The 547887-nt window shown below is 39.3% G+C and overlaps 4 protein-coding genes, 1 long non-coding RNA gene and 2 pseudogenes across 17 annotated transcripts; 4 read left to right on the forward strand and 3 right to left on the reverse strand.

Moving 5' to 3' along the window:
• Nucleotides 1-99505: 99505 nt before the first annotated feature.
• Nucleotides 99506-100766, reverse strand: LOC123453296. The gene is made up of 2 exons (XR_006632726.1): nt 100335-100766; nt 99506-100209 (listed from the first exon to the last, which is right to left on the reverse strand). It is a non-coding gene; the product is annotated as an uncharacterized LOC123453296 (long non-coding RNA).
• A 57-nt stretch (nt 100767-100823) lies between these two features.
• On the forward strand, nt 100824-262672 carry Lcorl (ligand dependent nuclear receptor corepressor like). 11 transcript variants are annotated; one of them, XM_045161579.1, is made up of 8 exons: nt 100824-100977; nt 130387-130452; nt 153746-153825; nt 154679-154808; nt 200995-201246; nt 220266-220359; nt 228340-233126; nt 261076-261229. In XM_045161579.1, the coding sequence occupies exons 1-8, from the start codon at nt 100824-100826 to the stop codon at nt 261087-261089; spliced, it is 5577 nt and encodes a 1858-aa protein (XP_045017514.1). In that variant the 3' UTR covers nt 261090-261229. The 11 variants fall into 11 exon arrangements, with proteins under 11 accessions (XP_045017514.1, XP_004656140.1, XP_004656139.1 ...); XM_045161582.1 differs by lacking the exon at nt 153746-153825 and adding an exon at nt 129470-129528 and having other exon boundaries at nt 100894-100977; XM_045161580.1 differs by lacking the exon at nt 100824-100977 and adding an exon at nt 102073-102102.
• Nucleotides 182307-182798, forward strand: LOC105943852 (annotated as a pseudogene).
• Nucleotides 262673-263284: 612 nt separating the features above from the next.
• Nucleotides 263285-324720, reverse strand: Ncapg (non-SMC condensin I complex subunit G). 2 transcript variants are annotated; one of them, XM_004656081.3, is made up of 21 exons: nt 324540-324720; nt 323044-323247; nt 322190-322418; nt 317770-317915; nt 317421-317505; nt 315674-315866; nt 315088-315237; nt 311934-312074; nt 310476-310599; nt 290587-290670; nt 290132-290311; nt 284118-284228; nt 283316-283435; nt 274287-274511; nt 269023-269204; nt 268589-268763; nt 267162-267323; nt 266757-266883; nt 266537-266623; nt 264343-264412; nt 263285-263474 (listed from the first exon to the last, which is right to left on the reverse strand). In XM_004656081.3, the coding sequence occupies exons 1-21, from the start codon at nt 324648-324650 to the stop codon at nt 263357-263359; spliced, it is 3024 nt and encodes a 1007-aa protein (XP_004656138.2). In that variant the 5' UTR covers nt 324651-324720; the 3' UTR covers nt 263285-263356. The 2 variants fall into 2 exon arrangements, with proteins under 2 accessions (XP_004656138.2, XP_045017524.1); XM_045161589.1 differs by lacking the exon at nt 274287-274511.
• LOC105943851 lies at nt 302042-302797 on the forward strand (annotated as a pseudogene).
• Nucleotides 324721-366586: 41866 nt separating the features above from the next.
• Nucleotides 366587-529638, forward strand: Fam184b (family with sequence similarity 184 member B). 2 transcript variants are annotated; one of them, XM_045161804.1, is made up of 18 exons: nt 366587-366935; nt 432379-433137; nt 433799-433934; nt 434998-435125; nt 435493-435696; nt 454963-455073; nt 460195-460302; nt 478080-478180; nt 490367-490493; nt 491539-491751; nt 513570-513723; nt 515432-515589; nt 516394-516551; nt 520102-520248; nt 522297-522414; nt 524433-524537; nt 525622-525821; nt 528521-529638. In XM_045161804.1, exons 1-18 carry the CDS (start codon nt 366789-366791, stop codon nt 528612-528614), a joined length of 3168 nt encoding a protein of 1055 aa, XP_045017739.1. In that variant the 5' UTR covers nt 366587-366788; the 3' UTR covers nt 528615-529638. The 2 variants fall into 2 exon arrangements, with proteins under 2 accessions (XP_045017739.1, XP_045017741.1); XM_045161806.1 differs by lacking the exon at nt 460195-460302.
• A 4523-nt stretch (nt 529639-534161) lies between these two features.
• Med28 (mediator complex subunit 28) lies at nt 534162-543747 on the reverse strand. The gene is made up of 4 exons (XM_004656145.2): nt 543584-543747; nt 539203-539269; nt 538496-538608; nt 534162-536776 (listed from the first exon to the last, which is right to left on the reverse strand). The coding sequence occupies exons 1-4, from the start codon at nt 543743-543745 to the stop codon at nt 536579-536581; spliced, it is 540 nt and encodes a 179-aa protein (XP_004656202.2). The 5' UTR covers nt 543746-543747; the 3' UTR covers nt 534162-536578.
• Between the last annotated feature and the right edge of the window lie 4140 nt (nt 543748-547887).

Raw genomic sequence — 547887 nt, forward strand, 5'->3', positions numbered from 1 at the left:
ACTTTAAACATTGACACCAAAGAGAAAATCCTAAAAGCAGCTAGGGAAAAAACAGCACACCACTTTCAAAGGTAATCCCATCAGAATTACTTCAGATTTCTCAATGGAACCCTGAAAGCTAGAAGGGCCTGGAAAGAAACACTGCAAAGTCTAAGAACCTATGGCCTCCAGCCCAAACTGCTCTACCCAGCAAAAGTATCAGGCATAATAGATGGTGAAAGAAAAACTTTCCATGACAAAACTCAGCTTTAAAATTATATGAACACAAAACCAAATCTACAGAGAGTATTTCAGGAAATTCTCCACACAGAAGACACAAATAATCAAACTCAAATGCCTATAGGAAGCAGATCACAATAACCAAACCCAGAGTAGCCACAAAAAACTTCAAAGTCCATGAAAACACCAACACATTACCATCCTAATATGGCAGGGGTCAAATCAAATCTCACAGTCATTACCCTAAATTTTAGTGGCTTTAATTCACCCATCAAGAGACACAAGCTAACAGAATGGATCAAAAATTTCCACCCCCAATCTGTTGTCTTCAAGAAACCCACCTCACCTCTAAAGACAGACACTGTCTCAGGGTGAAAGCAAATGGGAATAAGAAAAGAGCTATATTAATATTGGATAAAATAGACTTCAAACCAAAAATAATCAAAAAAGACAAAGAAGGCAACTTCCTACTTATCAGGGGAATGAACCATCAAGAAGCTATTACAATCATAAATCTGTATGCACCAAACACAGGGACACCACAGTTCATAAAACAAAACCTACTTGACATTAAAACAGAAATAACCACCAACACCATCATAGCTGGGCACTTCAATACACCATTATCAGTAATAGACAGATCATCCAAACAGAAACTCAACAGGGAAGTAAGAGAGCTCAACAAAACCATAGAACACTTAGACCTAAAGGACATCATCTACAGAACTTTCCATCCCAAATCCACAGACTACACATTCTTCTCAGCAGCCCATGGAACATTCTCTAAAATAGACCATATAATGAGTCACAAAGACTGCCTCCACATATTTAGGAAGACTGACATAATTCCCTGCATGATATCAGATCACAATACTATATTGCTAGAAATCAACAACAAAAAAGCTACCAAGAATCCCAATGATGTCTGGAAACTGAAAAGCACACTTTTTAAACAATAAATGGATAGTGGATGAAATAAAAAATGAAATTGCAAAATTTTTGGAATTGAATGACAAAGAGAACACATTGTACCAAAACTTATGGGAGACAATGAAGGCGGTTCTCAGGGGAAAATTCATAGCACTCAATGCTTTCATAAAAAAGACAGAAAGATCCCAAATCAATAGCCTAGCCATCCACCTAAAGGCACTGGAAAAAAAAAAAAAAAAAAAAACAAGAAAAATCCAACCCAAAGAGCTCCAGAAGTAAAGAAATAATTAAAACCAGAGCAGAAATTAATAAATTGGAAACCAAGGAAATAATTAAGACAATTGACAAAGCAAAGAGTTGGTTCTCTGAAAAAATAAACAAGATTGACAAACCCTGGCCAATTTGATCAAGCAAAAAAAGGAAAAGCTTCAAATTGACAAAATTCAAAACGAAAAAGGAGAGATCACAACAGACATAAGTGAAATTGGGAGAATCATCAGGACTTATTTCAAAAACCTCTACTCCACAAAACTGGACAGTGTGGAGGAGATGGATAAATTCCTGGATGCATGCCATCTATCAAAGCTAAACTCAGCAGATTAATCACCTCAATGAAAAATTGAAAAAGTAATAAAAAAAAAAAACTCCCCAAAAAGAAGAGTCCAGGACCAGATGGCTTCTCAGCTGAATTCTATCAAACCTCCATGGAAGAACTCAAACCAATCTTCCTCAAACTGTGCCACACGATTGGAGAACAGGGAAAGTTATGGAACTCCTTTTATGAAGCTAGTATCATCCTAATTCCAAAACCAGGCAGAGATGCCACAAGAAAAGAAAACTACCAGCCTTTTTCCCTGATGAACTTGGATGCAAAGATCCTGAACAAAATCCTTGCAAACCAAATCCAACAACACATCAAGAGCATTATCCACCTTGACCAAGTGGGATTCAGCCCAAGAACACAGGGGTGGTTCAACATACAGAAATCTGTCAATGTAATACAGCACATAAACAAGGTTAAACATAAAAACCACATGATCATTTCGATAGATGCAGAGAAGGCCTTTGACAAGATACAACATTACTTCATGATCAAATGTTGGAAAGAATTGGCATAGTTGGTGCATATCTTAACATAATAAAGGCAATATATGAAGCTCCAATGGCCCAAATAATTCTAAATGGAGAGAGACTGGAGGAATTCCCATTAAGATCAGGAACAAGACAGAGTTGTCCACTCTCACCTCTGCTTTTCAATATACTACTGGAAGTCCTAGCTCAAGCAATAAGACAGGAGAAGGAAATAAAAGGATAGAATTTGGTAAGGAAGAAGTTAAGTTATCTGTCTTCTCTGATGACATGATTGTATATGTAAGAGACCCAAGAGACTCCATCCCAAAACTCCTGAAGTTGATTAACTCCTATAGCAAAGTAGCAGGATACAAAATCAATGCAGAAAAAACAGTAGCCTTTTTATATGTAATGACAAGGATACAGAGAAAGAAATGAGGGACATAGACCCATTTTCAATAGCAACAACAACAACAAAAATACCTTGGAATAATATTAACCAAGGAAGTGAAAGATCTATACAACGAAAACATAAAACCACTCCAAAAAGAAATTGAGGAGGACTTGAGAAAATGGAAAGACATCCCATGCTCCTGGATAGGCAGAATTAACATTGTGAAGATGGCAATCCTACCAAAGGCAATATACAGATTTAATGCAATTCCAATTAAAATCCCTACCGTGTCCTTCAGACATAGAAAGAAATGATCTCAAATTTCATATGGAAAGGCAGAAGGCCTGACATATCCAAACATATTCTCAGCAAAATAAATACCTGTGGAGGCATCACCATACCTGATCTAAAGCTATATTACAAAGCATAGTAATAAAAAAAAAAAAAAACAGCATGGTAGTGGCTTAAAAAAAAGAGTTTAGACCAATGGAATAGACTTGAGGACCCGGCCTTTGGTCCAAGCAACTATAGCTACTTGATATTCGACAAAGGCCTGAACAATATACAATGGAAAAAAGATAGCATCTTCAACAAATGGTGCTGGAAAAACTGGATAACCACATGCAGGAAACTGAAACTTGATCCACACATTTCACCATGCACTGCACTCAAATCCAAATGGATCAAAGACCTCAACATAAGACCAGAAACTCGAAAACTACTGGAAGAAAATTTAGGAAGTACTTTCCATGATATAGGAATGGAAAAAGACTTTCTGAACAAAACCCCAGTGGCTCCCGATCTAAAAAAATCACTCAACCAATGGGATCATATGAAGATGAAGAGTTTCTTTACAGACAAGCATACCATAAGCAAAGCCAATAGATTACCCACAGAATGGGAGAAAATATTTGCAGGTTATCCAATGGATAGAGGCCTAATCTCTAGAATCTACAAATAACTCAAAAATCTAAACAGTAAGACGTCAAACACCCTGCTCACAAAATGGGGCAAAGAGATGAACAGACAGTTCATAGAGGAAGAAATACAACTGGAAAACACACACTTAAGACAATGTTCATCATCCCTAATCATCAGAGAAATGCAAATTAAAATAACGATGACATTCCACCTTACCCAATAAGGATAGCAAACATCAAAAAATCAACTGAAAATAAATGCTGTTGATGATATGGAGAAGTAGGAACACTCATCCACTGTTGGTGGGAATGTAGGATGGTACAACCACTTTGGAAAGCAATATGGAGTCTCCTGAAAAAGCTGACTATAGAGATACCAACAGATCCAGTTATACCCTTACTGGGCATCTACCCTAAAACCTTCAAACCACAGGCCAGAGAGATTTTCTCAACCATATAGCGGCTCAATTTGTAACAGCTAAGAGCTAGAATCAACCCAGATGTCCATTACTAGAAGAATGGATAACTAAGATATGGTATATCTACACAATGGAATTCTATACAGCAGTAAGAAAAAATGACACAAAGAAATTTGAGGAAAAATGGTTGAACCTGGAACAGATCATTCTCACTGAACTTACCCAATCACAGAAAAAAAAAAAAAATCACCAGATAGTCTCACTCATCTACAGCACCTAACCTGAATCTACCCAGGATACCTTACATATCCAGCAAGTATCTCATGGACTAGACACTAGGGTGTATGAGGAGGGAGGGGAGGGCATTGAAGGGGTGGGAAACACAAATCTAGACACAAACGGCAATGGTACCATAAAATTCTACTTCCTAAAAGACAGACCAAATGGCTGAACCTTCACTAGACCCTTACAGGAAACACCTGAACCACAAGACACTGGAGAGGGTAGGATCAAGGCTAATGTTAATCTTCTACATCTTCCCTCCCTCCCTCTCCCTCTCTCTCTTCTCTAACTCTTGCATATTAGTTATCTTTTTCCTCATTTTCTTAGTGGGCACTGACCTGTAACTCCCAATACCAGCATAGGGCTATCATCCACAATGAGCTTTTGATCAGAGAGACCTACAAAGTTTCCTAAAAGACAGACAGATTTCTATCAGAGTACTTAATGTCCCACCAAAGGTTAGTGTTAAGACCCTACTGCTGAAGACACTGTGGTGGTTTGATTCAGGTGTCCCCCATAAACCTAGGTGTTGTGACTGCTAGCTCCCCAGCTGATGGATATTTGGGAATTAATGCCTCCTGGAGGGAGTGTATTGTTGGGGGCGGGCTTAAGGGCTTTATAGCCAGTTTCCCCATGCTAGTGTTTGGCACACCCTCCTGTTGCTGTGGTCCACCTTCTGTTGGCCAGGGGGTGATGTCCACCCTCTACTCATGCCATCATTTTCCCCTGCCATTGTGAAGCTTCCCCTTGAGCCTGTAAGCCAAAATAAATCTCTTTTTCCCAGAAGCTACTCTTGTTGGGTGATTTCTACCAGCAATACAAACCGGACTGCAACAGACACCATATGCAGTTTACACTTAAAATGGAATGGCATGGCTGGAAGCTAGAAGAGAATCAGTCCCCAGACAGTCAGCGTGTCTAGTGCCAGAAGGTGCTACATGGGCGATTGGGGGAAAATGACCAACATCTCTCCAAGCAATTTATGGTCTAACCTACTTAGCAGCAAATACCCTATTGTGATGCCCACACAAGTGCAATAGTGGCACACAGCTATGGTGTGGAACGAACTGCTCTTGATTTGGCTAACTGATCCCCTCAGTGGTATGGGACCCATAGCTGGAGCTGGGAAACAAGTCAGAACCATATCCAAACATAAGCCCACTCTCCATTATCAAGCTACTATCAATCATGGGCTACAAGAAGGCCTACACCTATTAAATTTTCTATTAAAAAAAAGTAAGGGTTATCTCATTTGTCCTGGTACTAACTTACTCTCCATTGGAGAATCTGCTTCTCTTTTTCAGATAGATGTAGATCCTAAGGAGAGAGCCACTCCATCATACCTCAAACAGGCCCAGGCTGAAACTAAGAAAAATTGGTGAAACAAGCAAGGGTCCTGTTCTCTTGGTGAACGTGGTGCTAGCACAAGGGTGAAAGAGATCGACACAGAGAACAATCAACTCCTAGCAAATCAGATATCCTGTGACACAGGGGCTCCCAAGACCTCATCACTGAAGCAGACCAAACATGAACCCAACATGGCTCAGGAAAATTTTGAGGAAGAGGGGGCAGAAAGAATGTCAGAGCCACATGTTGGGTCATGATATGCAGAGACATTTATCTTACCCATAACTATGGGCTAACTCCACAATGCACGACCCATATACCTCAATACAGAGGGGCCATTGGGGAGGGGGTAGGTCATGAATGAGCCTAATAATGGTACCAAACTGACTGTATTTGCTGAATACAAAGCAAATTAAGAAAAAAATTAAAAAATATATTTTTAGCAAACTATAAAATAAAAGTTAAAAAAATAAAATTAATAAATTTTATAAAAGATTTATACCCATATAACAATGCTACTGTCACATTTGTTTAGACAAGCTTCTCTTTTCAGACTGCAGTGACCACTGGTTGACTCAAAATTCACCAAAGTGCTGATTTAACAGTATTGTGAGATGTGACAGTAGAGTTGTTAGCAGTAAATGAGACACTTCTATTATACCCTTCAAGACTCAAGGGCTATTGCAGAATGGCTGAAAGAATGTAAGAGCCAGAGGAAGGGGAGGACTACTGTGAAATACTACCTTCTAGACACAATGTGGCCATGGTATTCATAACCTCACAGTGGCTGATGCTAACTTCACAAGACCTGCATAATAGGAGGTGAAAATGATGACATAAAACCAGAAGAGAGGATAGTTGGAAAGAAGAAGGAATTCATGCACTGGGGATTCATGCAAGGGAAAAGGGAGAGTTGTGAGAGTAGATTATGATCATGGTATTTGTCTATATATGTGGAATTTGTCAATAAAAAGTTAAAAAAGCAGTGGCCTAAACAATTTATGTTTATGTCTTTCACTTTTCTAATGTAAATTCAGTCCAGAATCTTTGGTAGTCAAAGTATAACATGGTAACACACTGATGTCCTCTAGGACACTCCAATGCCCTCAAGAAAGCTGATGTTAACACTCCTACACTCTCAAGGACTCTTTCTAAGTTTCTCTTCTGTTATCCTTCCTTGGAGGTTACCCCATTTCCATGAGGCCTCTCTATAGCAAGATGGTGCCATCACATAAATACTAAGTCATATTCCCAAGGAAAGGTGAAGCAGTCAGCTAACAGGAGTCCTTTCAGAGTTCCCTCAGACGCTCCTTGCAGGAACTTACACTCACATCTCATTGTCTACAACTGTGTCTCAAGGCTTCTACCAGCAGGAAAGGGAAGTGAGAAAATGACTTGGTTAACTGTGCATGTTTCTAGCCAATAAATATGGGTTTTATTATTTTGGGGGAGGGAAAGAAGGATATGAACAATTACATACATACATACTCTGTCTGGTGCTTCCCAAGGTATCTTCAGACAGTTATCCATTCCTTTGTCCTATCAACTGTGCTACATACCAGCCTGTAGAACTGACTTTGGTTTGAAAAATATGCATCAATGTGACCTTTTTTCTGGGTATTCTTCAGCAATTCTTCACTACCTCTCAGTTATTAATTCAGGGACAGCCAATTTAAACCTATGGCTCCAAGAAGCCCTCTTGTAGTCTTTCTCCCTTTCTTTCATATGTTGTTAAACTTTTTCCCTTTCCAGTAATTTTAAAACATGTGTAGGGAATGCAAAGATGGTTTAGTGGTTAAGGTGCTTGCCTGCAAAGCCAAAGGTCCCAAGTTCAATTTCCCAGGACCCATCCCACATAAGCCAGATGCACAAGGTGGTACATGAGTCTAGTTTTTGTTTGCAGCAGCTGGAGGCCCTGACACACCCATTCTCTCTGTCTCTGTCTCTATCTGTCTCTCTCTCTCTCTCTCCCTCTGTCAATTAAATAAATAATAATAATACATCTTTTAAAAACATGTTGGAAGACAGCTGTGGTGGTGCAAACCTTTAATCCCAGTACTCAAGAGGCAGAGGTGAGATAATCACCATAATTTCAAGGCCAACTTCAGACTACATAGTGAATTCCAGGTTATCCTGGGGTAGAGCAAGAACCTGCCTCAAAAAAAAAAACAAAAATCAAAACAAACAAACAAAAACCCTGTAGGCCTTAGAACCGTTTATGAACCGCACTGAATGAGACATGTCAAGAGGACATATTGAGCCACATATGGCACAACAACTTCCTTCAACAGACTATTTATTCTTTATCCAGATCAATGGGAATTTGAAAAGCAAGAGTTTGAGGACTCTAAGACTGGGTTGCTGACTCTCTTCTCACACTTACATTACTATCATAACCACAATAAACTTAACCTTAAACAGTGAGCTAGTTTCAAGAGGCAGGACATTATCTAGGCAGTCAGTATCCTTGTTATCTCCTCTTCCCTTCCTTTCCCTCACTCTCTCCCTTTTTCAAGAGATGGGGACACAAGGAGTAGTAATCAAGTAGACTGGACAGGAACACATCTGAAGTGAGAGGTGAGCAACACTTAATTCACATGAAATACCTTACCCTTCCTTTCGATAGGTTGTAATAAGGTCCTAATCAACATATGTGTGTGCACACTTAAATCTATGTCCTGTACAATCAAATCAGACTCTTATGGCTTTTTTCATTTTCTCTCTAGTTTTTAAGGATATTCTTAGAACAGTTTTACATTTAAATGACCATGCACTTCGAGGTGAAGAGGAGCAGTAGGGGCTTGTCTCTGAAATGTGAGTTTCCTGACCATGGGATTCTGAGCTGGTTTCCAGTACCAGATATGAGTTCTCTCCCACAGAGCGGGCCACATGTCCAATCAGAGAAAGTTGGTTACCCACAGAGGTTGTGGCCACTATTGCACAAGTGTGTATTTCTTGTCCATCTGGTTGATTTTGTAGTCTGCAAGGTCCCCTGCTTATTCATGGTTTGGTGACCACTGTCCTCAAGCAACTGTGATAGGGATTTGCAGTACTAACGAGGGATAGCCAGGAGGGCGATAGTTTTTCTTTCAGTTCCAACATGGTATTGTGATAATGACCTTTTTTATTTTTTATCTGCTCACTGTCAGTGTTCTAGCAGATAAGCAGATCCAGTACAATTTGTATGTTCACAAGCATATACACACACACAAACACACACAAACACACACACACACACAACTAATATGGGAGAAGATTTATTGCAAGAAACTGGCTTATACAACTGAAGAAGCTTGGGTAAGCAAATCTGAAGTCTTCAGGACAGGCTCTCCAAGAAAGGTAGGCTACAACTTCTATAGGAGCTAGTGTTGCAGTCCACACAGAATTTCTTTTTGCTTGAGGAAACCTTGGTTCTCCTCTTTAGGCCTTTTGTCAGATTGGAACAGCCCCACCCATAACATTCAGAGTGATTTCTTTATTTACTCACAGTCTGCTGATGGCACTCATTGATTACATCTACATAATGCATTTGCACCCAGAAAAAATGTTGGATTGAGTAATTTGGGATTTAAATTTGACCAAGTTGGTGTATACAACTTACCATCACACTCATTCATTTCTTCCCTCCACATCCTCTCAGTGTGGGAGAGACTACAATGAGATGGAGATGCTTTGGTGTTACCACCTCCTCTTCTCTTTTACCCTGTATCTTCTGACTGTGCAAAGCCTCTGTACTGCTCGGTGCAGCTAGTTATCATGTGGGGTACACTTGGTATACAAACTGAAGCTCTACTAGGTAAACAAACTGAACTTGTGTAATCTATATGAAAGGAAAAGGGTGCCATCCACCACCTAGATACAGGATAAACAAAAGTCCATTAGTTTAGAACTTGCAAATTGTGTATCACAAAAGACTGATAAAGATCATCCACTCCAAATCCTTCTCTTTTTCTTTTGTTGAAGTATACAGAATGGATATTAGGACTCAGGCCTTGTAATTAATTACAAATATAGGCAACATTATCTTAGGCAATTTTATAACCACCATGAATCTCAGTTTCTTCATCTGAAGCATGGGCAACTGACAACCTTACTACAAGGTTGTTTTGAGAATGAGAAAATCCATGCAGAAGCACATAGCACAAAGACAAGCTAATCATAAAGTTTCAGATTTTGTTTTTAACTTGGCTGTTACTGGCAGTGAGCATCTACAATGTGCCTGACAGAGTAAGAGACTCTGCAATAAGCAATTTAGGATGCCAGACTTTGGAAACCATACAATCCAATGAGAAACCTACATGTAAACAATTTCAACACAGTGTAGAAATTCCAAAAGATGATGAATTTAGAGAAAGGAGTAAGAACTCCAGTATGGCCCTCCATAGTAGAAATCTGTCCTTCAAAGGTCAGTAAGTAGTATTTTCCTGATCACACAACAGGGAAGATCTGACAGGCAGACAATTTGAAAAGAGAAGAGGTATTAGAAGAGAACAATGTGCCTGGAAGAACAGCAAGAAATTCAGTGTACATAGAGCATTATAGTAGGTGGTGGGTGTAGGAGAGGTAGGGAAGGAAAGAGAGGTAGAGAAGTAGAAGATAGGAAGAAGCTTATGAAGACTGATAAGGTATGCTAGAGAATTTGGCCTTTATCCTGAAGGCTGTGCGAGGCAGACTTCCAAAATCTGTTTTTTGACCACAGAGCAGTTATATTGCAAATTGATAAAGCAGCATTTATATTTATTTGTCTACAAGCCAAATTCAGCAAATAAGCCATTTCCATGGAAATGTTCCTCTCCAGGTCATCAGTAACCAGGGCCAAGTAGGGACAGGGGGATTACATACACCCAAAGCAAGTCAACCATAGTGCCCAACCCAGCGTGTCACCTTACATCACCATGGGGCTGAATATGAACACTGGGGAAGACAGAAAACTTTCTTAGCTAAAACAAAGGAACAGTTCTCCAAGTGTTCTCTCTCTCTCTCCCTCCCTCCCACACATGCCAGTTTTCACCATTTTATATAGCTGGCTATCCCCTCCTGTCACTGCTTGTTTCTCTTGCCTTCTGGCATGCCCATTCTACTTGTTTTTCCACTGCTTTGGATGAACCTTCTTGGCCTTCTCTGTTGGTTCCTCTTCAAGGTGGATCCCCCACATTTCAGTCTTTGGAGCGCTTCCTCATATATACTCACTCCCTGGCTGACTCCATCCAAATGTGTTACTTTAAATATCATCTATTTGCTGGCAGTACCCAAATTTATATTTCCACTCCAGGCCTCTCCCTTGGATTCCAGACTATATCCAATTGCCTGCTTGATGTTTCTACTTGAGATGTCATGCATCTCAAGCTTGAGAGGGATAAAACCAAATTTTTGGCATTCTAAGCCAAACCTTTTCTGTAAACATAAATCAGGCAAATCATTTTAAAACATAAATCACTTCACTCCTCTGCTCAAACCTGCCCCAACAATCCTCATTTTACTCACAGTGAGAGCTAAATCACATACAACTTCCTATGATGCTATAACTGCCCAATTCCTTCCTGAAATGGATCTCCTGCCATTCTCTACACTGATCATTCAGTTAGAAGCCTCTGTGTCTCTGGATATCTGATTTGGTAGAAGTTGATTGTTCTCTGTGTCGATCTCCTTCACCCTTGTGCTGGTACCAGGTTCACCGAGAAAACAGGACCCTTGCTTGTTTCACCAATTATTCTTAGTTTCAGCTGGAGCCTTTTTGAGGTATGATGGGGTGGTTCTTTCCTTAGGATCTGCGTCTATCAGAAAAAGAGAAGCAGATTCTCCAACGGAGAGTAGTTAGAACCAGATAAATGGGATAATCCTTATTTTTTTTATAGAGAATTTAATAGGTGTAGGCCCTCTTGTAGCCCACAACTGATGGTAGCTTGATAATGGAGAGCAGGCTCATTTTTAGATATAGTTCAGACTTGTTTCCCAGCTCTAGCTATGGGTCCTGTTCTGCTGAGCCAATCAGTTAGCCAAATCAAGAGCAGGAGGATTGTGAGTTTGAGGCCAACCATGGGCTACATGGGGAGACTCTGAAGAAAACAATGACAGAAAAACATTTTCTTGAAGCTGCATGTGTAGAACTGCACACATGCTCAGGAGAGACCTGTAGGGGCCCTTACCTGTGACCTCTGTTAGAACCTGAGCTTCTGTACAAGCTAGAGGTGAAGCTAAGACAGAACTATTGCTACCAGAATATACACACAGAACCCTTTTGCAGAGGCTGACAGAACCAACAAAGCACCAAAGAACTCCCTGTCTAATCATTAACTGATGACTAGGCTACCTGGGCAGAAACTTAATTAAACTTGTTATAATTTTTTTAAAAAACAGACTTCATGTATTTGCTCAAGAAAATCACCTTAAAAGCAATAATAAACCTAAACAACAATAAACCATGGAGAAAAAAATTTGGCTTACAGAACTGTCATATTGTATCATCAAAGTATTCATATTTAACCAGGTGGTGGTATGCTACCAGAGTCCTGGGACTTATAAGTTTGTGGCAGAAGAATCACAAGTTTGAGGCCAGATTAGGCAGAGTAGCAAAATCTGACTCAAAATAACAGATCAATTTTCAACAAAATGTTATGACAGATGAAAATAATTAGGAAATTATGGCACCTACCAATGGGGGAAAAAAAAAAACAGTAGAAATTAACCTGAGGCAGTTTCGGCTCAGAAGTTGGGGCTTACTAGATAAAGATTTTAAATTAGTGTGGGTTAATTTAAGATTTAAGACCACTCTCAAATTAAGTGATTGATTACATTCACAGAGATATTCAGAAAAACTATTACATTCATGATTCATTTAATATAGAGAAAGGATATAGAATAAAGCTAGATAAGGAAAAATAAATATGGCACAATCTAGAAGAATAAGATACAAGATTCCAATTTCCTTTTCCCAGTGAAGTTATGCAGTCAGTGTTGAATTATTAAAGCAATGATGAGTGACAATGTGTTCTAAGAGTTGCCAACTGTAAAATCTTACCTATGCCTTAGAGTCCAAGGTCTGTATTGAAGCTTAGTTATATAGGCACAGAGCATTTATGTGATTGATCTTAACTTACTCTTCAGTCTACATATACTGTGTTTGAGGCTCTAACCAAGGAAAGTAAACAAGAAAAATAAATGCTTTTCAGACTATATAAAAATAAAAACTATCTCTCTACACAAATAACATTATCTGGCATGTAGAAAGTCATAAGGAATATATACACTAATATAACTAATAAACAAGTTCATCAAATTGTAGAAACAAGAGTAATATACAATATACTTGCATTTCCCTATATTAACAATGAATGATTCACATGAAATGAAATTTTTTTCACTTACAATGGCACAAAAATAAATAAAATACCTAGGAACAAATTAAACAAGAGTTGTGAGCTGTACATTAAGAACTGAAAACACTGTTGAAAAAATAGGAATATATCCCATATTCATGGATTTGGAATGCTTTGTGTTGTTCACATGTCAACATCCCAAAATTTAAGCTACTAATTTAACATAATCCCTATTGAAACCCAGGTAACATTTTTGCAAAAATTGACACATTGATTCTAAAATTAATATGAAAATGAAAGGTATAAAAATATCTAATATTAAAGAGAAGAAAAAACTGGCAAACTTCCTAATTTCAAAACTTAAAATTGCTCTGGATAGACAAAATAAAATGTGCAGTACTGAAATAAACTATTACATAACTAGTCAATATATTTTTACAAAGGGGACCAAGACTATCCAACAGGCAAAGAATAGTCATTTCCACAAATTCTTCTGAAGTAACTAGTTTCATCTGTTGATGGACATTTAGGTGGATTCTAGTTCCTTACTATTGTGAAAAGAACAGCAATGATATAATAATATAATATAATAATAATAATAATAATAAGTATCTCTGTTTCATCCTTTGAAAGTCATGTTCATCTTTTAAAACATACCAACAATTAACTGGTAAGAAGTACCAATGCACAAACAAATGAAATTGATGTAAAAGAACCATGACAAGAAATACTGAGCACAGGGGCAGGCACAGTAGCATGGAGTGAGTAGACCAGCCCCCTGTTTCTCTTCTCCTCCCAGTTCCCTCATCTAGGTTTTCTGTACCAGTTGGTGGGCCAGTGTGTGGGGGTGGGGGGCACAGCATCATGGAGTGACTAGGCCAGACCCATTTACCTGCTACTCCAAATTCCCTAATCTGGGTTACCTGCACTAGCTGGTGAAACAGTGTGCAGGCAGGTGTGGCAGGGTGTAGTGAGTAGGCCAGACCCATTGCCCTGCTCCTCCCAGCTCCCTGATCCAGGTTCCCTGCACCAGTTAGTAGGAGTGTGAAAGCAGGCACATCAGCTTGAAGTGAGTAGGCCAAACCCCTGTTTCTATGCTCCTCCCATTTCTCTGGTTCTGGTATGTCCCATTGTGCCTTGCTTGGTGAGGCCTGGAACTTGTGTGGGCTGTGGAATCAGGCCTTTGTTTTGCTATCCTGACTGGCCAGTGAGTACCAACATCCCTGTTCCTCTGAGTCAGAGGATGCACAGGCCAAAAAAACCTCACTTCCTCTTCAGTAAAATAAAGAGTCATCCCAAGATGTTTAGACAAAAATGCAAAAAGGCCAGCAAAAGTCAGAAAACAGAGATCGCCACAAAGGATGCCTAGTCCTACAATGGAAGCCTCCAATGGATTTACAGAGAAATCAACAGAAAATTCATTCCCAAAATGAAAACACAACAATCAATGAGACCCTGATCAACTAGAAGAAAATCATCGAAGAACCAGCAATTGTATCAAGAAAATTAAACAGAATTGTCTCTTAATGCATTCAGCATTTGACAGTAGGCTTAACTTGTTGAATAAAATGTTAGAACCCTCAAAACAGATATAAAAAATTGAAGATGAGTCAAGAAATGGAAGGTCTCAACAACTGGTTTATTAACCTTAATGAAGAAATGACCAAATGCAAGCATGAATTCCAGAAAGCATCAAGAAAATCATAACTTGAACTGAAACTTTACCTCAAAAAAGAGATAGATGGGCTGGAGAGCTGGCTTAACAGTTAAGCACTTGCCTGTGAAGCCTAGGGGCCCTGGTTCAAGGCTCAATTCCCCAGGACCCACATAAGCCATATGCACTAGGGGGAGCATGCATCTGGAATTCATTTGCAGTGGTTGGAGGCCCTGGTACGCCCATTCTCTCTATCTGCCTCTTTCTCTCCCTGTCTGTCACTCTCAAATAACTAAATAAAAAATGATTTAAAAATTTTTTTTAAAAAGAGATAGACATGATGCAAAATAACACAACAGAAAACAAAAATCAAATAGAAATTAGTAAAATCTCTCTAGAACCCCTTCACCAAAGATTTACTCATGTGGAAGACAGAACCACTGTCTTGGAAGACAGGGCAAAAGAAATTGATTAGGAGGCAAAAATCTTTGCTAAGTTCAAAAACTAAGTAAACAAAATATGAGGAAACTGTGGAATACCCTAATATGAACAAACATCTGGATCATGGGTATACCAGAAGGAGAGGAAATCCAGACCAGAGGCATAGACAATATACTCAACAAAATTATTGAAGAAAATTTAATGAATCTTGCAAAAGAGAGGCCCATCCACATACAAAGAACCCACAGAACACCAAACAGGCAGGATCAAAGAAGAAACTCTCCAAGGCACATCAATGTTAAAACTCTTAACAATGAAAGCAAAGAGAGAGTGTTAAAAGTAGCAAGAGAGAAACAATTCACAACCTACCATGGCAGTCCCATCAGAATTATATCAGATTTCGCAGTGGAAACTGTGAAAGCCAGAGGGGCCTGGAACAGAACACTTGAAAGTCTAAAACACTATGGCTTCCAACCTAAGCTACTCTACCCAGTAAAAGTATCCCTCAAAATAGATGGTGAAAGGAAAAATTTCCATAAAAATTGTCAACTCTATTATTATATGAACACAAAGCCAAACCTAGAGAGAATACTTGAGGGAATACTCCACACAGAACAGTCAAAAAACCAATCTCAAGTGCTAACAAGAAGAGTACACTAACTAAAATAGACCAGGCTCAACACAGTACAAAACACAAGAGAGCACCAAATCCTACAAAACGCTTCATGATGTCAGGGAAAAGTTCAAACCTCTCAGCAATGACCTTAAATACCAACAGTCTTAAGTCACCCAACAAAAGAAATAGGGTATCGGGGTGGATCAAAAACTGGACCTTTCTATCTCCTGTCTTCAAGAAGCCCATTTCACCGCAAAAGATAGACACCTCCTCAGGGTGAAAGGATGGAAAATGATATTCCAAGCAAATGGAAATAAAAAACAAGTGGTATTGCTATATTAATATCTGATAAAATAGACTTCAAATCAAAAGTGATCTAAAAAGACAAATGTTGGGCTCCTTCCAGCTCAGGTAGTGCCGAGGGAAGAACGAGGCCTGCTGGGTTCCTCCCTAGGGATTGAGGGGATGATGAGTATCGGATGACCCAGAAACCTCTCCTGGCCACCGGAGAAAAACCACACTGAGTCGGGAGTCCTTTCAAAGCAGGAACTCACTTTATTGTTACAGGTGGGTGTTTATATAATGTTGAGAACAAAGGCGGAGACTTTAGGATGGGGTGAGATGTAAGGGCCAATAGCATACCACAACCTTTGAGATGATTGGTTGTAAGCATGCATGAGCAGGGGACTCTAACCTCCTGTGCAGAAGTGGCAGGCCAGAGGCCATTTGGCCCCCTGCTGAGTTCTAAGTGCCCACAGGCAGGAATTCTAATTTCCTATGTGGAAGTAGCAGGCCAGAGGCCATTTGGCCCCCTACTGAGTCATAGCTGGGAGGAGGCAGTTAGGCTCAGGAAGTTCCACTAGGCTCCATGTCAGGGCCTCTCAAGGCCCAACACCTTCCCCTTTTGTTTTTTTAAGAGCATTACTCACCATGGCCCCTGTCTTAGGTTGTCCCCCTCTGGGGATCTTACCCATCATTGGTCATATGGAGGGCAGAGGGTTGTCTGAGGAACTTAATTCCTGAGTTGTCAGCCCATGATAATGTATTTTGGCCTGATGAAGTTTTATTGTCTCTAGCTGCTGGTGAATAAATTGTGTAATTTTGTTAATTATATAAGGCCCAACAGTCAGGATAAGGAGAAGGAGAAAGGGGAGGGGTTCAGGTAGAGGGAGGAGGTTAGGGTAAGAAGTCATGTAAGCCTGTCCTCAGCGGGTTGTCCTGGAGGTCCTGTTGCCTCCTCTCCAAGTCTTCCTGGAGCTTCTTAATCTTGTCCTGGATGATTCCCAATTTCTTGGCATAAAAGTGGCATTTTTCCTGTATAAACAAACATACGCCTCCCTTTTCGGCCATTAGTAGGTTTAGTCCTCTCCTGTTTTGTAGGACTACCTTAGCCAGGGAATCTAGCTTCCAGGAATGATATCTACACCTGGGATTAAGGTGGCTGGGGCACAAAGGCCCATCCAATTGGTGGGCAGAAAGTCATAGGCCATCCCGCCTCCACAAACAAGCCATTTTGCAGGAGGGCAGCGTTAAGCATTGGGCTCGGTTTTGAAGGAAGGATGAATGTATCCCGCATCTATAACAGAATTATTAAGGGGAGGCGGGGCCCAAATGCCAAGAGGAAACATTGGGAAAAGCTGGATGGGGATGGGAAAGGTGGCTGAGCAGTTTTTTAAGGTCATATGGACAACTGTACTGCAAGTAGCCAGAAAGGCCCAGATCGGAGGCAAAGCCAGCAATCCTCTGCAAGGAAGGGAGTTATTTAATTTAGCAGGGTAAAGGACCATTTTAGGAATAGTCCTCAGGGGTGGGACACTCCCTAAAGAAGTGATTGGCAGTGTCCCCTTGTTGGGACAAATATTTTAGGTCTCTTGCTGGTACCCAAATGGGTCTTTTTTCATCTTGAGGGAAGACACAACTAAACCCTCTCCCTGCTGTGAGGAGCAGATCAGGCCCTCTCCAGGCCCCAGTCAATGGGCCCCTCCATCTTACCCAGATAGAACTGTAGGTAATGAGGACCAATGTTTTTGAAAAGGCGATAATTGTTTATTTTCTTTAGAAAAGTTTAAAATGTTTAGGGTAAATAATGCCTTTTTTAGTTGGTCATGTGGGGGTAAGGATTCCCCCTTTTGTTTTTGTAATTGAGATTTGAGAGTCTGATTATATCTTTTAACTATAGCTTGGCCCCAGGGGTTGTATGGGATGCCTGTGGAATGTGAGATTTTCCAGGTCTGGAGAAAATCTATAAAGGCCTTGTTTATGAAGCAGGGGCCATTATCTGTTTTAATTTGATCAGGCAGTCCAAGAGTGGCAAAACATTGAAGCATATGACTAATGGCATGTCTAGATTTTTCCCCAGCAAGTGCCAATGTCCAGCAGGTGCAGGAGAAGGTATCGACTGAAAGAAAAATATATTTAAGTTTTCCAAATGGAGAATAGTGTGTGACATTAACTTGCCAAAGATGATTAGGGTAGAGCCCTCGAGGATTATTTTCTGTATTTTGAAGGGGAAAGGCTGACAGGACTTACAAGTCCAGACAATTTTTTTAAGGTTCTTAACTGGTACGTGTGGAAACCTATGCTTGAGACCTCTCCAGTTGACGTGGGTCAATAAGTGGAAGCATGTAGCTTTTGTAATAGTATTGCATTGAGGCATAGAAGCCATTTTATCAGCCAAATTGTTTCCTTGAGAGAGAAATCCCGGTAAGTTTTGATGACCACTGAGATGTTGAAGAAAAATGGGATTAATTCTTTGTTTGAGTAGGGAACGAGCTTGAATCATCAAAGGAGATATAGGGTTGGAATCTAGTCTAATATGGGCCTCAACCAGGTTGGGTAATAAATTAACAACATAAAGGCTGTCAGAAAATAAGTTAAATGGCTCTTGAATAGTGTCCAAAGCTAGAAAGACAGCAAATCGTTCTTTGAATTGTGCTGACCCCTCAACCTCATGGGAGACTGACTTTATGGGGATAGGCTCTTTTTCCAGTTTTAAAGGAGGGTAAATGACTAGGGAAGCCCCCAGGCGCCCTCCATCAGTAAACTTGGTAAGAAAGTTAGGGTTAGGTTGAGACAGGAAAAGCCTGGGGGACTTTCATTTTAACCTGGAGAAAGAACTCATCCATTGTGGGGGCCATAATGGCAATCAATTTTACCTAGGAACCCCTCGAGAGCCATAGGAACTCTATTATTATTTTTCTGAAGCCAGGTGAAATCAGTTATCTTAAAGGGAGTGACAATAAGGTGAGGTTTTGTGCCAAACAACTGGACAGAGGTGTCTCTGCCCTTGATAATGTAATCAGCAACCTGGTTGGTTATAGAATAAACTCTCGGGATCCCACCAATTGAGATGTGGATCAATCGGATGGGCTCACCTTCCTGGGCCAACAGTGTGGTGCATAATGTTTCCCCAGGGAAAATGTAGAGGGAGATGGGAAAATTAGGATTGAACCTCTTTAAGGTCGTAGTATTTATAGCCTGTTGTACCTTATGAAAAATTTGTTGATGACAAGGGGACAAAATTACCTGAGAGGAGAAGTTAAGATCCTTTAGGAGGTCAAACAAAGGGGACAGCTCTTCAGTAGTTATGGGTATCCGAGGCCTCATCCAGTTAATTTCTCCCAAGAGCTTCTGGAGTTGAGGCAAGGTGTAAGAATCCTGAATATAAAGTTGTGGTTTAATGGGTGAAACTGTATCTATGTTAAGAGTCGAGCCCAAGATCTTAAAGGGAGACATGGTTTGAACTTTTTCAGGAGCTACTTTAAAGCTGTGAGTATGAAGGATACTTAGACATTGGTGGGTAAGGTCTTGGAGTGTGGAGGAATCTAGGCATCCAAGAATAATATCATCCATGTAGATATAAAACAGGGTATTGGGGAGATTGCTAAGAGAAGAGAAAATGGATGACAGGTAATATTGACAAATGGGTGAGCTATTAGCTATGTCCTGAGGTAAGACAGTTCATTCAAATCTCATATCTGGGCCACAAAAATTAACAGTGGGTATAGAGAATGCAAATTTTTCCATGTCTCCTGGATGGAGAGGGATAGAGAAGAAGCAATCTTTAATGTCAATGATAGTAATATGGTATATATTGGGAATAGCTGGGATCCATGGGAGTTCCCTTTGGGGGGTTCTGAAGGGGATCATGCATTCATTGATCTTTCTTAAGTCATGTAAAAATCTCTAGGACCCATTAGGCTTTTTTATGACAAAGACATGAGAGTTCCAGGGACTAGTGGAGGGACGGATATGTCCAGCCTCCAACTGTTGATTAATAAGTATGTGGACTTGGTTTAACTTAGAAGAAGGGAGAGGCCACTGCTCAACCCATATAGGGTCCCCCAGTCTCCACTGGATTTTAAATGGGGGGACTGGGCAGTGGACCTTAGAATTAGGGGTGTTTATTGGAGTAATTGGGATGACATTTCCTCCCTTCCTCAAACTGTTGTTGGTATTTTTTTTTTTATTTAACAAATCATTATAAAAGGCCTTATAATCAGTAGTGATGAAAGCCTCAGTATCTCCAAGGATGTCTTGCCCCAGTAAGTTAGTAGTGAGCCCAGGCACCACAAGAAGGCAAACTTTTCCCTGGGTCAGTCCAATGGAGCCATGTGGCAATCTCCTAGAAGGTGGATTGCCGGCCAACTCCCAGTAGGGGAGGGCCAGGCACAAGCTTCCAGGAGGGGGGCACTTCCTCCTTTCTCAGGACCATTTGGTCCACTCCAGTGTCGATGAGAAGTTTGAGTTTTTTATTGCCAATATTTAAAATAATTTTGGGTCTAAGGCCGGGGATCAGGGGGACAGTCCAGTGGGCTTTGGTAGATTCTTTTCCCTTATTTAACGGGGCTGGGGGGAGCCCCAGGAGGAGTTTAAAGGCTTTCCCTATATGTTAAACTTCGATCGGCAGTCCCTAGCCCAATGAAACCCCTTATTGCATTTAGTGCAGCGGGTGCGAGGGGCGTTTGTCATCCCCCCAGAGGGCAGGGGAGGCTTTGTCTTGTTGGGGCACTCCTTTTTAAAGTGGCCCTCGTCCCCACACCCAAAACATGTTGAGGTTTTAGGATTTAACTGTAAGGCGCAGGTCGTATCATTTAAATCTCTCTGTTTATTTTCTTGAAGGGCGGCAGCCATGGCCCTAGCCTGATGGGAGATAGTGCCAACGTCCTTCGTGGCTACAATCCATCTACTCATGGAGTTGTCCTTGAGACCCACACAGGTGAGGCAGTGATCGGCCGTCATCCCTTCCCAGACCAACATTTTAGTAAACTGATCTCGTAATGCCCCTGGGGGATATTTTCTTTGGAGACTTTTTTCCATCTTATCCATAAATGTAGCCAAGTCCTCAGATGGTTTTTGAGTAATACTCATAAGCGGGGTTTTAGAGGGTCCCTCATCAAGCTTTTTCCATGCCGCCAAGCCCAGTGCCCTGACCTGGTCTCTATATGAGTCAGGGATAGCCACCTGTTGAGTGCCTGTAGCATATTGATCAGAGATACCAGAGAGTATCCCAAAAGTTATTGGCACAGGAGGCTGTTGATTTTGGTTTCGTTCTGCCTGTGCATAGTACTCATCTCTAAAATAGGCACACCACTTAAGGTATAGGGGACCCAACAAGACAGTCCCAAGTCCTGACTAGATTTTTTTAATCTTGGGTTGTACAAGGCTGATGGGCAAGTCCCTGTAATAGGGTCTCCACCCAAGGAGAGTTGGGACCATCCTCCAAGACCACCTTTTTAAGCTCCTTAAGGTCCTGAGCTTCCCATGGATACCAAGCAGCAGGGTGATTGCCCCCAAGATTTAGATTGATGGGAAATAAAAAAGTATCTTTATTTTTTGGCAGCTTGGCAGCCAAATATGAAGGAGGGGCCGAGGGGATCCAGGAAGGGTTAGTGAATGGAGGAGGTCCCCCAGAAGGGCAGGGAGCATTCTCAAAGGGATCGAGTGAGGAGTACAAAGATGTATCCTCTTTTGGGGTTTTTATAGCTGTATCTCCTGGAGGAGTAGCCATATCAGGCTGTATATTATCTTTTTCTTTTCTCTTTTGTTTATGTTTGGTTAGTCTTGGAAGGAAGCAGTCCTTGAGGGCTGAGATCATAGGGAGGACTCCTGAGGGTAGTATTTGACCCTTTTTCACATGTGTCTGACAAACAAGGGCCTCTACCCTATCCCACGTGTCCCAATCAAAGAGATTTCCTTCTGGCAGCCATGGCGCCAGCTTGAGAAGGCAATCCCAGATCTGTTGAGCCTGATTATCAGTCAAATTAAGTCCTCTACTCTTTAGGAGTGCCCTGAGAGATTCTAAGGCAGGATTGGATTTAGAGGTAGATTGTCCCTTCTAAAGTAGAGAGAGATGTCCATAAAACTAGGGCAATAGCAACCCACATACACACGAGTATAATTCAACCACAAGGATCCAAAAGATAGGTAAACATGTTGGACAAAAGCTGCAGATGCAGCTTGTCTGCGAAATGAAAGTGAAAGGAAAGAGAAAGGGAAGGAAGAGATGTAGACAAGTAAGTATAGGTTATAGAAGCAAAGTTTAATGCACTAAATGTGAAGACTGTCTCATAACTTATGAGGGTATGCTCACCCACATATACTGATTACCTCCTCAACGACTGCCTCTCACGGAGTACACTAGTCTGTCGGGGTCCCAGAGCCCCATGTTGGGCACCAAATGTTGGGTTCCTTCTCCCTCAGGTAGTGCTGAGGGAAGAAACAGGCCTGCTAGTTCCTCCCTAGAGGCTGAGGGGATGATGAGCATTGGACAACCCAAAAACCTCTCCTGGACACTGAAGAAAAACCACACTGAGTAGGGAGTCCTTTCAAAGCAGGAACTCACTTTATTGTTACAGGTGGGTGTTTATATAATGTTGAGAATGAAGGCGGAGACTTTAGGGTGGGGTGAGTTGTAAGGGCCAATAGCATACCACGACCTTTGAGATGATTGGTTCTAAGCGCGCATGAGTGGGGGACTCTAATTTCCTGTGTGGACAGAGGCCATTTGGCCCCCTCCTAGTCATAGCTGGGCAGAGGCAGTTAGGCTCAGGAAGTTCCACTAGGCCTCATGTCCAGGCCTCTCAAGGCCCAGCAGACAAAGAAGGCCACTTCTTATTCATCAGGGAATGATCTAATGTTACCACATCGCAATTATAAATATATATGTGCCAAACACAGTTGCACCACAGTTTGTAAAGCAAAATTTACTGGACAATAAAACTGAAATAAACACTAACACAATGATAGTTAAAAACTTCAATACTCCACTATCATAGACAGATATCCAAACAGAAAATCAACAGGGAAATAATAGAGCTCAAAAACATCATAGATCAAGTAGACATAGCAGACATCTACAGAATATTCCACCCCAACTCTACAGGTACAAATTCTTCTCAGCAGCCCATGGAAGCTTCTCCAAAATTGACCATAATTTGGTCCATAAAGCATGCCTCCATAAAGTCAGGAAAATTGAAGTAATTTTCTTTATCATGGCAGATCACAATGCTTTAAAGCTAAAAATTAATAAGAGATGCATCAAGAACTCCGCCAACTCCTGGAGTCTAAATATCTACCATTAAATAATGAAGATGTTGTGGAAGAAATCAAAAAAGAAATTGTAAAATTCCTAGGATTGAAAGACAATGAAAACACAACCTACCAAAAGTTATAGGACACAAGGAGGCAGTACTAAGGGGAAAATTCATAGTGGTAAATGCCTTCATGACAAAGACAGATAGATCCAAATTAATAACCTAACTGTTCACCTAAAGGCACTGGAAAAACAAGAAGAATAAACAAGAAGAATCCAATCCAAAGTACTCCAGATGGAAAGAAATAATTAAGATTATAGCAGAAATTAGTGAAATGGAAACTAAGAAAACAATTTTTTTAAATTGATGAAAGCTGTGTGTGGTGGTGCATGCCTTTAATCCCAGCCCTCAAGAGGAAGAGATTGGAGTATTGCCTTGAGTTCAAGGCAACCCTGAGATTACATAGTGAATACCAGGTCAGCCTGGGCTAGGATGAGAACCTAACCTGAAAAAAAAAAAAAAAAATTGGCCAATTTGATCAAACAAAAAACAGAGAAAAGTCTCAAATTAACAAAATTAGAAATGAAAGAGGAAAGGTCACAACAGACATCAATGAAATTGGAAGAATCAATAGGCATACTTCCAAAACCTCTACTCCACAAAATTGGATAATCTGGAAGAAGTGGACAAATTCCTAGACAATACCATCTACCAAAACTAAACCCAGAGAAAATTAATCTCCTAAAAAAAACAATCACATCCATGGAGCTTGAAAAGATAATCAAAAACCTCCCCCAAAAGAAAAGTCCAGGACCAGATGCCAACTCATGTGAATTCTATCAAACCTTTATAGAACTGAATACAATTTTTCTCAAACAGTTTCGCACAATTTGGGACCAGAGAATCCTCTTCAACTCCCTTTATGAACCTAGCGTCACTCTAATACTAAAACCAGATGGAGATTAAACAAGAAAAGAAAACTAGGGGGACTGGGGAAATGGCTTAGTGGTTATAGCATTTGCCTGCAAAGCCTAAGGACCCAGGTTCGATTCCCCAGGACCCACGTAATCCAGATGCATAAGGGGGCACATGTGTCTGGAATTTGTGACAGTGGCTAGAGGACCTGGCATGCCCATTCTCACTCTATCTGTCTCTTTCTGTCTCATAAATAAATAAAATGTTAAAAAATATATATATAAACCAGGCATGGTGGGGCATGCCTGTAAAAAAAAAGGGGGGGAGGGCCAGGTGTGGTGGCACACATCTTTAATCCCAGCACTCGGGGGGGCCGAGGTAGGAGGATTGCCATTAGTTTGAAGCCACCCTGAGAATCCATAGTGAATTCCATGTCAGCCTGGGCTACAGTGAGACCCTACTTTGAAGAACCAACAACCAAAAAAAAAAAAAAAAAAAAAAGGAAAGAAAAAGATAAAGAAAGAGACACAAACTAACAGGGTGGATCAAAAAATTAGACCCCTCAATCTGCTGCCTTCAAGAAACCCACCTTACCACTAAAGACATAAACCTCCTCAGGGCGAAAGGGTGGAAAACAATATTCCAAGCAAATGGGAATAAGAAACAAGCAAGTGTAGCTATATTAATATTGGATAAAATAGACTTCAAACCAAAAATAATCAAAAAAGACAGAGAAGGCTACTTCCTACCTATCAAGGAAACAATCCATCAAGAGGATATTACAATCATAAATCTGTATGCACCAATCACAGGGGCACCACAGTTCATAAAACAAAACCTACTTGACATTAAAACAGAAATAACCACCAACACCATCATAGCTGGGGACTTCAACACACTGTTATCAGTAATAGACAGATCATCCAAACAGAAACTCAACAGGGAAGTAAGAGAGCTCAACAAAACCATAGAACACTTAGACCTAACAGACATCTACAGAACATTCCATCCCAAATCCACAGACTACACATTCTTCTCAGCAGCCCATGGAACATTCTCTAAAATAGACCATATACAGGGTCACAAAGACTGCCTCCACATATTTAGGAAAATCCACATAATTCCCTGCATGATATCAGATCACAATGCTCTATTGCTAGAAATCAACAACAAAAGACCCACCAAGAATCCCAACAGCCCCTGGAAACTGAACAGCACACTCTTAAACAATAAATGGATAGTGGATGAAATAAAAAATGAAATTGCAAAATTATTGGAATTTAATGACAATGAGAGCACATCATACCAAAACTTATAGGACACAATGAAGGCAGTTCTCAGGGGGAAATTCATAGCACACAATGCCTTCATTAAAAAGAAAGAAAGATCCCAAATCAATAACCTAACCATTCACCTAAAAGCACTGGAAAAACAAGAAAAATCCAACCCAAAGAGCTCCAGAAGGAAAGAAATAATTAAAATCTGAGCAGGAATTAATGAATTGGAAACCAAGGAAACAATTAAGGCAATTGGCAAAACAAAGAGCTAGTTCTTTGAAAAAATAAACAAGATTGACAAACCTCTGACCAATTTGATCAAGCAAAAAAAGGAGAGGCTCCAAATTAACAAAATTAAAAATGAAAAAGGAGAGATCACAATAGACATAAGTGAAATTGGGAGAATCATTAGGACTTATTTCAAAAACCTCTACTCCACAAAACTGGAAAATGTGGAGGAGATGGATAAATTCCTAGACGCATACCATCTACCAGAGCTAAATTCAGAGCAGATTAATCACCTCAATGAACCCATAACACTAATGGAGATTGAAAAAGTAATAAAAAATACCTCCCCAAAAGAAGAGTCCAGGTCCAGATGGATTCTCAGCCAAATTTTTTCAAACCTCCATGGAAGAACTCAAACCAATCTTCCTCAAACCATGCCACACAATTGAAGAACAGGGAAAGCTACCCAACTCCTTCTATGAAGCTAGTATCATCCTAATCCCAAAACCAGGCAGAGATGACACAAGAAAACAAAACTACCGGCCTATTGCCCTAATGAACATAGTTGCAAAAATCCTGAACAAAATACTCGCAAACTTAGCCGGGCGTGGTGGCACACGCCTTTAATCCCAGCACTCAGGAGGCAGAGGTAGGAGGATTGACATGAGTTTGAGGCCACCCTGAGACTCCATAGTGAATTCCAGGTAGCATGGGCTAGAGTGAGACCCTACCTTGAAAAACCAAAAAAAAAAAAAAAAAAAAAAGTACTCACAAACCGAATCCAACAACACTTCAAGAGCATTATCCACCTTGACCAAGTGGGATTTATCCCAGGAACAGAAGGGTGGTTCAACTTTGGAAAATCTCTCAATGCATTACACCACATAAACAAGCTTAAAGATAAAAACCACATGATCATTTCGATAGATGCAGAAAAGGCCTTTGACAAGATACAACATCACTTCATGATCAAAATGTTGGAGAAAATCAGCATGGTCGGTTCACATCTTAACATAATAAAGGCAATATACAAAGCTCCAAAGGCCCAAATAATACTTAATGGAGAGAGAATGGAGGAATTCCCATTGAGATCAGGAACAAGACAGGGATGTCCTCTCTCATGTCTGCTTTTCAATATAGTTCTGGAAGTCCTACCTTAAGCAATAAGACAGGAGAAGGAAATAAAAGGAATACAATTTGGAAAGGAAGAAGTTAAGTTAGCTCTATTCACTGATGACATGATTGTATATGTAAGAGACTTGAGAGATTCCATCCCAAAAATCCTGAAGGTAATTAACTCCTATAGCAAAGTGCAGCATACAAAAATCAATGCACAAAAATCGGTAGCATTTCTGTATGCAAATGACAAAGATACAGAAAAAGCAATAAGGGACAAAGTTCCATTTTCAATAGCAACAAAAAAAAATAAAATACCTTGGAATAACGTTAACCAAGAAAGTGAAAGATCTATACAATGAAAATATAAAAACACTCAAAAAAGAAATTGAGGAGGACTTGAGAAGATGAAAAGACCTGCCATGCTCCTGGATAGGCAGAATTAACATTGTGAAGATGACAATCCTACCAAAGGTAATATATAGGTTTAACACAATTCCAATTAAAATCCCTATAGTGTTCTTCACAGAGATAGAAAAAATGATCTCAAATTTCATATGGAAAAGCAGAAGGCCTGGCATATCCAAACATATCCTCAGCAAAAGAAACACCTCTGGTGGCATCACCATACCTGTTCTAAAGCTATACTACAAAGCCATAGTAATAAAAACAGCATGCTACTGGCATAAAAAAAAGGAGTATAGACCAATGGAATAGACTTGAGGACCCAGATTATAAGCAACTATAGCTACTTGATATTCGAAAAAGGCCCAAACAATATACAATGGAAAAAAGATAGCATCTTCAACAAATGGTGCTAGAAAAACTGGATAACCACATGCAGGAAACTGAAACTTGATCCACACATTTCACCATGCACTGCACTCAAATCCAAATGGATCAAAGACCTCAACATAAGACCAGAAACTCAAATACTACAGGAAGAAAATTTAGGAAGTACTTTCCATGATAAAGGAATGGAAAAAGACTTTCTGAACAAAACCTCAGTGGCTCCTGATCTTAAAAAGTCACTCAACCAATGGGATCATATGAAGATGAAGAGTTTCTTTACAGACAAGCATACCATAAGCAACGCCAATAGATTACCCACAGAATGGGAGAAAATATTTGTGGGTTATCCAATGGATAGAAGCCTAATCTCTAGAATCTACAAAGTACTCAAAAATCTAAAGAATAAGAAGACAAACACCCCATTCATAAAATGGGGCAAAGAGATGAACAGGCAGTTCACGGAGGAAGAAATACAAATGGCAAACACACACATAAGAAAATGTTCATCATCCCTAATCATAAAAGAAATGCAAATTAAAACAACTATGATATTCCACCTTACCCCAATAAAGATAGCAAACATCAAAACATCAATTGAAAATAAATGCTGGTGAGGATGTGGAGTAGCAGGAACACTCATTCACTGTTGGTAGGAATGTAGGATGGTATAACCACTTTGGAAAGCAATATGGAGACTCCTGAAAAAGCTGACTATAGAGATACCAACAGACCCAGTTATACCCTTACTGGGCATCTACCCTAAAACCTTCAAACCACAGTCCAAAGAGAATTGTTCAACCATGTTTGTAGTGGTTCAATTCATAATAGCTAAGAGCTGGAATCAACCTAGATGTCATCACTAGAAGAATGGATAACTAAGATGTTAAGTAGGCAGGGATGGTTCCACATATGGAAACCTGTTAATGTAATACACCACACAAGTAAACTTAACCATAAGAACCACATGATTATCTCAATTTATGCAGAGAAAGCCTTTGAAAAAATACAGCACCACTTCATGATTAAAAGGCAGGAAAGAATAAGCATGAAGGATTTATATCTCAACACAATAAAGGCTGTATATAAAGCACCTAAAGCCCAAATAACACTTGAAGGGGAAAGAATCGAGGAATCCCATTGAGGTCAAGAACAAAACAGGGGTGCCCACTCTCACAACCGCTCTTCAACATAGTTCTAGAAGTACAGCCCAAGCAATGAAAAAAGAAATAAAAGGGATTCAAATTGGAAAGGAAGAAGTCAAATAAGTTCTATTTTCAGATGGTATGATCCCATACATAAGTGACCTAAAAATCTCCATCCCAAAACTTCTAAAGGTGATTAGTCCCTTCATTAATGTGACAAAATACAAAATCAATGCACAAAAATTGATAGCAACAAAATGTATTAAATACCGTGGGATAACACTAACCAAGGATGTGAAAGACCTATATAATGAAAACATAAAAACACTCAAGAAAGAAATCAAGGTGGACTTGAGAAGATGGAAAGACCTCCTATGCTCCTGAATAAGTAGAATTAATATTGTGAAAATGGCAATTCTACCAAAAGCAATATGCAGATTTAACACAATACCAATAAAAATCCCAGCATAATTCACAGAGATTGAACAAATATCTCCAAATTCATATGGAATTGCAGAAGGCCTATGATATCCAACTTTTCCTCAGCATACACACAGACAAAAAAAAAAAAAAAAACCCTCTGGAGGTATCACCATATCTGATCTGAAGCTATATTACAAAGCTACAGTAACAAAAACAGCATGGCACTTGAATGAAAACAGAAACATAGACCAATGGAACAGAGTTGAAGACCCAAAACTTAGTTCAATTAACTACAGCAACCTGATCTTTGATAATGGTGCCAATAATGCAAACTGGAACAAAGACAGAATCTTCAACAAATAGTATTGGACAAATTGGATGAGCATATGTAGAAAAATGAAATTAGACTCACTCCTTTCTCCATACACAAAAATCAAGTCCAGGGCTGGAGAGATGGCTTAGCGGTTAAGCGCTTGCCTGTGAAGCCTAAGGACCCCGGTTCGAGGTTCGGTTCCCAGGGCCCACGTTAGCCAGATGCACAAGTGGGCGCACGTGTCTGGAGTTCGTTTGCAGAGGCTGGAAGCCCTGGCGCGCCCATTCTCTCTCTCTCCCTCTATCTTTCTTTCTCTCTGTGTCTGTCGCTCTCAAATAAATAAATAAAAAATTTAAAAAAAAATCAAGTGCACATGGGTTAAAGACCTCAATATAAGAAATTCTTCAACTACCGGAAGAAAAAATAGAAGTCATGCTCCATGATATAGGACTGGGAAAATACTTCCTAAACAAAATCCCAGTAGCCAAGGAAATTAAACAAGCACTCAACCAATGGGATTTCATGAAGCTAAAAGGCTGTTGCACAGACCATAAGCAGAGCCTATAGATTACCCACTGAATCTTTGCCAGCCATACCACTGCCAGCAGCCGAATATCTAGAATCTATAAAGAACTCAAAATATAAACAATAAAAAGTCGAACAACCCACTTAAAAAGTGTGGCAGAGAACTGAGTAGGGAGTTCTCAGAGGAAGAATTACAAATGACTAACATACACTTAAGAAAATGTTCAACATCCCTAACCATTACGGAAATGGAAATTAAAACAACTATAAGGTTCTACCTTACGCCAGTAAGGGTAGCAAACCTGAAAAAAATCAAATGAAAACAAACGTTGGTGAGGATGTGAAGAAATAGGAACACTCATTCATTGTTGGTGGGAATTTAAGCTGGTTCAACCACTATGGAAATACATATGGAGACTCCTGAAAAGGATGAATATAGACTTATTGTGGTGGTTTTATTCAGGTGTCCCCCATAAACTTATGTATTTTGAATGCCAAGTTCCCATCTGATGAAGATTTGGAAACTAATGCCTCCTGGAGGGAGTGTATTGTTGGGGACAGGCTTATGGGTATTATTGCCAGTTTACCCTGCCAGTGTTTGGGACACTTTCCTGTTGCTATTGTCTATCTTATGTTACCAAGGGGGTGATGTCCACCCTCTGCTCATGCCATTATTTTCCCCTGCCATCATGGAGCTTACCATAGAGTGTGTAAGCCAAAATGAACCCTTTCTTTTTTCCCACAAGCTTCTTTTGATCATGTGATTTCTGTCAGCAATGTGAACCTGACTGCAACAGTTACCAACAAATCCTGTTATTCCATTACTGGGCATTTACCCTAAAATCTCATACCTCAGTTCAGAGATATTTGCTCAACCATGTTTATTGCTGCTCAATTCATAATATCTAAGAACTGGAATCATCCCATTATTGGATGAATAGATAACAAAGATGTGGTATATCTACATGTTGGAATTCTACTCAGCAGTGAGGAAGAAAAATGACACAGTGAAATTTGTAGAAAAGTGGTCAAACTTGGAACAGATTATACTCAGTGAACTCACACAATCACAGAAAGACAATGATTGCATGGTCTCACTCACCTGCAGGTCCTAACCTGGATCAGCCCGAGGTACTGGCACACCCGGATGGTATCTCAAAGTTTGGTCAACAGGGAGGATAGGGTCTGGGGGAAGGGGAAGGAAGGGGGAAACACATAACTGAACCCAAATGAAACTGGTGTCATAGAATCCAATACCCTGGAAGTTAGACGAAAGGGTTAAACCCTTAATAGGACCTTTGGGGGAGCACCTGAATTGAAGGGCCCTGGAGAGGATGAGATGAAACCTAACCTTAAATTTCTCCTGTTTCTCTTTCTTTTCTGTCTTTTCTTTTTTCTTTTCCCTTGGCACTGGCCTGTAATTCCCTATACCGGGATGCAGTTAACATCCACAGTGAACTGTTGATTGGGGAGACCTACTAGATCTCCCAAAACAAAGACAGACTTCTGCCAGAGCACTTAATTACCCTACTGCTGAAGGCATCATATGCTGTCAGCATGGATCATGGAGAGACCTGGTTAGAATCTGGAAGAGAGCCATTCCCCAGACAGTTATTCCAGCAAGTGCTGGAAGGCTCTACATGAGCTACTAGGGGAAAGTGGCCAACATCTGTCCAAGCAACTCAAAGTCTAAGCTACTCAGAAGCAAATAACCTGAGTTGATGCTCATCCAAGTGCAATAGTGGCACACAGCCATGGTGGGCAACCAACTGCTCTTGGATTGGCTAATGGATCTGCTCAGTGGAAAGGAAACCATATGTGGAATTGAGAAACAAGTCAGAATCATATCAAGATAACAATTTTGCTCCCCAAAGTCAAGCTCTTGGGCTATAAGAGGATCTATAGCATTTAAATTCTCTCTAAATTAATAATGGTTATCCCACTTAACTGGTACTGACTTCACTCTTCATTGGAGATTCTTCTTCTTTTTTTAAGATGGGAGCAGTACCAGAGGAGAAAATGATCCAGTGCACTTAACCTGGTCACAGATGAAACCACAGAGGAACTAGGGAAATGAGCAAGAGTGCTGCTTTCTGGGTGAACCTGATATCAGCACAAGGGTGAAAGAGACAGACACTGAGGACATTCAATACTTACCAAAGCAGAGATCCAGAGGCTCCTAAGAGTCCATCATTGAAGTAGACTTAAACCTCACCCACCATGGTTCAGAGAATTTTGTGGAAGATGGAATGGAAATATTGTAAGAGCCACAGCTTGAGACATCATGGCCAAAGGCATCTCCTCCCCAAAAAACTAACTGACTGCTGCTACCACAATGCATAAACCACAACCTTCTGGGAAATGTCTGCAACCCCCCTGAGGATCATCCCCAACTGAATGGGGGCAGAGATGAGGGTAATGATGGTAGCAACAAGGGTTGTTTACATACTCAGTATGTCCATATCTAATAAAAATAAATTTTAAAAAAGAAATGCTGAGCATACTATGAACATAGAAAAGATGGTAAATATGAAAATCCACATTCATTCCCACAAGTACATCTTTATAAACTTAATTTCTCTTTTGAAGTTTCATTAATAAACAAAACACATTTTAAGAAATAAAATGAAGCCAGGTGTGGTGGCACATGCGTTTAATCCAAGCACTCAGGAGGCAGAGGTAGGAGGATTGCCATGAGTTTAAGGCCAGCCTGAGACTACATAGTAAATCCCAAGTAAGCCAGAGCTAAAGCAAAACCCTCTCTCAAAAAAACCAAAAAGAAAAAGAAAGATAGGAAGAAAGAAAGTGCTCTATTATTGCAAGTATATACCCTTATTTGCAAATTTGACAAAACTTTCCTGTCAGCCCCCTTTCAGAAGTGCTGAGATTTTTTGTTTTGTTTTGTTTTTTGTTTTCCAAGGTAGGGTCTCATCCTAACTCAGGCTGGACTGGAATTCACTCTATAGTCTCAAGGTGGCCTTCAACTTATGATGATCCTCCTAAGTTTGACTCCTGAGTGCTGGCATTAAAGGTATATGCCACCACACCCAGCTCTGCTAAGACATTTGAAAGAGCTGAAAGGGCTAATGGTAGTGTAGTAGACAGCTTCGTGTTGCTGGGATGAACATTGAACTAAGCATCCTTTTATGGGTGAAGGGATTTACTTCATGCTTACAAATCAAGGGTAAGTTCCATCAATGGTGAAAGAAACTGGCTCCTATTCATAAATCCAAGCAGAGAGAAACCACCAACAGCCAACAACACCAAAAACAGCAAGCAAAAATGTACATCAAGCAAGACCCAGAGATCTCAAACTTCTCTGCATACCTCTGGGCTGTAATTCCAGGATCATTCCCAGTGACACCTCCTCCAGCCAGGTGGCTGAAGACCAAGTTACAAGCTCAATAGGACACCTAAGTCTATGGGGGACATATAGTCATATTCAAACCACCACTTTCCACCCCTGGTCCATATAGACTTACGAGTATATCACAATATAAGTTGCATTCAGTTCAACTATAAAGGTCCCCCTAGTCTTTGCTAACTTTAAGACTGCTTCAAAGTCCCAAATTTAATCTGAGATTCAAGACTGTCTTTTAGCTGTGAATCCTAAAAAGTCAAAACAAGTTACATATTTCAAACATAAAATGGCAGAGTAAACATTTATATTGCTATAACAAGAAGAGACTGGACTAATATAAGATCGATAATCATCACGTAAACATCAAACATCTGTAGTTTTCAAGTATGTTATCCTTAGCCAGTGATGACAGTCTCTGGATTTTCCCACTTCTATCCCTCAAGCTGGGATGATTAGCCAGAGGAAATTTCCATCCCAATCCAACAGCATTCCATGGTAGCCTTTGCACAGCCCTGGTATATCCAAAATATCTTTGGGTCTCTTTTGCAAACCATGGTCCAATATACAATGGTTCTCATTGGTCTCAAATAAGGGACATTACATCCTGTTCCACCTGCCATATTTCAGCAAGAGATCCTGTAACCATGTGTAGATCATAACCTGTTTCCATGTATTTTTCATGCTTCCAAAATCAATACCATGAGTACAGCAATACAGCCATTTGTTAATCCAGGGAGGAAATAAGTCATGATCTTCAAGAGCAGGCTTTTTTCCTTTCAGTCACCTCCTTTGAAAAGAGTTTACATTCTTACTCATTTAGTCTTTCCTGGGTGGACACCAAAAAAGGCATCTTTCCATTGTTTTTATGTAAAGGACAATTAATGGTGGTAATTTGCTTGACAATATTAGCTTCAGTAATCTAAAACTTATTTCTGTGCCAGAAATTTTAAATTTGCTTGAATTTTTCCAACTTTAAAACTTATATCTTTCAGTTCAGTATCCTTCTCCAAGCACATCAGTCCATTACTTTCAAACTCAACCTTGATCAAACTCTCTTGGCATGGGCAGCAGAACACAGCCAGCCTTTATGCCAGTAGCCCGGTTCCAACAAAGTCCTTTGCTGTCTCTTCTTCCATTTGAAAGTTCATAAGTCAACATAATTCTCTGTGCACTTAGCAGTTTCAAATGCTCACCAAAATACCCCATAAAATTCAGTTTACCACCCTCTGTAGCCTCCACAGTCTAAAGTACCAAGTCCATGTATATTCATTTCTTCAATGCACAAGTTCCAAAAGTCCAAAATTCACATGTTCAGATTCATCTCAGCAATACCTTTGAGAGGTGGCAGCTTGCCGTAGGAAGTATGTCACTGGTAGCAGGCCTTGCTACACTCAGCTTGCATCCTCCATGCTGATGTGAAGATGTGAATCCTAGTTATGTGTCCCTTTGATGCTTTCTTTGGCTTGAAAAAACTTCTTCAAACTATTAACTGAAATAAACCCTTTCCTTCCATAAACTCCTTTTAGTTGAGTACTTTGTCCCATCAGTGAGAATGCAACTGCTACAGTTGCTGTCTGGAGCCTCCATCTCCTTGGTTCTTCTTAACAAAGTAAAGATATTTTGAGTCCATAAGTCCCATAAGCACAATTTATTCCCCTGGTGGCATCTTCCTGCACTACCCTCAACCCTTCTGGAAGAAAAGAGTCCCTTGGATTAGCTCTTAAACTGGATCATTGCTAATTTGAAGTTTTTTAATACATAAATGTTGTTCTTTAACATTCCTGCTTATATCAATGCACCAAAACCCTTTACTACTTCCTAGTCCACCATTTCCAATCAGGTCCATATTCCTCTGGATGATGTTACCATGGTTGGGCACACCCAGGAAGTATTAGTGTATAAAGTTATCAAGGGAATCAACTTCATTGTTTGTTCATCCTAGCCTTGTGCTCAAACATCTGTACATCTTATGGAACATCTGACAAAAATAATATCCAGGGAATCAGTCAGTGTAGTCATACATTATCAAAAGTTTAGGTGAAGGGAATAAGAAAAAAGAAAAAGAAAGAGAAGAAGGAAGGAAAACAAGAGGAGGATGAAGACAGGAGTTAAGAGAGAAGAGAGATTCTTGTGGTCAAAAATTGACAGTAATCATTTCACAATATATATCCATAGAAAATCCTCCTACTATATATACTCCTTGAATATATATAATTTATTTACCTAGGGTCAGGGAGGAAGGAAATGATGGTACCAACATATGATGTATCCATTCCAAGTCTATACTTAATAAATAAATAAAATAATACAGCTACTTAGTATCAGAACAAGAATTGAACTTGAGGGCTAAAGATATTGCTTAGTGGTTAAGGTGCTTGTCTGTGAAGCCTAAGGACCCAGATTATATTCCCAGTACCCATGTAAGCCAGATGCTCAAGGTAATACATGTGTCTGGAGTTCATTTACAGAGGCTAGAGGCCCTGGAACACCCATTCTTCCCATCTGCCTTTTCCTCTGTTTTCCTCTCTCATCCTTTCTCCCTCCCTCTCAAATAAAAAAATAAAAATATTTTTTAAAAAAGAAATGAACATGAAACCCCCAATCCAAGTCCAATTCAAAGGTATTAATGCTCTCTCCATAGTCCTGGGCTATTATGCAAGAAACGGTTGTTGTAAAGTGAGGGCTACCATTCTGTCTTATTCCTCCTCATGCACTTACCAGTATTTCTACTTTTTCATATGTTATCCTGCAGAACCAAGGAGATGGTTATCTGTTGCTGATGCTTTGCTCATGAATTTCTCAGCTTCCAAATCTATGAGCCAAAATAAACTTCTTTGCTTTATAGACTATCCAGGTTCAGTTATTCTGTAATAACAATGAAAAAAATATGCCAAGTCAGCCACTAATGACAAATTGAACAAATTGTATTTATACTTGCTTTCCATTTTTGTTGAACATTTCATGATTCATTTGATCTATTAACTTATCTTTGAACTTCTTTCTTCTCCCTCCCTTCCTCACTCATTATCTTTCTTTCTTTCCTTTCCTTTCCTTCTTTCATGAGGCAGGGTCTCACACAAGCCTAGATGGTCCTGGAACTCACTCTGTAGTCCAGGATGGCCATGAACTCACTCACAGTGGTCCTCCTACCACAAATTTTTATTATTTTTTATTAAGAATATACTTAATATTGGAAGAGGGGGCGGAAAGAATGTCAGAGTTACATGTTGGGTCATGATTTTCAGAGACATTTATCATACTAATAACTGGGGGCTAACTCCACAATGCACGACCCATTTTCAATAATAAGGAGGGTCTAATGGGAGGGGGTAGATCACAGATGAGCCTAAATAATGGTACCAAACTGCCTGTATTTACTGAAAAGAAAACTAATAAATTAAATTTAAAAAAAAATAATAATAATAAATAAATAAATAATATATGGAAAAAAAAAAAAGATGAGAACTCTACCAACTGTGAACTACATCCCCAGCCCATGTTCTTGTTTTGTGAGGCAGCATCTTGTTGTGTAGCCCAGGCTGAGCTCTAACTCACAACCCTCCTTCCTCTGCCTTCCAAGTGCTGAGATTACAGGCAATGTGCCATCATGCCCACCTTAACAATGATTGATGAGTGTTTTTGGTTTTTTTTTTTTTTTTTTTGTGGTCTGGTAACCAAATGGCAAGTGACTTCTTGTGCAGGAGGATTCATTCATTCATTTATTCACTGACCAATCCTTTTACTATTATTTTTTATTTTCTTTATGAGAGAAAGATAGAGGGGGAGAGAGAGATTTGGTGCACTAGGGCCTCCAACCACTGCAATTGAACTCCAGATGCTGCGCCATCTTGTGCACATGCACAATCTTGAGCGCATGCGCCACTTTGTGTATCTGTCTTACCTGAGTTCTGGGGAGCTGAACCTGGCCAAACCTGGCTCCTTAGGCTTCACAGATGGCTTAACTGCTAAGCCATCTCTCCAGTCCATCACTCACTAATCTTTACTGAGCATACCTGGCTCTGTGCTGAACTCTGGAGTTATAAACAGCAGTAATCATCACTTGACATCTTGGGGACACAGCCTGGGATAAAGTACACATGAACAGCTAATTTATAGCATGGCCCATGAAAGCTGCTTTACTGAAGCTCATGTGTAGAAGCCTCTGTCCCAGGGTAAGGGATATTTGGATGTGAAATGAAGGTTCCAAGGTGAAGGCACCTGGGTACCCTCAAACTCACATGCAAAAGGCTATGTAAATGGCAAGGCTTGGAGGGCTGCCTTGGAAATTAGGAGGGTCTGCCCATCTCAGTCCATGAATGGCTTGACAAAACTGAGTGAGGCATTCAAACTTTTCCATAAGTAACAGGAAGCTGGCAGAGGTTTTAAGCAGAGATATAACTGATCAGCTTGTACTGAGGAGATTCAAGTCTGCATTGAAGGGATGGCCCTCGTTGTAGAGAATTAATCCTTAAAGGGCAATGGGCATCTGGCTGCTGAGATACCCAGCTTTCAGCATCGTGTTTGGAAGTTTTTTGGTGATATTTATATAACTGAGCTTTTAGCAAAAAAAACTAAAATAAAAAAGATGAAATTGTAATAGCCAATATGTCTAAAACGAAAAGAATGTGATGTGCCTTATAATAATGTATCCCCTAAAAATAAACCTTTAACTCAACTTACAAAAAAAAAAAAAAAAAAGAATATACTTTTTATGGACACATCATGTGTTGGTACCATCATTTCCCTCCTCCTTGCCCCCATTCTACTAAGGGCCCTCCTCAGTGAGGTTGCTGGTATTTTCTCCATGGGGTTGTGGGTTATGAGTTGTGAAAGCAGCTGTCAGACATTGCAGGGGGAGGGACAATGCCACTAGGTATGACTGCCCAACCTGTGGCTCTTACAATCTTTCCACACCTTCTTCTGAAAAATTCTCTGAGCCTTGGTAGGTGTGTTTTAAGTCTACTTCAGTGATAAGCCTCAGTAGCCTCTGGATTTCTGCTTTGGTATGTGTGGAGTATCCTCACCATCTGTCTCATTCACCCTGGAGCTGATTGTCCAGCTTGCCATGGAAGCAGCACTCTTGCTCATCTCACAAATTCCTCTGTTGTTTCACCTGGGCCTTGGCAGAAGTGCAAGGGGTAGTACATCTCCTTGGATCTCACTACCTTCTGAAAAAGAACAGATTCTCCAATGGAGAATGAAGTCAGCATAGGTTAAATGGGATAAGCATTGTTAATTTAAAGAGATTTTGAGGGATGTAGCCCCTCTTTTCACCAAAGACTAGTGGGAGCTTGTCATTGGAAACCATAATTTTGTTCTCCATAGTATTCTGACCTGGTTTACAGTTCCAGCTATGGGTTCCTTTCCACTAGTTAATCAGAAAGCCATTGGTTACCCAACAAGACTGTGTACCACTGTAGTGGTATGATTCACGTGGTCCCCATAAACTTAGGTGTCCTGAGTGCTAGGTTCCCCAGCTGATGACATTTCGAAACTAAAGCCTCCTGGAGGCAGTGTATTGTTGGGCACAGGTTTATGGGTTTTATAGCAAGTTTCCCCTTGCCAGTGTTTGGCACACTCTCCTGTTTGTCTACCTTATGAATGCCAGGGGGTAATGTTCACCCTCTGCTCATGCCATCATTTTCCCTGCCATCATGGAGCTTCCCCCTCAAGCCTGTAAGCCAAAATAAATCTCCTTTTCCCCACAAGTTGCTATTGGTTCGGTGATTTCTGCCAGCAATGCAAGCCTGACTGCAACAATAAAGTGGTCCCAAGGCGTAGGGTTGCTGCTGACATCTGACTGTGTGGCTTTCACCTTTTGGAGCTGATTTTCAAGAGGAATGTGGAAGGATTTGAAACCTCAGCCTACAAATGCCTTGCAGTGCTGTGGGTACAGATTGATGGACTGTTCTGGTCAGAGGTTTTTTTTTTTTTAAGTGAATATATTAAGAACTATGGACTGGGAAGTTTGGCGAATGAAGGTGAAAAAGAGGCTTGCTGTTATGCCTATGTCCTGAGAAGTTATGCAGGGTTGCATTGCATAGAAATGGACTGGTGTGTGCATAGGGATATGGCACAGAATCTTTGGGCTGAAGCTTCTGCCCATTCAGCTGCAACTATATGAGAGATAACAACCTTTGAGATTGAGCCAGATGACCTGCACTGGGGCAACAGGAAAAATGTAGACTCTTTTGAAGGAGCCTGAGTGCTCAAGGAGTGTCCTGTTCTTCAACACCTTCTTTATTCCCCCTGGATTAACAAATTGGCACCCTATCTAGTATTGTAGAGTATAAGAAATGCAGGAAAGAGAGGGTCATTGAGTTTGCAATGTGTTCTTTTGTTTTGGAAATAGTCATGGACAGTGTGAAGCAGGTTTGCTGGATGCCTGCATGGACACCCAATGGAGCCATGAGGATGAATTGTGGCTTGAAGTGGAGACCCAGTGGAGATGCCAGGACCACAAGATGGCTGTCGAGGAGAGCTGCCGGCCCCAGATGAAGTTTTCCAGGACTGTGAGTAGCCTGGCTGGAGGGACAGAATTGGAAGATCAGAGACTTGTTGCTGGTTAGAATTATTGGACTTGGAGATTTGTCACTGACTAGAGTTGTTGGACTTGAAGCTACAGAGTTTGATGTTTTACCTGCTTGTTTTAGATTTTATATTGGCTGAATATTTCTTTGCTGTGCCCAATGGAGTCATTTGCAGTGTGAATGTTTATTCTGTGCCATTATGGGTTTGGGGGGGATTTTTTTTTTTTTTTTTTTGGTATTATGGCTCAGTTAAAAGACCTTGGATTATGTGGTTGCTTAAACATTTTAGGATTGATAACAACTATGAGGACTTTAAAAGTTGGACTGAATGCATTGCATTGTACATCATAGATGGTTATCAGTTTATGGGGGCCAGGGGAGGAATGTGGTGGTTTGATTCAGGTGTCTCCCATAAACTTAGGTGCTCTTAATGCTAGGTTCCCAGCTGATGGATATTTGCGAATTAATGTCTCTGGAGGGAGTGTATTGTTGCGGGTGGGCTTTTGGGTATTATTGCCAGTTTCCTTTGCCAGTGTTTGGCACACTCTCCTGTTGCTGTTGCCCACCTGATGTTGGCCAGGGAATGATATCCACCCTCTGCTCATGCCATAATTTCCCCTGCCAACATGGAGCTTCACCCTTGAGCCTGTAAGCCAAAATAAACTTTTTTTCCCCCACAAGCTGCTATTGGTTGGATGATTTCTGCAGCAATGTGAACCTGACTGAAACAACCACCATTGCACTGTGTGTACATCTTGTCAGACTGATTGCTTCTGTGTAGCTGTGACCCCTTCTTGATCACAGTGCTGTTGACCACTTTCCCCCAACAGCTCATGTAATACTTTCTAGCACTAAATGGGCTAACCATCTGAGGACTGGCTCTCTTCTGGATTCTAGCCAGGTCTCTCTGTGTTCTGTGTTGGCAGTGTATTGTGTCTTTAGCAATAGGGTCTTAACTTTTACCTCAGATAGCTCATCAAGAGCTTTGGCAGAAGCCTCTGTATTTTGGGGACCCTGTAGGTCTCTCTGATCAATAGTTCAATGTGGGTGCTAACTGATTTCTGATCCTTGGAGCTACAGGCCAGAGCCAAATGTTTTAAGGTTAGGCTCTATTCCACCATTTCCAGGGTCCTCCTTTCCAGATGGTCCCCCCATACTCCTGTTGAGGGCTAAATCTTTTAGTCTACCTTCAAGGAGAAAGGTTTCTATGGTATCAGTTATTTTGGGTTTAGTTTTGTGTTTATTTCCCTCCAACCTTTTCGTCCCCACCCACCATACTCTCCCATCCCTATTGCTAGGCCTTGAGTTGCCTATAAGGTATACCAGCAACTCAAGCTGTTCCCAGTCAGGAACAATAGATGAGTGAGAACATGTAGTGTTTGTCTATCTGTGATTGTGTAGATTCATTGAGTATGATTTGTTCCAAGTCCATCTATTTTTCTACAAATTTTCTTCTAGACAGTTTAGTAATTGTTGCCTTTGCTATATAGAAGGTTCTTAATTTCATTCAATCTTACTAATAAGATCTGGAGCTACTGGGGTTGTATTCAAAATATTGTAGCCTATCCCTTCATTTTAGAGTATTATTCTATGTTCTCCTATAGTAGTTTCAAAGGGTCGGGACTTACACTAATGTCATTGATCCATTTTGACATTTATGGTAGAGTGAGAGATAGGGATGTGATTTATGTCTTCTACTCTGTATATCTAGCTTTCCAAGCACCATTTAATAAGCAGGCTATCTCTCCTCCAAAGGATGATTTTTTCACCTTTGATGAAAATCAGGTAGCTATAGGTATATAAGTTTATTTCTGGGTCTTTTACTCTTTTCCATTGGTCTACATGTTTTGTATTTGTGTCAGTGCCAAGCTGCTTTTGTTACTACAGCTCTGTAGTATACTTTGAAGTCAGCTACTTTTGACAGGATCACTTTGGCTAGTTGAAGTCTGATTACTTACATAAGAAATAAACCATTAACAAAAAAGATAAAATCTGACATAATGAGACTGAAAATTTCTTTTCACCAAAAGGTACTGTGCTAGTCAGTACTTAGTATTGTTCCACATATTGATATTTTGTTTGTTCAAGTGCCATTACAATATACCACATACCATGCAGCTTAATCAATAGAAATGTATTTCTGAAAGTTCTGAAACTTGAGGTCAAATATCAGTGTGTTAGCATATCTAGATATGGGTGAGAGCTCTGTTTTTGCCAGGCAAATGGCTGTCTGCTTCCTGGTGGCATAGAAATGGAGACCAAAAACACTAAGCATTGGACTAAGGAGATGGCTCAGAGAGTAAAGTGCTTGCTGCACAAGTGTGAAGATCTGAGATCAGATCCAGGCATGGTGACATGTGCCTGTGATATTAATGCTGAAAAGGGGAGACAGAGAATCCCTGGGGCTCTCTGACTAGCGTTTCTAGCCACATTTGCAAGCTTTAGGTTCAGCAAAAGATCCTGTATCAAAGAATAAAGTAGAGAAAGACTAAGAAAGAACCCCATAGATCTCTGACCTGTGCATGCATACACATATATGAGCATGTGCACACATGTACAGGCATACATATATGCCTCCACAACCACACATGCCCCCACACACACCTCCACACACCACACATGCCTCCAAAAACCACACATGCACCCACACACCACACATGCCCCATATACCACACATGCCTCCACACACCACATTTCCTCCAAAACCAAATATGCCCCCACATATGCCTCCACATACCACATATGCCTCCACATACCACACATGCCTAAACAAACCACACATGCCTCCACACAGCAAACATGCCTCCAAAACCACACGTGCATGCCTACACACACCACACAAGTCTCAACACATCACACATGCTTACTCACACCACACATGCCTCCACAAACCACATATGCCTCCACACACCACAAGTCTCCACACACCACACATGCCTCCACAACCACATAGGACTCCACATACCACACATGCTTCAATACACCACACATGCCTCCACAAACCACACATGTCTCCACCCATCACACATGCCTCCACAACCACACATGTCTCCACATACTACACATGTCTTGACACACCATGCATGCTTCAACACACCACACATGACTCCACATATCACACATGCCTCCACACATGATATGCTTCCACAAACCACACATGCCTCCACATGCCACACATGCCTCCACACATCACATGTCTACACTCACCATACATGTCTCCAGAAACCACACATGCCTCCACAAACCACACATGTCTCTACAAACCACACATATCTCCACATACCACACATGCCTCCATCAACACACATGCCTCCACATACCACACATGGCCCCACAACCACACATGATTCCACAACAAACATGTCTCCACCTACCACATATGCCTCCACAACCACACATGCCTCCACATACCACAAATGGCCCCACAACCACACATGCCTCCACAACCACACATGCCTCCACAATCACACATGCCTACACATACCACACATGGATCCACAACCACACATCTCCACAAACCACACATGTCTCCACATGCCACACATATCTCCAAAAAGCACACATGCCTCCACACACCACACATGCCCCACATACCATACATGCCACACATACCACACATGCCTCCACAAACCACACATGACCCACAAACCACACATGTCTCCACAACCACACATGCCCCCACAAACCAAACATGCCTCCACTAACACACATGCCTTCACAACCACACACAACTCCACATACCACACACCACAAGTCTCCACACACCACACATGCTTCCACACACCACACATGCCTCCAAAACAAACACATGCCTCCATATACCACACATGGCTCAACAACCACACATGCCTCCACAGACCACACATGACTCCACACACCACATATGCCTCCATATACCACACATGCTTCCACACACCACACATGCCTCCAAAAACTACACATGCCTCCACATACCACACATGGCTCAACAACCACACATGCCTCAACACACCACACATGCCTCCACATACCACTCATGCCTCCACATACCATACATGCCTCCACACATCACACATCTCCACACATCACACATCTCTCCACACACCACACATGCCTCCACAAACCACACATGACCCCACACACCACACAAGCCTCCACAAACCACACATGTCTCCACACATGACACATGCCTCCACAACCACACATGCCTCCACACACTACTCATGCTTCCACAAACCACACATGTCTCCACATACCACAAATGGCTCCACACACCACACAGGCCTCCACACACCACACATGTTTCCACACACCACACATGTCTCCACACACCACACATGCCTCCACAAACCACACGTCTCCACAAAAAACCCATGCTCCACACACCACACAGGCCCCCCACAAACCACACATGGCCCCACATACCACACAAGCCTCCACAAACCACCTATGTTTCCACAAAACGCACAAGTCTCCACATACCACACATGCCTCCACAAATCACACACACCTCCACATACCACATATGCCTCCACAACCACACGTCTCCACATACCACACATATCTCCAATAGCCACACATGCCTCCACACACCACACATGCCCCACAAACCACACATGTCTCCACAAAGCACACATGCCCCCACATACCACACATGCCCCACATACCACAAATGCCTCCACAAACCTCACATGCCCCACAAACGACACATGTCTCCACATACCACTCATGCCCCCACATACCACACATACTTCCACACACCACACATGCCTCCACACATGACATGCTTGCACAAATCACATATCTCCACATAACACACATGTCTCCAGACACCACACATGCCTCCACACACCACACATGCCTCCAAAACCACACATGGCTCCACACACCACACATGCCCCCACACATGACACATGCCTCCACACACCACACATACCTCCACAAACCACACATGTATCCAAAAACCATACATATCTCCACATACCACACATGCCTCCACCAACACACATGCCTCCACATACCACACATGGCTCCACAACCACACAAGACTCCACATGACACACATGTCTCCACCTACCACATGTGGTTCCACAACCACACATGTCTCCACATACCACACATGCCTCCACATACCACACATGCCTCCACATACCACACATGCCTACACAACCACACATGCCTACACACACCACACATGCCTCAGCAACCACACAAGGCTCCACATACCACACATGGCTCCACAACCACACATGTCTCCAAAAAGCACATATGCACCCACACATCACACATGCCCCACACACCACACATGCCTCCACAACCACACATGCACCCACAACCACACATGCCTCCACAACCACACATGAACCCACACACCACATATGCCTCCACATACCACATGTCTCCACACACCACACATGCCTCCACACACCACACATGCCTCCACACACCACACATACCTCCACATACCACACATAGCTCCACAACCACACATGTCTCCACATACCACACATGTCTCCACAAACCACACATGCCTCCACACACCACACATACCCCACCCACACCACACATGCCCCACATACAACACATGCCTCCACAACCACACATTCTCTACATACCACACATGTCTCCACAAACCACCCATGTCTCCAAAAAGCACATATGCACCCACACATCACACATGCCTCCACAACCACACATGCACCCACATACCACATATGCCTCCACATACCACACATGTCTCCACACACCACACATGCCTGAACATACCACACATGTCTCCACAAAGCACACATTCCCCCAGACACCACACATGCCCCACACACCACAAAGGCTCTCACAAGCCACACATGCCTCCACATACCACACAAGCCTCCATAAACCACACATGCCTCCACAAATCACACATGCCTCCACATACCACACATGCCACCACAACCACACATGTATCCACACATCACACATGTCTCCACACACCACAAATGCCTCCATAAACCACACATGCCTGAACATACCACACATGTCTCCACAAAGCACACATGCCCCCAGACACGAAACATGCCCCACACACCACACAGGCTCCCACAAGCCACACATTCCCCCACATACCACACAAGCCTCCGCAAACCACATGTCTCCACAAACCACACATGCCTCCATAAACCACACATGACCCACAATCCACACATATCTCCACATAACACACATGCCCCCACACACAAAACATGCCTCCACCACCACACATGCCTTCACAACCACACATGCCTCCACATACCACACATGACTCCGCATACCACACATGCTTCCACACACCACACATGCCTCCAAAAACCACACATACCTCCACATACCACACATGGCTCAACAATCACACATGCCTCCACAAACCACACATGCCTCAACATGCCACACATTTCTCCACACATCACACGTCTCCACACACCACATATGCCTCCACCATCCACACATGTCTCCACATACCACACATGGCTTCACACCCCACACGTCTCCATACACCACACATGCCTCCACACACCACACATGCATCCCAAACCACACATGCCTGCACACATCACACATGTCTGCACACACCACACAGGCCTGCACAAACCACGCATACCTCCACACACCACACATACTTCCATATACCAGGTATGCACCCACAGGCCAAAAACTTGAAAATAACAAATATACACCTATTGAAGTGATTTTGTAAGACTCTCATATTCTTATATATTTAATTTACTTGTCTCACATACACCTTTTTTTTGTTTTTTGTTTTTTCAAGGTATGGTCTCACTCTAGCTCAGGCTGAACTGGAATTCACTATGTTGTCTCAGGGTGACCTTGAACTCATAGTGATCCTCCTACCTCTGCCTCCTGAGTGCTGGTATTAAAGGTATGCACCACCACGCCCAGCTTCACATACATTCTGATATAGTTTTCACACATTAACTCTGTAGAAATCTCAGCAATTACAACTTTAAGTAACTAAAATTAACAAAGGTGAATTTTGAAGCTCAAAACTCAAAATTCACATACTTTTAAATGAGTGACTACCTCTTTTAAAGTTGGCACCTTGATTAACATAGTAAACATGTTGGAGGCAGATAAGTCTTTCTCCCATTCTTTTTTTTTAATTTTTTATTTGTTTGCTTTCTTTCAAGCATACCTTTTTTCAATTTTTTTATTAGTTATGGACATACTCAGCATGTAAACAGCACACGTTGGTATCATCCTTTCCTTCATCCCTCCCACCCCCTCAAGGGGGCCCTCCTCATTGGAGATGCCAGTCATCCCCATGGGATTGTGGGTCTTGCATTGTGAGACAGCTGTCAGTTATAGGGAAGAGGCAATGTCTCTGTGCATAATGTCCCACCTTGTGGCTCTGAGTATTTCCACCCACTCTCCTGTGAAATTCCCTGATCCATGTTGGGTTTGTTTTGAGTCTACTCCAGTAATGGGCTCTTAAGAGCCTCTGGATCTCTGCTTTGGTAGGTGTTGAGTATCCTCATTGTCTATCTCGTTCACCCTTGTGCTAATATCAGGTTCACTGAGAAAGGAGCACTTTTGCTCATTTCCCCAATTCCTCTGTGGTTACAGATGGCACTGGGGTAAAGTATGCTGGGTCGTTTATCTCCTCAAGTCCACCTTCCATCTGAAAAAGAGAAGCAGATTCTCCCATGGAAAGTGAAGTCAGTGCAGATTAAATGGGATAACCATTACTACTTTAGAGAGAATATAATGGGTGTAGACGCTCTTGTAGCCCAAGATTAGTGGGAGATAGATATTAGAAAGCAAACTCATGATCCTGATTTGTTTCCCATTTCAAAATATAAGGTTTCATTGCCACTGAGCTGATCTGTTAGCCAATCCCAGAGCAGTTGGTTATCCACCAAGGCTGTGTGCCACTATCATACTTGTGTGAGCATGACATCAGGTAGTTTGCTTCTGAGTAGTATAGACCTCGGAATGCTCAGATAGATATTGCCCACTTTCCCCCAGTAGCTCATGTGGTACCTTCTGGCACTAGACAGAATAACTGTCTGGGGACTGGCTCTCTTCCAGATTCCAGACAAGTCCATGTTCCGTAGCAACAGCATATGGTGTCTTCTGAAGTAGGGTCCATTAACCTCTGGTGGGTAATCAAGTGCTCTGACAGAAATCTGTTTTGTTTTGGGAAACCTTGCAGGTCTATCAGATCAAAAGCTCATTGTGGGTGTTGACCACATCCTAGTGCTGGGAATTACAGGCCAGTGCCAAGGGAAAAGAAGGAGGAAAGAGAAAGAAAATAGAAAAGAAAGAAAGGAAGGAAGGAAAGAAGAGACAGGAGAAATTTAAGGTAAGGCTTCATGTCACCCTCTCCAGGACTCTTCAGTTCAGGTGCTCCCTCTTAGGTCCTATTGAGGTTTCAACCTTTTAATCTGTCTTCCAGGATATAGGATTCTGTGGTACCAGTTCCAGTGGGGTTCAGGTTTGTGTCCCCCCACCCTCTTTACCCTCCCCTCAATCCCTACCCTCCCTACCATCCCATGAGATGCTTATTAGGTATGACAGCATCTTAGGCTGATCCAGGTTAGAAGCCACAAATAAGTGAGACCATGTGACAAATGTCTTTCTGTGATTGTGTGAGTTTGTGGAGTATGATCTTTTCCAAGTTTTACCATTTTTTTACAAAATTCATTGTGTCATTTTTTTTCTAACTACTGAGTAGAATTCCATCATGTAAGTACACTACATCTTGGTTATCCATTTATCCAATGATGGACACCTGGGATGATTTCAGTTCTTACTATTATGAACTGAGCAGGTATAAACATGATTGAGCAAATATCACTGAACTGAGGCCTGGAGCTCTTAGGGTAAATGCCCAGTAAGGGAATAACTGGGTCTGTTGGTAACTCTATAGTCAACCCTTTTAGGAGTCTCCATATTGCTTTCCATAGGGGTTGTACCAGCTTCCGTTCTCACCAATAATGAATCGGTGCTCCTATTTCTCCACATCCTCACCAACATTTGTTTTCATATGATTTTTTAATGATTGCTATCCTTAGTAGGGTAAGGTAGAATCTCATAGTTTTTTTAGCCTGAGCTACTGGGGCTTTGTTAAGGAAGTCTTTCCCCACTCCTATATTGTGGAAAGTTCCTCCTATTTTTTCTTCCAACAATAGAAGAGTTTCAGGTATTATATTGAGGACTTTGATACATTTGGGCTTGAATTTTTTTTTTTTTTTGCATGGTGAGAGGTGTGGGTCTAGTTTTATTTTTCTGCATATAGTTATCCAGTTCATAAAGCACCATTTATTGAAGATGCTTTCTTTTTTCTAATCTATATTATTAGGGCCTTAGTCAAAGATCAAGTGACTGTAGTGACTTGACGTAAAGTCCAGATCCTCAGTTCTGTTTCATTTGTCTATAATCCTGTTTTTCTGCCAGTACCATGCTGTTTTTGTTAATATAGCTTTGTAATATAGCTTTAGATTGGGTATGGTGATGCCTCTAGAGGTGTTTCTTAAACTGGGCGTGGTGGCACACACCTTTAATCCCAGCACTCAGGAGGCAGAGGTAGGAGGATTGCCTTGAGTTCAAGGCCACCCTGAGACTCCATAGTGAATTCCAGATCAGACTGGACTACAGTGAGACCCTACCTCAAAAAAACAAACAAAAAAATAGAGGTGTTTCTTTTGCTGAAGATATGCTTAGATATCTGAGGTCTGATGCCATTCCACATGAATTTTGAGATCATTTTTTTCTATCTTTGTAAAGAATGATGCTGTGATTTTTATTGGTATTGGATTAAATTTGTGTATTGTTTCTAGTAGGATTACCATCTTCACAATGTTAGTACTGCCTATCCAGTAGCATCAGAGGTCTTTCCATTTTTTCATGACCTCCTCAATTTCCTTCTTTTGAGTGTTTTTTTAAAACTATTTATTTAAAAGAGAGAGAGATAGAAACAGAGAATGGGCATGACAGGGCCTCTAGACACTGCAAATGAATTACAGATGTGTAATCCACCTTGGGCATCTGGCTAACATGGATACTGGAGAAGTGAACTAGGGTCCTTAGGCTTTTTAGGCAAGCACCTTAACTGCTAAGCCATCTCTCCAGCCCTTGAGTGTTTTTATGTTTTCATTGTGTAGGTCTTTCCCATCCCTGATTAGGGTTATTCTAAGGCATTTGTTGTTGTTTTGTTGCTATTTAAAATGGGACAGTGTCACTAATTTCTCTCTGTGTATCTTTGTCCTTTCCTACTGAAAGGCTACTGTTTTTTCAGCATTGATTTTATCCTGCTACTCTCCTGAAGGAATTAATCAACGTTAAGAGTTTTGAGGGCCAGAGATATGGCTTAGCAGTTAAGCGCTTGCCTGTGAAGCCTAAGGACCCTAGTTCAAGGCTCATTTCCCCAATACCCACCTTAGCCAGATGTACAAGGGGATGCATGCATCTGGAGTTCATTTGCAGTGGCTGGAGGCCCTGGTGCACTCATTCTCTCTTTCTATCTGTCTCTTTCTCTCTCTGTTTCTTGCTCTCAAATAAATAAATAAAAATAAACAAAAAAATTTTTTTTAAAAAAAGAGTTTTCAGATGGAGGACTTCCAGCCAAGATGGTGACTGCCTAACTGCGCTGCACATCCCCAGGAAAGAAAGGAAAGGCATAAAAGGTTCACTCAATCTTTTAGGGGAGAGAAAACTCTAACAGATTGCCAGTGGGAGGGCACAGACGGGAAGCCCACCAGGTCCCCAATCCTCCCAAAGCCCCCGTACCCACAGTCCCAGCTTCAGGATACCCTCGCACTTATGGTAGGAAAGGGGACCCAGACCAACATAGTTCCACTGGCCTCACTGTACAGAGGAGATTACCCACCTACCCCCAACCCATGCATGACCTTGGGCAGGCTCCGCACACTGGCCTGCTGGAGCTCAGGCTCCTTTGGTCCATTTACCCACCACACGCACCAGTGATCCCCACTTGTGAAAGCTTAGCCTACTCTGCCCATTTGCTCACTTACTGCTCTGGCCACTGTCTATTCATACGTGCCCAGGCCCATTCCACATGCCCAAACGAGCTCAGGCCCACTCTACCTATCTGCCTGCGCCAGCTCAAATGAAAGCCCCTCCTAGTCTGCTGTACTGGCTGACCGCTAGTGTCCTGTTGCAGATGATCTCAGACTGCTTGTAGGTCCCAGTGTTCTGCCACACGTGAGTTTAGGCTTCTTTGGTGCTTGGTGCTTCAGCGTCCCTCTGAGCCCAGGTACAGGCAGCTTTGGCATGTCACCACTGAGAGCTCAGGCAACTTTGGTGCCCCTGTCATGCAGCAGCTCAGGCAGCTTTGGCATTTCACCAAGTGAGAGCTCGGCCTGGTTGGCATCTGCTTCAGGCTGCTTCATCTTCCCACTGTTCTTCAGCTAAGGCTGATCCACTCATCTATGTGTTAGCTCAAGACCACTCAACCCATCTGCTTGCCTGAGGCTAGCTCAGGTAAGCTCTCCAAAGAAGCACCATTTACGCCATCCATCAAGACCACAGTCCTACTCTCCCTGCCCATAAGCTGTGATGCAGACCACAGTGTAAAAGAAATAACATAATAAATCAAATGCAAGAGCTTCCAGTTAGATCACCCAGTCCTACAATGAATACATCTAACCAAAATATAGAAGAGTCATTAGGATCAGAACACCAAAATGAAGCCATGAGCAATGCAACCCTGACCAAGCTACTGGTAGAACTTGCAGAAAAGCAATGAAAGACTGATAATCATGTGGATACTCCCATCACTAGACTAGACCTAATAGATAAGAAAATGGCAGGAATTCAAAGACAGTTAAGAGATATGAAGGAGAGTTTAAAAAAAAAAAAAAAGGAGGACCTCAAAAATCAGTGTGCAATGCTAACAACTGAAGGCATAAAAAAATACAAGGATGAATTCCAAGAAGCATCAAGAAAATCAGAAAATGAAGTGAAAAGGGAGCTGGACAGAGGGATGGAAACTATATATAGAAAAGTAGCAGAAAATGCAAACCTAATTGAACAAGTCCAAAACTCTAGAAGCTCTCAAGAATAGAGTCAGTAATGCAGAGGATAGAAACTCTGATCTGGAGGACAAGATGGAATCAACAGTTCAAGAGTTCAAAGGTTACAATAAGTGCAAAAGTTTTTGTGAACAGAACATGAGGGAACTGTGGGATACCCTTAAACACCCTAATATCAGGATCATTAGAATACCAGAAAGAGAAGAAATTCAGACCAGAGGCATGGAGAATTTACTTAACAAAATAATCAAAGAAAACTTCCCACTCTCTCAAAAGAAAGGCCCATCAAGATACCAGAAGCTAACAGAACTCCAAAGACTCTCCAAGACATATTGTCATTAAGACTCTAAACACTGACACCAAAAAGAAAATCCTAAAAGCAGCTAGGGAAAAACAGGACATCACTTTTAAAGGTAACCCCATCAGAATTACTTCAGACATCTCAATGGAAGCCCTGAAAGTCAGAGGGCCTGGAATGAAACACTACAAACTCTAAGATCCTATGGCTTCCAACCCAAACTTCTCTACCCAGACAAAGTATCCCTTGTAATAGATGGTGAAAGAAAAACTTTTCATGACAAAACTTAGCTTTACAATTATATAAACACAAAACCAAACTACAGAGAGTATTTCAGGAAATTCTTCTCAGAGAAGAAACAAATAATCAAACTCAAATGCCTACAAGAAGCAGATCACAATAACCAAACTCAGAGAAGGCACAAAAAACTTCAGTGTCCATGAAAACACCAAACCACATATACCAACACAATATGCTAGGGATCAAATCAAACCGCATAGTCATTGACCTAAATAATAATGGCCTTGGGCTGGAGAGATGGCTTAGCGGTTAAGCGCTTGCCTGTGAAGCCTAAGGACCCCGGTTCGAGGCTCAGTTCCCCAGGCCCCACGTTAGCCAGATGCACAAGGGGGCGCACACATCTGGAGTTCGTTTGCAGAGGCTGGAATCCCTGATGTGCCCATTCTCTCTCTCTCCCTCTATCTGTCTTTCTCTCTGTGTCTGTTGCTCTCAAATATATAAATAAATAAATAAATTTTAAAAAATACTGGCCTTAATTCACCCATCAGGAGACACAAGCTAATAGGGTGTATCAGAAAACTAGACCCCTCGATCTGCTGACTTCAAGAAACCCATCTCACCACTAAATACAGACACCTCTGCAAGGTAAAAGGGTGGAAAACAATATTCAAAGCAACCAGTAATAAGAAACAAGCAGGCATAGCTATATTAATATCAGATAAAATAGACTTCAAGCCAAAAGTAATCAAAAATGACAAAGAAGACCACATCCTACTTATCAAGAAAACAATCCATCAAGAGGATATTACAATCATAAATCTGTATGCACCAAACGCAGGGGCACCACAGTTCATAAAGCAAAACCTGCTTCACAATAAAACAGAAATAACCACCAACACCATCATAGTTGAGGACTTCAATACACCATTATCAGTAATAAACAGATCATCCAAACAGAAACTCAACAGGGAAGTAAGAGAGCTCAACAAAACCATAGATCACTTAGACCTAATGGACATCTACAGAACATTCCATCCCAAATCCACAGACTACACATTCTTCTCAGCAGCCCATGGAACATTCTTTAAAATAGATCATATACTGGGTCACAAAGCTGGCCTCCATATATTTAGGAAACTTGACATAATTCTCTGCATGATATCAGATCACAATGCTATATTGCTAGAAATTAACCACAAAAGACCCATCAAGAATCCCATCGGCACCTGGAAACTGAACAGCACACTTTTAAACAATAAATGGATAGTGGATGAAACAAAAAATGAAATTGCAAAATTTCTAGAAATGAATGAAAATGAGAATACATGATACAAAAACTTATGGGACACAATGAAGGTGGTCCTTCATAACAAAGACAGAGAGATCCCAAATCTATAACCTAACCATCCACCTAAAGGCACTACAAAAGCAAGAAAAATCCAACCCAAAAAGCTCCAGAAGGAAAGAAATAATTAAGATCAGAGCAGAAATTAATTAATTGGAAACTAAGAAAACAACTAAGAAAATTGACAAAACAAGGAGCTGGTTATTTGAAAAAAAATAAACAAGATTGATACACCCCTGGCCAATTTGATCAAGCAAAAAAAGGAGATGCTTCAAATTAACAAAATTCGAAATGAAAAAGAAGTGATCACAACAGACATAAGTGAAATTGGGAGAATCATTGGTACTTATTTCAAAAACCTCTACTCCATAAAACTCGATAATATGAAGGAAACAGATAAATTTCTGGACACATACCATCTATCAAAGCTAAACTTAGCAGGCTGGAGAGATGGCTTAGTGGTTAAGCACTTGCCTGTGAAGCCTAAGGACCCCAGTTTGAAGCTCGATTCCCCAGGACCCACGTTAGCCAGATGCACGAAGGGGCACACCCATCTGGAGTTCATTTGCAGTGGCTGGAAGCCCTGGAATGCCCATTTTCTCTCTGTCTCTCTGCCTTTCTCTCTGTGTCTGTTCCTCTCAAATAAAAAGAATTTTAAAAATTGCTAAACTTAGAGCAGATTAATCTCCTAAACAAACCTATCACACTCATTGAAATTGAAAAAGTAATAATAATAATAATAAAACTCACCAAAAGCTGAATTCTATCAAACCTTTATGGAAGAACTCAAACCGATCTTCCTCAAACTGTGCCAAACAATTGGAGAACAGGGAAAGCTACACAACTCCTTCTATGAAGCTACTATCATCCTAATTCCAGAACCAGGCAGAGATGCCTGAAGAAAAGAAAACTACCAGGCTATTTCCCTGATGAATTTCGATGCAAAAATCCTGAACAAAATCCTTGCAAAATGAATCCAACAGCACATCAAAAGCATTATCCACCTTAATCAAGAGGGATTCATCCTAGGAACACAGGGGTGGTTCAACATACAGAAATCTGTCAATTTAATACACGGTTAACAAGGTTAAGCACCAAAACCACATGATCATTTTGATAGATGAAGAAAAGGCCTTTGACAAAACACAATATCACTTCATGATCAAAACATTGGAGAGAATTGGCATGGTTGGTTCATATCTTAACATAATAAAGGCAATATGCAAAGCTCCTAAGGCCCAAATAATAGTTAATGGAGAGAGTCTGAAGGAATTCCCATTGAGATCAGGAACAAGACAGGGTTGTCCACTCTCACTTCTCTATTCAATATAGTACTGGAAGTCCTAGCTCAAGCAATAAGACAGGAGAAAGAAATAAAAGAGATACAATTTTGAAAGAAGTTAAGTTATCTCTATTCACTGATGACATGATTATATATGTAAGAGACCTGAGAGACTCCATCCCAAAACTCCTGAAGGTGATTAACTCCTATAGCAAAGTAGCAGGATACAAAATCAATGCAGAAAAATCAGTAGCCTTTCTATATGCAAATGACAAAGATACAGAAAAAGAAATAAGGGACATGGTCTCATTGTCAAAAGCAAAAAAAAAAAAAAAAAAAAAAAAAAATACCTTGGAATAACGTTAACCAAAGAAGTGAAAGATCTATACATTGAAGACATAAAAACATTCAAAAAAGAAATTGAGGAGGGCTTGAGAAAATGTAAAGTCCTGCCATGCTCCTGAATAGGCAGAATTAATATTGTGAAGATGGCAATCCTACCAAAGGCAATATACAGATTTAATGAAATTCCAATTAAAATCCCAACATTGTTCTTCACAGAGATAAAAAAAAAAATGATCTTCAAGTTCATATGGAAAGGCAGAAGTCCTCAGATATCTGAACATATCATCAGCATAATAAATGTCTCTGGAGGCATTGCCATACCTCATCTAAAGCTATATTATAAAGCCATAATAATGAAAAAAGCATGGCTCTGGCATAAAAAGAGGAGTATAGACCAATGGAATAGAATTGAGGACCCAGACTTTGGGTCAAGTAACTACTGCTATTTGGTATTTGACAAAGGCCCTAACAATACAGGTTGGAAAAAACAGCATCTTCAACAAATGGTGCTGGACAACCTGGATAACCATATGCAGGAAACTGAAACTTGCCCCACACATATCGCCATACACTACACTCAATTCCAAATGGATCAAAGAACTCAATATAAGACCAGAAACTCAGCTACTACTGGAAGAAAATATAGGAAGAACTTTCATGATATAGGAATGGAAAAGACTTCCTGAACAAAACTCCAGTGGCTCCAGATCTTAAAAAGTCACTCAACCAATGGAATTACATGAAGCTGAAGAGTTTCTTTACAGACAAACATACAATAATACAATAAGGTAAGCCAATAGATTACCCACAGAATGGGAGAAAATATTTGCTGATTATCCAACTGACAGAGGCCTAATCTCTAGAATCTACAAAGACTCAAATACCTAAACAAGAAAAAGTCAAACACCCCACTCACAAAATGGGGCAAAGAGCTGGACAGGCAGTTCACAGAGTAAAAGATAAAAATGGCAAACATACACTTAAGAAAATGTTCATCATCCCTAATCATAAAGGAAATGCAAATTAAAACAACTATGAGATTCCACTTTACCCCAGTAAGGATAGCAAACATCAAGAAATCAAATGAAAATAAATGCTGGTGACAATGTGGAGAAGTAGGAACACTCATTCACTGTTGGTGGGAATGTAAGATGATATAACCACTTTGGAAAGCAATATGTAGACTCCTGAAAAGCTGACTATAGAGTTACCAACAGACCCAGTTATTTCCTTACTGGGCATGTAACCTAAAACCTTTAAAACACCGTCCAGAGAGATTTTCTCAACCAAGTTTATAGCAGCTCAGTTCATAATAGCTAAGAGCTGGAATCAACCCAGATGTCCATCACTAGAAAATGGATAATTAAGATGTGGTATATCTACACAGTGGAACTCTACACAGCAGTAAGAAAAAATGACACAATGAAATTTGAGTAAATATGGTTGAAACTGGAACCAATCATTCTCAGTGAACTTACCCAAACACAGAAAAAAAATCGCTTCAGAGTCTCACTCATCTACAGCACCTAACCTGAATCTACCCAAGATGCTGACAAACCCAGCAAGCATCTCAAGGACTAGACAATAAGGTGGGTGGGGAGAAAGAGGAAAGGATGACAGGGGTTGGGGGACACAAATCTAGACCTAAACGGCAATGGTATCATAAAATTCTACATCCTAAAAGGCAAACCAAATGGTTGAAACTTCACCAGGCCCTTAGAGGGAACACCTGAGCCACAAGACAATGGAGAGGGTATGATGAAGACTGACCTTAATCTACTACAGTTTCTCTCTCTCTCCCTCTCTCTTCACTCTCTAACTCTTTTATATTAGTTATCTTTTTCTAACTTTTCTTAGTGAGCACTGACCTGTAACTCCTAGTACCAGCATGTAGCTATCATCACAAAGAGCTTTTGAGCAAAGAGACCTACAGGGTTTCCTAAAAGAAAGACAGATTTCTGTCAGAGTACTTGATGACCCAACAAAGGTTAGTGGTAAGACCCTACTGCTGAAGACACCATATGAAATTGACACATAAAATGGTATGACATGGCTTTAAGCTGGAAGATAGTCCCCAGACAGTCAGTGTGTCTAGTGCCAAAATGTGCTACATGGGCGACTGTGTCTGTCCAAGCAATTCATGGTCTGACATACTTAGCAGCAAATAACCTGTCATGATTCTCACACAAGTGCAATAGTGGCACACAGCCATGGTGGGAAACCAACTGCTATTGATTTGGCTAACTGATCCCCTCAGTGGTACAGGACCCATAGCTGGAGCTAGGAAACAAGTCAGAACCATATCCAAACATGAGCCTGCTCTCCATTATCAAGCTACCTCTAATTGTGGTCTACAAGAGGGCCTACACCTATTAAATTCTCTATAAAAAAAAATAAGGGCTATTCCATTTGTCTGGTGCTAAATTTACTCTCTGTTGGAGAATCTGCTTCTCTTTTTCAGGTAGACACAGATCCTAAGGAGAGAACCACCCCATCATACCTCAAAAAGGCCCCAGCTGAAACTAAGAATAATTGACGAAACAAGCAAGGGTGCTGTTTTCTTGGTGAACCGGGTATCAGCACAAGGGGTGAAGGAGATTGACACAGAGAACAATTAACTCCTACCAAATCAGATATCCAGAGACCCAGAGTCCCCCAACACCTCATCATTGAAGCAGACCCAAAATGAACCCAACATGGCTCAGGGAAATTTTGTGGAAGAGAGGGTGGAACGAATGTCAGAGCCACATGCTGGATCATGATATGCAGAGACATTTCATGACCCCTTGCCAGTGATTGACACATTCTCCTGTTGCTATTGTCCACCTTATTTTGGCCATGGGCTGATATCCAACATCTGTTCATGCCATCATTTCCCCCTGTCCTTATTGTACTTCCCTTTGAGTCTGTAAGCCAAAATGAACCCCGTTTTTCCCAAAAGCTGCTTTTGTTCAGGTGATTTCTGACAGTAGTGTGAACCTGACCACAACACCATCCATGCCTAGTCTCTTTTTATTTTAGGTATGTACACAGTGTGTATACCGCCATGTTGGTACCATCATTAGCCTCCTCCCTGTCTTCCCCACTCTGAAGAGACCCTCCTCATTGGGGAAGTGGGTCATGCATTCTGGGGGTATCCATCAGTTATGGGGAAGAGGCAATGTCTCTGTGCATAATGTTCCAACTTGTGGCTCTAACAAACTTTCTACCCTCTCTTGTACAAATTTTCCTTAGCCAGGTTTGGTCCATTTTAGGTCTACTTCAGTGATGAGATCTTGGGAGCCTCTGTGTCTCTGGATATCTGGTTTGGTAGGAGTTGACTGTTCTCTGTGTCTTTCTCCTTCACCTTTGTTCTTGTACCATGTTCACCAGGAAAGCAGCACTCATTCATTTCCCCAATTTCTTTATGGTTTCAGCTGGGGCCCTGGTGAGGTATGATGGGTTGATGCTCTCCTCAGGTTCTGCATCCATCTGAAAAAGAGAAGCAAATTCTCTAACACTCTCCAATGTTTTGATCATGAAGTGATGTTGTATTTTATCAAAGGCCTTTTATGTATCTATTGAAATGATCATGTGGTTTTTGTGATTAAGCTTATTTATGTGGTGTATTACATTGACATATGTCAAACCAACCCTGCATTCCTGGGATAAAGCCTACTTGATCAAGGTGTATAATATTTCTGATGTGTTGTTGAATTTGGTTTGCAAGGACTTTGTTCAGGATCTTTGTGTCTAAGCTCATCAGGGATATAGGTCTATAGTTCTCTTTTCCTGTATCTCTATCTGGTTTTGGTATTAGATGCTAGCTTCATAAAAGGAGTTATAGAGCTTTCCATGTTCTAGGCTTATATGGAACATGTTAAGAAAATTGGTTTCAGTTCTTTCATGAAGGATTGATAGAATTCAGGTGAAAAGCCATCTTGTCCTGGACTCTTCCTTTTAGGGAGGTTTTTGATTACCTTTTCAATCTCAATGGAGGTGATAGGTTTGTTTAGGAGATTAATCTGCTCTGAGTTTAGTTTTGGTAGGTGGTATGTGTCCAGGAATTCATCCATTTCTTCCACTTTACCCAGTTTTGTGGAGTAGAGGTATTGGAAATAAGTCCTGATAATTCTCCCAATTTCATTTATGTCTATTGTTATCTCTTCTTTTTCATTTCTAATTTTGTTAATTTGAAACATCTCTTTTTTTGCTTGCTCAAATTGGCCAGGGGTGTATCTATCTTATTTATTTTTTAAAAGAAACCAGCTGTTTGTTTCATCAGTTCTCTTAGTTTCCAATTCTCCAATGCCTTTAGATGGATGGTTAGGTTATTCATTTGGGATCTCTTTGTCTTTGTTAAGAAGGTATTTAGTGCTATGAATTTTCCCCTAAGGACTGCCTTCATTGTATCCCATAAGGTTTGGTATGATGTGTTCTTATTGTCATTCAATTCTAGAAAATTTACAATTTCCTTTTTTATTTCATCCACTACCCACTTATTATTTAAAATTATATTGTTCAGTCTCCAGGTGCTGATGTAGTTCCTGGTGCATCTCTTGTTATTAGTTTCTAGCTTTACAGCATTGTGGTCTGATATCATGCAGGAAATTATGTTGAGTTTCTAAATATGTGGAGGCAGGCTTTATGGCCCAGTATATAATCTATTTTGGAAAAAGTTCCATGTGCTGCTGAGAACAATGAGTATTCCACAGATTTGGCATAAAATGTTCTATAGATTTTCATTAGGTCTAATTGGTCTATGATGTTGTTGAGCTATCTTACTTCCCTATTCATTTAATGTCTGGATGATCTATCTATTGATGATAGTGGAGCATTGAAGTCCCCAACTATGATGATGTTGGTGTTTATTTCTATTTTGTTTTCAAGTATATTTTGTTTTATGAAATGTGGTACACCTGTGTTTGGTGCCTAAAGATTTATGATTATGATATCCTCTTGTTGGATCATTCCCTTGATGACTCAGAAGTAATAACCTTCTTTCTCTATTTTGAATGATTTTGGTTTGAAGTCTATTTTATCCAATATTAGTATAGCAACACTTACTTGTTTCTTATTTCCATTTGCTTGGAATATCATTTTCCACCCTTTCACCCTGATGAGATGTGTCCGTCTTTAATGGTGAGGTAAGGTTCTTGAAGATAGAAGATTGAGGGGTCCATTTTTCTGATCCACCCTGTTAGCTTGTGTCTCCTGTTGGGTGAATTAAGGCCATTAATAATTAGGGTAACAACTGTGAGGTTTGACTTAATCTATGCCATAGTGTGGTGGTTTATGGGGTTTGGTGTTTTCTTGGACTTTGTAATTTTTTGAGCCTTCTCTTGGTTTGGTTATTGTGGTCTGCTTCTTTTAGGCACTTGAAATTGATTGCTTGACTCTTCTATGTGGAAAATTCTCTGAAGTAATCTCTGTAGGTTTGCTTTTGTGTTCATACAGTTGTAGAGCTGACTTTACCATGGAAAGTTTTTCTTTTGCCATCTATTATGAGGGATACTTTTGCTGGGCACAGTAATTTGGTTTGGAAGCCATAGGTTGTTTGAATTTTCAGTGTTCCATTCCAGGTCTTTCTGGCTTTCAGGGTTTCTTTTGAGAAGTCTGAGGTAATTCTGATGGGGTTACCTTTATATGTGATGTGTTATTTCTCTCTTGCTGCTTTTAGGGCTTTTTCTTTGTTTTCATATTTTTAGGGTCTTAGTGATAATATGTCTTGATGAGTTTCTCCTTTGGTCCCCCTTTGGTCATGTCTGTTTGGAGTTCTCAATTAAGACATAAATGGGAGAGGAGAGAGAGACAGAAATATCATATACACTGCCCTCTTAGAAACATCCTTTTCTTTTATCCTATTCTTCTTTCTTCCTAAATTGAGTACAAATATGTTAATATTGGCAGAAATCACAGTGAACTTAAAGGAAATCATCTCTACGTAACTAAGGATATCTGGCTGGTATCTGAGTTTGCACATAAAGCATAATGTGGGATCATTTTTAAACCTTGAAGTTTCACTTTATGCAGAACTCCCTTATTGCCTACATAATAAATCCAGATATTAGATACTTTTTGGCGTTAAATAGATAGCAAGCTTATTCCTGGTTCCCAACTCTCAAGAATTGAAGCTTTGTAGAACAGAAACATTCCATGACAACAAAAACATCAGCCATCTGTAATATGTTTCTACTCTAGGCATTCTGGAAAAAAAATAAGCATAACCAAATGAAATATATGATATTAATGGCCAAAAATACAGCATAGTATATCAAACAAAGAAGAGAATAGAGACCCTAGTGGTCATCCACCAACACTTTCCCACCAACAGAGAGAGGAAAGTATTTCAATGAAGTAAGAAATATGTCAGGGGCTGGATAGATGGCTTAGTGATTAAGCACTTGCCTGTGAAGCCTAAGGACCCCAGTTCGAGGTTTGATTCCCCAGGACCCACATTAGCCAGATGCACAAGGGGCCGTACATGTCTAGAGTTTGTTAGAAGCAGCTGGAGGCCCTGGCATGCACATTCAATCTCTCTCTCTCTCTATCTATCTATCTATCTCAAATAAATAAATGAGAATAAACAAAAAAAAAATTTAATATGGCAGGATGGACTTCCCACTATTGTAGTGTGAACTTGCATTCCATTGACATTACTGAGATTGCAAATCACCAAATTCATTATCTTACAATAAGAAAGCATTCAGAAAAAAACAAAACCAAGGTTGTTGGAGCAGTTATTTGGTTGGCCTCATTTTATGAAGAGAATCCATGATCCTGGCACAAATGACTTAAAAAAAAAATTTATCTTTGTCAAGGAGCTTAATCAAAAGAGTATTTTTAATAAAAATTTCTACCTAATAATAACTGTTTTTCAGCTTTTCAGATACCAAATCATTGTGCAAATCCATTTCTTTGTCTTTCTTTTCTTTGTGGTAGGGTCTCACTCTATCCCAGGCTTCCCAGGAACTCACCCTGTGGCCCAGGCTAGTGGCCAAATTACTGTGATTTTCCTTCCTCAGCCTCCAGAGTGCTAGAACTAGAGGTGGGTAGTAGTACACTCAACTTACAAATACTTTTTTAATTTCACAACCTTTGTAAATTCAAGTTTAAATTCAAGCTGGTAGATCAAGTCCAAGAAAACAGGAAAAAAGGGTCCCTCCGTTGCTCAGTTTTTCTATGTGTTTAAGGTCAATCCCTTTGTCTTTTGAAGTGAAACTGTTGATAACTTTTTAAAACTTGACAATATTAAATATTTCTATTTAAGTATTATAGCAGCTGTTCTATGATCCTAATTTTTCTACTAAAATATCTATGTCTGTTAATATTTTTAGATGAAGAAATAATTTGAAATTAATATCTAGTTAATAAGATAATTAAGAGAAGGCAGACAAGGTGTGCTTTCACTCATGACTCTGAAATTGTCTCAATGATTTAAGAGAAAAAAAATCAGATTCTTCCAAATTCTCCTTTAGAAAAGACTAGGCCATTCTTTTGTCTATTTACTATGTATTGGGAAAGTTTTGAATGCTTTCTTTATATGAAGTATTGTTACAAACTATTCCTTTACTATTCTACATAAATAGTTTTTTTCTTAAATGTATATGATCTGTAACAAAAACCTAGTATTTTCCTGGAAAGAAAATCAGTGTTCTTTTCTAAAGGAACGTATCAACTAATTCAGAGGAAATGATGGCAGTTAATTAGAACTACTAGTACTTGTAAAAGATATCATAATTGGCTCATACTTCTCCCTTTCCTCTCCTCAATACTTGCCAGGGTTTATCATGGGCAGAATATACAACATACCTGACACTTTGGGCTTTGCCATGTGACTTGATTGGAGCAATAAAATGTTAGACAATATAATTAAGGAGAAACATTAAATAAGCTGCTGATTTCTTCCTTGTCCTCCTATATTTCTGTCATCTCCATGATGAGAAAGAACTCTAGTAGTTACAAATCTCAGGATAAAACAGATACAGCATACATACTCTAGCTCTGCATGCTGAAGCCTGTCCTTTGCTATAAAACTTACAGATACAAGGTGGGAGACAGAGGCACTGACATAGAGATATTTATTCTTAAAATAACTTATAGAGATTTAGGAGTTAAGTATTATACAGCAGAATTGCAGCAATATTGATTAATAGTGCCCCAAAATAGACCCTCCATATTTATTTCATCAGTTCAACTTAAACTAGAATTGCTAAATGACAGAGCCAGGAACACAGTTTGAATAAGGAATGTCCCCAAAGGTGCATGTGCTATAGGTCCATGTCTTTAGGATGGTGCTATTAGCAGGTGATAGAACCTTTAAAGGAGGAAGCCTAGTGAAAGGCCTTTGGGTCATTGTGAGCATGCCCTTGAAGCAGAATGTGAGACCTGAAGCACTCTTTATTCTTTTGCTTCATGGCAATTAAGTGAGTAGTCTTGCTGTTCTGTATACTCCCATAATTATGTATTTCTTAGCCCAGGCCAAAAACAATGGGGCCCATTGATCATGGACTGTAACTTCCCAAACTGAGAGCCAAAAGAAATCTCCCCTGTTTATAAGCTGTCTTGGGTATCTGTGAAGTGATAGAAAGATGACTAACACAGTCTATGAAACAAAGTCTGTGAAAATGTTTCTAATTGTTTTTCATAATTCCTCCTTACTAATAAAAAGGTATATAACATGAATCATAAGTTATTTAAGGAATTTGTAAGCATATAGAGAAAATATGTTTAAAATAGAAGAATAAAGCAGGATCCCAGAGGAAACAATTTAGAAAGGAAAAGTTAATTTAAAAAAATCAACACCTCAATATGAGACCTAGATGGGCGATATAACTAGAGAAAAAAAGTAGGGTTAACATTCAAAGATACAGAAATAGAGATTTTATGAATAAGTCTCCAGTAGTGCAGGGAATAAGACAACCACTCAACTGATGGTACCTCATGAAACTGAAAAGCTATTGTACATATAAGCAAACTATCAATGTAGTCAGTAGACAAGACAAACTACAGAATGGGAGAAAATCTTCACCAACTATACTTCTGACAGAAGTTTAACAGATAAAATATACAAACAACTCAAAAAAATTAATCAATGAAAGGATCAGTCAACCCACTCAAAAAATGGTTCATGAAACTGAACAGAGGGTTATCAAAGAAAAATTTTAAAATGGCTAATAAGCATCTTTTTAAAAGTACAACATCATTACCCATCAGAGAAATGCAATTTAAAACTACCTTGAGATTCCATCTCACTCCAGTCAGATTGGCTTTCATAAAAATATCAAATGATGGGCTGGAGAGATGGGTTAGTGGTTACGCACTTGCCTGTGAAGCCTAAGGACCCCAGTTCGAGGCTCAATTCCCCTGGACCCACGTTAGCCAGATGCTAAGGGGGCACATGCATCTGGAATTCTTTTGCAGTGACTGGAAGCCCTAGTGTGCCCATTCTCTCTCTCTCACTCTCTCTCTCTTCCTCTTTCTCTATCTGTTTCTCTCAAATAAATAAATGAAAATAAACAACAACAAAAAATATCGAATGACAACCAGTTCTGGGAAGGGTTAGAGAAAGAGGAACCCTGACTGACTGTGGGAGTGAAAACTTGCTCATCCACCATGGAAAACAGTATGGAAGCTTGTCAAAAACGAGAAAACCTAAAGACTCTACACTTTACTACAGATATACACACTAAGTCATGCTTGTTGCATATACAGCCAGCTGGAGGACATTCCCCCAGGCCTCCAAAAGATTGTCACCAAATTGGCACTGTAGCTGTTTCTTTAAAAGGCCATTCCAACATTCTATCAAGCAAGCTGCTTCAGGGTTGTGGGCCACATGGTAAGACCAGTAAATCCCATGGTCATGAGCCCACTGCTGGTACTTCCTTGGCTGTGAAGTGAGTTCCTTGGTCAGAAGCAATGCTGTGTGGAATATCATGACAGTGGATAAGACATTTTGTAAGCCCATTGATAGTAGTTTTGGCAGAAGCACTATATGCAGAAAAGGCAAATTCTTACCCAGAATAAGTGTCTATTCCAGTAAGGACAAAATGCTGCCCATTCCATGATGTAAGTAGCCCAATGTAGTCAACCTGCCACCAAGTTGTTGGCTGGTCACCTGGAGGAATATTACCATATCAAGGGCTCAGAGCTGGTCTTTGTTGCTGGCAAATTTGGCACTCAGCAGGAGCTGTAGCCAGGTCAGCCTTAGTTACTGGAAGTCCATGTTGTTAGGCCCGTGCATAACCTGCATCTCTGCCACCATGGCCACTTTGTTCGTGGGCCCATTGGGCAGTGACAGAGATGGCTGAGGAAAGAGGTTGACCACTACCCACAGAACAGGTCAGTTATCTCCTTGATTATTAAAGTTATCCCCTGATGAAGTCACATTCTGATGAGCGTTAACATGGGGCACAAGTATCTATATCCTTTGCCCATTCAGAATTCAATCCACATACACCTTCCCCAAATATCCTTCTGACCAAGTTTGCAATTGTGCTCCTTCTAAGTCCTGGACCATCCAACCAAACCACTGGCCACAGCCCATGAATCAGTGTATAACCACACATCTGGCCTTTTTGTTTGTTTGTTGTTTGTTTTGTTTTTCAAGGTAGGGTTTCACTCTAGCTCAAGCTGACCTGTAATTCACTCTGTAGTCCCAGGGTGGCCTTGAACTCATGGTGATCTTTCTACCTCTGCCTCCTAAGTGCTGCGATTAAAGGCGTGCACCACCATGCCTGGCTGACATCTGGCCATTTTTTCTTTCTAAGCAAAATGCACAACCACATACACTGCCTGAAGTTCTGTCCATTGTGAAGACTTCTCTTCACCACAGTCCTTCAGAGTTGTCCCAGAAAGGGGCTTTAATGCTGCAGCTGTCCACTTCTGGGAGGTGCCTGCATACTGTGCTGAACCATCTGTAAGCCATGCCCTTGTTCTTTCCTCCTCAGTCAATTGACCATAGGGCACAGCCGATGATGCCATAGGTTAATGCTCAAGAACAGAAGGCATTGTTATAGGAGTAGAAACCATAGGCATTTGGGCAACTTCCTCAGGTAACTTACTTGTACCTTCAGGGCCTGCTGGAGCCTGATCATGTATATACCACTTCCACTTGATGATGAACTGCTGCTGTGCATATCCAACTTTATGGCCTGGTGGGTCAGATAACACCCAGTTCATAACAGGCAGCTCAGATCACATAGTAACTTGATGGCACATTGTCAAACGTTCAGTTTCCACTAAGGCCCAATAGCAGGTCAAGAGCTATTTCTCAAAGAGAGAGTAATTGTCTGCAGATGATGGCAGAGCCTTGCTCCAAAATTCCAAGAGCTTCTTCTGTGCTTCACATATGGAGGCCTGACAAAGGCTCCAAACAGCATCCCTATCTGCCACTGACACCTCAAGTACCATTGAATCCACTCTATCAGATGAACCAAGGGTTAAAGCAGCCTGCATAGCAGCCTGGATCTGTTGAAGAGCCATCTCTTTATCTGGGCCCCACTGAAAACTAGTAGCTTTCAGGGTCACTTGGTATATGGGATGGAGTAAGACATCCAAGTGAGGAATGTTCTATCTCCAAAAATCCTAATAGGCCCACAAGATGTTGTGCTTCTATCTTAGTGGTAGGAGAGGCCAAATGCAACACCTTATACTTCACCTTAGAAGGAATATCCCTGCATGACCCTCACCACTGAACTCTGAGAAATTTCACTGAGATAGAAGGCCCTTGAATTTTGAATGCATTTATTTCCCATCCCCTCATGCACATATGCTATACCAGCAACTCTGGAGTGGTTGCCACCTCCTGCTCATTTGATCCAATCAGCATAATGCCATTGATATACTGGACCATCGTGACACCTTGTGAAAGGGACAGGTGATCCAGATCCCTGCAAACTAAGCTATGACACAGGGAAGGATAGTTAATATAACCTTGAGGTAAAACAGTAAGGTGTACTGCTGACCTTGCCAGCTGAAGGCAAATTGCTTCTGGTGGTTCTTATGGACAAGTATGGAGAAGAAAGCATTTGCAAGATCAACAGCTGCATACCATGTACCAGGAGATGTGTTAATCTTCTCAAGTAAAGAAACCACATCAGGTACAGAAGCTGCAATTGGAGTCTCCACCTGACTAAGTTTCTGTTAATCCACTATCATTTTCCAGGGTCCATCTGTCTTCTGAACAGGCCAAATAGGTGAGTTAAAGGGTGGCATGGTGGGAACCACCACCCCTGCATCCTTCAAGTCCTTTATAGTGGCATTAATTTCTTTGAAACCCCTCCAGAGATGTGACACTGTTTTTGATTCACTATTTTCCCCAGTGGTTGGAGCCTCAGTGGCTTCCATTTGGCCTTTCCAACTACAATAACCCTCACTCCACAAGTCAGGGAACCAATGTGGAGGTTCTGCCGACTCCTAAGTATACCTATCCCAATTATGCATTCTGGGACTGGGGAAATAATCACAGAATGAGTTTGGGGACCCACTGGATGCACTGTCAGTCTAACATTTGCCAAAACTCCATTGATCACCTGACCTCCATAAGCACCTACTTTAACTGGAATGACATGATGCTTTTTGGGATCTCCTAGAATCAATGTCAAGTCAAAACCAGTATTCAGTAGGTACCAAAAGGTCTGATTATTTCCTTTTCCTCACTGTACAGTTACCCTAGCAAAAGGCCATGAAGCTCTCTGAGGAAGGATAGAAGTAAGCTTAATATTGAAACTTTTGGGGGTTGTAGGAGGGTCTTTCCTCCAGGGGACCTGGCCACCCCTTCAGTCAAGGAACTCAGGATCTGTAAACTAGTTCAAGTTTGGAAACTGAATAAGAGGACTTGATCTCTGTTGCTGTAATTCAAAGTGGCTTTATGTTCCTCTGCTCTGGAGCTCAGTAGGCTTCTTACCTATTTGACTTCTGGGAACACCATGATTAATCAGCAAATACCAAAGGTCCATATAAGTCATACCTTTATGTGCATAATTTTACCTACACTATCTATTATGAAAAACACATTCGCCCTGCCTTTGGCAATTCAACACTGCCATGTGGCCCTTCTTACCCAGAGATCCAGTTAGACCCATTGCATCTAAGTCACCTAATGAAGCAACTGCAGCTCCTACTGTGATGTCTTCTTTACATAAAAGACCAATGATGGAGGACTTTACATATGCTCGCTCTCCCCTCACAAATCTGTTTCTTATAGTCTTAGTGAAGGGCACATCTTCTGGATACTCCCATTGCAGGGGCAAAGATGAGTTTATATGGCAAATCCCCTACAGCATTCCAAGTTCTCTTCATCAGCAAGTTCCCTTTATCAACATTAAGCTAAGGTATATCAGGCAGCTCAAGCTCATTCACAGTAGGCCATCTTTGGATCCATACTTTAGCCAACCAATTAAATAAACTCTTGGCACCTCTTCCAACTGCATGGGCTTCAGTGTTAAATCTAAAATCTCTGTTCAATGGACCCATTTCAGTAAATTCAGCCAATCTAATCTTTTATGTTCCTTCCCCCATCATTCCACACCCTTAAAGTCCATTCCCACACATATTCCTCATGCTTCTCTGCAAGCTAGAAAACTCCTAAAGATCTTTTGGGGTGTACTTCATCTCCTCTTGTGTCATACTTTCTATCTCACCTTTAGGGGCCTGCCTAGCCCCAAGTTTGGTTATAGGCCTGGAGGTGAAGATGGGTGGGAACTGAGAAGTATCTCTTGCTGATTCCTCAGACTCAGACAAAGAAGGATTTATTCCCTCAGGAAAGGGTGGTGAGGGTAGTACTTCAGGGTGTGGATGTGGGGATATAACTACTGCTAAGGGAGGAGAGGTCATATTTTCATCCAAAACAAGTTCTTCAAAATATGACATTTCAATGTTCCCAGATTCTTCAGGGTCTTCCCACACATCACCATCCCAAGTCACAGGATCCCACTCTTTTCCAATCAATGCGCTCACTTTAACTTCTGTTATCTGGTGAGGCTGGGACTTGGGTTTACACTGCAAGTTAGCCAATCTTACAATGAGAGCTTGGGTTTGGTTTTCCACAATTTAAGCCCTGTTCTGGCTAGAGAGAAAACTCTCTTCCAGGGCATCCTTAGAAGCCTTGAGATCATGTATGTGGGTCTTAAGCTTGGAATTTTCCTTTTTGAGCTTCTGTTGTGCCCTCAATAGTTTGTCCAGAAATGTTAGAAGTAACCAACCAGCCTCATCATTTGTCTTACTTTACCACAAATATTCAAATGTTTTTTAAATACAGAATCACTGAATTCCTTGCTCTTCACAAGACATGACACAAGATCACCAAATACATATATCCCACAGACTTCTTTAAATAGTTCACACCATGGATTATTAGTGCCCTCTTTATTTCCAGTCAAAGCATTCGCCTTATCATAAGTAGGTCCTTTCGTAGCATTGAAGTTGGAAAGCCAACTCCAGATAGCACCAAGTCCACTAGAGAAATCCATCCTTACAATTCAGTTTCTCTAGAACCACTCTCTGCTAAAGGAAATTGCTAGAGGTAGGGGAAACTCTTCAACCTATTGGCATAGGCAATGACTTTCTGAATATAACCCCAATTTCTCGGGAAATAAAACCACTAATCAACAACTGGGATCTCATGAAATTACAAAGCTTTTGTACAGTAAAGGACACTGTGTATAGAGCAGAGAGACAACCTACAGAATGGGAGAAACTCTTTGCCAGCCACACATCTGACAGAGGATTAATATCCAGCATATACAAAGAACTCAAAAAACAAAACAATAAAAAATCAAACAACCCAATTTAGAAATGGGCTATGGACCTAAATAGAGTGCTCTCAAAGGAGGAAATAAAGATGGCATATAAACATCTAAAAAAGTGTTCTACATCATTAGCCACCAGGGAAAAGCAAATTAAAACAACTTTAAGATTTAATCTCACTCCTGTCAGAATGGCTACCATCAAGAAAACAAATGACAATAACTGGTGGCAAGGATGCAACTGTACAGACAGAAATGGGCCTCAATATCATGACCTCACAGAGCCTGACAATTCCTTCACAAGACCCTCAGAATAGGAGAAAAATATGATGATGTCAAAATAAAAGAGAGACTAAAGGATAGAGGGAGGAGATATGATGGAAATTGGAGTTGTGAAGGGGAAAATGAGGGGGGGGGAGGGAAATATCATGGTTTATTGTCTGGAAGTACAGAAGCTGTCAATTAAAAAATTTGAAAAACTAAATCATTTTATTTATAAAATATATAATTCCCTGTATGAGGATATGGTCTACATACACAATGAGCTGTTGATTAGAGAGACCTACTAGATCTCCCAAAACAAACAAGAAAGACTTTTGTCAGATCATTTGATTACCCACCAAAGGTTAATAGTAAGACCCTACTGCTGAACACACCAAATGCCATCAGGACAGACCATCAAGAGATCTGTTTGGAATCCGGATGAGAGCCAGTCATCAGATAATTAGCCCATCTAGTGCTGGAAGGTGCTACATGAGTTACCAGGGGGAAAGTGGCCAACATCTGTCCAAGCAACTCAAAGGCTAAGCAACTCAGAAGCAAACAACCTGACATGATGCTCACACAAGTACAATAGTGGCACACAGTGGTTGTGGGTAACCAACTGCTCTTGGCTTGGCTAATAGATCCAGTTAGTAGAAAGGAAACTATATCTGGAACTGGGAAACAAGTCAGAATTATATTCAGATAATTATTCTGCTTTCCATTGTCAAGCTCCTACTAACCTGAGACTATAAGAGTTTCTAAACCCTTTCAATTCTCTCTAAATTAATAATGGTTATACCATTTGACCAGCATTAACTTCACTCTCCATTGGAGCACCAGCTTCTCTTTTTCAGATAGGAACTGGGCTTGAGAAGATAAATGACCCAGCACACTCCACCCAAGCCCCAGCCCACAGAGGAATTGGGGAAATGAGCAAGAATGTTACCCTCTTAGTTAAGCTGATATTAGCACAAGGGTGATAGAGAAAGATATTGAGGACATTCAACACCTACCAAAGCAGACATCTAGATGCTCCTAAGTGTCCATCACTTAAGTAGACTTAAAATGCTTCCAGCATTGCTCAGGGAATTTTGTAGAAGAGGGGGTGGAAAGATTGTTAGAGCTACCAGTTGGGGCATTTTTCACAGAGACATTGCCTCTCCCTCATAATTGACTGCTGCCCCCATAATGCATAAACCACAGTTCCCATGGAGTTGACCTGCATCTCCAGTGTGAAAGGCCTCTTCAGAAAAGGGGCAGGTAGGAGAGAAAGGATGGTACCAACATGTGATACTTACATGCAAAATATGTCCATATCTAATTAAAAAAATCTTTAAAAAATAAAAAAGTGTTTAAAATAAACAAATGATTCAAGGTGTGGTGGCACACACCTTTAATTCCAGCACTTAGGAAGCAGAGGTAGAAGGATTGCTATGAGTTCAAGGTCAATTTAAGACAATGTAGTGAATCCCAGGTAAGCCTAGGCTAGCGTAAAACTCTACCTTGAAAAACCAAAAGTAAATAAATAAATAAGCAGGAAGTGGTGGCTCATGCCTTTAAATCCAGCACACAGGAGGCAGAGGAAGGAGGATCGCTGTGAGTTTGAGGTCAGCCTTTGACTATAGAAGGATTACCAGGTCAGCCTGGGCTTAGTGATACTCTACCTCGAAAAATCCAATAAATAAACTCTCTCGTTGATTAGTTACTTATTTGAGAGACAGAGGGAGTGTATGTATGACATGGGTGTGCCAGTGCCTCTTGCCACTGTGAATGAACTTCAGGCACTTGCACCACTTTGTCCATCTGGCTTTGCATGATTAACTGGGGAACAGAACCTGGGCCGTTACCTTTAACTGCTGAGCCATCTCTCTACAGACCTATTCCACTGAATTTTTAAAAATTTAATTTATTAGTTTTCTTTTCAGCAAATACAGGCAGTTTGGTACCATTGTTTAGGCTCATCCATGATCTATCCCCTCCCATTGGACCCTCCTTGTTGATGTAAATGGGTCGTGCATTGTGGAGTTAGCCCACAGTTATTGGTACAATAAATGTCTCTGCATATCATGACCCAACATGTGATTCTGACATCCTTTCTGACCCCTCTTCCACAAAATTTCCCTGAGCCATGTTGGGTTCATTTTTGGTCTGCTTCAGGGCTGAGGTGTTGGGTGCCTCTGAGGCTCTGGCTCTCTGATTTGGTAGGAGTTGATTTTTCTCTGTGTTGGTCTCCTTCCCCTTTGTGCTGGTATCCGGTTCATCAGGAAAACATCACCCTTGCTTGTTTCGCCAATCATCCTTAGTTTCAGTCTGGCCCCTTTTGAGGTATGTTGGGGCAGCTCTCTCCTTAGGATCTGCATCTATCTGAAAAAGAGAAGCAGATTCTCCAACGGAGAGTAAGTTAGCACCTGGAAAATTGAGATAACAATTACTTTTTTGATAGAGAGTTTGATAGGTGTAGGCCCTCTTGTATACCATGATTGATGGTAGCTTGATATTGGAGAGTGGGCTTATGTTTGGGTATGGTTCTGACTTGTTTCCCAGTTCCAGCTATGGGTCTCGTACCACTGAGGGGATCAGTTAGCCAAATAAAGAGCAGTTGGTTCCCCACCATGGCTGTATGCCACTATTGCACTTGTGTGGGCATCACATCAGGTTATTTGTTGATAATTAGGTTAGACAATGAGTTGCTTGGACAGATATTGGTCATTTCCCCCAGTCGCCTATGTAGCACCTTCTGGCACTAGATGTGCTGACTGTCTGGGGACTGACTCTCTCCTGGCTTCCAGCCATGTCATTCCATTTTATGTGTCAGCTGCATATGGAGTCTTCAGCAATAGGGTCTTACAACTGGCCTTTGGTGGGTCATCAAGTACTCTGACAGAAGTCTGTCATTGTTTGGGGAAAACTTGTAGGTTTCTCTGATCAAAAGCTCATTGTGGATGGTAGCCCCAAGCTGGTAGTGAGGGTTACAGGTCAGTGCCCACTAAGAAATTGAGGAAAAACATAACTAATATACAAGAGTTAGAGAGGAGACAGATAAAGGGGAGAGGGAGAGAGGGAGGGAGGGAAGATGTAGAAGATTTAGGTTAGTCTTGATCCTACCCTCTCCAGTGTCTTGCGGTTCAGGTGTTTCCTGTAAGGGTCTAATGAAGGTTCAGCCATTTGGTCTGTCTTTTAGGAAGTAGAATTTTATGGTACCATTGCCGTTTGGGTCCAGATTACTGTTTTCCACCCTTCGATGCCCTTTCCGCCCTCCCCATCCATCCTAGTGTCTAGTCCATGAGGTACTTGCTGGGTATGTAAGGTATCTTGGGTAGATTCAGGTTAGGTGTTGTAGATGAGTAAGACTATGTGTCGATTTTTTTTTTTTTTTCTGTGATTGGGTAAGTTCACTGAGAATGATCTGTTCCAGGTTCAACCATTTTTCATCAAATTTCTTTGTGTCATTTTTTTCTTACTGCTGTATAGAATTCCATTGTGTAGATATACCACATCTTCTTTATCCATTCTTCTAATGATGAACATCTGGGTTGATTCCAGCTTTTAGCTATTACGAATTGAGCTGCTACAAACATGATTGAGCACATCTCTCTGGCCTGTGGTTTGAAGGTTTTAGGGTAGATGCCCAGTAAGGGAGTAACTGGGTCTGTTGGTATTTCTATAGTCAGCTTTTCAGGCGTCTCCATATTGCTTTCCAAAGTGGTTGTACCATACTGACATTCCCACCAACAGTATTCCACTGATTTTAAAATGGCTGTGTAATATTCCGCTCTGTGGTATAATAGAAATTGCATAAATAAAACATTAAATATTTACTTGTAAAAATATACAAGAAATTTCATAACAGTTTAGGATGCTAGAGACATCAGCATAGCATTCCTCAAAGTTTTTGGTAAACAATATTAAGTGTGAAGGCTGAGTAGAAACATTTCAAACATAAAGACCAAAAAAGTTTACTTAAGACATTTCTTTTCTGAAATCCCTATAGGATTTAATCTCATTACATGAGGAAAGAAGCAAACCAAGCCATGGAGGGCTGGAACGAGCACAGCAAGAGCAGAAAGTAGCACCTGGATCATCTGCCCAAATGGGAAAGAACGCCCTGGGACGAGGCTCCTTGGAAAATAATAGGTCCAAAGGATTTACACTGTCCTCAAAAATAATTTATATTCAGTTAGATTCATCATGCAAAACATTGGGAAACTTTAAGAAAATAAAAAGAACTTACTTAGCTGGGCGTGGTGGTGCACGCCTTTAATCCCAGCACTCAGGAGGCAGAGGTAGGAGGATTGCCATGAGTTCAAGGCCACCCTGAGATGACAGAGTTAATTCTAGGTCAGCCTGAACCAGAGTGAGACCCTACCTCAAAAAACAAAACAAAACAAAACAAAAAAAAGAACAACTTTGTAGTTATCTACTCATTCCTGGAACAAAGTATCTGATCAAAAACAGCTGATGGAGGAAATTTTTCATTTTGGCTTTAAATTATAAGGACAAGCTCTATGACAGCAGGGGAGAACATAGCATGAGCAGACACCAGACATCACCTCTTCCATAGCAAGTGAATAACAACAGGGAGTGAGCTGAAATCTGGCAAGGGGAAGCTGTGTATAATACCTCTAAGCTTGCCCCCAGTCAACATACCTCATCTGGCAAGGCTCTGTCTCCCATATTGCCAACAGCTTGGGACCTTGCATTCAGAACACAAGAATTTATGGAGCACAGCTGAATCATCGTGATAAATGGGGTATCAACTAGGTCACATGGTTGATGAAACAACCCAAAAAAGATTATATATTGAAAGTTGTGATTTTTTTAGTTTGCTTCTACAACAACAGAAATTTATTTTCTCACATTTTTAGAAGCTAGAAGTCTTAAGGTCAAAGTGTCAAAGAGTTGGTCTCATTTTGAGGCCTCTTTACTGCTTTGCTTTGTAGTTAGTTAACCTTTCGCTGAGTCCTCACATGGCCCATTCTCAGTGGGTTCACATTCCTGGTCTTTGTGTGTCAAAATTTCCTATTTGTAGAAGAACATGACTCAGATTCAATCGTATAACTTAATTTCCTTTTAAAATGTCTTATTGTCAAAGACAATCACAATCTGATGTACATGGGTGGGGGTTCAACCCATAGCAATCATAAGTGGTTTTTTAAAATTTAATTTTTTTATTATTTTAAAGAGAGAGGGAGAGAAAATAGGTGTGCTCGTTTCTCGGCCACTGTAATCAAACTCCAAATGCTTGCAACATCTAGTGGGCATGTGTGACTTTACACTTGCCTCACCTTGGTGCATCAGGCTTACATGGGACCTGGAGAGTTAAACATAGGTCCTGAACTTTTGAAGGCAAGCACCTTAACCACTAAGCCATCTCTCCAGCCCTTTCTAGTTTTTTTTTAAATTTTTTCATAAATGGGTTTCAAAATACATATAATGATAAATAAAAGAAAATTTGTGAATAGTTTGATAATGTCTCAAACTAAAAGGCAATAAGTATAATAAGCATATTATTTAGAGATATGTACCTAACTGTAGGCTGCCATAAGTATTGGTTAAAGTTGTTTGGAGTACAACCAAATATGGCAGTATTGACTGACAACAAGAGTAGCTATCCACATCAGCCGTTTAAAAAATTAAAAATTTGGCAGGGGAGATGGCTCAGTTGGTAAGAGTGTTTTTCTTTACTTTTTTTGTTTTTGTTTTTTATTTATTTATTTATTTATTTATTTATTTATTTGAGAGCACCATCAGAAAGAGGCAGAGATACAGAGAATGGGCGTTCCAGGGCTTCCAGCCACTGCAAACGACCTCCAGATGTGTGGGCCCCCTTGTGCATCTGGCTAATGTGGGTCCTGGGGAACAGAGCCTCAAACTGGGGTCTTTAGGCTGCTCAGGCAAGCACTTAACCACTAAACCATCTCTCCAGACCCACACTTGGTTTTTAGTGAACTGGTCAATACTGGTTTATTCTTAAATCATATACATGTGTAAATTTAATTAAAACATTTGAAACTCAAATTTAGTAAAGTAAATAAAAATATTTTAGGGCTGGATTAGTGGCTTAGTGGTTAAAGTGCTTGCCTGCAAATCCAAAGGACCCAGATTAGAATCCCTAGTATGCTTGTAGAGCCAGATGCACAAGGTGGCACCTTAAAAACCCAAGGTAGAGTTTCCATGAGGAAGGTCTACAGGTGCTGTTCAACAGGAGCAAACATGCACCATCATCAAGAACAAGTCCACATTTATCTCTTGATAACCAGAACCCAACTGTGGCAATCAGCTTTGCCTTACCGTGATAAACATCTAAGAGAAGCAACCTTTAAATGTGATTAAAAGAACTTTTTACTCATGGTAGTAGTTTATGATTGATGATTGGCTAGCTCCATTACTATGGGCCTAAACAAGGCAAAACATAAGGGCATTGTGAGTATATGGCAGAGGAAGCTGCTTTCCTCATGAAAGCAAGGAGGAAAGGAAAGACACTGAGAGAGAGAGAGAGAGAGAGAGAATGGCATGCAAGCAGGGTTCCTTCTTCCTTTATTTTGTTCCCTCCAGGCCCCTAGCCTATTGGATTGTACCACTCTATAGTGGTACCATCTATAGTGGCTAGGGGCCTGGAAGCTTGTTATAACGCCTGGGTCCTGAGAAGTTGTGCAGGGTTGCTTTGCATAGAAATGAACTGGTGTGAGCAGAGGGATATGGAACAGAAAAAAAGAAAATCTTTGGGTGAATTGCTGCCCAGTCAGCTGCAATTAAGAGATTACAACCTTTGAGATTGGGCCAGCTGACCTGTGTTGGGGCAACAAGAACAATGTAGAGTCTTTTGAAGGTGCTGAGTGCCCAAGGAGTGTCCTGTTCTTCAAAGTCTGCTTTATTACCCCCTGGATTAACAAATTGGCACCCTACCTGGTATTGTGGAGTATAATGCAAGAAAGAGAGGGTCATTGACTTTGCAACATGGTCTTGTATTTTGGAAATGGTCATGGGCAGTGTGAAGTAAGTTTGCTGGTTGCCTGTATGGAGACCCAATGGGGCCATGAAGATGAACTGTGGATTGCAGTGGAGAACCAGTGGAGACGCTGGGATGGCAAGATGGCTGCTAAGGAAAGCTGCTGGCCTTGATGAAGTTTTCCAGGACTATGAGTAGCTTAGCTGGAGGGGTGGAATTGGAATGCCAGAGACTTGTTGCTGGTTAGAATTATGAGAATTGGAGATTTATCACTAACTAGAGTTGTTGGACTTGAAGCTAGAATTTGATGTTTGTCCTGGTTGTTTTAAATCTTGTATTGGTTGAATATTTTGTTGCTATGCTCAATGCCATCTTTTGCAGTGTGAATATTTATTCTGTGCCATTATGGTTTTTTTGAGGTTAGTTTTTGGTATTATGGCTCAGTTAAAAAAATCTTGGATTATGGGTATGTATGAACATCACTGGAATTAATAAAAACTATGGGGACATTTAAAGTTAGATGAATGCATTGAATTTTACATCATGAAGGGATATCAGTTTTGGGGGGCCAGGGGTGGAATGTGGTGGTTTGATTCAGGTGTCCTCCATAAACTTAGGTATTCTGAATGTGAGGGCCCCAGCTGATAGAGATTTGGGAATTAATGCCTCCGGGAGGGAGTGTATTGTTGGGGGTGGGCTTATGGGTGTTATAGCCAATTACTCTGTGGTAGTGTTTGGCTCATTCTCCTGTTGCTATGGTCCACCTTATGTTGGCCAGGGGGTGATGTCTACTCTTTGCTCATGCCATCATTTTCCCCCACCATCGTGGAGCTTGCCCTCAAGTCTGTAAGCCAAAATAAATCCTCTTTTTCCCCCTCAAACTACTCTTGGTTCTGTGAGTTCAACCTGCAATGTGAACCTGACTACAACACCCTCCCCCTCTCAATCAGTTTCTCTTTTATTTTGATACCATGATCTTTTCCTCCTATTAGCATCATCTTGTGTAGGTAGCAGCAGGCACTGTGAGGTCATGGATATCCAGGCCATTTTGTGTCTGGGGGAGCACATTGTAAGGAGTCTTACCCTTCCTTTGGCTTTTACATTCTTTGCCACCTTTTCCACAATGGAACCTGAGTCTTGGAAGATGTGATAGAGATATTTCAGTGCTGAGCACTCCTCTGTCACTTCTTCTCAGCACCACGGTGCCTTCTGAGTAATCCTCAGGTCACTGTTATTTGAAAAGAGAAGTTTCTCTAACCATAAGTGAGAGTAGCATTAACATATTGTTCTTTTTTTTGTTATTTTTGTTTATTTATTTGGGAGAGACAGAGAGGGACAGAAAGACGCAGATAGAGAGAGGCAGAGAGAATGGGCACGCCAGGGCCTCCAGCCACTGCAAACGAACTCCAGACGCATGCACCCCCTTGGGCATCTGGCTAACGTGGGTCCTGAGGAGTTGAGCCTCGAACCGGGGTCCTTAGGCTTCACAGGCAAGCTCTCAACCGCTAAGCCATCTCTCCAGCCCAACATATTGTTCTTTATACAACCTTGTAAATTGTGAAGTTGATGCCTGAGAGTTCACCATAACTAATGTTAATCTTTGAATCTGAAATGTCACGCATTGGTTATGTTACTGTTTTGAAGGTTACAGAGACTTTATAAGGCATGGATTGGCTTTTAGAAGTAAGTCACTAAAGTCAGGACCCTTATGGTTATACCTGCCCTCAGTTCTGGCCTGTTTTCTCTCCTTGCTCTCTACTACCATGCATGTCATCATGTGTTCTCTATGGCAGTGGACTACAAACCTTTAAAACAATGAACTGAAATAACCCTTTCTTCCCTTCAGATGTTTCTGTTACATAGTTTGACACATTTATGAGCAAAATAAACAATGCACCTATATACCTGCATTATGAACTGAGTATGAAAGATATTCTTGGGCTTGAGAGATTCCTTAGTGGTTAAGACACTTGCCTGTAATGACTAACCACCTGACTTTGATTCCCCAGTACCCATATAAAGCCAGATTCACAAAGTGGCCCATGTATCTGGAATTTGTTTGCTGCAGCTGGAAGCCCTGGTGCACCCATTCTCTTTGTCTACCTGTCTTTTCTCCCTCCCCCGCCTCTCTCTCTCTCTGTTTGCAAATAAATAGACAAAATATTTTTAAAAACATATTATTGTTTAATCAAAAGGAAGTAACAAATTAAGATTTAGATAAAAGAAATATGGAAGATATTGAACTTCTTTTGCAATCATCCACTTATAGTCTCAGTACCTTCTCCAAAATCCAAACTTATTTCTTTTATTCCTACTGTCATTAGTGACTGATGTATACAGCTCTACATTGCTGGGATGAACTTGCAAACCAGGCACAGTTTATAGAAGAGAGGGTTTTATTTTAAGCTTGCATATTTAGAGGGAAGTTCCTTCAATAGTGGAAGAAGTTGCTTACATTCATAGATTCAAGCAGAAAAAAAACTGCAGCAAATGAAACACCAGCACCAACACATACATATCAAAAGCAGCAGCAGGGACCTGTAGCAAGCTGGATCCCCAAGCTCAGATGTCTCTGAATACCATTGGGCTGGAAATTGGACCCACCCCAAAACATACCCTTAGCCCCCAGAAATCTGCCCCCAGTGACATCTCTTCTAGCCAGGTGGCTGGAGACCCAAGTTACAAGCTTTAATAAGACACCTGAGTCTATGGGGAACATACATTCAAGCTAACACATTCTAACCTTTGTCCCCTATAGACTCATGACCATCTCACATTGTAAATTGTATTCAGTTCATATGCAAATGTCCCCATAGTCTTTTCTAAGTTTAAGATTGTTCCAAAGTTAGCCAGGCATGGTGGCGTATGCTTTTAATCCCAGAACTTGGGAGGCAGAGGTAGAGTATCACTGTGAGTTTGAGGACACCCTGAGGCTACATAGTGAATTCCAGGTCAGCCTGGCTAGAGAGAAACCCTACCTCGAAAAACCAAAAATAAATTGTTCCAAAGTCTCAAGTCTCATCTGAGATTCAAAACTGTCTTACCTGTGAGTCCTGGAAAATCAACACAAGTTACATACTTCCAACATATAATGGTACAGAGTAAACATTTCCATTGCAAAAAAGGCATAACAAGGAGAGAGAGGACCAGTATAAAATTAATAACCATCAGATAAGTATCAAACATCTATAATTCAAGTCTAACATCCATAATCATTGATTATAGTCTATGGAATTTTAATTTCCACCTCTTTAGCTGGGCTTAGTAGCCAAGGAAACTTCAATCCCAAGCTAATAGTGCTCTATGATACCCCTTGTACAGTCCTAGTAGATCCAAAACATCTTTGGGTCTTCAATGTAAACCATGGCCCATCTTAAAATGACCTCATCAGCCTCTAATAGAGGGATATCACCCTGTTCCATATGCTGTGTCTCTTAGCAGTGTCTTTTGGAACCATGTGCACTTCATGACCCACTTCCATGCATTTTTCATGCTTCCAAAACCAATACCAGGAGTGCAGCCATACAACCCTTGTTACTCTTTGGCAAAAACATGACTAGAGCAGGTCATCTTTCAAAAGAGTTTGTATTTCTACCATTCAATCTTGCCTAGATTTACTCACATCAGGCATTTTTCCATTATTTCAATGCAGAACAGTTAATTAGGGTAGCCTGTTTAACAATATCAGCTTCAGTAATCTAAAACCTGTTTCTGTGTCAGTAATTGAAACTTGCTTGAATTTTTTTTCAACTTTAAATCTTAACATCTTTTAGTTCTATATCTTCTGCCAAGCACATCAGTCCATTATTTTCAAATTCAACCTAGATCAAACTCTCTGGTCATAGGAAGCAGAATGTAGCTATCCTTTATTCCAGTAGCCCAGTTCCAACAAAGTTATCTTCTGTTTTTCCTTCCCCTTTCAAAGTTCAAAGGCCAAACGACTCTCTCTGCACTTAGAATTTTCAGTCTCGCCAAAAATGTCTATAGCACTTTGTTTACTGCTTCCTAAGTCTTCTTCTTTCCAAAGTACCAACTCGATGCATATTCTTCCAATACACAAACTCCAAAAGACCAAAACACATATGGTTAGATTCCTCTTAGCCACACCCCACTCCTGGTACCAAGTTTCTGTTGTAGAAAGCACTATTTTCTGGAATGAACATCCAAACCAGACAGTTTATGGGAGGAAGGGGTTTATTTCAAACTTAGAGATCTATGAGGAAATCTCACTGATGGCAGAAAAAGCTGCTTAATTACATAGATTCAAGCAGAGAGAAAACTACAGCTAACAAAACACCAGCACCAGTACAAACACACCAAAAGCAGCATCAGGAAATGGAAGAAAGTAGGAACCCTGAGCTCAGACCTCTTTGCATACCTTTGGGCTGGAAATCCATTCCACCTTCAAGCACAGTTTAGGGCTGGACCCCTGGATCTACCCTCAGTGACACTTCTCTAACCAGGTGAATAGAAACTCAAATTAGAAACTTTAATAAAGCACCAGAGTCGGGCTGGAGAGATGGCTTAGTGGTTAAGCACTTGCCTGTGAAGCCTAAGGACCCTGGTTCAAGGCTCGGTTCCCCAGGTCCCACGTTAGCCACATGCACAAGGGGGCGCACACATCTGTAGTTTGTTTGCAGTGGCTGGAGGCCCTGGCGCGCCCATTCTCTCTCTCTCCCTCCATCTGGCTTTCTCTCTGTGTCTGTCGCTCTCAAATAAATAAATAAAAATTAAAATTAAAAATTAATAAAAAAGCACCAGAGTCTATTGGGATCATCATTGAAAATAATACAGTTACAGAAAGTAGTCACATGACTACATATTACATGGTTATATCTTAATATTTAAAGCAAACAGTTAATATCACTTAGCCCTTCTACATGTTGAAACTACTGATACAAACTAAGGCATAATGTATTTTTATATTATTATTACATAAAAATTATTTATTTGCTAAAGTGACTTAAAGAAGCAGAAATATAAACAATTTATGGAATTGACAATTATTTTCCATGCTTTTTTCACATGTGTGTATGTATGGTATGTATGTATACATGTTTGTATGTTTTTTATTGCATGTGTGTATGTGCATATGTGTGCAGGTCAGAGTCCATGTTGTATATCTCCCTTAATAGCTCTCCACCCTGTTTATTGAGACAGTCTTTCACTGAACCCAGAGCTTACCAATTTGGCAAGACTAGTTATCCAGTTTGCTTTTGGAATCTGTCTACCTTCCCCTCCCAAAGCCCTGGGATTACAGGCATGTAATTACTATATGTACTTGCATGCCCAGAACTTACACAGGTTCTGGGGATCTGAACTCACTTCCTCATGCTTGTGTAGCAAACATTTTACAGACTGAGCCATCTTCATAGCAAATTTTCCATGTTTTTGACAATAGGAATTTATTTTAGTTTCAACATATAGAAAACATGTTGATTCGCAATGTCAGTGTTTCCTGGTAGAGAACAAATTAAAAAAACTAAGTAAAATCCAATGTATGTTACTGTACAAAAGGATTATTTAAACCATGAAATCTATTAATAGCCAATCTTGATATCCATCATGGAGAGTAGATGTGAAGTAAAAATAGAAAAGAATAAAACAATGTTATCATGATTTACCATGTAAATAAATAGATGTGAATGAAAATGTGATATTGGTAAAGCTTTCATGAATTTTAACTTGGTTGAATGATATAATATTTAAACATTTAAATTACTTTAAGATTAAAGTATGGCAATCACTTGGGCAACAGAGGAAGGGAAAGAACAATCTAATATTATTGTGTCATAGCCTTTTGAATTTATGGGCAATATCACCTGATTTCATTCTTACATGGCACATAATTAAGCTCTAAATATGAACCTCAAAAAAGAAAGAAACCTAAATGTAAAACTGTAAGTATTTTAATTACCATTCATCTCTCCCCAAGTCTGTGTTTTCAACATCCCCAGGAAAGAGAACAGTTGCAAAAGAGGAGGTGTGAGCAAAGTGACAGTCTGAGGATTGGGTAAAGAGGATATGAAGAAATGCTGGAACCATCCCCTGCTCTCGCCTTATCTCCATTCCATGTAGCCACATGTTTATATTCCAACCCTTGTAAGAAACTTACTCTGTGAAAGAATTAGGAAGTTAGGGATTTGAGGACATCCAGCATAATAGAAGGTGGGGCTAATGTACACTGAACACAGTTTCCAGAGTAAAAGGTGACTAAGTTCCCCATTGTTTGTAGAAGATGTATAACTAGATTTATACCATTCGGCAGGAAATTAGAGGCCCTTCTGAAGAAAACTTTAAAAGTCCCATTATAAATACCAAAACCTGAATATTCCTATGATGAAAAGCAGCTTTATAGTTGATAATATTTAGTAAATCCAACCAGTCTTCAAAACTCACTCACTTTACAGTTTCCCATAAACATTTAAGGTCTTCAACTATACATATGCACTGACATTTGCAGAAAACATCCAACTTGAAAGACACACACAGAGACCAAAACAGATAAAAAAGAATTCAGAGAAATGCAGAAGTATTACAGGGAATAGAATACTTTCAGTAATAATTAACATCTTCAAAGAGAAAATAGAAGATATTGGATCATTAAAATAAGAACTATGGCTGAGTGTGGTGGCACACACCTTTGATCCTGAGAGACAGAGGTAGGAGGTTCACTGTGAGTTCAAGGCTAGCCTGGGACTGTAGAGTGAATGCCAGATCAGCCTGGGCTAGAGTGAGGCCCCACCTAGAAAATCAACCAACTAAACAAACAAAAAAACAATAACTGATTTGAATTAAGGTGCTACAGCAACACAGAACAATGAGAAATCAAAACTATGGAAATAAAAATATGTCCGATAAAATTAAAATTCAAAAGAAACATATAAAGAAAACAATGAGGAAATGCTTTAAAGTAGCATTTTTCAAAAAGGATATGGAGAGCCAGAGAGATGGATCGATAGTTAAGGTGCTTACTTCAAAGCCTAATGATCTGGGTTTGATTCCCTAGTACTCTTATAAAGCCAGATGAACAAAGTGGTTCGTGCATCTGGAGTTTGCAGCAGCTGGAGGCCCTGGGATGCCAATTTCTCTTCTGTTGCTTTTCTCTCAATCTCTCTCGGGTTGCAAATAAATAAACAATATTTTCAAAAAAGGATATGGAATCGGATCATAGGAGATTAGAAAATTTCCAGATTGATATAGGGTCTAAACATGTGACTCCATGAGTTGTAGAAATATAATAAATGAACTTCAAGAAGGATATTAACAAACAGTAAATGTTCCCAGCAACGAAGAACTGTTTCTCCAGATGTTAGCTTGATCCTAAGACATATGATACCAAAATTTCTGTATCCTAGAAATTATAGTAAGAATCTAGACACTTTCAGAGACAAACAATAAACCCTGTGCAATGAATAAGGGGGAAATAGGTTTTGCACAGAATGACAATGTAATAATATCATCAAACTAACTGAAAATAATTGTTAACTTAGAACTCTTTTTTTTTTTTTTTTTTTTTTTGCTTTTATTGTGTACATACTCAGTGTGTAAACAGCCATGTGGTAACTTCCTTAGCCTCCTCCCTTTTCTCCCCCCTCTGAAGGGACCCTCTTTGTTGGGGAATGTGGGTCATGCATTATGGGGGTAGCCAACAGTTATGGGAAAGAGGCAATGTCTCTGTGCATAATGTCCTAACTTGTGGCTCTAACTACCTTTCCGCTCCCTCTTTCACAAATTTCCCTGAGCCATGTTGGGTTTGTTTTAGGTCTACTTCAGTGATGAGGTCTTAGGAGCCTCTGTGTCTCTGGATATCTAGTTTGGTAGGAGTTGAGTGTTCTCTCTATCTCCTTCACTCTTGTGTTAGTACCAGATTCACCATGAAAGAAGCACTCTTGCTCATTTCTCCACTTACTCTATGGTTTCAGCTGGGGCCCTGGTGAGGTGCAATAGGCTGATTCTCTTCTCAGGTTCTGCATCCATCTGAAAAAGGGAAACAAATTCTCCAACAGAGAGTGCAGCCAGCACTGGATAAACAGGAGAGCCATTATTATTTTAGAGAGAATTTAATAGGTGTAGGCCCTCTTGTAGCCCAAGATTGGTGGAAGCTTGATAGATGGAGAGCAAACTCATTTTGGGGCACAGTTCTGATTTGTTTCCCGGTTCCAGATATGGGTTCCATTCCACTGTGTGGATCAGTTAGCCAATTCAAGAGCAGTTGTTTATCCACCATGGCTGTGTGCCACTATTGCACTTGTGTGAATATCATGTCCGGTTGTTTGCTGCTGAGTAGCTTAGGCCATGAGTTGCTTGGACAGATGTTGTATATTTTTCCCCAGTCACACATGTAGCACCTTCTGGCACTAGACAAGCTAACTATCTGGGGACTGACTCTTTTCCAGATTCCAGACAGGTTGTTCCATATTCCCTACCAACAGCATACGGTGTCTTTTATTTTTTGATTTATTATTTATTTATTTGAGAAAGACACATGGGGAGAGAAAGAGAGAGAGAGCAGGCACATCAGGGCCTCAGCCACTGCAAACGAACTCCAGATTCATGTGCCACCTAGTGCATCTGGCTTACATGGGTCCCGGGGAATTGAACTGAGGTCCTTTGGCTTTGCAGGCAAATGTCTTAACTGCCAAGCCATCTTCTCCAGCCCAGCATATAGTGTCTTTGACAGTAGGGTCTTACCATTAACCTTTTGTGTAATAAAGTGCTCTGACAGAAGTCTCTCTTCTTATGGGAAACCTTGTAGTTGTCTCTGATCAATAGCTAATTGTGGATATTAACCACATCCAGGTACTGGGAGTTACTGGCCAGCACCAAGCAAAAAGAAGGAAGAAAATGATAGGTAATATACAAGAGAAAGAGAGAAGATAGATGGAGAGAGAGGGAGAAAGAGAAAGAAGCAGGAGAAGATTAAGGTTAGTCTTCATCATACCCTCTCCAGGACCCTTTGATTCAGGTGTTCCCTCTAAGGGCCTGATGAAGGTTCAACCTTTTAGTATTTCTTTCAGGATATAGGATTTTATGTTACCAGTTCCATTTGGGTCCAGTTTTGTGTTTTCCCCTATCCTTATCCTCCCTTCCCACCCCACCCTCCGTATTGTTCAGTCTATGAGATGCCTATTAGATATGTCAGCATCTCGGGCAGATTCAGGTTAGAAGCCACAAATGAGTGAGACTATGTGACAATTGTCTTTCCGTGATTAACTTAGAATTCTAAAGTGTATTAAGCCATAAGTTAATTGTGTGAACATATTTTTAGGCTTGCAATATCATGAAATATTGACCTCCCACATGTCCTTTTTTAGGACACTACTGGAGTATGCACTTCCTTTTAACAAAGTAGAGGGTCTTACTAGTGCTACCTGTCTATAATCCTAATGGTCAGGAGGCTGAGGCAGGAGGATCACAAGTTCAAGGACAACCTGAGCTACAGAGTGAGACATTATCTCAAAAACAGAGGGTATAAGTATTCTTGGGAATGAGGATACACTATGAGAGAAATGACAAAGAATTCCTAAGGAAAGACACAGATGACAGCTGGTAATAGACCCAGAAAGCAATTCCAGATATAGAATGGTGGAGGGAACTAAGAATTTCCAAGGACAAAATAAAGCAGAAATTATATAACCTTGGGAAACTGAAAACTGGAAAACTACTGGAGCAGGCAAAAATAAATTAGTGATAGGAAAAACACAATAAAACAAAAAACCCAGAAAATTTCCAATGCCTATGATTTAAATTTTTTCTTTTATTCTCCAGAGACTATGGTATTGCCTAGCATAAAACAGCATCAGTGAGTGTTTGTTGATTAGATAACTAGTAAACATTGATAATAAGATACTTTAAATCTTCCTCCATTAACACCAATGCAATCTTCTTGAACGTATACAGACTCTGTAAATTTACTAAATCGTATAAATGTAGTTTGTATATCTGCCCATATCTAATTTATCAGATTAATAAGACTTCTTATTCTGAAGGACAGAAGTTAAATTACAATTTGTTTAATGAAAGAAGGGAATTTATTAAAATTCTAAAAAAAATTCAATTGGTAGCTTTAGTCACAGAATGGATTCTGTTTCTACCTCTATCTTTCTCTGCTTTCCACTTCATTGCAGCTGTTGGAAAGGTGACCATGAGTAGTTGCACACTTAATTCCCTAGTTTAGCAACACTGCTTTCTCAGTAATCACCTAAACTGCCAGAGCTCATTCATTTAACCACTTTTTATCAACTACTGCAGCCAATTCTTGTGGCAAGGAGGGTGATGTGTTCTGATTGGTTAGGCCTAAGTTAGAAGGCCTTCTCTAGAACTATGGATCAGCTTCATTCAAACCATATGGCCTTCAAGGAGATGCATAAGGGCATGATGGCCTGGAATAGGGAATATAAAGACTTAGACACTCAAAAACAAATAACATTATTTTAAAATTTACCTAATTTACCTTGACTACTAGAAAGATGTTTCTTCAGATAATATAATAGGCCTTTGAATTAAATAGGCAAAATCACCTGATTTCATTCTTATATGCTATATCATGAAAGCTCTAAACATAAAACTTGAAAGAAAAAGAAATCTAAATATAAAACTGTAACTATTTTAATTATCATATTCAATTTCCTGAAACAGAAAATAACATCAAAAATGCATATTAAATATGAGTTAATACATCTCTGAACATTCTAACTTATAGGCATTGTCAATTATATGTAAGTATTCCTCATTAGAAGTATTATTCTAAACACAAATGCAATCTGGAATTTTGAATTTCTAGCAGACACTTTAGCAAAGGATAAGTGAAATTATTTTTAGGAATGTATTTTATTTAATCCCCTACAGATAAAAATATCATTTCAATATATAATCAATATAAAAGATAGTTACTTATCAGATATTTTCTTAAATATTTATTTATTTGAGGGAGAGAGAGAGATGAGAGAGAATGGGTGTGCCAGGGCCTCTGGCTACTGCAAGTGAAATCCAGATACATGCGCCACCATGTTCATCTGGCTTATATGAGTACTGGGGAGTCAAGCCTGGGTCCTTAGTCTTTGCAAGCTAGTGCCTTAACAGCTAAGCCATCCCTTAAGCCCTTGTGAGATATTTTTATAGTTCTTAAAAGTCCATATGTGGTTTAAATTTGTGCATATTTGAATTCATATTGACCACATTTCATGATCACGGTGAACAGGAGACTACTATGCAGAGCAGAGCTATTCTGGGCTGTGAAAACTTTGATATACTACTAGGTAGAGCACTCATTTTCTCCCTTCTTCAACTAATTCTCCATCTTAAAAAACATCTCATTTCATTCTACTTGTCTTTCTCTCTCTAATCAAATAAGGTAATGCAAATTTATTCACAGCCTTATAATTTGCAAAAGTGAATAAGAAGTGTTCACATAATTTCTACTTTTCAAGAATAAGAGCTAAAATAAAATGGCAAATAGTACTAGGGCTTTCATTCAGCATGAGTTAAAGCAATATGAAACAGATGATCACATCTTGATGACAAGTATGGTACTACTTGGCAGGAACAAGTGAGGAGAAATTTGGCTAAGTTGCATTAAATAGCTGCCCAAATAGAGACTACAAAGAATAAAGAGGTTAGAAGAATCAAGTTACCCACATGCAGCTAATGAAATTGCATCATGCTGTTAGGTAAATCTCAAATGCTAAGATAGGACACACATTAGCACCTTTATCCTTCCAGAAGCCTGGTTTACAAGCATTCACTTTTGAAAATAAGTCTTCACATATGCTTTTGTATACATTTAAAAAGCAAAATTGTTTTGTAGTATGGATTCACAAATTTACTATGGCACTTTGAGAATGATGTAAAACTTATTGCTGAAGCAGCATTTCATTTAAAGCACTAGTTTCCAAACACTTGTTAAGATGAAAAAACTAAAATAATAGCTATTCAAAATGTCAAGTATTTTGGGATGGATTTTTTTATGCTTTTCTCAGTTCAAACAAAACTGTAGCATACATTGAAATGTGTTATGATTTTGCAAATTTAGTATGATTAGAATTTATGTATAACTGTAAAACTCTGTTCATTTTCACAGACATAACTTGCATTTGTGTAAGCTGAGTGATTTAATTTCAAAATGTCAATATTTAAGATGCACACATTATCATAAAATATATTTTAGTCAGAAAACAACACTTCACACATAAATATTCTGTTAACATTTTGGGCACCATCAGCAGTCAAGTGCTATAATAGTGTGATTGTCCATCTTGGATGTCAACAACTCTAGTCAATGACAAGACTCCAAGTTTCTCATACAATTGCAGCTGAAAAGGCAGCAGTTTCAGACCGAAGATTTCTTTCTGTTTCATATCCCTGTGCACACACCAGACCATTTCTATGCACTGCAACCCTGCACAAATTCTCAGGACATGGGCATCACAGCAAGGCTCTTACACAAACTGCTTCTAGCCCAGTCCAGGAAAAGCTCTTTCTTATCCTCATAAGCCAAACCTCACAGTCCATAGTTCTTACTGCATTCAGGTCTTTCAACTCTGACAAGAATAACCCATAAAGCTGCACTTACAGCACTACAAAGCATCGCTTAGGCCAAGGTTTTAAATCCACCTTCCTCTTGAAAAGCAGCTCTAAGGTGCCAAAGCCACACAGCCATATATCTAGCAACAAATGACACCATTCCTCAGCATCAACATTACTGTTTCAGTCAATTGGGTTGCTGGTAGAAATCGCAAGACCAAGAGCAGATTTTGGGGGTTAATTTTTGGCTTAGAGACAGGAGGGGAACCTCCATCATGGCAGGGGGAAACAATGGTATGAGCAGAGGGTGGGCATCACCTCTGGGCCAAAATAAGGTAGTCAATAGCCACAGGAGAGTGTGCCAAACACTGGCAAGGGGACACTGCTATAATACCCTTAAGCCCACCCCCAATAATATGATACAATACAATAATACCTGGATAGGAGGCATTAATCGCCCAATCTCTATCAGCTCAGAACCTAGTAATCAGAACACCTAAGTTTATGGGAGACACCTGGATCAAACCACCACATTCCATCCCTGGCCTCCCAAAACTGATATCCATACATGATATAAAATTTAATGCATTCATCTAACTTTAAATGTCCCTATAGTTTTTTTTATCAATTCCAATAATGTTCATACATACCCATAATCCCAGATCTTTTAACTGAGCCATGATACCAAAAAGTAACTTCAAAAAAACCATAATGGCACAGAATAAATATTCACACTGCAAAAGATGGCATTGGGCATAGCAACGAAATATTCAACCAATACAAGATTTAAAACAACCAGGGCAAACATCAAATTCTAGCTTCAAATCCAACAACTCTAGTTAGTGATAAATCTCCAATTCTGATAATTCTAACCAGCAACAAGCCTCTGGCATTCCAATTCTACCCCTCCAGCTAGGTGACTCACAGTCCTGGAAAACTTCATCAAGGCCAGCAGCTTTCCTTAGCAGCCATCTTGCGGTCCCAATGTCTCCACTGGTTCTCCACTGCAATCCACAGTTCATCCTCATGGCCCCATTGGGTCTCCATGCAGGCAACTAGCAAACCTGCTTCACATTGTCCATGGCATATCCAAAATACAAGACCATGTTGTAAAGTGAATGACCCTCTCTTTCCTGCATTTTTTATATTCCACAATACCAGGTAGGGTGCTGATTTGTTAATCCAGGGAGGGGATAAAGCAGACTTTGAAGAACAGGACACTCCTTAGGCACTCAGCACCTTCAAAAGAGTCTACATTGTTCTTGTTGCCCAACACAGGTCATCTGGCCCAATCTCAAAGGTTGTAATCTCTCAATTGCAGCTGACCAGGCAGCAATTCACCCAAAGATTTTTTTCTTTCTTTCTGTTCCATATCCCTCTGCTCACACCAGTTCATTTCTATGCAAAGCAACCCTGCACAACTTCTCAGGACCCAGGCATTATAGCAAGCTTCCCACACAAACTGCTAGCCCAGTCAAGGCAAAGAAAGCTCTTTTTTACCCTCCTAAGCCAAATCTCATAGTCCGTAGTTCTTACTGCATTCAGGTCTTTCAACTCTGACCAGAATAGTCCAACAAGCTGTACTTACAGCACTGCAAGGTGTCTCTTAGGCCAAGGTTTCAAACCCTTCCAAATTCCTCATGAAAATCAGCTTCAAAAGGCCAAAGGCACACAGTCAGGTGTCTAGCAGCAATCCCACTCCTCCATACCACTTTACTGTTGCAGTCAGGTTCGCATTGCTGGTAGAAATCACCCAACCAAGAGCAGCTTGTGAGAAAAAGACGATTTATTTTGGCTTACAGACTCTAGGGGAAGCTCCACTATGGCAGAGGAAAACAATGGCATGAATAGGGTGAACATCACCCCCTGGCCCACAGAAGGTGGACATAGCAACAGGAGAGTGTGCCAAACACTGGCACAGGGAAACTGGCTATAACATCCATAAACCTGCCCCCAACAATACCATCCCTCCAGGAGGCATTAATTCCCGAATCTCCATCAGCTGCGAACCTAACACTCAGAACACCTAAGTTTATGGGGGACACCTGAATCAAACCACCACAGAGGGGATTTGATGGAGAGTGGAATTTCAAGGGGGGAACTGAGGAGGGAGAGGGAATTACCATGTGCTATTGTCTACAATTATGGAAGTTGTCCATAAAAATAAATAAATAACAAAATAAAATATGAATAATGATAGAAAAGAACAATATGTATACAAATAATTATAATACATGGAAGACCCACAAGCAAAAGTATAAATAAAAAGTATTTAGAACACAGAAAATAATAACCGTCATTCAACTGGAAGTATTGAACATGCTTCAAGGGAGTAGACTAGCATGGAGAGTCAGATGGAAGGAAAGCAAAAACCCCAGTTGAGCTGGATGCTAAATTAAGTAGTGAGCAACCATGATTTTGTGTGTATATTGTTGTATGTCTCTTCAGGAAAAGGTAGCAGTATCATCAGCAGCCCTTCCTAAAAGCATAGATTCCTCAATTCCTTTCTAGGTAACTTTACATCTGGTTAAATCCAGAAGGATAGAGATTCAAATTCCAATTTAACTACTAGCTAGGTGATACTAGACAACTTATATGGCTTATCTGAGCCAATTTATTTTTTTTTCTGATGCAGTTATAATAACAAAGTACTCATTTTTTAAGGTTATGATAAATAAATTAACAATGGACATAATGGTAGAAGAACTGATATCTCTTAACTATACTAAAAGTCAAGACTGGGAATCAGGAAAATTGAACTCTAGTTTGAGTGTGTTTCTTACAAATTGTTTGACCTACATAAATTGATTATTCTGTTAGGACCCCAATTGCCTTATCTGTAAAATTAGGGGATTGATCCAGTTAATCTGTATTTCTTCTAAACTGCAATAGTCTAGGTTCTATACATGACATTTTTATTTGACTTTGATACTGAACCATGCAATTGGATTAAATTGGATCAAATTACCATCATTGAGCCTCTAACACATTGGGATTTTTATTAAAAGGTTGAAAATAAAAGTGCTAATAATGCACTAGGCCATGGGAGTGATTTCTAATGGATACGAAAATAGTAGTGATATAACTGGTCCTATTATCAAGCCTGGATGCAAGGGAAAGAAGATGGCAACTAGTATTAAATTCAAGTGCCAAGTTCAAAAGAGGGTTTTATTTTGGAAAACAGGATTACCCTAATTTCTGCATTGGATATCTTGGTACTCTTCCTGATTAAAAAAAATTATGCTCATCTATGTAATACTCACTATGAAGAGGAAAATAGAACATGGCTGAACTACATAAAGAATGTAAGGAATGACATCTTGAGGTATCATCCTGAGATGAGTGGAAAAATTGGATCCACTTTTATTCCCATTAAGGATAGCCTTTAGATAAAAAGTAGGTACATATTACAATCTAAGAAGTTAATTGTGTCGTCATTGTTTTTCTTATTCCTGAATTATGATTTCTTATTTTGAAATTTTATCTTTTTACCTACAAAATGTCTTTGATGACATTTGGAAATGCATTAAGAAGCAAAATTATCAACTGTTTTATAGGTATCTTAACTATTCAATGGCATAATTGATAGTAAATGCAGTAGATATGAAGTGATACTGTCCATTAGATCTATTTTCTCACAAGACAAAAGGATACTGAAAAAATCTTTTGTTCATGAAACTTGGTGATGCTAAGATATTTGCATGCAGTTTAGGGTAATATAAATATATGATCTGATCATAAATTTTCAGGAAGGGGGCTGTGGTCCATGTCCTAAATAACTGGTAGTCATAGTTGTCTATCATATAATTTTAATTGTGCATATTTGTATAAGGTGATAATCTGATGCATCTACATAGGTTAAAGTGGTATGATACATTAAGGGTGACAGGTTTTCCTATCTCTGTCCAGTGAAATTCATTATAGTTAAGAAATAGAGGAAATGTAATAAAATCTGACCTTTGTAAAGGCATTTCAATGCTCCTTACTGTTAATTAAGGTATGTGCTATGTTTTATAATTGTAAATGTTTCAATTCTATTAAATTATATAATGGATTTTGTATTTTGTTACACATTGATAATTTATAATCAAATAGGTATTTTATAATCTAATAGTATATTTGGATTATTTAATCTTTGTTATAAAGTAAGAAAAAAGCTTTCACTTTGAGTTATTTTCTCATAACACATGATGTATGTCATAACATTCTGTAATGTTATACTTTTCTACTATGGAAATGTATTACAAACAAGATGTCTTTAATGACATTTGGAAATGATTTTTATGCATATTTTAGCATACTTGACTACTAAATGGTCAAACAAATAAACTATTAGGGCTGGAGAGATGGGTCAGTGGACAAGGCACTTTTCTGTAAAGCCTAATGATTCTAGTTTGATTCCTCAGTACTCACATAAAGTCAGATACACAAAGTGGCACATGCACCTGGAGTTCATTTGCAGTGACTAGAGGACCTGGCATGCCCATTCTCTCTCCATTTGCCTCTCCCTCAAAGGAACAAATAAATGAAATATTAAGAAAATAAATAAACTTAAATTTGTCCAACAGTTTAGCACTGTATAAGAACTCTATAGATGTGTTTTTGAGGTGAATAATAGTGAAACTGATGGGTATTCATGGTGGTTTGACTACATAATGGCCCCAATTTGTTGATGCTTTTATGTAGTAATGCCCTTGCTAGAATTCCCCTACTCAGACTTTGGGCATTTCTGTGTGATTTACTTTGGGCAGTGGAATGGTAGTAAGCTAATATGAAAAGGGTTGACACAGTAGTATTTCCCCTCTTGCACTTCACATGCTATCCCTACAGATAGAATCTCAGGCTAACCTCTGGATGATGAGACACTTGGCTTAGTTATTTCTATTACACCATGGTACTTTCAGCATTAAAAATCCAAGCCAGGGCTGGGGAAATAGCTCAGCGGTTAAGGTGTTTGCCTGAGAAGCCTAAGGACCCAGGTTTGATTCCCCAAGACCCACATTAGCCAGCTGCACAAGGGGGCACATGCATCCGGAGTTCGTTTGCAGTGGCTAAAGCCCTGCCATGCCCATTCTCTCTTTCTCTCTATCTGCCTCTCTCTCCCTCTCTCTCAAATAAATAAATCAAATATCTTTAAAAATCCAAGCCCAAATCTGCAAAACCTCCCCAGATGAACAGAGCAGTCCCCCTTACCTGTAAACTTGAGAATAACAACAAATGATTGTTCTTTTAAATCGTTATGTTACAGATTGACTTATATAATAAATAATAGATAAAATATGTATATGAAATAGACAACAGACAATAACTGTTTTAAATAACATTAACATTTTAATAGAATATTAAAATTGTTATATCAAAGTCATTTGTTTTGGCTGAATTTTTGGTGTAGGAGACAGTCTTAGATATGACCTTTCTACCTTTCCCTTTAGAGCTATCCTAACATTTGGCAAATTAATAAATAACAATTAAGCATCAAGTAAGTGTTGGACATAGCATTGGATGTTTAGAATATCATGATTTATCAGATAGACTGATTTTTGTGCTTATGGTGTTAATTATAATGTACTCTGACATACTTGCCATGAAAAATTGTTTCCTCTTCTAAGTGAATGCAACTTCCAAAGTTAACTACATTTATGTATCTCATCATATCTGACCATGGTTTCCTCCCTTTCCCAGTAATTCTAGAGATTTGTTATATTTTATTTTTCTATTCATCTATTTGTGATAAATACTGCATTCCTCAATATGTGTTAGACTCAAAAGTGGTCATATCTGTCATTCTTTCTGTCAGCACCTTTCTGTATGTGACTTACTGAATCCTCCTGTTAAGAGGATGTATTTCTCTGTGCTGACCCAGTGATTGCCATGTGTTTTGCTTTTGCCACTGGGAATGGGGTAAATGTGACCCAAACTAAGACTGGAAAAATGCTTGTGGACAATTTCTTTGTCCAGGAAAAAGTGTCCTGTAAGGGGTGGAGAAGACTTAACCCTTAAACTACAGTATACAGCTGATAAATTCCAGTGCCAAAATTTGATTGCTCCCCACAGAAAGCTCTTGGTCTGGGAGACCCATAATATTCTCAAAACAATGTAGGCTATTGCCAAAGCACTTGGTTGCCAAACAGAACTAAATGGTAAGACCCAACTGGGGACAACACCACAGGCTGCGAGTACAGAGTAACAAGAGATCATGCTGGAACTAAGAAGAAAGCCAGTTCCCTGATAACTATCCCTCACAGTGCTGGAAAGTGCTGTGGTAGCTGCTGGAGTACAATGGTCACCAGTAGCATGCACAAGCAGGATTTGCAAACTACAAAAGCAACCATCCAGGCAAGATGTACATACTAGTGTAAGAGTAGCACACAGGTGAGAGAGGTAATCAACTGCTCTCCAATTGGATATGAAGCTGGCTCACTGGGAAGGAATTCATACCTGGTATGGAGAACCAAGCCAGACTCCTATAGATAGGAAAGCCATAGACTCCAGAGAGAAGGTTCCATCATTTTTTGGCTAAGATAGAGGGTATGCCCACCCAAAAGTCTAAAGACACTGTTTTTACCCCTCTTGCAGTTACCTTCTTGTTACTGACACAAAGCACCTGACCAAAAATAGTTTGTGGAAGGGAGGAAAGGGTCTATTTTGGCTTATAGATTTAAGGGGAAATTCCATGGTAGTAGGGGAAAATGTAGCATGAGCAGAGGCTAGACATCACATTCTTGCCAGCATCAGGAAGACATCAGCAAGAGGAGAGTGTGCCAAACACTGGCAAAGGGAAGCTGGCTCTAACATCTACAAGCCTATCTCCAACAATGCTCTAATTCCCAAATAGCCATCAGCTGAGGACTTAGCATTTAGAACATATGAGTTTATGGGGGACAACTGAGTAAAACTACTACAACCCCTTTGATCCATTCTATTTTCAGTCATGGTTGGAGAATCTGTTTTAGTTTTTTTAACAGATGACAACGAATTCCAGGGAGAATCAAGATTTATTAATATGAGAACAAAAGCCAACTGCTTAGTACTAAGCAAGTGGTCTCTTCCACATCTTCCAGGGCTCAAAAGACATTACAGAGGGGTGCTGCTCTCACTGTTAGCCTGACAACCTTCTCTAGGGATATGACAGTAGACACTGAGGACACTCAAAAATCATTAGAGCAGAAATTCAGAGGATGCAAAGCTGAACACTAAAGGATATTTATAACACACCTGCCAAGGCTCAGGGAACACTGTTGAAGAGGAGGTGGAAAGATTCTAAGAGCCACAGGTTGGGAAAGCATATCCAGAGAAGTTGTATCCTGTCCCCCCTCCCGCCCCCCGTGCTTTCATGACCCCATAGTGAATATAATACCAAGAACTCCACTGAGGAGGGTTCTCTGTGGAAGGGGAATGGGAAGAGGGCATATGATTATAACCCAATGGGTATATGACCAATATATAATTTGTTTATACTTATAAAGTTTATAATAATGAGAAAATGCTATGGATTGAGGCCTGCTGTCATACTGCCTTTTGAAATCCTGTGCCAGGCACCATGTGAACAAGCCAGGGTTAGCCTTAGAAAAGTAGAAACATTTGCTTCTTGTCCCAGCCAATAGTCCCCTAATCTCAGAAATGGAACTTTCTACTGGTCTAGTCAAATGATACAGAAAGGTCCAGCTGAGCCTAGCACAAATTATCATTCCATGAAATCCTGAATTAAAGAGTTGATGTTTTAACCTATTAAGTTTTGGGTAGTTTGTTAGGCCCTTGAAACTGTGTAACATACCTTCAAAGTTAGGCCTAACCACTGAAAAGTGTCATTTTGCCAGAAGCTTTACTGTGCTGGGGTTTTATATTAATTCTCATCATGGTGAGTGAAGACAATTCAGATGGTGTGGAATTTTATAAGCCCTGGTCTCTGAATAGACATGGAACAATTCTCTCCATCTTCCTACTCTGGCCAATGGAGGGACAGATGGTATAATAAAAAATAAACCTTTATACTTAAACACTGAGAATTTGAACTTGTTACTAGAACATTACATAGGTCATTCTGAGAAATGGAGAAAACGTTGGTGTGTAAGAGATAGATTTATGGATTTAAGCTATAAATTAGAAGATCAGTGGTGGCAAAGAAACTGCTGCCTACTGGAAAGTTGGTAAACCTTGTTGCCTTATGGTAAAATATTTGCAAAATAGTTGATGTATGTCTCCTACTCTTCACCTTTCTAGACAAGAATGTTTTACTTCAAGGTATGGCTTGACTATGTCCCTGTCAAAAGTATGTGTTGGAAACCTAATCTGTGAAGCAACAGTGCAGCATGGTGAGGCATTGGGTGAATAGTTAGTGCTACTTTGGCAACTGCTTTCAAAATGGGCATTTGTCTCCTTTCAAGTCTCATATTCTCTTTGCCCTACCACATGTGGAAACAGCAAGAAAGGTCTTGCTAGATGACAGAACTCTTGTTCTAATTTTGTCAACATTCAGAGCTGTGAGAAACAGATTTATATTCTCTAAATATCAGTGGTATTGTTACAACAGCACAAAGTGAACTAAGATGCTATCATTATTTTGTCAATGTCCCATCACACTACGTGTTGAATGGTATGCATTTGTGTGTGTGTGTGTGTGTGTAGTTAATCGTGTTTTTTTTTTTTTTTTTAAGCTCTCTGTAACAAGAAGCTTTATTCAGTTCTAAATAGGGGCTACCAAGCATCACCAAGAGACCTAGATCATAAAAATAGTGCCTTACTAACACAACTTTTGTAATGTCTCACTTGTGATAAGAGTGAATGTATTTTATAAAGTAAAATGAACATTGATTACTAAATAATCTTGGTGCTATTCATCTATAAATTCTGGTTATCTTTCTTCTGGGCAGAGTAGGATTATTACCCATTCTCGTGAAGATAAACACACCTGTATGATTTACTTTAGCCAATTAAATAGGAACAGAATTGATTCACATTATTATGTTGAGAAAAAACTAATTTGTCTTCTCTAATCTTTTTCCTTCCTACCACACAAGGGAGAAACATCCAACCATTCTAGTTTCTTAAATGATAGAGTTCCCAGGTGAGAAACACCAGGAATGTAGCCTGCCCACCTTCAAAGACTAACATGAAGATATGCACAAAATCAATTTGCTTTATTATTATTATTATTATTGTTGTTGTTGTTGTTGTTATTTTGGTTTTTTGAGGTAGGGTCTCGCTTTAACCCAGGCTGACCTGTAATTCACTCAGCCCTCAGGGTGGCCTCAAACTCACTGTGATCCTCCTACCTCTGCCTCCCAATAGCTGGCATTAAAAGTGTGCACCACCATGCCGGGGCTAATTTTGCTATATTTTAAGCCACTCAGATTTCTGGACCATTTTCTCTGCACTACAACCTCTTCTGGCCTATCTAATGTTGATTAAGTGATAGTCCAAAGCTGATCATCTTGGCAGCTGTGAATGGACTGGTCTCCAACAGTAACCATTCTAGAAAAGGTGGTCATAAGATTTTAAACTTGACATTTTTTTTTTTTTTTGAGATAGTATTTCCCTATGTAGCCTACCGTAGCTTCTAGCTTGTGATACTTCTGCCTCAGTCCCTCAAATGCTGGGATATGCCACCACATCTGGCTTCAAACTTCACATTAAAAACTATGAAGATATAAAGTTATATCTTTTTACTTTACTTCTGAAGCAATGAGCAATAAACTACTGCCTCCGAGCAAGGAGAAAAAAAGAAGATAGATAAGGAAATATGCCACACAGGAAAATCTGAGAATTTATGAGTTTATAAGAATTAAAATTTACTTTCCAGCAGAGTTGAATATAAATTTCCAGCAGTATACAGTACTTCTCCGTAAACTTTGGGTGGCTTAGCTTCTGCTTGGTCTCCTGTGACTATACATAAAGAAATGTACAATGGCTCTGGTGCAAAAGTAAAAAGTAATTTGAAGTCTATAGTTGATCAAGATTCTTCTCTCTTGAAGGAAATTTTCTCTAGCATAGTGTAGAATGCATTCCACAACAATTGTAAAGTGCTAAATCCCATCCCACAAACTCTATTAGGGTTGGGCCAATAAAAAATGTCAAGGACAAAAGTTTCAGTAGGTTACTGACCTCCAAGGGTTTACATTTGGGGCAGTATTAAGAATTTCTGTCCTGGAGTTTTCAGCCAGCTACTCCCAACCTTCTGTAAATTATTTATGGTAAGTTATTTACGGCCTTTAATCTTTTTTCTTTTTTTAAGTCTTTGCACCTATTCTCATTTTTCAAGATCTCTTCTTCTTGGAAACTGATTGTCCTTACAGCTCTTTCTGTATATGACCGGCAGCAACTTCACATGCAGTCATCATTCACTGAAGAATGATCAGGTAACAATGACTCCAAAAAAGTTTCCAGCATTTCAAACATGAAGCACATCCCGATGGCAAGAGATAGTCTACCCTTAAGGTTCTCGTAGCTCTTCTATTGCAGAACCTAAGGAAGTTAATATAGGCAGGTAAGCATGGACACTTCTAGCTAAGCTACCCGAGAACAGCATACTAAAGCTTTGAGGTGAAGCTTGGAGCTGGAGCGTGCGAATTGTGCGGGAGAGCGCTTACTTTATTGGACTACAACGCCCAGAGCGCACCGCGCCACAGCCACGAGCTCCTCTTCGAGAACTAGGAGCAATGGAGCTTGGGAAGTGAAGTCTTACGGACGGCCAGAGCCCGGCGCGAAGGCAGTAGGGAGGCGTTGCCAGTCCGCTCCTCCAGCACGCGGGTTCTTGGCGGACCTCCGGGTCTCTCGCTCTCTCTCACGGTTTTCGCGGACGGCGGGAGCCGTATGGCTTGCCTGAGTAAACTCCGGGGGGAGGAGGGGAAGGGAGTGGATGGGGAGGCGGGGTCAGCGGAAGCGGCAGGTTGCTTCCTTCTCTCTCCCCGAGGGAGCGGTGGGAGGGGGAGGGAACGGCCAAGGGAAGGTAGTGTGACACGTGTCAATCAACCCCCCTCCGGGGGGCGCGCGCTCCGGGGCTCGCGCCGAGGGCTCGCGCCCCTGCCTCGTGCCTGCGCCGCTCGTATGTAAATGAGGGCGCGTGACGCGGGACGCAGATGGACAAGGGAAGAGAGAGAATGGCCGCTGCCGCCGCCGCCGCCGCTGCTGCCGCCGCCGCCGCACAGTGCCGGAGCCCTCGGTGCGCGGCGGAGAGGAGAGGATTCCGGCGCGAACTCGACTCCTGGCGCCACCGCCTCATGCACTGTGTAGGTAAGACAGACGCGGGCCGGGCCCGGGGCTCCGCGCGGCGGCGGCAGCGGCTGCCGCAGCCCCAAGAGTTTGTGGCTTGGGGGCTTGAGTTGAATCTCCCGTTCGGGTCAGTTCAATGGGGAGCGCGGTGGCAAGCGGCGGCGGCGGCGGCGCGGCGGCCCCGGCGTCGCCTTTTGTCTCGGGGCTTCTTGTCCCGGCGCCGTCCGCGCTCCGCCGCCTGTCGTCCCAGCTCCCGGGCTTCCCGGGAACTGTTAGTTCGGGGCCAGTCGCCGAACCCCCGAGGAAGACGCTGGCCGGCTCGCGCTCTCCCCGAACTCCCCGGCGCCGGTGTCCGCCCGTCCCCTGTCAGCCGGAGCCGGCGGCCCGCGAGTCAGCTCCCGGGGCCGAAGGGACCCGGCGCTGGGGTCGGGCGGCCGGGAGGAAGGCGGGCCGTTCCGCGCCCCCCACCCCCACGCCGGGCACACACACACCCCCTTTTCTTGCCTCTGGGAGCCCGGCGGGCGGGCGGACTCGGCCGAGTTGCCCGCAGCCAGAGCTGGGGTGGGGAGGTGGCGGGAATCCCCGGGCGCTCGCGGGGCTGGGGTCGCGGGTGGGCCGGCGAGGGATGGGGAGCGGCGGGGGCGTCGCCCGAGGGGCGGGGGGGCGTCCAACTCTGCCCTGTCGCGCTCGGCAGCGGCGCGGTGTGTACCCCTTTAAGAAGGAGCCGCTCGAGCGCTGACGGTTGGGATTTGAAGTTCTTCCTCCCTCTTTGGAAGTCTGGACGGATGGGGGGCGTTGCCATGGCAACGGCACCCTCTCCGCCCTACCCCCTTTTCCTTGTGGACGCCCCGACGACGACGACTCTGGTCCTCTTGGGCTGTCATGTGATGGACTCTTCCCTGCACACTTGGGCACCTCGCCCTCCCCACCTCCCGTTCCCGTTCCACTGCAATTCGTTTTCCTTCTTGGTGGCGTCTGACCGGTTTTGCTTCAAACTTCTGGGCTTGGGGGCTGTCATCTGTGTGTGTGTGAGGAGGGTGGCGGGACTTGGCGGGTGGGGTTCCGTACGTCGTTGGGGTGGGGGGGTTCTGCTTTCCCAGTGCCGCCTCCAGCAAGTCCGATGCCCGGAGCAGCTTGTTGCCGCAGGTTGGTTCGTAGGCTCCAAGGGGCCCGCGCGGGCTGCGGCTGCCGGTTTTGCAAGCAGGTTATGGGCAGAAGTCGGGGCAAGAGGTGGACAAGGTTTTAGGAGTAGAGATGGCTTCAGTCTTCTCTTCTGGCGGGTAAATGTTAGCATCTGGAGTTGGGGAGTCTCCTCCTCTACCAAGGAAGACAAGTCTTGCCTTGCTTTCGTCTTTTTGCCCCACCTCGGGCCTCTTCCCCACGTTGGATTGTGTGGCGAGCGCCTGTAAGATCCCTCTCGTTTTCCTTGGTGAAAAAGAGATCATAGTAGGTTTAGTTCACAACTGTGCCATAACAGAACACGATGATACAGGAAAACTGACAGGAAGAAGGAAGACTGCACTCACTTCTTAGGCGCACTTGTTATGTTTAAGCAATTACTCTTTTTGTTTTATCTTTACAAATTGTATTTTTATGTTATTTAAAGGAAAGTTTTGAGGGGAAAACCCTTGGGCTAGTATTGAGTGATTTTAGTTTGCAAGCTGTAGTGTGTGTGTGTCTGTATCTCACGTTATGTATATCAAGTGCATTGGTACTTGTGCTTCTTGAAACAAAATGGACCCAGCTTGATACCGCTTCTATTGAAAACCTGTTAAGAAATTTTTGAATTCAATTCGGTGCAGTCAGAACTGGCAGTGTTGCAGTACTGGCTCATGATAGCACTGTGTTGAATTTTCCCAAGGCATACAGTGACTTGGAGAAGTCGGTGCTCGGTTTTTGTTTTAGAATGTTTGGAGTTTAGTTTTTCTCATCTTCTTGCTTATTTAGATTAAGTGTAGCTTTGCATCACAAAAATGTGTGCTTTTGAAAGAGTTGAATTTTAGTTTAACTCAAAATTGAATTTGATAGGAAAGGAATTAGATTCATTTTGTGCCTTACCTACTTGGATAATCAAGCAGCACTGGAAGACATTAAAACTTGGGTTAATACTGTATATCTAATATGCAATCAATGTTTGAGTGTAACACATAATTAATTATATACTGTTCATGAAGATAAATATTTTCCTAGGCAACAGCCATATTTGAGAATTGTTCCTCACCATCTCTTCCTCAGGAGACCTACTGAGACCCATCTCACACTTGGTTATTGTTATCTTTAAGTAAAAATCAAAACACATTTAAGTGGGGTGTACATTTGTTCCTTGTCTTCTATGTTGTCTAATGTATTTTTCTGTTGCCTGAATTGATATTAGAATGTTGTCATTTAAGTCACTGTTTGCTATTGATGTGTTTACATTTATTTTATAAACTTATTTACAGAAAAACTGCTGTTTCCATGTATGTAACATGTGTGGTATATACTGTAGATATATGTTTATCTATACATATTTGTATATTGACTATTCAATGCTTTTATGGAGTCATTTTAAAAAAATATTTATTTGTGTATTTGAGAAAGAGAGAAAGAGACAGATAGAAGGAGAGAGAAAATGGGCATGCCAGAGCCTCTAGCCACTGCAAACTCCAGACACATATGCCACCTTGTGCATCTGGCTTACATGGGTACTAGAAAATCGAACCTGGGTCCGAAGGATCCACAGGCAAGTGCCTTAACTGCTAAGTCATCTCTCCAGCCTGTGAAATAATTTCTTCCCCAATCCCCAGGCCCACCTGGAATTCACTATGTAGTCTCAGGGTGGCCTCACAATCTCAGTGATGCTCCTACCTCTGCCTACCAAGTGCTAGGACTAAAGGCGTGCACCACCATGCCTGGCTCGTGAAATAATTTTTTTTTTTTTTTTATAAAATAACATTCTTCTTTCTTTGAGGTAAACAAAATAACCCAAAGGTCGTTATTTTCAGTAGGTTGTGGAAATTGTAGGCAGGTTGAACAACAAATTGGTATTACGTCCCTAGTAAAGGTTTGAATCTTCTTTCTTCACTTGCTTGTCTCTTTAAAGAAATCTGGCTGATGTTTTCTAATGTGCATTCACATTTCATGGAGAGCTTATTTTAGTTGTCATTGACCTCTGATGATTAGTTGAGAAGGTAAAACTGACTCCACACAGAAAGAGATGTTTACTTTCACTAATTGTAAAACTCATCTCTACTTTAGATTGTTGATTACTCTTCTGATTCATTCCTTGGTTTTGTTTTAAGTCAGAAAATGATCCTGCAAGTTTTTTCTCAATTAATAGCTCTGTTTATAATGGAGTGCCTTTTATTATTGATGCTTTTCCTGTAATCATCCCATATTATGATATAATTTTGAATATGTTCATGTAACAAATGGTTGAGTGCATAATAAATAAAATCCTATTACTCAGAATTATATTAAGCATGAATAGACATAGTCCTGTATTTTATAGAATATGTAATTAATCCCTAATAACAAGGATAATATTGAGCCTTAATAGACTCCTGTATTTTATGTAATAAAATACATGCTTAATTAACATCTGTTGATTCCTAATATTAATATGGTGAGCCATAATATTAAAAACAGAGTAAAGTCTAGTAGTCCATTTTCAAACAATGTCCACATTATGCAGACTTGGGTAGTCAGTAGAATATTTGATCTGGGGGATGACCTTTTCTTTGAGGGAAGCCCAACAGACTGGCTCTTTTTTTACACGCGTGTGTGGGGGGGGGGGAATGAATTGGTGTGCCAGGGCCTTCTGACACTGTAATTGAACTCCAGATGCATATGCCACTTTGTACTTGCATTACCTTGTGTGTCTGGCTTATGTGGGATCTGAAGAGTTGAACATGGGTCCTGTTGCTACACGGGGAAGTTCCTTAACCACTGAGCCATCTCTCCAACCCTAGATAATTTTTTTAAAAAACTTTTTACTTGGTACAGTTTTCATCTTAAAATTGTTTTTGAAGAACAGTACAGGAAACTCCTTTTTACCTTTACCTACATCTGTCAGTTGTTGCAGTTTGTTTTATTTTATATATAATTCTTGCTTTATATTCATATACATATATGTAATATATGTAAATGTAACATAACAATTTGAGAGGAATTTTGAAACATACTTTATTGCCTCTAAACTCTTCATGTAGGTTTTCTAAAAATAAGATCATTGTCTTCCCAAACCATAGTATAATTACTAAAACCAGGTGATTTAGTATATATAGTATATAATATGTATATAATATATTAAGGTATATTAATATATATGATATATTATATAATAATGTAATATATAGTATATAATACTATGTGATGTATAATTTATGTTTGAATTCTGTTATCCATTTTCTCTATTTGGTCATCATGTCTAGCCATTTCATGAGGAATATTTCAGTCTTTGTATTTTATTTTTAAAAGTTAATTATTTGAGAGCCAATGAATGAATGAATAAATGAATGAGAATGGACACACCAGGGCCTCTTGCTGCTGTAGAAGAATACCAGATGCATGTGCCACTTTGTACATTTTGTTTTATGTGGGTATGGGAATCAATCTCGAGCCTACAGGCATTACAAGGAAGCATATGTAACCACTGAGCCATCATCTCGCCATTCCCTCTTTGTATTTCTTGACCTTGACATTTTTGAAGAATGCAGGCATTTATGTATTAGAATGTCCCTCAATTCAAATATGTTGTTTTCTCATAATAAGGTTATTTTCTCATGATGAGATTATTATGCAGTAGGCAGAAATTCTACTTGAGATGCTCTGTTTTTTCAGTACACCATATCTTGAGGTGTATAATGTTTTTTTCCCAAACTCCAAATTTGGCTATGGTGATATTTTGTGTATTTATTCCTTAAAATTGCTACCTTTGGATTAGTATGCAGCATATGGAAAAGTGCCTTCAAGAATAGGATATTGTCATGATCTCATCAAAATTTCAACTTCGCATTCTAACATCCATTGTTTTTCTAGCTTCATTTCTTCTGTAGTTATTAGAAGTTGGCATTCATTTAGTTATTCTTATCATTGTGAATTGATGAGTTCTTATTCAATGATCAAATCTATGATTATTTTGACTCACAAATTATAACAGGTTTGACAAATGGAGCCTCTCTAAGCTGATTCCTATGTTTGTTTCTGAAACAAGATATTTCACATTCATATACTTTTCTGTCTGTACTTTCCTATCCCAGGTTTGATGTCAGCTAGTTTTTCAAAGTGTCCTCAGTCCTTTTTAGTGGGAAAATAAATTTAGACACCAAAATCTGAGTCTCAGGTTTTAGCACCATTTATAAAGCTCTTTTCTTCTAGTATAGAAGTTGCTAATCAGTACTAAGTTTCTTCTCTAAGATCACAAAGTAAAACATAGTGGCAGTGTCTGGGTGGAACCTTAATATAAACAGTAGGGTTTTTTCCTCCATAAGATGGTGCTCGATAGCGCACATTCTTGGGCAGGTATGTGATTTTGAATCTTCTGATAGGCACAGTAAAAAACAAAGCAGATTTTATTCATTCTAGTCTATTCAAAATTTACCATTTTAACATTAATCCGTATTGAAATTTTTACTAAGTTTACATTCTTAAAAATATTTATGAACAATTTTCATGCATGTACATAATTTCTTTTCTCATAATCCTCACCCAGTACATTCTTTTGACCTCCCATCTGCCTTCCACGGAACCCTTCATTCTAACAATTCCCCATTCTATTTTGATGTGTTTTTCCCTACCCTACATCCTTATAGATGTGTTGATGGTACAGTATTGTACAGACCTTGTTCAGGTAATGACTGCTGCTGTGAGGTCCTGAATGCAACAGCTATGTGATGTCAGGAAGACATCTCTGAAGCCCTCCTCCCCATGCTTTGGCTCTTGTATTCTTTCTGTCACTTCTGCAATGTTTTCTGAGTTTTAGAGGGTGTGTAGATGTCTCAGTTAGTGCTGAGCCCTTAACTGTCACTTCTCAGCACTTTATTGAGTCTCCTCGATATCTATCACCATCTTTTTGCACAACGTGATAGCACTAATCTATGGGCAATTTGATGGGCACAATTTATCCATTTAGCCAAATAATAGTAGTAGGTTCCCTTTAGGGCTTGTTACCTTCCCAGCCATGCACTTTTTATTAGGTTTCAGCAGCAGGCATGATTTTCTTCCTGTGTAGTAGCCCTCAAATCCAAAGACCAGTTGGTTAACCCTATAACAGTCATGCCATTATTGCACCAGTGGGCACATTTTGCCCACTGGTGCTGCAGTGTGTAGTTCACAGCGTCCACTGCTAGGTACGATTGTCAATGACTCTTCCTTCCTAAATCCTATATAGCACTTTCTATCACTGTAATAGCTATCCAGCAGGGAGGAGACTTCCAATTCAGTTCCAACTTGATTTCTCAGTGTTTTGCAACCAAAGTGTGTGGTGTCTTAAGCAATAGAGTCTCACCATCTAGTTCTGGTGGGCAATCAAGAGCAGTGACAGTAGTCTCATTGTTTTAGGTACCTCAAGGGCCTCCTTGTCCAACCACTCATATCCCTGGCACTGGAATTTTCATATAACAACCTGTGGCCTCTGAGTGTAGCATTGTTGTCTACCCCTGCCAGGTACTTCTGCCCAAACTCTCTTGTTTATTTTCTTAAAATTTCTTTAAGCTTAACATTTTAATTAGCTAACAAATATGTTTGTTAGCTAATTAAATATGGCTTATTCATAACATATTTCAGTTTTGGTTAACCCATTCCCCATGCCTTTTCTGCATCCCCTTCTCATGATCCCATGTAGATATATCCACCCCCAGGATTCTTAGTAGTAATTTTACAGAATTTGTTTTGTTCTTAACATTTTAACACATCTCAGTTTGTACTAGCTACATTTTGGTGGTACTTAACAGCCACCTCTTCCAGCAAGACTCAACCTACCAAGGACTATACCAGCTGGGATTATTTGGTTTAATCACAAATACATTAGGCTATGGAAGACATTTTATCTTCAAATCATCACACCATGCTATCACTTACCTCACAGTCTGTTCATAGTAACCAAATTTATAGTTTTTCCAATCTTTTATTTGGATAGTATTGATGGTTACTGGCATGGCTGGACTAACTAGCAACTATTTTTTCAAGCACTTCCAAGTGTATTATCCTTCTAAAGAGATGCCCATTGTGGGTACCATCTAATAGTATGCATTGCAGAAATGGAACCAATTGTGCTAATGCGCAGTTGAGTAGGTTAAGCATGTCTTCAAATTTTCTATGAAATAGGCATATTGAAAAATTTTGCATGTAGATTTTTAACTTCTGTATACCTGGATCATTTTATTTTTGGACAAGTAATGTTCTGCTGTGTTTGAAACCAAGCAGTGTATGACTTTTACACTTTTACAGATGTTAGATAATAGGCTGCAGACTGTGACATAATATAGCCTTTTCTGCACAGTGTCATCTCTGCCCATCTTACTTCCCTTGGCTAGCTACAAGTGTACCCTCCTCCCAGATTGGCTGTATATGTATGTTGTTATATGTGTCCCCATAGTCCTCTGGCCTTCAATGCTGGTCTGTAATTCTTCTATCACAGTACAGTCTTGGGAGGAGCAAAAAAAGTATTTTTGTTTAGATAAGTTTTCCTCCTCATTAGTAAGTTTAGTTTCTCAAGTAAAATATCTGTCTTTCTCTCTGTGTGTAGTGTTTTTTCCTTTCCTTTTTGGTAATACACTTTCCTTTTTATACACAGATGGTCTGTATGATTGTAAAACTTAAAACTTTTTACTTTATAGTAGCATTAAAATGATACATATTTAGCATAAACCATTTGGTTTTCAAATTTTGACACCCCCACCGCACCAGCATTAGTATGAAATTCTTGAGATACTAGGTGGTTGCAGCTGGCCTCACAGCTTACAGTGAGACACACATTCATGACATGAGGGTGAACAACAAATACTTTGCAGTGTACTGCCATCACAGTATTCAGTAAGTTATATGACTATTCAGTTTATTATAAAATGGGTTTTGTTTGGATTTTGCCCAGCTGTGGGCAATACACATCACAGGCTAAGCTATGATAAATCAGGACATAACCCTAGTTACTTTAAGTCAAGGACTATCTGGTGTGTGGCTAACATCCATCAAGTCAAATGTTACAGGCTGGATCTATAATATAAAGTAATAATACCCTTAAAAGTTCTTGTTCACGGGCTGGAGAGATGGCTTAGCCGTTAAGCGCTTGCCTGTGAAGCCTAAGGACCCCGGTTCGAGGCTTGGTTCCCAAGGTCCCATGTTAGCCAGATGCACAAGGGGGCGCACGTGTCTGGAGTTCGTTTGCAGAGGCTGGAAGCCCTGGCGCGCCCATTCTCTCTCTCTCCCTCGATCTGTCTTTCTCTCTGTGTCTGTTGCTCTCAAATAAATAAAAATTAAAATTAAAAAAAAAAAGGTCTTGTTCACAATAGAATCTAGAAAAAAGTGGATGGCCCAAAGCATCTGCTTGTTCTAGAAAAGTAATATACAAAATAGTATCACCATTTGAAGACTAGCACTTTGTTCTTAAACCTAAATAAAAATTTAAAGATTTTTTTATATTAGAAAATGAAACTTAAAATGAGGAATCATTTTTTCTCTATCTAAACTGCTTTCCCTTGATAGCCTTCCCATAATTCGTAAGAACTTTTTTCTGCTTACATTTGATTGTTTTTCTTTGTTCTTTAATCTGCTTCCAAGTTATACTTCCCTTTTACTATCTCATGGATTCAGATTTTCTGATACAGTAAACATGTGGGCAAATTCGGATAAAATTCTGGTATCTGCATTACTAATTTTTATTTATTTATTTATTTATGTATTTGAGAGTGACAGACAGAGAAAGTAGGGGAGAGATTGAGAGAGAGAGAGAGAGAGAGGAGAGGGAGAGAGGGAGAGAGAATGGGCGCTCCAGGGCCTCCAGACACTGCAGACGAACTCCAGATGCATGCGCCCCCTTGTGCACCTGGCTAACGTGGGTCCTGGGGAATTGAGCCTTGAACCCGGGTCCTTAGGCTTCACAGGCAAGCGCTTAACCGCTAAGCCATCTCTCTAGCCCTGCATTACTAATTTTACTGTTTTCCAGTATAACTTAAAACATAACTAGGACAAAATATATATTGTACTTCCTACCCTCCCCACCCCTCCACCCAAGCTCCTGAATTGAACTGTCAAGATAGTGCAGATGGACTTGCAAGCCTCTTAGGAAATATGAGTAATCTGTATCCCAGCGAAGCAGAGTGAGCAGGGGATTGGCCATGAGTGAAAAATGCCTTTAGACAATATATTCTGTGAGCAGACAGCTGAAGTTATTGCTAGTATTATTTTTTTCTTCTTTTATAAGGATTGAGTAAAGGGTAAAGTACTGAAGCTTTTTCCAAAGTACTTCCCCTAAGAATATGAAAATGTTTTGTGGCAGTTCTATTTTCTGGGAGAAGCAGGAACTGTGGGTTCAGTTAGAAAGCTTTTGTTTACTGTAAGGTTGGATTTAGATTTTGCTTTTAACGAACTAAACAGTGGTTGAGGGTGCTAAGTATTACACTTGGTATAGTATAGTAGAGACAGGAGGGAGCATTTAGTTTTTATTTGAAAGATCCAAAATGACTGGTCTTCAAAGGATTGAGTAAAAGGGAATGACAAACTTTATCTGTAAAGGACCGGCTAGTTAATATTTTAGGATTTGTCAGGTTTGGGGAATGATTAGGTGGGCAGGCATAGGCTACCTATCCATTAGTGAGTGCTAGGCACTCTAGAGAAGCACAGTGTTATCTGATCTGTCTGCCAGGTATTATGTTCGGGTAGCTCAACTCCCAAGGGTCATCTAATCTCTGTTGCAAGTACTCACCTTTGCTGTTGTGCAAAAGTGGTACCAAAATGAGTACACATGGCTGTGTTCCAACAAAAACTTACTTTTACAAACAAGTGGATTTGACTTTTGCTGGCATTGATCCCAAGTTACAGGATGAAACATGAGTGATGGCTTTGGGAACAGTGGGACTGTATAAGCAAAGATGCTTGTGTAAATAATGATATGTTCTGAAAATATTCAGCATGAGATCGCTGGGAGTACAAAAGGAGAATAGATAGAAATGGGAATATAAATTATTGATTCTACAATGAGGAAATTGTGAGCCTTTGAGGTTTTGTAAAATTATTTTTTAAATATTTTATTTTTATTTATTTATTTATTAGAGACATGACCCAGGTTTGTCTCCCCAGGACCCATATAAGCCAGATACACAAGGGGGAGCATGCATCTAGAGTTCCTTTGCAGTGGCTAGAGTCCCCGGCACTCCCATTCTCTCTCTCTCTCTCTACCTACCTACCTATTTCTGTACCTTCTCTCTTGCTCAAATAAATAAATAAAAATTAAATTTAAAAAGTAATAGTATGCAATGATATTTTATCTTTCATCTTTATCCTTGTTTTATTTCTCAGGCTATTGAAAGGTGAGGAAGAAAAGAAAGGTGCCATCTGAGAGTACTTTGGCGATCCAATGATTTAATTAACACAATGAAGTAAAAACTGCTCAGTTTCTCAGCCTGATTTAAAATAGCAGCTCCAACTAAAATTCTTAAAACTACTGCGAATACACAAAACACACAATCCCTTCAAACCTGAAACAACATAAGTTCCCAATGAAAATAAGCTTACTTACTTGGTGATGCTTATCACACATTTAAAAAAATTACTTGGCTTTTTGTTCTTATACTGCTTTAACATTCTAGGAAAATTAGTATTGGTAGATGATAGATTTGGAAATTTATTAGGGAGACATGTATTAAACTTTGTTTTCTCTTTCCATCTGCTTATAAAGCCAATAGCAATATGTGCCCTGTGGAAAATTTACAGTTTTAACTAAATTACCAGTGCAAAAGGAACTAATGCTTTTTTTTTTTTTTCTGTTAGCCATTTTGAAATGGAATCTCAAGTCAGTTTTCATTTGCATTTCCCTGATGGCTAAGGATATTGCACACTTTATCAAAGTTTTTTTTTTTTTGAGAATTATCTATGGAGTTTTAACAGCTCACTTCCTGATTAGATAATTTCAGTGTTTAATTTTGAAGTTCTTTTTCTGTTTGTTTGTTTGTTTATTTATTTATTTGAGAGAGAGTGAGAATGGGCATGTTAGGGACTCCAGCCACTGCAAAGGGACTCCAGACATTGCAGACAAACTCCAGATGCATGTGCCATCTTGTGCATCTGGCTTGTGTGGGTACTGGGGACTTGAACTTGGGTTCTTAGGCTTTGCAGGCAAGCACTGACTACTAAGCTATCTCTCCAGCCCTGAAGTTCTTTTACTATTTTAGATATTAATCCCATTTGATACATAGTTGACAGATTTTCCTCCCCTCCGCCCATTTTGTAAGTTTATCTCTTTAGTCTGATTTGAGAGAGAAAAGAGAATGAAAATGAATGCGCACAACCACAACATGCCCTCCTGCCACTGGAAATGAACTCCAGATTGTTGTTCCACTTTGTGCCGATTTAGTTCTGGGGAAGTCAAACCTGGGTGATCTGGCTTTGCAGGCAAGTGTCTTTAACTCCAGCCCTGTAGAAGTTTTATAATTTCATATAATTCTTTTTGTCAATTCTTGGGGTTACTTCCTGTGCTGTTGGGATCTTTTTCTGAAGGTCTTTATCTGTACTTGTATATTTCAACTGTTTTTATTCTAATAGAAGGTTTCACATTTTACATTAAGATATTTGAGTATCCTAGTGCCCCCCCCCCCAGTTGAATTTAGCAACTTTTGGGGAAGGGGAGAAGGCCTTAGTGATAAATAAGGCTTGGCTACTTTAAATGAAATACATGAACAAGTATAGACATAAAACGAGACATGTAAAGAAGATAGGCATTACTAAGGTATATGTTACTAGGAGTGCTTTCTTAGAAGATACAGAGTTTGAATTAGTCAAAGGAAGAGATGGGGAAGCAGAGCACAAGGAGTGCAGTAAAGGCAAGGGAAAAGAAATGTGCAAAGTGTTTGTAAATGGAGTTAAGATTGAAGCATCTTGCCAGATTACAAGATTGACCAAAGTTATAGAATGATTTTTTTCCTTAATTTTCCTCTAATTTATGCACATATTCATATGGGTATGTTGATTTCACTATTAGAATGGATACTGGTATCATTTGATATGAACTCTTCTATAAAATATCTTCGTGAGCATAAGACATTTAATCTCAAAAGGGCTTTTATTTTTGAAGTTTGCTGTGTGTACTGTAATGCTTTTACTTTTCAATCATTATATCCACATAAAGAGCCAAAACACTACTTGATTTATAGGAAAACAGGGATTTTTGTATTCTTTGAGCATGATAGAGGCTAGTTTATTGTATGGGGGAACCTCAGTGATGAAGCATGAGGATAGCATGTGTTTAGTAGGTACCAGATCCTGGATTCAATCCCTAGAACCACTTATTAAAAGAAAGAGAAGAGTGCTGGGGAGATAGCTAAGTGGTAAAGTGCTTGTCACACAAGCATGAATTCAGATCTCTAGCACCTATGTAAATGCAGGACATGATGGGGTGCATCTATAATATTAGTGCCTTCAAGAAATGGAGACGGGGGATTGCCAGGGAAAACTGGCTGGATAGACTAGCTAAATCTGTGAGCTCTATTTTTAGTGAGAGACCCTATCTCAAATAAGGTAGGGAGCAATTGAGGCAGACACCCAAAGTTAGCCTCCTCATATACAAACACATACACCCACACACACTCATGTCCTTCCAAACACATACAATAATATGTACATATACATGCTGAAAATAAAACCAGCTTTCTGTATCATGATGACTTTGACTAGTAATACTGAGACTCTTACCTTTATCATTATGTTAAACCCTGACATTATTTCTAGTCTTGATTGTTCTTGAGGACAATCCACCAGACTTCTGACAATCTAATCTGTCAAGTCATTTTCATTCTCAGTTATTGACCTTTCATCCTCTGGGCTTCCAAAGCCATCCTTTATGCCATTGTATTCTTAAAGCTTGTTTGTATGATTTGCCTTATTTTTTGAAAGATGCCATTTCTGAGCATACATTTTGTTGACTTTATGTCATAACTCATTGATGCTTTACTTAGCTCTGTGAACTTGACTGAAGAAACCCTTGGAAGGCTTGCTCATTACCATTATTGTGTTTTCATCTCTGAATTTTCATCTAACTTTGCTTATAGGTTTTCTCTGTTGATGGTCCTTATCTGTATGTGCATGTTGCTCACTCTTCCATCAAGGGTGTTAACATGTTAATCATACTTACGTGAAAGATTTGTGTCATGTCTGAAAGGTTCTCTTACCTTTCTTTGTTACTTAATAGTGGTGGCGCTTTTCTTCCTTTTTCTGTAGGACTTTTGAATGTCAGGTAGAGTATATAGAGCAACAGGCACTGAAATGAATAGCATTTATGCTGGAAAATGGTTCCTTTCTTGCTGCTTATTTGTTAATATCAGGGGTTGTGTGGTATAGTCAGGATTCAGTGTGGGATTGAATTTTTTTGTTACTTCAGTACCTTCAGTAACATCTACAAGCTTCATATTCCTCTGCTGTTATATTCACCTTGAATTGAGGAACAGTCTCCCCCACCCCCGAGTGTTTTTTCCTCATTGTTCCTGTTCCATCTTAATTTTTAACTTTGCTTCTACCTTGCACCTCAACATAGTAGGTCTTTTCAAGATTTTGTCTTTCCCCAGTGACAGCTCATTACTTGTTACTTTGACTGGCCACCTTGGCAATGGAGGGCTAAAGAAAAAGAGTTTTTGTATTTTCATTTCAGCCTGAGTTTTAGGTAGGCTTTGTGTACTACAGTCTTTGTGATGGTAGTATCTTACTTAGTGTCTCTGTCCTTTTCCATGCTATATCTTGTCAGACATGTCCAACCTGCAGTCAAGAGTACATATGAATGAGGCCTAGCATAAAAATCATAATATACATAAAATAGTATGAGCTGTTTTTTGATTTTTTTTGTAACTCAGTTGTATGATTCTCAAGCATGTACTTTGCAGACACAATGTCAGAAAGCTGATGTGTGTAAATATTTTTGTTCCTTGAAGTAGAAGGGGCCTGTTAGTGCACAGTGTTTTCCCCATAGTGTCTGTCATTCTTTTCCTTCCTTCTAGGTCTGCATTACTGAGAGAGAGAGATACTTTATGTTGTCTCCTGCTCTCTGTCACTCTTTTCCGTCCACAGTTGGTGAGGTCTTTGGACTCACATTAGCCCACATTTGCTTATTAGCAGTTTGTTTAATTTTTTTTGTTAATATTTGAGAGAAGCAAAGAGAGAGAGAAAATACTAATGGGAATGCTAGAGCATCCTGGCACTGCAAATTAACTTCCAAATGTATATACCACTTTGTCACTTTGTGCATATGGCTTATGTGAGTATTGGGAAATTTAACACAGGCTGTTAGGCTTTTTAAGATGCCACCTTTATCTGCTGAGCCATCTCTCCAGCTCCATTGGTTAAATTTTTAGGTGAATTCTTTCTATCCACTTAGCTCCTTTTGTGTTTTGCCACAGGTGAGTCAGTCTTCATATGTCATTTCTCCTTGTAGGCACTGTTTCTGTTCACTTTAGACTAATGTATTACTTAGTAACTTCAACTCCTAGTGCTTTTTAGAGAAGTAGTTTGTATTCTATAGATTATCTGCCCTTTTCTTGTAGGATGATGTGGTGGTTTGAATCCATAAAGTCATGTGTTCTGAATTGGTCCCCAGCTGGTGGCAGTTTGAGAGGTGGAACCTTGCTGGAGGAGTTATGTTATTGTGGGCAGGCTTAGGGATGTTGTAGCCAGCTTGCCCTTGCCAGAACTGCTATGTTTTCCACCTGCTGTGGCAGAGGTGATGTGAATTCTCTGCTGGTGACATGCTTTTCCCTGCCATCACAGATCAATAAATTTGAAATTTAAACTGCTAAGTTGTGGTTTTATTTATGTATTTATTTTTGTTAGGGAACAAGCTAATTCATTTAGTATGAAGATTTCAACAATATGAGAACAATTAATTTGAAGATTATTTTTTTTTGTGGGGGATATTCTTTGTAGGAGATGCAGTGATGCTGAGGATTGAACACAGGCCCTGTTCATGATAGGCAAATAATTTACTACTCACTGAGCCATACCCTCAGCCCCAAAATTTTTAATTTCATCTTTTGTTTCCATTTTGAATATTGAATATATGTAGTTAAATTTTTACTTGTAGAGGTTCATGTTCCAAAATTATAGAAGATGCTTCCATAGACATTTTCACATCTGAAATTTTCATCTGTAGTGCTTGACACTGTCAGCCCACATCTTTCTTATGTATCTAGATAATGTATTCTATTCATCTGGAAGAAAACATGACTCAAAATGAAACATTTACTGTTGTGAAATTATATTATCTATCAAAAACTCACCCATAGGCATTATATTTATGATTTGGACACATTACAAGGAGAAGTTCATTTGTACTCATTTACAGGTCAAAGACACTCACCACTTCTGTTCCACATTAACTGAGGCTGAACCCAAAAGTTCAAAAAGGGAAGTAATGTGACTTAAATGAATTACAGTTTTTGTTTTTTTCCCAGAGAGTTATAGAGAAAGTTATAAGAAAAGCTGTAGATATACTATGAAACGTGGAAGATGAGCTTAGCAAGTGTTTTAAGAAGTCATTCATATCTACATATACCAATAAGAAATAAGATCTTTTATATTAACATTTTTAGTTTTTATAAAAACTATAAGGTAAGTTACCTTCAAGGAGTATGATAGAAATTTATTAAGAAAATAATAAAAATTTAAGAATGTTTTAAAAAGATTTAGGCAGTAATAATGTTTAACATATATTGTGGATTTACAAATAGATCAGTGAATGGAAAGCCTAAAAACAGATCCACAAAGTAAAGATGGATACATTGGACTTAAAGTTTTGTGCTTAAAAATGTAATCCATAGGGCTGGAGAGATGGCTTAGTGGTTAAGCGCTTGCCTGTGAAGCCTAAGGACCCTGGTTCGAGGCTCAATTCCCCAGGGACCCACATTAGCCAGATGCACAAGGGGGTGCACGCCGTTTGCAGTGCCTGAAAGCCCTGGTGCACCCATTCTCTCTCTGTGTCTCTCTCTCTTTCCCTCTTTCTCTGTCAAATAAATAAGTAAAAATAAAAATATTTTTAAAAAATGTAATCCATAGGCATGAAGATAATATTGGCAGATGGGAATTTGGCTGATTAATTTTTATACAAAAGAAGACATACAACTCAGTAGAAAAAGAAAATGCAAAAAAATGGGCAAACAGGCTAAGGAGATGGCTTAATGGATAAGTATGATTGCTGTGCAAGTATGAGAACCTAAGTTTGTTCTCAGAACCCATGTAAAAAACTCACTATGACCATGTACGATTATAACTTGTGCTGAGAAGGTTGAAGAAAGTAGGAAAAACTGGGGCTTACTGGTCAGCCAGTCTGATTATAAACTCCAACTCCAGTTTCAGTGAGAGACTCTATCTCAAATAAAAACTCAGAAAATCAATAGAGGTAGGTCACCTGACATCCTTCTTTGGCTATTGCATGCATGTGCACAGGGCATGGACATTTGTGCGCATACAAAAAAAGGGCAAAGGATTTTAGTATATGTTTCACTAAAGAGCATATCCAAGTTGCCAATTAGAACTTGGAAAGATAATATTATTAGTCACTGGGAAAATAAGATAGGCTTTCATACTCATTAGAATAGTTGTGATTAAAAAAAAAGTAATGGTGAGGGTGTGGAGAAATTGCTGATGGGAATATAAAATTGGATAGCATTAGACGTACAATTTACATATAACCCATTGGTTCTCTTATAACTGCTCAATAAAAATGAAAATACAATCCTTTACAAAACTTGGACACAAAAACATTTGTAACAACATTACCTACAAAAGCCAGAAAAGAGAAACAACTTAAAGCTTCTTTAGCTGGCAAATTGATAAACAAATGTGGCATATCTATAAAATAAAAATGCTATTCAGCAATAAAAAGGATTGAAAAGATAGAAAATGGATATACCTGAAAAATATACTCAGTGACAGAAACCAGACACAAACTAGGACGTACATAATTCTGTTCATATATAATATTCAACAACGGCAAATATATTGAAACAAAGTGAGTGAAATTTATGTTACTAAATCTTACTTCAAAAAAGCTATTAATTATGTAAAAATACAAATTCCAGCACATTTTAGAATTTCATGGATACTAAAAATTGCCTACTAGTCAACTGAGACAGAATGGTGGCTTAAGATAAAATTGGTTTTCTGTATTATAGTGATCATAAAAATGAATTCTGATAAGTTAAAACCACATTCAAACATAGACAAATGAAATGATATTTAATCAAAATTTTTTATGTAAGAATATCATAAAACAAGACACATTTGATTATAGCACATGAACACAGACATCCATAAGGAATGTTTGCAGTTTATCAAATTGATAATTATTACCTAAGATAGATGAAACTACCACAGAATTTTAAAAATACCGATGACCCAGATATAAAGGCCTCGTGACAAAGGGAAGGTCTGAATAAAATATTTTAAAATATGCTAGATCTTAGTAATAATTAGGCAACTTTCAACTAAATAACAATTTTATAATTAACCATTTAATACAGTCATATTAATTTTGGATACAATTTGGGAAAACAGGATGTCAGATATTGCTAAGTAAGATTTTTACATTAACTTAATTTCATACCCCAGGACCATATAGCTTCTCTTGCAAATTTCTACTTAGAAGGAAACATTTTTTGCACACTTGGATAACATTTATGTAAGTTTTCATAAATGGCAGCTATTTCTGGCCCTCCTAACGGTTTTGTATCTTGAGCCAATTAAGGAACCTCAAGCCATAAAATGCATGCATTAGTTTACTGTTGCTGCTGTAACAAATATCACAGATTTAGTGGCTTAACACAGTATACCTTACATGTTAAAGTTCTGGAAGTCCAAAGTCTGAAATAGGTTCTGTACTGCAGGAAGAACCATTTCTTTAAGCTTTTAGTATTAGGCTGCCAGCAGTCCATGTCTTTAGTCTCCTTACATGTTCAGAACCAGCAATAGCCATTAAGTCTTCCTTGCCGTGTCATGTCTCTTTTTCTTCCATATTCAAGGAACCTTGTATTTGCATTGTATTCACCAGGACAGTCTTTTAAAATAAGTTGGAAGTCATTCCACATATGTGTAGGGTGATACTCCACAGAGCCTGAAAAATAATACCTTTTAAGAAAGCATAGTTTGGTTGAGATATTATACGAACAGTTTCCAGAACTTACACAGGCTGGGAGTCATTTAATTTCCACCACCAAAAGTGAGAAAATCATTGGCTATAAAGAGATACCCAGTGGAGAATCCAAGAAAGCTAAACTTAGTAATTGTTGTGGCTTTAATGTGATATATTTACATACTTACTTCCCAGCTTGTGGTGCTATCTTGAATGCTGTAGAAACCTTAGGAAGTAAAGCCTCTAGTAAAAGTGGTCTACTGGGGTTGGGCCTTGAGGTTTTATAGTTCCACTTCCTGTCTATTCTACCTGATCTTCCAAGATACAGGGAGTCCTGTCCACACACTCCCCTTTGTAATTGACTGTATCCAAACTAAAATGTTCCTCCTTTACATTGCTTCTTGTCACATATTTGGTCACAAAACAAGAAAAGTAATATAATAATGGAAAGACTTTTCTTCCTTCATCATTAAAAACCCTTTTTCAGAATTAAAAAAGATATACTTTAAAAAGAGGGAAACATTACATTACCTTGGTTTTACCACTGCACAATACATACATATATGAAATTATGACAATGTATACCACAGTTTTGTACAATTACAGTTATAAATAAATTGATTCAAAATGATCTACAAATAACTTCCAGTGTAAATACTTGAAAAGTGAAATCTAGGGCCAGGTATGGTGCCACATGCTTTTAATTCCAGCACATGGGAAGTCAGAGGTAGGAGAATCACCATTGATTTTGAGGCCAGCCTGAGACAATGTAGTGAATTCCAGGTTAGCCTGGGCTAGAGCAAGACCCTCCTTCAAGAAAAACAAAACAAAAGATAAAAAGGGCAGCAGGGGAATCTAGCACTCTAAGTATAGTATTCAGTGTCTACCATCCAAACAAAATTACTGGACATGGGAAAATGTAACTGTTAGTTGAGTTAAATAATAGTCAATAGAAGTAAAACTAGAAGAAATAATAGGTAATAGAATTAGTAGAAAAGGATGTCAAAACTGTTATTAAATAACAGGAGAAGATGACATCAAATTAAAAGGGAGACTAATGGAGAGAAGGATGGGATATGATGGAGAACGGGGTTGTGAAGGGGAAAGTGGGGGAGGGGAAGGGAGGTAACTATTATGGTTTATTGTCTGTAAGTATAAAAGTTGTCAATTGGGCTGGAGAGATGGCTTAGTGGTTAAGCGCTTGCCTGTGAAGCTAAGGACCCCGGTTCGAGGCTCGGTTCCCCAGGTCCCACGTTAGCCAGTTGCACAAGGGGGCGCACGCGTCTGGAGTTCGTTTGCAGTGGCTGGAAGCCCTGGCGCGCCCATTCTCTCTCTCTCCCTCTATCTGTCTTTCTCTCTGTGTCTGTCGCTTTCAAATAAATAAAATTAAAAAAAAAAAAGTTGTCAATAAAAAAACCCTGCTATTAAAATGTGCTTGTATCCTCGAGGACTAAAAGATAGTATGAACAAAATAATGGAATAGAAAATATAGAAGTAAATGGTTCAGCAAAGGTGCTTAATTAGAAGTTAATACAGAAATTTTTTCATGCACATCAGTATAGGTGGGAAAATTAAATCTTAAGTCTCTCACTTTCATGAGAAAATACCTGAAAGGTGGAAAATTTTTAGAGCTTAAAAATAATCAGTATGAAGGGGAAAATGGGTATCTTCATCTATATAAAAACTTTTACTTTTTCAGGGCTGGAGAGATGGCTTAGCGGTTAAGCGCTTGCCTGTGAAGCCTAAGGACCCCGGTTCGAGGCTTGGTTCCCCAGGTCCCACGATAGCCAGATGCACAAGGGGGCGCACGTGTCTGGAGTTCGTTTGCAGAGGCTGGAAGCCCTGGCGCGCCCATTCTCTCTCTCTCCCTCTATCTGTCTTTCTCTCTGTGTCTGATGCTCTCAAATAAATAAATAAAAAATTAAAAAAAAAACTTTTTCAGAAGACATCATTAGTAAAAGAAAAACAGAAACTGTAGGTTGGGGGGAAATATTTATAATATAGCTGGGAAACATCAGAAATACTACAACTTCAATTATGTACCATAATAGTTGATCAAATTAGGCAATTTGTTTCACAGTACATGGAAATTATGTTTGTATTGTGGTATCTCTTAAGCCTTTAAAATGTACATTTTAGGGCTGGAGAGATGGCTTAGCGGTTAAGCGCTTGCCTGTGAAGTCTAAGGACCCCAGTTCGAGGCTCAGTTCCCCAGGTCCCACGTTAGCCAGATGCACAAGGGGGCGCATGCATCTGGAGTTCGTTGGCAGAGGCTGGAAGCCCTGGCACGCCCATTCTCTCTCTCTCCCTCTATCTGTCTTTCTCTCTGTGTCTGTCGCTCTCAAATAAATAAATAAATAAATAAAAATTTAAAAAAATGTACATTTTAAAATCTTTCATTGCTAAAAATGCTAATGACCATCTGGAGAAACACCAAACTCATTCTTTGATTATTGCCCTAATATGAAAACTGGATAAGGACAACAAGCAAATAGAACTATAGACCAGTTTTCTAGGTAGACTTAGATACACATATTCTCAGTATAATACATGCAAACCAAACTTAACAACCCATTAAAAAATTATATACCATGATAAGTTGGTTTCATTCCAGTGATACCAAGCATGATTCAACATAGGTATGTCCATAGACATAGAGCACACATATAGAATCATCAATGACAGCATAGAATTGTCTCATTAGATACAGATGAAAGTATTAGTAAGAATACAACATTGCATCAAGATAAAAGCAATGAAAATTCTTTTGAAGATGCATGCCTAAATATAATAATAACTGTATGTGGCAAACATACAGTTTTATGGTAAATGTAAAACAACTGAAGTATGTCCTCTCAAAGCGTAAATGAGACAGGATATATACTCTACTCTTGTTCAGTAAAGTGTTTGCAGTCTTAGAGCAATAAGGCAATAGAAAGTGATAAAGGGATACAATTAAGAAAGAAGTATATCAGATTATCCCTGTTTGTAGATGAAATGTTCTTATACTTAAAGTACTCCATAAAGAGTCCACCAGAAAGATTTTTGAGCTGATACACAATACAAAATCAACCTATAAAAAAATCAGTAGATCTAGATACCAATAACACATGCTGAGAAAGAAATCAGGAAACCCAGCCCATTTGTAATGCCCTCAAAACTAGAGCGCTCTAGAAATAAATTTATTTACTAATAAATAAAGTTAAAGACCTCAATAAGGAAAACTAAAAACAATGAAGAAAACCTAGGAAGGTGAGATATTATATTCATGGATCAGAGAAATCAATATCATAGCCATATTTTCCTAAAGCTATCTATAGATTTTGTTCACATCAAAATTCGAATGATATTTTTCATATAATTGAAGATTTGGTCATAAAAAAGACCCTGAATAGCCGAAACATTCCTTAGCAAAAATAGTAGTGTCAAAGTTATTAGCATTTCTGGTTTCCAAGTATACTTGAGAAGCTTAGTAACAAATCTAGAGTATTGGCACAAAAGATAGACATGTCAATTGTGATGATTAATGCTAAGGTTGTTAACATGAGAAAACTGATAATCACCATGGAGTCAGATCTCTATGAATGTCTGAGAGATTTTCTACATTAGGTAAATTGAGATGGGAGGACTCACCCTAACCGTGGGTGCCACTATTCCATGGGCTGGGATCCTAGATTGAAATAAAGGTGAAACCAAGTTGAACAGCACCATTTATCATTCTCTTTTCCCTGATTGTAGATTCAGTTATTTAAACCAGCTGCTTCATGCTCTTGTTACCATACTTTCCCCACCATGAACTATATAATCTTGAATTGTGAGCCAGAATAAACTCTTTTTAATTGATTAATTTATTTAATTAAGAGAGAGAAAGAGGGAGAGAGAGAGGGATGGAGGGAGGGAGAGGTAGAGAATGGGTGCACCAGGGCATCCAGCCACTGCAAATGAACTCTAGAAGCATGTGCCACTTTGTGCATCTGGCTTATGTGTGTCCTGGTGAATGGAACCTGAGTCCTCAGGCCTTGCAGACAAGTGCCTTAAGCATTAAGCAATCTCCAGCCCATAAACCCTTTCTGTTTTTTGTGGTCACAAATATTTATGTACATAGTGTTATACAGTCATATTGGTACCATCATTTTCCTCTTCCCTGTCCTCGTGCCTCTGTAGGAACTCTCCTTGTTGGGGAATATGGGTCGTACATTGTGGGGTTAGCCATCGGTTATAGGTAACAGGAAATGTCTCTGGCATAATGTCCCAATATGTGGCTCTAACAATCTTTTCACCCCTTCTCCCGCAAATTTCCCTCAGCCATTTTGGGTTCGTTTAAGGTCTACTTCAGTCTTGGGAGCCTGAGCCTCTGTGTCTCTAGATATCTAGTTTGGTAGGAGTTGAGTGTTCTCTTTGTCTGTCTCCTTCACCCTAGTGCTGGTACCAGGTTCACCAAGAAAACAGCACTCTTGCTCATTTCCCTAATTGCTCTTGGTTTCAGCTGGGGCCCTGTTGAGGTATGATGGGCTGATTTTTTTCCTCAGAATCTGAATCCATCTGAAAAAGAGAAGCAAATTTTCCAATGGAGAGTGAACTCAGCATTAGATAAGTGGGATAACCATTGTTCTTTTAGAGAAAATTTAATAGGTGTAGGCCCTCTTGTAGCCCACAATTGGTGGGAGCTTAATGATGGAGAGTGGGCTCATTTTTTGGATATGGCTATGACTTGTTTCCCAGCTCCAGCTATGGGTTCCCTTCCACTGAGCAGTTCAGTTAGCCAAATCAAGAGTAGTTGGTTATCCACCATGGCTGTGTACCACTACTGCACTTGTGTGAGCATCATGTCAGGTTGTTTGTTGCTGAGTAGCTTAGATCACGAGTTGCTTGGACACATGTTGGTCATTTTCCTCTAGTTGCTTATGTATCACCTTCTGGCAATAGACGAGCTAACTATCTGGGGACTGACTGTCTTCCAGATTCCAACCAGGTCACTCCATGTTCCATACCAACAGCATATGATGTCTTCAGCAGTAGGATCGTACCACTAACCTTTGGTGGGTCATCAAGTACTCTGACAGAAATCTGTCTTATTTTGGGAAACCTTGTAGGTCTTCTGATCAACTGCTCATTGTGGATGTTAGCCACATGCTGGTACTGGGAGTTACAGGATAGTGACAAGGAAAAGAAGGAAGAAAAAATATAGGTAATATAAATGCGATAGAAGAGAGAGAAGAGAGAAACAGGAGAAGATTAAGAAGATTTTAAATGGGATTTTTTTCTATTGTGCCAATGTGTGATGGAAGTATATAACTTTCACTTTGATTTTTCAAAGCTCACAGTTAAGAGACTGCTAGGTGAGGAGGGACATTGTTAGGACTGGTAAGGACTATGGGATCTTTTAAATTTGTTGTGATATAAATTTGCATTATGAGATAACCAAGATTCTGTAGAGGCCAGGGGCAGACTGGTATTTTGAATGTAAAATGGTCTACAAAGCCTTGCATGTTTATGTTTAGCCTCATATTTGATCCCCAGGTGGTGCAAAGGAAGTGTGGATTTTATAATATAGCTCTCTTTGTCAGTGCTCAGTTCAACTCATTCTTGCTGCTTCCTCCCAACTGATGTGACAAAGATATGAAATTCTGAGGTCTATTCTTGCCATGGTGAAACTTTCCATCAAAACTGTAATCTGAAAGAGCCCTTTCTTTTCATATGCTACTTCTAACTGTTTTGTCACAGAAACAAGAAGGTAATTGCTGTATCTGCTGAGCAAGTCTGCAGGCTTGAGTGGAGCTGGCCCAAGGGAGACACTATGAGTTAAACACTAATAAGGCAGATGTGCTGGAGGGATGGGGTTGCCCAAGCCCTTATAGCTCAAGTGATTTTCTCGTAAGCCCCAGATCTTGACTATGCTCCTATTCCTTCATTTTGGGTTGGGAATATTTATTTTGTGTCATTTTGTATTGGAATCATGTAACTTGTATTTTGATGTTATAGGAGTTCACAATTAGAAGATTGCCTAGGGCTGGAGAGATGGCTTAGTGCTTAGATGGTTAAGCACTTGCCTGTGAAGCCTAAGGACTCCGGTTCAAGGCTCGAATCCCTAGGACCCACGTTAGCCAGATGCACAAGGGGACGCTCGTGTCTGGAATTTGTTTGCAGTGGCTGGAGGCCCTGGTGTGCCTATTCTCTCTCCCTCTCTCTATCTGCCTATTTCTCTGTCTGTTGCTCTCAAGTAGATAGATAAAAATAACAAAAAAAAAAAAATTAAAAATTTTTTTTAAAAGTTTGCCTAATGTGATAGTTTTATTATCAACTTTATACAAGGACCTAGAATCCCTTTGGAAATGAGCCTGTGACCAGGCCTGTGAGAGATTATCTAGAATAGGTTAATTTCTGGGTGTGCCTGTGAGGAATTATCTTGATTAAGTTAACTGAGGTACCAACACCTGTCTTAACTGTGTGTGTCAGGGGTTATGGACTGTATAAGAAGGTGAGAGCTGGTTTAACATCAGCATTCGTCACTCTAGTTCCTCTGTGGACTGAATGTGCTGACATACCTTCCCCACATGGTGGACTGTAATCTTAGACTGTAAGGCAAAATAAACCCTTCCTCCCTTACATGACTTCATGTCAGGTATTTCATACCAGCACTGAGAAAGTGACTAATACACCTGAGTCTCAGAAGAGACTCTGTGTTTATACATTAGGTTAGTGTTGGGAATGTTAGAGATTGTTGGAGCTTTTAGAAATGTGCTGAATATATTTTGCATTAAGGGGGCAGTGGGAAGAAGGGTATGGCTTAAGTGTTGTGCTTGAGTATGCCTGTCATGGATAGTCTGTAGTTCTTAATTTGACAGAATTAATTATCATCATGGAAACAAATCTCTAGGAATATCTTTGGGAGATTTCTCTAGATTAGGTTAATTGGGGTAGGAGGACTCACCCTTTTGGTGGAGGCCTCATTCCATGAGTTGGAGTTCTGGAATGAATAAAAAGGCCAAAGTGAGCTAAGCAGTAGCCTTCATTGCACTCTACTTTCTGACTATGCTTGTGATGTGACCAGCTGCTTCATCCTCCTACTGCTATGCCTTACACACTTTGATGGGCTATAACCTGGGTCTTTAATTGAATAAACCCTTAAGTTGCTTTTGCCAGACATTTTGGCACAGTCAAGACAACATTAAGTAATAGACCAATAAAGTGCTATCAGTTGAACAACATACACCTGTCATGTTGAGGGAATTTAAACTCTAAAATTCCTCCACATTCAGTGCGACTTTTTAGTTGGTAATGATTTTCAGGACCCTGGAAAACATATGGGAGAACTGAGGGCATTTTTCTTCTGATGAGATGAGGAATGTGCAGGTTGTATCTTTGTATGCAGCTGAAGGAGTGAATACTGTAGTGAGAGCTGGCCATTGTCACTGATACTAGCCTTCTATCACAGCAGCCCTTTCTCACAAACAGAAGCATAAAACTAGTTCTCTATCTGAAACCAGTTCAAAAGTCAACTCAAAATGGATCAAAGATCTAAAGGTAAAACTTGAAACTTTGAAACTACTAGAGACAAACATAGGAAAATACTCTAGACTATAGGTAGGCTGCTTTGTTCTGAATAGGACTGCTATAGCTCAGGAAATGGAAATGGACTTGCATAAAATTAAAAAGCTTCTGACAACAAAGGGGGCAACTGGCAGAGTGAAAATACAGCCTAAAGAATGAGAGGAAATCGGGTAGGTATTCTTCTGATAAACAATTACTATCCAGAATCTATAAAGAACCCCAGAAACTAGATGCCACAAATGCAAATAATAGAATCTACACATGAGGATCTGAAGTAGATACTTGATAGACATAAGAATGGCCATGAAATACATGAAGACATTTTGACATTTATATCCATCAGTGAAATTCAAATCAAAACTACATATTATCTTAGTGCTCTCCAAAGGACTGTCATCAATTAAAAACAAAAAGGAACAAATGTTGGCAAGTATACTGAACAAGACATTCATGTACACAGGGGGAATGTGAATTGTTCCAGCCACTGTGGAAATTAATATGAGGGTTCTCTAAAAAATGTAAAACTAGAACTACCATATGTTCAACCTCTATCACTCCATGATGTATACCTTAAGGATTCAGTCAGCATGTGGTAGACATACCTGCATACTCATGTTTATAGTGACATTATTTATAATAGCCCATGTTGCAAAGTTAGCTTAATTGCAAGTCAGAAGAAGAAAATGATAAATGCCCAACAGAGTCTTTATTCAATCATAAAGAAGACTTGAATCATGTGTACACTAAAATGGTGGCACAAGAGAGCATCATCTTAAACAAAATAAGCCAGACTAAAACATAATTACATTTTTTTTTCTGTATAGAGTCTAAAGTTAACAAAAAGAAAGTAAAATGGGACTACTATGAAAGGGGAAGGGAAAGAGGGAGATTAGGGACAAGAGAAGGTAATATAGGGGTGAAAATATCAATATTATATATGAAAATCTCATAAGGAAACTATTAGCATATGCTAATAAAAAGGATAAACAACACTGTATTATACAAACATGCTTTAAGCTGCGTATGGGAAACAAATATAAACCAACTAACAAAATGTCAGATATCAACCTAGTAATGTCATTACTGGCACTATGCTTTACTGGAGTAAGTGCAGTCATTAAAAAGCTCAGAGTTTGAGACTCAGCCAGAAGAGAAATGAAATATGTGCAGCAATTGTCATGCCAATGAGTGAACAACTTACAATATTCAGTGAATTAGAAATTTGCAAGAGTGGAGGAAAATAAAATGCTAGAACCTTGAGACAGATCAAAATTAGATATGAGATTTAAAACCACACATTAATAACAGTTAAATTATTAAGTTCTTATAAAATTTAAGAGAAGGTCAAAAAGAAATCATACTGTGTCATGTTTGGTAATACAGATAAGTGGAAAAGATTGATTAAAAGATTTGTTATGGAAAATATAATAAAAATATTTTATAGCTTGTACTTTCAGTACATAGGGTCAAATTGCTAGAAATAGGATCATTTCAGCAGTATGAAAAGTTCTGTTTGCTTGAAAGATAAATTTTTAACCAAAAGAAAACTAAAAATCTTTACAGAAAATGGAGATCTGGGATGGAGAGATGGCTTAGTGGTTAAGGCACTTGCCAGCAAGGCCTAAGAACCCATGTTTGACACTCCAGATACCATGAAAGCCAGATGCACAAAAGTCACGCAAGCACAAGTTTGCATATATCCACTAGATGGCACAAGCATCTGGAGTTTGATTGCAGTTGCTGAGGCCCTGGCGTGCAATTCTCTCTCTCTTTAAAATTAAAAAAAAAAAAAGTAAATGGAGAACCATAGTTCAAGGGAAAATCTTATATACTTCTTTGAACAGTTGTTATGCTACCCCAAGATAAAAATGAAGAGGAATTGTATTACTGCAAGAACCTGATGACTACAAGAACCTGATGACTACAAGAACCTGATAGTTACTATATATGAGTCAACCCAGTATGGAAGTCTTTTCTGTAGCAATCTTGAGAGTTTTCTCTCGGGGTAGTTGATTTACTTTTCCTACCTGAAGATTACTCTTGGGAACTAGGTCATTTCACACGAACCATGATAATTGACTGTCAAATATAAGGCATCATCATTTGTAAGACAATAACCATGTTTCCATTGGTTATTTTTCTTGGTTTCCCAATTATTTTGCTATCCTGGACTCCCCTCATCCCTTTGGATTCCTTGTACTATATGAAACCCTTTGAAATTAAATATGAAACAGACTTAAAAAGGAAATTATGAAATCTTAAAGTAGTCAGGAATTAGAACACTTTTAAGGAAATACAGTGACATAGGATTTATAACTTAAGAGTATTTTCAGTAACTGTCCTTAAAATTAAGATAATCTATAACAATGAACAAATTGTTATTTTAAAATTTTTATTTCTTTGCAATTAGATGGGGGAAGAAAGGGAGGGAGGGAGGGAAGAAGGGAGAGAGAGAAAGAGAGAGGGAGGGAGGGAGGGAATGTATGTGTGTGTGTGTACACACACAGGGCCTCTAGTTACTGTAAACAAACTGCAGATGCATACACCACTTTGCATCTGGCTTTACCATGGGTACTGGGGAATCTACCTTGGGTGCCTTAACTGCTGAGCTATCTCTCCAGCCTGAAATTGTTATGTTGTTTTTTTTTTTTTTTTCCCAAGGTGTAGGGTCTCATTCTAGCTCAGGCTGACCTGGAATTCACTACACTATGGAGTCTCAGGTGCGCCTCCAACTCACAGTAATCGTTATACCTCTGCCTCCTGATTGCTGGGATTAGAGGCATGTACCACCATGCCCGGCTTGTTGTGTTTTAATAATAGTGAAGTCTTATGTACCATACTTTTTATAGTTGGTGTTTCTACCCATGGGCACTCACTTTTTCTTGTCTTTGAGGCTAAAAATGTTACTTTTTTTCCTAATGAACTCCAGACACAAGTGCTGCCTTGTACATTTAAATGACCATTTCTTAGAAAAAAAAAAAATACAACTGTAAGAATGTTAATACATGCCTTTGACAGGATTTGTTTTTTTCCATAAGATGACGATAAGAAATATGCCTTAATCCAGTCATGTGTCATTGAATGACAAGGACAGATTGTAAGAAATGTATTATTAGATCATTTTATATGTATGTGGACATTCATAGTTGTAGTCACTTCAGTCAAAGTGGTAAAGACTTGTATATCTGAATATACTGAAACCATAGGGAAAAGTACAGTGAAAACATTTAATTCATAGTAGTTATTTTAATTGTATCATCATGCCATTGTACTACCATCTTTTCTGCAGTTCTTTGACCCCCAAATTATGTGCTTGTTCACTGGATTTTCACTCAGGGATGGTTTTGAGTGACAGTGTTTATTTCATTAGTTAATATATGCATTTGAGTGTTGTAATTATTTTACAGTCATGTAATTACTGATACTTACTATATAGCTGCTTAATGCATACTAGCTCAGATTAATTAAACTAGGTGAAAATAAAACTTTGCTGCTTGACATAATGTATGGGTTTTAATAATTCAAAAGAATGGACTGTTTCCAGTAGTTAATACACTTTTCTCTCTTTGGAAACACAGGTTTTGAGAGTATTTTAGAAGGGCTTTATGGACCACGGCTACGAAGAGACCTCAGTTTATTTGAAGGTAATTTAAAATTTTTTATTTTAAAATTTTAACCTCCTGACCCATTTAACAAATATGAAAAATGGTTGTTCTAAGTTTATATTAAATATGAATTTATGGACTCTTTAATAAGTAAACATTTTAAATGACTCAATGAAATAATCCAGATATTATTAAAAACATATTTTATTACATGATATGTATTATAATTTAGACATTGGCATACTAACTCGAAAGTGAAGTGTGAGTTTAGTAATATAATTTTATCTTTATTAGTACAAATTACATATTCTAGTTTAAATTGAATTTAAATAAATAAATCACACAAAGTCAAATTAATGAAACTAATCAGTTAATTAAGTTACTTTGTTAAATTGAGTTAAATAAATATTCTATTAAGTGCAAATAGTGTAAAAAGTTATATTCTCTCAAATTTGCAATTTTATTTCTGTTTTCATTTTAACTTTAAAAAAATTCACAGAAGTATACTTTGAGCATATCCCTTCATACTTATCTAACTTTCCTTTTTCCTACATCTTCCTATTAGTCCTTTATGTGCCCCTACCCAGTTTCACTTCTAGTTTGATGTCCTATATACATAAATGATTTTATGTATCTAAATAAAATCTAGCAGTCATAAAGGAGAGAAAACATGGTATTTGTCATTCTGAAACTGGCTTAGTTTTAATATTATCTCTGGTTATACTCATTTTCCTATAAATGATAAAATTTTGTTCTTTGTAACTGAAGAAAGCATTTTATATCTACTATCAATCAATCAATCAATCATCTATCTCACATTTTCCTTATCCATTCTATTGTTGTACACTTAGTCTGGTTCCATAACTTGAATCTTGTGAATAATGCAGCAACACACATTGATGCACAAGTATCTCTGTCATATGTTCACTTGGAGACCTTTGGGTAAATAACCAATGTTATAGCTGGTCCATCAAGTCACTATGTTTCTAGTTTTTTAAAAATATTTTGTTTATATTTGTTTATTTGAGAGAGAAAGACAGAGAGAGAGAGAGAGAGAGAGAGAGAAAGAGAAAGAGATTATGAGCTCTCCATGGTTTTCAGCTGCTGCAAACGAACTCCAGATGTACGTGCCACCTTGTGCATTTGGTTTATGTGGGTCCTGGATAACTGAGCCTAGGTCCTATAGCTTTGCAGCCAAGTAATTGCCTTAACCACTAAGCCATCTCTCCAGCCCCTATTTCTAGTTTTTACAGGAACCTCCTTACTAATTTTCACAGAAGTTAGACTAATTTATATTCCCATTGTCAGTGTGTACAGGGGTTCTTATTCACCCACATTCTCACCAGAATTTGTTGTTTGTTTTCTCAGTGACTCCTGTTCTGCTGGAGTAAGGTGGAATCTCAGTGAAGATTTTATATACATACATACATATATACATATATGTATATACACACACACACACACATATATATGTGCATATGTATTACTTATATTAATGTATATTTGTTTACTCTATTATATATCAATTATATATTATTTATGATTATGTTTATTATTTATTATATTAGTATATATGTTTATATACATATATGTGTGTATATATATATATTTTTATCAGTACATGTTGGTACCATCCTTTCCCTCATCCTTGCCCCCTCTCCAAAGGGACTCTCCTCATTGGGGATACAGTTCATCACCATGGGGAGTGTGGGTCGTGCATTGTGGGGACAGCTGTCAGTTATGGAGAAGAGGCAATGTCTCTGTGCATAATATCTCAACTTGTGGCTCTAATAAATCTTTCCACCCTGTCTTCCATGAAATTCCCTGAGCCATGTTGAGTGCGTTTTAAGTCTTCTTCAGTGATGGGCTCTTAGGAGCTTCTGGATCTCTGCTTTGGTAGGTGTTTAGTGTCCTTAGTATCTTATCTCCTTCACCCTTGTGCTGATATCAGGTTCACTGAGAAAGCAGCATTCATGCTCATTTCCCAGTTCCTGTATGGTTTCAGCTGGAGCCCTGGTGAAGTGTGATGGGTCATTTCTCTCCTTAGGTCCCACTTCTGTCTGAATAAGAGAAGCAGATTTTCCAACAGAGAGTGAAGGCTAAATGTGATAACTATTATTAGTTTAGAGAGAATTTGATGAGTGTAGATCCTCTTGTAGCCCAAGATTTGTGGGAGCTTGATACTTGGAAGCAAACTCATTATCTGGATATGATTCTAACTTGTTTGCCAATTCGAGATATGGTTTCCTTTCCACTGAGTAGATCTGTTAGCCAATCCAAAAGCAATTGGTTACCCACCATGGCTGTGTGCCACTATTGCATTTGCGTGAGCATCACATCAGATGGTTTGCTTCTGAGTAGCTTAGACCTTGAGTTGGTCACAGACAAATATTAGCCACTTTCCTTAGTAGCTCATGTAGTACTTTGTAGCACTAGACAGGCTAACTTTCTGGGGACTGGCTCTCTTCCAGATTCTAGCCAGGTCTCTCCATGTTCTGTACCAATAGCATATGGTGTCTTCAGTAGTAGGGTCCATTAGCCTCTGGTGGGTAGTCAAGTGCTGTAACACAATAATCTTGTTTTGGGAAACCTTGTAGGTCTCTCTGATCCACAGCTCATTGTGGGTGTTAACCGCATCCTGGTACTGGTAATTACAGGCCAGTGCCAAGGGAAAAGGAAGAAGAAAAAGAAAGAAAATAGAAAAAAGAAAGGAAAAAAAGGAGAAATTTAAGGTTAGGCTTCATCTCACCCTCTCCAGGGCCCTTTGATTCAGATGTTCCCGCTTAGATCCTGTCTTGAAGGTTCAACCTTTTAGTCTGTCTTCCAGGATATAGGATTCTATGGTACTAGTTCCATTTGGGTCCAGTTTTGTGTCCACCCCCCCCCCATCACCATCCTTACCCTCCCCTCAAGCCCTACTCTCCCTTTTGTCCAGGCCTCAAGATACCTATTAGGTATGTCAGCATTTCAGGCTGATCCAGGTTAGGAGCTGCAAATGAATGAGACCATGTGAATATTGTTTTTCTGTGATTGTGTGATTATGGTTTGTTCCAAGTTCAACCTTCTTCCTGCAAATTTCATTGTGTAATTTTTTTCTTACTGCTGTGTAAAATTTTATTGTGTAGATAAACCACACCTTGGTTATCCATTCGACCAATGATGGGTACCTGGGTTGATTATAGTTCTTACTATTATGAATTGAGCAGGTATAAATATGGTTGAGCAAGTATCTCTGAACTGAGGTGTGGAGCTCTTAGTGTAAATGCCCTGTAAGGGAAGAACTGAGTCTCTCAGTAACTCTATAGTCAACCTTTTTTTTTTTTTTTTTTTTTTTTTTTTTTTATCCCTCCCCCTATAGTCAACCTTTTGAAGAGTCTGCATATTGCTTTCCATAGTGGTTGTACCAGCTTACATTCCCACCAACATTGAGTGAGGGTTCCTATTCCTCCACATCCTTACCAACATTTGTTTTCATTTGATTTTTTTTTAATGTTTGCAAATGGCAAACACATGCTTAAGAAAAATGTTCAACATCCCTAACCATCAGTCAGGGAAATGCAAATTAAAACAATTGTGAGATTCTATCTTTCTGAGGTAAGGATAGAAATTTGTATTTCTTTGATGGAGGTTGAACCTATTTTCATATGTGTACTGGACATTTGTATTTTGTCTTTTGAGAATTGTCTGTTTATTTCACTTGCCCATTTATTAATTGGTTTCTTTGAGTTCTTTTTAGTTTTTTGTTATTTGTATATTGTACATATTTTTTTATTTTTTTTATTTATTTGAGAGCGACAGACACAGAGAGAAAGACAGATAGAGGGAGAGGGAGAGAATGGGCGCGCCAGGGCTTCCAGCCTCTGCAGACGAACTCCAGACGCATGCGCCCCCTTGTGCATCTGGCTAACGTGGGACCTGGGGAACCGAGCCTCGAACCGGGGTCCTTAGGCTTCACAGGCAAGCGCTTAACCGCTAAGTCTTCTCTCCAGCCCTATATTGTAAATATTAATCTTCTGTCTGATGTATAGCTAACAAAAGTTTTCTCTTACAGGTTCTCTCTCCACTCAGTTGTTTCCTTTACTGTTCAGAAGTGTTTTAATTTCAGGATGTTCCATTTGTAGTGTCAATAGCCTTATTTCCTGGCCAACTGAAGACCTATTCATAAAATTCTTATTTATGTCTGTATCTTTGTGTTCTTTCTCTACTTTTAAAAATAATCTTTTTTGCTCATGTGTGTGGGAAGGGGTGTATATCTATTGATGTGCCTATGCTGCACCTTATGTACTCTCTATGGTGGAATGCAAGCCTGAGGTGGCTCAAGTAGACTGTTGAGTTCCCACTGCATTGCTCTTCTGCCAGTTCTTATTTGATCTGGAGTCTCTCACTGATCCCAGAGCTTGCCATATTTTTGGCAAGCTCTTTTGATTCTCTGGTCCCTGCTTTCCCACAGTACTGGGCTTGTAGAGCCACATGACCTCACCCAACTAATTATGTGCATTCTTGAACTCAAACTCTAGTGGTCTCCCAGGCCTTTTCAGGTCCTCATATTTCATAGGAAGTTCTCTTAGCTGCTGTGTCAACTCTAGCCCTTCTCTAATAATATTAGATTTAGGTATTATGTTAAGGTGTTTGATCCATTTGGAATTGATTTTTGTGCAGTATCTGAAAAACTTAAGTTTCATACTTATTTTTAATGGATATCAAAATTTTCTAGCACCATTTGTTGAAGACATTTCTGCAGTGCATATTCTTGGCATCTTTGTCAAAAATCTGTAGCAGTATATGAATCTTCATTCCATGGATGTACTTGTATATTCTTTTTTAAAATTTTTATTTGTTTATTTGAGAGTGACAGAGAAAGAAAGAGGCAGAGAGAGAGAGAGAGAGAGAGAGGGAGGGAGGGAGGGAGAGAGGGAGAGAATGGGCATGCCAGGGCTTCCAGCCACTGCAAACGAACTCCAGACGCGTGCACCCCCTTGTACATCTGGCTAATGCGGGTCCTGGAGAATCGAGCCTCGAACTGGGGTCTTTAGGCTTCACAGGCAAGCGCTTAACCACTAAGCCGTCTCTCCAGCCCTACTTGTATATTTTTATGCCAGTATTATGTTTGTTTTTTTTTTTTTTTTGTGTGACTATGTTGTTGACTATGACTTTGTAGTGTAACTTGAAATCAGTCATTATTCTTTTTTTCTTCAGATAGTTTTGGTTGTACAGGGTCTTTTATGCTTCCATATGAGTTTTAAGATTTTTTTTTTTACTGTTTCTGTGAAAAATGGCATTGGAATTGTATTGAATATGTAGATTGCTTTTGGTAAGATAGCTATTTTTAACAATATCTCTTCAATATATGTGCATGGGAGATTTTTCCATTACATATCTTTAATTTCTTCAGTGTTGTAGTGTTTATTATAGCGATCCTCCAGTTCCTTTGTTAGTTTAATTTCATGGTAGTTTATCATTTTATCAGTCAATTTGTAAATGGGATTGGGTCTTTAAATCTTTTTTTCCTTATTCTCTTTTTTATTGACAAGTTCCATAATTATAGACAATAAGCCATGGCAGCGCTTTCCCCCTTGCAACTCCACTCTCCATCATACCCATTCCCTTTCTCAATCAGTCTCTTTTATTTTGATGTCATCATCTTTTCCTCCTATGATGAAAGTCTTGCATAGATAATGTCAGGCACTGTGAGGTCATGGTTATCCAGGCCATTTTGTGTCTTGATGAGTGCATTGTAAGGAGCTCTACCCTTTCTTTGGCCCTTACATTCTTTCTGTCACCTCTTCTGCAATGGACCCTGAGCCTTGAAAGGTGTGATGAAGATGTTTTAATGCTCAGCGCTCCTCTCTCATGTCTTCTCAGCACCAAGGTGCCTTCTGAATCATCTTAAGGTCTCTGCCATCTGAAAAGAGAAGCTTCTCTAACCAGAAGTGAGAGTCGCACTAATCTATGAGTATGAATATTAAGAGAGGTTCTTACTGGGCAGTTTGACGAGCATAATATATATATTTAGCCAGACACCAGCAGATGTTAGCTGACATTTTTGTTATTGGTATATAATAAGGTTACTGATTATTGTATATTAATTTTGTATTCATCTACTTCATTGTTTATCTGACCTAAAACCTTTCTGATGTGGAGTCTTTAAAAGGTGTTATGTATAGGATTATATTATCTGCTATTATCTAGCTTCTGCCTTTCCTATTTGTATCCTTTTTATTTCCTTTTCATCTTTTTGCTCTGTTGAAGACTTCCATTACTATTTTGGAGAAAGCGGACCCTTGTCTTGTTCCTGATTTTAGTGGAAATACATTGAGGTTTTCTCCTTTTAGCAATGTTGGCTATAGGTTTGTTGTATATAGCCTTGATTATGTTAAGATACGTTTCCATGATCTGTTATATCTCCAGGACTTAATTATGAAGGAATGTTGAAGTTTTGTCAAAGGCTTTTTATGTTTCTTTTGAAATGATCATGTGATTTTTGATCTTGAGTCAACTTGTCTGATATATTACATTTATTGATTATGTACATTGAACCATCATTCCATCTCTGGAATGAAGCCAACCTTATCATAGTGAATTAACTTTTCATTGTGTTCTTGAACTTGGTTTGCATGTATTTTATTCAGAGCATGTACATCTATGTTCATTAGGGGGATTGAACTGAAATATTCTTTTATGTCATTTTTCTAGTTTTGGCATATCAGGCAATGTTGGTTTCATAAAAAATAGTTTGGTAACATTCCTTTTCTATTTTATGAATAATTTCAGAAGGATTGGTAATCTTTGAATTCTGTTAGAATTCAGTAAATTTTTGGGCCTGAGCATTTTGTAACTTGGAGATTGTTTTCTTACTGCTTCAGTGTCATTGCTGGCAATAGGCCTTTTTAAATTATCATTTATCATCTTGGATTAACTATGTTAGTTCATGTACTTAAAGAAGTCCATCCATTTCTTTTAAATTTTTTTATTAAGTGAAATTATGTCCTAGTTACCTTCTGAATTTCTTTGCTGTCTATTTTCAGCTGGTACCCCTTTTCAAGTCTAATTTTATTAATTTGGGTTTTCTTTCCTTTTAGTTATTTTAGATAAGGGTTTGTTCTTCCTGTTTTGTTTCATTTTGTTTTTTTATTAATTGTAGGCTTTATGAATATACTGCATGTTGGCTATATTTCCATTGATTTACTCTTATTATTCCTGTGTCCCACACTCATTCCATTGAGGGCCTCCTCAGTGGGGTTATCAATATTCACCAATTTATTGAAAAATTAATTCTTTATAATTCTTTGCATTCATTTCATTAATTTCTACCTTGATATTTATTATTGCTTTCTATCAATTGTTTTTGAGGTATTTATTTTGCAATCATATATTGTATTTTCATTTTCATCTGATTTCAGTTTTTTTTTTTTCAAGGTAGGGAATTCACTATGTAGCTGAACTCATGGCAATCCACCTACCTCTGCCTCCGTGTGCTGGGATTAAAGGTATGCGCCACCACACCTGGCTTTGATTTGGTTTCCATAAATCTAGACAATAAACCATGATAATTCTTTCCCTCTATTCCCATTCTGCCCCTCAAATCCACCCTTCCATCAAATGCCCACTCCCTTCTAAATTTTATGACATTATCTGTTTGTTCTAATATATTCATCTTGTCTTGTGTAGGTAGTTTCAGGTACTGCAAGATCATGAATATCAAGGACATTTTGTGTCTGGAAGATTGTATTGTAAGCAATCTTATCCTTCCTTTGGCTCTTACATTATTTCCTCTACTTCTTCCTCAAATGGATCCTGAGTCTTGGAGGGTGTGATAGAGGTGCCTCAGTGCTGAACACTCCACTGTCACTTCCTCTGTGCATTATGGTGACTTTAGAGTCACCCCAGTGGTCATCACCATCTGAAAAGAGAAGCTTTTCTAAACAAAAGTGAGAGTAGCATTAATATATGGGTATGAACGTTTTAAAAAGTGCTAAGCTGGGCATGGTGGCGCATTCCTTTAATCCCAGCACTTGGGAGGCAGAGGTAGAAGGATTGCCGTGAGTTTGAGGCCACCCTGAGACTACAAAGTGAATTTCAGTTCAGCCTCTACTAGAGTGAAACCCTACCTTGAAAAACCAAAAAAATTTAAAAAAAGTGCTTACAGGGCAGTTTGGTGGGCATAATATATACATTTAGCCAAACAATAGCAGGCGTTACTTCCCTAGGGCTATGTGATCCCCAGCCATAGACTTTTGATTAGGTATTCATTCAGGCATGTATTCTCTTCCATGGAATGGGCCTCTAGTTCAGCAAGAGAGCAGTTGCTTTCCCCCATAACAGACATGCCACTATTGTGCCAGTTAATTTCTTGGATGATCCATTTATCATTTAATACTGTGTTTAATCTCTTTCATTTTAATATATCTTGCTATAGATTTCTAGTTTTATTTATGTATGGTCAGATAAAATGCAAGAAATTGCTTGTGTTACTATATTTATTAAGATTTGCTTTATGACCTATTCTGATCTATTATAGAGAAAGTTCTTTGTACTGCTAAGAATATGTATTGTGTGTTTGGATGGACTGTTAAGTATATGTCTGTTACATATATTAGATCAATAATGTCATTTAGTTCACAGGATCCTCTGTTTATTTTTTGGGGGGGTAATATCTGTCTATTGATGAGATATGGTATTAAAATCAGTCACTATTATTGTGTTGGCCTTAAGCTGTGACTTTATGTCTAGTATGCATTCAATTTTGGTGAATATATGCTAAAAATTACAGTGTTCTCTGTGGTGGTTTGAATAGATGGCCCCCAGTACATTCAGGTTTTTATTTGTTTGTAGTTTGCATCTGCAGCCATCTGGCTAGAGGCAGTGTCACTGGGTGGATCTTAAGGTGTGGTGGTGGGTTTCAGATTTCAATCTAAAGATATGCAACGTTTACCTAGCTGGAGTTCCTGAAGTGTGCTGTGCTCTGTGGCTTTTGGTTTGTGCTGCTCGCTTGCTCGCTCGCTTGCTTGCTCTCACTCGCTCGCTCTCTCTCTCTCTCCCTCCCTCCCTTCCTTCTTCCCTCCCTCCCTCCCCCCCTCCCCTCTCTCTCTCTCTCTGCTTGGCCCTGTGAAGGCAGGCCAGCTTCTTCTGCCATATATGGAACTTCTCCTGGATCTCTAAGCTTCAATAAATCCTTTCCTCCATAACTGTGCTTGGTCTGGAAGTTCATCTCAATGAATCTGAAACTGTCTGCTACATTCTCTTACTATGAAATAATTGGTTTTGGATTAAGTCTCTTGTCAGACAAATAGTGACACCTGCTTGTTTAGGAGTTCATTTACTTGAATATCCTTTCCACTCTTTTTACCCTAATGTAGTATCTATCTTTTATGGTAAGGCAAATTTCTTAGAGGTAACAAATAGATCTATTTGTTTAAATCCAGTAGGTTAGCCTGTGTCTTTGGATTGGAAATTTGAGACCACTAATAATCAGAATTTTATTGAATTGTGCGTATTAATTCTTGTTATTTTGTTGATTTTGTAGTGTTTAGTTTTATTTGTTTGCTACTATTCTAGTGGGTCTTATGGTTTTTTTTTCTTTTTCTTTATTCAGAAGGATTCCTTCATATATCTTCTGTAGACCTGACTTGGTGAATATGAATTTCATTAGCTTGTTCTTACCATAGAATTGTTTTTTTCTTTTAAGTACAATAGACACTTTTTTCTGGGTATAGTGTGTATGTATATGTGTGTGTATGTGTGTGTATATATGTGTGTGTGTGTATATGTATATGTATATGTATATGTATATGTATATGTATATGTATATGTATATATAGAGTATAGTCTGGGTTTGAAGTTTTCTTTCAGCATTCCATGCCTATCTGGCTTTCAAATTTTCTGTTGAGGAGCCTGCTGATATTTTGATAGACCTGTTTTTATATGTGACTTTTGGTGTATGTCACATATGCTTTCTATGTTCTGTATGTTTAGTGTTTATATGATAGAACATGGTGAGGTTCTTTTCTGGTCTTTTTTGTTTGATGTCATAAATTCTGCTGCACGTAGAAGTTGCATCATTTCTTTTATATTTTTAGAAATTTTTCTGGTATGAACTTATTGAAAATATATTATTTTCCCTTTGACATGAAATTTTTCTTCTGTGCCCATTATATGTAGGTTTGGTCTCTTCATGGTGTCCATAGGTCTTAAATATTGTTTGCATTGTGTTATTAATTTACCTTTGTCACTGAATACTCCAGTTCCTTGACCATATAGGGCCTGATATTGATATTCTGTCCTCCCCTTGATCTACTCTGGTGCTGGGGCTTTCTATGGAGCTTTTTATTTGACTTACTCAAAGTACTTAAGTATTTCTTTCTCTTTATTGAGCTGTACTTTCCTTTTCTGTATTTACTTCCTTATGTCATTTAACTGCTTGCTTCCCTGGGAATTTGTATAGGAATTTATTTTGTTCTCTTTGATTTTTTTTGAAAATATTTATCATCATTTTTCTGATTTCTCTAGGGTTTTGGATATTTCACTCTTACTGGTAGTCATTACTATGGTGTTAGTAATTTTTGAAGGAGTCATTAAATTTTTCATGTTTCTCATATTTTTTTGTTTGTTTTTGTTTTTCGAGGTAGGGTCTCAGTCTAGTCCAGGCTGACCTAGAATTCACTCAGTATTCTCAGAGTGGCCTCAAACTCATGGTGATACTCCTACATCTGCCTCCCATGTGCCGGGATTAAAGGCATGCAGCACTACACCTGGCTTTCTTATGTTTTTGTATCTGGTATTTGGTTAATTTTTTAAAATAAATCACTTTTTATTTGTGAAAATACTTGTAATTCTCACAAGGAACTACATGTTAATAAAGTTGAAGTGTCATTTTCTTTTGTTACACTGTTGTTTGGGGCACAAGGCTCAGTCCCCAGTATCCCATGAATTATCTGTATAACTACTATCAAATTGGAGGCCCACTGCTAAATTACAGTTATAGTCAAATTAAAAAAAAACCCTTTAGTGTCAATCATTTTTAGGAAGTAAAGAACACAGACTATATGTGTGTTGTATTAGTTACCTTGGGTATGAGTGGAAAGATGACAAGGCAGAATGAGAGTAGTGTTACAGAGAAGGGAAACATAAGTAGATGGAGGAGGGGTAGAGATTTATGGTGCAAGGGGGAGGCAGTTTTGGCTAAAGGTAGAATGCAAAGAAAGAGGTAAAGAAAGACCATCAGATAATTTCAAACACCCCTAGTTTTCAGGAGGATGAGACATAGAAACTGTACAAGATAGTCCAGCTTGTGGCTTGTTAAAGTGATATTGGGTATTAAATGAATGAGGAATAAATCTGACAACTGAATGGGAGTATGGTGTGAAGAAGTTCTGATCTCTTTGCCTGTTTTAGTTTTGGTGTTTTTTCTCAGGCTTATAGCAGTGTGTCACAGGCCTAAACATTCCTGTACATATTGAGTCTTGGATGCTGTTCACGAAAGGCTTTCCTGGCCTTTCAGGGGTCATTTGATTCAAGTTTTGAATCCTATTCTTGCCTTTAGAGATCAGGTTACAGGTGCTAGCCCAGGCAGTGGGCAGTCCTTCATATGTTGTGTAACAGTTGCTGGTCTCACTTCTAAGGCAATTTTTGAGGAGTACAGTTCTAAAGCTGGCCTTGCCCCACAAAACTCTTTGCAAGATCTAGTCACAGAGGCTCATCTAGTGTTCACAGGGCAGGATGTGAATGTTTGCTGTGCCCATGCAGTCTTTCCAGATGTCTTGGTGGGTACAGACTGGAATCCCCTGCTGCCTCTGGCTTTGACCAGTTTGCCACCTGAATGAACACTGTATGGTTCCAATTCAGAATTCTTTCCTCACAGTCTAAGTTATTCCTTTGTCCAGATTTAGTTTCATGTAATCTCGTGATACTTGTTCTGAGTTTCCTGAGAGTCAGATTCACAGAGGGTCTCACTCAGCCAAGCCACTAACTTGGCAGGGGTCATTTAAAGTGGCTTCTATCACTGCTGTAGTCTACTGCCTCTTTCCAAGAAGAGGTGTCCCTAGAGTGTCTACACCTCTGCCACTGCCTGTGTGCAAACTGCTGTTCACCCCCTTCTGTCCTTTACTGTATCTGTTACAGTACAGCTTTTCTGTGCCTCTCTGTCTTAAAGCCATGGCTTCTGCTATCTATTGTTGGCACTTTATTTCTCTCTCTCACTGGGAGGAGTGAACTCCCCAAAATAAGCCAATTCCTGCAGGATGTAGGGTGGGCTTTTTTAATATTGGTGCCCACCGCTCTTGATTGCTGTTATCCAACTTTGCCCAGTTTATTCCCTGGAGAGTCTAGCTCACTCACCCTCTATCTTACAACCTGAGAATGCATGGATCTTAAGGGATCAGTTCAATGAGTTAGAAAATGTGTGCCAATTTGTTTTTATTTTAGTCTTATTTTTGTATAGTGAAACACTTGTGAATACTGAGAAGGGAAAATGTATGGCTCAGTGAATTTCTACATGGACTTTTCTTTATCTTGTTTTGTTAGAATATAGTTGCTCTAAAATATTTTTAAGTAAAGATTTTATAGAAAAGAATATTGGCTAGAAATCACAGGATTTTTTTTTCTCATATCTGTTAAGTTTGGCAGTCATTTAAGCCTGTAAGTATAATGTATTTATAGCATATAACTTTAGCTCTTTGCTGGTATAAATTCTGAAAACATTAAGTCTTTACTGCTATTGGTTAAGGTATAGGTGTCCTTGGTGATGATACTAATGATGACTATAGAAAAAACTGAATTTAAATTGAACAAGAATACATTTCTTATTAGGCACAATCTGCTTTTTTTAGTTTTATATCTACAAGATATTCCTTGGTTTATATAATTTTAATGTTACCCATTTGATTTGAGACTGTTTTTAATACCTATTGATAGTCTTTCTCATATGTACCATTGTTTTGTCTATATAATTTTATAAATTTCCTTTCTGTTTTTGTGCATTTTTAAGTTAGTGTACAAAGTAGCATGTTTCATTATTACATTTTCATGTATACATATCATTGTACTTTGCTCATATTCATGAACCTTACTCCCCTTCTGTATATGTTTTTAAAATTGAATAGAGCATATTATTTTAGGATCAGTTTATACTCCCAAAGTATGTACATGAGTTGTGTGTATGAGCATTAGTGGAGACTAATTTACCAGAGCATGGGCAACCTACAAATTTTTGTTGTTGTTTTTTGAGGTAGGGTCTTACTCTAGCCCAGGCTGACCTGGAATTCACTATGTAGTCTCAAGGTGGCCTCCAACTCAGCAGTCATCCTACCTCTGCCTCCTGAGTGCTGGGATTAAACGTATGTGCCACCACGCCAGGCTTAAAACATATTTTATTACAACATATTCCAGAGAAAATTTTTTCATCAAATTGAAGGTAATTATTTTTTATGGTAGTATCTAACTTTTAAAATATACACAGTTGGATTAATATACCTTATGGCCCCCAAGTTTTACAAGTACTGTCTTTCTTAAAGTCTTTATCAGTAAGTATCAAAAGCCTAAACTACTTTCTCAATAGTTTTACTTTGAAGAATTTCAACAAAATACTGAGATAAATATTTAGACTGCTCAATATAGTATTTTAAAAGATTGACTCCTTTTTTGCTATTATATATTAAAATAGAGGAGTATTAAGTAATTTATATCACTAATTAAAATACATTCAGTTATTGAGAGCTTATTAGTGAAGTGGGACAATTTTTACATTGAAGAAAAGGAAGTTACTTTATATGTTTGTAATGTGCTAATTTATTTTTGTAAGGAAGGCGAGTAGTATGTTTTATTGGAAATGTGCTAGAAAGAAAAGTTACAAATAATTCATGATTATATTTGGCATATGAATTACAGATTGAGTTGATTTTCTTTTATGTTTTTTTTTCTCACTGAACACGTATTTCATGATTAAATATGAAACTTATATTTTTAAAAAAGTTCACTTTTTTCTATAAAACTAATGAGGGACTAGAGAGTTGGCTCAGTGGTTAAAAGCACTTGCTTACAAAGCCTAAAGCCCTGGATTTGATTCCCCAGTGCCCATGTGGAGCCAGATGCATGGAGTAGTACATGCATCTAAAATTAGTTTGCAGTTTCAGGAGGCCCTGGTGTATGCCTCCTGTTTCTCTGTCTCCCCACCCCTGCTTGCAAATACAAAACAGAAAAACAAAACTCTAATGCAATTAGAAAGGCAAATGTATGAGTAAATGAAGAATACATATTTTTTCATTGCTGTTGATCTATGTTTATAATAACATAATCATGTCAATATCAGATGAACTTTACCCAGCTTTATAAAATTATGGAACCATAATGGTTATTTGTTTTATTAATAGTTTATATTCATTAAGTTTCACATAACTCATTAAGTTACCTTTGTGTTTTCTGAAACAGTCCTTGGGGTGGATTGGGCCCTACAGATAGACAGATAGCAGGTTTTACAGCTCCTGTTGACTATCCTAATTTTTTTTACCAGTGGCTGTAATGTCTTTGAGACCTTTACACCTAAAGGCCAGAATTGGTTGTATAACTTTATTTCTACCAAGTAGTCAATGCTCAAATATTTTTCAGTAACTCTTGGAAGTCTTTGGGCTTCTAGCAATTTAGGGTACAAGTGTGTAACTGCCATCTCTAGTGGCACATGACAGGCATTCGGGAACTCAGATTGTCCTATGAAAAACTACTGCATTGTCTCTTCAGCTTTATATTTCTTGTAATATTACTTGTTATTTACTATGGCATCCTTCTCAAAAACTTACAGCATAAATGCTGGTTGAGGCTTTGAGCTGTGGTATAAAATGGGATCAGTACAGTGAGACTGGGATTATTAAGAAGTTTTTGCTTGTTCTTTATTAGTATTGAATAGGGTAATTCATTTATGAATCTAAAAGTTTATAGGAAAGATACGTGCCACATTCACCAGTCTTCAGTAAATGAACATCCAGGTAGAACATGCCATTTAAAATATATCTTATGATAATTTCATACATGCATATAATGCATTTTAATGATACTCAGTCTTCCATTAACTTCTCTTGTCACTTTCACACTTTCACTGAACTCTTTCTTCCCTACTAGTCCCTCTTCTACTTTGATGAGGGGTGTGTGTGTGTGTGTGTGTGTGTGTGTGTGTGTTTTAGTTCAACTAAGGTTGTGTGTATGAGCATGAGTGGAGACTAATTTACCAGAGCATGGGCAACTTACAAGTTTTTTTTTTTTTTGTATTAAAGGTAGTCTCACTCTAATGTAGGCTGGCCTGGAATTCACTATGTAGTCTCAGGCTGGCCTTCAACTCACAGTGATTTCTACCTCTGCCTCGTAAGTGCTAGGATTAAGATGCATGCATCATCATGCCTGGCTCAACTTAGAACCTACAACCAGTGTCTACACCACTAAAGAAAGTGTACCCCTTTTCCAGCCATCATTAACTGCTAATAGCTCCACAGGAAAGGGGCAGGAGCCTCTTCCAATCCTTGACTGAATATTGATAGTGTCAGTCTTCTGCAGGTAATCATAGCTGCTCTGAGTTTATATATGCAACAACAACTGTCATGCCAAGAAGACAGCATTCCGTAGGACTTTTCTTCCTTTTTCTAGCTCTTACATTTTTCTGGCCCCTCTTCCACTATGTTCTCTGAACTTTGAAGGTTGTGCTAGAGATGTCCCATATAGGGATGTGCTTTCAATAGTGTAGAGTATTTCTTTAAAGATGGAGCCTCCAAAATATTCCCATTTCATTGTCTTATAATAATGGATACGGAGAGCCTTTTTAATATCTTAATTTTAGTTATTTTTGTTATTTAAGTATAGTTATATGCTGGATTACATATTTGAATATAAACATATTTATAACCACTGCTAAATAATTATAGTTGTACTATTACACTTAGGAATGAATAAAGGTGAAAAATCTAAAGAACCAAGAACTTACACTGAATGTTTCACTGCTCTTCCTTCCTGCTTTTCTTCTTCCTTCTTCTTCCTTAATTGCCTCTACTTGTGACCTGTAATTTCTCCTTTTGATTTACTTACTTATCTAATTAACATATAGTAAAATATAAAATATATTCATTTTGTGAGTGAATTACTGTATTATGTGTAGCTCCCCTCAGATATGAGTTAATACACAAGGATAGAATATTCTAAAGAAGTAAATTCCTATATTTTATTTTTACATTCTTTTATCTATGCTGAATATTAAACTCAGGGACACACACACACACACACACATATATATACATATATATATATATACATATATATATATATATAAAAATATATGGCAAGTCCTGTCTCAGTAAGCTGTACTTTCAGCCCCATAGATTGTGTCTTTATATATAAGTAAAACATGTTCATTCAGACAACTAAAAAATATTAAGTAGAAAGAAATCACTCCTAATTTTGTTATTCTGAAGTAATCTGTTCATATTTTTGTATGTGTGTGAAATTTGTTTATACTTGTATTAAGGTGGAATATATAATAAGTACACAGCATATATAATTTTTTTATCTGTGAAATTTGTATATATTTATTCTTCTGTTAAGGTGGTATATATAGTATGTACACAGCATTTCATGCTTGCTGTGTTACTGTGTATATAGTTATGGATCATCATTCTTAATGGCTGGGTAGGATTTCATTATGGAAGGATTATAATTATATGTGTTTTTATATGTATGTGTACATGGGTACAAGTATGTCAAGGCACATGAGTACAGTTAAGAATACAACCTAGGGTGTTGGCCTTCTCCTTTTACCTTGTTTTTGAGACAGTCTTTTGTCTTCTCACCACTGAAAAGGCTGGTCTAGCTGACTTGTGAGCTTCAGGATTCTGGTTGCTTCCCATTGCCATAAGTCCAGTGTACTTGGCTATATAGGGATACTGGGTATCTAGCTCTGATTAACAGACTTGCAGTAGAAGTGCAGCTGCTGAGCCATCTTCCTAGCTCTGGAAGTATTTTGATTTATGTCTATCTAAGTGTTGTTTTATTTTAAATTTATCTTGTACTTTCTTTTTTAAGCTATGTTTTTTAGGGGACAGGGTTATAAATTTAAAACTCTGGCTGGAGAGATGGCTTAGCTGTTAAGGTGCTTGCCTGTGAAGCCCAAGGACCCATATTCTACTCTCTAGATGTTAGCCAGAAGCACAGGATGAGGCAAGCAAAAGTCACACATGCCCACTAGGTGGAACAAGTGTCTGGAGTTCCATTGCAGTGGCTGAGGCTCTGGTGTGCCAGTTCTCTCTTTTTCTCTCTAAAAAAATTAAAATAAATAAGTCAAAAACTTCAAAACTCAAGGTAATGTTTCTCCTACATATTTACATCTTTTCTTTATTGCCCTTCTTATCCCAAATACATAACATTTCCCCCACCCCCAAACAGATGCTTCAAATAAAATTTTCCCTCTTATTTTGCTTTTTTAAAGTTAAAAATGTTTCTAGGGGCTGGGAAGTCAACTCAGTGGGAAAAATGCTTGCTGTGCAAATGTGAGGATTCCCCAAAATGTACATAAATAAACGGCAGACTTGAAAGTGAAATGCACATCTGTAATTCCAGTGCTAGGGAGGAGTCAGGAGGATCCCTGGTGACTTGTCTAACCCATCAATGAGCTCTGGGCTCAGAAAGAGACTGTCTCAAAAAGTGTCTTGGAGAGCGTTTTGGTAATACACTTGATTGTCTGCCTCTGACCTCTATGTTTGTACATGTGTACATGTACACACATACATACATGCACACCACATATATACGTACACACATACATACAAATAGTTTCTAATGAAAATTTAATGGTGAATGAAGAAAGACATTGATTATAGTAACAAGCCTACACATGTATAAGGACTAAGATCTATTTTTTGGAGAAAATTAAAGTAATGCTATTGAAGTACCAAATCTCTTTAAGAAGCATGTAAAATCTATCTGTTACAGACACCTATGTTATGGTTTACTATTAAAATACTATTTAGATTCCTAGCACAAGTATAACATTTTTCACTATATGCGTGCCAAGTTCAAATGATTAGTATATGTTTTTAGGTAAGCCATTGCAAATCTGAGGTGTTGTTAATCACTGTTGGCAACTCAGGAACCAAATGAATTGGGCAACAAAGGATTATTGCATATTATTACTCCCAATTCTTCTTAATTATAAAATTAAAGCCATAGTATGTGGATACATCTAATTTAAATGGACTTTATCTTACAAACCTGCTGTTGTTGCACAGCATTCTAAATTTCATTCTAATACTTTACATTGTAAGGTATTTTATAAAATTGAGGCTCTTTCTCTCTGTGTGTGTGTGTGTATGTGTGTGTGTGTATGATATATATATATATATATATATATATATAACATATATGTATATTAGTCTGTTTCTATATATATGTATATATATTAGTCTATATATATGTGTACATATATTAGTCTTTTGTGGGGTTTCCATTTTTAACTCTTCAGTCAGGTTCCACCTCCAGACTAAATTGTTTTGAAAGAGAGTTTTGAGTAGTGCTAGATATTAGTTTTGTATTATCTTTGTTCCGTCTCATTATTTTTTCGAAAAGAGTGTCTGGAGTAAGGTCTTCAAAAAAGTTTTGAGTCTTACAAACTAAACATGTTCTATATTTTCAGGAAGTTCCTGACATACTCTGTCTCTCTTCCTATTCTGTCTGCCTAAATGCACTTCTCCTGGAATCAGAATTTTTAAAGCAAAAATTTATTCCTATTATCTACCTTAGTTAAATTTTTCTTATATCTTGTTAGAACAGCAGCTTCTCTTTTGGAGGAAGGGGATAAATAGTTCTTTAAAGGAAATGATGATTATATTATTTAAAGCAGCAAATTGTATTTGTTATCAGTTTTAATCACATATGTAAATATGTGGTCACATTCAGCTGAGTTAGAGACTTAATATATTTAGTCATACTGTTGATAATGCCAAGATTGGTGAAACATGCTAAATGTCCAGCAAAAGGGTACTGGTTGAATAAATTATAATACATCTTTGGATGACTGAAGCTTATTTATTGAAAATTACTTTGAAGTTGAACTTGTAAAGTGTTTGTGATATATGTCTTAAGTCTATATAATTCTAATTTTAAAAATAATTGTATTTAGAGCAGTTTTAGGTTTACAGAATCACAATGAGCAAAGTAGTAACAGTATTATCATGTGCTACTCTCTTGGGCCCTTGAGTGCTTTTATAACACCATTTTGTTGAGCTAGAACTTACACATGCTTAGTAATGAAAGCTCATTGGTAAGTTTATGCTTTGTCGGTTTTATGATAGTTCCAAATGAACAAATGTCATGTATTCACTATTAAAGTACCATTTACAGCAGTCATAGCCATACAGATCTGTACCTATATATCACTCCCATTTCTCTACCAACTTGAGGGAAACGTTGTATTTTTATTGTCTCTGATACTTGCTTTCTCCAAAATGTCAGATAGTTGGAATCATGGCTAGATAGCTTTTCCATATTTATTTTTGTTCACTTAGCACTGTGTACTTAAGAGTCTTTTTGTCTCTTTGTGGCTTGGTAGTGCTTGTCTTTTCACAAAATACTTGCCATGTGTGGATGCACCACAGTTTGCTTACTCATTTACTTAGTGAACTACATTTTGGCTACTTTCAAGTTTTGGCAATTACAAATAAAGATTCTATAAACATATACAAGGTTTTGGTGGACAAAATATTTCAGCATTTTTTCCATTTGCATGAATATTTAGTAACATCATTACTAGATTATATGGAAACTATACGTGTTTTCAGTGATGCCCATACTGATTGGATCCCTTGGAGTGTAGCTTTTGTTGCTCCTTAGCCTCACTGGCTGGCACTTTGTTTCCAGTGTGTGTTCTGGAGTTTGTTTGCAGTGACTGGAGGCTCTGGTGTGCCCATTCTCTCTTCTATCTCTCTCTGCTTGCAAATAAATAAAATAAATAATTTTTAAAAAGCTATTTTTCTTTTGGTATTTTTGAGATAAGCGCTTACTAGGTAGTTCTACCTAGCTGACAATTCACTTAAGTAGACCAGGCTGTTCTCAAGCTTGTGATACTTGCCACCCTCTGCAGAACTGGGAACTGCAGATGTGCCACTATGCCTGGCTGTTAATGCAGCTATTTCCCTAAGATAATATTTAAATCCTTTTCAAGTTATATCTTCATGTATTAACATTCCAAAACAGGAGATAAATTGTTTTAGAAGTGAAATCTGATTCATTATCATTGTCATTTTGTGTGAAATGAAGTATAGTAATATTTAATAGCTGAAAGAGAAGAAATCAGGCCTGTCCATGCTGATCTGGAATTCACTGTGCAGTCTCAGGCTGGCCTCGAACTCGCATCAGTCCTCCTACCTCTGCCTCTTGAGTGCTAGGATTAATGGTGTGTGCCACCATGCCTAGCTAAAGCCAAAATGTGTAGAAAGAGAACATATTAAATATTTGTAAAGTACAGCTATAAATGTGTTGAATTGGGCAAAATTTAATGACTGTGTATTTAACTGTGTAGGCATTTATTTTATTTAGTGTTTCTCTGAAGAATTCTTACTAAAATAAGAAGATGATTTAATTTTAGAACTAATCAGTGCCTTGTTTTTTTTTAATGTTTCAATCGGTATGTGTCTTAACCTAAAATTTTTATCTCTTAAAACTCAACACATAGAAAATTTTCAAAAGCATACCTTCTCTGGATTGCCATCAATTTTTCAGAATCTCTGTTTCCTGTTGATATGTGGCTATATCTAGCATGTTGTATATATTTATACTACATAATTTTTTTGAGACTGGGTTTTGCTAAGGATGGCCTCAAATTTGCATTCATTCTGCCTCAGTGTCAGTGTTAAGATTAAAAACATGTACCATTATGTCTAGTATGCATATGTAATTAATAAAGATTGTATTTCCTGGTGAAAAAATTTTAATGCTATATTAGTCATGAGGCAATAATTAAAATAAAACTAGCACTAATATTTTCTTGCCCTATGTGAGCTATGTTGTGCTTGGACGATACCATGTTTGCTGTAGTAATGCTGCATATCAAGTAGCTCCAACATCTGCAGTAGAATTGGGAGCGATTTGAGGAAAGTGGGCTCCAGCTGGTAAATGGGGATTATGGCTTCTCCACATGACTCAAGCTCCAGACATGCTATCTGAATGTAAATTCTCATGCTGGATGGCAGAAGATCAAGGTAACTAGGAAAAGCCAGGTATGGCAGTACAGGCTTGTAAATCCAGCACTGGGGAGGCAGAGGCAGTTGTATCTTCCCATGCTTGAGGTCTGCCTAGTCTACACAGAGAATTCCAGGTTACGCAGAGCAAGACCCTATCTCCCCTTCTCCCTTCTGCCCCTCCCCAAAGCACAGGTGGGGTAGCTTGGGAAATTTGTCTGGCTTTCCCTTTAATGCTTCAGCTTACAATTACACACTTCTTTCCAACTCATTTTAAGTTCAAAAAACAATATTGGCCTACATAGCTAGAAGTCTGTGAAGACTCAGCTTTTAATCATACACATTAATTAAGTTTTTGATTTGTGAGGTTGTTGGTAAAAAATTTTTTGGCTAGCTAACCTTATCAAAGATGTGTATGGTAATACAAGATGTAGGAAGATAATGACTAGCCATTTTACCTTGCTAATAACTAGCCTTTGAATGGGATTTTATATTTAATAACATTTTCATTTGATCTTCAAATGAATTAGGTGATACAATCCTCATTTTACATATGAGGCAATTAAAACAAAACTTTGTGGTTTAGGGGTGGGAAAGTAACTCAGTAGTTAAAGGCAGTTGCTTGCAAAGCCTGGTAGTCTAGATTTGATTCTCCAGATGCACAAAGTAGCAGGTGTTTCTGGAGTTTTTTGCATGAAGAAGAGGGCCTGATACATCCATATGCTATCTCAAATAAGTAATTTTTTTTTTTTAAAAAAACGTTGAGCCTTAGAGGTCATAACTCTTAAGTGTGTTTCCATTCTAGACTTTCAGACCTCAAATATCTTTCCATTGTACTGTACTATGTCTTATGTTCTCATTTTTTGTCCTTTGCAAATTTATGTATTTTTTTGTATACTGTAGGCAAAAATCTTTACATAAATTATAGGCTTTTCTATTGTATATATTTGAATCAATACATGACCCTAACCAGGATTTTTTATTCATTATTATTCCAAGAACAATACATTTTGTTTATTGCACAACTTAGTAGAGGTGTGTATTAAACTTCCTTGTGCATTTTGAGAATTTCTGTGGTGCAGCAATGTTTTTCAGTTAGATGTGTAGTTATCTCAAATGATAAGATTTTTTAAAATTTATTTATTTATTAGAGAGAGGGAGGGAGGGGTAGAGAGATAATGGGCAAGCCAAAGCCTCTAGCTGCTGCAAACGAACTTCAGAAACATGTGCCACCTTCTGCATCTGGCTTATGTGGATTCTGAGGAATAGAGCCTGTGTCCTTTGGCTTTGCAGGCAAGTGCCTTAACCACTAAGCCATCTTTCAAGCCTGATAAGGTTTTGTTTAAGGTTCTGCATATAAATTTATTTGGGAAAAAATTCGAAGGGCATTTTGTTGAAGCTGTCATTTGAAAATTAGTGTATCTACTAAATATAGGTAGAATGACAGTCTTACCATACCTTTGTAAAATTGCTTTATCAGATAATATTGTGTGTGTGTGTGTTTTCTAGAAACTTTGAAATACATGACAGCTGTTGAATTGTACGGAATAATTTTCTGGGGGAAAAAGAGAAACAGTATATTTTGTATTCAGCAATATACATTATTTGATTACCTTGTTTTACTCTCTTGTAACAGAGTGTTTGGAAATATAATAAAAATCTCATCTTAGTTTTGATCCAAGAATTTGACTGCTTCTTACTTTCTCAGACATCTTTCTATTTTCTCAATTTTTTTCTTTTGTCTTGGTTCTTTGTTCCATTTCTCTATCATATATCATCTTGCATGGTATATAGAATTCATTGCTTTCCTCTCTATATCTTCCTCTTTGTACAGATTTCATTCCTAGTAAAAATAAAAATGAAAAATTTCAGGTTAGATTATACTTAAAACTATTGGGTACTATTTATATATAACCAGCTCATTATTCTTGCCACTTTGTCTCATCACAGAGCAGAATTTTCTGTTTATGTCTCTAGATATCATCAGTTTAATCTTAAAGTCAGCCCCCCCTTACTATTAGCAGTGAGGGCTTTTTTTTTCATTTTTTTTCTTTTGCCATTGCTGTGGAGAATGGTAATTTTGTTGGTTTTAATAAAGTTAGTATACTTAATTAATATTTTTCCCTCTTTTAAAGACTGTGAACCAGAGGAGCTGACTGACTGGTCTATGGATGAAAAATGTTCATTTTGTAACCTACAGAGAGAAGCAGTCAGTGTAAGTTTTAGTGCCATAAAACTATTTTTAAATTAATTGCCCAACTGTAACACAGTTCTTTAGAAAAAAGAAAGAAACTTAATTTGTTCTTGAAATTTGTTACTCTTGTTAAAAATTTACAGACTTGATTTTGTTAAATGAATAGAGTATTTTAAAGTTTTAGATTGGAAATCCAACTTTTAGTTTAGTTTAACTTGCAGGTGAAAACTAGAAAAATTTATCTTGTTTTGCTTATTCACTTCAGGTCAGTTTGGTATTTAGGTATCCAAGGGTACACATGCAGGCCTATATTGGTCTGAGACCACTGTATAGCCCCATTTTGTTTAAGAAATAATAAGAGGATAATGTTTTTAGTATCTTACCTCCTCTAGGTATTTGGCTGTCAGCAGAACTTGCTGTTGTTGAATCAGCACATGCCTCCTGTATAGGAGACATGGACATGCAGCCATCACCTCCTGTGTGGTATCTTGGTTCCTTTATATTTCTGTGAAGAAAGGTGAAGGAGTATCGAGAATCATTTTAACATACCTGTTTTGTTATTAAAACTTCGATGGGATTACTTTATTGCATGCCACATAGTGAATTTTTCAAGAGTACATTTCATATATACATACACAGAAATAGGTACTTTACCATACTTTGTTTAAAAAGTAAGGTTAGTTTGGTTCTGTATTATATCTACATTGGTTTATCCCCTGAATCTTGTCCTACATTTGTATTCTTTTGATAAAATTTGGTGTTCAATGAAAGGTAGAACAAATGAACATTGAGAGAATTATGCTTTTGCAATTTTTAATTGAATTTCCTGTTTAAACAAAAAGTAATTTGGTGTGTTGTTTTCTTGTAATTTTAGGATTGTGTACCATCTCTTGATTCTTCACAGTCAACGCCAACAGAGGAGCTATCATCTCAGGGCCAGTCCAACACTGATAAGATTGAATGCCAAGCTGAAAGTTACTTAAATGCACTCTTTCGAAAGAAAGGTAATACTGATTTGCTTTGTCATTTAAAATTTGCAATAGAAATCTAAACTTTTTGAACATTTTTCATGGAGGAGATTTTTATATGTGAATCCCCACTTTATTCTTTACTTCTTTCTTATCCTTATAGACCAGTAGGGTTCTCAATCACTCTTATGATAGTATTCTACGAGGCATTCCTTCTTTTTCACATCATATTCTCTAATTTCTCCTAATAGACCCTTTAAACATATCTTTATGCTTCTGTCTTTCCTTTTCATTTAGAAGACTTCAAAAGTTGTTGGATGTTCAATAAGTTATAGATATACTATATTGCAAATCTTTCCTTACTAATGTATCACTTAAATCATTTTATTAACTAAGTAGAGTATATATGATGGCATATGAATTTAGCATTTATTTCTTAGCTTGAATATGTATACTTGACACTAAAATGTCTGTTCTTTTGTGTTTATCTATCTTAACTATCCCAATTGTGGATACTTGTTCATTTATTTGCTGCATATCTGTCAGGTAGAATATTTTATATTTTACCTAATTGGGAAAATTATAGTATGTAGAATCTTCCACTTTTTTGTCCGTGTCTATACCCATGATTGTAAAGTGTTCTTTTTGTCCTCTCTCTTCATATGGATATTTGGAATAAGTAAGGTATGTGGTGGAATGGAGTTGGTTTTATACTGACCCCTCATCTTCTAGGGATTGAGAAAATGCTACTCTATTCTTAACTAGGTGCTGATTTTATTTTACTCCTATTTAGAATTAGGGTCTATCATCTGCTTTCTCTAACTTAATGTTTTATTCAGCAGTGTTAAAAATAATACCTTTGAAAGCCGGGCGTGGTGGCGCACGCCTTTAATCCCAGTACTCGGGAGGCAGAGGTAGGAGGATTGCCGTGAGTTTGAGGCCACCCTTAGACTACATAGTGAATTCCAGGTCAGCCTGGGCCAGAGTGAGACCCTACCTCAAAAAATCAAAACCAAAACAAAACAAAAATAATAGTACCTTTGAGAAGAATCTTGTTTAGTTGTTAACTTTTAGAATACATTCATGTATTCAAATAAGAGAATCCTATGATTAGAAAAATCTTTAGTATAATTTAAAGACCTGAAGTTAAGAACTACATTTTAAAAAATATACAGTGACTAAAAGCCTTTCCTTTTGTTACTGAATCCTTTCCTACTGAATTTGTATTATCTTTAAAATATGTTTTTCAAAAGTTTCACTGTAAGCTACATGTTAATATTTTATATGCTTTCTTTAAAAATTTCACAAAATACTCATTTACAAAGACTATTCTGCTAGCATGCTTATCAAACTTCGTTATCAGACTTGTATTAATAAGTGAATAAAGAAAATGATCACACAGGCAATATAGTGTCTTATTTACTTTGGATTCCAGAAGCTAGTCTCCTCTTCCTGTGAGTCATTTGTAATGATAGTAAGGACTTTCAGTATTAATAGCTTAGCTTTTGATAGTATGGAGTTAGCCTATGCTCCATTGCCTTATTAAGAGTAATCAGTAAAAACTTGGTACTATTTCAGCTGATTCAAGCATCTGGGTCTCCAAGAGGTCTTCTACCAGTGGTTGGGTGAGTGTTCTTGGATATTTAGTGACCTCTCCATTTGGGAATTTCTTGGCTTTCTTCAAGATTCTATGAAAGATTGTTGAGTTTTTAAGATTCTTATTAGTACTTTTGCTTTGTTTAGGTTTTACCTTTGCTAATTCCTTTATTGGTAGTACATCACCACTTTTTGAGTTTTATTAAACATTAGAGATTTTGCTATTTGTCTACTAGGATTGTGTGCGATTCTTGTCTTTTTGTTTTTGCTTTTAAAATTTCCCTTTCGGTAGAATTGTTTTAGAGATTTCCAATATGGTCTGACCAGGATGAGGGTAGAAGATAATATTTAAAATGGTTTTAACTCCATTAACTGGTTTGTTTGTGGTTATTTTTTATATTTTATAACTAATTCTACTTTGAGGTAAATGGCAAGAAATGTGTTCTTAAAGAAAATATTTATGAATCTTTATAATAGCAGATAAAACATTGATGATGCATTTTGTTAGGGTAGCCTTTGTCTTCTGGAATGTTCCCTAATTTGATGACTTTTTAGAAATTTTGGATATTGGTCCCATTAGTTGTGCTAATACTTTCTTCCTTTATTTAGGAGCAGATGCATGTTGATCATACTGCCAAAACTGTGGGAAATCTTTTAGCCTTGCAGTTTATTCTTTGTGCATGAAGTTGGAGGATCTGCTGATGATAAATACAAACCATTATTGTTTAGAGTAATGAGATTGACACCATCAAGGATGATTGAGTACTATGTTTGGTGCTTCTATTAGTTACTTTTCTCATTGCTAACAGAATAACTTAAGGAAAAGTTTATTTTGACATAGTTTCAGGGTATTTCAGTCTGTCATGTTGGGGAAAGCATGAGGCTGAAGCAGCTTCATCTGTAGAGGAAGGAAAGTGTGATAAGCTCTTCACATGGTAGCCAGGCAAGGAAGCTGGAGAGGGAACAAAAGCAGGACTGAGCTATAATCTACAAAGGCCCAATCCCAGTCACTCATCTTCATTAGCGAGAACCCCTATCTAAAAGGGTCTACAGCTTCTCCAAACAATACTGCCAGCATTGTATTAAAACACTTAAGCCTTCAGGAGGTCACTTCAGTTTTTAAACCACAAGAGTGCTCTTTACCTCTTTTAATTCCAAAAGTAGGTATTTGTTACTCTCATGCTAATGGATTTAGACAGTGAAGCTCTGGTAGAATTAGCCCCTCTTAGTTCTGTTTTAGGAATGTTAGGAGGCAGATCCAAACATTTCAAAAAGAAAGTATGAGGTGAGCACCTCAGTAAGTCGAAACCTTTCTTTTCTCTACTGTTTGGTATCCTCTGGTTAGAATCAGGCTGACTCGAGAATAGTGAGAAGCGGTATATTTTCTACAGGTTTCAAATTTTCCCGTATGGAACAGTTCCTTACATATTTAATAATAGATTATAGGAATGCCACTGGCTACTCCTTTGGAACAGAGAAAGCCTGCTATCTGAACTATATTCAGGTTAGGTTTAATTAGATATAAGTAAAAATATACTTGTTCATGGTTGAACATGGAATGGGGGAGAAATGTTCTAGTGCAAAGGTGAACTTTTAAACTGGTTTTGTTTATTATTTACCTTAGAAATGTTTCAAAATGAATTCTAAAGAAAGAGTATCTGTAAAATAACTAGAGTACTGAAACAGGATATTTCCATGTTAGCAGAGATTTCATTTTGTTTATTGTAGAACCCTAAAATCCAGGAATAGTTCCTGCCAAATCTTGGGTTCTCAGTCAATATCTTCTCTCTCTCTCTGTCTCTTTCTCTCTCTCTCTCTCTCTCTCTCTCTCTCTCTCTTTAATTGAGATAGTCTTGTTGTGATGCCCAGGACGGCCTGGAAACTCATGATTCTTCCTCTTTCACCTCTTTAGTACTTGGATTGCCGAAGTGTTTGCCAGTAAATATTTGTTAGTTAATTAATAATATGATAAACTGTGTCCATTTATCTGTTTTTAGTTTTTTAGTGTTTAATTACTCTCTTTAAAGAACTGGTTTGCATGTGCATATCAACTAGTTGGTTTTGTAGTGGTGAGAACAAGCTCAGGGCCCACATAAGTCAGGAAAGCACGTTACGCTTGATTTACCTCTTTAACCCATAATCAGTTTATAGTGGTGGGCTCATGCTCAAGGCACTCATAAGCTAGGCAAAAACTCTACCACTGAGGTACGTCCCTAACCCATAATCAGATTTTTCCCCCCCACTGTGGATAAACATAAAGTACCTGTCCCTTGATGTGAACTGAATTCTGGATTGGACTTTAGCTTCACATTTATTCATCACCTGAAAAGTTCAAGTTATATTGGCTTGTGACTCAGGGCTATTTCTCTCTCATTTTAAAATTAGTAAATTACAGAACTTGAGTAAATTAGAGATTATTCTCATGGTAGCTGAAAATTCAATAAAATGAAAACATCAGGGCTGGAGAAATGGCTTAGCGGTTAAAGTGCATGCCTGTGAAGCCTAAGGATCCAGGTTCGATTCTCCAGGTTCCATGTAAGCCAGATGCACATGGAGGCGCCTATGTGTGGAGTTCATTTGCAGTGGCTAGAAGCCCTGGTGTGCCCATTCTTTCTCTCTCTCTCTCTCTCTGTCTCAAATAAAGAAAAATAAATTTTAAAAAATCAAAATGTTTTTCCTGCTGGAGCAATCATGTTGTTACTGTTTTGGTGTGGTACCCTTCCTCCCCCAAAATTTATTCATGATGACTTCGATCAGTTATTTGAAAGCTCTTACATATATTCTATTTAAATTAATTTATAGCCATATACTGCGTATAAAGTTTTCCATTCAAATTCTTAACATTAAAACTCTATACTATGTAGCACAAAGTAAATACTAATTTGATTCATTAACCAATGGGTTATGACTGGTATGAAGTATGTGATTTCTTAGAAATGTGTTCTGTAGTACTTTATATGCATAGATTGCTTTTTGTAAATGTAGGCATCTATGTGATTGTAAATTTTATATGATTCATTTAGGCTATAATGTTTTCTTCCACAGTGTTCCTTTGTGACATTGTTGTGGTCAGACTTTGCATTTTCATTATGAGTGACACTTTAACTTATGAAACTGTATGTCAATGCCATAAAATAATTCACATACCAATATTAACATTAAGAGATTATCATGAAAAGATGTTTCATCATGTAGTGACATATTACTCAACTTCTTAGGGTACACTTAAAATTATAATTGGATTTTTAGACTTTTTCCTTTTCTGACAAGGTCATATTTTTACCTAACACCATATATAAAAGACAAAGGAAAGCTACCAAATCATTTTTATGCATGTGTTGGAAGAGCATGTGTGTGCTATGTTCCTATTTGTGCAGGTACATATAATGTACTTGTTTGCAAAGGCCAGAGGAAAATGCTGAGTGTCCTCTAATGAGTCGTCCTTACATATACTTGAGATAGGTTCATCCCTCAACACAGAGCAGCTATCTGTCAGTAAATGCCTGTCCCCCAGACTAGAATGAGTTACTTGTGTGGTCATGACCAGCTTTTTATGTGCATTCTGGGTGAGTTAAACATGGTGGTTTCTGGCATTCCTATGTACTGAGCCATCTCCTAGCCCTTTTTACTTTTTGTTTATTTATTTATTTATTTTATTATTATTATTATTATTATTATTATTATTATTTGAGAGAGAGAGAGAGAATTAATGGGTATGCCAGGGCCTCCATCCATTGTAATCAAACTCCAGATACATGAACCACCTTGTACATCTGGCTGACGTAGGTCCTGAGGAATTGAACCTGGGTCCTTTGGCTTTGCAGGCAAAACCCTTAACCACTAAGCCATTCCTCTAGCCCATTTTTTTTTTTTCTAGGTAGGGTTTCAAATTTTCTTTTTTTTTGAACCAGAATCACACTGTGTATCCCATACTTTTATTTTACTCCTGGTCTTCCTTAGGCCTCAGTCTCCTGCATGTTATGTCACCACGCCGAGTTTGACCTTTTTTACTCAAAATTTGATTTGGTTTCCTACCACTATGTACAGACAAATCCTTTCTACAGGTCTTCACTCCCTTGAAAGCTTTCTTCAGTCCTAGGGGTTTCATTTCTTGTGTCTACTGATAATACGTAAGTAATAGCTTGAATTCTGACCTTTTTCTAGTTTTAGCTTACTAGATATAACTGCATACTTGATATTTTTTTTGCTAGAATGTCTACTAGATATCTCAGAATCACCTCTCTAAAACAGGACATTGGATTTTAGCCTCTTATTCTCCCTTGGCCTTTGCCATTTATCACTCTTGACATACTTAAGACTCTAAACCAAGGAGCTTTCCTTTATTTTTATCTTTTGTACTCACAAACAGCTCTCATATATATGCTAGTTATATACGGTAAGGGCCATGAGAATGAAGTTTAGAGAAGCATAGAGAATGTCAAAAGGGAAAGGGGAGTGATTGTAATTTTATAAATTCTAGTCAGATGGCACTAGAATGAAGAGATTTTAAAAAATGTTTAGGTAGCATATTATAAAGAACTTAAAGAAAATACATTTAAAAAATTAAAGTAATATCAGCTTTGAGGAATTATGCATTTGATTTGATCTCAATTTTACAAAATGCTTTTTTCTCTTTAAAGACATTCTAAAATGGTAACATCTGTAAACAGGGTAGGGATTTAGAGGTTATTTGTTTCAATTCCTTTAAATATGAAGAAATACTTAATATGACCTAGGAACATGCACTATAGTGTATAAATAAATGATGAAATTATGCTAGATAATCAGTGACCAACAATGTTATTTTGGCATTCATCCATACAGGAAAAAATAGAAACCCAATGCAAACTGAAGATGTGTACCTGTGAATTATTTAGGGGGTATTAAAAAGTATCTAGTATGTATCATTTAATAAATTATTTAGCATGATATTTAAATTATACAATACGAAACAAATTGTAAAATTACCCATGATACATGTTGTATATAACATATTTAATGTATTGTACTTCACATTCTTTTTAGTTTACTTTTCATGGTTTTTGTTAATCATGTTTGAACATAATTTGATAATATTCAGTAGACAATTCTAGAAATACATAATTTATAAGCTTATATAATCTTTATTGCAGTATGTTATTACTGTAGAGCAGTATTTTATATTAAAGTAGGCATGAGGAATAGATTCCCAGCCAAAGCTAAAGGTGACTATCTCTAAAATTTTCAGGATTAAAAGGTATTTAATATATGCTTTCTGTACTAATTTATATTTATAATTATTTGTATTTTATTTTATTTTTATTGTTATTAATCTCTTATTGTACCTAATTAATAAGCTTTGTCATAGGTATGTATGCACAGGCAAAACAGTTTATGATCTTTTTTTTTTTTATTAAACTCTTACTTGAACTCAGGAACTAAATTCAAATAAATTTCTTGCTATTGAAAATTTAGGAACCAAACACATTCAAATTTTGCAGTATCCCTTGCCATCTCAACATGTCCAAATTATATTAATTCACAAGTTAAACACATGTGAATATGGATCAGGATTATGGTACTTGTGCCTCCCTGACACTGTCTCTGATTTGATCTTGTTTATTTTTCTGTAAAAATATAATTAGATTAACGCTTGTAAAAATACAGGCAATATAAGTAAGGCGTGGTAGCACATGCCTTTAATTCCAGCAATCTGGAGGCAAAGGTAGGAGGATAACCATGAGTTCGAGACCACACTGAGACTACATAATAAATTCCAGGTCAGCCTGGGCTAGACAGAGACCCTACCTTGAAAAAAAAAATAAATATAAATCTAGGAGATTTAATACTTTGTATGTTCTGTAAGATGGATTAAAGTGTACAGAAGTCTTAGAAATGTACATAAACAAGTTATCATGATATGTGCCTATAATCCCAAAACTTGGGAGGTGGAGGCAGGATCATCCTACTTTTATGAAATTCTCACGATTGATAAACAGTCATTGCCTATCAGACTCAATTTTATCACATATTTTGTTGTTCTTCAGCTCTAACTAAAATATATTCTGAAAGTTCATTGATGAATTTGGAACTCTGGGTAGTTTATTTTTCAGAAAATAGTTGTTAATATGAAAGTCTCTAATTGTAATTAATGATTAATATTTTTGACTTTGGATTATTTTAGTAGTTACTATTGATTACTTAATTACTGAGAATTGAATTTTAGATCTAGAAGAATAAGAACACATTTCACTGTTCTCTCTAGGTACTAGGGCCTTTCCTTTTCTCTCCTAGCCCTACTAACATGGCTCTACATAGCATTGGCTTGCATCAGTAATAAAGTGCATGGTAATAGGACACCTATGGATCATTTTAAGTGATTTAAATTTAAAAAGATGCAGGAAGGAAATATAATTCAGGGCCACTTGTTCTCTATAACACTGCACATTCTCAGCATATCCATTGGCATGACAGTGGGTAGGTGATTAGTTGCTCCATGAGTAATTAATGTATTTTTACCCTCTCTTTTTTAGAAATACTTAATACTTTACTGTATCCAAACATGAAAGAGATAATAACTTTTTCTTTTTTAATTAGTGACAGTTTTCATAATTATAGACAATAAACCATGATAACTCCCTCCCCTCCTCGACTTTCCACTTCAAAACTCCACTCTCCATCATATCCCCTTCCCATCTCCATCAGTCTCTATTTTATTTTGATGTTATCATCTTTTCCACCTTTTATGATGGTCTTGTGTAGGTAGTGCGAGGCACTGTGAGGTCATGGATATCTAGGCCATTTTGTTCTGGGAGTGTACATTGTAAGGAGTTCTACCCTTCTTTTGGGTCTTACATTCTTTTCACCACCTCTTCTGCAATGGACTCTGCTCATGGGAAGGTGTGATAGAGATGTTTCAGTGCTGAGCACACCTCTGTCATTTCTTCTCAGCACTCTGGTGACTTTTGAGTCATTCCAGAGGTCACTACCAGCTGAGAAGAGAAGCTTCTCTTACAAAAAGTAAGAGTAGCATTAATATATGGGTATGAACATTAAGAGAAGTGCTTACCGGAGAGTAAAGTTAGCACCTGATAAATGGTGTAACCCTTGTTTATTGGTTTTTGGTTGTTTTATTTATTTATTTGAGAGCGACAGACACAGAGAGAAAGACAGATAGAGGGAGGGAGAGAGAATGGGCGCGCCAGGGCTTCCAGCCTCTGCAAACGAACTCCAGACGCGTGTGCCCCCTTGTGCATCTGGCTAACATGAGACCTGGGGAACCAAGCCTCGAACCAGGGTCCTTAGGCTTCACAGGCAAGCGCTTAACCACTAAGCCATCTCTCCAGCCCTTTTTTGTCTTTTTTTAGAGACAATATAGTATGTGTAGGCCCTCTTGTAGCCAACGATTGGTGGGACTTTGATAGTGGAGAGCAGGCTCATTTTGGGGTATGATTCTGACTTGTTTCCCAGCTCCAGCTACGGGTTCTGTTCCACTGAGCAGATCACAACAGTGAAGGAGATAGACACAGAGAACAATCAACTCCTACCAAATCAGATATCCAGAAACACAGAGGCTCCTAAGACCTTATCACTGAATCAGACCTAAAATTAATCCAACATGGCTCAGGGAAATTTGTGGAAGAGGGAGCGGAAAGAATGTCAGAGCCGCACGTTGGATTGTGATACACAGACATTGCTTCCTACTCATAACTGATGGCCAACCCCACAAAGCATGACCCATATTCCACAACAAGGAGGGTCCCTGCAGAGGATTGCAGTCAGGGAGGAGGCTAACAATGGTACAAAACAAAAATTGTTACAGAAAGTAATAATTTGACTGTATTCACTGAGTACAAAACTACTTTTAAAAAAAAGAGAGAGAGAAAGAAGTACTTACTGGGTAGTTTGGTGAGCATAACATATGCATTTAGCCAGGCACCAGCAGGGGCTAAACACCTAGGGCTTATGGCTTCTTCCATCTTGGATATTTTTAGTATCAGGCATGTATTCCCTCCCAATCAGAGAACGGTTGGTTTCTCCCATAACAGACATGCCACTATTGTACCAGTTGGCTCATTTGGCCTGGCTGGCTAAACATAAAACTTGTAGTGTCCATTGTTGTTTGTCTTCAGTAATGACTTCTCTCTCCCATAGGGCTGCATGCAGTGTAGCTTTTTCAAGCTTCCTATCAGCTGGTCTACAGGGAGGAAGTTTTCAGCTTAGCTCCAACTTGATTTCACAGTGACCTTGTGAATAGAGTGGTAATGAAGATGGATATGCAAGTGTCTCTAAGGTAGTGAGATGAGTCCTTAGGATATATACCTAAGAGTGGTATAGCTGGGTCATAGGTAAATCTATTTTTAGCTGTCTCGAGCACCACCACTGATCTCCACAATGGCTTTACCAGATTACATTCCCACCAACAGTGTAGAAGATTTGCACTTTCTCCACATCCTTACTAGGATTTATTGTCACTTGTTTTCTTGATAATAGCCATTCTGACAGGAATGAGATGGAATCACAAAGCAGTTTTAATTTGTATTTCCCTGATGGCTAAGGATGTAGAACATCTTTTTAGATGCCTATATGCCATATGTATTTCTTCTTTTAAGAACTCTCTAGTTAGTTCCATAGCCCATTTTTTAATTGGGTTGTTTGATTTCTTCTTATTTAGTATTTTGAGTTCTTTGTATATCCAGGATATTAATCCTCAGTCAAATATATGGCTGGGAAAAATTTTCTCCCATTCCGTACAGTGCTTCTTTGCTCTGTTCGCAGTGTTCTTTGCAATATGAAAGCTTTGTAACTTCATGAGGTCCCAGTGGCTTATTAATGGTTTCATTTCCTGAGCACCTGGGGTTATATTCAGAAGTCATTGCCTATGCCAATATGTTGAAGTGTTACAGTTTCAGAGTTTCAGGTCTGATATGAAGGTCTTTGATCCCTTTTGGACTTAATTCTTTTACATGGAGAGAGAGAAGAATCTGTTTTCATCCTTGTACAGATACATATCCAATTCTCCCAGCACCATTTGTTAAAGAGGCTGTCTTTTCTTCAGTGAGTATTTTTTGGCATTTTTATCGAAGTTCAAATGGCTATAGCTGCCCAGGCTAACATCCAGGTCCTCTATTCTATTCTGTTGATCTACATATCTGTCTTTGTGTCAGTACCATACTGTTTTGGTTACTGTGGCTCTAATACAGCTTAAAATCAGGTATGGTGATACCACTAGCCTTATTTTTGTTGCTCAAAATTTTTAGGGATATTTGAGGTTTATTCTGCTTCCAAATGAAGTTTAGGATTTTTTTTTTTTCTATTTCCATGAAATCCATTGGAATTTTGATGGGGATTGCATTTAATGTGTAGATTGCTTTTGGTAAGATTGCAATTTTCACAATATTGATTGTTTCAATCCAACAACATGTAATGTCTTTCCATTTCCTAGTGTCTTCTGAAATTTCTCTCTTGACTGTTGTAACATTTTCATTGCAGAAATCCTTCACTTCCTTGGTTACATTCACTCCATGGTTTGTTCGAACGTTCATTCTTCCTTCCTTCCTTCCTTTCTTTTATTGTGAGGCAATTGTGAATGGGAGTGATTCCCTCATTTCATCTTCATCATGTTTGTTGTTAATATATAGCAAGACTACTGATTCCTATGTGCTTATTATGTTGTATCCTGCTACATTGCTAAAAGTGTTTATCAGCTGTAACTGTTTGCTAGTAGTCTTTAGGCTTCTTTACGTATAGAATCATATCGTCTGCAAATAACGATAATTTGATCTTTTCCTTTCCAACTTCTATCCCTTTAGTGTGTCTCTTGCCTTATTGCTGTAGCCAAGACTTCCAATAATAAACTAAATAAAAGTGGGGATAGTGGACACCCTTGTCTAATTCCTGATTTTGGTTGAAAAGTTTCTAGTTTTTTCCCATTTAGTAGTATGTTGACTGTAGGTTTGTCATAAATAGACTTTGTTATGTTGAGATATGTTCCTTCATTTCCCAGGGTCTCTAGGACTTCATGAAGGGAATGTTAGATTTTGTCAAATGACTTTCTGTGTCTATTGAGATCTTGTGATTTTTGCCCTTCAGTCCATTTATATAATGTATTACATTTATCAATTTATATATGTTGAACCATAGCTGTATTTCTTGGATAAAGCCTACTTGGTCAAGGTGAGTGATCTTTTTGTTACATTATTGTATTCTGTTTGCCAATATTTTGTTGAGAATTTTTGCATCTCTGTTCATGAAGGAGATTTGTAATTTTCTTTTTTTGTTCCGCCTTTGTCTGGCTTTAGTATCAGAGTGATTCTGGCTTCGTGGAAGGAGTTTGGTAGCATTCCTTACTTTTCAAATTTATGGAAAAGTTTGAGAAACATTGGTGTTAGTTCTTCCGTGAAGGTCTGGTAAAATTCCCCAATGAATCCATCTGGACCTGGACTTTTTCCATGTGGTAGATTTTTTTTTTTAAAATAACTGCTTGGATCCCTGTACTTTATATAGGTCTATTTAAGTGGCTAATCTCATCTTGATTTAATTTTGGTAGGTCATATAAGTCAAGGAAATCACCCATTTCTTTCAGACTTTCAAACTTGGTGCTGAGTATATGTTGTTAAAGTGTGTCCTTATGATTTTTTTAATTTCTTTGTTATCGGTTGTAATATGCCTTTCCCATCGCTCATTTTGTTAATTTGTGTTCTTCTGTATTTCTTGTTTTTGCAAAACTTTATTTTATTTTTACTTATTTGAGAGAAAGGGAGGGAGGGAGAGGGAATAGGTGTTCCAGGACCTCCAGCCACTGCAAACAAACTCCAGACACATGCGCCCCCTTGTGCATCTAGCTTACATGGGTCCTGGAAATCGAATCAAGGTCCTTTGGCTTTGCAGGCAAACGCCTTAACCACTAAGCCATCTCTCCAGCCCCTCCTCTGTATTTCATTTGGTCAGATTTGCTAAGAGTTTATCAGTCTTTCAAAGACCCAACTCTGTTTCATTCATTGTTTGTATAATTTTATTTCTATTTCATTAATTTCCTCCCTAATCTTTCTTATTTCTTCTAATCTACTGATTTTTGATTTGCCTTGTTCTTCTTTTCCCATGGCCTTAAGGTTAAACATTAAGTTGTTTACTTGTAATCTTCATAATTTCTTTTTATCTTACTTTCCTATTTTTTAAAAATTTTAATGTATAATTTTCTGTTGACAACTTCTATACTTACAGACAATAAACCTTGATCATTCCCTTCCCTCCCCAACTTTGCCCTTCACAACCCATTCTGCATCATATCCCCTCTACCTCTCCATTAGTCTTATTTTTATGTCATCATCTTTTCCTCTTATGAGGGTCTATGTAGGCATTGTTTGGCACTGTGAGGTCATGGAAATTGAGGTCAATTTTTCTCTGGACATTGTAAGGAGTGGAACCCTTTTTTTTTTTTGACTCTTACATTCCTTCCATCACCCCTTCCACAAATGACCCCAAGACTTGGAGGGTGAGATAGAGATGTTTCAGGGCTGGATACTCCTCTGTCACTTCTTCTCAGTACTATGTTGCCTCTTGGTTCATCCCAGTGGTCACCATCATCTGAAAAGAGAAGCTTCTCTAACCAAAATAAGAGTAACATTAATATATGTATAAGAACATTAAGTATAGTGTTTACAGGGCAGTTTAGGCAGGCTCAGGATTTACACCCCTATGGTTCATAACCTCTACTTCCATAGGCCTTTGATTAGGTTTTTCAGTACCAGGCATGTATTCCCTCCCATAAAGCAGGTGTCAAGTCCAATTAGAGAGCAGTTGGTTTTCCCCAAAGAATACATGCCACTCTTGCACCTGTTTGGTCATTTGGCTTGGCTGGCCAAACTTGAGGCTTCCAGTGTCCACTGTTTTCATCACTGATGACTTTTGTCTCCCATAGGACTGCATGCAATACAGCTTTTTCCAGCTTTCAGTTGCTCGGTCTACAGGGAGGTTTTCAGCTCAGCCCCAGCTTGATTTGTCAGTTACCTTGCCACCCAGGCACGTCAGTCTTTAGTCATAGGGCTTTACCATCTGTTTCTGGTGGGAAACCAAGGGCCTTGGCAATAGCCTGTAATGTTTTGGAGACAACAGGGACTTTTCTGGCCAAGAACTCACTGGAAGGTATCCCATCTCTGGCAATAAAAGTTTTCTAGTAGCAATCTATGGCTTCTGGATGTGCCATTATCAAAAAAGAAAAATGGAGGTTTTCATATGTCTTATTCAGAATATCATGAATTTTGATTGACCTTCCCCCCACCCTGTTTTTACTCAATCTCTTCCCCTGGCCTCACTTAGGCCATTCTCCCCCTGTAATATGCTCTTCTACTTATATATATACAATACTGTCCCCTTAAGTCCTTCCCTCTCCACCCTCCCTTATAACCTTTTTCTAGCTTACTGGCCTTTGCTACCTACTTTTGGTTCCAGCTCACACACAAGCCGAAATATATGAAGCTAGGATCCACATATGAGAGAGAAAATGTGATGTTTGGCTTTCTGGACCTGTGTTACCTCACTTAGTATAATCTTTTCCAAATCCATCCATTTCCTGAAAATTTCAAAGTTTCATTTTTCTTTACCGCTGAATAGAACTCCATTGACTCATCTGTGGAGGGACATCTAGGCTGGTTCCATTTCCTAGCTATTGTGAATAGAGCAGCAATAAGCATGGTTGTGCAAATATCTCTAAGGTAGTGAGAATAGTCATTAGGATATATACCTAGGAGTGCTATAACTGGATCATATTGTAAATCTATTTTTAGCTGTCTCAAGAACCTCCACACTGGATTCCACAATGGCTGCACCAGATTATATTCCCACCAACAGTGTAGATGGGTTCTCCTTTTCCTACATCTTCATCAAGATTTATTGTCATTTGTTCTCATGATGATAGCCATTCTGACAGGAGATAGAATCTCAAAATAGTTTTACTTTGCATTTCCCTGATAGCTAAAGATGTAGAACACCTTTTTAGATGTTTATATGCTATCTGAATTTCTTCTTTTGAAAACTCTGTATGTAGTTCCATAGCCCATTTTTAAAAAATATTTTATTTTTATTTATTTAGTTGAGAGAGAGAGAGAGAGAGATACAGAAATAGGCAAGTACAAAGAGAGAGAATGGACATGCCAGGGCCTCCAGGCACTGCAAACAAACTCCAGATATGTGTGCCCCCTTCTGCTTTTGGCTTATGTGGAACCTGAGGAGTCAAACCTGGGTCCTTTGGCTTTGCAGGCATCACTTTAACTGCTAAGTCAACTCTCCAGCCCCTATAGCCCATTTTTTAATTGGGTTATTTGATTTCTTATCGGTTTGTTTTTTGAGTTCTTTGCATATTCTGGACGTTAGTCCTCTGTCAGATGTGTAGCTGGTAAAGATGTTCTCCCATTCTGTAGGTTGTCTCTTTGCTCTATTCACAATGTCCTTTGCCATACAAAAGCTTTGTAATTTCATGAAATCCCAGTAGTTGATTAGTGGTTTTATTTCCCGAGCAACTGGGGTTATATTCAGAAAGTCTTTGCCTATACCAGTAAGTTGAAGGGTTTCCCGTACTTTTTCCTCTAGCAGTTTCAGAGTTTCAGGTCTGATATTAAGGTCTGGATTTGGACTTGATTCTTGTACATGGAGAAAGCCAAGGATCTATTTTCATCCTTCTACATATAGATAGAACCTTTCTTTTCTCCAATGAATTTTTTTTTACTTTTTTTGTAAACAATCAGATGGCTATAGCTGCCTGGCTTAACCACTGAGTCCTCTATTCTGTTCCATTGATCTATATGTCTGGCTCTATGCCAGTACATTGCTGTTTTCTTACTGTGGCTTCATAATATAGCTTAAAATTGGGCATGGTAATACCACCATCCTTATTTTTGTTGCTAAAAATTGTTTAGGCTATTTGAATTTTTGTTGTGCTTCCAAATGAATTTTAGGGTTGTTTTTTCTGTTTCCATGAAGAATGATAATAGAATTTAAATCGGGAGTGCATTAAATGTGTAGATTGGTTTTGGTAAGGTTGACATTTTCACAATATTTACTCTTCCAATCCAATATCATGGGATGTCTTTCCATTTCTTATTGTGTTCTGTAATTTCTCGCTTGAGTGTTGTAAAGATCCTTCACTTACTTGGTTTGGTTTATTCCTAGGTACTTTATTATTATTATTTTTTTGAGGTAATTGTGGATGAGAGAGATTCCCTGATTTCATCTTCTGCATTTTTGTTGTTAGTTTATAGGAAAGCTTCTGATTTCTGTGTGTTTATTTTGTCTCCTGCTACATTGCTGAAAGTTGTTTACAGCTCTAATAATTTGTTGGTATAGTCTTTAGGGTCCTGTATGTATAGAATCATATCATCTGCAAATAATGATAATTTGATCTCTTCCTTTCCAATTTTATCCCTTTTATGAGTGTTTCTTGTCTTACTGCTATACCTAAGACTTCCAATAGTATATTAAGTAAAAATGGGGACAGTGGACACCCTTGTCTTGTTCCTGAATTTAGTGGAAAATCTTGAAGTTTTTCCCCATTTAGTATTATGTTGGCTGTAGATTTGTCATAAAAAGCCTTTATTATGTTGAGATGTGTTCCCAGTTTCTTTAGGACTTTTACCATGAAGGGATGCTGGATTTTTGTCAAATGCCTTTTCTGCATCTGCTGAGATGATCATGTGATTTTTGTCCTTCAGTCCATTTATATAGTGTGTTACATCATCAATTTGCATTTGTTGAACCATCCATGCATCTCTGGGATAAAGCCTACTTGGTCACGATGAATGATCTTTCCAATGTATTGTTGTATTCTGTTTGTCAGTATTCTGTTCAGAGATTTTGCATCTATGTTCATGAGGGAGATTGGTCTGTAATTTTCTTGTTCTGTCTTTGTCTGGTTTTAATATCATGGTGATGCTGGCTTCATAGAATGAGTTTGGTAGTATTCCTTTCTTCTCTATTTTATGGAAAAGTTTGAGAAGCATTGGTGTTAGTTCTTCCCTCAAGGTCTGGTAAAATTCACCAATGACTCCATCTGGGCCAGGACTATTTTTAGTTTTAGATATATTTTATAACTACCTGGACCTATATACTTATAATAGGTCTGTTTAAATGGTTTATCTCATCTTGATTTAATTTTGGTAGGTTGTATGAATCAAGGAAATAATTTCTTTCAGATTTTCAAACTTAGTGGAGTATATGTTCTTAAAGTATATCCCTATGATTTTCTGAATTTCTTTGATATCTGCTGTAATGGTGCCTTTTTCATATCTACTTTTATTAATTTTGTCTCCTCTTTTTCTATTGGTCAGATTTGCTAAGGGTTTAATCAATCTTGTTTATCTTTTCAAAGAACCAACTCTTTGTTTCATTAATTCTTCATATTTTTTTATTCCTATTTAATTAATTTTGCCTAATATTTATTATTTCTTCCTGTCTACTGTTTTTTTGGTTTGTCTTGTTCTTCTTTTTCAATACCTTAAGGTGAAGTATTAATTTGTTTACTTGTGACCTTTCTAATTTCTTAGTGTAGGCACTTAAAGCTTTCAATTTCCCTCTTAGAACTGCCCTCATTGTGTCCCAAAAGGTTTGGTATGTTGTGTTCTAATTATCATTTGATTCTTTGAATTTTTTGATTTCTTGCTTTATTTCTCCAGTGACCCAATCCTCTTTAGTAGTGTACTGTTTGTCTCCATGACTTTGTATATGCTCTGTAGTTTTTCTTGTTTCTGATTTGTTGTTTAATTCTATAGTGATCAGATAGATTATATATAAGGAACAATTTCAGTTTTCCTATATTTGTTTGCTTTGTGTACTAATATATGGTCTATTTTAAAGAATGTCCCATGTGCTGCTGATAAAAATGTGTAGTCTGTAGTATTTGGATGGAATGTTCTGTAGTTATCTGTTAGGTTTATTTATTCTGTGACATCATTTAATCCAGATGTGTCTTTGTTTATTTTTTGTGAGGATGACCTGTCAATAGATGAAAGGGGGTTATTGAAGTCACCCACTACAATTGTGCTTGGTGTTAACTGTGACCTTAAGTCTTACGTTTGTTTGATGAAATTAGGATCACCCATGTTAGGTGCATATATGTTTAGAATTATCGTGTCTTCCTGTTGAAATTTTCCTTCAATTAATTAATTAATATAAAGTGACCTTCTTTATCTTTCCTCACTAATGTTGGTTTGGAGTCTATTTTTTCAGATATTAGGATAGCAACTCCTGTTTTTTGTTTTTTTTCCCCTAGGCCTATTTGCTTGGAATGCCATTTTCCATCTTTTCACCCTGAGATAGTACCTGTCCTTTATGGAGAGATGAGTTTCCTGGAGGCAGTAAACAAAAGGATTCTGCCTTTTACTCCAATCTGCAAGTCTTTGTCTTTTGTTTGGGGCATTGATATTAAGAGTATTTGTACTGGCCATTCTTCCTGTTTTGTATTCCTTCCTTTCCCCCCTTTACTCTTCTGTATTAAATGTTTTTTGAGTATGATTTTTTTTCCCTGTTTCCTCATATGTGTGCGTTCCTTTCTCCTTACCATGGAGGATCAATTCAAGCATTTTCTATAGAGCTGGCTTAATTGTAAGATATTCCTTTACTCAGTTTTTGTTGTGGAATGTCTTTATTACTCCATCAATTTGGATGGATAGATTTACTGGGTAAACTATTCTTGGTTGACAGCTATTGTCTTTCAGAACTTGGAATACACCAGTCCAAGCCCTCCTGACTTTTAAAGTTTGTGTTGAATAATTTGCTGTTATCCTGTTGGGCTTGCCTTTATAAATGACTTAGTTTTTCTCTCTGCTTTCAACATATTTTCTTTGGTTTGTGCTTTTGGTAGTTTAATTATAATATTGTGAGGAGAGGTTCTTTTCAGGCTTTGTCTGGTTGGTGTTCTAAAGGATTCCTGTATCTGCATTGGCATCTCTTTCCCAATTTGGGGAAAACCTTATTTTATGATTTTGCTTAAAATGTTTACTATGTCTTTAGAGTGAAATTCTTCTCTTTATACTATTCCCTGAATTCTTAGGTTTGATTTTTTTTTTATAGTATCCCGAATATCTTGAAGTTCTGATTCATGCCTTCGTAATTAACTTGTTGGTCTTTCTCTTTGTTGGACTGTATTAGATCTGCCACCTGGTCTTCTAGTTTAGATATTTTGTTCTCTCCTTCAACTATCCTACTGGTGAGACTTTGTACAGAATTTTCTATTTGATTTACTGTGTTTTTCATTGCTAGTATTTCTGACTGGTTTTTCTTTATTATTTCTGTCTCCTTACTTATGTTTGTATTGACCTCCTTCTTTCATTAAATTGGTTTCCTGTGTCTTCTTTGATTCCTTTGATTTTTTTAAGCATAGCTATAATCATTCTTTTGAAATCTTTCTTAGGCATTTCCTCTAAATCAGTCTCATTAGAGGTCATTTCTGATGGATTTATAATTTTTGGTGGAATTATATTGTCCTGATTTTTTTTGCGGGTTTTTTTTTGGTATTATAATGTAGATATTTTTGTATCTTGGATTAATTTGATGCTGAGATTTTCCAATTATCTGCAGTATTCTTAGATGTATCAATGAATGTGATATCATATGTCTTCAGGGTAGGAGTTTAAGGTGATAGATGTGGCTCTTAAAAGGCTCTCAGAGTAACCACAAAAGTGACCTTAGGTGTTGAGTGTGCCTGCTATGCAAGTATTCCAGTAGGCTGCATGGAACAAAATATAGGCAAATTCTAGAATTGAACTGAACAATATATATATTCAATAAAACAAGCACAGAGTATTTATGCAAAAGTACATGTTTTAGCAAATAGATTTTCTAACAAAATCAAAGTTCCTAAAGATGTATGTTGTCCCTTAATCCTGTCAACCGGGAGGCTAAGATTTCTGGTCTGTAGAGGGTTCCAAAGGTAGCGTGTGACTGAGTGAGTCCTTGCCCCAATGAACAACAGAAGAGGAGACAACAGAACTATCAATCAGGAAGCAAAAATTAAAACCCGAAAATATAACTCATTTAAGAATGGCAAGTCCATCCATCCATACGATTTAACACATAATTTACTCTGGCATGGAAGGTACAATCAGCTCCCAATGCAAACCTATATGCCGGGCTTTTTTGGCAGGTACTGACATAGTATAGTCCAGTTACCTTTTGGGGTGGCTTTGGTCTCAGCTATACACCCGCTTGGGTCCCTCTTTGCTGTGCTCTGGGCTTGGGTAGGCTGGCTGGGTCAGTAGGTTGCTTCTCTGTTACTCTGTACTGGGTCCTATGGAGGTGAGTTCTCTTCCTCAGGTCTCTGTTGCTTGCTGGCACTGGTGGTGTGGGGAGGGGAGGCTGTGGATGTTGGTTGACGTTGATTTGCAGGACCCCATGATCCTTTCTCTTCCTCAGTAGCCACTCAGCTGGCCCCAATCTCCTCCCCTTCAGGTTTCTTGAGTTTGCAAGACTCACCTGGCTTTTCCTGCAGCTCAGGCAGAGCCTGCTGACAATGGCCATGGCCTCATGGACCTGGTGCCACTGCTGCTGGAGCCGCTTTTGCCTGCTTCTTTGTCTCTAGACGATCTGGGTCTCTCCTACTCCTCTGCTGTGATTGATAATTTTCTTACACACCTTCATGTTTTAGTAGAAGAGTGTATTGTTTCTTTTTTTCTTTTTCTGCCATAGGCTGCTTTGGCATTGTTCTTACACTACCACCTTAACCAGCCCTTCATAATTTTTTAATATAGGCACTTAAAGCTGTAAACTTCCCTCTTAGGATTGCCTTCAGTGCATCCCAGAAGTTTTGGTATGTGGTGTTCTCATTACCATTTGATTCTATGCCTTTTTTTGATTTCCTTCTTGATTTCTTTATTGACCCATTATTCATCATTTAGCATTGTATTTTTTAGTTCCATGGTTTTGTGTATGCTCTATAGCTTTTTTTGATTTTGATTTATAGTTTAATCCCATTGTGATCAGATAGTGTGCTAGGAATTATTTCAGTTTTCCAGTATTTGTTAAGGTTTGTTTTGTGTCCTAATGTAACATCTATTGTAGAGAATGTTCCACGTACTGCTGAAAAAAATGTGTATTTTGCAGCATTTGGATGAAATATTTTGTACATATCTGTTAGGTCCATTTGTTGTATAAGTTTATTTAATCCAGATTCTTCTCTGTTTATTTTTTGCTGGGATGACCTGTCAATTGATGAGAGTGGGGTATTGAAGTCACCCATTAGAGCTGTGTTTGGTGTTATCTGTGAACTTAATTCTAATAGTGTGTGTTTAATGAAATTGGTAGCCATCATGTTAGTGTATATATGTTTAGAAGTGTAATGTCCTCCTGTTGGAGTGACTTTCTTTACCTTTCCTAGCTAGTGTTGGTTTGAAGTCTGTTCTGTCAGATATTAGGATATCAACACCTGCTTGTTTTCTTCGCCCATTTGCTTGAAATACCATTTTCACCTTAACATAGTGTGTCTTTTATAGAACTGTGTATTTCTTGGAGTCAGCAAATAGAAGGATCCTGCTTTTTAACTCAGTGTGCAAAACTGTCTTTTGGTTGGGGCATTGAGACCATTGATATTAAGAGTTATTATTGAAAGATGTGTGTTTGTCTTTCCATTCTTCTTGTTTTATAGTTCTTATGGTTTTTCCTTTACTCTCATATAACTATTATTTGAGTGTGGTTTATTTTTTTCCTGTTTCCTTATATGTGTGCTTTCCTTTCTCTTCAGCATGGAGGAACCTTTCAAGTATTTTCTGTAGAGCTTGCTTAGTGTTCATATATCCCTTTAGCCTGTTTTGTTGTGGAATGCCCTTATTTCTCTGTCAGTTTGGATGGATAGTTTTGCTGGGTAAAGTAATCTTGGTTGACAGTTGTTATCTTTCAGAACTTGGAATACATTATTCCAATCCCTTCTGGCTTTTAATGTTTGTATTGGGCAATCTGCTGTTATCCTAATGGGCTTGCCTTTGTATGTGATTTTATTTTTCTCTCTAACTGCTTTCAGTATATTTTCTTTGGTTTGTGTGTTTTGTAGTTTAATTATAATATGATGATGAGAGGTTCTTTCTTGATTTTGTCAGTTTGGTGTTTTGTAGGCTTCCTATATCTGTATTGGCATCCCTATTTGAAGGATGTTTTCTTCTATGATGTTGTTGAAAATGCCTGCTATGCCATTTGAGTGAATTTTCTTCTCCTATCACGCCCTGAATTCTTCTGTTGGATCTCTTCATAGTATGCTGAGTGTCTGGAAATTCCCATTCATGCTTTCCTATTAATTTATATTTCTCTTTATTGGACTGTATTAGATCTACTACCTGGTCTTCTAGTTTAGGCATTTTTTTTTAATCTCCTTTATCCATTCTACTGGTGAAGACTTTCTACAGTTTTTTTCTATTTGACTTGGTCTGTTTTTTGTTTCTAGCATTTCTGATTGGTATTTTTTCATTATTTCTATTTCTTTACTCATGTCTTGTATTGACCTCCTTGTTTCATTAAGTTGGTTTCCTGTGTTCTCCTTCAGGAGTTTGTTTTCTTCTTGGATTCTTTTGATTTCTTTAAACATAGATATAATCATGTTATGAAATCTTTGTTAAGTATTTCATCTAAAACAGTCTCAGTGGAGGTCACTTCTGATGAATTTTTAATTTTTGATGGGATTGTATTATCTTGATTTGTTTTGTGTTTCTTATATTACAATGTAGAGATTTTTGTATCTTGAGTTAATGTGGTGCTTGGGTTTTCTAATTATCTGCAATATTCTTAGCCATCTAAATCTGATTTTATATATCTTCAGGGTAGGTGTTAAGGTGCCAGGTGTAGCTCTTATACTCCCAGAGTAATAGCAGAAGTGAGCCTAGATGTTGAATTTGCCTGCTATTACAGTATTATAGTAGACTGGGTGGAGTAATTTGCTGGCAAATTGTAAAATTCAACTGATCAATATACACATTCATTCAAAACCAGCACCGAGTATTTATATGAGTGGAGGTTAAAACAAACTGATAATCTAATAAAGTCCAAGTCTCTAAAGGTTTGTTGCCCCACAACCTTAATCTTGTCAACTAGGAGTTTGAAAGTTCTGGTCTTAAACGGTTTTCAGTGATCTGAGGCTAATTCAGACCCTGCCCCCAATAATGATATAAGGAAAACACAAAGGCCCTATAAATCAGAAAGTGTAAAAGGCAACAGTAGTGAACAACAAAATATAGCTTTTTTTGAGAATGGTAGAGCCAAATATGAAAATGTAACACACATAACCTGTCCTTACATGTAAAGAGCCCATTACTTCCAGTGCAGACCTATGTACCTGGCTTTGTGTAAGTAGGCCCTGTTACATATTGGGTTATCTTCCAATCTCACCAGTGCTGAGTGCCCACCTCGATCCCTCTCTGTTGTGCTGTGGATCTGGTGTTCTGATTGGCTGGGCTGGATGCAGTGCAGAGGATGGGGGAAATGAGGATGCATTCTCCAGTGGATCATGGTACTGTTGGTTGGGAGATGGATGCCTGGAGTTGTACCGGAGCTGCTCAGCTGGTCCCTGTTGTCTTTTCTTCAGGTTTCTTGTCTTTTCAAGGAGGCTGATGTGAGTGGAAAATCCTTCCACCTGGTTTCTGCTCCTGCAGCTCTGCACTGGGTGGGCAGGTGTGTGGATTGCACCTCAGGTTCCTCATTGGGAATCTGGCCGGTTTCCTTCTTTCTAGAAGAGCTGTATCTTTCTCTCTCTGATGGTTGATAATTACTTACATACCCTCACTTTTTGGTAGAAGAGTATATTTTATTTTAGTGTTTTATTTTATTTTATTATTATTTTATTTTGCTTATTTCCCTCTGTAGGCTACCTTGGCGTGGCTAGTATGCCACCATCTTATTCAGAAGTCAAGAGGCTAACTTTGAATGTGCCTTTATTCCATGCTTAGTGAATGATCCTTATCTGTGGAGAAAAACAGCTTACTGAGATACTTGTTCAGTAGTAACTGGGAAGTATCACATGGACTTTATAGTTGCCAAATGTGAGTTGAATTTGGCCTCTAGAAACGTAAATAAACCACCTTCCTTACTTAATTGTAATGTAAAATTACTACTTTTCCATACTTCAGATCTATATCCCTATACTTCTATGATTAAGTACATAAATACTAAATGATATAGCTTGCACCTAAATGTACTTGTCTATACCTCTTTCTCAGAGTATCACTCAGCTTATTTGCTAATAAATAGGGAGGACGTGTGAAGCATGTGCAATATCAAAAGTAAACCTTATAAGTAATTCAGTGCATTTTATTATTCCTTGTGCTAAGGACCTCTGGTGCCATCTACTGAACGATTTCTTTAAAGGAAAAACAGGAAATCAGATTATGAATTTTCACTTAGTCTCTTTTATATAATTTGTTTTTACTGAGAATAATACATGAACTGACATATTATATTTTGATCTTATTCCCCTCTTGCTGTTGTCTTTGGTTGCCCTTCCCCAACCACTATTTCACGGAGCATGCCCCTTTTCTTTCCATATATATATTTTTTTCTATTTGATGTCTCATTCAAGTCAAACTATTGATGAGCATGATACTGTGTACGTCTTGTGGGGGTAATGACCTCTACTGTGAGACCATGAATGCACCAATCTGTTCATGTCGAGAGGACAGTGCCCTAAAGTACCCATTCCTTTCCACCCTCTTGTTCTTACATTGGCAGTAATACTGAAGAGACTAAAAACTCATCAAAGTGCTGACAATAAAAGACTGTTGAGAGATCAATGCTAAAGGAAACATCTCTAATGCCCTTCAAGGATCAGGGAACATTATGGAAGAGGAGGCAGAAAGGACCTATGATATTTTGGTCAGGAGATACAATTTAAAAATTAACATACTGTATTATATTTTATTATTTTTTAAAAATTCATTCATTGACTCATTCATTTATGAGAGAGAGAATGAGCAAGCCAGGGCCTCTAGCTACTGCAAACTCCAGACACATGTGCCACCTTATTCGTCTGGCTTAGTTGGGTTTGGGGGAGTTGACCTGGCTCCTTAGGCTTTGCAGGCAAGCACCTTAATTGCTAAGCCATCTCTCCAAGCCACATTTTATTTTCTTAAAATAGTGTCTAACTTTCAATCCTCTTGCCTCAGCCTCCTGATTGCTGAGATTATAGGCATGCACCACCATACCCAGCTTTTATTTTAGAGCATATTTGAGTTTGCAGAGCAATTGAGCAAATGTTTAGTGTATCCAAATGTTCTTTCCCCTCTCATTCCTTCATTCTCCCTGTTACTAACATCTTTCATTGATGCTATTTTTGATAAAATGATCAGTATTGATAAACTGTTATTATTTAATGTGTGTTGTAGATATATATGCTACACTTATTTGTAGGTTTGTCAAATGCAGTCTGTCTTGAGTGTCTCAAGCCATGATAATGCCGTTGCCCTGAAACTCCTGTATTCCATCTATGTATCCCATGTACCACCACAACTCATTTTAACACTCTGAGAGTAGTTTTAACTTTTACACAATACCATAATTGGAGTTACCCAGTATGAAACCTTTTCAGACTTATTTTTTAATTTTTATTTATTTAAGATTCCTCTATATCTTTTCATAACTTGTTAACTAATTTGTTTATTTCTGTGTTATCCTCCATGGTATGGATGTACTATAGTTTGCTTATTCATTTACTTGTTGAAGAACATTTTCATTGCTTCCAAGTTCTAGCAGTTATAAATAAAGCTACCATAAATGTTCATAGAATTGTGTGTGGACATAAGTTTTTCTATCATTTATGTAAATATCTAGGCATGTAATTGCTGGATCATATGGTAAGTCTATTTTTAGGTTTGTATGAAACTGTGTAACTTCTTGTGAAAAATACAATATTCTTGTGTAAAAATAACTGGGCCTTTTTTGTATGTATGTTCATATGTGTAGATATACTTGTTTGTGTAGATGTCTGGATATATGTATATGCCAGAATATAACCTCAAATATATCTCAGAGGATGCACTAGCTGCTTGTTTTTGAGACAAAGTTTCTTGTTGACCTGGAGCTCATCCACTAGGCTAGACTGGTAGGTTGGCATGCCCCAGAGGCCCATCCTCTCTGCCTACCCAGTGTTGGCATTACAGCTATCTTCCACCATTCCTGGCATTGACATGGGTACTAGGGATAGAACTTGAGTCTACATACTTGTAGGCAACACTTTACTGACTGCGCCATCTTTTCAGGTATAGTCCTAACTGTCCCATTTTTCTTTTCCACCAGTAATAACTGAAGTCCACTTTGTTCCTTTCATTTTTGTACCTAAAAAAACTCATCACAAATCCCAAGGTTTCCTACGTTTTCTCTTATTATTGTATAGCAGTTTAATAGGTGTGCATTTCACATTTAGTAATAGCTGTCCTTTGATTTAATTTTTTGAAAGTTTAGTGGTCTCAGTTACACTCTTTGAGGTGGATGTCAAGTTACTCCTACAGTGTTTGTTGGATAAGACTACCTTTGGTTTGCTGCTAGAGTGATCTTGACTGAAAATAAGAAGGCATTGTCCCTTCTTCTGTTTTCAGAAGAAATATAGGAAATTGGTTGATATCTTCTATTAGTGTTTGGTGGAATTCACCAATGAAAGTAAGTAGGCTGATAGTATTTGCTTTGAATTCTTGTTAATGCTATTTAGAAAAAGAAAGAACCATGCCTGTTTAGGTTATCTATTTACTTTTATATGAGCTTTGATAGATTCTTTTTGAAAGAGTCAATCCTTCTCAGTTATTATATTTGTGACCATGACATTGTTCATAGTGTTTATTTATCTTTTCAACTTCCTTAGTATCCACAGTGATTAATTCTTATTTATTTCTGACACTGGCAATTTTCTCTGTTTTTATATCCTTACTGGGGGTTATCAGTTTTACTGATCTTTTCAAAGAACCAGCTGCGATTGATTTTCAGAAAGGTATGGATTTTTTATTTTACTTATTTATGTATTATTTATTCTGACCTTAAGTGCCATCAATACATGTTTTTTTAGAGAAAGAAAAATTATGTAATAATATCATGTAGCTTTTCTTTTTTTTATTTTAGTTTTTCAGGGTAGGGTTTCACTCAAGCCAAGCTGACCTAGAATTCACTATGTAGTCTCAGGGTAGCCTCCAACTCATAGCAATCCTCCTATATCTGCCTCCCAAGTGCTGGGATTAAAGGCTTGCGCCATCATACCTGGCTCATGTAGCTTTTCTTTAACCCAGTTTTTGATTTCATTGTTGTCATAGGCTTTGTATATCTCATGTAACATTGAAATATAGCAACACACCAGAAAGGAAATGGAGATGCTTCTTTTCAGTATGAATAACTGACAAAGTAGAGTTCTCAACTTTGGTAATTTAGTAATCTCTGAATGAATTATGTATTCAAAATAATACATATAGTTATTTGGTTTTTAAATTAATTATTAGTTCCAAAAAGTATTTGATAGCAAAACTTGTATGATTAATTACAAGTGACCTTAGATGTGCTGGAATTTTATAACTAATTTTATAACTTTTGTCTCTAGAAATATAGATTAGAACTTTAAAATTTTGTACAAACAACAAAGAAAAATCGTAGGTTAAAAACAGAATAAAAGTATAAAATAACAACAAAAGAAAAGAATCTTTATCCAAAATTGTAAAATCTTTCATGACAGCTTTTAATCACATGCTCTTAGCATTGATGATTCAGAATTCACAATAATTTAGAAATCTGAAATTTATTGTAAAATATCTTGGGTTGTTCTCCTCCCAGACCTTAGCAGAACAAAAGTAGTAGAACATACCCCGTTCTAAACAATGAGCTTAGTTCCTTCATGTTTTAGCCTTTCTCAATTAGAAGTTCAGGCTAGAGTTTCAGCAGCGTAATGAGATAGGAGGAGCAGTACTAGGGATTGAACCCAGGACTTTCTGCATGTCAGCCTCTAAAGAAGAGAATTACCATATAATGGCAGGGATTTTGCATTCAGTGGTATAGAGGGCCCCAGGTAGACTAGAGACTGTGACAAAAGCCATGGACTCTCTCATTGGTACAAATTGGATCTATCACAAATTTACAAAATCAAAAATTCCAAATAAAGTGTTTCAGGCTAGTCCTGGAGATTGTGAAAAATATGGTGAAGACCCCAGCACCCTCATATACTGCATGTTGTTACCAAAAATAAGAAGTACAAAAGGGCATCCATATTGGGAAAATGATACAGTAAAAATGGTTGGACTAGAAAAAGCACAGATGCCTCAAGTTCCCAAGAATATTCCTTCAGTGAATGCAAAACTGAAAGTCATTAAACACTTGATAAGTATTTAGCCACAAGGATTTCCCACAGATGAAAACCTGTCTAGCATGTTTCTCACGGGCACTGGGGAGTTAGTTTTGCAGTGGCACTTAAGGCCTGTGGCACGGGAAGCAAAGGCTGGTGCCACAGCAGCTTCGGACTGAAAGTTCAACTTACATACATACTTTTAAAAATAGGTATTTTTACTTATTTGACAGGGAGAAAGGGGAAGAGAGCACTTGGGTGCACCAGGGCCTCCAGCCACTGCAAACGAACTTCAGATGCTGCTTAGCTGTCTTTCTTCTCTCTATTTAGTCAGGGACTCTGATGGATGTTCCCTCCACACATGCAGGGTGGGTCTTCTAACCCCTGTTAACCTAGTCTAGAAAATCCCTCACAGACTTTCACATAGATTTGTTTTAGTGGTAATTCTAAATCCTACCAAATGGACAACAAGAGATTAACCATTATATGTGTGAAATATAAATACTAATTCCAAGCCCGCAGATGAAAAACAGCATGGAAAGAGAATATCTCAAAAGAAAAAAACAAGAGCAGGCATGGTGGTGCACGCCTTTAATCCCAACACCCGGGAGGCAGAGGTAGGAGGCTCATCATGAGTTCAAAGCCACCCTGAGACTGCATAGTGAATTCCAGTTCAGCCTAAGCTATAGTGAGACCCTACCTTGAAAAAAAAGAAAAGAAAAATAGACTTAAGAAAAAAGAATAAGTGAAAGTGTCACTTATCTAATCTGTTAAACATTACTGGGGAACTGGGGAGATGGCTCCGTGCATAAAGTACTTTCTGTGCAACCATGAGTTTGGATCCTCAGATCCTACATAAAAGCCAGAAGCTGTGTCAGATTTCTGTATTCCTAGGTACCTGTGAAAATAAAGTAGGCAGAGACAAAATTTTTTGGAAGCTTGCAAATAGAGCAGAGCATATATACCAGAGACCCTGCTTAAAGACGAGTTATAATCCAAAGACTTATTCAAAAGTTGTCCTCTGACCTCTATTTGCTCACTGTGACATGCATATGTTTGTGCCCATATATGTACACACACAAACACACACACACTTTAAATAAATTTAAGTTAAAAAAAAGTACCAGGTAAGGGCTGGAGGGATGGCTTAGCAGTTAAGGCACTTGCCTGCATATGCCAAAAAGCCCAGGTTCAATTCCCCAGGACCCATGTAAGCCAGATGCACAAAGTGGTGCATGCTTCTGAAGTTACTAAGTTAGTTTGCAGTGGCTGAAGGCCCTGGAATGCCCTTTCTATCTACCCTAATCTCTCTTTCATAATTAAAAATATACCATATAAGATAAAATAACAATTATGCTTACATGCTTTTCAGAAAGGCTTCCTGGTATAGGTATAAAGCTAGAAAAAATTGGTAAGAGTCTCACCATAAAAGTCACCATATTAGTATCAAATATACTTTTAAATACATAAAGGGACTTACTTTTTATCATGGTAAAACTTTGTAGAAAAATGGAGAGAACAAATGATACAAACTGCACATAAATGAAATTACTATTTGAAGATGATAATGCCCTATATTTGAAAGACCCTACAGACTCCACTAGAGACATTGTTAACAAAGTGGCACAGTACAGGATCATACAAAAATCGTAGTTTTTCAAAACAACAATAAAGGGCTCACTGAAAAAAAAAATCCGTAATTTTATTCATAGTAAATGTGCACCAGAGACCTAAGAATAAACCAAAACAAGAAGGTGAAGGAGAAAATGCCGGGGAAAGAAATGGAAAAAGTTACTAGAAGATAGTTGAAAGAATTAATATTGCTCAAATAGCCATATTTTCCTAAAATGATGTACAGTAGGTTCAAAGTAATCCCTTTCAAAAGTCCAATAACACTTTTCACAGAAACAGAAGTAACAATTCTAAAATTTAAGTGAGACTGCAAAAGACCACAAATATCCAAAGTAATCCTAAGTAAAAAGTGCCATGCTGGTCATGCTGGTTAAACATCCTGCAAAATACGCAGTATTGGTTGTAGTTAAATTTTCAGCTTCAGATTATGCTAAAGAACCATAGTGGCTCAAACTGCCTGCCCTGTATGGCCAAAGACAGTGAGATGTAGATTAACTGGAATAGACTAAAGGACCCAGAAATGTAGCTATACCATTCTGATACTCAATGAGGAAGATGCAGCCTCTTTTGCCATATGGTGCTGGGAATACCAGGGACCCACATGTAGAAGACAAGACAGTATCTCATTCTCTTACCCTGAACAAGAGCAATGAAAAGCACATCAGAGACCTTAATGTAAGACCTGAAACTACCAGAGGAAAAGAGAGATTGGAAATAACTTCTGAATACAATTCTAGTAGCTCAGGAGTAGTAAGAATTAATCAGTGGGTTTATGTCAGAAAGTTTTTGTCCAGCTTCTGTTAGAGGACTAATATCCAGAATATTTAAGGACTTTAAAAAACAAAGCACCAGAAGAAACAAGCATTTACATAATTAATGTGCAAAAATAACTATGCCACTCAGTAAATTTATTTCATAGTATATATTTATTCTATCAGGTCTGTTCCTCTCTAGAACCTGACTACTACAGTACCTAAGGGAATTCAATTTGAGTGAAAATATAAGGATGAAAGGAAGAAAAAAAAATAGGGAAAAAATGTAAGGGTTAAAATAATGTGAAAAAGAAAAATAAAGGTGATTGTTCTGCTCATAGACCAGTAAACACAGCAAAACAAATTATGGATCTAACTGGAGCCACTAAAAAAAAAAACAGTGAACACAACTTATATAAAAAGTACATTTGTAGAAATAAAATAATACTAAATAGCCCACTTTGTATTAGACCAGTTGGCTCTGCGTAATCAATTTTGAGACATTCTCATAAAACTTACCCTTTTTTAAAAGGAAAATATCAGATATCAAGGCAAAAAGATTAAGCAACAAAGAAAAATTAGTTGAATCATACTTTAAAAAAAATTCAAAGAAATTTTCAGAAAATTGAAAACAAGTATGTGATCCAAGGCTTGTGGACCAGCCATGATATGTTTTATGTACAAGGGGGATCAGAAGCAGTATTCCGGGCAGGCTTTACTCAGCCCAGAGCATGGCAGACATCTTCTTTATAGGGCCAGATGGTAAATGTAAATTTTATAGTCACCATGGCCTTCTGTGCTGCGTGTATCTACCTATCTATACATGACGAAGGAATGAGTACAGATGTGTTTCTATAATGGGTCATACTTGCCCTGCTATTTGCTGACCATGGGCCTATGGGCAAATTTAACATAACAAGAGTATAGTTAATTGAAGTGTTTGTCAGCACTGGCTGTTTCACAGTGAGCTAATACAAATGGAGAATCCTGGCAAAACTGAGCAAAGGATGGGAGACCGTATAGTAATTTATTGAGTGCTATGTTGGCATTTAGTCGGAATTAAAGGCATTGATTAAAGCTTGCATATCCAAAAACATATTCAAGAAAAGGTGAATTAAAGGCATCATAAGAAGTAGTAGGCCAAACAGCTGGTAATCTCTAGAAAGACTCTTGGGTACTAAAGAATTATTTAATTTTTTTTTGAAATTTTTGACAATTTCATAGTGGTATTCAGTATATTGTGATCATATTCCCCTCTCCATCATCTTCTCTTATCCCATTCTCTTGCTGATCTTCCATATCCCAATCAGTTCCCTTTCTATTTCTGTGTGTGTGTGTACACACACAAATGCGTGTGTATGCACAGGTTTTGTTAAGTGATCACAGCTGTTGTGAATTCATGTGTGCATTGGCCATGTCATATTTAGACAGCAGAGTTCCATGTCCTCATTCTCCTGATCTTATATTACAGTCTTTTCAACCACTCTTGTGTTATGCTCCCTGGACCTTAGGGGGGTGTAAAGATGTCCCATTTAGGACAGAGCACCTAGAAGTCACCTACTTTGAGTGCTTTGACTGCTGGCTGCTGCCAAAATATGGCTTCTGTGACCTGTGAGTGTCAGAGCTGCACTTGTCTATAGATTTAAACATAACTATTGACCAGGCACTTTGTGTCAAATAAAACATCAGTTGTAGTTTTCCCCATTGGGCCTGTGACCACTCTAGCCATGGACTTTATTATTATTATTGTTTATTGATTCTTAAAGAAAATTTATTTATTATTTATTTGAGAGAGCAGCAGATAAAGAATGGGCACACTAGGGACTTTAGCCACTGCAAACAAGCTCAAGACGTATATGCTACCTTGTGCATCTGGCTTACATACATTCTTGGAATCGAACCTAGGTCTTTAGGTTGCAAGTGTCTTAACCACTAAGCCATCACTCCAGCCTGCCATAGACTTGAACATGTTTATAGTACCAGACACACATTCCCTCTCTTGAGCAAGCATCGGATGTATTCTGAAAGCAGTTGGCTAGCCCCGAACATTCATGACACTGTGGCATCAGTAGGCTGACAGATGAATATCGTAGCACACAAGGTCAACATATGAGTGAGTTCATGGAAACTTTTCTCTCCCAACAGCCTGGACCATGAATGATAGCCAACTTCAAGCTCAGTTCTAGCTCAGTTTCTCTCTGCTCTGTATCCAAAATTGTATCTTCAACTACTGGGTCTTACTAATTCTGGTGGGCAACTAAGAGTGATGGCAATAGTCTGTATTGTTTTGGGGCATCTAAAGGCTCTTTGGTCAACAACTCATAAGGAAATAATTCCATACCTGGAAGTAGAATTTTGGCTTAAAAACTGATGACTTCTGGTAGCAGCATTATCCATCCATACCAAGTATCTATGATCAACCCCCCCCCACAAACGCACACATACCTTTTTGATCATATTTTTGAGTTAGCTTACAAAGTAGTAGGTTTTTTTTTTTTTTTTTTTTTTTTTTTTTTTTTTTGAGAGCGACAGGCACAGAGAGAAAGACAGATAGAGGGAGAGAGAGAGAATGGGCGCGCCAGGGCTTCTAGCCTCTGCAAATGAACTCCAGATGTGTGCACCCCCTTGTGCATCTGGCTAACGTGGGACCTGGGGAATCGAGCCTCGAACCGGGGTCCTTAGGCTTCACAGGCAAGCGCTTAACCGCTAAGCCATCTCTCCAGCCCACAAAGTAGTAGGTTTTTGTACATCTTTTTCATATATCCTTAGTGTTGGCTGACCCTTCAACCCCCCGCCTCCAACATGCACGTATGCACTTTTACCTTATCCATCTTCCTTTGTCGTCATCTAAGCCTTTTCTCCCTTAGCATTCTTCCCTTCTTTAATATTATGTGTGTATTACTGTCTTCCCTTTAGATTTCTTGCTTCCTGTCTCTACCACTTCTCATGGATGTTTATTGCTTACTATCTCTATAGACACTCCACCCAACTTGAACAAAGATGCCTAAAATATCTAGTCTGAGACATGCACGTAAGAAAGAACATACAACATTTGTCTTTTATAGTGTATTTTTCAGTTCCATCTATTTTTCTGCACATTTAATAATTTCTTTTTTTTAGTGCCAAATAGAATTTCATTGTGTAAATGAATCATGTTTTCATTATCCATTCATTACTTGGACACCTAAATTGATTCCATTTCCTAGCTATTGTAAATACAGCAACAGTAAACTTGGGTGTGCAGATATCTCTGTCATAAGATACATGCCAAGGAGTGGTATAGTTGTTTCATATGATAGTTCTGTTTTTAGCTTTGTGAGAAACCTCCCCACTGATTTTCCTAGTAGCCATAGAAGTTTATAACAGTGTATAAGTGTTCCTAAAAATTCCCCACCTCCTCATCAGCATTCACTCGTTTTCTTGATAACCATCCTGAATGGGTGAGATGGTATCTCAAAGTATTTTTAATTTCCATTTCCCTGATGACTAAGGATGTTCAATGCTTTAAAAAAATTAGCTATGGGTTATTTTGTCTTGATGTTTAGTGTTTGTTTGTTTGTTTTTAATTCTCTGTATCCTTGAGATGTTGATCCTCTGCTGGGTGTATTGCAAAAAATGGTTATCTACCATTTTGTAGACTGCCTCTTCACTAAGTTGACTGTTTCCTTTGCTGTACTAAAGTTATATAATTTAATTTGTCAATTGTTGACCTTATTTCCTAAGTGGGGCCCTTTTCTGAATATCTTGTGCTTATATATTGTAGCATATTTCCTACAGAATATGTTCCTGATAAAAAAAATACTCAATAAATTAATAAAGACTGATGCACATCTCTATAGCATGACAAAATATATCCTGTTTAAATTATGTAATGCTATAAATGGAACAAGATATTACTGACCTCTGCCCTATTTCAGATTGTATTGAAAGTTTGGCATGTGCATTTAAGTAAAATTATTTAGAGACATAATTGGAAAAGTAGTAACAAAATTTGTCCTGACTAATAACAGAAAGTGATGAGAGCTGATAATTAAACTAATTCAAACAGTAAAAGAATTCAGTACCATGTTTGGAAATCAGATAAACAATTTATAATCATATGATATAGTTCCATTTTGAAGGTGATCTAGAACTTCAGTTCTCTTTAACTTAATATGTAAATATATTATGACCCCTTTAGAAATGCCCAAATTCCCTGGGGCTGACATGTAGGCAAACAAATCTAGAAGAATTTAACAGGAGCTGACATTGGCTCATTCTGGTGTTAAAACCTATATATTAAAACAGTGCTACTGACACCTAAGTGGATAAACTCATTGAAAAGTAGATCACAATAAACAAATCCATGCATATGTAATATGGAGGCTTTTTAGCTCTGTAGAGAAAAAATAAACTGATTAACAGGGTGTTTTAAGACAATTGGAAAACAAAATGGAAAAAGACAGAATTAGATCCACCAGAATGATTTTCAATTAGACAAATGATACAAACTACACACACACACACACACACACACACACACACACACACACACACACACTAGAAGAAAATGTCTGTGAGTTCTTTTGTAACATGGGTATGGTAGCAAAGTCTGACTTAGAAGGCCAGATATAATAAATAAAATACATTTAAAGAACCATATATTTTTAAAATGTTAACATTCTATTAATCATTCTTAAAAACAAGTGAAAATATAGGAGAAAACACATGGAATTTCTGCTACAAAATAAAGTGCTAATCTGTGTATTCCATAAAGTTTCGAAGCAAACAGGGAGTCTGATGTGGTGGCGCATGCCTTTAATCCCAGCACTTTTTGACACATAAAAGTGGACATATATAGCAATAATATATAGTAATACCATATAAACTTTTGGAAACACTTCTACCATAGTGGTTACTGTCATCTTTTGGAAGTACAAAATGGTACACACTCTATAAAGAGTTACTGGATTCGACAGTGTCTTAGTCTGCTTTGTATTACCAGAGAGTAGGTAGCTTCTGGGGAAGGGACTTAAGTTCATAAAATTTTGGAGGCTGAGAAGTCCACAAACAGGACTCTGACAGATTTGGAGTCCTAGCAAGCTCATACCTCTCAGAAGTAGACACCTGCCAATACTGTGCATCAAGTATTACCTTTTCAAAACATGGATTTCAGAGGACACATTCATACCATAGCAGGCAATATCTATTAAAATTGACCCAATAGTCACACTTTTTAGAATTTATTCGAAGGTACCCTACAGCATTAAAATAAGCACAAAATTGTTCATAGCCCTTGGTATTTATGATAGCAAAGTATCAGAAATTACCTGTATTAATTACTTTTCTCATTACTGCACCCTGCCAAGAAAAGGGGGCAAAAACCTCTCAAGAAAGAGGCATATTTTGGGCTGGAGAGATGGCTTAGCGGTTAAGCACTTGCCTGTGAAGCCTAAGGACCCCGGTTCAAGGCTCAATTCCCCAGGACCCACGTTAGCCTGATGCACAAGGGGGCGCATGTGTCTGGAGTTCGTTTGCAGTGGCTGGAGGCCCTGGCATGCCCATTCTCTCTCTCTATCTGCCTCTTTCTCTCTCTCTCTGTCGCTCTCAAATAAATAAATAAAATTAAAAAATAAAAAAAAGAAAGAGGCATATTTTGCCCCTACAGTTCTAGATTTAGTTCAGTCTTTCATGGTGGAAAAAGTCATGGCAGCAGCTGGTCACAATTATTCAGGAAGCAGAGAGAGAGGATTACTGATGTTTAGTTCTCTTTCTCCTTTATATATGTGTGTAGTTATATAGTTCAGGATCCTTCAGGGGAGATGCTGTCCACAGTTTGGGCAGATCTCCCACCTCAAATCACCTAATTGAGAAATGCCTTCACAGACAACCCCAGAGGTGTTTATCCATTGTGATTCCATTTTTCTTTATTTATTTAATTATATATTTGAGAGAAGGGAGAGAGAAAGGGAGGGAGAGAATGGGCAAGCCAGAGACTCTGGCCATTGCAGGCAAACTTCAGTCACATGTGCCCCCTTGTGCATCTGTCGTATGTGGTTCTTGAGGAATAGAACCTAGGTTCTTTGACTTTACAGGCAAGCACATTAACCACTCGGCCATTTCTCCAGCCTTCCATTGTGGTTCTAAATCCCATCAAGGTACCAAACCATCACATTACCTATATAATGATACATAGTTAACACATATAGTATAGATTACTTAAGTAGATTATCCTAAAACTATAAAATAACATTTCTATTCATTGGTAAATTTTTTTGGATATGTATTATTTAATAAAAATGCAATTGATAGCTATGTGTGTATAGTATATTTACTTTTAAGAAAAAAAAGTAATAAAAATTCATATTTTGCTTATTTTACACAAAAATGAAGCAACTACAACCTAATGAAATTGATTACATTGGAAATAAGTGAAGATATGAGAAAGAAACAGTAAAACTTATTTGAATTTTTTACTTCTGAGATAACTTAACTGTACAATTTTAAAATGTCAGTAAAGATGGCTAGGAAGCCCTTTGGATATAAACAAAATGACAAATCATTCTATTTGTATATTATATTAATATAGTAAATAAAATACCTCAAATCACAGTATTCTGTACTCTTGATGAGGATGGGTAAACATTTTGAACTTTATTTAAATTTAATGTCTGTTCTTCTAGGAGAGAGTAAGGGATAACATCTTTATGGATTTTTGTAGCATGCCTGTAGGCAGTTAATGGGAAAGTAAGCCTGTCTTACAGTTGTCTTCTTAGTTGCTTTGTCTTAAAAAAAAATCATTGTGTGAAAATGTCATATTGGATGGGGGATGTCACGTTAGAAAAATAGAATTAAAAAACTACCACTTTTCAGGCAGGAGAAAGAGTTCATTTGGTAAAGCTTACATCATGAAAACCTGAATCTGATCCCCAGTACTTGGGTAAAAACCCCAGGTGTGAGGAGTACTCCTAATTCCACTGAGAAGGCAAAGAGAGGCAGATCCTTAGTACTTGCTGGCCAGCCAGTCTAGCCTAATTGATGAGCTCTAGACCATTGAGGACCTGTCTTAAAAAGAGGTGACAGGAGATTGGGGAGATGGTTTTGTGGATGGAGCAATTGCTTTGCAAGTTTGAATCCTTGAGTTCTTATTCCCAGAACCCAGACACTTTAGTTGGGTATATGTAATCCCAGTGCTTCTACAGGCAAGTAGGGAAGTGGAGACAGAAGAGTCTTGACTGCAGCTTGTGGCTAGAAAGTCTGTCATCCTCTGACTTCCACATGTGTGCTGCACACATACACACACATGCACACACACATACATACACCGTAGAAAAAAGAGGTGGTCATCATTCTGAAGAACAACACCCAAACTTGTCTTCTGGCCTCTATATTCTCATGGACATGCATGCACACGCATACATACCCACACATGCATACACATGAAAAATTGCCATTTTGGGACCACTAGAAAAATAATTTATTATGATAAGAATGAACAGTAGATATTAAAACCATTAAATGAATAAAATTTTTGTTGGAGAACATGTTAACCAGAGATGATTAATTGCAAAGAGGAAATGTAACTACTGTGAAGACGTTTATTGGATACTATATTTTGTTAGTCAAATAGTCAACAACACTGTAAATACTGGGACAAATTAATATCAAAATTTCTGTAGCAGGGTAACATTATGAAGAAAAGAAATTTTTAGTTTGCAGTTTTATTGCTTCAAAGCCGTGGTACTGACTGTATGGACTCATCTCTGATAAAGGCCCTGTTGTTGGCTGTGTCACATTGTGGCCAGAGAGCAGCTTAAAAATAATTTTCACACTACCAGGCAGAAAGCAAGAGAGTACAGTGAGACAAGGTTTTCCCTTTTTGTAACAACTACCAACGGGCTTGCAAAAAACACCACAATTTCTCCTGAAGACAATACCCTGAATGGTTTGCCACCTACCATTTATCACCTGTGTTACTGGGCTTAACACACATAAGATTTGTAGAGGGGTGGTACATTTAAACCATATTGATACCATAACAGTTAAATTGGAATTTCTGCTACAGATTTACTACTAATTTTATATAGAGTGGTATCATTCACTCAACATATTTTCAAGTTTCATCCTGTTGTAGCAAATATGAATGCTTTACTCTTTTTTGTGGCTAAATAATACTCTGTTGTATATGTATATAATGTATTTATTTATATATTCACCAGTGGTCAGATGTTGGATTGGTTCTAGCTCTTGCTTTCATGGATGATGTTCTATGAACAGTCATATATACCTTTTATATAGAAATGTATTCTCAGTTTTCTTGGATAAATGTCTACATAGGAGAAACATTTGCTGGCTTATATATGGTGATTTTATGTTTATGTTTTTGAAGTCCTACAGATAGGTTTTTTAAAGTATCTTTGGAAATTGTAAAACATTTTCACCAAGAATTCCTGCTTCCCTTCATCCTCACCAGTACTTATTCTATGAATTTTTGTTTTATTGTGGAAATTGTAGTGGATATGAGCAGGTATCTCACTCTGGTGTCAGTTTTCATTTCCCTAATGGCTCACATTGTTGAGCTTCTTGTACTATATTTATTCTCCATTACCAACATTTACTTTAAAATAATGTTTACTAAAATTACTCATTTTGTTCTTTTTGCTTTTAGTGTCAAATCTAAGAAATCACTGCCTGTTTAGAGATCTTGAAGGTTCACACACCTAGGAGTTCTTTAGTTTTTCTATAGTATAGTTATATATTTGATTCATTCAATTAATTTTTGCATATAGTAAGAAGAGCTGCTTCTAGTCTTTCACAATTAAATATGCAATTGTTCTAACATTATTTGTTGAAAGTCCAGTCTCCCATTAAACGTTTTAGCACTTGCAGTTGTCAAAAGTAAGTAGACTACACCTGTATAGGTTTATTTGGGACTCTGCATTCCTGTCACTCTTTGTGCCTTTCTTTGTGTTCCAAATCCCTTTCACTTGTATAAAAAAATTTAGGAGGATTTTGTCAATTCTTGTGCAATGCTAGCTGGAATTTTGATAAGGATTGTATTTACTTTATACATCATTTGGGGGAATACTTTCATTTTAGCAACATAATGTCTGTGGCTTGGGGCTTGTTGTCTTTATGTTTTATAGTTTCAGTATACAAAATATTCACGGGCTGGAGTGATGGCTTAGTGCTTAAGCACTTGCCTGTGAAGCCTAAGGACTCTGGTTCAAGGCTCCAATCCTTAGGACCCACCTAAGCCAGATGCACAAGGTGGCGCATGTATCTGGATTTCATTTGCAGTGACTGGAGGCCCTGTCACACCCATTCTTTCTCTTTCTTTCTTTCTCTCTCTCCCTTTCCCTCTCTCTCTGCCTATCTGTCGCTCTCAAATAAATAAATAAAAATAAACAAAGATTTTTTTTAAAAAATTTCACTTCCTTTTCACAGCTTATTCATGCATTTTATTCTTTGTGATGTTGTCAGTGTAATTCTTTCATTGATTTCATTTTGGAATTATTTTCTATTCAAAAATAAAATGTAACTTCTATTGCTTTTATTATTCTGTGATTTTTACGAACATGAGCATGAGCTATAATTCTAGGGATTATGTGGCATTCCTTAGAAATCTATGCATACTACCTTGTGTCAACTATAGAGAAAATAGTGTTATTTCTTTCCAATCTGCCTTCTGTTTTGTTTTCTTTCATTAATTACTCGTGCAAACACAATGAAGTGTGGTGCTGAATAGAAAAGTGATCATAATTCTGGTGACAAAGCAGTCAATATTTCATCTTTATGATGTCACCTATGAATATTTCATTCTAGTTCTAACTTCTTAGTGTTTTTATGATGAAAGGTTACTATATTTTCTTAAATGTTTGTTCTACATTCATAGAAATTGTGTTGTTTTTGTTTTAGAGTCTGTCAACATAGTTTTTTTTACACTAAGTAATTCCTATGTGTTGACCCAATCTTGTATTCTTGGGATAACCTGGTGTTATATAGCCTATGTGTTGCTGAAGTCTTATTTGATAGCATTTTGTGGAAAATTCTGTTTTTGTGTGTGTCTATACTAATAATGGATATTTTTCTTTGGAATTATTAGTGTTCACATGCTTTTTGATCCTGTCTTGATATCATGACAATACTAGTCTCACAGAATGACTTAGAAGTGTTCCTTCATCTTTTGTTAGTAAAATGTTTGTGACAGACGCTGGAATTTGCCATTTAACATGCCCCAGATATTCTCTGGTCTCCTCTTCTCTCAGAGCTGGGGTTACATGTGTGGCCATACCCAGCTGTTTACATGTTGGAGATTGGAACTTAGGTGATCTGAACACCCCCCCCCCGGCCCTCATTTTTGTGCAGGAAACATACTTAACCACTGAGCATCTCTTCAGCTCTTGAGATTGATTTTAAATTCCATTTTCCTTTAGTATGGAATTTGGTTATTGATTTGAATTTTGTTCTTTTTGTAATACATGTATTACAACTGTAAATTGCCCTCTAAACACTACTTGAACTACCATCTCATCCCTCTTAATATGTTATGCTTCTATTTCATTCAATTTATACTTTAGTCTAATATTCCTTAGGACACATCTCTAACTTAGATGTTCAGGAACATATTTCTTTATTAAGATGTTTGCCAATTTTTTTTTAAATTTACAGCAATATAGTTTGAACAGTAATTACGGATTAATTTCAGAAGTGTATAAAAAGTTTGTTCCTAAAGGTCTCAATTCTGTTCTGCCTCTGTTATGTTAATATTGCCATCCATGTTATGCTTTTATGCACTGTCCATCAATTTAATTTTACTTATTGATTTATTTTATTAATGTATACATTACTTTTCCAAATTAGATAGGAAAGAAAACTCAGAAAGAAAAAAAAAACATACATTTATACTTTGAAAATTACATTTCTGTTATATTTTATTATTATGCTTATTTTGTACAGAAAGGGTTTGAGGTAACATGTAGTATACTTCTTTTAGGCAGAACTACTAAACATTGTCTGGTTTTGTTATCTGGGAATACTTTTTTTTTCTTTATTCTTAAAGAATAGTTTGATGGATATAAAATTCTTGGTTAAGTCTTTCTCTTTGAGTACCTTGAATATAACCATTGTACTATCATCTGGCCTCCATGTTTTCTGGAAATATTGGCTGGTTTTAATCTTTGGAAGATCCCTTGGATGTGCTGATTTGTATTATTGCTACATTCAAGATTTATTTATTTTTTTATTGTTTGTGGTGGTTTTTGAGGTAGGATCTCACTTTAGTCCCAGCTGAACTAGAATTGACTCTGTAGCCCAGGTTAGCCTCTCAAACTCATGATAATTCTGATCCTTCCAAGAGCTACAATTATAGGCATGAGCCACTACAACTAACTTCAAGTTTCACTCTTTTTCTTTGGTTTCTAGTGTGATAAGGACTTAACCTGAATGTCAACTTCTCACAGTTTGTCCTTTGTTGGGCTTTTTAATATGGACACTCATTTTCATTAGACCTAGGACATTATCCTTTTATCAAAAACTGTTTTTTTTTTGGCGGTGGGGAGGTTCAAGGTAGGGTCTCACACTAGCCAGGCTGACCTGGAATTCACTCTCTTCTCAGGATGGCCTCAAACTCATATGACAATCCTCCTACCTCTGCCTCCTGAGTACTGGGATTATAGAGCCTGTGCCACCATGCCCAGAAAACTTTTTTTTCTTTTTCTTTTTTTTTTTTTTTTTAACTGCTTTTTCTATCCTCTGGGACACATTTGATATTCTTTGGTTCTCTTCTGCATCTTTTTCTTTCATCCTTTACTCCTTCCATTTCTTTCTCTTTCTCTTTCTTCAGACTGCATAGTCTCACTTGGTCTATCTAAAGTGATTCTTCTGTTAGCTCAAATGTTCTGTAATAGTTAATTAGTGAACTTTTATTTTAATTAGTATAGTTTCCCATTTCAGCATTTTTATAATTTCTGATTATTTATATTTTGCTCAGTGAAATATTCTCCCTATACTTTAGTTCTTTGAACCCATTTTAAATGCCTGATTTAAAGATTTTGTCTGTTAAATCTGAAGTTGTCCTTAGAGACATTTATTTTTAACCAATATTTTAAATTTATTTTTGTCATTTCCATATAAATATACTACATTTTGATCACATGTGCAACACAAATCCCCCATTATCTAACTGTATTCCTTCTTCCTATCTCTTAGTAGTGGCTGTGCCATAGAAGGAAATTATTCTATTCCACAAAAATAATTAAGTGTCACTACCTCATTAGGGAGAGGAGTAGCCTCTTATACATCCCCCATCTATAACAGAATGTTGACTGCTTCCATCATGTGCAGGTCTTCTGCAGCCAACCACATTTGCTGTGAGTTCATGAGTACAATGCCTTGACATGTCTGGATGCCCGAGTTCCAAAGCTCTTGTCCCCATCCTCCAGCTACTGGAAGAGATGATTTGTATGCTCAGAGATTTTTTCAGTCAACCCTCCTTTTGTGACTACCATATTTGTTTCAAATAATACAGTGTGACACTGTAGAAATCATATTATACACCATATCATTTATAACTGTTGATGTTTGTTTCATAACTTCTGCATAATAATTCTATGACTTTGATATTGTTTGCCCACTGATAACTTTTCTTAGGTCAATTTGTTATCAGTTAGTGATTGAACAGTGTTTCCTTAAATGTCGAAAACCTAAAACTCGTATTCTTACATGTGGCTATGTGTAAGTTGAGGAGGAAATGTGGTAGTAGGTAAATGGAACATGCCTCCTAGCTTACCGTTCTTATTGAAATTAGCCACAGTGTGAGTAGACATTCTGAGTGGCTGCCATTCTTTACACTTCACTATACATTTTTTGTTTGTTTGTTTTTCAAGGTAGGGGATCACTCCAGCCCAGGCTGACCTGAAATTCACTGTGTAGTCTCAGGGTGGCCTCGAACTCATGGTGATCCTGCTACCTCTGCCTCCCGTGTGCTAAGATTAAAGGTGTGTGCCACCACACCCGGCTTACTATACATTTTGATTAGACATTTTCTTAGTTAGATCACCTAGTTAAGTACATTTTCTACTTTCCAAGTTTCTATAAACTAAACCTTTTTGCCATTATATGATAAATATTCTTCCACTTTCTAAGTACATTTACTATATTTTCTTATACATTCTCACTCTGTGACAACAAAGAGTGTGAGTCTTTATACTTCATACGGAAACTTCAGGTTACTTTAGGCTTTCATTGATGTTATGTTCAAAGCCCACTGCCTGGTTCTAAATTCACCATTTTAATCTTTTACTACACTAATACCCCACTAATATATAACAAAAATCTACTCTATTTATCTATTAAAATATAACAAGTTACCTCCAAAATTTTCCATTATGAAAACACACACATTTATTAGTTCCCATCTTCTCTGGGTCTGAGATCCATCCAGAGGCTCATCTGGGTAATTTTGTCTCACACTTTCTTAAAGTTAGTCGGGGGCAGGAGGTGGCAGCTGAGATTACAATCATCTGAGATTTGATTGATCTGGAAAATGTGCTTCCAAGAAGTTCAAAAGTGGATGCTTGTAGGAAAATTTGCTCCATTGATGTGAGCTCCCCATGGGCTATTTAATCCTGAACAGAAGCATGAAGTAAAGAAGGCTAGAGAGAAGAATGAACACTGTTATGTTGTCACTGTATATTGTATTATGCTGTGCAATTTAGACATTAGCTTATAAATGATTGTCTAAGTTCCATCTCAAAAACTATGGGATAAGGGCTAGAATGTCTTAGCAGTTAAGGCGTTTGCCTGCAAAGCCAAAGGACCTAGGTTCGATTCCCCAAGACCCACGTAAGCTAGATGCACAAGGAGTCACACACATATGGAGTTGGTTTGCAGTGGCTGAAGGCCTTGCATGCCCATTCTCTCTCTCTCTCTCCTTGTGTGTGTGTGTTTCTCTCAAATAAATAAATAATAATTTTTTTTTAAAGCCTATGGGATAAGCCGGGCATGATGGCACACACCTTTAATCCCAGCACTTGGGAGGCAGAGATAGATAGGAGGATCGCCGAGAGTGCAAGGCCACCCTGAGCCTACATAGTGAATTCCAGGTCAGCCTGAGCTAGAGTGAGACCTAACCTGGAAAAACAAAGAAAAAAAAAAACACCTATGGGATATATTGGTACTCTCATTCCTTCAAACCTAAAATTAAAGCTATTACCTCATTTAAATGTGTAATGTGAATCCAGAGTAAGTTTGAAAAAAAAATTTTCCAGAGACACCTTCCAGTGGACATGGAAGTGATACTTGAAAAATGTTACATATTTGGAAAACTTGAGTCCAGTGAAAAAAACTTTCTATTTTGGTAGCTTAATTATTATGCATGTGGAAATACTATCCATTTTACAAGAAAAAGTATTGTAAGGTCTTATAAATTATGGTCTCAGTTATAAACCCAATTATTAATTTTAAAAACTTGTCAATTTGTGATTGAAATAAAATATAACTACTTTGTATGTGTTTGTTTCTCTTATTAGGTCAAATACAAAGGACTGTTTTTTAGCTACAGTCTCATCTAATAATGCAACATTTTGTGATCAAACCCAATTATAATTTCTCAAGTTCTGTTGTTATTATTTTTAAAATGGGAATAGTATGACATGGAAGGATATGTAACTGATCTAAATTCATAAAGATGGCTGAGATTCAAACCTGTAACAGGACAGGATCTTTTCTTTCAGTGCCCTAAAACAGTGTTCTTCTTTCCTGCTAGCTTCTGAATACAGAATAACAATGATACTCTTACATCCTCAAAAGTTCTAATGCTTCTCAGAATTCAAAATTCTTGCCTTTAAAATAAATGTCTACTAGGTGACATCTCTAGCAAGTCTCAGATAGTGTCATGAAATTAGATAATGGTCTTTAAGACCATAAATAGACTGAGCTTAAGTCATAATTTGTTACCAAAAAGTGGTGGTAGACATGACAGCGGGTTTAATAGGCTTTCATTATATTTCTTCTCTGAATTTTGTTTTCAAACCTTCTTGCATTCTTAGTCTTGGTCCTAAAATGATAAATACTGGTGGAAGGTGACTTTCTTAGACAAGTGTTCTAATACCTAGTTATAAAACTAGGGAAAACTAGGAAGCCATGGACCAGGCCTGTTTGTATAATACTATAATACTGGTTTGTGTAGGAAAGCATTTGAAATAACCAGTGTAACTAGAACTAGGAAGGTGTGGTGTGTGTGTGTGTGTGTGTGTGTGTGTGTGTGTGTGTGTGTGTGTATGTATGTACCTAGAGGTAACTAGGTAACCTGTGAAGCTTTTCTAGGTATGTGTAGTTACCCTTCATAATTTACCTTGACTATAGTTATGAAGGCCAGACTAAATAAAATGATGGTAGTAAAGCTTGAAATGTGTATTAGAAAAGATACCACCATTGCCCAAAACAAAACTCTTTCACTATTGCACACTGTGTTTACAGATAACCTAGCATTATCTTACACCTCATACAGTGAAGTCATTTGATTTCCCTATTGTGCAAGTTTCCCACAGGTTGATATACTGATCACCATGTTTTGGGATCAAGTATTAATATCCTTAGTAGTAAACAATATCTTCCTTTTGTAGATGACTCTCAGGAGAAGCATGATGAAATAGGATGAAATGTTTCAGATACTATGTAATTTACTTTCAGTGGTATTTCAAGTTAAAAATGTAAAGAGAAAGAAATGTAGCAGAATATTAACTAACATGCTTTGAATCTTGGTAGAAGTTGACTGTGTTGAACTATTTATTTATAATCAAATTGATTAAAATAACATGAGATGCATATTGACAGAATTTATGCAGTTATAATAGTTTAGATGATTTCTTAATGATGTGTTCTATGTATTGCTTAAATTTGGTCATTTGTATATAAAATTCAGATTAAAATACTAAATTTAGACTTAAGTTTTAATTATGGTAATTTATATTTCTGTTTTTAATGATTGTTGTATTTATTTCTTCCCTAGATCTTCCTCAGAACTGTGATCCTAACATTCCCCTAGTTGCTCAGGAATTAATGAAAAAGATGATACGTCAGTTTGCAATTGAGTACATTTCAAAAAGTGGTAAAATTCAAGAAAATAGAAATGGTTCAATTGGACCAAGTCTCATATGTAAAAGTATCCAAATGAATCAAGCAGAAAACTCTCTTCAGGAAGAGCAGGAAGGCCCCTTAGACCTCACTGTGAATCGAATGCAAGAACAAAATACTCAGCAAGGTAAGCCTTTTTGAGCATGTAATATATAATTGTGTCTTAAAATACTTCAGCATACACATGTTATATATCCATAGGGAAATTTAACTATTATCACTTTAATTTGCTTGTATAGTTAGATTAGAGTGGTACAAATTTAGAACTTTGTATTGTGGTTTTTTTTAGTTATTTAAAACAGAAAATCTGGCATTTGAGAAATGGCTTAGCAGTTAAGTATGCTTCCTGCACAAGTATGAGGGCCAGAGGGGGCCTAAGACCTGAGATCAAATCTCTAGAACCCACATAGATGGAAACGACTGGTCCACATAACATGCCTGTAACCTCAGTCGTACAGGGAAGCAGAGACCTGAGAATCTCAGTAGCTCACAAATAAAAAAGCAACCTCTTAGATCAATTAAGATACTGTGGCTCAAACAAGAGAAGGCAGAAGAGCAATAATTTCTGCTCTTGACACTGCAGACAAGTGTAGCCCTCTGCAGGTGACCATCTGGGATACCAGAAGGGCACATATACCACATACACACACACAAAATTAATTTTAAGAAGATTTGGATCCCTCACACATCTTTGCACAATGAGGTGCATGGTGAGAGAATTTTAATAATTTAAAAATAAAGGGTCAGAACCACATGTTGGGTCATGATATGCAGAGACATTCTTCCTACCCAGAACTGGGCTAACTCCATAATGCATGACCCATATACCTCAACAAGGAGGGCTAGGGGAAGGGGTTAGGACATGGATGAGCCTAACAATGGTACCAACTTGACTGTATTCACTGAGTATAAAACTAATAAAAATTTAATTAATTAAAAAAATTTTAAATCTTTAAAAAATTAAAACAAAGGGTATAGGCTTAAAAATATTTATAATGGATGGCTTAAATCATACTCAGTAATTGCTCTTCAGTTTCTTTTCTAAAATATTTTATTTATTTGAGAAAGAGGTAAAGAAAGAGAATGAGCATTCCAGGGCCTCTACCCTCTGCAAACAAAGACCAGATGCATGTGCCACCTTGTGCATCTTGCTTTACGTGGGTACTGGGGAGTCAAACCTAGGTCCTTAGGATATTCAGGCAACAGCCTTAACCACTGAGCCATCTCTCCAGCCCCCTCTTCAGTTTTTGTATGCAGATGAGAAGTAAAAACTAGGTGATTTACTGTCCAGTATTTTGTGCTGGTAATTAGGAAAAGGAAAGTTAGTAGGTGTAGTAAACAATGAAGTCATAATTAAATGGGTAAAGATTCCTTTTTTTTTTTTTCAGAATGATAAGAAGGCCAAAGTTGTTGTTGTTGTTTTTTTTCATAACTGTGACTTAACACAAGAAAGGTAGAAAGAGCCTCTTTATGTGCGTGAGAAGAATGCCAAATAAGTATCTGGAGATGAGAAAACAAGTAGCTTTTATTAGTGTTGATTAGGATTGTGTCAGGCTTGTATGTTATAAAAAAGATGGCATTCAGTTTCATCATAGAATGCAGTTAGTATTAGCTTGGGGCTCCAACAAAAGTACAGTAGTCAGTGCTTGAGAGAGATAAATCAGTATTGAAGCATGGAAATAATTTCTCCTTATTTGGTCTGTAATTTTAGCCTGCATGAGTTATATTTATGAGAAATATTAAGATGCTAGGTTCTAAGACAGAAAGGTCAGCAATAACTACAATATAAGGCTAAAGAAAAAAAAATATATGTACTTCCAATTTGGGACATTGTAAAGCACAGGATTTTTAAAATTTATATTTGCTACCTGTGCTTCATACCCTTAAAGATAATTCCTTTTCATTTATGGAGGCAAGTTAGTGTCCTATGATATTAGGTCATTGGCTTTGGTGTGTAACAGGCTTATGGCTGAAATTTCAGCCTTACCACTTAATTCAGTTCCTCTTTCATGTGATTACTGCTAGAGCTTTAATTTTTTCATTTGTAATTTGACCATGATAATAATGAACCCATAGCTACTACATAAGAATTAAATATAAATGGGCTGGAGAGATGGCTTAGCGGTTAAGCGCTTGCCTGTGAAGCCTAAGGACCCCGGTTCGAGGCTCGGTTCCCCAGGTCCCACGTTAGCCAGATGCACAAGGGGGCGCACGCGTCTGGAGTTCGTTTGCAGAGGCTGGAAGCCCTGGCGCGCCCATTCTCTCTCTCCCCCTCTATCTGTCTTTCTCTCTGTGTCTGTCTCTCTCAAATAAATAAATAAATAAATAAATAAATAAATAAATAAATAAATAAATAAATAAATAAAAAAAAAGAATTAAATATAAATGAACAAATTCATAAAGAATACTCAAAGTCAAATCTTCCCATACTTTGTCTCTCATTCTTTATACCACCATAGAGGAGAAGCCTTAGAAATAATGCGATGGCGAACTTTAAATATTCGTATAGTAGGACTGAACTTTCTCTGAATAGTTCAACGAGTAATAAAGATCACTAGCTAAAAGGTAGAGGGAAACAGATTTCAAGTAGTATCAGAAGTAGTATTTCTAAAGATCAGATATTAAAGCAGATATATTCAAAAGGATCAATTAGGTGTTTAGAAGAGTATATCTTGAAAGTAAATCTTCATATTGTGTGATTCTGTGAGTTTATATAATAAGATAGATTCAGCATATATAGAAAAGGGAGTAATTGTAAATTACTAGTATCGTAGCCAAAGTGTGCAAGCATCGGAGCATCCCAGGTGGGAAAGACTAGTGAGCGTTGTGAACTGAAAACATGCTTGATAATTCTGATATTTGGAGTGACATTTTGCCATGTGATTTCAATGTTCCTCATGATCAAATTCATTTAGTATGGTATGATTTGTAGTGTAGAAGACAAAGAAAAACAGAGGTGAAGCTAGAGAATAGGAAAAGGCCAGATTATGAGAAACCATGGAATACTAATATTTTCATGGAGCCAAAGAGAGCTGCTAAACCATTTGGAATGGAGAATGATGCCATTATGTTTTCTTTTGTAAAACCATTCTGCCAAAGGACATGTTATTTGTTTCTTATGTGTGTGTACTTACACATAAAAAAGTAGGAACACATACTTTTGATATATTTCTATGTATGTATGTTTACATGTACAAGCTCACAGATACTCACTGTACTAATCTTTCTATAAATTGAATCTGTTTTTTAATAAGAGAGAGAGAGAGAGAGAGAATTGGTGTGCCAGGTCCTCCCGCCCCACTGAAATAAAACTCCAAGTTGGTTGTACCATCTTGTGTGCATTTGTGACCTTGTATACTTGTGTCACCTTGTACTTCTGACTTATGTGGGACCTGGAGAGTTGTACATGAGTCCTTAGGCTGTGCAGGCAAGCACCTTAACTGCTAAGCCATCTCTCCAGCCCTGAATTGAAATTCTTAAAGCTGAATTTCATGATACAAATGTCTTTAAATGTCTTAAAAATTACGACTCCGCTTGTGTCTTGCTACATAGTATGCATGTTACAATAGTGACAGAAAGTATAAATCTATGTCAGGGAGCTCCTTTAGGAATTGTAGCTTCTCTTTTTTTTTTTTTTTTTTTTTGGCCTGGTTTCACTGTTTTTGTCTCATAGTATATAGTAAAAGATTTTGTAATAGTTGTAACAGTGTTACTTTTGCCTCTGACGTCATTCTTTTTGTCTCATAGAATATAGTAAGTTAAGATTTCATAATAGTGGTATCAGTGTTACTTTTGTTTCTTGTGATTATTTGTTAGTACTAAATATTTTTCATGTTATTCTTCTGTCACAGTTTCTTAACATTATTAAGCCAGTTTTTCATAATGTAACTTACTTTTTAAAAATTAGATAATGGTGGGCTGGAGAGATGGCTTAGCGGTTAAGTGCTTGCCTGTGAAGCCTAAGGACCCTGGTTCGAGGCTCGGTTCCCCAGGTCCCACGTTAGCCAGATGCACAAGGGGGCGCACGCGTCTGGAGTTCGTTTGCAGAGGCTGGAAGCCCTGGCGCGCCCAATCTCTCTCTCCCTCTATCTGTCTTTCTCTCTGTGTCTGTCACTCTCAAATAAATAAATAAATAAATAAAATTATTTAAAAAAATTAGATAATGGTAAATTCATTAGATAACATTCAATCCATTTTGAGCTGCTATAACAGAATACCAGATATTGGACAATTGATGAAAAGCAGAGATTTATTTCTTATACTTCTAGAGGGTCCAAAGATGAGAAGGTTTCATCTAGCAAGGGCCTTGCAATAGCCTCTCATGGACGAAGGGTAAGAGACTAGGATTGGAGAGAAAAGGGGAGAAAGGACTCATTCCATGTGTCAGAAATCACTCTTGCAAACTCTTAGGGCTTTATCTCTTTTTCTTCATTTTTTATTTTAATTAAATGGAAGGCATTGAGCCAGGTTTCATTTATTTCTTAAAGTCGTGAATCTAAATCCATTAATTTACTCTTATCTACTGACAGTTTTTGAACATGTATATAATACATTTTTATCATTATCCCCTCTCCTTGTTTTCTATTGACCTGACTTCATATCTCACAGATCCCATTTCTCAGGATAGGCTTTGAGTTTGCTTAAGCTTTCAATGCATATACTCTGAAGAGAGGTATATTCAAGTCATAACAAACTATAAGTAACATGAGAAATTTGTGTACTTGTACCTGTAGACCCATAAATTTTTAAATCCCCCCCAGACATGCAAATAAATAAAAATGCATTTCCTAAATCTGACCACTAAAACTGCCTAAGACCAATGAAACTTTAGTGACATCAGCAAGCCCTGAGTGAAGTTGCTAAATATTAATTCCCTTTAAAAAGAAGCAGGCCTCTTAAGAATCCACTTTTGGTTCCAGTAGTATAAATACAGAGTATCTTATACCTACTAGCAAGGATGCTGCAATACTAATACTAATTTGTGAAAAAATAAGGATCCCATGTTAAAGTTTTTCTGTTTGTTGAATGAGAACATTTAAGTGTCAGGAGTATCTAGCAAAATCAGTGGTCTACATTGTAGGTACATTGCATACCAGTTCTTTACTTTGAAACTAAACAATTAAAGGAAAGAATTAGATATTTATTACCTTGTTTTCCTTTATATATGTTACTTCAGTGCAACCCTGTAGTCATCATTTAATAACAATTCTTAAAGAATTCTACCTAGTAAATATGAAAGCTTCTTAAATTTAAAATGTTACTGTTTTGGTTCCTACTAAGTTAAGTGAATCAAACAATAGCATCTGAAGACAAAACCATTGGAGAAAAGCTTTTTAAGAACTACACAAGAGTGTTACCATCAGAACACAGTGATCCCTTGAGCATAACTGATGATAGACTTTTTGTTCTTAGTGATGCATTATACTGCCTGTCAAGTTATTACTGAAAATGCTGAATATGGACTGAAGCAGTTGTTTAGACTACAAGTTCTCAAACATTATTCAGGAAGCCCTAAATGTCTATAAAACCTTTCTAGGAAATATGCCAGGTCAAAATTAATGTCATTTGTTCTTTTCACCCTTATTCTCTCAAGAGTATAGTGGAGTATTCAAATAAATATCAATGTCGTGAATGCAGAAACCCATGTGAGAATCCACATGAGATTTTCAAAACTGTTAAAATTGAATTTTGGGGCTGGAGTGATGGCTTAGCGATTAAGGTGCTTGCCCATGAAGCCCTATGACCCATGTTCAACTCTGCAAATCCCATGTAAGCCAGATCACAAGGTGATGCAAGGGTGCACAAACACATAAGATGACACATGTGTCTGGAGTTTGATTGCAGTGGCTGGAGGCCCTGGCATTCCAATTCTCTCTCATAAAAAACTACAGAAAATGGAATTTCCATTTGTTTTATTTTGAAACAGTTTCACAAATATTTTATTAACATTATTAACACTTATAAAGTGTTAATAGTTTTTAAATGTTTCAGTTTAATTATTGATACAGCAGATATATGAAATATAAGCCACAAAAACTCCTTGATATCTGTAGTATCTTAAGAGTAAGAAAAGGATTGTGGATGTAAAAGTGGTAGAATCATTGAGTTCAGAGAAAATTCCAAGTTTATGAGAGTTGTGGAGACAAAGAAAAGCAAAGAGTACTAAAGCAAAAGAAGCAGTAATGCATAATATCAGTACATTTCTAGTAAAACCCATAGGCTGTTCTAAAGTAAGAAAATCAAGAATCAGGTAAAACAGACATTGTTTTGAGTCCCTCAAATAACTAAAAAAATAAATTCACTAAAAAGTAGGTATTACACAATAGCACTAGTGGGCTTGGAGTTGCATATCTTTAATCCCAGCAGTTGGAAAGCAGAGGTAGAATGGTCACTGATTTTGAAGCTAGCCTAGGGACTAGAGATCGAGTCCCAGGCCTGGGCTATAGTGAAACCCTATCTTGAAAAACAATGAAAAGAAAAAGAAAAAGTAATACCTGCTTTGGAAAAATGAGAAACAAACAAAAAAAGAAACAAGAGCTATTGTTTGTTTTTTCTCCAATAGCATTTGAACCAATACCATTTTTAATCCTTTCCAGTTTTTTCCCAGAAAATGTATGCATGCACACATTCACAGTGTATTCACCTCAGTGATCAATTTACTTGCAAGGAGATAAAATATGAGTGGGTACACCAGAGCCTCTTGCTACTGCAAACAAAGTCTAGATGTATGCATCACTTTATGCAAGTGGCTTTATATGAGTACTGGGGAGTTGAACCCAGGCTGTCACCTTTAACTGCTGAGCCATCTCCCCAGCTCTAAATAATAATCTTTTTTTTTAATATATTTATTTATTTATGTATTTGACAGAGAAAGGGAGAGTGAAGAGAGAATGGGGATGCCAGGACCTCTAGCCACTGCAAATGCACTCCAAATGTGTACACCCCATTGTGCATCTGGCTCATGTGTCCTGGGGAACTGAACTGAGGTCTTTTGGCTTTGCCGGCAAATGCCTTAACCACTAAGCCATCCCTCCAGCCCCTAAATAATACTCATAAATAATACTATGCTATTTTTCTGAAAAATAATTTTAATTTTTATATTGTAATACCCACCTGAACAATCTACTTTATTGTGGCAGAAACATATTTTATCTGTATCTTTGACATAAGCATAAACATATTTGGTTATATGCTTGGAAAGGTAAGTAAGTCTTTAGGTATTCTTTATTTTTACTTTGGCAATGAGGTTCTGGATGAAAGAGCATGCACAGGATGGATAGAAGTCAGAATAGTGAGAATGCAGTGAAAAGGTAACAAGAGGAGCTGTGGGGGTGATGGAGATACCTAGGTGGATGGTGGTAATCTAGGGTTTACATAGGATTGTACAGTGCAGGGAAATTCATTGAGTATGCACTTATCTGTATTTTTTTTTGCTGTGAATGTTATATTTGATTAAAAGATTCTTTAAAAGTCACATCATTTGTATAAGCATAATAAATATGACCAAATATATTTTCACAAAATTTCTTGTCCAATATATTATAATTAGTATGACTTTACTGAATTAACCAAAATATTTGCATAAAATATGAGCTGATAGAATCAAGCAGTGTAATACGAGACATAGAAGATACTTTTTAAAATTCTATTCATTGACACTGACTTAAAGAGTTTGAAATCTTGATTTAGATCAGTACTTCCAGGATAGCTGAAGAATAAGAATTACAACAATGAAATTCTAAAATAGCATATGTAGTATCATTGAAAACTGTAAATTTTACTAGTAACATTTTGCTAATTAAGCTTAGTCCTGTGTATTTTAAACCTCAATTTAATGTAAGAACTTTTGATCATTATACTTTTTTTTTTTTTTTTTTTTTTTTGGTTTTTTGAGGTAGGATCTCACTCTGGTCCAGGCTGACCTGGAATTAACTCTGTTATCTCAGGGTGGCCTTGAACTCATGGCAATCATCCTACCTCTGCCTCCCGAGTGCTGGGATTAAAGGTGTGCGCCACCACGCCCGGCTATGCTACTCTTATTAATTTGCATTGATTGTTTTATCAATAACTGAAACACCATAGTTATACTAGTAAAAAAAAAAAAAAAAATTGTTGTTAATTAGAACTCAGATAAACCCAAGGGAATGTGTTTACCTTATTAGTCTGTTGTTGTTATTAGTAACTTTGTGGTTTGGGATGTTCCATTAATATACATTCATTTTAGGAAGCATAGATACCAATAATATGTGTGTGTGTGTGTGTGTGTGTGTGTATACACACACACACACACACACACACACACATAGATAGATGTACATAGATAGCTGCACATGCAGGAGAGTATCTCTGTGTACCTTCATGAGTATGCTTATCCACACACATGCACCTACATATTTAACAACTCATTAATGATTACTGTTTTTGCATATTGCCCGTTTTATTTGATTTTAGAGTTTTTTCATGTTTGTATCTGTTCATTTTATATTACTTATTTTTAAAAATAAGGAAGCACTTGAAAATTCCAGTGTTTTGTTAATTTCCTTAATGAATATGTTAACTCTAGTTCTGAAGCAAGTGAAATACTATTATGTTAATTTTAAGAGGATTTTTTTTTTAATTTTTTTATTCATTTATTTGAGAGCGACAGACACAGGGAGAAAGACAGATAGAGGGAGAGAGAGAGAATGGGCGCGCCAGGGCTTCCAGCCTCTGCAAACGAACTCCAGACGCGTGCGCCCCCTTGTGCATCTGGCTAACGTGGGACCTGGGGAACCGAGCCTCGAACCGGGGTCCTTAGGCTTCACAGGCAAGCGCTTAACTGCTAAGCCATCTCTCCAGCCCTTTAAGAGGATTTTTAATGTCTAAAAAATTTTATGTCATTGAACTATGAAATAGCTTTGTACATAAAATAGTTTTTGTGTTAAATGTTAAGAGAGTTACCTAGTAGTGTGATCATTTAAAAAATTTTATGTTATTAGATTATTTCTTAAAAGCATGAATTCACAATGGTAATTTGATAGCTGTGCTTCCTGCATCCTTACTAGCACAATTTTCCATTTTCAAACATTGTACAGGGTAGAATTGTAGCTAATGCAGTTGCTTGTATATGACTGTCTGAATTTGAAATGGCAGTTTTAACTGCTTACAACTTTGTGACCTTGAACAAGTTAATTAATACTTGTTCCGTTTCAGTTTGTTATCACTATAATTTCTAAATTGAAAACTACTCATACCATCATGGTGTATGAACCAAAATGAGTTCAGTCAGTAGCAATCTTAGTATAGTATTTCATAGACTTGACATCATTGGAAAGTATGGTAGTTTAATAGTCACTAGGTTTCATGCAAATTACTAATATTTGCTAGCAATAATTAACAGCAAAACCATAGGACTCTTCCTGAAAGAACAGTAAGAGAAAACTAGAAAGAGCCAAAGGCTTACTCAAATAATACATGAGAGCAGATAGAGGCCAGGGAGGAGAGCTATTTAAAGAAATAGATAAGGAGTGGTCAAAGAGATAAGATGGAGAAAACATTTCAACATTCAATAATATTGTTATAGTTTTATGTCAAACTGTTAAATGTTAAACACTAATTGTAATAAAACTTTCATTGCTAGTGAGTAGATTGACATTTTATAAAATTTAATGCAAAATATTTTCCTTGTGCAGATATATATGTATATATATATACACACACACACACACATGCACATATATATAATATCCTTTCTTTAGTGTTCACTTACCTTTATGAGATGAATTCTAATGCGTATATATTTAATAATAATGTAATATTGATGATAGATAATGTGGCTTTAAAGATCTGACCTTGGGCTGGAGACATGGCTCAGCAGTTAAAGATACTTGCTTGAAAAGCTTAGCAATCTGAGTTTGATTCCCCAGTACCCATGTAAAGCATATGTACAAAGTAGCACATGTGTCTGGAGTTCATTTGCAGTGGCAAGAGGCCCTGGCAGTGCCAGTGCTCATTCTCATGCTCCCTCCCTTCCTCATAAATAAATAAATACATAAACAAAATATTTTTAAAGATCTGACCTATTCATGGTAAAGTATAGATTGTACTTTATGATTTAACTAATGTAGTAACTGGAAACCAAGAATATTGTGAGGACTTAATAGATGCTTTTAGTATCCTTCCTGTTAATATGTAATGAGGAATTAATGTTCCTTAAATTTCTGAAGAATGGTCCTTAAGATTGTTAAAATCTAGCAAATATGGAAATTGATAAGTAAAGGTTACTCTTAGCTTCTTTTCCTTGGTGAGTCTTCTCTGGATAAAGAAATTGCTGTTTTCCAGGTAGATATCAGTCTTGTGATTGTGCTATCATTTCCTGACTTGCTGAACAAAGTTTTTTTTTATTTCAATGTTACCTTGTTAGTCAATGAAGATCTACCATATACAGTGCTGTGTATAACAGTCATTTTTATTACGAAATTAAGGCAGTGATAAATGTTAATTGATCTATTACTACTTTGGTCCATATTTAGGAAATAAGTACTATGAGAAAATCAACCAAGTAGTTATGCTTAGTTAAATGTAAATCTTACACATTCAAACTCCTCACAGTGCTAGTAGACTTGTGGTGCTAAATTGAGCAAATTATAATAATATGATGTAACCAAGATTAGAAGAATATATATGGTACTGTGGGTGTGTGAAAGAAAACTAAATGTGAAATTTAATGAGGGGATGATGCTGAAGGATGTGCTGAAGATGGCTGGGCCACTAGAATATAGTATGACTTTGAAGAATGACAAATGTACCTTGTAAGAGATAAAAGGAATAATGACCTTGGAAGAATAGGAAACAGTTCTGTAGTGTGAAGGGTTCCTTGTCAATAATTTGTAAGAAAATGAAGAACAGTTTGTTAACAAAATAACTAAAATTTTATTTATTGTTATCATTATTATTAATTTTTTTTTTCAAGGTAAGGTCTCACTCTAGCCCATACTGACCTGGAACTCAATCTGTATTCTGTAATTCACAGTGATCCTTCTAACTCTGCCTCCTGAGTGCTAGGATTAAAGGCATGAGCCACCATGCTCAGATGAAATTTTAATTTTTTAATGGATGAAAATACTTTTGTCTGTGAAGGCTCCCTTAGGAATCCATGAGTCCTTCATGTACCTTTCATAGTCTTTCTACTTTGTATTAGAGTACAAGAAAATTTTTCTGTTTCTGTTTTAAATATTGTTTAATCTTTGCAGAGCATCACTGTATTCATTCTTCTGTACTGATGAGCTCTCTGTGGGCAAGCCCCAGGGCTACCCTGTATGGCCACCACAGACCAGAGTGGCTTCCTAGGCCCTCGCATGGCCACTGGAGAAGTCATTTTAATAGATGAACAGTAGTAGTGGAGACTTGGCAACTGCTACCTTCTTCCCAGGGTAGCATACTTGAGGAGCAGGAATGGAGAGTGAAAGCTATCTGTGATTGTTTGTGGTCCCTCCCTAGCAGATGAGCATTTAAGAGGAGATATCTAGGAGAGGAGCACAGCATCATGCCAGTGCTCCCCTTCTGCACAGAGAAGAGATGCCTCTCAGAGTCTTTGGAGCCTCACTTGTCAAAGTGGTCCAGTGAGTCGTATTCATTATAGTATGGAGCTAGACACTGCGTGTAGGGCTATGTGAGCATATCTTGCAAACATTCAAAGAGAGAAGGTTGAGGTTGGGCTTTGGCTTCTGCTTGGCCTGCTGAAAAGCCTCTTATCACCTTGTATGAATGCATCCACCAGGCCCTCCAGGCCCTCTCCTGTTCCTCTTCTCAACATCTGAAATTCTGCAGATAGTGACTGCAGGGGTGTCTGGTGGGAATCAGTGGTAGGACAGCAGCAAGAGTGTCTGTGGTGGGAATCAGTAGCAGGATGGCTGCAGGGGTGTTGCACTCAGGTTCACATTGCTGTTAGAAATCACTCAATGAGAGCCAGGCATGGTGGTGCACGCCTTTAATCCCAGCACTTGGGAGGCAGAGGTAGGAGGATTGCCATGAGTTCAAGGCCGCCCTGGGACTCCATAGTGAATTCCAGGTCAGCCTGGGCTACAGTGAGACCCTACCTCGAAAAACCAAAAAAAAAAAAAAAAGAAAGAAATCACCCAACGAAGAGCAGCTTGTGGGGGAAAAGGTTTATTTTTGGCTTACGGGCCCGAAGGGAAGCTCCACGATGGCAAGGGAAAATGAAGACATGAGCAGAGGGTGGACTTCACCACTTGGCCCACATAAATGAATAATAGGAACAAGAGAGTGTGCCAAACACTGACATGGGGAAACTGGCTATAATACCCACAAGCCTGCCCCCAACAATACACTGCCTCCAGGAGGCATTAATTCCCAAATCTCCATCAGCAGGGAACCTACCATTCAGAACACCTAAGTTTATGTGGGACATCTGAATCAAACCACCATATTCTTCCCCTGACTCCCATAAACTAATATCCACAGTAAAATGTAAAATGCAGTGCATTCAGTCCAACTTTAAAAGTCCCTGTAGTTTTATCAATTCAAATGATGTTCATACATCCCCGTACTCTAAGATCTTTTAACTGAACCATAATACCAACCCCCCCCAACTCATAATGACACAGAATACAAATTCACACTGTAAAAGATGACAAAGAAATATTCAACAAATACAACAACCAAGGCAAACATCAAACTCTGTAGTTCCAAGTCCAACAACTTTAGTCAGTGACAAGTTTCCAAGTCTGATAATTCTAAACAGCAACAAATCTCTGGTGTCTCAATTCCGCCCCTCCAGCTAGGCTACTCATAGTCCTGGAAAGCTTCATATAGGGCCGGCAGCTCTCCTTGGCAGCCATCTCGTGGTCACCGAACCTCCACTGTAACCCATGGTCCTCATGGCTTTGTTGGGTCTCCATGCAGGCATCCGGCAAGCCTGCTTCACACTGCCCATGGCCATTTCCAAAACACAAGACCATGTTGCAAACTCAGTGACCATCTTTTTCCTGCATTTCTTACATTCTACAATGCCAGGTAGGGTGCAAACTTGTTAATCCAGGGGAGAATAAAGCATATTTTGAAGAACAGGACACTCCTTGAGCACTCAGGCCCTTTCAAAAGAGTCTCCATTATTCCTGTTGCCCCGGTTTGGGTCAGCTGGCCCAATCTCAAAGGTTGTAATCTCTCAATTATAGCTGAATGGGCAGCAGTTCACCCAAAGATTTTTCTTTCTGTGCCATATCCCTCTGCTCACACTGCCAAGCAACCCTGCACAACTTCTCAGGACCCAGGCATTACAGCAAGCTTCCCACCCAAACTGCTAGCCCAGTCCAGGCAAAGCACTTTCTTACTCTCATAAGCCAAACTCACAGTCCATTGTTCTTACTGCATTCAGGTATTACAATGACCATAATAGTCCATCAAGCTCTACTTACAGCACTGCAAGGCATCTCTTAGGCCAAGGTTTCAAATCCTTCCACATTCCTTTTGAAAATCAGCCAGAGCCACATAGTCAGGGGTCTAGCAGCAATTGACACAATTCCTTGGTACCACTTTACTGTTGCAGTCAGTTTTGCATTGCTGAGAGAAATCACCCAACCAAGAGCAGCTTGTGGGAAAAAAGAGGTTTATTTTGGCTTAAAGGCTCAAGGGGACGCTCCCTGATGGCAGGGGAAAACAATTGCATGAGCAGAGGGTGGGCATCACCCCATTGCCCACAAAAGTGGACAACAGGAACAAGAGAGTGTGCCAACAACTGGCATGGGGAAACTGACTATAATACCTGTAAGCCCACCTCCAACAAGAAATTGCCTCCAGGAGGTGTTAATTCTCAAATCTCCATCAGCTGGGAACCTAGTATTCAGAACCCCTAAGTTTATGAGGGACACCTGAATCAAACTACCACAAGGGTTGTCTGTGGTCGGAATCAGTAGCAGGATAGCTACAGGGGTGTCTGGTGGGAATTGGTAGCAGGATGGCTGCAGAGGTGCCTGTGGTGGGAATGTATTCTGTCCAAGCATTTAAGCATTTGACATGTTCCTAATTTTCCTGGCTGGTTCTTAGTTCCATCACTCACTATATGAACACCTGAGAGGCTCTGGGCTAAAGCATCCACTATGCTTCATGACCCACATCCATGCTCCAATTTGAGTTACACAATACCCTAGAGCATGAGATTGTTGTAGTACTCCAGCATCACACCCTTTGAGAAGGTCCCCTGAACAGCATTCCTGGCTGGTAAAATCCACAGTCAATCCCATTTCTGGTTTCCATGGTATACAGTGTCCTCCTACTGATTCTCCTTGTAGCAGTGTGTCACTCGGTGACTGAGGCTGTGGCAAAGCTCACTAGGCCTCCAGAGCACAGATATTATATGGTGGCAGGTCCCAAGATAATGGATAAAACTGAAATTTTAATTTTTATCAAAGCACTAATAAAATATTAATATCCAAGAAATTGCTCAGGTTGGTCATGATTTCAATTTTCAATCATTGATCCACTTTTTAAGTTATCTCTGGTAGTTATATATACAATTATGGGTTCTCACTGAAAGGTTACATTGGCCTATTTTAAATTATGAATATTTTATAATAATATTGAATCACTGGTAATTATATCATTATGATAAATACAAATTTACAGACTAGTAAACAAAAACAATGTTGTGTTGAATATAAGGCCAATCATTTGATATTTCTGTGTGTGCAGGTATATGTGTATGTGGAAGCAAGAGTGTGTCATTCCTCAGGTGCTATCCACCTTTTTTGAGTCAGTATCTTAGAGGCCTGGAACTTGTCTAGTAGGCAAAACTGGTGGTTCAGTGAGACACAGAGATCTACCTGTCTCCACATCCCCAGTATTGAGACTTCAAGTGCACCATCAAACCCAGAATTTTTACAAGTTCTGAGACATGGCAAGAACTTTACTGACTGAGATACCTCCTATTTGGGCAGTTTTTCTACAGAAAAACAGCATATGAATCACACTGGTCACCTCAGTTGGTGAATGTGCTATTGAATCATATTTACTTCTGTTCTTTTTTCTTAAAGAACAAAGGCACTTCTGGAAATAGAGTTCAGCTTGCTTAATGTCTTTTCACTTGACCTTTGTAATAATCACTAAAACACCCATATTACTCATTTGTATAGAAAATGGTTTTGTGTGCTTTAAAATATATATAAATGACCTACTAAATGCATTCTTTCTTTCATGTAATCATGAAATATCAACTAATATTATAATGCTTATAACCCATTATCTAGCATTTTTGCTTCTAAGTATATATTCTTGTAATTTGCACATGAAGGATTTAGGAGATTATTTATTTCATTATTGTTTCTAACCATGAAAATCTAAACCTAGATACTTACACTAAGTATATATTCTTTTAATTTTCACAGAAAGGATTTAGGAGGATTTTTGCTCATTATTGTTTCTAATAATGAAAATCTAAACCTAGATACTTACAAATAGCAGAATGGGAAATTAGTTACAACATAATTGAAAGAATGTAGTAGTAAAAGTGAATTCATTTTCTTCTTCATATATCACCGTAAGAGTATAGTGAGTACTTAGTTTCTGTCTACTGAGTTAATTTGAGTTCTTTGTAAATACACAGGTTCAAAATAATCTAATCAAGATGCCATCCCTCCATTGAGAAAGTATGATGCTAATGGATGGACTCACCATTTGACTGTATAAACATTAGCAAGAAAATCTGGTGCCTCTATACTTTGTCTTTCTTTTTCTTCATCCTCTTCTCAAGCTGTCTCTTTCATGCTTCTCTTGTTAGTTTATTATTATTTTTCTTCAATTCAGACAATTCAAGAGTTAAGTATTTTTCAGCTCTTGGGCTACAGGCTTTATGATAAAAAAAAGGAATCATAATAGGAGCAAAATATTTTAGTATAAATGGTAATAATAAGAAATTGGCAATATATTCTATATATTACTGAAGGTTATCTAAAAATTCTTAAAACTGATAGTGCTAGAACTGTTATCTTTATTTACTGTATAAATGTTCATTGGTTAAAAAATTTTTAAGTGTGGGGCTGGAGAGATGGCTTAGTAGTTAAGGCATTTACCTGTAAAGTCCAAGGACTAGTGTTTTGGCTCTCCAGATCCCTCATAAGCGAAATGCACTAGATGTCACAAGCATCTGGAGTTCAATTACAGTGGCTGGAGGTCCTGGTGTGCCAGTTGTTTCTTACATGCATGCACTCATTTAAAAACAGAAAAAAGGTTTAGGTGTAATGTAACAAATATGTTGGAGTAGCTTTCAATTTTCACTGGAACAGACTGCCCTAAATCAAATCCTTGCTGAATGAAACTTATAATATACAATAAAGTCTGACAGCTTAGATATGGACAGAGGCTGGAGTGGAGGGGAGTATTTATTTACCAGAGTCATGATTTAGACCTTGTGAAAAGAAAGAATCATAATTACAGGTCTCTTGAGCAGGTCTTTTAAAAGATAGAATAGAGCTTAAATATAGCTCATCTATATTCCAGTTAGGTATAATGTTAATTTCTCTGTGGGGCAGTGGTTGAAAAAGAACAAAAGATCTTTATTTCCCTAACTGGGATCTTACTGCCTACTTCACATAGCTTCTGTTGGAAAGAGTAATGGAGCCAGGCGTGGTGGCGCATGCCTTTAATCCCAGTACTAGGGAGGCAGAGGTAGGAGGATTGTCGTGAGTTGAGGCCACCCTGAGACTCCATAGTGAATTTCAGGTCAGCCTGGACTAGAGTGAGACCCTACCTTGAAGAAAAAAAAAAAAAAAAAAAAGAGTAATGGAGCCAGGCGTGATGACACACACCTTTAACCCCAGCACTCAGGAGACAGAGGTAGGAGGATTGCCATGAGTTTGAGGCCACCGTGAGACTTCATAGTGAATTCTAGGTCAACCCCAGCTAAAAGTAAGATCCTACCAAAGGAGAGGGGAAGAGAGAAAAGGTTTCTATTTTGAGGAGTAATTGAATTTTAATAAGCACATAAAAAGTTTAGAAGACATTAGAATGGAGACATTCATTTATTCTGAAATTAACTAATAATGTCACTTACAAAAAACGTTCTATGAAAGCTGTTTTATGCTACAACATAAACTTAAGAAAGGGTTAGACAGTAATTTCTTAAAGAAGATGCTCTTGTAAATTCTTGAAATGATTCAATTTTAATTGATGATTAACAAAAATGAGAGTGAAGCAAAAAAAGAAAAAGAAGCCCACATTTATTCCTTCTTTTCTTAGGTCCCAACACTTAATTAATTTTTAATGAAATAAAAAGGAAACTAGTCAAGTCCCTTTGAAGAAACCAGTCTGATGGTAGAAAAAAACAGATCAATAAGTACATGCTGGTATTATAAGTGTTAAAGAAAGATTCTGAAACAGGCTTCTGCTTAAGAGAATCTGGATCTTTAAGAATGGGTAGATTCTAGGCAAGTTGAAAGGGAAAAAGAACACTTAGACAATGTGAAAGTGCTACTGCAATTTGAGAGACATGACTCCATGTAGTGCTTTTGAAGAACATACTACAAGTATATACATGAGAAATGTGAGATTTGGTAAAGACACTAGGCATAAAATTCATCTGGACAGGTAAACTGAGACAGCCTTTTTAAATTTTTAATAATGCTTACTTATGTGCCGGGGTCCTTTATGTACCTTGTGTTCCCTTTTATCCTTCTGATCTAGGCACTTGCAGTCTGTTCTCCCTGCAGCAGGACTGATCCTTTAAAATATGAATTCCTGAGGCTGGTGAGATGGCTTAGTAGTCATGGCACTTGCCTGAAAAGCCAAAGGATCCAGGTTTGATTCCCCAGCACCCACCTAAAGCCAGATGCACAAAGTGGCACATGCATCTGGAGTTCCTTTGCAGTACCTCAAGGCTCTGGGATGCCCATTCTCTCCGTATGTCTCTCTGTCTCTCTCTGCTTACAAACAAATTTAACATCAAAAAAATTTAAATAAAATCCTGTCAGACTTCTGCCAGCATCTTCCAGTGAATTTCCTATCTCCTTCAGAATAAAATGAAAAGTTTAACCATGGCCCAAGTAGTCCCATAGGACTGGATCCTACATTCGTAATCTCACCTCACTCAGCCTGGCACACTGTAGCTCTTTGTTATTCCTCTACACTTCTAGGACTAGGACAATCCTCTGTAGAAACTATCATATCCAAAGCCTTAATAACCCATGTTCTAGAGCTACCAAATAATAATGACATGGATTTATGTTGTTATTTGTTACTTAGTTTTAAATTCACAGCCTATCATTGATCCTCTCAGAGTAACAATGTGCAAATCATTGAAGCTGCTTTTTATTTTTTTAATGTATTTGAGTGTGTGCATGAGTTTCTTGTCACTGCAAAGGAATGTTTGTTTGTTGGTGGATGGGGAATTAAACATAGGATAGCAGCTTTGCAAGTAAGTGCTTTTAAACACTGGGCCATCTCACCAACTCCTGAATAATTGAAGTTTTATTTTTGTAAATTCAGTATTACAACAGTAATAACTACATGTTAATAACAAATACTGAGACATTTGTTTTATAACAAGTTAAATTTCTTATTTATATTTTATAAGTTGTGTCTTCAACCAGTCTTAAATATTACCATAATATCCAGAAATTCAACTATTGTACATTTCATTAACTTGAAATGGTAAAATTTTACACTGAGCTATAGAAAATAAATTGGTTATATTGAATCAATAATTTGTTTAATGTGTCTATACTTCATATTGGTGGTTCTAATAAAACTGATTATTCAGCTTTCTTACTCATCATAACATTTTCTATTCTGTCTCTTACACCTTGTATCCCTCCAGACTTGCTAAAGTGCTGTCTACCCTTAAGTAACAACTATTACAAGATAAGTGGCTTATCTATGCAGAATAGTGGGGAAGTGACCAAGCCTTGATTTCAAACAGATTTTCAATCATATAGTCTGTTTCTAAATTTAAGTCACTTGGCAATACCAGTTTCTCTCTGCTCTTTTTTTCCTATGTAGTACTTTCCCAGTTATGTCCTGTTGCTAACATAGTTAAAGATGACAAGTAAAATAAGCATTAATTTTAGATCACTAGTACATAAACATGAGCAAATATGGAAATGTGAGTATTGTCTTTCTGTTGCAAATATAAAATTTTCTCTCTTGTCAAAATTACAGGGGATGGAGTGTTAGATCTCTCGACAAAGAAAACCAGCATAAAATCTGAAGAGTCATCCATTTTTGATCCTCCTTCTGAAAATTCAGTGACTGGGTAAGCAACATCTAGGAAATGTAATTTAATGTTAATATAAAATTGCCTCTGCAGAGATCTCTTAATATGATGAGTAGTACTGACATTTTTCTTCCAGAAGTTTTGTCACTCATAAGTGTGTCTCTTTCATACTTCTCATTTGTCCTTCCTTTCTTTTTTATTCTTTCTGTTAAAGAAAAGTTATCAGAACAATCACCAAACTTTAATTCATGTTTACTAAAATGCACTACCAACTTAATCATCATAGAATACAGACTAAGAAGCAGGACAAATCAAAGAACTTTTAATACTTGAGGTAGATTTAAGGGAACTTTAATTTTAATATTGAATGTTTCAGCAGTGAACTATATCTAAAAGTATTGTATTTACTAATTTTAAAGCTGGCTTATAGTGTTTCTAGTTCTTCTTTATGCTTTAGATGTGGTGGCAAACAACCTAATACACCAAGTGGCCACCACACAAAGTCCCTTCATGTTTTGAAAGCTGTTATTAATTTGTAATCACTAGTGAAATGCTGTTCTGTTGGATTTTTTGTGACTTTTTTCTCATTAACTGCATAGAAGTTTTTTGTCACATTTAAAAATAAGATGTAGTTTCATTTGTTTCAAGTAAGGCTGTAGTAGTGCTTGAGTCAAGAGGTAAACTTTCTGAAAAGCTTAAAATTTCATTCAAAGTACGAATAACATCTAAAGTGAAATTATTCATATACAGCTTATTTTTCAAATTTTAAGTTTTTTTTTATCTAGAGGAAAATTAATCCTGTGGAACTATGGGATGTTTGTGTTTGGAAATATTCTTGCTCTACAAATTTCCTTTAAATGGGTTGACTCTTTTATTACTTGTTTAGTGGTAACGTCACGTTTCTACTAACAAAAAATCCTTTAGGATTTGGGTATTTTTTATAGTGGAATGCTAATTGTACAATAAAAATTATATGTGTTGCTCTACAAGCATCTTTCAGAGGAAAAGCAACATCATGAGAATATTTTTACAAATACTCAGTTAGGATTTTTATGTTCTTGGAAGGTCTGCCTGTTGAGGCCACTGTATCATTGACACATTGTCCTACTGGGACTGTAGCGTTTGCTTTGTTAAGGAGTAACTACTACATCTCACAGACTTAAAAGTGTCATAAGCAGTGATGTTACCTAAGCAAGGAGTATAATAAAGGAGTGGACCCTCCCCTTCCATAGCTGTGTGAGAGTCTCTCATGCATCAGTTTACCATCGTTTCATTCCATCCATCCAGGAGACTACACAGAAACAGAGAGGACTATGTGGAAAGAAGTGCTGAGTTTGCAGATGGTTTGCTCTCAAAAGCTTTGAAAGACATTCAGTCTGGAGCACTGGACATAAATAAAGCAGGCATACTTTATGGCATACCTCAAAAAACTTTACTTCTCCACTTAGAAGCCTTACCAGCAGGGAAGCCTGCGTCTTTTAAAAACAAAACTCGAGATTTCAATGATAGTTACTCATATAAAGACAGTAAAGAAACTTGTGCAGTGCTGCAAAAAGTAGCCTTGTGGGCACGAGCTCAAGCAGAGCGCACAGAAAAAAGTAAACTCAACCTACTTGAAACCTCAGAATTAAAATTCCCAACAGCTTCCAGTTACCTCCATCAGTTAACTCTACAGAAAATGGTTACTCAGTTTAAAGAAAAAAATGAAAGCATTCAATATGAAACTTCACATCCTACTGTACAGTTAAAAATTCCTCAGCTACGAGTAAGCTCTGTTTCTAAATCACAGCCTGATGGTTCTGGTCTGCTGGATGTTATGTATCAAGTTTCCAAAACCTCTTCAGTCCTAGAAGGATCAGCTCTCCAAAAACTGAAAAATATACTACCCAAGCAGAACAAAATAGAATGTTCTGGGCCTGTAACTCACTCAAGTGTTGACTCTTATTTTCTACATGGGGACCTCTCTCCTTTGTGTCTTAATTCTAAAAATGGAACAATTGATGGAACCTCTGAAAATACTGAAGATGGATTGGATCGAAAAGATAACAAGCAACCCAGGAAAAAACGTGGCCGCTATCGGCAGTATGATCATGAAATAATGGAAGAGGCCATTGCCATGGTAATGAGCGGAAAAATGAGCGTTTCCAAAGCACAAGGAATTTATGGGGTACCTCACAGCACTTTAGAATACAAGGTAAAAGAAAGATCTGGAACACTGAAGACTCCTCCGAAGAAGAAACTGCGATTACCAGACACTGGGTTATATATAACAGATTCAGGGACTGGCAGCTGCAAAAACAGCAGCAAGCCTATGTAGATTACTTGTTAGGAAATGTTTGTGTGTGTGTGTGTTTGCGTGTGTGTATGTGCACAGGTGTGTATTTGTGTGTCTACATACACACGTGGAAATTACAAATGCTCACTCTGACAGGAGACATGAAATTTTACAGTTCAAAAACCACTTACATGCCTTTTGAAAAGTTTTATTCAGGGTTTTCACTGTGGACAGAATTATATAGTTGCTTAATTCTGATAGTTTGTATTTAATCCTTGTATAAATAGGTGAAAAGATTCAGGTTTTCTTTAGTAGTCAATAGCATAAAGTGTGAGAAAACAAGTAATTGTCAAGTGAAACATTTTTATTGGTAAAAGGACATTCTGGCCATTCAGATGAACCATCTTATAATTGAAATGTGATGTTAATGGTTTGTAAACACTTTCACAGAACATACCTACAATTACTGTATGTATGTCAAAGAACCAATCAAAGTTAGATAGACAACTATCTCTAAACTAAGAATAACTAACATATACAGTATTATTATGCTACATTCTCTATAATACAAAATGCACTCATGTGCATCCACCAGGAATAGAACAGAAAACCTTAAGGGATATGTATAATGAAATTTAATATTTATCATTTAATTGTTCATTTAGCAGGAAGTTGGGGTTTATAAGTATATAGTTAAAAGAAAAAACTGACACATAGCTACCCCAACAGCTATAGAATTCTTTAATATAAGATGGAATACTAAAAACAAAAAGTAATTTAAATTTAATTATTAAAATAATTTAATTTTGTTTTTCATTTGAAAATTAAGATGATGTGTAAGGTTAGGAAAGAAAGCTGGAATGCAATGTAGAGCATGTTGGTGATGTGCACAGACAAAGCTTGAGAATGATCATTTTGGTTTTCAACGTGCTGGTTAGTTGATGTTATGACTACTTAAAAGTTTAAGGATTGTGACACACTCCTACTATTGAAAAACCTCAGTGTAACTTTAATATATTTGCTGCTGTGACATTTCAAAACATTTTCAGTTTATCAAAATGAATTACAGATTTCATTTTGGTGGGCGATACATTACCATTTTGCTAATAACCAAATTTGCAGTTTGTTCAGGGTCTTGAATAGATTTACAGATATTTAACACTGAAGCTGTTTTGAACTTTGAGTAATGTAAACTCTTTACTAATTGGGTAGTTAGAAGCTGGGCAGTGCATTTTCACTTTTAATAGACTCCTAAGAGACCAGTAATGTTTATATAACAGTTTTAGAATACGGCTCAGAGTATTCAGATGGGTTTATGGAGGGTGCATTTTAGTAGTAAAGTATTATAAAGTAAGTACCTCTCCATATAACGAGTGGGATTCACTTTATAGAGTCAGAATTCTCCCAGTGTCCGTTTTCTTGTAAAATTCAGGTTCTTATCAGTTTCTTAAGTCAATTTTTCTAAATCCAAAAGGAATTCATATAGCTGAATTTAAAAAGAAAATGCACTTTCTCAAATACATGTGTTTCTACACTTGGTTTGTGTGCGTTTAATACTCACATATACATGTGTGATTTATTCAGCTATTAAACTACTTGGTCTCTAAGCTCTGTACTGAATGTTTTCAGCTGTTAATGTTACCTGAATACTAGGGTATGAATCCTCTTGCTCCCCACCCCCCAGGAAATATACATAATAGATTACAAAACAGCAGACGTCAGGGTCATCTTTCTTTTTAAAGAATTAAGCCATATTTTGTGAGGGCCAGAACTTGGATTAATATATTTCCCCGTCCCCTTCATTGAAAAACAAAGGTAAAGCAAATGTTTCAAAACAATTTTATTGATCTCTTTATACAGAATTTTACTTGCAAAATTTTGGGGGCTCAAAGGCATTACTTAATATTTATATTATATTGAGCTTTTTTATTCCTCACATTATATTTACATTAGTAAACTGATTGAGAAGTTTATAGTAAAGGGAAACTTACAGAACACTTTTATATCATTTAAAAGATGACCTGACCAAAAACTTTACAGGATTCATAAATCAGGGATCATTTTGCTATTGACTTCACAGTGATCAGTAATTTTATAGGTAATATTATATTTAATTTGCAGCATTTTAGTACTTGCATTATTTATTTTTGGTCAGAAATAGTAAATTAAAATATTTTTTGATAGTTTATAGGTAATGATCAACCCATAACTTTTAAAAGGAACAAAATGTTTCTATTATTGAGTTAATTTTTGATTATACAAATCTAGGAAAGGCAGGGAAATTTATGGGTTCCCCTTCTCCCCATTGGTTCTATTAAGATTTTTCTTTATGTTCACTTTCAAAGTACATTATAGATTTAGTTACCAGTTATTGCTTTATTCACAGTTTTTCTTTTAAAAATCCAGTTTCAGCAGACCTTTAATGAAGATGAAAGCAACCCTTATGTGCTTTCTACTTATTTGAATGTTCCTCAAGTATTTTATATTTAAAATTTTAAAAAAAGAAGGAAAAGAAAAAAACAGTGCCTCTGTTTTTAGAAAACTACTGCTCAGTAAAGTTGTTTAAACCATTTCTGGTAGCTAATGACAATTTTATATTAAATTGTATACTAACTTTAGTGAGACTGATTTTTTTTTTAGTTGTTTACAGTAAAAATATTTGTGTTTGTTTTTTAATTGCAGTATTTCCATTGTCGCAGTAATTTAGTAAAACTCTGTGGCTGCCTTGATTTTGACAGATTTTGTTAATATAAACTGATTGTTAGGCAATTAGTTATATTTATGCATAAATCAATTGCACTATAATTCATGAATTATTTATTACAATATTTTCTAATGAATTCATGTATCTGTCTTGTGTTGTAAATGTACTGTAATTCTGTTTCTACTTGTGTTGTTATATATCTAAATCTGATTGTATGGATTTTAATTGTTCAGTTAACGTGTTTCTAGGTTGTAATTTGTAGTAAAGCACTTCAATGCTTTTGCACTTGAATTTACAACACTGTTGGTGTGTGATTGATTTACTCATTCAGTAAAAGAAAAAAAGCTGACTACACTGATTTCTTTGATTGCCTCTAGAAAAGGATTTTATTGAAAATAGTATTGGAAATTGACCCTTTTGAAGACATATTTCAACAAATTTCTAATGGAAAACAAGGGATAGTAACAAAAATCAAATGTTTGGATTTATAAATCAAGCAGGAAAGAGCTAGAAAAATTGATAAGAAGAACAAATGGAATCTACAAAAATACAATTTGAGGACCTTATATGATAATGAATTGTAGGTTGCAGACTTAGATGTCCTTGAGTTACTTAGTCTTAGCAGTTTTTCTTTATGATTCAAACATGGAAGAAATAAAAGAAAAAATTAGAAGCCACACAAGTATATTATAGAGTTTTGTGATGTGATAACATATTGCCCAACCTAATATGTAAAATATAATCTAATATCTGAATATCTAATTAGTACCTATGTTAAGCTATACATACAGGAATTATTAGCCACTGGCAGTTTTGAAATTACAATATTATAAGCATACTAAGTAGAGAAACCCTCCTTTTATATTAAAATTTTCCTTGGAATTTTGAGTTTAATCAAATTGAAATTTGTAACTTTCTTTTCATACTTCTTAGCAATTATTAGTCTTGGTCACTTTTGTTTTTACTTATTTTGGTGTTTGGATTGACTTCAGGGTATTGGACATGCTAAAAAGACACTGCCCCACTTCTCAACTGCTGATTATGCTTCACAGAAAAGTGCCTTTAAGCACTTTAGTAACTATCATGAAAGTATATTAATCGTTGAAATACAATGCGGCATATATTCCAAAGGATTTATATTTTTACTCCTTAATTATTTGCAAATATTGTTTTAAAGCTGAGCTGCTTTTTTTGTTTGAGAGAGAGAGAGAGAATGGGCATGTCAGGGCATTCAGCCACTACAAATGAACTCCAAACATGTGCACCTCCTTGTGCACATATGTGACATTGTACACATGTGTCACTGTGCCTGGCTTACATGGGACCTGGAGATTCAAACATGAGTTCTTAGGCTTCACAGGCAAGCACCTTAACTGCTAAGCCATCTCTCCAGCACTTTTTTTTTTAATGAGCTCTTTTTATTTACTTATTTGGGGGGGGGGAAGAATTTGCAAATATTTTTAATAGGTCACAACATCACCTCAGAAACTGTGTGCTAGTTGGGACATTAAATTTATTGGAAAAGAATATAATTATATCTTAATATTTTTATAACTATTGTTTCATGTTGCCATTGTTATGTACAATTTATAACTTTCTGATAATAACTCCTGAGAGTCATTTCTATCATTTTACAAACTTAACCATTACAACATTTATTTAAAAAATATTTTCAGAAGGAAAAGATACTGCGTCCTATGTCTTCATCTTTGTATAGGCAGAACTGAACTTGGAGTTTTATTGTAACCTCACCTCTCTTCTCATTGCTGGATAGGTTATGTCACTTCATGTGCATGTTTTACTAAAGCATTCATTGAATCTAGTAGTTAACCTTTCTTTCAGAAAAGTTTTCATCACACATTCAAAATCTGCTTCAATTTCTTTGCTACTCAAGTAACATTTTTATAAAATAAAAATGAAATATTGAACAATTTGTGAAATAGGATTGCCAGTTTCAGAGAGCAAACTAAAAATATTCCACTGTTTATTTTAAAAAACTTCTATATTTTAATACACATGAGCATACTGGTCCTTTTTTTTAATAAAAAAGTATTCTTTAGTTGTATCAATTGTAAGCATTATGTCCTAATTCCAACCATAAGTAAGATTTATACAAACTAAGAACAATAACTTAGGTAACACATCACAAGAGACAGGCTACTTTCATGTACAGAGTTTGGTGATATGTTTAATTAAAATGGATACTTTTCTGAAACAGAATTCTCTCAATATATTTTATTCTTCCTGTTGCTGGTCTTGGACTAAAAAACAAAAAAACTAAGGTTCTACATTGTTTGATAAGCAATCTGGGTCTTAAACTGAGATGAATAATAGCTTCTGTAGTGAAGCACTTGAAATTTAACTATTTGGTAAGTAATGACTTTAGTTTTCCTGTACTTCAGTATTTTAAATCAATTAAACTTAGATTTAATTTTTAAATAGCTTCCTTTTCTTTTGTTTTCTCACTAGCTTAAAATGCCTGAGCTTAATCTCAAAAAAGGTTCTTGTTTACATGAATTCTAAATACTTTAATTTTCCTCATGACTATGCAGACTTCTTTTATATTACTAATTTCATTTTTCACTACCTCGCTAAATATTGTAAATAAAGATTTTACTCCTACATGTTATTTTCCTTATTTTAACAAACATAATTACTAAAATTATGTAAGACTGATAATTATTAAAATAACTATCAATGTCTACATTACAAAAACTTTATTTCTGAAGCACTTTACATTGAAAATTATTAATATATACAAAACTTTTAATATTATCAATATGTAAATATAATTATGCATGATGACCAGCTTTGATATTGTAAAACACTTTGCTCTGACTCCTGTACTTTTTGAGAGGAGCTTGTCAGTACTTACCAGTATTTTAACTAAACAATAATCAAGATATCCTTGTTGCAGCTCTATCTAAGGAGCCAGGAGTTCAGCAGTACCAAAGTACCTCATTCAAACTCTGTCAAAACTATAACTCCTTATCATGGCATTTTTGCTGTAATTCATTTTTTGTTTGATTTTTATTTTTAGTTCAACTGTTGATGCAAAATCAGAGGAAGCTACTAAAATGGAAAAAGGACAATCAGCTTTAAGCAAAGTTTTGGAATCTTTGTGCATACATCACCAGCAACAAGTTTTGGCTATGTTGAAATTTCTAGTTCAAGAGCAGAATGCTGCTTCTCTTTGCTGTTGTAATTCTTCACATGCTGTGTCCACAGACTTTCAAAAGACCAAATTTGAAGATGAATTACGTGGTCCATTCTGTAGTTGTGAATATAGACTGGCAGAAAGAGGGTATTTACAGAATGAAAGACAAAGCCTTGGTTTAGTTACTCTGCCAGTTTGTATTAAAGAATTACATTGTTTATCTTGCCAAACAGTAACTGTTGAACACATTAAGACAGTAATGAATAGCGGAATTGAAAACAGTTATAACTCAAACAGGTGCCGTTCTGGACGGTTAGCAAACATTCACTCTACAAAATCAGTCTTTCATAGTCCTCTTTTGTCAAGGGAAGAGTGTGATCTTCCAGAGAGTCGTAAAAATGCTTGTGGATCTCGAAGTCCATCACCCCCACCATTATCACCTGTACACACTGAAGGATTTGAAAAATTGAAAGACATCATATCAGAGTTTTCAGTCTTAGAAAACAACAGACTAGAAACAAGTACTAATCAGCCTCCATCTCTAACACCAGCAGAAGTAAGTGTCAACAGGGGGGATCATGACAGGAAAATACAGACAGTGAAGAAGGCCGGTACCTCTGATTCTGTACTCTTGGATGCCAGCGGCAGTTGCAGTGAAAATCATGAGAAAGCTGAAACTGCTGTCATTTTTCAAGATTTAATGGATCGTATCAATGAAAAATTAAAATCAATAGAAACCACAGATATGACAAACTTTATAAAATTATCTAGCAATGATTGTAATTCAGATAATGATTTTCATTTAGGAGATTTAATAACATCTCTCTTGCACAATGCAAAGGCTAGTGATTATAGTTTTATGGAATTACTGAATCAGCACGATAAAAAGGTAGAAAATAAAATTATTCAGACAAGATTTCGAAAACGTCAACAAACCTTATTTGCATTGAACAGTTCTCCTGATTCCCCCATAATTAGAAGGCAATCTTTACAGATAAAAAGAGAACTTGCTAGCCTTGATGAAAATTTTCTAAGAAAAAAGTCGGCTGAAAAAAATCCAAGGAAATTGGCACGCAATTCATTAGAAAAAGAATTCCACCATTGCCAAGAATCCCTAAACAATTCTAGAAGCTTTAGAGATAAAAATCATGCTGGAACACGGTTTTCAACGAATCACGTGGCACAATCATTACAGGTACCACATCATAGTTTAGAAACTAATGTGGCTTCTGATCAGTTTTTAGAAAACTTTAAAGCAACTTCATCTGAAAAAATGAACCTAAGGAAATCACAGGAGATACCTGCAGCTGAAAAAAACACTTCTCAAGATAATAGGAAGAATCTCAAACTGGAGAATACTCAAACTTCTTTAAGAAATACTGTCCCTGAACTTCTGTGCAAAACTAAACGAAATATTATGCCTCCAGGGTGGTGTTCTATATATGTAACAAATAATTATGTTTTCAAAAAATACCCTGAGAGCAACAGAGTATTAGACTCCACACACAGAAAAGAGTTAATGAAACATATTCCAGTTGAAAGTTCACAAAATGTAGACCTAAACAAAATTGCAATGAATTCTAATTTACAAGTTGTTGTGGAGCGTTTGGAAGACACAATAAATATGACTCAAAGGTCTTGGAATAATCAGCCAATGTCAGAAGGATATAAAACATACAAAAAATTGGTAGAAACTGAGGATAAAGACCAAAATACTGGGAGAAATTTGACTCTTACGTTAAGTAGAATGGCATACACAGAACAGGGTTTATCAAAATCTGTGGTAGTATCAAGCAATATTCTCAAAAATCATGGAATGCCTATTATGGATATGAGTAACGAGAGACTTGATAATCCAAAAAAGGCACCTCTTCTGGAGAAAGATAATTTGACACCCAGTGTGGAAAGTGCACCAACAAGACATGAAAGTATTGAAAGCTTTCCTTGTTCTAACTACTCTAGTCCTATAAAGCTCATGTTTTTATCTGAGATTAAGACCAGTGAAGGAGTAAAATACACTTTAACTTCAGTTGGCACTTCACAAGTGAAGGCTGGTGTTCCTTCCAAAAAACATACAACCCAGCAGGTAGTTGGAAGGAAAACGGAAACAAATGATGGCATGCCAAATGCTAACTTTGAAAATTGTACTTCTAATGGGTATGATGCTGGCTATCTTGAAAGAGAATTAAGCAGACTTAATTGTGTGAAAGAAGTTAGAGAGTCCCCTGTGGTATTTACAGGTGGTTTAGCTTGTGATAAACCACAAGAAGACTGCAATGAGGAGTCAAGCAGTGCTGCCCAGTCAGCTTTTAAAAGGAAACCAGGCAGACCTAAAAAAATAGGTCCCCAGGTTGTGAAACAGATTAAACGGCCAATTGGAAGACCACCAAAGCCTAAAATTGGTCAAATGGATGCCACCATATGCCAAAATAAGTCATTTAGTGCTGGCATGAAAAGCCCAGAATCTCTCATATCAGAAATAAAAGAAGGTGTTTATAAAAACAGCATTACAGTCACTGTTATTTATGGAAGGTCAAGAAGAATCAAAAGGCATGTTTCTGAAGGAAGTATAAGCATCAACAATATGATGCTATCCAGCAGTAATGTTGACTATTGTTCAGCCAACTCTAACAGTCTCAGAAATATTAGAGAACATGAAGTTGACTCAGGTGAGAGTATATGTGCCCTGTCAAGATTGAGTAGTGAAAGTGAGGTCTTAAGGTCTGGCTTTGACTATATCAGACCTATCAAAAGCAAGTCTCTGATACCTCAGCCTTCCAAGAACATCATAAGACCAAATCAGAAGCCTTTGGCAATAGTTCGGAAGCCAGGTAGACCTGCCAAAGTGAAAATCTCTGGCATATCTGTGACTTTTAGTAGAATTGCACCTCAGGAAAGAGAAGTAAGTATTAGCAGCTGCTTACCCCCTTTAGAACAGGAGGCTTTGTTAGAGAAGATTCTGCCAGAAGAAAAGTTGGAGCAGCAGTGCAATGAGATTGATAAGACAAAACACACTGAAGTTGGTATAATTAAAAATGAACCAGAAAGTATGGCTTCTATACCTCTGAGACATTCTGTTAGGGACAGAAAGTCGTCTCTGCATTCCTTACAGTCATTGACTGCTTCTAGCTCACTTATTTATAGAAATACTTTGCTTCATAAATCATGTAAGCTGCATTTACATAAAGGCAAAAGTCTAAAGAAAAAACATAGGCAGTCAAGCTTAAAAATAGCTTCCAAAAGTATGCCAGGATCTAGACCTGCAAAAAGGTGCTTGGAAGATAACAGATTAATGCCCATTTCTGAAGTATCTTTAGATCCTGTAATTTCATCAAATCCTTTGCTCAGGTGGTGGGCTACTTCTACTTCAAATGATTCCTTACTAGAAGAATTAAACAATAGATTCGAGCAAATAACAAATGCTTGGGTGCATGTGAGTGGAGATGAAGCTGAAAATTTTGTTCGTAAAACAGAATATATTGAAAATGATAATTTCAAGATAGCCAACCCTTTGGACACTTGTTTTTTTAAACTTGAAGTTTCTCCTGTAAAAATGCTTTTTCAGAAAAAATATGATTTAAATGAACTCTGTTCCTGGTTTATGCAAACAACAGAAACACAGTCTCTCTCACTTGTTAGAAAAGCAAATGCCCGAAACCCTTTGGAAGTAATAAATACCAAGGGAATTAAGTTAGGGATGAAATACTGTGATTTTAATACCAGCCCCTTCAGGAAGCACTTTAAAAAATTTGCACTCTCCTCTCCTTCTAAATCAGCGAAGTTGCGTATATTACATAAAATGGTTAGATCACCACTTTTAAATGTGAAAAGTAACTTAACACGAGCTAGATTGAAAAGAACTGAGTATAAGAGATCACACCTGGAAAAATGGAGAAAAGAGGGAAGGCCACACCATCAAGTTGACTGGAACTCTAAAAGAAGGAACCTAAGATTTTTCTGTCAGAATCAATTTTTGAGTAAGACTGAGGGGGGAGCAAATGCTGACATTCTAACTCATGGTGAAAGCTCAGTAGATAATCAGTGTGTTTTGTCACCTGAAATCAAGGACCAGTTTATGCAAGAGAAATTTGAATTACCTGATTTCAAAACACAAACTAGTTTAGAGAATAAATTCCAGTCAGAAACAAAGGAGAATGGAACAAATCAGAACCAAAAAGATTTTGAAACCAGACCGAGACTAGAAAATGTATGTCCTAATAATTGGGGGTCAAAAACATTAAAAGACTGCAGAATATTTTTGAGGAAGATCAACTGTCTTGAACACAGAAATACTTTTAAACTAAATACAATCATTTACTCTCCTGAATCAGTGGATAGTGGAAGTAGTAATCATCAGATACATCTAGAAGAATCCAAGCGTTTTACTTTAAGATCCCATTCTGCTAGGCAAAATTCTTTTAAAAAGCTAAGTCAAGAAAGAGAAACTGCTAAAGCAAATAGTCCTTCAAGTGATAAATTAACTGATGAACTTGGCAATAGTAAACTAAATAATTTTAACTTTGACAAGAATACAGATAATTCTGAAGTTCTTAGCAAATTGAAAAGAAAAACACCACCATGGAAGACCACCGAAATGTCAACAAAAAGACATAAAAGACAGTCTTGCAACAGTGGACAAATGGCAAATTATTTTTCAAAATACCAACTAGGTAAGTTTTTCTCTGCTTAACTTTAAAGTTTCATTGTAGGTGCCTTTAGCAAAGCATAAGGTAGAGGTAGAAAAGGGTCAGCTGATTCATTTAACCTAGTCCTAAAACACTTGGACAGCCTAATTTCGTGGCACCTAGTATGAAGCTCATTAAGTTGGGTGCTATGCACCAGTGCATTTCACCATTCACTATATCTGGCTTCAAGCACATGAATATATTTAGTAGACAGATGAAAAGCTTCTTTAAAATATATTGTGATTATCATGTTATCTGCTTTTTACATTTACATTTGATAGGTCTAATATGAAATAATAAAACAGTTTGACAGATAAATATTATGTAATTAACTATAAATTACTACTGTAAGCTAATAAATATTTATTTTCTTGAACAATAAGTATCAGGCCAGACAGGAGAAAACAAAGCTCTCTCATTAAAGACTGTAACATTAGAATCCTAGGCTATCAGTCTTCCCCATCAAACTATGATGCATTTGATATTTCATTGGAACTTACTTTAAGCTGCTTATTTGAAAACTGGTACATTAACTTTTTGTTTCAACAAATCAGCCTATATTTTAAATAGTTTTTTTTTTATATCAGCTCATTTTTACACTTACTATGATGAGAACTACTTTCCATAGCCTAGCAAGTCATTGTTACGATAATGCTAAATTGAGAATGCAAGCAGAAGTTACTTTGCCTATGATTTGCCTTATAAGGTTGTACTGGCATGATATTGGTACATGAGGGAGACTATTGTTGCCCTTGAGAATCTAATAAAATGATGATTTGAACATGGTAGTTGCAAGTGTAGCCATTTTCCATTGCTTAGTTAGTAGGTGCTGGGCAATACTGGGTATTAGGAATGTGAGATTGCTTACAAGAGTGCCAGGTTATATTTGGAAATTAAAAATAGTTTAGGATTTGGGTCAATTTTTACATCATATGTTATAGTGGAGTTTAGGGATTTGAAGTTTTTGTGGCATACTTCAACTTTAAAAAGTTACTTAAGTGCTAGTGTAAATGGTGTCATGGTCTTATTAAAATATTAAAGGCAGTAAACTCCAGAGCATTAAGAGGGTAGTGGTTTATGTTTCCTCAAAATTCAATTAACTGAATTAACTTTAAGATACTTAATTCAGAAACACCTAACTTGTAATGATTTAAATTTTAAATATCTAACAGGAAATAATACAATGTTTGTTTGAAAGAAATCAAGGTAGAATCTCCATTATGAGAGGTAAATATAAATGGTAAAAAGTTGTTTATGATCCTCACAATAACTAAAAATAACATGGTAACAAGTATTGTGTCAGAAAAAAGGGGGTAAGATCTGATAATGATTTTTTAAAAGATTTTAATTCACTAAAAAATACACATGCATAGTTTCATGAAGAATAAAATATAATTTTGTTTTAAATTGTCTACACCATCCTCATTTCATGCTATTACAATTCATCATATGTAACTTGCATTAAATAATTTTACAACAGAACCGTATTTTATCCTCTCAGCTTCTTAACCATTGTATTTTTTTTCTAAGGCTAAAATATAAAGCTTATTTTAAATATGATTTTTATCCACACTGAATATGAGACCATCTTAAAACATTAAGATGAAGGACATTATTACTTTTGAAAATTAATTTTTCTAATCTTTTGGGGTGTTTAAAAATGTTAGTATTATATTAAGAATTATTTTTTACCTTCCCATTTTCAAAATTACCATTATATATCCTGTTCTGCTTAAAGTTTTAATTAATCATCTTTACTGATAACTTTCCTTCTTTATTTTTAAACATTATTTTTAATCAACAAGATCATTTTATAAAGTTATATCTATAACAATATTTGTTACATTTACCTGACTTTTAAGTGTTTCTTAAAATGTTGTTTTGTTTTTGTTTTTGTTTTTCTCATTGTTCCTGGTATTCCATACTTCTCTTTTCCTCTTCTGAAGTGATGCTAAATCTCATCATTAGTTTTATATGTGTGTGTGGTTGTTTTTTTCATAGAATAATTAGTCACTGAAGACTTGAGGGACTTTTAACAATAGGATTTTTCTAGAAAAATTTATAGGGCCATATGTAGAATGAATTCTGAAATATTACTATGGTAGAAAGCATTGTTCTTATCATGAATGTCTTATTTTATATATTTTGATATTAATTGTCCATATGTGCTTTAATTCATAGAATTTCTTAAGTTTGTGTTTCATTATATATACTGCTCGGTATTCAATGTAGACATATGAAGGAAAATGAAAAATGTTACTTCATTCTAATCTTAGTTCAACAAAGGACACCTGCAATATGTTCTTAGTCACCATTATAAGGTCCAGAAAATTCCATTCCTGCCTACCTGAGACAACATGACCTCTACACTTATTTAATTAATGAAGTATATTTTATTTCTTAAGTAGAATAGAATGGCTCATGTCATGGTTTTTTCTCTCTAAAGACTTTGTCAGCTTATAAAGGATAGAAAAATGAAATACTTGAAGAATTGTAGGAACCTGTAGGAGGGAAATTGAAGTCAGATTTATCCAACATTTGTTGGGTATAAGTTGAGATTTGAAAGATCCCCAGATACTGGATGCTGACAATGGAAAGTTTCAAGTGACCCAAACCCACGTGGGAAAACATGTGAAAAAAGCAAGTAAGCTCATTGGGAACATTAAGTTATTTCTCAGAGATAAGGAACAAAACAGGAACAAAGAATTGGAGGGACCAAGGACAGAAAAAGGTAAAAGATAAAACTATTGAAGAAAGCATAGCTCAATGGTGAGGTCAGCATTGATTATACAAAACACAAGCAACAACAAAGCATTTTAAGGCCTATAGTATTTGGAAAAAAAGAGATAGCTATATGACATAACCAGTGTCTTAGAGAATAGAAGAGTAAAGGAAAACATCCAGGTTTTTGAAGGAAGACTGAGGAGTTCACTGTTAGGTATAAGGGATTTGAGTTATCTAATGAATTAAGAAAAGGCATTAATGAAGAAGGTAGATAACGTGGGTCTGTTATTCAGGGAAGAGACCTAAGCTGAGACAGGGACTGGAGAGCCAGCAAGTGAAGTCCTAAGATTCCTTGGTAAAAGACTAGGAGCTTTGGATCATAGAACCCAGAGGAACAGTGTGGAGTTAGGCACAAAAGTAGATTGATGAGTGTCTAGAGGAAAGATGAAGGATGGTGATAGAGAATGCGTTTTTAAGAAGGGAGTGTAAATTGTTGACATGTTGATTAAGATGAGCCTTGAAATGATTTCAGGGAATATAGCTTGGAGGTTATCTCAGTGATTAAGGAAAAGGAGCAGCTTTGGTGGAATAAATACCAGAAGTCAAATTCAATGCAGGGTGAGTGAAGAGAGAGGAAGTGGATAAACCAGCAAAACTGTAAGTGATTTGAGTAGACAAAAGCTAGAAAGGTAAGCTAGAATGTGTTGTGCTGAGGTTGAAGGAAGGTTATGAAGATGTATAAATGTCAGTAGGAAGAAGTCAGTGAAAAACAAACATGATACATGAGCATGAGAGGGCAAGCAGTGAGAATGGCATGAAGCCCTGGGTTCCTTATGGAGTATAGTATCTGGGAATGGACAGAGGCTGGTCTTGACCACAGGTCATATTTCTCTTAAAATAAGGAAGTAATGAGAACAATAGGAGCTACGATTCAGTAATTCATTAGTAGAATTAGGTATTGGGGAATGGAGGTGAAGTTTGAGATAACTATCTTAAGACATATGAAAAGTAATGTGGTTTTATCTCAGCTGCCAAGATGTAAACTTGGAGAAAGGTGGGCCCTTAGATTAAATAATAGTTGGTTCATCATGTGGATATAGTAGGAAGACAGAGATCAAGTCAGGAATGCCTGTCTTCATTACTGTAAGTGATGCAGTCACAAGAAGTGCCTTCTAGATAACCTGTGTAATAGCAGCACAAAACAGATTTGGAGGTTGGGGAAGGAACCTGGATGTATACTTGTGTATGTGTATGTTTGTATTTACACATATAAATATACAGTGATGTGTATATTTGGCACAGTGCTGGAGATAGAAGCCAGGCTGTGTACCTGCTTACTAAGTACTCTGCCACTGATCTGCATCTCAGCCCTAAAGTGGGGTGTGTGAAGGGGCATCTATTGAAAATCATACTATGGACCTTTTCTAAATATGTATCTTGAGATCCCAGAGAAAATATGGGCCTGTTCCTAATTGGTACTTATATAGCTGTGAATAAACTGACTTTGTTTATGCATGAGGAAAATTGTAAAGCTAAAGCAACATACCATGGACTTAAAGCTACCATTAGAACTCATCCTAAAGAATTAAATTTTCCCATAAATTTTCAAGAACTCCAGACATTCTGGACTCTAAGATACTAAAAAAGAAGTTTAGTTTATTAACTTGTTTTCTATCAAAAATGACTTTTGTATTTCTTTTTGGCTTTTACATGCTTAGTTGTGTTTTTCACATAGGTTTATAACTTACTGGTGATTTTTAATGTGTTCTGAGCAATCTCCCCAGCCCTCACAGGATTCATGAACATTACTACATAGAATTCAGAGTTAAGAGTTTCCTCATGCAATGTTAGTTAACAGGGTTTTTTTCCCCCCTCTATTATAATTTTCTTAGGGATTTAGTAAGGAGAGAAGTTTTGGGTATTAAAGATTTTGTCACTTTTACCATATTACTGTTAAATTGCAAGACAGTAACTTCATTCACCTTTGTCTTGATATTCTTCTTACTTTTTCATAGAATATTTCTTACCTTTTATATTCCATTACTTTCTCAATCATTAGTGAACTTCTAGAATGTTCTTTTTCACTAATTGCCCCATATCTTTCAAAGAAAGCCAATTTACTAAGCATTGTGTTAGATACTAAAGTATATAGAAGGTAAGAACTTACCCAAAAGTTATTTTCAGTTTTCATAACTAGTAAAACTAAGAAAGGTAAAAAATTTTGATTGATTCACCTGCTTAGAATCCTAACCACTTGAGTAGCAAGACGTTCCCTTGAGCTCAGTAGTTCATGGACAATCTGGGCAACACAATGTCATGGTATCAAAAATAAAAACTTTAAAAAAATGAAGAATGAGCAAAGAACAAAATATGTGAGACAGGGATAAGGTAATGAAATGATGAAGGTGGAAGCAGCTGAGGAAGGCAGCAGAGACAGTACCTTTGAAATACCACAAATAGAAAAAGTGGCTCTAGCTGGGCGTGGTGGTACACGCCTTTAATCCCAGCACTTGGGAGGCAGAGGTAGGAGGATTGCCATGAGTTCAAGGCTACCCTGAGTTCAAAGCCAACAGTGGCTTTCCATTGGGCATAGAATAAACATTTACATTATAAGTGAATAAAAAAGAAGATGGTACCAGTTTCTCTAATTGTGTTGTGAACGAGTTATATATGGCAAAATTGCAGGACTAGACCCTTATGATAGCACAGATAGAATAGCTGTGCCTTAGACAGGGTCCACAGACTTCTGCATGCATCACAATCAACAGGAATGCCTGTTCAGGACAGAGTTGATTCGTTGCCAACAGAATTGAGATCTTAGATCCAAGTGATGATCCAAGTGATAATCAAACTGTTAATCTGAGGACCATTGGTGCAAAGGGTAGAGTATTACAGTGATGGGAAGAAGAATAAGTTTTATTAATACTATGTGTTTATCTCTGCAACATTTTAGGTATATTAAATGAATTATGCTCTGGTATGTTTTCAAAAGCTTCAATTTCTCATGATTTACTTAACCCAAGAATCCATGTAGAATTGTGTTGTTTAACTTTCAAATATTTGAATATTTTCCAGATATCCATACTAATAGCTAACATAATTTAGTTATGGTTTTAAAACATGCTTTGCGTGAATTCAGTCACTCTTACTTGACTTAGATTTATGCTGTAGAATATATCCAGATCTTTATAAATGTTCTCTTTGTTATTGAAAATAATGTATAGGCTGAAGCTTTCATGTTCTGTAAGTTCCAGTAAAGCAAGTTGATAAATTTTTATAATAGATAATAGTCTATCTCTGTTATTGAGAATAATGTCAAAATATTAGGTTAGGGTTGTGGGATCCTGTTTATCTTCTCAGCTCAGGTTTTGCATCGTGTATTTTGAAGCTTTATAATTGGGTATATACATACTTTTAAATACCTTTGATGAACTGATTTAGTTTTTATTATGGAAGGGACTTCTTTATTCCTAGAAATGCACCTTACTTGAAAATCTGGCTTATCTGCTATTATGACAATCCCTGTAGAAGCTTACTTTTCATGAGTATTATCAGAGTAGATCTTTGCTCATAACTTTATTTTTAACTCATTTGTGCCTTTTTAGTTAAAGGGATTTCTTGTGAGCAACACATAATTGAAATTTGCCCTTTTATCAAATCTGACCATCTGACTTTTATTAGACTACTTATATTTATTGATTTTCTGCACTCAAGCCATTTTATTAGACAGGATGGTGGAGAGGGGCTCAAGACATCCGCAGAGTCCTACGTCCTTCACAGCAGTGATCTGCATCCCCCTTGTCACAGTATATTTATTTTTAACGTTAACAAGGTTCAGTTCAAAATGGCCAAAATCTTTCTGTTTTCTACTTAGCCTATCATTTTGTCTCATTTTTTTCTTTTCTTTCCTTCTCTTGAGCCCTTCAAGTATATTTTATTTAATCTAATTAATCTCTTAACTTGATTTTAAAATAAAGTGGTTGCTGTGCCAGGCCTGGTGGTGCAGTTTTGTGATCCCAGATACTTAGGAGACATGAGGATTCTGTTTAAGTTAAAGAGTGAAACCTAGTATCAAAAACTGTAAAGAGAAAGTTAGGGGTAGAGTTTCATGGTAAAGCAGTTGCCTAGCATGTGCAAGTCATTTTCTTTCTTCAAGGCTTTATGCTAATATTGTCATTCAATTTGCTCCTATAATGTTTTCAATATATTCTTAGTAGTTTTGTTTTTCATAGTGGAATTAGTCCATCTTCTGGTGCTATAGAAAGAACATCTGTGTAATAACACATTATAAGGAAAACAGATTTATATATTACACAGTTTTGGAAACTGAACATTCACTATGAAGCAGTCTCAACTATTGAGTCTTTGGTAAAGCCCCCAAAGCTGGGTCACATGTAAGAGGCAGAAGGTGAAATGACCATATGAAAAGAGAGCAGATGAAAAATAGGGTTTCTGTAAAAGGTAGGAATGAATCCCTTCTGAGCCCCCAGTAACCCAGTCACTTGCCATTAGCTTCCATCTCCTGTCCCCCACCTAGAAGTTCCACTGCCTCAGCATGCTGTGCTTTGAACAAACTTGTATCACATGAGCACTTTGAGACACATCTCTACTCTGTAGCACACAATCATCCTTCAAATCAATTTTTAAAGTAGGAAAACAAGTATTTTGTTTATAATTTTGTTGTTGTTTTGAGGTAGGGTCTCACTCTAGCTCGGGCTGACCTGGAATTCACTATATAGTCTCAGGGTGGCCTCGAAATCACTGTGATCCTCCTACCTCTGCCTCCCCAGTGCTGGGATTAAAGGTGTGTACCACCACATCCAGCTTTTGTTTATAAATTTACCTTTTCTGGTGCTCTTTTTTTTTTTTTAACAGATTAATACCTCCACTGACTTCATTTCCTTTAATTGTCATAATGCTGAATGTTTTCACTCAGCCTTGCCATTTTGTGTCTAGAAAAAATATCTTATTTCACTTGTCATTTTAGAAGTGCTTTCTTCCTTTTTCTTTCTTTCTTTCTTTTTCTTTTTAAAGCTAGGCTTTGCGGCATCCATGGGTATTCCCACACTCAGGTGTCAAGACATAAGAGGATCATGAGTTTGAGGCTTCCTGGACTGCATAGTGAGTTCATAGAGAGCTTATCAATAAAACAAGAGCTTGAGCTGCTCACTTGTCTAGCATGTGTAAGGTTCTGGGCTTGATCTTTAGCACTGCAGACTTTAACCTTATTCAAATTTACCTGTTCCCTTAGTATTTTAAAGATGTTTTCTGGCTTCTATTTTATGTGAAGCTGAGTGTGTTGCCAGTTACATTTGATCCTCTGGATGTTGTGTTTCTTTTTGCCTATATCATGGGCAGTTTCATTATGAAGAATCTTGGCCTTATTGCCTTAATATTTTCTCTGCTTAGGATTTGTTGACTACCTTTAGCCATTATTTCTTCAGATAAGTATCTGGCCCTCTCTGCTCTCCCCCTATGATGTATTTTGTTCCACAAACCACTGATAATGCATTTTAATCACTTTTTCAATTTTCTGTTTCATTTTGAAGAGTTCTATTCATACATTTTCAAGTGCATTGACCATTTCTTTAATATTGTCTAAACTGTTAATACCATCCAGAATATTTCCCATGTCATCAATTACATGGGCCACCTCTAAAGTTCAGAGTTGCATTATAATTTTATAATGTTTGTTAGTTATCTCTTCCCATTGGTTGATTTTATTTCCTTGAGGATATCTTTCCCATTTTTACAAGCTGATCAGATTTAGCTGGGATGCCACAGTGAGTTTTACCTAGTCTTGAGCTGGATCTTTTTTTTCTTTCCAAAATTTTATTTTTAATTAACAACTTCCATGATTTGTAGCAATATCCCATATTAATGGCCTCCCTCCCTCTACTTTCCCCTTTGACACTCCATTCTCCATTATGTCCCCTCCCCCTCTCAGTCTCTCTTTTATTTTGATGTCATGATCTTTTCCTCCTGTTATGATGGTCTTGTTAGGTAGTGTAAGGCATGGATATCCAGGCCATTTTGTGTCAGGGGAGCACATTGTAAGGAGTTCTACCCTTCCTTTGGCCCTTACATTCTTTCCGCCACCTCTTCTGCAATGGACCCTGAGCCTTGGAAGGTGTGATAGAGATATTGTAGTGCTGAGCACTCCTGTCACTTCTTTCCAGCACCATGGTGCCTTCTGAGTCATTCCAAGGTCACTGCCATCTGAAAAGAGAAGATTTTCTACCAAAAGTGAGAATAGCATTAATATAGGGGTATGAACATTAAGAGAAGCGCTTACTGGGCAGTTTGATAAGCATAGTATATACATTTAGCCAGACAGCAGCAGATGTTATACCCTAGGGTTCATGGCTACCCCTGTTTTAAGTTTTCAGTATCAGGGATATGTTCCTTCCCATGGAGCAGGCCTCCAGCCCAATTAGAGTGCAGTTGGTTTCCACCATGACAGACGTGCCACTATTGTACCCATTGGCTCATTTGGCCTGGCTGGTCAAATATAAGGATTGCAGTGTCCACTGTTGAGTATCTTCACAGGTGATTTCTCTCTCTCCCATTGAACTGCATGCAGAATGGCTTCTTCTAGCTTTCTGTCAAGCTGGATGTTTTTATTTTTGATTCCTACTGAGAAATGTAATGGTTCTCAACTAGGGATGATTTTTTGGCTATATGGAAACACTTTTTTGTTATGAGCATCTAGTGAGAAACCAAGAATGTTGTTGAACATCTGATAGTGTATAATGTAGCCTCACAATAAAGATGCATGTGCCCCAAATGCCATGGTTGAGAAGCTCGACTCTGGGCTAATTTGGCATTATAAATGAGATCATTCAAAACCCACATGAAGACTCTACTAAGGTCCTCATGTGTTAGGTTTTTCAGTTTTGATAAGTATAAATGCAAATTATATCATCCTGTATGTCCGCTATCAGTTTTGCACTTTGTCCCCTTTTACAGTCTTGGGAAGTATTTATGCTGTGACTCCCACCTCAGTGTTTGTCTAAAAGCACAAGTGTTCTAAGATGTCTCTGGAATATACACACAGGTTTCTTTCTTGTCCCCAAATCCTAGCCACACTCGGTTCCCAAACTCTTAAACTGTCTCCTAGACTAAGGGGTATTTCCACAGGTCTCCTGGGCTTCTTCCCATGTCGTGCAGCCTGAAAAATGACCAAGCATCAAGTCAGTGCAGTTTTAGGGCTTTTATCTTCTTTTAGGAATCACCAGCGTTCCATACTGCCTGTCAGCCCACGTTTCAACCCCATCTTGTAGATTCTATCTTTATGCTTAAGATGTTCTAAAGTGAGAGAATGATTCTTGCCCTATTACTTTCTTGTGGCCAAACTCAGAAGTCCCAGATTTATCCCTTCAACAAAGAATCACCAAGTTGTTCATGTGCTGAAGCCTAGAGATACATACTGAACAAGACAGCAAAGATCATAGTCCTTAAGTGGGAGACAAAAACAAAACAAAAAACATAATAAACTATGTTATAAATATTGAACTATAAAATGACTGTTGAAGGGAGTTGGGTTGAGGATTAGGAAACCGTACACAAGCTGTAGGAGGAGGTGGGATACCAAGGACACCACTGATACATACAACTAAAAATGGATGAGGACCTCTAAGGAGAGCATACAGAGTAAGAAGAAAAGAAAGCCTGTCACTCATCCTTGAGAAAATCCTACCTTTATTGTCCAGTTCAAGTAGAATGATTTGTAATACAAACAAAAGACAAGAGGAAAAGCTGGTGGTGTGTTTGAAGTGTTTCCAAAAACAGGATAGCTTAGTCTAGGTGGACTGACAAGAAGTATTGGAATTGTGGCTGTTTCTTTTCTCTCTCTTCTAGGGCTGAGAAGCCAAAGAGCAAGGTCCATTAGGGTTTGGTTTCTGCTGATTGTTTTCTTCTAGCTTACAGTACAGGCAGCCTTCTTATTGTGCTCTTACATGTCAGAGAGGACTCTGGTGTCTTCTCTTAGGATACCCATCACATCAGATTAGAGACACTTTCATGACTGATTTACCTGAATTGCTTCCCAAATATTCTGAGGGGAAGACACAAGTGTTGAGCAGAGGAAATGACCTACAGACTTGAATGCTGCCATGAAACTTAGAAAAAGAAAGAAAAATCACTGGATTTATCAACGTAAGGGTCAGTAGTGGCTTTAACAAGTACTATTTTCCTGGAATAAAAATGCTAGAAGCCAGGCAAGTCATCTGGCTGTAATGGGTAACATCTTACTCAGGTTAATACCTTGCACATACTCAGGCATCATGGTAAGGATCTGATTAACAAGGTGTTCCATTATTTGCTATTTCAACAATGCTGCATTAGCACCTCAACACTAACTAGCTTGATTAAGCATTTATCACACTCAGGAGAGAATGGTGGTTTGGGTTGTGCTCCCTCATGTATCTCTGCTTTGTGTACCTCTCATCCATCTAGGAGTTTTGCCTATCAGCTTCCATCATATTTACTAACAAACTACATATAACTCCATTGGTGAGGCAGAATGGGAAAACACTGTAAAATGATAAGACAAAAGAATGAATTTAGAGCCAGGCATGGTAGTGCATGCCTTTAATCCCAGCACTTGGGAGGCACAGATAGGAGGATCACTGTGAGTTCAAGGCCACCTGAGACTACATAGAGAATTCCAGGTCAGCCTAAGCTGAGACCCTATCTCGAAATACCCAAATAAATAAACAAACAAAACAAAAGAATGAACTAAGGAATAGGTAAAGACATAGAGCTCTTAATCCATTTCACTTGCCATAGATGACATACCAAAAAAGAGGAACAATATTAGGGTCATGGATAGGCTCCTGAAAAAGCAGATGAAAACAGGGCCCAAAAAGATTCTAAAGCATGCCATAATCTAATCTGCATGCTATGAATAAGATTTTAGTAAATCTTTCATTTTCCTCAAGTTAACCCATTAGAGCTAGATGATTTGACTTGCTTGACTTCCAGTATTTTTATTTAAAAACAGTACTTGTTAAAGCCACTACTGACCCTCACATTGATAAAGCCAATCTTTTTTGTTTAATTTTTTTTTTTTCTTTCTTGGCACCATTCAGTCCTGTTGGCCATGTTCTCTGCTCAGTAGTTGTGTCTCTTTCTCAGAGATACGGTATTTTAAAACATGTCATAATCTGCAGTCTTTTATTGTGAGATGCCATGATCTTAAATTGCCAACTTGATAATTGCTCTTAATTTCACACTACTAAATTTTAGGTAGCATAATATTTATTTACTTATTGGGTATTAAAATACCTGTTGTGATATATTGCTTAAGGCACAGTACATTGCATACTAAAGAAATAAGGTTTATTTGGCTCACATCTATGAAAATCAAGCACATGATGCTGGCATGTGCTCCTAGAGGAAAGTAGAGAGCGAGCATGGAAGAGCCAAGCTTGCTCTTCTATAACAACCTACTCGAAGAATTAGTTTCCTCTTGTAAGCCCAACCCATTCCCCAAGATCAGCAATAATCTCTCCACAAAGGCAGTTATTACCCAGCCATCTCCCACTAGGCCCTGTGTCCTAAAGGACCTATCTCTTTCTAATATTGTTACATTTGGGACAGAACTTTTAGCATATGAACCATTCTAGGCCCATGCATAAGCAAACCATATTGATTATTACACTCCAGGACTCTTGGGCTTCAAAGTCTTGTTCCTGACCACTATGCTTTCCTGTTCCTCCAAATAACAACATCAAATTATCATAAACAAGTCATTAAAAGAGTAAACTTCTTCTCTAAAATTATCTACTATGGACCTATCATTGGAAATTTTTTTTTTAAGACTGGGGATATAGTTCAGTGGTACAGTGTTTCCTAGAATGCTTAAAACTAGGTTGATAAGTACGGGGGCACGGGAAGAGACATATATACAAGGCTGAGGAGGAGGCTCAGTCAGTAAAGTACTTGACTTACAAGAATAAGGACCTGAGTTTGATATCCAGAACCTACTTAAAGAGCAGGGAGTGGCTGCACATGTTTGTAATCCCAACAATGGAGAGGCAGAGACAGGTGAACCCCTGGGGCTTGCTGAATAAGAGACCTTATCTCAAGAAAAGTTGGAGGATACCTGAAGAACAACATTCATGGTTGTCGTCTGGCCTCTACATACATATGAAGACACATACGTGGACACCCGTGTACTTATAAACCTAAACACACAAGAAACACATGTAAAAACTATAGTCTTGGGACTGGTGAGATGGTTTAGTGGTTAAGGTATTTGCCTGTGAAGCCAAAGGACCCAGGTTCCATTCCCCAGGACCCACATAAGCCATATGCACAAGGGACATGTGTATGGAGTTCATTTGCAGTGGCTCTAAGCTCTGGTGTGCCCATTCACACTCTGTCTGTCTCTGTGTCACCCCTCTCCCCCCCATCTCCTTTCAAATTAAAAAAAAAAAAAAACTAAAATCTTTTGCATTTTGCCACCTAAAAGAAAGGATTTACTGCAATTTCAGTTGGCAGACCATGGGTACCTTGCTAGATTCTATAGATCTTTTACAGTTGCCGATCCCTCTACTCATTAAGCCCAGAAAATAAAAATTAAACCATTACATTATCTTTCTCCATTATTATATCCTTGTGTAACCTGTCCAGGGACACTGCAGAAACATCATACACACATATTTGCCGTGTTTTATCATCAGTGAAAACACTTATACCGTTTTATTTTTAACTCACATTTGTTGAAGCATTGATGTGTACAGTCAGTGGGGCAGAAATTTTAGTATGTTTAGTCTCTAGGCCACTGTTTTGCATAAATTAACATCCATTTCCATCAAATAGCAACTACTCTCCAGTTAAAGCCTAAAAAGGTAAAGGAATTCACAGTGAGGTGGGTTCAGGGTCAGAACTCATACTCTAGAAAACCTTCTTTTGCCAAAGTTTCCTAAGCACCTCATCCTTCAAGACCTATATGAATGCTGTTGCTCCTGGTCTCCCCACACTGTTGGCATTAATTTTTCCCTTTTCTGTAAGCCTTTAGTCCTTAGCTACTCCTTTATTACATGTTTTTAATTTTTTTATAATTTCATAAATATATTATTTCTCTATGCCCTTACCAAGCTGCAAAATCTTGAAGACACACTTCATACGTTTTACGTTATTAATATACTGAAGAAGGTCTTTATTATTTGCTTTTTATTAAGAACACACTTTGTATGGACACATCACAACCCTTGGTTAAGTATTCAGTGACCACATGGAGTGGCTGGTGAACATGTGCTGGCTCCTCACAGACCAAAGACCCTGCACTTAAATAATGGCTTACTGAATCAAAAGTGTCTATTTCATGAATATACTTTCTTCTAGTTTTGGACTAAACTTGACCTTTCATTTGAATAGATTTGTGGGACACCAAACTATAGAGCTGAACTATAATAGATATTTGGTCAGTTTCTACCATGTCTAGGAGAAAATAATCTTCTAGAATTTAAATTTTTTATCACATTTGATGGTGTCAGGTACACTGCAGTAACTATACAAAATCTGAATCCTGTACTAGAATCCAGCTTATCCATAATCAGGCAATATATATCCCATCAAACTCTGGTATGTGTGTACATACACACACATTCTTATATGTGTGGACATGCATATAGAGGACAAAAGTCAACATCAGATGTTTTCTACAAGTATTCTCCTATTCTTTAAGACAGGGTCTTTCACTGAAACTACATCTCAACAATTTGACTGGACTCGCTAACCAGTAAGCCCTCAATATTCTTAGTCTTTGTTGCTCCAGTGTTGGAATTAATGGTATGTGCACCACCACACCTGAGGGTACTGGAAATCCAAGTTCAAGTCTTAATGCTCACACCATAAGCTTTTTATCCACTGTGAACTGATGAAGATCATCCTATAATTTACTATTTCCTGAAGGTTGGCTAGCTGGCATTAAAGTCAATTGTAAGTAATCACATAGTTAACATTAGTTTATTGTCCATATGACAGAAGTGAAATATCACATATCTTCAACAGTAAGTAAGCATATCTAAATTATTATAGCTAGACATACTAAATTTCCAGGTGTCATAAACCATTGTTTGAATTTCCATGACCTTCTAAAGGTGTGTTACAAATGTACATACTCTACTAGGTATCTTGGAGCCCATGAGAGTACTACTATTGAAAAGAGCCTTGCATGACTAGGTATCTATTTCAGGGTCTCTTTTTCCCTCCCAGCCCTCAGCTTCCATTAAGGGTCTTAGTTTCATGGAAGAAACCTGACTACAAATATCTCTCCTGCAGCAGCTTCCTCCTTTTATCTAAACATATAGTATTAAACATTTGCATTGGTATATATCTCTGCATTTTAAAAAACTTTTTTATTATTATCAACTTCCACAGTTATAGGCAATAAACCATGATAAGTCCCTCTCCTCCCCACTTTCCCCTTTGAAACTCCACTCTCCATCATATTCCCCCCCCCATAAATTTCTCTTTTGTTTTGATATCATCTTTTCCTCCTTTTATGATGGTCTTGTGTAGGTAGTGCCATGCACTGCAAGGTTATGGATATCCAGATCCTATTTTGTGTCTGGAAGTGTGCATTGTAAGGAGTCCTACCCCTCCTTTGGCTCTTACATTCTTTCTGACACCTCTTCCTCAATGGACCCTGCACCTTGCAAGCTGTGATAGAGATATTTCAGTGCTGACCACTTTTCTGTCACTTTTTCTCAGCACTGTGGTGACTTTTGAGTCATCCAAGAGTTCAGTACCATCTGAAAAGAGAAGCTTCTGTAACCAGTAGCATTAAGATATGGGTATGAGCCTAAGGTAAGCAGAGTGAGCATTGCCTGGGTCCCCGCTGTTTCGCTGTTGGTGTTTTGTTGCTGGTTGCTTGCCATGCTTTGTTGTAGCTGCTGGCGGTTTTTTCTCTCTTGGTGGATCTGTGAAAGGGGGTCAGCTTGAACTAACCCATTATGGAACTTCCGCTGGATCTAGAAGCCTGAAATAAATCCCATTCCTCTCATTAAAAAAAAAAAAAAAAAGATATGGGTATGAACATTATGAGAAGTTCTTATCAGGCCATTTGGTAAGCATATATGCATATAGCCAGAGACCAAAAAGTGTTATATACCTAGGGCTAAAGACTTCCCCTGTCATAGGTTTTTCAGGATCAAGCATGTATTTCTTCATGTGGAGCAGGCCTCCAGTCCAGTTAGAGAGCAGTTGGTTTCCCCCATAAAAAATATACCACTGTTGCACCTGTCACCTCATTTGTCCTAGCTGGCCAAACTTAAGGCTTGCAGTGTCCACTGTTGTTTATCTCCACTGGTGATTTCTCTCTCTCCCCCTGGAGCTACATGCAGCATAACCTTTTCCAGCTTTCTGTCAGCTGATTTACACAGGGGAGATTTTCAGCTCAGCTCCAGCAAGATTTCTCAGCGACCTTGCAGCCCAGCCATGTGGAGTATTTAGCAGTAGGTTTTTACCATCTATTCCTGATGGGAAACCAAAAGCCTCAGCAATGGCCTTTAATATTTTGGGGCCATCAGGGACCTCCCTGGCCAACAACTCATTGGAAGGTATCCCATCACTGGCACTGAAAATTTTCCAGTAACAGTCTATGGCTTCAGGATGTGCCACTGTCCAAAAATAGTAGGTTTCCATATGACTTACTTATACTCTCTTAGATTTTGGTTAATCCTCTCCCTACCCTTCCCTTACTCATTGTGTTCCCCTGACCTCACTTAGGCCTTTCCAAGCCCAACAATCTGTTCCTCTACTTATATACATATACCCATGTACATACTTATATATATAATGTCATCCCCTTAAGTGAGCAAATTGGTTCTCCTTAGATCATGATAACTCTATAAGGTAAGTAGGCAAGAGGCCATTAAAATCTTTCTTATGGATACAAGTAAGACTGAAGAATATTAACTTTACTTGTCTAGGTCAACAACATAGCAGTTACTTTCTCTCGTTGCTGGGACAAAACACCCAACCAGAGGCAGCTTATGGGAAAAAAGGATTTATTTCAGGCTACAGTTTTGACAGGAAGTTTCATCATGGCCAAGAAAAGCTTGGCAGCTGGTTCACTTCATATACCCACAGGAGAGAGAGAACAGTAAGTGAGCTGGCTCTGAACACTGGAGCTGGACTCATCAATCCCAAGGCCTCCCTCCAGAAACACACCTCCTGCTGCAAGACTCCACCTCTCAAAGACTCAACCAGCTGACGACTAAGAAAGGAATAGTCATAAACACTAGATGCTATAGGAGACATTTACATTCAGACCAGCACAGACTGAAACTTAGTATCAGCAGAATTCATATGTTGATTAAGTAACCAACTCTTGTATTGAGAATAGAACTTAAAAGAGCTCTGATTACTAATGGATTCTCATTAGTACAGAATATATATTGGCTAAAAACTTTATTTTTCTACATCATAGTTTCCCTACTTTAAAAAAGAAGGGGTGCAGGCATGGTGGCACCCACCTTTAATCCCAGCACTTGGGAGGCAGAGGGTAGGATGGCTGAGTTCACAGCCAACCTGAGAATACATAGTGAATTCCAGGTCAGCGTGGACCAGAATGAGACCCTACCTCTTAAAAACCAAGGGGCTGGAGAGATGGCTTAGTGGTTAAGGCATTTGCCTGCAAAGCCAAAGGATCCCAGTTTGATTCTCCAGGCAAGCATTGGAGTTTGTTTGCAGAGGTTGGAGGCCCTGTGTCTCTCTCTGCCTCTTTCAATAAATTAAATTTTTAAAAACAAATAACAAAAATGTTACCTTGTAGTTCTAATGTCCAACCAGTTTATCCACATAGTGTGGATATAAGCACTTCATAGTATATTCTTCTAAGTATAGTCTATAGGCCATAAAGCTCACACTTTCTATTCCCTCTAGCTTAAGTGTATGTGGATTACATGTCAGTCTTTATAACAATAGTGATTAGTCACCCATTTCTAATGTTTTTCTCCATACATATTTTTGTGCATCCTTGTGGTCTGTATACCCACACATGTAGCAACACCACTATAGAAAATAAATTTACTGTTAAAAGAAGTCTTTAAGTATGGAAAAGGACAATAGTAGAATTATTGAAAGTATGAATTTTGTCAGGTAAATATATATTTGTGAACCAAATAGCAAATAAAATAAATTTTGTTGTGTTTATGACCAAGATTTGCCTGTGATTTATTTAGTTTCATACTTAGTAGTCAGTGTATCTTGGTTACCATATTTTTTTATAAGTTGTATTGAATTCTCAAAAAGTATCTATAAACAGGCAGCCAGGCATGGTGGTATATGCCTTTAATCTCAGTACTCAGGAGGCAGGGAAGTAGAGGTGGGAGGATCACTATGAGTTTCAAGCCAGACTGACTCCATAGTGAATTCCAGGCCACCTTGGACTAGAGTGAGATTCTACCTCATAAAACAAAAAACAAAAAAAACTTAACTTTAAAAATACTAGTAATGAAAATAAATGTAGCTATCCTCGTTGGAAGAAAAATGAAAAATATTGCCTTGCAAAACAAAAACCTGTGATCATAAACTACTGTAAGGTTTGGGGGGGGGGCGGAAGGGGGGTTGAGTAGTAGGGTTTCAGTCTAGTCCAGGCTGACCTGGAATTCACTATGTAGTCTCACGATGGCCTCAAACTCACGGTGATCCTCCTGCCTCTTCCTCCAAAATGCTGGGATTGAAGGCATGTGCCACCACACCTGAATATTGTAAGATTTTTGAAAATCCAACATTTTAGATATGAATAATCTTGATCCCTTTGTCATTATCAAGCCAAGATTTTTAAACATATATTCAGTTAGTTAATCTTATTTTAACTTTCAATGTTTTGATGGTTAGTAAACTAACTTAGTTTGTTGTTTTGCCAAGAATCTACTCATAGAAAGTAGAATCATATCATTCATTGGAAAGGGACTGAGCCTGGGGAGAAACCTGAAATGGCAGTGGTGGCAAAACATGGTTTAACAGATTGGGCTTCCTGAATAGCAAATCAAACAAAATAAATCAGAAATACCTTACTGGAATGTGAACTTAGCCATGTCACTTGCAACTACAAATCTCAAATCAAAACAAGTGGGAAGATTCATAGATGCAGTTCAGAAAGGCTTAAGAGTAGGGGCTGGAGAGATGGCTTAGCAGTTAAGCGCTTGCCTGTGAAGCCTAAGGACCCCAGTTCAAGGCTCTATTCTCCAGGACCCACGTTAGCCAAATGCACAAGTGGGCGCACGTGTCTGGAGTTCGTTTGCAGTGGCTGGAGGCCCTGGCATGCCCATTCTCTCTCTCTCTCTCTCTCTCTCCCTCCCTCCCTCCCTCCCTCCCTCCCTCTCTCTCTCTCTCTCTCTCGCTCTCTCGCTCTCTCGCTCTCTCGCTCTCTCTCTCTCTCGCTCTCTCTCTCTCTATCGGCCTGTTTCTCTGTCACTCAAATAAATAAATAATTTTTTTTTTTTATAAAAAAGGAAAGGCTTAAGAGTGATGTGGTCTCTGAACTAACAGTTAAGATCAAATGAGTCAGTATATTGATCTGTGGAAGAGACTGAAAGCATAACAGTGAGTGTGCTGGCTAACCTTTGGACTTTCAGGTCTGTATGATTTTAAAGAGCTGCACATTATTTTCAATGTTTCATTATGATTTCTATTTTTGTTGAGCAATACTGAACATTCAGCACATTCATCTCCAGAGCTAAAAATATTAACCTCCTTTTTCAGATCTAGACAGGATTATAAGACATCCATATCTTATATCCATGAAGAAGCCCCGCCCCACCCCAAAATTCAAAATATTAATTTTTTAACTGGTTATACTTCTATTTCCTCACCCCTGGTTCTCATTGCCTTAAGAACCCTCATCTTTGGGGTTATTGGTAGTCACTGTGGGCTCATGAAGACCTCAGTTTTTCTCTGGGTGGAAGGCTGTGCCTCAGGGTATTCATACCCACTCTATGGATCTTAAATCTTTCTGACCCCTCTTCTGCAATGTTTCCTGAGCCAAGGCAAGCCTATTAACCGTATGAATTAGTACTGAGTTCTCTGTGGATTTGTACTCTAATAGACTTTGATTAAGCATATTGTCCATCTCCATTTCCCTGAAGCTGGCTTTGTCATGTTGATTGATCTTGGATCTCCTCTGTATTCTCTGGCATCTGTAAAATAAAAGATTCTCCAATCAGGAGTGAGAACAACTTGATGGGGATATGTGTAGTTAATTGAGAGATGTTTTGATGTGTATGCTCACTCTTCTTATTCAGAGGACAGTGGGATCTTCTGTATTGTCTCTTGAGTTTCCTGTCCATGGATTTTTGACTTGGTTCCCAGTACCAGGTATGAGTTCCCTCACGTTGAGTGGGCTTCATGTCCAATTGGAGAGCAGTTGGTTACCTGCAAAGTCTATGTGTTACTGTTGTACTGTTTTACAAGTTCTTGTCTGGCTGGGTGGTTTTGTAGCTTGCAGGGTCCCCTTCTTGTTCATGCTGTTCGTGAACTTTGTCCCTCCAGCAGCTTTCGTACCTCTTCCAGCACTATAAGGGCAAGCCAGGTGGGAACCAGCTTCCCTCTCAGTTTCAGCATTGTGACTGATGAGCATAGCCTATGGTGTCTTCTACAATAGGGTCTTAACTTTTTAGGTCTGGTAACCAAGTGCTTTGGCAATGGACTGCATGAGTGCCTTATGGGTCTTCCTGACCAGCAGCACATTATGGAGGTAACCAAAATCTGGGTCTGGGATTTACCAACCAGAGCCCATGGACTTAACGTTAAGCTTTTTCCACCTTCTACTGCATGTTTTTATTCAGACCTTCACCTCTCACCCTTTATGGATTATATCTTGTAGAATGCTATTCAAAAGAAAAGTCTCTGTGGTGCTGATTTATATTGTCTTAAGTTTTGTGTGATTCTGCTAGCCATCCTTCCTAACCTCTATACCTCCAAGAGTGTCCCATCCTTATATTCTTTCCCTTATTTGACTGTCAAGTATCTCCTCCTCTACTTCCCCTTTATCCTGGCCCAATTCTAATTTTGTGCACACTACTATATAGACTTATCTACAATAGATCCAAGTTAAGAACCAAAACAACATGTCTTTCTGAGCCTATGTGACCTCACTTAGAATTTTTTTTCCAACTCTATCCATTTTTATAAAAATTTCATTTCATTTTTCCTTACTGCTGAGAATTCTGTTGTGTATATGTACCACATCTTCACTATTCATTCATCACTTGATGGGCATCTGGGCTGATTCCAATTCCTAGCTATTGTGAATAGAGCAGTGACAAACATGGCTGGGCAAGTCTTTGTGGTAAAGAATAAAGTGTTTAGGGTATATGCCCAGAAGTGGAATAGCTGAATCAGATGGTAAATATATTTTCATCTTTTTTTGAAAACAAATATTTTATTGGGGGGGCAGATATGTATGATGTATGTATGTATGTATGTATATATGTATGTATGTATGTATGTATACAGATAGAGAGGAGAGAGAAAAAAAATGGGCACACCAGGGCCTCCAGCTACTGCATACAAACTCCAGATGCATGCACCACCTTGTGCACCTGGCTTTACATGGGACCTTAGGCTTTGTATGAACTACTGAACTGTCTCTTCAACACTAATTTCATCTTTTTAAGGAACCTCCAAAACAATTTCTACAGTGGTTGTGCAAGTATGCACTCCCACCAGTAGTAAATAAGGGTCCTCTTTTCCCACAGCCTGGACAGCAGTTGATGTCCTTGAAATTTTTGTGAATGCCTTTCTGACTGGAGTGAGATGGAATCTCAAGATCATTTTGATTTGCATTCTTTGATGATTAAAGATGTTGAATATCTCTTAAGTGTGTAATGGTCATTTGTATTTCTTGGAGAAGTCTCTGTTCAATTCTTTACCCCATTGTTTATTGGACTGACATTTTTATTAGCTCTTTGAGTTATTTCTGGATTATAAATATTAGTCCTCTAATGGAGGTATAGTCGGTGAAAATTTTCTCCCGTTCTGTAGGTTGTCTATTAACTCTGTTGATGGTTTCTATACAATCGCTGTTGAGTTTCATGAGGTTCCATTAGTTGAATGTTTGTCTAATTCCCTGGGCTACTGGGTTATTCACGAAATATTCCCCTATGCCTGTAACATGAAATATTCTTCCTATTATTTTTCTTTTAGTCATTTTAGAATTTTAGGTCTTATATTGAGGTTCTTAGTGCATTTGGAGTTTATTTTTGTGCAAGGCAAGAGCACAATTTGAAAATGCTGTCTTTTCTCCAGTGTGCATTTTTGGCATCTCTGTTAAAGATCACACAGCTATAGGTGAATTTAGAGATGAGTCTTCTGTTATATTGATCTATTACATTGATCTTTGTGTCTGTTTTGTGACAGAACCATGTTGTTTTTAGTACTAAGGCTTTGTAGTATATAGTCACATCAGGTATGGAGATGCCTCCAGACATAATTCTTTTGCTGAAGATATTTTTGATTATCCAAAGCTTTTAGTTCTTCTATAGGAATTTTGAGGCTGTTTATTCAATTATGTGAAGAATGTTGCAGGAATTTTTAATGGAATTGTGTCCAGTCTGTCTATTATATTAACTTTGAATATTAATTCTTCCAATGTATGAGTATAAGGAGGTCTTTCCATCATCTCATATCTCAAGTACTTTCTTCAGTGTTTTTTTTTTTTTATTGTTTGTTTTTTGTACACGTCTTCCAATTCCTTGGCTAGTGATATTCCAGTGTATTTCATTTTTTTCATGGCTATTAAAAACGGGATAGTATCACATCTTTTTCCACATGTGTTTGTCATATAGGAAGGCTACAGTGTTGATTTAGTATCCTGCCACTTTGATGAAAGAATGTATCATCTTTAGAAGGTTTTTGGTGGTGTCTTTTCGGTCACTTATGTATAGAATCATGTCATCTACAAATAGGGCTAGCTTGACTTCTTCCTTTCTAATTTGTATCCCTTTAATTTCTTACTCTTGTATTATTGCTTGAGCGCAAAGTTCTACTACTGTGTTAAAAAGCAGTGGTGAAATGAGCATCCCTGTCTAATTCCAGACCTTAATGTGAATGCTGTTCTTCCCCATTTAGTGTGATCTGGTCCTTATGTACATTATACATAGCTTTTATTATGTTGAGATGTGGTCCCTCCATCCCTAGTTTCTCAGTGTTTTAATTACGAAGGGATACTATAGTTTGTCAAACTTTTCTGCATCAATTGAAATAATCATGTGATTTAAGCTTATGTGGTGCTTTACATTTGTCAGTTTCCATATGTTTAACCATCCCTGCATTCCTGGGATGAAAACAACTTGATCCAAGTGGATGATGCTGGACCTGGACTGATTTTTTTGGTGGGAGACTTTTAATTACTTTTTCAATTTGATTAGATTTATGGGATTGTTCAAGTAATTTATTGGTTTGGGGTTAAATTTGGTAGATTGTTTCAGTGAAGAAATTCATCCAAAATTGGTAGACCAGGTTTTCCAACCTTGTGGACTATAGTATTTTGAAATATGTTCTGATAATTCTTCTAATTTCATTAGTATCACTTGGGACATCTACATTTCATTTCTAATCTTTTTTATTTTCAGCTTCTCATTTTTTTTTTTTTATCAATTTGGCCAGGGGTTTATAAATCTTTGTTTGTGTATTTATTTATTGGATTTTTGAGGAAAGGTCATTCCTAAGCTGACCTGGTATTCACTATGTAGTCTCAAGGTGGCCTTAAACCCACTATAATCCTCCTACTTTTACCTTCCAAGTGCTGGGATTATAAGTGGGATTACACCACTACATACAGAAATCTTTTTTTTTTTTTTTTGAAATTTTTACAAAATGTTTTATGTCCAATTCACTGATTTCTGCTTTATCTTGGTCATTTCTATCTGGTACTTTTGGAATTGGACTATTCTTGCTTTTCTGACACCATCTGATGAATAGTCATTTTATTTGACATCTTTTTTAAATTTTTTTTTTTAATTTGAGAGCGACAGACACAGAAAGACAGATAGAGGGAGAGAGAGAATGGGCGCGCCAGGGCTTCCAGCTTCTGCAAACGAACTCCAGACACATGCGCCCTCTTGTGCATCTGGCTAACGTGGGACCTGGGGAACCAAGCCTCGAACCGGGGTCCTTAGGCTTCACAGGCAAGCGCTTAACCGCTAAGCCATCTCTCCAGCCTGATTGACATCTATTTTTTAATGTAGGCATATGCTTCCTTCTTATGCTGGCCTTCATTATGTACTATAGGTTTTAGCATTTTGTGTTTTGTCATTCGGCCACAAATTTGATTTCCTTTTCTGTTTCTCCAACAACCCATTCATTGTTTAACAGTTCAACCTGCAGGTATTGAATTGTGGTCAGATAATACAGGGAGTTATATCAATCCTTCTGAATTTGTGGACGTTTTATGTCCCAATATAAGATCTATTTTGCAGAATGTTTCATGAGCTGCTGAGAAGAATGTATATTTTATATAGTATAAAATGTTCTACAGATGTCTCTTAAGTCCAATTGTGTATGGTGTTGCTTTGCTCCTTTATTTCAGCTTAATTTCTTGTTCATATTTTATTTATTTATTTGAGAGTGAAAGACACAGAGAGAAAGACAGATAGAGGGAGAGAGAGAGAATGGGCGCGCCAGGGCTTCCAGCCACTGCACACGAACTCCAGACACGTGCGCCCCTTGTACATCTGGCTAACATGGGATCTGGGGAACCGAGACTCGAACAGGGTCCTTAGGCTTCACAGGCAAGCGCTTAACCGCTAAGCCATCTCTCCAGCCCTCAGCTTAATTTCTGTGTAGATGATCTGTCTTAGCATCTCCTGAATATTATTTTATTGGGATTTATATCTGATTTCTTTTTTTTCAAGATTTTATTTTTTTTAAGTTTTTGTGTTTTTTTAATTTTTATTTCTTTTATTAAAATTTTTATTAGCATTTTCCATGATTATAAAAAAAAAATCCCATGTTAATTCCCTCCCTCCCCCCACACTTTCTCCTTTGAAATTCTATTCTCCATCATATTACCTCCCCATCACAATCATTGTACTTACATATATACAATATGTATATATGTACAATATAGTTTCTTATCTACTAGATTTTGCTTTAGAAAACTTGGTTTCCTGTGTTTAGTTTGTATAAATTTATAATATTCTCTTGTTGAACTGTTTCTTTAATGAGTATGAAGTGGTCTTTATTTTTGATTTAAAGTCTATTTTGTCAGAAATCAGTACAGCCACTCCTGGATTGTTTGTTGTTGTTGTTGGTTGTTTTTTGTTTTTTTTGTTTTTTTTTTTTGTTTTTTTTTTTTTTTTTTTGTATGTGTGTGTGTGTTTGCATTTACTTGGAATATCTGTTTCCATACTTTCACCCTAAGATGGTGTTTATCTTTTATAGATTTTTTTTTTTGTTGTTAACAGAAAATGGATGGATCCAGCTTTCCAATACAGTTCTGTTAACCTGTCTTTTGACTTAGGAATTGAATCAGATAACGTTATAATACTGAGATGTGAATTAACCTCTGTCATGTTTAAAATTTTGTGGCATTTGTGTTTTCTTGGTCTTTGCATGCTTTTACGTCCATTATTAGTATAGCCACATCTGTTTCTTCTTATTTTCATTTACTTGAAATATCTTTTTCCATCCTTTCTCCTTGAGGTTGCATCTTTCCTTAATGGTAAATTTCTTATAGAGAGCAAATAGATTGTCCAGTTTTCTGATGCAGCCTATTCACTTCCATCTTTTACCTGAGATTTGAATCCATTAATGTTCAGAGTTATAACTGTGAAGTGTGTTATTCCCTATCAGGTTGAAGGCTTTCCATAGCATGGTGTTTTCTTGGTCTTCTTATGCTTTTGTGTTTACTAGTTTTATTTTCTCTCCTGTAGCGTCACATGTGTGTTTGTTCATCTCTTCTTTGTGGTATATTCCTTGTAGTGTTTTCTGAAGGGCTGGCTTACTATTCATATATTCATGATGGTGGAAGATATCATGAAAAGTTTTTCTTTCACCTTCTATATGAGGGATAATTTTGCTAGGAATAGTAGTTTGCATTGACCTGCATGGTATTAACTGTTGATTCCATTCCAAACTTTTAGTTTCCATTTTTAAATCTCATATAATCCTGATGGGCTAAATTAAGTATGTAATGATCTGTTTTCCTTTCAGCTTTTCATCCTCTCCTTGTTTTCTCTTTAGTTGTCCCTCCCCCCGCCCCACCTCAAATTATAATGTGACATGGAGAATCTCTTCTCTATTCCTCTTTGGTGTCCTGTGTACTTCCTATAAACTTTTCTTCAGTAATTTTGTTGAGAATATTCACTGTGCCCCTGGCCTTTACTTTTTCTTCTTCTTGTATGCACCAAATCCAGTTTTTTGTTTCATTTACACTTTTTTGAACATTGCTGTGGGAATCCTGATCTATTTAATCTGTCATATCAAGTTCTGATATTCTTTCCTCCCTATGTTCTATTCTGTTGGTAAGGCTTTCTTGGAAGCCTGCTATTACATTTTTGCTTTCCATTATATTTTTCTTCAGGCAAGAGCCTTAACCTCTGAGCCATTAAACCAGCCTTTGTTATTTTTTTTCACTATCTCCATTTTTTGCTTGCATTCCATTTTCATTTCTCACTTGACCTGATTGTCTCTTAGAATTCATTCCTGCATTTGGTCATGTCCTGAGTTTATTCCATTTACCTAGGAACTCATTTATTTCTTGATTCTCCTCCCTTAGCCTCTTCTTGATCTTTTCTTTTGATGCAAGCCCAAGAGACTGGACTTTTTTTAATAAAAGAGAGTTGGCACGCCAAGGCCTCCCGCCACTTTAATTGAACTCCAGATGTGTGAACCACCTTGTGCACATGTGCAACCTTGAGTGCTTGCATTGCCTTGTGCATTTGGCTTACACAGGACCAAGAGTGTGGAACATGGGTCCTTGGGCTTCGTAGGCAAGCACTTCACCCACTAAGCCATCTCTCAAGCTCTTAGTCACTTTGATTGCCTTTGATCTCATTGAGCCATCTATTGAATACTATAACTTAGTTTTCTTTGATTTCAGCCTTCCATTGAGTTGTTTTGTTGATTTTCTTCCATTTCATTAAGCCATCCTTTAAATTGTATTTTGAGTTTTTTGCCACTTTTCTTCTGGTTCTGCCAGCCATTTCTAGAATTCTTGTTTGATTATTCTTTGCTCACTTCTCTTTCACCAAGCTGGTTGTTCATAGCATCATTATGTTTAAAATGTCCATTGTGATTTTGTTTTGGGGTTCTGTCATAGATTTCCTCTAAGCTTTCATTAGAGGCTTCCCACAATCAATGTTAGAAATGTAAAATTTGGATCAGGCCTTGAAGCCTGACCCAAGGCCTGGAAGGTATAGTAGAGCAGAATGGAAGAAAATGTTCAGTAAATAGAAGTTTCAGGAACAGATAGTACTATGCCCATAAGTATGTGAATTAAGTCAACCGTATTCTCAAAAATAGAAGGTATGCATTAGGGGAGATGAAGAGGTCTGACCAACCTAACCCAAATTCAAAGAAGTCCACATCTTCCCAGTCAATTTAAGAGTTTTATGAAAAAGGTAAGAGCATTAAATATCATGTGGGAACCATAAATGTTCCTGTGCTGACTATCCACTACTTAGCCAAACCAGGCACTCTTCTTCCATCACAGAACCATCTTTCTTACATAGCAGCCTTACTGGAGAACTCTAAGACAAGATCTACAGCAAAGAAAAAGTATGGCATCAGATGTATTTGTACTTTCAAAGATTGACTTTCTCATTGTAAATATGCACATGTTGCTTAATTGTGAGATTCAAATGAGGTAATTCCATGTGAATGTAGGTAAAACACAGTAGGCATTCAACAAATGTTAATTCCTTCTTAAAGTAGTTCTAGTTGGTCATGATATATTAATTCACATGCTTAAAGGTGGAGCCCTGCCAGTATGTTAAATGGTGTTCTGATGTACACTAATGAAATCCACAGTTGCAGTGGTTATCAGAGTGAACTCAAGCACCCTAGGTTACACATAACATAGTTCATATCTTATTCAGCTCCCTAAATCAACATAGAAACTTGTATTGTCATTTGGAAAATGGTTCTCTTAATTTTAGAGGTCTAAACAAAATTAGTAAATTTTACCTTAAAAGTTGATAGCTTACTTGAAATTAAGTAAAATTAATATGCCTCTACTTTTTTTTTACAGCATGCTACAAATGAAAACTGACGAGAAACTGAATTTGTCTGATGGGAATACAGCAACTCGCCCTTTAAGCCCTGTTAAGATGTGCCTTAATCATCCTATTGAATGGAATCTGAATTTAACAGCAACATCTCTAGTGAGCTGTACAGTTCATAACCAAAATGTCAAAAATGAAGAAAACTAGTTTGAGTTGTTCTTGCACTATCTTTATTTTATATGTCAGTATTCTTTCTGTGGAAAATAAGCATTTTATCAATTGATAATGAGATATTTCTAGTCTTGTGATTTGTCGCTGTATTAAGTCATAAGCATTAATCATTTTGATTAAAATACTTTGTATGTTTTTGTATGTTTTGCAACAGACCATTGTGGAATTTTGCAATACCAACAAATTCTGATGTGTCTCTTTTACTGATGAATTTTTTATGCCCTAATAATTGTCCCATTTTATTTGTGCACAGTTTTAACACCATAATACATTACGTAATTTAGAAAACTAGTATTGTAAAGACTTGTGATAATAACCTGACCCATGAACAGTTGTGTAACAGGTGGATACCAGCTACCTTGAAGCAAACTGGTAAAGGGAAGGTTTCACTTGGAAATATATCTCCTTTAAAGTTATATATGTATAGAAAAAGATCAATCAGCTTATATTCAATGGCATGTTTCCATTCATAAAAGAATTTGAGTTGATCAGTTCTATATTTTAAACTTCTGGTCTGTGGGCTAGAAAAGCAATGGTGCAACTGCATGTTTAGTCCTCAGCAAATCTGTGCCTCAAGGCAGACAAGAACACTGGTTAAGTTACCACTTTGGAAGAAGGTAACTGGATTTAGACATTGGTTTTATTGTATTTTAGGTGATTTCCTTAAATGCTCACAGGAATGTCATGTCAAAGCTGGATAATATTGCTAACTCATTCTAATAATGCAAAGCATACATTATGCAATGGCTATATGACTGTGTCTAAAATATAAAGTAAAAATACTAAATTTGGTGCTTTAAATTTTCCTATGCCAGAGAAAAGCAAGCCTTGGTATTATGTCTGCATTAAACATCATGGCTTCTTTCCTTTTGTATCATCTGGCATGCACAAATGAGATTTTGGCTTATTGTTTCTAAAGACTTAACAGCACATTTTATGTACTATTTTAGTACTTACAGTATTTTTTAAATGACAGGATTTAACAGAAGATCTAATTCACAAAGAATATGAAGCACAAGAAAAGACACAGAGCCAACATAATGAAGAGCCATTGTTTCTCAATGATTTATATATGCCATAACCATTATCTGTTTCCTTTGGCTTAGTGAGCATTCTTGCTTCTAACGTTGACCTCTTTCATATTTCTGAGTTCTGTTAAGCACATATGTATATAATACAGTAATTTGGTTCTAAACACCAGCAATATTCCCTTAGGCCCCATCTCAGTACATCACTTGAAATAAGTAGCCTTTGGTAAATAAACCAAAAAGAAGCCCAATGACTAAAATAAATCCAGGTTTGAATATCTCTATCCTAAATTAAAAAAAAAAAAAAAGATAGGAAATCATTATCAGAGGAATGAGAAAAAGTGTTTCATTGGACATGCAAATAGAGGACTAATTTAATATAGTTTAAGTATTGAAACACTTAAGTTTTATAACAGTGCTACTTTCAAAAGATGGCTGAAATTGGCAATGAAGAAATGGTGATCATGAATTAGTGCATTATTTTCCCTACCAGCTACTATCCACAGTAAATGTTTACTTTGTTATGCCAAAATCAAAGTACCTCCATAATCAATCTGTGTAAATACCCCCTTAACCCATATAGAAAACCTTACGAAGAGAGATTACCTATGCTAATAATATCAAATATGTACTTAGTATATAACCTGAGTGAGAAGTACTTTGGTTTATTATACTGGTCAGTGGTAAAGAGCTTTCTGGCTACTTTGTTAAGTGTGTCTAAGGAATTTTCACCTATGTTGGATGTGCTCTAAATCTGAGCTTCTCAAATACAAATTACTAGCTTATTATTCTTAATTTTTGTATAATGCCCTAACCTTATAAAAATCCCCTGGAGAATTTGTCTGCAAGCAGGTTCTGAGGCATACACTTCACATTATGATAAAACCTGTGTGGCCTGTACAGATGGCAGATTCTGTTCTAATGCTTTAATATAGGCCCATTGCACACCAAAGTCTCCAGAAAGACATCAGACATGTTCTGGTTTTAATACAAGAAAAGCTTTATTAAAGTAATGAGCACAATGATGACTTCACCTCCACTATCTCTTTTAACTTATATCTTCATTGATAAGTTGTGTGAGGTTAAGTTTAGTTTTCTCTAGGGCTGCAGTTTTGGCTCGCCGTGGTAATCTCATCTTCCTTTCAGATTCTGGAGCATCAAGGTCACTAAATATGTTGAAAACACACCCATTTAGATTTAAGCTTTAAAATCAGTTTACAAATGAAACTTTTTTTTTAAACATGTTATCACTGTGCACGTGAAAACTTGCTTCCATTTAGCTTAAAACTACAATCTCAAACAGTCACCAAAAAACACTGGCTACCTGGCTGGCAATCCAGGAAAGTGAATCACGGAAAGCTTAGATACTTTTTCATATACTGTGAGAAACTAACATATACAGAGATACAAAGAAAAACACCAAACTCTTCCAATGAAGTATATAATTACATGGGGAACATAATTTGAAAAAAGGACTTTTTTGAACTCAAAGTGAAAAAACAAAATTGTCAGTTTATAAATTCCTAACATAATAAACACAACCCCCTCAAAGGAACTTTAAGCAAGACTTAAAGAAAATATATACATTACAAAGTAATGAATAAAAAATGCAAGATAGCTGCAAACCTTCAACCATGGCTTGATAGTGGTGACATTTTATCATACCAACCACTGATATATAAAATTGTAGGTACAACATTCCTATTACTGTAAATGTAAAGAATCCAAATGTAAATCAAGAGTTTGCTAATTCAAGATCAAAAAGGAATCATACCAATCATATAATTAGAATACACAGAGAACATGTGAGAGATGATCACCTAAAACTAAAGGCTATGCAAACTAAAAAGCAAAAGTACACAAGCCATAAGAACTGAATGCTCTTGATAATGGAATTTTAGATATCATAGCAATTTATAGTTTTTACTATCTTGCCTATCTACTGAGTTTCTCTCACAGAAGAAAATTACAATTTTCTACTTAGAGATACAGAGAGAGTGATAAACTTCTGTATATAATATACACACAACAGACCTTTCAGAGTTAGCCTCAGCAGCTTGATGTCTCCTGTCAGCCCTAGCAGAAGCTGGTACTTTTCTCCGTCCTTAAAGAGAGTAAAACTTATTGCCAAAATGTATTAATTACAAAATATTTCTAAATGTAATTTTCAGGCTAGCTAAATCCCTCACTTTCAGCAAAAAGTCATAACACATTTCCTTCTCATTCCCAGCCACCTTATAACAATTAATCAAAAAGAGGGGGAAGTTCCAGATTAAAATTGATATTAAGTGCTTTGGGGGAGCACTAATTAGGACTAAGAGAAAATAATACAAGCAAGTTACAAAGAAGCAAATATTAATTCACTGTATATGGAAACCAAAATATGATAAACATGTTTTTAAGAAATTGCATCTCGCAGCCTGATGTGGTGGCTCATACCTACAATCCCACTACTTTGGAGGCTGAGATAGGAGAATCACCTTGAGTACAAGGCCAGGCTAGAATACAGAGTGAGTTCTATGTCAGTCTGGGATAGAGTGAAACCCTGCGGCACTTCCACCCCCAGGCCCCCAGCAGAAAAAATTAAAAAAAAATTTTAAAAATCACATCTCTTAGTGCCATAGCACAATGAACAGGGAGAGTAATGAAAAAAGTAAGGCAGGGGCTGGAGAGATGGCTTAGCAGTCAAGCGCTTGCCTGTGAAGCCTAAGGACCCTGGTTCGAGGCTCAACTCTCCAGGACCCACGTTAGCCAGATGCACAAGGGGGCGTATGCGTCTGGAGTTCGTTTGTAGTGGCTGGAAGCCCTGGCGCGCCCATTCTCTCTCTTTCTCTCTCTGCCTCCTTCTCTGTGTCTGTTGCTCTCAAATAAATAAAAATCATTTTTAAAAAGTAAGGCAGGCAAGTTTGACCCATGAACAGGTCCTAAATACAATTTTATTTTTCTTATATATTTTGTTGAAACAAGGTTTCACTATGCTGCCTAGTCTGGTCTCAAAACTCATGAGCTTAAGCAGTCCTCTGGCTTCAACCTCTGGAATAGCTTTATAGACTTGTGTCACCATACCCGGCTTGAAATAAAATTTAAATTGCAAGGTAATGTCTTTGTAAACTATTTGAACCTATACACATACAATTCAAATGTATTCTAAAATATATTTCAAGGTAAAAAAATAGCACATTTAAATGCTGGGGATTACAAAACTTCTGCTTAGTAGATACAAAGTAAGAAATGAGACAAAGTTTGGCCTGTGATGATGCTTATTTATAAGAAATAAAATATAGCATGCACATTCAAGTTTTGACTATTAAAAGAGGTGGAGTTTTCATAGTTTATTCTGCATCTAAAAGCCTGATTAAAGCAAACTGTTTACTTGATAATTCACTTGAAAATTATATACCTTATTTACAAATGTTGGAAATTTTTCCCATACCTTATTTGATTTTACTAATGCATTTATCCCCATGAAAACATCGAAGAATGTGGGACGAACTGCAACAATATCCAGTAATTGGTATTTTAAATAACTGGTTTGTTATGAAACATTATGGCCACATTCCATTTAAAGAAACAAAACACAAATCTACTCAGAAAAGACCCATAAAAATATTTTTCAAAGATTAAAACTATGGTTGTCTCATGGGTGGAACTTTAAGTGTTCTTTATAGTAGGTTTGCTTGGATGTTCTTTCTTATTCTTCTGTGATAAGCATGCATTGCTTTTGTAATAAGAAAATAATAAAACAATAAAAATCTGAATTTCAGATGGTTTTCCAAGTGATCCCCTAGCAGTAAACATTTATTTAGCCCAACATGTCTTCTCCTGTCGGATACTCCTTGGGAAATAAATTATATTGGAGAAAGCTGAAAATTAGGTAGGGAAAGGTAGTAAAAATAAAGTCCAGAAAATATGCTCAGTTATGTAAAGGACATGAAACATAAAGAATGCTAATATAAATTATCACTTAACTTCTGTTCCGTTTAATCAAACAGTCCTTCATAATGCCATCTTTATTTACATATTCTCCATTGCATCAAAAGCATTTGGAGCTGCAATGGCTTCAAAATCTATACAAAAAGCAAAACTTACTTCCTTTGATCTGAAGGAACTGAAGTTAAGCATACTTAAGGTATTTACAACATTCTATCCCTAAGAAACTTTGTCAAATAAGTGTTTTCAATGGAAAACAACCCATCTTATTGTAGTATCTACTTAACTCATATATTACCTCTGTTAGTTTTTTGCTGAGTGGATCTGGAAGCTTGAGTTTTTTTTACATCCCTTAGAGGAGTCATATATTCTTCTTTATGCTCTTCTATTGATTAAAATAGTAGAAAAATGTAAATAAAAGATAGTCTCAAATTTTTAATGATCTTTTCACTTTTTATAAAACAGAAATGGCAAATACACCTAGAATTATATAAATACTCAGGGCAGTGTACTGTTACCTTCTTCATTCATAAAAGTGTTTGCTCCCTGTGCTATTACAGGTTGGTCATCAAAGTGTTTATTTCCTTTTCCTAACTGGTTCTTCATTTTCTCCAAAGCTCTCAGACAGGTCCTGTCTTTTACTTGCTGTTGTGGGGGGGCGGGGAGGAATAAAAAACCTTTTCTAAATTCAACAGTAATCTTTCAAATACACACTAATATCAAGTTGTTTAATAACATTCTCAATTTATACAAAATGTATGAAGGAAATAAATATTTTAAATGAACAGACTGTACAAATAGCACAGATATAATTTATATAACCACCTAAATTCTAGTCTGATATATATATATATATATATACACACACACACACACATATATATGAGAACAAGCTAATTAAGAGTATTGAGAAATAGCTTTACCTCAAGAATCTCATCCAACAAAACAAGTAGGTCTTTTGAAATGTTGCTACTGAGTTCTAAAGAATTCAAAGCCTTAATATAAACCCTTATTTCTGGTGAGCATGGACTTGTTAAAATCTCATTACAAATTTTTATGGCCAAGTTGTCATGTACTGTTAAGGCCTAGGAAATGAAGAGAAAAAACTTAGTAAGATGAAAATGACATAATACAGTTCTGCAAATCAAACAAAACATTTCTGTCTTGTCATAATTCCAAATGTAAAATAATTGAAACTAACTTTAACATTTTGCCCTAACCTCCAAATAAGTTCCTTACCTGATTATTTTACTTACTATGAGTGCTGTGAAATAGGGAACAGATCGACTTCCTCAAGGACTAAGGGCTCTTGCCACTGTTGCATGTCATAGAATTAGAAAGCTCCCTCCCAGCTACTAAACTAATCCAGGTACATGACTTGGGCCTTGCCCAAATTCACACCACTGCCTATGGGTTAGTCTACATGCAATGGCTAGCCAAGTGCCACAGTGCAGTTTGTTTCAATTCCAAGCTACTCAAAGGACCATCCCAATTATGGAACTCCCTGTGGATCAGCTTGTGCCTCCCTATTTCCAAGACAGTTGACCTTTAGCCCCAGACTACTTCACACACTTACCCATGACTTCTGATAATTATGCTGGACTCAGCCTCAAAATAGTAAGTACAGTGGGAAAGCAATGCAAAAATAAAACCTGATGATAGACTCATCACTCCTATTACATGAATCTTATCCTTTTGTAATGTCCTCAGGTACTTGATAGGTATATTATTGCCCTTTATCATACTTTGCCTAACATCCTTTGTCATCTAACACAAACAGCACATCACATTGTGACTTGGGCATAGTACAGTCACAAAATAACAAATATAAAAACAGAAGCACACACTTTCAACATCAAATTTCAACATATTACAAGTCTGACCTAAGATCATAAAAGGATTTTTAAAACTGTTTTTAAGTTGAATTTGTGGAGCAGTTTGCAGATGATACGTTTTCTTCAAATTAAAAGCCAATGAGCTTGAGGTGAGTTCTAGACTTTGATGTAAGGAGCATAATAAGTAAGCCAAAAATCCAAACTTTGTAGAGCCCTAGATACTTCAGTGACTACCAACCAATGCAGTACAAAGAGGGGAAGTTGGGGGCAAAAAAACATTAGTAATATCTCCCTAATAATTCATTAATTACCACGATTTTGATGATTTCTCCAAATTTCCCAAAAGATCTTCTTTTGAATTTTGTTACATGCCACCATATAGGCAGAAGTCTCAGAATCAAAATAGTACTTCCCCTACCACCTCAAAGAATCTCTTAAAAAAACTTTTCTATAACCAAAACAGTGGTCTTCATGCAGGTGTCGTCTTTGCCACCCACAGGATAACATTCACGCACCTGATAATCTTGGGTATCCTTAGCTTGAGGATTTAATCCACTTGGTCTTGTCAAATCTACAAGCAACTCAGCAACATTCGTGATATCTACTTCAGCTAAAGGAGATGATGCAGGGGCATTTGCCAGTGTTTGTAGAATTGGAATAAAGGCTTCTTCAAAGCATTCCTGATTAGCCCTATTGGAAAACAATTTGAGCTTACAGCAGCCTATAAGCCAGGGATATCTGCTATGCTCAGGAGATCAGGTCCCACTGACCTCTTCAGTAAACCCTCCCCTCCTCCCTGACCAATGTCTCTAACCAAAAGTGATTTAACCTGAATAATAAAAGTTACACACACACACTTTGAAAGTATGTCAACACAGACTTAGGTGAGGGGGACTGGGGCCAGTGTGACCTCAAGTAAGATTTTGATTTGTCAATACGACTTAAGTACCTGCTTGCATACGCAAATATGGGGAAAAACACGCCTAGACAATGCCGAAGTCGAACATCCTCTTCAGTCACAGGATTGTACCACAACAAAACAAGACGAGCAAGGATCCTGCTGCTGGCCAAAAGCCCAGAGAACATCAGCTTGGCTAGCCCTTCTGCAGCTCCTGTCCTTAGTTCAGACACCTAATAAAAATGACAAAAGAAGAAAATTTTTATCTCCATTTTTTTTCCCATTAGCCCTCACAGTGTGGTTTGCATATGACATTTTCATCTTTTTCATGGGGGGGGGGGGAAGGACAGGTGGACTTAACTTTTATTGACAACCTCTATACACATACACAATATCCTATGATCATAATCCCTTCCTACCACCCTCCCTTTCCCCTTCTCCACTATCCCCCTCCACTAAATCCCTTCTTTCCAACTAGTCCCTCTTCAATTTTGATGTCATCATTTGTTTGTTTTTTCCCTCTCCTAGTATGCAGGTCTTGTGTGCACAGTGTAAGTCAATGTGGTATTTTTCAGTAGCTATCCAAATACCATTAATGTGATTATGAATATGCTAAAAGCACAGAAAACAATTTTGTTTCTTCATAGACCACCCAATAATTTTACACAAATCCAAATGATTTGAGACAAATCAGTTGAGCTTGAAAATTTCAGATCAAAAACAGGCCTTTTAAAAATGTTCGGATAGCCAGGCATGGTGGTGCATGTCTTTAATCCCAGCACTTGGGAGGCAGAGGTTTGCTTTGAGTTGGAGACTACCCTGAGACTACATAGTGAATTCCAGGTCAGCCTGGGCTAGAGCAAGACCCTGGTTTGAGGCTCAGTTCCCTAGGATCCCCATTAGCCAGAGGCACAAGGGGGCACACGCATCTGGAATTCATTTGCAGTGGCTGGAAGCCCTGGTGTGCCCATTCTTTCTCTCTCTCTGTCACTCTCAAATAAATAAAAATGAAAAAAATATATTTTTTTCATTTTTAATTTTTTTCCTTTTCACAATTTTTATTAACATTTTCCATGATTATAAAAAATATCCCATGGTAATACCCTCCTTCCCCCACCATGCAATTTTCCCTTTGAAATGCCATTCTCCATCATATTATCTCCCCATCTCAATCATTTGTACTTACATATATACAATACCAACCTATTAAGTACCCTCCTCCCTTCCTTTCTCTCATATAAATAAAAATGAAAAAAAAAATTTAAATAGTTTCAGAAGGAAATGAAAATGTGTCTGAACAGTAGGTGAAATGTGAACATTAAATGTACAGATGGAAACAGGCAATTTTAGAGAGGAGGATGATGGTACTGATATAAGTAAAGCTATTAAAGGCAGGTGTATAGACTTAGTCTAATGCTAGGTACTGGGCTTTCTCTAGTCATTCTGATAAGTCTTAATTTACTTGCATCTTTGGATCTCAGTCTCTCACAGATGCAACATAGTTGAATCTTATTTGTTTTACCTTAGTCCATTTACATTTAACAAAATTAGTGATGAAATAAAAAAGAACTGCCATTTTGCAGACAAAATGTTTTAAGTCAAAACTGTTACAAGATACAGAAAAGGATATTAGATAATTGGCAAATGGCCTACTCATTAAAAAGATAAAAATATTATAGATAGAGAGAGAGAAAGAGTGTGTCAAACAATATAGGATCAATATAGTTAACAAATAGACTCAATACCTCATTTTCAATAATGAATAGAACCTCTAGATCAATAGGGAAACAAGGTTGGAACACTGAAGCCAACTAACCCTACGAGACAAGTACATTTCATCCACTATAGTAGATAGAATGAGTGCACAAGTACACAAGAAATATTTTTCTCAAATACAAATAAAATAGCTCACAATAGACCTTAAAACATTCTCCAATAAATTTAAAGACTAAGAAAATATAAAATATCTTCCAAAAAATAGAACAAACCTTAGAAGTCAGTAAGGGATGGAAAACTGGAAAATTCACAAGTGTATGTAGATTAACCATTATTCTCTTATATGCTAATGGTCAGAGAAGAAATCACAAGAAAATCAGATCACACACAGATAAATGGAAACACAATGAACAAATGTATGGGAAATCCAGGCTGAGTGGCTGACAACTGTAATACAAGCACTGAAAGCTAGGCAGAAAGTGTAGACCTCAGAGGCCAGCCTGGGCTGCGGAGGGAGACGACCTTAAAATGAATAAATACATAAAATTTTAAACAACAATAATAAAACACCTTGTGGGATACACTGAAAATTGTATTTTGAGGGAACAGTACAAGATGTCTATAATAAATTCTACCAAACAGCTAAAGAATTAACAGTTCTTCTAAGAGCCTTCCAACAAATGAAAGAGACTGAATCTAAGCTCACCTGGAGGTTAAGTTGGTGCCAAAACCAAAAGACACTACAAGATTATAAAATAACAAAAGTAAATAAAAACTTCAAACAAACTCATCAACAAACCAATTCTAATAGCACAGTGAAAGGATTCTGCATCCTTATCAAGAGGAATGCATCAATCAAATGCCAGCTGGCTCCAAAGGACATCAAGCAGTACTGAAGACCACATCTGTATAACAAAAGCAAGTAAGTCCACAGGAGCACCTCAACTGATGCACAAAGAGCACTTGACAAAACCCGACAGCCTTTATTACAATACCAAGAAAAACAGCAAGGTAAGAATAGAAAGCAGCTGCCTCAAAATGATAAAGGGCATTTATGAAAACCTCTACAACCAGCATCTATCTGTTCAATAGAGGCGGAAAACGTTTCTCCTAAAATAAAGACTATGACAAAGATGTCTGGTTTTCTACCTAATAACTGATGTTCAACACTGTATCAGAAATGGAACCACAGCAATTAGACAAGAAGTAAAAGGTACACAAAATGACAATAATATGCCTCATGAGAAATAAGATGGCCCACGCTGGAGAGATGGCTTAGCAGTTAAGGTACTTGACTATGAAGCCTAAGAACACAGGTTCAATTCCCCACAACACATGTAAGCCAGATGCACATAACGATGCATGTGTCTGGAGTTCATTTCAGTGGCTAGGGCCCTGGCACATCCATTCTCCACCCCCTCATAAATAAATAAAAATAATTTTTTTTAAAAAAAAGAAATGGCATGATCCTACACATCTAAGAATCCCTTCCCCAAAATTACTAAAATTTATAACCAATTCAGCAAAGTTGCACAGTAAAAATTAACACAAACAAAAGCCTAAGTTGATTTTCTACACAACAACAATCCAAAAAGAAAATTGAGAGAGAAAAAAAAAACTCCATTTGCAAGCTCTTTTTCCTTTGAGTACTATAAACTATGCTTTCATCCCTCAAATAGGTAAATAAATTATCCTGAGGAAAAAAAAATAACTAAAAGGTATCCTACAAGAACAAAAAGACATCCTGTGTTCATAGGTTGAAGACTTCGTATTCTTTAGAAGACAGCGTTAATCAATGCAACACACATATTCAATGCAATCCTTATAAAAATTCCAACAAATGTGTTTACAGAAATAGAAAAGCCACTTCAAAGGCATATGGAACTACAAGAAATCCTGAATATCTAAAACAATAACAAAAATGAAAAGCAATGGTCACATTTGCAAAGGGTAGAAATCAAACCCTTCTATGTATGAGCAATTGTGTTATATACATAAAATGGAATACTATTCAGCTACAAAAAAGAGAAAGATGCTGACATGAGCTAAAATGTAGATAAACACAGGAAACACTATGCTAAAAGAAGCTAAATATAACAAATAGGAAAAGATTTATATGTGATGCTCAGAATAATAAACTTCACAGACAGGACAGACTATTGTCAGGAGCTGGTAAAAGGGGAGAATAAGAAGTAACTCTTACTACTTCTTTCTGTGTGCAGTTTCCTTTTGGAATGATGACGTGGTTTGTAACAATAACAACAAAAAACTTAGAGCTAGTGTTCCATATTGTAAAAGTATTAAATGGTAATTATTAAAGTAAATTTAACCTTTTTAAAATTTTTTTTTGTTCATTTTTATTTATTTTTTTGAGAATGACAGAGAGAGAAAGAGGCAGGGAGAGAGAGAGAGAGAGAGAAAGAGAATAGGCATGCCAGGGCTTCCAGCCACTGCAAACAAACTCCAGACGCATGCGCCCCCTTTTGCATCTGGCTAACGTGGGTCCTGGGGAACTAAAGCCTTGAACCGGGGTCCTTAGGCTTCACAGGCAAGAGCTTAACCACTAAGCCATCTCTCCAGCCCCTAAAGTAAATTTAATCTTAATTAAAAGATATAATCTATATAAAAATTTAAACCAGTTAAATGTCTACAAAAATGCTGTTCAGGGCTGGAGAAATGCTTACTGGTTAAGATGCTTGCCTGTGAAGCTTAAGGACCCATGTTCAACTCTCCAGATTCCCACATATACCAGATGCAGAAAGTGATGCATGCACAAGGTTGCGCATGTGCACAAGGTGGCACATATGCCTGGAATTTGACTACAATGGCTGAAGGCCCTGGCATGCCAATTTTTTCTCTCTCTTATTTAAAAAATAAAAAAATGCAGTTCAGGATATAGAAAGGTGGCTCAAGTTTGAAGGTGTTTACTTGCAAAGCCTGGCAGGCTTAGGTTTAATACCCAAGCACATATGTAAGTCAGTGTAAAAAATGGCTCAAGCATCTGGCTGCTTGTAGCAGCAAGAGGCCTGGATGTGTCAAAACACACACACACACACATGTGCAAATAAATAATTGTTTTAAATGCAGTTCAAGAGACTCTTAAGGGAAAGAATTATTCCCACCTATGTTATACCTTTTATCATTTATCATTTAGCATTATGAACTATTATTTAAAACTCTTAGAAGATGTTGAGCATAGTAGCACATTCAAGTAAAAGAAAAAAAGCAGAGGCAGGAAGACTGCTTTAAGTTCAAGGCCAGCCTGGGACTACAGATTGAGTTCCAGGTTAGCTTGGGCTAGAGTGAGACCCTACCTTGACAAATGGACCCTTGCAAGAAAAACAATAAGCTGCTAAATGACAAATCATCTTTTACAGAGTAAAAGGTAAAACATTTTAATAAACTCTAGTAGTCACTTTGTTTATACTTCAATTCTTTGCATACCAATTTGATAGCAAGAAATTGGGTATGAAAAATGTGAGACTTGAGATATTAAAAAAGTAAATAGTTTTGTCGAAAAAAACTACTTAGAAGCATAAAGGGAATAAGCACCTGCCACAAATGAACCTCCATAATAACAGGGTGGGGTCACCTCTCACCTCACTGTCCAAAAAGTCCGACAGCAGCTTCAGAACATTCTTAGCAGTAGCCGTCTCTTCAACATCTGCTGCTTCTTGCTCATCGCCTATATTTATTTCTGCACCATCACACTGAAGGGCCTTCAAGCTTTTAGTTTTAAACGGTTCGATTCCGAACATCATCAGTTGATCAAAGATACACTTTAAGGCACTTATTTTTACTATGACATCATCTATTTGCAAGACCTACATGGAAATGTACCCCACCAAAAAAAATTAAATTAGTTCTCTTTACCCCAAATAAAATTAGCAAAATTTTCTTAGTCAAATTTCAATGACAATGTTAAATGTATATTTAAAAAAAGCTTTCCCAAAGGAACATTCAACTTTCAATTTTTTTAAAGATATAGATTTAGTTATTTAGTTAGTATTTACCATGACATCTGAAACTATGCCTGAAACTAATCTTTGCAGGGAAAAAAGAAAGTTATTGAGTCTGTCTGGATAAATGTACTTTCAATTCGTTTTATTAAAAAAAAAAAAAACTGTATATTTTGTTTTGTCATGTTTCTAAGACCCAGAAAATTGTTTAGTTATAATAAATTTGTTTCAGCCACTTATGAAGAGAAACACAGTACATTCTATCCAAATGAAAAACATTGTTAACAGTATTTTTGAGTTTCAGTGAAGATACACTTATCTCTTATTAGCTCAATATATTCAGATTTCATTAATAATGAATTTTGCTGCCAACTGGCCTCCTATAAAGAAAAAAAAAACATAAAAATCAGCAGTTTAAGTCTACCTTAAGTTTAACAAAAAAAAAAACACACCAAAAATCAATAAAAAGATTAGTACTTCTATCATGAAAGATTAACTATATTTTTCAATATAACTTGGCCTCTAATGAATAAAAATGGCTTGGGCTGGAGAGATGGCTTAGTGGCTAAGGCACTTGCCTCCGAAGCCTAAGGACCCAGGCTTGATTCCCCAAAACCCACATAAGCCAGATGCACAGGGTGGCACATGTGCACAAGGTGGCGCATGCATCTAGAGTTCAATTTCAGTGGCTAGAGGCTTAGGGCATCAATTCTCTCTCTCTTGCTCATAAGAAATTTCAAAAAAATAATCATTGATAAGTTCATCAAATTAGTGAAATTGGAAAAACAACTCATATTTTCAAAACATAGAAGGAAAATTTAAGAATGTATCTACTATTTTCTGAGAGTAAGACCTGTCAAAGCAGAGGTCTACTACTGATTCCTCTGGACGAATTCCAAACATGCTACCATCTCTGCACCCCCTTAGTTTCCACACTCTTATGTCCCTCACAGGATAGCCATCTACTAGATCCTCACTTGAGGTTTTAAGATGAAGTAATTCCCTTCTGCCTTGCTAACAAGTGTTTACACACATTTCTTAGGTCAATTTTCATTACTGAAACTTAACACATAGTTTCCTAACCCAAAATACCCACTTTTCAATAATATAAAATCTTCCAATGATATAACCTTAAAAGTACTTTATATAGATAAATAACTGAGTCAATTACTGATTAACTTCTTTTGATCCTAGGCTATTTTGAGTACCCTGACAAGAGCTTAAAAATCATACCAGAGAATAGTATACAAGCTATAGGCAAAACATCAGGATTTCTTCTGCATTTCATTAAAACATCACACACAAATATTTTTAGTTTGTTAAAAAACAATCAGGGCTAGAGAGAGAGTCCAGCGGTTAAGGTGCTTGCCTGCAATGCCTAGTAACCTAGGTTTGATTCCCTAGTACCCATAGTAAATAAAGCCAGATGCACAAAGTGATGTATGCATCTGGAGTTCTTTTGCAGTGGTTAGAGCCCCTGGAACACACATTCTCATTCCTATTCTCTCTCTCCCTCCATGAAAATAATTTTTAAAAATGTGTTTTTAGGGCCTGGAGAGATGGCTTAGTGGTTAAGGCACTTGCCTGCAAAGCCAGAGGACCTAGATTCAATTCCCCAGGACCCTTATAAACCAGATATAAAAGGTGGTGCATGTGCTGGAGGCCCTGGTAAGCCCATCTGCCTCGCTCTCTCTCTTTCAAATAAACAAAAATGTTTCTAAAATATATTTTTAAAAGATCAGACAAATAACTAATCCTTGAAAAGTTATAAAGATACATTGTTTAACAAAAAGTATACTTTAAGCAAAGGCTAGTAAGCTAGAAAAGAGATATAAAGGGAAGAGAAAGGAAGGGAGGGGGGTACTTAATAGGATGGTATTGTAAATATGTAAGAATAGATTAATGGGGGTGAAAAGGCCCAAGTGAGATCACGAGAAGAGATTGAGTAAAGGAAAGGTGGAAGAGGAGCTAATCAAAATCTAAGAGGATATAAATAAATCATATGGAACCTACTTTTTTGGATAATGGAACACTCAGGAGCCATAGATTGTTACTAGAAAATTTTCAGTGCCAGGGATGGGATACCTTCCAGTGAGTTGTTGGCCAGAGAGATCCCTGATGCCCCCAAAACATTACAGGCCATTGCCGAGGCCCTTGGTTTCCCACCAGGAATCGATGGTAAGACCGTATTGCTGAATACTCCACATACTTGGGCTGCAAGACCACTGAAAAATCCTGCTGGAACTGAGCTGATAAACTACTCCATGTAGACCCACTGACAGAAAGCTGGAAGAACCCATTCTGCATGCAGTTCAATGGGGGAGAGAGAAATCACCAATGAAGATACTCAACAGTGCACACTGCAAGCCTTATATTTGGCCAGCCAGGCCAAATGAGCCAACAGGTGCAAGAGTGGCACATCTGTCATGGTGGAAACCACCTGCTTCTAATTGGACTGGAGGCCCGCTCCATGGGAGGAAATACATTCCTTATATTGAAAACCTAAATCAGGGGCGTTCATGAGCCCCAGGGGTGCAATATTTGCTGCTATCTGGCTAAATGTGTATACTATGCTCATCAAACTGCCCAGTAAGCACTTCTGTTAATGTTCATACCCTTATATTAATGCTACTCTCACTTTTGGTTGAGAATCTTCTCTTTTCAGATGGCAGTGACCTTGGGATGATTCAGAAGGCATCATGGTGTTTGAAAGAAGTTAACAGGAGTGCTCAGCACTACAATATCTCTATCACACCTTCCAAGGCTCAGGGTCCATTGTGGAAAAGGTGGCGGGATGAATGTAAGGGCCAAAGGAAGGGTAGGACTCCTTACAACATGCTCCTCCAGACACAAAATGACCTGAATATCCATGACCTCACACTGCTTTAAACTACCTATACAAGACCATCATAATAAGAGGAAAAGATTATGACATCAAATTAAGAGAGAGAGTAATTGAGAGGAGCAGGGGATATGATGGAGAATGGAGTTTCAAAGGGGAAAGTGGGGGGAGGGAGGACATTACCATGGGATATTGTTTAAAATCATGGAAGCTGTTAATAAAAAAAAAAAAAAAAAAAGTTAAGTATAGTTTAGCCCGGTGTGGTGGCGCATGCCTTTAATACCAGCACTTGGGAGGCAGAGGAAGGAGGATTGCTGTGAGTTCAAGGCAACCCTGAGACTACATAGTGAATTCCAGGTCAGCCTGAGCTATGCTGAGACCCTATCCCAGATAATAAAACAACAACAAAAAAGTAGTATACTATAATTCTTTAAGACCTAAGTTCCACAACAAGGTTTTATTAACTATTTTGATATGAAAATATATAAAATATGAAATGGTCTTGAAAAGACCTCTCACATTAGCTTGGGTTTGACAATCCCTAGTTATTCTAAGGTATTAAACAAAAAAAGAAAGAAAGAAAAAAACAGCATCAAGACTTTTAGAGGCTGGGGAAGGTAGCTCAGTACAAAAAGTACTTGCCTCTAAACATAAAGACCTGAAATTGATCCTTAGAACCCACATAAAAATGTTGGGTATGGTAGTGAATGCTTGACATTCTAGCACTGGAGAGACAAGACAGGATCCCTGAGGCTCACTGGCCAATAAGTTAAGACTAACTGGCAAGCCCCAAGCCAATGAGAGAGACCCTGTCTCAAAAAGAGGTGGGCGACATTCCTAAGAACATCACCAAAGGCTATCCTTTGGCCTACAGACATGCACACATTCATATGAACGCATACCACAAAACACACACACACAGGCACACATATGTTTTGTTTTTGTTTTCTTTTAAAAAAGACTTCTACAGGGCTCTGTCAAGTGGGATATGAGTACATAACATTCCAGGAATTTCTTCAATGATAGATTTTATTCCAGTTCTGTCTGAAATGACTAAAGCATTCATACTGATACTGTGCCATCAAAGATTAAAGACTGAAAATGTATCATTTATAATTTTAGCTTTAATGGTTAATTGAATTTATTAGATATTCATTGAAGTAGTTACATGGTATTTTCTTTGTTGCAAAACAAAAAAGTTAATGTAACTGTCTACCTGTAATTTTTATCAACTTGACTATAAGTTATAATTTTTTATCTCACTTTTAGAGTGATATATAAATGGTCAATCTAACAGTTTAAGATTTTAAGGCCAATCTTCTACAAAGCCAAGAACTGGAAATAGGGAACTTATTGTTTTAATTATAGTCCACCTATCATATTTAAGTAGCCAAAGATCCAAAGTATCAGGGAAAAGGCAAAAGCTATATATATCACCACCATTTCATCAAGCACACAGTATAAAAATAACATTTACAAGGTGATAGATATTATAAGTAATCTAAGGAGGACTGGAGAGATGGAGAGATACTTCACTTTGCAACAAATTTAAATATATAGCCAAATAGTATAAATGACATCTGAGCAAAGTACCAAGATTACTCTTTCAGTTCATTTGTTTATTTTTTATAGGTAGGTACCTACTATAGCCAAGGCTGATCTGCAACCCACTCTGTAGCCCAGGCTGGCCTCAAACTCATGGTGACCCTCCTACCTCAAACTCCTAAGTGCAGGTATTAAAGGTATTTGCCACTAAATCTGTCTCACAACCCATTTAGAAAAGAACTTCAGGAGCCTAGTTAACATAATAAGTAGCATATCCATCTCATAAAAACCTCATCACCATTTCAAAAATAACATTAGCATTCCATGTTCCCACAAGGACTCACAAAAATATAAATTTTTCTTTGATATAACAGTATAACAATATGAGATAAAAATAAACAGAGATATATAAAATTTCATTATAGAATTTAAGATGCATTATCTCCATAATCTTTCATGAAATGATAAAAAACCTACACAGATTTTCTGACAGATATACAGTTTTAATTTTCTTTGAAATAAACCACAAATCAGTTAACAAATTCCAGGACACATGACTTCCCCAATATGCAATTTCCGTTTCTTAGCAATCCCATAAGCAACATTAAAGGATGCTACAAGGTAAGGTCTTATACTTGGATAAAAATCCATTAGTAGAATTTGGCCTGTAAAAACAATCTTTTCATGACATCACAATCCTTGTCACATGAATTTTCAAGACACCCACACAATCCTCTACTTTGGAACCTAAATGTAACTGTTTACCAGCAACTTACAATAAAATTTCTGGCAGTTTTGTTTTTACGTTGTTAGACAATGTTAGAATAGTGGAAACTGAACAGATGCATGCTTCAAGCTCAGCCCCAACTTTTTATTATCTTTGTGGATGTCATATGTGCGTGTTAGTGTAGGCAAGTACCACAGCACATTTATGGAGATTTGAAGAAAACCTAGAGTGTCAGTCCTCACTTTCTACCTTGTGTTTGAGGCAGGGGCTCTTACTGTTCACCACTGTGAACATCAGACTGACTGGCACACTCGGGAGGCAGAGGTAGGTGGATTACCGTGAGTTCAAGGCCACCCTGAGACTCCATAGTGAATTCCAGGTCAGCCTGGGCTAGAGTGAGACCCTTGCTCAAAAAACCAAACACCAAAAAGAAAAGAAAAGCAGGAAAGAAAGGGTCATTGAGTTTGCAACGTGATCTTGTGTTCTGGAAACAGCCATGGGCAATGTGAAGCAGGTATGCTGGATGACTACATGGAGACCCAATGAAAGTTGGACTGAATGCATTGCATTTTACACCATGGATGGTTAACAGTTTATGGGGGCCAGGGGCAAAATGTGGTGGTTTGAGTCAGGTGTTCCCATAAACTTCGGTGTTCTGAATGCTAGGTTCCCAGCTGATAGAGATTAGGGAATTAGCACCTCTTGGAGGCAGTGTATTTTGGGGGGCAAGTTTGTGGGTTTTATAGCCAGTTTCCCCTTGCCAGTGTTTGGTACAATGTCCTGTTGCCAAGGGGTGATGGCTATCCTCTGCTCATGCCATCATTTTCCCCTGCCATCATGGAGCTTCTCCGTTGAGCCTGTGAGCCAAAATAAACCTTTTTGTTATTCCCACAAGCTACTCTTCATCAGGTGATTTCTACCAGCAATATGAACCTGACTGCACATGGGTTCTGGTAAAACTCAGATCATCATGCCTGCATAGCACGCACATGCACTTTATCCACTATGCCATCTCCCCAGCCTAGGCTCAAGTATTTGAAAAGACAGATGTCCAGAAATCAAAGAGTTTGTCAAATGCACTCCAGTGGTAAACTTTATTCCACCTCCTGTTGCCTACTCAAGAGTATTACAGGGCTGGAAAGACAGCTCAGTCAGTAAAGTGCTTGCCTTGCAAGCATGAGGACCTGAGTTTGATCCCTGAAACCCCAGTCAAAAAGCTAGGCATGGTTAGCATGCACTTGTAATCTCAGCACTGGAAAGCTAGTCTAGGCCATGTGGTTGAGTTCCAGGCCTGTGAAGACTGTTTCTAAGCAAAAGGCCCCTGAGGAAGAACAATGGAGGTTTTCCTCTGGCCATGACAAACACACAAGTAAACAAGCTCATGTGAGCATGCAACACGCACACACACACACATACACACACACAAAACCAGCCACTGCTCTCATCCAATACTATCATTTTTTTTTTCTTTTTAGTGGGTAATGTTCTCAGTAGAAGAATTAAAACCAAAGCTCTTCTTTTTACCCTATATCTTTCTCTGCCCACCATATTATTTCTATTCTCCATACAGGGGAAGAAATAGAATTTTAAAAAAAACCTCCAAAATAATTTTAATAACTCTCCTGTAACTGTCCCTTCAAGCTACACAAACCAGATTTTCTGCCCCATAAAATATCCTCATTAATATCAAACACTTCTTGTAAGAAACAGTTAAGAATTCTCATCAACTTGTTAACAGCTATGTACAGTTGGGTTTCTCGCTAAAACTGTGGGCTGGAGAGATGACTTAGTGGTTAAGGCACTTGCCTGCCAAGCCTAAGGACTCAGGTGTGATTCTCCAGAACCCACATAAGCCAGATGCACATAGTGGTGCATGTGTCTGGAATTTGTTTGCAATAGCTAAAAACCCTGGTGCATCCATTCATATTCTCTCTCTTTCTCAAATAAATAAGCTTTTAAAAACATTTTTTTTTATTTTTATCTTTACATTTCATCCAAGACAGTATACTTTCCCTGTACTGTCTATTTCACCTTAATCTTACTGGGTTTTTTTCACCTCCCTACCTTACTTATGACCAGAGCCCTAAGATTCTACAAAGTAAAGATCTCTTCTGAACCTGTATTCAGTTGTCAGACAATATTTAGGCTCAAAGCACTGGATACTATCAAATCTTCAATAAAATATACTTTGAGACTCATCTTGCCAGCTTGTAGCTGTCCTTTTCCTTTACACTCCAAACTCAAATACAAATGCCTATTCACTATATTCACTTGTATTTTAAATTTCAAGCTTGTTATAGATAAAACCAAACTCCTTATTTCAACTACCTGCCCTAAAACCTATTCATTTTCTTCATAATAGGACAGGGCAATTTCATTTTTTCAGTTACATGCCACATGATATTCATGAGCAAACCCTATAGATTTTATCTTCAAACTTAGATTATCATCTGTTTTGGTAATTTCAGGTATCAATTTGGCTATATTACTAATTATCTAGAGAACTACCGAAGAATTGCTTTATGTATGAGAGTGTTTCTGAAAGACATTAGAATATGAATCAATGATTAAATGAGAAAAATCTATCCTCAATGTGGCAGTCACTATTCAATCAGCTGCACAACTAGACAGAATTCTTCTGTACTTAGAATTCCAGTTTCCACCTTTGGACTCTACGTTGCATACCAGCAGCCCCACATGTTCTGAGGCCTTCAGACTCACTCTTGCTCTTTCTTGCCAGCTGCTGTGGAAAATGAGATGTGCAGCCTCTGTTCTATCATCTTTTCCTTGCCATGATGAAAGCATCCCCTCAAGACTGCAAGCCAAAAGTAACCCTTTCCTTCCATCAACTGCTTTTGCTCAGGTGTTTTGTCCTGGCAACATAAAGGTAACTACAACATACTCTCCACCTGAACACAGAACTCATTGATTTGGCTAGTCTCCCTATATCCCCCAAAGATCTGCCAGCCTTCACCTTCCAAACATTAGAATTACAGGCATATCACCACATCCAGTATCTATGTGGGTTCTGGGATCCAAAGTTAGATCCTCACCCTTCCACAGCAAGCACTTTACCAACAAAGCCATCTTCCCAGCCCTAAAGTTTATTCTTAAAAATTCCTCCGATATGAGCGCAAGTGTCACTCTATTACCAAGGCCTATTTTCTACTTAAAAGTCTCTCTCCCTCTTCTCTCCTTATTACTACTGCTCTGCGTTACTTTTCTCTGACATATTAAAAACTCACCTTTCATTGTGGGTTCCCCTTTCTGGAACATTAGCATAAAGTTTTATCTTAGTTTTCATTATCACTTGCTATCACATTTTTGCTAAGTTAAGAACAGTACTAGCATATAATATACACTCAATAAGTACTTGCTATATGACATTCTAAATTGGTGTTTCATCTTTTTTTAAAGACATCTTAATAAAAAAAGATAAAAACCGAGTTCTATCCACAATCATTAATGTGCATCTGAATAAATTAGTATTATCACCAGAAATACAGAGCATTTCAAGAAATAAAATTAAGATTTTTGTCACAAAATAAATCCTACCTGCAAGAGCAACACAAAGTGTTTACTTGCAAAATCCTGATTCTGTAGTCCACAGCATCCCAAACACAAAACAGCCAAATTTCTTACTATAGGATGAACACTTATTATTCCAGGGAGAACCTAAAATGAATTAGAATATAAGTTGGACCAGGGTAAGAAATTTACAGAAGTATATTAAAATCATAGTCAAATGATAATTTCCATGATTGTGTAGGGATATTTGATTCCATGTTGACTATTAACTTAAAGAAGTCATTTCTGGTGAAAAATGGAAAGGGTTCAACTGCAGTGGCTAACGTCCTGGCGCACCAACTGTCTCTCTGATAAATATAAATAAATAAATAAAGGCTATTTTAAAAGAAAATCTTTCCCAGCTACTTGAGAGGCTCAAATAGGAAGGCTACTTAACCCCAGGTATTAAAGATGAGTTTAAGCAATGCAGTTAGACACCATGGCAAAAAGAATATAAAAATATTAATAACAAATTCTTTACATGGGACTCAAAGTAACCATCTCAGCCTTTCTCTACAGAATTCTAACACTTCAAGTATTCTTTGGTTCAGAATCTCCTCTACTATTCAATGAATGAAAATATTCTACATTTCTTTCCAGTATGAATGTTTTTAGAAAAAAAATCTAAGTTCTTTACATGAATTATCTTATTCATATAATATCAAATAGTCACTATATTTACAAATCTTTTCCATTTCTATGTATTAGATGTTTAAAATCATTCATTCTTTTGACTGCTAATGAACATACTATATAGACAAGTATAAAGCCTCAAAGGCCACCAACGTACCAAAGATTCAACGATGCCATTCATGGAAGCGCTGATACCAACTGAAATGGACATTTGCTTCAACAGTTCATAGCATAAAATCAGACACTTCTGCAATGTTTCAGCATCATTCTACAATAAAGACAAATTGTTCAGCATTAGTCAGAGTTCCCTTCTCCCTTTTCCTTAAATGTTTACTTTCTTAAGAGGCACAATGGTATGCCCAAGGTGATCATATCCAACTATATACCTCCATGTTATGAACTGGCCTAGCTATTTTCAAATTTTCAGATTTGTATAAACAACTACTCTAAAATTTTTCCTCCTGAATGTTCACAGGCTCCTCAAACTTACCCTTTCTAAAATGGAATTCACTCATTACTCAAGTCTCTCTTTTGTATATGCTATCATCATGTCACTACCATCTATCCACATGTCCAAAGTAAAAGTTCTTACGATGCTGTGGGGATGAATTGAGGGAATATTTTTTATGGACCTTACAATAATTTTTCTGATTATTATTGCTATTAGATGCTAAATTTCTTACTTGTAACTTGTTAATTTTACAACTATGTAATCTTCCTGCTTAAACAATGTTACTAGGTTTCCTTTGCCTTGCTGTATCTTTGGCCTCAACAGTACAAATGATCAAAATTGACAAGCAATATTTAGAGATGCTGATTAATCTTAAACTATGCTCTGACCAATTTCCTCAGTTGCCTGATTGGACTCTCAACTCAAAACAAGCATATATGCATAAGAAGAGCTGACCACAATTGAGGGAAATGAAGTCACTAAGGTCCCACAGATCTGTTGAAGACAACAGGTGGGCTTAATGTGATTACATTGTGATGCAGAGTGTCTGTTTTAGATCAGCAGAATCCAACAGGTCATTCCCCTAAATCCCTTCCTTTAACAAATGTTTAAAAATTATCCAAGCTTTGCTCATACAATGTACTAATTGTTTACATATTACTGGTTTTTGGGTGTCCAATAAAATTGCTGCTGAGTACCTGTATGCAGAAGAAGCCACAGCCACAGTAATATCAGAACAGCAGTGACAGCAGATGCAGCGGATTTACTAATGGCTTAAACTAAACTTCTCTTCAGCTTCTTTTTCCTTGGGAAGCTGCTAGAGGGGACTAGCTCACTCCTGGCATTGATGTACCAGAAATTAGTTCTCCCACTTCTAGAAGCAGTTTGCCTACTTCTGAGTAGGAAAATTCCAAAGTTAGTCTTCCATAAATTTAAGTCTGTGTTCCTCAAATAGGGCACAATACAATCTTGGTTCCCTCTTCTTTCTATTACTAAACTACATGACTCTCAAGTACATCACTTCTTTCTGTATCCATCATCATCTTGTTCACACTGCTATCCTCTCATGCCATGCTGTGATAATTTCCACAAGTACTAAGCAAATCTAGGCTTTTATCATTCCAATCCATGCCCTAACAGTGCTCATCCTGGTAAAAACAGAGTATTCTATCCTAATCCTTAATTTACTAGTGATTCACCATGATCTTTGAATAAGGCACAAATTCATTTCTGTTTTGTTGTTTTTGGTCTTGGGTTTTTGTTGTTCTTTTTGAGGTAGGGTCATCCTCTAGGCCAGCCTGACCTGGAACTTGCTTTATAGCCCAGCCTGGCCTCAAACTCGTGGCAATCCCTGTACCTCAGTCTTCCAAATGAGGGCATTACAAGCATGAACAACTGTATTCAGCTTATTGACTATACAAGGCTTTACATAGCCTGGCCCTAAATGATTCCTCTTATTTATCTTTTTAATTTTTTTTTATTTTTATTGAGTTGAAAGCAACAGAGAAAGAGAGGCAGATTGAGAGAGAGAGAGAGAGAGAGAGAATGGACACGCCAGGGCCTCCAGCCACTGCAAACAAACTCCAGACACGTGCGCCCCTTGTGCATCTGCCTAACATGGGTCCTGGGGAATTGAACCTCGAATTGGGGTCCTTAGGCTTCACAGGCACGCACTTAACTGCTAAACCATCTCTCCAGCCCCTCTTATTTATCTTTTTCTCTCCCTCAATTCTTCCTTTTTTAAGATTTTTTTTTTATGTTTTGGTTTTTTGAGATAGGGTTTCACTCTAGCCCAGGCTGGCCTGGAATTCACTAGAGTCTCAGGGTGACCTTGAACTCATGGCGATCCTCCCTACCTCTGCCTCCCAAGTGCTGGGATTAAAGGCATGTGCCACCATGCTCAGCAAGATTTATTTTTATTTATTAGAGAGAGAGAGAGAGTGAGAAAATTGGTGGGCCAGGGCCTATAGCCACTGCAAACTAACTCCAGACACATGCACCACCACATGTATCTGGCTTACATGGGACCTGGAGAATCAAACCTGGGTCCTTAGGCTTTGCAGGAAAGTACCTTAAATGCTAAGCCCTCTCTCCAGCCCTCCCTCACTTCTTTAGTCATGTATACCTGAAGGTTAATTTTTTTTCCTTAAACTGTATGCCATCATATATGTCATTGGATCTGTCTACAATATTAACTACACTAATAACACATTATGGAAAGATAACATAGAATACATTAAAACATAACTTTAAGGTTAGAGAGAGGGCTTAGCAGTTAAGGCACTTGCCTGTGAAGCCTAAGGATTCATGCTCGACTCTCCAGGTCCCACATAAGCCAGCACATGCACACAAGGTGGTGCACGATTGTGGAGTTCAACTGCAGTGGCTAGATTCCCTGGTGTGCCAATATCCATTCCCCCCCCCGCCGCCTCTCTCTCTCTCTCTCTCTCTCTCTCTCTCTCTCTCTCTCTCTCATAAAAAAAAAAAAAAGTACAACTTTGGAGCAACTTCTTAGGTTTGAAGGACCAGAGTGATCGGAGGCAAGTAAATTTACCCTTGTAAAATAAAAATCACTATGAAGTGCTTTAAAAAGTAGTCAATGGATTGCCAGAGAAAACAAACCTGTTAGCAATTAGGTTGTATTATTTGTTAAGGTTAATATTGATTGTCAACTTGATTGGAGTGAGAAGTATCTAGAAATTTAGTAAGGCACTTTCTGCTGTCTGTGTCTTTGAAGTTATGAATAGAGACAACCAACAAGAAGACGACTTACACTGAATGAGTGACACCACCCCACAGGCTACAGGAGTAAATGGAATAAAAGAAGGAAAAGGAAAGATCTCTGTTTCTTGGCTGCCATGTGGACTGCTCTGCTCAGCCATGCTTTACCACACTCTAAAAAATAAACTATAATAATAATAAACCATAAAATAAAATAAACCATAAGCCAATGCTTCCCTTTTTCCTTGATTGTGCCATCTATTATACTATGCTGTAACTGTATTACAATACTTAAATTCCTCCAATAGAACACATGGACACATAATACCCAAAGGAAGTAAACTTAAAAGGGATGACATTAATCATGAGCATTTACAAAACCCTTCTTTTTTTCCCCTTAGGGGTGAAGATGTTGCTAGGGGTCAAACTCAAGTCCTTGCACACGATACATACTATATTATATCCCTTATATGTTTGAAGCAAGGAAGGACCTCATTTATTTAACCAAGGCTGGTCTTGAACTCAAGATCCTACAAGTACTGATATAGCAATACTGTCCCACTATTTTCTTAATTTGAATTTTTAGACTCTATGTTAAGTTTTTGTTATTTTGCCTCTTAAAATTTAATAACCCAGATTTTGTAAACAAAAAAGCTCTTACCTATAAAAAAAAAAATAAATTCAAGAGCCAGACGTGGTGGCACATACCTTTAATCCCAGCACTCAGGAGGCAGAAGTAGGAGGATCACCATGAGTTCAGGGCTACCCTGAGACTACATAATGAATTCTAGGTCAGCCTAAGCTAAAGTGAGAACCTACCTCAAAAAAAAAAATTCTGTCAGTCGCTTTTATTAGAAAAGTAAGGAGTTAGAATAAAGATATTGTTTCCAAGTAGAGAGGCCAAAGTCATAACATAAATTATAGAGATTTCTGTTTGTTTGTTTTTTGTTTGCCCTGTAATTTCTCTGCATCTCTCTCCCTTCTCTCTTAAATAAAGAAATATTTAAAAAATCTTAATTGAAGTTAATATCAAATATAACTTGTTAAAATAAATTCAACAGAAAAAATATTCCAGTTAAGAGATTAATTTATAAAACAACTAAGTTTAAAAAAAAGACTGTGGGAAAGCTTTAACTGTTATTAGCTATCAAGCTAAGTATTTAATTAAAAAATAACCAAAGTAAACTGGGTGTAGTGGTGCACACCTTTACTATTATTAGCACTTGGGAGGCAGAGGTACGAGGATCCCTGTGAATTCCAGGTCAGCCTGGCTAGAGTGAGACCCTACATCAAAAAACAAAAAAGTAAAATAAATAACTAAAATTATTTTAAAAATAGAACTGGCATTTCTAAAAGCAATAATGACTAATTAAGCTTTCAAAACATATATGATGAAACATTCATCAGACATTTTTTAATATTTACTTATTTATATGGGGTAGGGGCAGAGGATGAGCATGCCAGGGCCTCTAGCTTCTGCAAACAAAATCCAGACACATGTGCCACCTTACACATCTGGCTTACATGAATACTGGGGAATCTAACCTGAGTCTTTAGGCTTTGCAGGTAAGCACCTTAACCACTGAGTCATCTCTCCAGCCCGTCCAAAAAATTTTTCATATCAATAGATCACAGACTTTCCCTAAGTGAAAGATAGATACAATTTCCTTTTTTGAACCATTCAAGACAAATAAATGAATAAAAATAGAAGTATTGGGCTGAGGAGAAAGCTCAGGAGTTAAAGCACTTGCTTAACCATGAAATACAATTACGTTCTCACTGTCAGAATAAAGTACCTGACCAAAAACAGCTTTATGGGAAGAAAGTGTTTATTTCAGGCTTATACTCTTGAGAAGTTTCATGATAGCAGGAAAAGTATGGAATAAGCTGAGGCTGGACATCACCTCTGTCAGAGCAGGTAGAAAACTGCAGTAGGAGAATAAGCCAACTAGTGCTGGCAATCTAGGGGCTTATTAATAAACCTGAAGGTCAACCCCAAGCAGTAAATCCCCTCCAGCCAGGCTCCACCTCCCAAACTGCTATCACTTGGAGACCAAGCATTCAGAACACATGAGTTTATGGGGTACATCTGGGATTCAATATGGGATTCAAACCACTCTACCCCATAAAGCCAGATGCACAAATGGCACATTCATCTGGAGTTCATTTGCATTGGTTAAGAGGCCCTAGTTCACTCATTCTCATTCTCTTTCATTTATATAATCATGCTCTATCTCCTTACAAATACATAAATAAATTTATTTAAAAAAAAAAAAAAACAGAAGCCGGGCATGGTAGCACACGCCTTTAATCCCAGCACTCAGGAGGCAGAGATAGGAGGATCACCGTGAGTTTGAGGCCGCCATGAAACTACATAACATAGTGAATTCCAGTACAGCCTGAGCTAAAGTGAAACCCTACCTCAGGGGGAAAAAAAAAAAAAAAAACAGAGGTAACTACAAAAAGACCAATTACCATGGTAGGAAAGAAAATTTTCAGACTCTTAAGGAAAATCATGACAAAGGAGCAAATAAGGTCGTAGATACAGTAATTAAAATTAAGACCTTTTCCAAACTCCAAAAATATAAAGGAACTGGAGACTAAAAAGTTTCCTTCTTCATTTTAATTCACATTGCTTTTACAAATCACTCCAAAGTAAATAAACTCTAGAAGCACATTTAAAGAAAATAAAGTATGGGGGCTCAAAAGACGGCTCAGCAGTTAAGGCACTTGCCCATAAAGCCTAAGGACCCAGGTTCAGTTCCCCCAGTACGCATATATAGTCAGATGCACAAAGTGGGAAATCAATCTGTAGTTCGTTTGCAGTGGCTGAAGGCCCTGGCATACCCATTCTCTCTGTCTGTCTCTCTTCTCTCTCTCTCTCTCTTTCTCTCTCTCTGCTTGCAAATAAGTAAATAAAATAATTTTTTAAAAAGAAAAAAGGAAAGTTTGGTTGCAATAGTAAAAGCTAAAATTTAGTATGAAAAGATTAGATATACCTTCTCTATGTGGACTTCCTTAATTTCAAGTTGCTCTGTCTCTTTTAAGAGGTTTATTCTGGCATCTTCCAATGTTTGTATTTCATCTTTTAATTTTGAGGCCTGATTAAAATCTTGTATAGCAATGCAATTTTCCAAGGCTTCTTTTGCTTCAATAAGTTTAACTTTTATTTCAGCTATCTAAAGACAGATATAAATTGATCATTTGAACAATATAAAAATTAGTATGAAAATCTATAGTACACCAAGTGTTTTCAAGTATCTCAAAAACTCAATCATACAGGGTTTTAATTTTATTGAAATAGAACAGTAATCTTACAGACTGCTATAATCTGAAAACATTTTTGCTATCTCTTTAGTAAAATATTTAATCAATAATTTGACTTTGTGAGGACAAGTTGAAAATTGTATAGCAAAAAGAAAAAATATTACTAAAGCACTACTTTAAGGCTTACCTTGAGTTCTTTCTTTCTTGACACAGATGGATCAACACCAACATTAACAATGGGCGCATGAATCTCTGAAATAGTTTCTGTAACCTGATAAAGTTATAATTCAAAGTAAAAGCTGTAAAATATGTTTTACATCAGCAAATAATAACAAACGGCTACAAAAATTTCCAAATATTTGCCATCTATTGGAAAACGTGGCAAAAATATATTAAATTAGCAAACATTTTAATGGCTAGACAATTTTAATGATGATTAATCTTTACTGCCACCTTAATTGGATTTGAAGTCACCTAAGAGACACACCTATGGGTGTACCATGAAGTGTGTTCCCAGAGAGGTTTAACAGAGAAAGAAAAATGCACCCACAACGAGGCACCACTTTCCAGCAGACAGCCCAGAAATAAAAAGGTCTGTGGAAAAACAAATGTTGCCTGCCTGCCTTCACTTCTTCCTCAGCGTATTTAACTGCTGCTACTGCCATCCTCTGCTAATTCCAGATCCTAGGTTCTTCAGTCTTCCAATGCACACTGAATACCATCAACCTTACCAGGCTCAGCATCGACTGGGATGAGGCATCCAGTTTTGTGGGCTGAAAAGCTAGTGTGTCTAATGTGTACGTAACCACTGTTGGACTACCTAGCTCCTATCCCAAAAGCAAATCTATTAAATCTCCTTTGATAATATTTATATATGTGTGTTTATATTCTGTTGGTAGGTACTGTTTCTCTAGAGAATCCTGCCTGATACCTATCTTGATACCAAATAGGGCTACTGCTGTGATAAACTTGATCATATGGCCAGTAGGCTTTGGAACTAGTTTGCAGGAGGAATATAGAATAGTTTGTAACTGTCAATTAATGAAGCCCTAGAATGTTGAAAGCAGAATTTAATGGGTCATTATGGTAAGAATGAGGAAGACAAAATGGAAAAAGATACTTGTAAAGTCTAATGGCCCAGGTTTGAACCCCCAGTACCCACTTAAAGCCACATGCACAGAGTGGCACGTGCATCTGGAGTTTGTGTGCAGCTAAAAGAAAACAGGAGGCCCTGGTGTGCCCATTTTCTCCCTTTACTCTCTCTAAGTAAAAAAAGCATATATATATATATATATATATATATATATATATATATATATATATATAATTTATATATATTTATTTATATATATTTATATTATTTATATTTATATATATATAAGTTAAATGCAGACACCAGAGCACTAGAGACTGTCCCCACAAAGTTTTAGAGAATAAGAACTCTAACAGGAATTGGGTTAGAGGTCATTGTGTAACACTGTCCAAAAAAAAAAAAAAATCTGGATGGTTTCTGCCAATTTCCTAAAGCCCTGAGATGAGGCTAAAGTCAAAGTTAGTGGACCAAGTGGTTAGGCAGAGGAATTTCAAAATAGCAGAAGAACATCAGGCTATGGCAGAATTATTGCTTACTGCTCACAGTCAGACCTTGTGAGAGAAAGCAGAAATGATGAAAAATGAAAAGTTTCAGAAGGTAAAGAGCTTGACTGAGTTTCTAAAGTTGGAGAAAAAGTAGGTTTAGAATGCCCTCAGACCCTTCACTAAGACAATAAGAAAGGTGCCTTGGGCTGGAGAGATGGCTTAGTGGTTAAGCACTTGCCTGTGAAGCCTAAGGACTCCAGTTCAAGGCTCGATTCTCCAGGACCCACATTAGCCAGATGCACAAGGGGGCGCATGCATCTGGAGTTCGTTTGCAGTGACTGGAAGCCCTGGTGCGCACATCCTCTCTATCTGTCTCTTCCTCTCTCTCTCTGTCACTATCAAATAAATAAATAAAAATAAACAAAAAAAGTTTAAAAAAAAAAAAGAAAGGTGCTTTGAGGGCAAAAGCCTACCCATTGAAGGCTCCAACTTATGAAAATGCAAATTCAATTGAAAGGAGAGACTGCACTGAGAAGGGTTCCCTGAGCAGGAAGACACCATGATTAAATGGCTGCCTACAAAGGTGTTTTCCCAGGTTCAGCCTGCAAGGTACAGCAAAACTTGGAAGGATCATCATAATGTACTGGCTTTGCAGATATGGAAGATACATACATAAGGGGATCATGGAGGCTGTTCAGCAAAGTTTCAGGAATGCACTGAGGACAGATAATGTGTGGTAGAGTCAAATTCCTTGCCCAGATGATACTAATAGAACAATGAAGCTATGAAGGTGAGAAGGTGGAGCCTAAATTCAAACGAATACCACAGGATATTGAAGATGCCAACACTGTGGGATGTGCACTGCATAAAGCTGGAAACAAGAGATAGCAGACATGGAGTGGCAAAGATATGCAAAACTATTGGGAGCCCAGATGATTCCAACACAAGCCCCACAGGATGGACATGGAGCTATTTAGGACTTACTCTGCTGGTTTCAGCCTTGATACCATTCCAAACGACAATCCAAGGTGAGGAAGAAAGCACACTTGCCCACATTTACATGGCCAGTTTCCCACCCCATTTCCAGTGCCCCACCCACATCCCTTGTGGTTTTGGTTGATTTTTTTTTTTTTTTTTGTAGATTTGATTATTCTTTTTCTTTTCTTTTTTTTACTTTCTCACTTTCTTTTTAGGTTTGTTGTTTTTGCTTTTATCATGCCTTTTTCTTTTTTATTATTGATGATGTTCTTTTTATGGATTTTAATGTCCCAAGAGTATAGTCACTCTAATTGCATATGGGAATTGATAGGTGAAAATTTATACATCTTGTTAAGCTAGTATATTTAAATCTTCTATTGCAAGTAGGGATTCCAGAATTGATCTCATTCCCACCTTGGGCAGTGCATAGTACTGGGTAACCTGGACGCAGGGGAGCTTCCACGTTGGTACCCAGCCCACAAACTTAGCAACAACAATACACATGGTAACCCATCCAGTATATGCTGCCACCATCACCAATAGGGACCCCAGAGCTAATTTCTCTCCAAAACCTACCCAATGTGCACAAGAATTTCTCCTACCCCACTGGCATTACAAGTCCTCACTCCTTGGCCTAGCCTGCCTGTCTGCCTACATCTCCCTGAGTAGAGACTTCCTAGCTGATCAAACTCCAAATCTTGGGTCCTGAGTACATCAGACCTCCTAGGCTCTAGCACAGACCACCTTCCCCTTACCCAGGCTGCACATACAAGAGTAGGCCTACTAAGCTTCAACTGTACCCAGCCCAAACCTATGGAGAGAATGACATCCCCACATCAACTCCGATTAAAACTGACAAGGACATTCACAAGGCTCCACAAGAGCAGCTATTGATACATTCTGAGCAGGAAAGAGGACCATCTTGCGATGGGCAAATCCCAATACAAAATAATTCAAGACACCAAGCCAAAAGATCCCATTAAGAATGCCTAGGCCTATAATGGAAGCCTTCAATGAAAACATAGGGGAAATTCCAGACACAGAATTCAAAAATAAATTAATAATAAGCATATTAAACAAAGTTCATGACACTATGAATAAAGAATAAATGGCTAGATGAAATGGAAGAGAATCAACAAAAAGAACTCAATGGGCAGCTTTTGGAGGAGAATCAACAAAAAACTAAACTCAATGGTCAGCAGAACAAACTCAGTGAGGACCTGATGAAATGCAGGAATGATGTTCAAAACACCATAGGAAAGTCAAACAGAAATGAAAATGTAATTCAATGAAGAGATGGAGATGATGAAGAAAACAATGGAAAACAAAAGTAAAATATCTCATTTTAAAGACTCCCAAGAAAGCCTCATAAATAGAACAATCTTGTGGAAGACAGACAATCAGAGTTCAAGGACAAGACAGAGGAAATACACAAATAAACAAGTACAAAAGAACATGCAAACACAACATGAGGGAACATCTTAAACATGTGGGACATCTTAAAAATAACCAAACATACAGGTCATGAGCATGCAAGAAGGGAAGAATTAACTATAAATATACAAAGGGTATAGACAATATCTTCAACAAAATTACTGAAGAAACTATTCCTAAAGTTATAGAGACCCATCCAGGTGCAGGAGGCATAAAGTATGCCAAATACACAGCACCATAGAAGAAATTCCTCATTTAACATTATAGTTAAAAACACTAAACACTTAAAATAGAAACTACAAGGCTGCATGGAAAAAAAGAACAATTTGTAACTTATAAAGGTATTTTCCAATGGAAACTAAAAGCCAGATGAAGGAGAAAGAAAAAACCTTTTCATGATGAAAGACAGCATTATCAATACATGAGCACCAAGCAAGCCCTAAGGGGAATACCGCATGGAGTACTCCACATGGAAGAGAACAAATACATTCATGAAGCTATAGGAGGGAAAAAGCAATAATCAAAACTAGAAAAGATGTATAAGCAGATGATCAAGAAAACACCAAAATCCACAAAGTCTCCAATTGACAGGGATTAACTAACACCTCTCAATTATAACTCTGAACATCAATGGAGTCAACTCCCCAGTCGAAAGACACAGGTTAACAGGCTAGAGTAGAAAACAGGATCCATCCATTTGCAAGAAACCCACCTGTGTATTAAAGACACCTTAGGATAAAAGGATGAAAAAAAAAAGATATTTCAAAGAAATGGAAATAGGAACTAAGCAGGTGTACTAAAATCTAACAACCTTCTCTAAAACAGAACATATATTAGGACAAAAAGCAAGTCTACACAAACTCAGGAAAATAAACACAACTCCCTTTATTAATTTAGAATATATGGTCATAAAGCTAGAAATCAACAAGAGGTAAACAATAGAAAATACACTGAGTACTGGAGATTTAACAACTCACTATTAAAAAATGAACAGGGGCTGGAGAGATGGCTTAGCAGTTCAGTGCTTGCCTGTGAAGCCTAAAGACCCCGGTTCAAGGCTCGGTTCCCCAGGTCCCACGTTAGCCAGATGCACAAGGGGGCGCACGCATCTGGAGTTTGTTTGCAGAGGCTGGAAGCCGTGGCGTGCCCATTCTCTCTCTCCCTCTATCCGTCTTTCTGTGTCTGTCACTCTCAAATAAATAAATTAAAAATTAAAAAAAAATAGAAAATAGTACCCTTTAAAAAAAATTAACAGGTCATGGAAGAAATCAAAAAGGAAATTTAAAAATTTCTTTAACTGAATGCCGATAAAAACACAACCAAGATACCAAAACAATGGCAGTCCTGAGGGGCATGTTTATAACACCAAATGCCTACCTTACCAAGACAGAGAGATCTCAACAAATAACTATCCACCTGAAGTCTTTGAAAATAAACAAGAACAATCCAAACCCAAAAGTACTAGATAGAAAGAAATAAGCAGGATCAGAGCAGAAGCCAATGAATTGGAAATAAAGAAAAAAAATGATGAATCGAAGAGCTGATTCTTAAAAAAAAAATAAAGATAAATTCCAGGCCAAATTAATCAAAAGGAAAACAGAGAAGACTCAACTCAATTGATTAGAAGTGAAAAGAAAATGTTAAACTAGATAAATAGGAACATCATCAAGATATAGTTCAAATACCTATACTGCACAATAGAAAATCTGAAAGAAATAGCTGAATTCCTTGATTCATACCACCCAAAAGAGATAAGTTACATGAACAGAGCTATGACTTCTAACTAGATTAAAGAATTAAAAGCATTCCAACAAAAAAAGTCTGAGCCCAGACAGATTCCCTGCTGAATTCCACCAAATCTTCACTGAAGAACTAAAATCACTTTTTCTTGTTATTCCACAAAATTGAAAGAAAGGAATGCTCCCTTGACTCCTTTAAAGCCAACACCAAAACCAGATAGAGAGCCAGCAAGAAAGGAAAATTATAGACCAATAAGCCCTGCTGAACACAGATGCAAAAATTCTCAACAAAACTAGTATAAATCAAACCCAACAATACATCTAAAGTTACATCCTCCTTGACCAAATAAGTTTCATCCTAGAGATTCAGGGATGGTTCAACATATGGAAACTAGTAAATGTAATATATCACAAAAGATTTAAACACAGAAATCACACCATCCTTTCAATAAACGCAGATAATACTGGAAAGACTAGGGATGAAGGGATCATATATCAACATAATAAGGGCTATAACATACCTAAGGCTCATATCATACTAAATAGGGAAAAACATGAAAGGAAGTATTCCTATGGAGGTCTAGAATAAGACAGGGGTGCCCATTCTCACCACTGCTTTTCAATACAGTACTTGAAGTCTTACTTCAAGCAATAAAAGAGAAAGAAATAAAAGGAATACAAATTGGAAAGGAAGAAGTCAAACTAGTCCTATTTGCCAATAATACAATTCTATACTCAAAGACTCTACCAAAAACCTTCTAGTGAGAATAAATTCTCTCAGCAAAGTAGCAGGAATATAAAACCAACACATAAAAATTAGTAGCCTTCTTCATAATAGTAAGGACATATGAAGAAAGAAATAAGGGAAGCAATCCTATTTACAACAGCCACAAAAAAAAAGTTGAGGGATATCCCTAAGTATGTGAAAGACCTATACAGTGAAAACAAAAACACTAAAGGAATAAATTAAGAAGACAGAAGAGCATGGACTGATTCCCTATACTCATAGAGTAGAAGAATTAGTATTGTGAAAATTACTACCCTTAAAAAGGCAATACAATTGCAAATAAAATTCTAGCAATATTCTTCAGAGGTAGAAAATTAATTTCACAACGGATATAGTGGCACAAAAGGACTCAGAAAGCCAAATTATCGGTAGCAAAAGGAATATTACTGCAGGTATCACCATACCTGCCGGATATCATGTATACAAAGCCATAGTAACAAACACAGCATGGTATAGGAACAAAAACAGACACATAGATCAATGGAATGAAACAGAAGATCCAAGAAATAAAAGAGAAGATCCAGTTTTAAGTTTTAGTAACTACAACAACCTGATTTGTGACAAAGATGATAAAAACACACACAGGAAAAAAACAACAGCATCTGCAACAAATGGTGCTGGAGAAACTGGATATCAATATATAGAAAAAGGGATCTAAACTCACTTCTCTCACCTTGCAGAAAAACCAACTCTAAATGGATCAAACACCTCAACATAGAAAGTGAAATTGTAAAACAACTAGAGGCAAAAGTAGGAAGAACACTCCAGTATATAGGTGTAGGGAAAGACTTGTTAAACAAGACCCCAGTAGCCAAGGACAAAAAAGACCATTAGGATCTCATGAAACTAAAAAGCTATTGTATAGATAAGCTAACCATCACCAGTCAATAGGCAACCTACAGAGTGGCTGAAAATCACCAGCTATATAACCAGTAGAGGTTTAATATCTACAATATACAAAGAACTCAGAAAACTAAGCAATTAAAAATCAAACAACCCATTTAAAAAAATTGGGGCAGGAAACTGAACAAGAGTTCTCAAAGGAAGAAATTCAAGCCAGGTGTGGTTCCGCATGCCTTTAATCCCAGCACTCAGGAGGCAGAAGTAGGAGTATCGCTGTGAGTTCAAACCACCCTGAGACTACATAGTGAATCCCAGGTCAGCCAGGCTAGAGCAAAACCCTACCTCAAAAAAATCAAATAAAAATAAAGGAATAGGGCTGGAGAGATGGCTTAGCAGTTAAACGCTTGCCTGTGAAGCCTAAGGACCCCGGTTCAAGGCTCGGTTCCCCAGGTCCCACGTTAGCCAGATGCACAAGGGGGTGCACACGTCTGGAGTTCGTTTGCAGAGGCTGGAAGCCCTGGCACGCCCATTCTCTCTCTCTCCCTCTATCTTTCTCTCTGTGTCTGTCACTTTCAAATAAATAAATTAATTAATTAATTAAAAAAATAAATAAATAAAGGAATAAACCCAAATGGCCAATTAACACCAAAAAAGATGTTCAACAATCAGGAAAATGTTTTATCAACCAGGAAAATGCAAGTTTAAATGACTGACATTTCATCTCACTCTAGTCAGAATGGCTACATATATATATATCTCAAATGATGAGTTGGAAATGGCTTAGCAATTAAGGTGCTTGCCTGCAAAGCCTAAGAATGTTGGACTCTCCAGATCCCACATAAGCCAGACATACTAGGTGACACAAGCGAGCAAGGTCACACATGTGCTCAAGGTGGCACATACATCTGGAGTTCAGTTGCAGTGGCTGCAGGCCCTGGCGCACCAATTCTCTTGTCCCTCTTGCTCGCTCTCTCATTTAAAAAAAAAAAATCAAATGACAACAAATGTTGAGGAGGATGTAGGGAAAGAGGAACCCTTATCCACTACTGGTTGGAGCTCAAACTTGTAAAACCATTATGGGTATCAGTATAGAGATTCCTCAAAAATCTGAAAATAGATCTGCAATTAGGTCTAGCTATACCACGCCTAGGCATATATACCCTAAACACTCTTTACCACAAAGATACTTGTTCAGCCATGTTTGTTGCTAGGGATTAAACAGGCCAGATGCCCACCAACTGATAAATGGATAATAAAGATGTAATACATACACACTGTGGAATTCTACTCAGTGATAAATAATGAAATTTGCAGGAAAATGGATGGACTTGAAAAAAATCATAGTAGATGAGGTTACACAGGCTCAGAAAGACAAATGCTACATGTTCTCTCATATCCATTTTCTACGATGAAACAGCTTGATCTGTTTGAAAGTTGTAGAACACATCAATAGTACTGGCCAGGAACTAGAATGAGACTAGAAAAGAATGGGAACAAGGAATGAAATGAAGAGAATAAAGGACAGGGTGTGTGTGTGTGTGTGTGTGTGTGTGTGTCAATTACACAAAACTAATGACTACATGAACCAGTACCATAGAAACCTTCTTCCTGGTTAGCTAATTAAAATATATATATATCTTAATAAGAAGGGAAGGGTTGTCCAGGCAGAGTTGCCCTGTAGCGGTTGGAGAAAACTTAACCCTACCACCATGAGCTCTGGCTGGTAAATCCCAGTACCAGAAGTAGATTATTCCCCACAGATGGTTGTTGGTCAGGCAGGCCCACGAGGTCCCCAAAACAATACAGGCTATTGCCAAAGTATTTGTTTACACAATAGAGCTAAAGGGTAAGACCTTATTGTTAAAGACATCACAAGCTGTGAACACAAGACAAAGAGAGATCACAATGAAACTAAAAAAGAAGCTAGTTTCCTGGTGGTTAGTCCTCATAGTGCTGGGAAGTGATATTCGAGTTGCTGGGGGCTGGAGAGTGGATAATGTTCACCTACAGTGTGAAGTAGCTAGGGATCATGTAAGCTATAAAATCAACCAGGCAGGCAAGATGAACACACTTGCACAATAGAGACACACAAGCTATGGAGATAATCAACTGCTCTCTGATTGGACAAGGCCCACTCAGTGAGAAGAAATTCATATACCTAGCACTGATAAACAAGTTAGAATCCTATGGATAGAAAGGTCATAGACTCTAGAGAAAAGCTCTTACTCTTTCACTAAAGAAAAGGTATGCCCATGAAAAAAGTCTTTGAAAGCACTATGTTTACTCCATTTCCTCCTTTGATCCATGCTACTCTCATTCTTATTTGGAGAATCTGCTTTTTCTTTTTTTTTTTTAACAGATCATAAGAAATACCAGAGAGAACCAAGATCCATCAATACAAGAAAATAGCTGAAGGTGGGCATGATGGAGCATGCTGTTCATCCCAGTATGTGGGAGGCATATGTAGGAGGATCGTTGTGAGTTCAAGGCCAGCCGGGGCTAGAGTGAAACCTTAACTCAAAAAAAAAAAAAAAAAGCAGAAAGAAAAGACAGCTGACTGCCTAGCAAAAGATGAGTCATTTCTATCCCATCTGCAGACACTACAGAGGAAGTAGCATTTTAAACTTGCGTGCTGTTCTCACTACTAGCCTGACAACCCTCCAGGGAAATGGAGACAGACATTAAGGAGACTCAAAACTCATCAAAGAAGAAATTCAGAAGATGCAGACAGCTCAACACTGAAAGAGACTTGTAACACACCCATCAAGGCTCAGGGAACATTGTGGAAGAGGGAACAGAAAGCTTGTAAGATGCACAGGGTGGGAAGGTATATCCAGAGGCATTGCACCCTCCCAAGTGGTCTCATCATCTCCCCCCTACTGAGACAGATTTTGCATTCATGACCTCACAGCAAATATCAACAACCCAACTGATAAGGGCCCTCATAAAAAGGGGGGACAAGGTAGAGGGGACATAAGAGTACATCCTAATGGGAATGTGAACAATATGCAATCTGTCTATCCTGTAAAGTTCATAATAATCATTTTTAAACTATATATATTATGAAAATTGCCTATTAATAAAGCCTCTATCCCACCAAAATGGACTATCATGACTGTCCCTCATGGCTCTATTTACACTACCAAAAAACTAGTTCTCTACATTCCAGTCCTACAAGCATTTCCACTCTTCCTGGCATACCTCCAGTCCATGCACTTATCTACTAATCCAGATCTCCTCTTCCTTCCCTTCACTCCTCCCATTCCTCCTTTATTTCACCTCCGAAAGTTACCCTTTTCATTGTAAAAAAAAGAAAAAAGTCCATAAATCACATACCCTTTCCAACTGATACTTTATTGACAAACTCTTTGTAAACCAATAGAATAGAACAAAGCAAGCATCCTAAAGCTGAGCAAAACTAAAACTATCAACAAGCCTGTGGAGGTCAACACTGGGACTACCCTCTAAAAACTAGAAAGAAACACACTTCCTAGTAAAACTAAAATTATATAAAACAAAAGAGACAACAAAATAAAGCTGTAAAAGAAAAGGAGGGAAACAAAAAGGACAAAAAGCAATCTATCTCCACAAATGTCCAAGACACAACAAAGAAACAGAGTACAGGACCACAGACCATTATAACACTCACAACCTCACAACTCCTGTATAATGGGAGCTGAAAAAGAGACAGGTAAAATGTCAGGAAAAAAATTTAAAGCTCTACTGCTAAAAACAATTAACAACCATATAGAAACCTCAAATAAACAGATGAGTGATCAAAAGTATATTCAAGACCTCAACAAGACAGGCTCCAAAGTGAAATAAGCAGTGATTAAATTGAAGGAAAAAAGTAATAAATATTAAAGAAAAAAAAACTCAGCAAGGAAACTGAAATTCTACAAAAGAATTAAAATTAAAAAGAAATTATAGAAATGAAAGCAATGATCAATCAAATAAAAACACATCAAAATGCACTAGTGACAGACAAGATCATGCAGAAAAATGAATCTCAGGAATGCAGGGCAAACTCAAGACAATACATTCAGAAAATACTTCAAGAAAATTAAAAAATATGACCAATATTTGCAAGAACTCTGAGATAAACTCAAGACACCCAACCTCATAAAACAAGGGGTAGAAAAAGGAGCTAAATGCAAAAATAATCAACCAATGGTTCAATGAAATTATAATAGAAAATTTCCCAAATCTAGACAAAGAAGCTGACACTCAAACACAAAAGACAAGATGAGCCCTGGTCGCCACTGCATCCTTAGCCTTCCACCATGGCCGCCTACAAGCTGGGGCTGATCTGGCATGGTGAGAGCGCCTGGAACCTGGAGAACTGCTTCAGCAGTTGGTACGACCAGAGCCTCACGGGCCACTAGGAAGTGAAGCACAGCGGGAAGAGGCTGTGAGATGCTGGCTATGAATTTGACATCGGCCTTACCTCAGTGTATAAGGGAGCAATCCCAATGCTTTGGACACTGCTGGATGCCATTGACCAGATGTGATTGCCAGTAGTGAGGACTTGATGCCTCAATGAACTGCATTATGGGGGTTTGACTGGTCTCAATAAAGCAGAAACTGTTGCTAAGCATGGTGAGGCCCAGGTAAAGATCTGGAGGCATTCCTATGATGTCCCACCACTGCCGATAGAGCCCAACCATCCCTTCTACAGCAATATTAGTAAGGACTGCAGGTATGCATACCTCAGTGAGGACCAGCCACCCTCCAAGGAGAGTCTGAAGGACATGATTGCCAGAGCACTACCTTTCTGGAATGAAGAAATTGTCCCCCAGATCAAGGCAGGGAAGAGAGTCCTTATCACCGCCCATGGCAACAGCCTTCAGGGTATTGTCCAGCATCTGGAGGGTCTCTCTGAAGAGGCCATCATGGAGCTGAACCTGCCAATTGGGATTCCCATTGTCTATGAGTTGGAAAAGAACTTGAAGCCCATCAAGCCCCTGCAGTTCCTGGGGGGTGAAGAGACTGTGTGTAAAGCCAAGGAAGCCGTGGCTGCCCAGGACAAGGACAAGTGAAGGCCAGCTGGACAACTACTTCCCCAAGGAACACCTGCTCTGTCCTCATGCCCTATGCCCCTCTCCCTGGCACCTATCACACTGACTACATCTTTAAGATCTTAAGTTGTAGCTGCAGATGGGGACCAAAGGCTTCCATTTTCATTTTAGTATTTTTTCTCCTGCACCCACTGCTTTCATAGAATCTAGTCAGAATACCACATCTGAGGTGCAGGTCCTTGGTCTAAGCCCAGGCAATGCTTCTCTTACCCAGGAGAGTTGAGGTAGTAGTTCTAGTTCTTCTAGCCCTTTGTTTACTAAGGACCTGCCTGCGAAGTTGGTCAGGGAGGAAGCATGCTGAGGCACAACCAATGAGAAACCACAATCCATTTTTGTGCCTAGAACCTGTTCTGCATTCTTCTATGGTAAGGTCTTGGAGCACTAGTCATTGCAGTGGAATATGAATGTAGCCTGATAATTTTAAGAAAACAACGATTTCCTTCCTGACCCCAGAACACTGGGATCAATCTTGAACTAAGTTCATGCATTACTTTAGTTTAAGAAAATATATGCATATACATACACGTCTATAAGTAATGCTACACAAGAACCCTTCTGGGGTTTCTAGGGGTGGTTAAAATAATTCCATGTGGTAATGAAAATAAGCCATTCCTCATACCAAAATGGTTTAAGCTCCATCCATTGCCTTGAAGAAGTGGTGTAGGAGTGCCTCCTGCTGTGTGTCTTAGAATCCCTCATGTACCTTGTTTTGTGGCAGTGAAATGAAATGCCCCTTAATCTTGTCTAAGTTGTGCATTTCACTATGTCTCATTTCTAAATCATGTTCCAGTAACTTGTTCCTGCCACTTGGGCTCAGTTCTCCTTTTGGGCATAACTACTAAATCTTTTCCAGATCAGTATAATAAAGGAGTGATGTGCAATAAAAAAAATTTAAAAAACACAAGACATGTACAACTTAAAAAATAAATAAACAAAACATAAGGGCTGAAGCGATGGCTTAGCAGTTAAGGCAAAGCCTGCAAAGCCAAAGGACCTAGTTTTGATTCCCCAGTACCCACATAAAGCCAGATGCACAAGGTGGCACATGCATTTGGAGTTCATGTGTAGTGGCTGAAGGCCCTGATGTGGCCATTCTCTCCCTCCCTCTCTCTGCCTCTTTCTTCCTCTTTCTCAAAATAAATAAATAAAGTATTTTATAAAAAATGACCAGAGAAGGACCTCTGCAGGATACACCTCATATAACAATGTAAAAAGTACAGGACTGGAGAGAGTGGTTAAGGCGCTTGCCTGCAAAGCTCAAGGATCCAGGCTTGATTCCCAAGAACACATGTAAGTCAAATGCACAAGGTAGCACATGCATCTGGAGTTCATTTGCAGTGGCTAGAGGCCCTGGTGTGCCCATTTTCTCCCTCCCCCACATCTCATAAGTAAATTTTTTTTTTAATTTTGAAAAATCAAAAGTAAAGAAACAATACTAAAAGTTTCAAGGGGAAAACATCAACTCACATACAAAGGTAGGAATATCAGAAAGCTTTCATTCAGCAATCCTGGAAGCCAGGATAGAATGGAGTAACATATTCCAAGCTCTAAAAGTAAATGACTACCAATTGATAATGCTATATCCAGCAAAATTACCTTTTAAAATAGATGGGTAAATAAGGTTATTTCAAGACAAACACAAACTGAAGCAATTTGTGCCAACTAAACCAGCTCTACAGAAAATACTAAATAGTAATACAAGAAAGAACACACAACAGGATATACCTCCAGAAACAGATGAACAATAATGAAGTGGGGCCAGGCAAGGTGGCACATGCCTTTAATCCCAATACTTGGGAGGTAGAGGTAGGAGGATCACTATGAGTTTGAGGCTACCCTGAGACTTCATAGTGAATTCCAGATCAGCCCGGACTAGAGTGAAACCCTACCTGGGGGGGGGGGGGGGGGGGAAGAAATGGGAATCAATTATGTCTCATACAACACATCATCAAAATCTCAGGGTAGTACCAAAGGCAATATATAGATTTAACACAATTCCAATGAAAATCCCTACAGTGTTCTTCACAGAGATAGAAAAAATGATCTCAAATTTCATATGGAAAGGCAGAAGGCCTCACATATCCAAACATATCCTCAGCAAAAGAAACACCTCTGGTGGCATCACCATAGCCGATATAAAGCTATACTACAAAGCCATAGTAATAAAAACCGCATGGTACTGGCATAAAAACAGGAGTATAGACCAATGGAATAGACTTGAGGACCCAGATTTTGGGCCAAGCAGCTATAGCTACTTGATATTCGACAAAGGCCCAAACAATATAGACTGGAAAAAAGATAGCATCTTCAACAAATGGTGCTGGACAAACTGGATAACCACATGCAGGAAACTAAAACTTGTTCCACACATTTCACCATGCACAACACTCAAATCCAAATGGATCAAAGACTTCAACATAAGACCAGAAACTCGAAAACTACTGGAAGAAAATTTAGGAAGTACTTTCCATGATATAGGAATGGAAAAAGACTTCCTGAATAAAACCCCAGTGGCTCAAGTTCTTAAACAGTCACTCAACCATTGGGATCATATGAAGCTGAAGAGTTTCTTTACAGACAAGCATATAATAAGCAAAGCCAATAGAATATCCACAGAATGGGAGAAAATATTTGCAAGTTATCCAACTGATAGAGGCCTTATCTCTAGAAATTACAAAGAACTCAAAAGTCTAAACAATAAGAAGACAAATACCCCACTCACAAAATGGGGCACAGAGTTAAACAGGCAATTCACAGAGGAAGAGATACAAATGGCAAACACACACCTAAGAAAATGTTCATCATCCCTAATCATCAGAGAAATGCAAATTAAAACAACTATGAGATTCCACCTTACCCCAATAAGGATAACCAACATCAAAAGGTCCAATGAAAATAAATGCTGGCGAGGATGTGGAGAAGCAGGGACACTCATTCACTGTTGGTGGGAATGCAGGATGATACAACCACTTTGGAAAGCAATATGGAGACTCCTGAAAAAGCTGACTATAGAAATACCAACAGACCCAGTTATACCATTACTGGGCATCTACCCTAAAACCTTCAAACCAAAAGCCAGAGAGATTTGCTCAACCATGTTTGTAACAGCTCAATTCATAATAGCTAAAAGCTGGAATCAACCCAGATGTCCATCATTAGAAGAATGGATAACAAAGATGTGGTATATCTACACAATGGAATTCTATACAGCAGTAAGAAAAAACGACATAAAGAAATTTGAGGAAAAATGGTTGAACCTGGAACAGATCATTCTCAGCAAACTTACCCAATCACAGAAAAAAAATTGACACATAGTCTCACTCATCTGCAACACCTAACCTGAATCTGCCCAAGATGCCTTACATACCCAGCAAGCACCTCATGGACTAGACAATAAGATGGATGGGAGGGCGGGGAGGGAATCAAAGGGTGGAAAACAGTAATCTGGACACAAACGGCAATGGTACCATAAAATTCTACTTCCTAAAAGACAGACCAAATGGCTGAACCTTCACTAGACCCTTACAGGAAACACCTGAACCACAAGACACTGGAGAGGGTAGGATCAAAACTGACCTAAATCTCCTACATCTTCCCTCCCTCCCTCTCCCTCTCCCCTCTATCTCTCTTCTCTCTAACTCTTGTATATTAGTTATCTTTTTCCTCAATTTCTTAGTGGACACTGACCTGTAACCCCCACTTCCAGCTTGGGCCTACCATCCACAATGAGCTTTTGATCAGAGAAACCTGCAAGGTTTCCCAAAACAATGACAGACTTCTGTCAGAGTACTTGATGACCCACCAAAGGCCAGTGGTAAGACCCTATTGCTGAAGACTCCATACGCAGCTGACGCGTAAAATGGAATGACATGGCTGGAAGCCAGGAGAGAGTCAGTCCCCAGACAGTCAGCGTGTCTAGTGCCAGAAGGTGCTACATAGGCGACTGGGGGAAATGACCAAGATCTGTCCAAGCAACACATTATTTAACCTAATTAGCAACAAATAACCGGATGTGATGCCCACACAAGTGCAATAGTGGTACACAGCCATGGTGAGGAATCAATTGCTCTTGATTTGGCTAACTGATCCACTCAGTGGTATTAGACCCATAGCTGGAGCTGGGAAACAAGTCAGAACCATACCCAAACACAAGCCCACTCTACAATATCAAGCTACCATCAATCACGGGGTATAAGAGGGCCTAAACCTACCATACTGTCTATCAAAAAAGTAAGTGTTATCTCAATTTTCTGGGTGCTAACTTACTCTCCATTGGAGAATCTGCTTCTTTTCCAGATAGATGCAGATCCTAAGAAGAGAGCTGCCCCAACATACCTCAAAAGGGGCCCAACTGAAACTAAGGACAACTGGCGAAATAAGCAAGGGTGATGTTTTCCTGTGAACTGGATACCAGCACAAAGGGGAAGGAGATCAACGCAGAGAAAAATCAACTCCTACCAAATCAGAGAGCCAGAGCCTCAGAGGCCCCCAACACCTCAGCACTGAAGCAGACCAAAAATGAACCCAACATGGCTCAGGGAAATTTTGCGGAAGAGGGGGCGGAAAGAATGTCAGAGTCACATGTTGGGTCATGATATGTAGACACATTTATCATACCAATAACTGGGGGCTAACTCCACAATGCACGACCCATTTTCATTAACAAGGAGGGTCTAATGTGAGGGGGTAGATCACAGATGAGCCTAAATAATGGTAGCAAACTGCCTGTATTTACTGAAAAGAAAACTAATAAATTAAATTAAAAAAAAAATCTCAGGGTAGGGTTGGAAAGATGGCTTAGTGGTTAAGGTACTTTCCTGCGAAGCCTAAGGACTCATGTTCAACTCTCCAGGTCCTACATAAGCCAGATGCACAAAGGTGAGGCAAGCTCAAGGTCAAACATGTGCACAAGGGGGATACATGTCTGGAGTTTGAGTGCAGTGGCTAGAGGCCCTGACCCATCAATTCTCTCTTTCACTCCTAATCTCTAGCATTAAAAAAAAAAAGTGATAGTGCACACCTTTAATCCTAGCACTTGGGAAGCAGAGGTAGGAGGATCACCGTAAGTTCAAGGCCACCCTGAGACTACATAGTTAATTCCAGGTCAGCCTGGGCCAGAGTGAGATCCCTATTTCAAAAAACCAAAAAAAAAAAAAAGGAGAACTGGTCAATTTTGTTGGGCTTGCCACAAAAACAAAAACAAAAACATTTCAGGGTAAAGGAAGAGAAATGCTAAAAATCCAGCCAATCAGAACATCATCTCACAAAATATTAAGGGACAGCAAGCCTCTTTCTATAATAACCCATAATGTAAATGGCATCAACTCATCAATAAGAAGACAGTCTAAATGAATGGATTAAAAAAACAATCCAAGTATCCGATATCTCCAAGAAATACATGTAGCCAGTACAGATGTTCAAAAACTCAAGTGAAAGGCTAGAAATCAAGCTACCAAGCAAATGGAAGCTATAAGCAAGCAGGAGTGACATCTTTATATGAGAAAAAGTAGATTTCAAACTAAAATAATCAGAAAAGACAAAAAGGGACACTACATATTAACAAAGTGATCAATTTATCAAGAAGATGTAACAATTATACATATGTCTGCACCAAATATTGGGGTCCCTAATTTCATACAACAAACATAAAAGACATAAAAAATCACTTAGGTGACACAGTAATAGTGGGAAGCCTAAATCACTAAAACAGAGAATAAAACAGAACACGTGTCAAGATACAGACCTAGGCAAGAACTTTCTGAACAGGGTTTTAATATCTCAGAAAGCAACCCTAAGAATTAACAAATGGGACTACATGAAATTAAAGTTTCTGCACAGCAAAAGAAACCATCAACAAAGCAAACAGACAGCCTAAGAACAGAAGAAAATCTCTGACAGCTACACCTTAGTCAGGGGACTAATGGCCACAATTTACAAACAGCTACAAAAACTAAACACCAAAAAAATAACTATGCCAATCACCAAATGGGCTAATGAAATGAACAGTTTACAAAAGAGACACAATGGGCCAATAAGTACTTTTATAAGTGTTCAATATGTCTAGCTTCAGGGAAATACAAATTAAAACACCTTTGAGATATCATTTTACCCCAGTCAGGATGGCTATAACTGAAACAGACAATATATGCTGATGAGCATGCAGGGAAAGAGGAACCCTCATCCACTGCTGGTGAGAGTGCAAAATAGAACAGCCACTATGGAAATCAGTATGGTGGTAAAAAAAAAAAAAAAAAGTTATAAATAAACCTCCCATACTATATCTAACTATACCCTAAGGACTCTACACACTAGTAGAGATACTTGCACATCCAATATTTATTGTGGCTCTATTTATAAGAACTAAGAATCAGAATCAACCTAAAGCCCATTGGCAAATGAATGGGTAATGAAAATATGGCACACATTTACAACAAAATTCTACTTAGCAACTGAAAAAATGAAAAAGAAATTTGTAGGAAAATGGATGAACCTGTAAAGAATCATGTTAAGTGAGGAAAACTCAGAAAGACCAAAATCACATGCTCTCTCTGATATGTAAGTCCTAGCTTATCACGTCTATAGTACATATATACATAAGGGGGTAAATGTGGACAAAATATATTAAGGTAGAACCATCACCAAAAGAGAGGATAACGAGATGAGCTAGAAGAGAGGTGAGAGAAGGGTGAAAGGACATGTGTGACATGTAAACAGAACAGGGAAGGATACTGGGGAGGGAGGAGGGAACTGAGGGGGGGAGAAGAGTTGGTGATTGGAGGTAGGGAATGAGAATCAACTAAAAAAGTTGTTTCTAAAAATGCCAGAATGAATGATACCTATAGAAATAAAGTTTAAAAACTGATGGTCATTTTAGCATTTACTTAATAAAGTAGGCAAATTAACCATTAGAAGTTACAACTTTCTTCCCCCCCCCCCCCATTACTAAAAGCTTTTAAGAAAGAACTATCTCTTGGAAATAAAATTGAGTGATTTTTTTTTTAAAAACCTCAGAATTATAGGGACCTTCTTTTTTTTTCTTGCTGGCAACTACAAAAAGACACTAAAATTCATACAAATCCCTTCAATGAATTCTTGTTTCAAACTGTCAATGATTATGTGATAGTCTAAAAATTATTTTCAAATTCTTTACACAGATGAAGAGATATTTCATAATAATAGTAAAATATACCATTATTGGGCTAATGGTAAGACAAGGATCTTAAGTTTTCCACTCTTGGCAATATGGACTCTATTGTAAATACTGTGTAATATTAGAGCATTATTAACCTTAAAGCATTGTGATATGGTTTGGATGGGATATGACGTACAAGTAACAACAACAACAACAACAAAAACTTTTAAAAAAGCAAAATGAGAAGTTCTAACATCACTGACCAAAATCTCTTATCCCCCTGAAAAATGAGGAAAGGGACTGGAGAGAAGGCTTGGCAGTTAAGGTATTTGCCTGTGAAGCTAAGGACCCAGGTTTGACTCCCCAAAACCCACATAAACAAGATGCACAAGGTAATTCATGCGAACAGGTGGCACATGTATCTGGAGTTCATTTGCAGTGGCTAAGATCCTGGCATGCCAATTCTCTATCTCTTTCATAAACAAAAAAATGAGGAAAAGTACTTACAATTTGTATCCTTTTATTATCATCTATAATGATTTGAAGCAGCCTCTCAACAAGAAAAGAAAACAGGGATACAGGGGTTGTAGGCAGAATAAGAGCCTCCTGCAAAATAGTCAGCAGTCTTTTCCTGCAGTCAGAAAGATCCATCTTACTTTAAATACCACTATGACAAAATACATTTTCTAGCACTTTCTTTACTCTACAGACTTAAATTACTCTGTTTTTCTGCTTGTTTATAACTAGAGGTACAAAATCCATAGTATAGACATTAGGCAAAAAAAAAAAAAAAACCCTCAGATTCTGCAACATATTTTCATAAGCTACACTATGGGCTTTTAATAAATCAACACTAAAACCTACCATAGGTGAACCAAACCTTTAAGACATCAGTCCTATTTGCCCTTTGAAATTGAACTAGATGATGTTAGTATTAACAAACCACCTTCATATAAGTGCACAGAACATATAATTAAGTAAAACACATGATATCTGATGACAGATAATTAGCTGGTTCATGGATTTACTGAACTATACTCATTAGCATTACTCTACAGTTACTGAGAGGGCTACTAACTGTAAAAGTAGAATGTAAATTAGTATGTCATGTTATGATAGCAGCAGCTTCATAATCTCATTCTTTCTTTTCTTTTTTTTTCTTTTTTTTTTTGAGGTAGTCTCACTCTAACACAGACTGAGCTAAAATTCACTCAATAGTCTCAGTGTGGCCTGAAACTCACAGCAATCCTCCTACCTCTGCCTCCCAAGTGGTAGGATTAAAGGCATGTGCCAACATGTTCAGCTTCAAGTGTCATCATCTCGAGTGTACCAAAAGGACACATCAAACAAGCCTCTATCTTCTAGGCTAGTGTAAGTACACACTATGATATCTGCATACCAACAAAATCACCTAACAACATATTTCTTATATTCTTGGAACATGTACTATCACTGAATATTATTTGCATAAATATACTATAATACACAGAAGAGGAAAGGAAAAAGTAAACTTATCAGTGCTAGGATAAATTATATTTAGTCAATACTATATTTTAATAGAAGAAATTAGAAAGGTGAATTAGATCAAATGCTAACATTTAGACATACTGTGACGGTTAATATTGTCGCTGCTCTAGAATCAATTAGGAGATAAATCTCTGGCCATATCTATAAGGGAATTTCCAGGTCAAATAAGGTCGGCAGTTTTTAGGTTAACTGAAATAGGAAGGCCTACTTTGTGGGTGGCACCATTCGATGGGCTAGAGTCTAGGACTGAATAAAAAGGAGAAATAAGCTGAACACCAGCATCCAGTGTTCTCAGACTCCTGAACTGAATGTGACCAGCTCCTTCATGCTCCTTCCTCCATGCCTGAAACAATAAGCTGAAATAAACCCTTTCTTCTATAAGTTGCTTTTTATCAAATATTTTGTCACAACAGCAATGAAAGTAACCAACACACATACCGTCCCCCTTCTTCACTGGTATCCAAAGATTTGATGATAAGAATCAATTGCTGACCTATAAACTCTCTTGTCATCAAATTTCCAATGTAGGAAAAATCACTTCTCTGTTCTTCATTAACTGCTGGAATGCTCTGAATGTAACTAAAACAAGCAGAATAAAGTAGATGTAGCTCAACAGAAGAGCACTTACCTAGATTGTGCAAGGCTCTAGCTATGTTCTATCCCCAACACTGCAAAAGACTATAGAACAATTTACATATACCAAACTATGATTTCAGATATTTTAACAGTTAAAAGAAACAGTTGTATTTTTTTTAAAAAAGAAATGCAAGTATGCACTTAAAATACTGAGTGTGGGGCTGGAGAGATGGCTTAGCGGTTAAGCGCTTGCCTGTAAAGACTAAGGACCCCGGTTCGAGGCTCGGTTCCCCAGGTCCCACGTTAGCCAGATGCACAAGGGGACGCACGCATCTGGAGTTCGTTTGCAGAGGCTAGAAGCCCTGGCGCACCCATTCTCTCTCTCTTCCTCTATATGTCTTTCTTTCTGTGTCTGTTGCTCTCAAATAAATAAATAAATAAATAATATTTTTAAAAAAAAATACTGAATGTGAAAGCAGAGAAACATATTTAAAAGTACATACTCCAAACTGTTTAAAATAATGATAGAATTAGGGAAGTAAATGTTTAAAATAGTCTATATTTTTATCTTAAGTAATTAGGTTTTTGAATTTTAAAAGGAATGCATATTTAACTCATATAATTTTAAAGTAAAATATGAAGAAGTTTGTAATCAATATAATTTAAGAAAAAGTTGTATTTAGAAAAAAGCTTAAAGGTAAGCTACATAAAAAGATTTTATCCCAGCACTCGGGAGGCAGAGGTAGGTGGATTGCCGTGAGTTCGAGGCCACGCTGAGACTCCATAGTGAATTCCAGGTCAGCCTGGGCTAGAGTGAGACCCTACCTCAAAAAAAAAAAAAAAAAAAAAAAAAGATTTTAACAAAACTGGCCATGAGGGCTGGAGAGATGGTTTAGTGGTTAAGGAGCTTGTCTGCAAAGCCTAAGGACTCATGTTCAACTCTCCAGGTCCCACATAAGCCAGACATACAATGTGACATAAGTGCACAAGGTTACACATGTGCACAAGATAGCACATATGTCTGGAGTTCAATTACAGTGGTTGGAGGCACTGGTGTGCCAATTGTCTCACTGACTTATAAAGAGAGAGAAAGAATAAAGAAAAAAGGGAAAAAACAACTGGCCATGACACTTCATCCTCTGAGGTTGAAACTACATCTTTATACCAAATCCAGCATAATCCCTGTTTCTGTAGTTTGCAAGCCAAGAATAATTTTTAGGGCTGGGGAGATGGCTCAGCAGTTAAGGCGCTTTCCTGTAAAGCCAAAGGACCCAGGTTCAATTGCCCAGGACCCACATCAGCCAGATGCACAAGGTGGTGCATGAGTCTGGAGCTTGTTTGCAGCTAGCTGGAGGCCCTGGCATGCCCAAATTAAAAAAAAAAAAAGTGTTACATATGCCGCAGCAAGATGCCCTGATGTATACACATGCACGCCAACCCATGCAAATACACAATATTACTTTTAAAAAAATACCTTCTTGGGCTGGATAGATGGCTTAGCAGTTAAGTGCTTGCCTGTGAAGCCTAAAGACCCCGTTCAAGGCTCCACTCCCCAGGACCCACGTTAGCAAGATGCACAAGGGGGCGCACACATCTGGAGTTCGTTTGCAGTGGCTGGAGGCCCTGGCGCACCCATTCTCTCTCACTCTCTGTCGCTCTCAAATAAATAAATAAAAATTTAAAATAAAATACCTTCTTTTTATGGCTGGGCATGGCGGTACAGACTTTTAATCCCAGTACTCAGGAGGCAGAGGTAGGGATCACCGTGAGTTCGAGGGCACCCTGGACCAGAGTGAGACCCTCCCTGGGGGGGGGGGAACCTTTTTTAAATGATAAATTTTTAAGTGTAATATGTGACTATTATATAAAATTAAAATAAGTCAAGAGAATCTTATCAGAAAATAAGACATATTCATTTATTTTTGTAGTCAGCTGCATGTGTACTGTAGTGAGAGCTGAGTCACTGTGATAGGAATGGTCTGGTCCACAAACCCTGAAATATTTCTTATCTGCCAACCAACTTCAAAAAATAACACATTAGGGCTGGAGGAATGGTTTAGTGGTTAAGGTGCGTGCCTACAAAGCCAAAGGACCCAGGTTCAATTCCACAGGACCCACATTAGCCAGATGCACAAGGGACACACACATCTGGAGTTCATTTATAGTGGCTGGAGGCCCTGGTATGGCCATATTCTCTCTCTCTCTCTCTCTCTCTCTCCCTCCCTCCCTCCCTCCCTCCCTCCCTCCCTCCCTCCCTCTTTCTCTTTGTCAAATAAATAAATGAATAAAAATGACTCCTTAAAAAAAAATAACATATTAGCCAGACACAGTGGCACATGCCTTTAATCCCAGCACTCAGTAGGCAGAGGTAGGAGGATTGCCATGTGTTCAAGGCCACCCTGAGACTACATAGTGAATTCCAGGTCAGTCTGGGCTAGACTCTATCTCAAAAAAACAAAAACAAAAAATAAATAAAAATTAAAAATACCAAATTATTATTAGCACCTTTTTCCATAATCAGATCTTACCTGTTTTAGGGACACAACATAAATTAAACCTTTATCTTTTGGTTCTCTCAATATACTAACACAGGATTATTCTTTTTTTTTTCTTTTTTTTTTTTAATTTTATTTATTTATTTATTTATTTATTTGAGAGTGACAGACACAGAGGGAAGGAGGACAGATAGAGGGAGAGAGAGAGAATGGGCGCGCCAGGGCTTCCAGCCTCTGCAAACGAACTCCAGACACGTGCGCCCCCTTGTGCATCTGGCTAACGTGGGACCTGGGGAACTGAGCCTCGAACCGGGGTCCTTAGGCTTCACAGACAAGCGTTTAACCGCTAAGCCATCTCTCCAGCCCCACAGGATTATTCTTTAGAAACCGCATATACCCATATATCCTTACATGTACAAAAGCACGGTTTTTAACTTATTCCCCATCAAGCATAACTTTGAGTAAGGGCACTGAGATTGGCATAGACAGCAACAAAAGTACAAACTGAAATAACAATTTACCTCAGTAAATACTCTGCATATACTACAGGCTCTGGCAAAATTTGCTCTAAAAATTCTTCACCTTCATCTCCTTTTGATTTCAAATATTCACAAAGGACACGCCAGTACAAGGAAATTTCAGGAGTTAATGCTTCCACTGGAATCAATTTCCTTCATTTAGAAGAAGAAATAAGAGAAAGCAGACTTTTATACCCACTTAAGAAATTGAATATGGCAATAAGAAGCAGATTCAACTTATACCATCATTCTTTTCATTACAAATTCACAAACTTATCCACACATAAAGGAATTTAGAAAGCAAACAGACAAAAAAAAAAAAAAAAGCCACAGAAGCACTCAAACGAGCCACATGTGACAGGGGTGCAGAGTGGGGATCATGCAAAAGTCAGTCATAGAGGCACACCTTAAGTAGTGAATGGCAGTTTGTAACAAAGAGTACTGACCTCTACTACAGGGAAAGCACAGCAAGAAGATGTGCATCAAAGAAAAGAAAAAACAGAGACTTTTTCAAGAAAACTAATTTTAGTTGCAGAAGTTCAATTTAAATATATCTGTATAATTTAAGTAACAAAAAACCTTTATGTACCTGTCTTCATTGTTTTTACAGACTCCCACCAGTTCATTGAGAGGAGTAACTGAAAATAAGGCATTAAGAACAGAGACAGCCACATCAGAAGAATTCTCCACATCCAACCGATGAAGCAACTCCAAAATATTTCCTTCAGTGAAACGTAGCCAGCCTTGGAGAAGATGCTTCTGCGCTGCTTGTTTCACAGCACCTGTTAAAGTATTTGAAACAGGTATACAACCACCTTCCTTGACCCCTGTCAGCCTTCAGTTCTTGCATTTTCTGTTTTAATTAACTTTTATCAATCAATGTTAATATCAACTTGATATTTATACTATAAATAAAGATCACAGGCAGAACAACACATAGTAAAGAAATAAATACAAAAGTCATGGTAAAAATACAAATTGAACAGGCTAAGCATCAAATAACCAACCTCTATCAGAACCTACAGAAAAAGATTCCCTCTTCCAGATTCAGTGGGTATCAGAATACATATTATCTATCATTTCACTTGTTGACTGATTTCATTTAAGACATTCCTTTTTTTTAATGGGTTTTTGTTTTATTGTGTTTTTTTGAGGCAGGATCTTGCTCTAGCCCAGGCTGACATGGAATTAGTCTCAGGATAACCTCAAACTTATAGCAATCTTCCTACCTCAGCCTCCCAACTGCTAGGATTATAGGCATAGGTCACGATGCCCAGGTATGATATGATTTCTATTTGTAGTGGATCATAATAAACATACATCACTAATAAACAAACTAATTCTTACAATTTAAGGCCATCCTAATCATGTCTTTAACAATGTATTTAAACTCAAGTTGGCTTTTTTGCTACATCAAAATTGACTTCTCATGGGTGTTAGGAATTTTAAAAATATCATTCCCATAAGTAGATTCTCTAGTTTAACAGATGCAGGTGGTGGGCACTAGACAGGTATAAAATCATTCCTGATTTTTTCTTATGTACAGAACACATTTATATTAAGATAGCTAGAAAAAGGACAATTATTTTTAAGGAAGAGAAAGAGAAATGAGCTTCTGTCCAACTTCTGACATAAATTAGCTGCATAAAATTTAGTTTTGTTTCTCCCTCTGTAAAGTACAGAAAGTCTGAAAGAACTAACTGTTGCTCCCTCAAAATGTCAAAACCTCTGGCTGGAGAGATAGCTCAGTGTTAAGACGCTTGCCTGCAAAGCCTAACAACCAAGGTTCAATGCCCCAGTACCCATGTAAGGCCAGACGGACAAAGAGGCACATGTCCCTGGGGTTCATTTGCAGCAGCTGCAGGCCCTGGTGCACCCATTCTGTCTATCTATCTTCTATTTCTCATTGCTTGCAAGTAAATAAATAAAAAATATTTTTAAGGAATACAAAGATTGCTTAGTGGTTAAGGTACTTGCCTATGAAGCCTAAGGACCCAGGTTCAATTCCCCAGTACCCATGTAATCAGATGTACAAGGTGGTGCATGTGTCTGGCTAGAGGCCCTGGCATGCCCATTCTCTATCTGCCTCTTTCTCTCTCTCAAATAAATAAAGAAGTACCAAGAATGTGTGTGTGTATACACACACACACACACACACACACACACACACATTAAAAAAACAAGATCCTTAGCCCTAATTTTTGACATAGTATATTAAGATATTCTTACAAGTTTGGGGTAACAACTGCTTTAATCTCAATTATGATTGTGTTTCCTAAACTTCAGCAAGTCTGCCTTCAAAAGCTACTAACATTTACAAAGTTGTATATCCTTACCTGATCTGTCATTTAGGCCTTGTTGAAGGAGCATTACTCTTTGAGCAATGGACATAGCTCTCATATGAACCTTTTCAGCTAACACCTAAAAGATAATAAAAAACAGTTATAAGTCACAATGAAATTGGTAGATTTATTTATTGAATACAACATTAGTTATAGAAAATAAACCAGAACACAGTAACTGGTATCTGTTAATACACTTAATACAATAATATTCTATCTAAATTACCTATATTTTAAAAGAAATCCTAACTAGTAGTACCATTAGTTTACTAAGTATTATTCAGTACCTTAATATGGCTTGTCTTTAAAGAATATGCCTACAAAAGACACTGAACTTACTTACCTGATAAGCCAGCTTTCTGACAGCCTCCTTTACATCCTTGATGCGTCCTACAATTTGTGGCAAAGTCTTCGCTGATGGTGCAATACATGACAATACTGCTCGCCTAACTTCTGGATTTGAATCATTTTCAATCAAAGTAACATATGCTAAAAATAAAATAATACATTGTAACAATGAAAAAAATTTTTACACAGTATTTGTTCCAGACACCTTCAGATTTCTGAGATGAACTTCCAGACCAGGCACAGTTATGGAGAAAGAGATTTATTGAAGGTTACAGATCCAGGGGAAATTTCATAATGGCAGATGATGGCCTGCTTTCACAAATCCAAGCAGAGAGAGAAACATAAGCCAGTAGCCCAAAGGTCAAAAGCCACACAGCACAGCACACTTCAGGGACTCCAGCTAGCATACTTTGCATATTTTTATATTGAAATCTCAAACCCACGACCTGCCTCCAGCCAGGTGGCTGTAGATGCAAACTACAAACTAACAAAACATAATGGAGGCCATCTATTCAAACTACCACAGTATCTCACACTCTAATATTTTCATTTTTCTTTAAGTCATAAAGATATTATGTTTTAGTCTTATGTATTTACTTTTAGCTGAATAAAATTTTTTTTAAGCAACTTGCCTTCCAAGAAGAGTATGAGATAATATTAAACATACTGAGAATGAAGGCTAAAACTAAAAACAACCCTTAAAGTCAGGAGAAAGTTTATTATAGCAGGCAGTTTAAGCTAAGATGATTTTATAAAGGATCTATTATTCTGACATTCTTAATATCTTATTTTTATTTAATTGAAAGAGAGAAAGAAGCAGATAGAGAGGAAATGAATGAATGCACCAGGACCTCTAGCCACTGCTAATGAACGGCAGACACAAGCGCCACGTTATGCATCTGGCTTTACATGGGTCCTGGAGAATCAAACCTGGGTCATTTGGCTTTCCAGACAAGCACCTAAACAGCTAAGCCATCTCTATAGCCCTTATTTTGATATTTAATGATTGATTAATAAATAAATAAATAGCTTCTGGTTGGATTCATAGGAAGAAACCCCATTTTCAAGCAAGCACCTTGAACTGCTGAGCCACCTCAATAGCCCTCAAAGCTCATTTCTTTTTTTTTTTTATTTTTAAATTTTTATTAACATTTTCCATGATTATAAAAAAATATCCCATGGTAATTCTCTCCCTTCCCACCCCCACACAAAGCTCATTTCTTATACTTAAACATGTTTACTTACCTGTTCTTCATACCTTGTCCCTGGGCATCATTATTAAGCACATGTTGGCTATCAAATATAATTTAGCACCAAAAACGTATCAACTACTACAAGCTATCAAAATTGATTGGGACAAAGAGAACAGAGAAACAGAAGAATGTACAAATATACCTGAAGGTATAATATGCCCAAATGAAAAAGAAAAACCATATAACTAGTCTGAGGGATATGACTATTCTTCTGTGGATAAAGTAAATCATTATTTAAATAAGAAATTTTAAAAAGTCATCACTTTTCAGCCTTTTGGCTAAAATCAACTGGGATTAAAAATTGCAAATCTGGGCTGGAGAGATGGCTTAGCAGTTAAGCGCTTGCCTGTGAAGCCTAAGGACCCCGGTTCGAGGCTCGGTTCCCCAGGTCCCATGTTAGCCAGATGCACAAGGGGGCGCACGCGTCTGGAGTTCGTTTGCAGAGGCTGGAAGCCCTGGCGCGCCCATTCTCTCTCTCTCCCTCTATCTGTCTTTCTCTCTGTGTCTGTCACTCTCAAATAAATAAATAATTTAAAAAATATTTTAAAAATATTGCAAATCATCTGGGCATGGTGGCGCACGCCTTTAATCCCAGCACTAGGGAGGCAGAGGTAGGAGAATTTCCAGGAGTTTGAGGCCACCCTGAGACTACATGGTGAATTCCAAGTCAGCATGAGCTAGAGTGAAAACCTACCTTGAAAAACAAAAAAGGAAAAAATGCAAATCAGGGGCTGGAGAGATGGCTTAGCAGCTAAGGTGCTTGCCTATAAAGTCTAAGGTCCCATTTTCAACTCCCCAGATCCCACACAAGCCACACACAGTGATCCAAGCACACGGCTGCACATATGCACAAGGTGGTCCACACATCTGGAGTTCAGTACAGTGCTAAAGGACCTACTGACCCAATTATTGCTCTTACTCTCCCATTTTTTAAAAATAAGGCCACTCTCTTGGGCTTGCATCAAAAAAAAAAAAAAAATGCAAATCAGGGCTAGAAAAATGACTCAGTGGTTAAGGCACTTGCCTACAAAGCCGAAGAACCTGGGGTTGATTCCCCAGTACCCATGTAAAGCCAGTTAACAAAGTGATGCAAGTATCTAGCATTCATTTGCAGTAGCTAGAGGCCCTGGCATGCCCATTCTCTCCCTCCCCAAATCAAAAACGTTTGGAGTTCAATTGCAGTGGAATGCTTATTCTCTCTCTTCTCTCTCATAAAGGTGTGTGCCACCACATCCAGAAAAGAATATTTTTAACCAAAGATGTTCAAGACTGTGACACAATGAACAATCTAAAGCAAACAAATATGTTTTTGTTTCAAAATATATAAAGTACCCTAAGAATTAAAATTTTGATTTTATCCTAAAGATAATCTTTATTAATTTTTGTACAGCTATATAATGTTACCTATAAGTTTAACATTTTGATTTTTAAAAGAAAACCCTACTAGAAAAATGGGCAAAACACATTAGAGGCATCATTAAAATATATATATATATATTTTACATATATATAGAGATAGATATGATATATATATATATCTATCTATATATATCATATATATAGATAGATAGATGTCTTATATATAGATAGATATATATATACAGTCGCTTGTACATGCATAATGATGTCTTAGTCAATGACAGGTTGCCTAAACAACAGTAGTCCCATAAGGCTATGATGGAGCTGAACAATTCCTACCACCCTATGATGTCATAAATTGCCATAATGTCATTGCATTGATAATATATTTGTGGTGATACTGATGTAAACAAACACTGCCTTGCTAGCTATATAAAAGTATAGCATATACAATTATGCATAGTTGATGACTGTTACTGATTCATGTATATACTATACAAAACCATATGACCTGTACATAAAAAGCCATGTACAAACATTCCTAGCACTGTTTGTAAAAAGCAAAGCAACTAAAAATAACTAGAGGGGCCATTAACTTGAAATAATATATGGTTAACTCCATATAACAGGATGTATTTACATAAGAGAAATACAAATGTGTAGTTGTAGATACCAGAATGATAAATAATTTGAAGGAAAAAAGTCAGAAAAGGGCTGGGGAGATGGCTTACTGGTTAAAGCCTTTGCCTGCAAAGCCAAAGGATCCTGGTTCAATTCTCTAGGATCCACATAAGCCAGAAGCATGAGGGGCACATGCATCTAGAGCTTGTTTGCAGTGCTTGGAGGCCCTGGTGCACCCATTCTCCCTCTCTCCCTCTCTCCCTCTCTCCCTCTCTCTCTCTCTCTCTCTCCAATAAATAAATAAAATATATATATTTTTTAAAGTCAGAAAAATACAACATGTATAACACAAAATGACAAGCAAACCTTAATAGTGAGACAGGCATGTTACTAAGTTATTTAAATTTAATTCTTTAATAAAGCAGGAAGTCATTAATCCAAAATTCACTGTAAATGTTACCTCTGAGAGAGAAGGATTCAACTGGTAAAGAAAAAAGGCAGTTTTCAAAGGTACAGATAATACTCCTTTTTTTTTGGTTTTTCGAGGTAGGGTCTCACTCTGGCCCAGGCTAAGCTGGAATTCACTATAGTTTCCAGGTGGCCTCGAACTCACAGCAATCCTCTAATCCTCCTACCTCTGCCTCCTGAATACTCTTTTTTTTTTTTTTAAGGTTTGCTTTTTTTAATTTACTTATTAAAGACAGAGACTGAGAATGGGCAAGCCAGGGCCTCCAGGCACTGCAAACAAACTCCAGATGCATGCACCACCATGTGCATCTGGCTTGCGTGGGACCTGGAGAATCAAACCTGGGTCCGTAGGCTTCACAGGCATGTACTTTAACTGCTTAGCCATCCCTCCAGGCCCCAATACTCTGTTTTTAAAGTTGTTCAATGGTTAATGGTTAGGTACTATATTCTTATACACACATGCACATATACACATACTATCTATCTTAGATAATAAAAATTGATGCCAAGCGTGGTGGTGCATGCCTTCAATCCCAGCACTTGGGAGGCACAAGCAGGAAGATCGCCAAGAGTTCTAGGCCACTCTGAGACTGCATAGTAAATTTCAGGCCAGCCTGGGCTAGAGCAAGACCCTACCTTGAACCCCCCCCAAAAAAAATTACTAAGAAATTAAAATCAGCAACACTAAAACAAGATTTAGGAAACAACACATACCATTAATCACTGGGCATTCATCATTCTTGGGATCCTGGAGTCGAGAAAGAGCCAGAACTGCCTGTATCCTCACATTTGGAATCTTATCTTTGAGTCTAATAAGCATGGCTTCATTGATTTCATCAAACAAATCGTCGTCAATCTGGGCATTTTCTGGCATACTTCCCAGAAGCTTGTTTACAAGCTGGCACACTCTAAATCTGACTGCATTGCTGTTTGCTTCATGAGACTACACAAAACACATCCAGAGTCACTGCTTGTCACACACCTTTCCCAAATAGTCAATACTATTTTAACATTATCTATTCATAACTGTCTCAAAACATTACATAAAAAGAGGAATGGGATTATAGCTCTGTGGTAATGCACATACCTAGTAAATGCAAAGCCCCAAATTTGCTCTCTAGGATCACAAAGACACCAGTAACTTATTACTTGTAGAAAAGCTACATGTATGCATGCTAAATATCTTTTACAGAGTCTCAAACAGTCTGAAGAAACATTTGCTAAATTACAAAAGCATATCCTTCTTGTAAGGATTCTTTACAAAACAGAAAACATTTCAAATAAACATGTGAGAGCTAATTTATACAGGCCATTAAAAATTTAAAACTGGAGCAAAAAATCTTAATCTTAATGACAGTTAAGACTTCCCTTAAAAGATACTTGTTCACATATCTTTTCTGTCACTAGACTGTTTTTCTGTGTTAAGGACCAAACCTAGGGCCTTGTAATTGCTAGGCAGCCACTGAGCTAAATCTCTAATCCCATCTAATACTTCATTGTATAAAATAAACAAACATCATAGCAAACTTGTCTACATTACTTCCACAAAGTGCTAGTTTTCACAGTACCTTCAAAAGAAAAGTAAACAGGTAATTTAAAATGCCACCATCTTGTTCTTCTTCCTCATCTTCATTATCAGATTGGTGAAATGAAGTAACAAACTTTGCTGCAAATTCTATGACTCTTTCCACAGCAGGTTCACGTTTATAGACCACCATAGCATACTTAAGGTAATGAACAAATTCCTCCTGAAAAACTATTTTGTCATCCATCTGAAAGACAAAAGAAACTCCTCATAAACTGCAATGAGAAAAATTAGTTCCAACATTACCATAATACTGTGGTCAGAGGGCACAGCCCCTTACATAATAGGAAAGACAGCCACATGTCTGAGGCATACGAATGTTGAAGCCCAGTACGAAGGTGATAAGGGGGAACTAGAGAAAAGGTAAAACAAGAATATCTGCAACAGACTGTTCAGCGTTTTTGAGCCTACGTTTCCCTACCTCCTTTACTGCCTAGAGCTGGAAGTAAGAAGCAACCAATCATATTATGCTCAACATTACTGTGTGTGCTTTACTATAAACTGTAAAACTTTGAAATCAGAGCTCAGGATTTCTTTTTTGTTTTTTAGATTACTAGGCTTGGGTTTTAGCGGACTTATAAAGCTATTTGCTTGTGATCTCAATGCCTTTGTCTTTACTCACCCACTTAAATACAGCTGAAAACACTAAAGTAAAACTAAATGGTTTTTGATAAACTCTGAAAACCAGTGTGAGAGAGAAATAAACCTGAAAAATCCTCTCTAGCATATAGTTTGCATCTTTCATGGAGGACAAAGCATGAATTTTGGCAGTAAAAGTATTCCTTTTTTATATATACCCTGAATTCTCAAAGAGTTTATTATCAAGTTGGTTTAAATAAGCTCCCTCATGAATAACTCATTTGCATTTATCCTATTTAGCCTTTCCCATCACTCTCATATCCTATCTCAAAATCCTCAAAACTCTGTTTTATTTGTTTAGCAAGCTTTCTTGAACTCCAACATCATTTATCATCCCCTATATTCACTGTCCCCTTTCTTCCGGGTCACTCAATACAAACACATGCTATCAACATGAATTGGAAGGACAAAATCTTAATAATGAATTTAGTATTTGGTGACTGAATTCAACTTAAATGTTGGAGATGGTTGACGGGTGGACGGCTGGCTTTTCTGCTGTGAACTGAAAAGCCCGGGGACAATGTCAACGCTCAGGGCACACTGCGGCCAAGCACTTGGTTCCTGGGTCGATTTCCACGAGCCCGGCCCCCGCCAAAGCCCCGAAGGGTGGCTAGGCTCACGCACAGAAGCAAAGGCGGCACACCCGTGAGGATTTCGCCCAGGGCCGCTGGCTCGGCCCAGGAGACACCGCGAGCCATATGGCTGCGGTCACCCTCAGGTCACACTGATGAGGGTCGCGCAGGCAAGCAGGGCTGCAGGGAGAGTGCGCGGCGTCGCACCGTCTGCCCCGGGGACGGGAGAGTGGACGCAGGGCCGGGCCGCGCCGAGGGGGCCGCTTACCGAGCCATAGGTGCGGCTCAGCGCCACCACCAGCTTCGCCGGGTTCTGATGCGGCTGCTGCGCCAGCCTAAAAGCCTCCTTCACAGACAGCAGCTGTTTCTCCGCTCCCATGGCGCCGTGACGACGGCCGCCGGCCCGGATACTGCTGACCAACCAGCCGACAAAACACCTGCCCCAAGGCCCACCTCGGCCCTGGCAAGCTGGCCCCGCAGCACCCAGGGCGTGGTTACCGCCACAATTTTCAAATATCTCCCGCGGGAGGGGCGAATATCGCGAGACTGCCGCGAGAGCTGGCGGGGCCAAGCCCATCAAACCCCGCGGCATACACCCAAGCGCCTGGGGTGTGACCGGCGGTCTCCCTGAGGAGTGAGGCGTTTCTAGGGGGCGGGTCTGGGCCGGAAGTGCTGTCCGAAAGCTGTAGTGAGGTTGCTACCTGCGGGGGCGGGGGGACGCGGGGAGGGGACGGGGGGAAGGGGGGCTGCTGTGGACGGAGTACTCATAAGTGCATCTGGCTTTTTGCAATCAATATTGGGTTTTGAACTTTGTATTGATATGTTAATAATAACATAGGATGTTGGGCCGATTACATGACATATACCACTCCAATGGTCCTACGTTTAATAAATAAACCCTGTAAAATAATTTCAATCTCCTTTTAAGATGAGAAGACTGAGACAGGGGTGGTTATGGGATTCTACCTTTTGAATGTGCCACAGGTATTCTGCTTAACTTCTAATTCCGGAAACTATTGATAAGTGTTAAAGTGACGAATGCCATGGCTGTTGACTGCCTTTAATTTTGAAATTTAGGTGTCTAATTTCAGAATGGACAAAAATGATATTACTAGTTAACCAGAGAGCTCAAAAGCATAGAGAATCTATGAAATATCATGTAACATACATGTACTTACATAATGCTTCAAAAATATAATTGAGCAAGAAACCTAGAAGAGTTGTAAATTTTTTAATCAAATATATCCAAAATCACTTCAGGTATATATCAATATAAATCATTAACAACATAGTTTACATTCATTTTACTCTTTGCATTTGGGTATTATTTTGTACTAGCCACATGAAATTCGATAATAAATTCATGTGGCTAGTGAGCATACGGAATTATTTTGTACTTTGAGAACCACTGTATATGCCATTTGTTTTTAACATGAAGTCAACTGATAAACTAAAAGTTAGAATATACTAACCCTTGGTAAGGCCATATTTAATTTGCTGGCTTCATTCCGTTGATGCTTTGTGTATCTTTTTGCAGTATTTTATCTGGCTACCTCACAATGAAAGGTCATTCCTTTTTGTCAGTTACTAAAATATGAGAAATCTGGCCACCAGAGGTCAGTATAGGTACATTGTGATTATGATTTTTTTAAATAATGCTGTTTTGTTCAGTAGTTTTTCCACTGAAATTTTGCAAATATGCTACGTTAATTTTTTTTTCTTTTTTTTTTTTTTTTGAGATAGGGTCTCACTCTAACCCAGACTGACCTGGAATTCACTATGTAGTCTCAGGCTGGCCTGGAACTCAGTGATCCTCCTATCTCTGCCACCATGCACATCCAACTATATTAAATTGAAATGTCATGGTCTCATTATTGTAAGGGCTATATGGCTCTTGGCTTTTGCTTTTAATACTATAGGAAAGAAAAATAACATCTTCACATCCTTAATAAACAGTAGGTTACAAAAAAACAAAAATTAAAGAATATGTGTCATAACAATACTGAGTTGCAAAATAGCAAATCATTCATTATTGATAGCTTAATTATACATAGAAGTATACAGAGTAGTCAAGGTTAATCCAGTATTGATGTGGAAAAAAATATGTACATGAAACATAAAGGAGTAATAGGCATCACAGATATATGTGTAGAAATTGCATGTCTTCAAACAGAGGTTTTCTTATTCCTTATGAATAAAAACAGTAGTTAGTCTCTTAAACAGTGCTCTGAGTAATCCTGCAACCTGTTTGAAATGAAAACCGTAAAACTATAAGACAACAGTTTAAAAGACACCACTTCTTTCTCAATAACATACTTAACATCACAGAATATTTTTTTCAGATTGAAGTAGGTAAATTTGGGTTTTTTAAATTTTTTATTGACAGATCCCATAATTATAGACAATAAACCATGGTAATTCCCTCCCCCCCCACACACACACTTTCCATTTGCAACTCCACTCTCCATCATATCTCCTCCCCCTCTCAATCAGTCTCTCTTTTATTTTGATGTCATCATCTTTTTCTCCTGTTATGATGGTCTTGTGTAGGTATTGTCAGCATTGCAAGGTCATGGATATCCAGGCCATTTTGTTTCTGGAAGAGTGCACTGTAAACAGGCCTACCCTTCCTTTGGCTCTTACATTCTTTCTGCTACCTCTTCTAAAATGGATCCTGAGCCTTGCAAGGTGTGATAGAGATGTTTCAGTGCTGAGCACTACTCTGTCACTTTATCTCAGCACTATGGTGCCTTCTGAGCCATTCCGAGGTCACCACCATCTGAAAAGAGAAGCACCTCTAACCAGAGTGAGAGTAGAATTAATACATGGGTATAAACATTAAGAGAAGTGCTTACTGGGCAGTTTGGTGAAAAGAGTATATACATTTAGCCAGACACCAGCAGACATTACACCCCTAGGGCTCATGACTTCCCCCATCATAGATTTTTCAGTACCAGGCATGTATTCCTTCCTGTGGAGTGGGACTGCAGTCCAACTATAGAGTGGTTGATGTTCCCCATAACAGACATGCCACTATTACACCCATTGGCTCATTTGGCCCAGCTGGCCAAATTTAAGGCTTGCAGTGTCCACTGTTGTTTATCCCCACTGTTGATTTCTCTCTCTCCCATGGAACTGCATGTAACATAGCTTTTTCTAGCTTTCTGTTATGTGGTTTACTCAGAGGAGGTTTTCAGCTCAGCTCCAGCAGGATTTCTCAGTGACCTTGCAGCACAAGTATGTGGAGTCTTCAGCAACAGAGTCTATCTATTTCTGGTTGGAAGCCAAGAGCCTTGGTAACGGCCTATAACATTTTAGGGCATCAGGAACCTCTCTAGCCAATAACTCACTGGAAGGTATCCAATCTCTGGCACTGAAAATTTTCTAGTAACAATCTATGGCTTCTGGGTATGCCATTGTCTAAAAAAGTAGGTTTCCATATGACTTATTCATACCCTCTTAGATTTTGATTAGCCCTCTCCCCACCTTTCCTTTACTTTCTAGTAACAATCTATGGTTTCTGCATGTGCCATTGTCTAAAAAGTAGGTTTCCATATGACTTATTCGTATCCTCTTGGAACTTTTTTTTTTTTTTTTTTTTGCAAGTAGGGTTTCACTGTAGTTCAGGCTGACCTGGAATTCACTATGTAGTCTCAGGGTGGCCTCGAACTCTTGGTGGTCCTCCTACCTCTGCCTCCCGAGTGCTGGGATTAAAGGCTTGCGCCACCACACCTGGCCCCTCTTAGTTTTTTTTTAATAAATATATTTTTAAGATTTATTTAATTTATTTTCAAGCAGAGAGAGAGAGAGAAAATGGGCACACCAGGGCCTCCAGCCACTACAAACAAACTCCAGATGCATGTGCCCCCTTGTGCATCTGGTTTACATTGGTCATAGTGAATCAAACCTGAGTCGTCTGCCTTTGCAGGCAAACACCTTAACCACTCAGCAGTCTCTCCATCCCCCCTCTTAGATTTTGATTAGCCCTCCCCCCACCTTTCCTTTACTCAATCTCTTTCCCTGAAGGATAGTATTGTTAACTAGGTTTAAAAGTGGAGTTTCAAAGGGGAAAGTGGGGAGAAGGAGGGAATTACCATGGGATATTGTTTACAATCATGGAAGTTGTTAAGTGTAAAATAAAATAAAGTATTTACATTTGTTCATTAAGGATATAGTCATAAGTAGTTTACATTTTTGTTGTGGTAGCGTCATCTTTGTTGATCCTGCTTTTAAAAATTGTGTCATTTAGCCAGGCTTGTTGGCACACACCTTGAATCCCAGCACTCGGGAGGCAGAGGTAGGAGGACCACCGAGAGTTCGAGGCCACCCTGAGACTACATAGTGAATTCCAGGTCAGCTTGAGCCAGACTGAGACCCTACCTTGAAAAACAAAAACAAAAAAAAAAATGTTGTGTCATTTGTTTTTTCACACCATATTGCTAAATCACCAAAATATAATTTGGGAGTTATCCTGTAACTGTAATAAAACATAATATGCATATGTTGTTATTTTATTGCAGGCCTTAGTCATTCTCATTAATCTTTCAAATACATTTGCTAAGCACCTAATGTATGTTAGACACTGTGTTGGGAGCAAAAATGTATAAAAAGAATGTGTGGAAGCCAGAGAAATACTAGTATAAAACCAGTGAAATGAAACTATCAATATGTCCATGTTAGCACAACTGAATGTATTTGAAATGGGACATGAGATGTTCCCTGACTTTCATTTTGGAAACTATCCTTTCAGAATGTCATAAGTAAGATGCTTATAATGTTTCTTGCTGTAGTGGTTTGGGTGTACAATGACCCCCATAGCCTCAAGTGTTTGTGATTAAGCTTCATGCTTAATACCAGCTGGTAAACCTATGTTTGGGGAGGTATATCACTGGGGCAGGCCTTAAGGTTTATTAGTCCAGCTTTAATGAGTGGTCATAGCTAGATTGCTCTCTCTACTTTTTCCCTACTGCTTTGGAGCTCTGACACCTAGCTGTCTCCTTCTGCTATGGTTTCCTGTCATGATCAATTTTCCCCTCAAACTTTTAAGCCAAAATAACCCTTTCCTTTCATGAAGGTCACATATTTTGTCCCAAGAATGAGAAGGGTAAATGCCCTTAAAGTATATCCATGTTGCTGCCTATACTTCCAATTAATTGCTTTTACATATTTTACCTATCCTCTCCTCCAGCAATAGAAACATAGAAGAATTTTGATTCTAACACATGACTCTTCAGAGTATTTCCTAATACATATCAATCCTTACAGAATTTCTTTTTATGTATGACCAAAAGTCAAATTACTGAATTATAAGATATGCAGATGACTAGCTTGGCTGACTTGCTGCTGAGTTGCTTTTCTGAATGGTTACCCCACAGTTCCATCAGCAGTTCCATGTCTTAAAGAAAACTCCCCAACTTTTAGCATTACCTAGCTTTCTAATTTTTACTAAGCCATTAGCATAATGTGATCTAATGATTAACATCTATGAGTTTTGCTTCTGTTAACTGGATATTTTACTTTTTAATTTTTCTTAAAGTGCTAGAGTACAAACCCAGGGCCTTGTTGATCCTAAACAAGCTATCACTGAGCTAACTACATGTCCAGCCCATGAAGTTACTTCCTTTACTTTAAAAAGTAAAAATAGCCAGGCATGGTGTCGCACGCCTTTAAACCCAGCACTCGGGAGGCAGAGGTAGGAGGATCCCCATGAGTTCAAGGCTACCCTGAGAATGCATAGGGAAGTCCAGGTCAGCCTGGGCTAGCGCAAGACCCTACCTCAAAAATAAATAAATAAATAAATAAAGTATGCATACGTAATTTCAAATCCCTAGTGCCCACATAAAAGCTGTCATCCCAGTGTGTGTACAGCAAGAAGGGAGGCAGAGAAGCTGTTGTGTCAGCTAGCCTGGCAAATGAAACAGTGAACAAGAAGAGTCCCTGCCTCAAACAAGGTGGAAGATGAGGACCAACATCCAAAGTTTTGACCTCCACAGGTGCTATATCACATGATACAGCAGTCACATACATATACAAAAAAAAATTAATAAGGGAATATGTAAAATAATCTTGAAAATCTGCACAGAACTGAGACGGCTGTGACTCCTATTATACCTATGCATCTAAAAAACTTTTCTCTATGATGAAAATAGTGTTTCAATATGACAGTAGATTGTTAAAGCAGTTAAAGACCTTAGAAGTTCCCTGTGTTACTACTTTATGAATAAAATGACCTTACATGCTCACAAAATTGCATTCTTCTTTTGTCACCAATCTTAGAGAATGCATTGTCTTTTACAACATACCATTAGTTTTTTTTTTAATTTTTTTTTTATTTATTTGAGAGCGACAGACAGAGAGAAAGACAGATAGAGGGAAAGAGGGAGAATGGGCGCACCAGGGCTTGCAGCCTCTGCGAATGAACTCCAGACGCATGGGCCCTCTTGTGCATCTGGCTAACGTGGGACCTGGGGAACCGAGCCTCGAACAGGGTTCCTTAGGCTTCACAGGCAAGTGCTTAACCTCTAAGCCATCTCTCCAGCCCCATACCATCAGTTTTAAATATCTTTTGTTAGAAATTTAGTTGTATGTCCAGTAATATAAAGGAATGCTCTACTTCTGGCACTAGTAATGCAAAATATGGAATATGACATATAAAAAAGTGTTTTAAATTTATACCCCTACATATGTTAATTCAAATCATTTCTGCTCTCAGGGGTCATTTTAATGACCTGAACCCTAATCTATATACTAATCCTCTTAAGAATTTTTAAATGGCTTATAGTGGAGGAACATATATAGAATAGGGTATAGAATTGAATAGGGCAGCCATCCAAGTATACTTGAAATTCAAACAGAGATCATACCCCAACTAAGTACCTCAAGGAGTTCTGATACAGATAAAAGATAATATGTTAATGTCATAAGGCATTGCCATTCAAATATTGAGGCTGAAAGTGTTTTGCTCAGATGGCAAGGATACTTAGAAATACCCAGAAAGTGAATAAACTTCTGTGACATCATGAGACAATTTTGTACAATTGCTAGCATCAGTGCAACAATGAGCAGTAGCTCTTGAACTTAAGGAAATGGGACTACGCTATCTGGAACTGGATATTTCTTGTATATTAACTTACTATTACCAAAAGAAAAGCCTGTGCCATTGGCTATGTTTAAACAAAATTTAGTTAATGGCTATATACATCAGTCTGATTTTTTTTTTGTTTTTGAGGTAGGGTCTCACTCTAGCCCAGGCTGACCTGGAATTCACTATATAGTCTCAGGATGGCCTCAAACTCAGCTATCCTCCTACCTCTGCCTTCAAAATGTTGGAATTAAACCTTTATACCTAGCATGTTTCTGATAACTTAATGTAGTCAGCTGAGCTCTTCCTTTCAGTTGGTTCTAGCAGCAGTGAGATTATACATTCACTTTGCAGTAAGGCTAAGAAGAGATACAGGACAAGAATACCTCAGTGACCTGACATTTTCTGACTATTACCTCCTACTAGCTGTGAGAATTGTGATGAGCTGTTCTCAATGAGATAAGGAAAATAAATAACAGATTTAGAAAAAGTAAAAACGAGCTGGGCGTGGTGGCGCACGCCTTTAATCCTAGCACTCAGGAGGCAGAGGTAGGAGGATAGTCATGAGTTTGAGGCTACCCTGAGACTTTATAGTGAATTCCAGGTCAGCCTGGGCTACAGTGAAACCCTACCTCAAAAAACCAAAAATAAATAAATAAATAAAGTAAAAATGAAGCAGGAAAACATCACCAACCTTATTTCTAAACAAGGTAGAGTTATTGTCAGCAGCAGTTGAAGGTTTCATAACAGTATATTGACACAAATCTGTTCATTTTATTTGGGAAGATTTAATGACTGAAGTGGTATGAAAATTCCTGGGATTGGGGCCTAAGAGATGGCTCAATGGTTAATAGTACTTCCTGTGCAAGCATGAGGGACTGAGGAGGCCAGAGAGACCACTCACCTTAAGTCCTCAGGCCCCATATTAACATGTGTGCTTCTAACTCCAGGGTCATAGAGGAGCAAAGACCTGAGAATTGCTGTAGCTTGAGGAAAAAAAGAACTGCAAGCTCCAGGATCAGTACAACTCTAGCTCAAATAAAAACAGCTGGAAAAGTGATGGAACAGGATACCCAACAGGTCACACAAGCAAGCACACCCTGCTACATAAAGTGCTGATGCAGTGCAGCATGGCCATATATACATGCATATACCACATACAAGCAAATAATAATAATTATAATTAGTCCTTGGATCGCTTGAGAAGTTAGACCACATATGACCACTTATGTAGTAGACTCAGAATCCTGTTTGGCCTAATGAAACTAAAACTGATTTCCCATATACACAAGCCAAAGTCATGTGGTTCAAATTATGTTCTAACAAGACTCAATAGCTAGTAAATTATGGAGCTAGTAAAGTTTTACTTAACTTCCAACCCCATGCCTAAAATTACCTTTCTTTACAGGACATGACAATCCAAAATATCTTTTTTTTTTTTTTTTTACCATGTATTAGCCAATGTTCCAGTAGGGACAACTATGTTTGATAGTCTCAAGGGTATGGACATCTTCCACCAAGATAAGACCATAGGTTGGCTTTATGATTGCAGCTTTACACAAATGGCTTGATAGACTACTAGGGCTCTGCTGATAAAGGAAGGCACTACATAGAAAATCCCAATTACTTTATTAGTTTAAGACTACCAGTACCAGCTCCAACTAATGTATTGCATGGGGAAAATTAACTGTTACATGTTGGTCCTTGCCTCCCTAGAACAGTGGAGTAGACTTCATAGAGGCTTGAATGCTGTGGTCCAGAGTCCAGTTTCCTTCTTGGATCCAAGTTTTTTTTTATGTTGACCATACATACTTAGTATATGTTGCTTTAAATATATTGGGTTACCAAATTTGACAAATGAAACACAGAATCCAGGACAACAAAACAAAAGGAGGGAGGATGGTGAGAGGTAGAAGAAAGGAAGGAAGGGAGTAATGGAAAGAACAAAGGAAGAGAGGAGAGAAAATATGACACCCAAATCAATTTCATATAAACAATTACACGAAACATGTGCCAAAAATTATCTGAAAGTCAGACATAACTAGCTTCTATTTAATTCAGCAACCTTAGAAGTATTTTGATAGCACTAAGCTTGGCCTAATGTGGGTCATACTCAATAATGGGATTTCCATCATGTTTTTTCCTCCAACAAAGGAGGTTCAGACATTGTTGACTCAAACTTAGAGTTGTTGAAGAATGAAGGAGTAAAACAAATTGCAGTATAGACGCTTTAAAGAAGACAAATATTAGTTAGCTAAAGTAACCATATAACAACTTATATCCAGACACACCAACTTTCTTTTTATTTTTTTAAGTTTTATTAACATTTTCCATGATTATAAAAAAATATCCCATGATAAATCCCTCCCGCCCCCCCCCCACACTTTCCCCTTTGAAATTCCATTCTCCATCATATTACCTCCCCAACTCAATCATTGTACTTACATATATACAATATCAACCTATTAAGTACCCTCCTCCCTTCCTTTCTTGTCCCTTTATATCTCCTTTTTAACTTACTGGCCTCTGCTACTAAGTATTTTCTGTTTCACCCAAAAGCCCAATCTTCTGTAGCTAGGATCCATATATGAGAGAGAACATGTGACGCTTGGCTTTCTGGGCCTGGGTTACCTGACTTAATATAATCCTTTCCAGGTCCATCCATTTTTCTGCAAATTTCATAACTTCATTTTTCTTTACTGCTGAGTAGAACTCCATTGTATAAATGTGCCACATCTTCATTATCCACTCATCAGTTGAGGGACATCTAGGCTAGTTCCATTTCCCAGCTATAATAAATTGAGCAGCAGTAAACATGGTTGAACACGTACTTCTAAGGAAATGACATGAGTCCTTAGGATATATGCCTAGGAGTGCTATAGCTGGGTCATATGGTAGATCAATCTTTAGCTGTTTTAGGAACCTCCACACTGATTTCCACAATGGCTGGACCAGATTGCATTCCAACCAGCAGTGTAGAAGGGTTTCTCTTTTTCCACATCCCTGCCAGCATTTATGATCATTTGTTTTCATGATGGTGGCCAATCTGACAGGAGTGAGATGGAATCTCAATGTAGTTTTAATCTGCATTTCCCTGATGACTAGTGACATATAACATTTTTTTAGATGCTTATATGCCATTCATATTTCTTCCTTTGAGAATGCTCTATTTAGCTCCATAGCCCATTTTTTGATTGGCTTGTTTGATTCCTTATTATTTAACTTTTTAAGTTCTTTGTATATACTAGATATTAATCCTCGATCAGATATATAGCTGGCGAAGATTTTTTTTCCCATTCTGTAGGTTGCCTCTTTGCTTTTTTCACTCTGTCCTTTGCAGTGTAAAATCTTTGTAATTTCATGAGGTCCCAGTGATTAATCTGTGGTCTTATTGCCTGAGCAATTGGGGTTGTATTCAGAAAGTCTTTGCCAAGACCAATATGTTGAAGGGTTTCCCCTACTTTTTCCTCTAGCAGTTTCAGAGTTTCAGGTCTGATGTTAAGGTCTTTAATCCATTTGAACTTAATTCTTGTGCATGGCAAGAGAGAAGAATCTATTTGCATCCTTCTGGAGATATATATCCAGTTTTCCCAACACCATTTGCTGAAGAGGCTGTCCTTTATCCAATGAGTATTTTTGGCATTTTTATCGGATATCAGGTGGGTATAGCTACATGGGCTTACATCTGGGTCCTCTATTCTATTCCACTGATCTACATGTCTGTTTTTGTGCCAGTATCACGCTGTTTTTGTTAATATGGCTCTGTAGTATAGGCTAAAATCAGGTGTGGTGATACCACCAGCCTTATTTTTGTTGCTCAGTATTATTTTAGATATTCCAGGTTTTTTGTAATTCCAAATGAATTTTTGGATTGTTTTCTCAATTTCCATGAAGAATGCCTTTGGAATTTTGATAGGGATTGCATTAAATGTGTAGATTGCTTTAGGTAAGATTGCCATTTTCACAATATTGATTCTTCCAATCGAGGAACAAGGGATGTTTCTCCATTTTCTAGTGTCTCTAGAATTTTTCGCTTCAGTGTTTTAAAGTTCTCATTGTAGAGATTCTTTACTTCCTTCGTTAGGTTTATTCCAAGGTACTTTATTATTTTTTTTTTGATGCAATTGTGAATGGGAGTGATTCTCTGATTTCATCCTCTGTGTGTTTGTTGTTAGCATATATGAAGGCTACTGATTTGTGTCTATTTATTTTGTATCCTGCTACATGGCTGTAGGTTTTGATCAGCTCTAACAGTTTGCTAGTAGAGTCTTTAGGGTCGTTTATGTATAGAATCATGTCATCTGCAAATAATGATAACTTGATCTCTTCCTTTCCAATTTTTATCCCTTTTATGTGTGTCTCTTGCCTTATTGCTATGGCTAAGACTTCCAAAACTATATTAAATAAAAGTAATACAGTGGACACCCTTGTCTTCTTCCTGATTTTAGTGGAAAAGCTTCCAGTTTTTCTCCATTTAGTAATATGTTGGCTATAGGCTTGTCATAAATATCTTTTATTATATTGAGAAATGTTCCTTCTATTCCCAGTCTCTGTAGGCCTTTTATCATGAAGGGATGTTGGATTTTGTCAAATGCTTTCTCTGCGTCCAATGAGATGAACATGTGATTTTTGTCATTCAACCTGTTTATATAAATGCATTACGTTGATAGATTTGTGTATATTGACCCATCCCTGCACCTCTGGGATAAAGCCTACTTGGTCAGGGTGAATGATCTTTCTGATATATTCTTGTATTCTGTTTGCCAATATTTTGTTGAGAATTTTTGCGTCTGTGTTCATGAGGGAGATTGGTCTGTAATTTTCTTTTTTTGTTCTATCTTTGCCTGTTTTGGTATCAGGGTGATGCTGGCTTCATAGAAGGAGTTTGGTAGAATTCCTTCTTTTTCTATTTCCTGGAAAAGCTTAAGAAACAATGGTTTTAGTTCTTCCTTAAAGGTCTGGTAAAATTCAGCAGTGAATCCATCTGGGCCTGGGCTTGTTTTAGTTGGGAGATTATTGATAACTGTTCAGATGTCCATGTTTGTTATAGGTCTATTTAAGTGATTAATCTCATTTTGATTTAATTTAGGTAGTCATATAAATCAAGGAAATCATTTCTTTCAGATTTTCACACTTTGTGGAGTATATGGTTTTACAGTATGTCCCTATGATTTTTTGAATTTCTCTGGAATCTGTTGTGATGTTACCTTTTTCATCTCTGATTTTATTAATTTGTGTCTCTTCTCTCTTTCTTTTGGTCAGATTTGCTAAGGGTTTATCAATCTTGCTTATCCTTTCAAAGAACCAACACTTTGTTTCATTAATTCTTTGGATTTTTGTTTTGTTTTGTTTTGTTTTGTTTCTAGTTCATTAATTTCTGCCCTAATCTTTGTTATTTCTTCCCATTTACTGATTTTTGATTTGCCTTTTTCTTCTTTTTCCAAGGCGTTAAGGTGAAGAATTAGGTCGTTTACTTGCGACCTTGCTAATTTCTTAATATAGGCACTTAAAGCTATAAATTTACCTCTTAGAACTGCATTCAACGTGTCCCAGAGATTTTGATATGTTGTGTTCTCATTATCGTTTGACTCTATGAATTTTTTGATTTCCTTCTTGATATCTTCATTGACCCATTCATCATTTAGTAGTGTAATGTTGTGTATGCTCTATAGCCTTTCTTGCTACTGATTTGTAGTTTAATTCCATTATGGTCAGATAGACTGCAAGGAATTATTTCAATTTTCCTGAATTTGTTAAGATTTCCTTTGTGTCCTAATATATGGTCTATTTTAGAGAATGTTCCATGTGCTGCTGAAAAGAAATATTCTGCAGACTTTGGATGAAATGTCCTGTATATATCTGTTAGGTCCATTCCTTCTATGACCTCATTTAGTCCAGATGCTTCTCTGTTTATTTTTTCCCAGGATGACCTGTCAATTGAAGAGAGTGGGGTGTTAAAGTCACCCACCACCACTGTGTTTGGTGTTATCTGTAACCTTAGTTCTAACAGTGTTTGTTTGATGAATTTGGGAGCCCCCATGTTAGGTGCATAATGTTTAGGATTGTAATGTCCTCCTGTTGGAGTGTGCCCTTAATCAATATAAAGTGACCTTCCTTATTTTTCTTGACTAACGTTGGACTAAAGTATACCTTGTCAGATATTAGGATAGCAACCCCTGCTTGTTTTCTGGGCCCATTTGCTTGAAACACCGTTTTCCAACCTTTCACCCTAAGATAATGTCTATCCTTTATAGAAAGGTTAGTTTCTTGGAGACAACAAATTGTAGGATCCTGCTTTTTAACCCAGTCTGTAAACCTATGTCTTTTGGTTGGGGCATTGAGGCAGTTGATATTAAGAGATATTATTGAACAGTGTGTATTTATGTTTGCCATTTTTTTGTGTGTGTGTGGTTCTGGTTCTATCTGTACTCTTTTGTGTTAACTAGTATTTGAGTATTGCTTGTTTTTTCTAGGTTCCTTATATGTGTGCTTTTCCTTTTGTTCAGCATGGAGGATTCTATCAAGTATTTTCTGTAGAGCTGGTTTTGTCTTCAAATACTCCTTTAACCTGCTTTTGTCATGGAATGTCCTTATTTCTCCGTCTATTTGAATGGATAGCTTTGCAGGGTAAAGTAACCTTGGTTGACAGTTGTTATCTTTCAGAACTTGGAATACATCACTCCAAGCCCTTCTGGCTTTTAAAGTTTGTGTTGAATAATCTGCTGTAATCCTGATGGGCTTGCCTTTGTAGGTAACTTGATTTTTCTCTCTAACTGCTTTCAATATTTTTTCTTCGGTTTGTGTATTTGGAAGTTTGATTATAATATGGTGAGGAGATGTTCTTTCCAGGTTTTGTCTGGCTGGAGTTCTAAAGGCTTCCTTTATCTGCATTGGCACCTCTTTCCCAATTTGGGGGGAAGTTTTCTTCTATGATTTTGTTGAAGACACCTACTATGCCTTTGGAGTGGAATTCTTCTCCTTCTACTATGCCCTAAATTCTTATAATTGATCTTTTCACAGTGTCCTGAATATCTTGAAATTCTCATCATACTTTTCTTTTTTTTTTTAAATATTTTTTTTGTTCATTATTTATTTATTTATTTGAGAGCGACAGACACAGGGAGAAAGACAGATAGAGGGAGAGAGAGAGAGAATGGGCGCGCCAGGGCTTCCAGCCTCTGCAAACGAACTCCAGACGTGTGCGCCCCCTTGTGCATCTGGCTAACGTGGCACCTGGGGAACCGAGCCTTGAACCGGGGTCCTTAGGCTTCACAGGCAAGCGCTTAACTGCTAAGCCATCTCTCCAGACCTCATCATACTTTTCTATAAGTTTGTCTTTCTCTTTGTTGGCCTGTATTAGATCTGCCACCTGGTCTTCTAGCTTAGATATTCTGTCCTCTCCTTCATCCATTCTACTGGTGAGATTTTCTACAGAGTTTTTTATTTCATTAACTGTGTTCTTCATTGCTAGTAATTCTGACTGGTTTTTCTTTATTATTTCTATTTCCTTATTTATGTCTTGTATTGCCTTCTTTATTTCATAAAATTGGTGTCCTGCATCTTCTTTGTTTCCTTTGATTTCCTCTTTGATTCCTTTGATTTGTTCTTTGACCTCTTTGAACATATTTACAATCATTCTTTTGAAATCTTTCTCACGCATTTCCTCTAATTCTTTCTCACTGGAGGTCATTTCTGATGCATTAACTTTTAGGTGGATTTATATCGTCTTGCTTTTTAGTGTTTCTTGTGTTATAATGTATATATTTTTGCATCTTGGATTAAGTTAATACTTGGATTTTCTAGCTAGGTGGGTATTCTTAGCTATATCAATTGATTTGATGTTATATATTTTTAGGGTAGGAGCTTAAGGTGTTAGGTGTGCCTCTTAAAACTCTCCAAGTATCTACAAAGGTGTTCCTAGGGGTTGAGTTTCCCTGCTATGGGAGTATTCAAGTAGGCTGAGTGGAATAAAATACAGGTAGATTCTAAAAGTTAACTAAACACTGTACACATTCTATCAAAAACAGCTCCCAGTATGTATACAAGAGTAGTTATTATAACAACCAGATCCTCTATCAACAATGAGGTTAAGATTTCTGTTCTGTTGAGGGATCCCAGTCAGTTTGTGACCAAGTGAGACCGTTCCCTGGTGCAATCCCAGTTACCTTGGATGATTTTGGTCTCAGTCAAGTTGCTGCCTGGGTGGTCAGGTTGCTGTTCTGATTTCTGGAGCTGGGTACTGGCTTTTCCTGCAAGGCAAACCAAGCTTTACAACTGTGGCCCTGCAGATCAGCACACCTGCTGCTGGAACTGCTGCTACTAAAGCTGCTGCTGCTGGGTGTGTTGCCACTGCTGCTGAAGGTGCTGCTGCTGGGTCCACCGCTGCTTCTGCCTCTGCTGCTGCTGCTGTAGCTTCCACTGCTGGAGTGATGCTGCTGCTGAAGCTGCTGCTGCTGGGTCTGACGCTGCTGCCGTTAGTGGATAGGTTGCTGCTGGGGCCGCTGTTTCCAGTGCTGGAGCCGCTGTTTCCAGTGCTGGAGCCGCTGATGTTGCTGCCGGAGTCTGCTCCTGCTTGGGTCCCGCTGTTCACTCAAGTTGGCGTGGCTGGTCCCAGGACCACTGCTCTGTTTGCTAGAGCTGGGCTCAGGCAGTGGGGGAGGGGAGGGAGCTGCAGCTGCTCTGGTTATCTCGCTGTTCCACATGTTCTTCTGCCTTGTGATCCGGTCCTCCATTGCTCACTGCTGCTCTCCCTTCACGTTTCCTGAGTTGCGGAGAGCGCCGGTGTGAGTGGAAGCTCTCCGCACCTGGCTTTTCCTGCGGCTGGAGCCAAGCCTGGAAGCTTTCTGGTGTGCTGCCACCACCACTGCCATGGTTGGCAGAGCTGCTGGGGCCGCTTTTGCCGACATGTGCAGGCTCTGGATGCTCTGGATCTCTTCTACTTCTCCACTGCTGCTTCAATTTCCTATACACCTCACTTTCTAGTAAAAGTGTGTATTTTGCTGAGTGTTTTTGGTCTTTTTCCCCCCTAGGCTGCTTTGGTGTGGTACCTATGCCGCCATCTTAACCGGAAGTCCCAGACATACCAACTTTCAAAATGCTGTCTTTTCTCTCTTCCTCTTTTACTGATGAGTTTAATACTCGAACATACTATAATTTGATCATAATCTCCTCCCATTGCCCTCTTTTCCCCATTCTCAGCCACATTCCACTGTATCCCCTCCTCTTTCCTTCTAATCCTTCTATTTTGATGTCTCTTTTTGCCCTCCATCACCTATGTCAAAACCTTGATGGACTCAATACTATGCAGGCCTATGCTTGGCTTATATATACCCCAGAAATCCTCACACACCCCATCCAAGAAGATGAGCTTGAAAGGTGATTCTTTGTTACTCTGAACACTGGAGTCTTCAAGGCCTGTTCATTGTATGCAATTTTAAAAAATAGAAGCAAATGGCAACCATGAAACAAAGGCAGGGATACAAAAGAAAATCAGAAGGTCAAAATTAGACACAGCATCTGATTTGTAAGTTCCAAATGAGAAAATTTCAGAAAGAAGGTGAAGAGGGAAGAAATTAAGGTTTTATGAAATTGTGGCACATTACTCTCCTAAGTTAAAAGAATCCCATTAATTATTCATCAAAATGAAGAAAAAGAGTACATCATTATATTTAAGCATTCTAGAGTTTAAAAAGATTTTTTTTGCCGAGGTATAGTTTCACTCTAGCCCAGGTTGACCTGGAATTCTCTATGTAGTCTCAGGGTGGCCTCAAACTCACAGAAATCTTCCTATCTCTACCTCCCAAGTGCTGGAATTAAAGGCATATGCCACCACTTCTGGCAAGATCTCAAAAAAATTTTTAAAGAGGAGAAAATATAGGTAACACAGAAAGAATGTTTTCAGAATGGCAGACTTTGGAACAGTACCTGAATGCTGAGCCATTAAACTTAAGACATGATTTCTAACCTAGAATTCTGTATCCAAACAAGCCCAGTCAACTGTGGACCTGAAATAAATACATCATTATATTTGCATGTTCTCCAGTTTTCATCTCACATATACCCTTCCTTAGAACACTGGATGGTGTGCCTCACCAAACATGGACTAATCTAAGATGGCATGGGATGGTCAAACTCCAAGAAAGAAATTAAGCAGAGTCTTAGGATAAATACTATGTCAATAAAGTAGAATGAAGGTTACAAGTCATAGGAGAAACTACAGAAAAGTACTTAAGCACATGGAAATCTTTTACAGAAATAATACTGGTATTGGCACATGAGGAAAAGAATTAGATAAGTACATGAGAACTAAGCTAATGACAAAATGACAAAAATATGCCAAAAACATATTCTAAATGAATGTCCCTATTACAAAAATAGGTTTGAAATTTTATTTTTTAAAAAGTAGTTGAACATTGTGGACATTATGTTTGACTTACTAACCAGATTGTGAGAAGTTTGACATTAAAATAGACAGTCAAATTGTTGTATTATTAGTACCTGGCTTGGTCTTTCAGGCACCATATTCCAACATATTACAACAGGTGCTCATTTTTTTAATTTTTAAATTTTATTTCCGAGACAGACAGACAAAGAGAGAAACTTGGCACACCAGGAACTCAGCTACTGAAATTAAACTCTAGACACTTGTGCCACCTAGTAGGCATACGCGATGTTGCACTTGCCTCACTTTTGCATGCGTGGCTAATGTGGGATCTGGAGAGTAGAACATGGGTCCTTAGGCTTTGCAGGCAAGCACCTAACCACTGAGTCATTTTTCCAGCCCCAGATGCTCACTTTTAATGAGATGTATACTATAAAAGATATTTTCCAAAACAAAGGTTTCCAACAACTTGTTTTGTAAAAGGAACTTTGTCCCTTGCTCAAGCAAATCTGTTTTGTTTTGTTTTAGAAATGACATGTAGTCTATAGTAGTAATTTCAATCAGCTTTTCATTCAAGTCAGCATAAGAAACTGTCTTCTTTTTTAAAACAATGTTTTGAAATTTCATATTGCTCTTAACCTTCCACACTATTTTTACTATAAAGATAGCTATACCTAGTGGTTAGTTTGTGATGTATACCTGTATAGTATTTTAGAATTTTTTTCCAATGAGTTATGCTTCAGAGGAGGGATTCTATCCTTTTACTATAGGATATATCCTCAAAATAGATTTTCACTTAATTGCAAATGGTATATGTACTGCCATCATATTCACTGAGTTAACAATGGCAGGTCAATTTGTCCATTTTGTTGTTGTTGTTCCTAAAGAGGTAACATACAGAAAAGTATACAAAGTGAACCAATCATTAAGTGTAATTATTGGTGATTTTTCACAAACGTATAACCAAGTCAATATATTAAGATATATAATCAAAGCTATTGTGGCCTAGGAGATGCCTTGCAGTGCTGTAGATACAGCTTGATGGACTATTCTAATCAGAATTGAAAGACCAGAGTACAGTAAGATCTATGGACTGTGAGGTTTGGTTTGTGAGGGTGAGAAAGAGCTTTAATGGGACTGGGCTAGAAGTAGTTTGTGTAAGAGGCTTACTATTATGCCCATGTCCTGAGAATTTTTGCAGGGTTGCTGTGCATAGAAATGGACTATTGTGAGCATAGGGATATGACACAGAAATGAAATTTTGGGGCTGAGACCACTGCCCATTCAGCTGTAATTATATGAGAGATTACAACCTTTGAGATTGGGCCAGCTGGCCTGAATTGGGGCAACAGGAAGAATGGGGCCTGAATGCTCAAGAGTGTCCTGTTCTTCAAAGTCTGCTTTATTTCCCCCCCTGGATTAACAAATTGGCACCCCACATGGTATTATGGAGTATAAGAAATGCAAGAAAGAGAGGGTCATTGAATTTGCAACATGGTCTTTGTTTTGGAAACAGCCATAGGCAGGGTGAAGCAGTATTGCCTGCATAGAGACCTGATGGAGCCATGAGAATGGACCATCCTTTGCAATGGAGACCCATTGGAGAAGCCAGGAAGGACCAGGGATAGTGGCTAAGGAGAGCTGCCAGCCTCAGATGAAGTTTCCCAAGACTGTAAGTAGCCTAGCTGGAGAGGCAGAATTGGAACTCCGGAGACTTGTTGCTGGTTAGAATTATCGGAATTGGAGATTTGTCACTGACTAGGGTTGTTGGACGAGGAGCTACAGAGTTTGATATTTGCCCTGTTTAAATCTTGTGTTGGTTGACTCTTTGTTATGCCCAATGCTGTCTTTTACAGTGTGAATGTTTATTCTGTGCCATTATAGACTTTTTTTTTTCTGGTATTATGACTCAATTAAAAGACCTTGAACTATAGGAATGTTTAAACATCATTAGGATTGATTAAAAACTATGGGGACTAGCCAGGCGTGGTGGCACATGTCTTTAATCCCAGCACTTGGGAGGCAGAGGTAGGAGGACTACAGTGAGTTTGAGGCCACTCTGAGACTACAGAGTGAATTCCAGGTCTGCCTGAGCTGGAGTGAGACCCTACCTCGGAAAAAAAAAAAAAAAAAAAAAAACTATGGGTATTTTTAAACTTGGACTGAATTCATTGCATTTTACATCATGGATGGTTATCTGTTTATGGGGGCCGGGGCAGAATGTGGTGGCTTGATTCAGGTGTCCCATATACTTAGGTGTTCTGAATGCTTGGTCCCTAGCTGATGGCAATTTGAGAATTTAATCCTCCTTGAGGCAGTGGGTTGTTGGGGCAGGTTTATGGGTATTATAGCAAGCTTCTTCTTGCCAGTTTTTGACACACTCTCCTGCTAAAGTTGTCTGTCTGATGTTAGCCAGGAAGTGATGTCCACCCTCTGCCCATACCATCATTTTTCCCAGCCATCATGGAGCTTCTCCTCAAGTCTGTAAGACAAAATAAACCTTTATTTTTTTCCCCCACAAGCTGCTCTTGGTCAGGTGTTTTCTGTCAGCAATGCAAACCTGACTGCAACATTCCCTTTTCAACAAGCAGTTTCCATTCAGTATCTGTTTCTGTGTATAAAATTAGTAACTTGCAAAATCAATGATTATTTGTAACATTTTACTCTTACAGTATATACACATTAATTTACACACTGATTAGTAGAAGAACATTCACTTAATTAGCCAATTATCAAATATTTACAAAGCACCTACATTGTGACAAATACTGTTCTAATCGCTGGGGCTTTAGCAATATGTAAAAGTGAAAAGAATCCTTGTATTCATAAAGGTTACTTTTTGTATCATATTTTTCACCTCATATTCAGAATATTAACTTTATTTAAAATAGAATTCAGCTTCCAACAATAAGGCTAAATTATTTGCCACAGATAGGCATGTGTCCATTAAAATATGTGCTCTCCTTTTTGTAGTACAAAGTTATGAGAAATTGCTACCTGTTGTAGTTACCTCTGCAGTGCTGAGACAAAACACCTGACCAGAGTGGCTGATGGAAGGAAAGCTGTTTATTTTGTAAAGGCTCAAAGAGAAGCTACATGATGGCAGAGGAAAGATGGTAGAACAGGGCTGGACATCACTTCTGCTACAGAAGGTGGAAAAAAGCAGCAGGAAAGTTAATCAAACTCTGGCAAAAGGGAGCTGGCTATAACACTCCTAAGTCTGTCCCCCAAAATACACTTTCTCTAGGCAAAGATTCACCTCTCAAATTGCCATCAGCTGGAGATCAAACTTTCAGAATACATGAGTTTACGGAGGCACCGTATTCAAACCACCACACTAACCCACAAGAATTCCACCTCTTAGACCTCCTAATTTATAAATAGATAGTGGCTAACATAACTTTAGTGCCACTTCCAGAACAAGGTATTTTGGAAATGAGCATGTCTTCTTACTGGTTGAGTTTATTCTTATTTTTTTTTCTTTTGATTTGCTATTTCTGGCTAGGTACAGCTGACCAAAAATCCTGGGAACATTGAGCTACAAGATAGAAAAAGCCAATCCCTGACATACTTATATAGGAAAGTAAGTGCCAAATAACAGAAACTCCAACTTTATGATGAGCATAATGTAAACTAGTACAATAATCTTCTAAACTGGGGTTTGTTTAGCAGTTAGTATTACCTTAATTTTATATACTTACCTTGTTAATATTACAGATGTTGTTTATCTGTAAACAGAATCATTATTATTTACCAGGGGCACTACAATAACATTAAAGGACATAATCAGCTATCTAGCCTGCCACAGGCCCCAAAGCTGGGGCCTAAGGAGAATATTGAATATTGAATACTGAAGGAAGCCAACAGGAGTGCCAGTGCATCTGTAGAATTTGGTGTCCTAAAAAAGTTTACACAGCCAGGCATGGTTTATACATTTAATCCCAGCACTCCAGAGGCGGACGTAGGTGAATCACAGAATTCAAGGCCACCCTGAGACTACATAGTGAATTCCAGGTCAGCCTGGGCTAGATAGCATGACTCTACCTCAAAATGAAATAAAACAAAAGATAAAATAAAAAATAAAAAGGGATTAGGGCTTAGTGGTTAAGACACTTATGTATGAAGCCTAAGGACCCAGGTTAGATTCTCCAGGTCCCACGTAAGCCAGATACACCAGGTTGTGCATATGTCTGGAGTTCATTTGCAGTGACTAGAGGTCCTGGTGCTCCCATTCTCTCTCTCTCTCTCTTTCTTTCTGTCTCTCTCTATCTCCTTCCCTCCCTTTCTCTATCTCTAAGAAATAAATAAAAATAAAAACGTTTAAAAAAACTTTAATGCATAAATAAAAAGGTTTAAACAAAGGAGTTATGTAAGAAAGTATAACCAAATGTTACTACTCTTTGGGCCCTGAATGCTATTACAACACAGGCAACAAGACAGGGGAAACAGATCAAAGAGATACAAATTGGGAAGGAAGAAGTCAAGTTAGCCCTATACATAAGTGACCCAAAAGTCTCCATCTCAAAACTTCTGAACATGATTAATTCCTTCAGTAGAGTGGCAGGATACAAAATCAACACACAAAAATCACCTTTCTATATGCAAAGGAAAAATATACAGAGAAAGAAATCAGCAACATGGTTCTATTTTCAGTAGCAACAAAAAAAAATTAAGTATCTTGGAACAACACCAGCCAAGGATGTGAAAGACCTATATAATGAAAACATTTAAAAAACTTGAGAAAGAAATTGAAGAGGCTTGAGAAGATAGAAAGACCTCTACTGCACCTGTACAGATATAGTTAACATTGTAAAAATGGCAATTCTACCAAAAGTAAAATACAGATTTAATGCAATGCCAATAAAAATTCTAGCATCATTCTTCACAGAGATAGAAAAAAATGATCTCCAAATTCATATAGCATCAGGCTTCAGATATCCAAACAAATCTTAGCAAAAGAAGCATTTCTGGAGTTATCACCATACCCGATCTAAAGTTATATTACAAAGCCATAGTAACAAAAACAGCATGATACTGCCATAAAAACAGACCAATGATACAGAATTGAAGACCCACATTTTAGATCAAGTAACTATAGCTACTTGATCTTTGACAAAGGTGCCAATAATGTAGACTGAAGCAAAGATAGCATCTTTAAGAAATGGTAATGGACAAATTGGATAACCATATGTAGAAAAATAAAACTAGACCCATTCATCTCACCATATACAAAAACCAAGTCCAAATGGATTAAAGACCTCAATATAAGACCTGAAACTACTGAAAGAAAACTAGGAGGAACTTCCCATGATATAGAAGTGGGGAAAGACTTCCTGAACAATACCCCATAAGTCCTATAAGCCTATAAGTCCCAGTACCAGAAATTGGATAGAATGCACATTGAGCAGTTGATTGGAGGGACTGAGGAGGACCCTGGGGTAGTTTGATTCAGGTGTCCCCCATAAACTTAGGTATTCTGAATTCTACGTTCCCAGCTGATGAACATTTGAGAATTAATGCCTCCTGGAGGCAGTGTATTGTTGGGCGGGCTTAAGAGTGTTATAGCCAGTTTCCCCATGCCAGTGTTTGGCACACTCTCTTGTTGCTATGGTCCACCTTATGTTGGTCAGGGGGTGATGTCCACCCTCTGCTCATGCCATCATTTTCCCTGCTATAGGAAATTAAGAAATCAGTCAACCAGTGGAATCTCATGAAACTAAAAAGCCTTTGCACAGACAAATATACAATAATCAGAACCAATAGATTACCTAACAAATGTGAGGAAATCCTCACCAGGTGTGCCTAAGACAGAGGCCTAATATCTAGAATCTACAAAGAACTCAGAAAAAAAAAACCAAAAAAAACTCAAACAATCCACTCAAAAAATGAGGCAGGAAACTGAATAGGGAGTTCTCAATGGAAGAAATGCAAATGGCTAATACATACTTAACAAAATATTCAACCTCCTTAACCATCAGAGAAATGCAAATTAAAATAACTATGAGATTCTACCTTACTCCAGTCTGTATGGCAATCATTAAAAATCAAATAATAAATAATAAAATAAATAAAAATTTGAAAAAACAATAGTACTGAGAGGTAGTTCAGTGGTTAAGATGCTTGCCTGTGAAGACTAAGGACCCATATTTGAGTCCCCAGAAACCATGTAAGTGAGATGTACATTGTGGCAATATATCTGGAGTTTTGTTTTGGTTTGGTTTGGTTTTTTCAGTGGCTAGAGGTTCTTGCATACCCATTCTCTCTTTCTCTCTCATAAATAAATAATTTTTAATTTTTTTAAATTGGGCTGGGGGATGGATTAGCCATTCAGGCATTTGCCTACAAAGCCAAAGGACCGAGGTTCAATTCTTCAGGACCCACATTAGTCAGATGCCCAAGGGGGCGCAAGTGTCTGGAGTTCATTTGCAATGGCTAGAGGCCCTGGCAGGCCCATTCTCTCTCTTTCTCTCTCCATCTTTCTCTGCCAATTAAATAAATAAATAAAAATAAAACGTTTAAAAAATTTTTAACTAAACAACAATAAATGTTAGTGATGATATGGGAAAAGAGGAACCCTCATTTATTTTTGGTGGGAATACAAACTTGTACAGCTATTGTGAAGTCAATCTGGAGCCTCCTGAAAAAGATGAAAATAGAGCTATCAATAGACTTAGTTATTCCCCTACTATACATTTACACTAAAAGCTCTGTGCTGTACTGTAGAGATATTTGCTCAAACATGTTTATAGCTGCTCCATACATAATAGCTAAAAACTGAAATCAACCCAGGTGCCCATAATTGGAAAAAATAGATAATGAAGATGTGGTGTACTTACACAGTGGAATTCTACTTAGCTGTTAAAAAAAAATGATACAGTGAAATTTGTAGTAAAATGGACAGACTTGGTACAGTTTATGCACAGCAAACTCACACAATCATAGACAAATGCCACATGCTCTCACTCATCTGTGGTTCCTAACCTGGAACATCTTGAGTTGCTGGCATATCTGACAAGCAACTTGAGTCCCAAACAATAGGAATGGAAGGATTTGGAGGTAGAGGAAGGGAAGGTTTGAGGGGAGGATAAACACAAAACTAAATCCAAAATGAATTGGTACTGTAGAAACCTTTCTTCTTAAAAGTAGACTAAAAGACTGAACCCTCAACAGGAGTATGGGGGGACAATCTGGAAAGAAGGACCTTAGGGAAGGTAGAACAAAACCTAACCTTAAACATTGGGCTCTGGCCTATAAGTCCCAGTACCAGAAATTGGATAGAATGCACATTGAGCAGTTGATTGGAGGGACTGAGGAGGACCCTGGGGTAGTTTGATTCAGGTGTCCCCCATAAACTTAGGTATTCTGAATTCTACGTTCCCAGCTGATGAACATTTGGGAATTAATGCCTCCTGGAGGCAGTGTATTGTTGGGCGGGCTTAAGAGTGTTATAGCCAGTTTCCCCATGCCAGTGTTTGGCACACTCTCTTGTTGCTATGGTCCACCTTATGTTGGTCAGGGGGTGATGTCCACCCTCTGCTCATGCCATCATTTTCCCTGCTATAGTGGACTTCCCCTTGAGCTTGTAAGCCAAAATAAACCTCCTTTTCCCCACAAGCTGCTATTGGTTGGGTAATTTCTATCAGCAATGCAAACCTGACTATAACAGGCCCCAAAACGATGCAGGCTTCTGTCGAAGCACTTAATTACCTGCCTCAGGTAAGACTGTATTGCTGAAGACACCATATGCTGCCAACCCAGAACACAGAGACCTTGCTGGAATCCAGAAGGGAGCCAGTCCACTAATGGTTAGCCAGTTTGGTGCTGGAAAGTATTGCATGAGGTATTACGGGAAAATGACCAATAATAGTGTGAGTGAGCACAGGTCAAAGATACTCAGAAGCAAGAAGCCTGACAAGATATACATAGCAGTGCAATGGTAGCACACAGTCTTGGCAGGTAACCAGTGGCTTCCTAATTGGCTAAGAGATCCATTCATTGGGAAGGAATCCATAGCTGTAACTGGGAACAAGGTCAAACTCCTATGAAGAACAAGATTATGGTCTCCATGGACAAGCTCCCACTAGCATTTGGCCAAAAGTGGAGCTACATCCATCAAAATCTCCCTAAATTAACAATGCTTAACCCATTTGACCTATGCTGACTTCATTCTCCATTGGAGAATGTGCTTTTCTTTGTCAGAAAGTATAAAGAACTGAGGAGATAAACCACCCCTAGCACATTAGCCAGGGCCTAGGTGAAACCACAGAGGAACTGGTAAGATGAGCAAGAGTGCTGCTTCCATGGTGAGCCCATCAATCAATACCAGGGTGAAGGAGATAGATGCTGAGGAAACTCAACACATATCAAAGTAGGGATTCAGAAGCTCCTGAGAGTTTATCTCTTAAGCAGGCTTAAAACACACTCGTCACAGCTCAGGGAATTTTGCAAAGAGGGGACAGAAAGATTGTAAGAGCCAAAGTTTGGGACAAGAAACCCAGAGGTACCCCTCCCAATGACTGAGTGCTGCTTTCACAACTGATAACCCACTACCTCATGGGGAATACCAGCAACCCCATGAGGAAGGTCCTCAGCAGAATGGGGGTAGGGCGGAGAAAAGTTGTAATTAACACAGGATATATTGATAAAAAAAATAAATGATAGATAGATAGGTAAAAAGAAAGAAGATATAGAGAGAGTTGTAAAGTCTTGGTTGGTCCATTAAATTGGGGTTTGTAACCACAACAGTATAACTGAAGGGACTGCTTAAGTATTCTTACCCTAGTCCTATCAAATCAAAATTTCCGATGTATGGAGCCAGAAAACCCATCTTAATCGCATTCCTGATAATAATTATACTTACCAAAAGTTGAGGATTTCTAGCTCCATGTGAATACTCTTGGTGATATGTCAATTTATACTATAGTGACAATATAAGATCATTAAGGATATAAGAATAATTCTAGAAATAGAAATTAAGAAAGAGCCATATTGTAGTACACAACCATAAACCAGCCATATTACCAATACTGGATTACATTAAAATATTTAGCTGGGCTTGGTGGTACATGCCTTAAATCCCAGTACTGGAGAGGTAGAGGTAGTGTGGGGTTCCCCAGAGGAGTCCCTGCTCAGGGCTGTCTATGCGACCCCAAGAACACTCACACAGGACGCTCTCAATGCAAACCACATGAGGTTTATTGAATCCAATGCATCGGGGCTCAACACAGATTCCTCTCGCAGGAGGGGTGAAGAGCCCCTAGCAATGGGTTTGGTCAGCTTATAAAGGCTAAAACCACAGGTATGCAGAGTCATAGTAGCTTTTCAGCCGTGGGTCCCTCTGCTTGGGCGGGGTCCACGGGGTGGGCTCGTGTCTGGGGACTTCAGATATGTGTTGACCGTTGATTGGTTGTGTCTTTATGAGGAACTAGGAGTTGTTTGTTCAGCTCGAGTTCCTGGAATTTAGGCATTGGGTAAGGCGTACAAAAGGTCAGGTCCTCATGGTATACTTTTTACAAAATGGAGGCAGTTGCAAAATGGCAGTTCTGTGATTCAGTGCAGCAGCAAGCAAGCCATATTACAGAAGCTTAAAAAGGCAGGTTAGCAGAGCAACTAGAAAACAGGGCAGCAGAAATAGAGCAACTTTTATCCTTTCAGTAGGAAGATTGCTGTGAGTTCAGGCCATATTCTTTTATTTATTTATTTATTTATTTATTTATTTATTTATTTGACAGAGAGAAAGAGGGAGGGAGAGAGAGAGAGAATGGGCTCGCCAGGGCTTGCAGCCACCACAGACGAACTCCAGATACATATGACCCCTTGAGCACCTGGCTTATATGGGTCCTGGAAAATTGAACTGGGATCCTTTGGCTTTGACAGACAAATGACTTAATCTCTAAGCCATCTCTCCTGCCCTCATGCCATATTCTTAGCTTAGGGCTGAAATAAATCATAACTTTGAAGAGCAGGTTCCTTCTCCAGTCAATTCTTTTTATAAAGAATTTGCATGTCTGCATAGTCTTTCCTCAGACATCCTTTCCATTATTTTAATGCAAAGCAGTTAAGCCATCTTCCTTAAGATTGCTAATGTGTTTGACAATAGCAGCTTCAGCAGCCAGACTCTGTGCTAGTAATTTTATACTTGCTTGAGTTTCTTTAACTTAAAAATCTTAAATCATTCAGTCACATGTATTTAGCCAAGCACATCAGTATATTACAAACTTAACCTTTATCACACTCTCTTGGCCTGGACAGCAGAATTCGGCCAGCCCTTATGCCAGGAGCCCAGTTCCAACAAGTTTTTTGCAGTCTTTCCTTTTCCTTAGAAAGTTCATAAGCCAAGTTTCCAAATACAATTCTCTCTGCACTTAGCATTCTAAAACTTTCATCAGCATAGTTCATAAATTTGGCTTACCACTCCAGAAGGCATCCTCAGTTGCAAGTACCAAGTCCATGTCTTCCCCAAGAACAAAAGTTCCCAAAGACCAAATTCCACATGGTCAGATTCATCTCAACCACACCCTACATTCTGATACCAATTCTGCAGCAGTCAGATTCAGGCAGCTGAGATGAACTTCCAAATCATGCAGAGTAATGGAGAAAGGGATTTATTAAAGATAGAGGGAAAGTTCTATAATGGAGGAAGAAGCTGGCCCCATTTCACAGGTCCAAGCAGAGAAAAAAGAGAAAAGTCAGGGGCTGGAGAGATTGCTTGGTGGTTAAACGCTTGTCTGTGAAGCCTAAGGACCCCAGTTTGAGGCTCGATTCCCCAGAACCCACGTTAGCCAGATGCACAAGGGGGCGCACACGTCTGGAGTTCGTTTGCAGTGGCTGGAAGCCCTGGTGCACCCATTCTCTCTCTCTCTCTCTCTCTCTCTCTCTCTCTCTCTCTCTCTCTCTCTCTCTCTCTCCCCCTGCGTCTTTCTCTCTCTGTCACTCTCAAATAAATAAATAAAAATGAACAAAAAAAAATTAAAAAAAAAAAAAGAAAAGTCACAAGCCACCAACGCCAGTACATGCAAGAAAGTGTACGTCTGGAAATCCAGGCAAAGCTCACACACTTTGTATATTTTTAGACTGGAATTCCGATTCACCCCCACACCTTAGGGCTGGACTATAGAATCTACCCAAAGTAATACATCCTCCAGCCAGGTGGCTGTAGATATAAATTACAAGCTTTAATAAAATCCTGAATATGGGCTGGAGAGATGGCTTAGCGGTTAAGCGCATGCCTGTGAAGCCTAAGGACCCCGGTTCCAGGCTCGGTTCCCCAGGTCCCACGTTAGCCAGATGCACAAGGGGGCGCACGCATCTGGAGTTCGTTTGCAGAGGCTGGAAGCCCTGGAGCACCCATTCTCTCTCTATCCCTCTATCTGTCTTTCTCTCTGTGTCTGTCGCTCTCAAATAAATAAATAAAAAATTTTTTAAAACAAGGTGGAATCCTTATAAAATCCTGAATATATTGACGACCAAATATTCAAACTACCACACTCTGCTACTAGTTAAAGCATGTCAGGATTACAATAAAAACCAAGTGCCATGTAAGCTATGTGTTCTTGTATTCTTAGTCTAAACAATGGGGATATTTCACAAAAAACTTTAACTTTAAAAAATAAAATATGACATAGATGCTGCTCAGAAGTGGGGACCAATGAGAATATTTGAGGTACATACAAACTGGTTTGTAATTTCGGAGATGGTCTCCTTGTGAGTTGAGAGATGAGTAGGAAGAACTTGAGCAGAGTAAAGGAAGGAAACTTCTGGGTCAAGGTTAATGAAATAATCAAGAATGTTATTTGAGTTTAGATTAAGTATTAGAAGAAGATGAGGAGCATGATAAAAATGATTATCTGTGTTTAACTTATTAAAATTACTATGCCAAGCTTAACCCATAGTAAACTAATCTAAGTGAATTTCTTCTAAAGAAAATCACCTAAGGCATCATTTTGATTTTAGTTTAGTTAAGATGAATTGTTCAATACTAAATGGAAAAACTATTTAGTCATCTGGAAAAATATAAGGGTAGATTCTAACATCATAAGAAGGCTTTGTAATGTATATGATAGGCAAAGTCTTAAAAAGTACCTGAAAAACAAGACTTCTTTGTTATCATGATAAATCCAGACAAAAACGATGGGCAAAATCATTTATAGCACTGACTAGTAAATTAATATTCAGCTATACAATGAAACAAATGAATAGGGGAAATATTTCTGTAGAAATACTAGCACATCCATGCAAAAGCCCTATGTACAAAGATGTCATAGAAGAATCACCATGATGTGATCATTACTACCCAATGCAGTATCCACCATACTATCACAGATGTCAGGCACAAGAAACATCACACCAAAGTAAGATGCCTGTATCACGTGGTATGTTACTTTTATATATTTTTTATTTATTTGCAAGCAGAGAAAGAAAACGAGAGAATAAATGGGTACACCAGAGCCCTCTGCCACTGCAAATGAACTTTGAATGCATGCACCGCTCTGTTTATCTGGTTATGTGGGTATGAGGAAATCAAACCCAAGACATAGGCTTTGCAAGAAAATGCCTTTAACTGCTGAGCCATCTCTTCAGGTTGGCAAGATACAGTGTAGATTATTGGGCTGAAGAGATGGCTTAGCAGTTAAGGGGCTTCCCTGTGAAGCCAAAGGACTCAGGTTTGATTTTTTAGTACCAACACAAGCCAGATGTACAAGGTGGCACATGCATCTGGAATTTGTTTGCAATGGCTGGTGGTCCTGGTGCATCCATTTTCTCTCTATATCTACCTCTTTCTCTCTCCCCCTCCCCTCTCTCTTTTAAATAAATAAATAAATAAATAAATAAATAAATAAATAAATAAATAAAATATTTTTAAAAGATTATTCCATTTAGAACAGAGTCCAAGGGAAATAGGAGAGCCATGTTATCTGAATCCTGTCTTGTGAAAAGTCATTTTCTCTTCTGCTACATCAGCCTTTACCTCTGTCAGTTTAGTCAAGAAGACTACAGTTGAAACTGAGAGAAGATGGTCCTGTTTTCATTGAACAGTGTCCAGAGCCAAGAGAATTGCACTTTACTTGTTTTTTTTTTAATTTTTTTTGTTCATTTATTTATTTATTTGAGAGTGACAGACAGAGAGAGAAAGAGACAGAGAGAGAGAGAGAGAGGGAATGGGTGTGAGGGCCTCCAGCCACTGCAAACGAACTTCAGATGCATACTCCCCCTTGTGCATCTGGCTAACATGGGTCCTGAGGAATCGAGCCTCGAACCAGGGTCCTTAGGCTTCACAGGCAAGCACTGAACCACTAAGCCATCTCTCAAGCCCTGCGCTTTATTTGTTAATTAACTTCTTCAGTTAACTTTATTGTATGAACCTATTGCATATTGGTCATATTCCAATTGGGTTATACACTTCCTTCTCCCTCACCCCTATTCCACTGAGTGCCTTCCTTAGTGAGGTTATTGGTATTCACTGTGAGGTCATGAATGCTATAGTCTCTGTGGTGGGGACATTGCCTTAGAGTACACCCTCCCACCTTGTGGTTCTTATATTCCTCTGCCCCTCTTTTCTGCTATATTCTCATAGCATTAGAGGGCATATTATAAGTCTTCCTTTGTGTTGAGCTCTCAGAAGCCTCTGATTTTTCTCCTTTGATGAGTTTTGAGTCTTGTCAATGTCTACCACCATCTCCCTAGACAAGATTCTCAGGCTAGCATTCAAGGCAGAACTCATATTTCATCCAGTACTTTCTCTGTAATGGTTTTTGGGCCCTGGTAAATGTCATAGAGATGACACATTTTTGTGATAGCTTTCTTCTCTTGTCATCCAAATGAGTATTTGGTGCCCTTGGTATATACTGGCATAATATGTAAAACACAGATTCTCAGGGCTGGAAAGGTGGCTTAGTGGTTAAGCCATTTGCCTGCAAAGCCAAAGGATCTCGGTTTGATTCTCCTGGATCCATGTAAGCCAGTTGCACAATGAGGGACATACATCTGGAGTTTGTTTACAGTGGCTGAAGTCCCTGGCATGCCCATTCTCTCCCTCTTTCTTTCTCTCTCAGCCTCATTCTTTGTTTCACATAGATAAATAAATATAAAGATATATATATATATATATATATATATATATATATATATATGTATATATATATAATGTATAAATATATATAAATATATATATTTAAAGCAAATTCTCTAGACAAACATAAGAGCAGCATGAATCAAAGGGGATAAACATACCCATTTGAAGACTTTTTGATGGTTATAACTTCCCATTTTAGACAAAAAACAGTGGAAGCATCCATCTAAGATTTATGTCTTTCCAAGCCATAGACTTCTGTTGTAGTCTGCTGGGATAAACTTCTACGTCATATACAGTTTATAGGAGGAAAGGTTTACTTGAAGCTTACAGATCCAGGGGAAGTTACATAATGGTGAAAGAGGCTGCCCCCCTTTCTTGCAAGCAAAGAGAAAAACCACCAGCAGCACCAAAACCCAGCAAGTGCAAAAGCAGCAGCAAACATTGGGGAACCAGGAAGAACTTAGACTACACTGCATACTTTTGGCCTAGAAATCTGATCGACTCACAGTGACACATCCTCCAGCCAGGTGGCTGGAAATCCAAGGTTTTTTTTGTTTTTTTTTCTTAAATTTTAACTTTTTTTTTTTTTTTTTCGAGGTAGGGTCTCACTCTAGCCCAGGCTGACCTGGAATTCACTATGGAGTCTCAGGGTGGCCTCAAACTCACAGCAATCCTCCTGCCTCTGCCTCCCAAGTGCTGGAATTAAAGGTGTGCACCACCACGCCTGGCATTTAAAAAAAATTTTTTTTAATATTTATTTATTTGAGAAAGAAGGAGGCAGATAAAGAAAGAGAGAGCAAGAGAATGGACACACCAGGGCCTCCAACCACTGCAAACAAACTGCAGATGCATGCACCACCTTTTGTATCTAGCTTATGTGGGGAATCAAACCTGGGTCCTTTGGCTTTTCAGGCAAGCACCTTAATTGCTAAGCCATCGCTCTAGACCCCCAAGATTTAGTAAAGCATCTGAGTCTATTGGGGACATACATTCAGGCTACCTACATTCCATCCCTAGTTCCCAATAGACTCATGCTCATCTCACATTCTAAGTTGCATCTCATTCAATTTCAAAGATCCCTGTACTCTTTACCAAGTTAAGATTGTTCCAAATGTCCCAAGTCTCATCTGAGATCTAAAACTGTCTCTTTAATAATCCTGTAAATTCAAAAAGGTTATATACTTCCAACATATAATGGCACAGAGTAAACATTTCCATTGTTATAAGCCATAACAAGGAGAGACTGGACCAATGCAAATTTAATAACCATTAGGCAAACATCAAACATCTGCAGTTCAAGTCAGACATCATAACCAGTGACTAACAGTCTCTGGATCTTCCATTTGTGCCCCTCCAGCTGTGCTGAGTACCCAGGGAAAACTTCCATCTTGAGCCAATAGTGCACCATGGTAGCCTTACACAGTTCTGGTATATCCAAAACATCTTCAGGTCTCCATTGCAAACCATAATCTACAACTCCATACACTGGCCTTTCCAGCCTTTAAAACAGAAATGTCCTATTTCCCATGCTTTATCTCAGCAGAGGTTCCTGGAACCATGTGCACTTCATGACCTCACTTCCATTCAGCACTTTTTATATTTCCAAAACTCATAGCAATTGTGCAGGACAATGATATGTTATGCAGAGACAAAAAAAAAAAAAAGTGGCTTTGAAGAGCAGATTCATTCCTTACAAAAGAGTTTTTATTTTTATCATTCAGGCCTTCCTGGGTATTGGAATCACCTCAGGCATCCTTTCCATTGTTTCAATGTAAAGTAGTTGTACCAATAATTTTAAACTTGTTTGAATTTACCCAATTTTAAATCTTACATTTCCTAGTTCCATATCTTCTGCCAAACACTTCAAATTGCTTTCAATTTCAATCTTGACCAAACTCTTATGGATTGGGCAGAAGAATGAAGCCAGCCCTTAATCCAGTAGCCCAGTCTGACAAAGTTTTCTGCTGTCTTTCCTTCCTCTCATAATGTTCATAAGTAAAGCTTCCAATATAATTCTCTCTTCACATAGCATTTTCAAACTCTCATCAGAATAGTCCATAAAACTAGGCTTATCACTCTGGAAAGTATCTGCAGTTCTAAGTACTGAATTCTGTCCCATTACTCCAGCGCAAAAGTTCCAAAAGAATTACCTGAACAGAGATTATAACATCAAACAAGAGTAAAGTAATTCAAAGTCACCTCTCAAACAAACAAACAACAACAAAAAAACCAGGCCCAGAAGGATTCACTGCCAAATTCTACCAAAACTTTATAGAAGAACTAAAAGCACTTTTTTTTTTTTTTTTTTTTTTTTGGTATTTTGGTTTTTCAAGGTAGGGTCTCACTGTGGTCCAGGTTAACCTGGAATTAACTATGTAGTCTCAGGGTGGCCTCGAACTCAGGGTGATCCTTCTACCTCTGCCTCCCGAATTCTGGGATTAAAGGTGTGCGCCACCACACCTGGCTAAAACCACTTTTTATCAAGTTATTGCAGAAAACTGAAAAGGAAGGAATGCTCTGTGATTCCTTTTATGAAGCCAGCATTACACTAATACCAAACCAGAAGGAGACACACCAAAAATAGAAAATTATAGACCACTTTCCCTGATGAGCTTAACTACAAAAATTCTCAATAAAGTTCTTTTGAACTGAATGTAAGAGCACATCAAAAGTATTATCCAAGACTGGAGAGATGGACCTGTGGTTGCTTGCAAAGCCTGATGGCCTGGGCTCATTTCCTCATTACCTATGTAAAGCCAAATGCACAAAGTGGTGCTTGCATCTGGAGTTTGTTTGCAGTAGTAGGATGCCCTGACATGCCCATACTCTCTGTCTCACAATAAAATAAAAATAAATAAATATTGAAAAAAATTATCATTCACTGTGATCAAGTAGGTTTCATCCCAAGCATGTAGGAATAGTTCAACATATGAAAATCAATTGCCTAATACATCACATAAATAGATTCAAGAAAATAAATCACATAATCATTTCAATAGATCCAGAAAAGATCTTTAGCAAAACACAACATCTCTTCAGCATTAAAGCACTGGAGAGACTAGGAATGGAAGTCAACATAATAAGGGCTATATACAGTTGACCTAAGGTCCATATTATACTAAATGGGTCAAAACTTGAAGCATTCCCATTAAGATCTTGAGCAAAACCGGCTTTCCACTCCTCCTTCTGATATTTAACATAATACTTGAAGTATTAGCTCAGGCAGTAAGGCAAGAGAAAGAAGTTAGGGGGAAAAAAAGGAAGCCAAACTTGCCCTATCTACAGATGATACAATTCTATACATAAGTAACCCAACCAAAAAACTCCTAAAAAAACAGCCTACCAAAAGCAATATAAAGATTCAATGCAATTCTAATTTTAAAATCCAGCAATATTCTTCCCAGAAAATAATCCCAAAATTCATATGAAAGCACAAAAGGCCTCAGATAGCTAAAAAAAATACCCTCTGGAAAAAGAAATACTAGGGCTGGAGAGATGGCTTAGAGCTTAAGGCACTTGTCTGTGAAGTCTAATGACCCATGTTCAACTCTCCAGATCCCATGTAAGCCAGATGCACAAAGGTGAGGCAAGCACAAGGTCGCACATGCCCACTAGGTGGCACAAGCGTCTGAAGTTGGATTGCAATGGCTGAGGCCCTGGCTTGCCAATTCTCTTTCCCTCTCCTCCCCCCACTAAAATAAAAATATAAATTAAATTTTTTTAAGAATATTAATGGTGGTATCATCATACCTGATTTCTAAATATACTACAAACCCATACTAATAAAAACACATGGTACTGGCACAAAACACACATATACCAATAGACTAGAGTAGACCCAGGAATAAGTTCTAATAACTACAGCTACCTGATATTTGACAAAGGGCCTAAAATTCACACTTGAAAAAAGTGCATTTTCAATTAATGTTACTGGATAACCACATGTGAAATAATCTAGAACCTCTTCTCTCATCCTGCACAAAAATAAGCTGCAAATGGATCAAGGCCCTCAATATAAGACCTGAAACTCTAAAATGACAATAAGAAAAAAGTAAAACAAGATATAGGGATAGGGAAAGAGTTTCTGAATAAGACTTAAGTAGCCCAGGGAATAAGACAAACATTCAACAGTTTGGATCTCATGAAAATAAAGCACTACTATACAGCTAAACAAACTACCAACTGAGTTAACAGACAACCTGCAGAATGGAAAAAAAATCTGAACTAGCTATACATTTGACAGAAGTTTAATATCTAGAATATACTAAAAAAAAAAAAAACTAAACAAAAAATACTCATTTAAAGAATTGGGCAGGAAACTAAACAGAAAGTTCTCAAAGGAAGAAATACTAACAGCCAATAAACATCAATGTTCAAAACCTTTAGCCATCAGGAAAATGCAACATAATGACTTTGAGATTCCATCTCACTCCAGTCAGAATGGCTATCATTAAAAAATCAGAGGCTGGCTGGGCATGGTGGCATATACCTTTAATCCCAGCACTTGGGAGGCAGAGGTAGGAGGATTGCCATGAGTTTGAGGCCACCCTGAGACTCCATAGTGAATTCTAGGTCAGCGTGGGCTAGAGTGAGACCCTACCTTGAAAAACCAATAAGAAAAAAAAAAAAAAAATCAGAGGCTGAGGCAACGGCTTGGTGGTTAAAAGTGCTTGCTTGCACAGCCTGACAGCCTGGGTTCAATCCCCTAGTCCCTACATAAAGCCTGATGCACAAAGTGATCCATCTGGAGTTTGTTTGGAGTAGCAAGAGGCCCTGGGTGCCCATTCTCATATTCTCCCTCACTATCTCTCTCTCCTTGCACATATATTTTTAAAAATTTAAAAAACTGAAATGAGGGCTGGAGAGATAGCATAGTGGTTAAGGCATTTGCTGGCAAAGCCAAAGAACCCATGTTTGATTTTCCAGTACCCATGTAAGTTCAGATACATAAGTGGCACATGCATCTAGAGTTTGTTTGCAGTTGCTAGAGGCCCTGGTGCTCTCATTCTCTCTCCCTCTCCCTCCCTCCCTCTCTCTCTCTCTCTCCCTCTCCCTCCCTCCTTGTGTCTCTCAAGAAGAAAAATCAAATGACAACAAATGCAGACAAGGGAGTGATGAGGAAACCTCATCCACTGTTGGTGGGTATGCAAGCCCATACAGTCACATGGAAATTGGATAAAGGGTGCTCAAAAATCTAAAACTAGCTGGGTGTGGTACATGCCTTTAGTCTCAGCACTCAAAAGGCAGAGGTAGGAGGATCACTGTGAGTTCCAGGTCAGCCTGGAACTACAGAGTGAGTTTCAAGTCAGCCTAGGCTAGAGTGAGACCCTCCCTTGAAAAAAAAAAAGAAAAAATTATTTTAAAATAGATTGAGTATTTCCCCAGGTATACCACTCCTGGGCATATATCCTAATAACTCTCCTCTTTACTATAGCGATACTTGCTCACCATGTTTCTTGTTGCTCAATTCACAATGGCTACAAGGTGGAATCAGCTCAGATGTCCATTAACTTATGGATGCATATTGAAGATGTGGTACATGTACACAATGGAATTCTACTCAACAGTACAGAAAATCAAATTATGAAATTTGATGGACATGGAAAAAAATCTTACTAGGTGAGATTTCACAGATTCAGAAAGACAAACACCTCATGTTCTCTGTCACATGTAGATCTTAACATGGAATAGTTTGGGTTTATAAGTTGTAATAAGCATCAGAAGAACTGGTAAGAAAAATAGAAAGAAGCTGGGAGACCAGAGAAGCAGGCAGGGATTATAAAAGGGAATACTTCACAGACAAGCACTGGGACAATATACAGGGGGCAGAAGGATGATATTGGGGGAACTGGATAAAGTAGGGTGAGAGGAGGGAAATACACAAAACTAATGATGGTATGAATCAATATCATAGAAACCTTCTGCTTGCTTAGCTAATTAAAATATTTAACTCTTTTTTTGTTATTTTCATTTATTTATTTGAGAGCGACAGACAGAGAGAAAAAGAGGCAGATAGAGCAAGGGAGAGAGGGAATGGGCGTGTCAGGGCCTCCAGCCACTGCAAATGAATTCCAGACGCTTGTGCCCCCTTGTGCATCTGACTAACATGGGTCCTGGGGAGTCGAGCCTCAAACCGGAGTCCTTAGACTTTACAGGCAAGCACTTAACCACTAAGCCATCTCTCCAGCCCACATTTAACTCTTTTTTTTTTTTTTTTTTTCGAGGTAGAGTCTCACTCTGGCCCAGACTGACCTGGAATTCACTGCCTTGAACTCATGGCGATCCTCCTACCTCTGCCTCCTGAGTGCTGGGATTAAAGGCATGTGCCACCAGGCCTGGCTTCCACACTTAACTCTTAAAAAGAGAGTGAGAGATGGAGACAGGTAATGGTTTGGGGAAAAACATCCTGAAACCATCTAAATCTAAAACCATAGGCTGTTCCTGGATAATTCCAGTACCAATATTGTGTTACCTCCCACAGTGAGCTGGTGGTCGGGGAGACCAATGAGACTACCCAAAATAATTCAGACCTTTGCCAAACACTTGGTTATCCACCAGATCTAAATGGTAAGACCCTATTGATGAAGACACCACAGGCTGCAATTGCCGGATATTGAGAGATCATCTTGGAACAGAGATGGACGCTCCTGCTGGCTAGCTCTCATAGTGCTAGAAAGTGTATGTGAACTGCTGAAGACAATGATCATCAACACAGTGAACAAGCAGGGGATCCTACAAGCTATTAAAACAACTAGCCAGATGAGATGTATACATCAGTACAATAATGGCACACAGGCTATAGAGGTCATCAACTGCTCTCATTGGATACGAGGCCACCTCAGTGGTAGAGAATTCATAGCCTAGTACTGAGAACCAAGTCAGAAGCTTATGGTTTGAAAGGATATAAACCCTAGATGGAAGCTTCCACGAGTCTTTGGCTAAAAGGAGAGGTGCTGGGTGTGGTGGCGCACGCCTTTAATCTCAGCACTCAGGAGGCAGAGGTAGGAGGATTGTCGTGAGTTCGAGGTCACCCTGAGACTACATAGTGAATTCCAGATCAGCCTGGGCCAGAGTGAAACCCTGCCTCAAAAACCAGAAAAACATAAAGAAATTAAAGGAGAGGTTATGTCCACAAAAAAGTCTTCTAAATGTTTGTTTATCCTCTGTGATCCATGCTGCTCTTACTGTTACTCAGAGAATCTGCTTTAAACATATGCAGTGAACAAAAACCAACCAACCAAACAAACAAAAAAAAAAAACCAAAAATAAACAGCCAACTCCATAGCATAAGATTAGTCATCTCTATTACATCTGCTAGGGCCCAGGAATTATTAGAGAGCAAGTACCAATTAAATATGAATGATGGGCTAGAGACATGGCTTAGCAGCTAAGTTCTTGCCTGTGAAGCCTAAGGAGCCTGGTTTGAGACTCGATCTCCCCAGGCCCCATGTTAGGCAGATGCACAAGGAGGTGCATGCGTCTGTAGTTCATTTGCAGTGGCTAGAGGCCATGGCATGCCCATTCTCTCTCTATCTGCCTCTTTCTCTCCCTGTCACTCTCAAATAAATAAATAAAAATAAACGAAAAATTTAAATATGAATGCTGCTGTCACTGCTAGCCTGAGGCCCTCCTCCAAGGAGATGGCAGTCGACACTGAGGAGACTCAAACTCATCAAAGCAGAAAACCAGAGGCTTCTGAGAGCTCAACATTAAGGCTCAAGGAACATAACAAAACATAACAAAAATAATGTAAGAGCCACATAGTGGGAAGGTGTATCCTGAGGCATTATCCTCACCACAGAGACTATTACCTTCATGGCTCTATAGTGAATAATGACAATTAAGAGGAGGGCCCTCAGTGGAATGGGGGTGGGGAGAAGGAACCTAAGAGTATAACCCAATTGTATGACCAATATGTAATATGTTCATACAATGAATTTCTCAATTCAAAAATAGGAAAGGATTTTGGTATTTTTTATTTCTCTTTTCTTTGCATGACTTTGGGTGACAGTTTTTTGGAGAGTAGAGTACTTTAACTACTTTATTTATAATCTAATGAAAAGTCAATTATGGTTAACATTTATAAATTACCAGCATTGTGCTCTAGAAAGAATATAGCCTTTGAATTCAGCTCTATTCAGTTTATATAAAACTAGGTGACTTAGATTTTTCTAGATTCACTTTCCTAGTCTCTTTAGAATGAGGAGATTTAGAAGGTAAGAATGGCGGACAAAGTTCTGCACCAAGGTCATATTGTTGGTCAAAGTCTAATGTTCATTCTACCCCCTATTTGGAAAGGACTAATTATCATCTGTTCCCATTTCATTCCTAATGGCATACACGTACTTATGAATCACAGTGCTGGGACATCCTAGGAGCTGCCAAGGCAGACAGGCTCATGACATCTTAGTAATAGCACCTATGATTCAACAAAGCTGAGAAGAGAATCTCATTTTCCCACTTTCTTCCATTATGAACTATACCATATGAAGTTAGAAAATATTTTGGCCCTTGGACCTATTACAATCATGTTTATTTTACTTTATTTATTTATTTATTTATTTATTTATTTATTTAAGAGAGAGAGAGGGAGAGAGAAAGAGGCAGATAGAGAGAATGGGCATGGCACAGCCTCCAGTCATTGCAAACAAACTCCAGACAAATGCGCCACCTTGTGCATCTGGCTTATGTGGATACTGTGGAATTGAACCTGGTTCCTTAGGCTTCACAGGCAAGTGTCTTAATTGCTAAGCCATCTCTCCAGCCTTAAATCATATTTAAATAACTAAATATAGGAATTGGGCCCCAGTTTACTAAAACTAAGTGTCTACAAGATCACCTAGACTAGTGGTTCTGAGCCTACAGGGCCATATGACTGTTTTTACAGCATCCATGATGTTATTGTGAAATTTATTCTTAAATAGTACTCTAAGTACATTTTGGGTTGTTTTGTTTTTGTTTTTGTTTTGCTTTGAGGTACTGAGGATTAACTCAAGGCTTTGAGCCAAGTGCTCTACCACTGAGCCACATTTTTTGTGGTGTTTGTTGAGACTTGGACTCACTTCAGAACTTGTAATGCCAGCAGCTCAGCTTCTTAGTGCTGGGATTCCAGAAGTGTGCCTCCCCACCCTGCCCCAAAATGCATTTTTTTTTTAAAAAAAATGGTTTAATTTCTTGAATGGAAGATAAAAAATGAAATATAATGAAATTACAATGTACTGCTATGTATAAGTATGTATTTAATTGAATAAATGAACCAGGATGATTAGCTTTATAACAGGTGCTTGTGTATGTAAGTATACTTACCATGAATGTGTGTGTGGCAGGTAGAATTGTGTTTAGTGCTACCCAAATACCATGAGACATATGGTCGTTGGTGATATAATGATCCAAAATGGTGAATATCTTTCAGTAAAGTTCTGGGTCCATAATGACTGATTTTCTCAATAGTGGAATTCTTGCAAAATTTAGGGTGCACTAAGATCCTACAGAAAATATTTTATGCAATTTGGCGCTAAATAGTGTGCAAGTAGGGAGTTGAGTTAATCTGTGGATTCCTCTCCCTCTACTACCTAAGAGCCTTTGCCCCAGGGCTTCTAGGAATAGGGCTTAGAATCTCTTGGTGGTGGTTCTGAGTCAGACATTTTCCAAAGCAACTAAGAGAACCAGGAATGACAAAGGAGAAATTAAAACCCCAGGATGGCCACTGTCATGCATGTGATGGGGTGGGGTGAAAAGTCTAGAATAGAAGTGTCTTTATGACTCCTGTTCAGGCAGCTGTGCTTGTCATTGCCTGGCCTGGTACAAATATGCGGTCTTCCTTGCCTGTAAACATAGGTGCTGTTACCCGCACTAATGAAGTGAGTTTGTAAGATGGAACAGTCAACATTCAAGCTCATGCTTCAGAAAAACCTGACCAGTGCAGTGTCAGGTTTTCCAAAGCTCGCTGTTTGAAACCAGAGAAAATGGGCTTCCTGGAACTTCCCTTCCCAAAATAAAAAGTCAACAGCTCCAAAAACTTGACCAGCTTCTGCCCAAGCTAATTGCGTGGGTTTGGATGCGTCCCTTCCTGTTCACTGGAATCGTCTGGGGTTTTCAGTGGCATCTTCCTTTCCCACACCTGCTACCCTCCACATGCCAGCTCTCTGAGGAGTTTTTCTGGGCGCTCCCACACTGCCGCTTCCCACACTGGGTTCTGCGCTTTCTTATCCCAGATTTTGGTCGCCAGTTGACGTTTGGTTTCTTCCCATCTGTGGATGTCTCTGACATCCCACAATGTCCAGGCTCCCCTCGAAGCTGGAGCAGGCGAGGAGGGGACCCCCTTTCATTCGCGCAGCGCGCTGGGCTCCAGCCGCAGCGCGCTGGGCTCCAGCTGCAGACCACGGCGCTCCAAACCCCTGGCTCGCTTAAGCGCAGATGGCTGGCTCTCACCGTCCGCCCCCACCGTGCCCCAGCAAGGAGCAGCGAGCCACAGGTCTTGAACCCGCTCCCTCACCGTTCGCATCTACCCCCAGCACACCTGCAGGGTTTTCACCCCTGAGGAGCCCTGCAGCTTCCTCCTTCGCTGGGCTTCCCACCCTGGGCCAGGTCCCCCTCCACGGAATCCGGAACTGCTTGCCACCCGCTAGTCCAAGAAAGTGCTATCCCGCAAGGCCTACAGGAGCTGCCTTCCTGGAAGGCGAAACCGCACGGTGGCCGGAGAGTCCTCGGGTCGCGATCCTGTGCGCCCGCGCCTCGCTGCGGGGTGCGGGTGCCCGCGAGTCGCGGGCGGGCCGTAGGACGAGCGCGGCCGCGGAAGGGGGATAGCGACTGGGCCCTGGAGGCAGGCAAGCTCGGGGAAGCTGGAAGCACGCGGCTGTGCAGGCAGCACTGCAGTGTCACCTCTGCCCAGAAAGCCACCCGCCCGCGCGCGCTCCGAGGCACGTGCACACTGTGGGCAGGGAGAACGCAGGAGAGAGCCTTGGATTGCTGGACGCAGGGAGAGATGGCATCTGCCCTCAACAGAAAAATGCACCCGAACGCGACCTGCCCGAGCTCCCAAGCCGATGCCCGCAGCGGCGCGGGCTGCAGAACGGACTGTGATCCTGAGATGCACGTGAAAATGTGCAAGAAAATCGCGCAGCTCACCAAGGTAAGGCGGGGTGCTACAGCCAGGGCTCTCAGAGTAGGGCCCGGGCCGCAGAGACCCAGGATGAATCCCGACAAACTTTGTCTCGGAGGCCGAGGGAGGCTGTTCCCAGTCTGCGTGGCGTGACCTTCTGCAGCCACCACCCTTGAAGCAGCAGACAGGATCCTTGCTGAGCAAGTGGGCTGTGCTCTTCCCAAGGTTGGAGTGTGGGTCGTGGTGTGTGTGTGTGTGTGTTTGTGTGTGTGTGTGTGTGTGTGTGTGTGTGTGTCCTCTCCAGCTCTACCCAAGTGATCTTAGCTGGAATATTGCGATTTCACTCAATGCCATACTTTGCAGCTGGGGAGGGGGTCATGTGAGCTCTATTTAAACACAATTCATTTCTTCACTCAACAAATATTTGAGTCATTTGGTGAGTGCCAGCAGCCTTGTGTGGCACTGTATTAAACCTGGAAGGCAGCCCAAGGTATTTACTATCAGACTGGTTGTAGGTGTGTGTAGGCGCATAAAAGGAAAAGAGCTCGATTTAGGGTACAATTATAGGAGAAGAAAGGACCTTGGGAGATCAGCCAGCCCATCTCCCTACTTTTCCCCAGCGTCCCGGTTGAACCTATGAACACTATGTCAAGAAGATGCAGCCAGCCCTCTGCACCTCCCAGTTAGGAGTTCCTCCTCATCCGGTTCTCTCCTGGCTTCAGGAGTAAAGAGCAACATCCCTCCTGTCTTTCTTTACTAAAGGGTTTGCGTAAATTAGCTGTTAGCTGGAGTTTCCTTTTGGTCTCAAATTCGGAACACCATACACCTAACACCTGCCATAGGAAGGTTCTGAGCTTCTCACTTCCCACACCTACTGTTTTTTTCAGGCTCCCATGCATCTCACTTCACTGTTTTGCCAGAAGGAATAAAACACAGTCTTGGCACTGAACTGGCTGCTTTTTCTCACCCTTCCCATTAACTTCTTCACATGCTTTGCACATGAGACTGTCTCCAAATAGTGGTCTCTTTTGTCAAAGGCTGCAAAGGTGGATGGAGATAACCCCTTAGAAGACTTGGCATGTATAACTGTGGATGTAACTTACACCCATCTAGTGACACCTGTCAAAGTCTGATTCATTTAAGTACCTGGAAAGGCACTTATAATATAAAGCATTTTTTCCTGTCTTCAAAATTGCAAAATAGTGGGGGTGGAGGAACAAGGCTTAAAATAGGGAGAGAAAATAAAAAGACTCCATTCTATCAGTTGCTACATATGACAGGGCAGGGACAGTTAGAAGAGGGTGTTATGAAGGAAATCATCCTTGAATTGTGTGAATTTGTACTGTGTCAGACACTATGCTGAATGTTGGTGAAAGAAAATCTAGAAACAACCCATGCTGTTGTGGTAGGCCAAACACACAAACAGATCATTTCAATGTAATAGGGAGCCATTCCATGCATTAACAACGATGGCATACCTAGTATGTGCCAACACCAAAGATACAGCAGTATGGAAAGCAAACAGTGACCCCTGGCTCATACTAGGCAGTGTTTCTCAAAGTATTATTCTCCAGTCCAAATCATGGCTGATTCTTGTCACATCTAGTATTAATAAACCACTTTTCTTCTGGTTACTATTTGTTATGGCATGTACTTTCTATATCTGCATATCTAAATCTTCCATGGAGGTTTCTCTGATTGGTGATTTTAATCCATGTGATGACTAATTTTTTTCTATGGTATTTTGTATTTTCCATTCTCTCTCTCTCCCCCTCCCTCCCCTCTCTCTCTCCTTTCTCTGGGATTGATAATCTACATTACACTAATTTTTAAAAAAATTATTTAATTTGTTAGATACAGAGAGAAGGAGAGAGAGAGAGAGAGAGAGAGAATGGGTGCACCAGGGCCTCTAGCCACTGTAAACAAACTCCAGACACATGCACCACCAAGTGCTTCTGGCTTACGTGGAACCTGGAGAATCGAACCAGGGTCCCTACACTTCACAGGCATGTGCCTTAAGTGCTAAGCCATCTCTCCAGCCCTCTACTGTTTTTGAGAGCTCTAGTCTTTATTATTCTCAGAACTGTCTTTAACGTTTTAACGTAGAATCTTAACTGTGATATTTTCTCATTTTCTTTATCATCTAATTGGGTTTTTCTACAGATGAACTTTACCCTTCCTGTCACTGCTGACTAGAAATTTGTTTGTACTTTTCAATTTACAAAGAGTTTTTATAGTAAAAAGTTAATAGAAGGCTGGGTAAATGGGCTTGCTGCATAAGCACTAGGCCCTGAGTTTGGGGTACCAGCATGAACACAAAAGTCAGGCATGGTGACAAGTGCCTATAATCCCAGCACTGGGAGGCAGAGACAAAGAATACCCAGAGCCCACTAGCTATCTAGTCAGCCTAATTAGTGATCCCTGGGTTCAGTGAGGGACCCTGTCTCCAAAATTAAGGTGGGGATCAAATAAGGAAGACACCAATATCATCCTCTGACCTCCACACCCATGCACATAAACTCAATTGCACACACATACAAACAACACTATGCCATACCACACCACACCATATACTCCATATACATTAATTAAATTTACTAACAACTGTATCAGTTTCTCTACTGATTTTTTAAAAGTACATTTTATTTACTCATTTATTTGAGAGAAAGAGGAAGAGGTAAAGAGTGAGAGAGAGATAATGAGTGCATCAGAGCCTCCAGCCACTGCAAACAAACTCCACACGCATGGGCCTCCTTGTGCATCTGGCTTATGTGGTGGGTCCTGGGGAATCAAACCAGGGTCCTTTGTATTTGCAGGCAAATGCCTTAACCACTAAGTCATCTTCTCCAGCCCTCTACTGATATTTTTTAATCCAAGATGTTGAATTAAGAAATTTTAAATATTTTTTTTTTTGAGAGAAAGAATGGGCATGCCAGGGCCTTTACTGCTATTAACGAACTCCAGATGCATGTGCCACCTTGTACTTCTGGCTTATGTGGATCCTGGGGAATTGAACCTTGGTCCTTTGACTTCACAGGTAAATATCTTACCTTAACTGTTAAGCCATCTCTCCAGCCTTTTTTTTTTTTTTTTTTTTTTTTTGCTGTGTAGTCTCAAGAAAGCCTGGAACTCACAGTGATCCTCCTACCTCTGCCTCCCGAGTGCTGGGATTAAAGGTGTGCACCACCACATCCAGCAGATGTTGATAGTCATTCAGTTTTCTGTTGATTGAAGTCCATCCTTTACTTGCTTTTTCTGTAGAGGGTCATGTTTGGGAATTTTGTATATTTGAAAATATCTTTAATTTGCTCCTATTTTTGTATGATAATTTATTTGGGGATAACATTTTAATACACAGTTACTTTCCCATAGCACACTGACAATAGTCCTCTATTGTCCTCTGATACCAAGCTAGTGCCAACCTGGTAGTAATCTAATTTTTCCTTCCTGCTTTCAGATTCTTGTTATTTGTTTTTGATGTTTATCGGTTTCACTAGAACTATCACAATGTCAGTTTATCTTCTACAAAAGTATGAAAGTATTTTCTATTGAAACACATGGGCTTTCTTTAATTTTGTAAAATCAACAGTGATTTTCTTTCCAATTATGATTGCTTTGCCATTGCCTCATTGTCTTTTCTAGAACTACCATTGAGAGAGTCAGAGAGCATCCCTATCCATCTCTTTAAATGGAATTTCAAAGGAGAAAGTGTGTGGGAGGGAGGGTATTACCATGGGATACATTTTATAATCATGGAAAATGTGAATAAAAATAGAGAACAAAAAAGTAAATAAATTAAAAAAATACTTTAAGTTGTATTGCACCCTGGGGAATTCCTTAATCTTATCTTTCACCTTGCCAGAGCTGTAAATCATGTGCCTGATTGAGGTTCCCACATCTGTTAAGTTTTGGAATTTAATAAGTTAATCTTCATTTCTTAGGTTACTGATTTTATTTCCTTTCTATCTGATTTAATTAATATTTTTTGATTTTTTTTGAAAATTTATAAAGCTACAACTTACATATCATAAAATTCACCTTTTTAAGGGTACACTTCATCATTTTTAAAAAAAGTTTTATTTTTATTTATTTATTAGAGAGAGAGAGGGAATGGGTACTCCAGGACCTCTAGCAACTGCAAATGACTCCAAATACATGTGTTACCATGTACATCTGGCTTACGTGGGACCTGGAGAATTGAGCCTAGGTCCTTGGGTTTTGCAGGCAAGTACCTTAACCACTAAGCCATCTCTCCAGCCACAGCTCAACAATTTTAAGTAGACTTCTGGTCATTGAGCCATAATAGTATTCCAGTTTTAAAACAAATCCATCCCCTCTGCCCATCTATAGATAGCTCCTATCCATACCCCCAGTCCTACACACGCTTTCATTTGTTCTCTGCTTATTTAGATTTGTCTTTTCTGGGAATTTCATGTAAATGTAATCATACAATAATTGGTCCTTTTCAACCTTTTTCTTTGAGGATCTTCCATGTTGTGCACATATCATTAATTAACTCCTTTTTACTATTCATGTACTTATCTCTTATACAGCTATACCAAATTCTGACTGTCCATGCATCAGTGATAAGATATTTCAGCTGTTATAAAGAATACTACTGTGAACATTATACTCACATGTAAATATTTGTGTAATCTTAGATGCAGATCCAAGAATGGAATTGCTTGTTTGTATGCTAAATTTATGTTCAACATTTTATCTTTTATTTGTATTTGAGAGAAAGACAGATAGATAGATAAGAGAATGGGCATGCCAGGGCCTCCAGCCACTGCAAACAAACTCCAGATGCATGTGCCCTCTTGTGCATCTGGCTTACGTGGGTACTGAGGAATTGAACCTGGGTCCTTAGGCTTCACAGGCAAGCGCCTTAACCACTAAACCATCTCTCTAGCTCTATGTTCAACATTTTAAAAAGCTGACAAATTATTTCCAGAAGTGTTTGTACTAAATTACATTCTCCTGTCTGCTTTTTCAGCAAAGTCTTTGAGTATATCTCCACCTAGTTCTCAATGACAGCCAAGTGCAGATCCTTCCAGTTTTAACTTTGCACTTATCTCCCTCTCTTTACTTTTTAACTCTTTTAACTTATACATAAATTTGTACATATTTGTGTACAGTATGGTATTCTTCTACATTAATACATAATGATCAAATAAGGACAAATGTTAGGTCCATCACCTCAACCATTTGCCATTTCTTTGTAGTAAAGCTATTCAAAATCTTTCCTGGCCACATGTGATAGTGCACGACTTTAATCCCAGCACTTGAGAGGCAGAGATATGAGGATCACCATGAGTTGAAGGTTAGCCTGAGACTGCATAGTGAATTCCAGGTCAGCCTGGCCTACAACAAGACACTACCCCCCCCCAAAAAAAGCCCACAAAACAATTTTTATAGCTATTTTGAAACATGCAACTAACTGTTGACAACCACAGTTACCCTGTTCTTCTATAAAACATCATTCTAGTATTCAACTTCAACCCTGTACCCAGTAACAATCTTTCTTTTTCCCCTCGCTCTTGTCAGCCTCTGGTAACTACAGCTTTATTCTTCAACTTACTGAAACCAACTATTTTAGCTGCCACATTCAAGTGAGAAAATGCAGTATTTACCTTTCTGTGCCTGACTTTTCCATTAATATAGTATCTTCCAGTTCAACTGATGATACTAGAGAGGACAGGATTTTATTCCTTTTATGACCAGATAATATTTCATTGGGTATAGATAACCCATGTTCTTTGTCCACTCATCCGCCAAAGGACAACTAGGTTGATTCCATATTTTGGCTGTTATAAATACACATTCACCGCTCTATTTTTCCTCTTGATGTTTCCTTTCCTGAAATGTCTTTATCTCTAAAAATTGTGTTCTCAGCTGGGCGAGGTGGTGCATGCTTTTAATCCCAGCACTTGGGAGGCAGAGGATTTCTAGGAGTTAGAGGCCACTTTGAGACTACATAGTGAAATCCAGGTCAATCTGGGCTAGAGTGAAGCCCTACTTCAAAAATTAATAAATAAAGTAAAAGTTGTATTCTTATATTTTTAAAGATTTATTTATATGCATGCATGGCATACATGCCATGGTGCATGTGTAGGGGTCAGGGGGCAACTTAAAGGTGTCTGTGCTCACTGTCTTTTCACAGATTCTCTTGCCAAGTGAACTGCCAGACTGCAAATGAATGTCAAACTAGCTGGTTGATATTGGAATCACAGGTGAATGTGCCACATATGTCTGGCTTTATATGGGTCCTGGAGAATTGAACCCAGATTAAGGCTCTGTAAGAATGCACAGTGAACCACTGAGCTGTCTCTCCAGCCCTGGATTCTTCTTGCCTTTTTCTTTTTAGTTTTTTCAAGGTAGGATCTTGCTGTAGCCCAGGCTGACCTGAAATTCACTATATAGTTTCAGGCTAGCCAAGACCTCAGAGTTCTAGGATTAAAAGCATGCACCACTATGACGGGTTACTTCTTGTTTTTGTTTTTTTGTTTTGTTTTGTTTTGTTTTCTAGTTAGTTATGGACATACTTGGTAGGTCAACAGCACATGTTTGTACATACTTTCTCTCATCCCTGTCTCCCTTCCTAAGTGACCGTCCTTGTTGAGGATGCAAGTTATCCCCATGTGGACTGTGGGTCATGCATTGTGGGCAGCCATCAGTTATGGGAAAGAGGCAATGTCTCTGTGCATAGTGTCCCAACTTGTGGCTTTAACAATGTTTCTGGCCCCTCTTCTGTGAAATTCCGAGTCATGTTAGGTGTATTTTAAGTCTACTTCAGTAATGGGCTCTTAGGGGCCTCTGTATCTCTGGTTTGGTAAGTGTTGAGTGTCCTCAGTGTCTGTCTCCTTTCACCCTTGTACTGATATCAGATTCACCAAGAAAGTAGCAGTCTTGTTCATTTTCACAATTCCTCTATGGTTTCAGCTGGGGCCCTGGTGAAGTGCGATGGGTCATTTATCTCCTTAGGTCCTGTTTCTCTCTGCAAAAGAGAAGCAGATTCTCCAACGGAGAGTGAATTCAGCACAGGTTAAATGTGATAAACATTATGAATTTAGAGAGAATTTAGTGGGTGTAGATCCTCTTGTAGCCCAAGATTAGTGGGAGCTTGATATTGGAATGCCAACTCATTATCTGGATGTGGTTTTGACTTGTTTCTCAGTTTCAGATATAGGTTCCATTCCACTGAGTGGATCTGTTAATCAATCCAAGAGTAGTTGATTACCCACCATGGCTATGTGCGATTATTGCACTTAAGTGAGCATTATGTCAGGTTGTTTGCTTCTGAGTAGCTCAGACCTCAAGTTGCTTGGACAGAATTTGGCCACTTTCCCACAGTAGCTCATGTAGCACCTTCTAGTACTAGATGGGCTAACTGTCTGGAGACTGGAGCTCTTCTAGATTCCAGCCAGGTCTCTCTGTTTTCTGTACCAAAAGCATATGGTGTCTTCAGCAGTAGGGTCTTGCCATTGACCTCTGGTGGGTAATCAGGTGCTTTGACAGAAGTCTGTCTTGTTTTGGGAAACCTTGTAGGTCTCTTTGGTCAACAGCTCATTTTGGGAGTAAGCCTCATCCTGGTACTGGGAGATGTAGACCAGCACCAAGGGAAAAGCAAGAATAAAAGGCAAGAAAATAGAAATAAAAAAGAAAAAGAAATAGGAGAAATTTAAGGTTAGGCTTCTTCTCATCCTCTTCAAGGCCCTTTGACTTAGGTGCTACCCATAAGGTCCTGTTGAAGGTTAAACATTTTACTCTGTCTTCCAGGATATAGGATTCTAGGGTACCAGTTCCATCTGGGTTCAGTTTTGTGTTCTACCTTACTCTTCCCTCAAGCCCTATCCTCCATATTGTCTAGGCCTTGTGATACCTATTAGGGTGTCAGCATCTTCGGCTGATCCAGGTTAGGAACCTCAAATGAGTGAGACCATACAATGATTGTCTTTCTGTGATTGTGTGAGTTTGCTGAGTATGATCTGTTCCAAGTTCAACCATTTTTCTACAAATTTTATTGTGTCATTTTTTTTCTAACTGCTGAGTAGAATTCCATCACGTAGATAGACCACACTTGGTTATCCATTCATCCAATGATGGGCACCTGGGTTGATTCTAGTTCTTAGCTATTATGAATTGAGCAGCTATAAACATGATTGAGCAACTATCTCTGAACTAAGGCATGGAGCTTTTAAGGTAAATGTCCAGCAAGGGAATAACTGGATCTGTTGGTAACTCTATAGTCAACCTTTTAAGGAGTTTGCATATTGCTTTCCACAGTGGTTGTACCAGCTGACATTGCCACCAGCAGGGAAAGAGATTTGCTATTTTTCGACATCCTCGCCAACATTTCTTTTCAGTTGATTTTTAAATGTTTGCTCTTCTTACAGGGGTAAGGTAGAATCTCATAGTTGTTTTAATTTGCATTTCCCTTATGGTTAGGAATGTTGAACATTTTCTTAAGTGTGTGTTTGCCATTTGGATTTCTTCTTCTGAGAACTCCCTATTTAGTTGTCTGCTTCACTCTGTGAGTGGGTTGTTTAATTTTTTTGTTTAGTCTTTTTCTTTAAATAAAAACACATTTCTCATTCAGTAGCAGAAGCCACATTTTATCTTTATTTTATTTATTTGCAAGCAGAGAGAGACAGAGGTAGAGAGAAGAGAGATAGGTACAGAGAAAATGGGCACACCAGGGCCTCCAGCGACTGCAAATGACCTGCAGACATGTGTGCCCCTTGTGCATCTGGCTTATGTGGGTACTGAGGAATCAAACCTGGGTCCTTTGGCTTCCCAGACAAGTGCCTTAACTGCTAAGCCATCTCTCCAGCCCTTGTTTAGTTGTTTTTTTCTTGGGGGGGGGGGTTCGAGGCAGGGTCTCACTCTAGCCCATGTTGACATGAAATTCACTATGGAGTCTCAGGGAGGCCTCAAACTCGCGGCGATCCTCCTAGCTCTGCCTCCTGAGTGCTGGGATTAAAGGCATGGCTCTTGTTTAGGTTTTTGAGTTCTGTGTAGATTCTAGAAATTAGTCCTCTGTCAGTTGTATACCGGCAAAATTTTTCTCCCATTCTGTGAGTAATCTATTGACTCTACTTATGGTATATTTGCCTGTGGGGGGAAAAAAAAACTCTTCAGGGGCTGGAGGGATGGCTTAGTGGTTAAGGCATTTGCCTGCAAAGCCAAAGGACCCAGATTTGATTCTCCAGGACCCACATTAGCCAGATGCACAAGAGGGTACATGTGTCTGGAGTTCATTTGCAGTGGATGGAGGCCCTGGTGCACCCACTCTGTCTCTCTCTCTCTCTCTTTCTCTGTCAAATAAATTAATTAATTAATAAAAAAAACTTTTTTTTTTTCCAGTAGAAGAAGAGTTTTAGGTCTTATATTGAGGTTGTTGATCCATTTGGACTTGATTTTGTGCATGGTAAGATGAGTGGGTCTAGTTTCATGTTCCTGCATATGGTTATCCAGTTTGTCCAGGACCATTTGTTGAAGATGCTATCTTTTCTCCTGTCTGCATTATTAGTCCTTTGTTGAAGATCAAGTAGCTGTAGTTCTAAAGTCTGGATCCTTGATTCTGTTTTATTGGTCTATATTCCTGTTTTTATGCCAGTACTGTGCTGTTTTGTTACTATAGCTTTGTGATTTAGCTTTAGAACAGGTATGATGATGCCTCCAGAGGTGTTTCTTTTGCTGAGAATATGCTTAGATATCTTTCTTGACTATTTTTATGTTTTCATTATATAGGTCTTTCACATCCTGGTTAGTATTATTCCAAGGTATTTTTGTTGTTGTTGTTGCTATTGAAAATGGGAGTGTCACTAAGTTCTTTCTCCGTTTCTTTGTGCTTTACGTTTAGAAAGGCTACTGATTTTTGTGGGTCAATTTTGTGTCCTGCTACTTTGATGAAGGAATTAATCACTTTTAGGAGTTTTGAGATGGATGTATGGGATCATGTCATCTGCAAATAGGTATAACTTGACTTCTTCCTTTCCAATTTGTATCCCTTTTATTTCTTTCTCCTGTCTTATTGCTTGGGTGAGGAATTCTAGGACTATGCTGAAGAGCAGAGGTGAGAGTGGGCACCCCTGTTTTGTTCCTGATCTCAATGGGAGTTCCTTGAGTCTTTCCCATTAAGTATTACTTGGGCTTTAGGTGCTTTATATATAGTCTTTATTATGTTAAGATATAAACCATCCATTCCTATTCTTATCAAATTTTGATCATGAAATGATATTGTATTTTGCCAAAGGCCTTTTCTGCATCCATTGAAATGATCATGTGTTTTTGTGATTAAATTTATTTATGTGGTGTATTACATTGATAGATTTCTGTGTCTTGAACCAACCCTGTGTTCCTGGGATAAAGCCTATGTGATCAAGGTTGATAATGCTTTTTATGTGTTGATGAATGTGGTTTGTGAGGATTATGTTCAGGATCTTTGCATCTGAGCTCATCAGGGATATAGGCCTATAGGTGTCTTTTCTTGTTGTATCTCTGTCTGGTTTTGGTATTAGGGTGACACCAGCTTCATAAAAGGAGTCTGGGAGCTTTCCTTGTTCTCCACTTACGTGGAACAGTTCGAGAAAAAATGGTTTCAGTTTTTCCATACAGATTTGATTTAATTTGGCTGAGAAACCATCTGATCCTGGACTATTTTTTTTTTAGGAGGTTTCTTTATTATCTTTTCATTCTCAGTGGGGATGATAGGTTAGTTTAGGAGATTAATCTGCTCTGAGTTTAGTTGTGGTCGGTAGTATATGTCTAGCAATTTATCCATTTCTTCCATATTACCCAGTTTTGTGGAGTAGCGATTTTTGAAATAAGTCCTGAAGATTCTTCCAATTTCACTATTGTCTCTTGTTATCTATCCTTTCTCACTTTTAACTTTGTTAATTTGAAGCATCTCTCTTTTTTTGCTTGATCAAACTGGCCAGGGGATTATCAATCTTCTTTATATTTTCAAAGACCCAGCTCTTTGTTTTATTAATTTTCTGAGTTTTCAATTCATTAGTTTCTGTTCTGATATTAGTTCTTTCTATCTGTAGCTTTTTGAGTGGATTCTTCTTGTTTTTCCAATACCTTTAGATGGATAGTTAGGTTATTTATTTGGGATCTCTCTGTCTTTATTATGAAGGCATTTAGTGCTATGAATTTTCCCCAAAGGATTGCTTTCATTGTGTCCTGTATGTTTTGGTATGATGTATTCTCATTGTCATTCAATTCTAGAAATTTTACAATTTCCTTTTTTGTTTCATCCACAACCCATTTATTGTTTAAAATGTGTTGTTCAGTCTCCAGAAGCTGATGGAGTTCCTGGTGCATCTCTTGTTCATTTCTAGCTTTACAGCATTGTGGTCTGATATCATGCAGGAAATCATGTCAATGTTCTTAAATATATGGAGGCAGGTTTTATGGCCCAGTATATGATCTATTTTGGGGAAGGCTTCATGGGCTGCTGAGAAGAATGTGTATTTTGTAGATTTGGGGTAGAATTCTGTAGATTTGGGTAGATGTCCATTAGGTCTAATTGATCTATGGTATTGTTAAGCTCTCTTACTTCCCTGTTGATTTTCTGTTTGGATGATTTGTCTATTGATGATAGTGGAATATTGAAGTCCTCAACTGTGATGGTGTTGATGTTTATTTCTGTTTTGCTGTCAAGTAGGTTTTGTTTTGTGAATTGTGGTACACCTGTGTTTGGTGCATAAAGATTGGTGATTATTATATCCTTTTGTTGGATCATTCCCTTGATGAGTAAGAAGTGGTCTTCTTTGTCTTTTTTGATTACTTTTGGTCTGAAGTATTTTTTATCCTGTCCTGGATCCACAGAAACCTCAGGTAGTGAAGGAGTGAACCTGGTCTGCCACACCATGGCTGGGACAGCTGCTTGAGGAGTCTGGGGGTCTAGTGGGCTACATGAGAGCATGGGAATCAGTAGGTTCCCTACTGTGCTCTTCCACACTCTCCCACTGGAGGTCTGCTAGGACCTGCTAACCATGGAATCCCATAGCTCTTGCCTGGTGTTATCCAAGGAGCTGAAGTGTGGTTATGACTGGAATTCCATCTTCTTGTTGTCTTTTAAGTCACATTTACGCTAAGAAAATCTTTTGGGGAACCTCTTTTTAAATAAAAATTAATTTATCCATTTTAGTTATATGGTAAATACTTTTCCTTATTCATATGTTTCACTAGCAATTCATATAGTAATATATTCTTAGTAAATTTGTTAAATTCAATAAGAATTTCTTCTCATGAATTTGGTTAAGATTTCTTTTGTAATACCAGTTCCCAAGATATTATAGTTAAGATAACATCCATAATCTTATTTGTAATATTGTACAATTGGTAGGCAATATGTTAGTCTAACAAGTAAATAATCAAGAGATTTAAAATCCAAGATACACATAAATATTTCCTGGAAATCTTTTTTTTTTTTTTCAAGGTAGGGTCTCACTCTAGCCCAGGCTGACCTGGGATTCGCTATGGAGTCTCAGGGTGGCCTCGAACTCACGTGATCCTCCTACCTCTGCCTCCCGAGTGCTGGGATTAAAGGCATCCACCACCACGCCCGGCTCTGGAAATCTTTTAAAAACATACCACATTGCTAGTTGTTGGAGACATACACACACACACACACACCTGTAACCTCAGCTGCTAGAAGGGACTGAGGAACAAAGATTACAACTTCAAGGCCTGCCTGAGCCAACAGTGAATTGTCTGGGCAACTTAACAGACCTTGTCTCAAATTAAAATTTAGAAAAGCTGGGCATATAGCGTTGTAGGAGAGCACTTTCTTGGCATCATGCACAAGTCCCTGGATTCATTCCCTGCTAATACATACACACACACACACACTGCCAGTTACATACTTGATAACTAAATGCAATGCTGATCCTTAACTGGATTCTGTCCTGGTGATTTCATATGAAGCACCTTGACATATAGAATGTAAGTGAAGCATCCCTTACAACCCAGTGCCAGGCAGATCAGACCTGCAGATGTTTCACTTTCCACTTACAATCATGAACTGGATGTCCAGTGAAGGTGAGCACAGCTTCCCAGTTGTCACACAGTAATAGTCACTTGGAACACAAACAAAGTTAACCTTCCCTCTGGCTTAGAGTCCAGACAGGGCCATGAACCAATGGGAGTATATCCTTTTGCCAAGGGCAACCTCATTAACAGTATGCCACTTGATCCCCATGTTTTCATGGCATATATGAATGGAAGATTTTTGTAGTTTAAAAAAATATTTATTTATTTATTTTAGACACACACACATAATATGAATGGGCACACCAGGGCCTTCTGTCACAGCAAATGAATTCCACATACAGGCATCTGTGCATCAGGTTTATGTGGGTAACAGGGAATTGAATCCTGGGTCATCAGGCTTTTTAAGAAAGTGCTTTTAGTCACTGAGCCATCTCCCCAGTCCCAGGAATGGAAATTTTATTGCACCAACCAACTACCTCTGCTTCTCTGAAAATATCTTCCTGCTTGCAAGAACTTGTTTGGGGACAGATGTTTTAGCAGTTGTACCAGTTTGTTTTAGGACTCTAGATTTTAAAATGTCAGATCTATTTCATCAAGCCCTCTCTGTTGGAACCTTACAATTTAATGTTATAATCCATGGTGTTAAGACATTTAACTGTCACTCACCTTTGCATCATATCATGAAACAGGCAGATCAGACTTGCAGATGTTGACTGTCCTTGAATCTTATTAAGATGCCTCTACTTTGTATAACCATTCTAGGTTTTCCACACCCCCCCCCACTCCCATAAGCCTTTCTCCAATCTTTTCTTAACACGGCAGTAGCCAGTGATCAAAACTTTAAAACTCTAATCTACTACTGGTGGGAATATAAAATAATACAGACACTTTGGGAAATAGCCTTGCCAGTTCCTTAGATGGTTAAACATAAAGCTATCATGTTATCCAGTAATTCTACTCCTATACATATGCCCCAATACATAGATATATGTCAGGGAGTAGTTAAGGGTTTCATGAGCCTGGTCTAGAGTCAGACCCTACTTCAAAATCCCCAATCCTAAATCTAATTCTGAATAAAATCCTGATGACTTAGCTCCATGAAAAAAAAAATCAATTTACCTCCAGTTTTCATTTTTATCTCTATCCTAGTTTAAGCCTTCACTTCTGACACCCAACTCCTGCAGTGCTCTTCTAGCTGACCTTGAAGTCCACTCTTGCCCCCTCATAGTGTGGCAAGAATTATCTTTTAAATATAAACAAGCATATGTCACTATTTCATTTAAAACTCACTAATGACTTTCTTAAGGGTGAGACTCTAGTTTCACTTGCAATGAAATTTGTTCACTTCCACTTGCAATGAAATTTGTTCACTTCCACTTGCAATGAAATTTGTTTACCTCTAAGAAATTTTTTACTATGATCACTTGAAGCAGCTTCTATCCACCTCTCAGTGTTATCCCTTCTGCCACTGCAGCCTTCCTTAAGGCCTTCAAATCTAAGGTCACCTGCCCATTAAACAATTGTACTTTTTCTGATCTTGTGTTTCAAATGAAGAATGAGAACCCAAGACATGCAAAACAAGCTGAGCTCAGAACTCTTCTAACCCACGCAAACCTGTTTGCTATTTTTTTTTTTTTACTTCTTTGTGACACCTAATTTGATGCCAGTTTTTTTGTTGTTGTTGTTTTGTTTTGCTGTTTGTTTTGTTGATAGCAATGTGGCTTTATTGAGGCTTTCCAGGGCATTCAACCCAGTTTTCATAGGAACAAGGACTTTATCTTCACATGCATATGTAATTGATGTAAAATGGCCTTAAACAGCATAATTACAATAACAAACACAGCTGTGTAAACATAAAGGATGAAGAACATCAATTTTTTCTGTGTGGTGACTAAATGAGGCCTTGTAAAAGATCTGCTGTTGTTTGTATACAAACACAAATTACAATGTTTATATGCCATTAAGGGAGAACTAGGAAAACTTTGAACAACCTGAATGATCAGGAAGTTTCCTTGAGATAGTCCCTTGTCAGCTGTTTTCATTGATTCCAGCTTAGCATTATTATAACCAGTAGGATGGAGGCCCCTCCTTTGACCTTATCCCTGCACATGTGCCAGATCCTCTCCTATGTCAGTCCCTGCAGCAGAGAGCTCATGTATGTTATAGGAGGTTCATGGGATGGTCAGGAAGATTGGAAGAGAACAGCCTCAAGAGAGGAATATTCAGTGACAAGTTACAAACAATTCAAAATGTACTGAGGTCCTGATTTGCTCATTGCAAATCTTGTTTTTTAAAGCCCTGTAGTATAGCTTTCTTCTCCCACACTCCAAACATCAGAACAGTACCACAATAGCCATGCTCTATAGTTACAGAGACAGTAGCATAATTATACATTGACATAACCACAGTGTATGTTGGTCTACATCCTGACTACTTCATGCCCATTCTGAATTTACTTCCTATATTCTGAGCCTCCAGAGATAGAAGATATACCTGGAAAATTATCCAAGGTGGCTCAAGGTCCTGGAAAAACAAGTGTCTCCCTCACAGTTCAGGGACCCAGTAGAAAAAATGTGGCAGCAGGACAAGACATTGACTCTGCTCTTCTTAGACAGTGTTTTTGATCTTAGTTGTAAGCCTTTCAAGACAAATAGAAAGACCTACTTCTAATTGCTGATGCCATTGTCAAGATTAGTGCTGTCCCTGGACTCCCAAGATACAAGAGTACTAAGAAAGTTTTTCTAGGGCTGGAGAGATGGCTCAGCGGTTAAGGCATTTGCTTGCAAAGCCAAAGGACCACATTTTGATTCCCCAGGGACCCACGTAAGCCAGATATACAAGGGGGAACATGCATCTGGAGTTTGTTTGCACTGGCTGGAGGCCCTGGTGCACCTATGCTCTCTCTCCCTCTCTGTGCCTTTCTCTCTCTCTCAAATAAATAAATAAAAATAAAGTTAAAAAAAGAAAGTTTTTCTAAAATGTTATTTCCCCCACATGTTGAATTCTGATGGCTTTGCCCCTTGAAGTGTTTGCAAAACTTCAAGCCCACAAGATCATTTAGATTTTTTCTTCCTTTATGCTGATTGTGTATATGCTACTCTCTTCTCTTGATAGTAGCTCTAGAAGACCAAAACATAACCTCCCAAAAGATGCTCATTTATTTGCGAGAGGATAGAAAGATAGAGAGAAAGAGGGAGAGAGAGAAAATGGGTGCGCCAGGGCCTCCATCCACTGCAAACAAACTCCAGACACATGTGCCACCTTACGCATCTGGCTTATGTGGGTCCTAGAGATTCAAACCTGGGTCCTTTGTCTTTGCAGGCAAGCACCTTAACTGCTAAGCCATCTCTCCAACCCTATAAATACTTTTCTTCAGAAAAGCTTTTTCTTCAGAAAAAGAAAATGGTGGCACATGCATCTGGAATTCATTTGCAGCAGCTAGAGACTCAGGCGTGCCCATTCTCCACCCCTCCTCCTCTCTCAAATAAAAATTAAATTAAATTTTAATCTTATAAAAAGAAACATGATGATTTTTTTTAAAAAAAGGTCTTTATAGGTGTAATTGTGTACTGAGTAAAGACAAACTTGGGTAGACCCTAAGCCTGTTAATAAATGTCCTTATAACAGGTATATTTGTGCAACACAGGAGAAAACAAGAAAAAGGAAGAGGCTATGAGTAGATAGAAGCAGGATTATGGCAATGGAGACACAGATCAGAGGATGCCTGGAGTCACCAGAAACTGGAGGAGGCAAAGAACAAATTGTCCCTATGAGCCTCAGAAGGGCATAAACCCTACAGTCACTTATGCTTTTGAAGCATTTGGACTTCTGTCCTGTAGAATTGTGAGAGAATAAAGTTCTGTTACTTTAAACCAGCAAGTGTGAGTTTTTGAAATGGCAGCCACAGTAATGAGGGCACTCACTCTTTGTCATATCTTTTCAACAGCACCAAAGGCCTTTTCTTTCTCAGAACCCCATTGAAGTTCCCTGATAATCATCAGGATAATCCAGGGAGTACTTGCTATTTTTTTAAACACAAATTCAGATCAGTGAATTAAAATATTTTGGTAAGAGTCAGGCAATGAAACATTTAAAAAACTTCACTGTGATTGTGACCTATAGCCTAAACCTAAATCCACTGAAGTTGTCCTTTGGCTTCTTGCTTGGCCCTGGTCTTAACCTGCCTAGTAGCAGAAGTTGTGTGTTTATTAAAGGTTATTTAGGGTCAGAGCTTCTCAGTTGCATTTGTGTTAAGCACAGATGTCTAGGCTCCTCCTGCAGTATTCCTCATTCAGTCAGACAGGAGTGAAGCTTGAGCATTCATCCTTTAAGCAAGATTCAGACTATGGTTTGACCAAATCGCCTTTGGGATGATTAAAAGCTTGATTTTTTTTTTGTTTGGCCTTCTTGCATGATCTAAATAATATTCAATTGCATGAATTGGACTACTTTGAACTGCCAAACCTCTAGAGGCAAGGACTTTTCTAAATATATCTTTAGCACCTTCATTGATGTTAAGACATAGAGGGTACCATAAGAGCCAGGTTGAAATTGGATGTATCAGCATATTTCTAATCTATACAATTTATAAGAGATCCTAAGGCATTATTGGGTCTAGAACATCACTGGAAATGACAAGAGATACACAAACAAGAAAGCTCCTCTACAACAAGCAAACACATGCTTCAGTGAGCCATTCTGGGTTAGCAGTATAATTTGAAGTAATAAATAATGATCAGTTAACTATTCTATGAAGGAGGACACTTCTAATTAACCACACACTTTTGTTTTCCCTATAAATATGCAGCTTTGGGGCCAGAACTAAACAGATTAAACTCACCATTAAGCAGTGGTCCCCCATCTTTCTCCTTGTTCTAATTCGTCTCTTAAATAGGCATTAACCAAACACAGGCTTGGAGAATGCTAACCTTCTTAGTTTATACCCATGTGTTGGTCCAGGTTTACACTCTGATGATGACTTTACTATAATTAGGATAACAACATTTGTAAGTGATAGCACACAGTAGGTGCTAGTGCAAGAGGAGATGAGAGCATGACACAGCCACATTTGAAAATCTTAGTTTATCTAGATCAGAATTTAGGTAAAGCCAAGGCAGCTACAAGGGAATGAAAAAGAACCTGTTTCTGGGTTTGTTCATTTTCTTTTCAGGGAAGTGTGCCCTTGAAAAACAATGACCCCCTCTCCCCAGCATCTGCTATTCCTTACACTTGAAAGCTCATTAATGGCATTTTCCCAGAGATCCAGAAATAGCAAAATCCATTCAAAGGCTTATCATTAAATACAATGCAGCTCTTTATGTAGGAGAAGGATGGCCTCTGAGTAAGAGTCCATTAGGGCTCTGAGCTGGAAAAATTGGGTCAGCTTTCTTTTAAGGGAGAAATTAATATAGCAGGCAAGAGCCAGTAATACTGCCAACATTCATCTTGCAAAGCTTTTTCTCATCATGCCGCCAAGCGCATTCATCCAGACTTGCTATTCCTGTCCTCAGACCCCTGGAGCCAGGCCCATTTGTTCTGGGGAAGACTATCAAATTATCTGGAGACAGCCTAAATAAATATGAAAGGAGAGATTAGAACCAAGTATAGGCTGTGTCTAAGTGTGTGTATGCACTCTGAGTGTAATCTAAACCAGGTCATAGGAGAGCAAAGCCAATCAGTAACTCATTCACTGACTTTGCTCTCTCCTTTAGTGGGTCCTAATGTCAATTCCAATAGCTCATCACCAAACCCATGAAGTACTATCTCTAGGAAAGGCCAATAGAGTCGTAGTTTCAGTGTAGGCTATCAGTGCTACTCTGCTCACCTCCACTTAAGCAAGCCAAAGCAGGGAGCATGGAGAAGCCTTGGTGGTTGAGGTTGACAGGCGGGGGGATCACACTGAACAGAATGAGAGCTGAGAAAGAATTTAGAGTCACCACAGATATACTACACAAAAAGTATAGACACAATCTGGGAGTAAGTAGATCACGGGTCTATAGTGGGAGAGCTGTCTGGCTTCATATGGTAGTAAGGGCTTCTAGAAGGCAAAGTGGCCCAAAATCAAGGAAGTAGGCACTTGAAAACCAGTGCTCTGTCAAAATTCAGCAACGTCATCTACTGGCAGGATACAGACAAAAAGACCCAGCTACAGGAAAGGAGGGAATTGGCAGAGTGCCAGATTCTTAGCAATCACCACAGAATTTATGGAATTTGTAAGGTGTTCAAGCAGGTAGCTAGCTTATAGGCAATTTGATGTATAGCTGTGTTGGTTTCGATGATTAGCAGATACCCTCACCAATCTCATGAGCAGAAATTGCCTTCTCAGCCCACTGGCTATGGACTTTTCTTTGAGACTTATTTTGGTTTATGGAGCATTAGAGAGTGTGAACACAGTTAGAGGCCTTGAATGAGGATATGCCATTTGCAGATTGCTAGAAAAGCATGCCCAATGTGCTACAGCTTGGCTCTGACAGAACAGACCTGTCCCCAGCCTCAGTCCAAAAACTTGAAACTGGATACTTAGAACAGATGCATTTGTATGCACTCAACCCAACCACTGTTAACCTAGGTGAGAATACATGCTTCTTACTGTAGGCCATTGTTTGGAGGGAAGCTTATTGCATGGCAATGTTATGGACAGTCCCTGACTGATGCAATAGGTCTTCATCTCAGAGGTTTAGTTTCAGAAGCCATTAGCTCACAGAGCATGGTTGATTTGCCCATCTACTCATGCATTCAGCAAATATTTAGTTCACATTTAGTCTATGCCTTCTTCAGTGTGAAAGAGACTACCCAAGATCCTGTTGGAATTATGTCTCTTGAATACTTTACTAGGAAGAACCTATAGAGAAGAGATTGCCACCCTTGAGGATTGATAGCCATGACAAAGCTTCCAGAAAAGCAGAGACAGAGGGGAAGCTGGCACTTCAGGAACCAAGAGAGAACCTTTCACGAGGAGGAATGTTGACTGGTAGAACAAGGTGGCAAGGTGGGTTAGTCATTAGAGTAGTTGGTCATTGGTGGCCTGCATGTCAGTAGAGTGCTGGGCCAGGACTGGGAGGGCGTGGTGCAGAGTGCTACGTGTCCTAGTCTGACTGGTCTGTATGGGCTGCTGGAACAGAACTCCACAGACTGCATAGCTTGCACAGCAGTTTGTTTTTCACCATTTGAAAACTGAAGGTTCCAGATCCATGTGTAGCAGGGCTGATTCTGGTGAGGACTTTTCTTCTCACTTGCAGTGTCTTTTCATGTGACCTTTCCTCTGCACACATAGATAAAGAAAGAATCCTAGGGTGTTTTCCTCTCCCTATACCAGTCATCCTATTTGAACCTCACCATTATGGCTTAATTTAAACTAATTACCTCCCTACTGCCCTATTTCTAAATTCGGTCACATTGAAGGTTAGGGCTACCACATACAAATGTGAATGATGGGGTGGGAACACAGTTCAGTCCAGCACAACAACAGAAGACTTGGTTCTGGCTCCTGATTTATCACTAGTTAGATAGATCACTTTGTAGGTTTCCCCAGAGCTTCCTCCCCTTGTCTAATAGGCAGCATGCTTAGCTCATCTATTGCTTCAGGGTTGCCTCAAGGAGAAAAATACCTTACATCCCTGAGGCTGAGGATGCTGTACTGGCTCCCCAGCTGCACCTGTTTTTTGTGTCAATTGCTCCCACCACTCTAGTATCCCTTTTCTCCTGGAGGCAAAAATGTATTTGTCCCTTCTGGCTAGCAACATCCTACTGGGATTCCTAAGGGCACTCACTCTAGTTTCTAAGAGCCTAAGCCAATGGACACATGAGTTCTACTACCCTAAGCTTCCTCACTGCTGACAGAGAACTGGGATCATGCATGTCCTTAGTTTTCTTTTAATCCATAGTTTGAGCACACACACACATATGCAAACAAGCACCCATGATTTTTTTTTCTTAAGAAACTGGGTATTTGGTAGGCTTTCTGACAGGCTAGATTTTAGTCATTCCACATTGTGATGCTCTATAATGCATTATTATGCCACCTTTATTTACTACAAATTGGTAGATATATCTATATTGATTATATTTAGTTTCAAATTTTTGGCAAGAAAACTTCATAGGAATTGTGAACTTTCATCAGTGGGGTGCGTGTGTGTGTGTGTGTGTGGTGTGTTGTTACCAATCATTAAAAACCATTAATGGAGGTGGGAAAATAATTATTTCCTAACCTCTGTCATGGCTAAAATATTTTTATGAAGAGAAACTTCTGCTCATGAACTATTTGGTGAACTGAAGTATAGGTCAGGTTTAAAAAGCAAAAATATAAATTTTTGACCCTATTTCTTTGATTATATGCTTTCAAAACAATGAATTGGTTCTGTAACATCCCCTACAGGTTAAAAATGACACCTTTCACTGGAGACGTTTAACTTGTGACTACAGGTTTAAACTTGTGTAATGTATTCCATTCCTTGCCATTTTTCATTTTCATGTACAAATCAACCAGTCTTTTACTAGGGGGATTGCTCCTCATCATGAACTCCCGAATCCCTTTGACATAGACCTGGTAGTCATTGACAGTTTCCTTGCATTTTCCTCCCTTGTCACGACAAACTACTTCAGGATCATCTTATCCAACAGTTATCCGAGGAAATGGCAGTGGGATGTATGTACACTGAGAGGACTCATGACTGCTAGCTGTTTCATAATCTCCGGCCTTCTCAGGAAGTCTAGAAAATAATCTATTTTTAATTATTTTTGTACTCAGTGTATACATTCAAGTTGGTACCATCGCTAGCCTCCTCCGTATCTTCCCTCCTCCATAGGGCCCCTCCTCATTGGGGAATATGGGTCATGCATTGTGGGGCTAGCCATCAGTTATGGGTAAGAGTCAATGTCTCTATGTATCATGACCCAACTGTGGCTCTGACATTCTTACCAACCCTTCTTCTGCAAATTGCCCTGAGCCATGTTGGGTTCCTTTTAGGTCTGCTTCAGTGATGAGGTCTTGAGAGCCTCTGTGTTTCTGGATATCTGATTTGGTGGGAGTTGATTGTTCTCTGTGTCAATCTCCTTCACTCTTGGGCTGGTACCTGGTTCACCAAGAAGACAGCACCCTTGCTTGTTTCGCCAATTGTTCTTAGTTTCAGCTGGGGCCCTTTTGAGGTGTGATGGGTTGGTTCTCTCCTTAGAATCTTCATGCATCTAGAAAGGAGAAGCAAATTCTCCAACAGAGAGTGAAGTTTGTGCCAGATAAATAGGGTAACCTTTGTGCTTCAGAGATAATTTAATAGGTATAGGCCCTCTTGTAGCCCATGATTAGTGGGAGCTTGATAATAGAGAGTGGGTTCATTTTAGATATAGCTCCAACTTGATTCCCAGCTCCAGCTCCAGCATTGGGATCCATTCCGCTGAGCAGATCAGCTAGCCAAATCAAGAGCAGTTGGTTTCCCACCATGGCTGTGTGCCATGACTGCACTTGTGTGAGCATCATGTCAGGTTATTTGCTGCTGAGTAGTTTAGACCTCAAGTTGCTTGGACATATATTGGTCATTTTCCCCCAGTCACTGGCACTAGACAAGCTAACTGTCTGGGGACTGACTCTCTTCCAGCTTCCAGCCATGTTAGTCCATGTTCATTGCCAACAGCATATGGTGTCTTCAGCAGTAGGGTCTTACCACTAACCTTTGGTGGATTATCAAGTACTTTGACAGAAATCTGTCTTCTTTTGGGAAATCTTGTAGATCTCTCTGATCAAGAGCTCATTGTGGGGCTGGAGAGATGGCTTAGTGGTTAAGCGCTCGCCTGTGAAGCCTATGGTCCCCAGATGCACAAGGGGGCGCACACATCTGGAGTTCGTTTGCAGAGGCTGGAAGCCCTGGCACGCCCATTTTCTCTCTCTCCCTCTATCTGTCTTTCTCTCTGTGACTGTCACTCTCAAATAAAAAATTAAAAAAAAAGAGCTCATTGTGGATGGTGGCCACATGCTGGTACTGGGAGTTACAGTTCAGTGCCCAAGAAGGAAGAAAAAGATAAGTAATAAAAAAGAGACAGAGAGAGAAGAGGGAGAGAGAGAGAGTGAGAGAGAGAGAGGGAAAGAAACAGAAATAGGAGAAGATTCAGGTCAATCTTCATCGTACCCTCTCCAGGGCCTTGTGATTCAGGTGTTCCCTCTAAGGGCCTGGTGAAAGTTAAACCATTTAGTCTGTCTTTTAGGATGTAGATTTTTATGGTACCTTTGCCATTTGGGTCCAGTTTTGTATCCCCCCCCCACCTTTCCCTTCCCTCCCTCCCCACCCACCCTATTGTCTGGTCCTCAAGATGCTTGCTAGGTATACTGGCATCTCAGGTAGATTCAGGTTAGGAGTCGTAGATGAGTGAGGCTATGCGGAGCTTATTTCTTTCTGTGATTGGGTGAGTTCACTGAAATCTGTTCCAGGTTTGACCATTTTTCTTCAAATTTCATTGTTTTGTTTTTCCTTACTGCTGTGTAGAATTCCATTGTGTAGATATACCACATCTTAGTTATTCATTCTTCTAGTGATGGACATCTGGGTTGACTCTAGCTCTTAGCTATTACAAGTTGAGCAGCTATAAACATGGTTGAACAAATCTCTCTGAACTGAAGTGTGGAGCTTTTAGGATAAATGCCCAGTAAGGGAATAACTGGGTCTATTGATAACTCTACAGTCAACTTTTTTAGGAGTCTCCATATTGCTTTCCAAAGTGGTTGTACCATGTTACATTCCCACCAAGAGTGGATGAGGGTTCCTATTTCTCTACATCCTTGCCAGCATTAATTTTCATTTGATATTTTACAAATATTTTTTATTTTTATTTATTTATTTGAGGGCAACATACAGAGAAAGAGGGAGAGAGAGAGAATGGGTGCACTGCAAACAAATCCAGATGTGTGTGCCCCCTAGTGCATCTGGCTAACGTGGGTCCTGGGGAATTGAGCCTTGAACTGGGGTCATTAGGCTTCACAGGCAAGCAATTAACCACTAAGCCATCTCTCCAGCCATCATTTGATATTTTATGTTTTCTATCCTTACTGGGGTAACATGGAATATCATAGTTGTTTTAATTTGCATCTCCCTGATGATTTGGGGTGATGAACGTTTTCTTAAGTATTTGCCATTTGTATTTCTTCCTCTGAGAACTGCCTGTCCAGATCTTTGCCCCATTTTGTGAGTGGGTCGTTTGACTTTTTATTGTTTAGGTTTTTGAGTTCTTTGTAGATTCTAGAAATTAGGCCTCTGTCAATTGGATATTCAGCAAATATTTTCCCCCAGATTGACTCTGCTTATTGTATGTTTGTCTGTAAAGAAACTTTTCAGCTGCATGTGATCCCATGTGTTGAGTGATTCTTTAAGATCCTGAGCTACTGGAATTTTGGTCAAGAAGTCTTTTCCCATACCTATATCATAGAAAGTTCTTCTTATTTTTGCTTCCAGTAGTACCCCAGTTTCTGGTCTTATATTGAGGTCCTTGACTTGGACTTAATTGTTGTGCATGGTGAGATGTGTGGACCAAGTTTCAATTTCCTGCATATGGTTATCCAGTTTGTCTAGCACCATTTGTTGAAGATGCTGTCTTTTTCCAGCCTATAGTGTTAGAGCCATTGTTAAGTATCAAGTAGCTGCAGTTACTTGACTCAAATTCTGGGTCCACAGTTCTTTCCATTGGCCTATACTCCTATTTTTATGCCAGTACCATGCTGTTGTTTTAATTACTATGGCTTTGTAATATAGCTTTAGATCAGGTATGGTGATGCCTCCAGAGGTGTTTCTTTTGCTGAAATTATGCTTTGATATCCCAGGCCTTTTGCTTTTCCATCTGAATTTTGAGATCATTTTTCTATCTGTATAAGGAACAATGTTGGGAAATTGATTGTTATTGCATTAAATGTGTATATTGCATTATTAGGATTGCTATTTTCATAATGTTAATTCTGTCTTTCCAGGAGCATCAAAGGTCTTTCATTTTCTCAAATCCTCCTCAAATTCTTTTTTGAGTGTATTCATTGAATAGATCTTTTACCTCCTTGGTTAATATTATTCCAAGGTATTTTATATTTCTGTTGTTGTTGCTATTGAAAATGGGACAATGTCAGTTGTTTCTTCCTCTGTATCTTTGTCATTTGCATAAAGAAAGACTATTGATTTTTGTGCATTGATTTTGTATCCTGCTACTTTTCTGAAGGAGTTAATCACCCTTAAGAGTTCTGTGATGGAGGCTCTTGGGTCTCTTAGGTATAGAATCATGTTGTCTGTGAATAGAACTAACTTAACTTCTTCCTTTCCAACTTGTATTCCTTTTATTTCTTTATCCCATCTTATTGAATACTATATTGAAGAGCAGAGGTGAGAGTGAACACCCCTGTCTTGTTCCTGAGAATTGTCTTGTTCAATGAGAATTCCTTCAGTCTCTTTATGTTAAGTATTATTTGGGCTTTAGGAGCTTTATATGTGGCCTTTATTATGTTGAGATATAATCCAACCATGCCGATTTTCTTCAATGTTTTGATCATGAAGTGATGTTGTACTTTGTCAAAGGCCTTTTCTGCATCTATCAAAATGATAATGTAGTTTTTGTATTTAAGCTTATTTATGTGGTACATTAAGTTGACAGATTTTCCCTGGGATGAAGCCTACTTGATCAAGGTAGATAATACTTTTGATGTATTACTGTATTCAATTTGCAAGGATTTTGTTCAGGATCTTTGCATCTAAGTCTGTCAGGAAAATAGGCCTGTAATTTTGTTTTCTTGTGGAATCTCTGCCTGGTTTTGGTATTAGGGTGATACTAGATTCAAAGAAGGAGTTGGGGAGTTTTCCTTGTTCTCCAAATGTGTGGCACAGTTTGAGAAAGATTGATTTCAGTTCTTCCATAAAGATTTGATAGAATTCAGAGGAGAAGCAATCTGGTCCTGGACTCATCTTTTGGGTGAGGTTTTTGATTACCTTTTCAATCTCAGTGGGTGTGATAGGTTTGTCTAGGAGATTAATCTGCTCTGATTTTAGCTTTGGTACGTGATATGTGTCCAGTAATTTATCCATGTCTTCTGTATTATCTAGTTATGTGGAGTAGAGGTTTTTGAAATAAGTCCTGATTATTATTAATTTCATTTATGTCTGTGGTATCTCTCCTTTTTCATTTCTAATTTTGTTAATTTGAAGCATCTCTTTTTTTCATTTGATCAAATTGGCCAGGGGTTTGTGAATCTTGTTTATTTTTTTCAAAGGACCAGCTCTTTGTTTCATCAATTTTCTTAATTGTTTTCTTAGTTTCCAATTAATTAATTTCTGCTTCTTCTTGCTTTCCCAGTGTCTTTAGGTGGATGGTTAGGTTATTGATTTGGGATCTCTCTGTCTTTGTGATTAAGGCATTTAGTGCTATGAATTTTCCCCTGAAGACTGCCTTCATTGTGTCCCATAAATTTTGTTATGATGTATTCTCACTGTCATTCATTTCTAGAAATTATGCAGTTTCTTCTTCTTTTTTTTTTTCATCTAGTACCCATTCATTGTTTAAAAGTGTGATATTCAGTTTCCTGGAACCAATGGGATTCTTGGTGCATCTTTTGTTGTTAATTTCTAGCAATATAGCATTGTGATCTGAAATCATGCAGGAAATTATGTTGATCTTCCTAAATATATGGAGGCAGGCTTTGTGACCCAGTATATGATCTATTTTAGAGAAGGTTCCATGGGCTGCTGAGAAGAATGTGTAGTCTGTGGATTTGGGGTGGAATGTTCTGTAGATGTCTGTTAGGTCTAATTGTTCTATAGTTTTGTTGAGCTCTCTCACTTCCCTGTTGATTTTCTGTTTGGATGAGCTGCCTATTACTGACAATGTAATATTCAAGTCCCCAACTATGATGGTGTTGGTGGTTATTTCTGTTTTATTGTCAAGTAAGTTTTGTTTTATAAATTGTGGTGCCCTTGTGTTTGGTGCATAAAGATTTATGAAGGTCATGTCTTCTTGATGGTTCATTCCATTGATATGTAGAAAGTGGCCTTCTTTGTCGTTTTTGATTAGTTTTGGTGTTAAGTCTACTTTATCTGATATTAGTATAGCTACACCTGCTTGTTTATTGCTTTCATTTGCTTGGAATATCATTTTCCATACTTTCATCCTGAGAGGTATCTGTCTTTGGTGGTGATGTAGGTATTTTTAAGACCACAGATTGAGGGGTCTAATTTTCTGATCTGATGTTAGCTTGTGTCTCTTGATGGGTGAGTTAAGGCCATTATTATTTACAGTAAGACTGTGAGGTTTAATTTGATCCCTAGCATACTGTGTTGGTATATGTGGTTTGGTGTTTTCATGGACATTGAAGTTTTTTGTGCCTTCTCTGAGTTTGGTTATTGTGATGTGCCTCTTGTAAGCAGTTGAGGTTGATTATTTGATTCTTCTGTGTGGAGAATTTCCTTAAGTACTCTTTTTGGTTTGGTTTTGTGTTCATATAGTTGCAAAGCTGTTTTTTCACAAAAAGTTTTTCTTTCACAATCTATTATGATGGATACTTTTGCTGGGTAGAGTAGTTTGGGATTGAATCCATAGGTTCTTAGACTTTTCAGTGTTCCATTCCAGGCCCTTCTGGCTTTTAGGATTTCCATTGAGATGTCTGAAGTAATTCTGATGGGGTTATATGTAATGTGTTGTTTTTTTCCCTTGCTGCTTTTAGGATTTTCTCTTTGGTATCAATGTTTAGAGTCTTAATGACAATATGTCTTGGGAAGATTCTCCTTTGGTCCAGTAGGTTTGGAGTTTTGTTAGCTTCTTGTAACTTGATGGGCCTTTCTTTTGAGAGAGTGGAAAAGTTTTTTTGATAATTTTTTTGAATAAGTTCTCCATGAAGTTGGTCTGAATTTCCTCCCCTTCTGGTATTCCCATGATCTGAGTATTAGGACATTTAAAGATATCTCAAAGTTCCCTAATGTTCTGTTCACAAAAAATTTTGAACTTATTGAAACTTTAGGACTCTCGAACCATTTCTTCTGTCTTCCAGATATGAGTTTCTATCCTCCAGTGGCTGACTCTATTCTTGAGACCTTCTACAGAGATTTGGGCTAGTTTAATTTGGTTTGCATTTTTGTACTACTTTTCTATGTTTAGTTTCCATCCCTCTGTCAAGTTCCCTTTTCATGTCATTTTCTGATTTTCTTGATGCTTCTTAGAATTCATCCTTACATTTCTGTATGTCTTCATTGAGCTTAGTCACTGATTTGTGAGGCCCTATTTTTTTCACTCTCCTTTATATCCTTTAACTGTTTTTGGACCCCTTCCATTTTCTTACCTATTAAGTCTAGTTTAGCATGGAAAGCATTCATATATTTATTGGACCTTGTTGCTTTTCTTCAAGTTCTGCTATTTGCTTGGTCAGGGTTGCATAGCTTACAACATCATTTTTGGATACTGATCCTAATGTCTCTTCTATGCTTTGATTAGAGACATCCATTGTAGGACTCTGCAATCTTATTGGATTTACTTGTATTTGATTTTTCTTGTTATTCCTTTTGTGCTGTGGTCTTCCCATCACAGTGTAGGGGTGGGGAGAGCAGTACTGATTTCGTAGGTGGTAGTCAGGGAAAGCAGGACGGAGGTCACTTGGGGCAGCTTTCACATGGGGTGGGAAGAGTGGGGCAGCGTTCTCACAGGGCAGGGGGAGCAGGGTGGCTTTTGCCTGCCCTGATGAGACTTGTGATGAATTAGGAGACAAAACTGTGCAAACCATCAACTGCTGATAGATTGTGCTGGGTGTGCTGTTACAGAGCCTGTGTTAGCTGCAGAGAGCACAAATGAGGGAGTCACAATGGTGTGAGCAGAGAGATGCTAAAATGTCAGGGCATGGGTCAAACAGACAAAGAGAAACTGCATCAAAAACACAGGCGCTACAATGTTTCCTGAGCCTTGGCAGTTGTGATAGAGATGCCACATCTAGTGTTAAGCACTCCAGTGTCACTTCTAAGCACGTTGCCAAGTTTTGAGTCTCCCCATAGTGACTACCATCTGAAAAATGCAGCAAATGGGGGAGAGAAAAAAAGACATCAAAAAAGAAGAGGGATGAATGGGAAGGAAGAGGGGCTCAGTGGAAAGAAGAAGAGAGAGGGGAGAGTAGGTATAACAAGAGGAGGAGATTATGACAAAAACACATTATGTACATGCATGAAAACTGTCAATAAAAAGTTTGAAAATTCGGGCCTTGTGGCATTCACTTTAATCCTAGAACTCAGGAAGCAGAGGTAAGAGGATCACTGAGAGTTCAAGGCCAGCCTGGACTAGATAAGCCTGGACTAGAGTGAAATCCTACCTCAAATTAAAAAAAAAAAGTTTAAAAAATATCACAGTTGCAAAAGTTGAGAGGACATCTCTGCAATGCTTACTACAGTCAAAACAAGTTATAAGTAGGTACTATCCTTAAAAGCAAAGAGCTAAGAGTAAGAGAAGAAGTTGTTCATCAGTCACACTATATTCCAGTTGAGGAAGATGCTCATGGCTTTAGTCATTGCTGTCATTTTAACAAGAGCACCATTTTAATTTTAATAGGTGCTTAGAGTCAGGGGAAGTTAATATTTTTTGGAAAAAAAAAAAATATATATATATATATATCCAATTCCCATTTACATATCTGACATGTAGAAAGTATAATTCTGTACTTTGTAAAATAAAAACTGGAGGGGACATCTGGTTAAGATGGTGGCGTAGGTACCATGCCAAATCAGCCTTGGGTGGGGGGAGACCAAAAAAACTCAGAAAAATACACACTTTTACGAAAAAGTGAGGTTCATAGGAAATTGAAACTGCAGTGGAGAAGTAGAAGAGATCCAGAGCATCTAGCACCTGTATAGGCTGGCAAAAGTGGCCCTGGCAGGTCCGCCGACTGTGGTGGCGGCACACCAGAAAGCCTCCAGGCTCGGCTCGAGCCACAGGAAAAGCCAAGTGAGGGGAGCTTCCACTCACACCAGAGCTATCTGCAACTCAAGAAACGTGAAGGGAGAGCAGGAGTGAACAATGGAGGAGCAGATCCCAAGGTAGAAGACTACATGGAACAGCAAGAGAACTGGAGCAGCATCAGCTCCCTCCCCTGCCCCACTGTCTGTGCCCAGTTGCAGCGAACAGAGCAGTGGTCCTGGGACCTGGCCATGCCAACTTGAGCCAACAGCAGGACCCAAGCAGGAGCAGAGAACAGCAGCAACATCACTGGCTCCGGCACCTGCAACAGTGGCCCAGCAGTGGTGGATCCAGTAGTGGGAGCAGCAGCAGATCAAGCAGAAGCAGCTTCAGCGGCAGCAGCGGCAGCTCCAGCAGTGGCAGCCAGGGCAGTAGCAGCGGTGGATCCAGCAGCTGCAGCTTCATCAGCAACGGCGACAGATCCAGCAGCGGCAGCTTCAGCAGCAGCAGTAGCGGTTCCAGCAGTGGGGGTGCTGTTCTGCAAGAAACAGTTGCCAGTCTTGGTTTGCCACACAAGAAAAGCCAATGCCCAGCTCCAGAAATAAGAACAGCAGCCCAATGCCCCAGCCAGCAACATGACTGAGACCAAAATCATCCAAGGTAACTGAGATTGTACCAGGGAAGAGTCTCACTTGGTCAAAGCTGACATGGATCCCTCAACAGACCAGAAATCTTAACCTCTTTGTTGATAGAGGATCTGGTTGTTATAACTACTCTTGCATAAATACCGGTACTGTATTTCATTGAATGTGTACAGTGTTTAGTTAAATTTTAGAATCTACCTGTATTTTATTCCACTCAGCCTACTTGAATACACCCATAGCAGGGAAACTCAACCCCTAGGAACACCTTTGAGGATACTCTGAGAGTCTTAAGAGCCACACCTAACACCTAAAGCTCCTATCCTGAAGATATGAAATAACATCAAATCAAATGATATAGCTAAGAATACCCAGTTAGCTAGAAAATCCAAGCATTAACTTAATCCAAGATGCAAAAATATATACATTATAACACAAGAAACACTAAAAAGCAAGACAATATAAATCCACCTAAAAGTATATTAATGGATCAGAAATGACCTCCAATGAGAACAAGTTAAAGGAAATGCCTGAGGAAGATTTCAAAAGAATGATTGTAAATATGTTCAAAGAAGTCAAAGAACAAATCAAAGGAATCAAAGAGGAAATCAAAGAAGATGCAGTACACCAATTTAATGAAATCAAGAAAGCAATACAAGACATAAGGAAGGAAATAGAAATAATAAAGAAAAAACAGTCAGAATTACTAGCAATGAAGAACACAGTTAATGAAATAAAAAACACTGTAGAAAATCTCACCAGTAGAATGGATGGAGAGGACAGAATATCTAAGCTATAAGACCAGGTGGCAGATCTAATACAGTCCAACAAAGATAAAGACAAACTTATAGAAAAGTATGAGTGGGAATTTCAAGATATTCAGGACATAATGAAAAGATCAAATATAAGAATTCAGGGCATAGTAGAAGGAGAAGAATTCCACTCCAAAGGCATAGTAGGTGTCTTCAACAAAATCATAGAAGATAACTTCCCCTAAATTAGGAAAGAGGTGCCAATGCAGATACAGGAAGCCTTTAGAACCCCAGCCAGACAAAACCTGGAAAGAACCTCTACTCGCCATATCATAATCAAACGACAAAACACACAAACAAAAGAAAAAATACTGAAAGCAGTTAGAGAGAAAAATTAAGTTACCTACTAAGGCAAGCCCATCAGTATTACAGCAGATTATTCAACACAAACTTTATAAGCCATAAGGGCTTGGAATGATATATTCTAAGTTCTGAAAGATAACAACTGTCAACCCAGGTTACTTTATCCTGCAAAGCTATCCATTCAAATAGACAGAGAAATAAGGATATTCCATAACAAAAGCAGGTAAAAGGAGTATTTGAAGACAAAACCTGCTGTACAGAAAATACTTGATAGAATCCTTCATGCTGAAGAAAAGGAAAAGCACACATATAAGTAACTTGGAAAAAACAAGCCATACTCAAATACTAGTTAACAGAAGAGAGCAAAGGTAGAACTGGAACCACAAAAAAAATGGAAAACATAAATACACACCTTTCAATAATATCTCTTAATATCAATGGCCTCAATGCCCCAACCAAAAGACATAGGTTTGCAGACTGGGTTAAAAAGCAGGATCCTACAATTTATTGTCTCCAAGAAACTCATCTTTCTACAAAGGATAGACACTATCTTAGGGTGAAAGGATGGAAAACGGTGTTTCAAGCAAATGGGCCTAGAAAACAAGCAGGGGTTGCTATCCTAACATCTGACAATGTAGACTTCAGTCCAATGTTAGTCAAGAAAGATAAGGAAGGTCACTTTATATTGATTAAGGGCACACTCCAACAGGAGGACAATACAATCCTAAACATATATGTACCTAATATGGGAGCTCCCAAATTCATCAAAAAAACACTATCAGAACTAAGGTCACAGATAACACCAAACACAGTGATGGTGGGTGACTTTAACACCCCACTCTCATCAATTGACAGGTCATCCTGGGGAAAAAAAAAAAAAAAAAAAACAGACAGGCATCTGGACTCAATGAGGTCATGGAAGGAATGGACCTAACAGATATATACAGGACATTTCATCCAAATGCTACAGATATATACAGGACATTTCATCCAAATGCTACAGATATACATTCTTTTCAGCAGCACATGGAACATTCTCTAAAATAGACCATATACTAGGACACAAAGCAAATCTTAACAAATTCAGGAAAATTGAAATAATTCCTTGCATTCTATCTGACCACAATGACATTAAACTACATCAGTAGCATGAAAGGCTATAGAGCATACACAAAATCATGGAAACTAAACAATACACTACTAAATGATGAATGGGTTAATAAAGAAATCAAGAAGGAAATCAAAAAATTTATAAGGTCAAACGATAATGAGAACACAACATACCAAAATCTCTGGGACACATTGAAGGCAGTTGTAAGAGGAAAATTTATAGCCTTAAATGTCTATATTAAGAAATTAGAAAGGTCACAAGTAAACGACCTAATGCTTCACCTTAAAGCCTTAGAAAAAGAACAAGGCAAACCAAAAAGCAGTAGATGGGAAGAAATAATAAAGATTAGGGCAGAGATTAATGAAATAGAAACAAACAAAAAAATTCCACAGAATTAATGAAACAAAGAGTTGGTTCTTTGAAAGGATAAACAAGATTGATAAATCCTTAGCAAATCTGACCAAAAGAAAGAGAAAAGAGACACAAATTAATAAAATCAGAGATGAAAAAGGTAACATCACATCAGATTCCAGAGAAATTCAAAAACCCATAGGGACATACTATAAAAGTATATACTCCACAAAGTATGAAAATCTGAAAGAAATGGATGATTTCCTTGATTTATATGACCCACCTAAATTAAATCAAGATGAGATTAATCACTTAAATAAACCTATAACAAGCATGGAGATCTGAACAGTTATCAATAATCTCCCAATTAAAAAAAGCCCATGGGCTGGAGTGATGGCTTAGTGGTTAAGCGCTTGCCTGTGAAGCCTAAGGACCCCGGTTCGAGGCTCGGTTCCCCAGGTCCCACATTAGCCAGATGCACAAGGGGGCGCACGTGTCTGGAGTTCGTTTGCAGAGGCTGGAAGCCCTGGCGCACCCATTCTCTCTCTCTCCCTCTATCTGTCTATCTCTCTGTGTCTGTTGCTCTCAAATAAATAAATAAATAAATTTAAAAAAAAAAAAGCCCATGCCCAGATGGATTCACTGCTGAATTTTACCAGACCTTCAAGGAAGAGCTAACACCACTGCTTCGTAAGCTTTTCCAGGAAATAGAAAAAGAAGGAATTCTACCAAACTCCTTCTATGAAGCCAGCATCAACCTGATACCAAAACCAGGCAAAGGTAGAACAAAAAAAGAAAATTACAGACCAATCTCCTTCATGAACATAGATGCAAAAATTCTCAACAAAATATTTGCCAAACAGAATACAAGAATATATCAGAAAGATCATTCACCCTGACCAAGTAGGCTTTATCCCAGAGATGCAGGGATGGTTTAATATATAAATGTAAAAAATCTATAAATGTAATACATTATATAAACGGGTTGAAGGACAAAAATCACATGATCATCTCGTTAGATGCAGAGAATGCATTTGACAAAATCCAATATCCCTTCATGATAAAAGTCCTACAGAGACTGGGAATAAAAGGAACATATCTCAATATAATAAAAGATATTTATGACAAGCCTACAGCCAACATATTACTAAATGGGGAAAAACTGGAAGCTTTTCCACTAAAATCAGGAACAAGACAAGGGTGTCCACTGTCCCCACTTTTATTTAATATAGTTTTGGAAGTCTTAGCCATAGCAATAAGGCAAGAGACACACATAAAAGTGATACAAATTGGAAAGGAAGAAATCAAGTTATCATTATTTGCAGATGACATGATTCTATACATAAAGACTCTACTAGCAAACTGTTAGAGCTGATAAACACCTACAGCCATGTAGCAGGATACAACATAAATAGACAGTAATCAGTAGCCTTCATATATGCTAACAACACACACACAGAGGATGAAATCAGAGAATCACTCCCATTCACAATTGCATCAAAAAAATAAAGTACCTTGGAATAAACCTAACGAAGGAAGTAAAGAACCTCTACAATGAGAACTTTAAAACACTCAAGTGAGAAATTGCAGAAGACACTAGAAAGTGGAGAAACATCCCTTGTTCCTGGATTGGAAGAATCAATATTGTGAAAATGGCAATCTTACCAAAAGCAATCTACACATTTAATGCAATCCCTATCAAAATTCCAAAGGCATTCTTCATTGAAATAGAAAAAACAATCCAAAAAAGTCACTTGGAATCACAAAAAACCTTGAATATATAAAATAATACTGAGCAACAAAAATAAGGCTGGTGGTATCACCACACCTGATTTTAACCTATACTACAGAGCCATAGTAACAAAAACAGCGTGATACTGGCACAAAAACAGACATGTAGATCAGTGGAACAGAATAGAGGACCCAGATGTAAGTCGAGGTAGCTGTAGCCACCTGATATTCAATAAAAATGCCAAAAATACCATTGAAGAAAAGACATCCTCTTCAGCATATGGTTTGGGAAAACTGGATATATATCTGCAGAAGGATGAAAATAGATTCTTCTCTCTCTCCATGCACAAGAATTAAATCCAAATTGATTAAAGACCTTAACATCAGACCTGAAACTCTGACACTGCTAGAGGAAAAAGTAGGGGAAACCCTTCAACGTATTGGTCTTGGCAAAGACTTTCTGAATACAACCCCAATTGCTCAGGCAATAAAACCCCAGATTAATCACTGGGACTTCATGAAATTAGAAAGATTTTGCACTGCAAAGGACACACTGAAAAAAGCAAAGAGGCAACTTACAGAATGGGAAAAAGTCTTTGCCAGCTATATATCTGATAGAGGATTAATATCTACGATATACAAAGTATTTAAAAAGTTAAATAATAAGGAATCAAACAAGCCAATCAAAAAATGGGCTATGGAGCTAAATAGAGCATTCTCAAAGGAAGAAATACGAATGGCATATAAGCATCTAAAAAAATGTTATACGTCACTAGTCATCAGGGAAATGCAGATTAAAACTACATTGAGATTCCATCTCACTCCTGTCAGATTGGCCACCATCATGAAAACAAATGATCATAAATGCTGGCAGGGATGTGGAAAAAGAGGAACCCTTCTACACTGCTGGTGGGAATGCAATCTGGTCCAGCCATGGTGGAAATCGGTGTGGAGGTTCCTAAAACAGCTAAAGATTCATCTACCATATGACTAAGCTATAGCACTCCTAGGCATATATCCTAAGGTCTCATCTCATTTCCTTAGAAATACATGCTCAACCATGTTTATTGATGCTCAATTTATAATAGCTGGGAAATGCAACCAGCCTAGATGTCCCTCAACTGATGAGTGCATAATGAAGATGTGGCACATTTATACAATGGAGTTCTACTCAGCGGTAAAGAAAAATGAAGTTATGAAATTTGCAGAAAAATGGATGGATCTGGAAAGGATTATACTAAGTGAGGAAACCCAGGCCCAGAAAGCCAAGCGCCACATGTTCTCCCTCATATGTTGATCCTAGCTACAGATGATTGGGCTGCGTGAGAAGGAAAATACTTAGTAGCAGAGGCCAGTACGTTAAAAAGGATATATAAAGGGAAGAGAAAGGAAGGGAGGAGGGTACTTAATAGGTTGGTATTATAAATACAATGATTGAGATGGGGAGGTAATATGATGGAGAATGGAATTTCAAAGGGGAAAGTGCGGGTGGGGGAGGGAGGGTATTACCATGGGATATTTTTCCTATTCATGGAAAATGTTAATAAAAATTGTGAAAAGTAAAATAAACTAAAATAAAAACCACATGACCTAGTTATTGCACTCCTAGGCATATATCATAAGGACTCATCTTACTGCCTTAGAGATGCTTGCTCAAACATATTCATTGCTGCTCTGTTTACAATAGCTAGGAAATGGAACCAGCCTATATTTCCCTCAACTGATGAGTGGATAATGAAGATGTGGCACATTTATACATTGGAGTTCTACTCAGCAGTAAAGAAACCTGAAATTTGCAGGAAAATGGATCGATCTGGAAAGGATTATACTAAGTGAAATAACCCAGGCCCAGAAATCCAAGCATCACATGTTCTCTCTCATATGTAGATCCTAGCTACAAATGATTGGATTTCTATGTGAGTTGGAATTAAAGTCAGTAACAGAATCTAGTAAGCTAGAAAGAGGATATAATGGTAATAGAAAGGGAAGGAGGGGGCACTTACTAGGATGGTATTGTATATATGTAAGTGGAAGAACATATTAATGGGGTGGAAAGGCCCAAGTGAGGTCAGGGGAAGAGACTGAGTAAAGGAAAGGTGTTGGGAGGGCTAATCAAAATCTAAAAGGGTATGAATAAGTGATATGGAAACATACTTTTTTGGACAATGGAATATCCAGAAGATTTATATTATTCCTAGAAATTTTTCAGTGCCCGGGATGGGATACCTTCTAGTGAGTTGTTGGCCAGGAAGGTCCATGATTCCCCCAAAACATTACAGGCCATTCCAAGGTTCTTGGTTTCCCATCAGGAATAGATGGTAAGACCCTATTGCTGAAGACTCCACATACAAGTGCTGCAAGGCCACTGAGAAATCCTGCTGAAACTGAGCTGAAAACCTCCTCCACTTAAACCAGCTTACAGAAAGCTGGAAATAGCTACACTGCATGCAGTTCCATAGGATAGAGAGAAATCACCAGTGGGGATAAACATCAGTGGACATGACAAGCTTTAACTTTGGCCAGCCAGGACAAATGAGCTAATGGATGCAATAGTGGCATATCTGTTATGGGAATAACCAGCTGCTCTCTAATTGGACTAGAGGTCCACTCCATAGGAGGGAATATATGCCTGATTCTGAAAACCTATGATGGAGGAAGTCGTGAGCCCTAGGGGTTTAAAGTCTTCTGGCTTCTGGCTAAATGTATATAGTATGCTCAGTAAACTGCCCAGTGAGCACTTCTCTTAATGTTCATACCCATGTATTAGTGTGAATCTCACTTTTGGTTAAAGAAACTTCTCTTTTTAGATGGCGATGACCTTGGGATGACTGAGAAAGCACCATAGTGCTGAGATAAAGTGATAGAGGAGTGTCCAACACTTAAATATCTCTCTCACACCCTGAAGGGTCAGGGTCCATTGCAGAGGAGGTAGCAGAAAGAATGTAAGAGCCAAATGAAGGGTAGGACTACTTACAATGTACTCTTCCAGACACAAAATGGCCTGGATATCTATGACCTAGCAGTGCCTGATACTACGTACACAGGGGCATCATAATATGTGGAAAAGATGATGACATCAAAATAAGCAAAAGACCGATTGAGTGGGGGAAGGGATATGATGGAGAGTAGAGTTCCAAAGGGAAATTGTGTGGGGGTAGGGGATTACCATGGTTTATTATGTATAATTATAGAAGCTCTCAAGAAAATAATAAATAAAAGAGGCGTAGGTTAAAAATACTATTCATGGGCTGGAGAGATGACTTATCAGTTAAAGTGCTTGTCTATGAAGGTGATAAACCCATGTTTGACTACTCAGATCCCACTTAAGATGCACAAAGTGATAATAGTGCAAGGTTCCATATGTGCACAAGGTGGCACATGTATCTGGAGTGTGATTTCAGTGGCTAGAGGCCCCAGTGTGCCAATTCTCTCTCTCTCTCTCTCTCTATCTATCTCATAGAAACATGCTATTCATTTTACCTTGCCTGAGATTGGGAGATAGCCTGTTTTCTCTTTGATCAAATGAAGATAATTGAGAATCTTTTTTTAAAACAGGTGAGGTTTTTAAGCCAGAAGGGACCCCAGAAATCCTGTGCAATTATCTTGATACTATAGGAAATTTTTTTTTTATTTTTTTTTTTAAATTTATTTATTTGAGAGCGACAGACACAGAGAGAAAGACAGATAGAGGGAGAGAGAGAGAATGGGCGCGCCAGGGCTTCCAGCCACTGCAAATGAACTCCAGACGCATGCGCCCCCTTGTGCATCTGGCTAACGTGGGACCTGGGGAACCGAGCCTCGAACCAGGGTCCTTAGGCTTCACAGGCAAGCGCTTAACCGCTAAGCCATCTCTCCAGCCCGGAAATTTTAAAAAAATACATAAAAAACATATGTCAACTTGATTCCTCCAATACTTGGAAGCCAAAATGAGTATCAATATGCACAGGATTTATGGGGAGAAATGTTTTAGCAGGGTAATGGGAGAGGGAGCATATGGAAGCAGGAAGCTTCTGTTACACTACCATGTAGGTCTGACAGCTATGAAGGTGGAGTGGGAAGGGATGCTGGATAGATGAATCATCATCCTGCAGTATACCTTGGAATGATTGTAGCCAGACAAATTAGTGATTCCTGAGAAAAGAGTAAACATTAGGAGGGTCTTGTGTTGGGCCAAAATAGCCAAACTTCTCCTTTCCCATAGGCTTAGCTGTTGGCTGAAAATAAAATAGCTGGTGAGGAATTCTAAAGTGTGAACGACTGACACCTGACTGTGCTCCTGAAGGAGAACTGGAAAGCATGCCTTGTGCTAGCATGAGCTGTTCAATAACACAGTTGGGAGCATAAAAAGTCCAGAATTCTTGTCAGGTTATTTTTTTATTACTTATTTCTTTGAGAGAGAGAGAGAGGCGGGGAGAGGGAGGGAGGGAGGGAGGGAGGGAGGGAGGGAGGGAGGGAGGGAGGGAGGGAGGGAGGGAGGGAGAATATGGGCTTGCCAGGGCCTCCAGCCACTACAAACAAACTCCAGACTCATGTACCACCTTGTGTATGTGGGCTTATGTGGGTCTTGAGTAATCAAGCCTGAGTCCTTTGGCTTTCCAGGCAAGCACCTTAACCACTAAGCCATATCTCCAGCGCTTGTCAGGTCATTTTACAGTGTATTAGTCCTCCAATGTCTAGTCACATCCCATGATCCAATCATGGTAGGTTTAAAGTTAATCTTGTGGGCCCTAGAGTGGATCTGAACTCTCTGAGAGAGAGTGAAGGGCCAAATAGGCTGATCATTAAAAAAAAAAAAAAAAAGAACGGGGGCTGGAGAGATGGCTTAGCGGTTAAGCACTTGCCTGTGAAGCCTAAGGACCCTGGTTCGAGGCTCATTTCCCCAAGACCCATGTTAGCAAGATGCACAAGGGGGCGCACGCGTCTGGAGTTCGTTTGCAGTGGCTGGAAGCCCTGGTGCGCCCATTCCCTCTCTATTTGTCTTTCTCTCCCTCTCTCTCTGTCACTTTCAAATAAATAAATAAAAATGAACAAAAAAAATTTTTAAAAAATTAATCATCTTAAAAAAAAAGAATGGGGACATTTTACCGTCAAAGCACCACACGTGAGAGCTGTAGTGTGGCTTCGTCTGTAAAAGAGTGGGGACATTTTTCAGTCAAACCACCACACGTGGGAGCTAAAAAAAAAAAAAAAAAGGAACAAGGCAGAAGCAGAGAAAAGTTGAAGCCAATGTAGCCAACGGGGGCCCCTGGTGGTTTGTTTGCCATTACTATGTGTTTTCCAAGTCCCTCCTTAAGGGAACTCTTACTATTTCAGTGAACTTCCAGGGACCCCTTGATTTTACTATTCTACTAACCATCTCAGTGATGAGTATGTGACTTATGATTGGACAATCAAAATCTTTGCTTGAATTAATATTCAAGCATTGGAAGAGAGAAGTTTTCCTTTTATTTAATAGTGAGGCCATGATAACAAGAACTATAGCAGTAGCTGTCTTTCATGTTACATGAGAGAATAACCGCAGAATGAAGTAAAGCCTATAGCACTCACCTGCCCTGAAGCCTACCTGGTAATTCTATACTGCTAGTCGGGGAGCTTCCTCCAACATTTGGTCCATGTATTCCTGTCTTGGTATGGAAGGTGGATGTTCAGGATGTCTCATATTTCCTGTCTCTGGCCTATACATATATTCACCCAATTTTTTGGTCACATGCTGATCTATTGTTGATGTGAGGGGTTGGGCTGTTATAATTAAGGTTCCAAATAAATTCAACCAGATTGTCCTGGCAGACCTAACTTAATCATTTGAACCCTTAAACCTAAGATGAAATTAAAAGTAAAGAAATTAGAATTGAAGTCTGAAAGTCAGTGAGGGAGATGAAAGGCTCTGATGTACTAAAGATGCTAAAGGATGCAGGGACTCTCCTGAGCTGACATAGTCCTCTCATGACCTATTTATGATCACTTGAAATTAAATTAATAGTTCCCCCTCCTAATGCCTTCAGTTGAGCTTTTAGCCAGGCCACCTCATAGTTTCATTCAGTCCTAAGATGCTGAGCAAATGATTCAACCATACCATATTTTCTGACATAATTCTGTGTAAATTATTCTCCTTTTAGTTTAACTTTGGTAGGTCATATATGTCAAGAAAATCATCTGTTTCTTCAAAATTTTCCAGTTTGGTAGCATCTCTTTTTTCACCCACTAATCCTATTGGCAAGGGTATTTTCTCTCTTTCTTTTGGTTAATTTGGCTAAGGGTTTGCTAGTAGTATTTTTCTTTTTGAAGAAAAATTTGTTTCATCAATTCTTCAAATTGTTTTTTTTTTTCTATTTCATTAATTTCTGCCCTGATTTTGATTGTTTCTTTGCATCTGGTGCTTTTAGGCTTAGTTTATTCTTGTTTTTCCAAAGCTTTTAAATGGATTAAGTTATTTAACTGAGATAAGTTTTTTTTTTAATATTTTATTTATTTATTTGAGACAGAAGAAGAGAGAGAATGGGTGTGCCAGGGCCTCCAGTGACTGCAAACGAACTCCAGATGCATGCACAACCTTGTGCATCTGGCTTACATGGGTCCTGGGGAATTGAACCTGGGTCCTTTGACTTTGGAGGCAAGCACCTTAACTGCTAAGCCATCTCTTCAGCCCTAGGTCTTTTTTAATGTAGGTATTTAGAGCTATAAAATTCTCTCTTAGAACTACCTTCATTGTGTCCCATAGGTTTTAGTATGTTATATTTTTGTTTTCATTCACTTCTATGAATTTTTTGATTGCCTTTTTGATTTTTTTCAATGAACCATTGATTGCCCAGTAGTAAGTTGGATAGTTGTATATTTTCTGCTGTTTCACTTGTTGGTTATTTTTAGCTTTATTGCAGTATAGTTGGATATAATATAAGGAGTTATTTCACTTTTCCTAAACTTGTTGAGAGTGGCTTCCTGTTCTAATGTGTGACCTATTTTAGAAAAAGTGCCATAGGCTGATGAGAAGAATATGTGTTGTATTGTGTTTGATAGACTATCTAGTCTGTTAGATTCATTTGATCAAGGATATCATTTAACTCCATTATTTCTCTGCTTATTTTCTATCTGGATCACCTGCATATTGGTGATAGTGGGTATTGAAGTCACCCACTATTATTGTGTTGGGATTTATCTCTGACTTTAGTAGATTTTATTTTATAAAATTACTTGTACTTGTGTTTGGTGTGTATATGTTTAGGATCTTAGTGCCCTCTTGATGCATTGTTCCTTTAATCAGTATAAAGTGGCCTTTATTTCTTGTGGTTAATTTTGGTTTGAAGTTTACTTTGTCAGATGTTAGTATAGCCACACCTGCTTGTTCCTTATTTCCATTTGTTTAGAATGTCTTTTTATATTCGTTTACCCTCAGGTAGTATCTGTCTTTGACAGTGAGGAGAGTATGAATCCTGTTTTCTTGACCCAGTTTATTAATCCATGTCTTTTGATTGGGGAGTTGAGTCCAGTGATATTCAGAATTATTATTGAAAGGTATGAGTTAATCCCTGTCGTGTTGATGATTTTGTAGAGCTTTGTGTTTTCTTGCTGTAATAATTATTTGAGCTTTGATTATTGTTTTTTCCTGCTCTAGTTCCTGGAATGTGTATGTTCTTCTCTCCAATGTGAAGTATTCATCCAATATTCTTTATAGGGATGGTTTAGTGCTGATATATTCTTTTTATAATTTATTTGATTTATTTGAGAGAGAGAGAGACAGAAAGACAGACAGACAGACAGAGACATAGAGAGAAAGAAAAAAATATGTGTGCCAGGGCCTTCAGCCACTGCAAACAAACTCCAGATGCATGTGCCACTTTGTGCATCTGTCTTATGTGGGTCCTAGGGAATCAAACCTGAGTCCTTTAGCTTTGTAGGCAAGAGCTTTAACTGCTAAGCCATCTCTCCAGTCCTCATATGTTCTTTTATTCTGCTTTTATCATGGAAATTTTTCATTTTCCTTCTATTATAAGAGACAATATTGTTGGATATGGTAATTTGGGTTGGCAAATGTGTTTTCAATACTTTTAAATACATCATCCCAAATTCTTCTGGCTTTTAAAGTTTCCATTGAAAAATGGCTGTCATTATGATGGGCTTGTCTTTATATGTGACAAAGTTTTTCTCTCTTGCAGCTTTAAGTATCTTTTCTCTGTTCAATGTATTTAGTGTTTTGACTATGATATAATGTGGGAAATTGTCTTCAGCTAATGCTCTCCTGATTGAGTTTTTTTGGAGCCTGGGAATTTATTTTCTAGTGCTGTCTATTTGGTGTTCTGTTTGGCATCTTGGTATTCTGTTTTGGTGTTCATGGATGGGCCCCTCTCTAGCTCTGGGAAATTATCATCCATAACTTTACTTAAAATATTTTCTACAGGCTGGGCATGGTGGTACACGCCTTTAATCCCAGCACTCGGGAGGCAGAGGTAGGAGGATTGCCGTGAGTTTGAGGCCACCCTGAAACTCCATAGTGAATTCCAGGTCAGCCTGGGCTAGAGTGAGACACTATCTCAAAAAACCAAAAACAAAACAAACAAACAAAAAAATTTCTACATCATTGTTGTAAAGTTCTTCTCCTTGTATGTAATTTTGACACTTAGTCTTTTTAAAGTGTCTAGAGGATGAGCATGGTAACATACACCTTTAATCCCAGCACTTGGGAGGCCGATGTAGGAGGATTGCTATGAGTTCAAGACCAGCCTGAGACTACATAGTGAATTGCAGGTCAGCCTGGGATAGAGTGAGACTCTACCTTTAAAAAAAAATTATTTATTAGCCATGCTTGTTGGTGCATTCCTTTAATTCCAACACTCGGGAGGCAGAGGTAGGAAAATTGCCACGAGTTCAGGGCCACCCTGAGACTAGATGGTGAATTCCAGGTCAGCCTGAGATGGAGTGAGACCCTATCTTAACAAAACAAAAATAAAATAAAAGGTGTCCAGCATTTCTGTCATGTCCTGCTCATTGTTTTTGAATTTGTCATTGATCTTTGGCATCCTGATCTATTTCCTATAATTTGTCCTCAGTCTTGATATTTTCCTCTTTGTGGTTTATTCTGTTGGTGAGGCTTTCCAGGAAGCTTTGTATAGGAGTTAGTGCAGTTTTATGTATTTGATTTTTTTTCAGTGTTTCTATCTCTTTATTGAATTCTGTTTTCTATTTTTATTTGACTTTCTGATTTCACTTAGCAGATTGTGTTCTCTTGGGGTTCATTCAAGCCTTTGTGTTCTCTTTGAATTTATTCAGTTGTCTGTTGAGTTCTTTCATTTGATTGAGCTCTCTTGGAAGTTTCATTTGGCATTTATTCATGTCCTTTTTAAGTATTTTCTATATATTTAGCATAGTAATGCTTTGGAATTACTTGTCTGGAATTTCCTCTAAGTAGCTCTCATAGAAGACCTCTACTATGGAACTAGAATTTGTGGCGGGGTATGCTATTTTGGTTTTGTGTGTGTGTGTGTGTTACTTGTTTTCTGTTGGCATGTGCCCATCTGGAGGCATTATGTTTGTTTTGTTGAAAATGCTGGGCCTCACAGAAGGTAGTACTAAGGTCATTGGACGGTCACAAGCTTTGGTGGGGGTGGATCTTACATGTGGCATACCCTTGTAGTTGTGGGATAGAAGAGCCTGTGTGGGGTTTCACAAGGCTTTGTAGCAAGGAATAGGCTGATATGAATTTGCCCATTCATGTTGAATGGGGGAAGAGTGGCTTCTTGGACAAGAGGGTGGGGTGTAAGGGAAGGATCTTAAGAGTGGGGAACTCACTTGCTGGGGCTTGGCCAACCAAGCTGGTGGGAGGCATATGGGAACAATAATAGAACTGGGGGAGAGCTTCACTCATTTTGCTCCTCTGGGCACCAGGTGGGACATGTGGGTAATGTGGATGGGGCTGGGAGGACCAGTAGCTCATCAAGAGGAACACATAACAGAGTACAGGAGGGACTGGGAACTGTACTGCAGCTATGGCTCCACTGAACACCCACAGGAAAATGTGTTGAAGTTGAGGGGAAGAAGGGACTAACCAGGAACCTGCAGGCAGCTGTGGCTCCACAGGGCACCTGCATGGACATGCATTGGGATTCTAGGACTTGGCTCTTAATCTCTGTCCAGAACTTCTCATCTTTTAAATACTTTATTTCTCACAGTTTAATTTTTTACTAAATCTTCACTGAAAGGTTACATTCTCAGCAAAGCCTCTTTGACCACCCTGTGTAAAATCACAACTCCATCTCCAAAATATGCCTACCTTGCTTTATTCATTCCTTTAGCAATGCTTGCTAGCTAACATGAGGCATTCTTAATTACTGCCATGTATTGGTTTATTTTCTGATTCTTCTGTTATAATGTTAGGTTCATGTACACCAACACTCACATTTCTCTTAAGCATGCTATATTTCCTGTACCTGGCACAGCAAGCACTCAATAAAAACTTACTAAATGACTAATCAAAAGGGAGTGGTGTACATGAAGAGACAAGTATTGTATTTCCTAAGAGTAATGTCTTTCTTCCTATGAAGAAATTATATTTTAAGAAAACTGTGACCTGGCTTTTTATTCCTTCTCTCTCCCAGAATCTATAATGAGACAGTGAGGCTTTGCAGCTTGTTTTGTATGCAGAGCTGACAGTAAGGACCAGTGTAATGGATAAAGAAACACATAATACAGAACATAGAACCCCTCCAAGGCTTGGTGATACAAAACGCCTGGAGACATGAAGCTTGGCAGTTGATGAAAATTATCTTTTGTAAATATTAAATAAGGATAACAAGACCACTCATTCACCTTTGCCAACCTGCTTCGCACTGAGCATCTGCCACTCTTCACTGTCTGTCTATTGTGATCCAAACAATGAATGCAGCTTTCTAGCAGACTTCTTCCCAAAGGCAGATTATAGACTTCATTTTAAGAAGTGTAAACAACAATCCAACTGGGTCTCAAATGCTACAGTAAAGCATCTCTGGTTACCCCCTGCCAAATATTCTCTGAACTGGAAATAAACTGCTTATATTTTATACATATTCACAATATTCATTTTATATTGTATTTGTCATGTAAAGCACTTGGTTTTATATATATCCATTTGCTTATGAGTCACCAGATGTGGTTTGTGAGTAGCTACATTATGTCAGTCACCAGGCAAGTTACAAGAGATAGAAAAGTGAACAAGACACAATTACTTTTATTAAGACTTCTTTTGGTTGTACTTAACAGAAAAGAACAAGATAATAGCAGCTGAGAAGTTTGTTTTCTGTTTTACATAAAGGAAGTCATGGTGTCAGAAGCTAGACTCTATTTATTGTTATTATTTTCTCTGGCCTAAAGCCTTTTCCCAGCTCTCTCCTCCCTAGTTTACCTGGCATTTCCAAAGAACAAAGAATAAAAAATAAACACCTGTGGAGATATCACAGGTTTTCTGCCACATCTTTCTGCCCTGGACATACATAGGAGCTGTGGAAACAAAATCTAACTTTGAGACTGGGTACAGGACTTAAAATTCTCCTGCGTGGAAGAAGACCTCCACTATGGTCAGTGAGGAAGGGGTAGAAGCCATTCAACAGTCACATGGAGACCACTCCAGAGTCAAATCAAGGGTCAGATATTGTGAATACCTGACCCCTAGTCCTGTATGGGACACAAAACTACCTGACATAATTCAGAGGCAACTGTTTTGTACGTATAGGGCCTTGTGTTGTAAGAGAATGAGCTAAGATTTTAGAATCAAACAGGCTAAAGTTCACACATCAGTTCTCTAGTTAGCTATGTGACCACTGGCCAATTATTTGTCCTCTGTGTTTCTCAGTTTACTCTTATGCAAGGGGAGGATAATGCTATTATAATTGTATTAATAGTACTATTAGTAGTCAATGCCATCACATCAAGGGCCTATGTTTTATATAGGCAGCATTCCTGAGATAAGGATATATTAAATACTTTAATTCTGATCATGAAAACATAGGATCTCTGCATCCATCACTGTGAGGCAGATACCTCTAACTTCCTACTCATGTCTCTGTATTGGTCTGTCTAGCAAAGTCATTCTATCCTACTAATAGCAAGCTTTTCCTCTGTGATAGAGAGACACAGTTCTCTCTGACTAGCATCCTTCCAACCTAACCCAACAGTTAGGAAGAGATGCTCTTCTACTTCAGTGGGCATCACTCAGAAAGGGCTCTGATTGGCCAGGCTTGTGTCACCTGCTCACCTTGGGCCAGATAAGTTCTCAGAGAATGGGGTTCTATCACAGACCCAGCTTGGGTCTCTGCTCATAATTGTGGCCAGGGCTCAGGTTCTGTTAGACCCTAATGTTGTGTGGAATATCATGTTTGCTGGGAAAATAAAATGTATATAAGAGCACTTGTATCATTTTGCATGACATTATGACTGATTGTTTTTATATACATGTTGCTAAATTATAAGTTTTTGGATATAGGGATTGTGTCCTTCATTCCTTAGTATGATACTTGATTAAGGAAAAGACTTCTGTAAGAGGATGCTGAACCAGAACTGACTGGTATATAACTGTAAGCCAACTCAGAGACTACTGATTCCATATTTAAGAGATGGACTAGGTTTTCTGGAGTCTTCAGGACTCTATGATGGTTAATCTGGTTATCACCATGAAAAAAAAAAATCTCTCCTCATATATCTGTTAGGGATTTTCTAGATTTGGACCCATCCTGACTGTGGGCGGCACCATTCCATGATCTGGGATCTATAATCTGTATAAAAAGGAGAAAGATAGCTGAGCAGAAGCATTCATCTTTCTCTACTTCCTCCATGTTGATGTAACAATGTGAGCCTGCCTGCCTGCTCCTGCCATGATGAACTTCCCTTCAAAACTGTAAGTTGAAGCCGGGTGTGGTGGCGCACGCCTTTAGTCCCAGCACTAGGGAGGCAGAGGTAGGAGTTCGAGGCCATCCTGAGACTTCTTAGTGAATTCCAGGTCAGCCTGGGCTAGAGTGAGACCCTACCTCAAAAAACAAACAACAAAAAAGAAACTGTAAGTTGAAAGTAAGCCCTTTCAGGACTGGGGAGATGACTCAGCCATTAAAGGCACTTGCTTACAAAGCCTGCCAGCATGGGTTTGATTTCCCAGTATCCACATAAAGCCAGGACTACAAAGAGAAACATATGTTTGGAATCCCTTTGTAGCATCAGGAGACCCTGGTGCACCTAGACTCTCTGTCAAATGAAAATATATAATTTTTTTTTTTTTAGAAAAAGAAACTAAACCCTTCCCTTCCCTAACTGCTTCTGGTAAGGTATTTTGTCCCAGAAATGAGAAAATAACTCCATTGTTAACATGTTGATAAGCCTTTATTTCTCACAAGGGAATTTGAGGACCAGCTAAAGAAGCCCTGAAAGTCAAGAGATAAGACCCAAGCTAGTCTTGGCTCTTCTGTGCAAGCTATGTAATGGTATAGAAATCAGTGACTGCTGGAGACAGTCATCTTTTTTTTGGTAATGAGTGAGACAACCCTGGTGATTTTTTTTTTTTTTTTGCATTTATCAGTTCTTCACCCAACATCTGAGCAATATTTCAATAAGGCATCATTTTTGTTAAAGATCAGTCAGTTTTTCTGGCATAACCTTATACATTTCTTGTTTTTCTTTTCAGTTTAGTATGCTCAGTCTAGTGGATAAAAAGGTACTTTGGACTAAAAATCCCTAAAGACACAAAGGATACTAACAAAATTACACAAGTTCTATCAAACTCAGCTTCCTTGTTTATATACAAGAGTGGTAGCAAAGATTTGGTAAGAGGCAAAAACTGACTTTTTAGATCTGTGAGGTGGTGGCATGAAGGGAAGACTCTCAGTGCTGTCTTGTTTTCTCTCAGCAAATGAATCGTAGTTAGATTTTGCTAGACACATAGAGTCCCAGTCAGAGATGCTATATTCTGGCCTGTTTGTTGCTAGGTGTAGACAGATGATTAAGTGTAGGCTAGGGGTGGAGGCAGAGGTAAAATATGCACCTTCTGTTTTACCCCAACCTAAGCATAAACTGCTCACCCAGACCACCTCAGTTTCCTCATCTTGGGAAGACTGACAATCACAGCAGTAGCCTTAGGCATGGTAATGGAGATTAAGGGTTCTGATCTGATGAGAGTTAAAGATAGCAGAGCTGTTGGCCACAAGCCACAGCCTTGCACCCATTATGGCCTCACTTGGGACTGCCCATGCCAAAGAAGGCCAAATTTCTACCTTGTTTAAAATTCTATATATTTGAGTAATTATTTTTATGATAACTTAGTCTATACCTTACCAATCACCAATCACTGAATTAGGAACCTTTCTTATATAAGAATCTACCAACTATTGTTACTTACGTGGTATTGAACACAATCTTGCTTTGTTTTCCAGCCCTTTATCTTTGGGTACATTACCTACTTCTTTGATCCTCAATTTGCCTATCTTTGGAGTGAGAACAATGATGAGACTTACCTGCTGGGTTGTTTTAAAGATCACATGAAGGGAGATATATGAAGACATTACCATAGTCTAATATAATTGTTAACATTACTACCAGGAGTATTATCACTGTCATCATCATACTAGCCTTTATGAAAATGGTTTGCTGAGGCACATGAACTTAGGAAGCCCAACGTAAACATTTGCCCATCCTTACCCACTGAGATTCTCTGAGCCTCTGTCCTGCCAAGGACAAGTTTAGTGCTATCCCTGGTCTACATCTGAAGGAGATCTGCTACATTTGCATTTATTCTCATAATGTCATTTACAACGTGATTGAGCATGGCATTCTCTGTGGCCATGATTGTGCATACTCAGCATCCTCTCAGGAGCCAAGACACCTGAAATAAGAGAGGGAGCAAAGAGGGCAAACCAAAGATTGAGATGAGAATGTTCTGTGTTTTCTTTCATAGTTGTTACTCTTGCATTTGTTTTCAGATTTTGAAAAGACTGTCAGGAGTGTAAATAAGAAGTCTTAAAAATGAAAAGCTCTCTCATTTAATCAAATATAATATTGGGAACACACACAAAAAATGCAAATATCTTCATAGTTAATTGGTTAATATATTTTTGGAGTCCATACATAAGGAAGCTGAGGTCACTGTAGCACCTGCAGTAATCATACAAAGAGAGGTGACATGCAAGATCTGAGAACTCCTCCTAATACTTGCTCTCATGTGACCTCTACCCTTTAAGTCACAGAAGTTAAACCTGAAATCTCCTGGTCCAGCCCTTCCCAAAATGTGTTAGAAGGATACTAATTGACATAAAAATAAAAACAAAAGGAATCAGTGGCCAACTTTTTTGGACAATGTCTTTTTAATAGAGCTATAAATATTTCCCAAACTTGTGTGACCATACCTCCCTTTGTCATAGCCATTCTCTTTTGGAAATTTATTTAGTTTGACTATTTCATTCATTGTGAGAGGAAACTGTTTTCTCAAAGAGGTTCAGAGACCTGACTAATGTCATAGTGCTTGAGAGGAGCAGAGCTGGGCCTTGGAACTTGAGTCTCTGATTGATGGGCTGTGTTTCCCCCTACTGCCCACATGCAGCTCCATCCTGTGAAGTCTATCTAGATGCTCTATATGACCCTGGCTCTGTGTACAAGTGCTTCTCATATTCTAGGTGAAAGTAGGGGTTGAGTCCTCATCTACTGGTTATCTCCTTCAGTTCAAATTTGATGCTCAGTGGGTATATTGGGTTTACTTAGAAGGGTTAGGAATATTAGCTGTAGCAGGCATCTGTTCTTGCTGACAGAGTATCCATTCTTCTTGGACCATATTTCTAATTTCCTTTGGGATTCTGCTTATTTGTCCTTGGTCTTTAGATCATGTGATTGAGGCATGTTACCCCATCCTCCTGAATTTCAGTTGATTTGTATGCTGTATTAACCAACCAACACATTCTATTTCCTTGGCCACATGAATCAAACAACATTAGACACATTGCCCAGATCAGATGGATAGAGTTGACTTTGTAACCTTTCTTGTCACTGTTGAAAAAGATCATCTCTTGGACTGAAAAGATGACTTAGCTGTTAAGGCACTTGCCTGCAAAGCCAAAGGACCCAAGTTTGATTTCCCAGGACCTGTGTAATCCAGATGTGCAAGGTATTGCATGCATCTGAAGTTCACTTTCAGGGCTAGTGGTCCTGGTGCACGCATACTTTATTTCTCACATTCTCTCTCTATCTCTGTCTCTCTCAACTAAATAAATTAAATTGAATATTTTTTTAAAAAAGAGATTGGCTCTCTTTCCTGGGGCATACTGATTTGGTAAAGCCTAATCTTGAAATGATCTCTGACCCCTTTTACAAGAGTTGGCCAAGTAATAAATCCAGTGCAGAGGAAGCGTAACCAAGAGGTGGAAAGAAATAGAGACAATATAACATCATTGAAGTGGGCGTCAGGATTTTCAAACACATGAGCCAATAAACTTCCACTAGCCCAAGCTAATATATTTGGGCTTTTGATTTTTTTGCATCTAGAAGAATCTGATTAATGAATCTTCACATATTTAGGATCGGGTTGCTAAAAATAATGATTTACAAAGAGATTTCACATATTTTTATTGGGCAAGATGACATACTGTGAGATCATTATCTCATAATCTCTAGACCTTCATTCCTTTGTCAAAAGCACTGAAGAAGCTAGAGAGATGGCTTAGTGGTTAAAGCAGTTGCCTGCAAAGCCTAATGATCTGGGCTTGATTCCTTAGTACCCATGTAAAGCCAGATGCAATGGTACTTACATCTGGAGTTCAATTGCAGTGACTGGAAGCCCTGGCACACCCTTTCTTTCCCCATCTCTCTCTCTCTTTGCTTGCAAATAAATAAATAATATTTTTAAAAAAGAAATGAAGGCCCCCTTGAAGTGTTTACAAAAGACCACATTCTACCCTCTAGCACTATTGGCTTAGAGACTCATCCAAGAGAGGAGACTCTCATAATTTGTGTAAATGAAGGTGATTTTACATTGAACTCTATGCTCCTCCTTCATCTTCCAGCTCCTTCCCTTTGGAATGTGCTAATGGGCCTCTGTGTAACCTCACAGACAGCTATCAGTTTGGTTAAAAGAGCACTGGGCCAAGACCTGGTGCATACTTGGTGCTAAATGTTTATTGAAGAATAGCTTCTACTTCTTTCTGACTTAACTACTTAAAGCAATAAAATTTTCCAAGTAGCTGGTGGAGGTAATAATCACATGCCTTTTCTTCCCAGGCATCACTACATAATTCCACCTGCATATGCCACATTTGAATGCTTTTGCTGTCTGTCATTTAGAATTTTTCACTTGTTCACCACTCATTCATTCACTTACTGTCTATTGAACTCAGGACCAGAAAGTCTGTTATGTGATGGGGGTGCAGTAAAGAGTAGTGAACAGTCCCTACTAGTATCTCCCACTAAGGCCCTACTGTATGCCTGCTACCTGTCTGTTCCAGGGTGTGACATTTGGACACAGAGATGAAGAAGTTATGTCTCTGCCTCAAATCTAGCAGTCCCTATAGTGATGAGTATCCCATAAGCCATGTTGTGCCTTCAAGTGTGGTTCAGGAAAGATCTTAAAGGACTGCTTATGGATGCTGTCTGTAGTCAGTCATATGACTTAGGGAAAATGTTCTGCATAGATAAGGAATGAAAGGAATATAAAGTAGTAATAGGTAGAGCTATTTGGAGGCAATTATTGTGGAAATTTCTAGGTAGTACAGAGAACAGGCTTGCTCTCCACTTTACAAACGCCAACTATTCTTAATGTTGTTGTCATGTTTTGTTTTATTTTCCCCCCAGGAGATGTCTGTGTGAAATAGAGTTTTGGAGCTCATTTCTGTAAGTACAGGGTAACTTTTGCCAACAGGAGCTCCATTATTTGTCTGTGGCCCATGGTGAAGGGCACACCTTTCATGCTTCATTTCACTCACAGCAGCAATTCTCTTAATTTCTTCTTTGCTGAACCAAAGACCTTAAAGCAAAAGAAAACACATTTGCAATGATTGGGCCACTCAAACCAAAACAGACCAATTTCTGTTTCTCCCTTGCCAGGCTTGGACACAGCCAAAGCCAGCACAGGGCTCAGGACTTGGTCCTTCCTTCCCCGATCCATTTCTCCTTCTGGCTTTGCTTCTCAGGTCTATATTCTTGTAGGTTAAGTGATACAGGACTTTCTGATGACATATTACCTAGCCTTTAAAAAGCCATCTTTTTTTCTGTTTATATTTGCGGTATATGCACATCATAGAAAAATTAGAGAGTGCCCAAGAACAAACAAACAAACAAACAAACAAACAAAAAACAGGGGGAAATGACCATCCTAAATGATAATGTCCAAGTATATACCCCTGGCCAGATTTCCTTACCTAATTGACATTTTAATTTGCTGGCATGCATATATATGAAAACATATTTTTATGATGATTAAAATAGTTTATTTATTTATTTATTTGAGAGAGAGGGAGAAAGACAGGGACAGAGAGAGAGAGAATGAGAGCATCAGGGCATCTAGCCACTGCAAACGAATTCTAGATGCATGATCCACCTTGTTCATCTGGCTTATGTGGATACTGTGGAATTGAACATAGGTCCTTGGGCTTCACAGGCAAGTACCTTAGCTGCTAAGCCATCTTCCAGCCCTGTTTTTGTAATCTTAAAACAAATTACAACTGTGATACACTATCAGATTTATAGCTTGGTTTTATTTTAACTTAATCTGTTTCTATTTTTGCTGTTCTTGCCCTGGTGGGCTGAAATGGACCGTGTTTTCCTACAGATTCTAAGATGGGCTGACCATGAACACAACAGGCCCCTCCAATTCTGCAATACTAGTTAAGTGAGCAGCATCTGCCTTGTATCCCATAAATGGAAATTCTGAGCATTTAGCAGAATGCTTTTGGTCTGCACTCAGAGCCACATGCAGTTGGAGAACCAGTGTCAGCTAGGAAAACAATATACAAAGGTGATCTGAGTGTCACTTATGTATTTAGGGGCTTTGTTAAGTGCTGTTTGGACCAGGATATATAGCTTGATATATAATTTTGTCTGATGATTCAGCAAAAGGTACAGGAAACAGATTTGAAAATGTTTAGAGAAAATAATTCACTTAGGTCAGTACTCAGTGTATATATGCTTATCAGACTGTGTGGTTTGCCTGTAAGCTCTTTGTAAGCTTGAAAATGCTGTGTAAAATGAATGTTAACACTCATTGTTATAAATTGAAATTATGTGGAAAATTAATATGCCTGTTTCGATATGCAAACAAAGCCTGCTGCCACAATTTAAATAGATGGAATTGCAATATAGCCAGGAGAACTTGAATATTGCTTCCTCGAAACAAACTTGTTATGTTTGTTTCTGGGGTTACACAATTCTGTTTCTATGCATGTGATACTAGGGTTTGATGTTCCTGTTTCCTGGAAAGGTATAAATTTATCTGTCTTCTGTTCATAAAAGAAGTGTTGCTGGAACATGAGCATATCTGTTGATCAGGTTGTGCAACCAAGGAAACTTTTTAAAAAGCTCTAAACAAGTCATTTGAGATTTGAGATAGATGAAATGGTCTCTGTCCAGGTTCCACATAATTTGCAGCCTTGACAGTCACCAGAAGATAGACTGTATCCATGTGTGAGTTTTAGAAACTGCTCCAATTAGAACCTTCCTGAGAGACTCACCTCACCTTTTAGCTTAATCTGCATCTAAATTGGTTTGGGAAACAGTTGAGTTTCAATTAGTGAGAAGCTTACATTTCAATGCCACGTGCAGCTAGGCACCCAGCAATGTCTTTCTGATGGGTAATAATGAGATTTTAATTAGCACCTTGGATCCATCTTGAAATTAATTCCAAGCTCATTTGCTTGAAGGAGCCTAGCCTTGCTAGCACCTGCTCCAGCCTGCTTCCACAAAGGAAGGACAGACAGCTATATGACTGGCTTCTGGACAGTTCAGCACCCAAATTCAGGACTTTCTTCTGGAGGGTATGCCTGTCCTCTCAGAAAGTCAAGACTTCCTCTGTATTCAGTGATGTGAGTCAAGAGGATGTTGACAAAAAAGGCCCTTATTGCTGTTCTTGTTCTCATATCCCTGACTCCTGTGCTTCTGCATTAGGGTATTGGGGTGGCATCCCTTTAATCCCCGGAATGGACAATGCTCTGGACACTTCCTTCTCCTCCACCCCATTCCAGAGAGTCACTGGCCCTTCACTGTCCTTCATTTGCAATTTCCCACTCCATACCACACGCCTTAACCCTGTGCTAACTGAGCCTTTCCATTCCCTAATTCCCCTATTGCTACCAATGTATCTAAGTTTACTTTGCAGCCAGATCATGGGCTCAAGAAACTGTGAAATGGAAAGTTTTAGCCTTGCAATCCCCAAAAGGTTAACTCTTGTGAGAAAAAAAAAAAAAAAAACTTTTGTATGAAATGTATAGTACAGTTTCCTAAGTATGTGCTTTTGTGTCTTTCTGAGTGTGAGGTCGCTTGCAATGAGTTTAGACATATGAATCCATAGACTACCCCAAGGTCAGTCACATCAGGATTTCTGGTGCAAGATCTGGGATATCATGTGCTTCCCATGTACCATGTAAGTGGTCCATGACACCTGCCTGTCACAGACAAAAGACTAGGAATTGAATTTCTAAACTGTGGTTTATCCAGAGAGCTAGGGAGCTGGGAAGACAGCCCAAGCATTTTTGGGATTAACATCCCAAAGGTCCATCTTGTCAAATTGGATAGCAGACCAGAATTAAGGGCAACATTCAGTGTTTAGTCTTATCCTTCTGATAACATGGCTTGGCCATGGTTCCTATACTTCTGGATCTTGTGTCTCTGTAGAAGATAAAGATTGTGTTTTCCCCTCCTTATATTCTCTCTGTGTAGCAATGGAGAGCTCATATCCAAGGCCATCAAGTCTTGCTTTTCTGCTGAGCCTCCATTTGGATTAAATCCAAGTTAACAATAAACACAAAACAAACCATTGGTAGTGCACAGGTACTAAGGACCTTCAAGTTGTATGTGCAGATTCCTCCCTTAAGTAAAAATGTGCTTTTATAATATATAGTACATAATATGTAATATGTAATATATAATATATAATATGTAATATATAATATATAACATAATGTGCCCCTATCACTACATGGACAGAATAAATCCTAAACTGAACCTGAATAACCCCTGCCCATCTAGCCAGTGCTGCTTCTCACAGTCCACACCCTGTCTGCTGTGTCCCCATGTCCCCAGAGCTATGGAATTTTACATTCCTTCACACAATGCACCAACTTACCAGATCATTTCTCCATATGCTCACCAGAATTTTATATTGTCTTTCTTTTTATGGTCTCCATTGTAATGAGCATAAAAGTATAATGTTGTAATTTTGGTTTGCATTTCCTTATTATTAGAAACATTGAACATAATTTCATATGCTTGTTGGTCAATTCCAATATTTTTACCTAAGAAAATAGAGGGAAGGAGCTGCTGTGAAGTGAGATGGGGGAATGTTGGAGAAGAGCTTGTTTTAAAGACAAAATCCAGAATTAAGTTTGAAATACATTTGGATGTCTCAGTGAAGATATCAGCAAGCATTAGGGTATGTGAATAACATTTAGATGGTGGGTTCAGCAGATGATATCCCAGGTCTTGCACCAGAAATCCTGATGTGGCTGATCTGGGGATAGTCCATGGATTTGTATGTTTAAATTCAGTTGCAAGTGACTTCCACTCTGAAGGACACAAAAGCACTTACTTAGGGAACTGTATTATATATTTCATGCAAAAGTTTTTTTTTTTTTCTCACAAGAGTTCAAAATGTGGAGATTATTAGCAAATAGAGCATTCATAAGCCGATGAGATGGAATGAGATTACTATGAAATGTTTGTAGAGAAGAAAAATAATCTGGGTCCTGAGCTCTACGTCACTGTATTTAAAGGATAGGAGATGAGGAAAAACTGACTAGCCAAGGAGATGAATATGTGGTCAGTAGGGAGACATTTAGACTTAGAAGGCAAGAGAATACAGTGTTTCAAGGACAGAATGAGTTACTAGGCCAATAATACTGAAAAGTTGAAAGCTAAGACCTAGGCATTGACAGTTTAAGCAGCATGGAGTCATTAGTGACCGTGTTTAGCTACTTGAGTGGATTAATTGAAGTAAAATGTGCTTTTGGTTGGGTGTTTTGTCCCAGCAGGGAGAAGGTAACTAAAATACCATCCACAGGCTAGAAAGGACTAAGCAAGGAGGAAAGGAGAAAAATGTATAATCTGTTCAGTAGAATGGTCTGATTTGTTCTGCTTTTCTAAGGTATGGAACCATGGTTGTCATGCAATAAATGCCTCAAAAACATTGTTTCAGTTACCTTCTAGTTGCTGGGACACACACCTGACCAGAGGCAGCTTATGGTGTTACAGTGTAACTGCTCACAAACCAGGACCCAGAGGCAGGGGGGAAATCAAATTTATTTGTGTCTGTGTGGACTCAAGAGGATAACTTTCAAAGCCTGGGTCCCAAGTTTCAGTCACTCGGGATATTTATAGACAGTTTAGTACCATTTCTGACCTTTTTGTAGGTTTGAATTTCTTGTGCAGGTGACTACAGCCATGAGCAGGAAACTTAAGCAATAAGCAGGTTTACAGAAGTGGAAATGTCATTAGACAATGTAAGCAGATGCATCCCAAGATGTGTTAGGGATGGTTCATTTCCTGCCAAGGAGTTATCTTTTCTTGTCTGGATAGATTTTGGCTGTCCTCGGATCTTTCTGCCTTCAACTGCCAGTGCACAGGCCCCAGACACACTTGTACCTCTCCAGGTCTCAGCCAGATGTTGTATAAGCAAGTGTGCCCTGTCTTTTATCTTTGGACTCTGAAGGATTGGAGTTTGAATTTGAGAAACCACACATTCTGACTCAACAAATTGAGAACATCATGTCAATAATAGTAAAAGTAATAAAGGATGGTGTTTCTTGAGGGCTTAATGTGAAGGGTTTGGGATTTTGTGTGTGTGTGTGTGTATGTGTGTCTGTGTGTGTGTGTGTGTGTGTGTAGTATATGTGATATGTGTATGCAGATATATGGTATATGCATGTGTATGCACACAGATGCACATGCTCCATGTTTTCATGAGAGGAGAGCAGAGGAAAATATTGAGTGGCCTCCACTATTCCTCTTCTACCTGAAAACAGCATCTCTCACTGAACTTAGAGCTTACCATTTGTCATGTCCCTATTTGAGTATCAAGTGTCACATTCCTGATCAGGCAGCAAATATCACATTAAACTTTTTTTTTCCTGGAGAGATGCAAATACACATATATTCACTCCAGATGGGGAATAGGCAATGGGCCAAAGCATGATGGCACCAAAACCAGTTTTGGTGAACCAATGAGTTTATTGAGGCTATTCACAGAATGGGGTGAGGAGTTGCTTATGAGAGCAAGGATGACTCAAAGGCAACTGTGTCACCAAAATGTCCACCCAGCACAGCTCATGGCTCATGGAAGCTGCAATGCTGGAGCTCGCGGCAGGACATTCAGGCAGCTCTGCAGGTCTGAGAGCCTCTCCTCAAGCGGTTGCTTATGCTTATGTAACCTTGGGGAGTGGTCATGTGACCTTCTGAATTTTAGGTCACCCAGATTCGACCTCCCCAGTTTCCCAAGTCTCCCTCTTCCCTTCAAGAGAAAAATATTTCAACTCAAAGGAATTTGCTTTACATCATTTTTGAGTTAGACTGGCTGGCCAGCTAGCCTCAACAACACTCCCGTCTCTCCCACCCTAGGACCAGGGCTATAGGCATACATGGCCATGCCCAGCTTGTTATGTGGTTGCTAGGATTCAAATTCAGGTTTTCATGATTGTGCACCAAGAGCTTTTACCTACTGACACATTTCTCTGGCCCCAAGTCTGAGGTTTATTAAGTCATTAGGAATCTGCAAATAAAACTTGGGGTAGATATTGAGTTTTCTATGTCATTAATAGGTAAGTGAAGTTCAGAAAATAAGTCACCCAGCTAGAAAGAAATGGAGCTATGATGTCCACAGAAGCCCAGTAAATGTTAAATAGGGTGCAGATTGAGAATTTCAACTTTGAAGAACTGTCAAAAGATTAATTGAAAAACATATGTAAATTGCCTTGTCCAGTTACTCCCATACTTTGGGAACTCAAAAAATATTACATCCTTTTTTCATTTCCATTTCAGCTCTGACTCACACTGTCAAACTTCATATAACTTTTCCATAATAGGCTACTAATTGTATCTTTGTTAAGCCTATAATACTCAACCTCTAAGACCCTGACAGGCCATCTGCTAAATAAATTTTTCTGTGAAGTAAAACCATTATCAGTGGATTTCTGAAACTCAGGAAGACTTCATAACTTGCTCAGAATTTCTCTTGGCTGTTAAATTATTTGTGTCCTTTGATGGATCTTAGCCTCTTCCTGAGAAAGTTGGTTTAGAGATTAAAGCTTGGGCCAGTGACTGTGATGCTTTGGTGCAGTAATGGACAGTGACTAGAGGTAAGCAGATGGCAGACAAAATGCTGCCAAGTGACCAAGCCCAGAATGCTGAGTCTGATCACAATTCTGATGTTCACAGAAAGCAGTTTCCTTTCACAGGGCTAGAGACAGAATAGTAAATACCTACTATATGCTACCTTAGAGAAATAATCCTCTTTGATACTCACAGAAACTTTGTCTGGGTCCTTTCCATCTTAGAGACAAAACTGAAGCTTAGAAAAGTGCATTAACTTGAGCAAACCATGTATCAGAAAGTGTGTGTGTGTGTGTGTGTGTGTGTGTGTGTGTGTGTATGTGTGCACACACAAACCCAAATGCATTTCTGCTAGAATCAGCCCAAGAAGGATCACCTTGAAAGAAGTAATGATACTGACCTGATTTGGGTCAAATGGCTAGAGGGGAGGTTGAGCAAGGTGAGAGGTTCTATTTCTGAGGATGAAGGAAAGGAACAGATACCTGGCACAATAGTACTCTATGCTACAAGAAAGGATAAAATATTAATTTCGATTGCTCCCTTGATGAAACCAAGTTCCACGGGTTCTCCTACACTGCTTTCATGTGGTTATGCTGCCCCAAACTGTGACAGACTAAAATCACCCCTTGGACAACCATCATAGGAAGAGCTATGTTTCATCACATGTTTGCTGTGAGCTAAATACCATGCTTACATGCCTTTCAGGTTATCTCATTCAATCTTTTGTTTACTGTATAAAGCAGGAACTTCATTATTCTAATGAGAAAGCCAAAGCCCAATGAGGTTATAATAGTATCCCCAAGGCCACAGCTAGCACATAACATCTCAGTGCATCATTGTATGGCATCCAATTTAGCAAATAGAATCTGCATTCACGCAGTAGACTCTTCATCATCATATCTCTCTGCTGATGGTGAGATCCTACATCTCCTTTCTGGAATTCTGTTCATTCATTCAATATCTCCTACCTTACATAGTTCTTCAGTCCAGTAGTACAATCTGTATCAAGCCAAGCACTGCACTAGGTGTGGGGAAACCACAACCTGTATTAGCTAAAGCTGGGTGCAATGGTACAACCTTAAATCCTAGTATTTAGGAGAAGGAAACAAGAGGATCAAAAACTCAGGGTCATCCTCAGTTACCAGGGAGCTCAAGGCCAGCCTGAGTAACAAGAGACCTTTTGTAAAAAAGAAAAAGAAGCAAAAGCTGAACCTCCTGCTGTGAAGAAGCTCTGATATTAGTTCAGTTTCTAATACCTACCTATCTATTAAAAGGTCCTAGTAGCTTTTCCTGACTGGTCCAAAATGCCCCAAGAAAACAGAAGAATGTGATAACTTCCTGTTATTTATTTTGATAACAAATGTTTTTCTCTCCAAGATTCATGTTAAATCTGAAATGTGGTTGCATTAAGAGGACTCCACCCTCAGGGATAGGATTATTCCCTTTATAAAAGGGATTGAGGGAGTCTGCTTGACTCTGTTTGTTCTTCCACTATGTGAGGACACAACATTTTTTTCTTTCTGCCATGAAAACACATCACAATAAGGGACCATCATGGAAGCAGAGAGCAAGTCCTTGCTGGACAGTGAATCTGCTGGTACCTTGACCTTGGACTTCCCAGCCTCCAGAGCTGTGAAATAAATGTTTGTTATTTATAAACTACTCAGTCTGTGGTATTTTGGTTCCGCAGCACAAACTAAGACAGGAGATAAGTGGTGCTGTATAAAGGAAGTGAAATTCCTTATGCCTTTTCTCAGTTGTTTGCCAAATTAAATGCCATTTACCTTGAATTGTACCAATTTTTCTTGAATTTCATCCTTCTAAACTTTTCTCATTGGCTTTCTGTAGTCTCCACCCACTTTTACTTCCTGCTCCAGCATAGTCCTAGATACCCACCTAGTCATTTAATTTTTCTTTACCTGTTCACTTCATGGTGATTTTTGGAAAAAGTAGCACAAGTCCTGACCTCTCCTTCCCCACGCTGTTCTGACTGTAACCACAGCAGCCTGGATTCTGCTTCTAACACCAAGTTCTACCAAGGGTGCTGGATTTTTCCAAGCACGTAAGTAAGACTCCAGGTCTTTGTCCTTGGGATAGTTGATAGCAGTCACTGCATTGCCAGACATCTGGTGTTCCTGTGCATTATCCCACTAGCACTTGGTACAACACCAGGAGGTTGATAATATTATTGTTCCACATTATTTGTGTGGTACCAAACTCCAAAAGTGTTGATCATCTACTCAAGCTCTCCGCCCAGAAGTCAGGAAAACCAGGACTCCAGCTCCAGAGTCCAAGGTCTTACTCACTCCTACAAAAAGAAAAACAGGGATAGAGAGATGGCTTAACAATCAAGGCACTTGCCTGCAAAGCATAAGGACCCAGGTTCAATTCCCCCAGTACCCACATAAGCCATATGCACAAGGTGGCACATGTGCCTGGAGTTATTTGCAGTGGCTGCAAGCCCTGGTGTACACATTCTCTCTCTCTCTCTTCCTCTCTCAAATAAATAAAATAAAGTAAAACAGTACTATATGCTAGAGCAGCATGAGCAGATTAGGAATTATGACTAAAGTCATAAGAAACATGGAAAATTGAAATAATCCATATAAGGAAAAAGAGTATAGAACTATTATGAAACAACTCAATTTGTTGGTTTCAGATGGAGAATACACATGAGATCAGAAACCTTAAATATGAATTAGTATTTGACAAGATATAAGAAGAATGAAATATTATAAAGTGTGATATAGCATAATATAATAAACTTTCTTTTTTATGACCACACTATTGCTAGTAGGGTATATGGGTAGCCTTCTAGGCGAAGTGGGATTTAAAAAAAAAAAAAACAGCAGAAGACAGTGATATGGCATCCTTGGCAAGTCAGGAGCAGTATAACCAACAGAACAGTTTGGAAAGACCCATGCTGGAGTTGCTTGAAGTCTTTGGATTAGGGAGTTAGGATTATTGAATTCTTAGTCCCTAGTTGATAGCCCTGTTCTGAAAAGTTGAAGTATGTCATTGGGTATACCCTTGAGGTTTTATAGTCCAATCCCATTGCTGCTGCTGCTGCTGCTTCTCTCCCTCTCTCTCTTTCTCTCTCTCTCTCCCTCGCTCTCCCTCTCTCTCCCTCCATCTCCTCTTCCCTCCTTTCCTCTTTCCCTCTTCCTTCCATCTCCCTTTCTCTTTTCTGAAGATGCAACACTATGACTCTGACTTCCCATTCCTGCCATGCCTTCCCTGCTCTGATGGACTTCTTGAAACTAAAGCAAAAATAAATCCTTTCCTTCCTTAAGCTGCTTCTGGTCTGGGCTTTGTCCCAGCAAGAAGAAAGTAGCTCATAGAATCCATCAGCTAGTACCTAGGGCTATATCCAATTTCTGGAGAGGTCCTACTACAAAGATTTATAAAAGTTATTCACTATACCTAAAATGTTGTGCAAATGCCATTTTTCTGAATACCCACTTTCCTCCTGAAAGTTCCTTGGTTCATGCCAAATAGATGTTGCTTAATTGAGTAGGTTTAGTAAAATCCTTGGGTGATGGAGAGATGCCTCAGTGGTTAAGATGCTTTCCTACAGAGCCGAACAACCTGGATTGGATTACCCAGTATCCACATAAAGCCAGATGCACAAAAAGGCACATGCTTCTGCAGTTCATTTGTAGTGGTTGTAGGTCTTTGTGTGCAATTCTGTGTCTGTGTGTGTGCTTGTGTGTTTCTATATCTCTCTGCTTGAAAATAAGTAAATAAAATATTTTTTAAAAAAAAAACTTGGGTGCTAAGCCTTTTTAAAAAACGTTTTTTTAATTTTTTTAAAATTTATTTATTTGAGAGCGACAGACACAGAGAGAAAGACAGATAGAGGGAGAGAGAGAGAATGGGCGCACCAGGGCTTCCAGCCTCTGCAAACAAACTCCAGACGCGTGCGCCCCCTTGTACATCTGGCTAATGTGGGACCTGGGGAGCTGAGCTGAGAACCGGGGTCCTTAGGCTTCACAGGCAAGTGCTTAACCGCTAAGCCATCTCTCCAGCCCTTAAAAAACTTTTTACTGAAAATTTCCATACAAACAAAATGGACCATAATTATATACCAATACACATACACAATATACCACAATCCCCTCCCACCATCTTCCTTGACACCCCCTACCCTTTCTCCCTCCACTAAATCCCTTCTTCTTTCCAATTATTACCTGTTCTATTTTGGTGTTATTATTTTTTCCTCCTGTTATGCACGTCTTATGCATGTAGAATCAGCCACTGTGAGATCGTGAATGACATTCTGTGTCTGGAAGACAGTATTGCAAAGCACCTCCTACCATTCATTTGGCTCTTACATTGCTTCTGCTACTTTTTCCACAATGGTCCCTGAGTCTTGGCAGATTGACAGAGATGTCTCAACACTGAACACTTCACTGACCCTTCTCAGCAATTTGATGAGTTTTGAATCTCCCTAGTGGTCACCACCATCTGAAAAGAGAAGCTTCTCTAACCAAAAGTGAGAGTAGCATTAATATATGGGTATAAACATAAGTTTTTTGGTGGATATAATATATTCATTTAGTCAGAAAACAGTTGCTTTTCCCCCTAGAGCTTTTGACCTTCCCGTCATAGGCTTTTGACTTGGTTTTCAGTACCAAGCATGAATTCCTTCCCGTGGAACAGGCCTCAAGTCCAATTAGAAAGCAGACGGTTTCCCCCCTAGCAGACAAGCCAGCCTTGCACCAGTTGGCTTGGGTGCTAAATCTTTAATAAGCTTCCTTGGTGGAATATTTCACACTGGTAAATTAGTTCCACTGAGAGGAGACTCTCAGAAACTTGCTCTCCAGATTTCACCCCATGCTCTGTTCCCTTAACTGATTTTGCTTTGTGTTCTCTGTGTCACAAACCAGTCATGTGTATAAATATATGCTGGGCTCTGTGAGCCTCGAGTGAGTCACCAAATCAGAGGTAGGCTTGGGATGTCTGATTCATGAGGGTAGCTAGTAGGAGCTATAACAAATACTAGGATGTCAGAGGCTCAATACAGCAGTTAATTTCTGGCTCATGTCCAGTATTTCTAGTGGACAGGTGACCATTCTGGGTCATTCATGTCTCAGATGCCTTCCATTCTGAGCTTAACTTTCCTCTGAAGAGTTTTCTTCTCTGGCTGAAGATAGGGTCCCTAGCCTATTTAGTCAGGCCCCCTGAAACCACAAACAACCTCCAAGGAACTTGGGGCAACAGGGTCACAATTTAGAAATTACAGGTGAAGCACCAGAAGAAATTTGACAATGATGGGATAGTCTAGTCAGTACACAGATCCATAAGGGAGATCTACAGCCCACCAAGGCTGAAAAATTCTTCCCACAGGGCCTCAATGCTGGCCTCTGAGGGTTGGGGGAGGCTCAAGGGAGGTCTTATCTAATAACCATGGGAGCCGGTAGTGATTGATATCTGACTTGCCACTGGCCTGGCTTCTCTTGCATTATTAGCAGTGAGAACCATTCATGAAGGGCTCATCCAGCCCCTTGGTTTCTCCTTCTCTTGGTCCACTTGCTGGTCATGTTTTCTTCCTGCCTCCATTCTTTTGCCAAACCGTTGATTATGTTGTCAGCAAAAGCAAAAAGCCTCTGCTCCATACAGCTCATCAACTTTTGAAAATACTTCCACTTTCTCTCCCTCTGCCACACTCACCAGGTGAAACCCCAGCTGTAGATGCAGCCTACCAGAACGAATTCTGATGAGCACAACTGATGAAAAGAACGAAGTGTAATTAAACTCAGCCTTCCTTGCTGCTCTGCATTTCAGACTATTCACTTTCTTCTTTCTAAAAACACTTTCACAGCTTCTCACTCCTGAGACCTCCTGTGCGCCCTCCCTTATCTCAAGTCAGCACCATTGTTTGATGCCCTTGCCTCATTCTTTGTTGAGAAAACCAAAGCCGCTGCACATTGGTATTAAAACCTTCCTGGATTCCGGCTGTCCTCAGGAGGTTCCTTACAGAACCCCCTCTGAAGCCACTGTGCAGTATCCCTCCTTAGCCTTGCTTCTGCCACCTCCCTGCCCCACTCACGGGCTGCCCGCCCAAATCCTCTTCCTGGATACTGCCTGAGCCCATACAGCATGGAGGAAACGTAGAGGGTCATAGCAACCCTCCTAAGCACTACCTGCTCACTCAACGGGCTCTGTTGGCTGTCTCGCAGGTGATCTATGCCCTGAACACCCGCCAAGATGAGGCGGAGGCCAGCCTGGAGGCCTTGCGGGAAGCCCACCAGGAGGAGCTCCAGGGCGCAGTGGCGGAGACCCGGGCCAGGCTCCTGCAGGAACAGGGCCACGCCAGCGAAGACGCAGAGGCCCTTTTACAGCGCATCCAAACCCTGGAGAGCGCCCTGGAGCTGCAGAAGAGGCTGACCCAGGAGGCTCTGGCCGAGTCCGCCTCCTGCAGGCTGGAGACCAAAGAGAGGGAGCTGAGGGTGGAGGCGGAGCACGCCGAGCGAGTCCTGACACTGTCCAAGGAGATGCTGGAGCTCAAGGCTGACTATGAGAAGAGGCTCCGGCAGCTGATGAGCCACGAGGGCCCCCCATGGGGCCGGCTGTCCCAGGAGAGCCTGGACCCCACAGCAGTGCCTGGCCAAGGCTCCGAGATGCAGCAGGTCCTGCAGGAGGTGGAGCGGCTGCGGGCCGAGAACAGGCAGCTGAGCCAGGACTACGCCGTCAAGGCTGAGGAGCTGCAAGCCACCTACGAGCGTGAGAATGAGGCTATCCGGCAGGCCATGCAGCAGTCGGTGAGTGAGGCCCTGTGGCAGTGGCAGGAGAAGGAGACTGACCTCCGCAAGAACTTTCAGGTCCAGGAGTCGGCCCTGCAGGCCCAGGTCAGGAAGCTGGAAGGGGACCTGGAACACAGGGGACGGAAGATAAGCGACCTGAAGAAGTATGCCCAGAGGCTGAAAGAACGGATTCAGGTAAACTCTCTTCTCTTTCCTCCTCCCCAAGGGTCCGATAGACAGGACTGCTAATTCTGAACACCCACCACCAGCCAGGCCCTGTGCTGGGTACTTGACTTCTACGAAGGTGAGCGTTATTCTTCCTATCAAGGTCAACTACATTCGTCCAGCAAATGTTGGACACTTAGCATGTGCTAGACTCTGCTAAAAGGGTGCAGGGGAGCTAAACTCAGCCCTAGTCTTAGGGAGCGGAGAGACTTACAGTTTACACATGAGAAGACAAGTCTGAACTGAGCAGCTTAAAATCTGGCCCATTGGCCACGCAGTCATACATTTCACAACTCAAGCCAGCACAATTCGAAATTACTCTAATTTTATGTGCTCATTCCACAGCCACTTGTCTTACCTCAAATTCCTAGGGCACGTGTGGTCACTAATGAATCGGTTATGGGAGCCCAGTGAAAGCATAGAAACTCCACCCCTAAAAGGAATAGTCGTAATTAACATCTCCAGAACCACATCCATCCTCACTGGAGAAAGATTAAACAACCTGCCCAAGGCCGCGTAGTCCTGAGAGGACCAGTAGTTCAGGTCCACAGGGCTCCTGTTGTGCCCTTGCCCAGCTTTCAGATCCCATGACTGTGATGTGCACTCAGCATGGTTCCGTCCTTCTGATTAGGACTTGGATGTGCAACTGAGGGAGGCTCGGCAGGAAAATTCAGATTTGAAGAGTACTGCAAGAAAACTTGGCGAGAAGCTGGCCATTGCCAAAGACAGACTGATGCTGCAGGAATATCACATGACTCCAGAAACTGGTGAGATACCTTGTAATAAATCCCTAAAGATGGAAGGTTAGCTTCCAGGCTTAGCTCAGTGCCAGTGGTGATCTCCAGACTAAGAGAGCAGAAAGTAGGGGCCGAGCTGTTGGATGTGCCTGCTAGGTGGAGGAGGTGAAGGTTCAAAGGGCATAGGTAAGCCAACACCAGCTCCTTACCTGGAGCTGCTCAGGCCACATATCTTAAAAAATGTTGTGCACAAGAACCCCTTGCCGCCAAGATATCTTCTGACCAGGAACCCCGTGGTGCCTAGTTTCTGCTTTTCCTCCTCTCCTGTGGCTAGTTGGGGCATCATATTTTCAACATAACATTATTTCACACAACTGGGTCTTCCCAGTGATTTTGTGAAATAGGTGCTGGCATCCTCCTATGTTATCAATGATGAAGTAAGGCTGAGAAAGGATGACCTGGTGACTCAATGTTGATAAGGCTAGTGTTCGGATCTACTGATATCTGACTCAAAGTGCCTTCCACTAGACTTCCTTAGAAGAAAATTTTTTGAATACTTGTATTGTGACCAGTTTGACAGCAGAAACAGAAAACGTGATTTCTTCCTTTAGGGAGATAGTGGGATATTGCAACCAAAGCCCATGCATGAAGAAAGTACCCTAGTCTGTAGATGTGAAGAGAATAAACATGAGTTGAATCAGAAGGCTGGAAGTTGAAAATATCACCCCCCCCCCACACACACACACAGGGCTTGAGTACTTCATGGAACAGGGAAGAAAAAATTAGCAGTTGTAGTTATATTTACTGTTTTTCATCTTTTAAATTCTCATTCATATATTGGATAATATGCTTAATTTTTCTAAGAAAATCTTTATTTAGGAAGGGAGAGCATAGTAATTATTTATTCTGAAGATACTTTTGAGCCAAGACAAAAAAAAACACAAAGATGTTGGCCACACTTGAGGGATATAGACCATGTGGGAGGGATTGCATAAGGATGGCAAAATAGTTGAATAAGACCTGACTACAGAGGCCTAAGGAATGACACCAAGACCAAGAGCATCCTAAATGATGTTAAAATTTATCCTTTCAGATGACACAAAGACTGAGAATGAAGTCCCAAGGGAAGCAAATGACCTGGAAGCACATAGTTCTCATCCTCAGCAGGAGCAAGGCATTCCTAAGGAGTGTCCCTACTCTAAACAAGGCTCAGAAATACAGGTAATCTGACCTACCCTGACGATTGAGAAGTCACAGGGAGATAGCATGAACTTCAGATAGTGGCCATTCCCTTGTGACACTTGGAAATTCAGGCTCTACCAGCTACCTGCCAAGCCCATGTCATTCAAGATTAGGAGAATAAGAATGTAGCAGAATTATACTCAATTCTTACATCCTACTACATGTCCCCCAGATCCTTCTTTCAATGGTGATAATGTGTACTGTCTTACAAATATATAACGTTGTAAAAATGTGCTTTCTAATACTTGCTGTAAAGTTGGTATATAAATTTTTTGCAAGAGAAGTGGTAATTCCCTGGACCTCAGTTCTCCCAAGGAATTTTACAAGGTTCTGTATCCATTTATAGACCAAGAAAGAGGAAGGTGTAGAGACAGAATATATGAAGCAACACTATGAAGAAGGCCTCCTTAAAGCCAGACATCAGATGGAAGAGGAGAAGCATCTCAAGGACCAGCTGGTGAGGCGCCTGGAGGGCTTGGTCAGAAAGCGCACTGTGGAGATGAAGTCGGTGCACTCGTCTGTAGAGGCAGAGAGGAAGAAACTGCAGAAGGTGAGGCCAGGCCCGTGTGCACAAACCATTCTGCTGTCTTGCCTTTGTCTCGCCTCCTTCCTTCTCCCTTCCCTGACTATGTGTACACATCAGCTAGGTCTCTGAGAACAGACAGATTAAGAGAATAGTCCCTACCCAACTTCAGGGTCTCTTAGAGGAGATAGGGGGACACACCTAAGACTATGGGACACTAAGTTCTGGAATTGTTGACTGGAGGTGGGATTGTGTCATATGAGCATTTAATTTAAGGAAATTCAACTCTTCTGTCACAACAAAAACACAGAGGGCTGGAGAAATGACTTCGTGGTTAAGGCATTTGCCTACGAAGTCTAAGGACCCAGGTTCAATTTCCCCAGAACCTACATAAGCCAGATGCACAGTGTGGTGTGAGAAATTCTACCAACTGAAATATCAGGCCTCCAAGAGTGCCTATACTTAAATGCCTAATCTCCTACTGACAGGAAGTTATTTAACTGCCCCTACCCCCAGAATTTATAGATGCCTCACATTCCTCATTGGTAACTTGGACACTGGTAACTGAACCTCTCTGAGTACTGTGAGGATTGAATGAGGGGTTGATTGAGGAAACAAAGCATCTCCTATGCCCAGACCAAATGGATCTGAGTAGAATCTGGTCATTGGCAGATATTCAGGGAAGATTTTCAGTGTTTGTGTGTTACATTTACCTCCCATCCAGATGGGGTATCTTTCTGCACAGAAGACATGTGAGTGTCTCCTTCTGGCTAGAAAAAGTAGATCACATATGTGTGGATTTTAGGATAGTAATGAAGAGTTCTCAGTACTCAGGAGTCTAAGGCAAGAAGATGATGAGCTTGAGGCCAGCCTAGATTACCCTATATCATAAAAAGAGACAACTATAAATCAATATTATTTTTTGGTTTGTTTTTTTCAAGGTAGAGTCTCTCTCTAACCTAGGTTGGCCTAGAACTCATTCTGCAGTCCCAGGCTGTCTTTGAACTCAGTGATCCCCCTACCTCTGCCTCCCAACTGCTTAGATTAAATGCTTGTGTCACCACACCCTGTTCAATATGAGTATGAAATTTGGTGGATATTTTGATTATAAGATAATGTCATTATGATACAATAAATGCCAACACTGAGTATTAGTGTTCACTGAAAGTTAATTATGTGTCATTGCAGGACACTGTTTTGTGTGGTGGTTAAGAGTAGTAAGTACTCAGTGAATACTGAATAAATGCATGACTTCATCAGAGACTCAGGCTAAGCTACTCCAGGCCTAGATCTTGATTCTTTCACACTCTCTGTGACCATAAAGATCTCTTAACTTCCCCCAAGGCTGAATTCTAAAACAGGGGTAAATGCTTTTGGAGGGCTTGCTACACAGACTAAATGTGGTTTTATATCATCCCTTAACTAGGTGTGTAGTGTGTAAAGTTCAATAGATATCAGCTATGTGTCTTAGTTACTATGTGCTTTGAGTGACATATGAATTATCTATAGCCCATTATATTTTATGAGCACTTTGGATCCTTCCAACAATATTACTAAATAGATATTCATATCTTCATGTTAGAGTTGAGGAAATTGAGTCCAAAGACACAGTGTACTAAGTCACGCAGATAGTGGCTGGTCCTGGAGCTGCAAATCAAATCCAAGCCTGGCACCAAAACCTGTTTTACTCTACCTTCACATGGAACAGACAATTGTATTGAAAGCATTTTTATCCCTATGAGCTGTGACAGGTTGCACACATCCAATATTCAGACAACTGACTAACACTCCATCCTGAGCCATAATCCACAAGAGGGATAGTCACTCTCTGAAGCTGCAGGTTGCCCTGGTAACCTGGTGGGCAAATCTGACTTTCAGGGTAAAAAACTTCACTTCAGCTTTAGTCAGGGCATGAATCTGTTTGAGAAATGAATCCCACTGAAACGAACTGCATTTAGTTAGTGGTTTCATTTTACTTTCTGCTTACACCTAGGAACAGAACACAAGTGATATAAATGAGGCCATGTAAATTGGGGAAGGGCAAAGCCATGAAGAGGTCACTAATCTAGGGTTTATGCACTAAAAAAAAAGAAAGAGAGTTTTCGATTAATGTTAGAGTTGCTGTATTTCTGTAAGCCTTTACTGTGGTTAGATTGCACATCCTGAATGCTACGCTTACCTATAAACACACTAGAGGACTGGAGTTGGCCTAGGGGATTTGTATGTCTTTCTTGGTCTTAGGAGTATAGGATATTTGCCACCTAATCTTGAAAGACAGAACAGAATGAACATCCTGAATTAATACTTGCACACAGTGATTGCTAGGAAAGGATGGAAATGAAGATTTACCGAGCTTTCCTTAGATGTGCTAAACATCTCTGTGCTCCACGACTCATCTGTACCACTTAGGATTCCTGATGGCATGACTCACAAATCCATTTGGACAATTAAGGCAGAAAAGCAATTTAGTGCAGGATAGTGAGTAGCTTTATGAAAGACCAAAGAACTTTGCCCCATATTCACTGTGATGTTTATGTGGTGTAGTTGAATCTCATTAGTTATGCAGTTTGACTATCTCTCTCTTAGATAATTTACACTTAATTCAATGACTACATAAATCTACTATCTAGTCTGCTGTTATATTGGTTAATTTGTTAATTGATTTCACTGATTTTGCTTATTTTAAAAAAATATATCTTATTTTTACTTATTTATTTATTTGACAGAGAGAGAGAGAGAGAATGAGCATGCCAGGCCTCCAGCCACTGCAAACAAACTCCAGACACGTATGCCCCCTTGTGCATCTTTCTAACTTGGGTCCTGGAGGTTTGGGTCCTGAAGAATCAAACCAGGGTCCTTTGGCTTTGCAGTCAAACACCTTAACTGCTCAGCCATCCCCCCAGCCCATGATTTTTCTTATTTTTGATCCATTAGTATTTTTTGCATTTCATATTTTTCTACCTTTGACTTAATATCTATGGCCCTTCATGGCAGATGAAGAGCTGGTGTCTGCTCTGAGAATGACACTCTGCATCTCCAAAGGATCGCTGTCTTCTTCAAATAGCACCATATTCCTTCACATGTGCAGATCACAATGATGCTTTCCAGTTCTCCCTCCCTTTTCTCTCTACATTTGTTATCAAACATTTTATTTTACACAAGTTATGAATTATAGAGCATATTGTTTTATATTTTCTCAAAGAGGGAAATTTTTAAACAAAAAAGTTTCATATTTCCCCTTGTATGTGCCAGTTCTACATTCTTCATGACTGATGACTTGATACTGATGTAATACTCTTCTAAGTGACTGATAGACTCAGAGCCATAGAGTTTCATTTTCCTTTGCTGATGAATTGCCTGTAACATATTACTCTTGTCTTTTCTTTCTGTTCTCTCTCTCTCTTTCTCTTTCTTTTTCCCCTTGGTTCTGGGGATTGAACCTAAGGAATGTGCTAGGCAAGTGCTGTACCACTGAATTATATCCCCCAGCACTCTTGTTACCTTTTATTTTGAGATAGAGTCTTACTGAGTGGCCTGGGATAGCTTAAACTCAGTGTTTAACGTTGGTAGCTCTTGAACTTGTGACTCTCCTGTATAAACCTCCCAAGTAGCTAAGTTATAGGCCTGTCTCACCAGGCCCTACCAACATTTTTGATAAAAGCAGAGAGTTAGAGGCCATCCTGAGCTACAGTGAGACCCTGCCTTGGAAAGCCAAAAGAAAAATAATTAATTAATTAATACTAAATTTAAAAAGTAAAGGTAAAAAAGGGGAGAAATAATTTTCTCTGCTTTTAAGATTTTACCCTTACCACTGGCCTTCATAAATTTGATTATGAAGCACTATTGTGTGTGTGTGTGTGTGTGTGTGTGTGTGTGTGTGTGTGTGTTGTTTTTTGTATTTTCTCTTAAAGGCTCATTGAACTTATGGGTTTATAGTTTCATGCAATTTAGATATTAAAAGCCAATATGCCCTCAGGTTTTTTTTTCCTGTTCTCTATCCTTTTAGTGTTGTACTTTAAATTATGAAGACTCTATTAATTCATTTATCTCATTCTCTTTGTCTTTCTGCTTCAGTTGGGATAGATTCTATTGCTGTATTTTTTAGTGCACTCATCTTTTTCTCTGTATAATTGGTTGCTTAAAAGTTCATTTGAGGGCTGGAGAGATGGCTTAGTGGTTAAGTGCTTGCCTGTGAAGTCTAAGGACCCCGGTTCAAGACTCCATTCCCCAGGACCCACATTAGCCAGATGCACAAGGGGGCAAATGCGACTGGAGTTCGTTTGCAGTGGCTGAAAGCCTTGGCTCACCCATTATCTCTCTTTCTTTCTTTCTGCCTCGTTCTCTCTCTCTGTCACTCTCAAATAAATAAATTAAAATAAAAAAAAAGATCATTTGATATACTTTTCATTTCATTTATTATTATTCACTTTATTATTGCTGTAACCAAATACCTAACACAAAGCAACTTAAGGCATAAAGAGTTTATTTGAACTTGCTGTTCAAATTCTATCATGGTAGGGTAGGCAATCTTGAGGTAGCCAATCACATTCAGTCCACAGTGAAGAAGAGGAGAGCAAAGAATACTGATACTTTGGTCACTTCCTCCCTATTATTCAGTGTGATAGTTCAAAGGTTTTGCCCTATAGACTCAGTCATTTTTTATTGAACCCCCTTGAGCTCCTAGATGGCAGGTCCCTGCTACACAGAGGCAGTGTCACTGTTAACAGATCCTGGAGTCCAGGCCTAATGTGTGTTTGAGGACCAATCTTCAGTCCAGCCCTACTAGGTGTGTTCAGAGCAGTTTGTGCTCTGGAGGTTTTAGTTTTCTGGTGGTTTTGGCTGGTTGGTGGTTTCTCTCTGCTTGGATCTACGAAAGGGAGCCAGCTTCATCTGCCATTGATGGAGTTTCCCTTGGATTTTGTAAACCTAAAATAAACCCTTCCTCCCATCAACTGTGTCTGATTAGATGTTTGTCACAGCCATAAGAAGCTGACTGCAACATTCAGTCTGGGACTCAACCCCTGGAATGGTGCTGCCCCCAGTCAGGGTGGGTCCTCATGCCTCTATTAACCTAATCCAGAAAACCCATCAAACATTGCCAGAGATTTGCTTTTATGGTGAGTATAAATGCTACCAAGTTAATCACCAGAGGTTAACTTTCACAGATATTATATTGTTCAAATTGAGAAATCCCATTGTTCTTTACAATTTCTTCTTGTTTTATTGTGTTCCTATAATAAAAATTCTTCAGCATGTTTAGAATTGCTCTTTTAAGTTTTCATTATTACTTGGGCAATTTTTTCCTACTGGCTGCTTTTTATTAAAATATTTTATTTAGTTGAGAGAGAGAAAGAGAGAGAGGGAAAAGGAAAGAGAAAGAGAAAGATAATGGTCATATCAGGACCTCTAGGCACTGCAAACAAACTCTGAATCTATGTGCCACCTTATGTGTCTGGCTTGTGTGGGTACTGGAGAATCAAACCTGGGTTCTTAAGCTTCACAGACAAGCACCTTAACTGCTGAGCTGTCTCCCAAGCCTCTTGACTGGCTATTTTTTATTCTCATTATGTATCATTATGATGGTTAGTCTTTTTATTTATTTTATTTTATTTTTTATTTATTTGACAGAGAAAGAGGGGGAGAGAGAGAAAGAATGGGCATGTCAGGGCTTCCAGCCACTGAAAATGAACTCCAGATGCAAGCACCCCCTTGTACATCTGGCTAACATGGGTCCTGGGGAATCAAACCTGGGTCCTTTGGCTTTGCAGGCAAATGCCTTAACCACTAAGCCATGATGGTTAGTCTTGATTATTAGTGTGATTGGGTTGAGAAACCTCTAGAAGATTAAGAAAGCACACATCTAGGAGTATCAGTGTAGCAGTTTCCATAGAGGGTGAAGGACAAACATCTAAATGGTGAAGGACCCACTGTAGCAGTTACTTTCTTATTACAGGGACAAAACATCTGAATAGAAGTAGCTTATGGAAGGAAACATTTTTACAGGGAAGTTTCATCATAGTGCTAGATGATTAGAAAGAATACAAGTGCTTTGCATGAGGACAATGTGAAAAATGGTTTTAGGGCATCTCTGAATTTGGTCTGACCTCATTTATTATTCAGGGTTCTCTCAAGGAACAAAACAGATAAAACATATATATATATATATATATATATATATATATATATATATATATATATATATATATATGATCACTTCATATGACATGGCTGGGTAATCCAAAAATGGTTGTCTTTTCTGTATGCTAAAAAGGTTGCTGGTGGCTGCCTAGTCCACAAGTTTGGATGCTTTCGCAGTCCCAATCTGGCACTGAAGGTCTGGAAGATACCTGGAGAGCTGCTGGTCTTTAATCCATATCAGAAGACCATTGTTAGTGAAGGATGGCAGCAATAGGGCAGATGTCCCATTGTCTGTGGAAGATGATAGCAACAACATAGATGAACTAACCACCAAGGACCCAGGGCAACCCAGAAAATAGACCCAGAGTCTCTTTTTATAGAGGTTGCTTCCTTCAGAAATGCTGCCTATTCTGGGGCAAGGTCATCTTCCTCATCCTTCCTGGAAGTGCTCTCACAGATCTGCCCAAGAGACAGTCTCCTTTTTGCTTATATAACTATTTAAAGCAGAGAAAGAAACAGAGAAGGGAGAAGAATAGCCATGCCAGGGCTTCTAGCCACTGCAAACAAACTCCAGACACATTTGCTACCTTGTGCATCTGGCTTAAATGGGTACTAGAGGGTCAAACCTGAGTTCTTAGTCTCCACAGGCAAACACCTTAACCATTATGCCACCTCTCCAAACTGAGACATTTCTCTTTCTTATTTGAAAGACTTTGCTTTAAGAAAAAAAGTTCTGAAACACACAGGTCCACCTACAGAAGTATTTTTCCTGTTTTCATCCATCCAGACACTTAGAGACTGCTTTAGTCATGGCACAAGGGGTCCAAACTTCTCATTTTTGCCATAGACCTGGTCACCATCCACATGATGCTAGTTTTGTAAGCATGCAGAATGCAACAGTAACTAGGTCATAAAAGCTTCCACCCAGATTTCAAGGTAAATCCCAGCAGCCCAGGAAAGATGTACCAATGCCAGAGTGTCCTCAAGAATCCCATGCAAGGTCAATGCACAAAACAGCAAGAATGAAGCCTATCATGTACTGTGGGCCTCAGACCAAGATACCAGGAAGATCTGTCCAGGAAAGCCACTAGCAACAAGTGAAACCAGCCCAAGAAGGAGGCTGTGGCTGGTAAGTTTGTAGTGGCAATGCTGCCAAACCCTTTGGAGTGCATATCAGCATCTCATGCCCCAGAGGCCAGGCATGGAACTATAGGATTTAACATTTGCCCTGCTGGGCTTTGATATGATCCTTCCTTGATGTTCTATTCCTCCTTTTGGGAATAGGAATGTTTACTCTGTGCCATTGTATAATGGGACTATGTAACTTTGTGATTTTACAGAAGGTCCTGGCTAAGAGTTTGCTTCAAGTCCCAGAGGACTTATGATTTTGAAACAATGTTGAAATTGCTAAGACTATGGGGGACTTATGACCATTAATTTGATAGCCAACTTTATTAGGTTATGAAACACCTATGTTAATAAGTTACATTTCTGAGAATGTCTGTGATGGCTTTCCCAGAGCCATTTAAATCACAAAGGCTCTAATTTAATGAACAGATTAATCCTTTGATGGACTTATAACTTTAAACTATTATTGAGAGGTGAGAAAAAGTAGGACAAAGGACAAAGTTGTAGAAGGAATTATGTCTTGGGGCTTTATCTTGTCTGGACCCCTTCCTATATTGCCATTTACTTTGCTTTTGACCACCATGGTATCAGTGGCTCCATCATTCCTGCACTGAAATTGTGAGCCAGAGCAAGTCATCCTTCTTTGTGTTGTTTTTGTCAGGAATTTGATCATAGTGCCATAAAAGGAATTAACAGAAGGCTCTAGGAGGACGATGGAATGTATTTTACATTGTGAAATGAATAGAAGTCTATGTTGAAGTGCTTTGTTTTAAGGAGATGTTTGGGTATCAAGTTGACAATGGGGTAGACTTGACTGAGAATATCTTAATTGCCAACTTGATTGGTTGGGAAGCACCTAGGTGATTAGTAATGCACGCCTTTAGGTGTGTCTGTAAGGGTACATTAGTTAGTTTCTTGAAGCTGTAAGATCTGGCAAAAGCAACTTAAGGAAGAAGATTTTATTTTGGCTTATAGTTTGAGGTTACAGTCCATCATGGCAGGGAAGGAATTAAAACAAGAGCATGTTGCAGTTGGTCACATTGCATCCAATTTCAGATAGCAGAGAGAGGTGAAAGATAGCTCCGAGAAAGCTCTCTTCCTTTCATACAGTCTGGGATCCAACACATGGAACAGTGCCACCCAGAGATAAGGTGGGCTTCTAACCCAATTAACCTACTCAAGATAATCCTTCACAAGCAGGATCAGAGGCCAGATTCCTAGGTGATTTTAGGCCTTGTCCAATTGATAATCAATATAGATATTACAAATCTATCTTTGGTTAACTTGACAACCAAGTATAACACTTTTAAAACCATAGCCATTCACCATATTATCCCAATGCACAGGAGGTTTCTCTCCTCAGTCCACAGAATCCTGTTCCATCTCGTAATACAAAATGCACAGAGTTCTAATTTCAGTACCACAATAGTCTTTAACAGTATCAACACTATTCAAAGGTTTTCTGAGACTCAAGGCAGTGTCCTAACTGTGAACTTAAAAAAAAAAAAGCCAGAACTCAGCAGGACGAACTCCAAATCTTATAGCTATATGTCTGGCATCTGGGGCTAATGTTTAAATCATCTGGGCTTCAAATGGTTGGGGTAGCCCTCCATCTTCAGTTCTGCTTCCTATAGCACTCACAGCCTCTCTCTTTTGGCAGTGCCACTCTGAACTTGCTGCTTACCTCAGTATATGTCCTATAGTTCTTGTGCCTCCAGCATTCTGGGATCTCCAGTGCAATTTATGGTTCACTTCCATAGTGTCATGCAGGGGCCTTTCAGGGCTCTTTGTAGGGACTTTGACCCTACCATATATTGCCTGACCTCAGTGGCTCTCTGAAACCATGGAGAAATACTGCATTACCCCATTAACCGTGCATCTTTTATGCATGTGAACTATAACCACATGGACAATATTGCTAAGTTCTGTTGCCAGCTTGGGATAAAACCTGGATCCCTCAGATCACAGATGTAGAAACCTCCGTATGCCTTCCAGGCTGACCTCAGCAAAACACATTTCTGAGTGGTTATACTCCAACAGAGATCTCCTTCAGTGTAGGCTTTCTTCCTTCAAAATAATTTGGGTTTTGCCAGGTAGAGTCTCCAATGAGTGTGGGTTTGCCCTCAGGACACTTTTCCTATAGTCTCAGTGTAGCACAGGTTTCTCTTCAGCGGTATGCATGTCCTAAATAACTAAGTCTGCTTTCTCAGCACCATTCTGAATCTGATTTTGTCTGGAGATTTCCTCTACCAAACATTACACTTGAGTTCAACATCCCTCAAGTTCACAGGGCATGAGAGAATGCAGCCAGTTTGACAGCATACAACACAAACTATCAATATCCCAGTTTCTGATAGAGTCCTTGTTCTCCTCTGAAACCTTATGATCTGGGTCTCCATTCTTTGGTTTCTGTTTTGTCCTCTAAGCTCACATGAGGATGGCCCACTAATCTCTGCTTATAGTATTCCAGGGCTTTTCTCATCCAAAGTTCCAAATTCTTATACATTCCTCCCCAAAACCAGTTCCATGGGCATAAAAACCACATGGTCAGGGTTATCACAGCAACAATCCCACTTCTCAATACCAATTTTCTGTATTAATTATTTTTTTCATTGTTATGAGCAAATATCTGGCAAAAGCAACTTAAGGAGTAAAGGTTTATGTTGGCTTACAGTTAGTGGATAGGAGAGTATGATGACAGGAATATGCAGCAGGTGGTCACAGCTCGCCTAACATCAGGAAGCAGAGTGAGGTGAATGCTGGTGCTCAGCTAGCTCTTGCTTTTTTATATGCTCCAGCAGCCAGCCATGGAATGGCACCTTCCACAGATAATCAAGATAATTCCTCACAGGCATGGTCAGAGGCTAGTTTCCTAGCTGATTCTATGTCCTGCCAAATTGATAATGGATGTATGACATTACATCTCCAGAGAGTATCAACTGAAAGGCAAAGACCTTACCAGTTCCCTTTAGGTTGCAGGCCAGGGAGGGATAAAAGGGGAAATAGAGCTAGAGCGATAGTTTAGCACTTCTGGAACTTACCTACAAAGCCTAAAGACCCAGTTTCAACTCCCCAGAATCCACATAAGCCAGATGCACAAGGTGACACATGCATACAAAGTGGCACACACACACAAGATGGCACACGCATATTCTCTCTCTCTCTCTCATAAATAAAAAGGGGGAGATAGATTAAAGGGAGAAAACACAGACATGCTCTCTGTACTTTCTGCCTCCCATAACATGAGTTATTCTATTCTACCATGTTTTCCCAGACATGATGGCTAAAATCTAAAACCATGAGCCGAAATAAACCTCTTCCTACTTAAGTTGCTTTTATAAGATATTTTAACACAGGATGACAGTTTGATGAATGCAGTCATGTATTTTTTCTTTATTGCATGTAATCTTTGATTAACTTCCACACATTGAAGTGTTTAAAAAACTGGATTATTGTCAGTCTTTTATGAATACTGAATTTTATTTTATATGGTAGTTAAATTGCCATCAGTTTCATATTTTTAAAAATTTTTTTGTTTATTTTTACTTATTTGAGAGTGACACAGAGAGAGAGAAAGAGGCAGGTAGAGAGAGAGAATGGGTGCGCCAGGGCCTCCAGCCACTGCAAACCAAACTCCAGACGCGTGCACCCCCTTGTGCATCTGGCTAACGTGGGTCCTGGAGAATCGAGCCTTGAACCAGGGTCCTCAGGCTTCACAGGCAAGTGCTTAACCACTAAGCCATCTCTCCAGCCCTCATATTTTTATTGTAGGAAATATATATAATATAAAATTATCATTTCCAGTCCTATTTCAGTAAAAGCTAAAAGATTTATACCATCTGAAGAGAAGCCAGAGGATTCCAGACTTATTCCAATGCTTCATAGGCCTATCTTAATAGGTCTAAAGTATGGGCTGGAGAGATGGCTTAGTGGTTAAATGCTTGCTGTGAAGCCTAAGGACCCTGGTTTGAGGCACGATTCCCCAGGACCCACATTAGCCAGATGCACAAGAGAGCACATGCATCTGGAGTTCATTTGCAGTGGTTGGAGGTCCTGGCACACCCATTCTCAATCTCTCTCTCCCTCTTTCTCTCTCTGTCTGTCACTCTCAAATAACAAAATAAAAATGAAAAAAAAATAAGTCTAAGGTAGCATTTTTTGTCATGCTAATTAAGCACTTCTATGAGGTATGACCCAAGGCCTAAGTCCTCTTGTGTTGATTAGTCTTGCTGTTGGTGTTATTGCTAATGACTTGTCCTAAGTGGCAGTTTCACATTTGTTCTAGTTGGATGTATCATGAACATCATTGTAAGTAGATTGTAAATAAGTAGCTTTTCTTCTTGAAAATGATAGCATGTTTTCCTTTAAATCCTGTAGCATGAACTCTTTTTCTGGAGAGATACCAAGTACTTGCTTCCCACAAGCAGACTAACAACAGACTGACTGATTCCACTAAATTCGACCTGGCAAACCAATGAGTTTATTTGGCTTTGTACAGAGCATGGGAGGGGGGGTTGCCTATAGGAACATGGAGACACCAAAGCAGCCATAACATCGAAAGGTCTACTCCAGCACAGATGACAGCCTCTCCATAGTTGTTTGTTTTTATTTATTTGAGAGAGAGAGAAAGAAGCAGATAGAGAGAATAGGCATGCCAGAGCCTGTAGCCACTGCAAATGAACCCCAGATGTATGCGCTAATTTGTTTATATGGCTCACATGGGTTATTGGGAATCAAACCTGGGCCCTTTGGCTTTGTAGGCAAGTGCCTCAACCACTAAGTCATCTCCCCAGCCCTCCATAGTTGTTTACATGGAGCTTCCCATCCCTTGATCTTATGTCCTCAACATGCTCTCTCTCCCCCTGAGACCACAACACCTCATACATCATTACATACAATTGGCATAGGGAGTGGCTGTGATCTTCCCACCCCTCCCCTTTTCACGAATAACATGTTCTTTTCTTTTTAAAGATACTTATTTATTTATTTAAGAGAGAGAGAGAGAGAGACTTTACCTGAAAGGAGATAGAAGGCAAGGACTAACTCCTGAAAGTTGTCCTCTGGGCTCTACACACCTACCCACCTTGGTCTGGATTCACATTCATGAATATGCACACACATCACACAACACACACACACACAAAGAGGGTAAGAACTTAATCTATCTATGGTGTTTAGAAGCTGGGCACTTGGGAAATGATTAAAATTAGATTAAATCCTTAGGACACAGTCCCTGCAATTGAATCCTGTTACCCTTATAAGAAGTGGGAGAGACCAAAAAACAAACAAGCATTCTCTGGCTGTAGCCATGTGTGTCTTGGGTCACCTCAGGATGACAAAGAACCAGAGTCACTCTCTCAGCCTTGGACAAGAACTGTGACTTTCTCAGTCTGTGGCATTGGGTTAATAGCAATAGGTAACAAATCTGAGAAATAATGAATTTTTCGCATGTCCTTCCTTTCTCTCTCTTTCTTTCTTCCTTTCTCTCAGTTTTTTAAATTAGTTACATTCTTTTTTTTTTTTTTTTTTTTTTGGTTTTTTTGAGGTAGGGTCTCACTCTAGCCCAGGCTGACCTGGAATTCACTATGTAGTCTCAGGGTGGCCTCGAACTCACGGTGATCCTCCTACCTCTGCCTCCCAAGTTCTGGGATTAAAGGTGTGCGCCACCACGCCCAGCTTAAATTAGTTACATTCTTGATACAGTAACATGGCAAGAAGCAAGTTAAGATAGGAAGGGTTCATTTCAGACTGCAATTTAAGGTTACAGTCCTTCCTACCTGTTTTCACTTTTTCCTGTTCTAGTTATAAGCCCATATCCAATGCTTACTGCCTTTTTCCCTCCTAAACAGCTGGCCCATTTTAGGAGCCACATATGACAGAGAACTTTTGTTTTTTGGATTTCTTAGACCACATGACCTTGCTTAGGATAATATGTTCCAAGTCTATCCATTTTTTGCAAATTTCATTATTTCATTTTTCTGTACTGCTAAATAGAATTCCATTGTGTATATGTACCATATATTCATTATCCATTTGTCTGTTGATAGGCATCTGAGTTGATTCCAATTCCTAGATATTGTGAATACAGCAGCAATAAACATGGTTGAAGAGTGGAGTTTCTGAGGTAAAGAGTGGAATCATTAGGGTAAATGTCCAAGAGTAGACTATCTGGGTGAGATGGTAGACATATTTTCTTCTTTGTCAGAAGTTCCCATACTGCTCTCCATAGTGCTTGTACAAGTTTGCATTCCCACCAGCAGTTGTAAGATTCCCGGGGGGGGGGGGGGGGGGGGGGGGGGGGGGGGAATCTTCCGTGGTGGGAGACCCACGCCCAAGAACCAAGACCGAGCCACTGGATGCAAAGGCAAGAGGCAGCTTTATTGTTCACGCAGGCGCCTGCGGGCACTCCAGTCCTTCGAGAGACTGAGCGCGCCGGGCAAGGGGAAGGGTCTCTTTTTATAGGGTTAGGGAGAGCAGAAGCAGGTTTACAGAAGCAGAAGCATGGTTACAGTCCCAGCACTGGTTATGTAGGAAAAAACCCCTGCAGGGGGCCCCCACGCTCTGCCCGGATAAGGCGACACCCCATATCACTCACGAGAAGCGGTCTTGATGCAAACTGCAAGAGGATTTTATTCCAAGAGCGCTGGGGCCCACAGTCGTACACCACACAGGGGTAGAGGACTGCAGAGCCCCGAATGCAGGAACAGGACAGTTTTTATAGGGTTTCTAACAAAGCCTGTGTCTTAGACCAATCATTTTCTAATATTAGGAGCCCCGCAGGGTGTTAGCCAGTCAGTTTGTGCCACCCCATAGTTTCTAAGCCAATTAGTTTATGACCTTGGTGGTCAGCATTTGCGCAGGTCCTTGGGTGGGAGTAGCAGAGTGTGGTACCAGTCTCCTATGACCTTGGAGGTCAGCACTTGTGTACTTCCTTAGGTGGGGGTAGCAGAGTATGGTATCAGCCTCCTCTGACCTTGGTGGTCTGAGGCAGGCTGCTACAGCTTATGGTGCGGGCTACTAAGGCTTACAGTGTAGGCTATTAAGGCTTATGGTGCAGGCTATTTACAGAAACCAAATAAGTGGTTCACTTTATTACTCATTTCCCATCCTTGAGGGCTATCTCATGCCCTTTTTACCTAGTTTTATATTGGGAGCGGGCTCTGATATAATGAGAAGAGGGATTCTTTACTTGCTTCTAACAGAGAGTAAAGCCTGGAGTTTGAGGTATGCAGGGGGCCCGCTTAAGCTCCCCTTGGAGCGTGATAGTATTTCTGAGCTTCTGAATTCTTGGGCCTTTCAGTTACTTATTAATAGACTTGGGGTCGGTGGGGATACAGCAGGGTTCCAGGGACTGAGACGGGGATTTTTTTTGTTTTCTTCTCGGAAACATCCTGTCAGGGGTATCTATAGTACATTCGGCGGGGTCAATGGTCATGCTATGGTCACAGATTGTTTGTCTGTCTGCATCTGGGGGCTGTTTTTGGCTCCTGGTATTTTTCCATAGGGTTTTACACAGTAAATAAGGGTTATTCTTTCCCCACATCCTTACCAACATTTGTCTTCATTTGATATTTTCATGCCATCCTGCCTGGAGTAGTGTGGAATCTCAACATGGTTTTAATTTGTACTTCCCTGATGGCTAAGGATATTAAACATTTCTTTAAGTAAGTAGTGGCCATTTGTATTTCTCCTTCTCTATCCAGTTCTCTGGCCCATTTTTGAGTGGATTGTTTGATGTTTTTTATTATTGCTTAGTTTTTTTAGTTCTTTGTAGATTCTAGACATTAGGCCTCTCAGAAGTATAGTTGGTGCAGATTTTCTCCAATTCTGTGGGTTGTCTATGGGCTCTATTTATAGTATGCCTGTTTATAAAAAAAGCTTTTTTGTTTTATGAGATCCCACTGGTTAAGTGCTTTTTTAATTTTCTGAGTTACTGGGGTCTTATTTAAGAAGTCTTCCCCCCCCCCCACTTCTATATCTTGGAAAGTTATCTCTATTTTGTCTTCCAGTTATTTAAGAGTTTCAGGTCTTATATTAAAGACCTTAATCCAGTTGGAGTTGAATTTTGTGCAGGGTGAGGGAAGTATATCTAGATTCACCTTTCTACATCTGGTCGTCCAGTTTCTCCAAATCATTTGTTGAAAATGCTCTCTTCTCTTCAGTGTTCATTGTTGGCTACTTTGTCAAAGATCAGGTAGCTATGGTTGCTTGAACTTAGGCCTGGATCTTCTATTCTGTTTCATTTATTTATGTGTCTGGTTTTATGCCAGTACCATGCTGCTTTTTATTACTATGGCTTTGTAGTATAACTTGTCTATCTTGACAGTGAAGTGAGGCGTGTTCTTGGAGACAAAGGATTGATGGATCTATATTTCTGATTCAGCCAGTTAACCTGTGTCTTTTGGCAGGGAATTGAGACCACTGATATTTCATGTTATAACTGTGAGGCTCAATTTAATCCCTATTATATGGAAGACTGTTGGGCCTTGAGAGGCCCGAACGTGAGGCCTAGTGGAACTTCCTGAGCCTAACTGCCTCCGCGGAGCTATGACTCAGCAGGGGGCTTGGCCCCTGGCCTGCTATTTCCACACAGGAAATTAGAATTCCTGCCTGTGGGCACTTAGAACTCAGCAGGGGGCCAAATGGCCTCTGGCCTGCCACTTCTGCACAGGAAGTTAGAGTCTCCGGCTTATGCGAGCTTACAACCAATCATCTCAAAGGTCTCGGTTTGCTATTGGCCCTTACATCTCACCCCACCCTAAAGTCTCCACCTTCTCTCTCAACATTATATAAACACCCACCTGTAACAATAAAGTTGAGTTCCTGCTTCCAAAGGACTCCCTACTCAGTGTGGTGCCCGGAGTGGTTTCTGGGTCATCCACGCTCATCATCCCCTCAACCCCTAGGGAGGAACCAGCAGGCCTGGTTCTTCCCTCGGCACTACCTGTGTGGGAAGGAGCCCAACAGAAGACTTTGCAGGTTTTGATGCAGTATTGAGTTTTATAAATTTTTGTGTCTGTTCCAGTTGTGGTTATTATTGTTCCCTCTTGTAGGTTCTTGAGGTTGTCTGTTTGACTCTTCTATATGGAATATTTCCTGAAGAAGGCTCTGTAGCATTGGCTATCTGTTCATATATTCATAGAGCTGGCTTCACAGAAAAATTTTCTTTTACCTTCTACTATGAGAGATAATTTTTCTGGGTATAGTAGTTTGGGCTGGCAGCCATAGTCTCTCAAGGTTTGGAGTACTCCATTTAAAGCCCTCTGGCTTTTAGAGTTTCCACTAAAAAATAAGAAGCAATTCTGATGGACTTACCTTTGTATGTAATAAGCTATTTTTCTCTGGCTGCATTTACCACTCTTTTTCTTTGTTTTCATTTTTTAGAATTTTAACTATGGTGTGCTATATAGAGAGTTTCTTCTTTGTTCCCATCTCCTTTGTGTTTTGTGAGCTTCTTGTATCTGGATGGGTCTCTCTTAGCAAGAGTAGTAAATTTTCTTCAATAATTTTGTTGAAGATGCTCTCTATGGCTTTGGCCTGTTTTTTTTCCCCTTCTTGTATATTCCTGCTCTTAATATTTGGTCTTTTTGGGGTATCCCACAGTTCCCTTAAATTCTGTTCACATGATTTTTTTAAAAATTTATCAGTTTTTGGACTCCAGTCAATTTCCTTGTATTCAAGTCCTGAGGTTATGTCTGCCGTGTGATCTACTCTGTTAGTCATGGTTTCTAGAGAAGGTTTTTAAAAGAGCTACTTGATTTTTGTTTTCTGTTTCATTTTTCTACATCATATCCATCCCTTTATTGAGCTCCAGTTTGAGGTCCAAGTTTCATTTTCTTGATACTTCTTGAAATTCATTTGTTCATTTAATCATGTATTCATTACACATACTCACCTTATTATTAAGATCATCTATTTGTTGACATACCTTCAATTCACTTGTCTTTTAAGACCTCTCTTATTTTCTTGAATTATGTTGAATGATGCAGTAGTTCTGTTGCATTTCATTTATGTGATCATTGATTTTTCTGTGATTTGCATGCAATTCTGTTATCCATTTGGTAATGGTCTCATTAAATTTGTTTAATAAGTTTATTGTGCATTCATTTTGGGTATCTATATCTGGTGTATATTCCATGTTTTCATTGGAGACTTCTATTGTGGGGCTAGACATTATTGGTGGAGATCTCTCAGCTTGTTATCTTGCATTTTGTGTGTATGTTTTGTTCATCTCAGGGTAAATTACTTGTTTTTTAAAAAAATTTATTTATTTGAAAGTGAGAAAGAGCGAGAGAGAGAAGAATGAGAATGGGTGCACCAGGGCCTCCAGCTACTGCAAACAAACTACAGATGCATAAACCACCTTGTGCATCTGGCTTACTTGGGTGCTGGGGAATCAAACCTGGGTCCTTAGGCTTCACAGGCAAATACCTTAACTGTTAAGCCATCTCTCCAGCCCTACATGACTTGTTTTTATTATGGATATAACAAATGTTAGCTGATGCAAGCTCTTCAATGAGTGATCTGTTCTGGTTAGATCCAGATAGAAGTGGGTTGGTGTTCTAGCCACAGGTTTTGGTTGGGTGCCCTTGGGTCTGAGGAGGTTCTTACTTGTGTGCAGTCTCTTAGTGGTTTGGGGTGAGGCCATAAGCGGGCTGGCCAAGTCCATGGCCAAGCAGGGTCTTGTTCTCCCTGTGCTATGGGAGTACAGGAGGATGCCTGGGTTATGTGGTTATGTGGGTGGCTGAGACTCTGTGATCCTACCCTGAACCTGTGGAGTTCACAGAGTATACAGAAGGCCCCAGTACTTTGGTGAGGACCGCTTTGCATAAATTTGTCAGACAGAGTCCTCACTTAAGCGAGGTCCTGTGGTTTATCAGTAGGAATGTAGGATTCAGGCAGATTGGCAGTTTGTGTGCTCCGGCAGGGCAGTGTGCAGTGGTCTGGCAGCCCCAGCCCCTGTGACCCAACTGCATCGTTTATGGAGGTTGCCTGTTAGCATGAGGAGGAGAGTTAGCACCAGCATGCTCCAGCCACCAGCCTGTGTGAAGATATGGGAGACCTTGACCTTTTGCCTCCCAAGCTGTGCCCCACCCATGGAGGTCTGTGAGCAGTCCATGTTGTTGGGTACAGATAGGGCTACCCGCCAGCACTTGTGAGTGCCTCTGCTTCCGGTCTGTGCCCAATTCACACAGACAGTGTAGCTATACTGTGCAAATGCCTGCCCCAGGCTTTTTTGTTGCTCCACAGTGCACACATATGGTCTCAGCACCCTCTTCCCATCATGCTCTCTCACGGCCACACCATGCTACCCCCCCCCCACCATCATCACCACCACACGACCTCTACCACCACTGCCACCTCTAGCCTCCTTGTTCCTCATCTATTCTGTGTTCTTTCCACTTGAGCCTTTATGTATGGATTTCCCTTGATGGAGAACAAAACCCTCCCCCTTCCCAAATTCACCCATCTAGTTCTTACTGACCTTGGTGATCCTGGCTGAATTGGCAGTGCTCCCTCAAATCTTTCCTGTCTAGCCTTGAGACGCTGAAGCCGAATGCCTGGCATTCTGTCCCTATGTTAATATTTATACCACAGGACCACACTACCTTATTACTTTGTCTGAATTGTCCACAGTTACTGGTGATATAAAAAAATAAACAGTCCTGCCAGTTTTCATTCTAAACATGTCAAGGTTTCTATCACATTACCACCATAGGCCTGGTGGCCTCCATCTCTTACCTAAGTTACTGTGTCAGCATCCTCTGTTTTTATACACTGCACCTCTTGCTCCTCCCTATATCCACCAGACTTTGTGCTATAACACTTATTTTTGTGATATAACACTTATTTTCTCTTGATCTGCTTACATATTTCTAATTCATGTGTTCTTACAATATTTTATTACATATTATATTTTATCTCATAAATGTATTTGATCCACTTTAGGAATAAGGCAAGGTGTGGCTACATTTAAATGTCATATCCTCCTGCCCTATGTGCCTAACCTTTCTACCCCACTTGTAGGAAGTAGAAGCACAGTTGGAGGAAGCAAGGATGAAATCAGACAAGGAAATTAGGCAGCTGGAAGAGGAGAAAGCAGCCCTCAATGTGAAACTTCAGAATTCTCTGCTTGAGGTAAATCCCCAAAAAAACATAGCACTTGGGAATGGGGAATGGTGATTGTGACCTTTGGGAGTTTCTGGCTAAATGTGTGGGGAGGCTCAGGAGATGGCCACTAGCTCCCCACATCTGTTGAACAAAGCAAAGGGCACTTGGCCAAGCAGGAAGGCTGCCTCAGGGGCATAAATCCGGCTGCAAGTAACAGAGAGCCTAATTTATAGAGGCTTAAACAAAGAGGTTTAATATCTCACATAAAGTAAGGAGGCAGGAGGCTCCTTTGGTTTGGTGGCTAAGTGATATAAGGGGTGGTAAATCCCACATCTTCCTGCTCCAGGCTGGTTGTCACTTTGTGAACCCAAGACATCCTTGCCTTCCTTGGGCCCCTTCTGTTATAAAAATTTTATGTTTCATGGTTGTATGGATAGAATGATAAATGTAATCTGAGCTGTATTTTTGACTTCTGATTTTATTTTATTTTTTTTAATATTTTATGTATTTGAGAGAGAGAAAGACAGAGAGAGAAAATAGGCACACCAGGACCTCTAGGTACAGCAAACGAACTGTAGATGCACAAAAGTACCTTGTGAATCAGGTTTATATGGGGACTGGGGAATCAAACTTAGGTTCCTTGGCGCTGCCAACAAGTGCCTTAACCACTAAGCAATCTCTTCAGCCCTGTCTTCTGATTTTAAGTGAAAATGAAACTTTTCCAGAGATCTTTAAAAGTATTGAGAATCAGTGGGAGAGGCTAGAAACAAGGTCTAAAGGCTATTTTAGAAATAAAAAGATTATAAATAATCCATGTCCTTCCCCTGTCTTTTCTCAAACCTCCCAAAGAGACCTGTAACTCCTCACTGCTATCAGGGCCCATGAAACTGCTTCCTGAGCTCTGGCCATGCACCATGACCCCTGGAGCTCAGACCTACCAAACTGTACCTCTCACCCTAGGGCTGGAACCCACTGAGCTACACCTCTAACCCTGGGGCTCAGACCCACTAAGCTACACTTCTAACCTTAGAGTTGGGACCCACTAAGCTACATCTCTAACCCTAGGGCTGGGATACATTGAGCTACACCTCTCACCCTAGGGCTAGCCCCCACTGAGCAATATCTGTAACCCTAGGGCTAGGATCTACTGAACTGCACTGGAGCTCAGACCCACTGAGATACACCTCTAACTCTGGGGAGCTTTCAAGGTACAGAGGCCATATACAAAACACTATCAGGCCGTGAACGGTGGCACACGCCTTTAATCCCCCAGCACTCAGGAGGCAGAGGTAGGAGGATCACCATGAGTTCAAGGCTATGCTGAAACTACATAGTGAATTCCAGGTGAGCCTGGGATAGAGTGAGACCCTACCTTGAAAAAATTTTAAAACAAACAAACAAACAAAAACACTATCAGATGCTTACATGAATGTTCAGCCCTTTAACATTGCAACATGATGCTAATCTACAAGTGTGTTGGGGCACATTCATAGCTATCCTGGGACATATGTGGCCCATGGGCCACATGTTGGACACACCTGGCAGAAATAAAATGCATCTTCATTGAGGTTAAATCCCAAGAATGCATGTGAGGGGATGGAGGGATTGCTTAGTGGTTAAGCATTTGCCTGTGAAGCCTAAGGACCTAGTGCCCACATAAACCACATGCATAAGGGGGGTGCCTACATCAGGAGTTTGTTTGCAGTGGCTGGATGCCCTAGTGTACCTATCCTCTCTCTCTCTCTCTCAAAATGGGTAAATAAATATCTTTAAATTACATTTAAAAAATAATACATGTGAATGATAGAATAAGATTTGGATCGGTGGTTATTTCTAGGAGGGAGAGAAAATAATAAATTAGAGAGAAGTCTAAGGGCTCCCACTCTAATTACGATATGTTATTTCTTCTGATCAATGAATACACAAAAGTTGATTAAATATTGTTTTTAATTCCTTTTCTATCTCTGAAATGATCACTAAAGAAAAAGAAATAGTGAGCAACCCTGCCTGAAACTTGGTAGTCAGGGTCTAGAGGTAGCTTTTCAAGAGTCTGCTGTGATGTCATCTCTCCTAACACTCACTGAGATGGGGCTGAAAAGCAAGAAAGCCTACTTTTCTCCTTTCTGCCTCTTGTTTCCCTCTTCTGTTCCTCCCTCCATCTTTTGGTCCCCCTCCCTTGGATGCATGCTGCAGTCTTTGTATCGCACCTGGACTCCTCTCCTCTGAAGACTGTAGGGTACTTCACATATGTGTGTGACCTCGGCCCACACTCATGGTGCCACTGTCTACCTACACACTTACCAGAGCTGGAAACAGAAACATCCCCCTGACTACATCCTTTCCTTTCAGATCTTCCTTGCTCACCCTTAAACCCCACCATCTCTGCCATCCGCCACTCAGTTGTCAAGGTCTGGCCTGTGGGTTCAGCTCAAGCCTGTCTCTCTCCTCCCTTCTCTCAACATGTTGTCTTGAGAAACATTCTCTGAATGGCTCCTCTAGACTCTTACTTACCCATGTATATGTGCTGCATAAACAATTGCAGGCCAGGTGTGGTGGCACATGCCTGTCATGCCAATGATTTGGGAGGATGAGTCCTGAAGTTGAAGAACAAGCTGAGCAATATAGTGAGACTCTGACTCTTAAAATATCACAGGATCAAAAAATCCACAGTTATACAAATGTTTTTGAATATTTCATAAACCTAAAAAGATTTACTCTGAAGAAAGTCTCACATGATCTTGAAATATTTTCCTAATACTTATGGAAAGCAAGAGGATGTCCTGATGACCTTGCAGGTTCCCTATAATGTTACCTAGATTCATCCAAGAGCATTGTTATGAATCTACCTGTCTCTCCACTTTCCCTGGATGGGCTATTTCTATTGCAGGAGAGAGAGTTGGGTGGGCTTAGACCTCCCTAAGCCAGTGGCTGCTGTGCACTCCAACATGCCAGTGGCTTTCAAGTTCTTGTCTACTGTTTACAAAGAACTGAAAAATGCAGACATGGAGAAGTATAAATAATGAAAGATTTTCTTTAACAGAGAGTAAAAATAGAAGAGAAGAAAAGCCACCAAGCCAAGAGAAGTTCCCCTCCAGGCTGGTGGGAAAGAATGGAAATCCACATGGAGGCCTAGCTCGGGTCCTTTTAAAATTATGCATCCAATTAAAATGAGCCTCATTATCAAGTTCACATATACATGATGGACATTGATTGGTTTGTGAGCCTAGGAGGAAGGCACCCTCAGAAGGGGCCAACCCACTGGGAGTGCAAGCCCATGAAAACCTGAGATAGAACCAGGAAGCTGTTCTTGATCACCATATTGTGTCAGACTGAAAGACAGGTTCAAGTTTCTCCAGAGCAGGGTATCATCTTCTTTCTTTTGGGCCCGTGTTCCTAGCTGACTGTCTGCAAATGAAAGTTACCTTACTCCTAATCTGTATCACTTCCAGGACTCATACTCATGTTCTTGTGCATGCATGCACACGTGTGTGTGTGTGTGTGTGTGTGTGTGTGTGTGTGTTATGTGCATCCACATATGGAGGCCAGAGGAGGATGTCACATGCCCTCTATCACTGTTACATTTTTAAATTTTATTTTTATTTTATTTATTTGAGAGAGAGAGGGGCAGATAGAGAGAGGGAGAGAGAGAGGAGAGAGAGAATGGGCACACTAGGGCATTCAGCCACTTCATCCAGAAGCATGTGCCAGCTTATGCACCTGGCTTACGTGGGTCCTAGGGAATTGAATTTAGGTCCTTTGGCTTTGCAGGCAAGCACATTATCTGCTAAGCCATCCCTCCAGCCCTCAGTATTACATTTTATTTCTCTGAAACAGAGTCTTTCACTGAACCTGAAGCTGTTCATTTTTCACTTGGACTGGTTAACCAGAGAGCCCAGTGATCCTCCTGTCTCTGCCCTCCTTAGTGCTGGGGTTACAGGTGTACATAGCCATGCCTAGCTTTTTATGTGATTGCTAAGGATTAAGCTGAGATCCTCATGTTTGCACAGCAAGTACTCTTATCCACGAAGCCATCACCCTGGCTCCCAGGACTCATGGTCTAAAGGCAGAACTTATATAACACAAGGACCACCCTTCTCCCAAACCTGTCATCTCGATTTTTTTTTTTTCCTGTCTTGGGTTCAGTCTAACTCATCCATTACTATTTCCCAACACGCTACCTCCTCCATCTGCCATTCCTTCATGTTAATTCCTGCCACATGAAACTTTACTTCAGTCTTCACACCTACCCTCTCCCATTGTACTTGTCATTCTTGGTGCCCTTGCCCATCTTTGCCCCTGGAAGATTCCTACTCATTTTTCAGTACCCTTGAAGCTGCCTCAAATACTGGCCAATCAGGTCTGTCTCATAGTGGCTGTTGTGAGGGTTGAAAGGCAGCATGGTAAAAGTGCTTGCACACTTTGAATGGCACAAATACCTCACTGATGGTGCTATGTTATTTGTACTTACATCTTAGTGTTGCTATGGTAATAAACCCTTCACAAAAAGGCAGCTACCATTTTCTACTCTCCTGCTCTTTCTGTCCCTGTCCTTCTTGTGCTCACTGTGACGCCTGATGAGAATCAGAGCCTCTGTGCAGATTTACTGCCAGGGTCTGCATTTTTGTTGCGGTTATTGTCTTCATACTCCCCAGTGTCTGGAGGGGAGACAGTCTGCCTAATTGGTAAGTTACAATTAGTTGGCTAGTGATTACCATTGTAATTATAGCTTTATAATTTAATAGCACCTTCCAGCCACTCTTGATTTATCTGAGAAATTCATCAATGCTGTTTATTTTCTTTACCAATCAACTTTTTCTTTCAAAAGAAATTAAGGCGTCTAATACTTCTTCAGGCCTCAGGGGTGTAATAATTTTTTGTCTATTATGTGTTACAAAAGAAAGCAAACTGAAATTAAGCAGCCTTCCAAGACTGACATTAAAGCCAAAGAAAGTCTTCCTACAAGTCAAGGGTAGATATGTGAGTAAATAATTCTGAAACAAAGTATAGAATACTGTGACCTTGTTAGGCTCATCTTTTTCTTGAGCACGTAAGCAAGCAGCTCATTAGTGATGGAGTCCCAGATTAACAACCATATCATGAAGGTGGGATTTTGTTTCATTGCTTAGTGGTTTTGGTCTTTTGTTTTAGGTTTTAAAGTTGGAGGAGTTTATCCAACAACATAAGGCAGCTCCACTTGGAGCCAAGGAAGGGTCCCAGGAATTAGACTGCCAGCCCGGCACCACTGTGGAGAGCCAGGTAACGGGTAGCTTTGTGTACTTTAATTAGGCATATTCCTCCTCTCTGTTGCTGGTCTTCCCTTCTGCATCCCCAGTGACACTTGCTCCTTTGTGTTCCCACCCCAGCCCTGCCAAATGCCTGGGGAACAAAATCAGTACAAGATCCATTTGTAAAAACCATGAAGGAATTATCCTTGTGGTTTGAAAAGAAAAGGCTTGTCAGATTAATCTCTCCTCATCTGAGAGCATGCTGCCTAGGAAAATAAAAAGGGCCTGATTCTGTCCAGTATTAACCACAATAACAACAATATCCCCTGCCCATCCCCCTTCACATTCTCCCTCCCATTTCCTGCCTCAACAGGGATAGGCCTGTGATGCTGCCCCTGCAGGGATACCTCAGGGTGAAAACTGGGCCATGTGTATTGCATTCTCAGTAAGCTGGTTATTTTCTTAGGATGTTAGTGATGAATTTCCACTGCCTCATGGACTAAACAATAGGTTTTTTCATGCTCTCATAGCTCTCTAGACCTGAAGTCAGGACACTGACAGGGCTGGTTCCCTATGGAGGTTCTGAGGGAAAACCTTCCCCAAGCCTATTCACTGGCTTCTGGTAGCTGCTGGAAACCCTTATGCTCCTTGGCTTTTAGACGTGTCACTCCAGTCTCTCCCAGTCATCACATAGCCTTTTGACATGTCACCATTTTCACACAGTTTCATTCTAAGAATAGCATAGTAGTCCAGAATGATCCAAATGTATTACATCTACACAGACCCTATTTCCAAACAAGAACAAATTCCTGGGTACTGGAGCTTAGGACTCCAACATACTTTCCTGGAGCACAACTTTACCCACAGCACAGGTTAACATGAACACTCATTTAACATTCCTCACATGATGTCAAAAACAGTCATGATTCCTGTGAATGAGTAGCTGGGCCTCAATAACTCTTGATTACTATTTGTGACAGCAAGAACCACCAAATAACCCTTAAATTTTATTTGTTTTATTGCTGTCCAAGTTTCCATTCTACCTCAGCCTCCAGGATAACACTACACAACTGAATCTGAGCCATCACCTATCTGTCTCACTAGTCTCCATATCCTGCAGTTTCTCTCCCAGTCCTCCAGGGCCCAGGCATTGGTCCTGACAACATCCCTCCTGGGAGGGTGCATTGGATGACCCCCAACTTAAGTGAAAGTAGGTTGGAACTATTTCCACCTTTGACTTAATTGCAGTTTTATAACAAACCATCTCACAGAGGAGAATACTGGAGAGACTTGTGAGGCAATTTCCCATGCCACGAGCATGTAAGCAGCTGAGCCAGGAGGGAGCCATGGACCCAGATAAGTCCCCATCATCTCCCATTGTTACTGGGTGTGTGTTGGGAGTTCAGGAACATCTTTGAACTCCAAACCCTGAGTTCATGTTTGTATTTAAGCAAATATTAATCAAACCCAACTGAGAAGGATAATTGTTAAATTATTCTATTTATTTAGGGAACTATAAAACCAAGGGAAGGAAAATGGATACACTCATGTGGTCTAAGAGCCCATGTAGTGGGCCTGAAAGAAATGTGAAAAGAGACTTAGAGAGAAAAGAAAAGAAAGTTTGGAGAGCTCCTGCCAGGAAAGGGGTCAAGGATGTCTTCTTTCATCTCCACCCAGCTGGGTCCAGATGAGGAGAGATGTACCACAACCTGGTCATCCCCACCAGCACCCTTCCTGAAGGTTCAGGAGTGATGAATGGACAACCAAGAGAGCCTTTGCCATAAGGATCTATTTATAACCTCATTGTGGTGAGCTATCCCTTCAGGCTCTGATGAGCCGAGAGACAGCTCATTGGTCTGGGCTAGGGGCTGCACTTAACCCACCACAATGTCAGGATCATATTTAAATTCTGGGAAAAGGTGACCTTCATCCCAGGAAGGAGCTCAGTTTATTATAGGGAACTCCTTTAGGCAAGTGATAAGGAAAAGCCAGATTCTTCTCTAGCAAAGTGGAGGCTGCAAGGATAGGACATTCCTGCTTTTTACTTTTAGAGACCCACTCTAACTGCCTCACAGTCGCTATTAGGATGAGCATACAGGATGCCTTTTAAACTGAGCAGGCCACAACACTTTGTCATGGTGTTAAGGAGAGTGGCCAGGACGTGCTCTGTTGCCTGACATCAGACTACAGGAGTAATCCTGAACAGTCCCACTACCCTGTGCAAGCCTAGACAAGAAGCATGAGGGAGCCTTCTTTCCCCAGGGCAGTCCTTCCTGATCGGAGACCATCTCCACCTTCGCCCTTCCTGAAGGTTTCTGCTTATAAAACATGCAGACATTCTCATTTTCCCTGTGTTTCTTAGGAGCAGAACTTGTGAACTAATAACATTCAAGAGAAATTTTTCTGGCTCCAGGGACAGCTGATCTTTTCACCAGCATCCTGTGGGATTGCCCAGAAACGTTGTTCCTCAAATATTCTAGGATTTCTCAGCTCCTTGTGGTGACTGATATAGGAGGAAATGGAGTTGGCTGGACTCCTCACTGATGAGATTGGGTTTAAAAAAAAAGTCAATGGGGGCCGGAGAGATGGCTTAGCGGTTAAGCACTTGCCTGTAAAGCCTAAGGACCCTGGTTCGAGGCTCAGTTCCCCAGGACCCATGTTAGCCAGATGCACAAGGGGGTACATACATCTGGAGTTTGTTTGCAGTGGCTGGAGGCCCTGGTGTGCCCCCCCCCGCCTCCTTCTGTCTGTCTGTCACTCTCAAATAAATAAATAAGAAAATAAAAAAAATTTAAATTCCTTTGTTTAAAAATAAATAAAGTCAGTGGGCTAGAAGGATGGCTTAGTGGTTAAGGCGCTTGCTTGCAAAGCCTAAGGACCTGAGCTCAATTCCCCAGTACCCACATCAGCTAGATGCACAAGGTGATACATGCGTCTGGAGTTTGTTTGCAGAGGCTGGAAGCCCTGGTACTCCCATTCTCTCTCGCTTTATCTACCTCTTTCCCTCTCTCTCCTTTCTCTCAAATAAATAAATAAAAATAAAAAATAAAATCATTAGGCTGGAAACCAAATACAAATGCAGCTTAGGAAGACTAGCAAGCTGTATTTTGGCACAAGTACATGAATACTCCAAGCATGTACCAGGACTGATGAACTGACAGTCATGGTCCCATGTTCATGAGCCAGTGATTGTCCCTGAAGTTCAGAGTGTCTCAACCACTGCTTGACCTTTTAGAGTAGATGATACTCTGATGGGGGCCTGATGGTGCATTGCAGGATGGTTAGGCTTCTACTCACCAAATACCAGTAGCCCTTCCTCTAGCAAAATGATGCAATCCAAAATGTTTCCAGATATTGCTAGATGTTTCCTAGGGGCAAGACTACTTCCAACTGAGAACCATTGCCACAGCTTTTACATCAATTCCAGAAAAAGTTCAAAATACAAGTACATATGAGGACCTATGGGCTGGTCCTCCATGAAATCCAGGCCTTATCTGACCCTCATTAATCTAGAACCTTGTCCTGAGCTAAGCTCAATTTCTGTAGAGATGTACATATCCCTCCTACACAGAACTGCAAGAGTAACCTCAACAAATGTCAGTTCTGTTTGATTCAATTTATTATGCAAGTTATTCATTCACATGCTGGCTTCTGAATGGAAACAAATAGCTTTAAAATGTTGTAACAGAATTGAGCATGCTAGGTTATGTTTTCTACCTGGCAACCATTATGTACTTTGCAGGTAATGTATATTCTTTCAAATTAATTATTCTTTTCTAATCAGGACCCGTGCACATATGGCACAGAATCCTAAAGGAATACACAGATATACAATGAAAAACACCCCTTGTCCCGGTGTTCTCCATCCCAGAAAAATGACCTTTTTTGTTTTATCTCATCCTATATAATCTTTCAGAGCTATAATGTACATATACAGTCATAATTATGGTTATATTTTTCTACAAACCCAGCATATTTTCATGAGCTTTTTAAACTTTTTTATAATTCAGAAATTATAACATCAGTGCACTTCCATATCAATTTCATTTTAAAGGAAAACAACGCACTTGTTACACAAACTTAGAGCCTGAGAGGGTTTGAGTCACTCTTGAGTTTGACTCTCTTTCACTCATGGAAACAGATGGACATGGTCGTGCATGCCAGTAAACCCAGCAGTGTGAGAGCAGAGACTTGAGAGTGACCGTGACTCGTTGGTCAGCCATTCTGGCCAAAAACAATAGCCTCAGGTTCAGTAAGAAACTTTGTCTCAAAGAAGCAAGCATTTGAGCAATAGAGGACACTCTACATTCTCTGGCTTCTCTACATGTGCATATGGGATGCATGCATTTGCACACACACATGCATACATCATACTATGCACAGCATACACACTACATTGTAGCCCTCCCCCACACACAAACACATAAATAAATAGAAAAGTTTAGATGCTAGGAGAGGGCTCAGTGGATGAAAGTACCTGAGCTTGGAACCACAATACCCATGTAAAGAGCCAAAAGCTGTAGCAGGCATTTGCATTCCCAGCCACACCAACAGACAAGGAGGGAAACAGACAGCAGAATCTGCTAGAAGCTTAGAGGCAGTTAATCTGGAAAAAAAAGCAGTTGTGAACAAGAGACCTGCTCAAGTATTTCAGTAAGTCAAGAGATAACAATAATAATGCCAACTAAAAGCAGCATTTTCCCCCACTCTCCAGACATGCAGAGAGGGTTGCCAGACCTGGGTGTGGCTCTATCTATACCAAAATTAGCCTGACTGAACTTTTTATTCTTGTTGCTCATGGCCAATCTCATGATTCTCTTAGAGACATAGTGCCACACATTAGTTTCCAGAAAGCCATTCCAGTCTTTGTAATTCTGAAGGAAACGTTTTGTCTAGAAGGCTCCTTTGCTGAACAAGGGCTGGATAAGGGTAGACATTTTCATAGAAGCCCAAGTCTGTACTCTCTTCAGAAGGAAAAGGAGAGCTGGTGTGATATTGCTGAAGTTACTCCATCCCCACAAATGTTTATGAGTGCTGTCACTAAGTGAGATCCCTAAAGGCTGTGGGAAAAGGGCAATGGACAGACATAGGCCCAAGAAGCATCCCTTGCTCAGTAGAAGCCCCAGGTGGCTTGCAAGATGTATGCATGAAGGATCATTGAATCCAAAGCAAACCAGTATCACTGAACCCTTTAACAACTGTGGTGTCTCAGGTGTCCCCAAACATTGTCTATCTGGGCTTAGTTGAGGTCTCAGACAACTTGGAACAAAGCAGGCTGCCTTTCACCCCTTGGAAAGATTCCTGGCACCTGGCTGAGATTCACTGAAGCCCTGGAAGATGGCATAGGGCAGGGGCAGCAGCTACCATCTTGGTGTTGGGAACAAGGTTCTACAATTCTATCCCATGCTTACTTTAGACATCAGAAAAGAATGAATATCTCCCTGAGATCAGTTTCCACATACCTCATAACAATAAACACAGACAAGTTTCTGACTGTGTGCCACAAACATGGTGTTCACAGTCCCCACAACAACCCTAGGAAGAATATGCTAATGTTATCTTCATCCCACATGTAGGAAAACTGAGGCCTGAAGAGGGCATCATGATGCTGTACTGTTTGTCATCAGTAAAATGGCAGCAATAATTTTTGCCCTCTATATCCCCGAGACTTGTGCTAATAAACAGCAGAAACCATATGATGCCACTTCTCAAAACCATTAAACATTCCACAAATGTAGACTTTCCAGTATCTATTACAGTGTCCTGCAATCATTTTAGCAAAAAATCCATTCCATTAAGTGTTCTATTTTAAGATGTATAAAGTGCTACCTTTGAAAGATTGTCAACTGAACTTGAAATGACTTTGAATACTCCCTTTCACATTTCCCGATAGTGGTTGGTTCCTGAAAGCAGAGATGATCCTGAAGAGGTTAAATGACTGAAAGATGAAGACCCTCTGTGAACACAGGTTTAAAGTAGCCAGCTTTAGGGCTAGAGATATGGCCTAGTAGTTAAAGCAGCTGCCTGTAAAGCCAAAGGACCCAGGTTTGATTCCCCAGGTCCCCTGTAAGCCAGAGGCACAAGGTGATGTGTCTGGAGTTCGTTTGCAGTGACTGGAGGCCCTGGTGCAGTCTCTCTTTCTCTCTCTTTCTCTCTCTCTCTTGTTCACTCACTCTCACTCTCAAATAAATGAATAATAAAATGTTTTTTTAAAAAAACAATAGCCAGCTTTGTTTAGAAGAAGCTGAGAAAAAGACTCTACAGGTCTGGTTTAGAGGAGAGGTGTAGCTATTCCATGAACACTATTTATACTCAGGCTATGAGAGCAGGAAAAGAGCACTTGGCTGACCCTGGAAAAAGGCCCAGTGGTGAAAATCAGGGGTGGATAACATATGATGCCTCAGATCCATTTGACAGTAGAAGCTCAAGGTCATTCCTTCCAGAGGGCTTGCTAAAAGCCCAAGTAGATAACAAGAACTAAGTGAGATTATACCAGTTAAAGTTCAGAGATGTGAACAATTAAAGCAGTATTATTAGGTTTCAAAGAGCTCATTCAGACAACTCTTTTTTATCGCTTACCATGGTAAAGTACTTCTGTGCAATATTCCAGTAGCAGTGTCACATCTTTTGGATAATGTGCTTTGTCCTAATACACCAGGTACACAAGGTGTATTAACCTATAACCTGGTGGCAGGTTAGGAGGATTTTTGCCATTTACATGGTCTTTGGAATTTTTCAAGCTATGTGTCTCTTCTCCCTGCTGGACTGTGAGTCTGTTGAAAGCAAGAACTAGGTCATATTAACTGCCACCCTCCCAGCACCTAACATCCCTGCATGTGTGATGTTTGACACCTCCTTTCATGTCAACTGGTACCTGACCTGACAGCTGAATGAATGAAACTGAGGGTGTCATTTTGAGTCCTGGTAATTAAAAAGTAAGATTAGGAACTCTTTCAGAAATGAACCTTTAGAGGATAAAGAGCTTGCTGTACAAGTATGAAAACCTGAGTTTAGATCCCAATGTCAAGGTAAAATGCCTGGAATCCCAGTGCTGGGGAGGTAGCGATAAGGGAATCCTGAGGGTAGAGTTCACTCATCTAGCTAAATCCTGGTTCACTGAGAGACCCTGTCACAAAACAAGGTATAGAGCAACTAAAGATGGCATCTAGCATTAACCTCTGTCCTCCACAAGCATCTACACATGAGGGAAGTCGCATACTGTTGCACTCAGGTTCGCATTGCTGGTAGAAATCACCCAATCAAGAGCAGATTGTGGGAAAAAAGAGGTTTATTTTGGCTTATAGGCTCAAGGGGGGAAGCTCCATAATGGCAGGGAAAACAATGACCTGAGCAGAGGGTGGACATCACTCCCTGGCCAACATAAGGTGGGCAATAGCAACAGGAGAGTGTGCCAAACACTGGTAAGGGGAGACTGGCTACAGCACTCATAAGCCTGCCCCCAACAACACACTGCCTCCAGGAGGCGTTAATTCCCCAATCTCCATCAGCTAGGAATCTAGCATTCAGAACACCTAAGTTTATGAGGGACACCTGAATCAAACCACCACATTCTACTCCTGGCCCCCATAAACTGATATTATCCATACATGTTGTAAAATACAATGCATTCAGTCCAATTTTAAAAGTCCCCACAGTTTTTATCAATCCCATTGAAGTTCAAACATCCCCATAGTCCAAGATTTTTTTAACTGAGACATAATACCAAAAAAAAAAAAAAAAAAAAACCCCAAACCCATAATGGCACAGAATAAACATTCACACTGCAAAAGATGGCATTGGGCATAGCAAAAAATCTTCAGTCAATAGGAGATTTAAAACAACCAGGGCAAACATCAAACTCTATAGCTTCAAGTCTACCAACTCTAGTCATGACAAATCTCCAAGTCCGATAATTCTAACCAGCAACAAGTCTCTATTCCAATTCCACCCTTCCAGCTAGGCTACTCACAGCTCTGGAAAACTTCATCGGGGCCGGCAGCTTTCCTTAGCAGCCATCTCATGGTCCTAGCATCTCCATTTGGTCTCCACTGCAATCCACAGTTCATCCTCATGGCACCATGGGGGTCTCCATGCAGACAACCAGTAAACCTGCTTCACACTACCCATGGCCATGTCCAAAACACAAGACCATGTTGCAAACTCAATGACCCTTTCTTTCCTGCATTTTTGTACTCCGTAATACCAGGTAGAGTGCAAATTTGTTAGTCCACAGGGAAAAAACAGACCTTGAAGAACAGGATGCTCCTTGAGCACCCAGACCCCTTCAAAAGATTCTACATTCTTTCTGTTGCCCCATTGCAGGTCAGCTGGCCCAGTCTCAATGGTTGTAATCTCAGATAATTGCAGATGAACGGGCAGCAGTTTAGTACCAAAGATTTCATTTTTTTCTGTGCCATATCCCTTTGGTCACACCAGTCCATTTCTACACAATGCAACCCTGCACAACTCAGGACATGAGCATAACAGCAAGCTTCCCACACAAACTGCTAGCCCAGTCCAGTCAAAGTTCTTTCTCACCCTCGTAAGTCAAACCCACAGTCCATAGTTCTTACTGGATTCAGGTCTTTCAACTATGACCAGAATAGTTTATCAAGCTGTACTTAAAGCACTGCAAGGCATCCCTTAGGCCAACATTTCAAATTCTTCCACATTCATCTTGAAAATTATCTCCAAAAGGCCAAAACCACACAATTAGGTGTCTTGCAGCAATCGCACTCCACAGTACCACTTTACTGTTGCACTCAGGTTCACATTGCTGGTAGAAATCACGCAATCAAAAGCAGCTTGTGGGAAAAAAGAGGTTGATTTTGGCTTACAGGCTCAAGGGGGAAGCTCCATGATGACAGGGAAAATTATGACATGAGCAGAGGGTGGACATCACCCCCTGGCCAACATAAGGTGGGCCATAGCAACAGGAGAGTGTGCCAAACACTGGCAAGGGGAAACTGGCTATAATGCTCATAAGCCCATCCTCAACAATACACTGCCTCCAGGAAGCATTAATTCCCAAATCTCCATCAGCTGGGAACCTAGGAATCAGCATTTAGAACACAAGTTTATGGGGGACATCTGAATCAAGCCACCACACATACATACAAACACATGCTACACACACGCACACGCACATGCACACACACACACACACACACACACACACACACACATTTACAAAAAGGCTTTGCTAGACAGTAATTGAGAAGAACACTGGGCCCTTTATAATTACTTGGTGCTGGAGTTGCTGGTGGAAATGGTCTGTTTTATTGAGAAAGAACTCTGTCTTGGTCTGTTTTGCATTATGTCAATGAAATGCCTGAGGCATCTTTATAATTTTATAAGAAGTTTCATCTAGTTCCAGTTTTGGAGACTGAAAGTCCAAACTGTGTAGCTCAACTCTGCTGAGGGACATGTGACAGGGCAGGAGTATGTGCAGGAGGAAAAATCACATTGGTAAACAGGAAGCCAGAGAGAAACTTAGAGCCTTTATCACAACTCATTATTTCCAGAATCCACTTCATAAGACAAGTATTCTGGTCTGAGGACAGTACCTCAGTGACCTAAGGACCTTCTGCTGCCATCTTCACCCCTCTTAAAGATCCCATCAGCTCCAGTGTTGCTTAATTAGAGCCAAACCTCCCAACACAAGGACTTTTGGGGGGTAACACAAGAAAACATAAACCATATCCAAACAACAGACACCCATCTTAGTGTCCTGGAGGCTTGAAATGAGTGAATAGAAACAGAACTTCTGAGTCCACAACCCTCTTCAGTGGGACAAACTCAAAGCCTCCATCTCTCAGGGTGATTTGTTTGTTACTGTAACAAGAACACTGACCACAGGATAAGTGTACAAGATGTTATGATTGACTATAGGTCCAGTGTTTATCAATCCAACACTGTTCAAACATCCTCAGAGTCCAAGGTCTTTTAACTGTGGGCCTGTAAAATCAAGATCACATAATGGCATAAACATTCACACTGCAAAAGATTCCACTGAACAAAACAAGAAAAGATTGGACCAATGGAAGATTTAAAACAAACAGGGCAAACATCAAATCCTAGAGTTCCAAGTCTGACATCTGTAACCAGTGACAAAGTCTCTGGAGTTCAAATTCCACTCCTCCAGTTAGGTGCTCACAACCTGGGGGAAATGCCATCCAAAGCCAGAAGCTCTTCTTGGTTGCTATTTCATATTCCTGCTATCACCAAATAATTCTAGAGTCTCCTTTACAACCCATAGTTCATCCCAAAGGCTCCATTAGACCTCCACACAGGGACTTCACCAACTCTGCCTCACATTGCCCAGTGACATTTCCAAAAAACAAACCATGTTGCAAATCTAAAGACACTATCTTTCCTTCATTTGTTATACTTCCATTGTACCAGGCAGGTTATAAAATTTGTTAATTCAGAGGAGAATAAAACCAACTTTGAAGAGCAGAACACTCCATCAGCATTCAGGCTCCCTATTTTCAGAAAAGTCAGTATTCTTTCTACTGTCCCAATGCAGAATAGCTGGCCTGTGGTAGTTTAAATGTGTGTCGCTCCAATAGATTCAGTTGTTTTATTAAATTTTGTAATTTGGATTTCCAGCCACATGTCTGGAAGAGATGTCACTGTGGGCAGATCCTGGGGCCCAGCCCTAAGGTGTGTTTGGGGGTGGATCTAATTTCCAGCCTAAAGATATGCAAAGAGGTCTGAGCTCTGCATGGGTTCCTTCTGCTGGCTGCTGGTTCCGTGCTGTTTTCTGTTCATGTGTGCTTGCTTATGGTGCTGGCTGGTGGTGTTTTCTCTCTGCTTGGATCTGTGAAAGGAGGCTAGCCTCTTCTCCCATTATGGAGCTTATGGATCTGTAAAGCTGAAATAAACCCTTTTTCCTATAAACTGCCTGGTTTGAATGTTCATCCCAGCGGCGGGGAGCTAACTACAACATGGCCCAATCTCAATGGTGTCAATCTCCCAAACATGTGCAGCTGAAGCAACTGTAGTTTCAACTCAAACTTCCGTTTCCTTCTGTGCCATCTCCATCTGCTCACACAATCCATTGCTATGCAATGCAACCCTGCACACATTCTCAGGACACAGTCAGGCAGAACACAACAAGCCTCTTATATAAACTTCCTCTAGCCCAGTCCAGACAAGGCCCTTTTTTCCCTCATAAACCAAATCTCACAATCCACAGATCTTTCTGCATTTAAGTTTTCAACTCTCACAAGAATCCAAGCTGCACTAATAGCACTGCAAGGAGTCTCTTAGACCAAGGTTTCAAGTCTTTCCATATTCCTCCCACAAATCAATTCCAAAAGGCCACACAGCCAAGCAGCAACATCCTTACTCACCTAGTATCAATTTTCTGTTGCAGTTACATTTTTGCTGTTGTCAAAAAGCATCTATTCATAAGCAGCATATGGGGAAGAAAAGATTTTTATTTTACCTTTCAGTCTCAAGGGGAAGTTTCATGATAAGGAAAAAGCATAGCATGAGCAGAAGCTGGACATCACTTCTGCCACAGAGTAGAAACAGTAGCAGGAAAGTGAACTGAGTTCTGGCAAGGTGGAGCTGGCTACAACACTTCTAAGCCCAACAACAACAACACACCTTCTCCAGCGAGGCTCCACCTCACAAATCACCATCGGTAGGGACCAAGCATTCAGAACACTTGAGCTTTGGGGGCCTCTGATTCAAACAACACAGCATGCCTTGCAGTGTTACAGTGCAGCCCACTTGGTGTGCCTCAGCTTCTCTAGTTCCTCCCAGCTGACATGATGAAGTGATGCCGGCTGTCTGCTCCTGACATACTTTCTCTGCCATGATAGAAACTTCCCCTAAAAAAATGTAAGCTGAGAGATCTACCATTAAGATGGTGGAATAGAAGTTATATGAAAGAAACCAGGGAGAAAGAAATGGCAGAGAAAATCCATGATACATCAATATAACAAGAAAAGATAGCTGGCTCCCAGCACAAGACATGCCACCTCTACCACATCTGCTGGGGCCCAGGAGAAATTGCAGAGGAAACAGCATCACTATCATTGTTCTCACTGCTAGCCTGAAAACCAGCTCCAGGGTGATAATGACAGATACTGTGGCCAATCAAAACCCATCAAAACAGATATCCAGAGGCTACAGAGAACTTAATACTACTTCAGACTGCTAACAGGCCTGCCATGGCCCAGGGAACAGTGCACAAGAAGGGGTGGAAAGGTTGTAAGAGCTACAAAATTGGTATAAGTACCCTGAGGCTCAGTCTCCCCACAGAGACTGAATAAGGACTTCATGACCCTACACTGAATACCATAACCCCACTAATGAAGGTCCCCAGAGAAATGGGAGTAGGGACGAGGGGACAAAAGAATATAGCTTCTTATAAAATTTAAATGTAAGATGAAATAAACCAGTTCTTCCATAATCTACTTATGGTTTGATATTCTGTTCCAGTAACAGGAAAGTAATGGCTATAATCTTAAAATCCTAATTTCAATTCTTTGGATAAATACTCTAAAACTGAGATCACTGAATCATATTGTATCTATCTTTTTGTATTGTATTCTATCTTTTTTTTTTTCAAGGTAGGCCTGGGCTGGCACGAAGTTCGCTATGTAGTCTCAGGATGGCCTTAAAACTCACAGCAATCCTCCTACCTCTCCTGCCCAAGTGCTGGGATTTAAGGTGTACACCACCACACCCAACCATTTTTAAAATTTTGAGGAGTCTATATTAGCTGTCTTACTTTGTATGCCTACAATGTACAAGTACTGATTGCCATGTGTTCACATTCTCACACATGCCATATGTAAAACAGCCATCTTGATATACATGAGGTGATACCACATGGTGGTTAACTTACATTTCCCTGATGATTAATGACGTTGGGTATCCTTCAATGTATCTACTGGCCATTGGTGTTTCATTTAAAATAATCCTTAGCCTCTGTGTGTGTGTGAGTGTGTGTGGGTGTGTGTGTATTGAGGGAGAATTTCACTATAGGGCTTCCTTAGTCTACTTTTAAAATTGAGAGGTTTATGTTGTTGTTATTACTGTTGATTTAAGGCTGTTTTTGAGTTTTTACTGTTGAATAGGAGTGCTTCACCTATTTGTGTATTAACCTCTTATTAGATACCTGATTTACAAACATTTTTCTCTCATTCTTTAGCTTGTCTCTTTGCTCTGTTGATTGTCACCTGTGCTATTAAGAAGCATTTGTGTGTGATATAACCCACATAATTATTATCATTTCCTGTGATTTTGGTATCATAGGTGAAATGTTTATGAAGATATATGTCCTGAAGCATTTCCTATATATATTCTTCTAAGTGTTTACAATTTAGGAACTTGCATTTAAATCTTTAATCTGATTCAAGTTGATTTTTATGTGTGTGCATGTTATCCATGTATGTGAGTACATATTAAAGTATGCATGCATGTGGATGCATGTGTATGTGGAAATAAGGGCAGAGTTTAATGTTGGATGTCTTCCTCTATCATTGTCCACCACATTTTGTTTATACAAGATCTCTATTGAACTCAGAGCTCACCAGTTTGGCTAAATTAGCTAGCTAGTAAGGATTCTGTCATCTCCATCTCCCCAGCACTGGGGTTACAGGTACATACCACCACACAAAGGTTTTTTTAAAAAACATGGGTGCTGGGGATCCAAATTCAGGTCCTCACACATGGCAAACACACTGAGACATATCCCCAGCCTCTGAATAGATATTTTATTTTTGAAGTAATTGTTTATTTGTAAGCAGAGAGAGAAAGAGAAAGAGAGATGGTAGAGAGAGTGAGAGTGGGCATGCCAGGCCCCCCTGACACTGCAAACAAATTCTCAGACACATGTACCACTTTGTACATCTGGCTTACATGGGCACTGGGAAATTGAACCATAGGACATCAGATTTTACAAGCAAACTCCTTTAACCAATGAGCCATCTCTCCAGCCAAGACTTTTTATTTGTATTTATAGTGTAAGATAAGGATAATTCTTTTGTGTGTTGGTCTCTAGTTTTCCAAATACCATGTAGGAAAGAGACTAACTTTTACCACATTGTTGAAAATTTATTGAGGATAATTGTGTGAATTTATTTTGAAGTTCTTAATTCTTTCTATTGGTCTATTATCTGTATTTGTGCTACTATCTTGCTTTAATCTTGATAGTTTTGTAGTATATTCTGAAATAAGGAAGTGTGATGCCCCAGTTTTGCTCTTCTTCAAGATTGATTTGCCCATTCATGACCTTTTGTGGAGATTATGACAAGACTTTTAGGATGATTTCTTTCTACTTTTGAAAAAGAGTTATTGGAATTTTGCTAGAAATTTTATAGAATCTGTAGATTTCTGAGTAGTATGAGCATATTAACAATGTTAAATTATTTACTAAATCATATAGATCTTTTTCCTTTGTTTTGCCCTCTTTAATTTCCTTCATCAGTGTTTATAGTTTTGAGAATTTTTTCACCTACCTAGCTTTATTTCTAGATATGTTATCCTTTTTGGTGTGACTGTAAATGTGTTTTCCAAATTCGCTTTTCAGATAATTCAGTTTTTAACATATGGAAATGTATATGATTGCCTTATTTCTTATTTTTAAAATATTTTTATTTATTGATTGATTCATTAGAGAGCAAGCTAAAATGGGAACTCCATGACCTCTAGCCATTGCAAACAAACTCCAGACACATGTACCACCTTGTGCATCTGCCTTATGTGGTGTCATGGATTGATTGAGGTGTCCCTTATGAACTTAGGCATTCTGCATGCTAGGTTCCCAGCTGATGGAGATTTGGAAATTAATGACTTTTGGAGGTAGTGTATTGTTGGAGGCAGGCTTATAGGTATTGTAGCCAGTGTCCCTTGTGAGTGTTTGACACACTATCTTGTTGCTATTGTCCACCTTATGTTGGACAGGTGGTGATGTCCACCCTCTGCTCATTCCATCATTTTCCCCAGCCATCATGGAGCTTCCCCTTGAGTCTGTAAGCCAAAATAAACCTTTTTATCCCAAAAGCTACTCTTGGTCGGGTGATTTCTGCCAGCATTGTGAACCTGACTGCAACAGTAATGTTGGTACTGAGTAGTGGGATTGCTGATGGACACCAGACTATGTGGCTTTGGCCTTTTGGAACTGATTTTCTGGAGGAATGTGGAAAGATTTAAAACCTTGGCCTAAAAGAAGACTTGCAGTGCTGTAAGTACAGCTTGATGGACTATTCTGGTCAGAGTTGAAAGACCTGAATGCAGTAAGAACTGTGAGGTTTGGCTTATGAGGGTGAGAAAGAATTTTGCCTGGACTGGGCTAGAAGTCATTTGTGTGAGAAGCTTTCTGTTATGCCCGTGTCCTGAGAAGTTGTGCAGGGATGGGCATTGTGTAGAAATAGACTGGTGTGAGCAGAGGGATATGGCACAGAAAAAAAAAAAGAAATCTTTGAGCTTAAACTGCTGCCTGTTCACCTGAAATTGTTTGAGAGATTACACCCTAGAGATTGGGCCAGCTGAGCTGAACCAGGGCAACAGGAAGAATGTCGACTCTTTTGAAGGGGTCTGAGTGCTCAAGGAGTGTCATATTCTTCAAAGTCTGATTTATTCCCCACTGGATTAACAAATTGGCACACTACCTGGGTATTGTAGAGTACAAGAAACTCAAGAAAGGGAGGTTCATTGAGTTTGCAACATGGTCTTGTGTTTTAGAAATGGCCATAGGCAGTGTGAAGCAGGTTTGCTGGATGCCTGCATGGAGACCCCATGGAGTTGTGAGGATGAACCATGGGTTGCAATGGAGACCCAGTGGAGATGCAGGGACCACGAGATGGCTAATAAGGAAAGCTGCTGGCTCCTGAATGAAGTTTTCCAGGACTGTGAGTAGTCTGGCTGGAGGGGCAATATTGGAACTTCAGAGAATTGTTGCTGGTTAGAATTACCAGACTTGGAGATTTGTCACTGACTAGAGTTGTTGGACTTGGAGCTACAGAGTTTGATGTTTGCCTGTTTAAATCCTGTATTGGTTGATTATTTCTTTGTTATTCCCAATGCCATCTTTTGCAGTGTGAATGTTTGTTCTGTGCTATTATGGGTTTTTGCAGGATTTTTTTTTTTTTTTTGGTATTATAGCTCAATTAAAAGACCTTGGATTATGGGGATGTTTGGACATCATTAGGATTGATTAAAAAAAAAAAACAACTATGGGGAGTTTTAAAGTTGGACTGAGTGCATTGCACTTTACATCACAGATAGTTATAAGTTTATGGAGTCCAGGGGTGGAATGTAGTGGCTTGATTCAGGTGTCCCCCATAAACTTAGGTGTTCTAAATACTAGGTTCCCAGATGATAGAGATTTTGGAATTAATGACTCTTGGAGGCAGTGTATTATTGGGGATGGACTTATGGGTGTTATAGCCAGTATCCCCTTGCCAATGTTTGACACACTCTCCTGTTGCTATTGTCTACCTTATGTTGTCCAGGGAGTGATGTCCACCCTCTGCTCATGTCATCATCTTGCCTGCCATCATGGAGCTTAATTTCTTCTGCTCTCATCTCTATTTTTTTTCTTCCACTATCATTATTATCTGACACATCACCTCTCAACATTTCCAATAAGCTCCCTTTTTCAGGCCTCTTCCTGGACTCCTTTGAATATAACAGCGGTCAATAAATCAGCCCAGAAGTTACATTCTGAAATTTCTTCTCACAGTTGTCATGGCAACTTGGAATACATTTGGAATTCTTTTTAATCTCCATTCTGTCATGAGATCTTTGTTCATTATTCATGTTGCTTTCTTTTTCTTGATCAGGCCTGCCAGAAGCTTGGCATGTCTTTTCAAAAAGGCATATCTCAGACATGTTATCCATAATCATTGCATTTCATTTATTTTATCTTTCACACCTCTTTCCTACTGCTTCCTTTAGGTTTATTCTATTGTTTTTTTCTAACTTCTTGAATATTTTCAAGTAAGGACGGTTGTCTGTAAATTTTCCTGTAAGTGTATGATTTTAGATATATCTCAGTTTTGGAGTTTATCTTGTTTTCTACTCTCTTCTTTCTAATTGTATCGCCATGTCATCAGATTATACAATCTGCAGAACTGTTAGTATTTTAACTGTGTTGACCACTTGCTTTGTAACTTAAGATGAGAGCATCTTTTTCAATATTTGTTATATGATGGTAAAAATATGTACTCTGGTCATTAAAACAAATGTATTCAAATCACCAGTCTGTAATATAGTCACTGTTGATGCTGGCAGAGTACCCTATGTCAAGCATCCAAGCTTCGAACAGCTATGACTACTGCTTCACTACCATGTTCTAAATTTTATGTAGATGTATAGCTCAAGAGTGTACAGGGAGGAAACCCCTGGGAAATATTATTTCATGTTTAAATGAACCCATCCACCACAGGGAAAGACAAGAACTAAGGTGAAAGTGCAGTGGAGACTGAGTGGGTTCCTGTGTCTGGCAGGCTGTCATTCTTTAGCATGGTGAATGCAGGACTATTTCATGAATTAGCCCATCCCATGACTCACTGATGGTGGGAACCAGGAAAGTTGCCTACTCTCTATGGGCTTTTAGACACAAGCCACATGAACTGACTAGTAGACTGCAATTCAGGACACAAGGACAAGGGCTGACAGTGACCATAAACCTGGCTCTGTTCCAGGCACTTCACTGCCACATGCCTGTGAACTTGGCGCTCAGGGTGGTTCTGTGGGAGTTCTTTCTCTGCTGTCTCATTTGAACAAGCCAGGTTGAATCATGGAACTGCAGTTAGTCTCATCTTGCCATTGTTTTTGCCTTAGGATCTGTGCTTGAAGCTGGAGGAACCTTCTCAGACACTGCCCAGAGAAGAGTGTCAAGATAAGCTAGCAGCTGATGAAGGTACCAGCAGCCATGAACAAAGGTACAGGTGGACTAACAACCTGCCTAATGCTACAGAGTGTGAGAATTCAATGCAAAGGGCCTGGGTGTTTACACCCCCAGCCTCATTTGTAATCGCCCTTGGCATCACACCTAGGGAGGGTACAGATTTCTTGCATGTTCTTCTGCACAGAAATGGCTTTATATAAACTACCTTACTTGGTTGCTGTGGCAACCCAGAGAGGTCATTTTATACTTAAAGAACCTGAATCTCAAAGAGGTTAGGAATCTTGTCCCACACTCAGGTCTGTACTGGTCAAAAACCTTTGATTCTATTGTCAAAGAGAAGGGTAAACTGTGTTCCCCCAGGAAATTGCCATCTGTACAATCTATGTTGGCCACCGTTATTGCTACACTAAACAACCTCAAAATATGTGATGTTTACCTCATGGGTGAGCTACTGTTATGCTTTGTTGTGGCCATGCTTTGCTGGGCCTACACACCCTTGGGTCCCAGCTGAGGGTAAAGTGCTATTGCTCTGCCCTAAGTTGAAGTTTCTTCCATATGCCTTTGCATACTGGGACCCACACTGAGGAAGTAGCCCCACCTATGTGGTCTGTTGCTGAAATAGGAAAGGAAATGAGCCACATAATGGGTAAACAAAATGTGGTACATACACCCAATGGAATTTTATGCAGCCATCAACAAAAATAAAATAATGACATTACGGGAAATGGATGGAACTGTACATCATTCTGTTAAGTGAGATAAGCCAGACTCAGAAAGAAAAATACTTCATGTGTTCTCTCACATGTAGAATCTGGACTAAGTGACTGGAACTCACATACAGTAGTACAGAGTAGTAAAACCACTTTGGAAAGTGGTAGAATAATTTCTTGAAAATTGAAGTACATACCTACCAGCATCTCCTTGACTGGATATTTAAGCAAAACAAATAAAAACATATATTAGACATTATATAGGAATGTCTCTATTGATAGCCCAGAAGTATAAACAGCCCAAATGTCTACACTCAGAAAATGGACAGGTAAATTGTGGCATATTTGTGTAATGGAATACTACTCAGCAACAAAAAGTATGAATCACTGACACATGTAACCAAGTGGATGAGAAATTATTTGAGGACAAGAAGCCAGAAACACAAGGAAACATGGTCCAGTTTCTATTGCTATAAGTGTCCTGTAGGACTCTGTGCAATTTGTAAGGAACAGAGATTTGCAGAGCCTATGCTCCTAATGACCCAGAAGTTCACAAGACTAAAAAGTCCACCATGCTGTGTTGTCATCTGTTGATGCCATTTGCTGCATCCTATTATGGCAGAGTGTGTCAAGACAAAGTAAGACTGGCTGAGAGACTGTGCTTTTGTGACAAAACCACTCCCTTGATGACCTATTGGTCTACTAACCCATGAATAGATCAATCCATTCATGGCATCAGAGTCCTAATGACCTGTTTTAGTTAACTTTTCTATTGCTGTGACATATACCATAGAGCAACCACTTATAGGAGGAAAGCTTTCTTTTGGGTCACAGTTTGGTTTTCTACCCATGGTCACACTGCTGTGGAGCTGAGGCAAGGCTAAGCATCACAGCAGGGAGCATGTGGTAAACAATACAGCTCACTTCATGGCAGACAGGAAACAGAAAGAGAGGAAGCATGGCACAAGATACTTGGTTCCAGGGCATGCTGCCAGTGACCTACTTCTTCTAACTAGGTCCTAAATTTTGACCACCTGTCAGTAATACCATTATAATTCATTGATTATGTCAACAACCCTGGGATCCAATCACATTGCAAAAGATGACATCCAAATTCCTAATACGAGAGCCTATGGGGGACAGCTTAGGTTCAAATGTTGCATGACCCAACCACCTCCTAGGGTGACAACCTTACCAGATAGATGATTTGGGGGATGAAGTTTTAAACACATGAACTTGGGAGCCACATTCAAACCACAGCAAAAATATATCACATGACTCTCTTCTTGTTATACTTATGACCAGGCCAAAGTAATTTATAGTAATGAAATCAAACTGTTGGCTGACTAAGGGAGGAGGACTGATAGAATTTGGAACTTGACTTCCAGTTAAGATGATGGCGTAGGCACCACGCCAAAGCAGCCTGGCGGGGAAAAGGACCAAAAATACTCAGCAAAATACACACTTTTACTAAAAAGTGAGGTGTATAGGAAATTGCAATGACAGTGGAGGAGAAGAAGAGATTCAGAGCATCCAGACCATGCACAGGCCAGCAAAAGCGGAACGGCAGGTCCACTGACAGAGGCGGCTAAAGCACACCAGAAAGCTGCCAGGCTCGGCTCAAACCGCAGGAAAAGCCAGGTGAGGGGAGCTTCCACACACACCAGAGCTCTCCCAAAACTCTAGAAACATGAAGAGAGCGCGGCAGTGAACAACGGAGGAGCAGATCACAAGGTAGAAGAACACGTGGAGCAGCGAGAGAACTAGAGCAGCTGCGGCTCCCTCCCCTCCCCCACTGCCTGTGCCCAGCTCTGGCGAACAGAGCAGCGGTCCCGGGACCCAGCCATGCCAACTTGAGCTGACAGTGGGACCAAGAAGGAGCAGAGTCCAGCAGCAACATCAGCGGCTCCAGCAGCAGCAGATCCAGCAGCAGCAGCAGCTTCAGTGGTAGCAGCAGTTGTTCCAGCAGCAACAGCTACAGCAGCAGTAGCAGTTCCAGCACTGGGGGTGCTGATCGGCAGGGCCACAGTTGCCAGGCTAGGTTTGCCCCGCAGGAAAAGCTAGTGCCCAGCTCCAGAAATCAGAACAGCAGCCCCACAACCCAGGCAGCAACTTGACTGAGACCAAAATCATCCAAGGTAACTGGGATTGCACCAGGTATGGGTCTCATTTGGTCACAAGCTGACTTGGATCCATCAACAGACCAGAAATCTTAACCTCTATGTTGACAGAAGATCTAGTTGCTATAATAACTACTATGGCATACAAACTTGGGGCTGTTTTTGATTGAATGGGTACAGTGTTTAGTTAACTTTCAGAACCTACCTGTATTTTATTCCACTCAGCCTACTTGAATACTCCCATAGCAGGCAAACTTAACCCCTAGGAACACCTTTGTAGATACTCTTAAGAGCCACACCTAACACCTTAAGCTCCTATCCTGAAGATATATAACATCAAATCAATTGATACAGCTAAGAATACCTAGCTAGCTATAAAATCCAAGAATTAACTTAATCCAGGATGCAAAAAATATATACATTATAACACAAGAAACACTAAAAAGGAAGACACTATAAATCCACCTAACAGTATTAATGCATCAGAAATGACCTCTAGTGAGAACGAGTTAGAGGAAATGCCTGAGAAATATTTCAAAAGAATGATTGTAAATATGTTCAAAGAAGTCAGAGAACAAATCAAAGGAGTCAAAGAGGAACTTAAAGAGGAAATCAAAGGAATAAAAGAAGATGCAGGACACGAATTTCATAAAATAAAGAAGGTAATACAAGACATAAATATGGAAATAGAAATAATAAAGAAAAACCAGTCAGAATTGCTAGTAATGAAGAACACAGTTAATAAAATAAAAATCTCCGTAGAAAATCTCACCAATAGAATGGATGAAGGAGAGGACAGAATATCTAAGCTAGAAGACCAGGTGGCAGATCTAATACAGGCCAACAAAGAGAAAGACAAACTTATAGAAAAGTATGAGTGGGAATTTCAAGATATTCGGGACACTATAAAAAGATCAAATATAAGAATTCAGGGCATAGGAGAAGGAGAAGAATTCCATGCCAAAGACATAGTAGGTGTCGTCAACAAAATCATAGAAGAAAATTTCCCCCAAATTGGAAAGAGGTGCCAATACAGATACAGGAAGCCGTTAGAACCCCAGCCAGACAAAACCTGGAAAAAACCACTCCTCGCCATATTATAGTCAAACATCCAAACACACACACCAAAGACAAAATACTGAAAGCAGTTGAGAGAAAAATCAAGTTACCTACAAAAGCAAGCCCATCAGGATTACAGCAGATTATTCAACAAAAATTTTAAAAGCCAGAAGGGCTTGGAGTGATATATTCCAAGTTCTGAAAGATACCAACTGTCAACCAAGGTTACTTTATCCTGCAAAGTTATCCATTCAAATAGACGGAGAAATAAGGACATTCCATAACAAAAGCAGGTTAAAGGAGTATTTGAAGACAAAACCAGCTCTACAGAAAATACTTGATAGAATCCTCCATGCTGAAGAAAAGGAAAAGCACACATATAAGGAACCTTAGGAAAAACAAGAAATACTCAAATACTAGTTAACACAAGAGAGCACAGGTAGAACCGGAACCACAAAAAAAAAAAAAAAAAAAAAAAAGGCAAACATAAATACACACCTTTCAATAATATCTCTTAATATCAACGGCCTCAATGCCCCAACGAAAAGACATAGGTTTGCATACTGGGTTAAAAAGCAGGATCCTACAATTTGTTGTCTCCAAGAAACTCACCTTTCTACAAAGGATAGACATTATCTTAGGGTGAAAAGTTGGAAGATGGTGTTTCAAGAAAATGGCCCTAGAAAACAAGCAGGGGATGCTATCCTAATATCTGACAAGATAGACTTTAGTCCAACGTTAGTCAAGAAAGATAAGGAAGGTCACTTTATATTGATTAAGGGCACACTCCAACAGGAGGACATTACAATCCTAAACATATATGCACCTAACATGGGAGCTCCCAAATTCATCAAACAAACACTATTAGAACTAAGGTCACAGGTAACAACAAACACAGTGGTGGTGGGTGACTTTAACACCCCACTATCATCAATTGACAGGTCATCCTGGGAAAAAATAAACAGAGAGGCATCTGGACTAAATGAGGTCATAGAAGGACTGTACCTAACAGATATATACAGGACATTTCATCCAAAGGCTGCAGAATATACATTCTTTTCAGCAGCACATGGAACATTCTCTAAAATAGACCATATATTAAGACACAAAGCAAATCTTAAAAAATTCAGGAAAATTGAAATAATTCCTTGCATTCTATCTGACCACAATGGAATTAAACTACAAATCAGTACCGAGAAAGGCTATAGAGCATACAGAAAATCATGGTAACTAAACAATACACTACTAAATGATGAATGGGTGAATGAAGAAATCAAGAAGGAAATCAAAAAATTTATAGAGTCAAATGGTAATGAGAACACAACATATCGAAATCTCTGGGACACGTTGAATGCAGTTCTAAGAGGTAGATTTATAGCCTTAAGTGCCTATATTAAGAAAATAGAAAGGTCACAAGTAAACGACCTAATGCTTCACCTTAAAGCCTTGGAAAAAGAAGAACAAGACAAACAAAAATCAGTAGGTGGGAAGAAATAAGAAAGATTAGGGCAGAAATTAGTGAAATACAAACAAACAAACAAACAAATCCAAAGAATTAATGAAACAAGGAGTTGGTTCTTTGAAAGGATAAACAAGATTGATAAATACTTAGCAAATCTGACCAAAAGAAAGAGAGAAGAGACACAAATTAATAAAATCAGAGATGAAAAAGGTAACATCACAACAGATTCCTGAGAAATTCAAAAAATCATAGGGACATACTATAAAATCATATGCTCCACAAAGTATGAAAATCTGAAAGAAATGGATGATTTCCTTGATTTATATGACCTACCTAAATTAAATCAAAATGAGATTAATCACTTAAATAGACCTATAACAAACATGGAGATCCGAACAGTTATCAATAATCTCCCAACTAAAAAAAGACCAAGCCCACATGGATTCACTGCTGAATTTTACCAGACCTTCAAGGAAGAGCTAACACCATTGCTTCTTAAGCTTTTCCAGGAAATAGAAAAAGAAGGAATTCTACCAAACTCCTTCTATGAGCCAGCATCACCCTGATACCAAAACAAGGCAAAGATAGAACAAAAAAAGAAAATTACAGATCAATCTCCCTCATGAACATAGATGCAAAAATTCTCAACAAAATATTGGCAAACAGAATACAAGAGTATATCAAAAAGATCATTCACCCTGACCAAGTATGCTTTATCCCAGAGATGCAGGGATGGTTCAATATATGCAAATCTATAAATGTAATACATTATATAAATGGGTTGAAGGACAAAAATCACATGATCATCTCATTAGACGCAGAGAAAGCATTTGACAAAATCCAACATCCCTTCATGATAAAAGTCCTACAGAGACTGGGAATAGAAGGAACCTATCTCAATGTAATAAAAGCTATTTATGACAAGCCTACAGCCAACATATTACTAAATGGGGAAAAACTGGAAGCTTTTCCACTAAAAGCAGGAACAAGACAAGGGTGTCCATTGTCTCCACTTTTATTTAATATAATTTTGGAAGTCTTAGCCATAGCAATAAGGCAAGAGACACACATAAAAGGGATACAAATTGGAAAGGAAGAGATCAAGTTATCATTATTTGCAGATGACATGATTCTATACATAAAGGCCCCAAAAGACTCTACTAGCAAACTGTTAGAGCTGATCAAAACCTACAGCCATGTAGGAGGATACAAAATAAATACACAGAAATCAGTAGCCTTCATATATGCTAACAACAAACACACAGAGGATGAAATCAGAGAATCACTCCCACTCACAATTGCATCAAAAAAAAATAAAGTACCTTGGAATAAACCTAACCAAGGAAGTAAAGAATCTCTACAATGAGAACTTTAAAACACTCAAGCAAGAAATTGGAGAAGACACTAGAAAGTGGAGAAACATCCCCTGTTCCTGGATTGGAAAAATCAATATTGTGAAAATGGCATTCTTACCAAAAGCAATCTATACATTTTATGCAATCCCTATCAAAATTCCAAAAGCATTCTTCATGGAAATAGAAAAAACAATCCAAAAATTCATTTGGAATCACAAAAAACTTCGAATATCTAAAAAAATACTGAGCAACAAAAATAAGGCTGGTGGTATCACCATACCTGATTTTAATCTATACTACAGAGCCATAGTAACAAAAACAGTGTGGTACTGGCACAAAAACAGACATGTAGATCAGTGGAACAGAATAGAGGACCCAGATGTAAGCCCAAGTAGCTATAGCCACCCGATATTCGATAAAAATGCCAAAAATACTCATTGGAGAAAAGACAGCCTCTTCAGCAAATGCTGTTGGAGAAACTGGATGTATATCTGTAGAAGGATGAAAATAGATTCTTCTCTCTCTCCATGCACAAGAATTAAGTCCAAATGGATTAAAGACCTTAACATCAGACCTGAAACTCTGAAACTGCTAGAGGAAAAAGTAGGGGAAACCCTTCAACATATTGGTCTTGGCAAAGACTTTCTGAATACAACCCCAATTGCTCAGGCAATAAAACCCCAGATTAATCACTGGGACCTCATGAAATTACAAAGATTTTGCACTGCAAAGGACACACTGAAAAAAGCAAAGAGGCAACTTACAGAATGGGAAAAAGTCTTTGCCAGCTATATATCTGATAGAGGATTAATATCTAGGATATACAAAGTACGTAAAAAGTTAAATAAGAAGGAATCAAACAAGCCAATCAAAAATGGGCTATGGAACTAAATAGAGCATTCTGAAAGGAAAAAAATACGAATGGCATATAAGCATCTAAAAGAATGTTCTACCTCACTAGCCATCAGGGAAATGCAGATTAAAACTACATTGAGATTCCATCTCACTCCTGTCAGATTGGCCACCATCATGAAAACAAATGATCATAAATGTTGGCGGAGATGTGGAAAAAGAGGAACCCTTCTACACTGCTGGTGGGAATGCAATCTGGTCCAGCCTTTGTGGAAATCAGTGTGGAGCTTCCTAAAACAGCTAAAGATTGATCTTCCATATGACCCAGCTATAGCACTCCTAGGCATATATCCAAACGACTCATCTCATTTCCTTAGAAGTACGTGCTCAACCATGTTTATTTCTGCTCAATTTATAATAGCTGGGAAATGGAACTAGCCTAAATGTCCCTCAACTGATGAGTGGATAATGAAGATGTGGCATATTTATACAATGGAGTTCTACTCAGCGGTAAAGAAAAATGAAGTTATGAAACTTGCAGAAAGATGGATGGACCTGGAAAGGATTATACTAAGTGAGGAGACCCAGGCCCACAAAGCCAAGCACCACATGTTCTCTCTCATATTTGGATACTAGCTACAGATGATTGGGCTTCTCAGTGAGAATGAATATACTTAGTAGCAGAGGCCAGTAAGTTAAAAAGGAGACATAAGAGCTGGAGAGATGGCTTAGCGGTTAAGCACTTGCCTGTGAAGCCTAAGGACCCCGGTTCGAGGCTCGGTTCCCCAGGTCCCACGTTAGCCAGATGCACAAGAGGACGCACGCATCTGGAGTTCGTTTGCAGAGGCTGGACGCCCTGGCACGCCCATTCTCTCTCTCTCCCTCTATCTGTCTTTCTCTCTGTGTCTGTCACTCTCAAATAAATAAATAAATAATTAATTTTTTTTTTTATAAAAAGGAGACATAAAAGGAAGAGAAAGGAAGGGAGGAGGATACTTAATAAGTTGATATTGTATATATGTAAGTATAATGATTGTGATGGGGAGGAAATATGATGGAGAATGGAATTTCAAAAGGGAAAGTGTGGGGCAAGGGGGGAGGGAATTACCATGGGATTTTTTTTATAATCATGGAAAATCTAATAAAAATTTTAAAAAAAATAGGTAACTGGGACTGTACCAGGGAAGTGTCTCACTTGATCACAAGCTGACTTGGATCCCTCAACAGACCAGAAATCTTAATGTTTTTGTTGATAGAGGATCTGGTTGTTATAATAACTACTCTTGCATAAATACTCAGTACTGTTTTTGATTGAATGTGTACAGTGTTTAGTTAAATTTTAGAATGTACCTGTATTTCATTCCACTCAGCCTACTTGAATACTCACATAGCAGGGAAACTCAACCCCTACCAACACCTTTGTAGATACTCTGAGAGTCTTCAGAGCCACACCTAACACTTTAAGCTCCTACCCTGAAGATATATAGCCTCAAATCAATTGATACAGCTAAGATACCCAGGTAGCTAGAAAATCCAAGCATTAACTTAATCCAAGATGCAAAAACATATACATTATAACACAAGAAACACTAAAAAGCAAGACAATATAAATCCACCTAAAAGTATTACTGCATCAGAAATGGCCTCTAGTGAGAACGAATTAAAGGAAATGCCTGAGGAAGATTTCAAAAAAGTGTTTGTAAATATGTTCAAAGAAGTCAAAGAAGAAATGAAAGGAATCAAAGAAGAAATAAAAGAGGAAATCAAAGGAATCAAAGAAGACGCAGGACACCAATTTAATGAATTAAAGATGGCAATACAAGACATAAATAAGGAAATAGAAATAATAAAGAAAAATCAGACAGAATTATTAGCAATGAAAAACACAGTTAATTAAGTAAAAAACAGTAGAAAATCTCACCAGTAAAATGGATGGAGAGGACAGAATATCTAAGCTAGAAGACAATCAAATATAAGAATTCAGGGCATAGTAGAAGGAGAAGAATTTCACTCCAAAGGCATAGTAGGCATCTTCAACAAAATCATAGAAGAAAACTTCCCCCAAATTGGGAAAGAGGTGCCAATGCAGATACAGGAAGTATTTAGAACCCCAGCCAGACAAAAACTGGAAAGAACCTCTCCTCGCCATATCATAATCAAACTACAAAACACACAAACCAAAGAAAAAACTATTGAAAGCAGTTAGGAAAGAAAAATTAAGTTACCTACAAAGGCAAGCCCATCAGGATTACAGCAGATTATTCAACACAAACTTTAAAAGCCAGAAGGGCTTGGAGTGATATATTCCAAGTTCTGAAAGATAACAACAGTCAACCAAGGTTACTTTATCCTACAAAGCTATCCATTCAAATAGACGGAGAAATGAGGACATTCCATGACAAAAGCAGGTTAAAGGAGTATTTGAAGACAAAACCAGCTCTACAGAAAATACTTGATAGAATCCTTCATGCTGAAGAAAAGGAAAAGCGCACACATAAGGAACCTGGAAAAAAACAAGCAATACTCAAATACTAGTTAAAACAAGAGAGCAAAGGTAGAACTGGAACCCCCCAAAAAATGGCAAACATAAATACACACCTTTCCATAATATCTCTTAATATCAACAGCCTCAAAGCCCCAACCAAAAGACAGGTTTGCAGACTGGGTTACAAAGCAGGATCCTACAATTTGTTGTCTCCAAGAAACTCACCTTTCTACGAAGGATAGACATTATCTTAGGGTGAAAAGTTGGAAGACGGGATTTCAAGTAAATGGGCCTAGAAAACAAGCAGGGGTTACTATCCTAATTTCTGACAAGGTAGACTTTAGTCCAACGTTAGTCAAGAAAGATAAGGAAGCCTGGACCAGAGTGAGACCCTACCTCGAAAAACCAAAAAAAAAAAAAAAAAGAAAAGAAAGAAAGAAAAGAAAAGAAAAGAAAAGAAAAGAAAAGAAAAGAAAAGAAAAGAAAGATAAGGAAGGTCACTTTATATTGATTAAGGGCACACTCCAACAGGAGGACATTACAATCCTAAACATATATGCACCTAACATGGGAGCTCCCAAATTCATCAAACAAACACTATTAGAACTAAGGTCACAGGTAACAACAAACACAGTGGTGGTGGGTGACTTTAACACCCCACTATCATCAATTGACAGGTCATCCAAGGAAAAAAATAAACAGAGGCATCTGGACTAAATGAGGTCACAGAAGGAATGGGCCTAACTGATATATGCAGGACATTTCATCCAAAGGCTGCAGAATATACATTCTTTTCAGCAGCACATGGAACATTCTCTAAAATAGACCATATATTAAGACACAAAGCAAATCTTAAAAAATTCAGGAAAATTGAAATAATTCCTTGCATTCTGTCTGACCACAATGGAATTAAACTACGAATTAGTAGCAAGAAAGGCTATAGGGAATACACAAAATCATGGAAACTAAACAATACACTACTAAATGATGAATGGGTGAATGAAGAAATCAAGAAGGAAATCAAAAAATTATAGAGTCAAATGATAATGAGAACACAACATACCAAAATCTCTGGGATACATTGAAGGCAGTTCTAAGAGGTAAATTTATAGCCTTAAGTGCCTATATTAAGAAATTAGAAAGGTTGCAAGCAAATGACCTAATGCTTCACCTTAAAGCCTTGGATAAAGAAGAACAAGGCAAACCAAAAATCAGTAGATGGGAAGAAATAATAAATACTAGGGCAGAAATTAATGAAATGGAAACAAAAAAAAAATCCAAAGAATTAATGAAACAAAGAGTTGGTTCTTTGAAAGGATAAACAAGATTGATAAATACTTAGCAAATCTGACCAAAAGAAAGAGAGAAGAGACACAAATTAATAAAAATCAGAGATGAAAAAGGTAACATCACAACAGATTCCAGAGAAATTAAAAAAAATCTTAGGGACATACTATAAAAGCATATACTCCACAAAGTATGAAAATCTTAAAGAAATGGATGATTTCCTTGATTTATATGGCCTACATAAATTAAATCAAGATGAGATTAGTAACTTAAATAGACGTATAACAAGCATGGAAATCCAAACAGTTATCAATAATCTCCCAACTAAAAATAACCCAGGCCCAGATGGATTCACTGCTGATTTTTACCAGACTTTTAAGGAAGAGCTAACACCATTGCTTCTTACGCTTTTCCAGAATTTGGGACTCATGGAAATGTTGCATATTTTGATAGAGATGTTGATCTGAAGGTTGTATATATTTGTCAAATATCACAGAACTAGACACTTGCATTTTGCTCTATGTAATGTTTTTAACTCAATAAAGCATGTTTTAAAATATGTAGTTATTAGAGAGAGAGAGAGAGGGAGAGAGAGACAGACAGAAAGAGACAGAGAGAGTGGGCATGCCAGGACCTCTAGCCACTGCAAACAAACTCCAGATGTGTCCACCACCTTGTGCATCTGATTTTATGTGGGTACTGGGGAATTGATCCTGGGTCTTTTGGATTTGCAGGCAAGCATCTGAATGGCTAAACCATCTCTCCAACCCTCAATAAAGCATTTCTAAAATAGGAAATGAGCCCCTACATCCCTGGGGCTCATAAGGAGAACTAGCATATTGTTCTCAGACCTAGAATCTTTAGTGATTAGAGTATTCTTATCTTCAAAGGATTGAAGAACCCAAGAAAAAAAGTGACCTGCAGTATCCCCTGGGCTCTGTGCTGAAGCAGAAAGCACCAGAGATCCAACAGCTACAGGAGGACTGGCAAAGCCAGAAGACCAGGCTGCAAAACCAGGTAGAAGAATGTTGCTGGTCAGCATGTGCCTCACATGTTGCAGAGTGAAGCCATGTCTCCTCCTACAGACTGCCTTGGAGAAGTACACAGGACCTGGTTAGGTCCAAACTGGGGAAGACACTATTGGTCCAGGGCAAGCTGGGGAAGGCACTGTTGATCCAGGGCAAGCTGAGCTTCTTGGTTTTGCTTATCCATTTCATGCTTCCTGTCAATTAATAAACTAGATAAAATCCCTTATATTTTATATGTAAGGGATATAGTTATCTGTATGTTTACACACAAAGATGTGTAGAAGCAGCAGAGGTGGAGCAGTCAGTCAGCTCTTTGGATCCTTTGTTTCCATATAGGTTCATTCAACCAACTACAGATTGAATATATTTGGAGGAAGATGCATCTTTACTGAACACGTGCATATTGTTTTCCTAAACAAAGTGCTAACTGTTTACATAGCATGTATAGTTCATGAGGTATTATAAGTAACATAGAGATGTTTTTGTTTTAACATATCTTGGAAGACATACATAGGTTATTTTCAAATACTACCACAATGTACATGGTCATAGAACCAGCCCTTCACAGATACAGAGGGACAGTGTATTTTAGCAGAAGAGGTAAGGACAAAGTGAATTGCACAGCAAGTTAGAAGAGTTTCAGGATGGGAGACAAATGGAGCAGGATAGAGAGGGTGGGTGGTGATGGGGACTGGGAGATAGTGCTCAACTGGGCTCAGAAAAGGCCTCAGCAAGGAACTGGGTCTAAGGTGAGGGAGGCTGCCATGCAGACCTCTGCAAGGTGTTCTGGTCTCCTCTTAATTTGTCCGGGAATTTGTGACCCAGCCAGGGTTTGTCTCTTTCCTGCCATTCTTAGCTCTACTTGAGGAGGCCTCTGAGCACCTGCTGCCCCAGCTTTTCCATAGCTGCACCTTCTACCACCTGAGAGCCCCATAGGTGGAGAAGGTTCTGATGGTCCTAGGAAAACCTGCACTTAAGGAAACATTCTTAGGGACGGTAGGAGTCTTGCTGAGGCCGAATGCTTGTTCCTACAGGTCTCCCAGCTGCAGCAGGCTCTGGAGCAGTGTGCCCATGACTACAGGGAAGACATGCAGGCACTGAAACAGCTGTCAGAACATGAGAGGGAGAAGCTACAGCATGAGCTCCATGAGAGCCTGCAGCAGAGCCAGGCTACCAAGGCCCACCTTGAAGCTGTCCACCAGCGAGCCCTGCACATGCTTGAAAAGGCCAAAGCCCAGGAGCTCAAGGTATGGCGACATAGGAAGTGGGAGGTTTACTGGACAAACTGTCCTGTCCGCCCCTGCTGTTCACTACACTGCTTTTTTTCTGTTGTGTTCAGTACCCACAGCAACCACACAGGTGATCCTTGTTCTAATTAATTTTTGCACATGAAGAAAAGGGCGGAGAGAGAGCAGTGACTGGCCAGCAAGGAAGTGGCAAAACTGGCGACCAGAATCTGGTCCACTGGGGCTATACTGCTCTTACTTATCTGCATGTGCTCTTTTTTTCCTTTTTTCATTATTATGAATATACTTTGTATGGACACATCACTTGTTGGTACCATCTTTCCCTCTTCCCTGCTGCCATTCCACTGATGGTCCTCCTTAGTGGGGTTGCTGGAGTTCCCCATGGGGTGGTGGGTTATGTACTGTGGGAGCAGCAGTCAGTTCTTGGAGGGAGGCAATGCCTCTGGGCATTATGTCCCAACCTGTGGCTCTTACAGTGTTTCCACCTTCTCTTCTGCAAAATTCCCTGAGCCATGGTGGGTATGTTTTAAGTCTACTTCAGTGAAAAGTTCTCAGAAACTTCTAAATTTCTACTTTGGTATGTGTTGAGTATTCTCTGCATCTGTCTTCTTCATGCTGGCACCAATTATCAGGCTCACCATGAAATCATCACTCTTGCTCATCTCCCCAATTCCTCTGTCGTTTCACCTGGCCCTAGGCTGAAATGTGAGAGGTGGTTTATCCCCTCAGGTCTCACTACCTTGTGAAAAAACAAAATGGTTTCTGCAATGGAGAATGAAGTTAGCATAGGTTAAATGGGATAAGCATTGTTAATTTAGGGAAATTTTGATGGAAGTAGTCCCTCTATTGGCCAAAGATTAGTGGGAGCTTGTTGTTGGGAGATCACAATCTTGATCTCCATAGGATACTGGCCTCTTCCTTTCCAATGGGCAGATCTCTTAGCCAATCAGAAAGCCATTGGTTCCCACCTAGGCTGTGTGTCACCGTTGCACTGGTATATACATCTTGTCAGGCTGCTTGCTTCTGAGTACCTTTGATTCCTGCTTCCTCACACCATTATTGGATACTTTCACCTAGAATCTCAAGTAGCACTTTTCAGCACTAAACGGATTAACCATTTGGGGACTTGCTCCCTTACAGATTCTAGATAGATCTCTTGGTGTTCTGTGTCAGCAGCATATGGTGTCTTCAGCAATATGGTCTTACCTTTTACCTCAGGTGGATAATCAAGTGCTTTTACAGAAGCCGGTCTTGTCTTGGGGACCTTATAGGTCTATCCGATCAACAGCTCAATGTGTACAGCAATCAATTTCTGGTATTGGGAGTTACATGCCAGAGCCAAATATTTTAGGACTAGGCTCATCCCACCCTCTCCAAGGCCCTTCTTTCCATATGATCCCCCCCCCCATATTTCTGTTGAGGGTTGAATCTTTTAGTCTATTTTCAAGGAGAATGGTTTCTATGGCACCAGTTCATTTTGGGGTTTTTTTGTGTTTATTTCCCCCCAACATCCCTGTGCCTTCCCCCCAGACCCTTCCATTCCTATTGTCTGGGCCTAAGTTGCCCTTCAGGTACGGAAGCAACTTAATTTGTTCCAGGTTAGGAACCACAGAGGAGTGAGAACATCTGGCATTTGTCTTTCTGTGATTATGTGAATTCACTGAGTATGATCTGCTCCAAGTCTGCCCATTTTCCTACAAGTTTCATTATTTCATTTTCTCTTACAGCTGAGTAGAGTTCCATTGTATAAATGTACTACATCTTCATTATCCATTTATCCAATGATGGGTTCCTTGGTTGATTCCAGTTCTTAGCTATTATGAATTGAGCAGATATAAACATGGTTGAGCAAATATCTGTGCAGTGAATCATGGAGCCTTTAAAGTAGATGCCCAGTAGGGAAATGACTAGGTCTGTTGGTAGTTCTATTTTTATCTTCTTCAGGAGTCTCCATATTGATTTCCATAATGGTTGTACAAGTTTGCATTCCTACCAACAGTGAATGAGGGTGCCTCTTTCCCCACATTTTTGCCAACATTTATTGTCATTTGATTTTTTAATGATTGCCATCCTGAATGGAGTAAGTTGGATTCTCATCATTGCTTTAATGCTTTAACCCTGATGGTTAAGGAGGTTGAACATTCCCTTAAGTGTGTATGAGCCATGTGTATTCCTTCCTCTGAGAACTCGCTATTCAGTAATCTCCCCATTTTTGAGTGGGTTGTTTGAGTTTTTACGGCTTAGTTTTTTTTAGTTCGTTGAGGTTTCTAGATATTAGGGTTATTTCAGTGGGATAGCTGGCAAAGATTTTCTCCCATTTAATGGGTAATCTGTTGACTGTGCTTATGGTATGTTTGAAGGTGTAGAAGCTTTCTATTTTCATGAGATTCCACTAGTTGAGTGATTGTTTAATTTCCTAGGCTTCCGGGGTATTGTTTAGGAAGTCTTTCCCCATTCCTATATAATGGGGAGCTCCTCCTATTTTTAATTTCAGTAAAAGAAGAGTTTCAGGTCTTATATTGAGGTCTTCAATCCACTTGGAGTTGAATTTTGTGTTTAGTGAGATGAGTTGGTCTAGTTTCATATTTCTACATGTGTTTATCCAAATATTCCAGCACGATTTCATAAAGATGCTGTCTTTTCACCAATGTACATCATTGGCTCCTTTGTCAAAGATCAAGCAGCTATAATTATTTGACCCAAGGACTGGATCTTCAGTTATGTTCCATTGGTCTATGTCTGTTTTTATTCCAGTAACATGCTGTTTTATTACTATGGATTTGTAGAATAGCTTTATATCAGTTGTAGTGATACTTCCAGAGGTGTTTTTTTGCCGAGGATATTTTTGGATATCTGAGGCCTGCTGCCATTCCATATGAATTTGGAGATCATATTTTTCTATCTTTGTGAAGAATAATGCTAGAATTTTTATTCATATTTCATTAAACCTGCATATTGCTTTTGGTAGAATTGCCATTTTTCACAATATTAATTCTTCCTATCTAGGAGCATGGGAGGTCTTTCCATCTTCTCAAGTTCTCCTCAGTTTCTTTTTTGAGTGTTTGTATGGTTTCATGACATTAGTCTTTCACCTTTTTAGTCAGTGTTATTCCAAGGAAATTGATTTTTATTTTTTGCAGCTATTGAAAATGGGAGCCGGGCATGGTGGCACATGCCTTTAATCCCAGCACTCGGGAGGCAGAGGTAGGAGGATTGCCGTGAGTTCAAGGCCACCCTGAGACTACAGAGTTAATTCCAGGTCAGCCTGGACCAGAGTGAGACCCTGCCTCGAAACCCCCCCCAAAAAAAAGAAAGAAAGAAAGGAAGGAAGGAAGGAAGGAAGGAAGGAAGGAAGGAAGGAAGGAAGGAAGGAAGGAAGGAAACGGGACAGCTTTCTTTCTCTTTAGATTTGTCCTTTGCATATAGAACAGCTGCTGATTTTTCTCTGTTGATTTTGTATCCTGCCACTTTGCTGGAGTTCATCACCTTTAGAAGTTTTGAGGTGGAGTCTTTCAGGTCAGTTACATATAGGATCATGTCACTGCAAATAGGGATAATTTGACTTCTTACTTTGCAATTTGTATCCCTTTTATATCTTTCTCCTGTCTTCTTGCTTGGACTAGTAATTCTAGTACTATGTTGAAGAGCAGTGGTGAGAGTGGGCACCCCTGTTTTATTACTGATCTCAATGGGAACTCCTTGTGTCTTTTCCCATTAAGTATTATTTGGGCTTTAGATACTTTGTATATAGCCTTTATTGAGGTGAGATATACACCTTCCATGCCTATTCTCTCCAATGTTTTGATTATGAAGTGATGTTGTATTTTGTTAAAGACCTTCTCTGCATCTATTGAGATGATCATATGGCTCTTGTGATTAATTTTATTTATGTGGTAAATTATGTTAACCAATTTCCATGTGTTGAAGAAGTCTACTTGATCAAGATGGATAATGCTTTTGATGTGTTTTTGAATTCTGTTTGTAAAGATTTTCTTTTCTTTTTTGCTGCTATTGTTTTTATTTTATTTTATTGTTATTGTTATTAGTTATGTACACAGTGTGTATACAGCCATGTTGGCACCATCATTACCCTCCTTCCTGTCCTCCCACCTCCACAGAGACCCTCCTCATTGGGTAATGTGGGTTATGCATTGGAGGTGTTAGCCATCAGTTATGGGTAAGAGGCAAAGTCTATATGAATAATGTCCCAACATATGGCTCTAACAATCTTTCTTCCCCCTCTTCTTTGAATTCCCCTGAGCCATATTGGGTTCATTTTAGGTCTACTTCAGTTATAAGGTCTTGGGAGCCTCTGTGTCTCTAGTTATCTGGTTTGGTAGGAGTTGAGGTTTTTCTGTGTCTATCTCCTTGTGCTGGTACCAAGTTCACCAAGAAAACAGCACTCTTTCTCATTTCCCCAATTACTATATGATTTCAGCTGGGGCCATAGTGAGGTGTGATGGGCTGATTCTCTCCTCAGGATCTGCATCCATCTGAAAAAGAGAAGCAAATTCTCCAACAGAGAGTGAAGTCAGCACCACATAATTGGGATAACCATTATTATTTTAGAGAGAACTTAATAGGTGTAGGCCCTCTTGAAGCCCACGATTGGTGGCAGCTTGATAATGGAGAGCAGGTGTTTTTTTAGGTATGGTTCTGACTTGTTTCTCAGAACCAGCTATGTGTTCCATTCCACTGAACAGATCCATTAGCCAAATCAAGAGCAGCTGGTTACACACCATGGCTGTGTGTCACTATTGCACTTGTGTGAGCATCACATCAGGTTGTTTGCTGCTGAGTAGCTTAGACCACGAGTTTCTTGGACAGATGTTGGTCATCAGAAACCTGTCTTCTTTTGGGAAACAGTCTCTCTGATCAAAAGCTCATTATGAATGTTAACCACATGCTGGGACTCAGAGTTACAGGACATCACCAAGGAAATGAAAGGAGAAAAAAAAAGATAGGTGATATAAAATAATAAAGAGAAGAGGGAGAGAAAGAGGGAGAGAGAAACAGGAGAAGATAAAGGTTAGTCTTCATCACACCCTTTCCAGGGCCCTCTGGTTGAGGTGTTCCCTCTAAGGACATAATGAAGGTTCAACTGTTTAGTCTGTCTTTTAGGATGTAGAATTTTATGGTACCATTGCCATTTGGGTCCAGTTTTGTGTCCTCCCCAACTTTTCCCTCCCCTCCCACCCCACCCTCCCTCCCTATTGTCTGGTCCTCAAGATGCTTATTAGGTATGTCAGCATCTTGGGCATATTCAGGTTAGGAGCTACAGATGATTGAGACCATGTGATGACTATTTTTCTGTGATTGGGTGAGTTTTCTAAGAATGATCTCTTCCAAGTTCAACCAATATTTTTCAAATTTCATTGTGTCATTTTTCCTTACTGCTGTGTACAATTCCATCATGTAGATATACCACATCTTCGTTATCCACTGATCTAATGATGGACATCTGGGTTGGTTATAGCTCTTAACTATTATGAATTGAGCAGCTGTAAACATGGTTAAGCAAATCTATGTGAACCGAGGCATGGAGCTTTTAGGGTAAATGCCCAGTAATGGAATAACGGGGTCTGTTGGTAACTCTATAGTCAACCTTTATAGGAGTCTCCACATTGCTTGGTTGTGCCATCCTACATTCCCACCAACAGTGGATAAGGCTTCCTATTTCTCCACATTCTTGCCAGCATTTGTTTTCATTAGAATTTTTAATGTTTGGTATCCTTACTGGAGTAAGGTGGAATCTCATAGTTGTTTTTAATCTGCATTGCTCTGATGATTAGGGATAATAAGCATTTTCTTAAGTGTGTGTTTGCATTTGTATTTCTTCTTCTGAGAACTCCCTATTTAGTTGTCTGCTCCACTTTGTGAGTGCATTATTTGATTTTCTATTGTTTAGATTTTTGAGTTCCTTGAAGATTCTAGAAATGAGGCTTCTGTCAGTTGTATAGCCAGCAAAATTTTTCTCCCATTCTGTGGGTAATCTATTGGCTCTGTTTATAGCATGTTTGTCTGTGAAGAAACTTTTCAGCTTCATGAGATCCCAATGGCTGAGTGATTGTTTAAGTTCCTTCTGTCAACTACTGGGGATTTATTCAGGAAGTCTTTTCCCAGTCCTATATCATGGAAAGTTCCTCCTATTTTTTCTTCCAGTATTAGCAGAATTTCCAGTCTTACATTGTGGTCTTTGATGCATTTTGACTTGATTTTTGTGCAAGTGAGATGTGTGGATCATTTCATTTTCATGCATATGGCTATCCAGTTTGTCCAGCACCATTTGTTAAAGATGCTGTCTTTTTTACAGCCTACAGTGTTAGGGCCTTTGTCAAATATCAAGTAGCTGTAGTTACTTGACCCAAAGTCCAGTTCCTCGATTCTGTTCCATTGGTATAATCCTACTTTTATGCCAGTACCTTGATTTTTTTTATTATTACTGTGGCTTTGTAATATAGCTATAGATCAGATCAGGTATGGTGATGCCTCCAGAGGTGCTTCTTTTGCTGAGGATATGCTTGGATAGCAGAGGTGTTCTGCCATTCCTTATGAATTTTGAGATCATTTTTTTCTATATCTGTGAAGAAAAATGCTTGGATTTTTATTGGTATTGCATCAAATCTTTATATTGCCTTTGGTAAGATTGCCATTTTCACAGTGTTAATTCTGCCTATCCAGGACCATGGGAGATCTTTCCATTTTCTCAAGTCCCCCTCAATTTCTTCCAGGTTAATGTTATTCCAAGGTATTCTTTTGTTGTTGCTGTTGAAAATGGGACAATATTGTTTATTTCTTTCTCTGTATGTATGTCTTTTGCATATGGAAAGGCTGCTGATTTTTGTGCATTGATTTAGAGTCTATATGTCTTGGAGAATTTCTCCTTTGGCCCAACCTGTTTGGAGTTCTGTCAGCTTCTTATAACTTGATGGGACTTTTCTTTGGAGAGAGTGGGAAAGTTTTCTTCAATAATTTTGCTGAATAAGTTCTCCATGCCTTTGGTCTGAGTTTCTTCCACTTCTGGTATTCCCAGGATCTGAATGTTGGGACATTTAAGAGTATCCCACAGTTCCCTCATGTTCTGTTCACAAAAATTTTTGAACTCATTGAATCTTTTGGACTCATGAACTGTTTCTTCTGTTTTGTCTTGCAGTTCTGAGTTTCTAGCCTCCACATGATTGACTGTATTCTTGAGAGCTTCTGTAGAGTTTTGGGCTTGTTCAATTTGGTTTGTATTTTCTACTGCTGTGTTATGTATAATTTCCATCCTTCTGTCAAGTTCCCTTTTCACATCATTTTCTGATTTCTATAATGCTTCTTGGAATTCATCCTTGCATTTCTTTATGTCTTCATTGAACTTAGCCAGCTGGTTGTTGAAGTCCAGTTTTGTTTTGTTTTGCTTTTTCACTCTCCTTCAGATCATTTACCTGTCTTTGGAACCCTTCTTGGTACTTTTCTATTAAGTCCAATCTAGTGAGGACAGCATTCATACAATTATTGGTACTTTGTTGATTTTCTGCAAGTTCTGCTATTTGCTTGGTCAGGGATGCATAGCTTGTATATTCATTTTGGGGTTCTGTTCCTATTTTCTCTTCTATGTTTTGATTAGAGACAGCCATTGTGGGGTAGGAAAATCTTGTACTTACTTGCACTTGATTTTTCATGTTATTCCTTTTGTGCTGTGGTCTGCCCATCACTGTAGGAATCTTATTTAATTTAGGAGGAAGCTGTAGTCTACTCTTGAAGTGTCTTCTGTAATTATTCCTTTATGTTTTCTTCCACTTGGCTTCTGATTGCAATAGGGTACGCCTTTTCAGGGGAAAGGAGCCCATGAGGCTCTGGTGGGGCTCAGGGACCTGATGAAGGGGCTTATTGTTCCATGGTTTGGAACATGGGACTGCATGGTCAGGTGGTCTGAGGGGATGGGGGTAGGGGAGAATGGGACAAAGAAAACTAGTGTTGTGTCTGGGCTGTGTAGCGTGGGAGAATGGGAATGCCTGGTGGTTGTGATATGCTGAGGGGCAAGGGGATGGGACAGCACATCCCTTTGGAACCATGTACCAGGGGGTGGATGGGACTACCAGATCCTGTGAAAAGCAGGGTGGAATATGGGGATATCATGCACATCCCTCTGGGAATACTAGCCTGCTGGCCTGGGGCCACGCACAAGGGTAAGGGGGGCAGCATTTGCATGTGGAGCTATGCCTAGGGAGTGTGTGGGGGAACACTAGCCTGATGGCCTGGGTCTGTGAACAGGGGGTGGGGAAACAGCAGCGAGTGGGGCATTCCCATGTGGCGCTATGCTGGCCTGTTAGCCTGGGTCCACTTAGCCTACAAGTAGTACAGGAAGAACCTGTGGCTGGGAGACTGTGGCTGGGACAGCTGCTCGAGGGGATTGGTGGACTGATGGGCTACCTGAGAGCATGGGAATCAGTGGATTGCCCACTTTGCTCCTCCGTGCCCTCCCACTGGAAGTCTACTAAATCTGCAAACCCATAGAGAAAACCCATTGAACCCTAAAGATCTTGCCTTTCCTTCCCTGGGAAGTGAGGCATGATTAGGCAGATGCCATCTTGACTGGATGTCTCTAATTTATTTTATTTTTTTTATTGACAACTTCTATATTCATAGACAAAGAACCATGATATTTTCCCTCCCCTCCCCTTTTCCCTTCCCTACTCCACTCTCCATCATATTCTCTCCTTCTCTCCATTAGTCTGTCTTTTATTTTGATGTCATCATCTTTTCTCCTATTATGAGGGTTTTGTGAAGGTATTGCTAGGCACCACAAGGTCATGGATATCAAGGCAAATTTCTGTCTGGACAGTTGTATGTAAGGAGTGGTACCCTTCCTTTGGCTGTTACATTCTTTCCACCACCTCTTCTGCAATGGACCCTGAGCCTTAGAGGTGGTGATAGAGTTGTTTCAGTGCTGGACACTCCTCTGTCCCTTCTTCTCAGCACTATGTTGCTTTGGGATCATTCCAGTGGTTATTGCCATCTGAAAAGAGAAGCTTCTCTAACCAGAAGCACGAGTAGCATTAATATATGAATATGAACATTAAGTGTAATGCTTTCAGGGCAGTTTGGTGAGAATAATATAAACATTTAACCAAGTAAGAGCAGGATTTATACCCCTAAGGCTCATGACCTCCCCTGCCATAGGCTTTTTTTTTAAATTAATTAATTAATTAATTTATTTATTTGAGAGCGACAGACACAGAGAGAGAGAGAGGGAGAGAGAGAGAATGGGCGCGCCAGGGCTTCCAGCCACTGCAAACGAACTCCAGATGCGTGCGCCCCCTTGTGCATCTGGCTAACGTGGGACCTGGGGAACCGAGCCTCGAACCGGGGTCCTTAGGCTTCACAGGCAAGCGCTTAACCACTAAGCCATCTCTCCAGCCTGTGCCATAGGCTTTTGATTACGTTTTCAGTACCAGACATGTATTCCCTGCCTTAGAGCAGAACTTTCAGTCCAATTAGAGAGCATCTGATTTCTGCCTGAGCAGACATGCCACTATTGCACTCATTTGGTCATTTGGCCTGCCTGGCCAAACTTGAGGCTTCCAGTGTCCACTGTTTTCACTGCTGATGACTTCTGTCTCCCATAGGGCTGCATGCAGTACAGCTTTTTCCAGTTTTCAATAGGATAGTCTACAGTGAGGAGGTTTTCTGCTCAGCACCAGCTTGATTTCTCAGTGATCTTGTTGCTCAGGCATGTGAAGTCTTCAGCAATAGGGTCTTACCATCTGTTACTTGTGGGAAACCAAGGGCCTTGGCAATAGCTGGTCATGTTTTGGAGGCAACAGGAACCTCCCTGGCCAATAACTCACTGGAAGGTGTCCCATCTGGCATTGAAATTTTCTACTAACAATCTATGGCTTCTGAATTCGCCATTATTTTTAAAAGTAGGTTTTCATATGCCTTATTCAGAATATCTTGAATTTTGATTTTCCTCCCCCCCTCACCTTTCCTTTACACAATCTCTTCCCCTGGCCTCACTTAGGCCATTCCTCTCACTGTAATCTATTCATCTACTTACATATATACAATACCATCTGTGGTGGTTTGATTCAGGTGTCCCCCATAAACTTAGGTGTTCTGAATGCTAGGTTCCCAGCTGATGGATATTTGGGAATTAATGCCTCCTGGAGGGAGTGTATTGTTGGGGGCAGGCTTACGGGCTTTATAGCCAGTTTCCCCATGCCAGTGTTTGGCACACCCTCCTGTTGCTGTAGTCCACCTTATGTTGGCCAGGGGGTGATGTCCACCCTCTGCTCATGCCTTTGTTTTCCCTTGCCATCGTGGAGCTTCCCCTCGAGCCTGTAAGCCAAAATAAATCTCTTTTTCCCAGAAGCTGCTCTTGGTTGGGTGATTTCTACCAGCAATGCAAACCCGACTGCAACACCATCCCCTTAAGTCCTTCCCTCTCCTCCCTCCATTATAGCCTATTCCTGCTTACTGGCCTCTGCTACCGTTTTCTGGTTCCAGCTCACTCACAAGTCTATACATTTGTAGCTAGGATCCACATATGAGAGAGAATATGTGGTGTTTGGTTTTCTGGGCCTGGGTTACCTCAGTTAGCATAATCCTTTCCAGGTCCATCCTTTTCCCTGCAAATTTCATAATTTCATTTTTCTTTACCACTGAATAGAACTCTATTGTGTAAATGTACCATGCCGGCTCCTGGGGCAGGTAGTGCTTGGGGAGGACCAGGCCCATTGGTTCCTCCCAAGGGGTTGAGGAGGAGGGTGGGTTTCAACAGCCAGGAACAAAACCACCGAGCTGGGAATCTTGTCAAAGCAGGAACTCACTTTATTGTTACCAGCAGGTGTTTAATGTTGAGAACAAAGGCGGGGATTTTAGGATGGGATGAGATGTAAGGGCCAACAGCATACCATGACCTCTGAGATGATTGGTTCTAACTCTAACTTCCTGTGAGGAAATACCAGGTCAGAGGCCATTTGGCACCCTGCTGAGTTCTAAGTGCGAACTGGTGGGAACTCTAACTTCCTGTGTGGAAGTAGCATGCCAGAGGCCATTTGTCCCTGTGCTGAGTCATAGCTGGCCAGAGGCAGTTTGACAAACTTTAGCTAGGCTCAGGAAGTTCCACTAGGCCTCATGTCTGGGCCTCTCAAGGCCCAAAATCTCCCCCTTTTGTTTTTATAAGAGCATTAGTCACTATGGCCCCTGTCTTAGGTTGTCCCCCTCTGGGGATCTTACCCGTCACTGGGAACCATGTGTTTACCTCGCTGAGAACCCACTCCATGGCCTGTCTTAGGTTGTCTCAGTCAGTCTGAGATCTTACCCATCATCGGTCATGAGGAGGTGGCAGTGGGTTATATGAGGAACTTAATTCCTGAGTTGCCAGCCTGTGGTATTGTGTCTTAACATGATGGATTTGTATTGCCTCTAACTGCTGGTGAATGAATTGTGTAATTTTGTTAATTATGCAAGGCCCAACAGTGAGGAAAAAGAGAAGGAGAAGGAGGGGCCCAAGTAGGGGGAGAAGGTAGGGGAAGAAGCCTTGTAAACCATCCACAGTGGGTTGTCTCGAAGATCTCACCGTTTCCTCTCCAGGTCCCCTTGTAGCCTTTTGATCTTGTCCTGAACAATTCTCAATATATTGGCGTATAAACAGCATTTTTCCTGTAAAAACAAGCATATGCCTCCCTTTTTGGCCGTTAATAGGTCTGGTCCCCTCCTGTTTTGTAGGACTACCTCAGCCAGGGAAGCTAGCTGTTGTTAGAGATCAAGGATAGTTTTGGACACGGTTTTTATGTCACTGATCAACTGGAGAGAGAGCTTTCTGTGGAGATGGACTGCCATATCCATCCCAGCTGTCCCAGTGGCCATGCCTGTGGTTATCCCAATGAGTAGGGTTGTATGGGCAACTGTAGCTGTATTATTGGTGATTACTGCAAACATCTGGGGAGGCCCAGATCAGAGGCAAAGCCAGCAATCCTCCACAATGAATTGTTTGATTTAGCAGGGTAAAGACCATTTTAGGAACAGTCCTCAGGAGTGGGACACTCCCTGGAGGGGTGATTATCAGTGTCCCTTCCTGGGGTAAATATTTTAGGTCCCTCGCTGGTATCCAAATGGGTCTTTTTTTTTTTTTATCTTGAGAGAAGACACATCTAAATCCTCTCCCTGCTGTGAGGAGTGCATATGGTCCTCTCCAGGCCCCAGTCAATGGGTCTCTCCATTTGACTTTGATCAAGCTGTATGTGACAGAGGATGATGACCAATGTTTTTGAAATGGAGACTTTTTTTATTTTTAGAAAAATTTAAACCATGAGATTTTTTTTTATAATCATGGAAAATGTTAATAAATATTTAAAAATTTAAAAAAAAATTAAAATCTTCAAGGTGAATAATGCTTTCTTTAGCTGATCATGGGGGGGTAGTGATTTCCCCTTTTGTTTTTGTAATTGTGATTTAAGTGTTTGGTTATATCTTTTAACAATAGCTTGGCCTCGAGGGTTATATGGAATGCCTGTGGCATGTGTAATTTGTCACGTCTGGAAAAAACTCGTAAAGTTTTGACTTACAAAGTAGGGGCCATTATCTGTTTTAACTTGATTGGGCAGCCTGAGAGTGGCAAAACATTGAAGTATATGACTAATGATATGTTTAGATTTTTCCCTGGCATGTGTAGATGTCCAACGGGCATGGAAGAAAGTATTAACTGATAAAAAGATATATTTAAGTTTTCCAAAGGGGGAATAATGAGTAACATCTATTTTCCAAAGATGGTTGAGGCAAAGGCCCCGAGGTTTACTCTCGAAAGTTTGGAGTGGGGGAAACTGGAGGAAGGGTTGGCAAGACTTGTATGTCCTAATAATCTTTTTAAGATTTTTATTTGGTATTTGGGGGAATCTTTATTTAAGGCCTCTCCAGTTGGTGTGGGTTGGAGAATGAAATTGGATAGCCTCTGAGACAGTGTGATAGTGAGCCACAGAGGCCAATTGATCAGCCAACCTGTTTCCTTTAGACAGGAAACCTGGTAAATTTTGATGGCCATGAAGATGTTGTATAAAGATAGTGTAGACTCTTTGTTTGAGTAGGGCGTGAGCCTGGATCATTAAGCAGGATATAGGGTTGGAATCAAGTCTAATGTGAGCTTTAGTAAGATTGGGCAGTAGATTTATCACATAGAGGCTGTCAGAAAATAAGTTGAACAGCTCCTGAATAGTAGGTAGAGCCAGAACAACTGTAAAAAGTTCTTTGTACTGTGCTTATCCCTCTATATCCTGAGAGATAGACTTGATAGGCTTAGGTTTTACCCTCAATTTAAAGGGGGGATATACAACCAGGGAAGCCTCCAGGCATCCTCCATCTGTAAAGGCAATGAGGAAGTCAGGGTTAGGCTGAGGTAGGAAAAGCCTGGGGGGTCTCCACTCCAACCTGCAAAAAGAGCTTATCCACTTATGAGGGCCATAATGGCAGTCGATGGCACCGAGGAACCCTTTAAGTGTCACAGTGACCCTTATATTGTTTCTTTGGAGCCAAGTGAAATTAGTTATCTTATATGGGGTAATAATGGTGTGAGGCTTAATATTAAAGAGTCTAATGGCAGTTTTTCTTCCTTTAATGATGTAATTAGCTATTTGGTTATTTAAAGAATAGACCCTAGGGGCCCCACCAATCGAGAGGTGAATCCACTGAATAGGCCAGCCCTTTTGGGCCAACAGGGCAGTGGTCAGGGTCTCCCCAGGGAAAACGGAGGGGGAGACCCTGGTTGAATCGTTTGAGATTAGAGTTATCTATGGCCTCCTGGATTCTATGGAGGACTTGTCTCTGCCCTGGTGCTAGAGTTACTTGGGACGAAAGATCAAGGTCCCTTAGTAGGTCAAACAAGGGGGATAATTTCTCAGTGGTTATAGGTATCTAGGGCCTCATCTAGTTAATTTCTCCCAAGAGTTGTGGAGTTGTGGCGAGGTGTAAGAATCCTGAATATAAAGTTGTGGTTTAACAGGTGAAACTGTATCTAGGGTAAGGATTGAGCCCAAGATCTTAAAGGAAGGCACAGTTTGAACTTTCTCAGGAGCTACTTTAAAGCTGTGAGTATGAAGGATAGTTAGACATTGGTGGGTAAGGTCCTGGATTGTGGAGGAATCTAGGCACCTAAGAATAATATTATCCATGTAAATATAAAACAGGGTATTGGGGAGATTGATAAGAGAAGAGAAAATGGATGACAGGTAATATTGACACATGGGTGGGTTAATGTCTTTGGTGGCTACAATCCATCTATTCATGGAGTTGTCATTGAGACCCCGCACAGGCAAGGTGGTGATAGGCTGTCACCCCTTCTCAGACCAACATTGTAGTAAACTGATCCCGTAATGCCCCTGGGGGAAATTTTTTTTTGGAAACTTTTTTTCATCCTATCTATAAATGTAGTCAAGTCCTCAGATGGTTTCTGAGTAATACCCATAAGGGTGGGGGGATTCAGAAGGTCCCTCATCAAGCCTTTCCCATGCTGCCAAGCCCAGTGCCCTGACCTGGTCCCTATACGGATCAGGTATAGCCACCTGTTGAGTGCCTGTAGCATATTGATCAGAGATACCAGAGAGCATCCCAAAAGTCATTGGCACAGGGGGCTCTTGACTTTGGTTTTGTTCTGCCTGTGTATGGCACTCATCTTTTAAAAAGGCACACCACTTAATGTATAGGAGACCCAACAAGACAGCCCTGACTAGGTTTTTTTCGATCTTGGGTTGTATAAGGTTGATGGGCAAGTCCCTGTAACAGTGTCTCAGCCCAAGGAGAGTTAGGTCCATCCTCTGAGACTGCCTTTTTAAGCTCCTTAAGGTCCTGAGCTTCCCATGGATACCAGGCAGCAGGGTGATTGCCCCCAGGATTTATACTGACGGGAAATAAAAAAGTAGCTTTATTTTCTGGTGGCTTGGTGGCCAAATATGAATGAGGGGCTGAGGGGGTCCAGAAAGGGTTAGTCAATGGAGAAGGTAGAGGAGGTCCCCCAGAAGGCCAGGGTGCACTCTCAAAGGGATCGAGTGAGGGGTATAAAGATGTACACTTTTCTGGGGTTTTTAAAGCCTTATCTCTAGGAGGAGTAGCCGGATCAGGCTTTATACTATCTTTTCCCTCTGTCTTTTGTTCATGTTTGGTTGGCCTTGGAGAGAAGCAGCCCTTGAGGGCTGAAATTGTAGGGAGAATCCCTAAGGGAGGTATTTGATCCTTTTCCACATGTGCCCAAAAAACAAGGGCCTCTACCCTCTCCCAAGTGTCCCAATCAGAGAGATTTCCTTCCAGAAGCCATGGCGCCAGCTTAAGAAGGAAATCCCAGGTCTGTCGAGCCTGATTATCAGTTAAATTAAGCCCTCTGCTCTTTAGGAGTGCCCTGAGAGATTTTAAGAGAGGATTGAATTTAGAGGTAGACTGTCCCGTATTATAAAGTTGAGAGAGAAATGTCCATAAAATTAGGGCTATAGCAACCACAGACACACGAGTACAACACAAACACAAGGATCCAAAAGATAGGTAAACATGTTGTACAAAAGCTGCAGATGTAGCTTGCTGGTGAACCAAAAGTGATAGGAAAGAGAAAGAGAATGAAGAAATATTGACAAGCAAGTATAGGTTATAGAAGCAAAGTTTAGCACATTAAATATGAAGGCTGCCTCATAACTTATGAGGGTACACTCACCCGCACACCAATTGACCTCCTCAACGAGAATGCCTCACACAGGGCACCAGTGTGCCGGGTTTCTGTAGCCCCACGTTGGGTGCCAGTTGCTGGGCTCCCCTGGCAGGTAGTGCTGGGGGAGGACCAGGCCCACTAGTTCTTCCCAAGGGGTTGAGGAGGAGGGTGGGTGTCGACAGCCAGGAACAAAACCACTGAGCCTGGAGTCTCATCATCAAAGCAGGAACTCACTTCATTGTTACCAGCAGGTGTTTATATAATGTGGAGAACAAAGGTGGGGATTTTAGAATGGGGTGAGATGTAAGGGCCAATAGCATACAACGACCTCTGAGATGATTGGTTCTAACTCTAACTTTCTGTGTGGAAGTAGCAGGCCAGAGGCCATTTGGCCCCCTGCTGAGTCATAGCTGGCCAGAGGCAGTTTGCCAAAGCTTAGCTAGGCTCAGGAAGTTCCACTAGGCCTCATATCCGGACCTCTCAAGGCCCAACAGTACCACATCTTTATTATCCATTCATCTGTTGAGGGACATCTAGACTGGTCTTGTAATGATCTCCTTATTTCATTAATCTGGTTTCCTGTGTTCTGTTTCAGAAGTTTGTTTTCTTCTTTAATTCCTTTGTTTTCTTCTTTGATTCCTTTGATTTCTTCAAGTCTAGATAAAATCATTTTTTAAAATCTTTGTCTGGCATTTCATCTAAAACAGTCTCATTGGGGGTCTGTTCTGATGGATTTATAATTTTTGGTGGGATTGTATTGCCTTGATTCTTTGTATTTCTTGTATTATAATGTAGCGACTGAGTTGATGCTTGGGTTTTCTACTTATTGGCAGTGTTCTTAGATGTGGAGATCCAACTTTACATACCTTCAGGGTATGCATTTAAGGTTCCCAGTGTAGCACCTGTACCCCAATCTAACCACTGAAGTAATCCTAGGTGTTGAGTTTGTCTCCTAAGCAAGTATTCTAGTGGACTGGGGGGAACAATTTACTGGCAAATTCTAAACTTCAACTGAGCAATATACACATTCAATAAAAACCAGCACAGAGCATGCAAGTGTGGGGATTAAAACAAACAGATAGTCTTATAAAGCCAAAATACCTAAGGGTGTGTGTTGCTGTACACTCTTAGTCCTGTCAGCTGGGGGGTAGAGAATTTTGTTCTGAATTGGGTTCAGCCTGGATCTGAATCAGACCCTGCTCCCAATAATGACAGAAGCAAAAGACAAAGATCCTATATATCTGAAAGCATCAAAGGCAACAATATTTAGCCCCCAAATACAGCTTATTTGAAAATGGTAAAGCCAACCAAGAATATGTAACCCATAACCTGCCCTGACATGGAAAGAGAGATTAGCACTTCCAATGCAGGACTATGTACTTTTTTTTTTTTTTTTTTTTTGGCTGTTGGCCTTGTTACCTTTGGGGTGGCTTCTGAACTCTTTGTTCTGTCTTGCCTTCCAGCTCTGCGGTGCTTTCCTCCACATGATTAACTGTTATTGAGGGTTTCTATAGAGCTTTTCACAAGTCCTATTTACTTTGCATTTTCTTTGCCTTTATCTGTGTAGTATCCATCCCTTTGTCAAGTTCCAATTTCAGGTCATGTTTTGATGCTTCTTGGAATTCATTTTTGCATTTAACCATGTCTTCATTAATCATAGCCAGCTAATGATTGAGATCCTATACTTTTTGGCTCACATTCAGTTCATTTATCTGTCTTTTAAGGTCTCTCTGATTTTTGTCAATTAAGTGAAGCCAAAGACTAGTGAAGAAAGCATGTGCATTACATTTATACCATTGTTGGGTTTTTTGTTGATTTCCTTCCAGATCTGCAATTCACTTGATCAGGGTCAAATCACTTGCTGTTTTCATTTGGAGATTCTATTCCTGTTGTCTCCTCTATGTTTTCATTACAGACTTCCATTATGGGACTGGAGAGTTTTGTTGGAAATCTCTGTTTATTGTTTAGTGTTGCATTTTTCTGCATTTCATCTCAGTGTTGGAGCCTTAGTTAGTTAAGGTGGAGGTATGAATTTTCCCTTCTAGTGTCTTCAGTGAGTATTCTGTTTTGTGTTTGAATAGAAGTGTGGTGGTTTTGTATTTAGGGATGCACAGGCTGTGAAGGGTATAAGTGCTCCAGAAGCTCTGGGCTGGTGCTTAATACCAAAGGCAAGGTTGGAGTTCTGGAGTCTCTTCTACCTGGTCTCAGCTGTGTCTTGCCAGTGACATAGGCATCGTAGCACTTGCCCTTTCCTCCCGACTGGACCCAGCTGGGTATATTGTGGAGGACTCAGAGGTTCCTTCTGGCAGGTAGTTGCTAGATGTTCCTGTGTTACCCTTCTGGGGCTGAGGTGATGCCCCAAATAGTCACCAGGAGGGGGCACAGCATGAAGAAGTGGTTGGAGTCACTGGGCTCCACTGACGAGGCTGATCAGGGAATTGGCTGGTGTGAGGGAGACACATGCATGGACCAAGGGGTGCACCCAAGGTTGTATAGGCAGCACGGGGTGTGAAGGGACTGTGAACTGGGGCAGAATGAGAGGGGCACATGGGCCAAAGAGCACTCTCAGGGCTGCCTGTGGGCAGTGTAGCTGGTAAAAGTGGTTGGTGAAGCAGGGGCACATGAAGAACAAAGGGTTCTCTCAGGGTTGCCTGTGAGCAGTACAGATGGCAAACCTGGTTGGAGAGGCAGGGGTTTACAAGAGCGAAGGGGTACCCTCAGAACCATCTGTGGGAACCCAGTCTGTGAACCTGGTTAGAGAGGCAGAGGCTTGGGCCAAGGGATGCAGGGTTGTGCTCAGTGGCATCTATGGGGAGCGCAGCTGGTAGAACCTAGTAGAAGCAGGGGTGCACATCTGTGGCAAGTAGTGAGGGGCCTTAAGGGTCTACTGGGTTATCTGAGAGTGAGGGAATCAGAAGATTCCTGACTGTTTTTTCTGCACCTACCCAGTGCAGTTCTGCTAAGACCTACTCATACTGGAGCCCCCACAATTCTTGCCTGATAGTCCCCCAAGAGCTGAAGCATGGTTAGGAGGTTGCCATCTTGACTGGAAGTCATGCATGTGCTCTTACTAACATAAAAACACCTTGAGCTGAGTAGCATAGTGGTGCATGCCTGTAGTCCCAGTAGTCGGAGGCTGGGGGGGAGGATTGCTGTCTTGACATGAGTGGTTCTGGGCATGAGACATGTTAGGGGAGCAGCAAGTTGAAAAAGACCAGCCCAGCTGTAAAAAAATTTCCAGAGGGTGTGGGAAACTGTAGTATGATGGTCAGGTCTGCAATGAAATTTTACCCAGCAGGCAGTTCAAGCACACGCCATTTAGCACCTTCTAACTGCTACCTTCTGGTCAGTCTTAAACATATCATTCCCTCCTGCCATCTTAGAGAGATCCTTGAAGAGGTGTCTCATAGACAGGGAACAAACCCAGAGAGGGAGGAGGAAAAGGGGAGCCAGGACCTAGGTGCTCCATACAGGGGTAAACAGAAAGGGTTTAGGAGCCACTGTGTCACTAGACAGTCACCCAGTCAAGGCTGTAGCCAGAAAATAGGGCTTTGGAAGACGTGGATCCAGGGGGAAAGAGGGTGAATGGTTTCTAGGTGATTTAGCCATGTGGAAATTGTGCTGGCCTTGCCTTGTTTCTGCTTTGAAAAGTTGCAAAAAGGCTCAGCCAAAGAATACTAAACAATGTTTTAAATACAGCAGTTACCAATGCAAGGGAAAAACAAGAAGTTGCACACAATAGCACTTTAGTCATGACACTTATCCAAGTTCAGCAGAGAATGCTATACATATAATAATGAATGGATATATACTCCAATACATCAAAAAATTGTAGGACTATGAGAAATAGAAGAGGTATAATGTGGAGTGACCTGAAATCTTCATCTCCCATAAGGAGAAAACACATCATAACCTCAAAAACAATCAAGATAGAGCAGAATAACGATTTTATCTTCCCAGTAATAGTAAATTAGAGAAGAAATTACTAACAGTGATCAACAGCCACTTCAGAGACCAGGATAGAGAGAAAGGAAAATATAACACTAACATTTTTTGCTTAGTACAATTTGGCTTTTTATAATATGTGAGTAGATTGCCCTGACAGAAATAAAAAATAAGCTTTACAAAGGGAATGATACATGCCTGGGGACTATTTGGCACTTAATAGGCACTCCACAAAAAAATAAAGTTCCTGACCAGGTGTGTCCAACCTTTTGACATTACAACATGATAATGTTGTCATCTACAAAGCTCACTCTTGAGAACTGCACAATCAAGTAACCAAAATATCTTAAAATGTTTTAAGTAAGTTTATGATTTTGTGTTGGACTGCATCAGTAGTTAGTCTCATAGCCCACAAGTTGGACATGACATCTGAACATCTTCTAAATGTACTTTCATCCTGCAAGAGTAGTCTGGTGTATGGGATTTCAGGTGTGCTAGCTGCCCCAATGCCAACCTTTGTCTTCATGTGGGCTTTTCTCTCATGGCTGCAGACCTGAATGTATTAATGTAGGGAGAAGAAGCCCCCAGGCTTTGCTCACTTGTAAGGAGGGGCTTCAAGGGCTCTAGGGATTGGACAAAGGACTCAGGTTCTGCCCAGGAGAGGAGAGGGTGTCCTGCTCACTAGGAGCTGAGCTAAAGTCCTGGTAGCCTTTGGAACAGAATCAGAAGTGTCTTCATTGTTGGCTCTAGTCTGCAGGAAAGTGATTCCAAAATGCAATCAGGCTAGAAGTATAACATAGAGCACTTACTTAGTGTATGCAGAGCCCTGGATCTAGGTCTCAGCACGACAAAAACATACAGAGAGCCAAAAAGATGGACAGCAAAGAACCCTCATTCTGATTTAAGCAGCAGACGTACCCACTGATGGTTAAAATGAAGTGCTTAGGTTCAAGTACTAGATCTGCCACTTATGAGGTGTAAGAGCTTAGTAGTAACTTAGGTTTTTTGTGCCTCAGTTTCTTTCCTTCAAATGGCAGGTGACAGTGTATAAGCTATGTGATGGTGGAGAAAGTCAAAAGAGAATTCAGGTCAAGTACTAAAACATGAATGTGTCCAGGAGCTTGAGGTGTTTTTGTTTGTTTGTTTGTTTGTTTGTTTGAGGCAGGGTCTCACTCTAGCCCAGACTGACCTCGAATTCACTATGTAATCTCAGGCTGGCCTCAAACTCACAGCGATCCTCTTACCTTTGCCCCACAAGTGCTAGGATTAAAGGCATGCGCCACCATTCCCAGCAAGAGCTTGGGTTTTGAAGGACTGCTTTAACACTGAAAATATATTCTGTGGATGTGTACTAATGTATACTAGAAGAAGCTGTTGGAAGCTGGCATTATGCTGAGCTCAGGGGAAGACTTTTGATTCATATCCTCTGTCCTCATGGGGCTCAGCTCTAAGGGAACAGGCAGCATTTAAATAGGCTGATATAATTCAGTAGGCCTTAGTGATGAAAGCAAGGTATTTGGTGAGTACATGAACAGGAGAGCTTATACAGTGTGCAGCGTAGAAAAACAGTGTGGAATGAGATCTCTTAGAGGCCATGGGCTGGCCCCCAAAAGAACAGGCTGAACGCCCATTGATGCTGGGGAATTCTCAGGGGTGCATCTCCAGTGGGAGGTGACCACTGGGCAGATCACTGTACATGCTCCTCACTGCAGAGCACCATGTCCAAACAGCAGGCTGCGGACCCTGATCCTTAGCTGTGTGCAGGGATAGAGAGAGACTGCTGCATTGCAGGGCTAGAGTATGACTCCCTCTGGTACAAACCTTCCTTACATGCTTTTGACCTTACGACCTATTTCCCTGGGAATAAGAGGTGACAGGATATAAGACTATATATAACCTACATAAAAAATGGCATATGGCCAGGTGTGGTGGCACATGCCTTTAATCCCAGCACTCGGGAGGCAGAGGTAGAAGGATCACTGTGAGTTCAAGGCCACCCTGAGACTATAGTTAATTCCAGGTCAGCCTGGACCACAGTGAGACCCTACCACAAAAAACCAAAAAAAATTGTATGTGCATATACATGTACACACATATGTACATACTACAGTCAGGCTATCACTGTCTGATATACCTCCATAGGAGAGTAATGAATAAACTAATTTCTAGCTTTATGCCTCCTTCCTCTTGCTTCTTCCCACAGGCCATGGAAGAGCGCTTAAAGAAAGAATCCAGCCACAGCCTCCAGATCCAACAGCAGGCACACCGGCTGGAACTCCAAGCCTTGGAGGAGAAAGCCAGGCAAGAGCTTCACGAAGAGCGTGAGAGGACTCAGGCCCAGCAGGCTCTGCTGCTCGGTAAACATCCAGCTGCACACTTGGAGGGTCTACCCACGTGATCCTTACCTGGAATCCAGTAGCACACTTATGAGAGCCCACCTGCATGGTCCTCACATCAGATCTAGTGGCAAGCAGGGTATGGCCTCAGGGCTCAGAGACATACAGACCAGAGAGTGCCCCATCCCCAGCTCCCTGTGAAACTTTGTGTGGGCTATGAACCTTATTTTCTTTTTCTATAAAATGGAGCTGTAATTATCCCTCTGTCATAGTGTCACTATGTGGATTGGAGATGTTAAGTGTAACATTTACATACACCATGAGTCTAGTGAATAGAGACACTATCATTATTATTCAGTATAACTCAGCTCTGAGCATTCACACAAGTGTCATGGGATTTTAATTCTGAAAACATATGTAAAAGCTGCCAGGAGCTGCCTGTTCTACCTGCCCCATGTTATCCCCAGGATGAAATGCAGCCCCTCTTCCATCTCTACATCACAGCCCACTTACACAGAGTAACCTGGAAGTTAGTGAAGGCAATTAAGATCTCTGGAAACAAGCTGCCTGGGTTTGAGGCCTGTTTCCAACACTCTCTTACCATGTGGCCTGTGCTGTAGTTTGCCATCTGTCCAGTGAGGACAGTAACAGCACTGGCCTCTTAGAACTGTAATGAGGACATTTGGGAATAAATTTCTCCCTGAGAGGTTCTGATTTTAGTCCAAATCCTAAATCCTGCTGGAGTGACATACTGCCTTCTGTCTCCATGATCCATATGAGACCCCAGACCTATGTCAAGGAGAACTTGTGACTGTTTCATTCTTGTAAGAGTTAACATAAATTTGGGGCTGGAAATTTATGTTGTTATGGCTTAGTGGTTGAGGCACTTGCCTATGAAGCCAAAAGACCCAGGTTTGATTCCCCAGTACTCACATAAGCTAGAGGCATAAGGTGGCACATGTACTGGAGTTTGTTTGCAGTGGCTAAGAGGTGCCGACATGCCCATTCTCTCTCTGCATCTCCTCTCACTCTTTCTCTCTCTGCCTTTCTCTCTTTCTCTCTCAGATAAATAAATAAAATATTTTTTTTAGCCGGGTGTGGTGGCACATGCCTTTAATCCTAGCACTCGGGAAGCAGAGGCAGGAGGATCGCTGTGAGATCGATGCCACCCTGAGTACATAGTGAATTCCAGGTCAGCCTGAGCTAGAGTGAGACCCTACCTCAAAAAACCAAAACTAAAATAAAATAAAATATTTTTTAAAGTTAACATAAATTTTAAGATTTCCACTTGAGACTTTCAGCCCCAGAGGTCTCCAGGTCATTTTATAGTCTTTTATTGTTCCCTTGGTTTCCTGACTGGTACCAGTGCACAGTATAGCCTCAGGATGTGGCTCTCTGGTCTTGGACCAAACCATTCAATCTGCCACCCACTCTATCTAGCAGCCAACAGTAGCCCCAACCAGTGGATTCAAAGCAAATAACTACTTGAAACTATGACTACTCACTCCACAATTAAATAGATACATGAATGGCTGGGGGATTTGTTTACCCTTTCTGATGCTTAAAATACAGTGGAGGTGGGATGAGTGGGGGCAGAAGGGTGGTGTGGGGGTAATACACATACCAAACAGGGCACACCTTGAGTGTTCCACACACGGTACTGTTTCTGTTATCCTGGAGTAAATTTGGAGAATGTGGATCATGATCTTCTAATGTTCTTCCTTTCCAGAGACCCTCAGGAAGGAGCTGACAGAGCAGCGAGCTGCCTGCTCTGAGCACCAAAAGGCCCTGGAGGCACTGCAGGCTGAGCTGAGCGCTCTGGACAGTGTGGACAGATGGCAGCCCATCAGCCCAAAGGACAGAGAAGATCACACAATCAGCATGGAGGTCAGCATTCTGTTCCTGCCCACCCCGTACCCTCTATAAAGCAGCAGTAAGGCCATAGGAAGTAGTCCCATAAAGGCGGGCTTTGGGGCTCAGATCACTCCCTTGCCTGAAATGGCAGAACTCCGCTCTTTCCCCAGACCTGGGGACACATGGGTCCTGCAAGCTCCCCTCTTTGAGAAGCAGGAAGCAGGTGTGAAGTTCTGTACACTATTATAACATGTGGGGTTATTGGTGCCACACAGGCCCTGAGAAAGTTAGTCTGAGTCTCTCCCTGGATCAGTGGGGAAATCTCTCAAGATATTCCCAGATTGCATGTAGCCTAGCAGCTGCTGTAGAAGTAGCCATCTTGTCACACTAGTTCAGTGCCTCTCTCCTCCAGCCCCTGCCCAGGTTTCAGTTACTGGACTAATGCCCAGCACCACTTTGTCCCAAAGCCTCAGTGGTTCCCAACTGGAAGGGAAGGCACTGAAAACCTCTCCCCACCACTGGCTGTCAGCATCTGAACTCCAGCTCTATCTCCCCTCGGCCCCTTGGCACCTGCCCTCTGTCCTCCTGCCAGTAGGTGGTGCATCCACACTAGGACCTCCTGCCTGGGCCTGTCGTATCGTGACGGTGACATTTACACGGGGAGGGCATTCGGGTGAAGGGAGTAGCAAGGCCGAGCTGCTTGTTTGATGACAGACAGCTACGTTCCCGGAACCGCAGTTTTATTCAGTAGAGGCCCTGGTTTAGTAGGGCGCCGGGCTGTGCGCAGTCTTGTGTGGTCGCCTCCTGAGCCCGCCTCCCGGCTGCCTTCTCCCGCAGGACGCCCCGGCGGGCGCCAGGCCCGAGGCCGAGCGGGGACTGGACGCGGTGCGCGGCCTGCGCGCGGAGAACGCGCAGCTCCAGGACGCCGTGCTGCGGCTGCGCGCGGAGGTGGAGCTGCACCAGCAGGAGGCGCTGCAGCTGCGCGACCAGCGCAAGTGCGTCGGCCGCCGCTTCCCCCTCCTTCCTTTTCCTTCCCCTCTTCCTCCTCTTTCCTTCATTCCCCCTTCCCTCCTCCCTTTCTCCTTTTCTCCTTTCCTCACCATTCTCTGCCTGTCTCCCCCCCTCCCTCTGACATGCCGGAAGACAGGAGACCAGGTTGTATCTTGGGCACTCCACTCCTTCCCAGACTCCTCGGGACGCCAGTATTTCACAGATATTACTCCTTTGATCCCGGCAAAGCACCAATGCTCTGGGCGTCCTAGGTCTCAGAATTCCAGGTTTGCCCCCAGTATAAGAGCTACTTCTCACGAGTTTATTGGACCTAGGATAGAACCAGAAGAGACGATGTGGTGGAATATTCTCACGGTATTGCACACTCCTTAACTAACTTATGTGAGGTTGAGTTGATCAGCTGTTTCTGGATTCATCCTGTCAGCAGGGGGACACACCATCATGGCTCAGGGTTGTTGTAAGATGCGGTGACATGTATGCAAGATGGTTGGCCCGGTCCCAAGCTTAAAGCACTGGCCTGGTCAATAATATCATTCCCAAATTCATAACCTGTTTTCTTCCTTGTTGGAAGGTTTTTATAAAAATTCAATTACTTGAATAGTACTCTTAAGCTTTTTTTTTTTTTTTAAGGATAAAACAAAACATTCATATTTATCAATCCCAAGGGATAACTCTATTTTCACTTTTGTTTGTTAATGTCATTTTCCTTCTCCATGTTATTTCCTGTTTTATTTATTGACAATTTTACACATGTATATAATGTATCAAAATACATACTGCATTCACCTCCCATTACCTTACTTGCTGAACTACTTTTGCTTCCCAACTTATCCCTTTTCCACTTTCATGAATCTTTATTTTGTGATCCACTGAGTTTGATTAGGGTTGCTTGCATGAGAGATTATCTATTCTTCTGGAGTAAACATTAGCAGTGTGTATCCATCAAGGAATTTTTATACTCTATTTGCTTTTTAGTGTCTCAGTCCCAAGATTAAAGTTATTAATTAAAAATTAATTTTATTTTGATTATTGGTTTTCATTTTGAGAGAGAGAGAGAAAAAGAGGGAGAAAGGAAGAGAGAGAGAATGGGCACACCAGGGCCTTCACCCACTGTGAACTCCAGATGTATGCGCCCCCTTGTGCACATGTGCAACATTGCATGCTTGCATCACTGTGTGTCTGGCTATGTGGGACCTGGAGATTCAAACATGAGTTCTTAGGCTTTGCAGGTAAGCATCTTAACCCCTAAGCAATCTCTGCAGCCCTATTTTAAAAATTTTAATATCCAGAAGATCCCATTTTCCCTCTTATTTGCTATTTGAGTATATTGAGCCCTGCTGGGCCTGTTCCAGCCTGCTATTTGGGTATATTGGGCCTTGCTGGGCCTGTCCCACATTGCTATCAGCCTTGGCTGTATCTAATGTTCACAGCATTTCTTTATAAGGGTGTGGGGCAATGGTTTCAGAGTTTTTATAGTTTGCTTCACCTCACAGAAGTAAGGGGTTATGGTTTGGTTGACAATTGTAACTTTGCCTCTTAGGCGTGACCTAATGAATGTTTCTTAACCTCTTCAGGCCTCAGCTACCCAAAGCATGGTGGGGTCAAGATGGTGCCCAGCACACAGGTTGTTGAGAGAACTGAAAAAGATAGCGTAGAGGAAGCTGTGGCACACCTGCAGTCCCAGGGCTTGGGAGGCTAAGGCAGGAGGATGTTAAAGTTGAGGACAGTGTGGGTCTGGGGAGGAGAGGGAAAGGAGAGAGGGAGAGAACATGCAAACTGGAGCGATGTCAGGCACATAGCACTGACTCAAGCATCAGTGGTTAGTGTTCTCAAACTTAAGCTTACGTCAGAATCACCTCAGAGGTAGAACATTTTCCTATTATAGGCAGAAACCTGCATTTGATCCTTGGTCACATAATCAGACACACAGTGTCACCTGGAAGCCTTGTTGGTTACAGCCTTCCCCCACTGCAGCAGACAGGTTCATGTCACTGAGATGAACTTCCAGACCAGGCACAGTTATGGAGGAAGATATTTATTGAAGCTTACAGATCTAGGGGCAGTTCCATAATGGCATAAGAAACTGTCCCCCTCTTAAAGGACCAAGCAGAGAGAGAAAAATCACAAGCCAAAAAAACTCAAAAGCCACACTACACAGCACACTTTGGGATTCCAGGTGGAACTCAGGCACTTTGCATATCTTTAGACTGACATTTCAAATCCACCACACCTTAGGGCTGTACCCCAGGATCTGCCCAGTGACACCTCCTCCCACCTGGCAGCCAGATATCTAAGAAGCTTTAATAAAGTCATTTATCTATTGGGGAGCATCTGGTTAAACTACCACACCTACCAAAGAAAAAAACAAACAGGTCAGAGTAAGCTGGGCTGGAGTGGAGCCTGAGAAGTAGTCTCCTTTAGCATTAGAATGTAATAATTTGCATTTCTGACCAATTGCTAGGAGGATATGCTCTGGGTCAGCAGATGGCACCATGCTCTCAGTAGCTGCACTGCCAGGGCAGGAGACTTCAAGACAGGGTGAAGCACAGGTTGCTATGAAGTAACTCAGGCCCTCACTGGCCAAGGCTGTGAGGTTTCCCAGCCAAGTCCACCTCCTTGGTGTAGAACACCTTAACTTCAGGCAGATGTACCCTGTGACCCTGAGCAAGTCCCTAAAGTGAGGACGCAGGCTAGGGCAGGGACTAAGCAATTTGGGTTACAGAACCTTCAAGTAAGGAAAGCAGTGATTCCTCTCCTGGGAAAAGGCAGATCCCATAAGAAGGTACATGTACTTCTTGAGGGCGGAAGACCCCTATGGCTCAACTGTAGACCCCCTCTACTAGGTTAAGAATGTGAAAGCTAATGGCTAACCATGGCACATTACCATGTACTGTTCTACATACAAATTAGCCTAATTTCTCCTTGCAATGACCCTGTACAATAGGCACCATTGTCACTTCCATTTAATAGAAGATACTGAACCCAAGGTCACTTAGGAAGTCATAGAGGAGGCCAGGTTCAGGCATCCTGGTCCCAACCACTAGTTTCTTCCACCTTCCACCTGCTTTTCTACCCTGGGCAGGGAATCTCCCAGGTCTCACACTCCCAGGCCTAACTGATGGAGAATCCAGACTCAGCCAGGCATAGTGGTGCACACCTTTAATCACAGCACTTGGGAGGCAGAGATAGGAGGATTGCTGTGAGTTCAAGGCCAGCCTGAGACTACATAGAAAATCCAGTCTCCTCATTTCCTCAGGGAAAGAGATATATTCTTCCTCCTTCCAAGGAAGGCAGGCCTTCTTCCAGTAGTCATTTGCTGATTCTAGGGGAGGGTACTTGGAAGGATTCCCAAGGTGGGGCTTACCTGGGACACACCAGGGCAACTTGAAGACCCCAGATCTCCACCCCATGGGAATCTTGGATAGCTCCCAACCCATGGGGTAAACCCAGCCACCAAGCATAGAAATCAACCTCGAAGTCTAGAGGCTCAGGCCTAGCCCCTGAGTGAGCCTGGCCATGCTTCTACCACCACAGGATGCTGGAAGAAGACCAGCAAGCCCAGAGGGCCAGGGAGGTGGAGGCACTTCGCCAGGAGCACCGGAAGGAGATGCAGGCCATGGTGGCTGATTTCAGTGGTGCCCAGGCCCGACTCCAGGCACGGCTGGCTGCCCTGGAAACTGAGTGAGTAAGACCCTTGAGGGGAGAGGATAGTGGGTGTACCAGAAATGGGTGTGGCCAACTCACCCCAGGGTCCCTAAATATTCCTGTGGACTGGGGAGATGGCTCAACAGTTAAAGGCACTTGCTTGCAAAGCCTAATGGCCTGCATTCAATTCCCCAGCCACCCATGTAAAGCTGAATGCAGAAGGGGAATAAACGGCTGACATTTGTTTGCAACAAGACACACACAACAAATAAACAATAAATAAATAATTTTTTTAACATTAAAGTCCTGAGTTCCAGGAAACTCCTCAGTTCCAGACAAACAAGGATGGTTGGTCAACTTTCATCATATGGGGTTCAGGGCATCTAAGAGAGCTGGTACTGCCTTATGGGCATAGCATACCCTCCCATACACCTGGGAGCAGTCAGAAGGATCCGGGCTTTCTCCTTATGAACATCTGCCCTGACCTAATATGCATCATGAATTTTCACAAATCCTTCATGATAGAAATTATGAAGGAAAATCTCCCAGTCTCATGCAGGCACCCATATATTTATTCATTTGGCAGACAAACATTTAAGGGCCTACTATGTGCCAGGCTCAATCTACCCAGGCTCTGGATTCACAGTGGAGAGTGAAGACAAAGGCCCCACTTTCTTAGTGCTCACACATTCTAAATAGAGGGTCAGATAAGAGGAAAGCACACAATTAACTTCATATTAGGAGGCAAAAGGGCTGGACAGAAGACAGGCTCTGAAGAGAGGGCAGAGGGGAATAAGGAAGGCCTCTGGGAGGAAGTGGCATTAAAGCACAGTGAGGCAGGTAAGTGGAAGAGCAGCTCTGGGAATCTTTCTAATGTACAGCAAGAGCAATGGCTTGCTTCGCTTGGCTGAAGGGAGTGAGTGAGCAGGTTGGTGAGTGATCAGGAGTGAGGTGGGTGGCGGAGCTCTGACCTGGAAGGGAAGAACCTCAGCTGTGTTCAGAACCTGAGGCTGTACCTCAAGGATTTCAGCAGGAGTGACAGCAACAGACTTACCTTTTAACAGGGTACCATCTGCTGAGCAGTGAAGAAGCTAGAGGAAGAAGTGGTTGACAGGTAGACAGAACACTTAGGAGGTAATACACCGGTCTACATCAACAACTGAAGCCTCTACCCCATGGCTGTATAGTGGATTTAATGGTTACCCAGCATTAAATAAAGTTTATGAACCTGTGTTCTTACAACCAGTATCCACTGTCTCCAGTACAAAATAGATCATCCAAAAGTTGCAGTGAGCCAAGCCCAGTGGTGCAGGCCCATAAATCCTAGCTAGTCAAGAAAGCAACTGAAGCAGAGGGTTGCAGGAACAAGGCCCACCTGGGCAGCTTAGTGAGACTCTATCTCAAAATAAAAAGTGAAAAGAGGGCTGGGAATACTAAAGCTTAGGGATAGAGGGCTTGCCTGGTATCTTGGAAGTCCCTGCACTGAAAAATAAAAACACTGCAGAGAGTGAAAGGTTTTACCGCTTCCAAAGGGCACTGGCCATGTGCCAGTCAGACATTACCTCATGGACGGCTCACAACCAACCCCTCAGTTTCTTGTCCACTTTAGAGCAAGGACTCCAGGCTTCAGAGGAAATGTGATACACAAGTTCACATAACCACCAGAAAGAGGCAGAGCCAGGATGAGCGTGGCAGCGTCTCACAAGACCCCTTTACTACAGTCAGCGGACCACCTGCAGCCGGAACTCCCTCCTTCTCCCCGTCCACCCCACACCTGGGGGGCAGGGGAAGGGGGGACTTCACTAGCTATAGCTTTGAGGGAAGGCCAACTCACACCACACTCAAGTCTCCAGTAGATGGCACCAATAGCCACAAAAGGACATTGTGGACCCTGCTGAGCTGGGGTGGAGTGGGGGCATTTTTCTGACCCAGGACTCTAGTCCCCATAGCATTCCTGGCTCTGGAAGCCTGGTTGCCTGCCGCATCTATGTGCACATACTCGAGTCTGACTCCCTGGTCCTGCAGGCTGGGGGGAACTGATAGGAGTTGGGGGACATGGAAGCCAGACTGTCTGCCTTGAACAGACTGAAAGGTTCCGGAGAGAAGCCTGGGAAGGGAACCTCCCGCCCTGAGGACCTGAAGCTCATAGGCCGCCTACAGACACGCTTGAAGGAGAGAGAGGACATCATCAAGCAGCTCACGGTGAGGCTGGGTGGCCACCTGCACATCTATCCTGCCTGCAAGTTCTGGGGTGGGGGTGGGGGGTAGCTGGGGCCTCACTTTGCACCTGGCATTTCTCTAGGTGCCTAAAATAATGCATGACAAATAATCCTTTTTAAATTTTTTTTTCAGCCGGGCATGGTGGCACACACCTTTCATTCCAGCACTTGGGAGGTAGAGGTAGGAGGATTGCCATGAGTTTGAGGCCATCATGAGACTACATAGTGAATTCCAGGTCAGCCTGGGCTAGAGTGAAAAATCTACCTTGAAGAAACAAGAAAAAAAAAATGAATCTTTATTTTTATTTTTCTGATCTTTTCAAGGTAGGGTCTCACTTTAGTCCCTGCTGACCAGGAACTCAGTCTTTAGTCCAGGCTGGCCTTCAGTTCATGGTGATCCTCCAACCTCAGACTCCTCAGTGCTGAGATTAAAGGTGTGTGTGAGCCACCACGCTAAGTCTTTTTTTCTCTACTATGAAAAAGGACTCACCAAAAAACATACTGGGAAATAAAAGACAAAGGGAAAAAATATCATGTTCCCACATCCAATAGCATTTGCTTGATGTTGATAGTGGTTTGGTTTTTGTTGTTGTTGCTGTTTGTTTGTTTGTTTGTTTGTTTTAGCCTACCTAGAGTATTTGAGAAAAATCTAGAGTTGCTTGGCCTCTGAATTTCAGTAGAATCAATCAAGTTTAGTGTTACTGATCTTCATTTTATAAAGATGAGCACCTGTTTTCTAGTTTGCAAAGTTATTCCTTAGACCTCTTGAAAGATTATTTCAAACTCCCTTGATTCTGCACCTGAAAGCCAACAAGGCCTGGTAGTCATTTCTTGGGAATGTCCTTCCTCTTGATCTGTTCCTGGTCACCTACTTCATGTCTTTGTTCCCTACTTTGATTATTGACTTGGAATTATATTTGTAAAGAATTTCTCACTTGCTAAATGTGAAGAAGGAACTGGCAATTGGATTTAAAAGAATACTCAAGGGTTGGAGAGGTGGGTTAGCAGCTAAGGCGATTGCCTGTGAAGCCTAAGGACCCAGCTTCAGTTACTCAGTACACACATAAGCCAGATGCACAAGGTGGCAAATCTATTGAGTGAGTTCCTTTGCAGTGGCTAGAGGCCCTGGCACACCTGTCTATTCTCTCTCACCCTGTCTGCCTCTTTCTCTCTCTCTCAAATAAACAAAACTAAAAAAAAAAAAAAATTTAAAAAAAGGATACTCCAGATTGGAAATGACTCAATGATGAAGTACTTGCTGTGCAAAGTTAGTTCCAAAGTAAGAGTCAGACACTGTACTGCTAGCATCTGTAACCGCAGCACACCTAGAGTAAGAAGGGGCAGGAGACAAAAATCTCCTGGAAGCTCACAGGTAAGTAGCCTGGTAAATGTAGTGATGAACCAAACCTAAAGTTGTCTTCTGACTTCCATATTCCTGCCATGGCGTGTGTGCACCTGCACTCACACACATCTCACATGCACAAGACACACATATAAAAAAAGAATACTTAATACCAAGCCGGGTGTGGTATTAATCCTTTAATCCCAGTACTCAGGAAGCACAGGTAGGAAGATTGCCATGAGTTCAAGGCCAGCCTGAGACTACATAGTGAATCGCAAGTCAACCTGGAACTCATAGCAATCCTCCTACCACTGCCTCCCAAATTCTGGAATTAAAGGTGTGCACCACCACGCCTGGTTTATAATGATGCTTTATATGTAAAATTATATGATGACTTGAATTGTCTTTAAAAACAATACAGCAGGGGCTAGGAATGTAGCTCAGTTAGTAGAGTGCTTGTCTGCATCCGGGAAGCCCTAACCACTGTTCCCAGCAGATGTCGCTGCCGTGAAGGTGCTTCCTTAGCACTCAGTGGCTGAGTTTGATCATCACTGACCTACCCCCTCCCTGGACTCCCCTTCTGTGTTCTGCCCTCCCTGCTCCCTTCCTTCCAGCCCTTTACTTAGGCTCATTTAAAGACACTTATATTGGTTTTCCAGGAAGAGAGAAGATTTCACTATGCAGCGTTCCCCAGTGCAGTGTCCCATCGGAACCGGTCCTTTTCTTTCAATCCTCACCCAGGATATTTAACCCCTTCCATGAAGGTAAATTGGTTGAAACGCATCACACAATTCTGCTGAGTTTTCTCCTAGCAGCAACTGCAGCGTGTTGAAGTGTGTGAAGAATAGTCATTGGAAAAAGGCCCACAGGAATTAAATGGTCCAAAGCACCAACAAATAGTGATTGTATCTGGCTGAGCAGACTAGGTGTGGCCCCATGGGCCTTTGTACTACAGCAATCAGGTGTCGCTATCAATGTTACCTGTTTAGGTGATGGGAGGCAAGGAAACAATAGGCATCTTCTGCGTCCCTTTATCTACAGTGCTTATGGAATTTGTAGTGCTGAGCATATTCATATCCAAGTCTCCCATCCGCTATTACAAGAGCCTAAAAGACTGAAAAAATAGTACTTTTTATTGCTCACAAGATAACAAACGAGGTTGACTTGATGAGATCCCATCTATGGTTTTTCATTCATTCCTTTCAGAGACAAAAGTTTTACTCCAGAAATTCACTGAATGAATGTGAGGAGAGGAAGGGCCCAAACCCTGCTGAGTGTGTTATGTGGTCTTCGATTTTTTAAGTTGAATTATAAAGCATGTCTTTTCTCAGAAGTTTCTGATTAGAGATTATGGACGTAGTGTGACTTTTTGTTTCTCTTGGTTCTGTTTATGTCGAGGTAGGGTCTCTCTAGCTTCTTAGGCTGACCTAGAACTTAACTCTCTAGTTCCAGGTCTGGCCTCACACTCAGGATCTGACCTCATACTCCTGAGTGTTGGGGCTAAAAGCATGTACCTCCATACCCAGCTTCTTAACATGTTTAAGAAAGAAAGAAAGGAAGAAAGATAGATGGGAAAAAAAATTATTTCAAGGCCTGGGAATATAGTTCAGTGGAACAGAAGCTGTTGGGCATGCTTGCGGCCCTGGACTCCACCCCAGCACTGCAAAACAAAAAAAAATTAATTGGTTTAAACCAAATTAAAGGATTTTATAAACAGTGTGTCTGTATGTAATCTATTAATAAGATAATTGCCTCTAGTGTGTGTCATTTGGGTTGGGTGGGCCTATTCTCTTTTACAATAATGGTTTCGCTTGGCATCACTGATAAGTTTTTGCCTAATACAAACAGAAAAAGAAGATGGAGGAAGTGCCAAGCCGAGTGGTCAGTGTACCCAACCTTGCCTCCTATGCAAAGAACTTCCTGAGTGGAGATCTGAGCTCCAGGATCAATGCTCCTCCCATAACTAAGTCACCCAGCCTGGACCCAAGCCCCAGCTGTGGCCGGCCATACAAACCCACTGAGGTTCAAGATGTGAAAGCTTCCACAAGGTAAGAGTGTGCATGAGGGTGTGAGGCTGTGACTTCATTTCCCCGCTGCTAGGAGGGAAATTGAGATCCTTCTAGGCCACCTGCTAAATAGTTGGCATTTGATCTAAAGAGTAGCAGGAGACCTGACTTGGAGCAATGACAATCTAGCCAAATGGGACCACTGCATCAGAGAAGGGAATTACATCATTCTTTTGAAGAGGTACCAAATTTCAGAAGGCTTCCCTCCCCGCTTTCCATGAAATTAATTTAGCTGAGAAGTTCTACACAGTGAGACCCTACCTCGAAAAAATAAAATAAAATAAAATTTAGCTGGCTGGAGCCGGGCATGGTGGCACACACCTTTAATCCCAGCACTTGGGAGGCAGAGGTAGGAGGATCACAGTGAGTTTGAGGCCACCCTGAGACTACATAGTGAATTCCAGGTCAGACCCTACCTCAAAAGAACAACAAAATTTAGCTTACTGTCCAATTTATGCTTGCAATAAATAATGATATAAAATGTACCTTTGACTGTCAAGCCAAAAAAACTCCCTTGCAGTCCTCGAAGGAGCCCAGCACTTTTGCTTCATACCTCTGTGGAAACTGAGGCCTAGAGCCTGAACACACTGCTCCACTTGCCAGCTCCAATCAGCATTGATAAACTGTTTCAAGCTATTCTATTACATATGACACTCTATATATGCAGATAGAGACCTTGGAGCCAGGTAACAGGGTGTCAGGTTGCTTGCTGTTTCTTGATATATTAGGCAAATTTCATCACTTCACTGAGCACACAGCATTCTACAGAAGAGACATGTAGCATTGCACAGATTAACCATTTTAACCTTTTTAAAATTTAGTTTACAGCCGGGCATGGTGGCACACGCCTTTAATCCCAGCACTCAGGAAGCAGAGGTAGGAGGATCACCCTGAGTTTGAGGCTACCCTGAGACTCCATAGTGAATTCCAGGTCAGCCTGGGCTAGAGTGAGACCCTACCTCGAAAAAATAAAATAAAATAAAATTTAGCTGGCTGGAGCCGGGCATGGTGGCACACACCTTTAATCCAAGCACTTGGGAGGCAGAGGTAGGAGGATCACAGTGAGTTTGAGGCCACCCTGAGACTACATAGTGAATTCCAGGTCAGACCCTACCTCAAAAGAACAACAAAATTTAGCTTACTGTCCAATTTATGCTTGAAATAAATAATGATATAAAATGTACCTCATCAGGATAGAACCACTAAGAAGGAACCTTCTGTGGTCAAAAAAGGAACTAGATACTCCTGTTCCATTCATCATTCACAACTAGTTTACAACTGCTAACAATTAACAACTAATAATGACAGGATTTTGTGAAAGTCATCCAAGATCTATGAACCAAGCCAAAGAGCGGTGGTACACTCTTTTGATGTCAGCACTTGGGAGGCAGAGGTAGGAGGATGGCTGAGTTCAAGGCCATCCAAAAACTACACAGTGAATTCCAGCTCAGCCTGGTCTAGAATGAGACCTTATCTGGAAACATCAAAAAAAAAAAAAAAAAAAAGTAGCCTTCTGGGTGACATGGAAATTCACATAAGAAATTTCAAGAAGCCAGGCGTGGTACATGCCTTTAGCCTCAGCACTCAGGAGGCAGAGGTAGGAGGATTGCCAGTTTAGAGGCATATCATAACAAAATGAAAAGGGTATCTAAGAACAGAATATATGTGAGAAATGAACAGAAGAGTACCCAGAGAGTTAACAGAAACCTTCTGCTAGCAGGCTGGAAGAGAGGAGACCCTTACAAACTGTTTAAAGAAACAAAGGTCAATCAGGTGGCCCAGATAATTACCTGTTCTTCAAATAAAAGACCAGAGAATATTAAGACATAGGACTCAAAAAAAAAAAAAAAAAAAGACCTAGGACTCAGACAGCAAAGAAAAATCATACATGTAATCAGAGTGAGAAAGTACCCCAAAAGAGAAACACGGATAGAAGGCCAGCAGAAAGCACTGGATGTGGTGGCGCACACCTTTGATCCCAGTACTTGGAAAGCAGAGGTAGGAGGATCACTGTGAATTTGTAGCCAGCCTGAGACTATAAAGTGAGTGCCAGGTCAGCCTGGGCTAGAATGAGACCATACTTCGGGGGGGGGGGGGGGAAAGGTAAGCAGAAAAATGCAGCAAAGTGCTCCTTCCTTCTCAGCCAGCCGGGTAGGAACAATCAGACTTAATGCAAGTTCAGGCCTGGTCACAGGGCAAAGGAGAGGAGGTACCCTCCTGTATGTGGATCAGACATCCAATTAGGGCGGGCCTTGGAAACAGATTCAGGTGCATAAAGAGAGACCCTATTGGCTCATGGAATCAAGGGGCTGATCCAGTTGAGGGCAAGATCTGACTGAACCTTGGACTCAGGGCTGGCCCAGAGGGGCAGACTTGAAGCAGCAGCATGAAGGCTGAGGCATGTTGCTGACAGACATCTTGGGAGAGGACAGCTTCAGACACAAGTTCCAGTTTTGTCAGGATGGACCAAATGACTTCTTCTTGTTCCCTCTCTGGGCTTCTGTCCCTAGTGGCCTGTAAAAAGCTATATTACTCCTATTTCTCCTTCCCTATTGTAGCTGGCCACAGTTTAGTAACTTCTGAAGAAATAACAGGGGTAACAGTTTCCCATGGGAAGATGATAGGGGATTATGTTTATTAAACAATTTTCAAAACCAGATAAGAAACTTGTTTGTTTTTAGGGCACAAGATGGGGAAACAGCTCAACCCAAAGAAGCCCCTCAGAAGCAAGGCTCTCCACACCAGGAATGGTTCACCAAGTACTTTTCATTCTAAAATGGTTTTGGGAGTCCAACCCAAAGAGGATCTTAGGAAAACATCTAACCTAAGTGAAGAAATAAACCAAAACCACCCAACCAAACCACTTTCTGGAAATGATTTACATATGACAGCTAAAACCAATTTTGACATTGACAATTTGAAGTTTTACTGTGACACCTATTCATCTGAAAAATTCTTCATATTGAAAATACAGCAAGCCAGTGTTAGAAAAAGTATCCATAGGAAAATGTTATTGATGGTCTTAATGGCCGATCTACCCATTGTATTTCCAGTGTCTGTAACATTGTACTCCATTTGGTGGGATATCAGACTTGTGACTTCCATGGTCTGCTTTAAAAGTGGTTTCATTTATCCTTTTCTCATTCTCACTTGAGTTACTGTATGTAAAATGGTGTAATTCCAAAATGTATATCTAACCTCAATAGGAAGAGGAATGAAATAGTTTGATATAAACAGAAAAGCCAACTCGGGCCAAAACCAAAACAAACCACATTGACCCAATAAGGAAAAGACTATAGTGTGGTTACATTGCATGTTTTGACAGGCCACAGATTATAGAAGGGACACCACCTACCTCAAATGGGGCTTTGCAAGAATGAAGCAACATATAATATGGGTAAAGCTATAGATCCCCAATCAGACTTCTCAGTGAACATCTGTGCCTCACCACACACTTCAGCTTCAGTGACTGCTGCATCAACGTAGTCTTCTGTGAAGTCTTCTAGAAGTTCTGGTTTCAGAGATCAAAGGCTTTTTGGGATTGGGCCACCTGCCTCCAGTGTTGCTGCCCCACTTCATGGACCAGAAGATTAATGGAGCTGCCCACGGTGCTGAATTTGCTCTCCATACACACCAACTCGTCCTACTCTCTGGTAGAGCAGCACAATTTGACGAGACCTGATACTTCTGGTGGGCAGAGTACTTTCTTCTTCTCTGGTGCTGGCCCACCAAGTGGCTTAAAAACTGATGTTAAGTCTATGCTCTTTGAATAAAACTTTAAACAACTGGAAAATTAAAATTGTTGTGACCTGTATTGCTTTTGTCATAGAAAGATAAAACTACAATGAGCTTAGAAATAGAAAGTTCACAATAAGCTCAAGCAAATCATCTACAACTGGAATGTAGCTAGTTACATACACAAATCATCTTGAGACATATGGTAGTTTGAATCTATGTCCCCATAGATTCAGATGATTTATTTAAGTTTATAACTTGGGTCTCCAGTTGCCTGACTGGAGGAGGTATCACTGGGAGCAGATTCTGGGGTCCAGCCTTAAGGTATCACTGGGGGAAGATGTGAATTTCAGCCCAAAAATATAGAGAGCAGTTTGAGCTCTGAGGGTCCTGCTTGCTATAGGTTTGTGCTTGCTACTTTTGGATGTTGCTGGCTGATGGTGGTCCCTCTCTGCTTAGATTTATGAATGGGAGCCAACTTCTTCCACCACTGATGGAACTTCCCCTGGATCTGTAAGCCTGAAATAAATTCCTTCCTCCCATAAAGCTGTGGTTGGTTGGCTATTCATTCTAGCATTGTTTAACTGTCTACCATAAGACCCATGTAACTACAATTAAAATTCATAAGTTAAGGCTGGAGAGATGGCTTAGTGGTTAAAGCACAAGCCTGCAAAGCCTAAGGACCCAGGCTTGATTCCCCAGGTCCCACATAAACCAGATGCACATGGTGGCACATATGTCTGGAGTTTGTTTGCAGTGGCTAGAGGCCCTGGTGTGCCCATTCTCATTCACTCTTTATCTCTTTCTTCCTCTTTCTGTCTCTAATAAATAAATAAAGATAAAGCTCAAAGTCCAAAAGTTAAAAAAAAATTACAAGTTAAAAGCAAATTTAGGACTGGAGAGATGGCTTAGTGGTTAAGCACTTGCTTGTGAAGCCCATGGACCCTGGTTCGAGGCTCGATTCCCCAGGACCCACGGTAGCCAGATGCACAAGGGGGCACATGCGTCTGGAGTTCGTTTGCAGTGGCTGGAAGCCCTGGCATGCCCATTCTCTCTCTATTTGTCTCTTTCTCCCTCTCTCTCTGTCACTCTCAAATAAGTAAATAAAAATGAACAAAAAATATTTTTTTAAAAAAGCAAATTTATTATCTAAGCAAGATAACTATCTTTTTCAGTGCTGTAATTTGAACCCAGGGCCTCGATTCTGGTAGGGAAGTTCTATACAAGTGAATTATTCCCCTATTCCTAAGAATTTTTAAAACAAAAATACCTGTTGCCTTATCTATAATGCATATTATTTTCTGGTCACAATTTTTCTTTCTTCTGCTCAGGACGAATGTCGGATATAACCTGAAGATACAACATTGGACTGCTATAACCAAGTACCCATGATGAGGTAGTTTATAAACAATATTATAAGTTACTGCTCACAGGCTAGAGGAGAAGCCAAGAGAGCCACCCAAGATCAAGGTGTTAGCAAACCTATGTGTCTGGTGAGAAACTATTCTTCATAAGTGATGCCAGCTGTAGGACCTGACATGGCAGAGGGACAATGGAGTTTGCAGGAACCTCTTTTAAAAAAGTGCTGTGGCCCCATTTATGAGCATAAAGCCTGTTCTCAGGACTCCATCCCCTCCCCACCCAAAGACCCCTCTTCTATCTTATTTGTAAGGACAAAATGCATATGAAAGCTAAGAGTCTACATGGTTCACATGCCTTAATCTGGTTCCATCAATCTCTCAAAAGCAGACCGCTTGCAGGTGATGGTGATGGCTTGGAGGTAACAGTGGCAATAAAGGGAGATTCTAACTGAGGAAGGAGACACAAGATTTGTTGATAAACCTCTTCAGACTATCCTACGGCACAGAATGCAAGAGTTACATATACCTGGTGTATGGGAAGAAATACTTATTCCATACATGTGCAAACTGTCTTACTTGAAGTAAAAAGAATGGATTCCTCCAATCAGTGGCTGAGGACAGGAGTCTGGACCTTCAGCTTCTCTATCACGTTGCAAAATCCAATCAGCAGCAGGATGGAAGCTACTTGGTCAATAATCATTCCTCAGGATCCATCAGGATTCTGTTAACAGTGAGTCTGAAAAATTACATGTAGCTAGAATAGGGACTGCTGCCATTTTAAATTTTATTTAATTAACATTTCTTTTTGTTTTTTTGAGGTAGAATCTCACTCTGGGGACTGCCTTCTTGACAGACAGCTTTTAGTTATCTGTGAGTAGCACTAATGTTCATTCACCTCAACATCACTCCCAGCATGGAATATTGTGGTGTTGGGAATGAACCCATGACCTCATGTATGCCAGGCAAGTGCTCTCCTACAGAGCTTTCCCACACCCCTGCACCAACCTGCCACATTGGTTTTGATCTATTATCTCTTACTTGCTCCTCAATGGTCTGCTCCTGAGTCAAGTAGAGGGCCCTGACATTCACTCAAGTCACCTTCTTTTTATCCCTCTGCAAGGTAAGTACACTTAAGACAATGTAATGGAGCCAGGTATGCTGGCTATTCACTTGGGAGGCTGAGGAAGGAGGATCAGGAGTTAAGACCAGAGTAGGCTACACAATGAATCTGTCTCGAACAAAAGAAAATGAGACCCTGTAATAATAGGTGGCCAACGCTGTTACCCTGGTGCGCAGCGCAGCATCTCCGTCACCATCTGCCCATGTGCATCCTCTCAGACTTGCACAGCTGTCCAGAGCACCTGGGTGTATTCTTCAGCTATCTGGCTCACATGCCAAGTGGATACCATCTATACTCACACACACACCACTGGATGGCTGGCTCTCCTTGTCAGGTGCATGGGGGGTAGTTATTAACACTACCCGCTCCGGGAGCACATCCTAAGCAGCTGTGTTCATTAGGTACTGGGATGCCAGTGCCATCAGCCTTCTCAGAAAGAGGGTTAGGAGATGTCTTCTTCAGCTTTGGCTGGCAGACTTCACTCTTAAGTGGGGCTTCAGCCCAGGGTGGAGGCTTTCAGAAAGTAGAAAGGCAATTTTCATTGGCTAGCTCAAAAACTTTAACAACGGGATCATCTACCTTAACACATTTAGGCTTTTTTTTTGTTTTGTTTTTAAACTGGGAACTAGACTAGTGTAAGGATGAAGCTGTAATTGGTTGGGAGGGAAAAGGTGTTTCTCATCAAGTTTATTCCACAGGGTCTTTGGTGACTTCTTGATGAGCATACTTCATCACAGCCTCAAGGGTTTCTGAGGGCATTCCAAAGCTCTGTACTGCACTATGTCCAGCACAATAATATGAGGTAAGTTCTGGTCAGTTAGCTTCTGGACATCATTAGAGACAGGTCATCCTATCCCGGTCTGTGCAGAGCCAAGAATGGTCTGACAGTACAGGAAATGTCCGGAAAAGATCAATGGGAGCAACTGTGCAGACTGCCTATGAGAGGGGCACATGCTGGGCAGGAATAACCTTGATGCTAGGCAGAGACACAGTAGGATTGGCACAACCAATGGTGGGAATTTTTGTAACTACACTTTTCACAGTGGCTCATGAAGGGGGAACTGAACGGATCTCTTCTATGACTCAGGAGACAACACTACAAATGTCATATTAGACATTGGGTAGAAAAAAGAAACAGAAGACGAAAGGGTATCCATTTAACTTGTCACTTGTGACCAATGACAATCACAAGCACAGGACAGTGGATAAGGGTCTGGGAAAGAGGACAGAAGCTCTGGATCTGGGCAACATTGAGATGGATTTGGGTGATCTGTAGGCAATGATCTAGAGACAGTGGATGTGGCAGAAATCACAGAAACGGGTTAAGTCCTAGAAAAGGCAATTAGCCTGGGACACCTAACACCTGGGGAAGATGTGTCTCATACAGGGTAGGCCTGGGACCAACGGCACCTGGAGAAAGACAGGTCTTACACACAGGGCAGGATCTTAGCAGCTACAGAGCAGCCCTGCATTTGGGGGAAGGGTTCCTGTAGGAGTTGAAGACAAGTGAGTTTCTGTTCATCAACCAGCAAGATGTCATTTAAAAAGAAAAATATGGGCTGGAGAGATGGCTTAGCAGTTAAGGCTGTGAAGCCTAGGAACTCATGTTTGAATATCCAGGTCTCACATAGCAAGATGCACTAACCAAATATGCAATGTTGCGCATGTGCACTAGGGGGTGCACATGTCTGGGGTTTGTTTGCAGCAACTGAAGGCCCTGGTGTGCCCTTTCAATCTCTCTCTAATAAAGAAGAGTTGTTAACAAGCTCTAGCAGATAACCTCAGATCACGGAGATGAACTTCCAAACCAGCCAGTTATGGAGGAAGGGAATTTATTGAAGACAGAGGGGAAGTTGTATGATGGCAGAAAGAGCTGGCCTGCTTTCACAGGTCCAAGCAGAGAGAAGAGCCACCAACACCAGTGCTTGCAGGCACACCCAGGAACTGCAGGCAGAACTCAGGCACTGTGCACATCTTTAGACTGGAATTCCAAATCCACCCCCATACCTTAGGACTGGACCCTAAGATCCGCCCAGTGACACCTCCTGTCTATGACACCTCATGAATATATTGGGGGCCATTCATTTAAAATACCACACAAACTGACAAGATTTAAAATTGTTTATTTGACATTGCTCTGAATTTAGTTAAGTAATTAACTTATACATAGACTAATTCAAAATATTTTCATTAAGCACCAAGAACAATTTCCAGTATTTTCACCAAGAACAACTTTATTACTGAAAGACTAATGAAAATGTAACAGATTGTGGAAAAGGGAGTGGAAAGCAGGTTAAGAGCCACAGGTGGAAAGGCGTACTGTGAGGTACTGTCCTCCTGACAGGAATAGACGGGTACATTCATAAGCCAGTGATTACCTATGTCCCCACTGATAAGTGCCCTCACTGGAATGGGGGTGGAAGAGGAGACAAATTAGGACAACCTGATGGGAATATGGCTAATCAGTAGAATGCTCATAAAGGTCCCAATAAAAATTATTTTTAAAAAGAGGTAGTCGCATTAGGTTTTTACCAAGAAATCTAAAACTGCCAGTCAGAGCTGCTTTTTCTTTTCCCCCAAGGTAAAGCCTCATTCTAGCCCAGGCTGGCCTTGAACTCACAGCTATCCTCCTACTTCTGCCTCCCAAGTGCTGGGATTAAAGGTGTGGATCACCATGCCCTGGCTTGGTACTTCTAATTAGCATAATTAGTATGAGACCACCAGTCAAAACCTTATGTGAGTAACAGCAATCATTTTTGTTATTTTTTTAAGATAAAAGTCTCATGTCACCCAGGCTGATCTCACACTTGCTGTGTAACAGGATGACTTTGAACTGATCTTCCTTTGTACCTACCAGAACTTGGGAGTACATGTCTGCCACTGGGTCTCACCTAGAACAACTTCTGAAAGCTATGCTTACCTTATCCATTCTAAGAGGGACTGTGTTGGCTTTAGGCGGTACACATAGGTCCACGTGGCAAGTATCATACAACCAAGCCCGCAAAGATAAAAAGCACCATATAAAAAATAAATGTGATCTCTTAGGTTCAAGGGGAATAATGCCTAATTCTTGGGGACATATGCAGCAACAGACATAAAGACAAGTATGAATCATAACCCTTAAGGAAAAACTGAAAAGGTTGGTAAGAAACGCATACACAAAATCCTGTGCCCTGGGGACAATGGACGCTTCACAGACCAGGGGGCATCCAGAACCACAAGGACACTAATGAGTGTCAATGTGAGGGACATGAAGGCTGTAGACCAACACAGGCCAAGACATTGACTGGGAGACACTACTAAGGACAGTGCAGTGTTTGCTCTGGTTAAGGGATGTAATCTGCTCTGAGAAGGTAAAACTGCACCAACCTCAAAGCAGGGATAATCTACGTCATCTTTTAACTCCTTACAGTTCACCGATGTCCCCACTGTGACACTACTGAGACAAGGTCTGCCTTGTCCTTACACTGACCAGGGCAGCATGGTTCTGTTTCATCCCCAACTAAGTAAGCATGATGCAAATATAAGCTCACCCCAAGTAGAAGCCGACGTCAAACCTCCTATACTCAGCACACTAACAGCATAGTTGAACCTTTTGTAACTCCCTCACAAAATGTGCAAACTGTGTACTGTTCTGGAAGCGTAACATGCTGTGTTAAGACTCCTCTTCCTGAGGCAGTTCAAAGTCTTGAAAAAGAAAATTTACGCATTTGTCTGCACTACCACGGATGAATAGCTATTAAAGCCAACAATCAAATTACCTCCTGCTTCTCAGATTATTACTTCTTTCCTTCAGTCCTAACAAACTAGCAACCAGAAAAATGGAGATGAAGCTATGGAAAGATATTTAACCCAACAAAGACTCCATGAAGGAAGAGGGAATCTGTGTCATTACCCTGACAATCTGAACTTACTAAAAACAAAAAATCTTACTTGACTTACCAAAGACATGCACTTTCAAAGTACCCAAGAAGCTAGGACTGAGGAGCCTAAGGCAGGGGGCTGCACTCCAGGCCAGCCTGGTGTGGACAGTGAGACCTTGTCTCAGGAGAGAGTAAGAGCTGACACTCAAAAATAATAGTGGGTTGCTCCCAGCACTCAGGAGGCAGAGAGATAGGAGGGTCGCCAATGAGTTCGAGGCCACCCTGAGACTACACAGTGAAGTCCAGGTCAGCCCGAACTACAGTTGAGACCCTACCTCAAAAACAAAACAAAACAAAACAAAACAAAAAACACCATAATAACAACAGTGGGAACATAAAATTAGCATTAAATTATTCTTTTTTTTTTTTTTAACCGAAGTAGGATCTCACCCTAGCTCAGGCTGACGTGGAATTCACTATGTAGTCTCAGGGAGGCTTCGAACTCACAGAAATCCTCCTACCTCTATCTCCTAGGTGCTGAGATTAAAGGCATGTGCCACCACACCCAGCCTATCATTCTTCAACAGAGTTCTTCCAGAATGCCATACGGAAGGAAGCTTGATCAGCTGTCTGGACAGGAATCCGCGCTGGCCAGGGCACTCAGGTCTGCTTCATAGGTGCAGGAATGTTGGCAGATGCCTGCTCGAGGTAGGCCAAGGAGCCTTGAGGGACTTCGGCTGGCTTTTTGTGCTGTGCATTGATGTCCTCCAGCACCTGCTGCCAGTGCCTCAGCTTTGTCAAGTGCTTCTGGACCAGAGCATCTTTCCGTTGCAATTCATTCCTTAGTTCTGATACATCCTACAGATGAAAGTGATGGGGGGAAGGGAGAGTGATGGAGTAATTAAGAGTAAACTTAAGGCAATGGAGTTCCTTATTAGTTAAGAGCACATTGAGAAGGCTAAGCCTTATAATTCAGCCTTGTAATGCCAGGTACTCAGGAGACTGGACACGAAAATCACAAGCATGAAGCCTGCATGAGGTTAACCCAGGCAACTTAGTAAGAGATTGTCTCAATTTTAAAAGTAAAAGGAGCACTAGAAAGATGGCTCAGCAGTTAAAGGGACTTGTTTGCAAAACCTGACAGCCTCAGTCCAATTTCCCAGTACTCATATAAAGCCTTATGCACAAAGTGGTGCCTGTGTCTGGAATTTGTAGCAGCAAGAGGCCTTGGCATGACCATTTTCTCTTTCTCCCTTCCTCTCCTAGCAAAAAAATTAGATCACTTGACTACCATGTGGAAGGGTCTAGGTTAAATTAAAAATACTGAGGAGGGGCTGGAGAGAGAGATGGCTAAGCAGTTAAGGTGTTTGCCTCAAAGCCAAAGGATCCTGGTTGGACTCTCCAGGACCCATGTAAGCCAGATGCACAAAGTAGCGCACACATCTGGAGTTCATCTGCAGTGGCTGGAGGCCCTGGTGTGCCCATTATCTCTCTCTCTCTTTCTCTAATAAATAAGAAATAAAAATAAAAATAAAAATACTGAGGAGGACCATGTGTGATGCCACCCAGGTTTAATCCCAGCACTTGAGAGGCAGAGGTAGGAGGATTGCCATGAGTTTGAGGCCACCCTGAGATGACATAGCAAATTCCAGGTCAGCCTGGACTAAAGTGAGACCCTACCTTGAAGAAAAAAAACAAAAAACAAAAAACCACCACCACCAAAAAGGGGAAAAAAAAATACTGTGGACATGACTGTGCCATACAAGATTTTCTTTTCTTTTCCCCTCTCTCTGCTATAGACCTTGGTGTTTTGCTTTTGAAATGAGTCTATAATTAAAACCTATTTTAAATTTCTCTAGTAACATAGAGGCATTCCCCAGCTTCCAAGCTTGTGCCATTTCCTAAGAACCCTGGTGGGGCAGGTTCGTTGTCTCTGGGTGGGGGTGGGGGAGTCCTATAGGTAGAAAGATGCTCCAAGCAAAGGGACTTGGGCCCTGCCTGCTCTCCTGCTTCTGTGAAATTCATTTTGGAATTTTTCATGCTCAGTTTCAAAAATAACCTTAATTGTTCTTGTTAACTAAATAATGTATTTTCATTGTTGTAACCTAAGAAAGTAAAAAGAAAAAATGAGAAATGTTTGGGGGTTGAGGGGAGCACAATTATGTGGCAGGCTTCTGAAACCTTGTCATAACAATGGTGAAAGAGGTGGAATAGAACTTCCCAGAAGTGGGCCTGACTCACTGGTTAGTAAACAATGAGAAACCCTGCCTCAAACAAGGTAGAACATGGAGCTCTGATCAATCAGCTCACTCTCCCTACTGCTCTTGTTCACTTAATGTTGGCAAGGAGGTGATGTCTGGCCTCTGCTCGCTCTATCATCTTTCTCATGCCACCACAGGGCTTTCCGTTGAGACTGTAAGCCAAAATAAACAATTTTCCTCCAATCAGCTGCTTTGGGTTACATGTTTTCCCAGCAACAACAAGGTAACTGCAACAAGGTGCATCTATTTCAAAGCATAATTGAACTCCTGATAACACTTGCTTTTCCTAGAAGTTGAAGAAAAACTGAGTTTGTACCTCTTTGATAACCTGCTCTGGTTTCTGAACAGACAACTGCAATCTTTTTTGTAGAAAAAAGCACTCTGTCTGTCTTGCAACATCCAGAAACTTCTGGATACATTGATCAACACCTAAAAAAAAAAATTAATTAATTAAATTTGGAAAAACACTAGATGTATGTATCTCCCATGTAAATAAATAGTCAGATATTAAAAGAGCATTTTCTTATATTTAAAATACAGGATTTTACTCCTGACCATAGCAGTAACAACCCCCAACTTCCCATGTGCAAACATGTCATATCAGCTACTTTTATCAGGTTAAAGCCTTTCAGAATATGCAAGCCAGGTCTTCTGAAGAGGTAAAACCTAGATAGATATTCAGCAATTAGGACCACAATTTCCATGTAAACTGGAACATTTAAAATATGGTACAAAGCCAGAAGTACTGGCTGCTCTGGGGACCTAGCACAGGAGATGAAGAATAAAGACAGCACACTTCCCTCTGAACATCTGTTCAAAATCAACAAAATTTGTGGGTTTATAGAAATGTATTCACAGGAGTAGTCTTCTTGACCTAGTACGCATATGCAAAGGGGATTATCTGCATGCAGCTTCTGCCTTGGAAAAGTTCTCTTAGGATGTAAGTAGAACAGAGCACACTAAGGGTAAAAGCAGCAGTGAGAAATCCTGCTGAAAGTAAACACTCTAAGAGGGAATTCTTACCAGTTCGAATTTCTTCCTGATCAGTGCCGTTCACATAATCCTGACTCACAAGAGAAGCGAAGCAAGCCTGTGTGATCAAAACAAAAGATGTCTGCAGGTAGCCTACAGAATGGGAGAAAATCTCTACCAGCTATACAACTGACAGAGGATTTAGGATTTACAAAGAACTAAAAACAAACAAACAAACAAACAAAAAACCTCAATTTAGTAAAACAAACAAACAAAAGCACTCAATGGAGTTCTCAGAAGAAATACAAATGACCAGTAAGTATTTAAAAAATGTTCAACAAACTGGGCGTGGAGGCGCATGCCTTTAATCCCAGCACTAGGGAGGCAGAGGTAGAAGGATTGCCATGAGTTCAGGCCACTCTGAGACTCCATAGTAAATTCCAGGTCAGCTTGGGCTAGAGTGAGACCCTACCTCGAAAAACAAAAAACAAACAAACAAAAATGTCCAACAAAGCCAGGCGTGGTGGCTCACACCAGAGATAGGAGGATCGCCATGAGTTCAAGGCCACCCTGAGACTACACAGTAAATTCCAGGTCAGCCTGAGCTGAGGTAGAGTAAAACCCTACCTCAGAAACACCCCCCCCCCAAAAAAAAAGTTCAACATTCTAGGGAAATGCAAAATAAACCTACTTTGAGATTCTAATCTCATCAGTCAAAATGACTATGACTATCAAGACAGCCAATGACAACAGATGCTGGCAGGGTGTGGATAAAGAACCCTTATCCATTGCTGGTGGAAATGTAAACTGGTACAGCCATTATGGAAATCAGTGTGGAAGCCTCTACTACTAAGGCACATGTGCACCAATGCTTTTTATGGCTCTATCCACAACTAAGAAATGAGGTCAGCCCAGATGTCCATCAACTAATGAATTAATAAGGAAGGTGTGTTACATATATACAATGGCTATTCAGCTGCAAGAAAAATGAAATTATGAAATTTGCAGAATGGATGGATCTGTAAAAGATTATATTAAGTGAGGTAACACGGGTTCAGAAAGTCAAAAGCCACACATCCTCTCTCATATATGGATCCTGGTTTCAAATTTTTAGATTTGTGGGTAAGCTAAGAGTCAGTGGTAGAGTCCAGGAAGCTAGAAAAGGGCCTTGAGGGAGATGGGAGAAGGGCTCCAGGAAAAGGTACAGTAGGTAAGTAAGTAGAGAGGAAGAATGGAGGGGGGGTGGAATTGTGTACTGGGGAACAGGGGTGAGGTGGATGGAGGAAAGGAAGGGGTGGGAGAAAAGTTTATCAAAACTAAAGTTGTTATGAATAAACCATATGGAAATCTACTTTTTGGTTAACCAATTGTGTGTACATATATCATACATATTACATATAATATACATGATTTATAACACATACTTTAAAAGAGTTTGGCCAGAAGTACCCCATGGGGGTATAAATGCTGCATCCACAAGCCATAAGTTGTCACAGAAAAATTTCAGTAGCAGGGTTGGGATACCTCCCAGTGAAATGTTGATCAGCAAGGTCCTTGAGGTCCCCCAAAACATTACAGGCCATTGCCAAGGTTCTGGGATGCCACCACAACTAAACAGTAAGACCTTGTTGCTAAAGACACCACATCCTTTGGCTGCAGGACATTGAGAAATCAAAAGAATTGAACTGGAAGCCTCCTCCCTGCTGCGTAGCTGTCCCAGTGCCTGAAAGTACTATGATGCCTGTTGGGTGAGAAAAGCCATCAATGGTCTTTACCAGCTGTGGACTTTGAAAGCAACACAATTGGCCACCAAGTGCAATAGTGGCATATCTGTTATGGGGATAACCAATTGTTCTCTAACTTGATCTGAAGCCTGTTCCTATGGTAGGGAATTCATGTATGATGCTGAAAATCTAGTGAAAAGCCTGTGGCTAGGGTCACAAACCCTCAGGAGGAAGTTTTTTTTTAACTGTTGTTTGACTACATGGATATATTATACCCATCAAACTGCCATCTAAATACTTATACTTATGCATATATATTAATGCTGCTCTCACCTTTTGTTAGAGGTCTGTCTTTTCAGTTGGCAGTGACTGTTGGAGAAGACTCAAACTCATAAAAGTGCTGAGATGAAGTGCCAGGTAAGCACTTAGTGAGACATCTCTATGATACCCTCCAGTGGTTCAAAGGCCATAGCAGAAGAGGTGATAAAAAGAACAGTAAGAGTGAAAGGATAGAGAGGAGTGCTTTGGAATGCTGTACATACATAAAGTGGCTGTATTCATAACCTCATAGATGCTGTGCTATACCTATCTGCATAAGATCTCCATAATATTGGGCCCATCCGCTGGTTGTCAGGGATGGTGAAAGACAGGGGAAAGAAGAGATCAATATAGAAGAAGGAATAGTGGGAAAGAAGTGAACTGAACATTCAGTGGAGAGGGGTTGAGGGACAAAGGAGGACAGTGAGAGGGGATTATGTAAATTTTTAATAAAAAATGTCTTACACATCAAAATGTTACTTCTGAGTAACAAACAACTTCTGAGGTCATTCAATGAGTTGACAGCAGTTGAATTTGCAAATAAGATGACATCATGACAATGAGAACACTGGGTAGCTGAGTCTCAACTAGCCTGGACAATGAGACACTGGTATTTGCCAGCACCATCATTTGACCTCTCCTTGACCACCTACACCTCCTTCCATCTTTCTCCACACCAAGGTCTGAACATTCTTCAAATCCAGTGAGGTACCTCCTGCTGACCCTCACATGAGCTATCACCCACTCAAGATGCCATCTGTCCACTTCCTAAATGGTTCTCTTCCCTTCTGCTCATGCTCCATCCTGGAACTCTCTTTTACATAATTAACTGCCATTATGATGCATTCTTTTCATGCCCCCTACTAGTGGATAGAAATTTTGCTAGTGGTGTTAACCACCTTATCTGAGCACTGGAATGCGTTTAGTAAGTAAAGGTGTTTGCTGTTAAATATATATACACATATTGTTTATTTATTTGGGAGACAGACACACACTGGGCACACCAGGGCCTCTTGACCTGCCAACAAACTCCAGACACAAGCTCCTCTTAGTGCATCTGCTGGCTTTATGTGGGTACTTGGAAACAGAACCTAGGCCAGCAGGTTTTGCAAGCAAGCACCTTTAACCTCTCAGGCCACCTTCCAGCCCGACAAATATACATTAGTGGGTGGCCTAAGAGGACAAGGTTGGTGTCCCATTGATAACATAGTTCCAAAGGAGCACCAAGTGATATGTATATGTAAGTAATCCACAGAGGTGTGGATCACTCTCAGGAAATGCACCAAGGTGACCCTCCAATGCAGGACAATGCCTGAAAGAGAACAGAATGGCAGCTTAAATAGATAGGAGTACAGCCCTGTCAGCAACGAGCAACCTACACCTGGCGAGGGGCACTGCAGGTAGACACCCAAAAGTCACTCATCAGCCAGATGTGCGGCCCCTCCAGAAAAAACAATTCTCCTGCCCTCAGTTTCTCATTTGATCTATAGACAATCACAGGGATTCCCCATTCCTGCAACGACTCAACAAATCAAACCACTCATTCTGTGCACTACTTTAAAAAGTTCACTACTTTTATGTTCGAGGGGATCACAAAGCTGAGGTGGCCATCCTAGATACAAAAAGGCTATGAACAGTGTGGGAGGAAACCTAATGTAAGGAATTTTAGTTCTAGGCCTTTCTTACTCCCTAACGAAGTAACAATGAAAGCAGAGACCTTTACAGACAATTGGAAAGTCATGGAGAATTAAAATGTATGGCAAACCAAAATAAATATGCTGTTTAGGGCTACAAAGATGGCTTAGCAGTTAAGGTGCCTGACTTCGAAGTCAAATGACCTAAATTCGATTCCCCAGAACCCACATAATCCAGATGCACAAGGGGGCGCATGCGTCTGGAGTTCGTTTTCAGTGGTTGGAGACCCTAGGGCGACCATTCTCCCTCGGTATCTCTTCTCTCTTTGCTTAGAAATAATAAAATAAAATGCTGTTAAAGTATGCTTTGGGAGAGGCCAGAGTGCTTAGTCCTCACCTTCCACCAACTCGAAGTTTGGCTTTGGGCAAAGTTAACTTCTCTGAGAGCCTCGGTTTCTGCAACCGTACAGAGAGGTGATGCCAGCCGGGCGGGGTAGCGCCTGCCTTCGATACCAGCGCGCGCAGGCGGGGGCACGAGCAGGGCCCGACCCGAAGGCTAGCTGCTAACGGGTGAGCTCGTACCAGACACGCAGAGAGAGGAGGGGTGAGAAGGGCCCGAGGCTCACCGGAAGACGCCCCCGCCTCGTCCTCGGGGCCGCAGCACCCCACAAGTATACGGGGAGCTGGGCGGAAGACCGAGGGACCCCGAGCACAGGGACGAAGGGAGGCCTGCGACAGACCAAAGCCTCGGCTCACCTCGAAGGACGACTCCAGCTCGTCCACCAACGTACTATTCGATGATCTGGAAGCTCCAGGCGCCGCTTGCAGGAGCGAGGCCTGGCCCGGGAGGCCCGGCGGCGGCGGCGGCGGGGGACCGGGGGGCTGCCCGGTGAACATGCCGCCCAGGGGAGCCGCCATGTCTGCAGGGGCGCCGGAGGCCCGGTGCGCCTGCGCGGGCTGGCAGCGGTCACGTGGGCTGCGGATCACGTGACGGGCGGCCGCGCGGGGCGGAGGCGAAGAGGTTTCATGTTTCAGTGACCTGGTTGTCCTCTGCAGAGATCGTGGCTTTCCACTTTTCTCTTGTTTTTATTTCGCAGTTTGACTGCGGAAGGCGGACAGTGACTTCCGGCGGCTGTTTGGAGGGAGTGAAGAAGACTCGGCGGGAGCGCGATACCAACCGCTGGCCGCAATCTTTCCCCGTGCCTCAGTTTCCCGGTGGTGATGCTCCAAATGTCACTTGTTACCGGGGGACGGACAAGTTCCTTCTCAGTTTGGGCGGAAGGAACCAGTAACAAAGTACCTCCCGCAGTGGACGGAGGCTGTGCGCATGCGCGCTCACCCCCGGGGAGTCTTGGTCATCTCATGACTTGTAGAGCAGGCCAGCAGCTAACAGCCTTGCGTGTCCGACGCTGGCCACACGGGGACCATAGCAACCGCCACTTAAATGTATGTGATCTTATTTGTCGAGATAGGTGCTGAGAAGAAAATGAAGGTGGGCAAGGCGAAAGCTAGTGAAGGAGTGTTGAGACAGGTGACTGGGGAAGGAGCTCTGAACTGGCGTGAAAATAGAACTATGAGAGGACCAAGATTCTACTTCGCTGACAGCAGGACCAGAGTGAGCTAGCATAGAAGTCCGAAAAAGTAGGAACTTCCCTTTTCCAGTCAACCTGGAAGCCATATCATTTTCCCATCCTAAGTGTTAAATCCGAACTACATCACTGAACACAAAACCTGAAGTTATCTTGTTCATTTATTTTTATTTTAGAGAAAATGCCAGGGCCTCAGCCATTGCAATCGAAATCCAGACGCTTGGGCCACCTAGTGGGCATGTGCAGCCTGTACTTGGGATCTGGAGAGTAGAACATGGGTTCTTAGGTTTCACAGGCAAGCACCTTAACCGCTAAGCCTTCTCTCCATTCCTTGTTCATTAAAAAAAAATTTTTTTTTTTTAAATTTTTGAGATAAAGAGGCAGAGAATGGGCGCGCCAGAACCTCTCAGCCGCGGTGAACTCCAGGAGAGTGAGCCCCCTTGTGGTGCAAGTACGAGATTGCATGCATTCATCATTGTGCATCTGGCTATGTGGGACCTGGAGATTGGAACATAAATTAACGCCTTAACCGCTAAACCATCTCTCCAGCCCCCTTAGTTTTTTTTTTTTTTTGTCCGTTTTGGTTTTTCGAAGTGGGGTCTCACTCTAGCTTAGGCTGATCTGGAATTCACTATGTAATCTCAGGTGGCCTCAAACTTATGGCCATCCTCCTACCTCAGCCTCCTGAGTGCTGGGATTAAAGGCCTTCACCACCACGCCCAGCCCCCCCCCCTTTTTTTTAAATGTAAATACCTTTTCTTATATTATTTTTATTTATTTGAGAGCGACAGAGAAAGAGGCAGATAAAGAGAGAATGGGCCTGCAAGGGCCTCCAGCCACTGCAAACGAACTCCAGACACGTGCGCCCCCTTGTGCATCTGGCTAACATGGGTCCTGGGGAACCCAGGTCTTTAGGCTTCACAGGCAAGCGCTTCACCACTAAGCCATCTCTCCAGCACCCCCTTGTTCATTTTTTAATCAGTTCCCCCATCCATGTCAATGGAAATGCAAGCTTTGATTAAGTTTACTCACCTTTACCCCCAACATTTGAAACTCTACCAAGTAGATAAGCTACAATAAGTATTTGTTGATTTAAAGAACAAGAAGAAAAAGCATGAAAGGAAGATGGCTATAAGCTATTTATTTACCTATTAACAAGCAGAGAGAGAAAATTAGAGTAGGCACACCACCAGGGCCCAGTGCTACTGCAAATGAACTCTCCAGATTCACCCACCACTTTATGCATCTGGCTTTACCTGAGTACTGGTAAACTGAACCCAACTAGCCATCTTCCCAGTCTTCAAACATTTTTTTTTTAATCTTTTTTATTTGCAAGCAGAGAAAGAAAAGGGGAGGGGAGAAGAGAGAATAGGCTTACCAGGACCTTTTGCTGCTACAAACAAACTCCAGACACATGCACCACTTTGTGCATCTGGCTTTACATGGATACTGGAGAATCAAACCTAGTCTGTGAGGCTTTGCAAGTAAGTGCCTTTAACCATTGAACAATCTTACTAGCCCATCAAAGTCTCAGCACCATTTTAATTCCTAAAATTTATTGAGCAACCCAAAATTAGCTTATGTAGATTATATTTGGTAGTATTTACCTATTAAAATTAGCAATAATGAACCCATTACACTACCAACTTTTATAAAATTAATTAGAAGTGATTTTTTTTGTAAATCCCTTGAATACTCAATTTTCCTAAGTTGCCTCAGTTACCGTACTTTGATGTAAGTTACCAATGGTATTTCTGTTGGATTCACCCCAGTGAGCACAGATAAAATATTCACTTTTTATTTTGCTTAAAAAAATCCTGTTTCTTCCTAAAATGGGAGTACACTGTGTAAGAGAGATAACTAAGAATGTATGTAGAGGTCTAATATAGAACCTGACACACACTAAGTAACTATAGTGACACAGTATGATGTGTGTTTTAAAAGTCTCTCTACTTAAGCCAGCTGTGGTGGTGCACGCCTTTAATCCCAGCACTAGGGAAGCAGAGGTAGGAGGATCGCCGTGAGTTCGAGGTCACCCTGAGATTAAATTCCAGGTCAGCCTGAGCTAGAGTGAAACCCTACCTGGGGGGAGGGAGTCTCTCTACTTGTGAATGACAGGATAACAAGGGGAGGCAAAACAAATAAGGCAGTAATCTAAGAGCCTAAAGACAGGATGCCATCTTGTATTAGGGCAGCTGAGACATGTGCTCAGATAAACTTCACGCTTTGTTCACGAAAATAATCCAGCCTGTTAATAGAATACAGAAGGTAATTTGTCAAATGTGATCTTTCTGAAGGTAGGGCTTAGGCTAGTGTTTCCCTTGGAGCATGAAGAGGGAGTAGATAGATGACAGATAGAGCTCCAGCATAGAATAAATCAGTGTTCTCTGACCAACATGCCACTGAGTGATAGGGGAGGTTTCTAGAACTCTTGGTGGATATGTGGGTATCCTTGGATTTACTATTCCTTTTTTCACTGCCAAGCATTTCCAAGATTTCATCAAGTTCACCTATCATTGTCTTCTTTCCTCAATCAATAGGAACACTTTAATACTTGAGGTTGTGTACTGAGAATAGAGCTATGGCAAAAAACTTGAGATGACTGCCCTCACTGTACTCACACTGTGTACCGTCCCTCTGTAGTTTCTATGGTTTCTTGTGCTCACAGACATGTGATAAGGAACACAGATGTTGGATTCTGATCTGAACTGCTTCAACAGCCATGGCTTACACTGGTTGATTTCAAGCTGTAGAGAGGAATGTTAACTTCAGTTGTACCTTCACCCTGCCCCAGGGGCTTCATGTTTTCAATCCCAACAATTACCTGGATTATTGAGGAAGCCTGGATGTTATGATGGCCATGGAAAGTTGTGAGCCTGGGGTTTCTGATAGCCCTGGGGCTGACTTGAGCTTTTAATGACCTACTTGCCATCTTTTAAAGCTACTGTGATCTTAATCATTGCATTAGAGTTGTTGCCCATATAGCCAGTCCCAGTCCTAGCTGATGGAGGTGGGGGTATAAAGTATGGTTCTGAGGACTAGTCTTTTAAGTCCTAGATTTGTATAAAATGACTTTCATCTCAGCCACAACAGATAAGCATCTGAAACCAGAGCCTGTGTTATCTTTTCTAACCCTCCACATGTAAACATAGCAGTTCTGTTATTCTTTAATCCAAAGCAGGCTTTTCAAAGAAAGCCTTCTCTCAAAGCCCTACAATACCTTTTCAGAGGGAATCTGTTCTCAGTTCCCTTCACTAGCCAGTAGTCTAACCCTTCAATTCTGTCTTTTCTGATAAAGTAGTTTCAGGGCCTGGAGACCCAAGAAGACATGTTTATTCACTACTCTTAACTTTAATTCTAAAAACTGACCAAAAATCTACAAGCTTAGTTTCACTCTTACTCTAAAAGCCAAATTTAGACACATACTATCCTCTTACACATCATTTTCTTAAAAGTTAAATTAACTTCAAT

Source organism: Jaculus jaculus, chromosome 11 (assembly GCF_020740685.1).
Source record: "Jaculus jaculus isolate mJacJac1 chromosome 11, mJacJac1.mat.Y.cur, whole genome shotgun sequence".
Lineage (NCBI taxonomy): Eukaryota > Metazoa > Chordata > Mammalia > Rodentia > Dipodidae > Jaculus > Jaculus jaculus.

Excerpts from the sequence above, each read along its gene's own strand:
- Lcorl (XM_045161579.1), top strand. The coding sequence starts at position 100,824 with ATGGACAAGGGAAGAGAGAGAATGGCCGCTGCCGCCGCCGCCGCCGCT. Across the intron at positions 100,978-130,386 it reads CCGCCTCATGCACTGTGTAG|GTTTTGAGAGTATTTTAGAA; the intron begins GTAAGACAGACG and ends TTGGAAACACAG. Across the intron at positions 130,453-153,745 it reads AGACCTCAGTTTATTTGAAG|ACTGTGAACCAGAGGAGCTG; the intron begins GTAATTTAAAAT and ends CCTCTTTTAAAG.
- Ncapg (XM_004656081.3), bottom strand. The coding sequence starts at position 324,650 with ATGGGAGCGGAGAAACAGCTGCTGTCTGTGAAGGAGGCTTTTAGGCTG. Across the intron at positions 317,506-317,769 it reads TCAGAAAGCTGGCTTATCAG|GTGTTAGCTGAAAAGGTTCA; the intron begins GTAAGTAAGTTC and ends ATTATCTTTTAG. Across the intron at positions 312,075-315,087 it reads TATGCAGAGTATTTACTGAG|TTACATTCAGAGCATTCCAG; the intron begins GTAAATTGTTAT and ends TGCTTGTTTTAG.
- Fam184b (XM_045161804.1), top strand. The coding sequence starts at position 366,789 with ATGGCATCTGCCCTCAACAGAAAAATGCACCCGAACGCGACCTGCCCG. Across the intron at positions 524,538-525,621 it reads ATTTAACCCCTTCCATGAAG|AAAAAGAAGATGGAGGAAGT; the intron begins GTAAATTGGTTG and ends TAATACAAACAG. Across the intron at positions 525,822-528,520 it reads GATGTGAAAGCTTCCACAAG|GGCACAAGATGGGGAAACAG; the intron begins GTAAGAGTGTGC and ends GTTTGTTTTTAG.
- Med28 (XM_004656145.2), bottom strand. The coding sequence starts at position 543,745 with ATGGCGGCTCCCCTGGGCGGCATGTTCACCGGGCAGCCCCCCGGTCCC. Across the intron at positions 539,270-543,583 it reads AGCTGGAGTCGTCCTTCGAG|GCTTGCTTCGCTTCTCTTGT; the intron begins GTGAGCCGAGGC and ends TTGATCACACAG. Across the intron at positions 538,609-539,202 it reads TCAGGAAGAAATTCGAACTG|GTGTTGATCAATGTATCCAG; the intron begins GTAAGAATTCCC and ends TTTTTTTTTTAG.